Source organism: Thermochaetoides thermophila, assembly GCF_000221225.1.
Source record: "Thermochaetoides thermophila DSM 1495 unplaced genomic scaffold scf7180000011816, whole genome shotgun sequence".
In the NCBI taxonomy this organism is placed as follows: Eukaryota; Fungi; Ascomycota; class Sordariomycetes; order Sordariales; family Chaetomiaceae; genus Thermochaetoides; species Thermochaetoides thermophila.
This window is the reverse complement of record NW_006383032.1, coordinates 5,387,241-5,816,326: the sequence shown is the minus strand read 5'-3', so window position 1 is coordinate 5,816,326 and position 429,086 is coordinate 5,387,241. Positions and strand designations below refer to the sequence as shown.

General features: G+C 51.6%; 128 protein-coding genes and 4 non-coding genes across 132 annotated transcripts; 63 read left to right on the top strand and 69 right to left on the bottom strand.

The window, feature by feature from the left end:
* Positions 1-323: 323 nt before the first annotated feature.
* On the bottom strand, positions 324-3,535 carry CTHT_0036830 (uncharacterized protein; the record flags this gene model as incomplete). Its single annotated transcript, XM_006694046.1, has 5 exons — positions 324-1,255; positions 1,577-1,774; positions 1,867-2,229; positions 2,286-3,133; positions 3,213-3,535. 5 exons carry the CDS (start codon positions 3,533-3,535, stop codon positions 324-326), a joined length of 2,664 nt encoding a protein of 887 aa, XP_006694109.1.
* Positions 3,536-5,561: 2,026 nt separating this feature from the next.
* CTHT_0036820 (uncharacterized protein) lies at positions 5,562-8,633 on the bottom strand (the record flags this gene model as incomplete). Its single annotated transcript, XM_006694045.1, has 1 exon — positions 5,562-8,633. The coding sequence occupies one exon, from the start codon at positions 8,631-8,633 to the stop codon at positions 5,562-5,564; it is 3,072 nt and encodes a 1,023-aa protein (XP_006694108.1).
* Positions 8,634-9,170: 537 nt separating this feature from the next.
* On the top strand, positions 9,171-10,124 carry CTHT_0036810 (zinc finger domain-containing protein; the record flags this gene model as incomplete). The annotated part of the gene is made up of 1 exon (XM_006694044.1): positions 9,171-10,124. One exon carries the CDS (start codon positions 9,171-9,173, stop codon positions 10,122-10,124), a length of 954 nt encoding a protein of 317 aa, XP_006694107.1.
* Positions 10,125-10,484: 360 nt separating this feature from the next.
* On the bottom strand, positions 10,485-11,269 carry CTHT_0036800 (carbonate dehydratase-like protein; the record flags this gene model as incomplete). The annotated part of the gene is made up of 2 exons (XM_006694043.1): positions 10,485-11,149; positions 11,236-11,269. 2 exons carry the CDS (start codon positions 11,267-11,269, stop codon positions 10,485-10,487), a joined length of 699 nt encoding a protein of 232 aa, XP_006694106.1.
* A 799-nt stretch (positions 11,270-12,068) lies between these two features.
* On the top strand, positions 12,069-12,474 carry CTHT_0036790 (uncharacterized protein; the record flags this gene model as incomplete). Its single annotated transcript, XM_006694042.1, has 3 exons — positions 12,069-12,116; positions 12,227-12,348; positions 12,420-12,474. The coding sequence occupies 3 exons, from the start codon at positions 12,069-12,071 to the stop codon at positions 12,472-12,474; spliced, it is 225 nt and encodes a 74-aa protein (XP_006694105.1).
* Positions 12,475-14,054: 1,580 nt separating this feature from the next.
* On the top strand, positions 14,055-15,305 carry CTHT_0036780 (uncharacterized protein; the record flags this gene model as incomplete). Its single annotated transcript, XM_006694041.1, has 1 exon — positions 14,055-15,305. The coding sequence occupies one exon, from the start codon at positions 14,055-14,057 to the stop codon at positions 15,303-15,305; it is 1,251 nt and encodes a 416-aa protein (XP_006694104.1).
* A 1,592-nt stretch (positions 15,306-16,897) lies between these two features.
* On the bottom strand, positions 16,898-18,909 carry CTHT_0036770 (putative phosphoinositide binding protein; the record flags this gene model as incomplete). The annotated part of the gene is made up of 3 exons (XM_006694040.1): positions 16,898-17,788; positions 17,858-18,625; positions 18,805-18,909. The coding sequence occupies 3 exons, from the start codon at positions 18,907-18,909 to the stop codon at positions 16,898-16,900; spliced, it is 1,764 nt and encodes a 587-aa protein (XP_006694103.1).
* Positions 18,910-22,931: 4,022 nt separating this feature from the next.
* Positions 22,932-24,742, bottom strand: CTHT_0036760 (uncharacterized protein; the record flags this gene model as incomplete). The annotated part of the gene is made up of 3 exons (XM_006694039.1): positions 22,932-23,145; positions 23,207-24,338; positions 24,661-24,742. The coding sequence occupies 3 exons, from the start codon at positions 24,740-24,742 to the stop codon at positions 22,932-22,934; spliced, it is 1,428 nt and encodes a 475-aa protein (XP_006694102.1).
* Positions 24,743-25,344: 602 nt separating this feature from the next.
* Positions 25,345-27,443, top strand: CTHT_0036750 (uncharacterized protein; the record flags this gene model as incomplete). The annotated part of the gene is made up of 5 exons (XM_006694038.1): positions 25,345-25,445; positions 25,564-25,699; positions 25,764-25,955; positions 26,229-26,238; positions 26,305-27,443. 5 exons carry the CDS (start codon positions 25,345-25,347, stop codon positions 27,441-27,443), a joined length of 1,578 nt encoding a protein of 525 aa, XP_006694101.1.
* An 85-nt stretch (positions 27,444-27,528) lies between these two features.
* Positions 27,529-27,610, top strand: CTHT_0036740. Its single transcript has one exon. It is a non-coding gene; the product is annotated as a tRNA-Ser (tRNA).
* A 2,118-nt stretch (positions 27,611-29,728) lies between these two features.
* CTHT_0036730 (uncharacterized protein) lies at positions 29,729-30,054 on the bottom strand (the record flags this gene model as incomplete). Its single annotated transcript, XM_006694037.1, has 2 exons — positions 29,729-29,874; positions 29,943-30,054. The coding sequence occupies 2 exons, from the start codon at positions 30,052-30,054 to the stop codon at positions 29,729-29,731; spliced, it is 258 nt and encodes an 85-aa protein (XP_006694100.1).
* A 486-nt stretch (positions 30,055-30,540) lies between these two features.
* On the bottom strand, positions 30,541-32,990 carry CTHT_0036720 (uncharacterized protein; the record flags this gene model as incomplete). The annotated part of the gene is made up of 6 exons (XM_006694036.1): positions 30,541-30,842; positions 30,906-31,353; positions 31,415-31,572; positions 31,628-31,834; positions 31,982-32,539; positions 32,606-32,990. The coding sequence occupies 6 exons, from the start codon at positions 32,988-32,990 to the stop codon at positions 30,541-30,543; spliced, it is 2,058 nt and encodes a 685-aa protein (XP_006694099.1).
* Positions 32,991-35,521: 2,531 nt separating this feature from the next.
* CTHT_0036710 (uncharacterized protein) lies at positions 35,522-36,058 on the bottom strand (the record flags this gene model as incomplete). The annotated part of the gene is made up of 2 exons (XM_006694035.1): positions 35,522-35,832; positions 35,962-36,058. The coding sequence occupies 2 exons, from the start codon at positions 36,056-36,058 to the stop codon at positions 35,522-35,524; spliced, it is 408 nt and encodes a 135-aa protein (XP_006694098.1).
* Positions 36,059-37,072: 1,014 nt separating this feature from the next.
* CTHT_0036700 (putative light chain protein) lies at positions 37,073-37,955 on the top strand (the record flags this gene model as incomplete). Its single annotated transcript, XM_006694034.1, has 4 exons — positions 37,073-37,075; positions 37,406-37,559; positions 37,628-37,861; positions 37,927-37,955. 4 exons carry the CDS (start codon positions 37,073-37,075, stop codon positions 37,953-37,955), a joined length of 420 nt encoding a protein of 139 aa, XP_006694097.1.
* A 1,131-nt stretch (positions 37,956-39,086) lies between these two features.
* Positions 39,087-41,332, top strand: CTHT_0036690 (metalloendopeptidase-like protein; the record flags this gene model as incomplete). Its single annotated transcript, XM_006694033.1, has 2 exons — positions 39,087-40,984; positions 41,062-41,332. 2 exons carry the CDS (start codon positions 39,087-39,089, stop codon positions 41,330-41,332), a joined length of 2,169 nt encoding a protein of 722 aa, XP_006694096.1.
* A 388-nt stretch (positions 41,333-41,720) lies between these two features.
* Positions 41,721-41,817, top strand: CTHT_0036680. The gene is given in 2 exon segments: positions 41,721-41,760; positions 41,780-41,817. It is a non-coding gene; the product is annotated as a tRNA-Ile (tRNA).
* A 624-nt stretch (positions 41,818-42,441) lies between these two features.
* Positions 42,442-43,938, bottom strand: CTHT_0036670 (uncharacterized protein; the record flags this gene model as incomplete). Its single annotated transcript, XM_006694032.1, has 2 exons — positions 42,442-42,501; positions 42,562-43,938. The coding sequence occupies 2 exons, from the start codon at positions 43,936-43,938 to the stop codon at positions 42,442-42,444; spliced, it is 1,437 nt and encodes a 478-aa protein (XP_006694095.1).
* A 2,079-nt stretch (positions 43,939-46,017) lies between these two features.
* On the top strand, positions 46,018-48,896 carry CTHT_0036660 (uncharacterized protein; the record flags this gene model as incomplete). The annotated part of the gene is made up of 4 exons (XM_006694031.1): positions 46,018-46,155; positions 46,227-46,520; positions 46,586-46,695; positions 46,757-48,896. 4 exons carry the CDS (start codon positions 46,018-46,020, stop codon positions 48,894-48,896), a joined length of 2,682 nt encoding a protein of 893 aa, XP_006694094.1.
* Positions 48,897-49,552: 656 nt separating this feature from the next.
* On the bottom strand, positions 49,553-49,825 carry CTHT_0036650 (uncharacterized protein; the record flags this gene model as incomplete). Its single annotated transcript, XM_006694030.1, has 2 exons — positions 49,553-49,616; positions 49,677-49,825. The coding sequence occupies 2 exons, from the start codon at positions 49,823-49,825 to the stop codon at positions 49,553-49,555; spliced, it is 213 nt and encodes a 70-aa protein (XP_006694093.1).
* A 1,559-nt stretch (positions 49,826-51,384) lies between these two features.
* On the bottom strand, positions 51,385-53,056 carry CTHT_0036640 (uncharacterized protein; the record flags this gene model as incomplete). The annotated part of the gene is made up of 2 exons (XM_006694029.1): positions 51,385-52,947; positions 53,024-53,056. 2 exons carry the CDS (start codon positions 53,054-53,056, stop codon positions 51,385-51,387), a joined length of 1,596 nt encoding a protein of 531 aa, XP_006694092.1.
* A 1,149-nt stretch (positions 53,057-54,205) lies between these two features.
* Positions 54,206-56,350, top strand: CTHT_0036630 (uncharacterized protein; the record flags this gene model as incomplete). Its single annotated transcript, XM_006694028.1, has 1 exon — positions 54,206-56,350. One exon carries the CDS (start codon positions 54,206-54,208, stop codon positions 56,348-56,350), a length of 2,145 nt encoding a protein of 714 aa, XP_006694091.1.
* A 622-nt stretch (positions 56,351-56,972) lies between these two features.
* CTHT_0036620 (putative suppressor of profilin protein) lies at positions 56,973-59,917 on the bottom strand (the record flags this gene model as incomplete). The annotated part of the gene is made up of 6 exons (XM_006694027.1): positions 56,973-57,697; positions 57,769-58,797; positions 58,854-59,476; positions 59,552-59,637; positions 59,710-59,802; positions 59,870-59,917. The coding sequence occupies 6 exons, from the start codon at positions 59,915-59,917 to the stop codon at positions 56,973-56,975; spliced, it is 2,604 nt and encodes an 867-aa protein (XP_006694090.1).
* Positions 59,918-60,965: 1,048 nt separating this feature from the next.
* Positions 60,966-62,368, top strand: CTHT_0036610 (uncharacterized protein; the record flags this gene model as incomplete). The annotated part of the gene is made up of 4 exons (XM_006694026.1): positions 60,966-61,030; positions 61,104-61,185; positions 61,242-62,219; positions 62,321-62,368. The coding sequence occupies 4 exons, from the start codon at positions 60,966-60,968 to the stop codon at positions 62,366-62,368; spliced, it is 1,173 nt and encodes a 390-aa protein (XP_006694089.1).
* A 337-nt stretch (positions 62,369-62,705) lies between these two features.
* Positions 62,706-65,573, bottom strand: CTHT_0036600 (GMP synthase [glutamine-hydrolyzing]-like protein; the record flags this gene model as incomplete). Its single annotated transcript, XM_006694025.1, has 18 exons — positions 62,706-62,766; positions 62,825-62,937; positions 62,992-63,056; positions 63,115-63,166; positions 63,225-63,295; positions 63,352-63,367; positions 63,428-63,471; positions 63,531-63,543; positions 63,599-63,671; positions 63,736-63,749; positions 63,809-63,934; positions 63,999-64,039; positions 64,106-64,124; positions 64,181-64,311; positions 64,377-64,895; positions 64,960-64,983; positions 65,072-65,238; positions 65,506-65,573. 18 exons carry the CDS (start codon positions 65,571-65,573, stop codon positions 62,706-62,708), a joined length of 1,617 nt encoding a protein of 538 aa, XP_006694088.1.
* Positions 65,574-66,405: 832 nt separating this feature from the next.
* On the top strand, positions 66,406-69,067 carry CTHT_0036590 (uncharacterized protein; the record flags this gene model as incomplete). Its single annotated transcript, XM_006694024.1, has 4 exons — positions 66,406-66,686; positions 67,051-67,140; positions 67,284-68,712; positions 69,029-69,067. The coding sequence occupies 4 exons, from the start codon at positions 66,406-66,408 to the stop codon at positions 69,065-69,067; spliced, it is 1,839 nt and encodes a 612-aa protein (XP_006694087.1).
* A 3,554-nt stretch (positions 69,068-72,621) lies between these two features.
* CTHT_0036580 (uncharacterized protein) lies at positions 72,622-74,860 on the top strand (the record flags this gene model as incomplete). Its single annotated transcript, XM_006694023.1, has 4 exons — positions 72,622-72,640; positions 72,847-73,169; positions 73,228-74,678; positions 74,821-74,860. The coding sequence occupies 4 exons, from the start codon at positions 72,622-72,624 to the stop codon at positions 74,858-74,860; spliced, it is 1,833 nt and encodes a 610-aa protein (XP_006694086.1).
* An 849-nt stretch (positions 74,861-75,709) lies between these two features.
* On the bottom strand, positions 75,710-76,735 carry CTHT_0036570 (putative nucleotide-binding protein; the record flags this gene model as incomplete). The annotated part of the gene is made up of 1 exon (XM_006694022.1): positions 75,710-76,735. One exon carries the CDS (start codon positions 76,733-76,735, stop codon positions 75,710-75,712), a length of 1,026 nt encoding a protein of 341 aa, XP_006694085.1.
* Positions 76,736-77,683: 948 nt separating this feature from the next.
* Positions 77,684-78,988, top strand: CTHT_0036560 (uncharacterized protein; the record flags this gene model as incomplete). The annotated part of the gene is made up of 3 exons (XM_006694021.1): positions 77,684-77,769; positions 77,854-78,111; positions 78,310-78,988. 3 exons carry the CDS (start codon positions 77,684-77,686, stop codon positions 78,986-78,988), a joined length of 1,023 nt encoding a protein of 340 aa, XP_006694084.1.
* A 2,101-nt stretch (positions 78,989-81,089) lies between these two features.
* CTHT_0036550 (uncharacterized protein) lies at positions 81,090-82,094 on the top strand (the record flags this gene model as incomplete). Its single annotated transcript, XM_006694020.1, has 1 exon — positions 81,090-82,094. One exon carries the CDS (start codon positions 81,090-81,092, stop codon positions 82,092-82,094), a length of 1,005 nt encoding a protein of 334 aa, XP_006694083.1.
* Positions 82,095-82,920: 826 nt separating this feature from the next.
* On the top strand, positions 82,921-84,294 carry CTHT_0036540 (uncharacterized protein; the record flags this gene model as incomplete). Its single annotated transcript, XM_006694019.1, has 3 exons — positions 82,921-83,371; positions 83,484-84,045; positions 84,120-84,294. 3 exons carry the CDS (start codon positions 82,921-82,923, stop codon positions 84,292-84,294), a joined length of 1,188 nt encoding a protein of 395 aa, XP_006694082.1.
* A 970-nt stretch (positions 84,295-85,264) lies between these two features.
* On the bottom strand, positions 85,265-86,808 carry CTHT_0036530 (uncharacterized protein; the record flags this gene model as incomplete). The annotated part of the gene is made up of 3 exons (XM_006694018.1): positions 85,265-85,956; positions 86,011-86,200; positions 86,257-86,808. The coding sequence occupies 3 exons, from the start codon at positions 86,806-86,808 to the stop codon at positions 85,265-85,267; spliced, it is 1,434 nt and encodes a 477-aa protein (XP_006694081.1).
* Positions 86,809-89,500: 2,692 nt separating this feature from the next.
* On the bottom strand, positions 89,501-90,553 carry CTHT_0036520 (uncharacterized protein; the record flags this gene model as incomplete). The annotated part of the gene is made up of 4 exons (XM_006694017.1): positions 89,501-89,685; positions 89,772-89,922; positions 89,999-90,087; positions 90,271-90,553. The coding sequence occupies 4 exons, from the start codon at positions 90,551-90,553 to the stop codon at positions 89,501-89,503; spliced, it is 708 nt and encodes a 235-aa protein (XP_006694080.1).
* Positions 90,554-91,216: 663 nt separating this feature from the next.
* CTHT_0036510 (uncharacterized protein) lies at positions 91,217-94,585 on the bottom strand (the record flags this gene model as incomplete). Its single annotated transcript, XM_006694016.1, has 2 exons — positions 91,217-91,525; positions 91,592-94,585. 2 exons carry the CDS (start codon positions 94,583-94,585, stop codon positions 91,217-91,219), a joined length of 3,303 nt encoding a protein of 1,100 aa, XP_006694079.1.
* Positions 94,586-95,292: 707 nt separating this feature from the next.
* CTHT_0036500 (putative aminotransferase class I and II family protein) lies at positions 95,293-96,805 on the bottom strand (the record flags this gene model as incomplete). The annotated part of the gene is made up of 6 exons (XM_006694015.1): positions 95,293-95,602; positions 95,662-95,829; positions 95,888-96,165; positions 96,218-96,245; positions 96,302-96,714; positions 96,770-96,805. 6 exons carry the CDS (start codon positions 96,803-96,805, stop codon positions 95,293-95,295), a joined length of 1,233 nt encoding a protein of 410 aa, XP_006694078.1.
* Positions 96,806-98,691: 1,886 nt separating this feature from the next.
* Positions 98,692-101,085, top strand: CTHT_0036490 (uncharacterized protein; the record flags this gene model as incomplete). Its single annotated transcript, XM_006694014.1, has 2 exons — positions 98,692-100,543; positions 100,613-101,085. 2 exons carry the CDS (start codon positions 98,692-98,694, stop codon positions 101,083-101,085), a joined length of 2,325 nt encoding a protein of 774 aa, XP_006694077.1.
* A 441-nt stretch (positions 101,086-101,526) lies between these two features.
* Positions 101,527-102,298, bottom strand: CTHT_0036480 (putative heat shock protein; the record flags this gene model as incomplete). The annotated part of the gene is made up of 2 exons (XM_006694013.1): positions 101,527-102,153; positions 102,215-102,298. 2 exons carry the CDS (start codon positions 102,296-102,298, stop codon positions 101,527-101,529), a joined length of 711 nt encoding a protein of 236 aa, XP_006694076.1.
* A 1,980-nt stretch (positions 102,299-104,278) lies between these two features.
* CTHT_0036470 (uncharacterized protein) lies at positions 104,279-105,928 on the bottom strand (the record flags this gene model as incomplete). Its single annotated transcript, XM_006694012.1, has 1 exon — positions 104,279-105,928. One exon carries the CDS (start codon positions 105,926-105,928, stop codon positions 104,279-104,281), a length of 1,650 nt encoding a protein of 549 aa, XP_006694075.1.
* A 1,294-nt stretch (positions 105,929-107,222) lies between these two features.
* CTHT_0036460 (uncharacterized protein) lies at positions 107,223-107,551 on the bottom strand (the record flags this gene model as incomplete). The annotated part of the gene is made up of 2 exons (XM_006694011.1): positions 107,223-107,306; positions 107,384-107,551. The coding sequence occupies 2 exons, from the start codon at positions 107,549-107,551 to the stop codon at positions 107,223-107,225; spliced, it is 252 nt and encodes an 83-aa protein (XP_006694074.1).
* Positions 107,552-109,660: 2,109 nt separating this feature from the next.
* On the top strand, positions 109,661-112,137 carry CTHT_0036450 (uncharacterized protein; the record flags this gene model as incomplete). The annotated part of the gene is made up of 6 exons (XM_006694010.1): positions 109,661-109,809; positions 109,872-109,947; positions 110,028-110,858; positions 110,917-110,968; positions 111,028-111,152; positions 111,205-112,137. 6 exons carry the CDS (start codon positions 109,661-109,663, stop codon positions 112,135-112,137), a joined length of 2,166 nt encoding a protein of 721 aa, XP_006694073.1.
* A 333-nt stretch (positions 112,138-112,470) lies between these two features.
* Positions 112,471-113,632, bottom strand: CTHT_0036440 (uncharacterized protein; the record flags this gene model as incomplete). Its single annotated transcript, XM_006694009.1, has 3 exons — positions 112,471-112,903; positions 112,971-113,135; positions 113,205-113,632. 3 exons carry the CDS (start codon positions 113,630-113,632, stop codon positions 112,471-112,473), a joined length of 1,026 nt encoding a protein of 341 aa, XP_006694072.1.
* Positions 113,633-116,000: 2,368 nt separating this feature from the next.
* CTHT_0036430 (uncharacterized protein) lies at positions 116,001-116,719 on the top strand (the record flags this gene model as incomplete). The annotated part of the gene is made up of 2 exons (XM_006694008.1): positions 116,001-116,311; positions 116,413-116,719. The coding sequence occupies 2 exons, from the start codon at positions 116,001-116,003 to the stop codon at positions 116,717-116,719; spliced, it is 618 nt and encodes a 205-aa protein (XP_006694071.1).
* A 586-nt stretch (positions 116,720-117,305) lies between these two features.
* On the top strand, positions 117,306-117,419 carry CTHT_0036420. The gene is made up of 2 exons: positions 117,306-117,345; positions 117,372-117,419. It is a non-coding gene; the product is annotated as a tRNA-Leu (tRNA).
* Positions 117,420-119,651: 2,232 nt separating this feature from the next.
* On the top strand, positions 119,652-122,689 carry CTHT_0036410 (uncharacterized protein; the record flags this gene model as incomplete). The annotated part of the gene is made up of 4 exons (XM_006694007.1): positions 119,652-120,298; positions 120,377-120,949; positions 121,013-121,302; positions 121,365-122,689. The coding sequence occupies 4 exons, from the start codon at positions 119,652-119,654 to the stop codon at positions 122,687-122,689; spliced, it is 2,835 nt and encodes a 944-aa protein (XP_006694070.1).
* A 3,705-nt stretch (positions 122,690-126,394) lies between these two features.
* Positions 126,395-127,831, bottom strand: CTHT_0036400 (uncharacterized protein; the record flags this gene model as incomplete). Its single annotated transcript, XM_006694006.1, has 1 exon — positions 126,395-127,831. The coding sequence occupies one exon, from the start codon at positions 127,829-127,831 to the stop codon at positions 126,395-126,397; it is 1,437 nt and encodes a 478-aa protein (XP_006694069.1).
* A 1,862-nt stretch (positions 127,832-129,693) lies between these two features.
* CTHT_0036390 (uncharacterized protein) lies at positions 129,694-131,112 on the top strand (the record flags this gene model as incomplete). The annotated part of the gene is made up of 1 exon (XM_006694005.1): positions 129,694-131,112. The coding sequence occupies one exon, from the start codon at positions 129,694-129,696 to the stop codon at positions 131,110-131,112; it is 1,419 nt and encodes a 472-aa protein (XP_006694068.1).
* Positions 131,113-132,893: 1,781 nt separating this feature from the next.
* Positions 132,894-133,452, top strand: CTHT_0036380 (uncharacterized protein; the record flags this gene model as incomplete). Its single annotated transcript, XM_006694004.1, has 2 exons — positions 132,894-133,076; positions 133,135-133,452. The coding sequence occupies 2 exons, from the start codon at positions 132,894-132,896 to the stop codon at positions 133,450-133,452; spliced, it is 501 nt and encodes a 166-aa protein (XP_006694067.1).
* A 151-nt stretch (positions 133,453-133,603) lies between these two features.
* On the bottom strand, positions 133,604-134,731 carry CTHT_0036370 (uncharacterized protein; the record flags this gene model as incomplete). Its single annotated transcript, XM_006694003.1, has 1 exon — positions 133,604-134,731. The coding sequence occupies one exon, from the start codon at positions 134,729-134,731 to the stop codon at positions 133,604-133,606; it is 1,128 nt and encodes a 375-aa protein (XP_006694066.1).
* A 1,673-nt stretch (positions 134,732-136,404) lies between these two features.
* CTHT_0036360 (uncharacterized protein) lies at positions 136,405-138,264 on the bottom strand (the record flags this gene model as incomplete). The annotated part of the gene is made up of 5 exons (XM_006694002.1): positions 136,405-136,506; positions 136,984-137,030; positions 137,134-137,340; positions 137,448-137,619; positions 137,671-138,264. The coding sequence occupies 5 exons, from the start codon at positions 138,262-138,264 to the stop codon at positions 136,405-136,407; spliced, it is 1,122 nt and encodes a 373-aa protein (XP_006694065.1).
* A 3,945-nt stretch (positions 138,265-142,209) lies between these two features.
* CTHT_0036350 (uncharacterized protein) lies at positions 142,210-142,635 on the top strand (the record flags this gene model as incomplete). The annotated part of the gene is made up of 2 exons (XM_006694001.1): positions 142,210-142,215; positions 142,288-142,635. 2 exons carry the CDS (start codon positions 142,210-142,212, stop codon positions 142,633-142,635), a joined length of 354 nt encoding a protein of 117 aa, XP_006694064.1.
* A 505-nt stretch (positions 142,636-143,140) lies between these two features.
* Positions 143,141-144,672, bottom strand: CTHT_0036340 (chitosanase-like protein; the record flags this gene model as incomplete). Its single annotated transcript, XM_006694000.1, has 3 exons — positions 143,141-144,037; positions 144,097-144,434; positions 144,501-144,672. The coding sequence occupies 3 exons, from the start codon at positions 144,670-144,672 to the stop codon at positions 143,141-143,143; spliced, it is 1,407 nt and encodes a 468-aa protein (XP_006694063.1).
* A 1,831-nt stretch (positions 144,673-146,503) lies between these two features.
* CTHT_0036330 (uncharacterized protein) lies at positions 146,504-147,310 on the top strand (the record flags this gene model as incomplete). Its single annotated transcript, XM_006693999.1, has 3 exons — positions 146,504-146,729; positions 146,805-146,894; positions 146,982-147,310. The coding sequence occupies 3 exons, from the start codon at positions 146,504-146,506 to the stop codon at positions 147,308-147,310; spliced, it is 645 nt and encodes a 214-aa protein (XP_006694062.1).
* Positions 147,311-147,423: 113 nt separating this feature from the next.
* Positions 147,424-149,324, bottom strand: CTHT_0036320 (amino acid permease-like protein; the record flags this gene model as incomplete). The annotated part of the gene is made up of 4 exons (XM_006693998.1): positions 147,424-147,607; positions 147,672-147,783; positions 147,842-149,050; positions 149,111-149,324. 4 exons carry the CDS (start codon positions 149,322-149,324, stop codon positions 147,424-147,426), a joined length of 1,719 nt encoding a protein of 572 aa, XP_006694061.1.
* An 844-nt stretch (positions 149,325-150,168) lies between these two features.
* CTHT_0036310 (uncharacterized protein) lies at positions 150,169-151,875 on the bottom strand (the record flags this gene model as incomplete). Its single annotated transcript, XM_006693997.1, has 1 exon — positions 150,169-151,875. One exon carries the CDS (start codon positions 151,873-151,875, stop codon positions 150,169-150,171), a length of 1,707 nt encoding a protein of 568 aa, XP_006694060.1.
* Positions 151,876-153,320: 1,445 nt separating this feature from the next.
* Positions 153,321-154,176, bottom strand: CTHT_0036300 (metal dependent phosphohydrolases with conserved 'HD' motif-containing protein; the record flags this gene model as incomplete). The annotated part of the gene is made up of 2 exons (XM_006693996.1): positions 153,321-153,897; positions 153,974-154,176. 2 exons carry the CDS (start codon positions 154,174-154,176, stop codon positions 153,321-153,323), a joined length of 780 nt encoding a protein of 259 aa, XP_006694059.1.
* A 2,770-nt stretch (positions 154,177-156,946) lies between these two features.
* CTHT_0036290 (uncharacterized protein) lies at positions 156,947-158,872 on the top strand (the record flags this gene model as incomplete). The annotated part of the gene is made up of 7 exons (XM_006693995.1): positions 156,947-157,062; positions 157,121-157,170; positions 157,230-157,764; positions 157,824-157,953; positions 158,018-158,214; positions 158,267-158,485; positions 158,557-158,872. 7 exons carry the CDS (start codon positions 156,947-156,949, stop codon positions 158,870-158,872), a joined length of 1,563 nt encoding a protein of 520 aa, XP_006694058.1.
* Positions 158,873-159,089: 217 nt separating this feature from the next.
* Positions 159,090-164,053, bottom strand: CTHT_0036280 (uncharacterized protein; the record flags this gene model as incomplete). The annotated part of the gene is made up of 5 exons (XM_006693994.1): positions 159,090-160,619; positions 160,857-161,750; positions 161,808-163,009; positions 163,064-163,643; positions 163,697-164,053. 5 exons carry the CDS (start codon positions 164,051-164,053, stop codon positions 159,090-159,092), a joined length of 4,563 nt encoding a protein of 1,520 aa, XP_006694057.1.
* A 2,141-nt stretch (positions 164,054-166,194) lies between these two features.
* CTHT_0036270 (putative nuclear pore complex protein) lies at positions 166,195-170,567 on the bottom strand (the record flags this gene model as incomplete). Its single annotated transcript, XM_006693993.1, has 3 exons — positions 166,195-166,989; positions 167,052-170,197; positions 170,258-170,567. 3 exons carry the CDS (start codon positions 170,565-170,567, stop codon positions 166,195-166,197), a joined length of 4,251 nt encoding a protein of 1,416 aa, XP_006694056.1.
* Positions 170,568-171,433: 866 nt separating this feature from the next.
* Positions 171,434-172,524, bottom strand: CTHT_0036260 (putative 3-ketoacyl-CoA protein; the record flags this gene model as incomplete). The annotated part of the gene is made up of 2 exons (XM_006693992.1): positions 171,434-172,291; positions 172,360-172,524. The coding sequence occupies 2 exons, from the start codon at positions 172,522-172,524 to the stop codon at positions 171,434-171,436; spliced, it is 1,023 nt and encodes a 340-aa protein (XP_006694055.1).
* Positions 172,525-172,858: 334 nt separating this feature from the next.
* On the top strand, positions 172,859-173,448 carry CTHT_0036250 (uncharacterized protein; the record flags this gene model as incomplete). The annotated part of the gene is made up of 2 exons (XM_006693991.1): positions 172,859-172,924; positions 172,993-173,448. 2 exons carry the CDS (start codon positions 172,859-172,861, stop codon positions 173,446-173,448), a joined length of 522 nt encoding a protein of 173 aa, XP_006694054.1.
* Positions 173,449-173,648: 200 nt separating this feature from the next.
* Positions 173,649-174,985, bottom strand: CTHT_0036240 (galactose-1-phosphate uridylyltransferase-like protein; the record flags this gene model as incomplete). The annotated part of the gene is made up of 4 exons (XM_006693990.1): positions 173,649-173,872; positions 173,934-174,714; positions 174,782-174,833; positions 174,885-174,985. 4 exons carry the CDS (start codon positions 174,983-174,985, stop codon positions 173,649-173,651), a joined length of 1,158 nt encoding a protein of 385 aa, XP_006694053.1.
* Positions 174,986-175,819: 834 nt separating this feature from the next.
* On the top strand, positions 175,820-177,551 carry CTHT_0036230 (putative transcriptional protein; the record flags this gene model as incomplete). Its single annotated transcript, XM_006693989.1, has 2 exons — positions 175,820-175,912; positions 176,085-177,551. The coding sequence occupies 2 exons, from the start codon at positions 175,820-175,822 to the stop codon at positions 177,549-177,551; spliced, it is 1,560 nt and encodes a 519-aa protein (XP_006694052.1).
* Positions 177,552-179,923: 2,372 nt separating this feature from the next.
* On the top strand, positions 179,924-182,168 carry CTHT_0036220 (uncharacterized protein; the record flags this gene model as incomplete). The annotated part of the gene is made up of 2 exons (XM_006693988.1): positions 179,924-180,697; positions 180,759-182,168. The coding sequence occupies 2 exons, from the start codon at positions 179,924-179,926 to the stop codon at positions 182,166-182,168; spliced, it is 2,184 nt and encodes a 727-aa protein (XP_006694051.1).
* Positions 182,169-184,901: 2,733 nt separating this feature from the next.
* CTHT_0036210 (uncharacterized protein) lies at positions 184,902-186,712 on the top strand (the record flags this gene model as incomplete). Its single annotated transcript, XM_006693987.1, has 2 exons — positions 184,902-184,985; positions 185,048-186,712. The coding sequence occupies 2 exons, from the start codon at positions 184,902-184,904 to the stop codon at positions 186,710-186,712; spliced, it is 1,749 nt and encodes a 582-aa protein (XP_006694050.1).
* A 392-nt stretch (positions 186,713-187,104) lies between these two features.
* Positions 187,105-188,117, bottom strand: CTHT_0036200 (uncharacterized protein; the record flags this gene model as incomplete). The annotated part of the gene is made up of 3 exons (XM_006693986.1): positions 187,105-187,278; positions 187,395-187,947; positions 188,029-188,117. 3 exons carry the CDS (start codon positions 188,115-188,117, stop codon positions 187,105-187,107), a joined length of 816 nt encoding a protein of 271 aa, XP_006694049.1.
* Positions 188,118-189,613: 1,496 nt separating this feature from the next.
* CTHT_0036190 (uncharacterized protein) lies at positions 189,614-191,250 on the bottom strand (the record flags this gene model as incomplete). Its single annotated transcript, XM_006693985.1, has 2 exons — positions 189,614-189,919; positions 190,012-191,250. The coding sequence occupies 2 exons, from the start codon at positions 191,248-191,250 to the stop codon at positions 189,614-189,616; spliced, it is 1,545 nt and encodes a 514-aa protein (XP_006694048.1).
* A 3,486-nt stretch (positions 191,251-194,736) lies between these two features.
* CTHT_0036180 (uncharacterized protein) lies at positions 194,737-197,229 on the bottom strand (the record flags this gene model as incomplete). Its single annotated transcript, XM_006693984.1, has 3 exons — positions 194,737-195,141; positions 195,201-197,015; positions 197,122-197,229. The coding sequence occupies 3 exons, from the start codon at positions 197,227-197,229 to the stop codon at positions 194,737-194,739; spliced, it is 2,328 nt and encodes a 775-aa protein (XP_006694047.1).
* A 1,479-nt stretch (positions 197,230-198,708) lies between these two features.
* CTHT_0036170 (mannosyltransferase-like protein) lies at positions 198,709-200,653 on the top strand (the record flags this gene model as incomplete). The annotated part of the gene is made up of 3 exons (XM_006693983.1): positions 198,709-198,794; positions 198,866-199,547; positions 199,610-200,653. 3 exons carry the CDS (start codon positions 198,709-198,711, stop codon positions 200,651-200,653), a joined length of 1,812 nt encoding a protein of 603 aa, XP_006694046.1.
* A 441-nt stretch (positions 200,654-201,094) lies between these two features.
* CTHT_0036160 (uncharacterized protein) lies at positions 201,095-202,103 on the bottom strand (the record flags this gene model as incomplete). The annotated part of the gene is made up of 3 exons (XM_006693982.1): positions 201,095-201,706; positions 201,773-201,846; positions 201,935-202,103. 3 exons carry the CDS (start codon positions 202,101-202,103, stop codon positions 201,095-201,097), a joined length of 855 nt encoding a protein of 284 aa, XP_006694045.1.
* A 3,942-nt stretch (positions 202,104-206,045) lies between these two features.
* CTHT_0036150 (uncharacterized protein) lies at positions 206,046-208,110 on the top strand (the record flags this gene model as incomplete). Its single annotated transcript, XM_006693981.1, has 2 exons — positions 206,046-206,514; positions 206,576-208,110. 2 exons carry the CDS (start codon positions 206,046-206,048, stop codon positions 208,108-208,110), a joined length of 2,004 nt encoding a protein of 667 aa, XP_006694044.1.
* A 478-nt stretch (positions 208,111-208,588) lies between these two features.
* Positions 208,589-210,300, bottom strand: CTHT_0036140 (proline-tRNA ligase-like protein; the record flags this gene model as incomplete). The annotated part of the gene is made up of 2 exons (XM_006693980.1): positions 208,589-209,769; positions 209,841-210,300. 2 exons carry the CDS (start codon positions 210,298-210,300, stop codon positions 208,589-208,591), a joined length of 1,641 nt encoding a protein of 546 aa, XP_006694043.1.
* Positions 210,301-210,871: 571 nt separating this feature from the next.
* CTHT_0036130 (T-complex protein 1 alpha subunit-like protein) lies at positions 210,872-212,736 on the top strand (the record flags this gene model as incomplete). The annotated part of the gene is made up of 3 exons (XM_006693979.1): positions 210,872-210,959; positions 211,052-211,137; positions 211,210-212,736. The coding sequence occupies 3 exons, from the start codon at positions 210,872-210,874 to the stop codon at positions 212,734-212,736; spliced, it is 1,701 nt and encodes a 566-aa protein (XP_006694042.1).
* Positions 212,737-213,595: 859 nt separating this feature from the next.
* Positions 213,596-214,816, top strand: CTHT_0036120 (N-acetyltransferase-like protein; the record flags this gene model as incomplete). Its single annotated transcript, XM_006693978.1, has 1 exon — positions 213,596-214,816. One exon carries the CDS (start codon positions 213,596-213,598, stop codon positions 214,814-214,816), a length of 1,221 nt encoding a protein of 406 aa, XP_006694041.1.
* A 1,248-nt stretch (positions 214,817-216,064) lies between these two features.
* On the top strand, positions 216,065-217,841 carry CTHT_0036110 (uncharacterized protein; the record flags this gene model as incomplete). The annotated part of the gene is made up of 3 exons (XM_006693977.1): positions 216,065-216,326; positions 216,383-216,466; positions 216,526-217,841. The coding sequence occupies 3 exons, from the start codon at positions 216,065-216,067 to the stop codon at positions 217,839-217,841; spliced, it is 1,662 nt and encodes a 553-aa protein (XP_006694040.1).
* Positions 217,842-218,149: 308 nt separating this feature from the next.
* On the bottom strand, positions 218,150-219,558 carry CTHT_0036100 (aminopeptidase-like protein; the record flags this gene model as incomplete). Its single annotated transcript, XM_006693976.1, has 4 exons — positions 218,150-218,428; positions 218,489-219,034; positions 219,096-219,290; positions 219,355-219,558. 4 exons carry the CDS (start codon positions 219,556-219,558, stop codon positions 218,150-218,152), a joined length of 1,224 nt encoding a protein of 407 aa, XP_006694039.1.
* Positions 219,559-222,010: 2,452 nt separating this feature from the next.
* CTHT_0036090 (uncharacterized protein) lies at positions 222,011-224,251 on the bottom strand (the record flags this gene model as incomplete). The annotated part of the gene is made up of 8 exons (XM_006693975.1): positions 222,011-222,216; positions 222,289-222,507; positions 222,576-222,685; positions 222,750-222,828; positions 222,913-222,974; positions 223,059-223,348; positions 223,440-223,870; positions 224,152-224,251. The coding sequence occupies 8 exons, from the start codon at positions 224,249-224,251 to the stop codon at positions 222,011-222,013; spliced, it is 1,497 nt and encodes a 498-aa protein (XP_006694038.1).
* Positions 224,252-224,795: 544 nt separating this feature from the next.
* On the top strand, positions 224,796-226,834 carry CTHT_0036080 (uncharacterized protein; the record flags this gene model as incomplete). The annotated part of the gene is made up of 5 exons (XM_006693974.1): positions 224,796-224,978; positions 225,045-225,865; positions 225,960-226,219; positions 226,296-226,556; positions 226,722-226,834. The coding sequence occupies 5 exons, from the start codon at positions 224,796-224,798 to the stop codon at positions 226,832-226,834; spliced, it is 1,638 nt and encodes a 545-aa protein (XP_006694037.1).
* Positions 226,835-229,593: 2,759 nt separating this feature from the next.
* Positions 229,594-231,022, top strand: CTHT_0036070 (putative integral membrane protein; the record flags this gene model as incomplete). Its single annotated transcript, XM_006693973.1, has 6 exons — positions 229,594-229,767; positions 229,831-229,867; positions 229,932-229,990; positions 230,056-230,429; positions 230,492-230,565; positions 230,625-231,022. The coding sequence occupies 6 exons, from the start codon at positions 229,594-229,596 to the stop codon at positions 231,020-231,022; spliced, it is 1,116 nt and encodes a 371-aa protein (XP_006694036.1).
* A 4,702-nt stretch (positions 231,023-235,724) lies between these two features.
* On the bottom strand, positions 235,725-237,860 carry CTHT_0036060 (uncharacterized protein; the record flags this gene model as incomplete). Its single annotated transcript, XM_006693972.1, has 1 exon — positions 235,725-237,860. The coding sequence occupies one exon, from the start codon at positions 237,858-237,860 to the stop codon at positions 235,725-235,727; it is 2,136 nt and encodes a 711-aa protein (XP_006694035.1).
* A 12,091-nt stretch (positions 237,861-249,951) lies between these two features.
* CTHT_0036050 (uncharacterized protein) lies at positions 249,952-250,950 on the top strand (the record flags this gene model as incomplete). The annotated part of the gene is made up of 1 exon (XM_006693971.1): positions 249,952-250,950. One exon carries the CDS (start codon positions 249,952-249,954, stop codon positions 250,948-250,950), a length of 999 nt encoding a protein of 332 aa, XP_006694034.1.
* A 700-nt stretch (positions 250,951-251,650) lies between these two features.
* On the bottom strand, positions 251,651-253,212 carry CTHT_0036040 (uncharacterized protein; the record flags this gene model as incomplete). Its single annotated transcript, XM_006693970.1, has 7 exons — positions 251,651-251,739; positions 251,806-251,846; positions 252,021-252,090; positions 252,175-252,345; positions 252,598-252,717; positions 252,891-253,049; positions 253,161-253,212. The coding sequence occupies 7 exons, from the start codon at positions 253,210-253,212 to the stop codon at positions 251,651-251,653; spliced, it is 702 nt and encodes a 233-aa protein (XP_006694033.1).
* A 1,751-nt stretch (positions 253,213-254,963) lies between these two features.
* On the top strand, positions 254,964-256,422 carry CTHT_0036030 (C-terminal domain kinase-like protein; the record flags this gene model as incomplete). Its single annotated transcript, XM_006693969.1, has 3 exons — positions 254,964-255,193; positions 255,274-255,481; positions 255,535-256,422. 3 exons carry the CDS (start codon positions 254,964-254,966, stop codon positions 256,420-256,422), a joined length of 1,326 nt encoding a protein of 441 aa, XP_006694032.1.
* Positions 256,423-257,189: 767 nt separating this feature from the next.
* CTHT_0036020 (uncharacterized protein) lies at positions 257,190-258,800 on the bottom strand (the record flags this gene model as incomplete). Its single annotated transcript, XM_006693968.1, has 1 exon — positions 257,190-258,800. The coding sequence occupies one exon, from the start codon at positions 258,798-258,800 to the stop codon at positions 257,190-257,192; it is 1,611 nt and encodes a 536-aa protein (XP_006694031.1).
* A 1,917-nt stretch (positions 258,801-260,717) lies between these two features.
* Positions 260,718-262,234, bottom strand: CTHT_0036010 (uncharacterized protein; the record flags this gene model as incomplete). Its single annotated transcript, XM_006693967.1, has 2 exons — positions 260,718-261,861; positions 261,918-262,234. 2 exons carry the CDS (start codon positions 262,232-262,234, stop codon positions 260,718-260,720), a joined length of 1,461 nt encoding a protein of 486 aa, XP_006694030.1.
* Positions 262,235-264,089: 1,855 nt separating this feature from the next.
* On the top strand, positions 264,090-264,899 carry CTHT_0036000 (uncharacterized protein; the record flags this gene model as incomplete). The annotated part of the gene is made up of 1 exon (XM_006693966.1): positions 264,090-264,899. One exon carries the CDS (start codon positions 264,090-264,092, stop codon positions 264,897-264,899), a length of 810 nt encoding a protein of 269 aa, XP_006694029.1.
* A 3,801-nt stretch (positions 264,900-268,700) lies between these two features.
* On the bottom strand, positions 268,701-270,033 carry CTHT_0035990 (uncharacterized protein; the record flags this gene model as incomplete). The annotated part of the gene is made up of 2 exons (XM_006693965.1): positions 268,701-268,889; positions 268,951-270,033. 2 exons carry the CDS (start codon positions 270,031-270,033, stop codon positions 268,701-268,703), a joined length of 1,272 nt encoding a protein of 423 aa, XP_006694028.1.
* An 8,421-nt stretch (positions 270,034-278,454) lies between these two features.
* On the top strand, positions 278,455-278,972 carry CTHT_0035980 (uncharacterized protein; the record flags this gene model as incomplete). The annotated part of the gene is made up of 2 exons (XM_006693964.1): positions 278,455-278,564; positions 278,744-278,972. 2 exons carry the CDS (start codon positions 278,455-278,457, stop codon positions 278,970-278,972), a joined length of 339 nt encoding a protein of 112 aa, XP_006694027.1.
* Positions 278,973-279,351: 379 nt separating this feature from the next.
* CTHT_0035970 (uncharacterized protein) lies at positions 279,352-280,847 on the bottom strand (the record flags this gene model as incomplete). The annotated part of the gene is made up of 2 exons (XM_006693963.1): positions 279,352-280,350; positions 280,410-280,847. 2 exons carry the CDS (start codon positions 280,845-280,847, stop codon positions 279,352-279,354), a joined length of 1,437 nt encoding a protein of 478 aa, XP_006694026.1.
* A 242-nt stretch (positions 280,848-281,089) lies between these two features.
* On the top strand, positions 281,090-282,787 carry CTHT_0035960 (ATP-dependent rRNA helicase rrp3-like protein; the record flags this gene model as incomplete). Its single annotated transcript, XM_006693962.1, has 5 exons — positions 281,090-281,314; positions 281,375-281,781; positions 281,838-281,876; positions 281,928-282,506; positions 282,559-282,787. 5 exons carry the CDS (start codon positions 281,090-281,092, stop codon positions 282,785-282,787), a joined length of 1,479 nt encoding a protein of 492 aa, XP_006694025.1.
* A 232-nt stretch (positions 282,788-283,019) lies between these two features.
* Positions 283,020-285,293, bottom strand: CTHT_0035950 (uncharacterized protein; the record flags this gene model as incomplete). The annotated part of the gene is made up of 1 exon (XM_006693961.1): positions 283,020-285,293. The coding sequence occupies one exon, from the start codon at positions 285,291-285,293 to the stop codon at positions 283,020-283,022; it is 2,274 nt and encodes a 757-aa protein (XP_006694024.1).
* Positions 285,294-287,183: 1,890 nt separating this feature from the next.
* Positions 287,184-288,465, bottom strand: CTHT_0035940 (uncharacterized protein; the record flags this gene model as incomplete). Its single annotated transcript, XM_006693960.1, has 2 exons — positions 287,184-287,623; positions 287,859-288,465. 2 exons carry the CDS (start codon positions 288,463-288,465, stop codon positions 287,184-287,186), a joined length of 1,047 nt encoding a protein of 348 aa, XP_006694023.1.
* Positions 288,466-289,546: 1,081 nt separating this feature from the next.
* CTHT_0035930 (putative ATP binding protein) lies at positions 289,547-290,709 on the top strand (the record flags this gene model as incomplete). The annotated part of the gene is made up of 2 exons (XM_006693959.1): positions 289,547-289,553; positions 289,610-290,709. The coding sequence occupies 2 exons, from the start codon at positions 289,547-289,549 to the stop codon at positions 290,707-290,709; spliced, it is 1,107 nt and encodes a 368-aa protein (XP_006694022.1).
* A 287-nt stretch (positions 290,710-290,996) lies between these two features.
* On the bottom strand, positions 290,997-291,308 carry CTHT_0035920 (uncharacterized protein; the record flags this gene model as incomplete). Its single annotated transcript, XM_006693958.1, has 2 exons — positions 290,997-291,021; positions 291,091-291,308. The coding sequence occupies 2 exons, from the start codon at positions 291,306-291,308 to the stop codon at positions 290,997-290,999; spliced, it is 243 nt and encodes an 80-aa protein (XP_006694021.1).
* Positions 291,309-291,856: 548 nt separating this feature from the next.
* On the top strand, positions 291,857-292,483 carry CTHT_0035910 (uncharacterized protein; the record flags this gene model as incomplete). Its single annotated transcript, XM_006693957.1, has 1 exon — positions 291,857-292,483. One exon carries the CDS (start codon positions 291,857-291,859, stop codon positions 292,481-292,483), a length of 627 nt encoding a protein of 208 aa, XP_006694020.1.
* A 141-nt stretch (positions 292,484-292,624) lies between these two features.
* Positions 292,625-293,643, bottom strand: CTHT_0035900 (reductase-like protein; the record flags this gene model as incomplete). The annotated part of the gene is made up of 3 exons (XM_006693956.1): positions 292,625-293,014; positions 293,077-293,560; positions 293,621-293,643. The coding sequence occupies 3 exons, from the start codon at positions 293,641-293,643 to the stop codon at positions 292,625-292,627; spliced, it is 897 nt and encodes a 298-aa protein (XP_006694019.1).
* An 871-nt stretch (positions 293,644-294,514) lies between these two features.
* CTHT_0035890 (uncharacterized protein) lies at positions 294,515-296,898 on the bottom strand (the record flags this gene model as incomplete). The annotated part of the gene is made up of 6 exons (XM_006693955.1): positions 294,515-295,057; positions 295,119-296,098; positions 296,158-296,438; positions 296,495-296,625; positions 296,691-296,817; positions 296,876-296,898. 6 exons carry the CDS (start codon positions 296,896-296,898, stop codon positions 294,515-294,517), a joined length of 2,085 nt encoding a protein of 694 aa, XP_006694018.1.
* Positions 296,899-297,559: 661 nt separating this feature from the next.
* CTHT_0035880 (putative ubiquitin protein) lies at positions 297,560-305,052 on the top strand (the record flags this gene model as incomplete). Its single annotated transcript, XM_006693954.1, has 4 exons — positions 297,560-297,562; positions 297,625-297,699; positions 297,759-303,760; positions 304,425-305,052. 4 exons carry the CDS (start codon positions 297,560-297,562, stop codon positions 305,050-305,052), a joined length of 6,708 nt encoding a protein of 2,235 aa, XP_006694017.1.
* Positions 305,053-305,972: 920 nt separating this feature from the next.
* On the bottom strand, positions 305,973-309,680 carry CTHT_0035870 (GTPase-activating protein gyp3-like protein; the record flags this gene model as incomplete). Its single annotated transcript, XM_006693953.1, has 1 exon — positions 305,973-309,680. One exon carries the CDS (start codon positions 309,678-309,680, stop codon positions 305,973-305,975), a length of 3,708 nt encoding a protein of 1,235 aa, XP_006694016.1.
* A 3,622-nt stretch (positions 309,681-313,302) lies between these two features.
* CTHT_0035860 (uncharacterized protein) lies at positions 313,303-314,319 on the top strand (the record flags this gene model as incomplete). Its single annotated transcript, XM_006693952.1, has 3 exons — positions 313,303-313,379; positions 313,670-313,785; positions 313,952-314,319. 3 exons carry the CDS (start codon positions 313,303-313,305, stop codon positions 314,317-314,319), a joined length of 561 nt encoding a protein of 186 aa, XP_006694015.1.
* Positions 314,320-318,463: 4,144 nt separating this feature from the next.
* CTHT_0035850 (uncharacterized protein) lies at positions 318,464-319,776 on the top strand (the record flags this gene model as incomplete). The annotated part of the gene is made up of 2 exons (XM_006693951.1): positions 318,464-318,523; positions 318,775-319,776. 2 exons carry the CDS (start codon positions 318,464-318,466, stop codon positions 319,774-319,776), a joined length of 1,062 nt encoding a protein of 353 aa, XP_006694014.1.
* Positions 319,777-322,108: 2,332 nt separating this feature from the next.
* CTHT_0035840 (uncharacterized protein) lies at positions 322,109-323,131 on the top strand (the record flags this gene model as incomplete). Its single annotated transcript, XM_006693950.1, has 1 exon — positions 322,109-323,131. The coding sequence occupies one exon, from the start codon at positions 322,109-322,111 to the stop codon at positions 323,129-323,131; it is 1,023 nt and encodes a 340-aa protein (XP_006694013.1).
* A 1,232-nt stretch (positions 323,132-324,363) lies between these two features.
* On the bottom strand, positions 324,364-326,713 carry CTHT_0035830 (uncharacterized protein; the record flags this gene model as incomplete). The annotated part of the gene is made up of 6 exons (XM_006693949.1): positions 324,364-324,966; positions 325,026-325,080; positions 326,052-326,147; positions 326,202-326,303; positions 326,363-326,577; positions 326,633-326,713. 6 exons carry the CDS (start codon positions 326,711-326,713, stop codon positions 324,364-324,366), a joined length of 1,152 nt encoding a protein of 383 aa, XP_006694012.1.
* Positions 326,714-327,608: 895 nt separating this feature from the next.
* CTHT_0035820 (uncharacterized protein) lies at positions 327,609-328,759 on the top strand (the record flags this gene model as incomplete). Its single annotated transcript, XM_006693948.1, has 4 exons — positions 327,609-327,923; positions 327,984-328,313; positions 328,535-328,543; positions 328,598-328,759. The coding sequence occupies 4 exons, from the start codon at positions 327,609-327,611 to the stop codon at positions 328,757-328,759; spliced, it is 816 nt and encodes a 271-aa protein (XP_006694011.1).
* A 1,789-nt stretch (positions 328,760-330,548) lies between these two features.
* CTHT_0035810 (uncharacterized protein) lies at positions 330,549-331,541 on the top strand (the record flags this gene model as incomplete). Its single annotated transcript, XM_006693947.1, has 1 exon — positions 330,549-331,541. The coding sequence occupies one exon, from the start codon at positions 330,549-330,551 to the stop codon at positions 331,539-331,541; it is 993 nt and encodes a 330-aa protein (XP_006694010.1).
* Positions 331,542-332,886: 1,345 nt separating this feature from the next.
* On the bottom strand, positions 332,887-333,620 carry CTHT_0035800 (uncharacterized protein; the record flags this gene model as incomplete). Its single annotated transcript, XM_006693946.1, has 2 exons — positions 332,887-333,425; positions 333,536-333,620. 2 exons carry the CDS (start codon positions 333,618-333,620, stop codon positions 332,887-332,889), a joined length of 624 nt encoding a protein of 207 aa, XP_006694009.1.
* A 1,009-nt stretch (positions 333,621-334,629) lies between these two features.
* On the top strand, positions 334,630-337,158 carry CTHT_0035790 (transcription factor iiib-like protein; the record flags this gene model as incomplete). The annotated part of the gene is made up of 1 exon (XM_006693945.1): positions 334,630-337,158. One exon carries the CDS (start codon positions 334,630-334,632, stop codon positions 337,156-337,158), a length of 2,529 nt encoding a protein of 842 aa, XP_006694008.1.
* A 1,035-nt stretch (positions 337,159-338,193) lies between these two features.
* CTHT_0035780 (uncharacterized protein) lies at positions 338,194-339,357 on the bottom strand (the record flags this gene model as incomplete). Its single annotated transcript, XM_006693944.1, has 2 exons — positions 338,194-338,945; positions 339,009-339,357. 2 exons carry the CDS (start codon positions 339,355-339,357, stop codon positions 338,194-338,196), a joined length of 1,101 nt encoding a protein of 366 aa, XP_006694007.1.
* A 2,803-nt stretch (positions 339,358-342,160) lies between these two features.
* CTHT_0035770 (uncharacterized protein) lies at positions 342,161-342,697 on the bottom strand (the record flags this gene model as incomplete). The annotated part of the gene is made up of 1 exon (XM_006693943.1): positions 342,161-342,697. One exon carries the CDS (start codon positions 342,695-342,697, stop codon positions 342,161-342,163), a length of 537 nt encoding a protein of 178 aa, XP_006694006.1.
* Positions 342,698-344,313: 1,616 nt separating this feature from the next.
* On the bottom strand, positions 344,314-345,375 carry CTHT_0035760 (uncharacterized protein; the record flags this gene model as incomplete). The annotated part of the gene is made up of 3 exons (XM_006693942.1): positions 344,314-344,948; positions 345,151-345,273; positions 345,345-345,375. 3 exons carry the CDS (start codon positions 345,373-345,375, stop codon positions 344,314-344,316), a joined length of 789 nt encoding a protein of 262 aa, XP_006694005.1.
* A 1,912-nt stretch (positions 345,376-347,287) lies between these two features.
* Positions 347,288-347,379, bottom strand: CTHT_0035750. Its single transcript has 2 exons — positions 347,344-347,379; positions 347,288-347,322 (listed from the first exon to the last, which is right to left on the bottom strand). It is a non-coding gene; the product is annotated as a tRNA-Glu (tRNA).
* Positions 347,380-350,625: 3,246 nt separating this feature from the next.
* On the top strand, positions 350,626-352,852 carry CTHT_0035740 (uncharacterized protein; the record flags this gene model as incomplete). The annotated part of the gene is made up of 2 exons (XM_006693941.1): positions 350,626-352,527; positions 352,598-352,852. 2 exons carry the CDS (start codon positions 350,626-350,628, stop codon positions 352,850-352,852), a joined length of 2,157 nt encoding a protein of 718 aa, XP_006694004.1.
* Positions 352,853-353,632: 780 nt separating this feature from the next.
* CTHT_0035730 (uncharacterized protein) lies at positions 353,633-356,446 on the top strand (the record flags this gene model as incomplete). The annotated part of the gene is made up of 4 exons (XM_006693940.1): positions 353,633-353,766; positions 353,855-356,018; positions 356,077-356,223; positions 356,282-356,446. 4 exons carry the CDS (start codon positions 353,633-353,635, stop codon positions 356,444-356,446), a joined length of 2,610 nt encoding a protein of 869 aa, XP_006694003.1.
* An 889-nt stretch (positions 356,447-357,335) lies between these two features.
* CTHT_0035720 (carboxypeptidase-like protein) lies at positions 357,336-360,237 on the bottom strand (the record flags this gene model as incomplete). Its single annotated transcript, XM_006693939.1, has 2 exons — positions 357,336-357,533; positions 357,595-360,237. The coding sequence occupies 2 exons, from the start codon at positions 360,235-360,237 to the stop codon at positions 357,336-357,338; spliced, it is 2,841 nt and encodes a 946-aa protein (XP_006694002.1).
* A 4,679-nt stretch (positions 360,238-364,916) lies between these two features.
* On the bottom strand, positions 364,917-365,753 carry CTHT_0035710 (uncharacterized protein; the record flags this gene model as incomplete). Its single annotated transcript, XM_006693938.1, has 1 exon — positions 364,917-365,753. One exon carries the CDS (start codon positions 365,751-365,753, stop codon positions 364,917-364,919), a length of 837 nt encoding a protein of 278 aa, XP_006694001.1.
* A 5,179-nt stretch (positions 365,754-370,932) lies between these two features.
* CTHT_0035700 (uncharacterized protein) lies at positions 370,933-372,744 on the bottom strand (the record flags this gene model as incomplete). Its single annotated transcript, XM_006693937.1, has 4 exons — positions 370,933-372,065; positions 372,138-372,212; positions 372,276-372,467; positions 372,681-372,744. 4 exons carry the CDS (start codon positions 372,742-372,744, stop codon positions 370,933-370,935), a joined length of 1,464 nt encoding a protein of 487 aa, XP_006694000.1.
* A 5,317-nt stretch (positions 372,745-378,061) lies between these two features.
* CTHT_0035690 (guanylate kinase-like protein) lies at positions 378,062-378,936 on the top strand (the record flags this gene model as incomplete). The annotated part of the gene is made up of 5 exons (XM_006693936.1): positions 378,062-378,071; positions 378,158-378,237; positions 378,306-378,445; positions 378,511-378,808; positions 378,871-378,936. 5 exons carry the CDS (start codon positions 378,062-378,064, stop codon positions 378,934-378,936), a joined length of 594 nt encoding a protein of 197 aa, XP_006693999.1.
* Positions 378,937-381,998: 3,062 nt separating this feature from the next.
* On the bottom strand, positions 381,999-383,534 carry CTHT_0035680 (uncharacterized protein; the record flags this gene model as incomplete). Its single annotated transcript, XM_006693935.1, has 1 exon — positions 381,999-383,534. The coding sequence occupies one exon, from the start codon at positions 383,532-383,534 to the stop codon at positions 381,999-382,001; it is 1,536 nt and encodes a 511-aa protein (XP_006693998.1).
* An 848-nt stretch (positions 383,535-384,382) lies between these two features.
* Positions 384,383-386,132, top strand: CTHT_0035670 (uncharacterized protein; the record flags this gene model as incomplete). Its single annotated transcript, XM_006693934.1, has 4 exons — positions 384,383-384,681; positions 384,811-385,614; positions 385,687-385,759; positions 386,109-386,132. 4 exons carry the CDS (start codon positions 384,383-384,385, stop codon positions 386,130-386,132), a joined length of 1,200 nt encoding a protein of 399 aa, XP_006693997.1.
* Positions 386,133-387,685: 1,553 nt separating this feature from the next.
* On the top strand, positions 387,686-388,615 carry CTHT_0035660 (uncharacterized protein; the record flags this gene model as incomplete). The annotated part of the gene is made up of 3 exons (XM_006693933.1): positions 387,686-387,746; positions 387,816-387,971; positions 388,464-388,615. The coding sequence occupies 3 exons, from the start codon at positions 387,686-387,688 to the stop codon at positions 388,613-388,615; spliced, it is 369 nt and encodes a 122-aa protein (XP_006693996.1).
* A 2,851-nt stretch (positions 388,616-391,466) lies between these two features.
* Positions 391,467-392,363, bottom strand: CTHT_0035650 (uncharacterized protein; the record flags this gene model as incomplete). The annotated part of the gene is made up of 1 exon (XM_006693932.1): positions 391,467-392,363. The coding sequence occupies one exon, from the start codon at positions 392,361-392,363 to the stop codon at positions 391,467-391,469; it is 897 nt and encodes a 298-aa protein (XP_006693995.1).
* A 659-nt stretch (positions 392,364-393,022) lies between these two features.
* CTHT_0035640 (putative pre-mRNA splicing factor) lies at positions 393,023-396,864 on the bottom strand (the record flags this gene model as incomplete). Its single annotated transcript, XM_006693931.1, has 4 exons — positions 393,023-393,874; positions 393,938-394,523; positions 394,578-394,838; positions 394,895-396,864. 4 exons carry the CDS (start codon positions 396,862-396,864, stop codon positions 393,023-393,025), a joined length of 3,669 nt encoding a protein of 1,222 aa, XP_006693994.1.
* A 1,869-nt stretch (positions 396,865-398,733) lies between these two features.
* CTHT_0035630 (uncharacterized protein) lies at positions 398,734-400,294 on the bottom strand (the record flags this gene model as incomplete). The annotated part of the gene is made up of 3 exons (XM_006693930.1): positions 398,734-399,583; positions 399,647-400,031; positions 400,117-400,294. The coding sequence occupies 3 exons, from the start codon at positions 400,292-400,294 to the stop codon at positions 398,734-398,736; spliced, it is 1,413 nt and encodes a 470-aa protein (XP_006693993.1).
* Positions 400,295-401,667: 1,373 nt separating this feature from the next.
* On the top strand, positions 401,668-402,903 carry CTHT_0035620 (inositol trisphosphate kinase-like protein; the record flags this gene model as incomplete). The annotated part of the gene is made up of 2 exons (XM_006693929.1): positions 401,668-401,735; positions 401,793-402,903. The coding sequence occupies 2 exons, from the start codon at positions 401,668-401,670 to the stop codon at positions 402,901-402,903; spliced, it is 1,179 nt and encodes a 392-aa protein (XP_006693992.1).
* Positions 402,904-403,577: 674 nt separating this feature from the next.
* CTHT_0035610 (uncharacterized protein) lies at positions 403,578-405,168 on the top strand (the record flags this gene model as incomplete). The annotated part of the gene is made up of 5 exons (XM_006693928.1): positions 403,578-403,613; positions 403,743-404,577; positions 404,630-404,896; positions 404,955-405,090; positions 405,150-405,168. 5 exons carry the CDS (start codon positions 403,578-403,580, stop codon positions 405,166-405,168), a joined length of 1,293 nt encoding a protein of 430 aa, XP_006693991.1.
* A 3,000-nt stretch (positions 405,169-408,168) lies between these two features.
* Positions 408,169-409,989, top strand: CTHT_0035600 (uncharacterized protein; the record flags this gene model as incomplete). Its single annotated transcript, XM_006693927.1, has 2 exons — positions 408,169-408,372; positions 408,442-409,989. The coding sequence occupies 2 exons, from the start codon at positions 408,169-408,171 to the stop codon at positions 409,987-409,989; spliced, it is 1,752 nt and encodes a 583-aa protein (XP_006693990.1).
* A 507-nt stretch (positions 409,990-410,496) lies between these two features.
* On the bottom strand, positions 410,497-411,333 carry CTHT_0035590 (uncharacterized protein; the record flags this gene model as incomplete). The annotated part of the gene is made up of 2 exons (XM_006693926.1): positions 410,497-410,787; positions 410,875-411,333. The coding sequence occupies 2 exons, from the start codon at positions 411,331-411,333 to the stop codon at positions 410,497-410,499; spliced, it is 750 nt and encodes a 249-aa protein (XP_006693989.1).
* Positions 411,334-412,590: 1,257 nt separating this feature from the next.
* CTHT_0035580 (exopolyphosphatase-like protein) lies at positions 412,591-414,005 on the top strand (the record flags this gene model as incomplete). Its single annotated transcript, XM_006693925.1, has 2 exons — positions 412,591-412,705; positions 412,768-414,005. The coding sequence occupies 2 exons, from the start codon at positions 412,591-412,593 to the stop codon at positions 414,003-414,005; spliced, it is 1,353 nt and encodes a 450-aa protein (XP_006693988.1).
* Positions 414,006-414,244: 239 nt separating this feature from the next.
* Positions 414,245-416,266, bottom strand: CTHT_0035570 (uncharacterized protein; the record flags this gene model as incomplete). Its single annotated transcript, XM_006693924.1, has 1 exon — positions 414,245-416,266. One exon carries the CDS (start codon positions 416,264-416,266, stop codon positions 414,245-414,247), a length of 2,022 nt encoding a protein of 673 aa, XP_006693987.1.
* A 527-nt stretch (positions 416,267-416,793) lies between these two features.
* On the bottom strand, positions 416,794-416,994 carry CTHT_0035560 (uncharacterized protein; the record flags this gene model as incomplete). Its single annotated transcript, XM_006693923.1, has 1 exon — positions 416,794-416,994. One exon carries the CDS (start codon positions 416,992-416,994, stop codon positions 416,794-416,796), a length of 201 nt encoding a protein of 66 aa, XP_006693986.1.
* A 199-nt stretch (positions 416,995-417,193) lies between these two features.
* On the top strand, positions 417,194-421,378 carry CTHT_0035550 (RNA polymerase-like protein; the record flags this gene model as incomplete). The annotated part of the gene is made up of 1 exon (XM_006693922.1): positions 417,194-421,378. One exon carries the CDS (start codon positions 417,194-417,196, stop codon positions 421,376-421,378), a length of 4,185 nt encoding a protein of 1,394 aa, XP_006693985.1.
* Positions 421,379-422,851: 1,473 nt separating this feature from the next.
* Positions 422,852-423,544, top strand: CTHT_0035540 (uncharacterized protein; the record flags this gene model as incomplete). Its single annotated transcript, XM_006693921.1, has 3 exons — positions 422,852-422,904; positions 422,979-423,248; positions 423,313-423,544. The coding sequence occupies 3 exons, from the start codon at positions 422,852-422,854 to the stop codon at positions 423,542-423,544; spliced, it is 555 nt and encodes a 184-aa protein (XP_006693984.1).
* A 234-nt stretch (positions 423,545-423,778) lies between these two features.
* On the bottom strand, positions 423,779-424,999 carry CTHT_0035530 (putative tRNA-binding protein; the record flags this gene model as incomplete). Its single annotated transcript, XM_006693920.1, has 1 exon — positions 423,779-424,999. The coding sequence occupies one exon, from the start codon at positions 424,997-424,999 to the stop codon at positions 423,779-423,781; it is 1,221 nt and encodes a 406-aa protein (XP_006693983.1).
* Positions 425,000-425,943: 944 nt separating this feature from the next.
* CTHT_0035520 (helicase-like protein) lies at positions 425,944-428,783 on the top strand (the record flags this gene model as incomplete). The annotated part of the gene is made up of 3 exons (XM_006693919.1): positions 425,944-426,478; positions 426,548-427,870; positions 427,930-428,783. 3 exons carry the CDS (start codon positions 425,944-425,946, stop codon positions 428,781-428,783), a joined length of 2,712 nt encoding a protein of 903 aa, XP_006693982.1.
* Between the last annotated feature and the right edge of the window lie 303 nt (positions 428,784-429,086).

Below are 429,086 nucleotides of genomic sequence, written 5' to 3'. Positions count from 1 at the left end.
ATCCTTAACACACAATATGTTGGCCCCCCTCACTCCCTCCCTCCCTCCCCCCCTCTTCCCCCCCTCTTCCCCGCGATAATGGTTTTATAATAAGCCTTCGAGAACCAACAACAGAACTCGACCAACAGCCCAACATTAAGCTCAATTCAATTCAATTCAATGTCAAGCCAATGTATGGGCTTGACCAGTATACTCGACAGTTGCGGTAGTATCAACCGTTGAAAACAAAGGCGTCACTTGGCGATTACTCCTCCTCTCTCGAGCGGTTATCCGTCTCATTATGATGGTGGCCGGACCGAGCAACTGTTCTTAGCCCTGATCAACTAGGCTATACCGCTCTGTGACTGAAAAGTTGATGGTGCTGAAGCACGGTGAGCCCGTTTGTCATCATCATCTTCTTCGTCCCCGGTCAGGTCAATAACCATGGGCTTGGACGAAGACGAAGACGATCCCTCTTTAGCCGCCGAGCCATGATTGTCGCTATTCTCAGTTTGACCGGGACCTTGTTGCGGCGTGCGTGGCAATGGAGGGACGGGAGAAAGAGCCGCGGCGACATGCTGAAGAATCGATTGAGAGTGACTCTGACGCTCACCCGGCTGATGAAGGTGCGGCGAAGGTGTAGCAACGAGTCTTGCGGTTCTAGCGCCACTTTGCCCAGCTTGTGCCTGCGGTGCCCCTGCTGAGGCAGCAGCAGACCTGGCGACCTTAACGCCACTTTGGCCAGCTGGTGCCTGTGCTGAACGTGCTTGTCTAACCGCAGGGCTCGTAGCAACGCGAGCATGTTGACTGGCGAGCCGTTGAGAAGCGGCAGCAGCATCGCGGGAATTTTGATAAAGGATGGGTTGAGCAGGTTTAGCTGGGAGAGCCGCCGGCCGAGGAGCGTTCTTAAGGTTCTGGTTGACGTTGGCTGCAGGCACTTGCTGCGATGGTTGTGCTGGTGCCTGGGCGAGTCGAGCCGCCTGAGAAACGGCTTCATTCGCATCTTGCTGCAACCCAGCAGCAGCAGCGTGCAGGGCTTGAACATAGAGATGCTGGTTGTTTGCTCCCAGCTGGGCGACTCGCGGGTGAGCAACGGGTTGATTGAGGTTCGGGTTCTGTCTTGGCTGGAAGACCTGTTGTGTAGGGGCTGCACCTGGCCTAGCAGCTGGGATGTTATAGCCTTGTTGATTCTGTTCTGGCACAGGGTTGACGGGCCTAGCCGGAAAGCCGGGAGGGGGCAAAACCGGGAACGGGACAACTGGTGGAGGAGGGAGAACTGGAAGCCCGTTAGGGGGTTGATGGTTAGCAATCGGGAAACCGATGAAATTTGCGACGACCCCTTGGCCGTTCAAGGGCTGTTGAATAAAGGCGACAGGATGTGCGGGAACGAAGGGGACGTTTCCTGGTAATCCATTGAACTGGGCAGGCACTCCTCCTTGGAAAAAAGCCAGACAGCCAACCGGACGAACGCGGTCTTGCACAGCTCACCATTAGCCAAATGCTCCTGTTAAACGCACCCCAAAATCCCAAAACTTGGTTATGAAGGACTTGGTTCTCGAATAAACCAGATAGATAAGGGGGTCTCCTATCTACATACCATGGTTACCTGGCCACACAGCTCCAAAAGGCGGAAGTGCGACTCCGTGTTGGGCGGTTGCTGCTTGTTGCGGCGCTGCTACATGTTGGGGAGCCCGTGCAGGGGCATTGGACGCCTGTGGTGCAGCGACCTGTACGGGCTGTGGTTGCGGAGGGAAGACTTGCTGATGCCGATTGGGATCACGCCGTGGCTGCTGGGCTGGTGTATTCAATCACTTCGTTAGTCATAGTCCAACACGTCCAACGTGCCTCTGGAGTAAATGGAGTCTATTGGATCGTATTAATACATACGGCGTGGGGGAGGGACGGCGGCAGCACGACGACCAGGCGGAGGAGGGCCTGGGTTGGCAGCCTTGCGTCTCCGATCATCTTCCTTGACCTTAGTAGAGAAGTTGAACCTGAGAAGTTCTTCATTAACTCCAGGGTTCTCTTCGACAAGCTGCTTTCGGGCTCGTTCCTCGGCAGCTTGAACCTCGTTCTCATGTCGCTCCTCAACGCTGTCGAATAACGGGCAGTTGCCAGGCTTGCCGCCCCTGGTGCGGTCATCGAAGTGGCTGTAGTCGCACGACTTTGAACAGACATAACACTGAACGTTGCCGCAGCGGCTGCAAGTCATCTTGTTGCAGCCGGCTTCTTTGATGAAAGGCGTACCGCCTGTAAGACCGTTAGCAACAGCGAGATCAGACGGAGCTTTTGGGGAGGTGTCTAACATTTGTTGCACTTGCGGATGAGAGCGGCAGACATCGCTTCCTCAATCTTACGGCGAGCCGATAACCCCTTCTCGCGCGCAACCTCCTCGCAGGTTTTGGGGATGTGGGTTTCTTCCTTGCATAGACGGCAACTGACGATTCCACAGTCGGGATTTTCGCACCGAAACTCCTTGTCTTCCTGTACTGGAACGCATTCAGCAGCATACGGACAGAAGGGGCACTTTTCCAGATTCTCGATATTTGCCATCCGGAGGACGGCCTCCTGTTCGATTCTGTCCAACGCCAGGACAAGCTTTTCGTCGAGAAACAGGTCCTTCTGGTCCTTGCTAAAGGTACCTTCGCAACCGTCCGTGGACACACACTTAAGCTCATACTTTTGCAGACCGATAGCGGTTTCAGCCATGGCCCTGCCGCAATCTTTGCAAAACCAGTGGAAGACGTCGCCATTGCAGTGGAACATTCTGTTCTGAGCATACTCGCCGAAGCAGCATTGGCATTCCAGAACGGTCCCCTCGGCCTTGGCGCGCTGGAAGTTTTCCTCTTCCTCTTGGGCTTTGCGCTTCTCTTCAGCTCGCTTGGCAGCTTTTGCCTCGACCACGGCTTTGACGGCTTCATACTCGGCGTAAGCATCCCTTTCACCCTCGCGGTTGCTCCTCGGGAGGCTATCAATAGACGGAGTGTTTCGTGGAGGGAACTTCTTCTGTCTAAGGGGAGCGACGCTATCCTCTCCCCTGGACTTCTTATCAAGAGCCAGATAAGTCACGTAGAACTTGTAGTTATTGGCTTTGAAGAGATTGTCAATGTCCTGGGCATAGAGGTTGGGAAAGGAATTTCTGAGCAACATCTTCCTGTTGGTCGGTCAAGCGTTAGCTATTCAAGAGCTCTGGGAGGAGGAGACCAGCTGAATAAGTCCATGTACAAACGTACCCCGCGCTAATATAGTCGATAAAATAATTCTCAGATGGTGGTTCAATAGCTCCAAACCTCTTGCGCAGCCTCGCTTCGGGGTCCTCATTCTCGTCCTCGGATTCGCGTTTCCGCTTGGAGGGTTTGGGCTGCTTGGGATACTGCCTACCCTGCTCCTGCTCATCCAGGATGTGGACAACAACCCGTTCGACGTCCCAGCCAAACTTATGACCGAGCTCTAACGTATGCTCGTGGGAAATATCTGGGAAACAGGCCAAAATTGCGTCCAAAAACTGCGGATGGCCACGATCCCACGCAGCTTGGTTTTCTGGTGGCGCGGCCATGGCTGCCACCGGGTTGCAATCACTAGCACAAGGTTAGGATACTCTGTGGCCGACGACTGTCTGGTGGGGCGGGGGAGGGGGGAGGGGGGAGGGGGGAGGAGTGGTGGTTATGTGCGGTAGAAGTGTGAAGTCGGTATAGGCGATTGAATGAGCATCAGGGTGAGTATACAAGAGGGAGCGTGTGCAAGTACAAGATGTGGCAACGGGAAACTATTGTGCAGCGGAGGGCGAAGTCTTGCAAGGGAACTTGAAGAAAGTGATTGCCAGGCGAATCGGGATGCCACTAGCTAGGTAGAAAATTTGGTGGGTGAGTTGAGAAAAACTTCAATGGCAGAGTGAGTGTGAGGGTATGAGTGGTTGACCACGAGATGGCAGATAGTCAGTCGTCTGCTTTGCTAACAAATAAACTGACGATGAAGGGGAGGGACACAGTCAAGTTTTCACATGAACAGACGAGTAAGAGACCATGTCCTTGACACCTAACACTGTGTATATCCATGCGAACTGTCCTGAGTTTTCAGGCTTATCGATCTCAGAGGGCAACAGCAGGGTCGGTAGTTTGCCTGTTGCCCATTGTATAAAGCTAGGAGTATGAAGACAGCTTGGGCGCAGGGAGCCAGATAGGATGAAAGGGGGGATATGGGATATGGGATATGGGATATGACCAGGCCAGAGCGGAAGCACTTACTTGTGGATGACTTCATATAGCTCAAATGGCAGCAAATCCTCCTCGTCGTGCATGAGCAAATGATCGAGAGGAGGATGCACTGGGAACGGCTCGAATTCTTCAAACCCAGCCATACTTGATCAAGCGAACATTAGGGGTGAGTGACACTCATGGGCAGCTATGAACGAGGGTTAACAAGCCATTCGCTGAGAACACCTGGGAACTTCAAGATAGGGCGCTGTGAATTGTCTGGGCAGGCCTGTCGCGTACTGCTTGAGATTCGGCTCATGCCACACACAGTCTGTGCAAACGCAAGTCCGCTCATGGATTGCCGAAGCTGAAAAACGCTTGACGGGCGTAGCGTTCGCTTTCCGCAGAGTTACAACCGAGATGTGTTTGTCCTCGTGCGCGCGGTGTGTTGTCAATTGAGGGTCTGCAGCAGACCTGCCGCTTTGGGCTTGTGAGATTCTGGATGTGGGAATCTGAATCTGAATGGGCAGCTCTTGGTTGGTGTCTGCGAACGGATGGTGTGCCTAGGTAAGGCGACAGGGTGCGCAGAACCAGAGCAAGACTACGGTGCTAAGAGGTGAAATAACGTGATCTGGTGATGGAGGATAGCTAGCGATGAGCAAGAGCAGGAGTCCAGCGCTCTTTAAAAGGAGCAGCAGCCTGGACAGCGCACAGCACGCGCACTGTGAGCCTTGGGGGGGGGTTCTTGCCCAGCCAGCAGGCAATGGGATCTAGCTATTCCCTTGGCATGGGATTAGGATTGGTGTGCAAATGCAGGTTATTTCTGAGAGTCAAGAAAAAAAGTAATAGCAAATAGGTCGCCCGCCACTCACCAAGCGGCTAAGGGCGGCCTTGGATTTCGCGCTGGTTGGTAAGAAACGCGGTAGTCAAAAAAAATCCGGGAGCTGGTGCGAAGAAAGTGAGTGGTTGAGACCAACGGGCGGGTCAGCTGCTCAAACCATCCTCCAGCAGGCAAGCGATAGAGCTATAGAAGAGTCAACTAGCGGTGTTCCTGAAATGAAGTGGGTTCCCGAGCGTCATCGTACGTAATGAAGGATATTTGCCTACACAGTACCTACCTGATACTCTGTCCAACCATAAGGAATGCCCCTTTGCTGCATAGTCACCTATAGTCAGGTACAACTCGATATCCGTAAACTAGACACCATTCGCAGCTGCCATCTGTAGTGTAGGCAGAGCTAACTCGCGCACACATATGCAGATGAGTAGGTCTCGGTAGATGGATGCATTTCTTAACAGTCCTATATTCTAATCACTACGAATGGTAGCTGAAATTCGTATGTAGTAGGCACATCGTTACCATAAACATAATAACACTGAGGACCGGCCCTACTCTTCATCCGACCCCGAGAGCGGACTGTCCTCATCGTACGTATCCTCAACTTCCTCTTCAGAGCTTGGAGAGGCATTTTTGCGCCTCCTCCTTCGCCGGGTTGTATTTGCTCTGCGCTTCGCAACTTTCTTACGAGTTGGCCGTGTACTCACGACCGATCTCTTGGGTGCCTTTTCGGGCTCAGGTTCCGGCTCCGGCTCTGGTGAAGGTTCACTTGCAACCGCTGGTGCAACCGCTTGCATTCCCTCTCCATGGTCAACTTCAAGCGCATCCCCGCCATCGTCGTCATCATCTTCATCGCCGCCAACAGGGAAAAATCCAGATCTCTGGTACGCCCTGTGTCCTCCGTCGTCGTCCTCTTCTTCCTCGCACCCTTCTGGCAAAAATCCGCCGGCCATCTCTTCATCCTCCGCAGTCCCGGCATTGTGCTCAGCGGCCTGCCCAAGTCCCCTTGACTTAGTATCGTCACGGCCAAAGACGTCCACATCCTCACCGACATCGCCATATTCCTGGCGAATTCTTTGGACAATCCGCATGCCCATAATGAATCTTCGCCACATCGAGAGCGCAGCTTTTCGACGCTTCTCATCCTCTTTCCTCTTTCTCTCCGCCTCGTCTCTAGCTAGCTCTTCCATTACCCTCTCATAATGCTCCTCGGCGATAACCACGCCCTGGATAACCGGCACAGCCATGCGGTGGCCAAATTCAAAGTCCACAACTGCCTCAGCGTAATCAATCCCCAGTCGTTTCGCCACGCGTAAGGCGCCGCGGTATGGCACATGCACCGCGCCCTTAGGGCACATGTGTTCCACAAACAGGTCGATGTTGCCATACTCGTTCTTGGGAATCTTGCCATCTTTGATCGGTGGTGGGATGATCCAATCGGTTTGATCGTAACTGTAAAGCGGCTGCAGCACCTTCTCCCCCGTGGCTGCCTCGGCCTCCGCGATTTCGCGCCGCCTGTTTGTGGTAGCCGCGCGGTACGGAACCCACTTCAGAGGTGTCACACCCGGTTTCGGCGCACGGCCTTGCTTATGCCACGTCTCCATGCTCTTGACTTGCACAACATCCTTTCGCAGGTAAACGGGCTCTTCCTGCACCGGACCGCTATTCTTGGACTTGCTGGTCCTGAACATCTTGACTGGCTTGGCGGTGGGGAGAAGAGCTTCTTCGCGCTTGAGATGGCGCTCGAGGACGTATTCTTTGGATTGTTTGTAATACTGAAGGGTTTCTTCTCCCTCTTTGACTTCCTTCTTCTCAGGGTTTGCTGGTTTGAGGTCAGTCGCGTCTTCTTCCTGGTCAACCTCTGTTATCGGATACTTCTCGGATCCCCTGGAATAACCCCTCATGACTTTCTTGAACCAGTCAACCTGATCGTAGCGCTTAATCTTGCCATAACGGTTATACACGGGGACCTTCTCTATGGGCAAACGCATGCCCTTGGTGCGGCCAGGAAGAATCTGGCGCTTGAGATATCGGACGGTCACATCTTTGGCCGTGCCATCTTGGGAGTATCCTACGACGTAAGCTATGACCTGCTTCGCCTTGTCGGCACGACTACCGCGGGGCTCAAATCCCTCAACAAGTTCTCTGTTGGTTGCGACCACGCCTTTGACAATCGGGTCGACTGGGAGGTACTTCTTTGTGACAGGTGACAACACCTCTGTCCAATAGTGAGGGTACTCCAGATCTGCATCGTAGACCTTCCCTTGTCTCTCGGGAGGAGGCGATAAGTCAACCGCAAGCTCATCGTCGCTGTCCTCAAGATGAAGCTCGGAATCAGAGGTCTCTTCCAAGCGCGCTAGCCTGGAGCTACGCCTGGCGGGACGACCTTTTACCGGCTTTTTGCCTTTGGCCACGGCTTCTTCAAATTCGGTCTCCACTGAGTCGTTCTGAGAGGTTGCCCGGGTAGGAACTGGGTCCCTCTCCGGGTCTGCTTCTTCCAGCTTTGTCCAACCGAACCCCAGGGGTTGAAGACTAGCAACAAGGCGGGCTTCAAGACCCAGAGCCCTCAAAAGAGCTGTAAACAGCTGTGCCCCAACGTCCCGACTGCCAGCACACTCTTGAGCGCACTGCCGAAACTCCTCCAAATTGCGGATGCGCTCGCCAAATTTCTCAGGGTTATGCGGTCCCTGTTTGAAGTCTTTGATCAAGAGATCCAATCTTTGGAGGGGCATGTATCCCCACTTCCGTAGCCCTGGGGCCGTGACACGGAACCGTTGTTTCCACCAGGCAGCGAGATACTTCATCAGCCTGAAGAGGGGGTCGCCATGGCTTATATCCACGGTACCCTGCTCCAGGCGGCGGGATGCTGAACTCCATTCCCGGGGCTGGCGTGCTGAGGCCCTGCCCGTTCCCTTTAGATCTGTTTTCGACCTCGTGCGCTTTGAAGGGGTCTCTTCTTCTGCCTCGAGGCCACTTTTCTTCCTCCACTTTTCCACTTCAGCCCACAATCTAGGGGGTAGGTGTGACAGCATGATCCCCTGAACAGTAGGGTCGCAGCACCAAGCGTTGCGAATTGCATTATGCCATAGCAGGAGCTGAACATGAATGCAATGGGCCGCCGTGCGCATCTTCCTCTCAGTCTTCGTCGGCCCTTTCTTGCCCAATGCTGCAGCCAACGAAATCCTCGTGTCCCGGACGAGGGTTAACTCAAGGTTTTCTTCAGAAACAGGGACGTCAGGGGCAGTTGCAACCTGAGGGGTCTCAACATCTTCGAATTCGATATCCTCGTCTTCGTCGTCATCATCCCCCTGGGAAGCAGTCTCCTCGACCTTCTGTCGTTTGGCAACCGGGACATCTTCAAAGTCCGCGTCAGACAGGGAAGTCAAGGAGCTCTCCTCATCTTCGCTCTCGTCCAGTCGTGTTGTGGACTCTCCGCTTCGTGTTGAATGCCGCGGAGTCAAAGCGGCATCGAGATCATCGAACAGAGTTGCGTTGCGAGGCGGTGCTGTCAGCTTTTTGGATCTCGTTGACCTCCTCAACTGTCCTTTCGCTCCGGGTTCGGGCGCTTCCCCAGCGGCGGGGCTGTCATCCCGAAGCCGCTTGCGTGGGACAAATGGCGGCATGGTGTTGGTAGTTCAGTGGATATCCATCGCGCATTATGAGGGTAAAGCGGATTATGTACCTTTCAAGGATACTATCCTCGTCATGCAGGCGTTTAATCGGAGACCGGCGGGTGTGCTCCAATGGGGGGCGACAAGCGCGACTCGCGACAAGCGCGTTAATGACCCTAACCCTAAAGTTCTTGGTCACCGGATGATGCATGCCAAGACTCGATCAACAGCGAGAGAGACTCCACCGCGGCTGCCCCGCCACGCCGTAACTCCACGCCGGAACTGGCCAGGGACAGGCCAAAGTTCCAGACAGTTCGTGGGGCTTCCCGCAGGTACTCAAGACGATGAGAACACACCGCCTGCCTGCCAACTTCTACGAGTACGTATGCTTTTGATCAGTCATCAGCAGGACACGTCGCAGTCGATTTTGCTTACGCAATCGGTGGCAGCCTGTCTTTCTTTCTTTCTTTCTTTCTTTCTTTGAAATACCGGTCGATCTTTAAAAGGCCAACTTCTCGAAGATAGGTACCTACCTATCCACCATACACCATGGCGCGATCCAACTCGGACGAAGCGACGTCCTACGTCAAGATGCCTCAGGCGGAACTCGACAGTCGAGGCACCGACGCCAGCCTTGTCGGGTCCCACTGCCAATACCCCCCTTGTAACCAACTAGATTTCCTTCCCTTCAGATGCCAGTCCTGCAACAAGGTCTTCTGCCTAGAGCACCGCACCGAAGATGGACACCAATGCACGAACAAGGGCGCCTGGGCCGAGCGCCGACGACAGGCCGAGCTGGCCCGACGCGGCGCCGGTGAGGGCAAGCGCATGCGCGACTTCATCTCCCAAAAGCCCTGCGCGCACGACGGCTGCAAGACGATCATCGGCACAAGTCTTGTCCCTGGCGTTCATTGCCAAGAGTGCAACCGTGACTATTGTATGAAACATCGACTAAAGGAAGACCACGACTGTGCCAAGAAGCCGCCAATAGGGGCCCGCGGTGCGAGTGCTGCCCAAGCGGCAGCAGTCGCTGAAGGGGCCAAGAGCGCGCTCGAGAGGTTGAAGCTCTGGAGTCAGGCGAAGAAAGAGAAGTTGGCATCGTTCGGGTCGTCATCGTCATCCAAGGCGAAGGTCGAGCAGATGGTGGCTGTCAACAACCTGAAGAAAACAGCGAAGGGTGATGCGAAGATCCCGCCAGAGAAGAGGATATATCTTTATGTGGAGGCTGAGGCGACGACAGCGAAGGCGAAAGTACCGAAGGGGGAGTTCTTTTACAACCAGGATTGGGTGGTTGGCAAGATGCTAGATGCTGCTGCCAAGAGCTTACAGGTTCAGAATGTCAACAACCAGTCAGACAAAGAGGAGGATAGGTTGCGGGTGTTCCATGTTGAAGGCGGCCGACTGCTTGACTTCAATGAGAAGCTGGGTACGGCTGTGCAAAGCGGAAATACCGTGGTGCTGCTGAGGGGTGTTGGGCCGCCGCCGGAGCTGATCGATCTTTAAGGATTGATCAGACTTTGCTAGTTTTGTTTGATATACCATTGTTGCATAGCGTGGCATATCAAAAGAGATTCCTTTGGTTACCTTCAATGATAGCAGCTGGACATTTTGGTTTTCGGCTCTAGGCTCACAGAGTTAGGGATACCCGTTACAACAGCGCATATTTCTCTCTGATCATGTTCCGTCTTATTTGTGGTTATGCCCCTCTCTACCTGAACGCCACTCAGGCACTTAATCGATAGAAGAATCTAAAAAAGACATATTCACACAAACCACGGCCAAAGTTCCCCAGTTTAATACAAGAACTGAGAGATATAGGATCCGGATACACAATCCCTTCTTCGTCCATCTAAGAGTCTTCATTCACTCTCTCTTTTCCTTCGGCCGCTCCGACAGCTGCTTCTCCCTGCCGATAAGCGGCGAGTTACCGACGGCCTCGTGCCCACCAAACTTCTCAAAAGCCTTGTGGAAGGTCCACTCGACAGCGTTCTCAACCGGCTTGTCGAAGATCTTAGGAAGGAAAGGGACCACAGACAATCCGAGACCAATTGGGACCCACGTCCTGACAGTGGCATTCTTGACATTCTTCATGGCGCGACCGCTGTACCGGACCACGCTGTGAATTGTGAACGCAGGAAGCCCCATACTGGCAATGCTCTGGAAGATACCCCGCTGCAGCATCACTGTCCGGTAGTCTTCCAAAGGAGGGACCTTCCCGGATGTTGCTGTGGGAGCAGGTGAAGAACCATTGGAGGTCACGTCCAAACCAAACATTTGCTGTTGTTGGGCTGTGAGCTCGAGATTCGGATTCAAGACGCGCTGGTTGTGCAGGTACGCCTTGTACCCTTCATAGCTGACGTCGCCGAGGATGTAAATCCATGACACGCCGTAGGCAGCACGAACAAGGTACGGATGGGCGACTGGACGAAATGACTCGCCTATGTCCGAAGTGTAGGCAACGTAACGATGGGCAGATAGGAGGATTGTCCTGAAGCGTGAAGCATATGCTGCGTATCGGACATTGGAATCTGTAGATGGCGGCGCGCTTATATATTGCAGACCGTAAGCATTTTGGTAAGAGGAATGAAGGGTGACGAAATGGATGTCAACATACTATCCCTCAACCAGTTCCTCGAAGAAAGTTTCATCTTTGACCGGCTTTCCGGCAGTATGAGGCTTGGATGAAACTTTCTGCCTGCTCTCATCATGAATAGCCGGCTTCACCTCAACTACCGAGCTTTCCGTCTGTGCAGGTTTGGGAGCATTATTCTGAGGAGTAGGAGGATCCGTAGGCTTGCTTGAACTGCCCGCCCCAAGGCCACCACATTGTGACAGTTTATGAAGCGCGCTGAGTGATTTTGTGTGGTTGTAAAGAGTGTATACCGACTGTGCTGTGAGACGAGAAAGAGGGACCGAGCCAAGAGCCTGAGCGGGTTGATTCGCTGCAAGTTACTTGTAAAGTTTGGAAAAGATGGCAGACTTGTGAGTGATAAGAAATTGTGCAAGTCCCTTGAAACGTCTCACTTCTTATAAATACTCCAGCGATTTCCGAAAGGATTAATGCTCAGCCTCTTTCTTATCGAGGAAGCTCATATGTAAGCCCCTCGCTGAACTCGTCGATCTCTTTCCTCGAACCTTAAGCCTCCCTGATGACGTCGGTCTCCACTGCTTGGCAAAAAAGTCTCCGGTCGGCACAGGAGCTGACAAGTCCCGATGTGCCGGGCGGCCGGACTTGCTTAGGTAAGCAGAGTGAGGCCTGGATCCAAGGGTCTTGGTGTTACCCCCTGGCCCCGGTAAATTCTCGGCTCCGGACGGAGCTTGAGCGAACCTCTTGAGACGTTTTCAACACCTGCTTGCGACATCGCGCGTCCCTTCAAGTGCTTTTTTGACAGAACTCCCATCGCATCCCCGCCAAGCTCGGCCTCGGTCCCAGACCTCTAATCAAAAATGGTCCAAAAGTACAACATCCTTGGCGCCCAGGTTGGGTCTCACTACGTAAGTTAGCACCGTTGGAAAGCTGAGATTTTTTTCTGCAACTGATAGCTGCCCCGCCTTGACGGTACGACGAGCCATTGACGGCGATATGCTAACTTCTGTGACTATAGCTGGCGATGGGCATTCTCGGCACCCTCTTCGGCACCGCCTATGCCTTCTCTGGCGGCAGCAAGAAGACTCCTGCCACTCCCCCGATCAACGCCTCCAGCTCCGACGAGGCCGACTTCATCAAGTGCGTTCCCCCTGATTTTGATATGTTCTAAGCTTGACGGCCCAATATCCCTTCCTCTAACACATTCACAGGAAGTTTATGGAGCAGGCCGAGGCGGAACAGAAGAAGTCGGAAGCAAAGCACTAAGCCAACCATTTGTGGACGCCAGGGTGGGCATTCGATGACACCTCTTGTTTTTGTACATATACGCGTTTCTCAATGGGAGCGGGAATTCCTGGTTTGTGATCTCCACAGATCATCTTGTGGATGATGATGCTCTGAGCATACGTACCTCGACCTCCTGGAGGTGTCTTAGCCGGTTCTGTTTAAGCACTTTTCGGCAGTTGTTGCTCGTTCATGCATCTGTGATAAAAATACCGGACCAAGCTGGGAACATCACCCCTTTTCAGACGGCTCATAAGGCGTCTTGAGCGAGATTTCCATCTGCAGAGTCGTCTGCTGCAATCTGAGCTTTGCTTAAAAAAATCTGTTGCAGATTGATACTCGTGCTTATGGCTTTCCAGCATTAAGCTCTCTCCAGAGTATCCGTGCACTAAGCAGTTCTCAACTCTAAGAGTGTTTACCTCAAGCTTGCTGCAGTTATCCTAATGGTAACAATGTGACGAAATGTAGGGGTTCTATCTCTGGATATATAAGTGCACTCCGTTAAACTCAAACGGATTTGAGGTTGAGCTAAATGGAACGAGCGTCGATGTGGGTCCAAGTTCACTGCTCTGTTGCTCCTAACATGGCTCCACCTGGCCGATGTCTAGCTTTGCCGTCTATAACGGGGCCGACTGAGGTAGAGGAGTTGGATAATTATGCGATATATGCTAAGCCTGAGGCACCCACATCCTTCTCTTCCTAAAGAAGCCCTTCTTCCTGCCAGTACAGCCTGCCCGTGCCATGCTCGAAGGAAAAGGAAGGTATTAAAAGTCATGCTAAGGACGGCCACAAGAACCAAATAACGGAAGTCAACCCTCGATATACTCAAAAAACAACAGGGCTTGAGCATCAGTACCATTGGTTGTACATGGATGACCAAAATGCATAGTAAATCTTTAACCATTATCATATTCTTGAACCAGTCTGTATGATTGCTAGCCAGACAGGGCTTTGCACGCTTGAAGAGAGGTACAGATTGAAACTACAGACAACGCAATGTAGATTTATTTACAGAGCGAAAAAAAATCAATGTTCAGTGGACATTTGACGATGAACGAATGAATGCAACAGCCAGATGTTACGGTTTATTCGACTGCCATTACATGTGCATTTGCATTGCTGTTAAAGGAAGAGCTCAAGGAGGGGAGGTGTCTTCAGTGTGCCGCATTGATGCAAGTACGGACACATGATGGGTCTCACATTCATGTGATCGACCAATCATAATTGAAAATAACACTTACCCAGACCCACCAACCATTCTGTGTGGTTAAGAAAACTCCCCCGCTTCGAGGCCTTTCTTCGCTCCTTTCTCTGCGCTACCTCATTACAGCGATCACCATCTGCTGCCCACTGCTCCCCACCATCTTGACAGAGGCATATCCGATTATCTCGCACTCCTCACTAAAGCCCAACTCCTCGCAACCACCAAGCTATTATCACCAACCGGGTCTCCCGACCCGCCAAGAGCATCGACCCTCACTTCGCGCAACGCGCGACGCGCCAACACGAAATTCACAACTAGCCAGTCGTTGAGCGACGCCATCGCTGCGGCTCTCGTTGCCATGTCGGCCGAGCTCGCGCCCGAGGCCCAGCAGACCACAACTGCTGCGCCTGCAAACCCAGCGCCGGCCAAGGAACGGCACTCGCTGACTCTGGACCAGCGACGCGCTTTGCGGCGATGGGCCAATTCCCAGCCGGTGCGACCCAGCCATAAGGCCTGCATCGAGTGGTTCCAGAACCAGTACAACCAAACCATCTCGCAGTCGACCGTGTCTCACTCACTGTCACCAAAGTATGCCCGACTTGACACTGACACGAGCCTGTCCGGGTCGCGTCTACGCTTTGGCAATTGGCCTGATGTCGAGAAGCTTGTTTTGCTGTGGCACCAGCAAATGGTAAACCAAGGCCGCCACCCATCCAATGAAGAGCTCGCCGAGAAGGCCAAGCAGATCTTCACTCAACTGCCGCGCTACAAGGACGAAACCCCCCCGGAGTTTTCCCCGGGCTGGATTCATCGCTTCAAGAAACGCTACGGCTTGCTAATTCGTCGCCAGCGCCGTCACGGCAGCGTAGTTAACCCGGGTGAGGACCTCAATTACCTCGCCGATGCCGTCCCGCGCTTCATGAACATAACCGCCGACATCTCCCCGGCAGCCATCCGTGAAACCGTCCAGCGCGTCATCGGCGTCGAGGCCAGCCTGACAACCTGTGCTCGCGTCCGCGACGAGATCATCCGCCGCATGGAGAACCCGCAGGTGCCGTCCACCCAGCAGCAGCCGAACGGCCCTCCCAGCACCAACGGCGACACCCCAATGTACAACCCCGAAGAAGACCCCGAAGTCGTCTTGCAGAACGCCCTGCGCGCCCTGCAACAAGAAGAAGCCGAAGCCGAAGCCCACGCGGCCGCAGTCCGTGAAGAGCGCGAGCGCGCCGAGCGTGGCCTTCCTCCCCTCGGTACCATCGCCGGCCAGACCTACGCTCAACAAGCTGCTGCGGCTGTTGGTGCCCTCAACGCCCCTCCTGTCACGGGCGCCAATACTGCCAGGCCCAACGTGGCCCCCACGACGGCCGCCGCGGCCGCGACCCCCGCTGCTGCTGCGACGGCTACTAGGTTCATTCCCGTTACGCCGCAGCCTGCGTCGACTGGCAGCGCGGCCACGGGTACCGAGGATCTCACCTTGACACCTATCCCTAGTGGTGCGCCGGTGTCGGCGACTGAGAGGCCTGTCCGGTGCCCGTTTTGTGTCAATCAGCGCATGCTGAGGACCATCAAGGAAGCCGTGGAGCATATGTCTACCCATGTGATTGTGTAAAGCGGCTTCTTGCCGGTTAGACTTCGTTTCTGATTCGTACTCCGTGGGAGTCTCGGTTTAATGGCGATGCAGATCATCTAAAGCTGCGTTGACCTCATCAACATAGCGTCATCCTTTTTCGCAACTGCATATTTGGGCGCTGCCATTTGGCTGGTTTCGATCTGCGGGCGCCGGCAAAACACATCAAGCGATTCGCAATCTGGGTTGAGGATCTTCAGGCCACAGCCAGGTTTTCATAAAGCTTTTAATTGGGTTTACTGGGGAAGGAATCGTCTGTTTTGTAACTTAGTGTTAGCATTTCTCTCCATCAGGCAACATTTGCCCAAGGTGATTTTCAAAGGCTGAGAGGGCTGGGAACATGATGGATGGAATAGGGAACGGCTGGGAGGTATGGATGTTGCATTTTGTTGTTGTACTTTTTTGACAATTTTTCTTTCTCTTCGGCGTTTGGCTTAGGAGGAAGCAAAACTTCGCAAATATACCAAGCGTTTTCCTGGAAGCCATCTTGACCGTACCACTTTCAAGTGCCAAGTTCTGACTGAAGGCTTGAGCAGTGTCCAAATCTCCAGCATATCCATGGTGCCTCACGACCCTGCTGTGGTCAACGATCCCTACGATGCATCAAATCAGGTCCTTTAAAAAGCTTAAAAGAACCGCTAAACCAGGCCGGGCTTCCCAAGCTGCCTCTACCGTCCTCCGCATCCGAAAACTGCTAACGGACCATCAAGCTATCGAACACTCGCCATCACAAAGAGAATGCAAGAGCAAACATAAACAACTCTGCCTCCCATTTTACATTCATTGGAGTCATTCAAGACATTCCCTCTTTCATGATCACTCCTCCTTCACACGCGGCCCGATCCAACCCTTCCTATGGTATCAATCATCCATCATCAGATCTGCCTGCGGTATCCATGAAGGGAACCTCGTTTGGAAACGACAACCCATGACAGCATCCCCCCAGCAAATCCAACATCGATGGCCATGCCACCAATCCACTGCATCGACAGAGCAACGCTATTTTGAGGGAAGCGGGGGATGATAAGAAACCTCTCCCTATGTACAGTGGCTTTAATCATCTCCCATCTCCCATCTTGTATTCTCCGTCTACGCCCGTTCCGGCATACACCCACAAAGACACAGCAAACAGAAAAGTAACCGCTCACCACATAGGGAGAGCAACTACATACAAAAATTTATAAAAAGAACCGCCTGAAGCATCCTACAAAGCACTGATCAAGCAGCTCCATGGGATGTCAGTTCCTTGGGGGACGTCCCCTCCCGCAGCTCCATGTAATCTCATCATCAGCCGGCCGTTTGTGACAAAAAAACCATTGATTCTCTTTAGCGTAGCATCAATAAAGTGAGAATTGCTCGGCTTAGACAGAAAAACTTCGGTCGCCCGGTACCAGAGAAACAAACAGAAGAGAGGAACCAAAGTCGGGTATACTTTGACGACAACGAGAGAGAACCCAAACCCAGAAGTCATAGAAAATGGAAACGAAACGTAATAGGGGAAAACGGGCGAAGAAAAAAAAAGAAACCCAAAATAACAAACCCAACTATATCCACCTCTCAGAACCTAAACTACCCTACTCAACATACAAAAGCAACTTCTCGTTTCGCGACAGCGCCACCTCCAAATCGTAGTCGCTCATCAGTGGTGGCTTGTCTCCCGTCGGCTCGTCCTTATACGACAGTTGAGGCTGCTCGCCAGGAGGGATCTTGAGACGCTCAACAATACGGTCGTAGAGTTGCCGGAAGGAAATATCCGATGGCACCTTAATGGCAATGAGTTCACCATTGTAGCTGAGCTTCACCTTCATCTGAGCACCTGGCTGTGGCTGAATACCCGCACCAGGCGATAGCGACGACTGTGACGGCTGAGATAGCGACGAGACCTGCCGCGACACGGACGGCTGCTGCCGAGATGTGTAGCTCGAGTAGCCGCTGCCATTGCTGTGGAGATTTTGCCTTGAAGACTGTCGGGATGCGGCATCTGCAGGAGACTCAGTCGACGATGGCCTGGATGCGCCGGACACACGATACTCTTCGCGGAGCACCTGCGGGTCGATTTCGATGTCGCCCTCTCTTGGCTGGAAGAACGTTCTGACCAGATCGCACCTTGAAATGTGCGGTGGCTGGGCCAGAAGGTTCTTAACATAGGCATCGAGGTTGTAACGCCGCCCTTCCGTAATCGCGTCGGTCACATAGTTGACGGGTCCGGGCATGTACGGGAGGGTTCGTTGCTGCTGACCAGTTGTGCCGGCTTCCACGGGAAATGCTGAGAGAAGCGCAATCTGGAAATCATAAAAGTCTTCGTAGTAGCGCGACAGCTCCCAAGCCCGGCCATCCTCCATCTCAACGACAACGATGAACCAGTACTTGTCTTCAGCGAAGCAGTACCGTGGGATAGTCGCAAACACGGGTGCCGGCAAGGGGTTTGCCTGAGAGCCTGTGTATCCTGCGGCTTGCGATGACTTCTGTTTGTCGCGATTAATTAGGATAGCTGACCAAAAAGCTGGATAGTTTTCCCCCGAATCAATACTTACCAGGGATGAGGTAGAGGAGTGACTCTGATGGCCATTGGATTGTCCAAGGCTCATACGCTCCATGCTCTGCTCAAGAGCACGCTGCTGTTGCTGTTGCTGTTGCTGCAGTTGTTGCTGTACTGGCTGTTTGCTGCTGTTCGACTCGAATTTACCCAGCGTGATGCTCGAGTTCTTATACTCGGCAGCCATGCGCTTCCATTCCTCCACCTTGGGGATTCCAGCCTTCCGTACAGCTTCTTGCGGGTTCTCAACCGGCTTATTGGTCACCATATCGCGAATCTCAACGAAGGAAACGGGAATCAGACCCGGGCCGCCGAGCCTGCCAATGGGCTTTGCCACGAACCACTCGGGGTTTGATTGCGCGATCACAATAATGGCCTCGCCAGCCTTCGCTTCGAGCTCGTCAGCCCTCTCGGCATGGAAGTCATACATGACTACGCCATAGACCATAGCACTGGCTTTCTTCTTCGCCGGGGCCGGAGCCGGTGGGGGGCTTGCTGCCGGAGCTTCGCCGTAGCCGGAATCATGGTCGGGGTGCTTGATGGAGCGGGCACTGTCCGGTTGTGACTGAGCGCTGTCGCGCTCGGTGCGGCCAAGAGCCTGGAAAAATGCAACGGGGACCAGACCTCGGGCATCCGGGAGCGCGGGGTTGCATGCCTCGTACCATTCGGGGTCGTTTTCTCGGCCGATGACATGGAAAAAATCGCCACGGGAGAAACTTAGCTCTCCCGGACCTTGCGCTTCATAATCGTAGAGAGCCCGAATAACCTGTTATTGTGAATCAAAATAAAATTAGCATCTCCTTCAACTCCAACTCCGACTCAGACTGGTCGTGACGCCGATGGTGGGGCCAGGAAGGGACGGAAATCGTAGGCCCATTGCCTGGACATCAGGCGTCCCAAAGCCTTGGAGGGGTGGAAATCATCGGCAGAAGCGGGCCTACATACCTTCTTGGGCGGGACAATCGCGAGTGCTGATTTTTGGGGAATGCTAATGTGCGGTTTCTCCTTCTCCCCCTTGATCGATCTTCGAATTGCCTTTAGAGCGCGCATTGTGGTTAGCAGGTCGGTTGATGCAGATGACGTCGTGCGCAGCCATCAACGATGGTTGCAGAGGCAGTGTAAAAGCCAGAAGAGGAAGTTGGGGGAAACAGCAGCAGGAATGGAACGGGTGTGGGAAAAGAAAGTAGGTGTGGCGGCAATACAAGATGAATATTTCACCTGGTCACTCCCTGGGAGGGCGATGTTGGACAAAACGTTGTGGGTTGTGGGCAGTTGTGCAGGGAAGCGCTAGGAACAGAAGCACCAGTGACCAAAAGTGTCTCCTGTGAACGGTCATGATTGGGAGGGACATGGCGGCATCCACGGATGGGCAGAATGACGTAGGTATTCCCGTACCTTCTTCATCTTGCTAGGTGCGGCAGGCCCTCAGGCGGCTGAGGGGAAACAAGCTGGCAATGACGGCGCGGCGAGAAGCCTAGAGGCGAAAAAACGAGAGGGTAGAGATGGGTGAGACGGGGTCAATTCGTCGATTCGGCCGATACGATCTCTTGTGCGTCACGCCGGCGCGATGCTGGCCAGTGATGGCTCTCGGGTGGCTCCGGATCAGTGTAACGATGCGAACTGCTATTCTGTTCTTCCGACTGTCGTCTGGCAGAAGGTGTAGGTAACTTCGATAGCAGGTTTTTCTCCTTTCTCTGGGAGTTTCCAGTTGTCAGGTGAGAGTGAGGTGTTGTCGTGGGATGGTCTCAGCGCCGACAGTGGGGTGCTCTGCGTCCGGCGACTGGATTGGGTCTTGTTCTTCAGCAGGCTTTTAAGGTCCAGGTCTGGCCTGCCGCGGGCAACTTGTCTCTGGCCACAAAGTGCGCTAATAAAAGGCGGCGCTGCTCTCGCTTTGGCGGTTGGCGGTTGCACACACACGACTACGAGAGTTACGAGTTGGGCGCTCACTCGGTCGCTGACGTCTCGAAAGCGGGAGGTTTGGCAGATGCTTGTTGATTGACCCTTTGCCGCGGGGGGGGTCGTGGGCTACTGAGTGGTGGATGGTGGCGCTGCTGCTACGGCCTTTGACCTTTTGTTGTGCGGAGAGTGTACTCGTTTACCGTCCGTGCAAGCGTGCCTTTCCACGTCGAACCTTGGCTTCAGCTTTGTTCAGCCGCAAGCTCTCCGACCGATTTCTCAACAATCTGTTGTCAGCAAAAACCGCACAGGAGAATCAAGTCTCGATGATCGCGGCCTGACTGCGGGATCGCGCAGAAGCGGGCGGGGAGAGGCAGCCCGGGAAAATCAAGACCGTTGTCGGTCTGCGCTCTGGTCAGTGCATGGATCACTCGCTGTGCGCAAGTCAACTTCTAACTAAAGGGGGAAAAGGGGAAACGAGGCGGTAAGATAAGCTGGGAGGGTTACGATAGGCTAGGGCCAACCCAGTGCTTGGTTTCACAAATTAATCTGAACGACTTGACCCCAACGACGGCTTTGTGTTGGTCGCTGAGAAGCGGGGGAGTCGCAGTCAAGGGTGATAGGGTCTTTGGCTCTGTTCCTCTTCCAGTTGGAACGGCCAATCCAAGAGGCCAATTCCAGAGCATAATATCACCAAAAGCTTTGCCTTAACCCCCGAAACTCCTGTTTGAGAACCACTTTCGACTAGTCCCTGATCATTTAGGCCTCCGTTAAACGCAAGTGGACTTTGTATGCTGCAGATTTCAAGGGAGAACGGCGGGGTGCAGGATCATGGTTTTCTCTGAGTGGTGGTGATGGCGTGTGAAGGTGGGGCTCTCGCGTACCTTGATGACTTCCCGCGGGTTTAGACCAACAGCCTACAGTACGCCCAGATATAAAGTACACAGTGTGGAGCTGGAAACCACCAGCGGAGCCAAGTCCCAGGACCCCATCCCGTTGATACTCATGCATTTAAGTATCGAGGTTTTCGAGAACACGCTCGGATAGCCACATGTCATCCACTGTTCGGTATACATGCAAAAGTCGTAATTCCTACGCAAGATTTATTAAGTCTTTTCCCTCATAGACATCGCGAAGAAAAAAGGCCCATTCCTCATACTTAGGGGAAAAGTAGGATTTCAATCCCCTGCTCATTCTTCTCAACCCTGGTATTTGAATTGAGGTGAGGCCTCTCCTCGAAACATAAGAGATTGTGAAGTTCTGAGCCGCATCTATCTCTCGAACAGAAGCGAAACGGCACACATGGTTGAAACTTGAACTAGCATCCCAAACCTAAGTACCTAGGTTCAGCTGACCTCTCGGTCTGATTCAGTCCTTCCAACATCTCAACCCCAGTAGTTCCAGGTGGGCGACCGAAATTCCCCGAACCATTGAAGCATCAGAAGGCCGGCCTGCAATCGCAGCTGGGGCCTGCTGAAGCCTGAGGTCATCCACGCCCAGCAAGTTCATAGCGCAGTAATGGTTCGTCCAGCAGTGCGCATCCGTACTTTTTCTTACCCCATACAATCAACACCGAGGACCGCAACTTTCAAATATGCCTATTTCACTCTCTCCTGTGGGATATCTCAAAATAAAAGCCCCCTGGATCTTGCAGCAACTACTTGCATGGTCTCGATCCGGGCCAATGCTGCTGTAATTGGTCAGTGCGAGAGACAGGTATCTAACCTTCCATGTGTTTCTTAAACCCTGCAGTCAAGGAAATCTGCATGGATTGCAAAGAAATCCCGGAGCTCTTCGCCCAGCCGCCGGGGCCCTGGAGCTCCCGAAGAAGAAAATCCCAAGCAAAGTCCTTTGCATCAGTTTCTTCCCAGCACCCTGGCGTTTTGACCGTGACTGTAGGACTTTACGGCCAGTTACTTGGCTCTGAGAGGAAACACGTCTTCACCTCTGATCAACCATGTATAACAAGCTTTTCGGCCCTTCAGCATTTACTGCAGATAACCAAACTTACCTTCGTAATCCAACAGCGCAGTTAGCCCTGTTTCAGAGCATTTTCTCGCAAGCAGAGTCTTTGCTGTGATGGAGAGAAGTATGACCCAAGCACAAGAAACTTTAGGCCTATCCCTCGCAAGCATTTTTTATCTACCTCGGATCGGTGCTGTGCCGATCGGTACAAACCCGGGCCGAGAATTTCAGAAGGGGTGTTCTGAAACAGAAACCAAGCAACTGACCCAGGAAGAATCCTGTCAGAGAACAATGGACATAGCCAGTCCAAGGGGCCAAACACAAACCTGGATTCGAGGTCTAGGTTATGTCCTCGGGATCACACCCGATTGCCATTACAATGCGTTGAAAACTGGGAGTCAACCTCACGCACAAAATGTGATAAAGCAAGCGGTTTCATAGAATTGAGTGCCAGCAGGGCCATGAACTCTACACTAGAAGACGTCTATGCATAACAGGGGTACCACCCAAACGCCAAACTCCCTAGACCGGGAACCAGTTTTCCCAGAACCACATGCTAGGTTGTTGTGCCTTCCAGATAGTGCCGCCAACTCCAGAATGCCGTGCAGTTCACCATAGATGGGTATCAGAACGGCAAATGTACTTAATCGCCTGAGCTAGCCCAGAATTTTCAGGCCTGCCAAGTTGTTGCTGTCTCGCTGTGTTATGACCTGTCGTGAGCTCCCTCTTGCAATAACTGATGAGCAATGTCCGGTCCATGTGTAGAACATGGCCGTAACGGAGGCCTCAACGGGAATCCAGTATCTTCGTAAACATGGAAGAATATATGCCGATCGTCGGGCAAAAGTGAGCTCCTTGATAAGCCAAGCCGCGTCACTATGCCGGCGTCCCTGTCGGCAACCACAAAAGACCTGGACAGGTCGAAAATGTCCACCAAAAGTAGAGGAGAAAAAAATCAGTGAGCTAGGGGCGAACCAAATTGTGAACGAGACACAACGCGGTCGCTGAGTCAAATCCCGATATGCCTTGCACAAGGGCTCAAAGTCGCAGCCCGCGAGCTCCGACGAATAGAAGACAAACAAATGAAATACTACGTGAAAAGAAATTGGGAAAGAATTAGGGAGAAACACCCTAAAACCAAGGGCTCAAACTAGTGTCGATGATAACGGCCGATAGGTGATACACAAGGGCAATATGGCAGGACTAGCCAGTTAGATCTGGCCCTTGATGTCGATGCGCGAGAAGGCAGCGGCCTTGGGACCCTCGAAGCGTTGGCCAGCTTTGGCAGTGAGAAACACAATGGTGCCATTCCGGTCCTCGAGAAGGTCTTGGCCTCCGTTGTCGATGATAAACTGCGCGGCTTCGACGTCAGATTCGAAATACAGTTCCTCAGTGACGAAGCGCAGAGGAACATCGGGCTTGTATCTAGAAGCAGAGTTAGCGACATGCTCCATAAAAACTCTTGAGTATAATATGAGATGCGTACGCTTTGCAAATGGCGCAAAGAGCAGCGAGACGTTCTCTGCCAACGAACATATCTATGAGATAGGCGCCCATGTTAGGCGTCTCATTGTAGAGCTGGAAGAAACGATGATAGTTGCCCAAGGCGAGGGCGGAGCGAACATCAAGCGCATGTTTGATTGCTGGGTCCCTTTTCTCTGCTGGGGTTAGATCTGCCAGAGCGTTATTCAGCTCTGTGCGGTTTGCTGTGTGGATGTAGTACAGAATACGGTATGCCTTAAACTCATTGGGCTTGCCCTTCAGGCCCAGCTTATACAAGCTCTTGAGCTGGGTCTGGCACTGATTATACTCACCGAGATCCCCCTTCTCTAAGGCAATCCGGGCATGAATTTCGTATACTTCAACTGTGAATTCGTCGCGAATACGCTGCACTGTGAGGTCCTGTCGCATGGACTTGAACTGATCACAGATGTAGCCGTAGTTTTGATCTTGCTTCCACTTCTTCTTGAGCAGCTCCAAAGACTGCCGCAAGATGTGAGGAGGGCGAACTTTGGCCGGATTGGGCGCAGAGGTCAGACGAAGATAGGGCTTCTCCAGATCTTGGCAGGTGCCAACTATTGGTCCAGCAGTAGGGGGCGGGGTTGGTTCACGGTACGTCGTGTACTCGCCCTCAAAGCGCTTCAGTCGCTTTTCCATTCTTGCGAACTTACTCGATTGCTTAGGAGAATCGGGTGCGCCCATGTTCTTATCGGAAGGCGAGGACACACGATCCTCTAATCGAAGAGATGCAGTCCTCCAAGGTGGAAGAGCTGAGGCAGAGGAAAGATTGGGAACGTCAGTCCCATCCATCGATTTCCTCTTCTTTCCAACAGGGAGGGTGATTTCGTTCGTCATCTGGACGTTGGTCTGTTGGAGTGGCTGCGCAGTCGGAGGTGGCGGAGGGGGGGCAAGGAGTGCTCTAGTACGCTCGTCACGTATCATTTGCTGAGGGAGGGGCATCGAGTCCCAATCGAGGGTGTGCATAACACCTTGCTCGTTAGCCCAGGTGATAGTTTCTTTGAGCTTTGATTCCAGGTCGGCTCTAGAGACGGTGGGATCAAGGTTGCTCGGCATGAAACAACGCTGGACGTAACGACGGACAGAATCAGGCCAGTCGACTACTTTTTTTTCGGCTGATCTTGCGCAGAAGATGATGATGGAGAGTCGGCAGTGGGGGTAGAGTTGGCTGCGCTAGGTGATGGGTTATGGGAAGCGGCGTAAGTATTTGTGACAGGATAAGAATTTGTAGATTGCGGGGTAGAATAAGACTGGCCGAACGACTGTCGGGCTTGGACGGGAGTATAGGCAGGGTCTTAAACTTCTAGTTAGGAACCATTTCGTCTGGAGTGAAATACACATGGAATTGCAATTGGAACCGAACGCGACGCGTGGCATGTGAAATGGCCATGGTGCGTTTGTGAATGAGGATCCAAAACTCACGTGGATAAGAGGCAGCATAAGGAGTAGCCGGCTGGGCTCCCACAGGGGGAGGGGGAGCAGCGGCTGGCCACGTCGGCATCATGATGCAGTTTCTCTTCACTGACTAGTGACAGCGACAGAAACCGTGATGCGGTATTGTAAAGGGGATAAGGAAAGTGAAGTCGTCCAACAAAATCGGGAACCAAGATAGGCGATGCTACAAAGTCGAAGGGTGCTGGTGATGCTGTGGGAATAAGAACGAATCGAGGGAGAGTAAACGGAGGGATGTGATCTTGGATGAGTGGGAATGGGAATGGAACTCACACAGAGCAGTGGCGGAAGTTAGCAAACCAGAATCGCAAATGATGCTCGTGGTCTGGGTTGTGATCTGTGCACTTTGATCACGTGATACTGACCGAGGGGGTGTTGCATGGATTATGCAATATGCAATGTAATTAGGAGGAGGTTCGTGTCCAGGTTACCGCAAGAATGCTGCTAAGCGTGCAGGCTGTCCCAGCTGCCAGGGTTGAGATTACGTCAATTGAGCACTCCAACAAAGCACCGATTCATAGGATCGCAGCGGATATAACACCAAGTCACCGAGTCACCGACAAGTGACTAGTTGAAGCAGTCTTGCGGCCATAAAGTCGGACCCTCGATCACAGTTGAATAGAATCCGGGACAGATTGTGCCCAACTATGACGAATGTTCCTAAAGCATATCGACCTGACAACGGCTTTGCGGCCTTCGTACCTGCCCGATGAAGACTTGTTGTTTGTGCAGGACAATGTGGGGTTATATGAGGGGTGAGTGTGCCCTATCAGTTCTCAAGATATGGCTGTCGCCATCATTCATGATCCATAGGTTTTGTGCAAGACTGCTGTGCTCCTTTGCTGACACAAAGCCTCCTGTCTCCTTGTCCAGCAAGTACAAGCTACCTAACCACCAAAATGGGCAGATCTACTTGACCTCGCATCGCATCTGCTACATCGACAAGGCAGAGCCGAGGAAGTATTCTGTCGCCCTGGATCTCAAGGATATCGAGCGCTATGAGTTCTATGTATGCCTTAAGATCCTGCCTAAAACTTTCTTGACCCTTTACAGGGCTAACCTTTGTTCTTCAGGGAGGATTCCTCAAGTCTTCTCCTAAAATAACCCTCTTTCCTAAGGCTAACAAACGGCCTTCAGCTCACCCTCAGCCAACTAGCCTTTCTAGAATCTCCTCGCATCATGGGACTGCATCACTGGGTCACCAGTCAGATCGTCAGCCTGTGGCACCGGCACTGCAAGCATCTCCAGTGTCCACGGCGACATGGGTCTGTACCATCTGTACATTCTCAAACCCGGTGCCATCCAACTTTGACCCTACGACTGCCAGTATCCATACCCCGCTTGCTCCATGCTTAGCATGTGGTATTAAACCGACTCTGGCCCATGTCTTGAAGGCAACAATAGCCCACGCGACCAACAGGCAATCGACTTCTCTTACTCTCCATTCTAAACAGGACGCCTGGCAGAGTCACAGCTCTGAGCAATCGACAACTGGGGACAGTGCACAGAAGAGCTCAAACTCTGATGGATCATTTCAGTGTCCCCGGTGTACGTTCTTAAACCACCCATCGCTTCTATCCTGCGAGATGTGTGGTGCGCCCCTGGTTTCTCAAGATATCCCGCCTGAGATTGCACAGCAAATCCGAGCTGATACTGGGTCCCCTGGCCCGTATCTCACTTCGTCTGGTATCGGGTCCTCCAACCTCGAAAATCCAGAAAGTGTCAAAATCTCTTTTCGTGGAGGAGGAGAAAAAACCTTTTATGAGCGACTGAAGAGCTGCATGGCTCAAAGGAAGTGGCTTCTCCAGAGCGCACCGCCAATTCCCAAGCCCTCTCGACCGGGTGATGCTGTCAATGGAACTAGTAATGGGACGGATCTAGAAGCCAGGGACAAGCCCAAGATCGGAGGTATCGCAGGTCTCGAGCGCCGCGGACAAGCCATGCGTAAGAACAACGAAATCATGATCGGCAGTGCATTCGAAGACCTCGAAGCACTGATGGCCTCAGCCAAAGAGATCGTTGCTCTTGCCGAGGACTTTGCTCGTCAAGTAAAGGGGGCATCAGGAGGATTAAGTGCTAGTGAGAATGCTTTGCTTGCCGACTCGGTCAGCCAGCTTGGTTTAATCACCACCAAAGACATTGTTGGCAGTAGCAGTGGCACCGACTCGCTCTACCATTCTGAGCTAGCCCGTACACTGGCCGAGTTCTTAACTGACGACCAACGGGGCGTGCTCAAGAAAGCTGGCGGCATCATTTCGCTGGTTGACTTATGGGCCATGTTTAATCGGGCCCGTGGCGGCGTGGAGTTGGTCAGCCCTGCAGACTTCGAGAAGGCGGTAAACTTGTTTGAGAAGCTGAACCTGCCGCTGCGACTGAGGACGTTCAAGTCGGGGGTCAAAGTAGTGCAGAGCAAGGATCGGACAGACGAGGCTACCATCCAGGCGATTTTGTCCTGGTTACAGGATTTGCGAGAGTTCCCTCCTGAAAAAGAGGTCCCATGGGATTGGCACAGGTTTGGGCGGGGGGTCACGGCAAGAGATGTGGCAGAGAGATTTGGTTGGAGTATTGGTGTGGCTGAAGAGGAGCTGGAGATGGCTGAAGAGAGAGGAGTTGTGTGTCGCGAGGAGGGTATCGAAGGCTTGAAGTTCTGGATTAACTTTATTGATACTGGGGAAGGAAAGGGGTATAAGGACCCGGCGGAGCAAGAGCATGAGATAATCAAGGCGCGCTTGAAAGAAGCTGGATTTATCTAAGAGGTTACATCGAGCTTGAGTTTCAGCGGGCCCCTGGGTCGCGATGAAGCATGAGGGTTGAGATACCGGCACACCCCTGACATCAGGCGTGGTGGCAGAGTGGTCTAATGCGCAAGACTAGAAATCTTGTTCCTTCGGGAGCGTCCGTTCGAATCGGGCCCACGTCGATTGTCAAAATACTCCTCAAAGAGTTCAAGCAAGTTTTTGCATTACTATTAATTTTTTGTTTTTGCCACAGGACTTGTTGCAATCTTGGCAGGGAAGAGTACAAGAAGCATATCGGGACCTGTAAGTGAGAAATGAACAACATGAAAATCTCACTGCCCTAGCCCAGTAACACAACCTCCCATCCCAAAGACTTTAAACATCTCAGAGTTGATGATCCCGACAGCAAACCCTCCTCTACCCAGTAGATCGTTGTTCCAACCTCTCCATCAGCCCCCTCCTTACTCGACAACTCAACACTCCGCCAACCCCAAAACCAGTTACAGTCCTGCAAGCCCTCGCTACGAGACTCACCCCCAATTTCTCTGAACTATCTTCCATTGGACCCTTCAGCTAGCCGTCACCGTTGGCCTGTTCTAAATGTCGAGCCCCAGTAAATGTATAGGAGTGCTCACTATCGGAACCATTGTCTATGTAGCGAGCTATGCCAATGTCTGTCCGCTAACACAGGCTTCCAGTCCTTCCATGTTGTTTCCTATCTTTCAGGAAAGAACTGGACTAGATAACGGTGGCACATTGAACGACAAGAAGACGGTCATAAAATCCCACAGCGCGAAGAGTTCATAGCTTGGAGGTGCTACTGGTCGGGGTACGACTGCGGGGCCTCCTCCTGGAGGGTCCAACAAACGGATAAAAGCTTGGTCTTTGTAGGTGCATAGGGCAACATTCGCTGATAAAGATGCAGCGAAACTTACCCACGCCTGAGGTGACATAGGTTGCCGGAGGGAATTGATAGTCAAGGAAACAACGTCGACGGTGCCTGCAGTTAGGTAGGTGCCCCCGTAAAGGGCAAAAAGATGGGTGATGGGCCAGGAACTCAGGAAATGTTGGGGTCTGAGGAAAAGGGAACGGAAAAAAAGTGCTTAAGAGAAGGCGCGAGGGTACGTCTGCCCGAGGCATTTTCGGTAATGGAGCTGGGGATACAGTCAGAATTGTAGGCCTGGATGAGATTCAGGCAATCTGCAAGGTAAATAGCCTGACTCAACCTACCGGTCAATAATGGAGATGACCGGGCCGATGAAAACAGTTGCCAAAGTCGCGCCAACCAGCTCAGCTCTAAGCCTGAGTGCTGGGTTCTTGGTGTTCCACTGCCTCCAGGCCGTGGGAGGCCGTGGGACCGGTAACATCGACCGTCGCCGTTCTATCTTGGCGATTTCTGGAACTGATGAGTCTCTGGCAGCGGTGTTGACGCAAAAATGAGGCGGCTTTTGTTCGCCGAAACTATTCAATAGCATAAAGGAACTGGAAGAAGATGTCTTAAGCTCCTCGTGCACTTCAAAAGTTGTTAGTTTCCTGGTGTTTCCTTGAGCTACCCCCATGCATTACAGCAGGCAATGCAGTTCGCGGTTGTCTACGGAAGAAACTCTGAGAGGTGTGAGAGGACAGTAACATCTTGTGGACTGGGTGACCATCATCTTCGAATTTTATGATTCTCAGTTTATCATATAGGAAAGAACAGCCAGAATAAGTTGTATGGTTTTCGATGGCAACAACAGGTTGATATCAATCCAGTACAGAAGGTCGAATACGTGAGATAGCCACAATCCTGGTGCAACACCACTTTCATTACGATTTGGTTTCAGACACTTTACGTTTGACGCGTCATAGTCCCGTGTCTGGCATCGAAAGCAATGCAGCTGGTCACATTCGTCTGAAAGAATCAGTACAGCACAATAATATCTGCTTCCTAGGTCCTAGCTTTAGTTCTGACAATAGTGCGTGACAGTGCGTCTGTGTAGGAACCTTACAAAGAGGGTAATTCTCAGCTTTCTCCCTAGACTCTGGGGTATGCGCGCCAGTGAGCTTTATGAGGTTTCAATTGCGGTTTCAGTACTGTTGCTGCAGTTCCGCAAAGGTTATGAGTTTTTGAGAGTATCCCTAGCAAGTCATGAATTGTTTACATATTGAACCAGTTGTTCTTGTGTATTTTGGTGTTCTTTAAAAATAAACACCATTATAAAATTATGCGAGAAACCCAGAGCTCCAAACAGCCGCATCATGCATACCGGGGAAGGTGGTCAGCATGCATGAAAACAATATCCATTACACAACCTGTGACCTTAGTTTGACTTCTTCTTAGTCCCGCCCATCATGTTTTGCACAGTTCCTCCAATGCTTCCCTCAGTGGTGAACTGCTTGCCAATCATGCCCTCCTTGTCTAAGGGGCCGCCGATCTTCTGAGCAGTTCCTCCAATAGCTCCCTCAGCTATTTGCTCCGTTAGCTTTGCATCCCAGAATCTAAAGTCCCTTAAACCCAATATATCAGGAACATACGTGTGAATTGCTTGCCAATCGTGCCGTGCTCGTCAAACATCTTCGGCTTATCCTCACCCACATTGGCGTTCGCCGGGGTTTTCTGTGCACCAGATGTGTTTGAGGGATTCATTGTGACTGCTAGAGTAAACTGCTGTTGATTGAGAAAACTCTTTTCAAACCAAACTTTTGTAAATGGTCAAAGGATCTAGGAAGGACGGGTACGATCCGGAGCAGAAGGCATGTATATACAGACCTTCTCTGAACGGTGATGACGTAGGACTTGGTGACGACATACTAACCGTCACTGGTTCTCTTATCCACAACCCCCATGATGTCACTAACTCTCCAGCCCTGTGGCCCCTGAAATTGGTATGGCGAGGACACACCACCTTAGCTCCTATGGCCACACATATCAATGGTAACTTGGAAAGTAGATTGCAGCCCTACTGTAGAGTCGAGCTCCAAAAAACTATGTACTCATGAAGGAATAGTTCAATAATGATAATAGCTCATAACCTGGAAGATCCCTTACCCTTAATATTTAATGCATAAGTCGCAGGAGAAACCCAGCCGCTCCCAATCCCTTGTGCGATGAGTCATAGCCATGAAAGATGTATTATATAAAGCCTTGTAATAATGTCGTGTGCAAGACAGCGTCCAAGTAAAGCCGGTTGGTAACATGGCATTCGACACCAGGCTTGACCTTGAACATGCCATGAGGGCCAAGCAAGAACTCACCCACGTCGCCCAGTTTGACTTGAACCTTGCCTGCAGCAATGGAGCAGAGGCGCATCTGCGCCTCTTCAGGCTCCAGGCGAAGTACGCCGCCTGGAGGAATAGTATCCACGCGAAAGAAAACGTCATCGCAAACCGGGACAGCTTTGCTCGTTTCCAAAAATGCCTTGGAGTAAGCAATTGCTTGATATTTTGTTAGCGTGTGAGTCTCGAGATCATCTCAAGGAATAGGTATAGTTGACTTACACTGGCCGTTGGTCGTTGACGAATCTTTGATGCGTCCAGGAGCTATTTCCCAGTCCTCCATCTCAAGGATATCCCCCGACATTTCGAAACTCCCTCGGGAGATCAATGCCGAAGTGGACTGTGACCGAGATAGCTGAGTAGTAAAACTGGCATTTTGGTGCACACGAGGCCGAAGACTGTACGGCGGTGATTGGTCCTGCTCATTGTCTGCATAATTAGACTCTTCGGCTACCTCGTTGAAGGACCTGTTATTTGCGAGGTAGGTCGGAAGCTGAGGCTTGGGGAGTGGTAAGCCATCTTTGATCGGCTCCTTGGAAACCACAATGGGCGGTGCTGGATGCAGGATTTTCCCGCCTTTCCCAATGCTATCGTGCTTTGACAGGTAAGTACCCTTTACGGTAAAAGTCCCATCGCCATTGTCGTTCAAACAGGTCGCGAAATGAATCCTCTAAATCCAACATATAAGCAGGACAACACCATTATGCGGTTGGCGTCTTTAGCATCCATACCTCAAAATGGTACGCAAGATCAGCAGTTTTGGGAAATACTTTCCGGCATGTGCGTACTGGACAAATCCATGGACGCCCCGGAAATGTTGAATCGAGCTTGTAGCCAGCTGGAAGTAGAGTAGTTCCAGGAAGCTTGAAAAGCTGCCCAGTACGGTCTACTGAATTGTTAGAGTTTCCAATAAATGAGTCGAACATGCACAAATGAGCACATACCTGGCCACATGTTATATGGCCTACCAGGCTCGGCCTGTGTGAGCGCGGCACGAAACTCCTCTCCTTTCGATGGCACCTCATCGAGAGCATTGTCTGTTTCCATCTTGTCGATGCATTCTTCGTCTGAACCCGTCCCCCCCAACGAATCATCCTGACTGCCTATGGGTCGAATCCTGTTGCGCAGGATGTTGTCTGCTCTCTGTCTGCCTAGTTCCTTGTTTGTGCAATACGTTTGCCCGAAGTGATAGAAGCAATTGGCGCAAGAAACGACGTTATGTAACGGGCCACTATGGGCTTTAGAAGACATCATAATGCAGGACTTGAACGGGCCTCTGCCGTTGCGACATTTCTCACATGGTTGGGGGGCAAGTTCGCCTGTAACTTGGATGATAAGTGCAGACACATCCCTAGGTTTTGAGTCCAAAAAGGGGTGTTCAACAAGCCAGGCCTCGTTCCAGTCGAGATCACGAACACGAGGAAGTGGTAGGAGCTGCCGAACCCATCCTGTCTTGGGAGGAACAGGGCCCTTGTGCTTGATCAGATGAGGCTGAAGATACTTCCACAATTCCAAACTCCAGTGAGCATCGTTTCGTCCTGATGCCGTGCCCGTAGTAGTGGAATCATCATCGAATTGACTAGGCGAGCCCGGTGATGGTTCATCAAGATAGAAATCCGGCTCCGAAGACTGGTCATCAAGAAAGCGGTCAAATGGATCAGATGCTAGGAATTGCTGCTTGTGGGAACTGTTGGTAGGGGCAGAACGGTGCAAAAGTTTGGGGTCGCTTGGTGAGCTCCTTAGCTTCGTGCCGCTAACAGCAAGGAACTTGGTTAGGGCAGCTTCTTTTCGTCTCCTTCTCAACGTCTCTACCCGCTTTTTGTGGACATGATCCATTCTGCCGGAAGCCCATCTCTCTGATAAAGGCTCTTGAATTAGTAATGACAGAAATTCGGGCCCGAGGAAAGAATCAAGATACATACGTTTCAAGGCCTGACTAATGGCCTTCCTCCGCTCTTCATCAGTGGCATATTTTGGTTTATAGCCACTCGATGAGGGCATTGACTTCGGTGTGACGGATGCTGTTGTTACTCCAGGAGTTGAAGCAGATGGTAAAATGTCGCTAACAATCTTGGCTGGCTCCGGCTTAGCGTCGGAAACAGGCTGAGGGAGGGCCGTGGAAGATATGGAGGTTCCGATGGTCCTATTTGTTGCAGATAAACGCGCGGAGCCGGTACCCGATGACGAAGGGAGGCTCCCCGGCAAACTTGCAGTGCCGGTTCGCTTCATCTTATAGATAGGCTTGACGGATGGTGTCGCGTTTTGTCGGGACGATGCCGTGGCATTAGCTGGGGTTAAGGCATCCATGGCCGCAACGCTCCGTGGCCTGGCTATAACAGAGTTTTCGGTCTCTGTCATCCTCAGTCTATCATCATCAGCGGCTTCAGGGAATGAGAGATAGAAGACCGGGAATAAAATTGGCCTGCGACCCCCCTCCCAACCAGCAACCCGACCAATTTCACCCTGGGTCAAGGATATTCTCAGTCTTATCAGTCATTTTGGACATTAGCTTGACGATCCGATTGATGAAGCTCTGTGCTGGTGTTCAACTCCCCCTTGAAAACGCGGGGAACGCGAAAGACGCGGGTGACGCGCGCGGGAACCATCCAATGCGGCTTACCAGGAATGCCAAGGCTAGCCAGAAACCACAACCTTGGGACAGTAACCGTGGAACGCGATGATTTGCAGAATCCACAGGATCCCAATTTACTAAGCGAAAAGGATCGACTGTAATTGCAGCTACCAACGGTTAGGTTGGGAGTCCGGCTTCGGTAAAAATCATGCTAAAATTAGAGAGTGGAAATTAGATGAGAAAGGCAGAAATATAAAACATGGAATCAATACGCAAAGAAGTCTTCATCGAAGAAGTAGCAGCAATAGGAAGGAGCTACTTTTTAGTAGCATTAAGTGGCCCGTGCGTTTAGCGTAAGGGCATAAAAAGCTTATTGATTGATACCCTAAGAGTCTCTACTTCTGTTTATAAAGCTCAAGCTAAGCTTTGATCATCATACATGACGATCCAACTAGCCTTTCCTGACATGGGTTCGGGCTTGGTCCAAGGCTTAAAGATCTGACAGACCAGAGTTCTCACACAGATTCGGAAGCACTGCGGTCACCCGTTGGTCTGGGCGACTGTCTGTATTGTTGACTGAGGAGTTCCCCCTCCTCTTCTACCTACGAGGAGTCTATTTGCCTTTTATACTCAAGCCTTAGTTTATTCCTTAGGGGTCTTTTGGTCCCCAGTCAGCGATTCTTGGCCTACCGACTTCTCTCGGGTCCACGTGAGCCACGTTTTTGTTGGTCCTTTGCGCCCCTCTCTTCCTGCGTGATGCCCTTGTTGATCGTGACATCATAATTGTAGTAGAAGCCTTAATAGTATGCATTGAACTGCTTATATTTCGAAGCACTCAAGTTTACGATCGCAATATTCTATCTATAGCTCTTTCAAAGGGTAATCGCTGCAGGCTGTTCCAATCTTAGGGTGGTTGCGCACGGACCGTATCAACGTCTCGGTGTCTTTGAACCCCTTCTCCAAATGACTCCTCATGCTCCTTGATGATACGTTATCCACAAAGGAGATAGAAGAAGTTGAGCCGAGTTCAAGCTTGATATAATTGTCATGGCCAACATGGGATATCAGGAGATTAAAGTAGGATCAGGCACAAAGGGCCAATGAAGACGCAGTTCGCGCAAATCTGAAACAACCAATAAGGGCCAGGAGTCATCAACGAAAGGTCGTCAGAGCCAAGTGTCACTGACGAAGAAAGACCTTCGGTATTAGAAACAATGATGGATCATCTGTATATGAGGTAGATAGATTCCTCATGAGAAAAGTGGAGGAAGAGCCCCCTGATCAGCAATACAGTTGCCCAAGCCACCTGGTGACCACAGAGCTTATGAATCTATGCGAGAACTCCTGTCTCTCAGATCCATAATCCATTAGCTTTGAACTAACCCGAAACCCATCTCAAGAAGGCTAGATGGTGTGATGATCCGGATACACCTCCTGAGGTGGGCTCGAGAGGCACCAGGCTGCTGGACCGAGAGACTGGAGTTCTCACACTGTCAAAGTGCTTGCTGTGGTCACCACTTAGGTAGACAACCATTTGTATTGCTGACTGGGGAGTTTCTTCGGCCAGATGGCCCTGCCTGGAATCTATTTATATCTCATACTCCTGTGGCTTCCTTTGCTCCTTCCTCGTCAGTGGCACAGACCGTTGATGCTCAACATCCTTGAGTGTTGAAGGATTAATGCCTCTTTGCGTTGAGGAACGCCTCTCTAATGCGTGGGGCCGTTGAGAACAGATATCTGTGTTTGATGGGTAACAACTCCCTTTTACTCTGGTCGGTTGGCTGTACGGAACCCACTCTTCCAGATAGAGCTCTTGTGGTTGTGACAGCTGGATTGTCGCATCAATGAATAGGCTCAATTACATAAACGGACAAACAATTTTAGAATGATACGCATGGTTAGAAAACCGGTTAGAAACCAGTTAGGGCATTCCATTCTTCTCTCGGCTTCATCGGAGGTTGTTAACTTTAATTGACCTACGCGGCAGACAATGTACTTATGGCTTTTGGCTAGAGATAGACAAAAATAAGCGAAGCTCCTAATGAAGAACCAGCTAGGAGCGAAAATAAAAGCCTCTCTAGTCCAGTAGTTAGACTTGGGATTAGAAAATGTGAGGTACAGGTTGGTCAAAGTTGACAACGACAGCTAGATCTAATTGAATAAGTGTTACGCTGAAGTCGTGTGTCATACATTCGTAAGTCGTAAAGGAAGGATTGTGAGAGGTTTAAATACAAGATGAACGCATGACTTGAGCTCATTCCCCAAGTTACAGCTTTCCAGCAGACCTGAGACCGCGATCACCATCGACTAGCACGCACCAGCCCTCGGGCCCCGCCCCGCCGTTGCCAGCCAGAACAGTCTTAAAATTCTGATTGGCATACTTCAACACCTCATCGTCAAAAGTCCCCGGCTGCAAAAACACAGACTGGATTCCAAGAGATTTCGCCTCCTCAAGAGTCTTAAGAGTAACCCGAGGAGGGGTGATGATGGAAACAGATGTCTCTTGCGGATTAGGCAACTCTGACAACGATGCCACGGTAGGATACTCCTTCCCATCAACTTCAATAGCTTTTGCCCCTGGATTGATGGGCGTCACAGGTAAACCCCGTATAGCATACCACCGGAAAACTTCCCTTGACGTTAGCAGCTATAAAACACTACAGTGCATGTCAAATGCTCGGAAATACGAAGTAGATTGGAGCTTACCCTTATATCCAAATTTCTCGGTGTTTGTACTGGCGCCGACAACGGCAAACTTGGCGGACTGAAAGAAAGCCCGCAGCGTTGCGTCACTTGCTGCCATTGTGGAAGATGATACGTGCTGTTGTTGCAGGACCCGAGCCGTCAGAGAGGGGGATTTAAGGCTGTTGTATTGTAAGATACCGAAGCCGAGGCGGAATGCGGGGGTGGAGTTAGAGGGTAGCCGGAAAGCAACCGCCGGTATCACAAGCCACTTTGCCATGCCTAGCATTCTCGATGTCATAAAGAGCGTTCACTCAAATCCATTAACGAGTACAGAGAGGGGAAAAAAACTTGCTCATATTTAAAAAGCATCTAGACCCAGTGTTTCTGTTTCGGCGTAAGGATCGCTGCTAGTCTGGAGTGTTGACTGCCGCATCTCCGGAGGAACATCAATGACCCCACTAACGATCCCAGGACGCATCTGCCTAGTAAGTACCCAACTAGAGAAGCTGCATGATTAATTCGAGGATTATATGGCTCTGCTCTCACATCATGAGTCTGTGGAATATAGTGGCTGATATAAAGATTTAGAGGATGTGTTGCGAAGGTTTCGAGTGAGACACACTCTATGTCAAACCATGTTCGCAGGCCTGTTGAACCGTGGAAACCAGTAAGATATAACCCTAACCCTGAGTAAAGTTACAGCTGAGGGGGGTGCGGGGCACCTCACAGTGGGGATCAAGCGTTTGGTGCAAGGGCTCTTCGTCGCCTTGAGCGCTTGGAGGTCCAACTTGTGTATTGTTAAAAGACCTCTTTAATATTCTCGGTCATTTTGCAGAATTTCTGTCTTGAATATACTGGGTTAGTAGCATGTTTTGTTGATAGAAGGTCAAGCAGCGAGGAGGAAAAAGGAGGAAAAATACGAAGGGTGGGACGGTTGCCCGGTGAAACAATCTTGATAATCAAACAGGCTGAGGTTGCTGGACCGCCACAATCGACGAATCATCATCGTTGTTCCCACGCCCGACTTAAAGTGCAGACTGCCAGCGCTTCCACCATCGCTAACCCCCATTGTATCACGTCCGCATCAACATCCTCGTAGCGAAACCGCGACTCTCGTTCAGACTCTCTCAAGATGGTAAGTCTGACCACAATCTTTAGCAAGCACAGACTGTGCGGCCAGCGGAAGCCCGATATGCCTGCTGTGAGTGCAGGAGGCCATTCCCGGCGAGACAGAGCACAATACCCTGGAAATCCTCGAGATCGCCATAAACACGACAGCCGCATGAACTCTTTGCATCTTTCCTGTTGTGTCTCTGCAAGCAACGGTTATCTGCGGCGACTCCGTGTTGCTTGGGCGCAGGGGTTGAACTCTCCGCCTTTTCGGCCCTGCACTCCGAGCGTCTGTTTTTCAACATATTTACGAGATCGGGTGTCCAAAATGGCGTCTAATCTCTATGGCTTGTAGGCTTCGACAAATTACAAGGAGGCTTTCTCTCTCTTTGACACCCGCGGTGTCGGCCGCGTTTCCCTCGACAAGCTAGGCGACCTCCTGCGTGCCTGCGGTCAAAATCCGACCCTGGCTGAGATTCGCGAGCTGGAAAAGAGCATTGGTGGCGATTGTAAGACATTTCATCCACCGCGAGTTTCTATGTTACGAGATCTGGTTCTAACAGCATGGTTCACGCAGTCGACTTCGAGACCTTCCAGCGTATCCTCAACCGGCCAGGCGGTTTCCGTGACCCAGGCGAGCCCGAGGAATACTGCCGCGGTTTCCAGGTGTTTGATAAGGACATGACTGGCTTCATCGGTGTTGGCCAGCTCAAGTACATCCTGACAAATCTGGGTGAGAAGATGACGGAGGAGGAGGTCGACGAGCTGCTCAAGGCCGTCGACACGAGCAATGGTCAGGTGAATTACACTGGTATGTCTACTCTGTGCAGGAAGTGCATATAGGACCTGTGTGTACTGAGGAGCTTTCGTTTCCAGAGCTTGTCCGGACCATCCTTTCCAACTAAGGACATCGTTACTCTGGCGAGGGCAAGAAGAGTGGAGGTCAACGATTATGACGACGAGCAATAATCTATACGACAGGAGACGCGGATAGCATTACATTTATTCTGTGACGAGCGGCTGGCATTAATCTTGTGATCTGGACTGTATGGAATTGGGCGCCTGGATTGGTCTTGTTGCTAGTGCTGCGTGTTCAGGTTGGGATAGGGTAGATAGATACCTCAGCAAGCCACGAAACAGCAGCATGCCTACATACTTTACATTAGGGATTAGAATGATTGCGTACATCCAGGCCTGAATGTCAGGGGTACGTGCATCCATAATCCGTTCCCGTCTCTCGATATGGCTGTCCTTCCTTTCACAGATCCTCGACCTCCGTTTCAACGTTGACTGACGCACAGACCCAGCTTTCTCATAAGTGCCCCACGTCTTTGCGCCTCTTCGGGCGCGCTGATGGGAATTCTTGGCAGCTTACGCCCACAGCGGGTGGATGGGAGCCGCTGCAGACTGTCAGAGAACCAACAACTGCAGGGAAGGACAAAGCTCGACCTTGAACCTCCTCTCCTCCATTCCAAGCTCGGAAATCCTTGGTTCGAGCTCATCCAGAGGCCTCATTGTCGTTCTTGTCTTTGTTACAGCGTGCGCTCTGTGCATAGCATCAGCTTGTTGGCTCAAATCGGATCCGTTTGTTGGCGAGAGTCGCCCTGCTGCAGTTCCTGAACTTCCTGTCACATTTTGTGGCCTTTGTGGACTGTCAACCTGGAGCCTACCCGCTGCTTTCCGGGCGCGTCCCACAATCGCACCGTCATTGTTCCCCGCACCTTGTGCCCCTCGATCTGCCGCTTCCAAGCCACATCTGACCCGTCGTCAAACTGGCGCCCGCACCCCGCTCAATTGGGCAGGGCGTGTTCCTGCTCCTTTTCTACCTTGTGTCCTTTTCCTCTGTGACCATCATCCTGGCGGCCCCGCGCTTTACCCCCCGCATATTTTCCCTCTTCACCCAGCTGAGGTACAGGAAGCCCCATCAAGTGTCTCTTGGAGGAGGCTTCACTGCTGTCTCAACTGGGCGATTGGCTGTGGGAACCCTAACATACTCGTCGCAACCGTCCATATTGACTCATCCTCCATCTATCGACATGTCCAAGTACGCGAACCCTCCGCAGGCCCCGCCGCTCTTCACTGGCACCAAGGAGTCTATTGTAGCCGACTCCAAGGCCCTTTGCGACCGCACTCGCCAGTTGTTGGACAACCTCGTCGCTACGATCAAGCCTGATGAGGACCCCGCCTCGGCGACCTTCGAGTCCGTGCTCAAGCCCCAGATCGAGGACGAGAACCAAGCTTCCCTCAGCAATCGCGTTCTGGGCTTCTACCAGTATGTCAGCGCCGATAGCGAGCTCCGGAATGCCTCTACCGAGGCCGAAAAGATCCTAGACGAGTTCGCCATTGAGTGTAGCATGCGTGAGGACGTCTTCCGTTTGGTCGATGCCGTGTACAAGAACTCCGGACTCTCAGAGACCCTCGAGAAGGACAAGGACCGCGTGATTGACGAGGCTCTGGCCAAGAGCGTTGGCTTCGATGACATTGAAAGCGCCCGTCTACTGCACAAAGAAAGAAAGAGCTACATCAAGAATGGCCTTGGTCTCCCTGAGGGTCCGCAGAGAGACCGCTTCAAGGAGATCAAGAAGCGTCTAAGCCAGATCCAGATCGAGTTTCAGAAGAACCTCAACGAGGAGAACGGCGGGCTGTGGTTCACACCCGAGGAGCTTGATGGTGTGCCGCAGGATGTTTTGGACACGCTAGAGAAGGGCACTGGTGAGAACGAGGGCAAGCTCCGTCTTACCTTCAAGTATCCCGACCTCTTCCCCACGCTCAAGTTTGCCAAGAACCCCGAGACTCGTAAGAAGGTGTTCATTGCGAATGAGAACAAGTGCAACCAGAACGTGCCCTTGTTCAAGGAGGCCATTCTGCTCCGTGACGAGGCGGCTCGTCTTCTCGGCTACCCTGACCATGCCTCATTCCGCATTGAGGACAAGATGGCCAAGACCCCCCAGGCTGTCCTGGACTTCCTGAATGACTTGAAGACTCGTCTGGCCCCTGGTGGCGTGAAGGAGAGGGAACATCTCCTGGAACTCAAGAAGAAGGATCACGAAGCTCGTGGTCTTCCCTTCGATGGAAACTACTACCTTTGGGACCACAGGTTCTATGACCGGATGATGGTCGAGCAGGAGTACAGCATTGACGAGAACGCCATCGCCGAGTACTTCCCTCTGAAGTCAACCGTCGCTGGCATGCTTCGTATCTTCGAAGAGCTGTTTGGCCTGGTCTTCGTCGAGCTTACCCCTGAGGACCGTAAGCGCATCTCGCCCACTGGCAAAGCCGAGGACATTGCCTGGCATGAGGATGTGATCATCTTCAGCGTCTGGGATGACGACACCGAGGGCAATGGCTTTGTTGGCTATCTGTACCTCGACCTCCATCCACGTCCTGGCAAGTATGGCCATGCTGCCAACTTCAACCTCCAGCCAGGCTTCCTGAAGTCCGATGGAACGCGCCACTACCCTGCTACCGCTCTTGTTTGCAACTTCAGCAAGCCTACCCCCACTAAGCCCTCGCTACTGAAGCACGATGAAGTCGTGACCCTCTTCCACGAGCTAGGCCACGGTATTCATGACCTGGCCGGTCGCACCCGGTACTCGCGCTATCATGGCACCTCAACTGTCCGCGACTTCGTCGAGGCTCCCAGCCAAATGCTCGAGAACTGGTGCTGGACCCCTAGCCAGCTCAAGAGCCTGAGCAGCCATTACCAGACCGGCGCCCAGATTCCGGATGAGCTCATTGAGAAGCTCATCGCTACCAAGCACGTCAACGATGCGCTGTTCAACCTCCGCCAGCTGCACTTCGGTCTCTTTGATATGGCTGTTCACACCCCCAAGCATCATGGGGAGCTTGAGGAGTTGGATGTCAGCAAGCTTTACAACGAGCTGCGAGCTCAGATCTCTCAGATTCAGGGCCCCGAGGCTCTGGGTGAGCCTAGGTAAATTTTTTTCCCCTCTAATTCCTCCATGCCCTCCCTCATTTAGTGCCCCTTGCTAACCTTTGACTTCGACACAGCACTTGGGGCAATGGCCAAGCCACCTTTGGCCATCTCATCGGCGGCTATGATGCCGGCTACTACGGTTACCTCTACTCGCAGGTTTACTCCACCGACATGTTCTACACGGCCTTCAAGACCAACCCAATGGACCCCGTTCAGGGTCGCCGCTACCGCCACACTGTGCTGGAGAAGGGCGGCAGCCAGGATGAGATGCTCTCACTCACGCAGTTCCTGGGCCGCAAGCCTAGCACTGAGGCGTTCTACAAAGAGCTGGGCCTGTCGGATTAAGCAGCATAGGAGATGACTTGGTGGATTCATAGGACTTGAAAAGACCTATCAATATACTTCAGCAAAGCTCTACCTGAACTGAGTGCGTTTTGAGGGTTCACTTGATGCTTCAATGACTCGGTAAATGAATTCACCTGTGAAGTGACAGTGTGAGGCCTGTGGCTCTCCAGCACCTTGGCTTGTGCTCTTGAAGCATGACAGTTTGGTCGCTCCAATCGTAGAGCAAGACAGATTTGAGAATACATTGTTTTGCTGCCTGGAAATGCATTTGCTACCCCGAAAATTGTCGAAGGTTGAGAGTTGGGATGAAAGCGAGGATAGTGACTTTCAAGGAAGTTCGGTGCTAGCTCTTAGGGCTAAGGAGCAAGTGACATACAACGAATCAGAAGCCCGGTTAGCTCAGCTGGTTAGAGCGTCGTACTAATATAGCGATCTGGCTATGTTAAGTGATGCGAAGGTCAACAGTTCAATCCTGTTACTGGGCATCCTCTTTTGGAACTTTTTACTCTCGTCAACGTCGTTTCCTTGCCAGTATATACTTGGTGACAATTATTTGTCTCTTGTACGGCTTCAAGATCATTTTTTGAAAAGCAATATTCTTGGGGATCTTCGGTTCTTTGGATTCTAGTTGGTTAATTTTCGTGATCTTCATCGTGTAAAAGGCAAAGATTCGAAAGATGCTTTTAGCAGTACTCCGGCCAGCTCCTTCGGCTTACGACGGCAGTAATGTTTAGGAGAAGACCCAAGCTGTAACGAGCGAATTAATGTCCTTTTCCATCCCATGATGAAATACGATTGTTATACAAAAGTAGAATACAACAGAAGAACCCCCTTGAATTGTCGTGTTGACACCACGGGTAGAGCGATATAAGCAACTGAAGATAGGATATCTCAACGCCACCATAATCCCCAGACTCCGGCTGCCACGCAGAAAAAAAGTATGAGAAAAATCATTATCGTCAAACATCATCACGACCATGTTCCTGTCAGAAGTCCGTTTCCTGAATAAACAGCTTGAGGACGTGGCCAGTGCTGTTACAGTAAACCACCTGAGGCCTATTTTCGCACCTAAAAGCCACACGCCCAAGAAAGAGACTTTTGCCAAGACATTAACCAAGAGGCGCGCAGCTGAACGGATCCGGAACGATGCCCAGATCATACCGGTGGTCCTGAAGTCGGGTCAGCAATTGATCGCCCAAGGCTAAAACTTTGCTTTTGGGGTTACTCACAATATCCCAGACACTAGCGTAGGTACCGACACCAAGCACTACAAGTCCAACAATGAGGTTCACCAGATTGGCGCTGCTAAGAGCCATGTTCTTTAATGAGAACCAACTCCCTTCCTTGACAAACATGAACCACATGATGGAAGGAAAATAGAACGTGAAACCAGAGATGAAAAGAGCCGAGCAAATAGCCAACAGATCCGAGAAGAAAGGGATAGCGCTGGCGATGACCCAAGCGATGATAGTGATGATGGCGTCCAGGCCGACCCAGGTAGCCCAACCCATGGGTGTGTTGATGTAGCGAATGACAGAGTTTTTGAACATGCGCTCGTGAAGATAACGGGCAACCACCACAGTATTGATACTGCCCGAAATGAAAATTACGGGAATGGCGATGCCAAAGGCAACTTTAGAAACCGTAGGACCAGCCGACAGAAGGGCAGGCGAACGGACATCGGCACCGACAAAGCGGTAGACTAACGCACCAACGAGGGTGTACAGGGCGATTTCAAAAACACCCAGAGCAATAACAGCTTTGCTAAAGTCGCGCGGCGTGTGCATCTCGTCCATGAAACTAAACTGGCAGAGCGCAAAACTGTAGGCGAAAACGATGTTGGTGATGGCGATGAAAGCCTCGGCCAATGTCAAATCTGGCTTGGGCCATGCGGACCAGTTCACTTCAGCAAGGCCGCCAGGGGCGTCGCTCGCACGGATGCCGGTAGCGATGATAGTTATTAAGATGGCCGCAATAATGGACGCGAAGTCGATGTAACCGAGGATGGCCATCTCCGAGAAACTCGGTGGGAGAGCCACCAAGAACAGGATGATGGCAGAGACGACAGTGAAGGCAATGGTACACGCACCGTTATCTGACAGGTTGTCGAACATGATCGCTCCCGTCAGGACGTGAGAGCCAGTCGTGAAAATGAGCTGCAAGACGAACATTGCGCCGACAACCTCGTAGCCAACCTTGCCAAACATCATGCGGCCCGCGTCTGCGTAATGAGAGATGTGAGGGTACTTGAGCTTGACTTGGCCGATCACATAGCTAGAATACAGCGCGCAAAGACCAATGCCAACAGTGAGAATGACACCAGCGACCATGCCCAAAGTGGCGAAGGCCCCGGGGAGACTGAGACTGCCGAGGGCGACGGCAGTAACAATCAGCACAATGGTGAGGCGTTTCCAACCGAGCTGATGGAACTTGGCCTGACCTTCCGCGATCTTTTGCTTCTCATAGTCCGTCATAGCGGTCGGACGGATTTCACCAACTTCGTTGTCAGATGAGGAATCCATGACAGCTGGGCTTTGGTCGTCAAAGCCGTACTTCTTGCCGTTGGTTTGGGCGTTCATGTCCATGGCGGAGTTGATGGCCGCCATGGTCGTTGGGTTGAAGGAGGACGGCACCGGTCAACTTGACAGCAACCTAGAAGCAGGAGATCCAGGGACGGATTTTGCGAGTGTCCGGAGTGTTGATGGGACACCAAGCACCTGTCGGATACTTCGGGGTTGAAGCTGAAGTGATGAAGCCGGGACCAGTAAGGCTAGGAACTGTGTCTCCCGAACTTGAGGAAGCCAGAAGAAAAACGGACAACACTGCGGGGAAGGCCACGAGTTGGCGGAGGGTGAGAACTTTAAAAGACTTTAGACACCCACAAACCCCAGCTCAATACTGGGGTTGAGGTTGGAGTTGAGGGTTTACCAGCCAACCCCTGCTAGGGCATACTGGGCAGGATGGTGGAACAGAGGATGATGGACAGTTATACCCGGAACGCTCGGGAATGCCGACAATGGCAATGAGTGTAATTTTATCACATTCGATAACCTACGTTTGAACATAACTCAGAGCAATGGGGTTCATGATAGACATGTACGCGGGTGGTGTGGCCACATGGTAAGCAGATCTTTGGACATGAAGACTCGGGGGTTGGTCACCCGCCCAGCCAACAACAGAATCTTGACGCCTGGGAGGAACTCATTTTTTTTTAAAAAAAATATAAGATTTCCGTTATGCAACTGTTGACAGTGAAAACGCCGAAACCAGGACATCCTCATTTCTTAGCTTGCCTCAGGGCCTTCTAGAAGCCGGGTCTCCCTGCTATGTTCGCCGGGGTTGGGTCACGCAAGGATGTCGATTATGAGCAGTTCAAGCGCTAAGCGGGCGTTGAGAAGTGAGCGGAGGGCAGCAGTCAACCTGAGACAGTGGGACGAGGGTCCAGTGTGATGCCCGTGATGGAGAGACCTCGGGACTGAGCGCTCGAATCTCGACAATATGGAAGCCAGATGAGATGGACGCTTTAGCCGGCGGAGACGAGACTGTGGGGAAAATCTGGAGAACGGCCAATCATCGGACGGTAAAAGAAGCTTTGACCACAGAACGGGTGATGTGGTTAAACTCCCCGGCCGCGCATGCAATCTCGGGTGCCCGCGCTAAAAAAGCTTGATCCAACAGCAGTTGCAACCATCTGACGCCCCAGTAACAGGACAACGTTCCAGATAGAGTGTTGATCAACCTCAGGTAGCCGCATCACCCAGAATGGGCAGCAGTAGCTTTCGTTGAAAGAAAAGTGAAATCACTCAGAAAGAGGACCGATGGGAGCCTGAACGACTCCCGGGCAAAACCGGCCCTTCCCTTCAACACACCTTCCCAGTCGAGAACAGTTTGTTCGGGAGGGTCCACAGACGTGAGAAAGGGTGGACACGGAACAGTAAAAAAAGGTCAAGAAGATGTCGCTGGTTGGCTGAGCACTTGACCAAAGGAACGGGTAGGGCGGCAAGCATAGCCATCACCTAGGTCACTCTGCAGTCGCCGAACCCCCGAGCAACTCGGTGCGGGCCACCATACGAACTCCACCAAAAGACAGGCGCTGGGATCTTTCGATGCCGAATGGCCGAACCCAGCTTCAGCCTGATTTGCAAGCGGAGCTGGTGTGGAACAGGAGCCTGAGGCGTGGAACGGAGAGAAATGTTTGATCAGCTATAATATGTGGCTAAGGTGGCTAGTTGTATGTGGCTGTGTAACAAGGCTTGGATGCACGTCCCCACATGGTCCTTGGGTCCCCCCACAAACGCGAAAGTAAACAAACGCGGCAGTTTTGACCAATCAGAATTGCCTAATCTGTAGTCTTGCCTTTTCGACAAACTCCTCGTCGTTTTCCTTGTCGTCGTCTGCGCGACGTTTCGAACACATCACCAGTAATCTTGACGCGCCGAATGTTTTGCAGCATCCATCGCTGTTATCAATTGCCAGACCACAGATACCTACTGCTTTCCTAGTTTCGCAAGAGCGCAAATAACCTCAGATAAACCCGTATTCGACTTCGCTACGCGCCAAAACGGCTGTGACGACATCCATGAGCTGGACTCTGCCTTGAGTTCGATCTCCCTTGCCGACCACGTCCCCTCCTTTGAGACCTTTCCGCGCAGCACGAAACGATATTTTGATTGATTCAGCACACAATGGATGACCATTTCGATCAGTATTTTATTTACGAGAACCGCCTGGCCTCGTTCCAGATTGCGCATCACTTCCCCAGCGCCAATTCGCGCGTGACGAAGCCTTTGCAATGGCCGCATAAGAAGCTGTCACCAGTCGCGGTATGGCGATTCCTTTGTCGGCACATTAGGCTAAGGGTTAACGGTATGGCTGACGCGTTTTGTCCTCGCAGCTCGCGAAAGCCGGCTTTTTTTATGATCCGTATCCCGATCATCCAGATAATGTTGTTTGTTTTCTGTGCGAAAAGCCTCTTGATGGATGGCAGGAGGGGGACAACCCGTTAGAAGAACATCTGAAGCACTCGCCTACTTGCGGTTGGGCGATTATGGCGGCAATTGAGGCCGGCTATGGAAACTATGGAAAGGTCCATCCTCTCGACCCATTTATGATCGAAGCGCGGAAGGCGACCTTTGCGGGGCGATGGCCGTATGAGTCCAAGAAGGGCTTCAAGTGCAAGACAAAGAAGGTAAGCACGTGTGCCCGCGGTATGTTGAGCTCTGCTTTCAGGGTTTTCTGACTCCACATTTGTAGCTTGTTGAGGCGGGATGGAAGTATACCCCGTCACTCGAGGCAGATGACATGACAACCTGCGCCTACTGCGATCTTGCGCTTGAGCGGTGGGCATCTGAGGACGATCCATAGTATGTTGCGCGCACCATACTGCTTAAACTCACCCAAGTTCATAGCTGACACCAGGCACAGTGCTGAGCACTACAAACGCGAACCCAACTGCCCCTTTTTTACTCTCCTCAACCAGTATCCCCCTCCTAAGAAGGGACGCGCCAAAGGAGCTAGGGTCTCCAGAGCATCTAGACTTTCAGTGCAGTCTGTCGCGACCGTCGCCACGCACGCTTCTGATTTCCCCTCCACTGCCGATCTCACTATCGACCAAGACGACAGTGTTATGACTACAGCATCCACCATGACCCAAGGCGGGAAGAAGACGGCCAGAGGTCGCAAAACTACCGCCACAACCGCCAGAGCGCGCAAGACGAAAGCCAAGAAGGAGGAGCCAGTCGAGATTTACGAGGATTCAGAACAAGTTGTCGAGACAACGGCCAAGGGTCGCAAGCGGCCAAGCGACTCTATGGAGGACTCAGCCCTCACCAACGCCGAGGCACCAGCCCAGAAGAAGAGAGTGACTCGTGGTAGGACGAGCGTTGCGGTAGATGTGTCCAGAATGAGTCTCGCTGCCCCTGATTCCGAAATGTCCGACATTCTCCCAGTGAGACAGCCAGCGGGTCGGAAGAAACGTTCCTCGACAGCAGCCAAGGGAGCACGGAAGGTGTCGCAACAATCGGACAAATCTCAGCTAACAACCGAGCTTTCCGACGACGAACTCGAGCGTCAATTGGAAGCCGACCTAGATCGATATCGCAGCGATGTCGAGGAAGAAGTTCCTGTGGAGAAGGCACCCGCTTCGACACGAGGGCGGCCCAAGAAAGCTGCAACATCCCGGAAGACTAGTCAAAAAACCAAGGTGCAAGCTGATGCATCCAATCTGCCGGAACACGGTGCTGTGGTCCCAGCAGTCGAGATGGGGAGCGCAGTTCAGAGCCAGCATGCGGAAATCGAGCCCGAGCAATCTGCCGCAGATGGTTTAGCGGTACCAAAGAAGGGCCGCAAGGCTGGAACACGCAAAGTATCCAAAGCGACGAAGAAGGCGAAGGAAGCAGCACCTCCACCGCCAGAGCCCGCATATCAGCATGCTGATCCCACTCCTGAACTGGCTCCAGAGGCCTTACCTGATGATCTTGAGCAGCTGTCAGTCGGAGGGGATCTTGCCGATGCCGATGTTAGCACCGGCACGGTCATCACAAAAGCGGCTCCTCCTCCTCCACTTCCTCCCAAGCGGGGCCGCGGTCGACCATCCAAGAGATCCACATCCTCCCAGCCTGCCGTCGAACTTCCCTCAGCGCCTCAGTCGGCCCACGTCTCGCCGCAGCCCGAGCCCGAGCCTGTTATCGCTCGTTCCGTGCAAAAGCGCACATCCGCCAGGTTATCCAGCAAGCGATCGTCAGCTACAGCCGCCGCCCCCATCGGCTCCAACGTCCTCGCAACAGTCGCTCCGGCGGCGCCAACGCCAAGAAGATCGTCACGGACAGTATCAGCACGAGCCTCAGCTGCTGCCATTCCCTCAGCCGCGCCCAGTCATCACCGTCTATCCATCCCTGCCCCGGCAACGCCCGACTCACAATCGACCCCGTCCCGGCGCGGTGCCAACCACACCGAAGCGGTGGCTCCCGTCTCTCACCCCCCATCAGCTCACTCCTCCCCGCAGGCCTCAGACGCAGAAAACTACCCTCCAGAACCCCATTCGGCCGTCTCTGTTCGTACAATAGCAAGTAATAACCATAACCATACCGAAAACGCCAACGCCTCTACCATCGCCGGTAAACGCTCCATCCTCGCCCCCGTCACAACCTCTGCTGTCGGAACACCCCAGTCCCAACGTAGCTCCCCCGTCTCCTCCTCCAAGCGCAGCCTCGTTGCGAGCGGTGGTCTGCGTAGCACAATCCCCTGGAAGGGGATCGACGTCGAGGCGGTTCTCTTTCCATCACCACAGCGTCATGCTTATGATGGAGAGGAAGGCCAAGGGTATGAGGACAAGGAGAACTTTGATGGCGAGGGTATCGCGTCACGGCTGCCTGCCATGTTGCTCAGCAAGGGCGCTGAGCTGACCAGCCCGGAGAAGAGGATGACTGTGGAGGAATGGATTTATCACAATGCTAGCCTGGCTGAGCAAAAGCTCAAGCAGGAATGTGAGGCTATGGTGTCAGTCTTTGAAAAGGAGGGAAGCCGCGCTATGCGCGTGTTAGAGAGTATTGTTGTTACTGAGTAGTCTCTGTTGGGTTCTGTTCTTCGCCTGTGTTTTCATAATTGTACATTATTGTTCCGTTAAGACTGGCATTGTTGATGGATTTGGCGTCCGGCGTTACCTTGTCGAATTCAACACTATCTAGTTTAGCGGAGTGCCAACCTTGCTCACCACACCATGCTTCCTCGAGATGACTCCAGTGTGGGCGTTCAGTTGCAGGTTCCCCTGAGACAACCAGGCAGAGAGTGGTTGTCCTCGGCTTAAAATCTTGTCCCCAATGAAAGCCGTTTCGTCCCGTCCACGACAATTAGCTTGACGTTTCAGCTATGAGCAAGAACAAATCTGTGATCACTCTCAACAGGGCAGTCGGCATTCACATTTTTTGAATGTCACATAAGAACACGGGCAAAGCTTGGGGAGTTTCAAGTAGTTTGATTGGACGGAGAGCTAGAGAGGTGATTACAGGTGCGGAAGAGCCACCACAAAGTTTTGTTTGACCATCCCCAGCTTCATCCCACGATGGAGCTCCTTTATGGAGACATGCAGTACCAAACCATCTCCCATCCTCAGAACCCAGACGAGAGAGAGACCTTGATGACAAAGATGGACATGGTGGACACGAACCCAGTCCCAGCTCCAGCTCCATCATCAGTAGTACTTGAGTGCTGCAAGTTCAAACATCATGCTGCCTTGAAGAGCCCAACCGTCCGAGCATGCTTATCGTCTTGGCGGGAAGCATCTTGACTTGCAAGTGAACGGTGAGGCGTGTTGATTTACTTGCTGCCCTCCGACGAGACCATGTACAAGGCATGAAGCATGCCGGGAACCCAGCCGAGGATGGTGAAACCCGTGTTGATAGCAAGGTCCTTTGTGGCGCCCTTCTTGAGGTAAACAGCAAGAGGAGGGATGATGAGGGAGCTGATGTAGAGGACGGTGTTCGCGACAAAGCCCATTTTGACGGTTGGTGTTGGTGTTGGTACTGGATGACTGTACTTCAAGGTGAGAGTGACTTAGGTTGACTGAAGTGGTTGCTTAGTGGTGTTTGATGTTTGCAAAGGACAGAAGAGCTGTTGATCTGAGGATGATGATACTGAAAAGCAATGTTTAAAAGCAAGCTGCGCAGCTGCTTGAGGGAACTCGAGTTTGGATGATGGTGGAAGAGAGAAGAGAGGAATTCTGGGAGCTGAGGGGGATTATATGCTCCTGGGGAGAGCGAGAGTGCCTTCCGCCTTTCTCGTTGCCTCAACGGATCTCCGGGGTTAAAGGGCCGTGGAAGGTGCAGTGATATGGAGATACTTTCTTCGCAGGCAAGCATGAGTGTGGACTGGGCAGGTAACACCCTCCCTCTTTCGCCTGCCCCTGGGGTTGAGGCCTGAGCAATCTCCGTGGACGAGATAGGGCCTCAACCTCCACAGTTATTGGTCTTAGTCTCAAAGCAATCGCATAACATCCATGGTGATCCACCACCGACAATCCTTCTTGCTGAAGAACTAGCGTCGCTGGTTCTGGCTGGGGGTTGTGCGGAGAGTGAGCCACCTTCCCGAACAGAGACCATTAACGGTCTGAGCTCTCCCAGTCACTTCAATCTTGTAGAGCTTCTCCCGGGCCGGCCACACATTTTCTCAGGTATCTTACCTATCGAGAAGCACCTTCTCTCCCAACGCCCCGGGCTGTAGACTGGAGGTCTGGACACACGTGAATGCACATTGAAGCGCCTGCCTATCACAACCACCAGGAGAGATAAGAGCGATTGGACCCTCCCTGATGCATCATGCTTCAACGTTGACAGTTGACAGTCACTTCACAACCCATATGCAGCAGGGACCGACCGCACCAGCTGAAAAAGGGATGAACGTTTGGCTTTCGGCAAAATGGACCTGCGCAAGAACCGTGACCTGAACTCCCATGCATCTCAACACGTGATGATATGAAGACGAACTGCAGGCAACCCCTTTCATCAAAAGACGCCTGCAGGCTTCGTGCTATCTCAGGGGCGATGGGGTAATCAAGGCTGGAGGTTAAAGTGGACAATGATCGACCCTGCTCAAAACTTTTGGCTACCCGGGATGGCAAGAAAGAGAAAGTTCCATGGCCAGGTTACGAGAAGAACATCCGGGGTGCAGAGGTACCAAGCTGAACCTATTCAAGCAGTGGTTTATCTGGGTGACGCGCCTCATTAGATGAAAGAGAAAGTCCTATGATTCACGGTCATAACACAAGCAAGTTAAAGCCCTATACCAAGCGTAGCGCCCACAAAAAGGTTTGATTTTGCAGACCCTCTTCTATATCTGTTTTATTCAGCCGTGCCAAACTGACGGCGAGGAGTGCCGTCAAAAGGGGCAGATTACAGAACGCCGAACCGCCATCTAAAGCCACACAATCCCTCGTAGAACCAGGCTTCCATGCTATTTCCTACATGTACAGCATAAAAAACTTATTTAGCCAGCCATCTCCTCTTGTGTGGAGGTGCTTACCGGAAAATGCAACAAGCAATCCTTAAAACACCCAACCATCATTGTTTCCCTTCCCCGCTACTGCTGCTGCTAGAGCTCTTGCCCTCCTCGGGGGCCTGTTTCGCAGCAGCCGACCCTTGACGGTACTTGTCCATCTTCTCGCGCAGGTACCTCCACGTTTTCTGGAAGCCGGCGGTAAGAGGGCCCTTGAGTGACTGTGTGGTAGCAGGCCAACTAATCGTACGCTTGATTACCGTGCGAATGTTATTGCGCAGCTCGGCAGGGTCATCCTGCGCGATCCGCCTGTCAAAGCCACCTCCCTCAAGCCTCCTAAAGCCTACGGAGACCTCTTTCTCGCCTTCTTCCATCAACTGGGCAAACTGATGTTGCGGGATGGCCAGCTTCTTCTGATACTGCGTGTACAGGCGCGAGCGGAATGCCTTAGGTAGCCGCCGCACCATGTTACCGCGCTTGACTGGGTCCATATCCTGGATAAGCTTGAGATTCTTCTCCGTGTCCCATACCCAGTCCTTCGCGCTGGCAGCAGGGTCGTTGAAATCAACGTTGGGTAATGTCTCAATGAGAGGAAGATACAGCCTCCTGAAGTTGGCCATGTTATTGCCGACAATGTTCTTTACCTTTCGTGGGTTTTCGGTAGGCAAAGCCATGCGGGGATCACCCAGGTAACTGATTCCAGCGATTGTCGCATAAAGCTCTTCCTCCGTAAAGCTGGGGGGAAGAAGCAACAGCGCTGTCCGCAAAGCGGAGAGAAGATTGATTTGGTTGGCAAAGCGGATTCTGGGATCGTCGCGCAGGATCTTGACGGGTTTGTGAAGCCGCCCAGCCAGGTAAAGCGTATCCCACTGAGTCAGGTCTCTCTCCAATGTGTCCAACTGCACCACACCGTACTTCACCAAGATTCCATTCACGACAACGTATGGGTTGAAGTAGACGCCAGCGCCCAACTTGTCCTGGACAAACGAGACTGCACCCGAGCCCAGACTTGCGAGGGCCGAGTAATGGTCACGGTGTTGTTTCATGTTGAGCGAATGCCAATGCTGAGTATGCGAGACACCAAATATGAAATCAATCATCTTTGGGGTTCCATCTTGTGCCCTCACCACAGCCGGGGGAGCTTTGGGATGAATAGCGCGAACTTCTTCTGGTGTCGGGACCCGGCCGGTCGGCTTCGATTGCGGGAACACCCCCGAACCGTAGGCAAACGCGTAACGAATCGGAGCACGGAACTGCCATGGGATCGCTTTCAGGACTTCTTTGAACTCGGCGTCGAAGGGTATATGCTGGTTCACGCCGAAGTTGGCATGAGGTAGGTCCTTAAAGGATTCGATTTTAAGACTGGGATTGTACTCCCAGTCTTCCACACCGCTTGCTTCGCTTGCAATTGCCTTCTCGGACGTTGTGTCCTGTCGTGCCCTGTTGACGGCGATGTCGGCGGCGGCGTCACGCAAAGCGCTCTTGCGGGCATTCTTTGGCTCGGCAGCAGTGCCGTTGCCGCTGTTGGCAGTTCCATACCTGCACACGATGCTGTATGCCGGGGAGGTTGGGACAAGGACAGCGAGCAATGGACTCACGGACCCGAAGCGCGGCGCGAGACGACGGCCCTGCGGACAAGTGAGAGTGAGTGTGAGCTATGACGTCCCAGCCAAGAAAAATTGATGGACCCTCACGAAGACATACTGTCAGTGACGGGGGAACGAGGCGGCAAGGCATCGCGGTCGCTCTTTCGCAGAATTGGCGGGGGAATCTGCTGCCTCTACTTGTTAATTGGACAGGAACTTTGACGCAGCTTCAGCTGCAGAACGTCACCCCGGGCCAAAGTCCATGTGTGAGCCGGTGGAGGATGGAAAGTTCAAAGACGCAGATGGAAAGCCCAGCGTCTGCCGTTGAATTGCTGCAGCATGCCGTGCAGTGGAGTTTTCGGCTTCCAGACCCCGCAGGGCAGTGTCGGCAGGGGCAGTTTCAGGGCTTTGTCAAACCCACGCCCTTGCCAATCCCAGTCTTGGCGTCTTGGCACCGAGGAACAAGCTTTTGGTACGGATGGCGAAACAGACAGCACTACCGCAGTACCGGTCTAAAACTGTTACGGTACGTACGGATTACACGGTACGGGCAGGGGGCTCCCCAACATCTTCCACTTGAATCACAATACCTTCTTTGTTCTTATCCATGAAAAGTTGGTTAGGTTTTGAAAAGTAGAGAATCGGAACTTACCACCTGCTAGTTAAGTTAGTAAATCGAAACTTGACGCTTCAGTGTTGAAGTAAGGTGTTCGAGGCGAGGTCGGAAAGTCCGATAACTTAATGAGGGAGAGGAAAACGGATAACAGCCCAGGTGTTTGTGGATTTGGTTCAAAACAAATTTCGGGGCGCAGGCGGCGTAATGGTGCAACGGCGTGACGGTAATCGTAATGGCAACGTCACTCCACAGGCAGCGCTGCCCAGAACAACCAATCACGGTTGCCGGGGTGCGTGAAGCTTGTTGCTCCCAAACAGTCAATCAAATCATCACTCGTCACGCCGCGGTGCCAACAACATCAAGTAAACCCAACCCCCTTTCCTCAGGCTTGCTTGCGGTCAACGATGCGATCATTCACCCCTCAGGGAGACCCTCCAGGGTCCGAACGACCACCAAGACGCTTGTCTGCAAGCAGCGCTGCTGGCGCGCAATTTCGGGCAAGCATCAGTGGGCCCATCCTCCGTCCCAGGAGCTCTTTGAGAGAATCGAGGGTAGGCTCGAAGCAATGGTACCATCGACGCGTCATTGATGGACGGTCTTGCTGATGTCGCATGTCTGTAGTTACCGAGCTTCAGAAACAGCACAAATACGTTCGACTTTGCCCCATCTAGCCCGACTAACACGATGCCGCGATCGCATTTACGACAATCGCTGCTTTCTGCGCCATCCCCTCCGCGCGGTCGGGAGAATATGGAGATGCCCAGTGTTAGCCGCGAAAGCAGCAAGGAAAACAGGGCGCCAGCAGATGCCGACGAGTACGAGGCCCAGCGCCGATGCATCGAGGAGCTCAAGGCCGAAGTCGCTACTCTGCGGTATCAGATAGACAGCTATGAACAGGAAAAGGAGTTGGCACGGCTGCAGATGGAGAATGAAGTTCGCGAAGCCAAGCGCCGGGCTGAGGAGGATTTCAAGGCCAAGCAGGCCGCTGAGGCTGAGAGATCGCGTGCCCTGCGTCAGGTGGAGACCTTGCAAAGAGAGCTGGACCAACTCAAGGAGGATATGGAGACGCGGCAGCAGGAACTGGAGGGGAAAGTGAGGAATGCGCTCGAAGAATCCAGGCAGCTGCGGGAACAGCTAGAGGAGCTGAGCGCAGAGAAGGGTGAGGCTGCTCGTATGGCTGAGCGTGAGGCCAATGATTTGAAGGCAAAGGTCGCTGCGTCAGAGCGGTTGGTTGAAGAGCTAAGACAAGAAGCTACAGCTCGGGAAGACCTGTTGCAAAAGGCGCAAGCCGCTTCTGCCGAGAAGGATGAGATCATTGGAAAGTTAGAGGCTGAGGTGCTTCGACTAAAGGCACAGACCGGTGATGCGGAAACCATAGCCATCATCCGGAGAGAGCTGTCGGACCAGGTGTCTCACATCCGAATTCTGGAGACCAAGAACAGGGAACAACTGGCCGAGCTTACACATTTGCGCCAGGTTCATAAGGCTGTCGAGGTCGTGGAAGAGGAGAAGCGCACCCTCGTGCGAAAGCTCGAGGCTGCGCAAGCGTTGGAAAAGGAGCTGGCCGAGGAGAGGAGACTACGGCAACGGTTAGAAGACGAAAGGAGGGCATGGACCGCCTATCTCCAGAGCGAAGGAAACAGCGCCGACGAGTTCGATTCCCCCGAAGCTGTCGCGCGAGCCCTTGTTGCGGAGCGCTTGCACTCAGCCTCTCTGGTCGAGAAGCTCGGCGCTTTGCAGCCAGAGATTGCGGACCGCGACAACATCATCAAGGCCTTGGAAGAGGAGAAGGGCAGGCTTCTGGATCAGATTGAGAAGCTTCGGGTCTCTGGCGGACCAGCAGCTGGTAACGATAGAGTTCGTGCCAGGCTGGAGCGTCAACGTGCCCTCGCAATGAAGGAGGTTGAATACCTCCGCGCACAGCTGAAGACATATGAGATGGAAGACTCTACGCTACATCCTGAGAGCATGGAGGATGTGAAAGCCAAGCGTATCCAGGAACTCGAGGACCTTGTCGATCAGTACAAAGCAGAGGTTAGCACCCTCCACGCTGATTTGTCCTCACTTGAATCGGCGTCGAAGAGCCCTGCCCAGCCTGTCTTGGGAACTAAGAGGTCAAGAGAGGGAGACGACGTGGAGAATGAGCAGCTAGGACAGCTTGCCCGCAAGAACCGTAAACTACAGTCCGAGCTCGCTGACCTGCAAACTGCTCACAAGCTTCTAGAGAAGGAGCACCAAGTATTGTCACAGCAACTGGCTGCTGCAAAGGAACAACTCAATACACGCATCTTGCAGCTCCGTTCCAACCCGACCTCCGACCACGAAGCCGTCAAGGCTGCCACGCTCGCGGCGCTCAAGCAGGAGAATGCTGAGCTCCTAGCCCACATCCAGCGCCAACCAACCCTCTTCGCGACAGTGCCTGCCTCACAGCTCGCGGCTGCGCAGCGCGAAATCGCCGAGGCCAAGGCCGAAACAGCATCAGCGCGCAAACAGGCTCGCCGACTCAAGGAAGTCTGGGCCGCCAAGTCAGCCGAGTTCAAAGAGGCTGTATTCAGCACGCTTGGCTGGACGGTCACCTTCATCCCGGGCGGGAAGATGCGCGTCGAGAGCGTGTACTATCCGTCGCAGACAGACGAGCACGAGAACAGCATCGTGTTCGACGGCGAGAAGGGCACAATGAAGGTTGGCGGCGGGCCGAAAAGCGCGTTCGCGAACCGGATCGCGGACAATATCCAGTTCTGGGTGAGAGAGAAAGGGTGTGTGCCGTGTTTCCTGGCGGCGTTGACACTGGAGTTTTATGAGGAGCATTCGAGGAATAATGGGAAGTAAACTGGCATGTGCATGATCGGGCGGGACTTAGGGGGAATTTGGGCATTGCAGTCGGGATTGGGATGATGTAGGCCTTGCTATTCATGTATAAAACTTTGGCCCTGTTCATACCTCCTAATGACAGGAGGAGGGCTTTTTTTTGTTTTTTTTTTTCCTTTCGACAGGCGTTGATAGGGATTTCATGAAACATTTGATGGGATTATTTCCTGGTACAGAGTACAGCATCTCGAAGTGCGGTTCGACGTGCTGCAAGCCTCAGACAGCTTGCTTGCTAGGCATTGGTGAGAAAATGAGATAGTGTAGACAAACTTTGCAATATTTGATATTTCAGTATGTGCATTCTCAGGTCACCTCACTCTCCATACCAGAGAGCTTGTCACCAAAAATAGTCCTACTAACAGTTTAATGTCAACCGCTCTGTACAGGAAGAATACAACTGCCACCCACATGACACAACACGACCGCTCAGAACATTGATCTATCCGCCACTTCTCAGAGCAGACACGTGCCTGACGGCCCCTCCCAATCAAGCATTACCACAAAAAGCTTTTCTTTCTTTTTTTTCCCTTCCCATTCCTACCCAAACACCAACACTAGGTACCTATCCCTACAGCACACGACATTACTTGCTCTCATACTTCCCGCTGATAACCTTCTTCACAAGCGGTACATCAGCCCAAGTTCTCTCAATGTGAGGCGAAGCCGGCGCTGACGAAATAACTGCCTCATCCGCAAACGGATCCTCCTCCTCCTTCTCCTTGCCCTTGGCCGCCGGGCCCTCAGCAAGCAACCTCGACACCGAGATCCCACTTCCCACACCCTCGGGCTGTGGAGGGACCCACTCCCAGCGCACCTCAACATGGCCAGGCTGCGGCTCGGCGTTCTGGTCGCCAATCACGCGGCAGATTATCTTTGCCCAGTCCTCGGTCAGTGTGACGTCGCCGAGGCGCCAGTAGACAATGTGCTTGTCCTTGAGGTGAGTGCCAGAGGGCTTGGTCTGCACGCCGCTGGCGCGGGCGCCCTCGTAGGTGGCGATGAAGACGGCGTTGGAGAGGGTGACGGGGCTGCGGGTGGCGTGAGAGAATGAGGGGTTCAAACGATACTGCAGGAGCAGGCCGAGCTTGTCGCCTTGAGGCTTCCAGACCGGGTGGAGGGCGATAGGGCAGTGGGGTGCTAGGGCGGTGTCAGATTCGGCGTGGACGCGATAGGTGAAGGCGGGCGTGGTCATCGAGAGATGCGAAACGTCGATCGTGAACTCGTCAGGAGAAGGGGCGTTAGCCACGAAGACGCGGTTCGGGCCGATGGATTCGAGCACCGAGAAATTGTTCAGCCGGATTGTTTCGTGGTCTGTCAAGTCCCAGCAAAGGTCAGAGTCGCAGTGAATAAACCAAGACGATGCGACCTAGAGGTATACTCACCGGTGAAGGGCTTCTCGGGGTCAGGCACGTATGCGAGGGCAATTTCGCCTGTCACCCTGACCGTTTGTGGTTCCCCATCCTTGAAGACGGCAGAAACGGTCTCGATGATAGAGGAGTGCAGGCCAGGGGCTTGGTTTGGCCCATGGAGATCGGGGTGTCTGATGCGAGCAAGAGCGCTGGATGAAGCGCCGACAGAAGTGCCAGAGCGAATTGACTGGGTATCGGAGGCATGGCTTGGCTCAGAGGTTAACGGCGTCGTGGGCGTTACTTTAGGCACTGAGGTGCTGGCTGGCAAGGATGGAGATGGCGGGAAAGGATTCTCGGCAGTAATGTCGGCAATAGGAGCAACTGGCATGTACATGGTATTCCGGACTTCTCTGCGGCCACGAACAGTGCCTGTTCTCCTAGCCGGCACCGCCATACTGGTGAGAGCGTTGGCGACATTGGACATGGCTTGCTGTTTTGCCTCCTGGTCTTCTTCCGCAATGGGCTCGTTTTGAATGTTCAACTTGAACAGCTGCTCGGTTTCTCCTGCTTCAGCAGCCGCTTCTCTTTGAGCCTGGGAGATCGGGTCGTTCATAAGAGGAGGGATCGTGAAGCCCTCGGCGTCTTTCTTGGGCTCTTCCTTAATGGTCTGTGGGAGAGGCGGGACTGGTGGCGGCGTGTCGAAGATGTCCTCAGCTGTGCCATTCAGAAGATTAGGGCGCGCTGGCTGATGATCTCGAGACAGGTCCCCTGTCGTTGTAACACCATTGGTCCCTTCATGTGGCCTCTGCTGGTCCTTGTCCGTAGTGTCACCAGCAGCGGGTTGTTCTGTGGTAGGACGCTCAACCACAGATGACAACCTGTTGTGGGATTCGGCCAGATTGTGGGATGATGCCCTCGGAGATAGCGTGTGGCTGTGACTGCTTCCAAGTCGATGGGAAAAGGAGCCAAGCCCTTTCTGAGGGGAGAGCTGCCCAAACCCGGCGTGAACGCTCTGTCGCCGACGGCCAAGCATGGTCCCGATACGACTGCGAAGCTTAGACTCTGAGCCCGGATTAGCATCCAACAAAAGATCGTATTGCACTATTATTGCCACATACCTGGTTGATGCTCCCGGTGACCGGAGTGCTCACTAACATCATCTCCGGTGACGCTCGCCGCCACAGGGCTCGGAGCAGCAGAGCCTGGCTGTCTGGCCGTCCTACGCTCAACCTTTGGCTTTCCAGCAGTTGTGCGCTGAGCAAAATTGCGGATTTCCTCGGAGGTGTTGACCTCAAGCATAATATTGAGAACCTCTTCGGCGGCCGACTGAGTCCTACCAGCCTGGTCAACCTCGTGGGTCTCGTACTGGGTCAGAACGTCGCGCAGGTGGTTTATCCGTTGTTCATCGAGTGCTTGAAGCGTCTCGAAGATGAATGGCGCTTGGGATTCCCATTGCTGAGTTGCGGTCTCGAGTCTAGCAGCCGCCTGATCAACCTTCTGAGCGCTAGCCTTCCCGCCCTTTTTGTTTAGTTTGTCTGACTTCTCGGTCGCATCCTCCAGTTCTCGGGCCATAGTCTGGAGATTTGACGCTATTGTGTGAATGTTTTGCATCTCCTTTTTGTTCTGAAACTGACGCAGTGGCTGCTCGACATCTTCGTGAATGCGCTGCGCGAATACCTGGTGCGCGGCAGCGATGCTCTCAATCGACTGGAGGATCTTATCCCATGGCGTTTGAAAGACGCTGGAAAGTGGCGACTCATTGTCAGCATAAAATACATAAACGTGACGTGGGATAGACCGGATAGGCGTGACGAACCCAAGCTCGGAGGAGGGGTTAGGGACCTTGAAGACGAGTAGCTTGCGCAGTCCCGCGACATACTGCTCCTCGACCTTTCGGCGCTCCTACAGACCGCATATCAGCACTGATCTCCGGGATTCCCGGCAACAATGTTGTCCAGCTCTGGCGCGCCGTACCTGAAGCCAATCGGCGATCTCCTGGTTTGTCTTGGTAATGCGCTTGACGCGGTCTGAGAACACCTGCACGGCCTGGCTGGGCTGGAGGTGCGCCTACAAGGGAAGACACGGAGTCAGCACTCAGACGAACAGACCCCGTCAATGGCACATCAGCGCATACCAGCATCGCCGGATACTCGGTCCGCGAGAGATCGTCTACAGTCGCCATGTTGGAAGCGCTGACATGAACACGACGGGCAAAAGCGAGGGGTCAGGGCAATGGATATGATGTTGGCGAAGGCGGATCAACACATAGCATAGCAGCAGGGTGTTTTTCCAGCGTCGGGCAGTGAGTGAAGTGAGGCCAATAGGGACGGAAATCCGGAGTCGTTTAGTATAGGGACGGCGACGCTAAAAGGGCGCGAATTGCGAATCAGGGGAGACGGCGACCGCGCCACAGCGACGGCTACGTTGTGTGGGCTGACGCGAAGTTGAAAGCAGTGTAGGTAAAGTAATGTTCCGGGGCACGAAGTCGCGAGCGAGGGACCACAACCACATGGACTGCTGCGCACACGGCTTCTGCGACATGCAGGATGCAAACAGCCGGGTCCGAATCGCTGGGCTCTACCTCTGGGCTCCGGGCGCTGGGCTTGATGTCACGGGAACTCTAGAATTGGTGGAGATTCTGGAATTTGGGGCTCTCCCCTTCTTGATGGAGCTGATGGGACTCGCATGCTGCTCTCCCTTGAACGGGCGAATCGTCGCGCGACTTGCCCCTGCCGGCCCAGCCGCGAGCCCCACCTTCAATGAGCAGGGGTCCACCAGCAATTCCACGGGTAGCACAGAAGATCCTGGAAAGCGGAGCGACCACATAACGATGGCTCTGCGATCTGATCGAAACCGTTTGAAGACTCCAGAACATGCATCACCCCTGATTTCCCGCATACTTCCTCAGCGACGCTGCCCAGTTGTGTGATATTCGGGAATCCAAACACCAAAGGTACCATCTTCATAGTTTCCGCCGTTTTCAACGGGAGCAGAGGCGCTAATATCCTACTGGAAGAACCCGCTGTGGACACCTGAACTTTGAAACTCTTATCTCAAGTGTTAGGTACGCCTCGGATTGCTTACTTACTTAGGGGGGAGGGGCCTCTGTGCCCAAACCTCGTTTCCACGGCAACTCTTACGGGCTGCTGCCCGACTCACCGTCTCACGACGACGATAATGAACATGGCGAGCAACTGCTGACTCTGGATCAGTGTAGTAACCCAACCAAGATGACTGCGTCGGACTGGCGAAGTTCACTCACGGCAGCAGAGCGCTATGACAACATTTACAGGCTGTAAGCCTGGCAACCCCTCCCAGGAGCTCGTTATGGATCATCATTCGTGTTTCGGCTAACCGTCTGCGCTTAGCACCAAGTCGGGAGTTGCGGCCCGCTTGGGGAAGAGTGCCTACAACATCGAGAACGAGGCGTACAAGACGTGCAAGACTAGGGTACGCTTGACTCCTCTCACACTTCTTATGTGGTCCCATGTCTGACTGTCATCAAGGACGAGTACGATGAAATCTGCAATCCGCCGGGGGACGCAGAAGCCCCGTTAGCGGATCTGGACAATGTTGGGCTAGAGGGTGGTGAGCCCAAGACGATTGGCAGCTACTCAGACTGCCGCTATGTGGCTGGCGGTGTGACTGCCGAAGTCTACCGTTCCAAGTCTAACGCTCTGAAGGTCATCGTGGAGACTCGGGATATGAAGCCGCACAACCCGCGACGGGAGGCCAAGATCCTTGAGTCGCTTCGCGGCGGCCCTGGAGTCATTCCCCTTTTGGAGGTCTTCCACGACCAGAACCAACGGCTGGTGCTTGTGTTCCCCTTCATGCCTGTGAGCCTGGCGCATGTGATGGAAAAGGTCACAGCACCGCTACCAGATCCCTTCCTCCGCCACGTCTTCACAGAGTTCTTCAAAGGCCTCGACTTCATCCACTCTCAGGGCATCATTCACCGCGACATTAAGCCATCTGCCATCCTAATCGAGTCCACCAAAGCCTTTACCACCAAACCCCACGTCTACATCTCTGATTTCGGCACAGCCTGGCATCCCGAATTTTCTTCCTCAGACGAACCAGCGGATGAGAAGATTCTCGACGTCGGCACGTCCCAATACCGCGCTCCAGAAGCCCTCTTTGGCCACAAGTCCTACACGACTGCGCTGGACCTTTGGGCAGCCGGTATTGTTCTGGCTGAGTGCATTAAACCAAGCCACAAGCCGATTTTTGAGTCCCGGCCAGCTCACGAGGATGGTAGCCAGCTCGGTCTGATCCTGAGCATTTTTAAGACACTCGGGTCGCCGACTAAGGAGAACTGGCCTGAGGCGGAGAACTTCAAGACCCCGCCGTTCGAGTTTTATAGGTCGTTCGAGGGGGTTGAGGGTGGATGGGAAGGCATCCTACCTACTGTGAGGAAAGAATGGAGGGAGCTGGTGAAGGCTCTGGTGAAGTATGAGAGTGCTTGGAGAGTTACTGCTCGCCAGGTATGTACCTATTACATATGGATTCTCAGTTCCGTTTTTTTTTTTTTTGTTTGTGTGTGTGTGTGTGTATGTGTGTGTTTATTCGCGCTAACTCGTAACAGGCGCTTGACTTCCCCTGCTTGAAAGGTCCTGAGGTTGAGGACTCTTAAAGTGATGCCAGGCACGGAGCCTGTCCAAGGCCATGGAACAAAACAAGCTCCATAATAAGGACCTAACCTAATCGTATGCTGCAGCAAAAGGTCTGGATGCACATGAAGTGCTTTGCAAATTTGCCATCCTCTCCGGACGGGGTCTCTATTGAGAGTCTAGTGTACGTACTCATCATGGTCTAGCCACCCAATCCAGTCTATGCATCCTCAATAATTTCCAGTCCCCGAAATCAAAATGCCGTCCGCGCCATTGTTGAGAACAGCGCAACTCGTCACATTGCAGGAAGGTCCAGAGAAGAGAAAATGCCACAACCCCAGCCCATTTACCCTCTTCTTTTTACTCGAGCTCAATGGTACCCGGAGGCTTGGAAGTAATGTCATAAACGACACGGCAGACGCTACAAAATATGTCAGCATAGTGAGTATTGTAAAATACCTGCAGATGTTCAATCATACCCATGGACCTCGTTCACAATCCGGTTCATCACCCTCTGGAGGAATTCCCAAGGGAAGTTGAAAGCCTCGGCGGTCATAAAGTCTGTGGTAGTAACGGCACGGAGGACAACGATCTGATGATGACGTTAGTTGAAGCCCTTCCAAGCAAATTCTTTGGAGAGATTTACATAGCCGTAGACTCTCTTGTCACCCATAACACCGACAGCGCGGCTAGGGTCAACGGCGGCATAGGCTGAGCAAAACGTTAGCTTCACTTCGGAGACATGTTCGAGGTCTGCAAGGAAGCGTACCCTGAGAGATCTGGTCGTAAAGACCCGCCTTGCGGATCTCAGAGATGAAGATCTGGACAACGCAGTCAGCAAATAATCTCACACAACCAAGGGGATATGACAAGACGTACATGATCAGCCTGGCGGGCGATCTCAACCTTCTCGGGAGTGACCTCGCCGAGAATTCTGACCGCGATGCCAGCTATGCCAAAGTCAGTATTACGGCAAATTGCTCGGGGGTGACTTGTTTTCACGCACGGCCAGGGAAAGGATGCTATTGACTGGGTTAGCATGTCTTCCTAGATTCATGAATGATACTCCCCGAATCACATACCCTCATGACGAGCTCTTCCCGGATACCAAGGGCGCGACCGAGTGCTGCGGCATGTTAGCTTAGAGCCCCTGGCAAGTCCTCCTCAGACTGTGAACAATCGTACCTCTGACTTCATCCTACAAAGTCGTCAGTTCAATGTACGGGATAATGATATTTAAAAGAGGTACAAACCTTGTACAGGGACCGGAGGGGCTCAATTAGCTTGAGCCCCTGACCGTTCATCATCCGCTCGGGGAGACCACCGCTGAGTTCGAGTTAGTTAGTTTTTGATGATCAACAGCCAGCTGCTAGGGGTTACTCAAACCTACACATTGTGGTGAGTCTTGAAATCTGTCAGTCTGTTTCTGTTCAACTTGGATGCTCAGGTCATGGTAAACATACCTTGATGGTTGCAGAGGGACCCTTGAACGAGAGCGATTCGATCACATCCGGATAGAGAGTCCCCTGCATGAAGAACTCGATCTTTCCACCACCCTTAGTCGGGTCCTTGGCAGCAGCCTCCTCAATCTGCAATATTGGTCAGCTATGAGATTATTTACAATTAAGTATAATGTATGTTTCGTAACTGTACCTTGATGGCCTCAGCCTCGAATATATCGATGAACTTGCCACCTGTGAAGAGATTTAGCACATCACTGCGGATCCTACTTCCGACCGCGGTCTCCAAAATTCACTTACCAATGAACTTCCGCTTTTTCTGTTGCAAAGGGTCAATACAACTATTCAATTAAGTTTCCGAATGGAGAGTCATACCTCAGGGTCAGTAATGCCCTTCAAGCCCTCAAGGAACTCCTTCGAAGCATCAACAACGGTGAGATTGATACCGAGGGCCTCGGAGAGATCCTTCTGGACCTGCTCGCATTCGTTGAGACGCATGACGCCGTCTGTTCACTATGGTCAGGCATCCTTCAGAGTAATTAAGACATCAACAAGTATCGGTACGACATACTGTTAACGAGAACGGCCCAGAAGCGATCGCCAATAGCCTCCTTCATGAGCTTGGCAGCAACAGTGGAATCAACACCACCGCTAACGGCAGCAAGAACCTGGCCCTTCTCACCAACAGTCTCCCGGATCTGGGCAATCGCCTGCTCAAGAAACTTCTCCATCGTCCAATCCTGCTTGCAGCCGCAGATGTTGACGGCGAAGTTCTTGAGAAGAGCAGTGCCATTCTGTGTATGGGTGACCTCGGGGTGGAACTGAAGGCCATAGATGGGCTTGCTCTCGTGAGCAATGGCAGCGTACTCTGAGTTGTCAGAGGTGGCGACTGTGTGGAAGCCTTCGGGAAGCTTGGCAAGTTTGTCGCCGTGACTCATCCACACGCGCATCGAATCCTCAATGCCCTCGAACAGGCGATCAACATGGCCGCCAATCGACCGTGCCTTGAGCATGGAGTGGCCGTACTCACGGTGCTTGCCGGCGATAACGTTGTCCGGGCTGATACGATAGGCGAGCTCTTGCATGCCATCTGTGGCAATTCACTGCTTAGTTGTCCATTATCATGAAAGATGGCAGCCGAGACTACTACATACAGCAGATACCAAGGATGGGAACATCTACACCAGTTGGTTAGCCATGTATGTAGAGTACGCCGACCAGGCCTGAAGAAGGGGGCCTGAAGGAGGTTGTAGACAATCTCCATACCCAAATCGAAGACAGCGGGGTCCACATGAGGGCTGCCATCCTCATAGACGGAGTAGGGGCCGCCAGAAAGGATAATGCCCTTGGGCTTGAACTTCAGCTCAGCAAGCTTCTGAGTGCATGGGAGCATCTCAGAGAAGACATTGAGCTCGCGCAGACGACGAGTAATGCTTTTACGGAGCCATTGTCAGTGTGCTCAAAGCTGGATGGGCTGAACCAGAGCATGTCGATGACAGAGGGAGCATCGACACATCTGAGTCTATGGAGGAGAGCAGAGCGTGGGTATGCCGTGAGGGTCATTGACATCGTGTGTGTACGTGTGTAACATACAGGTGAGTGTACTGAGAGCTGTTGTCGAGCAGCCACAACCGTCCTTGTCAGCCCCATGTCTAAATTTCATCCTTCTTCGGGTGAGGTGGGGGTCATGAGGCTCTCACCCAAAATCGAGCACCAGAATGGTGTCGAAGGCCTTGTGAGCCATCGCCTCTCCCGGTTCGCCGTTCATTTTGACTGTGTGCTTTTCCTTTGCGTCTGGGGTGACCAATGTCGCGGATTCTCACAATTCTCAGTCACGACTTGGGCCCAAGCAGAAGGAAAGAGTGAGTCGTGAAAATTTTGAGCCTATCAATTTTTGCCCGCACGGTGCCCGGCCCGGTACTGTCAGAGGGAGGTGGGTCGTCGCACCGGATGTGCTTGATAGACTTTTCCTGCCTGAAATTCTAGGTTTGCCATCCTATCTGCCGTCCATATCTCCAAAATCCTTCCTTTTCCCCTCCCCCCCCCCCTTTTTAAAAAAATAGAGCCTCCGCGAAATGCGCCATGCCGTCTGAGTCCGCTGATGAACGTTCTGAAGAGAATATGCCGTTTGCATTGCATTTTTAAGAACGCGATCGTTTACGCTGATAGGCCTCTTAACCACCCTGCATCCATGGCCTTAAAGAGGATGGAAGGCTCTTATACCTACACTCGAAAACCAGGCGACTTCCCGCAGCGCCTTATGTGGCTAATCAATGGGAACACTGATGTCGGATCTGATACAGACGACAGGGTTCGTATTTGTACGGATCTCTTTCGGATTGACCGCTGCTTTGTTGAGCCGGTCAGCGGCCCGATCTCAACGTCGAAGTTACGCTAAGGCTAAGCTCCTCTGTACGTAGCGCCCTCAAAAGGTGGGGTCTGGATCCGAATCCTCACACTTGCATGGATCGCGGTAGATCTGCGGAGCTTGATCCGCTTGACCTGGCGCTAACCTCCCAGCCAGACTCACGCTAATAATGTCGTTTCCCCCGGCATTTGAACTGGCTGCGTGCCTAATAAACTTTGGCAGCTCGCGCAACATGGGGGTGTATCCCCGCGCAGGGTTGAATCCGGAGATAAGCCTGCGAGGAGGGATGCGTGGCCACGGTCAACACGAGCGACAAATCAGGACGCAGCGGAGCTGCCGGATAGCAGAAGAGCAAAGTTTGTCGAGGTTCCTCACGGCCATCGAAGGGGATGAGCGGGCGGTAGACTTTGTCCGGTGGGCTTTTCGAAGGCCTGCGGCTGGTCCATTTCGGCCGACGCAGTGGGGTCAGACCCCGCTCAGCCGTTCGAACCCCCAAAACTTGCAGTTCGTCCCGTGCGTTGACAGCCTTTGATTCCTCCAAGGTTGATGGGCGTCGGATCTTGTCAATGAACTCGATTGGCCAGCGGCGAAGGAAGCTTAAGTCTGTGGTTGCAAGTATCCAAGTCGGCGACCATGGTGCCGGGGCGGTCGCTAGCGCGGAAGAAAGGTAGGCTGGGCCGCTGGCTGGCAGGGGCCCCGGCATGGATTCGCTGAGCCTTGCCTTTCACTCAGCGACTTGGTGACTTGCCCGCTTGGGGCTCACTTCCGGGCTCGTGGTCCTTGGCCCTGTCACTGACACCCGATGAACTGCAAACTCGCAACACACTACTTACTCGCGCATCGCACGCACACATCTCGACGACGCAGGTGACAACAGCCTGGTGCCGAAGGCGCAAAATGACCACGGTCATAAAGAACAGGCAAAAGTCAAGAAGCGGCTGCCGGAAGTGCAAGGAAAGGAGGGTATGTACGCATTTGTCACCCGTTCGAAACTCCACGGCTGTGTTGAGTTGTGGTCTCAACCAAGCCGTATTATCGCTAAACGTATCGCGCCCACGCTGACTGGGATACGTTGGCTCCCTAGCTGAGGTGCGACGAGACAAAACCCAGCTGCCGAAACTGTCTCCAGAAGGGCTTTGTGTGTCCTGGTTATCAGCAACGTCTGCAGTGGTCGACCAAACACGAGGTGTCGACCACCATCAAGGCTAGCGGTCCAGCGAACTTTACTCAGCTGGTTGATGCCGCCTCCAAGTCCATCATCTCGCGATCGGCAAAGCCTGATGCTCCTAGTCACAATGCAGCACAGGCGAAGGCATCGCCAGCCCCCAGCCAACAGCTTCGTCCCCCTTCCGTCGCATCCCCCATGACAACCGCAGAATCACCTTCATCATCTTCATCAACCTTATCGCCACCTCCTCAGCCCGAAGACCAAGCAGATTCTGTTGACAACAGTGACGCTCTTGTCCCCATCGTGCACACGCCAGAAGAACAGTACCTCGAAGTTAATGTAGCCGCGGAGCCGCCCCTAGTAGATATTCCATCTTTTCTCATAAATCATTGGTTCAACGCCGTCTGTTCATCATGGTCTGCCCTGGACTCGCAAAACAACCCTTATCGCGTCTTGACGAATCAGCTTTGGAGGCACTCCAGTGCTGTTTACTTCGCCCTCCAGTCCATTTCGGCGGCTTCTCTGGTCGAACGTCTCCCTGCCGTCATGAAAGAGACGGCTCAGTGGGCACCGCGCCGTGCCCATGAAGTCATTCAAAACGAACTTGTCGCCTATTCCTCCGGGCTGCGGTCGGAGTTCCCTAGCGACTTGTTCCTGGCATTGTTTTGTATGAGTTCTTCCATGTGCTGGATGGAGGCCCGTCAACTCGGCCAAGGGTATGTCAGGGAAGCTCGCAGATTGCTCAGGTTGGTGAATCCTGAGCGACTCTCGCAGGCGGACCTAGCATTGTATAACTTCTTTAGTGGATGTCTGATTTATGAGGAGATGCTTCGCAGTGTCGTCAGCGAGGATGAAACAGACATTGAGCACATGCTTAGCTGGCCTGAGCCTGCTTTGCCGTCAGGTCCTCGCCTTCCAAGCGCCTCCCATTATTGGACTGGTGTTCCTATCGATGTGCTCAGGCTGTTTGGGAAAGCCATGGCCCTTGTCAGGAGGTCTCGCAATCGATGGCGAATGAATGATGGCACGAGCTACCAGGTCCTCCAAGGTGCGATGAAGGATATCGAAGAAGCTGGCAAAGTTGAAGCTTCTTTAATGGCCCTCATCATTCCACAACTCCTCGTGTCCAGCAATGATCCACAAGCGACTGCACAAGCACAGAACTTGCACTATACTACCGAAGCATATCGATTGAGCTCCCTTTTGCAGCTCTATATAACTTTCCCCGATCTGCGCGATTGCAGGCTGTCGACGACGTGTAAAGAGTCAAGCAGACCGACAGGTCCCGAGTTTCTAACGTCTTTAGCATTGAGTATTACCGATGTGCTCAAGAAGGTGCCTGCTCGCAGTCTGGGCTGTATCCAGCCCCTTGTTTGTTTGTGCGCGGGCAGCGGGCTTCGATATGACAGGAAAGCCCCATTAAGACAGGATTCCCGTAGCTATCTGCTAGCAACGGATCTTTCAAGCACCGAAAGCCTGGTTATAGACCAAGTATCAATGTCTACGCTTACCAGAATTTCCGCTGCCCGACAATTCGTCATGGATCGATTAGAAGAACTCGAGGAATATCTGCCACCAAAACCAATAGGTGTGGCAAAACAGCTTATCCAGGAAGTCTGGAAGGCTTACGATGAAGAAATCGAACTACCCCGTCGGACGCATTGGCTTGATGTGATGGATCGGACAGGACTTCACAGCCTTTTCGGATGACAACCTCCTGGAGTAACGGAAGACAAGCTTCAACGAAGCACAGTGCTTCAAGGATAGAATCAATGTAGTGTCCAAAACACTGCACCACTGTCATCGCACGTCAGCTTTGTGCGGTAACACAGCAGCATCCTTGGTCTCAAAAGAACCATCGACCGGAGGTCCATGATCCCCGGCAATCTCTGGTTTGCTTGGAACATCGACTTCATGTTCCTTGGCCAGTACTAGAGATCTCCACTGAGAGCACAGAATCGGGTCTGTCCCACACACTGGGTCCTCGATGCCCTGGACGCACGCATTGGGAAGATTTTGGGTCTGCCACTGGCTCTGCCTAGGTTTCGATCTGCTTCTTCATCCGCCAGGGGACAACTCTTCCCTTATCTCACGCCCGTACTATGCGCCCCCCTCCCCCTGCTGGACACAATGAAGGTACAGCCGGAACACGCTCCTGCCCCTCAACCCATCAATAAACTGCTTCAGGGTATATACGTAGCTCCTTTCGGAGCATCCTGTACAAGCTCATTCGTCATACGATACAAGAACGTTTGGAGAACCCTGTTCTTCGTCTCCTTCCAGCTGTTCAGCTGTGTGGCGGAATTGTTTAGCACTCCAGCCATGTCAACACAGGAGGTCTAAAGATAAGCACACCATCGGCGAGCAGAAATGTTTTACGTTGAGATGAAAAATTCCATCGCTATTTTTACGATACAAATGGAAAGGTTCTATCACTGTTTCCACCACCTATATGTCTTGGATACCCTTAATGATCGATGAATGGGTTGTTTGGATCATTCAACCAAGTTAGCCCCTTTTCTTCAATTACATCCCTCCGTTATATCGCCTTATTCTTCGTCGGAACACCGGCAAGGGAGTAAAAGCTTGGATGGGGGGCACTTGTGGAAGGTGTGACTGATGCCTGATCAGGCAGGTATATGTTGCATCTTACCATTTCCTATAATTATGGAAGTTGCTCAGATAGAAATTTGAATTGATTATCTGGACGACTTCTATCGTCTTATTTCCACTAGTGCTGTGCCAATCTTCTCAGGCAATCCTCTTTCGAGCACACTACCCTTGATGCGTTTTGTGCGATTTCTGGCAAATTATCCGTTCTACATTTCGTTCTAAACTTCCACTGAGTCCCATTATAATCACGCTGCTGGCTCCAAGAGTCAAAATCATGCTGGAGAACCAGCTCCCTGCCCAGGCACCTAGTACCGTGACCGACACCAAGCCAGGAGGAGCTGACCCACCCCCTGAAAGAGATGTGATCCATGAACTCGGTTACCAGCCCGAGTTGAAGCGCATTCGATCAATGTACACAGTGCTCTTTCAGTCACTTGCTATCGCCGCCGTCAGTTATCAACCCATTGGCCGTTGCTGATAGGGGCAGGCTTGTTAATCCAGCAGTGCTAACTGGAAGTAGATCCCATATAGCTTTGGTGCTCCTTTACTTAGTGCTGTATATGGCGGAGGTAAGTTTTCGAAGCCTTTTTTTTCCTATTACCTAGTAGTACTAACTCACAATTACAAGGACAACTCCCCATGCTTGTCGGCTGGATCTTTGTTGTTCTCGCTGACGAGTGCGTTGCCCTCTCTCTCGCCGAGCTCGCTTCGAGGTACCCAACTTCTGCTGGACCATATTACTGGTCTTTCCAACTAGCCCCTTCTCGATACCGCGTCGGATTTTCTTTTCTAAGCGGCTGGATTTGGCTCTTTGGGGCCTGGATAGGAACATTATCCGCCAACTTTGGGTTTGCTTCACTGATAGCGGCTTGTGTGACACTGTTCCATAAGGAGATTACTCTTCAACCATGGCAGCTACTGCTTCTGTTCTATGTCATATGTGGCACCACATTCCTCATATGCGCATACGGAAACCACTTGCTGCCTAGGATCGATACTGTTGGTGCAGCTTTCACAGTAGTCACAGTTCTAGTCACCTTGATCTGTTTGTCAGTCCAGGCAAAAGCTGGAAGGAGATCAGTTGGAGAGACTCTCGTCGGCTACGATCCAGGTTTATCAGGCTGGAAAGGCTTCTCGTATTTCATCGGGATACTGCCTGCTTCATACACATTTTGTGGGCTGGGCATGGTTTCTGCAATGGCGGAGGAGGTTTCTCGCCCGGAAACACAATTACCAAGAGCAATGGCTTGGTCTATCCCAATGGGTGGATTGGTTGGCCTATTCTTTGTAAGTAAACAGAAGCCATTCGCAAATGCGAACCTGTTTTTTGCATCCGCGCACTTCGTCCTTCGCTTTGATGAGGATGGCTAATTATACTATACCTTAGGTCATTCCCCTATGTGCAACAATGCCAGACCCGGAATATCTCATTGAAGCTCCAGTTGGTCAAGTTCTTCCCTACCTTTACGCTGCAGTAACTGGATCAGCAATGGGTGGGCTTGCCCTCACGATCTTAGTCCTCGTCGTAACATTCTTCTGTTCCGTCTCAGTTACCGTTGCCACCTCCCGCTGCACCTGGGCTTTTGCAAGAGACAAGGCGCTCCCACTGCACCAGATATGGAGCAAAGTCGACAAACGCCTAGGAACCACACTTTGGGCACTTGTACTCACAACAGTGGTACAGATGTTGGTTAGCTTGATCAATATAGGTTCATCGTCGGCCTTTCTTGCCTTCGTATCAGTTGGGGTTATTTCGCTGGCTATTGCAAACGCTATTCCGATCGCCATAAGCGTCTGTAATGGACGGAATGAAGTCAACTCGGCTCCGTGGACAATGGGCGCAGCAGTTGGATGGCCTGTCAACATGGTTGCGTTGCTGTGGACTGCTTTTGAGGTGGTACTCTTTTCTATGCCACAGACTTTGCCCGTAACAGGAGCAAGTATGAATTATGGCAGCACTGTGTTTGTGGGTTTATTGATCTTTGGTGGTATATATTACGCAACATACGGACACAGAGGTGAGAAACCTGAACCTCATCAACAGAGCAGACGTGGAATGCTAATGTCAAGCCGGTTGTAGTTTATCAAGGCCCTCCTCCATCAAAGGGCTTTCTTGGTTCTGCAAGTGAATAAGGGTACTTCAGCCTTGGCTTGTCAGCGATAATGATGATGATAACATCTTGGAAATTTTGAGCTTCAAGTTTCTTTGCCAAGCAAAGCTCACTGAGTGCAGGCATTTTCCCCTGAATCGCTCTTTCTAAAAAGTTATTGTACGTCTTAAACGGGAGTCGCAAAATCTTACAGTACCTTTGCATACGGATACCGGAGAAGGAAAGAACAAAGGACAAAATTTCAAAATGTGCCCAAGCAGGGATCAGGTCAATGTCGACACCGAAATTGACCTGAAAAACAACTTAGCATGTCTACTTTCGTGACCTAGGTGAACAGCTTGGAAGACCATATGCATGTCATCAAGGTTTTTCAATTGGAAAATGGACTTTAACTCAGGGGAAGATCTTCTTTCCTTGAAGGGGTCACTCCATTGCGAAGATTCGGTATGCAGTCCTAGCATCTCTTCAGTATCTTTTGTGGAGGCAGATGAGTATGCACGACTCCATGGGTTAACAGTCGACAGCTTGTTCTTCGACTGGACAGAACTGATAGACAATGACCCAATCATCGCCCCGTCAGTCATTGAGCTTGGACCAGGAGAACTTATTGAAGGGCCAGAGCTCGAGGAATGCGAATTTCTCCCCATCATACCAGAGCCTGAGCAGTGGAACATATCAATTGGCTCACTGAAACTCCTTCAGCAGACGTGTAGGGAGTGCGAAGAACGGCAAATCAGAGAAATTTTCTTGGCTGAATGCCTTTCCACTACTCTTGAACTAGCAAGCTTGAAACTAGAACCTCCACTGCTATACAGCGACCACACCCTCGATTGCCGTAGACTGGCGCGTCAGGTGAGGAACTTCATGAAAGATCCTTTGCCTGATATTAGTCTACCACTTGAGCCTTATGACGTGGAGCAAGGACAAGGCTTGGAGTTCCCAAGGGCTCTGGTTGAGGCAGACAAGGAGCAAACGAAATCAGTGGAGAATGAGAAGCTAAATGTAACCAGAGATATTCTCTGGTATATCTCACAAACTATCAAGTCCGACTGGACTGAAGAAAACCAACAACAGCTTTACGAAAGTGCTGCAGGCTATCCTGGGGTAGGTTTTTCGTCAAGAGACTGATAAGCAAGGCAATGCTAATGGCTGAAATTCCAAGCTCTGGGCGCGCAGACCAATGACTCCTCCGTTGAGTCCAATGTTTGAGCAATTTGAGCAATACTTCGTTCCGGATGACGATACCTGCCAGATCCCAGTGCCTTCGGATCCCAGTTCAAGATTGAGTCAAGAAATCGAGGGTGCTGAAGCCAGAATACTGATTCCCGATGCCGAGTTTTGGGCCCAAGCGCTTGAGAACGACGTGTTCAAAGAATGTGAGGATGACATCGATATCTCGAAGATGATAAAGAATGGGGAGCTCTCTGTTTCGCTCGAAGTTTCTTCCCCGCTGGTAGCTTCGAGAGATATGAAGATTGATGTCCCATTACTGCCTAGCTATGACGACGCCAATGCTTCGACCGCGATTCCGTTACTGGACTCGAGCGAGCTGGCGCCGGCTACAGCGTTGATTACAAGCGGCGATATCACATCTGAATCAGAGGGACCGACTGGCCAACTGGTGAAGCTTTTCCTCGAGAGTGAGGAGAAAATGACGAGGGGGGCAGAACAGGAGAAGCCCCAGCCACTTGACCCTACGGTCAGAGTTACTGTTCCTGTCATGGACTTTTCCATTCCGGCTTCCGAGTGGGAACTGAATCTCTGGAATGCGATAACAGTGTTCCGATGGATTCGCGAGAATACGCCGGTAGACTGGCAAGGAGTAAAGTGGACTTACAGCCGTGCAGCTGAGCAGAGAATGGTTTGGGCACCTATCGCTCATCTGAAGGAGATGAAACCGCTCGAAGAAAAGATTGATGAAGACCCTAGGTTACTCGGGGACTTCTTCTCGCCAATCCCGGATGATGATATTCCTCATAGTGAGGATTATGTCTACAAAACCCCAGGTTTGGCGATCTTCCAGGTCAACGAGTATGATGATGATCAGGATGATTATCTCACTCTGCAAAACTCTCCCAAGAAACCACAATCAACGCTATTTGCACTAGATGATCAACCTCTGAGTCTCTCCTCCCCAGCTAACACATCATATCACTGTGCGTTTAATGACTGGCACAATTCCCCTGATCTCATGGTCCTCCTGGATATCAAACAGCGACAAATCAGTGAAAAAATCCAAAAGAAGCAGCCAACCAAGAGACTGAGGGCTGAAGAGGAGAATCAGACTGACACCGACGCCTTCAGCTCAGAGTTGATTCCTTCCACAAACGTCTTGAAGGGAGTCATGGCCGAATATACGGATTTCTCCTCCCTTGTAGATAACTTTCTCGACATGAACTTCCCAAAGAGGCCGAAACTCACTCATAGTTCTTATTTCCAGAAACAAGACACGTTCAAAAAAGCCCAGCCTACCTTTAACTCTAGCCCTCAAACATCAGCCTCTGCTTCAACACCCACTCCAGCACTTGCGCCGACTGTTGTTTTACCAGATACTCCACCACGAGTTGTTGTCTCCTCTACTGTTTCCATGATGGTCCTGAACCACCTAAAACAGTTCGTTCCAAGTATCGAACTTATTACGCGCAGACCACTCGATCTCCATTGTTTAGACTCGGCTCCCAAAGTTCATGAGGCAGACATCGTTGTCTCTCCAGCGACGGGGATATTGCTAACCACGATGATCAACCTCCGACAGAGACCGGTGCCCATCCATCAAGGAGCAAACAGCATGGTAGCAGCAAAATCGACAGACAACTTTCGCTGTGCCACCGCCAACGTTGCCTGTCGTCATTCTCGCTTGATAGTTCTGGTCTCGGAGAACAACAAGCACAGCGAAACGGCCAGCCCAATATCACGAGCAGATGCAAATGCTTTAGCTGAGTTTCAGGGTTTTGCAGCAGCACTGAGAGGTACTGCCGTTGTGCAGGTCATATACGTGGGCGGTGGGTTCGAGACACTGGCTAAATGGATTTCTGCGATTATCTGTCAGTATCATCCTGCTGAAGGACAGCCGTTCCGAAATTATTTGCTCCCAGTAGAGACAATGTGGGAAGTGTTTCTAAGACGGGTGGGAATGAATGCATTTGCTGCGCAGCTTGTGTTGGGGAAGCTCATGGCTCCGGATGGGAAGCCTGCGGTTTGTGGACCGGGAGAAATGTATGGGCTTCCGTTGTTTATGCAAATGTCGAGAGAGAGAAGGATTGAGCTGTTCGCGAAGGACTTGGGGGGTCGGGCGGTACTGGATCGCGTGAGCGAGGTCATAGATGAGCCCTGGATGCAAGGTGCTGTTGTTGATGATCAAGGAAGTGTCAGGAGAGATCAGGAGAGAGCCGAATATCAATGGACATGGGCAGGGCAAATGGATGAGAGGCTGAGATGATGCACAATATCTTGATGTATTAATACTACCTAGAGCGATTTCAATGCTCTTTCGGAAGATGTTGATGAAAACATGATTGCCGATATAGACCTTGGAGTGTACAGAGGACCTGACATCTGGGAATGAAATGTGGCTGGGGAAGACCGATTACGGAAATTCCCAGTACTGTTGGTAATTGGTGAGGTAAGCAGTGCGAGTATGGGCATCAACTGGTTTGTCCCTCGTCTGTCTCCGGCGGTGTGTTCGACCCAATGCTCCAAACTTTGAGGCTTGTTTCAGGAACAACAATCCTAGTACGGGAAGTCAGTACTCTCTTGCCTGAGTTTTGTTCTGCATCTTCAGAATCGCTAGAACTGGAAGAACTGTCTGAGCTGTCTATGCTCTCGCTCTCGCTGCTCTCGTCTTCATCCACAAATTCCCATGAGCCGGAGCATGTCGCAACTACGGAGCCGCTCATATGCAAAGCTGTGCTCCCGACAGCTGCTTGATGAGCTTCCCAATCCCAGCTTGGCTCTATGCTTCCTTCTTGGTTGCCAATGCCCTCCCAGACAACAACCCCACCGTTTTTGGTGCCGGCCCAAACCTCGAACCCCCCGACCTTCCCAGTCCCAGGGAACACGTCGCAGCTCAGCCGTTGGTTTGTCTGGGCATCTCTACCTTTCAAGCAAGCCAATAGCTGATGCGTTCCTCGAATGTCGTACACCAACAACCCTGTTGACCTCCTCTCATTGACAACGAGATACCTCCCGCAGGGTGACCACATAACCTGCACAATGCCATTCCCGCCAATCCCCTGCTCCCCAGACGCAGGCGCCACACTCCACGTAGCCACACACTGCCCCGCCTGAGAGAGATCATATAGGCCCAAGTTCCGCGTCCACGTGCCTGCCGCGATGAAACCCCATCCTTCGCTCACCCCGGGATGGGCGTCTAGCGCTGAGACCGTCCCGCGCATACCGACTCCGCCACCTTTCGTAAGAAATCTGGTTGATGGGATCGTGGGGATTGTGTGAAATGGCTGGGTGCTGAGGGAGATGTCTGGTCGAGAAACGTCGAAGATGTCGATTCGGTTGATGGTGCCAGCGACGAAATGGGTGCCGGGGGCGGGCCAGATGAGGGAGGCGATGGGGAGGTAGGCTTCGGTTTCTTTTTTGATGAGGTGAAAGGAGGCTAGGGGTTTGGGGAAGTCGGATTGGTTGGGAGTGGGGTTGTCATCATTGTCGATGTCCATGCTGTTATTGAATGAGGGTGAAAAGGGGAAGGCATGGTGAAGATGGATTGGATGGTCGGTACTCGCTGTGAGGAAGACTTGGGTTGAGGGGTTTTCGAGAGCAAAGTAAGGGCAAGAGGCAATGGCACTTGTTGGCTCTGGGAGGGTGAGTGTTGAGTATGAGGTGAGTGTTAATGGTGCATCGCGTGGCTCAAGGAGAGTTTCGGGGAGAACAAAGGTGCAAATACGGTTTGAAGAGGATGAAGTGAAAAGAGTTGTGCCATCAGCGGACCTGTGAAGCATTAGTATCATTATGTCTTCATGTAGATAGCAATTGAAAAAGCACCATACCATTGTACACTCTTAAAGAATGGAGAGTGTTGATGGGGACCACATCTCTTTGATGGACGAGATCCATCTGGGTTGTTGCATGAGGCAAGGAGATTGACCGATGGTGGATCCATATATGGCTTCACTTATTATTACTTGCTTCTGATAACGCTTGCCTGTTGGATGAATAGAAGTGAAGCAGCTCACACAAGATTGTTGTTTATTTCCAAGAGTTCTATTGTGACTGGATGTTTCGCATGATGCCTTGCGGATGTATCTCAACTGTGAAAATGTATGAAGAAATACCTTGATGTCGCAGATCTTGGCCACTGGAACCAGACCAATCAATGAGCGGAGCAGTCCCACTATTCTGCAGCCCTGTAGACCCACATGAGTGGAGACCTGACGATAGCTCGCCCGCTCATAGCTCTCCAACTGGCAGGCTTGCCAGCTGGCATCCGTCCCGCTTATCGAGCCTCCAACAAGCGCATCCGTCCGATAAAGCTGCGGCCGGCTGTCGCTTTCTCCCATACATCAACGATAGCCATCGCTTTTGCAAGTGCCTTTCCGGTCGCATCTATCGACTGCCGACTTGCTCAAAAGCTCGGATGAAGCATGAATTCTCTTTCGTCCGACAAGATGGATGCTTCGCTCAGCACCAGTCTCTTCTCTGATCGCTGTGAGGAGCTTCGCGACGTCAGCGTCGTGAACCTCCTCATCTCAATGTATGACCGCAACTCAGACCCATACTGTCCACAGTTACCGTCCCCTGTAGCTTCACTCGTAGCTGGCAGCTGACAGATTTGCAGTTTCATTGTCATCGGCATGCTGGTGAGCTATCTACCCCAGCACATTCGCATCATCCGGCGGCGCTCGTCCGAGGGAATCTCGCCCTACTTCGTCCTCCTGGGCACGACGTCAGCGACGTCGGCCTTCGCCAACATCCTCCTCCTGCCGAAGTCGCGGCAGGACGTCGCCTGTTGCAAGGAGTTGGAGACATTCCACTGCGTCGCCGGCCTGCTGGGCATTGCCCAGCTTGGGGTCCAGTGGGCCTCCTTCACCTTCATGTGAGTACCTTGATGGCCTTGCCCGATATGGGTGATCGCTGTGGATGACCATTGTGGACGCCCACTGCTAACGCCCATTTTTAATGCCCGCTGTTGGTGTCTGGTGTTTTACTTTATGCTTGGGGTTGGCTCCTGCTGTTAAAGCCTGCGGCTAATGCCCATTGTTAAACGCCCCTCTGCTAACGCTCGCTACAACAGCTTCATCTTGTTCCTGGTGTTCTTCCCCTATAACAAGGGGGGTATCTGCGACCTCGAAGGAGAGAGGGATGAAGACCAACCCAACTGGCAGACAGCTCTGCTGGTTGCGGCGTTGACCATCCTGCATGGTCTCGCCGTCATTGTCATCTCCTGCGTTCTCTCCACCCTCGAAAGAGACTACCTGGCTGTCTGGGCGGATATGCTGGGCGTAATGGCCGCCATCTTGGCAGCCATCCAGTATGTTCCTCAGATCTGGACAACCTATCACTTGAAGCATGTAGGGAGCCTGAGTATCCCCATGATGTGCATGCAAACTCCTGGTGGCTACCTTTTCGCAACAAGTCTCTTCCTCCGCCTGGGATGGGCTGGCTGGAGCTCGTGGGGCATCTTTGTCCTGACGGCGACGATGCAGGGCATCCTTTTATGCTTGGCCATTTATTATGAGATCCAGGCCGCGAGGCTCGATCGTCCTGGCTCTCCTGAACCACTTCTCAGTCATGACTCTGGGCCGCACTCGAACGGCAACAACTCTGACGATCGCTCCCCTCCCCAGATTTCCTCGGCTTCCGATCCCAATGTCACCTCCCGGCCCAGCGAACCCGCGACCGACACCACTCCTCTTCTCAGGCGGCCGAGGTCTGGCAACTCTCATCAAAACTACAACACCAACCGAGGCTAGGCGACTCGGGCTGGCCGAAACTTCTACTTGGATGATTCTGAGGAAGAAGAGGCCGAAATCAGGGCGATACTGAGACGCCAGCTTGACGCCAACCCTTCTCTTTACAGCGAGAACTGCATCATTAACGAGGAAGAAGCTTGAAAATCTCCACATGAGGGATGAAAAGGATCTGGTAGTTTCAAAAATCTTTTCGCTTTCTCATTGGGGAGTTGGGATGAGGAATTGGGATAGGATCTGGATGGTAAGCATCCCGATCATTTCTCCGATATACGACCAAGCCAATTGGATCGAAGATGATTTTCATTTCTTTCAAATTCTAAGTAACCGATGCCTTCGGCGGGATATGACTGTCGCATCGGCTGCAATGGAAATTGCGAACTTGCCATCATGACGAAACTCCGCTCTCGGCCGTGCTCCAACGCTTACGCCTTGCATACCACCATTCGATAACCGACTGTTTCGATTCAAAATATGATCGCTGCGAATCATAAGCCTCTGTTCGATATCATTCCTCTTTACATCACGATCTGGTCAACCGCATAGGATACTCATATCAATGTCAAATCGCAACCAAGTTTTCTCACCACGGCGAGCTGGTCAATTCGCGTCGAACTGCACGTTAGTACCGCAAGAGAAAATGATTAGTCACTGTCAAGTGACAGTTCCTCGGCTTTAGTGTGCATAGTCTCTTCTGGGGAAACCTTGTCTGGGCAGGGGCACCGATCGTGGGGATTGCGCCCCATGCAGATGCCGAGACATTCGTTGTGACATGCGCACGGGCATCGCACAGCGTTTGCTGTCGAAGCCTACACCTTCGCATGTCATCAAGAGCCACTGCGTGCAATCAACTTGGACAGCTATGCTGCAGATGCTGTGAGGCGTTTCGGGTTCCTGGCGCCTGCCCTACTGGTTATCACATGTTCTGGGTATTTTGCCTTTTATCGAATTTGCGACGCATTGCTCGGAAGCCAACGGGATGGTCTCTTTTTGCTGCTCGCGAGATCTTGAGATTCTGGCAGAATGTCGAAATCCAGTTGCCGCTTCATCCCTATTGATAAGGAACAAATATCAGACAGTACTGGGCATCTTCCAGCGGCTGTCAACGGTTGACGCTGCGGACGGACTTTTTCCAGCTTTCGGTTGCGGCTGGTCCTGGTTTCGGCTGGGGCACGGAAGGAGACGACTTGCTGCGAGGATCTCCGCACCTGGAACACCAAGCCGAGCCCTCGTTTTAATGCGGCTGTTCAATTGCCACACCGAAAGCGCAGGTGGCAGCGCATGTTAGTTTGGCTGGAGCAACAGATCAACGGTCTTGGTCTGTCTTCGGCTTGGGTCTCAAACTACCGTTCCTGGCCCTCCAACACAAAGTCGATCAGAAAAGTGGTGTTCCGAGGCTCAAGCGAGCCGATACACACTGTTGGCCCCTGATATCGGGCTGGCTTCCTGTCGAAATTCCGAAGCTAGACTCAAAAGTTCTTTAAGAAGGACACTGGGTGATACTACCACGTTTTTGGGGGACCTGTTCCTGAGTTTGTGTCCTCTCTACGACACTTTACATTGTTGACCTACGAACGCGTCCCCTAATGTCTGGCTGGTTCTTATCTCCATGCCGGACTTTAATGAGCAGTCATCGTGTCTTGATACTTGCACCTACGCCTCTGTCTCCAGAACCTTTGTCACGACAATGATCCCGGCTGGTTCCCTTCCGTTGTCTGGTACGACAATACACAAAAGGCAGAGGTCGTCTCTTTGCCCGAGCGGCAATGGGACAACGATAGGCACCTTCCAACAATTTACGGTTCTCTGCAATACCGATCTGCCGGGAGATGTATTGACTACGTCAGACGTTTTCGATCTTAGCACTTGTGTTGACATTTGCTCCTCTTTTCACCCAAAATGCGAAGGTGTGTCTTTTGACGGCTCGCGATGTACCTTGAAAGCCAGATTGAAAGAGGGGGAACGCCGGGTTTCAAGGCGACTCGATTCTGCAATTGGGTCCTTCCCAGGGGCCACTTCGAATTGTCCGATGCTGGGAGGGGTTCAGTCGGTATTGGGGACGACATTTAACATATTGTGCGGCTTTATCATTGATGGGTTCGATATGGTGCAGAACTTTGCCCCAACCTTTCAGGATTGCCTGAACCAATGCGCAGCGACGACGGGGTGTGCTGCACTCTCCTTTGACCCGAGCCAGGAGTTTGGATTCAAGAACTGCTACCTCAAGACCATGGTGACCAACTCGAGCGCCGTTGCTGCTGATCGACGTACCGATTCCGCCATGGCAGGTGGAGGGATGTTGCCGAACTTACCAGCAAACCCCGGGCAGCCTTCATCCGACCCAGGGGTGTCGATAATTCCTCTCCCATCGTCGACTGTCGGGTCAGCAGCTGGAAACGGTGTCGTATTTTTCACTCCTCCTCCAGGAAGCAGCACCGGGGTCTCGTCGACTGTCGAGCCCTCTTTGTCAACGGCAGACGCGTCCGTCACACAGTCACCTTCGACGACAGCGCTGCCCTCGTTTTTCCTCCCGGGGCCTACCTTGGCACCAACTTCATCTAGCGGCACGGCAGTTCCCGAAACAGCTAGTCCAGAGACCAGGGAGACCTCTCCATCGATGGCCTGGATTGCTGCCCCTGTTGTCGGTGGTATTGCTGCTGTTGCCCTGATCGCCGTTACGTTTATCATTCTCAAGCGGTGGCGGCGTGGTCATGGGAAAGGCAAGAAGTCGGGTGGTTATCAATCGCCTGGCTTTTTTACGACCTGGTTGCCATCGTCTTGGACATCGTCTGAAGACGGAAATCGAAGAGGTAACAAAAGGATGACTGAGATCAGCTCCGGGCGAAAGAATGGTGATGCACTGGTGAGTGTGAGGAACAGCGTTGCGGAGTTTTTGACCGGACGACCGATGGGCATGGAGAGGTTAGAGGATATCGAAGAGGGAGGACGGACCGGGCCTAATACCAGTGGTGCTGGTACTGGTGCAGGTGCTGGCACCTCGTCTGGTGGCAACCAGAACAGCAATATGCCGATATTTGTGATCAAGAATGGGAGAAAGGAGCTCAGGAAAAGCTTCAATGGATTGGGACAGAATGAATGGACTGGTTAACAGGTGTGCTCTAGCGTGGAGTTTGGGCTTTGAATATCTTGGGCCGACTTGGATATGATAAGGTATGGACTTAATGAAGGATACTATCAGGCTATGATGATATATGCATCTAACCGTACAAATTATTAACTTTGCCACATATTCTTGGTGACGTTTGTCTAAAATATGAAATGAACTTTATTTTACGTTTTATACCAACATCTTTGTGTGCTGTCTGTTACCAGCTGTCGAATCTCTTTTAGCAACGTCGCTTACGTATGTCCAACGGTCGAGATCACTGGCACGCTGTCGACAACTTAATCGCTGCTGCACCGCGCTTCTTCCCCGTCCGCCGGCCCATCGGAAGGTTCCCCGCTTGGCGGAGCACACTCCGAGGGGTCGCATGCGCTGGTTCTGTGATTGGCTGCGTCATGAACATCAGGGTTCAGCGATAATGCGGGCGGGATGTGTCACGAAGCCCCACTGCCCAAATGGATATGTCCATTGTCGATTACATCCCGACACTTTGTTCCTTTGAGAAGTCAGGAAACATCAAGCGCCCCGTAAGGAGTGTCGAGGAGTGATCGAGGCCTCTGCCATTCCACAGGGTTTTTTTGGTCAACGTTAAGATTTTCAAATCGGTTTTTTTTTTGGCTTTCTGGCCCCTCTCAGTCCTACTCCCCTTCGAACGCTGAGAGCCGTTGCGCGAGATTCAAGACGTTCGCATATCGCGGTCTCCTCGCCACACCACGACTCCACGCTGTGCGCGTATACACATCCCGATACGATATTGCGAGCCATATATATATATATCAGTTATGCTCTTCGAGCCGCATAAGTGAACCTAATGGCCATCACTCGCATTCCCGAAACCTCAGACGAGGAGCATCATGAGGAGCACACGCAATACGCGCACCTCCAACCCAGCCAAAGCCTTGACCATCACAACTCACACCATCACTCGCTCTCCAATGCCTCAACCGCCACAGTCGACATCGAGGCATGGACCATCGCTGCTCTCGAGTCGCTGAACATTGCACCAGTCGCTCGTGGAATTGGAAATGCGCTGTCTATCCCTCTCGACGAACAAGCCCCCCACCGCTCGGCAGCGGACCATGACCCCGGCGCCACGCCCCAGATGAAGTTGCGTGGTGTTAAGTTTGGTGATGATGATGATGCGTATGGTGCGAGCATTACCCCGCCTCGCCGGCCCCCGTCCCGTCGCGACAGCCTCCGGAAGCGTGAGGCGTTGCTGAAGGGGAAAGAAGGTAGCCGCCAGAGGAGGCGGTGGGAGAATGGTACATCGCGATCCCTTGCCCTGCTCCCTGCTCGATGATAAATGCCCCTCATTTTTTTGAGCGGCAGAATGTTGTCATTACGGGACTAATCATGAACCTTTTTCACTCCTAGACCACCTCATTGGTGTCCCCAACGCTCAACCACCCCTCCCCTGTGACTGGGAAATCCGCCCGACTTATCCCATCCTCCCTCCCGTGCCCTACCAGCTAGCGCAGTACTGGGATAACAAGGCCCGCAGCGCCCCAACAACAAGGTCCAAATCCAGCCGTGGTGACAAGAGCGAGACACAGTCTACCGTAGGTCACGTCCCGCGCGACCTGCGTGCCACGGCTAAGCGCACGCCGGCTGTGAAGTCCTGGTTACGTGTGCTCGAGGAGCCGGTGAGGCAGTTTGTTGTTGAAAGGGGGTTGTTGGCTGCTAGTGTGAAGGAGAAAATTGTCTCGAATGATAATAAGCGGCCGTCGGATGAGTCGGAAGGGGGAGACGAGGATGAGATTGTGTTTAAGGGACGGCGTGAGCTGAGGCGTGGTAGTGCTGGCGCTAGTGTTCATGAGGGGTCATCGAAGTTGACGCAGCAGCAGGGAGCTTTGTCATCGGAGCAGGGAGTAGGGCACCAGCTGGTTGAGAATGGGATGGTGCTGGAGACGGAGGATGATGCTAGCGGGGCTTTCAAGTGCGTCTTCTTCCTCACTCCTACATATCCCCTGTGTTTGGTGACCCGTGTGTTTTACTCACCTACCTTCCCAGGCGCTGGCTTACGCACTCAATCTCGGATTACTACGGCCTTGATTCCAAGTCCATCACAGTCGGCAACCCTGCGCGCCGGATCGTGTACATCGGCATCAAACAGAAGCAGAGTCCACGCCGCAAGCCCCCGGCCAGTCGGCCTGTTCTTCCGCCCCCGTTGTGGGAAATGTTCTAACGGGAGAGCTGATTTGGGCGGCCGCCTTCTGTTATTTGTAGCTGGGTCATTCTAGTCAGGTCGGCTATCATCCGCCTCCAACGTGGATCCAAAAGTCCATCCATCCTTGGAAAAGTCATTCCCATTAAAGGTCCATTTCACAAATTGTGGCATGGAAGACGGTTCGTCAGACGGCATGCATGCATTACACTGCATCACACACAGATTTGACCATAAGACTTGGTATTTAACTTCCATCTTTGTTTCAATAGGATCATCATCACACTCGATGCTTCCTCCGTTACCAACTTTTTTTTTTTTTTAGGTCTATTGACTAACGCAAATCCTTTCGAGCCTTGGATTACGCGATCGACTTCATCACCCTATAAAGTTACACGAAGGCGTTTCTAACCGCATCTCCAGCAAATCCCCCGCATGCATCTCTTGTTCGATCGACGTAAGTATCATTATGCTTGAGATCATAGTGGGTAGCCTAAGATTTCGTTTCCGCTCTTGACAAATTTATCCTTTGTGCCCCTTGTTCCACAACTATAACCCATTTGGTTTGATACCATGATCTGAGCCGAGCTCTCTGCTGCTTATGGGTAGGTACAGAGCACAATGGTGTCACCTTTCCCAGCTCGGGTCTTCTCACTGGTACCCAGATATTGTCACCGGGGAGTTGCTTGTCAATGATTTCGGTCTGTTGATACCACAAGTAAGGCAAAAACGCTTAACAAGATAATCTGTGCAACATCCCCTATAATGGAGCTCAGTGAGAGTCCTTGGACTTCGCAAAATGGCCGTGTGCCTAGTGGAGAAGAGCGAAGTTTAGCACGGCAACCGCATATTCATAATTTTCAATGATACAGCGGATTGAAATGCCGGAAAATGTTCTTTTCATTGACTACGTAGTTCGAATGCTTTTAATGAATCATAACCTCATGACATCGGTATCCTCCGTTGTTACCTTCAAACGATCCCAAATCCCTTAAGCCGAGACACCCAAAGCAGAGTTAAACGCATTAGCCGCGGCCTGCCCACTCTGGCCTTGAGCCGCCTGGGCACCAGCCTGGCAAGCCTGCACCGTCTCCTGAGGCGCCTTACACGAGCTCTGCAGCCGCTGGCAGGTGAAATCCGCAATAATCCTGATGTTGAGCGCCGACCCGTGATTGAAGTCCTGTAGATTCACATTCTGAAAGCTAGCCTCCTTACGCCCGTCCAGACCCTCAGCGAAGCGAATGGCGGGGCTGCCGCAGGAACCAAAGTCCAGCTGACCGCCAAACTGCCGGCGCTCAGTCACCGGGACGCGGCGCTTGCGCAGGTTGTTGGCTGCGCGGCACTCGGCCTCCTGCTGGTCGCACTGCTGCGTGCCGCCCTGCAGCTGACCCGAGTTGGCGGCGTTGGCGCAGGCGTTCTTTTGGATGGCGCACGAGCGCTGGATCGCGGCCGCCGCGTTCAAGAAAGTGTTGCCGTTGACGGAGAACGGGCGAGCAGCGCCGGGAGTGCTCTCGACCGGCGGCGGAGGGCCGCCCAGGGTACCGGTGAAGGCTTGAATGTTGACTGTGCCTGTCGCGCTGTCGTTGTTGCCGCTGCCGGAGTCGGCATTGTCGTTATCAGCACCAGCATCGCTACCAGCATCGGTGTCGTTGCCAGAACCATCGTCGACAATGGCCTCGCATTCTCATGACGAGTTAGTTGCTGCTAGGCGAACATGGAAAGTGATATATGACTTACCATCGGCACCATCGGTACCATCATCAACATTAGTATCGTCGCCATTGCCAGCGCCAGAATCGACACCAGAGACAGCAGCCAGGATTTCCTCCTCAGTGGCAGCAGGAACAGCCAGATTCAGAGTGAAGATGCAACCAACGGGATCAGTCTCGTCGTTACAGCTGTTACCCTTAGCAGTCGGGTCGTTCACCTGGGCAACGTTAATAAACTTTGTCGCTGTTGACTTGCGCTTAAAGGAAAACCTACGTCGCCTGGAGCGAAGGTAGCCGTCTTGAGAGCCAGCAATGGATCAGCACCAATGGAAGCTAGGCTCTTGGCGACCTCCAGCTCGACCTGCTTGTTAATCTCAGCAGCGTTGGGTGAAGCAGGATCCTGGTGCTGCTGGATATTTGCAATCTCGGGGTTGGTGGCCGTCTCGTTGCACAGCTCGCTAGCCAGGCCAACCTTGAGGGTATTGCGTTCTAGGGCGCGAAACAAGATGGCGTTGATCATGCCGTCAAGATCACCAGCAGCCTTGGCGTTGGTGAAGGCCTGGTCGGCGACGATCTGCTGCAGGCAGTCCAAGTTCTGGACGTTCGGAGCGCCCTGGGCGGCAGCGGCGTTGCCGAGAAGAGCGAAGACAGCGTCGACGATCTCGAGGGGGTTGTTCAGTTTGAGGGCCGCATCGGCGGCACGGAGGATAGATTCGTGCGAGTGCTCCTGGGGGACTTCACGCTTCCCCAACTGCATGAGAGCCCAGGGCAACTCGCGAGCCGAAGCCAGACCGGCGACGGCCAGAAGCGCAGCTCCGTACTTCATGATGAATGATGAAAGAGACTAGCGATCGACGCTTAACAGTTGGATAATGTAGTAAAAGTAGTGTCGAAAAGAAGGAGGGCCGGCCTTCAAGAATTGAAACTGCAAAAGAGCGTACGAAGAATAGAAACAAAACAGTTCCCAGAACTTTAAAAGAACGAAGTGAAGATCGGAGAGCGTGTTGAGAAAGGTAAAACAATGCAGAGCTTGGACAGATTCAGCCTGCCATATATACCCAGTGAGAGCCGGCCCAGCAGACGATGTTGATCCTACCTTGGCGGTGCGATCCCGCTTGGATGTGCCATTGATACAGGGCACAAGCGCTCTGATCTTCTCCTGTTGCTGCCAAGGGGATATGCCCCTTGGTGATCGTAACGCATACAAACCAAGCTAGGGTAGCAAGCCCCGGTCGGTGCCAGGTTGGAGAGCCAGTGTTTTGGGCGGCTAGCCGTCGGCTCGAGAGAGCTCCGGAAAGAAGGGGCTAGCTCAATGTTGTCCAGGCATGCTCAATCACACCAGCAAGCGCGGGCCCAGCCGCGGCGGTCAGTCGTTGTCCCCCATGTCTAGAGGCATTTGCGAATGAGACTTTGGTTTAGAGTGCCACAAGTTTTGTCCTCCCTTGGCGTAACACGAGCTGGACAGGGCATACGCAAGAGATTGTCTCGTCTTGGGAGATGGGATCTAGGATCTGTGATGACAGTCAATCTGACAGCTGCCATCCGATCACAGATGTTGCTTGTCAATATTTTGAGTGCACATTATCCTTCTGCCTACATCCCATTAGGATGCATATCTTGCGTGAATGCCAATCAGCCATTTGAGAGAGAGGAGCCCTCAGCTTTGAAGCAATGAGTGCAGGCTTTGACATGGATCAGGATAGCTATAGGGTCTAGGATAGGAAGGTTGGATTGAACTACAATCCCAATTGTGTTAAGAGTAAGACTGTTAAGTCGCTTCTCACAATGACATCGTAGGCGAGCTTTCCGACGGTGTGGTTTTGCTTGGCGAGAGTTGCCATTGCCGACAAGCCCTCGGCGACAACACATAGATCAGACGGAACATGGCACATCTCCAGTCTCAAGTTCGACAAAGAAACCCTGTCTGAGAGTGGGAAGCGTGCGTCAGGAGCCGCATGCAAGGGTCTTGACCCATCAGCCCCCCAGGGGGTTGTGGCTAGCCCCACTTTCGATCTCGGGCTGACAGGGGGTTTGGGTGCATCAACGCTCCAGAAACGGTGGTAAACCTCATGGCTTGGCAGAGCCCTGATGAGGGGTACTCACTCTCGGCTGCGCTTATCAGATCGCCTGCAAAATTGTATGCCCAATTATTGGGGTGAGACGCCTGGAGCTATCGGAGAATTCCTCAAACACAACAGTTAGAGCAGCGACATGAGCAGCGACATGAGCAGCAACAGAGCATCGTAAGCGGCTCTCTATCTGATCTAAACGACTGTTCTGGGCCCAGCTGGATTATTCAATCGCGGAGGAATCGGCTGAGAGATCCGGCCACCCTGGAAGAGGCTAGGCCAGACATCAGACGAGAGCGAGGAGCATGCCGGGCCTTGAAGAAGTGGAAGGACGGGATGACAACAAATCGGGCCGGTGATGTAAAGCCCCGGGAGATTTGTAAGAAACGGACCTGCAAGATATGTATGCTCCTTTGTTAAAGGATTCGATAATTTAGTTGGCTGATGAGGTTCCGGCTCCAATTATCGATGGGTTGAATCATGTCAGCTTCTCAAGCTTGCCCAGGCTGTCTGAGATAGGGCTGAACCACCAATTATGTCGAATCCTTAATGCAGCCACCTGCCACTGGTTTTGTAGTCACAAAAGCCAGATTGGCCTAAAAAGGTGACGAGGTCAATAGCATGTTAGACGTACTGTCCCTCTGAATGAGCCAAACCGTTACCTATATGATATCGGGATAGCCTGCATGACTGTTTGGAACTTGGCTCGGTCGGTAATACGAGGATTGTGAACCCAAGCTCAGTTGAAGCGAACGTTGATCACCCAGGGAAACTGTCCTTCCATGTCCTCATGATATGCCGGATTGTAGCTTTAAGCAACCCACGAAGCTTTGTTGGCCGAGGGTGGCATCAGAAACGGAGATCGCTTGCGACGAGTGAGAGTTGTCTGATCGTCTCCAGGACTCGGCCGGGGTTTGTGGTTCACGTAGCGATCAACGAACCTGCTTTCCCCCCGGCAGGATCAAAAGTGAAAAGAAACGGTTCACCATGATACCAAAGCCTTCTGTCAGCAACTCAAACAAAGTTTATTGGCTCACTTGGCAGGAAATGTGTAGGTATGTCGTTCTTCGCAGATCATCTATTGTAACAAGGCTTAAACCTGGAGAGGCCAAGGTTTGGGAATCAAAGACGATCCTCTTCAATTCTGCACACATGGTATCAGCAAGCATATGTCATCCATCAAGCACATCACTCGGGACAAGTGTTTCCAAGAAGTTGTCGTTTTTGTACAGCCGCGGTCGAAGAACAAGTCTAAGAGAGGAAACAAAGGAAAAAAAATGCCAAACTAATGCAGCAGTCAGGCTTGCTCCGCGGTGGTATGGTCTATATGGCGGTGTGACCGGAATCCTGCAACGCTCTCTCTCACCATTGTTCGCCCGACCCCCCTACTGTACTGATACATCGTCCATTCCGTTTCCGTCAGTTGGCTCTTGGACGAAATGGCTGCGTTTAACCGACAATCAGCTTGGTGCCATCCTCCGAGAAGTCGTACTCCGGGATCTCGAGGTTCAGAGGAGCAGGGCCTTTCCTGATACGGCCCGAGATGTCATAGTGAGAACCGTGGCAAGGGCAGAACCAGCCGCCAAAGTCACCAGCCTCGCCGATGGGCACGCAACCCAAGTGTGTGCAGACACCTGCAAAACCACGGATTAGCCACCTTCTAAAACGCCTTTCCAATATCCCACTCTTTCTATTTGAGGGATCGGGGGACAAAACATACCGAGCATGACGAGCCACTCGGGCTTCTTGACACGTTGGTCATCGGTCTCGGGGTGCCTGAGAGAGGCAACGTTAACGCTGTTGGCCTCATCGATCTCGGCCTGGGTACGGTGACGGATGAAGACGGGCTTGCCACGCCACTTGATGATGACCTGAAGAGAAGAGTTGCGTCAGACTGAGTGTTTCTATGCTAAACAGCATATAAGGACAGCATTGAGGTGTCCTCACGTTCTTGCCCTCAGGAATGGCAGCAAGGTCGACCTCGACCTTGGCCATGGCCAAAACGTCAGCAGAAGCGGACATGTTGACCAGGAACTCTGTTTGACACCAATGCGTTAGCCCCATGTCCAAATTCTTCCCCCCCAAATCGCAATTGACATCTGCCACCAAGTCCTGGACCAATACCCCCGCCATTGCCCCTCCCCCTCCCGAATGCCCAGTAGCCCTTGCCATAACTCTCCACACCCCTCACGACATCATATGTCCAAGCAAATTCTTACCCTGCACAGTGGACTTGGCACCGGCTGCGGAGATAGCACCGAGCGTGCCGACCATGAAGTAGGAAATCAGCGCGTTCTGGGTGCTGCTGCCCGACGTCTTGTACTTCGAGAAGTCCGGAATCCTAGTGGTCTTGCTCTCGCCCTTGAAGGGGCTCTGGAAGGTCGACGAAGCAGCCGAGCCGCAGACCGCCGGGGTCGTGCTCATGGCGCGGACGGCGTTGGTCGGGAGCCGGAAGGCAGCGGACCGCGCGAGCGCGCGCGAGACTGTCGAGACGGGAGCCATTTTGCCTGATTTCTGTTGCGATTGAAGGTCTATCGGCTGGAATGGGCTGCTTATTTGCGCGGGGGGGAGCGGTCGGCGAGGATGAGAGAGTATATAGCAGACCGGAGGCGCGGGATGGTGTTGTCGACGGACGCCGGAGAACAAAGAGACCAGTCGAGGTCGGTGGACTGAGGTTTTTCTGGAAGAGGCGCTCGTTTCTGGGCCGAGCACGGGGTCCAGCGTTCCCACATTTCCCGGCGTGGAGCTGGCCCGAGGGAAGCTCTTTTGCACGTTGCCTAAGGCATCATCGGTCAATTAGCGACGCCCTGATTGGCTGCCCCTCCATCCGAAATCTTCCGCAGCCGTCAGCCAGCTGCTGGCACGTCGAGCCATCGTCTCATTTCCAGGATCACCATCGCCACGGGCCGCTCAGAGTTGGGATGACAACCTCTAAGAGACCCCAAAGTTCTGTCGCCGGAAGGCAAATAAAACATCAAACCACCAAAATCTTCAAAACAGCGTGCAAATTCCATTGTCAACCCCATTTCCATTGCCACCACCCAACCTTGGTGTCCTAGCTGAACCGTATCTACGGATTAAACTTCGTATTTCAGTTATCAGCGTGCCCCCAGTGCCACAGCCATTACATTATACTCAATTCATACAAGGTATTTCCTACAAGTCTCAGTGCATGCGCCGCAGCTCCTCTACAATATTCCTCATGTCCTCAACAGTGGGACCCAATCCGCTGCAGATGACCTCCTGAATTGCCTCGTCGACGTCGAGGAATCTCTCCAACAGCTCGCCATCCAAGAACCGGAACGGACCATGCCCAACTCTCTCAGCGTTCTTGAATGCCCTGTAGGATCGGAAGTTGGCATTATCGCTGTCTCCCACGGCTTTGATTACATCAGCCACCTTTTCCTGGAATCGCAAGAGCAAATCCAGAGCATGTGGTGCTATAGTGCCAAACATATAGATGCCACCCTCGACCTAGAGTACTTTGTTAGCGAGGTTCAAGCGCTCGACCTCGTGCATCGGGGGTATATAAGAACTTACGGTGCCCAAAAACGCCCTCGGGATGATCAATGCTTCGGGTGAAGTCTCAACTGTGATACTCCGGATGCGATTGACCATCTCGCCCAGATTGATCTCAGCTGTGAGTTCCATCCTCTTCCGATCATCTTCAGTAATGCCGTCGACATTCTGTCTGAGCACCTGAAGATTACCCTGTGCATCTGCCTCGAGCCACAGCCCGTTTTGCACATAGCCCACTGCGGTTGACCAAGCCGACTGGTAATGCCTGGCCCGCTCGACCAACTTGGCCTGGCCACCTTCTTCTGCCGGAATATAGTCGACTAGCGAGATCGACTTCATGAGATCTGCAACGGCAATCGTCCTTCCATGGATCGCTATCTCAACTGGATAAGTTGACGGGCGATAAGATGCCAATTTTGTGAGCTGTGCAGTCGTTGAAGAGGTCTCCTTGTATTCGCAAACAGTAACCGCCTTAGTGAGTCCGACAACGACCTTGCCATCGTCCATTACCGCAAGACAACGGCACGCACCTTTGAGCTGGTAGCTCAGAATCTGATAGGGGTTGCGGTCGCTGTCGATGCCCAAAACGAGGATGCGGCCACGTGCTTCTGGGTTGCCGTGGGATGGAGCTGGGCTGTAGTCTGGGTCAGGCAGATAGCTCGTACCAACAAGGAAGCGTTCGGCTGGGTTGCCGTATGAATCTATGAACTCGGCTCTGGTGACACACTCAACCAATTCTGTATAGGACGGCGACCCGAGCTCTATGGACTTCCCAACCCTGTCAAAGAGCACTTCGTCGACCAATTTAAAAGAGCTCTGGACAATCTCTTCGCCCTTTACCAGCTCGCGCTTGATGCAGCCTAGGCCAAAAACCTTCTCCTTGGGCGAGTAGGCAATCCTCCGAACCATTTCGTTCAAGGGGAGCGACCGCACATAGGTCTTCCTCTCGCGGTCAAGGCGAGCCAATTTAATTTGGGAATCTGTGGCCAAGGCGACGCAATCAGGGAAAGCTTCGGAGTCAAACGGGCAAACGTAGGCAGCCTCTTCTGCAGTCACTGCCGAGTACACGATCCTCCCCTCGGACCCGTAGATTAAACTAGGATGCTCGGTGGTGGCGAGTACGCTGTACAGATTGTTTTCTTGAGGAAGGAGGTGGAATTTTGCTTGCGTGACTCCCAGGACAACTCTCCTCTTGCCCGAGAAAGAGTAGTCTGATGAGATATTGAAGCTCACCACATTGCCATCCTGCGTTGCGATCAACAACAAAGGACCGGAGACCTCAGGAGGAAGAAGTTGCACTAATGCAAGATCCTGTGGGATCGAAGTGTCGTCTTTTGACGTTCGCAACGACTCTCCATGTATGGGCTCTAGAGTGTGAAGGTCGATGATAGAGACGGTACCAGAGGTCCAAAAGCCAACCACGCCAATGCCGCTCGACTGGGGAGGGACATGTAAGCAAGCAATCTGATCGCTCTGATTTAGGTTCTTCTCCTTCAAGATTCGCAGGTCATTCGATAGGCTTAATGATACAAGCCCAACGCCATCAACAGACAAAAGTAGCCACTCAGCGTTGGCAGACGCGTTAATGATACACCTGCCCTCTTCGGGAGTCCATGATGTTATCGCGACACCGCTTTCGGTATCAAGAAGGGTCGCGGCAGCAGGAGTGACATGGAGGATCTGTCCACTCGGAAGATCCACAGCTAGTAATGTTTGCTGGTCGAGAGTCATCCCACAGAAAGAGCTTAGCTCCTCGATATCCCCCTGGTGATCGAACTTAAACACTCTGGTTTCGGTCAGAAAGGACATGACCAAGATGTTCGTCTTGAGTGAACCATGAGAACGAAGAGAGAATAGTCCGCGGCAGAGCTCGAGGTCAGCCAGGATTCCGATGTCTTCAAGTCCAACTCCACTTCGGACGCTTCTAAGCGTTCCATCCTTGTGTACGCCACTGCACGTAACAATTCGGGCCTGTCCGGATGAATACTCATTGCCAGGCTGTCCCGAATCACCGCGATTCCCCATATCCATTATGGCAAAGTCCAAGATAGGCCCGATATTCTGGAATGACTCAATAAGCTGCAGCCTCTGTTTGGGGTTCTGGTTTTCCAGATCCAGCCGGAGCAGCTGACTGTTGCCGTAATGTGAACCCACAAACAAATAATTATCGCCGAGGTACACAAGGGTACTTGCACGTGAAGTCTCTCCAATTCGAGAGACTTCCATGCCGGTGACGACAACACCATTTGTCTTGATACGCAACAAATGGAGGTGACCATAGTCATCGGCTAGGAAGTAGTGAGTCACATTGTACTCGGCCCACGCGACGAAGATGGAGGGCTCCTTCAAGACCGACTCAACTTTCGCCTTGGTAACTTCGTCAATGTAAAGGAGTCGCGTTTCTCCAACCACGATCAAACCACCAAGATGTGCCTTTGCCAACTCAACATGGCGGACATTGTGTCGCTTCACCTCTTCTTCGACCTTCCGGACAGGAATAAGCATAGAAGCAGTGGAATCGCGCACTTCCATATCAAGTTCCCTGTCCTTTTCAGGGTTGAATTGAGACGCAACAGTGTCTCGATCATCAGAAGTGAGCCGATATGTGGCAAGCTTCGCGTCAGTCGCATCAGCTCGGGTCTGGTACAAAAAGGCAACTTTTGGGTGTCCAGTTTCAGTGTAGAGGAACGTGCTCGCCTTGATGAAGAGCTCAGACAGACGAACTTGCTCCATCCACTCGAGCACCATTGCATTATTCTTTCGGTGACCCATTCGCCAGACGTTCAAAACCCCTTCCCAAAGGTGCATAATCATGAACCGACCTGACGGGTCAACCAAACACCGGTCTTGGCTTTGACTGTCCCGCATGTAACGCTCGCCCGGGTCCTTGTATGAGTTCACAGTCTCTAATCGAAATGTCTGAGGGTTCCATAGCAGGGTAAAGTAGTCAAATCGGTCAGTGGCAACAAAGAGGAGGTCGGTTTTCGAATCACGGGGCCTGAGTTTCTGCAGCATCGAAATAGTGCCATGGACGGTGGTAGAGTGAACTAGCTTCAAGCTGCCTTCCGAGAGCTGCCATATCTCTAACCGATTGGCCTTCCTGATAACCTTTAATGATTAGAATTTGGAGCTCGAGGATCTAAGGGGAAATCGACAAGGGGAACTCATACGCAAGCACCAGGCTTTCCTCTTCCTCTGAAAGTAATTGACAGCGCAGGGCAAGCCGCACGCTGGTGGGCTTGTGAATCGGAGCTATATAAGCCATGTCGATTGAGACCGGCGACTTGGTCGGGCTGTTTGGGATATGAAGGTCACATTCGTTGACTTTGAAGCTCAGCAAATCTTTGGAGGGTTGGTGATGCAATGCTGATGAAGATCGGGGAATTTCGCAATTCCTGAGGGTCGGTAGTCAAATCCATGCCCAAGCTACCCCGCGTTCGCGTCGTGAGTGTCCCGCTGCCACTTGAAGCTCAGCCAATCACAGCCAAGTGTTTCTCATCCAGTGGGTCCAGTTCCTGACAGTTGGGTCGATTGTTCATCTGCTTGCCTGGCAGGCCCCAAGCATCATGGGGCGCTGCATGGTTCCCAAACAGGCTTGAATGAATATTTGCAAACCGATGGTCATATGTAAAATTCAATTTAAGACATAACCAACAACGTATCATGTACCTTTCCCAAGTTTCCTATCCAAGTCTAAACTCTTCTATAACCCAAGAAAAGCTTCAATTCCAGCCCGACGCCTCCACTTCTTGCAGCGTCTTCCAGATCCTCTCAAGCCCGACTTCTAAAGCTTCCTTCACTGCTGTGAAGCTCAGGCGGAACCATCCCAACTCTTCAGTAAAGAAGTTGCTTCCCAATGCGATAACCACTCCGTTTTTCCGGAGGCGACTGCCGATTTCCTTCTCCCTACGCTGGTATTCCTGCTTCTCTTCGGGTGACAGGCGATGGATCGAGAGATTTGGCACATCTGCACCAGCAGGCAATCCCACCAAGAAACGTCTGAGATCAATCCAAATGAACATGCCAGCATTCCTAAGGGTATCTGTCAGCCACAACATTTAGATCAGAAACGGAATGTATTGGCGACTTACGCCTTCTTGTAGTATGGGATCCCATGGTCATCCAAAAATTTGGTTGCCCGAGCAAACTGAGTTCCTAGGCGTTGCCGGTTGGTGGCAAAGAAGTTACGTGTGAACTCTTCGTCTTCCAGAATTTTAGCCCACACATCTTGGATCACATAGGGCGGCCATTGAAGCATGCTGCACAACTGTTAATATTTGGTGCCTTTGATGTGATTAACGCATCAGGAGAGCTTACCTATTGCTGGCCATTGACCCAAGCAGACCCTGATTTCTTGTGTACAGCATGCCAAGCCGCAAGCCATTGACACAGAAGTCCTTGCTTGCACCATAGGCAACATGGACGAACTGAGAATCAATGATGCCATCAAGATCCAATGATAGGATGGAGGAGAATGGGATGGCATCCGGTGTCTGGGCATTGTCAAAGACTGAGTTGGCATAGATCTCGTCACTGATCAAATGGAGGTTGTGATGACTGCAGAAGCGTGCAATCTCCTTGATTGCTTCAACCGGCTAGAAAATGTGAGCTTTTCTTGTTCCTTTAAGCTGAGTTCGAATGGCTTACATAGCATCTTCCAAGAGGGTTATGCGGACTGGTCGACAAGTGTTAGTAAAAGCTGCAGAGTTCAGGGAAGCAAATGTTTCTTACTTAGTCAGGAGGAATGCCCGAACTTTGATTCCCTTTTCTTCGGCCTCCTTGAGTGCGTTTTCCAGGGCCTTGATGTTGTGACTGGCACTGAAGACATCGTCAAAGCCTTGGTATTCCTCCAGAGGCTGGAACAACGCAGGAACAATGACGCCTTTGGCCCGTGTTTGAATATCCACGGCAAACCCGGTGTAGAATGGCTTAGGGATAATTATCCCCTCTCCTTCATTGCAGATCGACCATGTAAGGGTATCAACAACAGATGTCACACCGTTCAAAACAACAAGCTCATCGGGCTGAACAGGAGTACGAGGCCGGAAGTTGGAATTTAGGAAGGCAGCAAGGGCTTTCCTGAGTCGAGGAGATCCCTTGGGCCCAAACCCATAGGTGAGATGGCATATAGGGTCAACCGTAAGCTGAATAGCTGGTAAGTCAATGATCCACCAATTCTGGTACTTTAAACGCGCTCACATTCTCATTGAGGTACTTGGAGATTTCTTGATGCATTAGGGCATTTTCTGCGAGACTCAAGTTTACCCTTTCCAAGGTTAGAGAATTCTCATCACAGAAAGGCAGGCACAAAGACAGAACTCACACTCCATCTGGGTTCTCAGGAGTCCAAGGGTTGCCAAGTGACTTCTCAAAGGAAGCCCATTGGCGCACATGGACATAATTATGCCCTCCGCGATGGGAAAGCTGGAAGGATGAGATCGCATCCTCTGTTGTCATCCTGATGCTGCTCGCCATTTTCGTAGTCACTGGCTAGATGATTTTACATGGACAAGATTCTCGGGGACTGCTGATAAATCAAGGGACCGATGGATCATCCCAACCTTGTCAACCTTGTGCGGGGTGCAGTTTTATGTGGGCCCTGAATACTTAATCCACCCAACAACCGGTGATTGATGCAACCGGGAGTACACAGTAAAAGTCTTAAGCAATGATCATCCACGCAAAGGTAGAACAAACTTTTAGCCGCCGTGAACTTAGACTCCATCTTGTGAACTGTGATGCAAGCGGGACAAGACTGTCCTGTCATTTTCCCCTTCAATGCCACAAAAGCAAGCGGTCAGAGCAAGCAAACTTCACGAGCGAAACTACGACATTGTAGTCTCCCAAGACACTTCTTCCTCGCGTCCTGAGCCCAGCCCAAGACTGCAATGAAAAAGCAAAGGTCGCGTCACCTGGAGGCAGTGTAATACCAGGGACACTGTGGCAGACGACCATGGGCAAGCCCAGAGGGAAGTCCGCCGAGTGCCAGAAATTAGTATAATCACGATTCTGCTCCGTAGAGCAGTTTCAGAGATTAAACTGAAAAGAACAGATACTACACTTGATCTAAGCCAAAAGGCAAAGAGAGCTGAGGAAAAAAAGGAAGAAAACCTAAGAAAATGTTGGGGAGGGTGAGCAATAATTTATAGTCTCAGGAAGAGGGTCTGTGCGCGGCTGCATCTACAACCGCGCACGGTCCATATGCAGACACGGAGGAGGCCTTCGGTTTATTAAGCAGTCCCCATTTTTTCCCCGTGACATGCCAAGAATGTTTTCGTGCATGTTCCAGTGACCAGGCAACGAAAAGGGGCTTCAGGAGACTCAAGCAGCCAATCACTAACATCATCACACTTTTACAACCTGGAAACAGCATATTGGTTTGGAGTTTGCCCAATTTCCAGTCAAGATCTTATTTGAGAAATGTGTTACCACATCATCTATGCGGACTTGCCCAGATCCTTGGTGTGGGCTGAGTTCTGGCTCAGAGTCTGTCAATTGCGTTCATGTTGTCTGAAGCACTGCTATATTTTGCAGAGTTCTTGGCCAGTTGTCAAAAGTAATGGATGAATTTCACATGTTGAACTTGTCTTCTCTGTTGAAAGGTTGCGGAACATCTGCTCGTTCCTTTTTTTACTTGGACATGCTCTTTCTCAAGTGTATCCAGGAATGCCCTTCCCTTCTTACCGCTCTTATTTTCTGCACACAGCCTTAGGGGTGCAAATAGCGATCCAGCTGGTGTAATCAGAAAGTCCTTGCCTTCATGTCCAGTGCTGTGTGGCGATGGCAGCGATGATGATATCAGAGCCAGCACCCTGCGGGGTGTGCACAAGGACAAGCAGTAACTGACAATAGGATAAACAACGTGAATTCAGCGCTTTTGGTTCTGCCAAACAAGACAATAACCTCAAACAGTTAACATCAGAACCAAAAGCCCACATCTGACCTTTAATCTTTCCTAGGAAAGTTCTGCAAGCGAGCTTTCTGAACCGTACACTTTCTTTCGTTGCACATCCTGAAAAGCCTACTGCTTTGCCTACCAACAGATCTATTCACACAACGATTCTTTGATCTTCTTACATCCGAAAGACAATTTCTGAGTTGTTATACCTCACTGATTCAAAATGGCCAACCTTCCTCCTCGTCCGGTATTTACCAACCTCGACAACGTGCTCGACTCTGGCTCTCGTCCGCATTTCAATAGTTTGCAGGGCAAGCAGCAGGTGTCTCGCTCTGACTTCCATCCGTACTCTCGGCCAGCTAAAACTCCCGACGGAAGCTCCATTATTCCGCCCTGGAGAGTCCGCCGCGGGATTTGTCCGAGCCAGATGACAGCGTTTCCCGGGGCATCCATCACATCTTGGAGAGCACAGCAGTGCAATTATCATCAGAACCGGGTGGGCAGAGATATGCCGATACCCAACTACCCACCTGCCGGCTGGACGCAGCCGTCACCAAGCGGCTTTCCAATGAGAAGTCCTGCGCTCAACACCAACGCTTACGGTAGTGAAGCGCTGCCGTCAAGCGGCCGGGGCCGGGGAGCGTATGGGGATTCCCCTTTTGCGTACCAAGCGGCGCTCCCGATGAGACAAGAACAATTTCGGAGCTACCATCCTCCTTCTTGGCCTGGACAAAACAACGTGTCTTCAATGATGACAAACTCGATACATCCGACCAACGTGGCCACCTGCCCTCATCATTTGGCTGGGTGGAACACAGAAATGGGACCAAGGAGCGTACCACTGGCTTCAACCCCTTTCCAACGTCGCGGTTCCATGGTGAGATCGGACCTTACGAGCAGAAGTGTCTCGCCCATGTCTCTCTCAAGCGCAAGGATGGCGCCTGAGCAGATAGTGGTTAACGTGAACCGATCTTCTATCGACAGGCGGGTGTGCGATCCGATGAACCTGGACCAGAGTCGCAGCGGGACTGCCACTCCTTCCTCGCGGAGCAGCTTGGACCACACCGGAGTGCTGGGGCAACATGGGCATCCTATTGTTGCCCCGAACACTCCTATTCGGCGTAGTCCATTCGCTTCTGTTTCCCGACGCCCAACCAACTTTTCTATGAATGATCAGCATCTGCTGCGAAACTTGAACTCAGCCGCGAGCCAACTCTACGCAAACGGTTCCCCGAACTACACATCTTTCCAGCGACCCGACGAAACAACTTCGGCCATCAATCTCACCATGGAGGACTACCAAGCTCAACAAATGGCGGCAATCCATCACGACTCAGTTTCTGTTGTCCACGGCGACAATCAGCCTGAGATTCCGGCAATTGCTCTTTCTCCCAATCCAGATACTACCCTCTTTGTCACTTGCGGTACTGAGACTCGCAAGCTTCTCATCAAATCGGACGCTCTTAGCATCTTCAAGGTGTTTGAAAGACTCGCCGATTCCAACCGACATTACCTCCACATCGACTTGTGCCGCGTCCTGATTGATCCGACTAAAGAAACCTTACCACCCTACTTCGAACCTGAACCTCATCTTGCCGCTTTCCAAACGCTTCTTGATGTTATCCACAACCCCAAGATGGATGTCCGTGGCATATTTACTCCCAACAAGCTTTGTCAGCTCGGTCATCTTAACAATCCTAGTGTTGCTGGCGTAGGTTCGGGGCCGGGCTTGGGCATCAACGAGCCATGGGCCGACTGGCTGCGGGCGCACATGAAGAAATTCGTCGAGCACGTTCGTCGACTCTGCGCGCTTGGGGAATCGAAGTCGACCTTTCTCTGGTTGGCGGGTCCCAGCTTCAAACATAGCTGGGATAAAGACATGAAGGACAAGGCGCTGGAGAAGGCTCTTGAGGCTTGCCGTGCTTTCAGATGGGCCAAAGAGTTCAGAGAGCTGGTGGCCTCGACTGCCTACCTTTGCGCCGTCGATCCGGACAGCAAAGAGACGGGAGAGACTGTTCTGGTGCGCCCAGATGGCGCCAAGCTCGAGGAGAGCATTTGTGGTCGAGACGTTGTCGGTGAGTCAATCAGTCAGGAAAAGAGTTCATCCATTACAGGACGCTAACTGTCCAATGCATCATCAACAGAAATTATCGTCAACACCCGGAAGCGCGTCGCCGACCAGTTCTTCAAGGCTGCGCAGGCGTCGCTGACTCGCTGGACCGTCCAACTGGGCCGCCGCCCGTGCAAGAACCAGCTCTGCACGAGCGGCCGGATGGCGGCCCTGAACAACTTCCTGCTCGTGTCCGGCCTCTTCCCCCGCGGCGATCTTCCCAAGTCGCTATTCGAGATCATCACCGGCCTGAGATACCTCACGGCCAGTGACGCCGAGCTGGCCTCGGTCTCGCAGCAGCAGCGGGGTCCTGTGGTCGGCGGAGAGGCCGCGCCCGGACTGGAGTGGGCGGTCCAGATGCGGGTGAAGCACGTGGCCGTGTGTACCAAGTGCGACGAGCGCGCGCCCACCAGCACGCTGTTCCCCTTGGAAGACCTCCTGGTCGACCTGACCTGGGAGCTCCAGGAGCGGTTGCTGGAAGCTGCCGCTCGCGCTGAATGTGCGTAAAGCTTTTTCTTTATTTTTAAGAAAAATAATTTTACAATTTTTATCCTGTAATTTTCTAGCTGAAGGGACATTGAGAAAAAGGGATGGGTTACAATGAAATGTTCTTTTTCTTTTTTTTCTCTGACCAGGCAGGTAAATGGTTGGAAGATTGGGCCTTGGTCAGATGGGCTTTAGTTAGGGCTCAATTATACGATTGAAATACAACAAGTACTGCATCATCTCGAGTTCTTTGGTGCTGCAGACCATAAGTAGCATTGATAAAGCTTTAAATCAAGGGTGAGTGTGAAGTCATCCAAAGGGAAAGTTAACCTTTTCCATCTGCCTGGTGGTAACTTCATGTCAGAGAAATGAGAGAAACACCGATAACTTTGATCTGTCGTGGCCAGCTCTGATCTGAGAGTTTCAGTCAACCCCAACTCCAACAACACAACATCAACCTTATCAAGCTCCCCACACAGCCCTGACAATAGCTTCAGCAACCCCCTTGGCACTCGCTGGATTTTGCCCGGTAATCAGCTTTCCATCAACCACAACCTTCTGTGCCCACTTGTCCTCTGCCTTCTCATACGAACCATTTGTCCCGACAGCCTCAATCAGCTTATCCTCCAGCAAGAAAGGAACAGCAGAAGCCAATCCCACATCCTCCTCCTCAGCATTGGAGAACCCCGTCACAGCCTTACTCTTTAGGTAAGGTGTCCCATCCGCAGACTCTGGGTCCTGGACACCCAGAAGCGCAGCAACGCCATGGCACACGGCGGCCACAACCTTCCCCTTAGCAAGGAACTCCTGGATCAGAGTCTGGGAGGTCGGGTTCTCGACTAAGTCGAAGACGGGGCCATGACCGCCAGGGTAGAAGAGAGCTGCATATTCGTCTGCGCGTCCTAGGAAGCTTTGGAGAGGTGCTGTGTCCTCCCAGAGGGATGAGTTCTTGGCATAGAAAGCCTTTGACTCTTCGTCGGCGTTTTCGACGGAAGCTGGATCAACCGGGGCTGGGCCTCCTTTGGGGGAAGCAAAGTCGAAGTCGAAGCCGTGGCTGGCTAGGATGGAGTAAGGGTGGGCAAGCTCAGGCTGCGATGGTGCTTGTTAACAAACAATTGTTGCTAAGAGGTTCAAATCGATGTGGACATACTAGGTACCAGCCCGTGGGCTTCCCGGTGTCTCCCAGCTTGTCGTGAGAGGTGAGAACAACGAGGACCTTGGGTGAGTCAGACATGTTGGCCAAAAGTCTTGTCAAAGTTTCCAAAATTGAACAGATGAGAGTTTCGATTAAAGAGTTGGTGAGCTTCGTTTCTAATCGCCAGAATGAGTTTTCAGAGCCGCAATAGGGTCTGTCAACTGACAATTCTAGATTGATCATCACCTTGGGACCAGACCCTTATTTATATCTCGATGTTCTAGAAGCATGCGTCAGCTGGTAACCATGCTTAACGTGATTATGTTTATGTGATGCGACAAACGGAATTAGGGAGATGGAATTACCATAAGATTAGCAAGATGTTCCTCGTGGCCCCATTCAGATCCCACGGTTTATGAGCAGCTGCTTCAGGAGGGTCGGTCATGGTCCTTGAAACCGGATAACTGGGAAATAAAAAATTAACTTGTGGCCTATAGTACAGTTTTCCTACGGGTTAGAAGCTCGTGGCGCTGTGTACCAGTTGGAGTCTTGGTGTGATGTCATCGTACCGAATTAAACCGGAGGGACAGTCCGGCTGTGTAACGGACCCAGAACGAGCAAAAAGGATTTGGATCCGTGAATATGGGAGAAGGAACACGCGACCCGTTGAGATTGTCCGGAATGACCCAATGCCTACGGCCGCGAGCGTTGAGGTGTAACAACGCCGAAACTTCAGGGCATAAGACCTGGATGTTGAGAGTTTCAAGCACAAGAGTGGTCCTCTGATGCTCGGCCATTGGCACCTCTTGAACGTTCTCGCAGTCCGCGAGTGGCACTAACTCGCAGTACTACTGATAGAAACTTTTGGACGACACCATATAGTTGCAAGACTGTTGTCGAAAAAGATCATAACATCGCAGTTCACTTGATCCGGGAAGGTCTTCATCATGTTACTAAGCTTGGTGCCGAAGTCCTAGGAAAAGTTCTAATCCATGTCCTAGTCAACCGTGGCTTTTGCAATGGACGGTCACATCTTGCATCCAAACCCAACACCATTAAGATGTGATCGCTGCACCTAAGCCAAAGTGTGACTTTGATACAGTACCAATGCTTGCTTGCTACTCCTAGTAAACTACCCCTATGGCAGTAGCAATCTGTTACTGTCAGTCCTTCAACGATAGGATGACAATATCTCTATCAAGCTTCCTGCTGATTCACGGAGCCCAAGATCCCCTAAACCCAGTACATAAGAGACAATCGTGATGTCCATACAAAATCTCGTGCAACAAAGACGCGTAATATTGAACCGGCTGCCCCGCATGTTGCAGCCCTTTAACCGCTCCATCGGCTCCCTCACCAATATTGCAAAACGGAGTGATCTCCCGGACTATGATCAAGGTATCACAGATGTCCAAGCCCATTATGTACCATCTGTGTGTCAACAGCTGACCAAGGCTACAGGGGCAAAGCTTCAGCTAGTTGGACCACGTCAACAGTGGGTTGGTCATTCCTCCCAGAGCATGGCCTTTCCGCGTTTCGGCCGGAGTGGCCTTAAGATCTAAAACGAGCATTCACAGGTCCTGACAATGATTTGAGTTAACAACCGTAAGTCGGTGAAGATTGGCTGGCAGGATGACGAAGCTGCTGAGGAACGTGATATGCATTGTTGTGCTGATCATCCGGACATGCAAGGGGCCAAGTCGACTCCTCCATAGCGAAGCCTTGGCCATGACATGAAAGCGCAAATAGATCTGTTGTACATTCCAACTCGTTAAACTACTGCGGACTCGCTGTTTCCAATTGTAAACTGTATACAATAATAATTATATCGCTTGGTTTTTAGTTCCAAGACTCCGTTTTTATACACGCCATCAATAACCACCGTCGCTCAAAATCGTACAGAAGTCTATCTTTGAGACCCAAAGACGAGGACATCCTACCCAGACGCCGATGTTCCCATATAGACATTTCAGCACAATGACCCATCCAAGAACTCCATCATCTAACATCACGAAAACACCTCCCGAATTTTGGTCATAAGAAAACAGAACTGCCCTCTTTCGGTCCCAGCTTCCCACATCACATCCACATCATATTCCTACTCTGTCTCCGATTCTGTTGCCAGAGCGGCCTGCTGCTCGGTGGCACAAGGCTGTTGCCGGCCGCGCTGTCTGATCCGGTGGGGTTGTCGCGGTAGGGCTCATGCGCCATGTCTTCGTCTTCCTCGCCGATCCTGTCCAGCGCAGCCTGGAAGCCTTGATGGAATTCGTCAAACTCGGCCGCACGGGTCAGTGGCACCTGGTCTGACTCGAGGCGAGAGTTGAAGCCGTCATTAGCGGCGTGAGTACGTCCCATCACCGGGTAACTGTAGGCTGTAGAACTTCCCGGAGCGTAGCCTGAAGGCGGTTGGTAGGCAGATCCTGCTAAGGCGCTTTCCGCGCCTCTGTACGCGTAGGGCGAGTGATCGTGGTCAAGATCGTCTGCGGGAGTTTGGAAGGGAATCGATGGGCCGGCGTTGATCGGCGGGAGGATATCGGGGTTATTGGATGCGTTGTTCGATTCGGCCGGTAGTGCCCCAGATGCTATTGCTGTGGCGGCCCCTGTTGCTGTTAATGAGGGGGCATTCTTTGACATGGTCATCGGGTTGGGATTGTAATGCAACAGTGTGTGCGATGAGGGAACCTCGAATGCATCGGCGTCCTGAGTCAATGCTGCGAAACCTGTGCCTCCCTGGGGCTTTGGCGGACTTATCCGCTGGCTGCGAATACCGCCGGGTCCTGGTCCTTTTCTAACATTGGAGCTGCGCCGGCGGATAACGAAGAACACGAGCGAAATTAGAGCGATCAGGACGGCCAGGCCGCCGATAGTGCCGCCCACAATGGCACCTGTACGGTAATTGGCGTTGGTCGAGGCAGAAGGGGCTGACGTGGAAGAGGCCCCTACATCTGCGTTTTCGGTATCTGGTGAAGTTGAGGACGGTCGTGTGATCGATGTTTGCGAGGATAAAGATGAAGCTGTGGTCGCCGATAACCTGGATGATGATGTTGTTGTGGAAGATAATGATGCACTTGTTAGACTCGATGTACTTGAGACCTCAACGTTGGTAACGGTTCCGAGGGTCGTCGGCTCATCGAGTGACGTGACGCTTTGGGTGAAGGAGACAGTGACGGTAGGATGGTCGAGGGCTGTAGAGACTCCGCTTGCGCTAACCCGGACCGTTGTCGCTAGATCACTTGCCGTCCCGCATCCCCATTGAGAGTAGCCGCCATCGAAAACATTCTTGTAACAGACTGCTCCGCCGGAGCAGCTGTAGACGTAGGGATTCGCCTCGGTCTGTGGACCACTGTTGCCATCAACGCAGCCTGTGAAGACACCAGTGGTACAAGATTCGACCCCATCCGGACAGCATCCAATCACATTATGCTCTGTATCCAAGACACAATGGGAACCAGCGTCGCATGTTGCAGGAAGAGCCGAATCACCGCCAATATAGCCGCAGACAGTGTTGCTTTGTCGCTGCCGGAGTGCGAATAAGTCCCGTCTGGGAGGGGGTGTTGGTCGCAGAGGCCATGATACCACGTTCAGGACATGATATGGAAGGGTTATTGTCGGCGCCGGAGTCTGTCTGGGAAGATTATGGACGACATGCGCGTTCGCAAGCTCAAGGAGGACTGATACCAAGAGCAGCGTTGCTGGCCGCCGAGATGATTCGAAAATGTCCGTCGTCATATTCGCCGAAGCGGCGTATAAGACATGCGTACGACGTGATGTATGTGGTCAAGGACCACCTAGGCCTCGAGCCTGGGGTAGAATATTGTTATGCCCAGAAGACACACAACGAAGACCTCTAGACGGTCTGAATCGATCTGCAACAAAAACAGTATGGAATAAATGCACGGAGTAGTCCAGCTCCAATAGTCCAACGATGTCCAGAGATCCTGCGCTAGGAGCCCGCAGGGAGAGAATTCTTAGGGAAGAGGATACGACGCAATGAATCAGAGTCGAAGAGAGGCACAGTCGCGCGAAAGAGATAGAAAAGGAGGAAGTCCAGCTTCGTGTTCTTTTCCTTCGCGGCATCTGCAACCTGCATGTAAAGCGTCGCAACGCAAGCGCCGGCAAGGGGGCTGCGGCCCAGGGCCTTGCCCACGCCGGCCTGTGGGTCGACGGCATGGATTTGTGGGACCCCCAGCCTCCACACTGCACAGGCTGCTCTGCCCGGGTCCACGGGGCGGCAGCGATGTCCGTCTGACAGCCCTGGTTCTTGCGGGACGGAAGAACCCTCCACCCAGGGTTGGGCCTGCTGACAGGAGAGACATCAATGGTGATTGTGCGTCATCGAATTTCGATATTTCATGAAGGTTTAAGGCCAGTCATGACGACGAGAGCGCCTGTTGGGCAACGTCAAAGATTCTCTAGCCTTTGCTTCCAGTCTTGATCGGCGTCAATGATACACGATACTACCTGTTGTCTACAGTTTGCGACCACAGTTTTTACCTGGTAACTTTGGTCTCCTGAAACTCGACACATGAATCGCATTGAAACATGGGCGCAACAAAAGCTCCCGGGCGGATTTTCGGCATCCATTGAAGCAAAGCCTCTGGTCGATTGACATTGGTGATAGAAAAGTACTTGTTTGCCGCGCTTAATGATTCTTTTGGATACGGGTGTTATAGCAGATTGACGCGCCAAGCATGCATGCACTGCGAGACGCCGCCTCATGGACACCTTCCTAGATCAATGGCGCAGCCTAGGTACGGCACAGCACTTTTTGTTCTATCTGTTCATTATTGTATGCAGCCAAAAAAAAAAGAAAAAGAAAAGAGTGTTTCCATACAGAAGTACAACGGACTTTGATCAAACACCCTAAACACCCGATGGGAGACGAAAAGCCATGTCTGAGCAACTGAGCTGTTGAAACGTCGTCATCTCTTATCAAAAATCCAGTTGCTCTACACTATAACATACCTGGCGAATTGTCCTCGAGTCTCTTTATTAGACGAACGGGCAGGCATCGGCGCGCGTGTCAGGCCTTCAGCCATGTGGCGGTGCGCTTGTCCTGCATCGGGCAACGTGGGACGGAGGGGGAGGGGCCAGGGGCGAGGGGGTTCTAACAGGAAGGTGGCAAATACCCCTTTAGCTTCGCTGAAATCTTTAACCCATACCGTTTATCAGCAATATACGAACAACCAGAACATCCTCCGCGAGTATCCAACCGCCCGCCGAGGCCTTGACACCGTGCTTGCTGAGGTCGGGAGACTCAGGGACAATGTGCTTCCACTCAGGTTGACGCGTTGGCCCTGCTGTGCCGCAAACCTTGGCCGAAAATGTGCCCCGCAGCCGCCTGAGCTTCATTGATAGTCGGCAACGTCGCCGCCGCAGACTGAGGTGGAGCACCGATTTTTTTTTGGGCAAGGGTTGATGCACAGTGTGAAGTACATCGTGACGATGCAGTTCACCACTTGCCTTCGAAGAAAAAGTCTTACAGAGACATCACTTTTGACATTGGTCCCGTAAGCAATCCTCCGTCGCTTCAATATATCCTAGCCCTCGGGGGGTAACAACAAGGCAGAGTACGACATGCCCTCAATGGACACTTGCGCTTTGAAATCCGATGGAGAATTACAGGGTGATATTGCAAAGCCAGGGGGGCTGAAGTGTAGATCGCTCCAAAAGGGTGCTGTTTTGACTGCAATATTTGGTTGATTTTCATGTATATAGCTCGTAGTTGGGTTGTATGTCCGATTGATGATTGTGCTTGCTTGCAGTAAAGGTCAGCAGAATACTGGAGGTACCTCATTGGCATACTTTTCAGAAGGATTTTAGTCTCGATATAAACTAAGTATGCTAGAGTTAGCTGAGCATCTGTCTATTGCATCACGCTGTGTTACGATCATCGCGTTTCAAGAACTCGTACATATCCAGCTGAATGTTTCAAAGGAAGGCCTGGCGACATGGCAAATGAGCTCAGAAGATGAACGCAAATGGGAACTAATCTGATTTTTTAAGCTTTTTTTTCCGCAGATCTTTACTGGACATCGCTATAACTTGCCAGCCGGCTACGCTCTCCCCAATGGCTATACAGAGGACAGTTATCAAGGTTGGAATGGGAGTCAAGTCTACGCATGGATATAAGCTAGAGTCTCAACGTCAACTTACAGTAGCACAATGTCAACTACAGAAAAGACATAAACGACGTAATTAGTATGGTAAAACATTGTGTAACTCAGGCCAACAGTTATCAACTGAGGGCAAAAGTAGGACTATATCTACATTGGGTGGAAGAAGGTATACGGCAAAGGTGATGGCGTTGTGTTCATGGTTTGATTTTTTTTGGGGGGGGGAAACCTGTACGTGCAGATAACCGGCATGAGACCAAATGTGATCGGCATGGTCCGCAAATGGAGGATGTTGAGCTAAACGGCTCAAAAGGTAAGCAAAACGGAGTGCACAATGCGAATTAGTGTGGACTGCGCTCACTACTACCGGAAGTATGCCCTTGATATATCATTAGGGAGTCGTGGGATGAAGGATCGTGAGCTAATCTGCCCATCATATTCTCCTTGGCTCTCAGTCTGTGGTAAACAAACGGACACAGAAAGAGAACCGGCAGCAAAAGAGCAGGTTGTATGGTTTGGGGCCACCCGGGGATCGAACCCGGGACCTCTCGCAAGCAATTGCTTCGGGTTAGAGGCTTGGAAGAATCTCTGTCTTTATATGTGACCAATGGCCATACCGGCCCATACGGTCCAATGACTTGGTTATCGCTCCAACACTCGATCAAGAGGCCTCTCAAAAGGTCTGTTTAGTTTTCACAAACTGCAAAACTTTTCTTTGTGCACGTCAAGAGACCAGTTGGTGATCATACCAAGTCGCACGGGATTGGTGAGGTGGTATTCCAGCGCTGTTGTTGGCGGCAGGCCCCGGCCGCTGAAGGTGGAGCAGCGTTAGCGTGTCCCGCCCCCGCCCCCCCCCCCCCCCCCAACAACCCCCCCAGTGGGCGGAGGTGAGCCCACTCAGACGAAAGCTCGGCGAGCCCAGCAGCAACCCCGTTGTCAGGTGGCTCACTCCAATGGCGGCGGGGGCGTTTCTGCGTCACCTCAGCGGCCAGGGCGGCCAAGGCTGGCATAGCGCCGTTATTTCTCCATCCCAATCGTTGCATCAGATCCACGATTCTGGGCCTGGGCGCGGCTTCCCCTCACTCTGGGATTGGAGGCCGAAGATGAACGGACGCGAGCTTGTGTTCCTTGGACCTCTTTGGTCCCTTGATCAGCCGTCCTGGTTTGCATCATCCCCTTTCCTTGTCCCCGTCCTCAACATCTTCCCCTCACTTGGTTTTGGGGATTGGGAAACTGAAGAGCGAGTATTCTATTAGTAGAGATCGCCAATTGCCCTCTTCTTGCATCTACAGCCTCGTATCGACTCGCAACTGCACTCTCCAGATCCTTGAGCTGAGATACAGAGATGCCCATCCGTGTCAAATCGCGTGCTCCCCAGGGTGAGGGGGCGCCCCCATCACCTGGCCCTGTGAACCGATACGGTTGGTTTGGTGTTGAGCTACCCGATATCCTGGAGAGCGATAGCTTTCGAGTAGTTGTCAAGAAGCTTTCAAAGTACGTCCTCAAGAGGCAACCTGCCGTCTCTGCTGCCTCATGTGTTGACAGCTGCTATCCAGGTACATCGCGGACGTCGTCGTGCTACCTAGCACCTTTGAACAACTCCGAACCACTGCTGCTGGTGACGGTCTCCGGGTACTTGTTGATCACCTGGCTCGGACGTGCACACATCCTGCCATCGTAAATGCACTGCTGTATGTGACCAAGGAAAATAGATAATCTTTCCATCGGCGATCCGGTCAGCTGAATGCTCACCCATGTCTAGAGCTCTCAAGTGGCACTATGACTCCATCAACGAGGATAAGGGGCTCAATGAGGCTAGAGCCAATGCCTGTGAGATTGTAGCTTGGCGCTTCCTTACTCATCTCTCGGAACGGGAAGCCGTTGATTACTGCCTCTACGAAATTCCTGATCCCAAGGATAACGAGGAGCCGAGCCCTGCTGACGAAGAGGCTACGGTCGATGAGCGCACTGCTTTGTTAGGCCAGGCCTTACACGGCGCGGGAGGATCTTCGCGCCGAACTCTTGAACAACCAGGGGCCAACAAACGAAACCTACTCCTCCAGTCCCTTTCCAAACTTACCATGAGCCTGGCATCCGATTCCGAGGATGAGGAGGAGGATGATGATGATAATGATCCGACAGCGCATTTCACAAACCTCAACGCTCTTGAGATTGCTGCCATCGCCGACGCAAAACGCTTCCTCAGTCAACCCGTGGTCCAGAAAATTATCACGGGAATCTGGAATGGTGATATCATTTTCTGGGACACGCTCGCTGTTCACTCCGTGAAGAAGCCTCGCTTTTACAATCCCAACACCGCAGACCCCTTCTCTCGCTTGCGTGTTCCGAAGTACCTCAAGTCGTTCGAGATCTTGTTCTTTGCCAGCTTCTTGTTCCTCTACTATGCCGTGCTCGTCGAACGCAACCCAACACGCATCACGCCCTTGGAGATTTTGCTGGACCTCTGGTTTGCCGCATTTGCTTACGATGAGCTGAGCGAGTGGATTGATGCTGGTTCAATTTTCTACGCTACCGATGTCTGGGTATGTTTCACTGTTTGTTTGGTGATCTGGCGAACTCCAGCTGCTAATCTGCCTCTAGAATGTCTTCGATGTGGTTATGATCGGAATTGGTGCTGCCTTCGTCGTGCTTCGTAAGCACCCAACGAGTGTCTGAGAGTTTAGGAACGCTGCTTACCGAATCCAATCACAGGGATCGTCGGGCTTGAGGCCAATAAACCGCACCTTGTTGACCTGGCCTTCGACATTCTATCTCTTGAAGCTTTGTTCATGGTGCCCCGTGTCTTTTCGATCCTCAGCCTGAGCCCTTACTGGGGTGTAAGTTTTAATCGTCCAAGCCCTCTTTGGGACAGGCTGACATAAGCTTTAGACTCTCATCCCATGCTTGAAAGAGATGGGCAAAGACTTCATCAAGTTCATGGTCCTTGTCATCGTCATCTACTTGGGCTTTTTGACGACATTCTCTCTCGTCGGCCGCGAAGTCTATCCCCTGAAGGAAATGACTTGGTTCCTAACCAAGATTTTCTACGGTTCGAGCTACGTTGGCTTCGACATAATGCATAACATTGACCCCATTTTCGGCCCACCACTTATGATCATCTTCATCACTCTTAGTTCCATCCTTTTAACCGGCTCCCTGACTGGTATGCTATCCAACAGTTTTTCCCGCGTCATTACCCACGCTCGTGAGGAGTATCTCTATGTCTACAGCGTCTACGTGCTGGAGGCGTCGACTAGCAACCGCCTGACTCACTTCTACCCTCCGTTCAATTTGCTCGCTCTTGTCATCTTCCGGCCTCTCCGTCTCTTCCTACCCTCCGACAACAAATTCCGCAGGGCTCGCATCCTCCTGCTCAAGGCGACCCATCTCCCCATCGTCGCTGCCATCGAGCTCTACGAATGGCTCCTCGGCAAGTCCAACAAGGGTACCCAGTACAACGGCTTCCGAGGCCCTCGTCATTCCTCCATCGCCACGCGCCATGCTTCAAAGAGGCTGTCGCATCCTCCACAGGGCACGGCCGCGCAGAGTTCGACTTCGGGTACCATCCAGCCTTTGGGTCCCCCTTCTGCCGACCGTGAGACCGTTCCTGTCGACGATGCTTCGAAAGTTCTCTCCGCCCATCAGCAGCGTGCTGCTGCTGAGGCAGAGGAGGGCCAGGCATTCGGAGCGCCGGCCTCTCATGTTGATCTGCGGATTGCTGAGCTGACGGAGAAGATTGACCGGCTGACCGAGCTTGTGTTGGCGTTGCAGGCGCAGCAGCAGGCTCAACTGCAGGCTCGTGAAACCGAGTCGTCTGCCTGATTGGAGTTTTCTCAGCTGCTATCCACGCGCGGTCGTCCTTGCTGCTGCAAAGAATCCCCCATCTAGTTTCACCTCGCACGATTGCACAACGCCTATGTGGCTGTCATCACCCTTTTCGCGTTGCGTTATTTGTTTTGGGGTGTCATTGGCAGTCAGTCACACGCTTGTATCTACGCATCGGCATTTTTAAGACATTGTTGTTTTCTAGCGTTGGAGGATTTTTCTATTTTCCGATGGTCATGATATCAATGCAATGTATGTACATCTCACCACTCTGATATGTTTCAATTACTAAGCCGACCCTATCTACCCAATTTCTTTTCTTAAGTTTTCTCAGATCATGCCTGCCTTCATCCTGACCATTTCCTTGAACTGCTCTGCGACAGGGTTCGACCTTTTAGCACGCTTGATCGCTGAAGCCCAAATCATCTCCTTGAAGTTCTTCCTAATCTCCTCAGCAGACTTTTCCCTCCCTATTTGTGTGTACTTCGATGACCGCGGCATTGGAGCGATAGAATGATTGTATGATGGCAAAACCGAATAGTCGATGACAGTAGGCACGTTAATCTTCTGGTCATGGGTGTCGGGAAAGGCGATTGACATGAGCCATTGAGTCATCTCAGGAGTATATGGGCAGTAGTCATTGCTCCAGGCATAAGAGAGGACATCGTCGTTGCTCGAGCTGCAGCTGGAGGAACGAGAGTGCGTTGAGGTTCCGTCCGCCATCCTGAACATCCTTTCGAGGCCGACGACGTCGACGCCATACCTGTGCAAACTTCAGTTAGCGTCATCGACGGTCAAGAAACATGGTGAAATCGGTTGCGACTTCTCACCTTTCATCAAGACGCCTGCCATTTTCGAAGCAGAGAGCGACGAGCTCAGAGGGGCCGAAGTCTTTGGGCGGAACATACTTATCGCTGTTGCGCAGGAACTGCCAGAGCTCATCCAACTGAGTGCGGATCTTCTCCTGTTTTCTCTTAATCTCCGAAAGGTTGGACCTGCGAGAAAGGTCGCTGAGTTAGCTCAAAATTGTACAACTAAAAGATTAGAATCAAAGTGTGCCATACCAGTATTGAGTATTGACAGTCAGCTGCAGAGCGGTAATGACATCTTTGACCACGTTGTTCAAGACTTTGATGGCAACCTTGCCAGTCAAGGCCCAGTTGAGAGTGCCATTCAGATAAGCCTTGAGGACGAACTCGACAACGTCAAGGACGTCGAGGCAGTTGTTGATCTGATCCTTGATGGGGTCATAAGCCGTGTCATCCTCGCTATGGTGGCGGAATGTGCTGCTGCTGGCACTAAGAGGGTCTTCTGCAAAGTCAAGCATCAGGAGCTCCGAAATATGCTTCATGTGCTTGAGGTTCTTGCGTATTTTGTTCAGCTCAGGAAGCTCAATCTGAAAAACGTCAACGAACTCAGAAATCCTGACATTGGTACGAGAGGTGGCGCCAATCAGGGCGACGCAGCCAACAGTAATGCCAAAGGGATCCATGGTGGTTGTTGTGAGGGGAGCGATGTAAGCGCTGAGGTTGAAGTCAAGGAAGGCAAGTGAGTGTTGGCAAGGGATAAGTTGTAGCAGATGAGGGGAAAAAAGAGTTGAAGAAAGGTGGGAGCAGAAGTGAGTTGTAGAATTCTCTTGGGCAGAAGTTGTAAGAAGAAAAAAAATCAAGGCTGCGGACAAAAAAATTGGAATTGCAGTTGAGTAGTTTCGTCGAATTATTAGAGTCTATACAACAATCAGAAAAGAAGCTTGATCAACCCGAGTGAATAGCGAAGCTTGTAACAGGTAACAAGTTTTCACTCTTACTATTGTATGTGACAGTTACCCACCAACAACCATGCAGTGCTTTTATTTTGGATTGAATACTCAAAATGGATGGCTCATCTTTGCACATCCCGCACCAGTGCAGTAATGAATCCTCTGAAGAAGCGCAGCCAAACCTCCATTTTCATTCTGTTTGTAAACGCGCAGTGCACTCTTAATGCTCCTTTGAATAAGCTGTGATGTTAGATGGTCAGCACCCACACGTTAAAGAGCAGCCTTCTGCGGCTTTCCGCACATACAATGTTTTTTGTTCCTAAGAACTTCTCTGCAAGATGAATTCCACAACATAGGAGAACCAATTGCGGAGACTGCTCAACAATTTATGTACAGCCCACAGCCTACGAATAGTAATTGAGAAGTTGATGTGACAAAGCGTTACCTGCTTGATGTTTTCGGAAATTGTTATGATCTCAAATGATCTGAGTGCCACCTTCATTTGAAAAAAAAAGTTTGTGTTTATGTTATAACGCACATGTCAAAAACTCAAATGCTCTGCTTGTCGTTAGGACAACAAACATTGAAAACTGGAGAAAGTAATTTCCTCCCAAGCGATAAACACATTGGCTATTACTTTTATTTCCCCAGCCTACTTAATTTGGTTAAGCTCTGGAATAACAGTATACCTCACATTGAGGGCTGCTCATCAAGCTATGTTCATCACATTGTGAGATCGACTAGATTAATGATAGAAACCATGAATGCAGTTTAGTGAGACCATAGAGGCCCATCCTCGGTTTCTTATATCCAGAAGTCCAGCGCATAACTAAAAGATGCCTGGTGCTTCCTGAATGTGTTTCTCACTTACAATATGAATACATATGTGCAAGCACACCTCAGCTTTCTGGTGCTTCCCCAAGCCTTTATCGGCGGCCACTTAGACCATAGATAGTCCCTGTCTGAGGCTCAACTTTACAACATCCATTTTCCCATGAAAGCTTGAAATAGAACCATGACACAATGAATTCTGCTATAGATGATAGCTCGATTTGCGATATTAAAATGGTTCTCGATCATCTGAGGTTGGGGATCTTTGTTGTACTGCCGAAAGCTGTCGATGATAATCCACAACCATCATGATAAGAGAATTCTGTCAGCTCTCTGGTTACCCTTTGGATCGACGGAAATACCAAACTCAATAACCACAATCATCACATTCTTGGGGACCTCGGCTGCAGTTTGTTTCGAGGGCGACCCAAGGTCGGAATGGACATTCACACGGACAACCCCCATATATATCCGCCTAAAATCGTCACCATCTCATCTCTTCAGCGTTCTCATGTCAGCCTTTGCTCCAAAAGATGCGACGCTACTGTAAGCCCATCTGCAGTGCGTCAATACTTCACTCTCTCAGGTGGCCAGAAACCTATTCTCTTTGTCGTTTATTACAAGTCCTCACGCTCCAAGCGCTAGCACTTTCCATGGAGACGTGAATTTGGGCTGCAGCACATTGCTGTAAGGCCGCAGGAGCGACCACTACCTCGATGTACATTGCTGCTGGAGGTGTCAAGTTATCACACGTGTCCTCAAACCAGATACATCTTGTATCCGGGCTGAGACCATGTGAGGAGGAGAGAAGGTATCCTTAAAGGCTTCATCAAGTTTTCATTTTTAAGATGCAGTATATCACTACCTTTGAAAACGGCCACTGTATAGTGGATGTGGCTGACTGTATCGGTGGTAACGTTCGTGGGATTGGACAGATTCTCCGGGAAACGCTCCACTGCTGAGGGACCAGTCTCCGAAATGGCACTAACCTCGAGAGCATCAACAACCAACATGACCGGAGGAGACGGAATGCAACACTCTGCCACTGTCGGGATTTCCGACGAACGAGGACGAGCTGGAGGGGAACTCGAGGGCTGGATATTGGGAGGAGAAGTGGTCCAGAAAGACATGGATAGACCCATTCACCCGAGGAAGTTGGGCTTGGATAGAATCAGACGCCCATCCTCACCGCAGACTAATGAGATCAACAGCTTCTCCTTCAAGACTTACCTTACTTTGAACCTTTTCATCTCTTCAACCATCCATCACCATGTTGCCGAACCAAGAAAACTGGAAGTGGTGCTCCAAGTGCGCCGTCCTGTTTTATACCGGCAACGCTCCCTGCCGCGCCAACAACGGCACCCACGACCTGTCCGGCAGCTCCAACTACTTTATCCCTATCAATGAGAATGCTCCCGGTCAGAAAGGCTGGCGGTGGTGCAAGAAGTGCCAGGTTTTGTCCTGGGTTGGCAACGAGATTGGTTCTTGCCAGGCCGACGGCAATCACGATATCTCTGAGAGCAGCGAATACCACGTTCTGCTTGCCTCTGATGATGATAAAGAAGGCTGGAAAGCTGATATGTTTGACCTCCAGTTTCCTCTCCGTTCTTGTCTTGTCGCCTATCCTCGAAAAACTCCCCCCCCTCCTCCCCCGGAGACATTTGGTTAACAATCCCGAACAGGAAGCAGTACCGCAAGTGCCAGGGCCTGACCTATATGGATGGAGAGAAGAAGGAGTGCGTGGGTGGCGGTCATCATGACTTCTCGGAGAGCGGCTGGTACGTCCTGTGCAGCAACGGCGAGCCACGCTCTCAGGCCGAGATCGGCCACAACCAGTGGCACTGGTGCAAAGACCACCAGCTGCTCTGCCACGACGGCAACACATCGTGCGCGGCCGGCGTGGTGCACATTAGCGTGGGCAGCAGCAACTACAAGCTCAAGGTTGCGCTAAAGGGCCCGACTCCCAACATTCAGACCGGCTGGCATTAGTGCCGGATGTGCTACGGCCTGGGCTTCTCGCAAAACAAGTCCGACGGCTTCTGCCCCCGAGGCGGCGTGCATGACTACAGCGCGAGCGGCGACCACACCCTCCTTAGCAACATCTCTGCGTCTGATTGCCAGCAGGAGGGCTGGCGTTGGTGTAAGCACTGCCAGCAGCTGTGGTGCGCCGGCAGGGGTTCGGGCTGATGTCCCTTCTTGGCGACTGGCGAACATGAGGCTGAGGGCTCCGACCAATATGTCATAGAATGCGCTCTAGGGATTCATCTGGGGTTTTGCATCACTGCTTTGTTGTTGAAAGTTGGCGGTTGAATGTAACAGGGACATGGCCATGGCCTGGTGGTTGCTGATCTTTGTCTTATCGTCCAGGTTGCAGTCAGCATTTCTTTGAAAACGGAGATGAGCTCCGACTCCACTCGTTTGTTACGGTACCGTATTTCACTGGAATTTGATCGATCTATTCTCTAGTGTTTCATCTTTGCCATGAGTGGTGCTGTTGTGTGAAAGTTGGCGTAACTTTCCGCTATGCCTTCCTAGTTATGTTATACTCGAGAGCATCATCACCAGCAAACTGTAAGGCAAGATGGCCGAGCGGTCCAAGGCGCCAGGTTCAGGTCAACCTGAATTTTCAGATCACCCAGATCTTCCTGGTCTCCGAAAGGGGGCGTGAGTTCGAATCTCACTCTTGTCAGCAATTTTTTTCGTCCGCGGGGACTTCTTGTGGGTGTAAGTGGGGGCGCATGGTTTTCGGCTTGTTTTTGACCCCTCCACAGCAGTTCCCACAAGGTTGGTCCCGATTGGTGAACCTGCTTCTAGAAGCCTGCCCGAACTGGGGCAACTCCCACACAACCACGGTACAGCCAAAGCCGACACTACATCAGTGAGCAGACGCTGCAGCTGCACAGACTCGGTACCAAAGATGCGATTTCTTGGGGCTTGGGGCTGCAGGAGATAATACTAATGGCGTCTCGTTTTCACGGCCCGGAAATGTTCGGTATGTTGGATCAGGAAGCCGAAGTGCAGATGAGACAATCGGGGGGTTGTTGGAACTTGGGATGGGCGCCGCAGCTTTGCTATATGGTACTACAGTGTATCAGGCCCGCGGCCTGCAAAGAGGGTGGGATGCAGCAACGAGACAATGCCCGGATGAGGGAGGATTGCGTCGACGCACTCTGGGTGCCAGGTTGTTGGCGTCGACAAACACCGGACGGGGTTGCATCGTCAAGTTGAGCACATGTGATTGAGCGGCATGGAAGGATCTGGGCAGAGTCGAACTGGGAAACGCTGAACAGGGGAAACGAAACTAGCCGTCGATCAGATCTCGATGTGAGGGGGAATTCTACCGTCATGGCGGGGTCGCCGACAGCCAATGCCACGGAAAAGGGATCTTGATGCAGATATGGGCCAGATGCTGTCAAAGCCTCCTGTAGGTTGTCAATGGACAACCAGTGACATCTTGGGGGCTCAAGCCCCAGCCCCAGCCGCAGGTCTGTAACTGTTGCGGTGATGGTTGCGCTGGCGCTGAACGATTGAACGATCGCTGTCGTGGTGGGCTGGATGCCCTGGGATCGAGCCTGTGGCCCTGCAGCAACAGTGTCCACACCTGCGAATTGCATGTCTCGCATGAAGCGCGGGCGGGATGCGGGATGTCAACCGTGGGTGGGCCCTTGCCGGCGAGCCGATCCGCGATCCAGCAGCGAGAAGGTCGAGGATGAAACAATGACATGAGATTGAGATGCGTAGATGTGAGGAGAAAACATTCTGATTCTTAACAGCCCGAATTCGGCCGTTGCGCTTCTTTCTATCCTGACAGTTGCGATGCGACAGCCGGCCCCCCTCTCAGGGGGTCCAAGAAGGGAGTTCGGGTTCCTAGCAGCTGCAGCAGGGTCCAGGAACGGCACAGCACCTCTCGGCGTTGGCCCTGCGACGCTAAAACCGTGATCTCGTCGGCATCACAGCCCGGTCAAGGCCAAGAACTGGCACGGCGACTGGGGCTACTAAGCTCAGGAACGGCTTCCTGAACCAATGGCAACCCTAAGGTTGGCGCTTCTTTTAATTGGCCCGGCCGCCACAGCTGCGCATGCCTGCAACTGCTCGATTTGGATGATCGAAATTAAAACACAAACCCCAGAAAGAGCGAGGTTCCCGTCGCGGGGCCGCTCCAAGAAGAACGCGCGAAGACCCTGATCAGCTTCCGGGTTGCTCACTACCCACCGCCCACTGCTTGCCTTGCCTGACTGCTTGATTGTCTCTCGTTTCAAAGTTTCGTCATTTCGAGTTTCGACGCCAGGTTTTGCCCTGCCGACTTGCCGACCTTCCGACCTCAGGTGCCCTGCTGCCCGTCTTGTTGTGACAACGAGCCCTGGTGCTTGCTGTTGTTGCACGTCTCTGTGGGTATTCTGTCCGGGCTCTGACAACTTGGACTGGCGTCTGCTTCAACAAAGACGCCCATTAGACGGGATTACGCCGGACTGTCGTCAAGCTCGTCAAGCTCGCCTCAGACTCCCGTAGATCGTGGTTCGCGCATCGCGCATCGCAAGCCAAATGGCCGGCTCGCGCACGATCTGATATCTGTCCGATCTCTTCCTTAACTTTAACCCGTACTCTCCTTTGTCATGCGACTGGCCGCTCGTTTTATTCCTCCACTACGTTCGCTCATTACATGCACCGTCCGTCGCTCTTTTGCATGAAGGTCAACAAAAATTGCTAGCATAAACATTAGCTCGTCGGAGGACCGCGATTCGCGTCGCAGATTAGTGCATAGTCCATAGAGAACCTGTGCTCCCTCAGCGAGGACTCACCGAGACGCTCGGGTCGACACGTCCCACGGGCCGCGACTGAGGCACCCTTTGGTAAAGCGCATCCGACCAACCTTCTCTCGTTCGATCGTTTTTCACCGGCCTCAACCTCGAGGCCCGTCAAAATGGAGCCTGCTGCCAGGGGCAGGTCCCCTGGGTTGGCGCGCGTCACACAGAAAAAACTAGGCGGAAACACTGTCGTTAACATTCCCTATCGCCCTCGGAAAGATGCAGCATACTTGCGGAAGACTGCAGCTGTTGGGTTAGAGCCCGCACAGAAACTGAAGACAGCGAGGACAGCAGCAACTCCAACGCCGACGCCATCGTGCATCTCGTCCTCCCCAACGCCATCATCGACCCGTGACTATACTTCGAGCCCACACCCCTCAGCCTCGGTAGATGCATTATCGCTTTCCGGAACTACCCCTCCGAGCAGCCCTACCATGGCTAGTTTTTCCCGTGGCCTGAAAACTGCGACACCCGACTCTCTCAAGCCCTCTCGTCCTCACCTCATCCTCACTGATACGCTGGGAAAATCGACCCCTAAAGACAGTGATGACGAAGGAAAGCCTCGGGATCAGTCTTTTCGCAGGCACCACCGAAACATTGGTTCCATTGACTCCATCTTGTCCTCAACGACCTATGTGAATACTCATTCTGAGTGCAGCCGATCCGAATCTCGATTCTCTCAGGATATTGCCACTGAGACGGAGGATTCAGACAACGAAACTCCCCCAGCGTCTCAGTATCATCCCTCAGATCATGTTGGCAAGTGCGTGTTCCTATCCCCAGTTACCTTCAGTCCCCTTCCCCAATTCCTCCGAGGCTCGTTACTCACCATATAATGTAGTGTGACACATACGCCCCGTGCTAGTCATAGCTCTGGTTCGAGCATGAGCTGGAATTCTGAAGGGCAAGGGCAAAGTGTCACGGAGGAGGAGGAACGACTAATCGATGAGATCTCATCCTGGGTCTTGAGGAACACATTTGGGAAAGATATAGATGACTGTGCATCTCCCTACCTTGTTTGGGACTGCACTTATCGTTACATTCAAGAACTCGAGGCTGCTGCCAATGAAGGGCACTTGGGGTTTGTTCAAGCAACATCTGGCCAGGAATCTCCATCTTCCTATGGAGGCGGCGGTACTCCGGGTTCCAGCAATAACGATAATCATTATGGTGAATTCTGTGGAAAGGGTAAGAGAAAGGCGGATGGAGGTAGTGATGATGGCAATGGACCGGCAGACCGGGACAATCAGAGAGATGAAGATCGAGACAAATCCTCGACTCCCCCTCCGTGGAGCAGCAAAATGAACATCACCAACTACAGCTGTCCGTATCGGAAACGCAATCCTCTTCGTTTCAACGTTCGCGATTACTATGTCTGTGCAACTCACTCGTTTGCCGATATGTCACAGCTCAAGTATGTGACCAATCAATGTCAGCTGCTCGCTATTTGAAACGTCTACTAACGTATGACTTCTAGAAAGCATATCCGTGCTCATCATCCGCCCGTCCAAAGAAATGCTGGCCCATTCGGTTGCCCTCGATGTCTCCAGGGCTTTGCTTCCAAGGCCGACTTCGACGCTCATCTTCGCAGGCCAGACCCGTGCGTTCTGTCTTCTGACAGGAATCTTTCGGACCCAGAGGATGGTATCACCCAAAAGATCATCTCGTCCCTTGAGGCGAGGAGCATGAAAAATAAGATCGACAATTGGCGTTCCTTATGGAAGCTTCTTTTCCCTTGTGACGCAGACGACAGCATCCCAGATCCATGTAGGTGCTTGCTGGTGCAATCATCTGTTTTGTGGGAGTTAAGACCCTAATGCAGCAGACAGATTTCGTTCCCGTCATGGAAATCTTTGACCTGATCGATGAGTCAAAGAAGTTCCTTCACCAGCTGAGGGACCTCTTGGAGCTCCAGTACAGACATGTCCTCAGTGGCGCCAATCAAGCCTTGGGCATTGACCTCAAGATTCGCCAAGGTCTCGAAAAGAGTGTGAACACCATCTATAGATGGATCGAGACTGTAGTAGATACTTGGGAAAAGAACAAAGTAGGGACGGCATCTCCTTTTACCAAAACCCTCATTGAACGTGCTACCTCCTCAGAGAGCAGCATCGGTTCTACCCCGAAGCTCCTCCCACCTTCGCCGGCGCCAACACCAACAGTCGCTGCCCAGGCCGGAAGTTCTAATCCTGCAGCAAATACAACAACAGCTAGTGGTGAGAGTCCCAGTACAAGTGGATCCGCTGGTTTTGAGGGAGCTTCGCTGCCTGCTCGAAGGAGGCCAAACCCTCCTCCTAAACGGATCAAGAGAGCGGAGCTCCTCCCCAAGTTACCACCAACACAAATACCAATCCCTATACAGAGGGCTCGTACTCCACAAGCTCAAAGGACCACAGCCACTCCCATTCGGCCAGCTCGCCCTGTGCTCCCGAGCCAAGCAATGCCGGCGCAGACGACGACCGCGGCGAGCCTTAACCCCGTGCCTGCATTCCAGCAAACCTGGGAACCGCCCGCCGTGACGATGGCCAACACGTATCCTATTGCTACAGTCTCTTATAGCGCCCCGAGCGAGACCCTACAACACCCTTCTTTGGCGCCAACGCACTACTCCCCCATGGACGTGCAGCAACATCAACATCAACTCGAAGTTCAGCCGTTCATGAGTTCGGAACAGCAAGGAGACGTCATGCATGCTGACAGCATGCAGAGAGATCTCGATGGGTTCCGGTCCTCGACATCGACTCTCCATGCGAGCCAGCTAATATCGACGACTCCACGTTCTTCCCTCACCAGTCTTCAATGGATGAGAGATAACCGAGATTCGAGCCAGACATTGGTCGAAGCCCACCCACCTGGACGGTGTCGTAACTTGTTTTGCCCCAGCTGCAACAAGACGCTCCCCGACGATTTGACGATGCAGTCTCCGACCGGCTTGCATCCTGTTACTACTGGTGCTCCTAACCATCATTCTTTCCACACATCGGGCGGTTTAGGCCCGCCGTTCACTACTGCCCCCGGGACGGGGGATATCCCCAGCTTCGCTGAGCCAGTGACGGCCTGGGGATTTGACGCTACCGCTGGAACACTGCATGGCGGCGGCGGTAATGGTAATCTATTTGGTGGTGGCCATCACGGGCCGCAAGAGGGCTATTAATCAGTAGCTCCCCCAAGTTAATTGTGTTAGCAGGGAGGGACGGCATCAAGATATAGTCATTCTTTTCTCATTTTTTTTTTGCGAGAAACCACCGACCTATAGTCGTATACGCCAGGTTTCTTTTCTAATTGTCTCTTGTGTTAATGTAATTTTGGGGCCTAAGGCGTTCCTCTCTGGCATGCTTCAGGCTATCAAGCCGGGGAAGGCAATGGGGTGGCGGTGAGCGTTGAAAAGGGATCTACGATTCATGATATATCATGTACCAACCTGTATTATACTACATGCATTCAATCTGTGTGCTTCTTAATTAATGCTAGTTACTGCTCCACTTTCATGCGCCTGTCCTGTGTGACGTTTGGAGTTGGTAGTTTCACTAATTGTACATCTGACTACTTGTAAGATAGATCGCCATATATATACCAACTAGCCGGCCATCAAGTGATGCTGCCGATTTGAACATACATGGTCGAAAATCTCTCGACTTCGGTAACGTCCAGAGTCCATCTACAATTGAGAACCCCTATGTTGTATGTGACTTGCCATATGACCGCAAGACAGTGCTTCCCTCAAAGCTGATGTGCCTTACCGCAGAAAGAATATGACATGGATGCGCTGGCGAATTGGGGTCTCCATCATGAGCTTCACTACCTTGTTCAAGTGCATTTTTTTATCCACGTCTTCAGATATTCATGCTCAATGCTAGCCTTATAAATCACAGGTGGTTGAAACACTTAATTAAAAAAGCAAACAAATCGCCAACAGCTGGTTATCCTGCATTGACATACCGCATTTAGTCGGCACTTACCTTACCAACCGGACGTTCCTGCAGCACTACACCTCTCGAGCCGTTGGAGATGCACCCCCAGAACTTTGCCTCATGAAACTCCAGGACGGGAGTACTACCGCCGACCTTAGATGACATCCAGGCTCTCTGGCAACGGGTCTTGAGCCAGTCAACTCCTTCATTTGGCGAGTATAACATTGACTGTTCATCCTGACTAATGTTACTGGACTACAAGATTGCACTTGAGCTTATGACACAGGGAACCTCCAAGCACCGTCGGAACAAATTATTTTTGATCCTTATTAAAGCCAGCAGCCAAATGGTTTGAATGCTCCACTGTTGTCGCCTTTTTAGACTCGTGGATAGCTATTCTCCCATTTTCATTCATCATTGGCATGTGCTCTCATAAAATTTCCGTTATATTAAGCTGGCCTTTCCTTGTGACAAACTGTCGGAACACTCACAATATCTGGCTATAGCACATACCTAAAATACAGAAACGATATCTGGCGTGCAGTGGGTGAAAAAAATTCCCATGACATGCTCTTATGCTCAACACTCCGTGAGGACGATCAGGTTACCATCGGCATGTACTTAAGCGACGTTGTATACAGGATCAGGCGAAATTTGCATCACCTAGGCTCATTTGTAATGTCAAGCAGGTCACCTTCTGTGGACATCTTTCGTGTCCCGGGGGTGAATCTCTGTCCAACATGCCCGATCCAGGCTGAATGAATCCGACAAACTCAAAATCCACCTCATGTTGTGTGCTTCCCTGATTTTTTCCATCATCACGACGCCATCACGAAGAAACCCCACTTGGGTTTAAACGCGAACTCCACTTTCGTGCCAGTTGCCCCCTGGTCAAATGGCTTTCCTCGAACCCCGATGCCCTGTGCTGCTTGGATCCTCTTTTGTTGTTATGTGGGGGAACGACGAGGGGGCCTGTCGGCGCGCCCAGCCCGTCCCGAGATGCGACCATCCCCAGAAAAGTCCCCAAGACGGAGCGCAACATGCCTGGGGTTGGGGTTGGGGTTGGGAACGGGGAGTGGGTGAAGGGCAGCTTGGACGCTAATCTAACTCTGGTAAGGGCTGTCGTGAAGTTTTCACATGCCACCTCGGGAAAATCGCAGTTCGCACTCTTGGCACTGCTGCCGAGAGGGATGGAGGACGGAGATGGAAAAAAACTGAAGTGTGCAAACGAGACGGAGCGCGGAATGATTGAAGCTTTGTTTTTTCTTGCCAGTGTTCTGGGTGGACTTCAGCTAGATTTTGTCAACTCTACGTCTCCATGGGATAGGATTGAGGATAAATCGAATTGCAACCAAAACTGATGGAGACAGTGTTGTGTTCCAGATTACGGTCTACTGATTAGATCCGTCAAGCACACGTTCTTCGCTGTGAAGAGCTGGGCTGTATTTTTCTTGATCCTATTATCATGGAAAACAGCGTGGGAAAAGTATCTGTGGTTCCACACTTCACGCCACATATTCGCAGATCGCAACCTCGCATTCCGTCTTGCTGTTGCATTCCTGCATCCCGATGCCAGCTGGATGAAACCACGATTAAGCGGCTTGCCAACGAACGTCTCCATTCTGTACAAACTAACCTCGCGGCCAGACTGCTTTTTCGGGCCAAGGCCCGGGCCCAGCCACCACGCAAGAGCCGCGTCGAGACAGTCAGTCAGGCACCATAGATTTATTGGAGTTTAGGTACTCCTAATAGAATGATATCATCTGTCGACAGGGGAAAGCGTTGGGGACAGTTTGGTGGCATGAGGGAACCTCGGCAGGCTCATCTCAAGGTTCACAGCATCTGATTGTATCAGCGACACTACACTGGTCACGAAAGATATCAGCAGAGAAGCCCTGACGACGGATGGCGCATGCAGGTTTGACATGAAGCCGATGGGATTTCGATGAACAAGATGCTATGCAGGGCAAGGTAACCTGGGCATGAGGTGTCCGATATATTACGGTGCAGATAGATAGCAACTCTGCGTTCGAGAGGAAGCATGCCGACAGTGTAATCCGGCATAATGGGGCACACTGTGTACGACTCCGATTTTCCGAGACCCATGCACTTGAATTCTGGCTGTCCTACAGAGAGGGTTGGCATTACAAGAGCTTGGCTTGTTCGACTCTTGGACCGTGGATGAAGTCAACCTGAGACAAGAGCATGTTGAAAAACGGATGTTTTTTTTGAGGCTGAGTTCATGCACTCATTCTGGGTGCCAGATAGACATTGTGTGGTGGTTGTCCATTTTCGATGTTTCGATGCCACGTGCTAGTCTGTATCTACGGGTTGGCTCTCTACACCATACAATCTGAAATGCCGGAGGTGGTCAGTGCTAGGAAGTATGAACAGAAAAGGGCATCACTCCGTCTCCGCACCCCGGATTTTAGTCCAAGTGAGTTGTCAACTTTGGAGGAGGTTCGAGTTAAGAGATCGAGGGGAAGCATCCATCCTTCATCTCTCTGCGGGGGAAAATCCGGGGAAAACATGCGATGAACCAGGGGGCCCAGTGGGGATGGTGGCATGGGATGGGTTGAGGGGAAAGTGTTCATCTGACTGCGAGAATGCCGAGGCAAGAATTTGAGCCTACCTTAACATGAGGCTGAAGTTCACAACCGAGTGTGTGTATACAGTGCTCCAATTGTGTAGTCATCGCAAAATGAGACGAATTATACCAAAAGAATATTGCGACATATCAAGCGAACCCCCCCGCGCCGTTGTAGACCCTGGATGTCGTCTATATCATACAACCGCCAACAAGACGATAAAACAGGTAAAGCGGACACAACATATGGCAAATATGTACATCCCTGGCGATATAAGGCCCGGGCCAGACAACGAGAACAAGCCAAGAAAAAAAAATATGTAGCCATTAGTCCATTCTAGCTTTCATCGTTTCTCCATATCTATTCAACTCTCATTAAGGGAGCCAGTTCGACTGGTTTTGGTTCCTGCGAGCCGCCGCCTTGGACGCGCTTATATAGCCACGCTGCAAACTTCACAGCTGGCTCGTCGACCATCCGGGTGACGATGTTCGCAACCCACAACGTGAACGGTAGGAGGACAAGGAGGTTGGGGACGAGGAAGGCAATCTCGAGCCCCATTGGACCCTTCTTCGGCAGCGGGAAAAGATTTGCCCAGTGTGCGACCTGCTCGTGCCTATCATTCGGCGGGCGTGTCCAACCGACGGCGTAGTAGACGCGGTCACCGATCGAGGCGAGGATAGGACCGTGGACGAGGTAAAACGCGAACGAGACGTAGCCGAGAAACTGACAGAAGCGGGACTCGAAGAATCTCTTCAGCCAGCCGATTCGCGGGATCGCGGCCATGATGATGTTGCAGGAAAAGAAGAGATAAATCCACTTGTGATCGTACATCGCCGATGGAGTTAGGTACGACATGTAGTACCACCCGGGTTGTTCTCGAAGATATTCGACCTCGGCCTTCTCTGACGGGACGCCAGCGATATATAGGGCCACAAAGAGGCCAAGGTAGTACAACAGGGTCTTACGAGGCTCGAGACGACGAAGGAAGCCGGGGAACCAGCCGTCCTTTTTCGCAAGAAGATCGAGTTCACACTGCATCATGCCGGAGAGAAAGAGGGCTAGATAGTAGCCGTCGACGATGTACAAGAAATAGAACATCAGCACGAGTTCGGCAAGCAGGCGGGCCTTGGTTGTCGCTCGAGCCAGGGTAATGCAGGAGATGAAGACGACCATGGAGCCTCTCATCTCAAGTGGAATCGACCAGAGATGTGTGTTGAAAGTAACCCAGACCATTCCTCCATCCTTGAAGAGGAAGCTGAAGTTCTTCATCTCATTGTACCAATTCCACAATTCCTCGCGGTAGGTGGCCTTGGGCTCGCAGGCAGCGTTCCAGTAGTTGAACACATGCCATGATGTGATCCAGAAGAATGTGGTGACGATCAGGGGAATGTAGAGTCGGAACCAGCGACGAAAGAAGGCAGACGCCAGGCTGTCGAAAAGCTTGAGATGTTCGCCGGCATGGATTAGGGACAGCGGCTTCCACGTTAGCACGTAGCCCGAGATAATGTAGAAAGTAGCCACAGCTGCATGGCCGCCGGTGAAGAGCATGCGAACCCAGGGGAAGGTCGCGAAGTAGTAGTTGCCTCGGTAGCCAAAACCGCCCTCAAAGATGGGGATCGAAAAGCAGTGCGCCCATTCTTCGTGGTGTTGGATAAAGACTAGAAGGGCGGCAAAACCCCTCAGGCCGTCTAGATAGGCCGTCGGCCTTAGCTTTTTGGGTTCATCTGGGACGCTGGCGCTGCTCTTGGGCCAGAGCAGCTGTCGCAGGCCTCGAAGTGCACCAAATATCGATATCATGCCGATCGAGGGGAACGCGATCGAAGACGCCGCGCCATCCACGTGGGCTCCAGAGGATATTCCTGTGTGCGTTCGTGTCAACGTCGGGGATGGGTGTGCTGCAAAAGAGATGTAGAGAAAAATGATGGTGTTGTTGCTTGGCCCAAATGGAACGCGTTGATGAGAGTGGGTGGGGAAAGGACAACAGGAACCTTCCCGGAACCTGGACCTGAACTAGACCACACTCCACACTTGCACGGTCTGGCACAACCCCTCGAAGCTCTTTCACGCGCACTTGGCAGACTTCTCTTTTGCCTTGGCACACGTATCCACGTTCTAAATGAAACCCACGAGCGAGTCCACTTTGAAGTCCACTTTCTAGCCCAGCCAGGGGTGAATTATGGGGACAGATGGATGCCACGACATCTAGCCCGCAGCGCTACAACTGGACAGTCTTAGCAAGATGAACAAGATCGGCGGCAAAACTCAACAAACGCTAGTATACTGTGAAAAAGATGCTCGTCTCCAGTTGCCGGCTGCTGGCTGCTCGCGGAGAAAGATTTGGAATTACATCCAGAAGGGTGGCGGCGGCTGAGGGACGTTGCCATTCGGATTACATTCCCAGACAGTCAACAACCTGCAAATCCAGAACGTAGAGGTTCCAATATGGTGAAGCAAGAGGATGGCGAACCTGGCTCGCCCGCTCGTGGCCCGTGGATGATCAAGATTTGGCGGCATGGGCTCCCCTCGGTGGGGTATGATTTGCCAAAGAGGTTAACAGTTTCGATAACACTGTGTACCCTCATATCGGGCGTGTGGTGGGATGGAGGAAGTTTTTGACGACTCCGCGCATGGAGGAACCTGGAACAGGAGCCGTCTCGTACCTATCATCGCCCATATTCCGTACCGACTCTCTGATCAACAACGCCATCACAATCTCAGCCGTTGGCATCAGGGGCAGCAACGTGTGGCAAACTACTGCAAGGAGATGTTGGCCAACTGTAGTTGAGAGATCGCAACCGAGACTCGACGAGAGATCATGGGCGATTTTCATGCAATCTGGAGGCCAGGAACACCGTATCAGGTGCGTTCTCCGCGTTGACCAGTGGAGCGCGTCCCCATTTTCTGCTGCTGGCCCGGTGCTGGTCACTGGCGCCGCTGCAGCGTTGGTGGAATGGTCTATCTTCTTTCCACATCGGTCACATCGCCCGCATCCGAGAGTCGGCCTGTACGATTGGCCGAGAATAGCTGCTGTGAACTTCCCGCAGCATTGGCCGCGAAGACAATGCGCCCGTGGACCAACGGCCCCAGGCCCCTGTAAATTAGGAAAGTGTCTTTCTCAACGGGCTGATTGGCTGCTCGGCAGGGTTCCATTCTGGGTTCCTGGTGGGCAGAGCCGCGCTAGAGGTACCTGGTGTTCCCTGTCGGGCTACCTGAGCCTGGAAGCCCCTCTAGTCGCTCTTCAGTGGCTCCAGCCGCCCTGAGCAAGCTCTTCCATTGTGGGGTACGCCAACTGAGACAGGCCAAGGGCTGGGCCACTTACACTGCAGCAGAGAGGGGACCCAGCGCCGAGGACGGCTCGCGATGGGCTGCCAGGTCTGGACTCCGTGGGACTCCTCTAGACATCCTTCTCCATGGAAAATCCCCCTTCCATCCCACACGCGACGATTCACATTTTTTCCTCGCGTCCGCGCTCATTTTCTGGCTAGCCATCCGTGCTCTCGATCCCTCTCTCGTTGTTCTCTATCATCCCTATCTCATCTCTATCATCCCCCGCGTCCTCTTTGGATACATATCTTTTTCTCTCCTTCGGGAGTAGATCTGTCACTCGCTCGTACTGGACTGAATTTGCGTTAAAGCCTAAGCAGACCTTTCTGCCCGGCATGATTGCCAAACTCGCCCAACCGCTGGGCTCTCCCACGCTCGCGGCCCAGTTCAGAAACCGCGTTCCTACGCAGCTGAGACGAGTTCTGCCACTCTATCTCGGGGCCATTTGCCTGATCGTCTTCATCTTCAACCTCTTCCCCTCGGTGCCACAAACGCCTTTTCGCGCTGCTCCCTCCGTTTCCGTAGCTGTGCCTAAGGTCCGGCGGGATGAGTTCCCCAGGAAGATCTGGCAGACATGGAAGGTGAACCCGCTGAAGTTCGAGGAGCGTGATCTCAACACTGCTCGCACCTGGCTTGCGAAGAACCCCGACTGGCGCTATGAGGTTCTCACCGACGACAATGCCATGAAGTATGTCGAGTGGCACTATGGCCCGGACGGTTTCAACCGGCCCGACATTGTCGAGTTCTTCCGCAAGGTCAAGGCGGCCATTGTCAAAGCTGATCTCCTGCGGTACTTGGTCATGTACGCCGAGGGCGGCGTCTACGCTGATATCGACGTTGAGGCTCTCAAGCCGATTTCCAAGTTCATCCCAGATCGGTACGACCACAAGGATATCGACATGGTGATTGGCGTCGAGATCGACGAGCCTGACTGGAAGGACCATCCTATTCTTGGCCCCAAGTCTCGTTCTTTCTGCCAATGGACCTTCATGTGCAAGCCCCAGCTGCCCGTGATGATGAGGCTCATTGAGCAGATCATGACTTGGATGCACGGTGTTGCCAAGGAGCAAGGGGTTGACATTGGTGATGTCAAGCTCGATTTTGATCAGATCATCAGCGGCACTGGCCCGTCAGCCTTCACCGAGGCCATTCTCAAGGAGATGAACGACAACAAGGAGGACCCCAACATGAAGATTGACTGGGACATGTTCCACGACCTGCAGGAGTCAAAGCTCGTCAGCCGCATCCTCGTCCTGACCGTTGAGGCCTTTGCCGCCGGCCAGGGTCACTCCAATTCCGGTAACCATGACGCCCGTGCTGCCCTCGTCAAGCACCACTACCACGCTTCCAACTGGCCCAGCAGACATCCTCGCTACAAGCACCCCGCGTACGGCGAGGTCGAGCGCTGCAACTGGAACGACGAGTGTGTGAAGGAATGGGATCGCAACGTCGAGGCCTTCTCTAAGCTGTCTGAGGAGGAGCAGAAGAAGATCATTGCTGAGAAGGAGCGGGAACGTAAGGAGGCTGAGGAGAAGAAGAAGGCCGAGGAGGAGAAGCGGAAGAAGGAAGAAGAGAGGAGGAAGAAGGAGAAGGCTGAGGCCGAAAAGAAGAAGAAGGAAGAGGAAGAGGCTGCCCGCAGGAAGAAGGAGGAAGAGGAGGCCGCTCGCAGGAAGAAGGAAGAGGAGGAGGAGGCGCAAAAGAAGAAAGAAGAGGAAGAAAAGGCTAAGAAGGGCGGTTGGTTCGGTTTCTCATGAACTTCCGGTGTTCGAAGAAGGTCGGTAATTGGGTGTGGATTAGGGTTGGGTAATCTATGACGATGCAACCGATTATGGTAATGAGGGACGTCCTTGGTACAACCGAACTAGCCACGGGGTCTACGACCAACCGGGCCATGCGAAAGGCGTAACGACGACGATCACGATCGATGATAACAAGTCACGACGAGGAGGTGGATTCTCTGCAAACGTGTCTGCCTTGGCGACGACGGATCTAGGAGTTGAGATGCTTGGATTGTACACGGGACGTCTGTGGGAGCGGAATGGAATGGGTTTTGGGTAGGTAATGTAGGTATGTTTTTAGATGCATTTGCTCACTTTATTGGTGTACATATTTCTTGTTTATACGGAGTCCTGGCACTGGTGTGGCGCTTGGTCGTTGGTGAGGGCTAGGTAACTGGCATTTTACATTCTTCAGGGCCATGGCGTTGATACGCGGCTGGCCCTTGGTCCCCGGAGGGCATTTTGGTTGATGTCATCAAATAGTCGTGTATCTAATAAGCATGTAAGAGATAATATCAATACCCCGGTGTAAAATGCTGGCTCAGAGATCGCGACAGTGGCGGCGTATCCTAACGGTGAGCTATTTGTGGCAGACAGTGGACAAGCCGTGATGTTGAAGATATATATCCATGGATCCCATTGGGCCTGGCAGCCCTGAGCAGCGGACGGTTCTTTGCTTAGCTGCTGTCAGATTGGGCCCTCTCTGAACCTTCTGGGGCTCGGGCCGGGCCAAGTCAATGCCGAAGGTGGGGGCATGGGAACGTCACCTTGAGGTCCAGCACACGCTGCCACCAGCCACCAAACCAGCGCTGCGGAAAGCCGATGGAACTTCAGACTCTGTTCTAAACGCCTAATCATGTCATCGCCAGTACGAGATGGGATGGTTATGACCATGGAGGCTCGAAGGTCATGATGAGCGGATGAGCAACTGTGAAGCTCTGACTGTTGCTTCTAAGGCTTGACGGATCGCCATCGAAACTTTTGATAGCTTATGTCTCATGAGTCGTCCATGCGCACGGATGCCACAACGTGACACCACCCATGATCTGGAAGTTTCGGCACCACTGCTGCACTGAGTGACCTAAGCCGCACCATTACGTTGCCAGAGCGCACGAAAAAAGGGCAAAGCATTACTCTACCGATAGTTGTGGGTTTGGGTTAATGCCTCGATTACAATTAGTTGTAGGCTACCTCTACCTAGTACCCATTTGGCTGACCTAAAAGTTCGTACGCTCGCCAGCGGGATCTTCAATATCCTGAAGGTCCCAAACAGCTGCGCAACCTCGCTAACATAGAACTGTCGCCAACCGGCTTGTCCGGACCAAAGGGGAAAATATTTTGTTCCCGTCTTTCGCAATACGTCACGAGCTGATTCGCAACTTCAGACACGCAGTGTTGGCCGTTCCGTCTTGCTCCATAGTTGAGTCGAGTAGTCGAGCTCTGTCAGCCACAGCTTGCTGCACCATGCTGTATGATCGCCGGGATGCTTTCTGCCGGCAACTCCTCCCAGTACTTCTCCATTACACCGGCCTCTGGTATTGTCCATCGTGGCTATCATTATAATTACCCTCTGATTCATCCCATCATCGTGATCGATCTCATCCCCGAGTCTGGTGCTCTCTGCTCCTGACCGACCGGCTCGGTCGCCACATACTCCCTTTTACATTTCGCTTCCAAACGGTGTGCCGTTTCCGTCTTTCCACGTACACGTTTAATTCCCAACTACCGCTGGAACGGTTCTTTCTGAAGATACCCAAATGCAGACCAAGGCTTTTGTTCTCGTTGCCATTGCTGGCTTGGCCCATGCTCGCTTTGGCCAGGAGGGCGCTGTCCAGAACCTCGTTCAGGCTCTCAGTAACTTTGGTCCCCCGGGTGCTGCTGGCACTCTTGCCGGTCGGACTCCCGGTGTGCTCCTGGCTGGTGCCAATGCATGCGCCAAGGTACAACGAGCCTAAATCCAACTCTCTCTCCAAAATTACTGTGGCTGACAATTTTCAGCTCGAGCTTGCCGATGAGATCGTGGCAACCCTGGGTGACAATCCCCGGGTCATCGAAGCCGCCAAGGCCCTCGTTGCCGCTGAGAAGAACTTCAATCCCTTCGTCCAGAACATTCCGACCATCTGCAACAACCCGGCCCTGCCAACCACCCAAGCGCTTCGCGGCATTGTCCCCAAAGTCGATCCCGCCGTCGTCGGCGCCGACATCCAAAATGCCAACTCACAGCGGTCACTGACCAATCCCTTCAATGACAACGGGCTGAGTGTGGCTGATATCTCGAGGGCTCAAGGCTTCAGCAACTTCACTGATCAGGTTTAAGGGGCTGGTGTGTTTTTGAGACTAGATCTTGTTTATCACATATGAGCAGCACATGTGCTTTGTCCAGTAGATAGGAACTGCAACACGGAGAGTCCAATGTGATGTAGTGTTGATACCTCTAACCTCTAACTTTAAGAGATTATCCCCAGTTCTAGAGTGTCGAGGTCTGTGACTCTTGGAACTCCTTGCTGAAAGGCTGGTCTGTGTACCCGACAGGAGATTTTGGCGTGTAGAAAGTGCTCCTGTCATATGGGTTCAAAGGAATACCCTCCTTGATCCTGAACGGCAAGTCGGGATTCGAGATGAAATACTTCCCAAAAGTAGCCACAACCTTCTTGTCTTTGTACTGATGATCAACCAGATCCCTAGCAGTCTCAGGTGTAAGCTTTCCAGCAATGAGGACGGGGCCATCCCACAAGTCCACAGCAAAGTCAAGCGTCTCATCCTCCCCAGCCTGATTAAAGTCGTTCGGACCCCCGACGCCGCTCCGCACGAGGTGCAGATACGCCAGCCCAAGCCCAGAAATCTTCCTAATCACATCCAAAAACTGTGGCCTTGGATCATCCATCTTCATACCCTGGAACCGGCTCCATGGACTGAGCCGGATTGCTGTCTTCTCTGGTCCAACAGCCCCAGCCACAGCCTTCACAACCTCAACCGCGAACTTCGACCTGTTCTCAACACTCCCTCCATATTCGTCCGTCCTCTGATTGCATTTGTCCTGAATGAACTGATCCACCAAGTACCCGTTCGCCCCATGGATCTCAACCCCATCAAACCCCGCCTTAATCGCATTCCTCGCCGCATTCGCATACGCCTTTACCATCTCCTTGATCTCCTCAACCGTCATCTCCTCCGGCACGACGCCCCCCTCTTCAATCGGCACAGCACTCGAACTCTTCACCTTAAACCCCTCCGCCTCCGCAACCTTGGGGTTTGCAGCCCGCCCCAAAGCCCACAACTGACAGAAGATGAAGCTTCCCTTGGCATGCACCGCATCTGTGACAACCTTCCATGCCTTAATCTGGTCTTCGTTCCAGATCCCGGGTATGTTGGGCAGGCCGCCGGCGTGCTGGGCGATGAATGTGCCTTCGGTGATAAGCAGGGTGCCAGGGATGGATGCGCGCTGGGTGTAGTACTCGGCTACGAGAGGCAGTTGGGGGACGTGGCTGTCGAGGGCACGGAAGCGGGTTAAGGGGGCCATGGCGATGCGGTGGGAGAGGGTGACTGTGCCCAACTGAAGGGGCTCAAATAGACGGGTGTTGTTGGAGGGCGACATCTTGGTGATAGTGGTGAATGTGGTCTTATCTGGAGATTCAGGGGCTTTGTTTACTTTGTGTGGGTCCCAGGAAAAGCACGTGATGATAATTTTCTTCAGACGATCGGTATTGGTAAGGTTGGACAAATGCTTAGGATGCTCGGTTTTGAGTTTTGAAAAGCAATAGAAGCTGGAGGCAGATTTCTTAAAGGGGGACTGAGAAGTTAAGACAGCAAGCGGACCAAGTTTTTGAGACTGGCGGCATTGTGTCCAAAGTTCCACGCGTCCTTCCTTCGGCGCGGTAAAGCTTCAAATTCGATCGATTTGCGAAAAGAGCTGACAAATCTACTAAGAGACAAAAAAAACCGAATAGCCCATCAACATACTTTTTGTTCTTGCTCAGCCACTCCGCCGGGCATTCCACGTTACATCACAGTAGCAAAAATAGCTCATCCTCCCCGCTCAATGTTTTCGTGGTGAGAAAGGCCTCTCTTATGGGGGGGCAATGAGATCTTCAGTTACGCACTGGGAAGAATGTTGACCCTGTGTTAATTCCTTGACGGCATCAAGGCTGATTAGACAGCATTATGAAAGCCTTAACATCTCAACTTCCGTCATGGCCCACTAATCCTTTCAAATGTTGGCAGCACATTTGGCTCAATATAAGCAAGGTCGGTGTAATAGGACCGAGTTCAACTGACTTTGTGAGCTATATGGTTGAAGGAGCATGGTCTCAAGCCTTCACGACTGAAATTGTCATGATTCCCAATTGTTTATTATCATAACGATCGACTTTCATCAAGAGTCGCGGCAAAGAAGGGTGTTATGGCTAGAAGGTGGACAGATGAAACTGAGATAAATCATCAGATCCAAATAGGGAGCAGTCCTATGAAGTCAGTACCTTTGTGAGCGAAAGTTTATGTTTTCAAAGCTATCATAAGCATAGTCCTTTGGAACTATGAAACTCACTGCCCCTCACTCACACAACAGCGAAGGCTTCTTTGGAAGGCTAAGGACTGCTTAGGTGTAGGTTCTCCGCTGTGAAAAAATTCTCGCTCTGCCGGCTTGATTCTCAGTTCGACGCAGCCTAAGCCAAGGGTGCATCCTTGGCTCAAGCTAAGTCTGTCTGGTCTGATGCTAGTGCATCTGCCGGTTGCTGGCTTTTGCTTCCTCTACCCACTGTTAGTTTGGGTTTGTACAGTCGACCACTGACTTCTAGCGCCAACTGCGGGTGTGCCCCATATTCACCCACTGTGGCAGCGGGCTGATGCCGCCCATAGTCAGGCCCACGACTGATGCCGATTTCTGCTCCTTCTACCAAGGATGGATGCTCTATGACACCTCTCGCTGAGATTTTGTTCGCCAGTAACGGTCTGGGTTTGGTGGCGATGGCCACAGTTTGACTTAGCCAGCAGGTCAATGATTTCAAGGGTCCATACCAGCAACATTTGCTTGTGTATCCAGTTACTGCTTCGTGGATTGCCAAACACCCAATTTCACAGCCAAATGATGGCCACCGTGACGGTGCTGGCGCTCGTCACGTACCTCATCACCACATCAATGACGACAGCGTGCTGCCCAACGCAAGGCACAATTACGCGGCCACGCTCTCTCCTTGACGCCATGCAGCTGCTGGAAGGCAAGGGCATGGGCCGGCTGGAGAAGGGGAGGGTGGCCGAGCACGTCTTGGCTGCCTAGTTCGTGAAGCCGATGGCTGGCTGAGAGGCCAAGGCGAAGTAGAGGGCCAGCTCAATCAGCCCGTGAGAGGTGCCCGCTGCTTCTGCCGGCGGCTGGCGCTAGCAGGAGAGCTATTGATGCTTCCGGAGCTCAAACTGGTTACTCTTGATCGAGGCCAGATACAAATCAAGACATTCATCCAGATGAGTGGTTAAAAACTGAATCGTTGTCATACCGGGAGAGACTATACTTTCAAGAGAGACCAGGGGAGGAGCAACTGTGAAGGTAACCGGCGGGTTCTGTTGCATATTCGAATTGTTAGGGAGGAGTTTCTTGAAGTTGTATGTTGCTATACTCTAATTCGAATGACGCGAAAATAACAAGTGAGGTCGCCTTATAGCTATTTGGGCCTCTCAGGAGAAGAAAGGATGAACAAGAAATTAGTGGTTTGAAAAAATTGGGGTGATTAACGGCTGATTAAGTTATATGGGTGCTGGCCTGCAGACATCTCTCCGCAGTGTCCGAGGATAATGATTACAAGTGTTTCCAACCATTATACACAAGTACCTGCATCTCGTTGATAAGACAGAACTCACCCCTTTCCTTGCGGCCAGGGGCAGCCTGCTCCCAGTGTTGAACTCGTCTGCGAACACGTTTCTCTTTGAACCACGGTGTTGTGGACCATCGAGCAAGACGATTCTTCCACATACCAAACCAGATCTGAGGTAAGGAAAGCCAAGACTCACGTGGGGGATGTACAGTTTCGTAAGCCTTGCGATTATAACCAACGCGCACGGCTGGGTTGAGAAAGACACCTTTGGTTCGTGAAGCAGGATTGTCGGCATGTATCAGGCAACACTCCGAGCCCTCGAGGTGGTACACAGCAAGGGAGTCATCAATGCCACGAAACTTCAAGCCTTGGATGCCAGTGAAGGCAGAGGTCGGCATAGACACTGAGAAGTTGTTAGAAGGAACCAGCTTAGAGTTTATCATGACGGAAACCGACCTATTCCATTCCAACAACTAGATACTGGGACTGGTTTCCCATGTAAAATGGCACTTCTAGATTTAGAGGCGCGGAAGTAGGGCCAGGTCTGAGTGACATGTTCATGGCCGTGGACATCCCGCAAGGCAAAGGTGTCATAGAAGAGAGGGGGTTTGCTGAAGTCAAGGGAACAGGCAGCGGCATAATGACCGTTGTTTGTCTTTAACAAAGTGATGATGTCTTCAACCTGCAAAGTGTTAGATATGACGACTCTCTTACTGAGCGAACAAAAACCTACTGTAAAGAAGACGTCACCAAGGAATAGGACATAGTGGAAGCTAGTCCCATTCGCAGCGAGCTCCAACAACGGCTGAAGGGAGATATTCCGCAACTTAGATAGATACGGTATCCTCCTCAGTGCCATGGCCCCCTCAGATACTTCAATCCACCCTTCCTTCTCTGGCGGCCCCTTAATGAGGTCGGCATGGGTCGTCTCCTCGAGCACGATTTTTCTTCCCACACCGATCCTTCCCAGCTCTTGGTCCAGTTCTCTCAGCGCATCCTTGGACTTATCCCAACTGCCACTTTCGTAAACACTGACGAAGACATTGTCATGACCAAGAGTGTTGACCAGGTCCACTACCCCTTTATTCCAACCATTCCGTAGAATCTTCTCGTTATTCCAATGAAGGCTGGCAATGAACACACGAATGGGCTCATGCAGAACAGCGTGGGCTCGAGCTTCGCGATCAGCGCGTGCGATGCGGTAGTATATGACGTGTGCTTCGATGAGAGTCCAGATCAAGACGGCGAGGGAGAGCTTGGTGAGGTTCGAGCGCGATAGGAACGAACGGAAGATGCGCGGTCGTCGCGCTAGGATTTTCGGCCTCATGACGCGGCGGGCCTTCTAGAATTTCTGGGGAAGGTGCAAAATTTCAATACTAAAGGTGCAGAAGCCATCGCAGAAGCTTGGATGCTTCTTCTCAGATGACAGTGAAGCAAACAATAACTTGAAATGATGGTTGGGTCGGTCAGTGATGGCGAGGCCCCGGTGGCTTACCTCAGAACCTGGTCCGTCGCGCAAAAAGGGTTAGGGTTATGACTAATCGACGTTGCTGGGGAACACCCCAACCTAACCCTTACTAGGCTTTGCCCCTGAGCCCCTGAAAGGGGTTGTCTCTCAGCACCAAACCCAACGCAGACAGGTGCTGATGTGCAATGACCCCGTAAATGGCACATGAGAAACAGTCATTTATTCAGAGGCATGTGTATAAAGGTTGACCTGGCCTCAAATGATCCCAAAGCATGTAACCAAGTAACGCCTATCCCTGTTCTTCATTCAATGCCATCAGACAGCCTCGTGCATGCAGGCTAATGCAGTTTGTAGCGACAGACAAAAAGCAGCAGTTGGTACTATAGTGATGTTAACAATTAGCCAGAAAACAATTTTTTCTCTACCCAGGCGAAAGTTTGCTAAGTCCACATATGACTCTGCTCGTCAAATGCCAAGGTCATCAGGCAAACTCGACCCTCTAGTAGATCTCCATCTAGGCACCTAGGCCCCACACAGCCCACTGCGAGCCGCCACTGGGAGTCCTTATTGGGGTGTATGTCTTGATACCAGCCTGTTGGTCGGCCAGCCTCTCGCACTCACAGGCAGCGTTGCCCTGGTTAACGGCAGAAACCTGGAACTGAGAGAGGAACTTCGAGAGTCTGGACTTCTTGGGTTTTGCATCCGGGTTTGGTGCGCCGATTTTTATAGTAAAAGTAGCGTGGAGATGCAGCTATTTCTTGGTTCTCGGTGCTGTATTCGGGAGCAGCAGGAGTGAAGAGTGTCAGGGATCAGGCAGTCGACTGGCGGGAGACGGGCCACTCAGTGCCATCTCTGGAAGTTTTCTCGGAAGTGGAGTTAGACATTGTGTTTGGTGAACGCTGGGTAGTAGAGACTAATTTTGAGCAGTGTTATTGCTTGTGGATGTGTGAACAGAAGCTTAATGAAGCTCCCTGTAACCTGATGCCAGATGCGATATGGGTGGTTCAGGTATTCTTATAATTACGAAACTGATTATCTCCTTACCATGTAAATCACACGATTACTCCTTGTTCGTTACGTCTTGCCCGGCTGCCGTTGAAGCCAGAGGGTTCATACCAACATTGCCTTAATCTTCTGTCATTCATGGGGTAGCACAAATTAGGTATGTTCAATGATCATGGCATTGGAGCCAGGGCAAGCAATAACACGGGAATGCCTATTCTATGTCACAGCTGGCGAAACGAGATATTTGATCCGTGAGCTGACAAGTAACTGTAAGGGCAGGTGGCTAAAGCACCAGTTATTCTGCCTTGCTCGAGCCACGTTGTTATTATAACCCAGGTATGACTTGAGTCAAATATGACGAATGACTTGGCCTTTTCTACCTACCCTTTACCTGCGGCTGTGTAAGTGCAGTGTGGCTAATTCTGTTGCAACATTGACCAGCAGCACACTGGCTTTTAGAATTGCCCGACTTCTTGGACATCTATCAATGAGACAAGAAGATAAATCTAAGGGTCTCAAGACAGACTAACGGGTGTTCAACCATTTTTTTTCACTTGTTTAAAATCTCTTGGATCATGATTCATGTTTCCTTGATCCTTGGCTGCAAAAGTTCACCCACACTTAGGTTGCTGCTACAAAAGAAGGTTGGTGCTGTGTCACCGTTGGTAGAGTTGGGATATCTGTGCTGGCGTATGGGCCAGTTTGTAGCTCAGCATGGCAGAGTGATGCGGGGGCTTGAAATTTCTTTAATGATATTGCTCAATTTGCATGAGGCTTTGTCAGTGAAGCTCAATCCATTAACAGTTCTTTTACATGGATCAAAAACCAATTAGCAGATAATGCCAAATCTACTAGTTCAAGTTTACCAAAAACATCATATCAGTATATTGGAAGCAAACCAGACTCCATCCAACTAGGTAAATTTGACAATACGCCCTTAAGATAACGATAGGCTCACAAGAACTGCCTTGGCCTTGAAACGATGAGCTTTGTGATGCAGGACATCCAGCTTCAGTGTCATGATATCATCTTGATACATCATCTCGACACTGTGGAAGTCTTTTAGCAAACTAATGGAATGCTATGTTTCAGGACAAGGTTTGCCATCCAATTTTTCACGAGATCTAAATCTTGCAGAAATGGAATGCAGCGAGTTCGTTTCAGCGGTAACTGTCTCCCTTTATAGAGAGAACGCTCTTGAAGTATGGAGGTCCAAGAAACGGTACAGTCCCATACAGCCCCCATTTATATGCAGATAGCCTATGTGGACCCCTGGGTAGGCAGCTTGGAACATGGCTTCTCATAATCTCCGTTCCACATGTCATTGCTTGTACCGGCCTTCATGATGAAGAGATATTAATAGAAGTATCGTAGCCAAGCCCGCCACTCCTGCTGTACAGGAGTATCGGCTGTTCTTCCGAACAAGCCAGATTGTCTCCAATAGGTATTAACTTTACCATGTCAGAAGTCGGACAACTTTGCATAGGGTACCAAAGACCATGTGCGCGTGGACTTGTACTAAACGATAACGGGCTGTCAATATCGGGCTCGTTCGGATGTGGGTAAAATTTGGATAAATGAAGACTACTGTAAATCTGAGACATTCATTGGACGGCCATGCGGAAGACAGCATGGTGCCGAGAGTGAGCCGGGGCCTGCGTCTCGTTTGGCGGGGACAAGTTTCTCACGTTCATGCCTGCGGTTTTATGCCCAGCTGAACTGAATTCCGGACCTAGAAATTCCTATCTTTGTAGTTGATGGCGCTGCCCTAGATCCAGAAATGCACAAAGTAAATCGGGATAAGGAGCTGTCTATCACTAGCGAGGACTGACAGTGGTTAATGTTACATTCGTCAGCCGAAGCATTAGTAACTTCCTAGATCGTCGCTATGGCATCGCATTCACCATGAACCAAATACAGGCGAGCTTCCATTCACTTTGGGAATACTACTTCGAGATGCTTGTATGGGTGGAACATGGTATCATCCCAGAACTGGCCTATTTTCACGGATGTATTTGGCCACCTTTCAGGTTGTACCCTCAGTGGCTCCGGTGTAACCATCTCCATCAAGACTCTCCGGTAAGTTCTCGGTTCAAACCACCTTGCCCTACTAGTCCAACCAGAATCCCTGGTGACACAGAACCACCGAGGTGGCAGACCTGCCGAAAACATTTGCAGATCATTACATTGTTTTCCCAAGGGCTGAAACTGCCCCTTCGCATTCCCGACATCCTGGTTTCTCAGCCCGGTAACTATCCCCCGCCGAAGCCACCACTTGCGTCCCATTCTAGCGATCTCGCGGACTCACCACGTCCCGGGTACGGGGTCACCACGGCGAGCCGAGTGCCTGAAAGTGAAAATGCGCATGCAGGTTTAACTCTTCAGATTAAAGCATGTATCCTACCGTCGCGTGGCCTGGCCTTTGGTCTCCTTTACTCATCTGGTCACTTTTCCGTGTGGCATTTACTCTGCTGAGTGCATTGGTCTTCAGTGCCGTTGCCAGTCTTCAATCCTACATGGAACTACATCAATACCTTTAGGCCCTATCAGAGTCCATCGACGCTTTTTATCGACAATGCCGAATTCATCAAGGAAACCAAAATAAAGAGCATAACGTCCAAGCCAAGCCTGGAATCGACGTACTACAATCCGATATTCTTCTGCACGATCGGTACCAACATCTTCTAGGGGATTTTAAGGGACTCAAAAGTTGGGGGGTATCAAGTTGCATTGATTATCAGTCTTTGCAAGAAATCCGCCTGAATCATCCTTCCTTATTTCATTATCAATCCGTTCAAGATGAAGGTACGGAATTCCTTCCAGCACCATCAGCCCTTGTATCATATCCCCTGAACCTCGCTGACAGATCCTTCTCAGGGCATCACCCTTGTTTTTCTGGCAGCCACAGGCTCCCTTTTCCCAGTCGCCCTCGCTCGACCAGCTTCACCATTATTACCTCGTGACGAAGCCGCCTCCTTGACCAATACCACAACAGACATCACATCAGCCGAAGCCGAAACCAACACAAGCGACACCGATGTTGAAAGTGGAACGGCTGGCAAGACCCCTTCAGCAGTAGCAGCCAACTGGGGCCAGCCACAATGCAAGACTCAAGCGCTCTACGATTTGTGTACAGCCAGCAACGCAGAGGCATATTGCGATTCCGTTGGATTTCATAACAATTTCATGGCCAGCTGCAAGCCGCCGAATTGCTGGTGCGAGTAAAGGAGGAAATCATTGGGATATGCTAGAGGAGGAATAGCTCTTTGGGCAAAGGCCTTAGCATGGGGGAGACGGAACTGAGGTATTATGATGCAACAGGAATGCGGCTTCTAGTCGAGGGTGCGAGAGAGATGTTTGAGTTGGCTTTTCAACAGTGAAGAAACCGAAGGCCAAGTTGACCCAACGGTTGACTGAATTATGTTAGGGACGTGGATGATGCACATTAATGACTCTCGGCATTTACTGTTAGAAGTAGCGATGGGCCGAGGAAGCCAGGTGTTTTACGGGAAAGGCGGGCGGGACTAGGAGATGGGGGATATATCTGTTTCATATTGCGTCTCTTTCATGGAGTTTAAGGTATATTGTGTCCACGTGAATAAAACCGAATATTTTAGTGGCAAGAAGTATATAAAACGTCCTTGAATTATATACAATAACGCCAATCCTTTTTATCCAAAATTGCGATACAGTACCTGAAAAGCTTTATGTCCAATACCCCAAATATCCCTTAAACATACCAGCAAATGCCACTGACACACCCATATGGGTCTGAGCAATCATCATGAGTAAAGCAGGTAGCCCCCAAACAGTGACCAGGCCACTGGCAGCCACTCATGGTGCAAACCTTGTTAGTCTTATGGCAGATCAGTTCACCGCTGCAGTCATCATGGGTGCTGCACTTGGCACCCTCGCAGTGACCCTGCCACTCGCAGATATATTTGGGTGTCGCAGACGCCTTGGCTGTGCTGGTCGTCTTGGTGCTCGTCGGCTTAGTGGTAGGAGTTAGAGTCATTGTGACGGTGGTCGTCCTAGTGGTCGTGCTGGTCGGCTTCGCAGTGGTAGTGCTGGAGGCTTTGGTTGTGACGATGCTAGGCTGACAGAAGCCGGCAACGCAGACAAGGTCGTCAGCGCAGTCGTTGTAGGTCGAGCAAACAGCACCGTAGCAATGGCCGGGCCAGCTACAATCCTGCTTGGTGCAGACCTTTTTGGTCTTGTGGCAGATTAGGTCGTCAGAGCAGTCATTGTAGGTGCTGCACGTGGCACCTTCGCAGTGACCAGCCCAGCTGCAGCCAGGGGCTGAGTTGCTGTTGCCGCTGCCGGACCCAGAGTCAGAGCCGGAGCCACTATCACTGCCGCCACCGATGCGCTGGATCAGCTTGTTACCGAGAGCCTCAATCGAAGCTTCGAACTCCTCATAGCTTTTAGCATTCCACTTTGCGCCATCAGCACCAGGAACTGCATCAGGGCCAGGGAATGCAATGTATAAGACATCCTCTGGATCATGGCCATGGTCACCGTCGACGCTTTCCTTGCCGAAGCAGGCTGTGGCCAGGGAGAGGGACGCCTCACCGACAACGGCGTGCTTGCCGCCATCGCCGTTTGTGTCACCCCAGACACCATAAATCTAACAACAGGGGGTTAGTTTTGAGCATATCTGGGGCTCAATTGATCAAGCAAACCTACCAGCTTGTTATTGCAGACAACAGCCATGATAGAGAGGGGCTCGACCCCGTACGCGCGGGGGTCGAAGGTATTCCAGCCAGACTTCTTGCCTGAGTTTCCGAACACAACATAAGGATGGACGTAAGCATTGAGATCGTTAATCCCCTTGTTGTACTTCTTGACAATGTACTGGAAGGAAGTGATGGGCTGGTAGCTCTTGTCAAAGTTGCACCGGCCGTCATCACCAATACCGTTCTGCTCGCCGTCGCAGTCGATGTCCATGTCCGCGAAGTTCTGGCCTTTGCCCTTCAAGTAGATGACGCGGTAGTCGGAGAGGTGATCGCCACAGTAGTCAACGGCTATGAAACGAAAGTGATGGTTAGGTCCCGAGACGTATGAAGAGGTATTGTTTGAAATGTACATACTGCCAGCACCGGTATCGCTGTGATCGTTGTAAAAGCCCGCGCCAAGCTTGTTCTTGCAGTCGCCTTGAGCCTTCAAGGCATTGTAGAAGTTTTGAATGTTGGAAGGGATGTCGCGGGCGGCCACGCCGGTAGCGCCCGTGAGGGCAGAAAGGAGCAGTAGCTGGTTCCTCATCTTGACAGATAAAGCAACACGACTAACTGCGATTGATGGTGTCTAGATCAAGAGTGAGAAAAGCATTCGGCTCATAGCCGGGCTCACTTGATTCATTTAAGTTATCATCGTGTTGCTCACAGCCTTGTTGAACCCTTTCTAGAATTTTGTGGTGAACGATTAGCCACCTGGCCAGCCAAAAAGTCTAAATTGATGTCAATGCTACCATACAGTCTCTTCAGCACACGAATCCGAGCCTGCAATTCTTGTTTTTGGAGGTGTTTCTGCTTCTACATAAGGCTGCGAGAGATTGTGGGAAATTACAGGGGCTAGCCAGACTGCCAATACTCCATCAGCAGCAACGCAGCGCTAACGTGATGGGGAAGGAGAGAGGCACGAAGGTGACAACGCCGTCGTCAACTCACCACGGCCTTTTTCATGCCTCGGTGGAGGCCATTGTGGCATTCTAGAGCGTCATAGTCAGTCCGGGTCGGATCAACAAGGCTACGACGATGGGACCTCAACGGCGCAGTCTTACCATGATCCCGGCAAAGCTTCAGGCTCAGGAGCAAAAGAATGCAACTTCAGCCGTGATGCTGCCGGAGTGCAGCTGGATAGACTTCATTTCGTATTTGGTCAAAGCCATAAGAATATTGCTGATGTTCACACTCGATTCTCATTATCCAGCAAAGCCTGACGAAGTTATGCGGTGGTCAAACAGTTAACCCACGGGAGCGTGGCACGGAGGAAAACGCTGAGGAACTCAGTAAGCAGATCATGCCAGGCACATCCGCTCCACCAAGCATGCTACCCCGTAATTAGCTGTCAGGTAGGAAAGAAACAAGCTTTCGCTTACTACTAACGGTTTCAGGGGGGTTTCTAACCCACACTTTAGCTGCAGGCACCTGCGGGTTAGTACTAAACTTAGCTGTCAAGCCAGGAGGGGTAGTTGTAAGGCCGTAAGCCTCTTAAATTGTTGAAGCCTTGTAACCCATGACACTACACCTGAAGGTGTCTGCTTCGACACGAGACTTCAAAACAGTCTAGAGAGACTGATCGGAATTCTGAGATTCCCAATCGTCGGCTAGACTTGACATTCTGCTGGTAAATTGGAGGATCGCACCATCGGGGCATCCGTGCCTGGTGAAAAGAACAGTGACTCCGGGCCGAATGACCCCGTTATGCGGAGCGCACTAACACCGATGGATCACTGACCAATTTCTCTGGCGATCGCTGAAACGAAACAGGGCAAATCGAAACTTGCTAATAATGACCAGAGGGATCGGTCGGAGCTCGCCGTGGCAACTGGTTTGGCTTTGTGGGTTCGGCCCATGTTCTGAAGCCAAGACCCTGCCCGTTGTGTTTCCGAGAGCCAGCTGGACAGCAAGCTCCAGACGCATGATCGAGCCCAGAGCCGACCCGGACGATTTGGAGCAGATCTATGTCGTAACGTGGTTAGGAGCCGTAATTATAAATGTGGATTCATTGAGTCCTGCAAAGAGTCTCTCGATCAGGTTGGAACTTAGAGTTTTGTCGTGTGCTTTGGTATCCATATAATTTGGATGCTTTCTGCCTTCTGTTGTGTAATTTCCGACGCCTCGAATTTCAGGAGCTCCATCCAAGCTGTCTCATAGCTTAGTCAGCGATTGTTACTGTGAGAGAGTCAACATGACGCCACCACCACCATTCTTTGACCGATGACGACAACTTGTTACCTTGACGCTTGATATTTGAACACCCTGAATCCTTGGTCGTAGAAACCTGGTTGTTAGGTACGAAGGACTGTCTGAATATGCAGCGCCCCCCAACTTTCGTAACATCCAAACACTTTGCACTAAACAAAGTGTCGGGAATGTCTTCACAGCCAAACGCCATATCTGAGCACGGCTGGACTGCTATTCCGCTTGATGCCGATGCCATCTTTGCAGGAGCTCCATACCTGATCAAACCAGTCCACATCCATGCCAAGGACATCAAATTTCCTCATGATGACCCCATTGTAGTCAGAGCCCAACGCAATGCTCAGGACACGCTTCCGATCGAGACATACAACCACTCTATGCGTGTCTATTACTGGGGTAAACTAGTCGTTTCTACAATTACCTTATCATACCATTTCCCTTCGTCTCTTTCTCATGACTGACCAATCCCAGCGGTCGTTATCCTCCAGCAACAGTTCCCTTCATACGCATCCACACTCTCCTTCTCAACCCTTGCCCTGGCCTGTCTCCTGCATGACATTGGTACGGCTCCGTCTCACCTACACTCCACACGCCTTTCGTTTGAGTTTCACGGTGCGATCACAGCACTGAATCTGCTCCTCTCTCCAGAATATGCGGCTTCAAAGTCCCAAGCAGAAGCCGTGTGTGAAGCTATCATCCGCCATCAAGACTTAGGAAGTGAAGGGATGATTACGTTTCTGGGACAGCTGCTTCAGCTGGCGACCATTTTCGATAATATCGGGTCCAAACAGGAATTGATACATGAGTTGACCCAGGAAGAAGTGAACAAGCTGTTTCCGCGACGGAATTGGAACAGCTGTTTTGCGAAGACCATCCGCGAGGAAGTGAGGGTCAAGCCGTGGGCGCACTCGACCCATCTAGGGAAGAGCTTTGCGGATGACGTGGAGAAGGCTACATTCATGGCTGAGTATGAATAGGAAAGACAAACGTCAGTCAGCATGGCAGTTCTGCGGGTCTACTATTGCCATGTTCATAAGGCTAACATCATCTAAATGTAAATTAAACAACAAGTAAAAGACAAGAGGACCATCTAGTCCCATAGCCAGCTGAGGGCATGGATCCACCCTCGTTTGTTTACTGGAGGCTCTGGTTCGTTTGGATACTCCTCTATTTGGCAGAAGGCCATCTCAAGGGGGACTTCGTCCAGAGAAACGATACTTGTCTTTTTGGTGTACTTCCAGAAGAGGAATGCTGATGACACAATCGGTATATCGCTGCTCTTCAAGTCAGCCGTCAAGACATTCAAAGAAAAAATAGACTTGGTGAGTCAAGACTGACAGATATGAGGAGACAAACTTAGCGGCATCCCAGTTGCCCTTCGTAAAAACACTAAAACCGCCTGTGAGGAGAAAAACAATAACAGTGACAAACGCCAGAGGCGAGGAGTACTCTGGAGAATCCTGTCAGACTACCGCCGTATGTCTTGATATGGACGAAGAAACACTTACCTGTCCACCAGTTGTGCCATGGCAACTTCGTAGTACTATAGCCCTGCTTCTTCATGGCCTTCAGAAGCCGGATATGGTTCAGGAGGATAGTTGCCCATGACACGAGCACTCCAGCAGCTGTCAGAGAAACCAGCCACCAGAACACTGTGATCGCACTCTCAGATAGACTCAAAAGACTGAGGAGGATGAAGATCGCAAACAACCCAACGCATATGTATGGGGTGCCCCATGATGTTGTCCGCAGGAAGATCTTAGGAGCCTGACCCTTCAGAGCCAGCCCGTAGAGCACACGCGTGCCGGCTAACAGGCTCTGGTTTGCCGCGGACCAGGCCGAAGTAATGACCACAGCGTTGACAAGCGACGCGATAGCCGGGATACCTGCTTGCTGGGCAGCAATGACGAAGGGACTCTGTGCCACAGTGTCCCCAGAACCATCCAGCCGCGGATCATTGCTGGGAACCAACAGGCCGACGACAAAAACCGCCAGCATATAGAAAACTACAACTCGTCCAAATACCCGCTTGCAAGCTCTAGGGATAGCCTCCCTCGGATTCTTCGTCTCAGCCGCCGCCATAGCGAGCGATTCAACCCCCGCAAACGAGAACACCGCTCCCGTCATGACCGCCCAGAATCCCAAAAACCTCCCCCAGTCCCCTGTAGCAATATACTCAACAAAAGGCCCGGGATCCGACCAATACCTAAGCCCTATCGCCTCCTGCCCCGGAACCCATCCCAGATCAATTATCAGCCCCAAAATTACCAAAAACACCACAAATGTGACCTTCACCAGCGCAAACACAAACTCCACCTCCCCAAATACCCTCACCCGCGCCATCCCCACGCCCACGGTTGCAACCCAAAACACCAAAATCACCACCGCGTCATGGATCCCCCATCCCCAGTACCGAACCAACACGCACACGGCCGTTGCTTCTACGGGGACACTGACCAAATTCCCGTAGACGAGGTTCCATCCGACTGCAAAACCCCACGCCGGGTCGAGGAGCATCTCCGCGTGGCGGACGAATGAGCCTGTGACGGGTACCAGAGCGGCGGTTTCGCCTAGGGCGAACTGTACTGCGCAGACGACGAAGCCGACTACAGCATAAGCGAGGAGGGAGCCTAACGGGCCGGCGCGCTGGATGGCTTGACCCAGGGAAAGGAACAGGCCTGTGCCGATTGAGCCGGCCAGGGCGAGCATAGACAGGTCTGCGATTATGTAAACATTAACAAATGTTATTTAGAAGAGTGAGGGAGGGAAAGACCTACGGCGCTGGGCTAGGGAGCGTTTGAGGGACTTGGTTTCGGAGGTTGTGAGGAGGGGGGTATCGTGGTCATGGTCGTGGTCGTGGGTTGAAAGGGTGTCACCGTTGAGGAAGGGTTGGGTGAGCGATGCATGGCCTAACTCGGCGTCGACGCCCCCTTGAGAGTCGATGCTTGTTCTGCGCCCGTTGGAGGGCATAGAACGGCTGGGGTCGGGCATCTTGCTGCGGTGTCTATGGCGGGAGGACATGGTAAACTATTGGATTTCAGCAATTATGTGTGGAAGCCAAACCATTTGGCGCTGTGAGCTTGATGGAGGGCGTAGATGATAGGGGATCAATGAGTCCGGCGGCGTGTTAACGCAAGCGTCAGTTTGAATTTCGTGTAACCTCTGGCCCTGATGATCGTGAGGGCTCAGAATTTGATGTCTTATACACATAGGAAACCTTATATGCTTGAGATCATTTTGCCTGTTGTCAAAGAAAGTGAGACAACGCTTCTGGAAAGCCTGCAGTAAGAAAAGGTCCTGGTCCTTGGATACACAATAGTTTATGAATGCAAGGGCTAAAGTTTGGTGATTTGATAAGCGTGATAACCCTAACCCTGATTATGGCTTGGCATGAAACCCGAGACCCAAGAACCTGGAAGTCCCAAAACGATCATGATCACTGGATAAACTCAACAAGAGCGTGTTGTCTACAGCTGACTTGACATTCTGTTTGCCTGTCATTCATAGCTACTGAGACATAATCACCATCCCAGGTTATTGCCAAAGTACCTCAACTCATACAGGAGTTTCCATAACAAGGGGCAAAAATATCACTGCCATCAAAACGACCAGTGAACTAGAATAAACCCAAGAACTGGCCAAACTCCCCGAAAATGTTGCGCATGCAGAAATCCTCACACATGGCATATCAGAAAAGGTCATGATACCCCTCATCTTTCAAGCACACACATAACAATATGCAATCTCCCTCCCAGATATACATATTCAAACAGCCTCCCTTAGGAAAGCATCTTCAAGTTTCCTCCCATTGCTGAAGCCTGGACAAAGACCACACTTACTCATCATCAACCCACTTATCATCATCATCCAAAAACTCCACCTCAACCTTCGTCCCCAGCGCCTCTCTTCCCTGCCTAATCATATTCAACAGCATCTGATTAAACTCATCCACCTTCGAGTCCACATCCCTCTCAACCGCCAACCTCTCCTGCGCAAGCGCGATTGCCTCCGGATCAAGCCTCTGACTCCGCTCAATGTTCAGCGCCGCGTCAAACGACAGGTCCATCGTCTCATCATCATCGTCGTCGGCACTGTGTCCAATCGCAAAGCTGCTGGGTGGACCCGCCAAGAAGCCACTATGCCGGCGGTTGGACGACGTTGAGGACTTGAGGAAAGACGAAGGGGAGGAGATGCTGGTTTGATTGCGGCGGTGGTGGCCGATTTTGGTGGGAGATACGGGACGTAGTAGGCCAGTCGCACCGAGGCTGTGCCTAACAGACTGGCGGCTGGTAGGGCGAACGGATTGGCGGCTGGAGGGGCGAGAGACGGAGCTGCGGAAGCTGGTTGTTGCTGTGGGCGTGGAGTTGGAAAAGGTAGGGCTGTGAGATTGCTGGGGAGAGGTGTTGACGGGAACGGGAATGCGGCTTGGAGTGCTGGTAGTCCGTGATGTTGGGGAGAGTCGTGGGTTTGCGTAGCTGGCCGGCTCGCGAGGGGGGAGAGTGGGAGTATTGACATAAGAAATGGCTGTTGAGGGGCGGCTAACGGGACGTGGAAGGCCTGAGGTCACTCCAGCATATCTTGGGGACGATAAATTGATGCGACGATGGCTACTAAGCGACGTCTGCGAGTAGTATCCCATTCGTGGCCTCACCAGGCCGCTGGTTCTGGAAGCGGTAGCCTTAACCTCAGCGCCAAATGACCTCGCCTTCTGCTGAGCCGGCTCGTCCACGACAACCCAGTTCCTCAACTCATCATTGTTCGCGCTCACTTGCCTGCGCTTGACAGCATGCGTAGGCGTTGGTTCAGGGCTGATAGGCTCGGGGTACGAGGCGAAGCTGGGTTCTGTTCCATCAGGCACGTATGCTGGGGTCTGTTGAGCTGTGGGCGTCTCTGCTATTGACTGCACTTGCGTGTCTAGTTCAGAACTTAACGGCTTTCCTGTCGCCTCGGTCACGGTTGACCCATTAATGTTGTAGCCCGTGCCACCTCCTGCATGGAAGCCCCTGAATGCGCCGTTCTTGCAAAATTCCCAAACCTTGCCCATCACCTCTCCTATCGTTTGAAGGGAGAATAGCTTCCATGGCGCAAAGGAAAGGGCCGTGGGATTTGCTTCACACGTTGTTGACGTTGGGGACTCCGCTCCATGAGGTTCTTTGGGGCCGAGGGCTCTTCTGTAATTCACGTCGGAATAGACACTGTCATCCAGACCACTGCCAGCACCTGCTGGAACATCTGTCGGAGTGGTACCGATCTGACCTGCTAAAGTGTACCTGGACTCTCCATCCCGCTTTTCATCTGTACCCCAACCTCCTGGTATGGAGTCCCTCGTATACGCCCTTTTCCGTTTTGCCGTTCCTGTATATTGCGGTGCATTTGGCATCGAGATATCGGACAGCAAGCTTCCAGTTGACTTGGAAAGGTTGTAGTTTGATGGTGGCGGTGATGGCGGAGGTCGGAACACGTCGGCATGTAACGGTTGGCTTGACACCGTTGTGTCAAAATTGAATGCGCCAGGCATATGGAACTGCTCTACATACGACATGGCTGGCTGTTTAGGGAGGTAACTGATCGAAATACTATACTATATTGTTCTTCTCGATGCTCGGGCTGTTCGATGTCGAGTTTCCAGCAGTCACGGAGATGGGTGCTTGCTCAGAGGCAATGCTTGAGCGCACAGAACTTTGCGATGTGGGTGCCTGCGGTCCCCGCAAGGGCGTAAGCCCTTACAACTGGGAACGGCGCTGTCGGACTCGAGGATGCCGTACTATTGATCTTTTCGATAGGGTTTTCCGGCTTCACGTCCTGAGCCTCGATAGGCTGAAACCCGGGACCGGAGGATGATGGTCGAGGCAATCCTGCGGTGGGGTGTAAGCCGCCGACGGTGTCACAAGGCTGATGGATCCCCAGCCGATCGCCAGCTTAAACAGTATAGCGAAGGGTTTAATACCCAAATATCGTTGCTCCACAGTCGGCAAGCAAGAGTACAAGTGATGGAATCGTCGCGATCTAGGTTTAGAGATTTTTTGGGCAGCGACAATGGACAAAGGCAGGCGATCGCAAGCGAGCTTGAGAACAAGACACTTGTCGCCAACACAGTGGGACAAAACTCTGAGTGCACAGAAAGCCGACGGAACGGAGCTGGCCCTTCTCGTTGCTGACTGGTCGACGTCAGAATATTACGGGCAAGCTTGTGATCAGCAGCCAGCTTTGGCCCGTCCGTATGGTATACAGGTACAGCTTAATAACGGGGATACGGAATACGGGACTTGAATAGGAACTAAGAGCGGCGGCCGAACGACGTAACGTGGCTGGTCGTGTAACTCGATGGCTGGTGGTTCCACACGGCGCCACAACAAGCGCCGTTGAAGTCCACGACTCGAACGTGGACCGGGAAATCGTGCTGGCAGTGGAGATCCGATGAAGGCCTCGGGATTCCGGCTCGCGTTGGATTGACCCGGATGGCAATCGCAGTTGTTATTGTTGAGACCTCCGTTGCTGCAGCAAAGGCTAGGAAGAGTGCTTGAAAGCGATCGTCCAGGAAACCAAAAAGGCGGAAGCACTTTTAGTTGGTGGACTTGGTTTGACAGCGTCCCCACTCTCCCCCAACAGGTGGTCCAAACCGCAGCTGTCAAGCGTAATTTTACACACCAGGAGCGTAATTTACGCTGCCAAGACAAATATCTTGCCATTGCACGTGGTGTTCTCAGACTATGCTATACCTGAACACCGACTGGACGTCTTAGAGGTGCCTGACATTAAAGTGCGCTATCTGCTACGTAGAAACATACTCTATTCCCATAATGCCATGGATCTAGACCCATTCACGCCCGGAGCCGTTTTAAGTACCAAACCCGTCCCTTGCGGCCCTCTCTTCTCCCGAGACCGTGGCGCCATAGACCCGGTAAAACCCCGAAAAGGTCCCGATAAAATATCCCGATGCACCATCCTTCTGTACCCCAACCAACCAAGAATTCTGCTCCCTATATCTTAGTCCTTGCTGTAGTACGCGTCTTGCATCGCCTTCTTCTCGGGGGAGACGCCGCCGGCGACGCCCTGCTCCCCATGAATATGGGCCTGACCGGCCCAGAACTCCTCCCTCTCCTGCATGAGCTCCTCGGCCCAAGCTTTGACCTCGTCCAGTACAATCTTCGTCTTAACGTAGGCGAACTCTCCCAAGTCAAGCTTGCCCTTTCCGCGTTTCTCATACTCGACCATCTGCAGAAGCAACTCCATCTTGTCGATATCATGGACATAGAGACTCTCGAGAGTCTTCGAGTCTTCGTACTCCTGCCAGATAGCACGAATCTCGGCGCCGACCTTGCCCTCGTCAACGTTGCCCAGCAGCCCCTTTGTGATAAAGTCCATAGTCGAGGCCTCGCGCCGGCTCTTCTCCGGCTTGTCGATGCCGTCAACTGGGGTGATGTCACCGACGATTGATTCGGCCATGTCGTGGATCAAGCACATCTTCATGCACTTCGTCATGTCGAGTCGGCTGGCAAGAGAAGGCGGCGCAAGCATGCTCAACATCGCCATGCGATACATATGATCGGAGATAGACTCGCCTCTAGAACCAACACCGTGTGTTAGCAAACTACTCGCTTTCTCGTGACTAGGATATGGTAGGATCAGGCTTAGCGTACCGATCGATGCCTAATCGCCTCCATCCTTCGCGCTTTGTTGTCTTAAGGCGCTCAAGAATGTGAAAGTATGGGACCGGTGAAGTTGAGCCCTGGACGGGCTTCCCAGTCGGGATTGTGTCGAGGACCTTCTCTACTGTCCATTGGCCGACAATGTTATTGTTGGGGTTGGGCACAACAGTGACGTCTGGAAGATTCGTCAGCATGGTAGTTAAGAAGCGACTACCGTTGAAAAACCTGCCTGGTATGGCGTCCCCATTTTTGCAGGGACAGCCGGAATGAACCCAGTTCTCTTGTGCGCTCGGTGGCATGTTAGATGCTTGGTTGTGTAAGACGTTCGGTCAGAGAGGAGGATGGATCTTCCGTTGCGCGTTGGGGCTGCTCTAACAGACAATCCCTTCTCCAGGGCAGCAGAATGAAATCGTAAGAGAAATGAAGTCTGAAGGAGACTTCAAGTTGAAATTCTAATGGAAAGTGAGACAAAAATGCGGATATGGTGAAGCACACAATCGGGAAAACAAATAAACTGGCGGACTGACAAGTAGAATGCGCTTCCATTTGCCATTGAGATGCAATCGATTTGTCGATTTTCCCTGGCGCCCCATGGTTTGGGTGGGTCCCTTTGCTGGCAGAGCAGCGTGTGTCCCCGCCCGACCCGTCGGTCTGGTACGGTCGGCCCCTCGTACCATGACAGGTCTGTAACAGGGTGCAGCGAGAACGCAAATGCATACCTTTGTGGGCTGATTGGAAAAGCCTTTAGATTTATACCAGCACAGCAGGTATCCAAGCATGTGAAAGTGCTGTATATTACACAGAATCTCTTGCTGGATCTTGATCTCTTTACCTTATGTCCATCACGAGCTTGAGCCAACCTCTTCAAGCAAGTGACTGCTCCATGCGGATGCAGGTGAGCACATGAGCATATCACACACCGTAGGTTACCTGCTCCAATTGATAGTCTTAACTTGCGGTTTCTCTGCAGTCCCAGGAGACAAACTGGTGTGCGGCACTTGAGTCAGTGCATTTCTCGAAGCTCGTTCTGTGGTCAAATGCAGCAGCCCATGGGAAGTTCTCAGTCCGTAACGACGATGTAAATATGATACACATTATGTTACTTACCAGCAAAGTTCCATGTATGCTGTAATTCTTATCCGACCAATCATGACGCTTGCCGGTGCAGTCGGTTGGCCAGTGACAGAGACCCATTGTTGGCTCGGCTGACTCCACTGACTGTCAAATCAATGGAAGCGAAAGCGTGCACGGTCCCTATCAAGAAGAGGTAAAGGCTGATGTAGGCTGGCTGCCCATCACCAGTGTACTCGCACCTTAAGTCTTACCCAACTCGGGCTTCGGGACATTTATGACTTTTTCTAGTGGCTTGCTAGGAAATATAGCTTATCTGCAAGCTCTTTGGTCTGCATCTGAAAGTATCTTGCTATGCACGCGAACATCTGAAGTCTTGAGTCCTTGGCTCCTTGGCTCTTGGCCTTTTGTGCCCTACCGCTTGGTTCTTATGATATAGTTGACGGAACAACCCGCAACCCGCAGCCTTCCCGATCCTGAATCGGCCATCATTCACTTTTGGTCTGGGCCTTTGACGGGAGCCACAAAGAACGTGGGCTTGGCGGATCGCGGGATCGCGGCTGGCGAGCCAAGCTGTTCTAAGTTTTTTGTCCCGCTCGAGATCCCCGGATCTTGACATCTCGCAAATGACCAATCGTCGACTATCTTGACGCTTTGCGTGGGGGAGCTGAGATCCACGTGCGATCGCCGAGACATGGCAAAACACCAAACCTCGCCGACCTGGGTAGGTCTCCCAAGCCTGGCCAGGCTGCATGGTGGTTGTCCTGGTGAGCTCGGGCGGGGTTGAAGGCCTACAGCATGGCGTTACCTACTTATCACTGCGGGGCATGTTGCCGGTCGTGTGCAGGTGGTGTATCTCCTTGGAGAAATTCCAGGGTGCAGAATCTACTCTAGACGGCGTTCTCCGTCTGGTGGCAGGCATAGACATAGGCATGAACTACGTACATGCTCTATCATCTATGTCAGCTCTCTAGATTCAGCGACCGGTTCATGAAAGGATAGCTTTGAAGCTGCCTCTACGGAGGACCTGTATATGGATTGCCAGTAGCTAAGGCGCAACTCGCGCCGCAATCGACGTGCTCGCGCCCACGACACCATCCTTCATGCGAGAACACAACCAGATGGCGTCGACCAACAGCATTCCCCTCCGTTCTCCCCGTCCGTCCACGGCTGCCCAATGGGATGAGCAGCATCCCTTTGCATTATTGACGCCCGTGGCGGGTAGGCTTGTGACGAATGTGCTCATGCCTACCTATAGTTGAGGTCAGACGTCAAGCTAATAGCCTACCTGAACTCTTTCGAGCCGCATCATGCGAAGGTACTTCTCGCTCAACCCGCCTGTGCGGTAACCCAAAATACAGGGTACTAGTGTATACTCAGTGGGACAGAGGCATGGTAGTGTCCAAGTACCCCTTCGAACCTCTCGCAGTCAGTGTGCATAGGTACAGAGGCGGCGGCAACACTTCCCATGCGTCATCTTAACGCCGGTAACGAACCGCTGCGGCTGCTTTCGCCGCCAAGGGGGCCAAGAAGAGGGAAACCCGTGCCGAGGGCTGCCACTTGCAGCTATCTCCCGCACAAAGGCCCCTGTATTAGCCTTTTATATTCCACGTGTAGCGATTGCGTGCTCGAGGCCGTCCATTTCACAATGAGGTCCAGACGTGTTCATGCCTCGAAGAGAAAACCTGGAACATCAAGTCGACCATGTCTGCCCATGTCACCAACCGTCGAGAGTCGAGGGTCGCGAAGATAATAAGAGCCCTTTGCCCAGGTGCCACTACATAGGCGTCTCACCTGATTCAGTTGCTCAAGCAGAGCCCGGAGGTTTCACAGGAATAGCTCTGATCCTCAACTCCAAATTACTCGGCGAAACAGTGAGCAGCGAGCATGACCATGGGCGCAAAGACAAGCGTCAATTCGAACCATCTTCCTCCCCCGGCGGAGGATGAGCAGCCTCTGTCCCTTCAGGTAGACTGGACCCCAGAGGAGGAGATCAGGGCCAAGCGGAAGTAAGCAGCTGCTCCCCAAAGTTCTTCCTGAACCTCTCTAACATACCTGATATAACAGAATGGATCTAATCTTGATGCCTCTTCTCTCACTGGGCTTTTTCTGTCTGCGTAAGTGACCATAACTTTAAGTCACAGGTCAGCTGTGCCGTGAACCAACACAACATCAGAGCTCGACCGTGGCAACATTGCCAATGCCATCACAGATCACTTCATGGAAGATGTCGGCATCACACAGAACCAGTTCAACGTCGGCCAGCAGCTGCTGTCTCTCGGTATCGTCTTGACTGAGATCCCGGCCAACATGATTCTGTATCGTGTCGGCCCCGGCAAGTGGCTCACTCTCCAGCTCTTCCTCTTCGGCACAGTCAGCACCTTTCAGGCCTTTCAAAAGGGTCTTGGTGCCTATTTGACTACACGTTTTCTACTTGGTATTACCGAGTCTGGCTTCATCCCCGGTGGCTTGTGGACGCTGTCTACCTGGTACACCCGTGAAGAGTCCGCCAAGCGTGTCATTATCTTCTACTTCGGCAACCAGCTGGGTCAGGCTTCGTCCAAGCTGATTGCCTATGGTATCCTTCACATGCGTGGGGTCGCAGGCAAGCCTGGTTGGTTCTGGCTGTTTGTGCTCATGGGTGGCTTCACTATCTTCACGGGCTTCCTCTACGGCTTCTTCTTCCCTGACTCATTCAAGAATCCTCATAGGTGAGCGCACATCTACATCTGCTGTGATCTATCAATCACTGACTACGTTGGCCTTCTAGCACCTTCCTGCCTCACGTCAAGATCTTTAGTGATCGGGAAGTTCACATCCTGAGAACCCGTGTCTGGCTCGATGACCCGGCGAAGGGTAAGAAGAAGAAGAAGATCGACCGCGGCGCTTTTGGCAGGACTGTGAGTGATCCCATGTCACCAATTTGTATCACCAGTGCTAACATGGTCTGTCTCTACCAAATAGTTCCTGAACTGGCGTCTTTGGATTCATGGCTTCATCTCGCTTTGCAATAACGGTCCTCAACGTGCTTTCGATACTTATGGTCCTACCATCGTCAGCAGCTTTGGCTTCCCCCGCCTCAAGTCCAATGCCATGGCCGCCGTTGGTCTTTACCTCCAGGTACCCATGGGCTTCCTGTTTAGCTATATTTCTGACAGATAGTAAGTTGAGCACAGAACCCCAGGTATTAAAGCTCAGCTGACAAAATGATAGCAACATGCGTGGTGAGACCGTCATTGCGGGCTTCATCTGCCACCTCGTCGGTTACGTTTTCAACCGCTCATTTACCGCGCTCCCTCCGAGCTTGAAGGGTGTTCGGTACTTCGGTGTTATCTGGACACAGACTTTCGGCACCTTCTCACATCCACTCAATATCACTTGGATGTCCCTTACCTGCACGGACTCAGAACAGAGAGCCCTAGCCATGACAATGTAAGTCTAAAGTCGCCCTATCAGCAATTTTTCCCAAGTTTAAAACACTATCTAACATGTACACTCAACAGGGCCATTATGGGTGGCAATATCGCCGGTATCTATGGCGCGCAGATATTTCGCTCAGACGACAAGCCGTTATACATGCGTGGCTTTGCTGTCGCCTGTGCCATCCTTTCCTTCGGCCTGGTCCTTGCCATCATCCGGTACATTGATGACCGGATCCGCAAGAAGAAGTTGGGTGACAGCATCCAGCCGGTCACTGAGAGTGGTGAGAACTCTGGCGGTGATGAGAAGCTGGGCTCTGCTCGTTTTGATGAAAAGAACCCCCAGGAGGTGCCTGGTGATGGCAAGAAAATGCAGATTGCTATTGATCCCGTGCACTAAAGTGCTAAGTACTAATCTGATGATCAAAAGAAGGGTGGTGGATTGAGCTTTGAATATACCTAACTCCTTGGTCAGGAACGAAAGACGGTTTGGTATTTGGTTAATTCTGAGGAACTTAGGAAAACCCTGTGTGGCTTTGGTAGGCACAAATCAAAATGTCAGCTGCAAGTTGGCTTTTTGATGACACCTAAACCCTCAGTGTCGTGCATGTCGAATGCTAAACTGCTGTCACCTGTGACTCGATCTCAATTCTTATGCTCACCAAACTTTCCAAAAGCCTCTTCCACAACCATTTCCCATTAATCTCCTCTGCTTCCTGCCGATCATCGCCTTTTGCTCCTTCCAATCCAGGGTTCACTCGTTCATTGTTGAGCATTCTCCTAGTTCCCGTAAGGGTCTCCCTATTCCCAATAATCACCACACCCGACCGAGCCCTCGTCAACGCAACATTCATCCGCCGTACATCCTTCAAAAACCCAATTTCCCTGCTCTCGTTGCATCGCACTGTCACCAGCACTACAATGTCTGCTTCTCGACCCTGGAAGCCATCAATGCTGGACACCTCGACACCACGAGAGGCAAAGGGAGAAAGAAGCTGCTTGAGAAGCTCGGCCTGGCGAGCATATGGGGTAAGGACAGCGATCAATTGTTTGAGTTCGGACTGCTTCTCTTGCCCAGAATCGTGTTTGCCTTCACCTGGGCGAGTACACAGCATCTCACAAATACGCAAGCATAGGTCTGCCTGGCCTTTGTTGGTCTTAGATTTTCCGCCGAGATCTTCGCGCGTGGCACATTCGACAAAAACCATTCGAGCTTTATCGCCCTCACCGTCTCGGGACAGAGGCCAGGGGAACTGAGAGTTGGGTAGGGGCCGAAATGAACGAGGGATGCCCGTTTGTAGTTTTCCGTTATAAAATTCCTTGGAGCTGAAGGCACAGATGAAAGGATGCATACGGTACTGGATGTCTAGCATGAGCCTGGCGATCGATTGACTCTTGGTATCGAGAGATTTGCTGCTTGTGGAGTCTTCAACAAACAACCTCTCGAAAAGAGATTTGTCAAACTCCATGACAAGAGAATTTGGATGGACAGTTGGACGAAGCTGGACATGATCACCAACCAGGACAGCCCTCTGACATCCTTTGACCAGCGGTACCAACGAAGCAGGCTCCGTTTGTTGGGATGCTTCGTCGATAATGACAATGTCAAAAGTTTCTGAGCGCAGAAGCCCGATACCAGCGCCAATGCAAGTTGTGAACACGATCTTGGACTCTTGGACCCTTCTCTTTGCCTCATCCAGCACCTTTCGGCCCGAGTAAACCTCCTGCCCGACGTGGGCGTCACACGTGTATTTCCAGAGATCCTTGGAGACCTTACGGATCTCAGTTGAGACGCGCAAGGGGGCAAGGCTTGGGTCGTCGGCCAGACCTGTTGAAGCCAAGCGACCAATGTAGCGACGCATGACATTGTCGACAGCATTGTGTGTCGGGGCTGTGATTAGCAGCCTTGATCCCTCGAAGCTTGTCTGGAGAGCACGAATGATCTCAACAATGGTTTCGGTCTTGCCAGTCCCAGGAGGACCCCAGAGGCATGTTAAAGATGAGTTTAAAGCAGCTTCAATAGCTGCATTTTGACTTGGGTTCAGGTGTGGCCTATTGGACAATTCTGACTGAGTTGTCTTGATTCTTGGGAAGGTTCTTGAAGACTTTGTGATCTCATCTCTTCCAAGAAGGACGAGATCTGCGACCTGGCAACAAGCATCAAAGTAGCGTGCAAAGTCAAGAACCGCATTCAACATTGTCTTGGTTGTAGTATACGGGCCACAGTACCTAAGCTTCCAAGAGCACTTTTCATAGAACAGCGGCAGTGGATGGAGACACTGGAAACGAGCACGCCCCAGCTCCGAATGAATGACCAAGGCATCGATCGAATATTTCTTTGTGGAAAGTGTGTTGGCTGGAAGTGTTGCAACCGTGAGCCGTACATGAGCAGCATTCTCTGGGGTTCCAATGTCCGAGTCAATTCGAAACTCAATCTCGACCACCGGATACCCATCACGGTCTTCCGGCAGCCGTTTTAACTTTAGTAAGTCTTTCCTGGACTTTCCTTGTTCTGTAGCTTCTCCAATATGCTCCAAAGCAATGGAAATGCTGTTCCTAACAAAGTGCTGAATAAGCGCCGGACGTCCAGAAAGCAAGCGCGTGCTTTCCCGGTCCAGACACTCCAGCAAAAGGTCCATGGCGAGATCGGCGCGACGTACGGTCAGAGAAATGAGTTCAACTAGGCTGGAAAAACTCTCAAATGTGAGGCCGCGGACTCGTGATAGGAAGGTTTTGAACGGGGCAATGACCAAGTCCTGTGCTTCGTTCGCACTAAGCACAAGTGCTCGAAGGATATCCAGTGAGTAGCCATTCAAAAGGTAGTTCAAGGCTTCCAAGTCTTCATCATCTGGACCAGGCGGCTTTATCTTCCCGAAGCTGATGGCCAAATAAGGGGCTGCCTTCAGGAAAGCGACCATGGAAGAAAGGAGACTCAGGAGAGGAAGCTTGAATTCCCGACTTTCCCGCATAGAAGAGAGCAGATAGTCATAACTCTGGAGTAGCAGCTGTGCTTGGTCCCTCTCGAGCAGCCAGTAAAATAGTGTCTCCAGTTCGTTGATGGACTCAACATCTTCGAGAGCTGCAAAGTTTTGTCGGTGGGCAACCTCCACAATGACATCAAATTCAGCAGCCCAGTCGACGTCCTTGAGACTTGGCAAGGTGTATTCTTCGGCTTCCCTGGGGAAGAGTGGGAGAACAGATTCGGTATCGATGTGCTCCAGCCAAAGATCGAGGACCTGCATCGAGGCAACATCTCTGTTGCTGATAATGTAGATTTCCTGTATCCTCTGATTTAGTCATCAACGTCCAAAGATCCTGAGCGGGTGTAAACGCACCGCTGCCGAAAGCTTGTTCCGATTCACTCTGCCAACGTGTCGCTGAAGCCCCCTACTAAACTTGTCCAGAGCAATACTAACGCGAAACTCGGCGTTTGTTCCCTCGTCAAGAGTTTTTTGCCGCTGCCTACGACGATCGCCAAGATTTTGGACATCCCGATACGAACTATCATCAGACGGACCTCTTGTGATGAAAATCCACGTATTTGAGCGCTTGGCCTCGAAGAGCTGGAAGGTGTTACCATCACAGTATAGGCGATATGTAATCTTAGTAGGAAGCGACATTCGACTCTGTCTCTCGGTGCCCTGGGAATGTGAGAATGCAAAGAGCCTAACTGTGTCGTCGACCAGGCAGTCTCGTGCTGGATCAATAATTCGCGGGACATAGATTGCCAGGGTCAATCGGTCATCGACACGGACGATGAGCAGCTTGCGGTGGAAGAGGGCCATGGACCTGTTGGCTACATCCATGAAAGTAGCAAGGCGATCTCTGGAAGAATCATAGATACGTTTCCATTGTATCCTAGGATGATCGAGCTTGAACCGAGCAGCTGATTCCCGATCCAGCAAACTAGATGATGATACAGCATTCAAGACCAGTCCTGGGATCCAGGCCATGGGGGGCAGCTGCTGCATGAGCCAGGCTTTTTCCTGTGACGTGAGAACATTTAAGTCGAATAGATGCAGGAAGTCTTCGAATGGAAGGTTCTCTTTACGGCACCATCGTAATGTCATGCAGACCATCTCGAACTCTGACATGGCAACCCCGTCCCGACTCATTAGGAGTTCCACAGCATCGAGGTCATAGCCATCGAGTGTCTCCTCTTGATTGGAGAATTGCTCTTGTTGGATGAGTCGTTTTGCTGCTTCGTGGAGTTCATCGAGAATAAAAGGAGGGGCGTCTGAAGGAGGAGATGGTGCCTTCTCCAATCTAGGAGGAATCTTGATCCTGTTTCCATCCACACATTGCGAGAACAAGCGATTGAGCTCTTGACACTCAGGTGACATTGGACCACCTGCCCGAGCCCAATCTAAGTATAGGTTCTTGACACGTCCCAGGGAAGCGTTGGTGTAACGGACGAAGAATTCCAGGCGGTCATCGTCAGTAATCGGTGTAAATCTGATGGGCTCCTTAACACCTGGATACTTGGCTGGCTGCGATAGAGTCTTTGGAATAAGGTCGAGGTCCCAACATACAAAGACTGAACACATGAGTTAGTAGAAACGGAGGAAAAGAAGTTAGTAAGGCTGCTTACAGGTATCTCCATCCAAGTCACCTCCTGACATCATGTCAGCCGCTGGCCGTTTGCCCTTGGTTGAGAAGACAATGCAGTCAACCAAATGACTCAATTCGGGTCTCTCAACAACCCGAAACTTCTGCAAGTCTCCGGGATGAAGGCAGGGGTTCCGAGTTACCAAAACCTCGCAGTTTTTCAGTGCCATTGGGAGTCCGTTCTCTTCCAGTGTGATTTTCACAGCGCATTCTCCTTCCTTCAAGACTCCCCAAGCGTCACAGACCCCGAATAATAATCTGGACTTAGGAATCAAGATTCGGCATTTCTGTTCCTCCCTCTTGTTGAGCATCTTTGCGTACTCATTCTTGACCAGGGAGCGGATCCTCGGCCGGATAGCATCGAAAGATTCGACCAGGACACTCTCTGCCAGATCTGGCATGTTAAGACCAGAGAGAAACCGGAAGGCAGAGCGGGGGTCTCTGGACGCATCTGCAAGAAACTTGAAGTGGTTGTCCTGTTTCTTTTTAATTATCTCGCGGTCAACTCCGAGCGCATTGAGCAGGACGATGACTTCATCGTTGAGGAAGCCGTAGGTGAATGGCTGAGCACCATGTCAGTAGAAGGGACGAGGCCGATATAGACTGCATACAGTACCTTGGAATACTCAACGACAGAGAAAGAATGATCATCACCCCCAGAAAACTTCTTCATCGACTTTCTCATCCTCAACAGGATCCTAGGATCAGACGTCATCCGCGGATCAACGGTAACCACGCCTTTGTATCCGCGGTATCGGATCTGGAGAACTGAAGGGGTATATCGTCGATCTCTGAAGACGATACCCAATCTTCTGGCAAGATCCTGGGCTAAATGCGGCGATATCAACCCGCAACCATCAGTGAAAACGTAGCCATCAGGCGATTCAATATCCGGAATATCCTCGACACGGTCCGGCGGGATCACTTTGGCAACACGGGCTGTGGAGAAAAGCAAGCCAATACGTTTGGCCATTTTGGCCACTGTTTTCATGCTAGAAAAGTCACCGAGCGACTTGACTTTGTGCGAAATTTGCTCTCTTGATGCTGCATAAAGAAAGCATGTGCGTGACTTGAGCTGACTGTTGCTATGTCCGTAAAAGTTGTAATGGACTCCCTGGATGTGAATTCCGGCTTTGAGGAACCTGATCGCATAATCATTGCATTCCCTCGGGGTTATCGGTTGCAAAGCATCTCTGGAGTTCATCGAGTTTTGCAATTGCTGCTGGGGTATGTGCTTAAATTCAGCAAGCGATACGACCACAAACTTGTTGAGGGGGTCATAATGGATTGCTCGGTTGTCCTGAGTAGGCTCAAGGGACAGAACGATCTCACTTTTTGTAGCAGAGTTGATTAAGCTCACAGTCTTTACCAGTCTGTGTTCGTCCAGCTTTTGTGGGGATGGAAGCCCAGGAACTTGGTACTTCCACTCCTTGTCGTCCAGACTAATACGGTCTTGAAGTTTGTATTTAAAAGATGCAAGGGTGGACTTCTTTTGAGAGTTGTTTTTGGTATTCTGAGCCATCTGCGGTCCATATATGAAAAATTCTGTTCAACGATTGTCCGGCGTATTCGTGAAGGAACTGGTTGCTTGAAGAAAAAACTTAAAGCCATATATGTAGATCCTAGAGCAAAACCCTGGGAAAACGCTGAATAAGTCGGCCATTTCAAAAGAGATACGCATGCAAAAAGCGGCCCGTAAAACGCTGTTGGTATGGTTACACAACATTCGACCAAGCTTGATCATCGATTTTCATTGGTTCTCATCGCTGCCGACAACGGACGATACCGCTTGTGTTGTTAACAATTCGGCAGGCCTCATTGCATGCAAGAGTGCGGGATGATTGAGGAGCTCACGCCTGTGGACATCAGTTCCCATCATGATATCAGAGTCCCGATGCCATGATATGCCGGGCAGGTTTGACAGCTTCCTCTCTCAATTGCATGCCTTGCTCCAACCGTTTCATCGCCCAGGACTCCCATATTTCTAAATATCCATCTAAATGACTCAATGTGTCCCCCACGAGGTCATATCCCCAGTATATACATCATCGGTCCCCAATGTACAGGGAAAACAACCCTCGTCAACGCCCTGTATAAGCACTTTACCACAGACAATCCAGACCGGTCCATCCCACCACCAGCCATCATCAGCGAGGTTGCTCGAACAGTCCTCCGAGAACACCACTTCACTGCCCGTGATGTCAGAGATCCTGTTCGCAGCCTGGAGCTACAGAAATTGATCCTCCAAGCGCAAGCCAAGGCTGAGAGGGATATCCTCGCAGACCTCCAAAACACGAACGATACAAAATGGTTCATCTCTGACCGCTCCGGCGCTGATCCTATAGCGTATGCACTCCGCTATGTAGGCCGAGACGCTGCGAAAGAGAGCTTGGTCTCAGCAGCCACAGGTGAATGGACCAGAGAGCTCAAGCCGAGGATGCAACAGTCTCTGGTAGTAATATGTGAAGCCGGTCTTGAAGCAGCCAGTTGGTTGAAGGATGATGGGGTCAGGCTCATGCCCACAAATCTGGAGGAGTGGAAGAGACTGAATGGGGTCTTCTGTGGTTTGCTGAAAGAAGAAGAGGTGCCGTATGTGTTGCTGCCCGCGATGTTGGGGAAACTTGAGGATAGGGTTGAGTTTGTGGTGACGAGATGGAGAGAAAAATGGGAGAGTATTGAATGAAAATCGCGTGGGGATTGCAAAGTTGCAGGAAAAATCCATGGTCAGCATGTACTTGCGAGCTAAGCCAGCCCACGGTCAGTGGTGTTAACAGGATGAATAAGGAAATATCACAACTTGCCTGCACTCGACACAGTGCACACAGGCATTGGCGTTGGGACCAACGTAACTCTATTTTACCCGTCCTCGAACGCTCACCATCTCAACGAGCATTTATGTACAATGACAACCAAGTATTCCTTACCATTAACTCACCATTCCCCAAGTTTCAGCGCAGGAAAGTCCTCCTGCCAATCATCAGACCAATCAACCCTCCAATCTACCTACCGCATAGACGGAGATTAGACCATCTCAATACCCAACCCACTAACCTCAAACGCCGCGATCCTCCCTCAAGGGGATATGCCATCCTTCAGCTCAGATCAATCGTTGCCTCACCGAAAGAAACTCATACGAGCCATCTCCCCCCCAAGAAGCATATCCACACTCCTCTTCAAGCCCTTGACCGTCCTCCTCAGCGAAGCGATCTCCTCTGCATCAGAAGCAGCGCCTCCCCTAAGCGTAGCGCCGGTTCCGGCGATTTGAGTCAGGACCTGGTCCGCCCGACCTAACAATTCACTCACCCAGCTGCCCATGACCGCCTCGCTGCCAGAAGCACCGCTTGCGGCGGCAGCAGCCATGGCACCGCGACGCTCGACCTCTCTGACCCACATATCAACGGCCATGGCAATCCACTGGACAACCAGCTTCCTACGACGGCCAGTGAAGGGAGCTTCCTGGGTATCCAGGACGTTCTCCAGAACCTGCACGACGAGGGCATGCGGCACGCCCAAGTTAAGGAAGAGCTGGATTGGCCAGCAGGGATCGGCACCGATAGAGGCATCCTGGCCGTTGTTGATGGCATAAGCGCAGACAACGGGAAGCAAGCTGTTGACAGGGAATATTAGGCTGTCAAGAGAAGTGCGGTGGGCGATGAGTTGGATCTGCTGCGAAACATAGACGTAAGGAAGAGGGGGCTCGGCAATAGGAGCGATGACGCCCGCGGGGAGGTCGCCACCGGCCTGCACAATCTCCCAGTACTCGCGCCTCTGCTCGGCTTCGAAGTGAGACTGGTTGATGAGGTTGTTCCAAGTGTCGAGGATGGTACGAGGGTTGTGGAAGTCGGCAGCGTGGAAGATCAGCAGGCAGAGGTCGTAGTAGTTAGCCTGATCGGCGTAGTCATTGAAGAGCTGCAAAGATCGGGTAGGTTAGTCTATGAACCTCACATACATGGCTTGCTCTGAGAACTTACATCAGTGAGTGTTCTGATGGGCCCATCGAGAAACTCCTCAATTTCTGCCTTCCTCTCCTCGGGGATGCGTGGGTCAGCCACAAGCCTCTCAAGGAGATCGTCTTGGATGTGGGCGATCTCGAGAAGCTCCGACGCCTCATGATTCAGCTGCTGCTGTTGCTGACGGCTGATCCCAATGGTATTAACGCTAGCATTGCCCTTGGCGCGACTGAGCAGGATGATGCGGTCCTTGAGGCTGATGTTCAGGTCGGACTTGGCCAAATTAGTCTGCACTTGCGCGGCCTCGAAGAAGCGGCTGCGGGTAGTGTAGAAGCGGCAAAGGAGTTCAGCATGGCGGAAATCAGTCTCAGCCAGCCGCTGGAGATAGGTGATGACATGAGGTGAGTCGATAGAAAGAATCCGGTCGGTCCATCCCTTTTCAATGTACCACTCATACAGGTCGAAGTGGAAAACCTCGTCGCTTGAGTCGTTGACCACATTGTAAGCTTCCATACGCTTTGTTGCAGCAAGTGTGGGACGGCCGTCGACAAGCTCGGGCTCCCCAGCGAAGTCACTCTCGAGCTTATCAAGGACCTGGTGAATCAGGTTGTAGCAAATCTTGCGCTCGTCGAACGCCTTCTTGCGCGAGTCGTTGGCGGGCTTGCCATCGTTCACCCATGAAAGCGCAGTATTGCCCCGATCTTTCTGTTGGGCAACCGTGAGGCATAACTGGATGGCGCCAGCATAGTATTTGAGCGAGATATACTGCTCGACAGCGGTTGTGAGGTTAGCCGGAGTTAAGCTGCCAGCGACTTGCTCAAACAGGCGCAAGCTCTCGGCCAACAGGGCACGCAGAACAGGAGAGTTGTGAGCCTGTTCGCTAGCTCGTTGCAGCTGCTCCTGAGCCTTGAACGTAACGACATCATCAGGAGAACAGAAGCTTCCACAACGACGACGCAAGGCATCGGCAACAGTCTCAACATTGGCGCCGCTAGCAATATTGCGGTTAACAATTGCCTTGACCAGCACCTTTGCTAGCTCCTTGCCTGGGGTCTGAGAGAAGAGCTGCTCGTATGTCAAGTCCTTAAGCTGCTGTTGAGAAACGGCATCCAAGCGAGCATAGATATCCGAGACGCGCTCGTCAAACAGCATAAGAACAAAGGAAATGCCTTCCGAGATGCTTTCCATGAGTTTCTGGAGGGCATGCAGCGCCTGATGCTCCTTCTGGTTGGCGATGTCCTCTTGGCGACCAAAGAGACGCTCAGAAGGAGGAGCAAGGCCTTGAATGGTGCTCTTGTTGGCTTCAAGGAAGTTGCGCAGGCGCTCAACATTTTCTTGTATCGTCACAAGCTTCGAAGTCGGAATAGTAGAAGAGATATCTGAACCCGAGCCAACCTGGACGACCTTCGCCTTCCACAACGTCCGGACAAGACGCGTGAGGTAAAGCGCTAGGGCATCGTGCCGCGACGACAACCTGACAGACTCAGAGACAGATTGCTTGCCATCTGATTCTGCGAGCCTGGGCTGACCACCATACTCGATGAAGGCAGCCCGAGCCAGGTTTTCGGTATTCCGATCCATGCCACGGCCAGTTCCGGTCCTCAGATCAGATCCCTGGCCGCAAGCAACGGCCAACGCAGCAGCAATAGTCTCAACACGGCCATACTGGTTGATAAACTTACGCACTTCTCTTTCAAGCGCGTCGTCACTAGCACTGACACAGTTGCCGAGAGCCTTGGCGAAAATATCGACCAGTCTCCTCCGACGAACAATGTGCACGCCAGTGTTAGTGAGCACAGCAAACTCTCCGGGAACCTGGTCGAACTGAACGGCTAGCTCGTTGCCGAAGCCAAGAGGTTGCTTTGCGGCAGCGAAGGGGGCGGTCGTCAGGCCAATCTCAATGGTACGATTCCCATTCTCCAGCTCAATCCAAGTGCCCTGTTCGAAATACTTGAGCGCAGACGCAGGCTGAGTGACCTTGATCCGGCCAGTATCCGGCGCTGAGACAAAAAGCATATCCTGATTGGGATGCTTGCGGACAACATCGAAGAAATATCCAGGGGAGAATCTGAAACCGAGTGCGCTGGGGTCAAGGGCTCGCGAGGTCTTGTCAAGCTGACTGTCGATAATCTGGCCGTTAAGGGTCCGAATGCGAGTTGGCGACTCCCTCGGAGGGAACTTGACAAACTGAAGCTGCATGCTTTGAGGAGCCAAGCTGGTGGCACCACCCATGGTATACGAAGCAGAGCTGGTTGCGCTCAGGAAGAGCCGGCAGCCGGTGTCGGTAAGAGCCATAAGATGAAGCTTGGACGCCTCGGTCGCTGGGATAGGGCTCAGGGCCACGATATTCGTCTTGTCAGTGAAAAGCGGGGAGCTATCAGCCATATGTGCAAAGTCGCGCAGGCAGCTGGTCTTGTCCTTCTCAATAACCTTGGTGAGCTTCTCCGGACCTTCCATATGGTATGTCCGAATAGTCGACCGGTTGGAGAGCGAGTAAAGAAGGTTTCGAGTGTCGTCAACATAGAGACCCCGAAGCCACTCCTGCTGCCGGGAGCCAAATGGCAAGCCAGCCAAGCTGGGGACGACCGCAGACCAGCCAGGGTGAGAGTGATTGATCTTGCCGCATCGGCTGGAGAACCACCTCTCTTCCTGCTGGTAAAAAATTTCATGAATATCGGTGTCGCTTTCACCACCGAGAAAAATGCGGCCGTCCTTAGTACCGACAATGAAGCTAACGTCGCTACCTCCACGGTGGACCGACATCCTGGTCGAATAGAGCGTAAGCGACTTCGAACCCGAAGGGGTAGGCGTGGCAGAGACACCAAGGAGGATGATTTCGGAGGTAGTAGCGACAACAAGGACATGCGTGATAGTCTTGACGAAAACCCCCGGTTTCGGCGGCACAAGCGCAACAGCAGTAATGGTGTGTGTTGCCTCCTCATACCCGATCAGCTCCGGGTTGGGATGGGTGTAGTCCCAAAGAAAGAGGGAGCTGTCGATCGAAGCCCATGCATAGCCAATCTCAGCGAACAAGCCCAGCTTCGTGAAGACTTCGCCTGCATTAAGATGCTCAAACACTTTGTCTGGGATGTTGTGGTGACGCACTACATGGAATGGGGCCCATGATGAATCGGACGACTGCATCTCATAGTCGGACGATGCGCCAGCTGGAGGAGTTCCGAGTCAGATACGGAACAGAATACAAAAAGCAGTGAGATGAAACTTACGCCTGCAGTAAGAGTCCAGGTCAGGATAGCTATCGTCGAGTTGCAAGGTCTGGTTAACGACTTGGGCAGCCTTTGCGACTGGAGGGAGGTCTTCGCGAGCCTGTGGTGTCATCAGGCCGCTGTTGATCTCGGGGCCGGGAGCCATTGTGCTCGCCAGCGGCGCGGGAGCAGCCCCAAGCTGCGTCGTCGCAGCAGCGCCGGAGGAGGACGCCTCAGTAAATAGACGTCTACGCGCAGGGTTCGCTGTCGGGGGGGCTGGCGTGTTGACATATGCGCCCGGAATGGGGCGCATCGGCGTCATTGGCTCCATGACAGCGATCGCAGGAGCACCGTTTGACCTCAAAAAACAACCAGCTCCTGCTGCTGACACTCTATCTCAATGGTATGAGGTCGCTGCCGCCGTGCAGTCGGTCGCCGATGACGAGGCAAGATTCAGGAGCAGGCGAGGAGGCTCTTGGAGGATGCTCTGAGAAGATGTCGGGTGTATTTGCTGCTCCCAGAGTCTTTTAAACTTTGTCCGGAGCTGCCCGACTGTCTGCAGCTCTTATCCTAGGGCAATTGCACCATCAAAGCAATTTCAAACAACCGCCGGAGAGCGTTCGATTTGCCCTACAAAAAAAGAAAATATCAGTCGGCCGGGTGTCGTTGGGAAATGGGGTGAAGCGTCGCGCGACGATGCGATGCAAGATGGTTGGCGGCGGTAGAAAGAGGCTGGCGGGACCGACCACCGACCACCGTAAACAATTTTTGGGAAGCCAAGCAGGGTCATTGGCGAAGATGGGGAACTTTGCTTGGGCGACGCGCGACTAGGAACGGGAACGCGCTGTAATCGCTTGGCATCGACAAGGGTCCGATTCTGCCACCGCCTTTCCATTGTTTGGACCCTCGGGACCGGGTAGCGACTGAACACAAAATGGAGGGCCAATGACTTCTGAGAGACTCCACGCCGACACATGTAACTCTTGCGTTTTACTATATCTGATTTCTTCGCTCGAATTTCTCGCTGGAATGCAGTAAGAAAATCACGGCGATAACTTCGAGCACTAAAAATTGTTATAGTTCATTCCTAGTGTACAGACCCTCTTCCCCAAATCCCCTCCTTTGCACTACATTAAACTTTACTGGGGAAGATATTTCCCTTGTCACCATCCTTACGTCCCCACAATTACCCCACGCTTAGTCCTGCTTCTTAGCCTCCCGGGCAGCCTTGCGCAGCGCCCGGTTACGGATGTCGATATGCATCTTCCGGTTGTACCAGATAGTGAAGCGGCTGGTAGTGCCAACGGTGGTAGCAACGATCCACTTGAAAATAGAGTGGCTCCACCACGGGGTGTAGGTGTTGGGGAACATCTCAATGCTGTCAAGGCCAATCTTGCCGAGAGCAGAGCGGACGAACTGCTTCGGGTTGGGAATGAGCAGGCTGGTACGACGGACCTTGCTCATGGCTGTGGTGATCAAGTAAGCGACAATAAACTGGACGTCGACGCCGTAGGGCTGAAGCTCAGAAGCCAGAGAAGCGCTCCAGTGCTGCAAGAAGGCCTTACTACCGCTGTAGGTAGCGAGGTACGGGGTAGGCATAACGCCAGCGAAGGAGCCGAGGGTGAGGATGAGGCCGTTACGGCGCTTGACGAGGAAAGGGGCAACGACCTTAGTGGTCTTGAGGGTGCCCAGGCAGTTGACGGTGATGATGTTTTGCATCTCGTCACGAGCGGTCTCGAGAAACGGTACGGGGATGCTGTGAGATTGGCCAACATTGTTGATCAGGATGCCGACGTCCAGACCGTCGATGAGCTTGGCCAGACGCTCATAGTCGGCGTCGTTATCCTGAGTGTAGTCCATGGACAGAGTCTTAACCTGCAGGCCAGCCCACCGCAGGGTGAGCTCGCGAGCGAGAGCATCGAGCTTGGACTGGGTACGAGAGACGAGGACGAGATTGAAACCCTTGGCAGCGAGCTGCTGGGCAAACTCTTTGCCTAAGCCATCAGAAGCACCGGTAACGATGGCCCAGGTGCCCTTCTTGCCGTACTTGCGAAGCTGTTACACAGAAGGCGTCAGCACACAGTATCAGTAAAAAACCATACCACGGGGCAGCGAGGACGCACGTTGGTGCCGCTCAGGATGAAGCAGCTGAGGATCAGCTGAACAAAAGAGAGAACATTTCGAACAACGTAAAGGGCACCGACACCCGCCAGGGCCCATTGAGCACCCTGGGGGACGGTATTCCAGAACTGGAGAGTTTTCTGTGCAAGCTCCTGAACAACTTCCATGATGTTTGCAAGTTCGGCCCTATCAGGTACACAATGGGTGTTTGAGCGAGCGGTGGTGGCTTTTTAGAGTCTCGGCAAACGATGCCGCGTGGGAAGTTTTTGTCGGAGTCGAGCTCCGCTGTGGGGACGCGTCGGGCACTTGGGGTGCTGCCCCAATTTGCTGGAGCTGAATGTCTTGGCATTTGGGGTGGCAGGGGGCCAAGGTGCCCATCAGTGGACGGGCTGGAAGACAGACGGTCAACAATCAACTTCAGCTCCCCCTCCCGATTCTTTGCCCACTGCGCTCCATCTTCATCATTTCGCTTCCTCACTGTCTGTCTCCAAGTCGAACAGGATGGAGCGTATCTACACATTGCTGCCCTCGGGCGAAAAGGGCATCCTGCCCTACTACCTGTTTGTCGTAAGTAACATCCGTGAGGGTGCTCTAGACGCTAGACAAGGTTCAAAATATGCCGACGCATCTTACAGGTCGGCGCCGTTGCGCTTGGCAATGCCTTCCAAAACTATGTGACGCTACACTACACGCGGCGCATCTACAACGGCAAATTCGTCCCTAACCATGCCCTTCCTCCAGCATCTGATCGCTACAACCCGGAGGACAGCACTCAGATTCTGAAGCCTGCCTTACCCTCTGGCAAGGACTCTGAGAAGGCCAAGGACCAAGTAACTCCTTTGGCTGCTCGCCTCTTTGGCGCCTACACCTGGCTTGCCGGCCTCATCCGCGTCTACGCGGCCTATCAAATCGAAAACGCCGGCATGTACCAGCTCGCTCTTCTGGCGCATGTCGTTGCTGCTGTTCACTTCACTTCAGAGATGTTGGTGTACAAGACGGTCAGGTTCAGTGGGCCTCAGGCGTTCCCTTTTGCTGCTGCTTATGGTGGCACTATCTGGATGCTTCTGCAGTACAAGCACTATGTGCAATAAGCGTCCTTTGGATGGGTTGAAAGGAATGCTCAAGATCTAGGTATCATGTATCAAAAGGTTATTCAGATAAGGGGGTGGGGGGGAATGATGTAATGTCGCTTGCTGAAGACAAATGCACAAGACAGTCCAGAACCAAACTCTTTCCCACATTATCGAATTGTGGAAAGTGTCTATCACTCCTTCTCCTTTCGCAACTCTCTTTAGTTCAATGTGACACGGTACAAAGGCCCGCTGCAACCCCTTAGGCGGGCAGCTGCCTGCTCTGGGGTTATGTCACGCTGAGGTTCGGCCATAAGCTCGTATCCAACGAGAAACTTCCGCACTGTCGCTGACCGGAGAAGAGGAGGGTAGAAATGCATATGGAACCAGCTGGCCTCCGCTTCTTCCTCATTGGAATCCAGCGGTGCTTGGTGGATTCCGGAGCCTGTGCTATGGGTCAGTAACGCTGGCACGTAACCAATTCTCAACGGCGAGGGGAATCATACTGTAAGGAAAGTTCGTCTCGAAAAGGTTGTCGTAACGCCTTGTGACCTCTTGAATGGCCTCGGCGAACTGAAACCTTTCCTTCTCAGTAAATTCAACAAGAGCGCGGACATGCCTCTTGGCAATGATGAGCACTTCAAACGGCCAAACAGCCCACCAAGGGCAGACAACGACAAAGCTGTCGTTTTGCCAAACTACCCGCTCCTGCTTCTTTACCTCGAGCGTGGCGTAGTCCTCCAGTAAATGTCGCCCATGTTCCTTTCGGTATTTAGCCATCTGAACCAGCTCTTTGCCTGGCTCCTCAGGCATCGTGCTTGTCGTCCAAATTTGGCAGTGAGGATGTGGGTTAGAACAACCCATGGCAGCACCCTTATTCTCAAAAATCTGCATGTATCTAAGCTGGTGCTTCGGCGGGGTCACCTCAGCATCAGGAGTGGTCGGGATACTTGCCAGGGCCTGCTTTGCCTGCTCACAAAGGGGATGTGATGGCGATAGATGGCTGGCATAAATGCGTGTCCAGGTCTCGATGACTGGCAGGATTTCTTCTGGAGCCATGTCGGCAAGGGTGAGATGGTGTTTGGGTGAGAAAGTCAAGACATAGCACTTCCCCGTAACTGGTTGGGCCTTGAGCAAGAGTGAAGCGACATCATCGCCGGTCTCCTCAAGAGTGTATTCTTGCTGCTCTTCTCTGACCGCACTGTAGTCATTGACGAATGCAAATGTGCCGGAGTACTTAGGATTGCTATCCCCTTCGGCTCGCTTATTTCCCGGGCACAGATAACACTAATGGTAATGTCCGTTTATATCAGTCATAGGTTGGTTCACATTATGAAGCTTTGAGCAGACTAACCTTGGGATCATACTCGGGCAATTCATTCTTTGAAGGGGCCTCTTGCTGACCTCTGTTCCATATTAGATCAAAAGCCTAACCATAAACAAGCCATAATACTCACTGCCAGGGACGCTTGGTACGATGAGGAGACACCAAAAGCCAGGACCCAGTCAACGGGTTGTATCGACGATGAGAAATATCATCAAGCACTTCGTCAGGCATCTTGAGTGATGGCAGTGACTAAAGCAGATAATCCTGGGAAGTTGCAGTAGCCAATGTATTTGGAGAATGTAAAATCAAGCCTTTCACGAGAACTTGGGATTTGGTCGGTTCAGCATTATTCACGGAGTAATCCAGAGGGTATGGCAATTCATTGCAAGAGCCAGACCCACGCACAAAGCAAAAGATAGAAAGCCTGACCCATCAATCACAAGGTGGGTGAAGAGGCGGGGTCATTCACTTGGAGATCTCAACAGTAAGCAGAAAAAGCATGCACAACAGACCTGTGGCTTCAAATTGCAAATTTTGTCTCACGTTACACATTAGATCATCTACTTGCGCAATATTCAATGATTCCCATTGTTGCGCCGAAAGAATGTGACTGATATGCGAGCTTTGCGTTGACGACTTAAAGGAGGAAGCTGCCCCTCAATTCTCCCATCTCTGCCCCCTCCGCCTGCCCTGGACACTCACTGAGGGTTAGGGTTGGATAGGACGCATTGGCCAACCTGATCGGCTGATCTTCGGCTGCCAAGCTTTACTTTTCCTCCTTGCCCAGCCTTGGCTTATTGGCCCCCTGCATTGTGGATCATTTGCATCGCACATGTCGGGGATGCCCTCAACCGCAACCGACGACGCGCCTTCGAACAGCGAAGATTCCATCAAAATCGACCACGTCTGTCAACGAAATCCATCAAAACAACAACGAATATCATCCAGGAATCGACGTTACAGTTGCGAGAACCGGTTATCCGGATTCTCCAGAGGGTGGTTCGGCTATACTCGGGCCACGCGGAGCAGCGACACTAGGTCTGGTTGGCCTCCATTATCGCGAACATGGGGGTTATTCGCAAGAAGATTGCGGGCAGAAGCGGCGAAGGTGGGGTGAAATATATCTGTGATGTCTGCTCTGTTGATATCACATCAACGGTGAGTGATTTCTCTCGTCAGATGTTCCCTTTTTAGCAATGTTGTCATCGCGGTCGGGACCGCGTGTCGTCCTCTCGGAGGAGTCCCACGTGCGGCGCATGATGCCTGTCCAGCGAATAGTGGAGCTTCAAGATCCCGATTGCGCCCAACACACTAACACAGCTTCCGGCAGGTCCGGATTCGGTGCGCTGACCCTGCCTGTCACGATTATGACCTCTGTGTCCCGTGTTTCGCAAATGGATCTTCCAGCAATGCTCACAAACCCGCGACACACTCGTTCCGAGTCATCGAGCAGAACTCCTTTCCCATCTTTGACCCAGACTGGGGTGCCGATGAGGAACTCTTGCTCCTCGAAGGAGCTGAAATATACGGCTTAGGATCATGGGCGGACATTGCCGATCACATTGGCGGTTATCGGACGAAGGACGAGGTTAGGGACCATTATCTGAAAGTCTACATCGAGTCACCCAACTTCCCCCTGCCGGAACGTTGCAGCCCGTACGATCTTGAATTACCCAATTCGATCTCCCGAGAGGAGTTCCAAGCTCGTAAGAAACGCAGGATCGAAGAACGGCGAGAGGCTGCCAAGAATGCTCCCCCCCCTCAGCCCAAGACGAAACCGACAGCTAGCATTCCAGCTTGTCACGAGATCCAGGGATACATGCCCGGCCGTTTGGAATTCGAAACCGAGTACTGCAACGAAGCAGAGGAGGCCGTACAGCTCATGTCGTTCGATCCCGGCGATGGCATCAACCCGCGTACTGGCGAACTGGAGCCCGAAATGGAGCTGAAGCTTACGGTGATGGAGATCTACAACAACCGGCTCACGCAGCGCGTTGAGAGGAAGAAAGTGATTTTCGAGCACAACCTGCTCGAGTACAGGGAGAACACCAAGGCGGAGAAAAAGCGATCACGAGAAGAACGCGAGCTTCTCAACAAGGCGAAGCCCTTTGCGCGCATGATGAACCGCCATGACTTCGAGCAATTTTGCCAAGGTCTTATCGATGAGCTTAACCTTCGTCAGGCTATCGCCCAGCTGCAGGAATGGCGTAGTATGCGCATCGGTGACCTCAAGAGCGGCGAAAAGTACGAGCAGGAGAAGGCCCTGCGCATTCAGAAGTCTATGCCCATGGGTTCCCTCGACCGCGAGAGGCTGGCGACGTCGCAGCGCGGCAAGAACCAGCAGCAGCCCGAGCCGCCAAGCGGTGCCGCACTTCTGGTTGCTCCTGAATTACCGGCCCGGTACAAGGAGCCGATCATCGACGCTAACGGCTTCCCCCGTCCGGATGCCAACAGACTTACCGTTGACGGCGGTAGTGTTGTTGTCGCGAACGGCACTTCTCAGCCCAAGCCGAAATATGTACCTCCGCCGGTGCCGGGTGTTCAGCCCATGAATCTTACCCAGGACAATGCGCCGGATCTTCACCTGCTGACGCCGGAGGAGATCAAGCTTTGCGAGACTCTACGGATCCAGCCGAAGCCGTACATTATGATCAAGGAGCAGATCCTTAAGGAGGCAGTCAAGGGTAATGGGAGTCTGAAGAAGAAGCAGGCGAAGGAGATTTGCCGTCTGGATTCCCAGAAGGGGGGCAGGATTTTTGATTTCATGGTCAACGCTGGTTGGGTGGTCAAGGCTTGAAGGGTGACGGCCGGGGTGAGTAAATCCGATCAAAGGTTTAGGCATTTTCTGGGAGGCCATCAGTTTGCTTTTTCGATCATACACGGCGTTCTGGTTAGGGGGCGGGATACCACTATTGCTACGGAAACACAGTTAAGATGGCACTAGAGAGCCTGTCGTTGTGTACATAGGTGTGAGATTGCGTTCTTGCTGGCAAGATTCAGCTCCAACCTTTTGAAAGCTGTCTGCTCTTTTACTTGCTTTGGTGCTGGTCGATGGGTGGCATGTCCCCTCATGGTAGTCCTTGCGAAGACAAATAGACCGCTTCTGGTGTGCGATAAGCCATTGTCAAACTCTAGACGAAACCTGACCCTAAATGTCGATCAACCAAACCCGTGAGGGGTCCAAGATGGGTTTTAACCAGGCACGAGATGTCGATCTCGGACCATTTGCACGTGCAGTTATGCCGTGTTTCGCAGTAACCTTGGCTTGTGGTCTGATGCTGGCACAGGCGCTGTTGCGAAGTTTATCCGAGCCACACACAAAGGGGTTTCGGTTGCTCTTCCGACGCTGTGGGATGTTATAACCGCCGTGAGCTGTGGCCCAGAGATGTGACATTGCTGGCGCTGAAGAGTAGCGATGTGTAAAACGCTTGTACTACCATGAGTGTACGCGATGGTGTTCGGCAAGCCAGCAAATTGCCTACTTACCCCTAACTACCTACTACCTAACACTGTCTGGAGCTTCCTGTTCCCCAACTTGAAGGCGGGTAACCTTTGCCCCCTGATGATGTACACGTCTCGAAACAAGCTACCGCGAACCTATCATTTTGCAGCAGCTCAACAACGGTATGGCAACATGACAACATCTGAAAATTTTCGGGAATGGCACGCAATATCAGAGGTAGACAGCCATGCATCCCAGAACCTAACGTCGACGTCCGCTAGCTTCGTGGAAACGACCTCATCGACTTCTTATACCCACATCTACTTCGCTAAGCCTCTTGGGGCACGAAATATCATCGTCATTTGCAAACTGGCAGTGAGTATTTCCCGGTGGAATTTCTTGAAGCGTCTAGAACTTCAAACACCATTCCGTAGTCGAGTTGTAGTTGATTTAACAGCAGACAAAGGTACGTGCAAGCAACGGAACAGATCAAGGACAGCCCTTAGGTATCGGTAGCTTCATTCGACTCAAAAGTTAAACTGATTTTTTTTAAATCTTTCGGTCATCAGCCCCGTTTTCCTTCTGTAAGACAGCATTATTTGCAACTTGGAAGTGCGGGCGGGCCGTTAACGTGGACTTCGAAAGTTGGCTTTCCTCCATCCCGGCTCTTGTTTCAGTTTGGTGCCAGCGGCAAAAACCCACCCAAATCCCACAGGGTCCCTCCAAGGTTTTGTGTCAGCGGGGCGGTTGCTGGGACTGATCGCCGCCAAGAAACGCCCCCTTGGACAGGGGCCCAACGTCTTTCGGGAGATGTTCGTCGTCTCTATGCTCAGTTTATGCATGATTATGTGCTGAATATTCCGTTGATCTATAGAAATTCGCTGGCCTTAGTTGTCAATTGTTTGGATATTGCTACGAAAATTTCTGAGAACTGGGCTGAATCCTGTCTCTCCCTTCCCAGCCTCCCATTCCTTATCTTATCGCTTGTTTCGGTGGGGCTGTCACTGTGCGGCAATGGGTCCAGGCCATTTTGCGCGAAGTCGTCAGGGATCGTATGAATCTCATCCAAAACCCACGCGCAACCTCGCCGACGTCCTCCTACCGCTGGTGTCTCACAACTCGACCGGGCCATCGAGTGCTGTGCAGGTCCAAACCTACAGGGATCCTCCATCACACCATTCCTCTTTGTTCGCTTATCGAGCACACCCTCCTAAAAGTTTAGGGTCTTCAGCTGCTGCTGCGAGCCACGAGACCGCAGACTGATACATCGGAGAAGTACTGAAGGCAACAAGGATTGCTCTTATTCCTCTGGCTACCTCTAAGACATGTGCATCATCATCCGAAGCTGATCTCGAGACACACCCAACGCCCCTCGACATCTCCAGCCGCTCCACCTACGGACCACTTACTGGTTTCTCATCATTTGTGGGGTAGTTGAGAGTCTGGACCGGCCATTAGTCGTAATCCGTCACCACTGACCGGTACTGAAGAGAAAGGCCAGCAAAACCCATCTGTAGCCCATTCGCAGCTCATGCCGCCAATCATCCAGCTTGCCACGAAACTCATCACTTCGACATCCATATCCTCGGGCGTTCTTCTCGCTCAACGGCACAGGTTTTCGGCGTCCTCTCAGACACAAAACGCCCGAGGTACGACACGGTATTCGCCTTGACAATTGACGACACTGGCGCTGTCGCCAACCTGTGGCGCATCAAAGCCCAGCAGCCATGGACACTTCATCACAGGTCATCAGCCATGTTCACGAATTGGTCACCCGTGCCGGCGGCGTTAGCACGGGAGAGGAGCGGCCGCCTATCTTCAAGGCAATTGGCATTGCCTTAGCTGTTGGCTCAGGAGCCTTCATTGGGACATCGTTCGTACTGAAAAAGGTTGGCTTGCTCAAGGCCAACGAGAAATACAACGAAGTCGCAGGCGAGGGATATGGATACCTCAAGAATCTCTACTGGTGGGCCGGCATGATCTTGATGATCATCGGCGAAGGCCTCAATTTCGCCGCCTATGCCTTCACTGATGCCATCTTGGTCACGCCTCTAGGTGCGCTCTCAGTCGTCATCACTACCATTTTGTCGGCCATCTTTTTGAAGGAGCGCCTGAGCGTCATCGGCAAGGTCGCGTGCTTCTTGTGCATTGTCGGCTCGGTCGTTATCGTTATGAATGCGCCACAGTCCTCTGCTGTTGCAAACATCCAACAGATGCAAAAGTTCGTCATACATCCGCTCTTCCTCTCGTATGCCGGCACTGTGATCATTGGTTCCGCCATCGTGGCGCTTTGGCTGGGTCCAAAGTACGGCAACAAAAACATGCTCGTGTATATTTCCATTTGCAGTTGGATTGGTGGCCTCAGTGTCGTGGCGACTCAGGGGCTGGGAGCTGCTATTATCGCCCAAGCCCAAGGGACCCCTCAGTTCAATCAGTGGTTTCTCTATGTGCTGCTGGTGTTTGTCATTGCAACCCTCCTGACCGAGATTGTATACCTGAATGTAAGCCTAAGAGTCGACTCAAATGAAAGTCAGAGCAAAAACGCTAAACAGTTGACTGCAGAAAGCGCTGAACATATTTAACGCGGCCATGGTTACGCCCACGTACTATGTTTACTTTACCAGCACTACGATAATCAGCTCAGCAATACTCTTTCGTGGCTTTAAGGGCACCCCGACATCCATCATTACGGTTGTCAACGGCTTCTTGACCATTTGCTCTGGCGTTGTGTTGTTGCAACTGTCGAAGTCCGCGAAGGATGTCCCGGATGCTGCCGTGTTTTCCGGTGATCTGGATCAGATTCACACTATTGCCGAGCAAGCACAGCCCGAAACAGAACCCAAAGCTGACGCCATTCGTGGGACTGCAGCCATCATCAGGAGGCTGTCGGCAGCCAGGGAGAAGATGGAGTTGGAAGAGTTGAGACGTTTGCGTGAGGAGAAGCTCCAGGAGAGCCTTGCACCTCCCAGCGAGACGGGCGCGCCTCAGTACGAATGGGATGGCATACGGCGGCGGAGAACGACCACGTTCGGTCCACGCTCGATGACAGCTCCGTCTCCCACACCAACCCATCTTGCACCGCCGACGCCTCACCCGCCTTTGGGCTGGTCGCGTTTCCCGACCGAAGAGGAGCTCGCACAGGCGAACCGGCCCGTTTCGCCCGCCCTGTCGAGCTTGGTTGGCAGCATTCGCAGCCGAGCTCGTTCCGTCCTGCTGCCTGGTCATCCCGATTTCCGTGAACAAGCCCCACATAAGGTGCAGAGCCCGATGCATCCGGTCCAGTTGACCTCAGTGGCTGTCGCAGGTGCCAAACCACCGAGTATACCAGAATATGATTCTGATGGCAACGGCGAAGGTAGCGGACAGGGTCTGTCATATTCAAAACGTCGCGTGCAGACTGCTGGAGCCTGCAGCCGCAACGTGTCTGGCGGGAGTGACGCTGGAAGTGGTCGCTTGCCACCAGGCTCCCCCGGCCAGTCAGGCAGGCGCCAGTTTTCGTTCCAAAATATGTTCAAGCGCTTCCATGCGCATGAACATGGCGGCGATGGTGCCGTGGAATCGGGTCAGTGGTTTGCAGCCCGCGGCAGGGCGACTCCTCGCGGCTACTCGAGCCCACAGTTGAAGGGTGCAACGGAAGAGGAGATGCTCGGCCTCGTCAAGAACGACGGTAACACTAAGAGAGTACCCGCTGTGCGGGTCTACGAATACAACGACGACGATGATGACTCCACGGAATACATTGATGATAAAAAAACACGCTATGGTCGCGGCATCACCCATGGGTATAGCCAGAGCCCTCCTCGTGGCGAGGGCAGTGAAAAGGATGAGAAGGAAAAGGAACGAGAGGAGCTGGAGGCCTACGAGAGGCACCGGAGACGGTTCCGGCGTAACCAGATTGAGAGCAGTAGCGATGAAGACGAATGGCCCTCTCAACAACCGCGACACGAGGGACCTGGCCCCGGGTTCATCTGATCTCCCACACTCTAACTTGTTACGACCCCCATGCACAATATATCATGAAAACTAAGAGCTTTAAAGCACGACCTGTTGATGATTGTTTCCTTGGATAGTTGCTGGTTCGGTTATGCGATCGTTTCCCATCGAAGCATGATGATGTTTGTACAAGACATGTCTTTCTCAAGCACTTCCAACATTGGCTGGCCAATTGCATAGTGTAATACATGAACGGATACAGAAAGGAAGGAGGGAAATTTTGTTAGGAAACGCACATTCGGGCCGGTTTCTCGGGTCACTCAATCCCTCTGGTCTGGGCGGGTTGCTGGTTGCTGGCCGTAGATGGTGTGGGAGGGCAATAGTCATTACCTTGCATCGCTGTCATCGGCATTCCAGACTGTATACTATGATTGGGCTGAAAGAGAATTGAAGAGCGGCAACATTGGAATAGCAGGAAATGAGAGGTGATATGATCCACGACCCATTTCTCTTTCTTCCCAGATGCAGGACCTCGCGTTGGAGTTTTGCCGTATGCCGTGGGGCTTTTGATAGCGCCTGAGCGTCTTGCATGGCCAGCGGCTCATGCGGGATGGCCTGACCTGGTCATTGCGTGCTGTAGGATGGAACGCTGGACAGGGGACAGCCCGTTAGGTGTCATCTACACAACACAGGCTGCTTGGGCTGACGCTTTATTGACAGTCTGGGGTCTTTAGGTTCCTCCGAGCACAGATCATGCTACTACGGCGACCCCGGGGAGGGAGAATCTCCTCCGGCCTCAACTGCGTGCCTATCGATGGCAGAGAACACGACCCACAGCGGTCACTTGGCCGTTAGAGACGGCCTTTTTAGCTTTCGCTACCATTCTTTAAGCCCCGAGACCAACCAGCACCGTTTAGGGCCGGAACGGCAAGATCGAACACCTAATCGAACGTGGGTTGGGTCTCTCGGATCTTCGGTCTGAACATCCGTTCTCCGCCTTGTTCCCCAACTCGCTTGCAATCAACTGCCGGCTGACACGGCCACAGTCCTAATCTCAGTTTGCGATCCGTGGGCGTGCCGTTATCGGCATCGCAGTGTGCACAGTACACGGTATTTGTCTTGCTCAGGATAAGGGTTTAGGGCCTGGGCTGGGCTGTGTGATCCAACGGCCGGCTTCTACATCTGCGCTCCGTATTCTCGCCAGCTTGAGCTTGACCCACGATCTACCAGTACCGTTGCCGTTCCCCAGATTCTAGGAGGCAATCCTCCGGCAGTGCACGACGTATAGTTTGTGCTACCTGTTGATGGCCAAAGGGTGAAACGGTGGTCCAACTTTGATTCTGGTTTCATGTAAGCAACGCGAAAGCTTGAACTAGCGTCTTGGTGTGCAGTGAACGCTACTCTTGGCAGCATTGCGAGGCATTGGCGTTCTTGAGAGAAAAAGTATCAAGGATTTTCCATCGTCCGAACCCTCGAAAATGGCAACCTATACACAAATATCTAGTCGCCAAGGGCTTTCTCGGCCGGGCCCGGTGCAATCCAGCCCTGCTCTTCGGACCTGCTACGGATGGAATGCCGATAGAAGCCTTCCGGGCAGCAAGGGATCACAACCTCAAGACGGGAAGCTCTGCCGTGGCAAGTTTCCCGCGGCTTGGCATCTCCTAGCGTCCACTCAGAGATTGAAGATCGCCATTCTGCAACACCCCCCGATGTTGAGACGCCTCCTTTTCTCCCACACCCACTCTCCATCTGCACTGAAGCCCTCGGGGTGAGAACCCACAAAACACCCGAAATGTCAACTGTCAAACCCAGTGGAGGTTACAGCTGCCCTCTTTGCTTCCCCAGTCTCTTTCCATATTAAGAAACCCGTTCCGGGTGGACGGGGCGGGCAGGTGTCAACTCACGCCATCTACGCCCCCCCGATTTAGCCTGTTTCCCCAGACTTGACCAGCCACTATGTCGTTCGTGCAAAGCCCGTGACGGTACACAATGCCGCACGTGTAGCCAACCAAGATGGCATCAGAGCATCTGAGAGCGACCTAACCTAACCTAATCCTTAACCTTCACCCACATGGAACCTTCCGTTGAAGTGGGCCTGCTGGCCTTGTTAGTCCCCCATGTCAACCATGATAGCTCGCATTGCCAGGGTTAGGCTGTACTGGCCGTGTTATAGGTCTAGGTGAGCGGTATACGAGAATGATGGAGGCAAGAAAGACGATAAACAGGGCCGGCATTTGCGGTCCTAGCGTGCTTGATAAATGGAGAGAAGTGATAGCAGCCCAAGGGAAGCGAGAAGGAGAGGCGTTATCAAGCCAGGTCTGGCTTGGGACCAAACAAAACAGGCTGCTACCTCTCATATGCCCACCCAGAGTACCAAATACCTAACCTCAATTCCAAAGACGCCTTGCCCAGACTTGCCGACCTTTCGTTTCCGCCCAACCTCGCTGACTAGCCCTCCGGATAGATTCTCCGTGTTGACCTTACCGATGCAGTCCTCAGGGTGGCTTATCGATCACGAGTAGCTCCAGTGGCGTGTTTTCATGGCATTTCAGCTTCCGAGTGCATCTTCAAGTCTCGTTTTCATCTCTGGAGTTTCATTGACGCCATCAACCGTTTTGTTCGATAAGTCCTTTGACTAGGCGAAGATATTATTTGGCGGATCCCACGTTCTGGGTAGCTGAGGAGTCTAGGTTTCCATCAACTTACTTGGGTCAAATGGACAGGAATGACATCAACACCCTTGTGAATATCTGAAGAGACTCCTCGACAAAGATGGGACGCCGCAGTACGAAGCCAACTATCAGGATCCTGATGCTTGGGGCAGCAGGAGTGGGCAAGAACTGCCTAGAATCCAGAGTAAGTTGTCACGACTATGACTCCTAACACGAGCGCAGTGACATGATGCTAACAGACACCAGTTTACCACCCTCAACTATCCGCCTATGTACGACCCAGCCTTAACCCTCAACAGCAGACGCTTCCTCACCCTCTCCCCGGACCCCATCGACGAACCACGCAGTCCATCATCCCCGCTCGGCAGCACAGGCACCCCAACCCCTCCTCACGATTCTCCAGAAACAGGCCGTTTCGACAAAACCTCCTCCCTTCGGTCCCCTCGCACCCCCTCAACCAGCTCCTCTAGCCACCCGGGCCGCTTCCAGTCCAGCTGCGGAGCCCTTGAGCGCGACCAGTACAGCGTCGACACGCCCATCTCGCAGGACTCGTGCTGGGCGACGTCCCCGACCGAGTCTCAGCATGGCAGTACCCGGCGTAGCGAGACGTATCTGGTCGAGCTGATCAACGATCCTGGACTGCGAGTTCCGCAGCTCAGGGCGCAGGTGATTGCCAAGGGAGAGTATGATGCCGTGATGTTGATTTATGATGTTGGTAATCGCGAGTCGTTTGATGCGATTCCTGGGTTGCATTCTGAGATTGCGACAAATCGGAGTCGGCAGAAGAGGAGACAGTCTGGGATTGTTCAGCGGTCGAGGAGTAGTTTGTTTGGGGTTGCTAGCTTGGCTGCGGCTGCGCATGATGACGGCGTTAAGGAGGAGGAGGTCGTCATCGCGGTTGTGGGAAACAAAAGTGATGTTGATTTGGAAGTCAACGGGAGTATGGAGAACGGCGTCGCACACAAGAAGGTCGACTCTTCGGAAACTGGCGATCAAAACGAAGACGACGATGACAACTGCTTCCCCCCTCTAAGCCCGACCTCGACAAAATGCGAGTCCCGGGCAATGATGCATCGCACTCGCTCCGTTCTCTCCGACACCTCTTCCTACTCCCGTACCGACCAGCCGCCACGAACATCTTCGTGGCGTGCTGCCGAGGGCAAGAAAGCAGCGCGTCCCGCTCTCCGAGTCAAAACCACCGCCGAACAGTCCAGCCACAAATGTCATACCCACCACGAAGTTCTCGAAAGCTGGCTCAGTTCCGACGCCGCCGAAGCGACCGCCGATCTTGAGCCAAATTTACATTACGAAGCCGGGCCATCAGCAACAAAAGAGGAATCGCAACATGCCAATAGCAAGCGACAGGTCACCAGCAAAGAAGGAGAGGCCTTAGCCCAGGCCTTGCAAGCTCATGTTCCCTTCTTCGAGGCCAGTGCCAAGACGGGGATGAATGTGGAGGAAGCATTCGAGGCGATTGTACGGAAGGTGATCGAACAGAAGCGTCGGCGTAATACGAACAAGGCAAATGATGACCAGGGGATCAAGGGAAAGAGGAAGAGCCTCATGCATCTGCATCAACCACATCAGGAGCATACAAAAGCAGCAGAGGAGAAGGAACCTGAAGCGGGGGTAAGGCAAGGGAAGAAGGATGCGGCGCAGGAGAATAATCCGGGACAGGAGGAGTCCGAGATTAGGAGTGTCAGTCTTCCTCCAGCAGTATACCGGGGAGACGACAAGGACAACAACAGGGTAGCAGTTCAACAAATAGAGGCGGCCGTACCAGAGACGTCCGCACTAAGCAAACCAAGACAGCAGACACAACCGTCACAGAGGCCGAAGGGAGTATTCGGGAGGTTCAAGAGGGTGTTCAACAGACGGTCGATAGCGATGATCGGTAATGTTGTTGCTTAAGATTTGGGTTGGCAAATGGTTTGTCAGTTTCCTTTGTCAAGCGATAGTTTGTCATTTTTAGCCTGTCGGTTAGGCCGGTTGGTTTGCAGATGGGGGGGGGTATGCTAAGGGGCTAATTCAACAAGTTATCATTTGTTTTTCCCCCAATCATCCCAGATCTCCCCATTACATTGTACGGCCAGATTGTCCTCATGACTGGTAGGAGGAGCCGGAAGTAAAACCCCCCCCCCAAAAAAAAGAAAGAAAAGACAAGAAAAAGAAAGCCAACATGGATCAGATCCCGAACGCCACGCTTATGAATGCAAAAGTAAATCACCAAATAGGTATGGTGTTTAAGAACAGTTTGTTGTCCACAGCCAAGGGGCAAACACCAAGATTTTTGGGATCCGAGTCTACCAGTCAGCGGCCCATCCATTCTCAGCGAGGAACTCCTCGCAGGCTTGCTTAAGATCCAAATTAGGCCGCAGGTCAGAGATATATAGAGGCTCCCTAGTGAGGGGATCGGTCTGAGTGCGGCGCAGGTGCTCGACGATGGATGCGCGCTCGTAGGACTTGCCTGTTTTAGTCTGTCGCAAGGGGTCATGTCAGATATACGCCACAATTCCTCTCTTATGGTCTGCCATGCAAACGCCTGCTTATCAAGCACGCCGGAACGCAGCAAATGTGCGATGATAATACTCACTATTACCGGGTCGACCATGACACAGAAACTGATGTCATCAATGGCCCAGTCTGGCACCACTCGCTTCTTCTCCTCCTTAGGGCGCGCCCTCTCGAAGACCTCCCGCATCCTCTCCAGCTTGGACTGCCACTCATCTTCCAGCTCCTTACGCTGAATCTCGGTGAGCGACTCGTCTTGCAAGAGACGGTCCCGTTCCCTTTGTAAGACAGCCATAACCTCTCCTTCTAGCCCGCTTATTTCTCGTAGACGCTTCTTCTCCATGGCCTCCCAGCGCTCCTTTTTACACTTGAGAACGTGGTTTGTTATTGTGGCCAGTGATTTATCGGCTTGCTTGACGCAGAGCTCGTGAGCGCGAAGGGCATGTTTCAGGGCGTCGTCGTATGCGCGCAGGGCCAGATGGGCCTGGGACAGGTTGTAATGTGCCTTCATGCTGTCGGGCGACAGTCGCAGGCACTCGTTGCAGTCGGCGATGGCATTGTCCCATTGTGCCAGGCGCAAGCGTGCCATGGCACGATTGGTATAAAGCGTTGGGTTGGTGGGATCGACAATGAGGCTGCGCTCGTCGAGTCAGCATTGTTAGTTAACCTTACTCCTGGATTGTCTGTTGAGGGAGCTGTAACAAAAAGGGACGTACGCTTGGGAGTAGAGGGCTTCGGCCTTGACATAGTCGCCCGCCTGGAAGCGACGGTTGCCTTCCTCCTTGAGTTGTAATGACTTTGCCATATCCATTGGTGGACCGTCAGAGCATTATCGCGCTAGGTAGGTAGACTGGTTGATAGATGACTGCAGGGTTACAAGCAATGGCGCAGTTAAGTTATTCTCGAAGCTAACTTCAGGTTGTCGAGACGGTTAGGATGATTTTGCAGTACTAGCGCAAGCGAAATAGTTGCCGATGCCGGATCCCGGAAGCTGATAATATTCGTGATGGACCTGCAGAAAGAAAGTGAAAGAAAAAAGACAAGAAGTGCGATGTAACAAGTTGCTAGAACATAGGGAGGTAGTCACAAGAAAATACTACAAGGACCAAAAAGAGAGAGGCATGAAGGCCAACACTGAAGCCTATGGCAAACTAAGTGGTTGCGTGAGCAACTCTTGTGGACATCACCAACTTCCTTCAGGCTACGGGAGCCTGCTCCCAAGCAAGAGGAGAGCTGCTAGGTCCAAGTGGGATGACGGAGCGTGGGCCCCAAGCCAGGGTGGGGCACTCCACTGTGAAGCGCGCAAATCTGATATCTGTTGCCGTCAACAAGGAGGTTCGCCCAATGGAATTTGTCAAATCGGGAAGATTCCAGAAGGCAGTCTGAACCCTAACCCTGCTAGCTAAAAAAAAAGCTTAGCTGTACCAATCAAAAGATCTTATCTGGAGCTTAATCATAGGGCCCCTGGTCTCTAACAGTTAATGTAAATAATATCATGCCAATGATATCATTGCTCACCTCTTTCGCATCCTGGAACATGAATCACAATGCCTTTAGCATTGAAACAACCAAAAAACATTCACGTGGCGCATCTTGTTGTCAAGTTGTCAAGGGTCTTTGTTGAAGAGGTGCAGTATGCTGCTGCTCTCCATGAACTTCGACATATTTGGGTCCCGGGTGTGAGAATAGTGACCTTGTCATAAGGACTTTTTCTGCTTAACTTAAACCCTCGGTTGTAAAGCTCAGAAACGAAGCAAGCATTGCTATGCACCCATCACCTATCCGGCACAAGAGAGACGCCCAAGGCTGTTTGAAACTCTCAGGAAGTCCATAACTTGACCATTCCATGTGGCATGAGCCAGCCGGCTATCGATGCTTACGACATTGAGGGTATAGATCGTGTATAGGGTATGACAAATACACACTACCTCATTACGAACGGCGATGGCCCAGGTTTTAAGGACCGACCCTGCCATTACAGAGCATATCAAAAATAGACATACAAGCAGACATATAAACCCACCAAAGCCTCCCAGTTTCCATAAGTGGTATACAAACATACAGACATCGGCTCGCTCATTCAATATTCAACCAACTAAGCATCCGTACATCCATCCATTCAACCTGGTAGCTCCTCCTTACCCCTAACACTCCCATTGAACGCCAGCTTGCCTGTCTAACAGTAGAATCGAAGTGAAACCATGTTGATTCCTCAGGAGGAAAAGATAAACGAATGAGAACACCAAGTAAGATATGAACAAAAAAAATATGCCAGTACTCTAGATTATGTCTATCGCCCAATCAATACGCCTGCCCTGGCGGAGCACCCTGCCCGTATCCATAGCCCCCACGACCTCCATAGCCCCCGGCAGGCGAGGAGGGTCTACTCGTGTTAGACTGTATCGGGAGCCCCGGCGAGTGCGGAGAGCGGGGACGGCTGAAGGAGTTCTGGTGCCTATGACCATAGGAGGGGTTGACAGGGGGGCCGCCGCGCAGGCTGGCGCCGGGGTTGTTGTTGGGGTTGGTACGGGGCTTGACGGGGCGAGTGGAGAGGCAAGTGCGCGGGACGACGCCCTGCTCGGAGCGGTCGAGGCGGATGACGAGGGCCTGTGAGGGTCATGGTTAGGTATCCAATCCATGGCTTTTGCGGAACAAACAAACGGAACTACTGGAGAAAAAAAGAAAAAAAAATAACATACCCATCCATCGTCATACTCATGCAGCAGCCTCACCAGCTGCCCAGCCTTCAACTCCATCTCATCTTCCAATGTTGGTTTAAAATCAAGCTGCACCCGATGCACAGTTGAGTGCTGCGGCCCGCCAGCAGCAGCAATGGCAGCCGCACCCGCCGTTGGCACGGGTGTCTGACCCGGCGCAATGCTTTGCATGCTGTATTCAGTACCCGCCGGGCTGGGGGGCTGAGCAGCATATAACTGCGACGACGACAACGACGACGACGACGCCGCGGCCTTGGTCAGATCAAGTGGCTTAGGCAGGTCCTTACGCATAGACGTCCTACGGCCGACGCTAGACGGGACGGCACCATTGCCTGGGGTAGTCTTCGCGACGCCGATGCGGTTATCCTTTTCGTTATCGGAGTCGTCGATAGGTGAGACGGGCTCGGAGAGGGCCGAGACAGCGTCGGCGCCGGTGCCCACAGCAAGACGGTTGCGCTGCTCGAGCGAGCCGACTGAGCTGATGGGGCTAACGGGCTCGTCTTGGACGCGCTGCGAGTCGTTGAAGGGGTTGTTGGGATGCTGACTGGTGTTGGTGCCGGTACGCTTGTGGCGGTAGGCGTCGGGTGCGCTTTGGATCGAGTCGATGGTCGGGCGTTCCCAAGCGCTGGCGCCAGTGGGACGCGCGAGAGGCGAGAGGGAGGTAGTTGGTGACGGGGATGCCACGGGATTTAGGGTCAAGGCAATGCCGCGGCTGGCCGTTGTCTCCGTGTGGCTCGTCGTGTTGAAGCTCGGCAGGAACTGAGTGACAGGACGCAGGCTGAGCCTCGGGGCCGTGGCCGGAGTGCGAATAGCAGCACTGTCGGAGAAGGGACCGTTGATCTTTTCATCATCTTCAAGCTGTCTCCGTCTCCTCTCCACTACCTTCTTCCTGGCACTGTAGATGAGCCAAACTAACACAAAAATCACCAGTATTCCTCCCAAGGTTCCCATAATGATGCCGGCCTTTGTGGCCATGGTCAGACCTCCGCCACCATCCCCGGAACTTGTCTGTGACGTCGGTGCCTGCGATGACTGTGGAGTTTGCGTTACAGACGGGGCTGAAGTGGTATGGAATGTTGTGGGCTTGACGGGATCGGTGGCTACTACTAGGACATCTCCGGTAGTAGGAACTGCGGTTGGCGCTTCAGTAATCATAGGGGGTAGTGTGCTGGAAGAGCCAGGATCCTGCCTTCGGACAGGACCAGCTCTTGGCCAGATCATCTTGAAGAATTGAAATCCAAGGACTTCAGAAAAGGACTTCTTCTACTGCTCTAAAGAGATTCGGTGCCGAGATGATCGTGAGAAATCCTGAGCCAGGACAACTGTTGGCGATGAATCAGCTCTGAGCAACGAAGACCCGTCCCTCAATGGGGGCAATCCTCTTGTCGATGATATGACTAGCTCAACCGTCTAAGGCCGAGCTTCGCCCTTTTGCAGTTTCTCTCAGTTCTGAGATCAAGGCTACCCGTTTCCCAGGCAGCACAATTGTTTTGGATGAGACGAGGTGGGGTCGTGTCTCGCACAGATGTCACAATGAGAACAAATGAGTGATTAGAATAAATGAAGGAGAGCGACGAGGATGACGCGCGGACAAAGAGTTTGTTTGTGCCTCTGAAACTTTGAGGTTGAAAGGAGGGAAAAAAGAGTTGGTCTGAATTATGGATAAGTGACGGTAGGGTTTGACGGTTAGCACATCATCATCATCACCGTCCTCGCCGTCGCTGAGCGGTATCCAAGATGGGAACAAAAGGAGAGCCTCGTGAGACCGCTGCTCGCGTACACAAAGCAAGCAGGTTTAAGTCGAAGGAGGGAGAGAGGGTGTGTGTGTGTGTGTAGGAGTGACTTGAGTGAGCGAGTGAGCGACAAAGGACAAAGTTCGTTAGGCTTCCGGTTGTCCTTGAGTGTGTGGTGTGTGTCGCAGGGCTCTGGACCAACGAGTGGGCGCCAGGTCTCACTCTGCTGTTCTGCTATTCGCAGCGCAGTGCCTAGCTATGTGGTCTTAAGACAGAGAGGGCGTGTTGGCTGCGCCCATGGGGCTGTGTAGAAGGAAAAGGGGAAGAACACGATCACCAGGCAATGGGGGTTGATGTTGGACACCTCAGTTGGGGGGCACTCTTAGCCTCTTCCCGTTCCCTTTCCTCCCTCTTCCGACTTGGGGGGCTTAGGGCCCGGTTTGCAGGCGCCTTGCGGCATCCCACCATCCGTGGACAGCGACCGCAACATGCGAACGCTTACATCAACCTAACCAGCTAGGGTCAGGGAACAGGGTTGGAACTGTGTGCCGAACAGCCTGCAGCCATCCTTTTCGCGGTTGGGCTGCTTGGCTTGGGGGCACGGGCTATGGTCCATTTGGGTTGGGCAAAGCAAAGTTCACAGGCTCAGAGCGGAGGCTCCCCCAACTTCCTCTGCTGTGCCACTGATGAACGCCGCTAAAGCACGCCACTTCGATGAGCTCGAACCCGTACGAATTACGTTCTGTGTACATAAATGCGCTCTTTTTGTCCAAATTGACTTTCTGAATTGCTATAAGGATGAATTGTGCCGCTACGCAGTGCAGATATTGCCGGCTATGCCGTGTAGCCTGCGAGCAGCCATGGCAGTTGATGAGCACAAAGCGCGACGGTAGCAAACCATCGAGCACTTGTCCCACCGCCGGCCAGCGCCCACCCGTCTTCCCCCCCCTGGCCTCGCCGGCGCTCTTGGCAGGCAGGTGCTGACCCCAGTCGGCCCAGGCAGATCCTCCGTCTGGTGTTTCTTCGTGCAAGGACCCGTTTGGACTTCTTGGGTCTACTTTCCGCTCCTCCTAGGGGGTTTCCTCGTGCTGATTGGCTGGCCTTCTCGGTCAGCCGAGAAGCGAGATTGTCGGCAGGACGCTGATTGGGTCTGTGAGTTAACGAGCTTCTGAAGCCCAAGGGCCAGGGTCCAAGATGCTCGGCGTTCGTTGGCATTCATCAGCGAGCGGAGAGCGGGCTCGGTCACCCCATGCCCCCGCATTTCAGCGTTGTGGCTGTCGCGCGTGGAGACGCTGAGCTTCTGGAAGTTTTGAGTCGTTCTTCTGCTCATGCTCCATTCTCCATGTTTGCCATTTCTTGCATGATAATTCTTACTCTGCGTGAGAGACAAAAGCATTGGGGTTCAAACCACCATCAAGTCTAGATACCTTCTCAGAGAGTGTGTGCTATTTTAATACGTTATTGCCTTCACTCGCCAAGCCTATCATTAGTGCCTTGCATGTTTCCACGGTCCACACAGACGCATTCGATACAGTACAGATAGCATGGGGAGCTATGTAATTGCTAGGCAGTCTTGGCGTTTGCCCGTTGGTTTCAAGTGCTTCCTGCAGGGAAACGAAAGAAATTTTCAGTCTGAGCGGCATGAGCCTTTGAATCCTACCAGGTCATAATAGGTGCTCAACCGAAAAGTGCCCCTACGCTGCGGATTATGGCCGTACACTTGCCAATACATCGTGCCGTTTGGTGCATATCAGTCATTGAATTTGTCCTTAAGGGGAGCTTCGGTTGTTGTAGAGACTGCTTCGGACGCGCTGAGTTCTGGTTGGCACACCTTGCTAAATGGTGCCGCTCTCTCCCCTCAAGCCTTTGCTGGTGGTCTATCACTTTCAGCCACGTTCATCTGGAGATACCAGGAGCTTCTGGGTGGACTCCATTCAAGAATAGAACACTCGTCAAGCACCTAAGGCTTCCTATCGCATGAAATCATTTCCAGATATGCAAATCACACGCATGTTTCTTACTTTGCGATAGGCTTGGTGGAGGGAGCAGCAAAGTGTCTTAACATTCTATACCAAACGCCATCTCCCAGCTGCTGCTGTTCATACTTTGTCTAATGGATCGATGGCGACGCCATCGTTTGCCAAATACCGCACGCCCAAGGAGCCATAGACATGAAGGCTGCGGCTACGCGGAGGTCATGGCCGACAGGCAATTGCTCAAGTTTCCGGAGCGGTTCCCATGTCACCATTGCAAAGAGTATTGAAAAGTTTGGTATGGCTATAAGTGCAAATTGCTACAGGTCTAGTATTTACATAACACCACATTATTTTGTTAACCGTTCCCTGAAAGCCCCCACTGTGGAAACAATCCTCCCTGTTCCGTGAGGAGGAGCAATGATAGGTGCGTACTGCAAGGGGAGAACTCGGAGAAGTTGCTCTTGGTTTCCAGGCAGACTTGGAGTCTGCAATAGCAGCAGTATCAGCCTCGCTGATACGCCTCTCAGTATATGGGAAGTTGGATCGTTGTGATCACTTGATCCCAGAAAGATCCCAGACGATTTCTAGGCGAACAAAGGAAGCAGAGAGACCATCAGAAAGAGAAAGGTATCATGCTCCACGGTGGCTCTGTCAAAGCAGAGTATTCCAAGGCCCCGTTAACCGACTGAAACTCGAGTATTAGGGGAACCATAAGCGGAAAACATGAGACCGGCGAAGAGAAAAGAAGCATGCCAATATTCCCTATTTCCTCACCGCTGTGACCATACAGAGTGGGCGAATGATATCAGATGCTGATACGATGCAGCTGACAAGACCTGACATCGGAAAACTGCCGTGAAGGCTAATGTAGAGTTTCCTGTCAACAGAGGTGACCAGAAAACATGGGCAAAGGAAAGAACTTTCCTCATATCCCGCGATATAGCCGGGGGACGGGGTAGCGCGACAATTGACCTCGTTGCCGCAGGTAATTTTGTTGCTTAGCATGTCGAACGCTTGGCGATATTGCCATAATCGCCATAATCATCAGAGCCATGATCACGCTGATCGATGCGGGGATCACGTGGCGCATCCTGTTCACGGTTACCAATATTGGCGCTGTGCTGTACGATCATCCCAAGACGACGCAACACCTCGTCAATCTCAAAACTGCCAGGATTGGCAGCGCCGTCAGTGACATTCTGCGCAACAACAAGGTTGCGGAGATTGCTAGGAGATGGATCCGCTGCGAGAGCACCGCGCGCAATAAGGTCATCGAAAGGGTCAACAGCCTTGTTAACTTGACCGCCCGAAGGTTGAGCAGGCAGCTGATTGCTAAGGGCAACAAGGCCCTGGGCTGAGGGATGGTCGCGCTCGTTGAAACGGTTAGCGGAAGGGAGTTGAGTCTGACTGGCCATAAGCATCGCAAAGATCGGATTCCAATTCACAGGCCGATCCTATTGACCTGGCTGAAAGCTGGTGCTCCCGTTTTGCGGGATAGGCCAGAACTGTTGACCCTGCTGGGCAGGTAGAACTTGCGAGGGAGCCGGCTGGCCATACGCATAGTTGTAAAAAGCCTGAGGATAGTGCCTTGAGCAGCAGGTTGAGGAACAGCATGCTGAGAAGACCAAGCAGAAGTATTCTGCGAAGGATTGGCGGGGAACTGAGGCTGACTCTCTGGAGAAGCTGCAGGTGCGGTTTGAGGAATAGGTGGGTACGGGTATTGAGCTGGAGCCGAGCCATATGGGGCGTAGGGGTAGTAAGGGTAAGGACCAGCGGTTGGCTGCTGAGGAGCGCCGGTGTATGGAGCGGCGGGAGCATGCCACTGACCCGCCGAAGGCACAGCAGAAGGGCGTTCAACAGGCTGAGCAGGCTGTCCAGCGATAGAGCATGGGACAATGCGGTCACCGGAATCGCGGTGGTTGTTGCCGCGGTCGTAGCTGCGGTCACGCTGATCCTTGCGATCATAGTATTCCTGGTTGTCGCGATGTTCGCGGTACTCACGGTGATCGCGATCCCGGTAATCGCGGTCACGATAATCACGCTGGTCGCGGCGGTCGCGATTCTCACGGCGGCCATCACTGCGGGGGCGGCGATCGTAGTAGTCATCACGATGGTCGCCACGCTGGCTATAGCTAGCACGGGACGAGTCGAAACGTGTATCCGGACGCGGGGGGAGAGAACCGCCTGGGTAAGTGAGCTCTTTGGGACGAGATAACGGCCGGTAAGGACCATCGTCGTCGTCATCGTCATAGGAAACGCGACCGTTATTGCCGGAGCGGGAAGAATTACCGAAGCGGCCGTTGTCTCCTTTGCCGAAGTTCCGGTCGGCGCGTTTCTTGCCCTTGCGACCCTTTGCAAGCAAGAATTGGCGCTCCTTCTCATCGTCGGAAAACTCCATCTCATCTTCGGGGAGCTCTTCATCGTGAATGTTGCTGGCATCTGTGCCCCTCATCTCCTTGAGAGGAGCAGTGAACACCCGAACAGCGTGCTTTACCGAATAGAAGATGGTTTGGCCCAAAGAAAGATCGAGCTCCTTGAGATATTCAGGCTCGAACCTCATGACATAGATTGGCTTTGTAACTGGGCCCATGATCTCTGCGATGACAGCGAGAACAGTGCGGTCTTCCTTGCAAAGAATAGTGCCAATGTCCAGAACCTGGTGTTCACCCGAAGAGTTGGACATCACACAAACGGTGTTTTCGACGATTGACCAGACAGTGCCGACAGGCTCAATCTTCATGTCAGGAGTGATGATGACATCCGGCCGGGGAGGGACTGGCTCAGGGAGTTCGTTCTTGGTACGGAGGGGGGCGCCGATGCCCCTGGGCCTGGTAGCACCGTCTCCATCTTCGTCATCCTCATCGTCGTTGCCATCGGCAGCCGCGAGGATCTGATTAATGAGATCGGGCGTAAGCTCAGGAAGCTCGTCGTCTGAGTCATCCTCGCTGCTCGAGTCAGACGACTGGATGGGCGAAGAATCCTCTTCCCACTCGGGATTCTCAACATTCTCGTCATCATCATTCTCGTCCTCCGAGTCAGACTGATCGCTGTTGTGGTCACTGGCGTTGTCGCAAATAGTTGTGCCGATGCTCAGAGGCGAAGCAGCGCATTTCTTTGAGCCGGCTTCGTGCGCAGAGATGCCATCCAGAACGGCGTCAATGGTGCGCGAAATAGACTTTGCGGCCTCGGAGTTGTCATCCTCAGGAAGAGTCGCAGAGGACTGGCGATGGGTTGTAGCGGTAGAACAGTCCTGACTGTCCATCGATTTTATCGTGGTCTGTTTAGGTGCAGTGTTAGCACTCTGCTTGTGACACTGGCCTTTACCGACGTCTGAGGTGGAAAAGAAACAGAAAAAAAGCGAAATGAGACTAAAGGCGACTTACGCTCTCATCGTTGCTGTTGGCGAGAACCTCAGGCGAAAAGTTCTCAGCCGGCAAGTTCTCATTGCGCTTGGCTTTGCCAAGGCCAGGAATCTCAGGCGAAGCTGACATTTTTATTCAGTCTAACCAAACATCAGCATTCAGGTCGAAGGATGTAGCTGGCATGCTTCTGTGGAGCGTATCCTGTGCAATTGGGTATTTTACTCACCTGCAGGGACGCACGGCTGGCAAAGAGATGAGCGCGACTCGACTCCACGCAAACAGTTGGCGGCGGTCTTGAAAACTGACCTCGGGGCGCGGAGGAGGAGGGGTAAGCGAACGACCTTGGGCGACCAGGCACGAAGAGAGGGTAAAGGGAACGAGGGAACGTCGCGGGCAACGGAGTAAGATGATGGTAGAAAACTGAGGACTAAATGTCTTAGATTGGAGAAATTGGTATCGTGAGGGTAACTGTTGTGGTGGTTGAAGAAAGTATTTTGGTTGCGCAGCGCAGGGTACGGAAAAAAAATTTGGAAAGCAGGGAAAGTTTGCGACGCGCAAAACACGGTTGAAGGTTGTAAGGTTCCGCGGGGAGCGCGGCAGGCAATTTGCCTAGGCGCCAAGAAGACCAGGGCACCATGCATGTATGCACAGACCACTTGTGCATCTGGAGGTGCGCACCGGCCGGCTGGGTAACAGCAGACGTAACACAGACCACATCAACGCAGAACCCTCGGTCTCACGGGTTCAAGGCTGGGATGAGAGTCAGCCAACAGATCAATAGCAGGACCTACTGGGAAATTAAGTTACGTACCTATTTACCGAGTTCTTAAGGTATTGAGGATGGTCCCGTTGAATATTGAAGACACAATAACACGGACAGGAAAGTTATTGAAGCCGGGAATCCATGCGCCATGGTTGTTGATTGAATTGGCATCAACAGCCCAACACACTCTGCAAGTAAACAGGAAGCTGGTGCTAGAACCAAGATTTTTTACTGCCTGGTGGATTCCAATTCCTCCACGTACGACCTTAACCAAGAAAGGGGCCTGTAAAAATAGGGATTTGAGGTTCTGAGAACATCATGGACGGGCCGCCTTGATTGAATGACGAGATTGGGGAGACCACAGTGGTTTGGACCAAAGACAGGCAAGGCTCGATCTGACTTCTTCTGTATCTCCAACCCTAGAATAAGGATAAATATGTCATAGTCAGTTCACATCACGAATGACTCAATTTAAAACTCATTACAATCGCTGCTAACTGGCGGTCTATCACGTATATTTCGTTGTTTGATTGCTTGATATACCTGGCTTCCCGAAGCCAGGCATCCTGATCAGCAGAAGCCCTACTGCCTGAGGTTACTATCGTCCCAGAATGCCAAGGTTAACGAAGGCGCGCTGGTTGGCGCCGCGTAGCACGCGTATGGAAGTTGTGCCTTGGTGGGGTCCATGAGGCCTCTCTCGCATCTTGGCACACAGGGGTCCCTCCCAAAAACGGACTCCACAATTAAAGTCTTACCATTGCCAAAGTTCAACACTTGTGGTGATCTGGTGAACCCCATACACCGACTGGACTTGGAGAGCAGCCAAAGGAGGGGTTCGCAACAAAATGGCCCAAGAGCAAACAGACAAGTCGTCGGCAAAGCCCACAAAGCGGGAATTCATCCATCCGTCAGCGAAGCATGCTAGGAAAAAGTAGGCATTGCTCTCTCGGTCTCCCTTAGTCTGGGATGTATGAAAGGTGAGCTGACCATCGTGTTACCCAGGGCAATTCGCAATGCTTTTGCCATCGAGCCTATCTCAGCGTTCTATATGTTTCTGGGTGCAAACATGATTGCCGCCCTGTTCTCGCCCATCCAGGACTGCGATGAGACCTTCAACTATTGGGAACCGGCCCATTACCTGAGCCATGGTTATGGGCTTCAAACTTGGGAGTACTCCCCGGACTATGCCATCCGAAGCTGGCTGTATATTGGCATCCATGCCATCGGTGCCAACATTCGGCGCCTCTTACCCCATTCTAACAAGGTTTCCGAGTTCTATTTCCTCCGCTACCTTCTCGCCTTCGCCTGTGCTCTCTGCCAGACACTGATGTGGCGTGCTGTCTGTCTGGCTCTGAATCCTCGCATCGGCCTGTTCTTTATCCTAGCCCTGGTGTTCAGCCCAGGCAACTTCCACTCCAGCACTGCTTTTCTCCCATCAAGCTTTGCTATGTACATGGCCATGCTCGGTGCCGCTGCCTTCATTAACTGGCGCGGTGGCATCAAGACTTCTCAGGGCATCTTCTGGTATGCAGTGGGCGGCATGCTTGGCTGGCCTTTTGCTATGGCCCTCTGTGCTCCGTTTGTCCTCGAGGAAGTCTTCTTTGCCATGATCAGTGACAAGGAGGGAGTCTTCGAGTCATGCATCCGCCTTTTTCGCGGGGCCGTTGCAACCTTGCTTCTTGTGGTATGCTCCTCCCCGTTGATAGTAGCCAGTTTAGCTCAACGGTTGTCTAACACAACAGCCAGGCCTTCGACACTGTCATCAATCTCTATTTCTACAAGAAGTGGGAGATCGTGCCGTGGAACATCATCAAGTACAATGTCTTCTCGTCCTCGGGCGGTCCCAACCTCTATGGCACCGAGGACTGGACTTTTTACTTCAAAAATCTCCTGTTAAACTTCAATCTGTGGTTCATTTTGGCCCTCTTGTCGTTGCCCCTCTTCCTGCTTCAGAAACTCCTTTTCCGCCGCAGCACAGCGGAGACTGCCCAGTCCGGTCTGCGCACTCTCGTCATCCTCTCTCCCTTCTATATGTGGCTTGCTATCTTCACGCTGCAGCCGCATAAAGAGGAGCGTTTCATGTACCCTGCCTATCCATTCCTCGCACTCAACGCTGCCATGGCTCTTCACACATTCCTCGCCATCATCGGGAATGCGGATCCGAAAACTCTCATTGGGCGTGTCCCTGCCAAAGCGAAGCTTGCCGTCGTGGTCACTGGCATCCTGCTCGCTATCGATTTCGGTCTCGCCCGCGTCTGGGGTATCTATTCTGGCTACCACGCACCTCTGGACATTTATCAGCCCCTCGCCGAGGTCGGTGGACGAGGCGACACCGTGTGCTTCGGCAAGGACTGGTACCGCTTCCCGACCTCTTTCTTCCTGCCCCGCGATATGCACGCCAAGTTCATCCGCTCCGAGTTTCGCGGTCTCCTGCCTGGCGAGTTTTCGGAGGCCCGCACCGGCTTTGGCTTCTGGAGCGGCACCTGGCTGCCGACCAACGGGCTGAATGACCGTAATGAGGAGGATCCGAGCAAGTACGTCGATCTGAGCTCGTGCGTCTTCCTCGTCGACACGCAGTACCCTGAGCGAAAGGACGAAGAGCTGCCGGTGAACGAACCGGACTATGCCAAGGATGTGAACAGGTGGGAGGTGATCAAGTGCGAGCCACTCTTGGATGCTGAGCGGACGCACTTTTTCGCTCGCGCGTTGTGGCTCCCTGATTGGAGCATCGTGCCGGAAAAATATAGAAGGAAGTGGGGACGACATTGCTTGCTGAAGCAGAGGAAGTGAAGGTCCGGCTCACATCATGGCAAAGTATGGCAGGCTTCAGCAATGGTAGGGTGATAGAAAAAAATCGATGTAGACCTAAGGTAGTGGTTAAGATATAGTTTTATCTGATGTTGATGGCGCATTTGGTATTCAACGGGGCGACTCGCGGGTTTTTTCTCGAGAAATGGAAATTAGCGGCATCATAGATCATTATGGCTACTGGCTACCATGTTCACAGACAAGATCATGGCTTGTTTCGGCTTAGAAATGCCTGACGGATTCAGCTCCCCGAGACGAGAAGTGTCAAATCAGAGTGTTCGTTCGGATCAGTCATTGTAACTATACAGAGTTATCAATCCGAACCCGATACAGAACGCATGTACTCACAGTACGTATGGTAATAAGCTCGAAGTTTCCATAGGCTCAACCACACTCGGTAGTTCTGTTGTCGTGGGAGACCTTCTAGTCCTTCATGAACTGGGGGTCTCTGACGAGGCGCAACCACTCGGCTACCCAGAAGGTCGTCTCACAGTGATCCAAGGTCATGTCTGGATAGTTCAGCATGACCCAAAGCGAAGCCGGGCCCCACGTTCCGGCTGGGGTCACGCCCCGATTGACGCGCTGGACTGCCATGGATCCAGCGTCAACCGACTCATCTGGCCGGGCCAGAATCTTGTCATCTCCCGGCCAGCCCCGTCTGCCATCGTGCCGGTCCCATCTCCAGGAGTCAACTGCACCGATGGGCGGCATGTTGAGTCTAGCTGCTGGCCTAGGATCGGTATATTCCCCGACTAACTGGAAGCCAGGATCCTCACCAGGCTGTGGAAGGTTGTTGGCTTCGGTCTTTTGAAAAACGCACGCCTTCAAATCGACCTGGCGGCCAATGATAAATTCTTTAAGATTTGGGATGACCGTGAAGAATCTGGCAGCCTCGGCTTTCCAGGCATCATAGAATCCATTCAGTTGCTGGTTTGAGAGTGCGCAATAATTGTGCTTTCTCAACGGTGTCCAGTACTGGGCAGTAAGCACGAGGCGCCGCAACCTGATGTGCCGAGAGAAGAGATCTGCAAGTTCCTTCAGAAGACCATTAGAGCCTGTTTATGTTATGAGTATGGTCTCTCTATGATACATGCTACTTACACGGATCTGTAGTCCAGGCTCAAGTGTCCCTTCGATGAAAAGAGAGTCTATCTCAGGGAACAGGTCGGCAATGTCTGATTGTGTGAGTACAAAGTCTGGCAAAAACAGCTCAAAAAGGAAAGACCGATCTAAAGGAGCTTGAAGTCATGAGTGACGACTTACTCCTGATCTGATTCTTCCTCCAACCAGTGCCAAGCTTGTAGATGGCTAAGATCCGAAGGCTAGGAGGAACATACTTTTGGAGCTTTTCCAGGTCTCTTGGCCGTAACTTAGATGGCAGGCTGTAATTCAATGCCTTGAGGTTAGGGAAGGCCTTGATAATAGTGACCATGCTGCTATGTGACCGGACATAAAGAACCCGAATTGTGGGCCAGACAGACACTTGTTTCTTTCCCCGTTGGTTTGGGCTAATGGCTCTGCGGCCGGTGAAGAATTTCCGGATGAATGTCTCAAGCTGCATTTGACCCCGGTCGAGGGTGACAAGCCTTAGCTCTGAAAGCATGGGCAACTGTGATAAAAACAGGTGAAAGCTGGTGTCAAGTTTAGAATACAGAGCTGCCCTCGTGCCCTTGTCATTTGCTATGAGAGGACCGATAGTTCGGATAGACAACGATCTGTTCAAGTATTGGTGAAGTCAGTTATTACCACATGCAAAGCTCAGATGATAAGAATATGTCGAGTTACTAACCTTGCGACACGGAGCAGCCCTGGCAAAGTGCTGCGGATGTCGTCCAAAGTACGTGCTAAATTCTCGTCTTTCTTCCAAACCCTAATGCGATGAAGGCTCACATCAATGCAAATGGCTCTCAACAACTTGTTGACCATAGCCAGTTGTTTGATATCTGAGTATGATTTTTGGTCCACTGGACGTATGTCATAAACAGGCGTTGCTAAAAAGCCCACAATCTTGAAGAGGATCTCCACAGGGAGATCACACAGACCATGGCTTCTGAAATTGACCACATAAGGAGTCATTCTGTTCGCTTGAACAAGGAAATGCAGGGAAGGTAATTCGAAGAAGTGTGCAAAGAAAGCAAACACGAAACCAAGACAAAGGTTGATGTGAGACTTCCCACGCAGTTGCAGTGCTGTAGCTCAACTTTGCTGACGTAGGCTGTGAGAGCTAGCACTTGGCAGTAGTAAGCTGGTTGTTTGGGGAGAAAGCGAAAAAAGTGTTAAAGTCATGGCAGCCTAGGAATGATGGATTGAGGTGTGTTTCAATGGAGGACTGCTCTTACAGAACGTGAGCTAACCAAACCCGGTAATCTGTGCTGTTGTTGTGTCAACGAGTGGTTGCTCAGTGGCATACGAGGAAGGTGCGTAAAGTCGGCAAGCAGGAGTGAGGAACCATGCGCGGAACGCATGGTGCATGCTTATCTAGACTGAGAAAGTGGAAAGAGCCATCCACATTATGCAGTTATGTATAGAGGCAGACAGAATGCCATGGAATGACTGGCACCCTTCGAAGAATAACATCAGGTAGGTTGGTAGGTTTAACTAAGTGTCCTCTTATAGAAAGCTTGTCAGACAGCTCAAAAGATAAGATGTAATTTCTCCCACAGATATGGTTGTATTGCGTAGGATGTTGTGAAGCCTCAAGTAAGAGATTGATCTTAACACCATTCAGTTCAATAAAAGCCTGAGTGATCTCGTTTGGCCTTGTCAACTGGCTCTCCCATCTACACGGAAGCCTGTTGTGGTAAATGTATGGTGTTTGTTCCTCCTTGCAAAAAAAAAAAAAAATAAAGCATAATCATCCCTGAGACCATGGGATGCACCATAATTGTGCAGAACATGTAGGATAGAAATTCACATTTGAGATGTACCCAATGTTAATGACGCTTGCTGCTGTAGATTGACTAAGGTAGACAATCACACTTGAGTTGTTTAACTGGCTAAGTCACAAAGACAAACGACTTGACAAGGACATTGCCAACTAGTAGACAACTGTTTGCGCATGCCCCAGAAAGAATTCCCGTAACTCATACAGTTCATGCTTCCACCAGGTGAGAAGAAAACAGTCAAGTGTAACAAGAGCATTCATATATAATATGATGGTACATAGAGACATTAAACATTAACCTCCATGCCATTACCTATCGTTCCTTATCATCCTGTGGCCAGAAATGGAGAATGGTTTCTCTTGTCCTTTTCGTGACAAAAATGTACCGGCAATTAAAGAGGCCATTGGAAATGTCATGACTGGGTTGGTGCTCATGAGATCTTGGGTCGCTAACAATTTTACCACACCTTGCTGTCCGTTACTCAGAAGAATATGGTTCTGATCATCCACATCCAGCCTGCCAGAAGGGGGACAATAGCAAGCAGTAGCAGCAACTGCGTCTGGTTCATTGAGAGATGTGTTAGCCATCTCTTCAGTCGTGTTTTAAACTGCCTAGCCTGGGGGCACGTCTTTGTGCCGTAAATGATACACCCCAAGCCAGGTCGGGATTCACATTCCATGTGTTCTCTCCTTCGTTGCATGAGTAATCTGTCAAAGTTGAAGTTAGTAACACCAGACCATAGAATGGGTAGAGTCATTTGAATGGCCCTGTATACCTACTTCACACTCCCCCTGCAAAAGCGTAAGTCGCTTCCCAAGTCACAACGTTGATTGCTGGGGCAGTCAAGATGCAACATCCTCCGCTCCATGAGCCATTCAACTTTGAGTCGCACCCCCGTGTCAACAAGGTAAAAGAAATAACGGTTCGTGTGTTTTAAGGAGAGCGCATCCGGGTAGGTAAGGTACTGTGTAATTTGAAGATGAAGTTCGGTTGGCAGACTCATGAGCTTAAGTCCGCGCTGCTCCTCAGTTCCAGTTGGGCTGCAAGCATTCTCATGTCGGCTTTTTGATGTGTTGAATATTCGAATCGAGTCTATATCAGCAGGATTGTTGGCAGGTTGTCGACGCAACCTTAACAGAAAAGGCAGCGACATAGCAGCAGCTGTTGGTGATAGTCGGATGGAACTCCCCGGTGCAGCCTCTTAGATTATAGAACAAATTTTAAGAGGCCAATTGTTGTTACAGTCAGGACACTTGGGACTCAGAACTATAATGTGCAGTCGGTTGTGTTGTTGTCAGGGAATGCAGAGGCTATGTACGTGGAAATAATGCTGTTGCCTGTGTGCTGCAGTGACAACGTGGGGAAATGGGGCAAGAGCTCAAAAAGACTTTACACACTCCAGGTATAGTGGCCGCCATCGGTTTCTCCTCGAGAATCTGACGCATTTATGGACAAAAACCGCAGCCCTATGGCCGGGGAGGGACACGCAACACGCAGCGTGACATGAAACATGGCAGCATCCTCGTGGCTTGGACCTGTCCGGTGGTCTTCCACCCTGTCGGAGACCTCAGCCCAGCGGATGGTTTTTTCCCCGGGATCCCTGTTCCTCAAATAATGGTGCCTGGCCCAAACCCAATTTAGTGATGCTGTTTGTGCTCTTGCGTCACCATCAGCAGGCGATGTGGAATTGAATCGCGGCTTGGGTCTTAGGCTTCCAATAAAACTTCTTGTTAACTGGCTGCACAACTTGCCCGAGCTCAAGGAGACATTAAGAACTACCTCCTTAGCTTTGAAAAACAACAATCATCGATAGCAAAGGGCTACACCACGCATGTCAAAGCAACCATGCTGCTGGCCTGCTGTCGATGCAATGTATCGGAGCACACCAGCGATTGGAGGCTTTTTTAGCATGCCGTATAAGCCCATTAACGTGTCAAGACTTTCCTGTGCCCTTTCAGACACGAGATCTTGAGCAAGCGCCCAACGGATCTTGCTGCGCAATGGGATCTCAGATAACTTGAACTGTACTTTTTTTTCCATGGCAGATTCTTAACTCTGGGCCACATTCAAGTTTGCCTGTTATTATGTCAATGGCAGGGGACCTCAGCTCCAGCTTACTATAGCTCTGGACCTGGGTTGTTATGATGGTCACAGTGGCCAACGCTGATATCCAGGGCAGGCCCGAAGGATCCGTTTTCATTTGACCAATAAGAGGGCTTCATCCAAGCAAGTCAGGTGACCACGCGTACCAGACCGAGGAGGCGGGGCAATGGCTGCTGCGGTGGAGAATTTGGAAGCGATTGCGCCTTTGACCCAATCATCGACCCGTTCCCATCATTGAGGGGCAGGTACCCTCGTTTGGGCGTTTAGATTCCTGGGGCTTTTCTATTGTCTTCAAAGGTTCTTTTTGCTGAAAGAAATGCTCCAGATTGCTAATTTCACAATTAATCTCGCTTTTCAATACACTACCATGCCTTAGTTTTACTGGGATGGCGCGCTTTGTTTCAGAGAGTGATGAAGAATATGGCTACGACTTAACAGCGTCAGATGAGGAAAGACTGATCGTTATTGTGAACCGCCTTTCCTCACTTTCGCCACGAACGCAGTCCCGCTCGGCCCCATCGCTACGACACGATACTACTACTCCAACTTCCAGTCGGGCTTCTGGATCCTTAAACCAATATGCTCCAAGTCTAGACTCTAAGACTGCGCAGGCTGTGGATGAGACTCTTGCAGGGATCACTGAAAGTGATCTTGATTTTGACATTACCGAGCTCGATAAAGATGATTCGCAAACTCTCAAGGACCCTGAAGCCCCACGCGAGTTCGCGTATCCTGTTCCTAGGGATGCATCAGCTGTCTCCCGGAAGTCTCCTGCGCTGGCTTCATACGTTATCAAGGCGAAAACCGAGTCTATTCCCAGCTTGCTTCCAGGCCCGGACGTTACATACCCCGATTGTATGTATATGATTGTTTCCTATTCCCCATAAATAGAACTAACTGACTGGAAAGCGTTTAGTGAGCTGGGCCTTAGCTGAACTTGAAAATCATTCCGAGTCTTCTGTGCAGGCCGCGGAGCCCCAGCCAGCGCCAGAAGATCGGCGTTCTACTGACGATCCCAAGGAAAAGTCACTACTTCTCCGCTTTCGCACCTTCCCCAAAAAACCACTCTCCGTTTCCGATCTGGTAGCCGGCTCATGGTGTGAACTCCAGTATTACTACACCTTGACCAGGCTTCCAGGTGGGAAGAGAACCAGGACGATTGCTATGAAGAGGGGCTCCGCGGTTCATAAAATGCTGGAGGAAGAGCTTTGGACCCCTGTTCATATAGAAGTGACCAAGAAAGAAGACGTCTTTGGACTCAAAATCTGGAATATTATCCAAGGGCTACGTGTCCTGCGCGAACAAGGCATTACTCGCGAATTCGAGGTCTGGGGAATAGTGGACGGGAACGTCGTCAATGGCGTCATTGATGGGTTGAGCTACGACAATCCGGATCCCGAACTCGAGCAAGACGTTCTCAGCAGCCGCGAGGGAAGTCAGACAGTGACGGATCCGGACTCTCAGACGGTTTATAGAGACCAATCTACACTCGGATCTAACACTAACCATCAAATCTTCATTACGGATGTCAAGACAAGAACCACCGCTACCCGGCCACCGAAGGCACAAGTGCGAGGGGCTATTATTCAGCTCTTCCTGTACCATCGGTTTCTTTCGGAGATGGCAGCTCAGAAACTTGACTACTCTTATGTCTTCTCCCGGTACGGTCTGAACCCTGACGAGCCTTTTTCTGATAGTTTTATGGCCCAAATCGGCAAACTCTACGAAGAAATCTTTCAGAGCAGCCAAGAGTCATTCCCAAACACTATATCGAAAACTTCGCGCGGCTCAAACGGTATCCTTCACCCGGTGGAAGGGCTAGGAAATAGGGTCCCTTCAAAACTCTTGAATCTCTCCCAGCTCAGTCTCAACAGTGATGAGACTGGATCGGAACCGGAACCATCTGATCCCCAGTCCGGCGTCTTTAAGTACAACACTCTCCGCAGTCTTGTCTCCATTCTGCAATCAGAGATCGCGTTGACCTTCCCAAACGGTGCCAACGACCTCGGTAAGATCGTGGCAGTTGAGTACCGCTACCGGAGACGGCATCGCCTCGAGCCGGAGCCAGATGTGGAGGTCGAGAAGGAGGGTGCTGATGGTGCAGAACCCACTGGAGAGGTACCGCTATCGCGGGCCAAGCGGAGAAGACCTCCCAGCCCTAAGAGGGAAGATGGTGAAGTGATTTGCACAAATACGTTCTTCGTCGAGCCCGAAAAGCTAGACATGTACTTGCAGGACACGATGCGGTGGTGGCGTGGTGAGCGCGACCCGCGAGGTGTGCCGGTACAAGAGGCATTCAAGTGCCGGACGTGCGAGTTTGCTGACGTATGTGGATGGCGCAAGGCCCTCGAGGAGGAGACTTTAGAAAGGTTGGGCTCGAAGCATCGGGCCGGTGAGGATGAAGATAAGGAGACAAGGAGACGGAGAAAAGACATAAGTCATGATTGGTGACATAGTTATGATGCCAGACGCGGCAGGCTTAAACTTGATGTAATGGGCGTTAGTCTCTCGCAGTGGTTGCATGATCGTTTGGAGTCCTCTTTGAAGATTGTGGATATACTCAGATACCCCTTCCACAGACATGGCAATACATAGAGACCACTAAGACACGTTGAGTTTTGGTAGCAAAGCTTCGCATCATCTCTCATTACTGCATCTCCGGGCAATATGCTTCTCATATGTCTATCAGTCATCAGGAAAGCAAGCATCAGGTACGGTATCGAGCAGGCAACACACCACGCTCCCTAACCCTCTAAAAAGGAACGAGAAGCATCAGCAATCCCGTCACATCATAACAATATCCCTGCCATTTACATCACGCATTCGTCGAACGCAGAAAATAGGAAATGGTCCAGAGACGGTCGAGATGGCAATGGAAACGAGCCCCATGTCGTTCAAACTTTTTTTTTCTTTTTGGCGGTGGTATCAATTAGTAGCTCCGGCCAAACATGCACCAGGCCTCGGCGAAGCGGCTGCACTGCGGGTTCAGGCACTTGGTCTCACCCTTGACGATACCCTCGGGCTGCTCAAAGGGAATGCACAGACTCTTCATGCCCATGGACGGGGCCTTCTGGCCCTCGGGGGTATCGGGCGACTCGTCAGAGCGGCCCTTGGTCATCTCCTTGATTTGTTCCTCGCACTCGGGAACCAGGCAGTGAGGGATGATGACCAAGTTCTTGGCGTCGAGCGCGGGAACGACCTCGTCCCAGTTGGTGATTTGCAGGCGGTGCTCGCGGAAGGCCTTCTCGGCGCGGTTGTACATATCCTGCTGGATGGTCTCTAGCATCTCGGGAACCTTGGTGGTGAGCTCGGCGATCGGGATCGTGCCCTTCTCGCCGGTGTCGCGGCGGGCATAGCTAACCACATCCTTGGCCGCATCTTTGGGACCAAACTCGATACGCAACGGGACGCCCTTGAGCTCCCAGTCGTTGAACTTCCAGGCCGGGGTGTAACCGTCGCGCAGATCGGACTCGGCACGAACACCGGCCTTCTTGAGGATATCGAGGATCTCATCGAGCTTCTTGAGGTGGGCTTCCTTCTCCTCGGCGGTCATCTTCGCGGTCAGACCGACAGGGATGAGGATGGATTGGATCTTGGCGATGCGTGGGGGCAGGACGAGGCCCTTGTCGTCACCGTGGATCATGACCATGACACCAATGACACGGGTCGAGAGACCCCACGAGTTCTGCCAGACGTAAAGGTGCTTGCCCTTCTCGTTCGGATCCTCAACAGTAATGTCGAACATTTTGGAGAAGTTCTGGCCCAGGCAGTGTGAGGTGGCACCCTGGATGCCACGGCCGTTCGAGGGGATGTAGCCTTCTACTGTCGTCGTGTAGTAGCCGCCAGCGAACTTTTCGGCCTCCGTCTTCCTGCCGCGAACAACTGGAACAGCAAGAAGCTGCTCGTAGATACCGGCGTACAGCTCGAGAATCTCGAGCACCTCCTTAGCAGCCTGCTCCTCGGTGAGATGGGCAGTGTGTCCTTCTTGCCAAAGGAACTCTCTGGCTCTGAGGAAGGGGGTAGTTTGCTTTGCCTCCCACCGGACGACCGAGTTCCACTGGTTCAGGCGGAAGGGCAGATCGCGGTGGCTGCGAATCCACTTGGCATAGTCTGGAAGTTTACGCTGGTCAGCTGCTGGAGAATCTTGGGGATTAAAACATCTCGACCCGATGATCACTTACAAGGATACATGACGGCCTCAGAGGTCGGACGGACCGCAACAGGGACATCCAAATCCTTCTCGCCAGCCTTAGTCACCCAAGCGAGCTCAGGGGCGAAGCCCTCGACGTGGGCCTTCTCCTTCTCCAGCGACTTCTGGGACAGGAACATAGGAAAGCTGGTCTCCTCGACACCCATTGCCTCGATGCGCTCTTGGAACCACTTTCGAATGGTGTTCCAGATGTACATGGTGGCCGGGCGCATGATGAAGAAGCCCGAGATCTCGGTATAGTACTCGATCAGCTCGGCCTTGAGCACGACTTCCTGGTACCATTGTGAGAAGTTCTCCGACTTTTTGACGGTAATGCCGATGATATCGTCGGTCTTCTTGCCGCCGACAACAGGGACAGTGGTTTGCTTGGCCTGCTTGGTCTGCTTTTCGGCCTTCTTCTGGGCCTTCGACTGATCCTTGGTGTCGGTCATAGTTGCTGTGGTGTTGCGCTGATGGGCAGATGGAGAAAACAGAAAACGGAGTGAGGTCGAGGAAACGGGTCGAGCCGACGCAATCCTACTAAATTAAAGAATTGGCTGTTACGGTAAAAGTCCGACGGGTAGTGACACAGGTCGACGAGGTGAGTCAAAATTCCAGACGCGATGGTGGGAGGAGAGGAGACCTGAAACCCGACTTCTTTTTTGGTGCCCCGCACCTGAGACCGCCGCTCTGGTCTGGAAGGAGGGGCACCGCGGCCTGGGGCCCCAGTCCGGAACCAGGGCCTTGATAGCGATGGGAACCAATCAGAGCGCATATTGGGGCTTGGCCAGCCCCGGCAGGGGATTATCTCCTCATCCGGGAAAAAGTCACTGAAGGTGGGGCTTGGGCGAGCTGCTGTCCGCCTTGGTTGCATGCTCAGCGACCGCCGAAGCTTCGAAATTGCTGGAGCCTGTCACAGACCCAACCTTCGATCCCTTTCCAGCATCGCGTCTTCCAACCCTACCTCCTCCCATCCTCGCGCTTGTCCCTTTTTGCTTTGTTTAAGCCTCCAGACTCGCCGCGATGGCCGCCATTTTTGAGCAACCAAGGAACGGCACTCTGTTCCTTGGCGGACAGAAGATCTCTGGCGCAGACATCCGGGATCAGAACGGTTGGTGGCCCCCCTTCCGTCACCCCTCAGTCAACGTCCCCCATCACGGGAGAAGCACCCATGTCGAGCACCACAGCTGATCACGCCCACAGTCCTCGCTACCCAAGCGATCGCGAATGTCGTTAAGAGTTCGTTTGGCCCCAGCGGCCTCGATAAGATGATGGTCGACGATATCGGTGTACGTCTCGCGCTGAACACGACCCCGCAGCCATGCCCCCTGGCAGCAATCCCGGCCTAACAAACTGTGTAGGATGTCACCGTGACCAACGATGGCGCGACCATCCTGAGCCTCCTCGATGTCGAACACCCTGCTGGCAAGATCCTGGTCGACCTCGCGCAACAACAAGACAAGGAAGTCGGCGATGGCACGACATCAGTTGTTCTGATCGCGGCCGAGCTGCTTAAGCGGGCAAACGATCTGATGAAGAACCGGATACACCCTACCACCATCATTACGGGCTATCGCCTGGCCCTTCGTGAGGCCGTCAAGTACATGAACGAGCACGTCAGCATCAAGGTTGAGAACCTGGGGCGTGAGTCGCTACTCAATATCGCCAAGACCTCCATGTCCAGCAAGATCATCGGTGCTGATGCCGATTTCTTCGCCAACATGGTGGTTGACGCTATCCAGGCCGTCAAGACTACCAACAACAAAAACGAGGTCAAGTACCCGGTAAAGGCGGTCAACATCCTCAAGGCTCACGGCAAGAGTGCTACTGAGTCGATGCTCATCAAGGGCTATGCGCTCAATTGCACTGTCGCCTCTCAGGCCATGAAGACCCGGATAACAGACGCCAAGATTGCTTGCTTGGACATGAATCTTCAGAAAGAGCGCATGAAGCTGGGTGTTCAGATTACTATTGACGATCCAGAGCAGCTGGAGGCTATTCGGGCCCGGGAAGCCACAATGGTCCTCGAGAGGATTGACATGATCCTCAAGGCTGGCGCCAACGTCATTCTAACCACCAAGGGCATCGACGACCTCTGCTTGAAGGCGTTCGTCGAGAAGGGTGCCATGGCTGTTCGCCGTTGCAAGAAAGAGGACCTCCGCCGGATTGCCAAGGCCACTGGCGCCACGCTCCTGGCGACCTTCTCGGACCTTAACGGCGACGAGAAGTTTGAGCCATCTTACCTTGGCCATGCTGAGGAGGTAGTTCAGGAGCGTATTGCCGACGACGAGTGCATCCTCATCAAGGGTACCAAGGCACACTCTTCTGCCTCTATCATCCTCCGTGGCCCCAACGAGTTCACTCTGGACGAGATGGAGCGGTCAGTCCACGACAGCCTGTGCGCTGTCAAGAGGACTTTGGAGAGTGGCAGCATCGTCCCGGGTGGTGGTGCTGTCGAGACGGCCTTGCATATCTTTCTGGAGGAGTTCGCGGGCACCGTTGGGTCGCGCGAGCAGCTCGCTATCGGTGAGTTTGCGCAGTCGTTGCTTGTCATTCCCAAGACGCTGGCTATCAACGCGGCCAAGGATGCCTCGGAGCTCGTGGCTCAGCTGCGGTCAAGGCACGCCCTGTCGCAGCGGATCCAGGAGGGCGAGGGCAGTGAGGACGAGAAGACGATCGCGAAGAAGAAGGCCTACAAGAACTACGGTCTGGATCTGGTGAGGGGCAAAGTTGTGGATGAGATCAAGGCGGGTGTGGTAGAGCCGAGTATTAGCAAGATTCGCCAGCTGAAGAGCGCGACAGAGGCCTGCATTGCTATTATGCGGATTGATACCCTGATCAAGCTGGATCCAGAGCCGCAGCCGGAAGATGATGGACACGATCATTAGAATATATTTACACAGAGCTGTAATAATGTAAAAAGACGTTTGGAGGTTGTAGGGATAGATACCGCCAGGGAGAGCTACTGACCGCCTGTGGGGAGTGTGCACGGTGCCTTTTCGATAGTGTTGTGTATTCCTACTTCTTCCTCCTCGACCACCTACAGCCAGCCACTCGCCTGCCTATCATCGTCCTAACCCCAGAACCGCCAGCAACCGAGAATTCGGATGTATCCACAGCAACGTGCAGCTTAACGTCTGTGAGGTGCTGGTATCCTTGTTGACTAGTGCTTTCTGGGCTGGGCGACCTAGGGCAGAGCCGCATACCATCGGCTTTTACTGTGGGTAAGCCGAAAGCTTCGGTTGTTCTCTGCAACCTTCACGACTGCTCCCTCCTCCTTCCCCCCCCCCCCCCGGCCGCGCCCCGCAAGAATTTCAAGAAGGCCGATCACACGCGCGGCAGGCATCTGACCCTGATCTTGTGAGTGGCAGTTGGCCAATTGAAAGCGGTGAAGGGGCACGTCGAAGAACTGGGAATCCACCCACCTACTTGATTCCAAAGATATTTAAGGATTCTACTATAGAGCGGCACTTGCTAGGGATGGCAGGACTGGATTCGTTCTTTGTTGGGTCCGATTGCGCTGTTTCTTTGGCTGAATGACTGATCTGAATATCAATATCTCCAGTCCAGAAGGACTTATACCTCTATAAGCCGTAACCCCTGAGCATCTTACGGAGTTAGCTCTTTCTTCGTTTTCTCGGACACTGACAGAACCACGCTCACCCCTCCTCCCGATAAACATCAAAACAGAATTTTTTCCGTCCCTTGCAAATTCCAACGGCGGCATTAGCCTGGCTCGTCCATAAGATGCCCTCCACCGCGATTCCCACAACAAACGGCGAAGGCAACAACAACAACGTCTCCCACTTGGTCCCAGTCCCAATCCCCGAGCCAGCGCCAAACTTCGACCCCTCAACGCTCCCCGATGCCTCCTCCCCCTCCCTAATCCTCACCCATCCCACGCCCGCCGAGCGCGCGCGCACCTGGCGTCTCACCCATCCCATGTGGGGGCCTGCCCTCACGGAGAAGGACTACCTCGCGCGCGAAGCCTACCTGACCACCGTGCCTTTGGCGCGCAACGGCGGCATCACGCACTGGATCCTCACCGTGCGCGACATGCCGCCGGATGCGAGGCCAGTGCTCTCATCGTGTGAGAGTATCAGGAAAAAGGCTATCAGTGTACGGGATGGGAAGGTAACCGAGGGGGTCTGCCACGGGATTGCGAGCGTTTTTACGGATCCAGTGTATCGCGGGCGTGGATATGCGAGCAGGATGATGTCCGAGTTAGGGAGGGTGTTGAAGGGGTGGCAAGCTGGGGAGGAGGGGGCGCTATTCTCGGTGTTGTATAGCGATATTGGGAAGCAGTTTTATGCAAAACATGGGTGGGCGCCGTTTGAGAGTAGCCATGTGGCGATTCGGCCGAGGAAGAGAGAAGAAGGGGTGAAGGAGGTTGCGGTGCCGATCGGCTATCATGAGTTGGCCGAGTTGGCGTGTGTGGATGAGAGGTTGTTGAGGAAGGACTTGGCGAGCAGGCGGGATGGCAGGACGCATGTCGCTCTCCTGCCGGAGCTGGATGCGTTTTTGTGGCATATGATGAGGGAGGACTTCATGACGAAGTGCATCTTCGGGCGCACGCCGACAGTCAGGGGTGCTGTTGCTGGCAAGCCCGGACAGAGGGTGTGGGCGATCTGGATGAGGGGATACTATGGGGGCTTGAAGAAAATGGAGGGCAATACTCTACATGTCCTCAGGGTCGTTGTTGAGGACGAGAACCGGCCGAATGAGGAACTTGTCGACGGGCTCCGGTCGATCATTCGGATCGCTCAGCACGAGGCTGCTGAATGGTTCGCTCAAGAGATCCATGTGTGGAACCCTCCTCCGAAGGTCAAGTTTCTCATCGAGAAGACCGGCATTGAGTTCGAATTTGTCAATCGGGACAAGGACAGCATTGCCAGCCTAATGTGGTACAGCGAAGGGCCGGCTGAGGAGGTGAACTGGGTTGCCAACGAGAAGTATGCTTGGTGCTAAGGGGGAAGAGGCAATCGTTCAAGGTCGTGTCATCGAAGAGATTCATGATGAACTACGTTGTTTCAATGACGCTTGGACTTTACACCACCGTAACCGTTGGCCGGTAAAAAAAGATCTCACTGGGATCTTTGATACCGAAACAAAAACGGGAGAAGGATTAGAACTTGTAGCAAGACAACCACAGGTATAACAATATGGCAATATTGTCTCTGCGAATTAAACCTTGAGGTATATACCAAACAAAGGATTCGTTATCGTCGAGTGCTTCATCTAGAAGAAGGTTTTATTAATATTATTATTATTATTCATCCCTCATCCATCCAAATCCTCTTGAGGGGACACCGAAAATGCTGGACTTCTTCAAATAACCTCCAGTCCTGCCAAGACTAGAGAAGAATGTGAGAACCGGTGGCAACAGCTGTGGTTGATTTAAGCCCCGGACTCTCAGGGCCGATAGGTAATCGCGGGCCAAGCCTTATGTCACATGCCCAGCCCATGAAAACGCTTTCGCGCTCAACGCCCAAGCATCTTATCGATAAGATCTTGGCGGAAAATGAGTTGAAGCCAATTAAGATCTTGATGTCCCAGGACTTCAATCTTGACCGAGATCATTCACATCATCCGCACTTTTAGACTGTTGGGATCCTGGGTCTCAGATGGCAAGTTAAAGAGGGTTCGGCCGCAATCATCTGAACAAGTGAACAAGCGGTTGCAAATGCCAAGCCCCTTGCGTCATTCCCTCCTCTCCCGTCATTGTGACCCCGCACAACCCATAACTGAGATTCAGCGAACTGCAAGGTCCGGTGGAGTGGTGTGCCGCGGCTCTGGGCTCTGTGGATCCCGGCAAAACCCGCCTGTGCCCTTGACTCCCCTCGGGACCCGAGTGGAAATTCCCGACACCGAAGACCGAGAATGAGACCCCATGAACCTCTCGTTTAACCCCGCCAGACTGCATTCCTGCCGCGCTGGAAGAGCCAACTTCTTGACTACGCTCATTATTTGTTTGCATTTGCACTAGTCACTCTCTTATTTGCTATATCGGCTCTTCCAGTGTCGTGGAATCCCTGCAACGTCCCAACGCAAGTCTTCCACCGAGCAGGAGCGGCTTTTCTTGGCCGGCTTCCGTCTTCCCGAGTCCTCCTCCCCTATTTGTGTTTTCGCACGTGTCGTGTGCTACAGGATTCGACGAGTATATTTGCATGTACGGTCACAAATCGGACAGGACGGGCATCTCGACTCTATAAAACTATGCGCGCCAAGCTGTCTTCGCTCCCTGCAAGGAGCCATATCCTTCTCGCTCCCCGTCAAGCTGCCGCTGCAGGCTCTCGCTGTGTGCGCCGGCACCAGCTGTGCACTTCATGTGGGCACACACCTGCCAGTAGAGCATCAGGACACCAAAGCGTTAGACTTCGAACCGTCCAACATAGTGTGGCTCCTGCGCAGTTCGTTGCCGGCCAAAGGAGAAAGGTTTCTTCTGCTGCCGCGGTAGCAGCGGCCTCTGTGAGCAACGGTGCGCTTCATGGGAGAAACTCATGGTTCGGCAGGTCTGTTGACATGTGGTCGTAGGAAATGTTGGGGCTACGGGGCCAATTCCAGAGTATGACCGTCGAGTTGCTAACGGGACGCTTAAGGATGATCCTCATCAAAGAGGTGAGCATGGAGCCCGATTGCTGCCAAGGAGAGCCGAAGACTAATGTCTTTTGCTCCAGGGATCATTCACAACCTTCAAAACCTTCACGAGGAGCTGAAGGGTTACCAGGCCCCTCCCGTTGTCCATCCAACTCTCGAGTCGTCCAAGCCTTCCAAGTCACTGTTCTCCTGGTTCAGACAAAAGAAGTCGACCAGCCTTGAGATCCCCAGCAATCTTCCCAAGGGGCTGTACCTCTATGGTGACGTCGGCTGCGGCAAGACCATGCTCATGGACCTCTTTTTTGATACCCTCCCCTCAAACATCCGGTCCAAGACAAGAATACACTTCCACAACTTCATGCAACACGTCCACCAGCGCCTGCACCAAACGAGGCTCAAGTTCGGCAATGACGTCGACGGCGTGCCTTTCGTAGCCGCCGAAATCGCTGACCAATCCAGTGTCCTCTGCTTCGACGAGTTCCAATGTACCGACGTCGCCGACGCTATGATCCTCCGCCGCTTGCTCGAAGCCCTCATGTCTCACGGCGTCGTCCTTGTAACAACTTCCAACCGCCACCCAGACGAGCTCTACAAAAACGGCATCCAGCGCGAGTCCTTCATCCCCGCCATCGAGCTGCTCAAGACCCGCCTGCACGTCATCAACCTCGATTCACCCACCGACTACCGCAAGATCCCCCGACCGCCCTCCGACGTCTATCATATCGGTCTCGACGCCCAAGCCATTGAGCACGCGCAGCGCTGGTTCCGCTTCCTAGGCGACCCTGCCCAGCCCGAACCCCGCCGCGAGGTCCAGACCGTCTGGGGCCGTGAGATTGTCGTCCCCCGCGTGAGCGGGCGCTGCGCGTGGTTCACCTTCGCCGAGCTGATCGGCAAGCCAACCAGCGCAGCCGATTACCTCGAGCTCATGCGTTCATACGACGCGTTCATCGTGACCGAGGTCCCCGGAATGACGTACCGCGAGCGGGATCTGGCGAGGAGGTTCATCACATTCATTGACGCGGTGTATGAGTCGCGGGCGAAGTTGGTGCTCACGACGGCGGTGCCGCTTAACGAGTTATTCCTGTCGCGGGCTGAGGTGCGGGAGTCGTTGCTCAAGAGTAAGGGAAAGGATGGACAAGTGTTGGATGATGGGGCCGTGGAGGATGTCATGAACCATTTGATGGATGATTTGGAACATAATGCTGAGCAGCTCGCTAAGTCCAACCTGTTCACGGGCGATGAGGAGGCTTTTGCTTTCGCGCGTGCCCTGTCTCGCCTAAACCACATGGCCAGTAAGGAGTGGGTCGAACGGGGTCTGCACTTGGATCAACAAGGCAGCAAGGAGCGGGAGAGCTGGGCGAAGACGAGGAGCAAGCAATTGGAGGACCGCATGTGATGAGGATGGATAGAAGTTTCATCCGCAAGCACTGGCGAGGCGTACTAGTGTTGCTCTCTATGAGAAGGCGTGTGGCATGCACCGTTCACCATTCGGATATGCTTGGATACCAGGGCGCACGGCGTGATTAATACAACAGCTCAAAGTAGAATATAGGAAAAACAATGGATAGATTCTCATGCATAATGATATACCATACCGTTCCATCATCTCATCACTCCAATAAACCATGACTGCCTGACCTTCTTTCCATAAAAAGCAATTCTTTACACTCCTGTAACACCCGCTTCCGATAACCTTACTATCATTCACAGTGAATCATCGTGCTTGAAATATTTGGCTTCTTCAAGAGCAACAAAGTCAGTAAAGGCCAGTTCGTATGCGAACGCCAGCGTCATGCGTGCGTGCTGCAGCATGTGGTCGAAGGACAGGTGCGAGATCGTGTCATCGGTTGTGTGGATGTGAGGGTCCGAGTCGTCAAAGTCAGACTCAATCACAAAGGCAGAGGGGTATCCAGCCTTGGAAGCCGAAGCATGGTCGGAGCAGGCATAGCCACACTTGGTCTCGACGAAGGGGATAGTGCAGTACTGTTTGGTGTCAGCCCCTCTGATCCAACAAAATTTCCAAGTGGATACTAAGCTACATACCTCCTTAATTACTTTCTTGATGAACTCCGTCAGATTCTTATCCACGTAGTCCACAATGACGCCAACGCTCTCGGGCTTGCCAGCATCCAGCGTGCGCTTAACATAGCCGGTCATGTCTTGCTGCAGCATGGCCTTGACATCCCGGCCTTGCTTCTCATATGCGGAAAAGATAGCCTGGCTACCCAGCAACCCGCCCTCCTCGGCACTATACCAGTGAAACTCGATCGTGTTCTGCGCCTTGCCCTGCAAAACATCCTGTGACTGCAGAAGCACACGGAACGCCTCCAAGATGGTCACAGTTCCACTGCCATCATCATCGGCACCGGGCGCCGCCAAGAAGCTGGGGAAGAAGAGGTTGATGGAGTCTTGATGAGCGCCAATAACAATTGTTGAGTTGGTCTGGCCTGGAATTGTGGCAATGATACTGTTCTGGCCCCATGAGTGCTGAAAGGGCTCTGCCCGAACGAATCCCTCGGCGTTGGCATCCTTGATCGTCTGGCGAACTTGGCTAAGAAGCCATTCGCTGGACTTGCGGCCTTCATCAGACTGGACAGAGGAGCTGTCAGCATTGTTTTGGGTCTAGTTGGAGGATTCTGGCATTGCTTACTCTGTAATACCGGGTGTAAAAACCAGTGAAAGTTGTGAGGTGGTCTTCCATCTGCTTCTTGGACAGCTGTTCCAGGAGCGGGTTGACTGCCTTTTGTTGAGTGACCGTCTCCGGGAAGACGCTCTTCTTCTTGGAAGCAGTCCGCAGCCTGCCAAGATCTTGATGATCGGTGATATCGAAGAATCGCCTGCCGGCCTACACAGATGGGACGGTCAGTAACCTACGCCCAGACTGGTTAGAGTCATCCAAGGGCACTTACACGGCGCAGTTCCCACTTCTCATCCTCCGTCACCCATCTTGTCTCGCCAGGCGCAAGCTCAATGAGGAACTTCTGCGTGCTCTTTGGGGCCTCGGGAATGCCATCGGGATAGAGCATCACCCGGTCCGTCTCGCCAGGCTCGATAAAGCGCGCGCTGACCGTCGGGAGGAGCAGCGCAAGGAGCGAGGCGTTGGAAACCTTCATGATTGGTACGATGAAAGGCAAGAGAATAGATCACGATTGAGAAATGCAGAACGCGACCTGGAGCAGCAACTGATTGATAGAGATCAGAGATGAGAGCAAAGGGCCCAATTGTCGGTGAAAAGAGAGAAGATGACGATGATGGGAAAGATCAACATAAGGCAGACGACAACACATCACCTCCGCAGGTCACACGGGCTCTAGGCTGTTTCACTCGCGCCGCTACAACCTATCAGGGAAGGCAGATATCTGAGGCAGGCACCGAGGCTACGCGGGCTGGACAGGGTCCAAGGACTCTGTTGGGCGATAAGCCCAGCGATAAGATAAGAAGGTGGGCAGATTAGACCGTCTCGGGCATAGCTTGTGCCTGGCCTGGCTTTGTGGAGATGCCAGGAGCATCGCTATTTGATCGTGATTGACGTCATTTGCTGCCAACCTCGGAATCGTCTCAACCAGTGCGATCCGAACTCTCTTCAAGGTGAAGTCTAGTTCGAATGAAGGTTTGAATTCAGATAGACACATAGACTCATTAAAAGCATGGCTTGGGTCAATTGCAACGTTCAAGCTGGACTGGCTATAAGAAACTGCAGTCGTCTCTGCTGACGGTTGCGGTCTTAACTCCATCACGATAAGCACGAAATTGCAACTAGTGACGACGGCTTTACATGCGCGGCTGCTGTCAACCACTGGATTGATTGTTGAAATTGACTGATTTTTTCTTGTAAAAGACAGGAAGTCTTGTAACTCGATGGCCGGAATCCAAGAGCCAAACCCACAAGTCTTAAGCCCAACTCGACCAAACAAAAAAAAATGCCAACGATCCTAGAAAGCAACGTCCCATCCATACAAAGCGACCTCGCATTACCCGAGATCGCGTGCCGAAGAAAGCTCAAAGAAAGGAACCACCAACAGCTACAGCGATCAGCCCCGCAAATGGTACAACCAGCAATCCCGCATTGCTTGTCTCAACAGCGCTTTGTTCGCCAGTCCGAGTGTCAGTTGCAGACTCATCCGTCCTAGTAATAACCGCCACAACCACTGCCTCCGTCGGTTGAGTATCCTCAGTAGTCACCGTCTCAATTTTGCGAGCTGTCGGTTTGGCGCTGGTAACAACCTCACGATGAGATCCTGTTTCGATGAGCCTGGCCTTTGTTGTTGTTGTTTGCTTTCTCTGGTGACAGTTTCCGTCCGGGCAAAAGACGTTGAGCGTGTAGTGCCGTCAGTTGTGGTGTTGCTGATAGATGTAGCTGTTTCAATGACTCCTCCAAAAGGCTTGCCTGTGGGAGAGGTAGCATTTCCGCATGTCGAGCGAGCTGGGCGCACGCGGTAAGAAGGTCCTGACCCAATCCAGGAAGGTTGATGATAGCAACCATGCCGTTGGCACAGCGTTGGTTGTTGTTTGGTGAGCAGTATCGTGTGGGTGTTATTGATCTGGACACGAAATACGCGCTCTTAGTATTGAAGTGATTAGTTAGTAACAGGTCATGTCATGACCAACAGTTGTCAAGTTAACGAAAGTAAGCAACTCACGTTGACTGTTCCTGGGTGCGTGGGGAGGAAAGCCAGAAAAGAATCCTCTCCGATGAGCTAGTCTGCAGGCGTGTTCGAAATCGCTGGCTATAACGCTATGTTTTCGTGACAAGAACCGGAACTCGATCACATCTCTGGAGAAAGCGCGGATGAGGTTGGGGGTGAAGGTAAGTCCATCCTTGCCTACAATAATGGGGATGATATTCGCTACGAGAGCCTGTCTCACGAGAGGGAGAAGGAAACTGAGACGATGAAGACTGGCCATGATAACTAGCTAAGTGTCGAACAAAGTTTGCTTTGCTACTTAATTTCGAGATGCTCAGAAACTTTGAGAGAGTAAAGCGAAAACTCATAACATGATGTCATTTGTCAGTGTGAACCCTGGGACAACCTGGTTGTCTTCTAAGTCACTCTTTTCAACTCACCGTGCAATCTTGCATTACCACGCAGTTTCCCTTACAGACCACCATCGCAAACATCAAGTTCAGGAACTCGCGAGCTAGTCGAGACTCTTGGACGACAAAGAACACAACGCAGACGGTGTGGCTTATGTAAGCATGTCTAATTTTCAGCGTGGTAGGAACTGCTAGACCATGACTGATGATCTTGGAAAACAGTTACAATTTCATCTCATGATTACGTAAGTCAAAATATAGATTTCAGCGGCCATTCAGGGCCATCGTCAATTGCACTATCCAGTGGCGATAGATGTTGAGTGCTGTGAAGCGGTTACACTTCCTTCAGCCATTATATCCAAAAATGTACCATGAGCCCAAAATCCTCCGTACAATCTTACACAACTACTTGATACAGATTACACTAACTACCTCCAAGTTTTCTTCCAAGGAGGGCAAATATCTTCTCCGTCCAATGATAAAACTCCAACGTGCGCCACGCTACCACGCTTGCAAGGGCTAGCTTTCACTTAATGGGCGTTGCCGTTGGCGTGACCATTGGCATTGCCATTAGCATGACCGTTAGCATTGCTGTTGGCAGCCGCTGCCGACTTGGCGGCGGCGTAGAAATCAGGGGGCAGCTCATAGTTGGGGTCGACGTCGGCGCGCATGACGGTAATGACCTTTTTCACGACATCGTAGGTGTAGTTGCCGTGAACCATGTCCGTTACGCTCTCTAGAAGATGAATTAGCACGATGTCCCTTTGAAATCTCATTCGGAGGAAAGAGTTAAAGAGAATAGACTTACTCGGCATCGTACGATCCTCCAGGTAGTTGGCCAGCTCCGACTGCACATGGTCGTCAAAGCCATAGTTGCTGGCGATCTGGATGAATGAAGCCCGGTTATACCGCACCTTCTGGTAGACGGCAAGCCGCTGGGGGATCTGGGACGGGTCTGTGACGCCGTACATGACAAGGCCAATCGCGCAGCCGTCTTCGATACCCTGGGCACCACCTTGAGCCATGTCTGAACAAATGTGTCAGTCGTCTTATGATAACCCGTTTGGAAAGGCTTTCGAGGGGTCTGGCACGTACGCGGCAGCATAGGATGCGCAGCGTCGCCGATAGCGGCCATCTTGGCCTTCCACCACTTCGCGATAGGGGGGCGGAACAGGAGGGGCCACCTCTTAACCTCCGTTGCTTTGCTGTGTTTGTGTTAGTCTAGTCAGCGGGCTTAGTGCAGATCTATTTCCAGAAATGGAAACTCACGAGATGACAGCGCAAAGTCCCTCGTGGAACCCGGCGAACTGCTCCAGAACTTCGGAGTTGTCTACCGAAGCGTGCCAATCTAGACAGGGGTTAGCACCAAGCAACTTAGCAACGTCGCCGATCTAAGCAGGGTTCTGCAAGGCTGGCTTGGAAAACGACCTACCCTCCTCCTTGGCCGACATCTTCTCGTTGTAGCATATTGCGACGAAGTTCATAAATTCCTTACTGTGGAAATGTTAATAAGACGATCCTCCAGAAGGGAGGACGAGTCTAGACAAGATATGCAAAGCGGGGGGAACAACGGCATACTTGCGGCAAGGATATGTGACGATGCGTCTGCGACCCGGTATGTCGGAAAAGATGCGAGTGCCATCATTAGGATGGCCCTCGAGGAACCATTTGGTATCAGGACTGTTCCGGAGCAGCTCTGTGGGAATCAGAAAGCGGTAGCAGCAGTTGTTGGTCTGTGCCGGCTGAGGCACCATCGGCTGGCCGGTAATAGCTTTGGCAGCGATGGAGTGGACGCCGTCGGCAGCAATGATCAGATCGGCCTCCACAACTGTGCCGTCGGCAAGAGTCATGGATGGCTTCTCGGGATCCTTCAACAAGCATAAACGTTTAGTACCCACATGATCTGAGGATCGGCGTGTGGGGATTCTGGGGATAGGGATCGTCGGAGTCAAGACTTACATAGGCGATAACCTCCGATCTGACAAAGATCTGAGCCGGAATGCCGGGCCCATTCGGATCGGTTGCCAACTGCTTCAGGGCTTCGTGCAGGTCGACGCGGTGGGCCATTCGCAAAGGGGCACCGAACATCTCGGGGTCATTGGAATGGTCATGCTTGATTACTTCCTCAAGCGTAAAAGGGTTGTGAAAGGACATGTATTTGCACTCTACCAGGCGTGCCTTTACCGGGTCCATCCCCCAGGGGACGAGGAAGCGGCCAACGTTTGGCGGGACGTGGATAGCAGCACCAACTTCATTATTGAGGGACGATCTTTCGTAGATGGTAACCTTGTGGCCGCTCCGGCGGAGAGAAATGGCAGCAGCCAGACCACTGATGCCAGAACCAGCAATAGCAACGTTCAGCATGGCGATCTGTTTGGGGAGGGGGGTATCTGAGCGCAAATGTATATATATGAAGCTCGAAGGACAGAATACAACGTGTGTGTGAGATTGGTGTGGCTTGGGCTTGGGAGAGAAACTCTGACTTCCCCCCCCCCCAGCTTGCCAGAGATGTATGTGTCTTAAGAGATACCTCAGCCCCTCAGAGGGGGTTGCAATCAAGGATGCATGAGGGGAACAAGATGGGACCGGTTGGGACCGGAGGAGCCCGGCTGGCCTCAAGTTACTTAACAAAGGGGAGCTGAGGAATACCACCACTCTGCTCCCACCCTACTTCCACCCGGCTCCCACCCAGCCGGAGCCGAGTCCAGAGGTGGCGTGTCATGCCCGAAGCGGTGGACGAGGTGGGAGAGGGCTGGCCATGAAGTGGACATTGAGTCCAGGGATGAAAGATGGCTTCATCGTTTCCGCGAAGGCGTTCCAGACGCACTATAGATGCGCTAATAGCTCCTCTTCCAGCATTGCACGGTGGGCAGCGTCTGCAAGATGTCAAAGTGGGATAAGAGCTGGTTGTTGCAGCCGGAACCGTGGATCCGGTACCCGGGATGGCGAGGGGCAAGAGGAAACCATCCAATCAACCCCCTGGTGGCACCCCCTGTTCGCGCCTCAGAGCGGTAATCTGACTGGCATATGCTGTGCTACACCGCGACGTGCATATGCGCTATGTACTTAACCGACGCTTGGTTTCCCGGATGGGAACATCGCGGTATGGCGATGTAGTTGCACAGCAGCTGCGAGGAATGAGACAAAAAGGCAGTCAGACCCCGAGACGACCGTCACACGATTCATCTCTTTTTTGGAGTCTAGAACTCGTCTTCCGGGCGCCTGTGGTCAGGCTCATTGTCTTTCTGGTGTTGCTTTTGCCCAGCTCGCACGTCCAGAGCAGCTGTCTATACATCTTCTCCGGATAACTTGAAGATGACTTCCTCAGGGGAAACAGAAAAGCCCCCAAAGCCCACCGACTCCTCGTCCACCTCGGGCAGCAACAGCAGGAGCGATGACGAGCCGCAGCCGCATCTCCATGCCCGGACGTTCCTCGCTGTCGTTGCCGTCAACTTGATCTACGTCGCCCAGCTCTTTGCCCTGGTTGGCGCTGGCTCGGTATGACTTAGTTCCTCTCACTTACCTCTGAGTTCAAGAGAGAGCTGACCAAGGGACAAAAAATAGCAAGGTCAAATCATCGCTGGACACTTTGGTCGGACAGATCAAGTCACATGGCTGACCGCTCCCATCACGATTCTCACGGTCGTCCTCGGGCCCATCGTCTCCCAGGCCGCTGACTACTGGGGCCGCAAGTGGTTCCTGGTCGTGCTCTCGGCCTTCGGTGCCATTGGCTGCCTCATCGTCTCGAGGGCTACCAGCATGTCCATGATTATTGCCGGTTTCACCGTTGTCGGTCTGGCTTTTGGCGCTCAACCTCTCCTTCATGCCGTTCCGTCCGAGGTCCTGCCTCGCCGCTTGCGTGCTTGGGCCCAGGGTTCCGTCATGATTGCCAACGGTATCGGTCTCGTTGCCGGTCTGATCGTTGGCGGTGCCCTGAACCGGAACCACAACCCCAATGGCTGGCGCAACCACTACTACATCTCCACTGCCATTTTCGCGGCCGCGGCCGTCATCTGCTCTTTTGCCTACCGTCCTCTCCCTCGCCCTCTTGAAACAACCCTCACCTTCAAGGAGAAGATCTCCCGCCTCGACTGGATCGGCTACATCCTGCTGGCGATCAGCCTGGTCTTGTTCTGCATGGGCCTTTCGTGGTCCCAGAACCCGTACCCATGGTCCGACCCGCACACTTCTGCCACCTTTGCCATCGGTCTCTTCTTTGGCCTGATCCTTGTGGCGTACGAGACCTTCGTCAAGAAGGATGGCATGTTCCACCACGGGCTCTTCCAAATCAACCGCAATTTCGCCATCTCTCTCGTCTGCATTGCTTGCGAGGGTATCGCCTTCTTCGCTGCCAACATCTACTTTGCTTTCCAGGTCAACGTGCTGTATGAGCATGACTTTTTGCTGGTCTGCGTCCGCTTCAGCGTTGCCTACATTGCCACGAATCGTTGGGTCTGCAGTTACTGCTCTATACTGCAGTATCACGAAGAAGGTTCGCTGGGTCACTGTTTTGGCCTTCCTCATCTTCGTCGCTTTCTTTGTCGCCATGGCCACAACTACCAAGAGCACCAATGACCCTGTCTGGGGTTATGCTGTTCTGATGGGCTGGGCTCTCGGCATGACCCTGGTCACTCTCGTCGCCGCTGGTCAACTGGCCGTTACCGGCGAGCTCATCTCGATTGCTAGCGGTCTGATGATCAGCGTTCGCTCGCTTGGCGGTACCATTGGCATTGCCATCTGTAAGTGAATTCCGAAGTCTTTTTGACCCTGACATCCCTGCCTTGAACCTCGACAACTAACTCGAATTTTCCCTAGATAATGCCATTTTCATCGAGGCTATGAAGCACCTGGGCACCAACGTTGCTAAGGCCGCTATCCAAGCCGGTCTTCCTCAGGCTTCTGTTCCCGATTTTATTGGAGCCCTAACCTCTCAAAACGAAACTGCCCTAGGCCTTGTTGAGGGAGTTAACCCTGAAATCATCGGTGCTGGCGCTGGTGCCCTCCTTGATACCTATGCCAAGGGCTTCCGGAATGTCTGGAGTGCCGCTGCCGCTTTTGTGGCTCTCGGTGCTATCCGTAAGTATTCCCCCTGAACCCCCGTTATTGCGATATCTGGGGCCCCAAAGTAAACTCCCCTGGAGGAATATTCACCCCCCCCGGAAAGATGAAAATGGGGACTCGGGAGACTCGGGAGAGCCAGCCACACATTAGGATCGGAAATACTGACAAGATCTTTACTAGTTGCCGTTTTCCTGCTGGATTCCACCAAAGACTTCAACAACCACATCGATGCCCCTGTCGAGAAGGAGGAGGACTTGTACTCTGCCTCGGAGAATCAGTCGACTAAGGCGTAGATTTGGGCCTGGGAATGATTTATTCTGTGCATTAGTGATGAGGATAATCTCAAGTTGATATGTCGCGTAGATGTCAGATAATACGGTTGCTTAAAGCCATATACATACCTAGTGTAATGCTTGTACAATCGAGGCATAATGTATCTGCGGTCAACAGAGCAAGCGCAAATTCCTTTATTGGCTCGCTTCAACAGACCTGGCCTTTCGGCAGAGAGGAAAACGCAAGCCCGGGTCCTGGATGCCATGTCCTGCAACATGGATGGGATTTGCATGCATCAGTACTTTCAAACAAAAGCGGTGAGGTCTTTGCAGTATCTCGTCTCTCCGGCATCCTACCTTGATACCAATCGTCTTGGCGTCATTTTTTGTCAAGGATAAGCGAGAAGCCTCGAGGTCTGAGGTTCTCAGCCACATCCAAACTTCCAGATTCTTCAGCAGGGTCTCGCCGTCTCGCTTACTTTCATTTCAGACAGCCGGAGCAACCCCCACGCTGCCTGATACGCCGACGAGCAAAGTCCCCCCCCCCCTCCTTTAAAAAAGTCCATTGCCTGGTTCAGACCGCATCTTCAATCTTGTGCAGCATGTTTGGTCTTCAACCATGGATCGGACAGTCGGAATCAAGCCTCACTGCCCTTGTTGGGACGGGAGTTGCCGCTGCTGTCCAGTTGTGCTACGACACGGCTGCAGAGACATCATGGAGGTGCGGCATTTTCAAAGCACTGCAACGCTGCTGATGCGTACCAACTGCTTGTCGCAATGTGCCAGCAGCAAGTTGTTTTCGTGGGGCCTGTGACTGCAATTTGTGGCTTGCGTTGTTTACTGGGTCGAGAAGATGAAGTTATCTATGCAGAGGCTGCTGCGGCGCGGGATGAGCATGGTTGGTGGTGCCTGGTTCCTGAAGTGCCTGAATTTCAAAATGGGATCTGGTGTGTGACTGTGCAAGTGAAATTCAATTAGCAAGGCTGAGATGGCAAAGGCAGATGGCACGAAGCAATGGATGTGTCACAATCAACTGCAGCAGTGCAGTTAGCAGTCCAGAGCACCAGAGCACCGGGTCCAGATCCCAAGTGCTTGGTCTGCCAATTCTAATTGATTCAACTGCCGAAAAACTTTCCGAAATCTGGAACCGACCGCGAGACTCGTCACGTCGTTTTATTTTGCTGAGATGGGAAACGACGACTTTTGGTAGCGAGCTGAAAAGCCTGGTCTATTCAACAGCAGGGCCCAGAGGGCGATTTCAAATTTTTTTTCTCCATGTTAGGTCACAGCGGCACTGCTGAGCAGCCCTGGGCAGTTCACTTGGCCTCTGAGAGTCTGGAATCCTGGAACCCTTGAGGCCTGGATCTTGTCGACGACAGCCCCCGCGATTCCGTGGGGCGCCCTCCAGCTCGAAACTGTGACTGCGAAATCCAGTGGACGTTGTAGCGTTGCCTGCCACCAGCGTGCTGCTTCCTGGTGGGGTCGCGCTACGGTGACACTGCCGTGGGCTTAGCGTACCGTTCTGATCGGACGCTAGGATGGTGCCGCGGGTGCCACAGGACCCATATCGACCAAGGGCTGCACCGCATTGGATCTCACCGCGCCCGTTGTTTGGCTGAGGACTGTGACGCACTGCGGTTTGTTGGACAAGATCACTACGCTATACAGCAGTAGGTTAGCTCATCCTTGGCGCATCCGCGGCACAAACCCGCGGCGCACACCCCAGCTTAGCTCCATGGACGGATGTTCCGCGGAGGACTCGATTGCCGAACGACTGAGCCTGTCGGGCTGAGGAAAAAAAAAGAAAACCAGCTGCTGGCTGGCGGGCCAAGAAGGTGTCTGACAGGGATGCACTACACCAATCGCACCTCGATAAGCTCATCTTATTGCCAAGTAAATGCCAAGGCCTAAGGGAGGCGTCAGTTCCGGACCATCTCCATCACACCTGAGTTGCTTACACCACGCCCGCTCCAGTCTCCAGTGATCCCCAGGCCAGCCCCCACGAGTCTCCAAACCCATGTTCAGTATGGAGCAGCTTGTATCTGAGAAATCTCGTTGATAAAAGATCATTGCTGATCATCTGGAGTTTCTCCAGATTCTCTGCGCACGCTAGAAGCGCTGGAATCGCTCTTTGGATCGTGGCGTGTATCCCGCTCATAGGTCTTATGAGTGGCAAGAATCCCCCTGAGCCCTAAACTCCGTCCGGTAGAAGAGTCAGTAGATATGAACTGCGGAATGTGTAATCCGTAGGAATAAACACCTTGCATAGCAGCTCCATTTCGGAGTGACAGCCAACTGGGGTTCAGCTCTTGTTTCCGCTCCCACTCAAGCGCTGTCACGATACAGCAGCCAATTTTCTTCTCGCAAGTCCCATGCCGCAGCTCAGGGGTTGCGACATCCTTTGCCCCTCGCCTCTCGACCCTTGCTGACCTCTGTGCCGGGTCTCTCCCGAGCGTCCGGGTAACCTTGTTTTTCAATGCTGCAGGATAATTTTACTTTTTCTTTCTCTCTATCAGCAGCAGAAGTATGGGAAAAACATGAGACTGCAACCCATTCGTCACCTGCAGACGTGACCAGGCATTGTAAAGGGAGTGCTTTTCCACGATCATGATCGCGGAGGACATATCATAAAGGGCTCGGGCTTTGTCTGTTGACATTTGAGTGCTGGGCATTAGTGTCAGCGGTTTCACGTGTTGTCTTCTTTTCAATCGACTGCGGCTCGTCGTCAACCGTTCCCGGACGTAAACAGCATCAGAGAGAGAGAAAAAAAAACCGGCAAGATGGCAGTGTGGTATATTGGGGGGATGGAGGTGGTTGAGCGCAACCACGCGCTCGTTGTCAACTCGTTCTTTTGGACAATTCTGGCATTTATCATTGTTGTCCTGCGTTTATTCACCAGAGGATATGTTATCAAGCGGATAGGACCAGATGACTGGCTTATGGCCGGCGCTATGGTTAGTCATGGACTTCTTCGCTCGAGATCCTCGCTATCGTATCACGCTAACTCTGGCTCTTAGGTCGCATCTATCGGCTTCTTAATCGCAGAGATGTACCGTGTGTATCCCCTCTTGTCCTCATTGATTATCTCGCAGAGCTAGTGGCTGACTAGTTTCGACAGAAATCAAATGGGGTTTAGGAAAGCCTGTCAACCCGGCCACGTTGATTCAGTTTCTGGCTGTAAGTTCTTCCAAAGTGTGTTTGAACGTTTGTCGCCATGGCTAAACTGTGATTGTGGTTACCAGGCGCTCTATGCGACGATCCCGTTGTACAATCTCTCGCAGACTCTGTATAAACTCTCTGTTGCGACTCAGCTCTATCGTCTTTTCAACACGCCGAAAAACCAACTCAAGATCAAAATCATGTTTGCATGGATCCTGCTATGCGGCATGTACACCGTTTTGGGCTGCCTTTTCTACTGCAGCCCAGTGAAGAAGGCTTGGGACGTCTTCGTACCCGGAACCTGCATGGATCGTGACGTTCTTCACTACACAATTTCTGCCCTGAACATCCTGAATGACTTGCTTCTCATCGCCGTCCCACTTTATTTCGTTTTGAAGCTTCAGATCCCAAAGAAGCAACGTTTGGTCCTCGCTTCTATCTTCTCTTGCGGAGCTTTGTATGTCGGGACCATCCCTCACAACTGCTTAGTCTTGTTGCTGACAGTCCTTACCCTACCAGCGTCACTATTGTGTCAATTATCCGTCTCAAGGCACTCCATGAAAATGTGACGGGGCCAGAGGTGGATCAACCAAGTAAGTCTTCATCGTAATCGAAAGCTGCAATCAGCAAGGGATTCTAACAGTCCCCATAGTCACTGGCGTTAACATTGCACTTTGGTCTCACCTTGACATTAACGTTGCCATTATCTTCCTTTCTCTGCCTGCTCTACAGGCACTTATTACCCGCTATATCTTGAAGAAGCACTACAGCGGATCGGACTCGCATTCTGGGGCCACTGGTGCCGTCACTGGAAGTGGTCCTGGCAGCCGCGTGCTACGTTCTCATGCGACTAGAAATGACGATCTGGACTATGAAGCTGGCGATCGGATGGCTATTCATGTCCAGCAATCTATCGAGATGAAGTCCTATGCCATCGACGACACTGGTTCCGAAAAAGACTTGATCGATAAGCAGAATTTTGGACCTACCAATTACACAACCATTAGTGCCGGCGGCAACAATCCAAAATCTAATCAGAGCCCTGTATGAAACTATCAGAGACAAGCAAAAAAAAAAAAAAAAAAAACTAAAGCCAAAGAACCCTAAGCACATTTGCATCTACCATGTTTTACGGCATTTGGAGGAAATTTTTGGTCTTTTGCCACATTTGAAATATCTGTGGAAGATCTTGGCAGCTGGAAGAGGTTTGGTATTGGATCATACAGTTTTTTTTTTTGGATATGAAATGCTTAAACGACCTATCCTAAGCGCTTGTTCTGGATTTTATATTAGCAAATAGACTAAAGTACGGTAGATTTTGATAAACCTCTCTACTGTGCTGCACTCACAGTCGATGGGACACTTAGCTTTAATTGCTTGCTTTAACTCTCAATGATGATGTGTCTAGTTAGGACTCTTGCCTGCACATCGTGCAGTGTTTCGCCCTCAGATGTTTCCCCCTTAAAGGTTTGGATGACGTGAGATTGCTCAAGACACCTTGCAGTCCAGAGCCCAGGGGGAGACGCAATAGTCCGTTGTAACGGGTGACTTGGTCTGATGCAAGCAGGGATCGACAATAGGTCAAATGGGTTAGATGATGGCCACTGACGATGTGGGGTGCACAGCGAAGTCAATTACTACGTGTAATAATCTTTTTTGGTCCTCAGTGTCCTTGTGTCAGGGAGAGGAGGAACCAAGGGAAGTCTATCAGGACCGGGCAGCTTCCTTTATAGAATCCTCATCATACCTCGGCCATATGGCTCATTCTCTTCGGTCATCCGGCTCTAGACATCTTCCGGGATCAACCGCGTATTTATGCGGCTCACAATTATCCTGTCTCTGGTGTCCCTTGTGTTAACAGTCTGGGACATCCCTTTCCTTGGACTGCCGTGTCCATATGACAACTGTCGTTTAGTCCTCGTCATCAAAGGAGAAGCGGGAAGCGATGGTCGGCAAAATAGCGGCGGCACTCGAGCTGCTGCTGACTGTCTTATTTTCCAGATTGAGTCCCAGCGTCTGAACGACGCAGGCGCTGGCAGTCGGTTTGTTTGTGGTCGGGGTCCATGGTTGATAAGTTCATCATCAGTTCGACCAAATGGCATAGGTTGGAGATCCTTTGGTGAAGTGCTTGTATGCTTAGATACTTTAACGTAGCGCAACAGATTTCTTTCGTCTTGGATTGCTTTACTCACGTCGCCGTTCTTTCCGTTATCGGAGTAGGGGTAGAGACGAGCAATGAAATCCATGTTGCTGCCATACAATCCGCGCTATATATTTGGTGGTATTGGCTAATTTTCGAAGACTAGCCTCAAAGGTAAATCACAAATGTGGAATGAGATTCGGTGGTGGACTGCGATGTAAGGTTCATGGACGGAAGACCCCAGCTTTGCTTAAAAAGCTCTTCTTCCAAGAGCATGCGCATACAGTGCCGTAGTAGGGAACGCTAGAACATCAATAGTAAAAGATTAAACATTCAGAGATCTTGAGCCCATACTTAACGGAGAACATGGCATCACCGAATCAGCTTAAGGCGGCAAGGAAGCCGTCAATGGAAAACACTTCCTCCGTCAACGATGCAGAGCTCGACAACCATCCAGCTAACATCCGTCAACGGGAGCTCCTCAACGCGGGACCTATGCCTGTCACGCCACCAGCATTCATAGTTGATATACTCGATCCTTGCTGTCAACGCATCCTGCTTTGCCGAATCTGGTTGCAATTCTAATGGTTGACCGAGCCCATGCCAGGTTAGGCACTCTTTGGCTGGCTCGACATATCTCGAAAATATTTCCGGGCCATCGCTGTGGATTTCTCTTAGTCTCTTTCTTCCATAGACGATCCTGCAGCCACTACTCCCGAATCCACCCCTCCTCATCGTCGACGCTTTCTACAGTGGACTTATTCTCCTGTTGGAGACATAGCTCCCGCAAAAATTCAACGCGGGAAGCAAACTCTGCTTCCTCATCAAAGAGGCCCTGGTGGTTAATCTGCCAGATCCGGAAGTCCTGCCATCGGCGATGCTGTTCCTCAAACACTTGCCAGAATACGTGCCCGTCGTTGAGAAACCTCTTCCAGCATAAAAGCCTGACCTGGTACTTCTCCGGATGACTAGAGACATCTGCTACCAGCTCCACTGGGCACCAATCGGCAACTGTTCACGGTGTGGAGATAGTAGAACCATCTTTTGTCTGCTCGAAGATCATAAACGCTCGGAAAGGGCTGGGTATGCGACAAACTTGGCAGAATAAGTGGAGCAGGTCTCTCACGCTGTTGTCCGCGCTCAATCCATTTCTGCAATCTCGAATTGACCTCATTCCAGGTCAATTGCGCCGCCATCCATGACTGAACTCTTTCTGTCATTTCTGATGGATAGCAGATGTCGCTCTCCTGACGTCTTTGGCTTGATATCTACCTTGACTTTTATGCTGAGGTCCTTGGTTCTTCTTGGACACTTCCTCATATCCCTCGGTACAGATCAACATCTCGGCGCTGGGTTGATCCGCGACGAGACCTGGAAGAAGCTCCTAAAGAGCAATGCTCTTGAACCCTGACAGATCGAGTGATACTTGTCAGGTCCACGAATTGAGTTGGGGGCTGCACATCAGGAAGAGAGCGCCCCGTATGTATGGAAAGAGGCAAGGCCGCTGCCAAAAGATCCCGGAAAAGTCACAATATGACCAAACTAATCCGGAGCTAAGTCGTTGGAGCACAAAACGACGTTTGCAGATGCTCAAGAAGGTCTACAATAAAATTGAAGAGAAGAGATGGAAAGTGGCGTAAGGAGCGTCACAGGCTGACCAGAAAGCTCGGGAAAGTAGCGCAGGAATATCAGCGCAATTTGGGGCATGTCATAGCGCATAAAATCATTCTTCAATGGGCCTTCGATTCCATAGATTGAGGCGGAAGTCAAGGGCTCGGAAGGACTAAAGAACAGGGAATTATAAAACAGCAGCAGAGTACAAAGCGGAGAGATAGCATCGACAAGTGACCATATGTGGACTAGCAGCCGCACAGGAGCAGTGAGGACCAATGAGGAAGCCACCTCTACCCTCGACGATAATCCTGACCTTGGTTGACAATAATCCTGAACTTGGTCGATGATAATCTGAATGGCAGGGTAGGCATACATACTCTGCTGTGTGAGGACCCCGATCTGTCAGGTTCTACAACCTGGCCACTACCTTCGAACCCATCTTAAGAGGTTGTGGAATTGTCACCCCATCCTCCAACAAGGGCCTTCAATCTTCTGTAACCAGTATCATAAGAGAGCCTATCAAGACAGGGAACAAGGCACTTAAACCCGTCGCGAGAGCGATGAAGATGAAGAACGGCCGTCAAAGCGCTTGAGGGCTTTTGGCGGCAGCGCCGCTCCTCGGGACATAATCGCCAAGACGAACGACCTGTCAGTGCTCAACGGGTCTAGCAACGCGCCCGAGAACCAGGCAACGGCTGAGGAGTCCCAAGTGGTGCCAAAGCCGCAGCCACTTCGTCGCAGCGCGCACATAGCTGTTCGTCAGACTGCTCTACTGGCCGCGGCACAAGCCGCTAGCTCGGCTTCTATTCCTGCTCCGTCAAGCACGAAGAGGACACGACGCCAGCAGGGTAGACAACAAAAGATCTCAAAGGTTCCGACACCACAACCCGAAACTAAGGGTATTCATCAAGGAAGAACAGAGCGGCGAAGTGCTCGAGAAGCAATAACAAGGCATCTGTGGGGAGGAAGACAACGAAGCAAGGTCGGGACAAGGATGATCGAGGACACTCAATAGATGTTGAGGGAGACCGAGAATACCGCTCCGCCTTCGATGATTCTGCAAAGGTAGCAGCAACTGCTTTTGGCCATTCAATTGGTTTGCACGGCGAGACACTGAAACAGATACTTATCAAAGGAGAGTCGATACATATAGAGAACTTAGGGAGAAACCCAGCAATAACATCGAAAATGAAATTGGGGATTCTCGAAGGCTACGCTAGGAACCTATTCCGCAAGATGTATAAGAGTTTTGGCTGACCGAGGTAAGACATTGCTTGAGGCCTCAGGTGAATGGCAACACGCCAAAAGGCAATTTCGACGCTATCTTCGTCTCAAGTTGCCTATCAAATCGCTGCCCAGGAACGACACAGTCAACTGCGTCAAACAAGCAGATTCAAGAAAGCTACAGAATGTTTGATGTCAGCGCATAGTTCACAATTATGTTCGGTTGAGTCGCAAGGAGAAATTGCCAATCAGAAAAGGTGGACTGGTGTAATCATGGTGAAATTGATCATAGCCATGGAAGTAGTTTGAAAGTCTCATCACATGAGGCGGTGAAATTGGGTTGCGCGCGGCTTGAGAGAGTACTAACCTGCATAGAATATCAATACATGATGCGACGCAAGATGGCATCCATAACCTTGGGGCCACGCCAGCGCAGTTTTCAAGGACAACAATGCTGGTGACAGCTGACAACGGGCGGTGGGAGAACGGCAACAGGTTTCGAATTTGTGCTCCCAGAAAATCTGTGGGACAGGTATTTTGTGGCGTGGATCGATAGCGTCGACAGCTGGCAGAAAGCTTGACAACTGTCTAACCAGCTGTCGCACTCGAGCACGTGAGAGCGCGGAATTGAAGCGCATCGGGTCGCGTCATGTCGCGTCGCGGGATTTGCTTGGTAGCCTTGGTCTTGTAGGACGGCATTCGGGAAACTGTTTCTCCTATTGTCTATATATTCAGGGGTATCAGCCTGATATATTACTACAAGCTAACTACTATCTACACCTTGTTTGCTTTCACCTTTTTCTTGACAGCATTCACCAAGCTGCTAAGCTCGCTAAGATCATCCTGCTTGGCTTTCTTCGAGCTCCTGTCTTCCTTGCCAACACCAGGAATGTCTTCAGGAGCAGCCTTGCGTTTCTTCCTACCCTCTTCCAGCAGCTTCTTCATCCCTGTTGTTGCCTTGAACTTAGGGTTGGACGGATCAATGGCAAACTCATGGCTCTCAAACACTGCCTTGAAGCGAGGATCATCAACATCCATTTTGAAGTCTTCCTGTAGACCGCCCCGGTCTTCTTCACCCTTCTTGCCCTTCTTTTTCTTCTTGCCCTTCTTCTCAGCGCGCATGATTTCCTTCATATCGAAGTGATCCAGATGTGCTCCATCTCCGTTTTCATCAGCCATGAGCAGCTCCAGCTGTGCCCTTTGAGTTGCATCTTCAGCCTCTTCCTTCTCCCTGGCTGCACGCTTTTTCTGCTTTTCTTGCTTCCGCAGGGCGGATTTGGAGGGTAATGTGGGCTCAGTGGTAAAGAATGGGTCATCGAAGCCAAGGTCCTCAACGGGCTCCTCGGCCTTCTTTTTTTCTTCGAGCAGTGTCTCGAGATCCACGCCTTGCTTCTTAGCAAGAGCCTTGAGCTTCCTCTTCTCCTTCCGCTCCCTTTCTTTGCGCTTGTACTTTTCAATCGTCGTCTCTTCGACGTCTTCCTTCTGTGGTTTTTCGGAGAGGGCAGGTGTGAATGTGATTTGCATCTCGCCAACGGGGCCGTCCTTTGACGGCTTTAGCGACTCGATAGGGTCATCAGGGAGACCAAGTGCAGCTCGAAGCTTCCTTCTCGCAAGTTCTTTTTTACTAAGCTTAGCCTCCTCGTTATCCTTGCCATCCGCAGAAGGGCCGATGTCCTCATCGTCACTGTCGGTGTCGCTAGCCAGATATGCCCGGAGGTCGTTTTCAGCAAGATCCGCTCTGCTGCCAGTGAAAGCTTTCCGAATGGTTTCTTTCCGCGCCAACTCTTCTGGATGCATATCCCAAGTTAACTTGACCTTGGAATGCTGGAGAGCATCAGTGACGAACTCAATCGGCTTGTATCCTGCAGGCACACTATCGCACTCATCTCTCGGCTCGTCATCGAAAGTAACATCGTCGGGAATAAACCGAAGGTCAAGGAAGTTGGAGGAGGAGAGATATTCAGTGCCGTCAGTAGCTTCGTAAAGTTTATGCGCTGTATCTTTGTCGGAACAGACAACTACTGCGTAGTAATACCGTAGCCGTTCGAGCTGGTAGGCTCTCAGCGCATCACTGTCAAAGTCTTGGTCGTCACCTTCCTTCAACAATTCTTTTTTCACCTCCTCATCCGAATCTTCATCGGTGGATGAACTGGAATCGCTGTCGGAATCAGAATCACTGGAACTGGAGTCGTCTGAAGCTTTGCTCTTCTTGAAGATTTCTTTTGGGGGACCTTCAAGATCCTCGCGCTGCATCCGTTCCTTGCCGAACTCACTTGGATAAATAGAAACCTTTTCTATGCGACCGCCAGGGGGCAGAAAGCTGGTAAACAAAGCCATTAAGTCAACTGACTTGATGTGGTCCCAATCCATGTTGACAACCGCAAAGCGACGTGTTACTTCGCCTTCCTCGACCACCTCCTTGTCTCTTCGCAGCCGAATGCCAGGGCGGGTCTCTTCCTCTTCATCATCTTCTGCGACCTCTGATGAAGACTCGGAGTCTGAGTCAGAAGAGTCTGAATCCGACTCCGAAGAAGAAAAGCCTCCGTCACGAGCAGGGTCGTACTTCTTGTCCGCCTTGGCAAGCTCGCGACGGACAATGTCGTCATCGTCGACCTCAACATCACTTTCGAGTTTCGGGAGGTCATCCTCGTCCTCGCCTTCGTACAGCCGCTGCAGTGCTTTCTTCTTGCTGTCAGACTTCAACTTTCGTCCATAGCGATCAACCTTTGCAGTGGAAATGAAGTCTTCATCCTTCAGGACTTTGGAGAAGCGCGAGTCGAGTTTCGTTTTTAGCTTTTTCTTTGATGGCAATTGGTAGCGAGGATCGGTCTCAAAGTTGGCAAACCGAGGATCAGTGATGCGTGAAGCTGTGCCATCCTTCTTATCGCTCTTGGCCTTTGATTTTGGCATCGTGAATCCTGGTGAGAAGTTGTATCTGGTTGTCAGAGCTGTTGCACTATACTGATCGAAGACGCCTCGTTGAATCCGCGTTTCAAAATTTCAGCGGGGCGCTTATTCTGCCAGGGCGGTGAGAAATGCATGGACGCCAAGCATCGTGTTAACTCGCCCAGATAGTGCCAAGCCCTCATAAAGGGGCCAGAGCTGCTCATCCCAAGACATAGCGATCTGCATCATCTAGGCCTACCAACATCCAGGATCTCTTGGTTTCCAGGCCTTTGATCGCATTAAGCGCTTCCACCGATGCTATACGTGGTATGTAATCCTTGATGTCATGTCAACGGACCTATTTAGATACGATCAAAGAGGGTAGGCTTCATCTACCAATCACACCATTCCAACCGTTTGATCATACATTCCCATCACACCAATCCAACTGAGTAGGGTCTACTGAGTTCGGAGCTTCCAGCTGCACTGAGGCCTTACATGCAGATGCTTGCAAACGCACAGTAACTCCACAACCTTTGATATCCCATAAACATATTGCCTGAAAACTGGCTTTGAAACTGCCCTGGCTCGTTTGGTGTGCTGAATCATCCAGTTGTTTGCTGCTTCTGCACGGCTTCGTATGTTGTCACTGGAATCATCCGCTCAACTTGCATATTTGACTCCTATCATTGGTGCAGGTGGTAAATTTAACTTGTCCTATTTGGCTTCTCACTGGTTGCATATTTGACAGCCATCATTATCAAACAATATTTCACACTGTAGTCGTCTGCAGGCAGTGGCAATTTATCACCATAATGTCCAATAGAAGTGGCTGCTTGATGCGACGCAAACGTCGTTTGCTAGGTTACGGCTATGGAGGCTACCATATATGTTGAGGCATCCTTGCTCCTCACATGCTCTGCGGTTTGAGTCGTTTTATTCTCCAAGGCTCCCTCCCCGTCTAAGAGTTTGTCTCCTTTACATTTCAACAACATTCATTATGCGCTTCGTCCACTTTACAACCATTCCAGGCCTTATTAGGACTCCTCTTTCAACTGTGTTTGGTACATCAAGACTCAATCCGGAAACCCTTACTGTTGATGCCATTGAAACCCACAGGGCAGTCCCTTCTCTCGAACGGCGCAGCAATGACAACCAACCTTCATTCACAGTGCTTCTTCAATCTGCAAAAGTTTTGCCGAAAGTCGGATCGTTAGCTCAAGGAGCCTCGATATCTGAACACATCGTTAGCAGGCTATTATGGAGCAATTTGCCACATGACATTCCCAAGGAGATCCTCGCAGCTCTGCAGATGCTAGTTAAGAATCCCAATAATGTGGCGGAATTCTCTCTTCCTCTGGGAGACCTCCAGAAAGCGTTTAGCACCCACAGTGACAGAGAGGAATTACAAACTATCCTTGAGAAGATCACCCAAACTGTGCAAAATGCCGCAAAAAAGGTATGCAGGAAGACATGCCAATCCTAGAATATCTGTGGCAGACACGAGTAAGTGTTCATGTTATACTAATATCTTCTACCAGACAAAGGACTTTGCGCAAGAGCATCCCGTGATCATTATTGTCATTGTTTCTGGAGCAATCGTCTATTTCTACCCAGTTCCTGTTGTGAACACTCTACTTTCTACAGCAGGATTTACCCAAGACGGGGTGCTTGCAGGCAAGTAAAGCTCTTTGGTTTATTTTTTGTCGTCTGTTACGAGCTTATACAGATACCCATAATCTTTTCTAATTCTCGTTCAGTGTCGATTCAGGGACTAAAACTAATATCTTATGTCCAAAATTGATTCAGGCTCTCTTGCTTCAACAATCCAAAGCTGGATAGGCCCTGTCTCAGCTGGGAGCATATTTAGCATATTGCAGAGCGCAGGGGCTGGGGGGAAAGGGTTGATATCTGCTGCTAACGGTTGTAAGATAGTAGGAGCAGCTCTTTCACTTACGGAAGCACTAATGGCTGTAAAATTACTGTTAGATGGTCCTGAAACTGAGGAGGGATCAAGTGGGAAAGAAGATGCAGATCCTTGAAGGGAACTCAATTATGGGAAGAGATGATTAAAAATCTGGTGTAAGGTACACAGTTGTAAGGGCCAAACTTGTTAGTCAACTAGCACTAACGCGGGATTTCTGAATTTATTGGAATCTAACAAAGCAGGTGAGATTATCAAAGTTAACTCCTAATGGATCACTTTGAAATGACACTCGTTGATGCAACGGATCTAGAGAGAGTGAAATCTCCATATTGAACACAATAGCTACACCATACTACATCCTGTCATTACTTCAACCTATTGGGCCTCTGACTGAGCAACCTTTGCTCACAACGGGGAATGACGTTAGGATGTATACAAGCAAGCCCATGGACATTGAGCTTCTGACAGTAGTTGGTACCACAAAGTCGGGGGACTCAAGGAACACATAACTTCATTTTTAAAAGGTTAGGTCATCATACCTTGCATTCACATTTTAGGCTACTGCTGTGTATCACCAATCCTGATATGGCTGCATGATTCATGGATCACATGTCCATATTCCCAAGAGTCAACTCAAGGCCTTGTCCAAGTGAGCCAAGGAAGACCAGGGCAAAGGAACGCTTAATATCCATTCATTCATGACATTTCATCAACATAGGGAAAGTCAAAGTGAGACTTCTGCCCAACATGAAATTACACTGTGGGCACCCCTGTTCACTATGCATGGACACAAAAAAGGGCCAACACACCGACTGTGTCGGAATAACCATCCAATAAAGAATGATCTGACAAGACCTGCATATGCAACCAGTGAAGGTGGCACTGCAGGCAGATATATCTGTAATCAAACCCAGCTTGATATTTCTCATTCTCCCATCACCCACAATTTTAGTTAACCGTCATATGGACCCGACAGACCAATGAAAGGGGCATCCTGGCTGCCAACACAAAGGAAACCAGATATAGAATGAGTTTGAATGGCACAAGTGCGTGGTTGATCCGGGAGATATGTGGAGCCACATGATTGAAGGAGGTAGATGGCCAATGCAGGAAGACAAGACCCCTGGAAAGCCTGGAAGACCGAGGTACTCATAAGGGCAAGAAGATTCTATAAAGGAAGCTGCCTGACACGATGAAGGACTTCTCTTTGAATTATTCCTCTCCCTACCATAAGGACAGTGAGGACCAAGAAAAATTATTACACGTATCAATTGACTTCGTTGTGCACCCCACATCGTCAGTGGCTATCATCTAACCATTGACCGATTGTCGATCCCTGCCCGCACTAGACCAAGTCCTTCGTTACAGTAACTCTCATCTCAGGTTTAACCTGCTCTCACATATCTTATGACATTTTCCATCTGATTCTACCAGCCCAATTCTCATACTTTTCTAGCCCTTTCATTACCAATCCTTGAATAATTTCTAGCTGTGAAAAGATGGTTAGCATCCGCAAGGCTGTCTTGGGCGTTATTGGAATTGCCCATCTGACAAACGGGCTTCTGGAAGGAAGCGGCAGTTCCGGATTAACTCGAGCCAAAAGGACATTTTCAGAAGCCTGGGATGTGGCTTCAGGCGTTGCACAAAGCGTAGCAGAAAAGGTACGCGACACAGGCCGAACCTCACTTTTATATGCAGTACACAAGATGGCTTCAACCATTGCTGACATGTTCCGTGCTTGCTTGGAAGGTCGCGAAAACTGCCAAAGACCATCCTGTTGCTGCAGGAATGGCAGCTGTGGGAGCAGTAGGAGTGTGTGCTCCAGGGGTTATTGTGAACCCTTTGCTCCCCTTGGCAGGGTTTGGACAACAAGGAGTAGCAGCTGGTAAGAATATTGATACTAGCTGTTATGTCCTCGGACCAGAGTACTGTACACTTATTATGGGAACTGCCCAACTAACATGATCGATTTCCTTCTAGGGTCTGTGGCTGCAAGCGTTCAATCTGCGATCGGCCCGGTCCAGGCAGGAAGCCTGTTTGCCACTCTCCAAAGTGCAGGGGCGGGGGGTGCTGGCTGGGGAACTCTTATCGGCTATACACAAGCGGCCGGTGCTACGATCATGGGCGGTTTAGCGGTGGCAGCAGGAGCGAGCTCCAAAGACAACAATCAGTCAAAGAAGCCGGACAGTGACTTGTAAAGTGTCACTGTTTCTCCATTTCAGGATCAATTTGATCTATCATATCGTTTACTTCCTTCCATTTTTGGCTTCAACAACCTTCAGGTGTTTCTAAGCCATATCCTATAACATGGCTGCAAATATTGTCTAACTTGGGTCTCTTCTTTGCTGTGCTGAGGGATTTGGAGCATCGAGATTCAGCCATGACAAACCAAACACAGCACTCCACTAGGGATGTGACATTCAGGATTGTCAATCAAAGGCAAGTTTAGGCACCTGCTCCGTATTAATCCAAATGATTGGAGACGATGGGAAGACTATCCAACGCAGAAACAGAACAACAACCCTTGGATACAGCCTTCTGCTTGCTGTTCCCGCTTTCTAACAGTAGCCTTTGAAAGTGCGATGTCTTAGGAGCGAGTCACGGTGGTCCTGAATCTCAAGAGAATAACATGTGCAGCGCAAAAAATTGGGGCAAACACATGACAAATTCCATCATGAGCAAGCTGCAACTGAAAAGTTCACTTCAACCAAGACCAATGTGAGGTTGGACTTTGGAGGTTCTCTCCGGTTCACTTTTCACTTTTTTAAGGTGGGTCGAGTCGATACCAGCAACCAACTCACCTTTCCACTCTGACTCTGAGTCCTCTCAAGTATTTCGTACAATGACCGTACACGCGAAAAATGGCAACAACCATGTTCAACTACGTGATAGACCCCTCTGGTAATGTTGTGGTCTCATTGGCCCCATTCAACGACCCGCTATGTCCACAACTTGTCGAAGGCCACGAAGATCAAAGCACTAATGAAGATGAGAGTAGTGAGGGTATTGATGAATATCAGAGTACTGGGGTGAGTATTACTGTTGAGCCGAAAATTGAAACCGAGGTGAAACCAAAAAAGGCATATCAAGTCTCTTTTCACCATCTCACGCTTGCCCTCCCAGTTTTGAGCACAATGCTCTCAGGCAAGTAGGCTGAAGGAATGAAGACCAATAGGGGACCAATGAGCGTCATGACTGAGAATTGGGATCCATATGCACTTTTGATCGTCTTCAGGTTCTTCCATTGTTAGTTTAGGCACATCCTTAAAAGAGTTACATTGAGCATGTTAACGAAGTTTGCTGTTGTTGTGAACCACTACCAGATCCATGAGGCATTCTACCTTGTTGCACAGCTGTGGACCGAGGACCTGAAAAATTCGTTATCCATCACTCATCCACTCAATGGAAGCTTCTAGTATGGTTGCTCATTTCGTGAATTTTTTGGGATGCGGAAATATTCCGGCTCATCACTAAGATTGCTGTCTTGAGAAGCACAAGTGGTTTTGAGGATCTGGCTATTCCAAGGTTGCCAGCACCATTGCGTATCATGGGTGAGTGGAGTAATCGGCAGGTTGCTGGTTGTCAACTGTTCTCAAGAATAAACGGCTCATGTAGTTTACTTTTCAATATAGATGCAATCAACACTCGCAGAACACTGTCTATGAACCTTCTCAACAGAGAACTCATTGCTCTACAATACAACTGTATTAGTGGCACTACAGGGTGCAAATTTGGATGCTAGGTTACACATTTAGGAGCTAGAGACCTTAGTGACCAAGAGGTATCCATTGATCCTGGTTCGATATTTCCAATAACACGACAAATTGACAAATGTTGAGTTGGGGAACTTGCTAAACAAGAAAATCACTCAAGTGTCGGTGGCTTGTTGGAGCATTGCAGTGTTCCTGGATAAGTGAGGATTCATCTGATATTAATGTAATTCATCCTCTTTGACCATTCATCCATGCCATGAGCAACATCCCATAACTGACCTATGTCAAAATGTAGAACGGTGAAAAAGGGACATCATCCACCCCTGACTTGTGATATACCTTCGGCCATGATATAACTAAACCCTCACCTCATCTTGCGCTTTCGATGTGCGCGGAGCAATGACGGACTCTGAGTTTTCGCCGTCAATGTACCATTGCGGTGGGTACCTTGTGGGGTGAATTCTATGGGAAGGCTTTCGTTGACTACTTTGGCTACCTAGGCTTCACTGTGTGGGGGATGAACCCCAGGGTGTGCATGGGTCACATATTCCTCCCACTACATTTGCTGATAGGTCTTCTTTCCACCGTTTATGAGATCGAAAAGCTGTTTGCTGGTGGCTGGACAGTTAGTTTTACAAATCCCCCCGCCAAGCCTTCAAATTCAGAGAATCAGGTCTTTTTGAGCACTGATATTGCATAATCCAAGGTCCTTTTAACCCTCTTTAGGCACAATCTCTCCTTGGCTGCACAAAGACGATGTGTGATTATATCCCGGATTCCGCAGGGGACGCTATCATCTCTTTGACCATAATCTTGCTTCACCCAAGGACGGTGACCCTCGCACACTCTATAACAAATCGCAATCACCTTCCTTGCATTGTCTCGTCATTTCATACTCATCTCTCCTGATTTCAGGGCTATGCGTTGACTGGACCATGGAGTGAAAGTGATAAATAGGGAAAGCATATGAAGGTGGCTGCTCAAAACCAGGATACTGATGCCTACCTAGTTTACTCTTAGTCGTGGGTTGCCAGCACTAAGACCATCCTGGAAACATTGACCTTGAGATGCTGACAAATATACCATGATCATCGGCTACTATGAAATCATGATGCCTTTTGCATTATTGAGCCCCTGTAGATTGATAAGATCTGCATTCCACATCCATTTTTGGTTAGTTTTGACAACAACAACTTTCTCTTGCTCTCAGTATCTGGAGAATTTGGAAATGAAGAAGGTTTTTGCTTTGCTAAAAAAAAGGGTCATCTTACTGAGCAAAAGAACATGGAGACTCCAAAGGATCTACCAATCCCCTCGGCTGTCAGTGAGTATAAGCAGACCGCTGAAGGTGCTGATATCAATGAATGGACCGTTTGCTTACCTTCATCTCAAATACGCTCAGAGAGAGTCAACGAGCTCTGATTCACAGTTTTCGATAAAATTATCCATGGTATTTGTTAGGACTCAGAAGCGATACTTGAAAAACAGGGTTGCAGTTCCTACGGCCGTATCAACAGCACTGGAGCCCTTTTGTATATTTTCACATGACATCAGTTTTTACTCGGCAGCCTCAGTAGCTGCAACTTGGGATCATAGTGTCATCGAAGTGGTCGAGAAATTTTGCTTGATATATGTTCCGTCATGAATAAAGTGTGAATATAAGTACCCTGGTGTCTCGGGTTCCGGAAATCCTGCTCCTTGGGATGATTTCGTGAAGGAGTCTGACATTGATCTTCTACAAAGCAGGCCAATGGGTCCGAAAATATGTAGTGCGTTGAAGGAAGATGGGCACTGTTGCTTTGTGGCCTAAAGAGTCAAAGTGTTTGAATGGTCTTTCATTATACCCTGAGGAATGATGTTTGAACGGTTAAAGGAGTGAAATAAGAGTAACAAAGGCTGCTGAACATTCGGTGATCTGTCTAATTTTTTTGAACGTGCTTGTCGAACCCTTTTTCCAATAAAGCACTCCTTGAATTGCAAATGGTATTCCTCCTTAGCTGAAGCTCAAACCAGGTCTTTGTTTGAAATCACAGGAATTTGGAAGCTAAGGTTGGTGGAAGTGGATGCTGTTTGACCTACGGAGCTGTTCTGCGGAGACAAATTTTTGGATTATGGCTGTTTGTCCCCTTCAAATGGCCAATGCTCTACTGTCGATGGAGAATATCATACAAAAACACCTGCTTTACACCTCACCTTTCATTTTCCACTTCCGAACTTGGAGACACCTCTGCTTTCGAAGAACGCCCAAAAGAAAACCTCCCCTGGGCAACATGTACGATCATATCAATGACTCAAACGGGGATATCATCTTGACACTAATATCAACAGTCGCTAAGCTATCTGTCCGAAAACAGAACAATTGTTGACGACTACAAAAACAGCAGAGCTTTATTTGCTAGCTTGGATGATTTACACGACACGCTTCCAGATGGGAATCTTGACATCAGTGCTGTGACGTTTCTTGTGTCCTCACAGCATTTAACCCTCGCATCTCCTGTTTTCAAGGCGATGATGACTGGGAAGTGGCTCGAGGCAACATCAAAGAATGACTTATTCAAATTGACTTCCGAGATATAGATACTTAGGCAATGGAGATCGTTCTGCGAACAATCCGTGGCCAATACCGAAAAGTCCCGAAGGCTGTGAGCCTTGATTTGCTCGTACAGATTGCTATTATCGTAGATTACTACGAAGTCCACGAAGCAGTTGAGCTCATCGCCCGGATATGGATTAGAAAGCTTAAGAAGCCTTTTACCTGTTGACATCAACAAGAACTTTTTCTCTTGGCTGCTGGTTGGTTGGGTCTTCAAAGATGTCACTATATTTCGAGAGGTTACTAAAGTTGGCGAGCTGAAAAGTAAGCGGTATTTGCAGGCACCATCAAGACTCCCAATTTTTGGAGTGGCTCTTGGTCAGTTAGAATCGGCTTGGTTGCTTACGTCTCAACTAAGGCGGAATGGGCTAACAACTTGTTGGCTTTGTCTCTCAGATGGTATAAACAACCGTCGAAAAGAACGTGTCGACACAATTGCTGCTGCCATGATTGGCCTCCCAAATGACTATATGAAAGTTAGAGAAGGTTGTAACATCGAGTGTAGTGCATGGTATCTTGGAACCTTAATGATTGGCTTGCGAGCCGCCAATTTTCAGCCAGCAATACTCAATATGCCGTTTGGGAACTCCAGTCTCGTGGAGATTGTGGACTGTCTCCGAAAGCTGAAGAATCCAAGACCGTCTTGTTGCCACCCAGATCCACAGCAGAGAAAGAGCAAAGCAAAAAAACGATCGAGAACGAATAAGTGCCCAGTCTTGGAAGGATGTTTTGGGGGATTTTGATTTAGGTATCGAAATAACCCGTGCTTCTTGTCCGGCCCCTGGTCCCTTAACCGAATGCGTCGGCCTTGTGTTGCGTGGGCTCAAGGATAAACTCTAAGGATTAAAATTGTCTCAGTTTATTTTCATTTCTGATAGCGTGGAGGAGTGAGAATAGGACTGCAAGGGCAGAACATAACTGGATTGAGTTCATGAGGAGAGGTTTACCATCCACATGAGGGGTGTCGAGGCATGACGTGGCATGTCCCTGAGTTGATAGCGGATTCTCTACAAAGTGCTGTCCTTAACCACTTGAGATAGGAAGGGTAGAGGAAGGAATCGGATGTTGAGATGTATATGTTAACAGTGATAATCGTGAAATAAATTGTCAAGTTTAGATCACGTGAAGTATTACTCTTAGCTTAGCGATAACCTCCGATCTTGGGACGCTCTAACAGCCCGACTGCTTTCTTGGCTTGACCATCGAAACCCCATGAATTAATCGGATACAAAGTCTTCTAGTGACAGCTCTCTTGAGTGAGAGTAGGCCTTCAGGCCTGATATGATATATGCGACCATTTTCGGTAGGTAAGGAAAGTTCGAGGATTTTTGAGGCAGTTGCTGTTGGTCAAGGCCTAAATCGAAGACGTCATTGGGAGCTGACCCAGCCTCCGGCTGGACTTCAGGGGTAGTAGTTGTTGGATATATAAGAAAATGGATAAGAGTATTTACTTGGGTGTTGCCCTGCAGGACACGCGGCCCTGAGGGAATCTGTCAAGCACAATGGGTGCCGCAGAATAGCAACGCTCTATCTTCTGGGCTACACACGCGTGAGGGTGGATGAGCATGGCTTATATAAGGTCGAGCGTGCACCTGACCTCAGTGGAGCCGGGGCTGATCGAGGCAGGTCAGCGGTGACCACACCGTGGTCACGTGCAGCTAACAGTAGTAGGCCAAGCCAAGACGCGGCCATTTGCCTGAACTTGAGATGAGACTGATGCAAATGATCTGACTATGAAGAAATCCTTCACGAGGAATTAAATACTTGTTAACAGCATTGGAGTAGTTTTGGGTCTCAAATACTGCTCAGACCCTCTACTACCTCCATGATACTAAGTCCCCAAAAGGCTCGTCTGGGACATCAGGTTAGTACCTGAGGTTATGGAGTTGTATAAGAAGAGCTCCTAATGGAAGCAATCGACACCCAAGATTGCAGCCGATGGTCCCAGAGAGGTAATCCAGTTGAAGAGCGCGAAGGTCTCCACCGAGTTTTTGCAGAATGCTTTGTCTCTTGGCCATCATAGCGGCTGTATTGCACATGTGATGCACCCAATCAGCCAACAGTTTAGGAAAAAAAGATTACAAGCATTGTGACATATGTAAAAGCGCTCGACTTACGAATGATGGCAGACGGGATAGGTAGGTTTGGTGGACTTAAAGTATCTATACTGCTTCTACCTCGCAGAACGGCTATTGTGGTGACCTTCCTAAATATATCCGTGTTCCGGAAAACTCAAGCGACGAATATCCAGAGAAAGAAGACTTTATCGATTGTGCTAAAATCAGTCAAGTTTGATTTGATAGCTGAGATTCACAAAGGGTAAACACGATATGAAACTCTTGACGAAGCTGGTAGTAGTCGACAATGACGGTTATCTTTGCCAAGCATTCTAGCATAATCGAGAAGGGGACCACGTGGTGTTGGCAATGGATTACGTTGAAGGCAATTAAGAGATGGGGGATGTGAGTAACTTTGGCTGGATCTGTAGGTGGTTGGGTTAGAACTAATCTCTAGCAACTAACGTCTTGTCCTGTAAATCTATAGTTTGTCGTTTGAACAGGTACCCCAGGCACACAATGTCTGTCATAACCAACAAGGGCTTTATGTGGAAGAGTGGGTTCTGTGCGGCCAACTGATCAGAGTAGAAAGGGAGTTGTGACCCAGCAAACCTGGATATCTGTCCTCAACGAACCCACGCATTGGGGAGGCGTTCCTGAACGTCAAAAGGCATTGACCCTCAACACCCAAGGATGTTGACCCTCAACTGTCTATGCCATTGAGGAGGAAGGAGCAAAGGAAGCCACAGGGGTGAACAAGATGTAGGTAGATTTCAGGCAGGGCCATCTGGCCGAAGAAGCTCCCAAGTCAGCGATATAAGCATTAGTCTGTTGAACTGGTGATCACAGCAATCGTTCTGACTGTGTGAGAACTCTTATCTCTCAGGTCCAGCGGCCTGGCATCTCTCGAACCCATCTCAAGGCTTGTCTGGGTCGTCGTAACGTCGGGATGAGCATGGAGACAATCCAATGCTCGATGCTAGAGTCGAAGCGTGGATACCTGGGTAAATCGACGTCGATAATTCACAAATGCAATAGACACTATCTATATGATGATGGTCAAAAAATTCCAATCTAAGCATTAATAACACCAATGGAAAGGTGTAGTGCTAGGCAGCTTTCGACTTTGAAACTACTGCTGTGTATAAAAAGCGGTCCAGTCAAGACCATGTGATCGCCACGTGGTGGGTGGGTTACTGTGGTGCCCAAAGTGAGCCCTCAACCCTTTTGCGTTGTCCTCATCCGCCTCTATTCCCACTTCCCATTTCATAACCAAACAGAGCAAGCCTATTTACTGTGGAAGCGATGGTTGAAAGGATACCGAATCACCCACCGGTTTTCCTGGTTGGACTCATATACTACCTACCCATTGGAAGGGACGGTTCAAGGCTTGACAGATAGGGTACGTTGGGCTCCAAACCCCGCATTCAGGCCCCCACAGGCACTTGGTCCCACGATGCTCTCGGGTGTTTAAGTGGATCACGTGATGAAGCTTGGCCTTAACAGTAAAGGCCCGTCAAGGACGAAGGCAGCAGAGCTGGAGAAAGCATCTCCGTTCCTATCTGTACAGTTCCTGCAATTAATGTCTCCTTATTTTCACGGAGACTATTTGGTATTAGGATAATCCAGAATCAACTTTCGTGGCATTAGTGCTAGGCAGTTAACGTTAACTCGCCCGCCTCCAAAATCGCGAAGCCAAAAAACGAGCGACAAGTTCCACGCTTGATCCATGGTCCGCTTGCCCAGCAACTGGAAGCGACCGATAGTACCTCCTCCGTTTTGAGCACACTGCGCACGCGCTGGAGAGCGCGGGAACAACCCTGTCATGGCTAGCGATCACGGGCTCTCTAACACCCAGTTCAATACCATCCTTAACGCTCTCGTGTCCATCGATCGCCGCTTGTCGCGCATCGAAACCGCGCTTCAGATCCCCAACTCCAGCCATGCTCCCAACCCCACACCCCCGGCCGCGTCTGTGTCGAACCCCGCACAGGTCTCCAACACCCCCGCCACGACTGCGCTCCATCAAGCGGGGAATGTGTTCCACCTGGGACCGCGACCTCCACCGTATCCCCAGCAACCATCTGCCCCTGTCGTGCAGCGAGGACCCCTGGATGACGTCAACAGTTCGGCAAGCAACCCCTTGAACTCCAACACCAACATCACAACCACTGCCGGCACCAGCACTCCCAACCCTAGCAACTCCCTTCCGCCCTCGTCCCTCCTTGCCGCAGCAACTGCCCCCGACCGGCCCATCATCCCCCTCGAGCCGCCCCCCGCCGGCTGCACCATCACCTCGAGGGCGACTATGCAGGAGGAGCTTGACCGCTGGACGATCCCGCGGGGCTATAGCATGCGCATAGCCGGCGCAAAAGTGACCGGTAAGCGTAAGGTGCGCTGGGTGTGTTTCCGGGGCGGCGAGGCACGGCATCACCGTCCTCCCGTAGACGAGGCCGTGCTGCTGAAGGCAAAAGCCGAGGGGAGACGCAAGCCGACTACAGATCGGGCGAGCAAGAAGTGCGGGTGTATGTTCCGGTTTGAAGCTGTTGAGACGACGAGAGATAGTGATGTGTGGGTGTTGCATTACCCGAATGCGAACCATAAGGTGCATAATCACCCGCCGGCGGATACGACGACTGATCCGAGAGCGAGGAAGCTGCCGTCGTCTATGATGGCTGAGGTGGATCAGTGGTTGAGGGAGGGATGGCAAGTGAGTAAGATTCAGGAACAATTGAGGGCGAGGGGAATCAACAATGTGTTGAATACGGATCTGTATAATCGGAAGAGAATGCTGAAGAAGGAAAGTGAAAGCGGCGTTAGCTGAATTCTCTATCCTTCCTCGAGGGTTATGGAGTGCATCTAGCTTCTAATCGTTGTTGTTATCAAGCGATATCCGTTGGGCTTAAACGTTGTTCCAAGCATGACATTCGGCAAGCTATCCTAAGATTGTCACTATTTGTGGTTCATAGATATCTTTACTAGGATTCTGTCGCTAGGCAATATGGATGCCAACAAGTTTATTTTTTTGTAGATACCCCTAGGATGAACAGAACAAAGATGCGACAGAACAGGTCGAGAATGACAGATAATGTTAAACACAAGAGAATTTGGTTGAAAAATATAATATCTAACGCTTTCCTGTTCAAGATCAAAATCACGAATTTCCAAGTAAAACAGGAATTAGGAAAATAACCTTAGAATTCACGGTTCGCAGCTAAGAATGGCATTAGAGGTTCCAGCTTACACTCTTCTTCCTCTTTCTCTCCAGCTCCTTGTCGTTACCGGTTTCCACCGAAGGGTTGGCGCGCATCAGGCGTTTTCTACTATCTCGTGCAATATTGACCCGTTTGAGCGGCAATGGCAAGGGAAGTGTCTTCCAAACCTATAGTGTTGGCATCGGTTCTCGGGAAGAATGAGAGGCGAACGTCTTCTCTACTAACTTTCTTTGGCGTTTTCGATTTTCTCGGTTTCTCTTTTCCTCGCATTAGCTGTCCAATAACCCAACCAGCCTGCATATCACGAAGCTAGTCTTGGGTGTCGTCGTCTTCTGTTACTTTACCCAGCCATAGGCAGACACGTTGCTGCTCGTCGCGGCTTCCATAACGAAATATTACTGGAAGAGTTTGCGTCAGCATGCTCACCAATACGCGACCACTAATATGACATTGATAAGACTTACGTGTAACATCATAAACTAGCTCTTTCCCCGGGAAGTTAGGGCTAGCAACCTAAAAGCTTCAATCATGGACTGTCTTTTGCGTCTTGAGGTCGAGCAGATGAGCATGCTCTGCAAATTTTGCCCTGCTAAGATTTCAAGGAGATGGATTTTTGCGCAGACAAGACCATCCAGAGAGTGAGGCGATCAAACATTTTGGCTCATTGCCGCCTTCATACATCGGTGTGAGATATGTGCCCCGGTAGCCCTTCAGTGCATTGTGACATTCAGGGTCAGAGTTGGCTAGGCCTACTGAGGTGTTAGTAATTCTCAGCCGTGTGCTTCCTGGTCGACGCTGTGATGGGGTGGGAGAAAAAGAGCTCAGAAACTAACCGTTAAACTTGTACACCTTTTCCATGGAGACTACTTCATCCTCGGCGTACCACTCAGAAGCAGGGACCCAGTTATTGACAATGCGCCCCACAACCAATGACTCTGCTATATCCAACGTCTTCTCTAGATTCACATGGTGCTTGTAAAAGACCTCTGTGGCATCTTCACCGGCTAATTGATGGAAAATCTGATATTTTCCAGGGAGGTTCTCAAGATAACTTGTAGTTCAAGTCAATGACCGATGCATATGATATGCGTGCTGCGAAGAAAAAGTACGTTCGAGATCATACGCCTTCCCATTGGTTAAGCTTTCCCTTCATAAGGGTCTGCTTTTATTTTTATTTTTTTTTTCTGAGGGATGGGAAGTCTAACAAGAGTTAAAAGCTTTTGATGCAGGTAATCCTTCGTACGGGCCAAACGTACCAGTAACGTCGTAGACCATCCTACCAACAACATCCCGAAGGCTACGACCACTCTTTTCGTCATTCTCAACAACTTCTTCGATGTGCCCGCGCATAAGGAGTTTTCCAACAGGCTCGTGCCCTTAGTTCTCGATAGCATTAAGCACTCATTCAGAACGGATTACTCGGCCATGTTGTGTTCGTTCGAATATATCATTTGAGGTTGACTCTGAGATCGCTTTTTATGATGGCTGGAAGTCTGTAACGGTCAGCTCCCAACTTTGTCCAACACTATCTGTGACCATCAACACTCACAGGTAATGTCATAGGCATCATATCCTCCGCTAGCGTCAGGAACCAAGGCCCAGTTCGTTGACGCCCGACCATTGGAGATCTTGTCTCCAACTTCGACGGGGGCGAAACACTTCGTCCATGGCTCCTTAAGCGCTGGCGGCACCTTGTCCTTTTCTGTATCTGATATAACGCGAGTGACATTCTCACTTTTGTATGCTTCAAGCAGGTATTCGTATTGCTACAAGTTGGGGGGAACTTGTGGGTCAAATGAAATCCAATCATATCCATGACCACTGGCGACGAAATTAGTGTCATACGGAGGATGCTTTGACGAATCCTTCATCTATGCGGACGGCCTCACCCGTATCCAGTGTCTCTCCGTCCAACCGCAGAGTTCATCATGATCTGATCTTTCGTCATCAAAATCCAGTGACTTCTCTCGTTTCAAAAGGTCCGCACAAGCTTGAAGACCACGATTGCCTTCAATCTTTCCAGGATTGTCGCCTTGTCAGCGAACCTAACGTTGCCCAAGAGTTTCAGAGATTTAGGACCACATCACCCACATTCAGCCCCCTCCCATTCCTGGGGCTGCTCGAATAAGATGACGTTCAGCTAAATGTAGTCTTCAAAGGCCATGATATCCAGCCAGCGATTCGTCATCTCCAGTGAAACTCTGAGTTTCTTCCAGACACGCCCGACGAACATTCTTCGGATCAACCGCCTCCACTCCCTCTGGAAAGTATGTCACATCGATAATTTATTTCTAAATGTCGAACCACTTCTCCTTACTGAAGACGGGATGCCTTTCATCCTCGTCACCTTGATACAGGCTTCAGTGTCCACAATATCAGCTAGGCTCGAGTCGGCAGCATCATGGCCTCCCTTCCAAACATATAACAGGTGCTCAGCGAGGGCACCCACTTCCCAGGTTCTCTCAGTCCCCCGTCATACTGGATTTGCGTCCTCTCAGCCGCGAGTAGTTGATCCAACTCGGGGTCCGAGGGCCTTTCGATAGGTGGTATGTCGGGAGCATCTGCATAGAAGGTGGGATCAAGCTCCGGAAATCGAGCTGCTAGACTTGAATGTTAACTGCGCGCTCGAGACCGGTTTCCGCTGACTTGGGCCATCCTTCAAACTTGCTAACCCAGAGAGATGAAGGTCGTTTATCCTATTCTGTATTGTGCGCCTTTGTTTCTGGCGGGATCTAAGACCGCCAATCTGGCATATTAAGTCGGTGTGTGCTGAGAAGCAATTGGTGTTGAAACAGTTTCTTCGTAGTGAGAAGTTAGGGGTTGCCAAATGTGGAGGATTGGTATACAGCGGCCAGATGGATATTGAAGACGTTTTCTCTTGTGGCTACTATGACACTATGCGTTGTCATCAGAGAAACTAAGAAACAAAGCCATAGCTGGTGCGTGGATTGACGAGTTTGTTGTATTGTCATTTGATGTTTTCGGAAGGTCGAGAAGTCCAAACCAGATACATGGGGCCATCAATTTGGTAAAAATCTAACCATTTCTCTACCAGATTTAAAGCAAGTTCATAAGAGGATGGTTGATCACCAGTAGACATGTACACACAGTGTAAGAAAGGTACCGTCATGACCAAGTGGATGCTCATCCTAACAAGACGGCATGGATGCAGATGGTGTCACCGTTGCCCAAGAAGCTGAGGTTTCCGCCAGCAGAAGAAGGGTTAGGGTTCTGGCATCTCTTGGCTTGGCGTAGATCCACCACAATTACGACATCTTATCTTATCGCCAAGACCAGGCTGCGCATCCAGAGTCGCATGCATCAAGCTTGTCGTCGTCCATGTCTTTCCCGATCTCCTGTTCATATTGGAAGACAAGCTTGCTGACGTCTCAAGTTTTCACAGCCGCTGTTTCCATTGCACCGTATCTTGTTTTCTGTCTCAAAGGACAATTTTGTCATTCTAGCACGATTCAAGTGGCCTCTGTCATCATTCGCGGCCGCCCATTTCCCACACTGTCCGCGCCACGCGGCTCTCCCCTTGTGCTGTTTGAAACGCCCCTCCTGCCGTGACGAGCCATTCTAGTCTTCGGTATCTGGCTTCAGCACGAATAAATCTTCAGCAATGGCTCCGCAGCCGGACCAGTCGCCGGCTCCGGCAGTTAACGGTACCACTGCTGAGGAGCATCCTCCGATCGGGCCACCCTCCGGTCTCTCCGTCATACGCACCCAGTACAGCTCAGAGCAATCTCTGCGGCAGATGCTAAAGAATATCGGCTATGATGAGGCGCGTGAAGACACTCTACGCTTAAAAGGAGTCCAATTGATAGATACCGTCCGTCAGAGTTTGCAATTGTACGTAAGGTCTCCATCCGGAGTTGCCACCGAGCCGTCCCTGCCCATCACGACCATCTATTGCTTACTTCCCAATACAGACCCGTCAGGACATTTGATACAGCCGCGATATATTATCATAAGTTCCGTATGAGGTTTCCAAGCCATGAATACGCTTATGAGGATGTTGCTTTGGCATCTCTATTTGTTGCCTGCAAGGCCGAAGATACCATCAAAAAGTCTAAGGAGATACTTTGTGCTGCACACAACCTCCGTCAGCCACATGATCATAAAACGCCAGACGACAAGGTAGAGTCAGGTACTTATCTTCATCCTTTGTCCATAGCTGACATCAGCACTAGGTCTTCGAACCACAAACCCGGGTTATTATCGGCCTAGAGAGATACATCCTCGAGACCATTGGCTTCGATTTCCGGGTTCAATACCCCCAGAAATTGCTCATCAAGATGGTTCGCAAGATGTTTCCCCGAGAAGATGCCAGCCAACAAGAGGAAGGGAAACAATTCCTTCGTGTGGCCTACGACATGGCCATTGACATCTACAAGACCTTTGCTCCAATCAAGCAGACCAGTTTCACATTAGTACTGGCAATATTGGAGCTTACATCTCTTCTCTTGGACACAGATGCCGAAAAGATGAGGGCATTCAAGGAAGCGGCATCTTGGCATAGCGAGAAGGCAGCTGTTTTCGAGACCTTGTTGGATCTTCTGGATCTGTACACGCAATTTCCAAAATCCACCAAGATCGGCCTTCGTTTCGAACTCAAAAAGCTGATGGACGTCAAGATTGAGATCAATAATTTGATGACTCGGGAAAAATACCAGCGTTACCAGGGCTGGTGTGATCGATGCGCGCCAGATCCACATGACACTAGGTCTCTCACTCCTAGCTCAATAACATCACCTGCGACAAATCCTTCGCTTTCCGGAACCACATCTGTCAAGCGTAAAGCTACATCCACCGAGGGGACAATGCGGTTCGTATTTGACGCGGATGAGGCACGAAAGGAGAAAGCGCTTGTCGACCGTTACTTCATCGATGAGTACGAAGAGCACGAGATCGAGGTGGAGGAGCCCATCAAGGAGCCCGAACCTCGGCATAATAGCAGAAACACGCACCCTCCACATCGCGGCATGCAAGGCGATCACGGATGGCCCGGTTACCATCGGAGTAGCAGGCATGGACTCCATAACGATCGGCATCGGAGTCGAAGAGGTCACGGGTATTGAGAAAGTAGAGAGTATGGGTTTCGGCGTGTGTCTTGTGAAATACGACAGTTGGCAAATAATGATACCCCTTAGAGTGAATGCTCTTTCGATGACACTTTGGTACGTGACTCTTACCTGGATGAGACGTATTTTGGAGAGATATAGTGAATCCACATATTCTTTTGCTCACTTGACGACCGCTATCGAAGAACCATATGGCCCAACTGTTTCGTTCCAGACCCAAGACATAACGCGAAGAAAAAAAAAACCAACATCCATTGGTAGCAACTCAATATAAATCTGTCCTGAGATAACCTTCACAGAAGCAGTTCGACTCGATACCCATTCTGATGCGCTTCTACGCCCTTTTTGACACTTGCGGCAAAAAGTGGGCTTTGAGTTCACGTGGGACACATATTCCTCTTCGTATACACTTCCCTTGAGGCACAACCATTACGTTGACAGTTGTCGTTGACTTGTCCAGCATCTGCTCCTTCTCAGCTTGACCTTGGAGACAGTATCTACGAAAAAATTGTGCTTGCAAAAACTAAGACCACCATCTTCCGATGACGGCACGCAAAAGCACCCTTGATGCACATCGCCTGTCTGGAACGCTATTTCTTAAAATGGCATATATTGTCTGTCTGCTTTCCCCAATGATGACTTGAGCTTAATCCATTACTGATGTGTCTGTCTACCAGTGCAGGAGTACCGAAACCATCGCTCCCGCGAGTGTCAATTAAACACTTCGGAGAGTAGCAGGCTCCTAACAATGTTAATCGAATCACTCAATCATCCACATCCACTAGCTTAATGATCTTGGTCTCGGGGAAAAGGCGATTGGCCAGCTCTTCCAAATTCTGAACCACGATATCTGGTTTAATATGCTGGGCGCTGGGCTCGGCCTCCTTAACCCAGCATGTTTTGATGCCCAAACCAGTGATCTTGATCATGTCTGTGTCACGGAGAGCGCGGGAAACCATCACAATATCAGGCTCCTCGTCAGTAGTCTTGCCGTGACGAGTCTCACTCTCCTTGGCGATATCAATCCAGCATTTGACAATCGCTTTCCAGTCAGTCTTCAGCTGCTCATCAGTCATGCCGTTCCAGGCCAGAGAGCCACCGACAATCTTGTGAATCAGTTCCCTCATACCCAGACGAGCCATCAATTCCTCGTACAAAGGGGCTGTCTCCATGCCACCCGACGTAACGATGATCTTGGCATTGGCCTGCCTGGCGCGCAGCAGGAACTCGGCCGCGTCCGAGGCGGGCATGACCAGCGGCAGGCCAATGGCCCAGTAGGCCTCCATCCAAGCCTTGCTGACATAGTACCAGTGCAAGTCGGTCAGACCCTGGGGAGGAGTCAAGGGCTTGGAGGTCGAGGGAGGGGAGACGATGGTGACGTCGTCGTCCTCCTGCTCGGGAGTTGTGGCGAGATTGGCGGCGTTAGTTTTCTCCTCATGGAGGTTGAGGACGCCCAGGATGATCTCCGGGATTCGGGTCCAGGAGGTCAAGACCGAGAGAATAGTGTCGGTATCGGGCAAGTTTTTGCCATTCTTGGTCGAAGGGTACTTAGGAAGAATGAGTCTGTTGACGACAGGGTGCTTGGAAAGGATGAAGTGAAGGACCTTGGTCACAGAGACGCGAGTATCGAGCAGGGTGCAGGCGTTGGCCAAAATGATCATTGGTTTTTTGGCCTTATCTGTCGCCGGAGTGTGGCTGTTTGGCGGGCCGTTCATGATTGCTGGTGGAAACATGTTGAAGTCGCTGGGAGACGAAAGCTTAGAGCACGGTTCGTCTGTGAGTTGGTTGGTGTCGTCTGTGATCCTCACTTTCGCCTTGGCAGGTTCTTCGTCAATGTTGGTAGAAAAGGTGTTGTGACGCTTTCTCAGCGAGGGTTTCGAGGTTTTGTCCTCATCACCCAGGCCAGTGGGAGCGGCAAAAATAGTTGGAGGGGTAGGAGTCCTATTGTCAACTGGGAAAGTATCACCACCGACGGCAGGGCTATTGTCGCCGGCGAGGGTTTCAGTGGAAGCTGGGTCATCAATTCCAGTCTTAACGTTGACTGAAGCATCTCCATTAGCCGCACTGCTTTGCTTCGCAGCCTGTTGTTCCTCAGCATCCGTGGCCACACATTCCTCCTGCATTACGGCTGCCCTGTCTTTCCGTTCTGCGTCCTTGTTAAGTTCATGGTTGACGCTTGTGACTTGCTCAGCAATTGTGACGATAGCTTCGTCACCCTTTGTCGTAAACTCTCCCTTCTTCAGCACCATATTACTTGTGTTATTGGCCACATCATTGTCATTGGCGATCGAAGCTGCGTTGACACCTGACGCGAATTCCACTTCTGTGGCGAAAAGGTCTGTGTTTTCCAGTTCAACCTGACTCTCTGAAGCCATGACGAGGATTCTTATACTTCATTAGCCCTTCATTCATGACTGGGGTTCTATGACATAGGCTAACAGAATACCGTTTCAGAAATGCCGGCAAGTGTTCAGTTTAGTCGAGAGATGGTAAGTATGCATCATAAAACTTATTCCCGATATCTCGTTCAACTGTCCAGCGGTGTTGATGGAAGCATGCTCGAGAAGGGAAAGTCGGAGAAACTACCACCTCTAACACGTTTTAAATGTTTCGCGGAAGAGAGACGGATCTAGATTTTCGGACGATTCCCAAAACCACATGGAACTTGAGCCCTTTGGCACTGCATCATAGAGCACCTCACGCCAGACGGCTTTCATGTGCCCTGCAAATAGTGTGATGCTCCTGCCATGAGGCAGTGAATATTCTGCCAAAAAATTTCCGTGATAGAACTGACTGTCATGTATGGGACGGAAAACCAACTCTTGATGTTCGCTTTCATACGGTGTTTACGATAGATTTCACAGACGATTCTTCTGCCTTGTTTAAGAACCGCTTGATTGAGGGAGTAGCAGTTAACCCCTAGCCCTGGATCTAATCCCTCAACGGGTCTTGTGGAATTTAGAGGAAGACCTCTGCGATATATCTACAAAGAAAAGCAAAACGACAAGCGACATGAGCTCCGGTGACGTTCTCATAACTAATCCTAAATCTGTCTTAGCTCAAGATGGTTTCTGTGATCGCCTAATCAAGTCAATCATTCCTGCTCTCCTTCAAGCCATTGAGGGGTAGGACAAGCGCTCAATGCTCATCATCAGGTGTCAGGTTCCGGGACGGCAATAAGTTTGCAGATGATCGTCAGTTTTCTTATCGGTCTGGCATAAATTGCTACCGACTGACATTGTACTCCAGAACTCAACATAGACGTAGCCGAAGAAGACCTCATTGGCAGGCAGTTGCTCGTTGCCCACACATTGTAACCACCGGCAGCGAGGAGGGCTCGATGAGCGTTTGATACAGAATGAGTCTTGCTCGTACGTTCCAAAGACAGAGCAGTATACTTCTGCTTTTGACCCGCTTGACTGAAGTTCCATGATTCCTGCAAATTAGATTGTCGGCACGATCATGTCACGTTGGGATGGACCGACAGTTCTGAACTTGCAACCTTCCCCCTCCGAAGTGGCATCTATCCTGGGGGCCTATGGGCCCACGAACAACCGCCATAATCGCTATTACGGTCAATCCAACCTCTCCTGGCAATTTCGTTGAGGCACTCTCAACACAGCCACAAGCTCATGAACTGCTGTTCTCCCATGCCTCAAACTGCCCCATCCACTTAGTACTTCGCCCCTACTAACCTCTGACTTGCCTCTGCCGATAAGAATTATCGAGCCTTAATCAACAGCTACATCTCTCGCAGGTTGACTCTACGGTACTTAGGGGGGCATAGTTCCGGATGTCGGGAATATATGCTTGCTCAGGGAAAGGATGTGTACGTGTTGCCGGTTGCTGTGGACCCCATGGAAAGGGAAAGGCCGAGCTGAGAAGGCTTGATGAGCTATGCTCTTTAGTTTTGGTCATTGGGTGTGCGAGATAAAAGGCGGCTGACCAAACATCTGGAAACACAGAGTGTTGGCGCCTGAGGTAAGGGAGTGTGATGAGGAGGGTGTAACGCCTGTGGGAGTAGTCAGGTCGTTGAGGAAGTTATAGGTGTGCTTTCCGCAGGTAAGTGCCCAAATCATGACACGCTGCGTCTTTGAGGTATCGAGCTACAATGTAAGCTTTTCTTTTTCAGGGACTGGAGTTTGAGAAGACCTGCGCCACGATTTTATGCCTCCATATAATCAGTATCTATTTTCGCTGATCAAGAGCTCATCATAGAAAGCCCGGCAATCAAACGAACCAAAGTTATCCAAAACAACGGGTTAGAAGGTGTCGCGCTTTTCTCTCAGCCTTCACTCTGGGTCGTCAATCCAAACCAGCTGCGGCCCAGCCACCAAGTGATCCGGAATCTCGGCCAGCTGCAAGTCATCCTTGTCAACAACGACAATCCAGATATCTCCATACATCTTGCCCGGAACAATGGACGTCATATTCTCCTCGTCCAGCTCCGTAAACTCCAGGCTTCCGTACGGCCCAATCCATGCCACATAATGGGCCTTCCCATCAGGTACACCGCCTTCATACTTGAGCTGAACACTCACTGCACGCTCTTCAACCTTCAAGGTCGCTTCAAGCACTTTCCATGGCTGATCTGGCATTCCAGCAAGTTTATCAGGACAATGGTCCACAAAATGGTTCATCACATAGCTCCAAGCCAATTTTGCAGGGAGCCCGATCTCCCGAGGAGCTGAAGCTGCGAGATGATTGCGAATCATGGACACGACAGCGCCAGCGCGGGACTTTGCACCGGCCTGAGACAACAGGAACGGCACGACGAAGGGATCAGCCTTGGCGAGATGCACTGACATGTCAGTCAGTACGCCAATTTGCAGGTTGTTGAGCGCAGAGAAGGCAGCAATGAAGTCATTCACGCTGGACGTGACCGATGGAAGGATGTACTTGCAGCTGGCGGGAATGCTGCGGTTGTAGTGGGCTAATATCTCGCCTGTCGTAGCACGGTGAATGAGGGACTGAGCTGCCCAAGCGCCGATAGTCTTAACGATTGCGGCAGGGTAAACGCCAGCCCAAGCACCACCTGCCTCAAGTTTCCTATGGCCGTCCCAGAGAAGATGCAATAGAAGGTCCTCGATGCGAGAGTGGAACTGAAGGTAGGCCGCTGCCTCATCGGAGAAGGATGGTGCCCAGTTCCAATGCGTAGGCTTGCCGCCACCGGCCTTTTCGGCGTAGTAGTCGGGGGCCTCAATGCCAGGAGGCGGCAGATCTCCTGTACCTATCGGGATTGGGGGAGCTGTAGTCGTGGGAAGGCCATCGAGCTTATCTGGGAGGACATTTCCGTTGAGTGATGTGACAATGGTACCGTTGACAGTAAGAGTACCTCCAAGAGGAGCATTTGGAGGAACCTTGCTGGGTGGCGGAGCCTGTTGGGCTTTGGCGACGAAGTCCTCGTGGGTACGGCCAGAGTTGCTTTCGACCGTGCTAGAATTTCCCATTTTATCAGCGACAGCCAGCGCAGTTTATGCCGGATCACTTACGGTGCGTTGATGCTTCCGACCATGCCAGACTGGCAGTGCGTTCCTTGACCGCAGTAGAACCACTTCGGCTTATCATCGACGATAGTGTAGTCAAATGTGACACCCGACGGAGAAGATTGAGTGGGGATGAACCCGGAGCTGAATCCACCTTCTATGGGCTGACAAGGATTGTCGAAGCTACTTTCGGTGACAGAATGATTCTTTGGGTCAAAGTTAAACCTGACAACTGTCCCGACAGGCTCCATAATCTTGCTGGGCACGAACTCCAGCCTGCCGCCCTTGCCAACATCGACCTCTATCCGGCGTATCCCTCCCATCGGTCGTCCGTCTGGGGGAGATCTACTTGTAGGAGCAGTTTTTGCTACCCTCTTGTAGGCCTCAAATGTATTGCCAGTTTTAGGGCTGAGGATTGTGAGCCATGCCCATGACTGCACAAACGTGAAGGGACCCTACGGGTTGATGGCATGAACCATTCCGTTCTGGCAATGGTTACCATTGGTTTGACTGCAATAGAGCCATATGGGCTTTTCATCATCCACGAAAATGGTGAAGGTCGTTCTGGAGGGCTCGTCTTGTGACTCTGTCGGCACAAATCCAGAAAATATTCCTCCTGAAAGAGGTTGGCAAGGCTCGGCAAAACTCGACTCAACCACTGAGTGGTTCTGGCAAAACGTCAGCGTAGAACTAACCCTCGGCCAGGCTTCTGTGAATGATTTTACCCTCGCGAAAAAAGTGTATGTGATCGTATCACCGACTTTAGCCTCGATTGTCTCCGGGTCAAACTTTAATCCCCCTCTTCCCACAGCAACTGTGTGGTGAGCTGCTTGGGCATGGGCCACAAGCGCCAGAGGAAAAATCGATCTCGTTGATAATCTCATTTAGACTTGTTTGAACGAAACTTTCTGACCCCGGGAGACCTTGAAGTGGTGAATGCTTCTCGTACACTTCGCAAGCAGCGGGAGAGGGGCCGCCTTTTTACAGGTCTCCTAAGATTGTGGATGTGCTTCACCAAGGGAGCGAGCTCTGCACGATGCAACATCGCACAGCCGGAGCGCACAAGACAGACAGGGGTATGGGATGCTATTCTCGGCCGCCGCCCAGTCCTCCACCATGGAAGTCTTCCCTTCCGAAAGATGCCCAAGGATTACAGCATGTCCGATGTTGTGTGGCCCAACGGCGCAAACAGCCAAAATTTGGGCTCAACCGCGCTCCCAGCGTTGGAGTGCGTTCGGGACTTCGGAGTGTCGAAGGGTTAGGCTTGCTGCTTGGAGTTCCCTGGAAATGACTGTTCGACAGAATAGTTGGCCGAAGCAAAGCCTCCGTCAGCCTTAACATTGTTTATCTCCAGGAAGCGTTATCCATATCATCAGAGGCACATTCTTGGCCCAAAGCTGGGAATATCAGAAATATCCTCAGAAAAACCACGCCATGCGCTTGCATATCTCCTAGCGCCTGACGAGACAGCCTTGAAAATGAATCCCTTTAAGCGCCATGCGAAGCGGTGCCAAGGTGGTGGTGCCGTGTGATGTTCCATCCTTGGTACCCGTCCAACGGTCGGCAGGGGCTAGGGTTGCAATGGAACAACCCAGTTTGAACACTGTTAGCTTCAAATAATAAATAAACCTTTGCTGGTGCCCGAAAAGACGCTATTAGCTATGTCCTGAGATTGCATCCGAGGAGCTATATGCTACACTTCCTGAGTGTACCTCAACGGCGGCGAACGTGCTCACTTGCCGAAAGCATTGTCGTCCTCAAAACTTCAATACCACAACCTCGGGATCTTTTCGCTTTCCTCCCAATATCCTACTTCTGTCGGTGATAATTGGTCCTAAATCAAGGAAAGAATGACTGCCGGCTTTATTCTCAGAGCATTTGCTGTTCTTTTCAACGTCGTATCACTCATTCTCATCTGCGTCGTTTCATTTGCTGGCATCAATGAGACGATAGAGCACATCTACTGGCTCAAGGTGAACGGCAACGACGGTTTTCACCATCAGGAAGCTCCGTGGCTGACCCTTCTTGCAGGTAGACAGCTCCAAACTGTCAATACCTTCAGCGCTTTTCAGCTCCGAGTACCTAAAAGCCTTATCTAGCATCTCAAAAACAGATTATGTCGGACCAAACATCACCGCTGCCTCAATTGGGGAGCCAGAATGGTTCACAGTTCACCTAATGACCGATTGTAGACATTACTCCGATCGACCATTGCACTGCCGTTCACCCCAATACGGCTTTTCCTTTGTCCCAGAGCGCGATCTTAATTTGAAAGCCGCATCACTAAGCCATCTTATTGATAACAGCCTCAACGACGCTGTCGAGCGCTGGGCAAACGGCAGCAAAGGAGTGACTTTCATTTACCTTGCCTCCATCTTCCTTACCGTCCTGGCGACGATCGAGTCTTTCTTTGTTCTGAAGTGGGCGGCCATCAGCAGCGTGCTATGCTGTATTTTGTTACTATCCGTCACCATCGCAAATACTGTCATCGTAAAACAATTCAGCAACCGGTTCAACGACATCTTCGAGGGCCATGGGATTTCCACGAGCCCAGGATCCACGCCAATGGCTCTTGCGATTACAGCCGCTTTCCTCTCTATTCTTGCCGCAATTCTTTACTTTAATGCTGTGCGTCAGCAATCTGGACAATGCAAGGGCATGCTACTTGGTAACTTTGGTCGCAAACCGACGTTGGCAGGCGCAATTGGTGGCCATAAGTATGTCCAGATTGAACATCAACAGGGTAATGTGGGCGATTACCCACCTAGTGGCCCCAAGTATGGCGAAGCTAGTCATGGCTCTCCCGACAGCTTGCGGGCAAGAAGACTGGATGATGACTGGGCTGCGCCCGACGAGTATTCTGGTGGATTTGTGTCAGGAGGGACAAAGACGGGTTCGGGGCCATCCATTCCTCTGATGGCACTGGGCAGAAATCGTGCAAAGAAAGACTTGAACACGGCATATGAACCATATAGTGATTCGCGTTGAAAGGACTGATCGAAATCTTCCAGGGCTGTTGCCTGGTGGATGGCTCACGTCTTCTGTTGATGAAGTATTTACGCTAGCATCAGGACATAATAAAATTGGACGTGTGAGCCATTGATTTAAAAACAAAGCGTTTGATAACAAGATTCGTAGTTTACCTAGGTACACAAACCGGTCGTTTATACGGGTTGTAGGTTTGTTTGGGGGGTGATGGTAAAAGGTTAAGAGTGCTTCCGAGTCAGCGGCACTCCGGTTTGCGTGCCAGGAAACGAGGACCCGTCAAGAACAAGCGTCAGAGCCTGAAAGTAGCCCTCTCCGTGCCGGTGTTGGGATCACCATTTTAAAACGGATATAAATGAAGAAACGGACTATACATGACAACGACCGGCTGCTGATTTTCCAACTTCTGCAATGTGCAACGATTTGTGTTGTTGGCAAGCTCTATAGTGTTTTAGGACATTATTTTGGAGGGTAATAAGACAATAAAACGCCAATAAGACAAATCGTGGCACATTTTGTAGATACACTGAATTTACGCCTAAGATATCTCCCCGTGACCCAAAGGTCCGGATCGATTGATCGATTTCCGTGCCACGTTTCCTCCCGGTAGGGGTTTTCCTGAAATAGTTTGTTGTCGACTGCGGAACTTAAGCTTCTCTTTCTGATGCTTCTTCGGGTACAGATACCTATCACACTCGGGAGATCTGGGTCAATATTGTTCAGAAGAGTTAAGCCAACATTTTCTATTTCTTTCTCAATTGCTAGGCGGAAACAGTTCTGCAACGTTTCGGAAAGTTGGGGAAGTGGATGTGCTTCATGACTGGGGGATTTAGATCTGGTTAATTCAGTAGCTCTTTGGGGGATATGCTGAATAAATTAGATTTCAATGATCGAAGATCAAGCAAAGAGACCAGTCCAAATTAAGATGCTCTAAATCACTGCCAACTATCTAGCGGTATACTTTTAAACATACACAACCCTACGAACTGTACAAAACTTCCCACCACACTTCAGCACTAAATGGAGATTAGCAAGGAAATTTGAATCTCTTCCTAGCGCTATTCCGAGAAGCTGTTGTTGCTCTTCATGGTCTGGCTATGAGCCAAATGGGGCGGAAAGATTCCCACTTGTATGTCTTCAAACCTACTTCAATCATTCCCATCCTGTGTATGTCATCTTTAACAATTTGGAACAGGCACTCATGCGCTCACCTGCCCTGTAAAAAATACTGTTGCATATTCTTTGAGTGGATCAGGAAGCTCACTTCTTGATATAAGTTAGGTAGTGCGTTCACGATGTTCTACGCAGTCGCCAGGCTTCAAACACCGACAGGCCACTTGATAGAACTCAATTCAATCACCTATGCGCCCAAAGAAACTGCATATGTGGATGTAGTCAAATGTATTGTCATCGAAAGTCCACTCCTGTGTTGCGTTCTCAACTTGGAAGCTGAGAGTCTCAAAATTGAGGAAACAAAGTTGCACAGCAAGTTGCACAGAAGACATGGTCAAGAGTCAAGTTCAACGTCAATCAGTTCCCTGATTAGTGAAAACTTAACTGATGGATGGAGAACAAGTGTTAGACTGCATGACCGGATGGGAATGTTCTGCCTTTTATTAGCGATAAAAGAGCTACCGTCGGGAAGTCGGAGGATATTTTGACAAGTAGATCCTCGGAGGTTCATCCGCTTATCCATTCAAATCTAAAGTCAGGCAGTCACACCTTGGGACGAGAGCCAGACAGAGGTTTCCTAAAGTATTACTGTCTTTACCGTATATGGTTCAAGTAGCATAATCTGATCTTGGTCACGTAGCTCTGCCCCTGAGACGGTCGTCGAAGAAGCTTCGTTTGCCCATTTTTGGCACTAACAGTGAACAGTTTATTGCACGCTGAGAGCGCTTGATTGACTAGCGTATACAAGATAAATAGTCTAGCTTGAAGGATAACAAAGAAACATATCTAAGAGAAACGACCTGCTTCCTCTTTACCCCGAGTAACCCCCCGGACCATTCCCGAGCTTTAATCTGGTTTATCTCAAAGGGGCATGGTTATGCCCAACACGGCCGATGTATTCCGGTCATTTCCAAAATCCAATGCGTGGGCTTTGCTCCAATATTCTTCGGCAGCAAGATCAATCACCCATTGAGGGACCGGACTTTCGCTGGAGCCGGGGGACAGGCGAGTGCCCATCAGAACTTCCCAGGCTCTGCGAGCTCCGAGGTTGGCAGCATTAACCCTCTCCAATAAGAAGTGCATGCCATCCTTGAGGCTGGAACTCTCCGGAAAGAGCTCTGAACTCGAGAGGTCAACCCAGGTGGTTGGTCCTGTCCCTTGATATCTGCAGGTGATGGGCAAGGTTTTGAGTCCGTTTCAATCTTCCAACGAGCTGCGGCCAACCCGAGTTTTGGATCATCTTTGCCAACTCGGTGGTACAGGAAATCGGCCATCTCCCGACTGTTCGTCCTCATGACCCAGTCATGCTGCCACATCAAGTAGAAGGGGTAACTAGGTGGCAGTGTGCCACCGGATGATGTGGATGTGAGGGATCTTGTGCAGCTGGCCGAGAAGGTTCAACACTAACTTAACACAGGCTTTGAAACAGTAGTCCGAGAATGTATATGTGTAAATAATCTTTTTGAGCGGGGATAGAAAAGCGAAGAGCCTTGAGGTTTGGTTCTTTGAGACGAGCTTGCGACGGGTCTCAGCGCCATTGCCCAAACGAGAAACCGACTTGTCTATGACAGTGGAGAGATCGTCGAAGAAATATCAAATAGTAACGCATTTGAGTTTCATGGAAGTATAGCTTGAATCTCCGGTAGGCCTTTTGTTCAAGTTGATGCCAAATACTTCGGCAACTAGAGAGATGTAGGAGGAGCGATGGTGGTCAGAGAGCGATTGTCTACTCAACCTCGTGACGCTTTGTGAGTGAGTGATGGTTTAGTTTGTGGACCAAGTCACGCCTTCCTGAGCTATGATGACATGCCTATATTAGGGGGAAAGCCCAGAATTCTAAATGGTTGTAGATCTCACAATGTCAAAGGCTGAATGCTGCTATGCTGTGCCATTGAGTAGCTATCACTGTTTGACCCTTAATTGGAAAATGTGAACCCATTTCTTAAAACGAGGGACATGTACAATAAGAAACTTAGAACGAACGAATGAAAATCTTATGTGTGAACCATGTTAGCTGTGCACGTGGCGCTAATCTCAATCGTCCTTGGGCTTTGTGCAGCCAGGAAGCATGACGGTGTTAAAGGGTAGTTTAGTTCTTCTCATACTTTAAACGATCCGAAGACAAGGCTTGATATCCCCTTCAAATAGCTAGCGGATATTGAATCGTTGGAAGAAAGAACACGCTCTTCAAAGTGGAATTAAACCCTAAATTGTTGCCTTGCCCTTGTTCTGGGAGCTTTGCAACTCGAGAGGATGTGTGGCTTTTCTAGGCCGAAATGCCCACAGAGCATTAGCCATTAGTGGTGTTTTGTAGACCATAGTAAGCTCTATAAAACCTTGACCAAAATCCTAAATAACAAGATCGGATGTCTGATGAATCCACACAGCCACTAGGTGTTAAGTCTAATATCCCTTTCGAAGGCTTGACCATGGCTAAACATAAGTTGGTAGTGACCAGCTTACACCTCGGGATGACCGAATGACTGATATTGTTACGTTAGACAAACTTGGGCATCTAAATAGAGACAACACACGCTCTTCACAAATTAAACTTGTTTTGAGAGCTTCGAAGAGATGCAGGAGATGATCAAAATGCCACCGTCAGCATGAATTATCATCTATTGGAAGTTGTCAAAGCTTGAAGTCTGCATTTGTCTTTTCTTTTGTGTCGCGATGCTCCAGCGACGCAATCTTCTCTGACAATTTGACCTTCAAGGCCTTTGCTCGGTCGGTACTGAGTTCGTACATAGTAGTCAAGTTGAACAATAGCGTGTGTGAAGTCCGGCCAGCGTCAACCAGGTTTTCGAGTAAAGCTTTGCCCTGCAAGAGGATGTTAGCTGGAGTGCCAAAACATCACGGATGAAAGGAGTCATCAGCATACCTCCTCCATTTTGCCAACATATAGCAAGCACGCTGCCAAATTCACACCAACCATCTCATCGCCAGGCAGCAACATACTCAACCCTCGCCAAGTTTCCAAAGCAGCGTCATATTCGCCATCTGCCATCTGACACAGGCCCTGAAGTACTCGTATGGCTACCCCGTGTTCATCTTCTGGCGCCACAAGCTCGCCAACACATCTCTTAGCATTCTCCACGTCACCAAGGTGCAACCATAGTAATGCTTCCCTGACAGCGCGTGTGCCATCGTTATTCTGAGGCAGTGACCTTAGGTGGCAAATGGCGCCAGTAATATCCTCCATTTCAACCAGCGCTCCAGCCACTCGTAATCCTAGGTCGGCTAATCGAGCTTTCCATAACTCCATGGCCGAGTGATCGTGCCTCGCACTAACCTCGGCTAGCCGTGCTCTTGCCTCGCGCGCCAGTTCATAGTAGCTCATGATGGAACGGCGTGGGTCACCGAACCCAAGGGCCTGCAAACGGACAGCAAGGACACGGAGGTCCCATGGAACAATATGAACTTGCGTTTGCTGGGCATGAGGACGTGGTTTTGGCTGTCCCTGTTCAACATCCGCTAGGACGCTCGGGTTATCTGTTGGCGAAGAGATAGTCTGATAGTAAAAAGTACTAGATAAGTCACCAAGGGCTTTGACTTCTTGCGCAGCAAGAGATGTAGCATCGATAAGGGTGAGGCAGGCCAGCCGGGTATAAAAGAGGTCAAAGATGCGTTCATGATCGGTTGGATCAGGCTGGGCCTGAGCAGGGCTCGGGCCGCCGATGCCCGAGAGAGTCTGTGCTGCCGCAATGGCGGCGGCGCGGAAGTGACCTTGAGCTACGAGCTCCGGAATGGGGGTCTCGGTAGACGGTTGATTGTGCAGAGAGTTACGAAAAGCCGGGGGTATGTTGTGAGGTGGTAGGGGATGGTAGATCTCGGGGCGAAGCAAAAAGGAGAAGTCACGTGGTCGAGGAGGGGCAGGCCGCCTGGCTATGGGTGCAGGTGAATGAGAGGGAGATCTCATCACCGGTGATGCAGCACCAGGCGTTCTTGGTGGTGGAGAAAGCATGCTTTGAGGAGGTTGTTGGCCTTGAGGAGGCTGTTGATCTGTAACAAGGCCTAGAGGCGCTCTTCAATTTGTCAGATCTATGAGAGTTGAGGTGGCGCTGTTAATGAATGTTGAGCTCACTTGCTAGCATCAAGGGGACCCTTGGTGGATGAACGAGGTCGAGTTGCTAGTTGGTTGTAAAGGGTCAGCCCAAGTCAACTGAATGAGGGTTGTAGATCAAATAGTGATGTCGTGGTATGATCACAGCTTCAATGAACAATCGCTATCTAGTTCCGGCCCCGAGATGGTGACACGAGGTGAGAAACCACAATGAAAGCAGCTGGTAGCATCTCACACTGTAACCGACGTCTTGCTTACCTTTGACCCCAGATCTTGTCCTTGTATGACCTTTCACTGTCTGTTCTTTGGATTGTTCCATGGCACAAGAACTATGGTAAGACAGCAACAACAGAGTTCTGATTGGGTGTATCAAATAACAGTCCCAATGACTTCATACTAGGAAGGGACTGCTATGATGTCTTGATGCAGGGTGATTCGTGAACCACAATCTAGTGGAGCGTGCTGTCCAGGATCCAGCTGAAGCGGGGACTGAGAGCGCAACAGCTGCGAACAATTGATGACAGCTGGTGTTGCTCGACCCTAACCCTGTGTCTGCCCATTGCTCACCTCTTGAACAGTTCTGCCGGATGACCCTTGAAATTCCAAGCACCTCGTATTGACATTTCGATTATACTAAATGAACCGTAAAATTCCAAGTGACGGGCCACAGAGCCGATACAACTATATAAATGGACCCGGGGAGGATCATTCCATGATATAGTCATAGATTTGATGTTCCTTGACGAGAACAGATCAAAAAATATACGAGTCAAAAGTATGCCACAAGCAAAACAACACGAAACCCTTGAACCAGAACAATCGAGCTCATAGTTCAACATCATCCAGATGGATGCCAGCTGTACCGCTATCCTTCCTCCGATCATGATTCCGCCCAATATTTCTACCACTCTCAAGATCATCCCTCCCAACTTGTGTTTGATCATTATGCTGGTCTCCCGAAGGGATGATAAAATCCTTTGCACTCCCCAACCACTCCCTGTCAAAAACCACCGGCCCTACACCTAGGTGCGGCCTGTGTACATCCGAGACGTCGATCGACATTCGACTTTCCTTCGATTTCTTGACAATACTACCAAGAAGGTCGGCCATATTCATTTCGATATTGAGTTTGGTGAGGAAGACAAAAGGATGGACTTGAATGTATACAATCTCGTCCTTCAGCGACATAAGACCAATAAGCATTACCTGAATAAAACTAGTCAGAACGGAAGGATCAATGGAGAGGCGAGAGCAAAACGTACATCAAGGGATATGGAAACGAAAACCATTAGAAGGTTGTATTTGTAGACAAGATTATACTTGGTCAGACCGCATGAGACAAGCTTCGATCTAACCAGCCACATGAAATACGTGTTGATGGTGAGATCGATTGCAGCAAAAATGGCTTTTTCAGCTCTGTCCCAGACTTCATTGATCCGGATGAACGTTTCATTGATCTGTAGTCGTGCTGGAACCCAGATACAGAAAACGCTGACGTTGACAATGCCAATGGCGATGAGCAATGCAATTTTAATCCGTCGTTCTTTATCGGGGTTATACAATATCAACCCAAGTCGATTTGCCAGGATTTGCATCAAGCCTTGAATCTAGTTCGATCTTGTTAGAACGTATTGGGACATGTAGCACAATGATGGATACTTGCCTGCACAACCCATGTAAGGACTCATCTCTTTATGTTAGCAAACATTGAACCGTTAAGAAAACAGTGTCTGTGAGGAACATACGCATTCCAACGAAATACCAGATGCTGTGATAAAGCCATTGTCAGCGCAATAATCACGACATATGATCCGTGAGAAAGTATACCTAGGTGGGATCTTGCCGACCAAAAACAACCAGATACAGATTGATGTGGATATACAGGAGCCCCAAACGAGCCACACCAGGATGATGTAAGCACTAAGTCGATGACAACGGCGCCATGACCGGCGGCTCTGACGGACAGCCTTGGTAAAGTCGAAGAATGCGACGGCTGACGAAGCTCCAAAGAAGAAGGCCGCTACAAGCAGGCCTGTCAGGGACGTGGGCTCAACTCGATACCATGGAGGTATCAGTGTACCCATTATGAGATTGGTTGGATATGATGAAAGAAACGTGTGATCTGGTAGCTAGACGCGTCCAGCGCGTTGTTCAGCCAGGTGTCCCTTCCAAGGGATACTGCCTCGAAGAATTGGAGGGAAGAAACATTGGTGGTTTGGTTAGAAATTGGTCTAACAATGCCGTCATCTTTTATCAATTGTGCTTCAACAAGCAATAAGTAGGCCACATCCATGTAAGTGGCGATAACAGGAGGGGATGGGCGCTGCCACCTGCGCTCGGCCCCTTCTACCTGCTTCAGGCTTCGGACGGAATTCGGGCAGGGGGAAAAGTCGCGACGCTCCAACACAACTTGAGCTTTGACATCTACCTCACCTTCTGTGCCTGGTAACTGATAAAAGCGAACACAGTCTGAAGTTACTATTGAACTTTAGGCATCGCTGCAGGTTATCGGTGGTCTTTGCGCAGAACCGGTCTCGATCTTTCTGCCACTAGGTTACGAGTCATTCTTACAACTAAACTCTGATACATCTAACTTCGTTGTTGACAGAGGATGTTTGCAACGATAGTACTCTGATCCATGACAACAATATATGATTCTATTGAGATGGTTTTGAAGGTTTTATCAATAGCAACTCTTCTGATATTTGCTTCTGATGCTAGTCAGCTCGGATACCAGGCCAAGCAGGTAGCATAGAACCATTCTAGACCCTGAATCATGAGTCTGCATCGCAAGTATTTCGGTCATCTACTCCAAAATGAGAAGCTCATAGGATAGTTTAGAATTGATGGGCGTCATTTGTCTGAGTGAATCGGTCGTGAAGCAAACTGGTTAAATGAGAGCTACAACGTGTGGAAGGAAACACTTGACCTCATTAAGTACCTAGGTGATACAACTTAGGTGGGGAGTTCAAGAGTGGCATATATGCCATCCTCAGGGCCCAAGTCCCCAGGTTTAGGCTTCATCGCCAACCGAACCATTCAGTTTTCACACGGCAATCCGGAACCCGAGCTCAACACTGAAATGTGCTGTGTTTCCATTCGAGAACATAAAGCTTCAGAATTTCGCCATCCAACCCACCTCTCAACGGTCAGACTGGCTGCACCGCTCGAACGGTAACCAGATATTTGGGCCAATGATGACTCGACTGCGAGACCGGATCCTGACTCAGGAGTTACGACCGGATCCTTGATAGCTCCCTCTCTCACACGTGCCACGCTCGCGTGGCTGCAAGCTCCAACTGTTTAGCTAATGAGCTTTTGTCGAGAAGAGATGTCTTCTCCAGCAACATTTGAAACATGTACGGGCCAAGACGCTCGGGGCACGGATAAGCCACCCACGACCTGACTCGCCACCGCGTCCATAGCCATCGACGGAGGACTGCACGATGGTTAGGGGAAAACACGAAGAATAACGTCCATTGCATCTACAAACAAAGTAACCTAGTCCAGTGTGCAAACACACGACAGGTGGTATACATACCTCCAGTAGCATTCCCGAAAGAATGAACAGAATGTCAATATTACCACCATGAAGCAACAAGCAATGAAGCCTTGAGCAACGCTTCGTTCAAATAACCATAGCTAAATCCATGATCCTAAACTCACCTTATATTACCAAAATCCAGCCTGGAAACTGTTGACTTAGATCTCGACTTCATCTGAGTAACATCTTGAGCCCCTTGGCGTCCTCATTTGCACGGTACGATGCTCAGGCGAGTTCACGACAAGGATGTCGTTGGCTGCATGGCATTCTAGCCCAGTCCAGTCCAGTCCAACCACGATCGGCTGTGCATTAATGTTGACCTAAACTGGACGCTACGCCGCTCTCGTCGAGATCAGCTGATATCCAAATGGAATGCACATTGCAAGATCAGAATATCGAATTCAGGTGTTCTGGTATCCGCCTGAGCATTCCCACTTTGTGCCTGGACCACAGTAGTACCAACTCCTGAACAGCCATGGTGGGGGTTTTGGTGCAGGCTGGTGAATTAGGCAATGACGACGTCCGGGAAGAGCTTCCAAGGTTACTTTCAGGAGGGGACTGCTTGCGCTGACAGCTGTGATGAATGTGCTGGTGGTGATGCTAGTCATGATTGTGGTTTCTGCAGTCGTCGAAGTCAGGGGCTTGGTGGTCGGCGTGGTTATCTCGTCTTTGGAATTCCTAGGATCCAAAAGCGCACTCCATCCTGTTTTTCAGGGCTTTTGGCAAAGGACTGGCACGGGGTAGGTACGAGCGCGCGGTCTTCTAGGGGATTAGGGACTACCGCAAGGCCTGCGGTGAAGACACCGAGGAAACCCCACACGGTCAATGTTGTGAACAACCAGAGTTTCATGGTTGGCTCCTTATCTCTGATGAGAACAGAAGTCTCAGAGAAAACTCAAGCCGACCCTAAGCCGGGAGTGATCGATTCTCAAAGCGGAACGTTGAAACATCATTTCCTTCGACTTTCATGAGAGGATCAGCTCGAGACATATCGTGTCGTTCTTGATAACCTTGGTGGCGTTGTGGTTGATCGTTGCTCATCAACGAATCATCTCAAGTGAGGCGCTCATGGAGGTAAGACCAAAATGGCCCTAAATAACTTACCAACTGTTTGCATGCTTCTGTAACGACCGCAAAAACACAACACAGAAACCGTCATCCGTGGAGATGTCAATGAATCCAAACTTAGGTCTGAATGGAGCTTTGTTCTGAACAAGCGGTGAAAGAAAAGAGAACTGCTACCATAGTGTCCTAACATAATGTCCTGACATATGGCAGGAGTTCAACACCATAGACACCCATGCCATGTTGTGTCCAGGTTTTCCGAAATATCAGCTGACATCAACCTGAGAGAACGCAGGAAGAGTCCGGTATCACCAAAGAATTGTGGATGGGGGAAACATGTGGAAGCAAGATTCAGCTGCATAGCTGGTACCTGTGGAGTCAACCCGATTGTTGGTGTATTGTTGTTGAACTCATCTTGATTGAGAACAATTCTGCAGATAACTTCACAGGGGAAGGCTGGTATCAATGCGTCCGCGCGGGTAGGTGTTTTTTCCTGGTTTCAACCCGCCTTTTTCTCCGGCTTTCGTGCGTACCTGAATTAGTAGAAGCAGTACTGATGGATTTTGTTATCTCCCAAGGACTCCTTAACCTTAGCCGCTCACACCGTTTGCCCAGCCTGCGACATTCCAAACTTAGACAGGGCTTCCCAAGGGACCCAGAGACTGCTCAGCCGCCTTGGCGAAAAGACCGATAAGAGGCAGCGTCTTGTACTTTGGCTACATGTCGATGGGCAACTTCTTTCTGATGCAAGTGATGTTGGTGAAGGCGGCACGGCTCAGGGAATCGCCAGTCCTAGTGACGAGATCCAAGTTCATGCCATGTTTGCTCATAACCGCAATGCGGAGCTCGTAGAACTTCATGACATCATGCTCGCTCATGGTGCCTTCATCACACAAAGGCGTCCATAAGATTCCTGGGACTCAACCCAGCCGCCAGGCTTGAGGTGGCTATTTGCGGTGAGCACTTCATGTAAACTGATCCGGGTCTGGAGAACTTACCGGAAGATCTGATCCACCACCTTCTGTAGGTCACGTAGAACAAGGCTCATGCCCCTGAAGTGGACAAAGCCCCAATTGGAACCATGGAGCCATTTTGTCTTCCACGTCATCCACGATAAACTTTACATTCGGGGGCACCCAATGTGGTTGAAATGGTGATAAATCAACTCCCAATACTTCAGCTCCGGGACAGAGGTCGTCAACCTCTATGGCCCAAATTCCGGTCTCGGTTCCGATATCAATAATTCTCCGAGGGTGCTCGCCAATAGGGGCGCAAAAGAACTTCCCATTTGTCATCCCAGCATCATAACATGCTTTATGTCTCCTCTATTCTACTCGGAATTATCGTTCGGAATCGGATAACGCCCGTCTTTGTACACATGGTATCGTCCGCAGTTCTCATAGGCGTATGCGTAGATGTTTAAGGCGATGGATGTTGACGCAGCTGAGGATGTTGCATCCCAGTCTTCTGCCAGAAGCTCATCTTCCAGAACCCTGTGTGTGGCTCAATGGCATGACCTCCCGAGACTCTCCTGGCATAGTACCGTTCTCCGGCCTCGGCGACGATGGAAATTAGGCTGGCATTTCTGGCCTGTTGGCTTGTATCTTCGTGAAACTATCACGGGCTGAAATAGAAGATCCCGCAAAGTTCCCTGGGACGTGGTTAAGTTGTGGTAGGAAATAATAGTTGCTAGAAACGATACAAAAGATTTTTAGCCACCAATACGGACTGAAGTTGAGAATTGCAAATTGAGAAGTAGATGACCAGTATGACAGAATCACGGAGTAAGGAGAGTAAGATTGAGAATGAAAACTCCCTACCGAAGGAAAAACCTCAAGAAAATTCATTAATGCTACTCTCTCGCGACGCGGGTCCAGGACTCTCATACTTTGCGTAATCGAGAGACAGATGCAACATTAATCGTCAATCCCCGCTGCGTTAGCAGCACGAAGTTACGATGCTGCCGTTTACACACGTGAAGATGCCGGTTCTGCGTCTCAGCAACGGTACCAATCCGCAAGAGGACGGCCGTTTGCTACCATGGGCAACTGGGACTCAAATTACGCTAGAAACCATCATTGCTAATTGCAGCTGAAGAGGATCAAGCATCAGTTGTGTTGGTGAATCTGACTGACAAACGTGGGGGTCATGAAGTGTTTACGACAGGTAAAAGTAGTACAAAGAGAGCAAGTATCGCCAGGGTGTTGAAGACAATGTAACGGTGTAGCCCACGGCACAAGCGGGAGCGATGGGAATATACAGCTTTGAAAGTTCCGTTGCTTTAAAGGATCTTGGCCCCAAGTCTGCAGCGAGATTAAGTTGAGTATGGAAGTGTTGAGCTTCACATTAATCAATTTAGGCAACTTAATCAATTTAGGCAACTCTCCCATCGGCTTGTCAAAGAAATTCCGCCTTGGCAAACCTTTTGGGTTATTATTTCAAGTAGTACAAGATGCTTGCCCTGGCCCACGATGTCACATCAGTATATGGCTAATGGGGAGGTTGGAGTCAAGTGCTGGGATGATCATAAGCCTTCACTAAGCTGTGTGCTTTTAGACTTCAGCGAACCACTTGTTTTCCCTAAATGTGGGATCCAGACTGCGAGTCGCCTGCTGTTCAATGCATTTCGAGTTGATTCGTTTATTGGACACTCCTTAAAGAATAAAATTGACGAAAGCGTAACCTACTAAGGGTCCAAGGTGGCTCTGAGCATCTGAGGACAGTCCAGCCATTGTCAAGTTTAATTAACGGGCCTCCAAGGGGTGCAGTCACGTGGAACCGAACCTAAATGGGAAAAAGAAATCCCGGTTTCCGATACAGGCTTCCAGGCTGGAGCTTGGAACAGTTGGTTTCAACATTGTCGGCATGGCACGATGTTTTCAAGTGGCAGTCGCAGATGTGAAACTGCAAAAGCGGCAGTTTCATAAGGTTGGCTGCATAGTCCGTCAATGCTTGTTTCCACCAGGCTAACCTTGAGAGCACCAAATGACAGGCAGCGGGCATCTGTTTCCTTACCAGAGCCGCTGAGCCTCAGCTCTGCTGCTATCGGCGCTCGGAGAGTTCGGCAGACCCCACTTTCACAACAGGCACAAAGCACAGGCCGTCTGCGCACTCCCATCTTTGCCCCGCACGAGGTCATTCACCCACACAAAAATCCGGGGAAAACTCCCGGGGTAGCGGAGGAGACTGCCCCTCGCCCCACCGACTTCCCGCGTCCCTCGGCTATTGCTCAGCAACATGTGGGCAGACATGCGTCGATACTGACCGTTGATCGCCTGTCTCGTCATACCACACGCCGGAACACTCCGCTTTGCCATGGATCTCCTTAAACAGTGCAGCTGCCCAGCTCCCAAGATGCAAGGCTCTTGGGTAGCTCTCGTGGGCTGACACATGCTAACCGACCGCGGCTCCTGTTTTAGTGTTAAACGGCTTCCAGCTTTTCCATTCTGGATACCTGTGCTACACGTTTGCCCAGCGGCTGAACGGGCGGGTTCCTCTCCGCTGGATGCAGCGTTCTAGATCCACTTACCCCGGTTTAGGTTCTGCTTATAACTGGAAGCTGATCTCCTGGCCGGCTTGTTCGGAACGCTCAGATTTACACCCAACACTATTTGTCAAGAACGAAGACACATGTGCTCGAAATCAAATTTAGCAATTCCAATCTGAAATTCTCGTCTGCCAGCATACCAAGCCATCAGCACTACGCCATCACCATGATGAACCGCGCTTCGACTAGGCTTCTCTCTACCTCGGCTCGCGTCCACCCAAGCTACCTCCCCTACCTGCACAATGCCTCCCGGAACCAGGGCAAGGGACTGAAATGGTGAGCAATTGCGTCGCTTGCCTCTCATGGTTATCACACCTTCATGCCCCCATCGTCGGCTTTCCTCCCCTTCAGAACCTCTAGCGCCTTCCAGCAACCCCTTAGCCCAACTGCCACACTGTTCCTGCATAAGTGCCTACACTTCCATAGCCCAATCTAGAGCTAACCCCTCTCATCAGGGCCCCGCCCCTTGCAGCAGCCCTGGCCACAACAGGCTACGCCGTAGCATCCTACTTCCAGGATTCGACCACCACCGAGCAACGACAGGCGACTCTGGCCGCTGAGCGGGAGCGTGAGGAGGCCCGCCGGCAGGCCATCGCCGACGCATACGGTGACCGTGACAGCCTGGAGGCTCTTGAGAGGGCAGTGGCCGTTTATGAGGCACAGACGAGGGAGCGAGGACACTGATGCAATGCTTTGTTCAAAGATTCCACATAATCAGGGTGGCATCTTCGTTTTGGGTTTCGGCTTTCAACGTTTATGAGTACTACGTATGCTCTGGGATTCGGATGGCGCGGCGTTTTGGTATGGGTCTAGGTTCCGGCAATTCGAGTGGATGCTTCACTGGAACTGGTGCATGGGAAATCTCATCGCATAGCAAATGGTCGTTTTCAATAGGGTTTTGGAATGAGAATCAAAATATATCCAACGGAATGCAAGAGCCTCAACAAAATGCTCAATACATTTTATTTGATCACAAATGCTCCCAATGATGCCCTTGATGCCCTTGAGTTGTAGCTATGTCATTAGAGATCATGTACACAAATTAAACATTCATATACCCCCATCATCTCTTCATCGACTTCCTTTTAGAACTTTTTCCCTGAGCAATCTCCTCCTCTTCATCTTCCCATTCACCCTCCTCTTCCATCCGGGCATTTACCTGCTCCTCAGCATCACCCTCAAGACCCTCGCTGTCGAAGACATCTTCGTCATCAAATAGGTCGCTATTGTACTCCTCATCAACATCCATCTCATCTCCATTCGGTACTTCGTCTTTTCCCCCTTCACCGGATTGTTGCTGCTGCTGCCTTTGGGCCTCCTTGGCCTTGCGCTTCTTCTCAACATTCTCCTTCTGCTGCTTCTTGCGAGCTTCCTTCTCCTTCCTGCGCTGCTCCCACCTCTGCTCCAGCTCCTTTATCTCCTCCTTCGACTTGCTGACATATTCGTGCCACAGAACCTTGCCAGAGCAAAGCCCCTCCTCGACCTTGGTCATCCGCAGTCTCATTCGTGGACCTAATTCCACCAATTTGACAGCGCGACGCTCAACACTTTCGTGTGTCGCGCCCTCGTCCTCGTCATTTTGTTGCTCCCTGGGCTTGCCGCTGTGAACTTTCTTAGTAGTAGTTTCGAGGACTTCAACCTCGGCATCCGTATCCGGTTCGCTACCACTGGTGCCGTCTGTCATGTAGCCCTGGCCATCCTCGCCGCCAATCAAAAACTCCGAGATATCCCTCAGCTTGCCCAAATTCGGTACGCCTGCTTTCCTTCCCTTCTTCGACTTTAACATCTTTTCGGCAGCATTAAGTCGGCGTAACGGCTTCGATAGCCCGACTGGTTTTGTTGTGATGAGGTAGTGCCGGAAGTTGACGACAAACTTGCCGTCATTTTCGGGCGACAGCTCGCGATTAAGAAGTAGGACACGGCGGATCGATTTGAGAGGGGTTGTTTGCGGGTTGATCGGGGGAAAGAGGGATTGGAAGGCGGTAGTAGTGAGGGACTCGAGATGACGCGGAACCTTGGAGTGCGCATCTGACTTAGGATCCGTGAAGTTGTTCATGACAAGCTATGTCATGTCAGCCTCGTGCCAGAGCAGATGCAACAAGGGCCAGACACGCAACTTACCAGAGGGGGAGTCATGTACTCCTTTCCGCCGCCCTTAGGATGCCTTTGCGCCCTTCTTACATCCTTCGTGAGAGAGTACTTCTCGACTCTGAAGTGGAAAGTCGGCCCGCGCGGAGCAACCACCAAGCGCAAGTTGACATTGCCCGACGTAGACCGGGAGAAGAGCAGAAGATGGGTAACGCCGAGCGGACCGCACATCGTAACGTAGTCGCGCAACCTGTTGGCCTTCCGTTCCTTCAAACGTGACGCCGTTCCCGGTTCCATTACCTTGCGGACATCGGTGCATAGCTGGCTGACGCTGGTTCCAACCTCGCCGGCGCCAATGCGGATGACCATGCTCTTTGGGTCCTTTATGTTGGCATGGCCATTGACCTGCGCCGCATTGGGAGGATTATGTGCACCGACGTGCGTCCTCTTCTTATGCCGTCTTTTCGCCATTTTTGCTGTTGTTTGATGTGCCGTCGCTGTTGGTTATGCTTGGAGAGAGCTCCTTTGATTTACGTCGCAGGTGACGTTCCAGATGCACAGAACCCCCGGCACGGGCAAAAAATTTCGGTGGGGCAAGGCTTATCGTGCATGCCCCACACCGATAAGGCCTGGAAATTTGGAGCGCGCCGCTGCTTGTCTGCTCCTCGCCATTGAGGTTCATCATCAAGCCCAGTACTTCACCAACATCAGTCATGTCAAGCAAACGCAGGAAAACCTCCCATTCTGAGGGGGGCCTCAAGGATGCCTCGGCTCCAACCCTCAAAAATGATGTGAAATCCAAGAAAACGGAAGAGAAACAACTTTCTTCTCAGCCAAAACAACCACCTGCTCCCAGCTCAGAGGCCGACTCTGAGACTATCGACAATGGTTCAAAGCAAGGAAATAATGATGCTGCTCCAAAGACATTCGCCGACCTCGTAAGGATTATCCGCTTTGCTGTTTCGTGACTCTTGTGCATCGAAGCTGACGGTTTAAAGGGCATCGTCGAATCTCTCTGTGAGGCTTGCGAGCGCCTAGGCTACAAGCGGCCTACCCCTATCCAGGAGCAAGCAATTCCTCTTGCGCTCCAAAACCGCGATCTCATTGGCATTGCCGAAACAGGTAGTGGCAAGACCGCTGCCTTTGCTCTTCCCATTCTGCAAGCCCTTCTTGACAAGCCGCAACCCTTGTTTGCCTTAGTCCTGGCTCCTACTCGAGAGCTTGCTGCCCAGATCGCCCAAGCATTCGAAGCGCTGGGTTCCATGATCTCGCTTCGTTGTGCTTTGATCCTGGGAGGATTGGACATGGTCCAGCAGGCCATTGCCCTAGGCAAGAAGCCTCATGTTATTGTTGCGACTCCTGGTCGCTTACTGGATCATTTGGAGAAGACCAAGGGCTTCAGTCTGTAAGTGGATATTGGTGACATGTCGACGGCATTGAGTGCTGACTAAGAACACACAGTCGTAACTTGAAGTATCTGGTCATGGATGAAGCTGATCGGTATGATCCTGCCATTTTATTTGTCTCCGTAGCTTGACTGACCTTGTCCAGCCTTCTCGACATGGATTTCGGCCCTATTCTCGAAAAGATCCTCAAGTTTCTACCAAGGGAAAGGAGAACCTTTCTGTTCTCCGCCACCATGTCCAGCAAAGTCGAAAGCCTTCAACGTGCCAGTTTGCGTGACCCATTGAAGGTCAGCATCTCGACATCGAAGTACCAGACCGTCTCAACCCTTGTGCAGCACTACATCTTCATCCCCCATATCCACAAGGACACTTACCTCATCTATCTGGTCAACGAGTTCGCTGGAAAGACTATCATCATCTTCACCCGCACTGTCCTCGAGACCCAGCGGATTGCCATCCTGCTTCGTACCTTGGGCATGGGTGCCATCCCCCTACATGGTGGCCTCTCACAGTCTGCCCGCCTTGGCGCTCTGAATAAGTTCCGTGCTGGCTCGCGCAATATCCTTGTTGCTACTGATGTTGCTGCTCGCGGTCTCGATATTCCAAACGTCGACTGTGTCCTCAACTTCGATCTGCCGCAAGATTCAAAGACTTACGTTCACCGCGTCGGTCGTACAGCTCGTGCTGGCAAATCGGGCCATGCTATCAGCTTTGTGACTCAATAGTAAGTATCTGTTGTAGCATTATTTCTTTCGTTTATGCTCTAACAACAACAGTGATCTTGAGATTTGGTTGCGTACCGAGGCTGCACTCGGCTACAAACTCACCGAGTACCCGCTGGAGAAGGACGAGGTGATGGTCTTCAAGCCGCGCGTTGAGGAGGCTCAACGGATTGCCAAGAACGAGATGAAGAAGCTTCAGGAAGAACAGGACAGGAAGAAAAAGAAGAAGAGGAAGGCTGGGTCTGTATCAGCTCGTGACGATATGGACGCCGAGGAAGGTTAAGGATCTTAACTACATAGGGTGTTGGGGGCAATGGTTAGTGGGATGGAATTTCCGGAAAAGTTTCCCCTGAAGTTCTGGATCTGTGAGGTGTTGTGGAGTTGAGGCTGTGGAATCATTTTGGTTGTGGGAAGAGCTTTGCCCACATGACAATCTTGTTAGTAGGTAATTGGTAACTGTCTCATTATGAGAGCATTTAGAGCTTTATGCATAGATCCATCCCAATTAACTTTGATTAAACCGAAGCACCATCCGTCTGAACAACAATACCCTCCGTAAGAACCCTTGTCCAGTCGAACTTCCTCCATCTCTTCTTGAACCCTTCCACGCGCTCATCACTCCTGGTCCACCTCCCTTGCTTCTTGATCACATCAGGCTCTGCATCTAACATACCCCCAATCACTTCCCTCGCAAACAGGTCTCCCTTCGGCCACTTATTCTCATCCTCCACGATATGCCCCAGTCCACCATCCAGATTAAACCATACATGGAAGTACGGCATCTCCTTCGCGATACTCCGCCGGAACGCCATCCTCCCCAAGGCCTCCTTAGCCTTCTTCCCCGTATCAATAACCTTTCTATGCTGCGCCCACTCCTCATCCGACGAAAGCATTGCCTCGCGGAAGAAGGCTGGCGCCGTATCGCCCAGCTCGTACGGGATTGGCACGGCGACCAGCGCTGCGTGTTGGCGTCGCTTTGGGGCCGCTGCATTCTCGTAGAAGATCACATCTCGACCTTGGTCATGGTATAGCCGGGTCAGGCTCTTCATGAAGTTACGGATTTCTTCCCATTCGTCGTCGTCGCACTCTAGGAGGTTGGTATGGTGCGTGAGAGGGACGATGACGGCACCGCCTTCGGCGCCATTGATCTCGGGCTCGGGAGCGAGGGTGAGGTAGGTCCGGGTGCCGAGGGAGATGACGGGAGCAATGGGAAGGTTCTGTGGGGGGTTTCGGTCTTCGTGGTAGCAGAGCGGGCATGTCTCAAGGATGCGATTAAGCTTCTGATATTCGTTGACTGCGATATTCTTAAGGCTCAAGTCCGTCTTATGGACACGTTTGGCCAGCCATTCCGCGTTCTCCTCGAGATACTCAAGATCGTTCTCAAACCGCGCGTCCTTGGCGATGCGCTCGGCTAGACGAAGACCCTCACCTCCGGGTTGGCCGCGGGTGCGCCGCTCTTCGCTGATCATGTCCTCAATAGTCATGTCTTCGTTAGCTTCGACCTGACCGCGTTCGCGGCCACGCTTGGTGGTAACTGCTTTGACCTCATGGCGAGGGCCAGCAAGCATACGGTTGTAGGAAGCATCGAGGACAATGGCATTGTTAGATGCGGCGCCAGTGGTAAACGCAGCAGCTGCTTTGTTGTATTCCTCTTCAAGTTTTGCCGCTTCGGGTGCCTTGCGGAATTTCGCTCTCAGATACCCAGCGCGTAACCGGTTTAAGGCCGACTGGTCCATCGGCGGCGCGGGCTGGATCTTGTCCTCGATTACAAGACCTTGTTGCGGTTCCGGAGATGGGGATCGAGCAGGCTGAGGGCGAGTCTTAGCCATGCGTTCCCTGTACAGGTTACCTGTGGGCTTCTCCTTGCCCACGTAACCCGGACCATATAGTTTCCTCCGATCGAGCTCCATCTTCTCCTCCATGGCTTCGTCAAACACTTCCAAGCTGCCATATCTCTCAAGTGCAACATCTTCCACAGATCGCCCAGTCTGTTCGGCGATCGTGTAAACACCCTTCAGCTTGGTCATCCGCCATTCTGACCCTTCATCACCGAAGGTGTAGTTGACCTCTCGCTTCTTCGCAGGCGCTGGCTCTTTCCAGTCGTCATCGGCTAACCTCGTATTGAGTTCGCGTTTATGTAAAACCAGTCTCGGCTCTTCTCTCACTGGGGAAGGGCTTTTATCCTTCTGTCTGCGATGGATGTAATCAATGTCCATGGCGGACGGTGCTGTCATCCACGCATCGCGAACAAGGGGCGTGCTGCCAGCAGGCGTCTTCTCCTCGTCTGGCAATGGAAGATCTGCTTTCGGGTCTGAAGACTTCAGGTCCTTTGTATCCTTGACTGTGTGCTTATCGTATCTATCGCGGTCCCGTTCTTTCGATCGCGATCTAGATCTGCGGCGATGCCTGTGTCGATCACTGCGGTCGCGATCGCCCTCGTCACGAGACCGACGCGAGTGCCTATCACGATGCCTGTCCTCATCAGAGTCGCGCTCCCGAGAAAGGTGCCGTGATCGCCTGTCCTTTTCGCCGTCACGGCCTGGAAGTTCATGCCTGTCGTGGTCGCGATCCCTATCGCGGTGTCGATCTCTATCTCGGCTTCGACTGCGATGTTTGTGTCTGTCTGAATCACGGTCGCGCTTGGGTGATTTGCTGCGGCTGCGATGGTGGTGATGGTGGTGTCTGTGTTTGCGTTCGCGCCGCTCTTCTTTCTCCCGAGCGGCACGCTCTCGCTCTGCCTTTTCAGCGGCCAGCGCCTTCTCAAAGGCTGCAAGGCCGTCCAACTCCATTGATGGGAGCTTAATCTGCCTTTTTGAAAGTTGATTCCAAGTGAATGTTATCTCAGTACTCAGTCAAGTACTTGATGTTTCTCTCAAAACCTTGGTTAAATACACAATATGGTAACACATCTCCTATAGCGCCTGAAAAGAGAAGGTCTGGGCACTAAAAATGAATGTTTTCGACAACGTTGAGTGACGTCTTCACAGCAACAGGGGTCGTGTCTGGTGGGTCATGTCTGGTGGGTCAAGACTCACACGTAACAAACTCAGAGTTCGCAGCCTACCACATCTGTACGCGAAACCCGTTACATATTACATAACATGTAAGTTGGTGATGCGAGTTACTGTTGGATGGGGACGAGGTGTGTGCTTCTTAATTTCCCTTCACTGCAGTCATATGGGATCTTCAAACTCAGTGCATTAGAACCTATGAATATAAAGAACAAGAAACTCAATGACTGATATTACAAGACACTGTTTTTTGACTCGCAAGGTTATGGCTGACATCGCCCATATCACGACATGACAATTTCGGAGTCAAAACCAAACTGAAACTGCCAAACAACTCTAGATCAACGAGTTCAACAACTTCTGATTTGCTAGAGAGATCTACTGTAGGTGACTTCGTGCCATCCCCACCAATATATTGTGCCGTACACCATTGGTTGAGTTCTACCTAATGGTTCATGGAACGAAGACGGTGAGTCAGCACAGCCGGTATCCAAGATTTGAGAAGGGGGCTGTCGCTTACCCTGGGCGTTACCACGAGCATATTTGCAGACCAGGTGTGAGAGATCTCGAAGTTACTTATTGCCGAAGATAAGGCTCAAAGAGATCTCGGCATTTTGCGAGAACGAAGGCTCTTTTGTTCTCTGTCTACTCAATAATTGTTAACTCTCGACAAAGCTTTGTTCTCCTCATTTCCCCTTAGGCATTTGGTCCATCGTGCTCTTGTATCTGAATTACAAAAAAATAAAAATAAAAATAAAAGTAAAAGTAAAAAAATTAAACCATATTCCTGTGGGCAGAGAAAGCACCATATGAACTCCCGAAAGAAATAAAGCTTCTAGAAGCACTTTAGAATACTTATACAAAGTAGCTGCGAGTGCAGTTGATACGTAAGGAAAGTCAACTTTAGGTTGTGTGGACTATGCCCCCATAGAACTCTTGTGAGGTGGCAAAATCCTTAGCACGTCTATGCTTAACAATAACCCTCATCTTGCAAGTAGAATATTTTGCGTTTTTGCGAATGCACGTGGCTATCTTCGCACCAGTGGCCTCTGCAGTATCACCCTGTCGCGCGGGATGACTGATATCCAAGACAAACATGCGGTTGCTGCAAACCCAAAGATCTCCCCAGTCGTTACGTCCAAACCCCTACCAAGTGTGTCCGAGACAATGGGAATAGAGAGAAGAAACTCCAAATACAACCCCTGTCGCTTCTGACTTTTAGACGTCTCTCGATACAGAATGAATCCATCCCAGTTTTAGTGTCGAAAATCCGCCAATAGCCGCGTGACGTTGAGGGTGTAAGCAGATCAGACGAGCCCACTTCCGTGGTAGGACCATTTTAGAAGCAAAGAAACTGTGCCTCGGAGATGTTCAAGGATATTCGTGTTACACGGGGCATCTAGATCACCATCGTCGCGGACTTGCCGTGGGTAAATTGCGTCATCACGGCCCGGAGCTATCACTCTGACCTCACAATAAGCCGCTTGAAGAGGGGCTAGACTGTATTAGATGTGTTTATCAAGAAAATGCTTATATCCTGCTTTGAACGCCGGTCGCCAGATGTCTGCACTTTCCCAACCGAGACTCCCAACCCGAAGTCCCAGGTTATATCATACAAGATAATATGCGAGGCAGCCTGTCATTTGAACGGATATTACTGCCGACAATCTACTGTACATAACCATACTGCTGCCTTGATTGGCCGTGTCCATAGGGCGATGCTGCCTGCTGATGCTGGTGCTGTTGTGCAAACTTGGCGTAATCAGCTGGGTTGTATGGGACAAAGTGAGCCTGACGCGGAACCGATGCGTCAGAGTTCTTCTGGCTTGATTGGTGTTCTTCATCAGTCTCCCCATGAGGTGCTAGGGAATTCAAATACCCCTTCTTGTTTTCCGGTTCCGCCGACTCCTTGACCGAATATTTCGATTCTTGAGTCTCAGACTGATGCGGTCGTTGTGCGTCGGTCTGTGACGAGATGGAATTCGTGTTAGGTGATCTGGGATCAAGAGGCGATTCCCAGCTGTTTTTACAATTCTCCGATGGCCGTAGAGGGGGAGAAGTGTAGTAAAAGTCGCCCGGGCATTTCCACCGGCTGTTGGGGAGGTGGGCTATATTGCAAGGTTCCAAGCTCCTGCGGTCTCGATTGAAATCCGTAGTCTGGAGTGGGAGAACTTCGGTTGTTGTCCTGTGATCCGGCATTGCTTAGACGGTAATAACCTCCTGAGTACCTGGTTGAGGGAACTCGCGGAATTTGATAAGGAATAGGAGGTGAACCCAACGGCGGCGATCCTGCGGCTGATTGCGGATATTGAAAATGCGTCGGAGAGGCCAAGGGAGACCTACTCCGGTCAGCGGGATTGATCGTCCTGAGCTTTCCGTCCTCGATCATGGCTTGAAGGACGCCGGCATCCAGCAACTCTGCCTTCTTGATGATGCGCTTGACCATCTCCCCGCCAGCTTTCTTAAGTTGTGACTTGACAAAGCTCATGACAGTCACATTGCATCTGATCTCAATGTCCTCTCTCAGGTACAGACCGTCAGCAGGCGCGCCGAGCGCTCTCAACCCAATTTCAGGGACCTCAGGGGGTTCAACACCGGGCTGATTTCCACAGATGCGATAAGTGTTTCGGAGGTCGACATGCATCGGCGCATAAATGTGAGTTTGTAATCCCCACGGCATGTCGTGGAAACAACCGTTGAACTTGATAGTGGAGGACCCAATCTTCCCAAGACCGGGTACGAACTGAATGCGCTCTGTGATTTCGTACCATGTCGAATAGTACTCATCCGTCTCAGCATTACTAGGTGCCGGAATGGGCTTGTGGTCAATGACCAGAGGATTCAGAGTGATAACCTCGGAGTGCGAATGGAGGATATCGATAGCCAATTGGCGAGGGATGAAACCCGGAATGGGTGTGATAATGGTGAAGTTTTCTTTCTTCCGTAGCATTGCTGCGGATGACTATGCTTGCTGACTTTGAGTTTGATACGGTGTTTGCTTAAGGACTTCACTGGAGTCAAATGATGCGACCGTAGTTCGTGTGGACGGCACGACAAACAGAAGCCTAACAGCTGGCCGAGAAGCTCGAAGGAAAGAACTCGAGGACAAACTGGTCACAACCAAAGGATGTTAAAGAACTGGGGTGAGGTGGGAACCCAAGGTTCTTTATTTGGGAGCCACGTTTTGGTGGCGGCTGTAGAGACGTGTGGCACAGCCCGATTTTCTGTGCTTGCTGCGGCTCCCAGGAGGCAGAGATTCTCACATTGTCTGTTGCGAAACCCCTCCTGCCATGGCTGGTAGACATACAATATGACTCCAGTCTAAAGACAAGCTAAAGTTGTGTTACGCATGGAAATGACAGCCGCTCTGTCATCGGCAAGACTCATGCCAACATACCTCTTTCTGCTCATCTTCGGGCTGTGAACGTGCATCTGACGTGAGACTTCTAGAGATAAGAGATAAGTCAACGATAAAAAGTAGTTATCTCCATGATGCTGCAGGCGCTCATCATTATTTCAAATCAATATTAGCATGGGACACCCACTTGATGCTGTCTTGCATATGTCGGCGAGAATCTATTGACGACTGAACAGGGTATGATGTCTAGTGGTGAAAATACTGCCGCCCAGGGCATTTAGACAAAAAGAGAGGAGCATCAATACACGTTCTCCTCCGTATGAGAATACGGTAATGTATATCGAATGATACCGCAACCTGTGCACGGTACGGTAATGCCGAAAGTAACGCCTTCTATAAAGGGTTAGGGTTGTACTTATCAATGGCAGACTGTGATCACCCCGCAGTCTTGGCCGCTTGCAGCATCAAGAATCGAATTTCTTCCACTGCCCCCCGAACCCCGCTATCGCTCAACTAGGTGCTGACGGCATAACCCAACACCGTTCTGACCACCGAAATACTTTGGTGACTCCGGGCATCGCATTCAATTAGGAGAGTAATGGCATCGAGCACGGCGGCAGAAAGTGCCCCTGGCAGGCAAGCCAACCAGCCAGTGGTTGTTGTCTGCATCGGCATGGCAGGTTCGGCGCGCCGATAAGCCAGCGCGAAGCAACTATGTGCTGATATCGTGTCTTAGGTTCTGGCAAGACAACATTTATGCAGCGCATCAATGCCCATCTTCATGCGAAGAAGACACCTCCCTATGTCATCAATCTTGACCCCGCCGTGACGCATTCCCCCTTCCAGAGCAACATCGACATCCGTGATTCAGTCAATTACAAGAAGGTGATGGAGGAATATGGGCTTGGGCCTAACGGAGGCATCATGACATCTCTGAACCTCTTCGCGACCAAGGTTGACCAGGTCATCGGCCTCCTGGAGAAGCGGGCACAACCAGATCCTCAGAACCCTTCCCGCAAGCCGATCAGCACCATCCTCGTCGATACCCCGGGCCAGATCGAAGTATTCGTCTGGTCGGCTTCAGGCACTATTTTCCTCGATTCCCTCGCATCTTCTTTCCCTACCGTTATTGCTTATATCATCGACACTCCTCGCTCCAGCTCAACATCTACCTTTATGGGCAACATGCTCTATGCCTGCAGTATACTTTACAAAACGAAACTCCCAATGATTCTCGTGTGCAACAAGACCGATGCCAAGGATGCATCCTTCATCAAGGAATGGATGACCGACTATGAGGCGTTCCAAGCTGCGCTGAATGAAGACGAGAATCGGAACGCTTTTGGAGGGCAGGAAGGCGGCGGCTCTGGCACTGGATATATGGGTAGTCTGATCAACAGCATGAGTCTAGTGCTGGAGGAGTTCTACAGCCACCTCAGTGTCGTTGGTGTCAGCGCTCTCCATGGTACTGGCATTGACGAGTTCTTTGATGCGGTCAAGGAGAAGGCGGAAGAGTTCAAGAGGGACTACCAACCTGAGCTCGAGCGCGTTCGCGCAGAGAAGGAGGAAAATCGGCGCAAGCAGAGGGAGAAGGAACTAGAAAAGATGATGAGAGATATGTCGATGGGCGGCGGAGAGTCGTCAAGCGCTGTCGCTGATGTCAAGCAGGATGATGATGATGAGATTCGACCACTTTCGGATGAGTCGAGTGACGAGGATTTCGACGAGGACACTCGGGAGGGGCTTCAAGCCAGATACGAGGCGGCACTGATGGAAGGGAAGTCTGTGGATGAAGATGCAAGCTTTGTCAAGTATCTACACTCGCAGCGCGGATAGGTACATTCCGCGTGTAGCTCATGACAAAGAGTGACGGTCAGTGGGTTTAGACAGGGTCGGGAGGTTGCATAAAACGGCGTTCTGGGATCCATGATACCATGACCATCTTCGGTAGACAAAATTCAGATTGACTATTTGGCAACGAAAATCATCAATTGAATATATCCCTGTATCCCAAACGCCATTCGGATCCCATGCTAGATGAAACGGTTATCCACGATGAGAGACTGGGCTTCACTTCCTCGCAACGCCATTGCCAACCCCTCGCTATCACCGTTGAAATGCGTCTACCGCGCCTCGAACTGAACCATCCTAACGTAGAAAATGCCTGTCAGCATGCAATCATCTCGCGATGAAAAGATCATCTCAGGTTGAACCAACCTCTTGGTGCGCTCCTTGTACAGCACACGCGCGCCACACTTCTGGCAGCGGATAGGAGCGCCCTTCTCCAGGGGGACGCGCACCGCGCAGTCGCCGCAGGTGTAGTACATGACGCCGCCGCTGCTCTCACCGTAGTCGCGGCCATAACCTCCAGAGCCAGACTCCTTCCCGAAGCCCTGAGAAGTGGTCGGGACCTGATAATCCTCGTTGCGAGACATGATTGTAGGTTGATTTGATTTTGGGGTTTCGATAATGCGAAGAGCGCTTGCTGAACTGTTTAAATAGCTGATTATGGCGAATGGTAGCAGAATCAAGTGAGTTGATGGATGCGAGCTGCTAGGCAGTTTCGACAGCGTCGCAGGACTCGAATCGAAGATGAATAGAATGAGTGTACGGAGGGGCGAAGGTGGCAGAAAAATATGGGCGGTGAGCAACGCTGATATCGATAAGCTTTTATGGGTCCAAGCGTGCATGTGGGCCCACTGCGGGGTAAATGTCACGTGGTAACGCGCGTTGGTCCGAACCCCAAACTATGGCTGCTCGTTCGTTTAAACAAACAGGCGGGACATCGGACGAAACCTCGGTCCATCTCTTCCGACAAGGGTCCATCGTCGTAAGGCTCACTTATAAGCCCAAAAGAACAACCCAGAAGCTGCTGTGATGTCTCTTAGCACCATTATCTTCTGTAGATTCATCAATATTGGTAACTTAATTCTCCTCTCGTTACCATTCAGTTACAAGACAGTTAGTTGCAGCATCATCAACCATGGCATCAGAGCACGAGACACCAACTCCCTCATCTTCGTTCGACCCTAGCCTTCCCAAGAGGCAAAGCTGCTCGGATTGCCCATTTTGTTCCATTTCATCCATCTACGCCCCATACGACCCTCAGAACCCCCCAGATGCAAGGTCTCGTATCATCGATCCTAACTTGCCCTCTCCTGGACCGTCTACTTTCATTGTGCTTTCCACGCCACAGGTCATGGCCTTCCTCGATATCATGCCGCTTTCAGTTGGACACATCCTTGTATGCCCGCGCAATCACCGGCCCAAGCTCACGGATGCATCTCAAGTTGAGGCCGCCGAGCTAGGCCGCTACCTGCGTGTATTATCCGCAGCCGTTGTACGGGCCACGGGCATCAAGGACTGGAATGTGGTTCAGAACAATGGTGCTGCGGCTGCACAGGTTGTGCCACATCTCCATTTTCATATCATCCCACGACCGGAATTAAGGGATAAGAGGAGTGAACGATTTACAGCCACCATGTTTGGAAGGGGTCAGAGAGATGACTTGGATGAGGGTGAGGCTGTTGTGTTAGCAGAAAAGATCAGACAAGAAGTTGCCAAGGTTGTGAAGGAGGATCAAAAACAGCAAAACAGCTCAAAGCTTTAAATCCAACATGCATGTACTTTGTGTGTAGCCTCATGTTGTGTGTTAGCTGCCTCTGAAATGCTCAGAAGTTTAAAGTAGTGTGCCTACTCAGACGGAACTTGCTGAAAAAAAGCTAACTCCTTTATCCAAGTCCATCATCCTTCATTCATCATCGCCGAAGAAGACCTTGATAGGTAACCACGAGTCACCACAGACCTTGAACCGGTCAGGAATAGCATCAATCTTGGCCATCTCCTCATCAGTCAACCTCCAACCGTCAAGATCGAAGTTAGCATGAATACGATCAACGTTGACACTCTTAGGGAGCACGCTCCAGCCCTTCTGCAGACCCCACATCAACAGTACTTGGGCTACTGTGCGTTTCTTTGCCTCCGCGATGGACTTTAGTGTCTCGTTGCTGTACAAAGGCGAGTTGCTGCTGCCGAGAGGCGAGTAACCCGAGCAATGGATGCCCTTTGAATTGCAGTAGGCAACAAGCTTGGGTGACGGGTTCGCCGGGTGCAGCTCGATCTGGTTAACCGCGGGAACGATCTGCAACGTCATTAGATTGACTCAGTCATCTTTCCTTTGTTAGAGAACGGTATTGAACCGACCTTGCAGCTGGGATCGTTGAGTAACCTCTCAAGATTCTTGATCCCAAAGTTGCTGACACCCAAACTCCTAACCTTGCCCGTCCCCGCAAGCTTCTGCATCTCGCGCCAGGTATCCACAAAGTCCCAGTCGTCATAATGCTTCTTCATGTCATCTGGTGTCGTGCTCGACGGCCAATGCATCAAGTACAGATCAACATAGTCGACACCGAGGTTCCGGAGTGAGTCCTCTAGCGCCTCGGCCACGCGCTTGTGGTCTGTATTGTTCAGCTTCGTGGTCAGGAAGATCTCTTCGCGTGGCACGCCTGATGCCCGGATGCCCTGGCCGACTTCTTTCTCGTTGCCGTAGGCGAACGCTGTGTCGATGTGCCGGTAGCCAGCGCGGAGCGCCTCCTCAACGGCCTTCTCGACACCGCCGGGCTGAGACTGCCATGTGCCGAGGCCAATGGCAGGGATTGAGTACCCCGTGTTAAGTTTGTACGATTTGCTGGGAGTTGTGTGAGTTCGCGCGGAGTATGGGCAAATATCTTGGAGCAATCTTCCTTACGTGGTATTCTTGATGTTCACCATGGTTCTCAAGTGGTTATCTCAGGGTACGTTGGAGTTGGTCCAGGGGAAAGGCGTAGGAGGAGCAAGACTTAGCTTTACGTTGGACTTTTGTGTGTCAGAAAGCGGATACCTGCACAGCTTCCACATTCAAGGCTTTATTTCTCATTCGGGTTGATGTTACAGCGGCTAGTGACGTTATCATTCACCCCGCATGACATTCCACCTGTGACAAACCCCATGATGGATCCCGCATAATCACGCGGGAACAATCAGAATTAGAAGTCCAGTCCAAACGAGATGCACATCAGTGACGGCCACATCAGTCAGTACATTGCAATGATTCCAAGTGGAGATGATCTTGGGTCACTTAAACGGCATCCAGGTCCGATCTTGCGTACCTAGGAGCCACTCCGTCAGTTTTGAGATGGAGACATGAGGGGTGGCTTGGCAAACATCAAGCAAATATCTCCTACTGAACCAAGCATCACAAATTTTACTCTCGGTATGACAGCATAGGAGGAAACATCTCATCCAGCCCCGAAAGGAGAAACTTGTCTATTTCTAGTGGCAGTGTTCCATGTCAATCGCCCCTCCAATTCACAAACAAGCAAACCATTCCTTCCCATTGAATTGGTTCCTATTTCTTTGCATTAGACGATGGCAATACTCCTCTGGCGTTGAGGGTCCTTAGAAACGAAGCAATAAAGAAAGAATATGTCCAGCCTTGACCAGATTAGCATCCACGGTTAAGAGGAACAGATTAGAGACCACAGTGAAACTGGAAGGCTGGATATGTTGGCTCAAAGAAGCGAAAATGCTCCGCAGAAACGGCATCCTCCCCAGCGCCAGATTCCCCATCATTACGTTCCTCATGAGACTCATTACATGACTCTTAGCCATCAGTACCGCTACTCCGGAAGTTAGCGCAGAGAGCCGCATAGTGATGCGTCAGATCCAGTACGCTCTGGGGCAGGTTTGTCGCTTGGATAATGCTCCTAATCTTGACGGCCCCCTCATCCTCGATGAGCTTACGCACTGTGTGCAACAGCTCTGGCGAAAACTCCGAGTACCAGCGGTACTGCCATGTGACAAGACGGATGGTAGCTGCGACAGTATCGCGAGTGCTAGCCTTTGTCTTCTCGAAGACTTTCAAAATGCCAGCTAGAGCCTTCGGGCTGAACCTCTGGGCCAGGCAAGCGCGGTAGGCCTCGACGGCCTCATCTGTGTGCTGTAGTCGCTCGGCAAGGCTGCCGAGGATTTCCCATTCCTCGGCAGACTTCTTGTACTGCATGCTCTGGGCGCGGTATTGTGCCATTTGCGTGCGCCAGATGGTATAGACGCGCAGGTCCTCATACAGAACCATGAAGAGGCTATCAAGCCAGCGCTCGCAAAGACGTTTGTTGTTCAAGCGGGAGAAATGATCGTCCGTCGTGCTCTGATAGTACCACACATGTTAGACCTCGAGGATGCCAAGCGTGATCAACTGAAAAACATACCTTCTCTTCGTCCTTCCTGACTTCATCAGGATCCATGGCACTGGATGGTCTCTCGAGATCCTCCGGCTTGTAACCAGGGGTTAGGTTGTGTGCAATCGTGTCGCTATCGCTACCATTCGCGGCATCATCCTCTTGTTCCTGCTCACCGTCGCCGTTTGTTGTGGGATCGGGGGTCCCGCGCAGGGCGTCAGTGCTAGCATTGCGATTCTTTGGGTAATTTTGTTGATCCTGTTTCTCACGGTATTCATCTTCCATAACAAAGACATTGCTCCGAATCTTCAACAGCTGATCCCATCCAATTTTGGCCGTCATCTCGGTTAGAATGTTGTAGGCATGCTTGAAAGTTCCACGATAAGCGGCACCGCGCAAATTCAACAAACTGGGATCGACTTGCTCCGAATATCTCCCCTCAGGCTCGCTATCAATCTCGTCTAGTCTGGTCTCAGGAAGAGTTGGAAGGTTGATATCGCGCGGCTCAGGCATGACCGGAGCGTCCTTGTCCTGATAGGTAAACATCGGACATGAGTTGAGTGTCGTCAGAGCATTTTCCCAGTCCTCCAATGCAACATACACCTCGGCTAATCTTGCCCAGGTACGGAACTCGCTGGGTGCTGCGATGGTGCTGCGTTCAGCGCAGCCCAAAGCCAGACGCAGCCTATGCTCCCTTTGTTCCCGATCCGGTGCGGTCTCAGCTTTCTTGAGTAAAAACTCGGCCTGGGTATCCAGCATCACCCAGTCCATCGGTGTCTCGCGCAAGGCTTCGTGCAGGACTCGGATGCCCTGTACCTCTTCGTTGCCCATAAATAGAACCTTGGCCAAAAGTGAAGCAACCTGGACATCCTGTGTCCTCAGCTTCTCAAAAAGATTAATGCCGGAGGCGTACCGGCCTGTTGTGTAGAAGTACCTCAACAGTCCATTCGTGAGGTGGTTCGAAACAACAGTGGGAACTTGGACGAGTGAATCACATCCCAGCTGCCAGCCTATAAGGTTTGTCAGCGCAATGTCTCCAGCCACACACTTAAGGATTGCCAATGCTAACCCCTAAAAAAGAGCTGTTCAGCCGCGCTGAGGAACTTGTGCTCAGTCTCCGTGTTGGTGATGGGGTTGAATCGCCGGACGCCAACAATTCTCCTAATCATCTCGCCCGTTCCGTCATCAGCGTAAGAATACGCCCTCAACACGCTGCACACATATGTTTCGAGCCAGAGCTCATCTGTAGCCTTGCGCTTCTCGCCACGCTCGTCGACACAGTAGCATTCCACAGAGCCGGGAAAGGGGGCATGGACGCGCATATCGACTCGGGAGAAGGCATTGTAGCAACTAAGGAAGGGTCAGCGTCCAGATTGTTACAATAGGTGTCAAGCATGCGCAAATACCAGTATGTGCCTTCCAAGGTCTTGGTCGTTGCGGACGGCCCAACCTCCCTGTAGGCTAAGGTGTTGATGTAGGCCGCTAAACTGGCCGACGACGATGCATCCACACCTGTGACATGGTGATAGACACCTATCTGTATGGCCCCTCGTTAGAACGTTGGTGTTCAGACTCAACGCTGACCATGTGCAGTTGACTCACTTGCTTGCCAGCATTCCTAATGGGCTGCTTCACGAGATGGACGAGGTCGGGAGGGCCAAGCTCGCGCAACGAAGCTAGAGACTCCGTACGGGCATCAATTGCTTCGTGCAAGGCCTCCTCAGTCAGCCTGCACACGCACTGATTAGTACCGTGAAAATTTAGGAGTATTGAGTGGGGGAACGAACTCAGGGACAGCTGGCGCAACCATGGTGACCAGAGCAAGGTGGCGCGGACGTGATTACGTCGCCGAAGCACCTAGCAGAAGGACAGGAAAGGGGGCAGATTTAGTCTGATAAGCTGCAGGTGATACTTGAACCGGGCCCGCGGCAGGGTAGTTTAAGACGAATTGGACAGGCCCTCTTGAGATGGTTGGAAGATGTTGCCGCGGCCTTTTCGTGACGCCAGTCCTAGCTGTTGACCCGTACTGTTTGCTGAGTGCCAGGAAGCCGGCAAAGGTGGCTGCTGCTGCTTGTTCGCTGGTTTGGGCGTGGGATGGGAAGCTCGGCCGAAGCTCCCTGGCATCCAATCGGGCTGCAGGGGGGCATTCCCCACATTAAGTGGGCTGGTGCGGGTGTTGCAGATTGCCAGGGGCACGGACCACCCCAAACGCCCTGGCTGGATGAGTACGGTAACTTACACATAAGACCCATTTACGTAATTTACACGTGCGTGCCTGTCGCGTCACCCGTGTCGCCCACCAACGCTCCATCGCAAGCCGCCTGTGCTGTGTGCACCTGCGCTGGAACGCAGTATCGACTTCAGTGCTGATCCAACTTTTCCTTTTTGCCAACCTAGCACCCGACTGTTCACATCTAAATTGCTTTCTTGAGTCTCGAGGAGTATATGATTCCTCCAACCACTGCGACAAGATGGTGCGACAGCAATTTGACCCCTTTTTTGTCGTTTCAACGTCGCTAACTTGAAGCGTTTGCAGGCCGCTTTCTCGGCCATCAATGTCGAGCCCGAGGACAACGTCGACGAGGAGTATGACACCACCAAAGAAGTCCAGGTCCGTTGGCCCAATCTTTTGATGCACCTTGATTGAACGGCAACTAAACGTTTGTGTAGGTCGAAGAGGCCCTAAAACTCTTCCAAACCGCCCTCAAACTCCATGCCCAAGGGCCACAGTTCTTCGACCAAGCTTCCAGAGCCTACGCCGCTCTTTTCCAGTCTGAAATCTTCAAGTACCCTGAAAGCAAGACCGATTATGAGCGTGCTGAGGCTGGGCAAGATGTAGCTGCCGCAGCGTTTATTCCTGGCGTTGAAATCCTCGGTGCCGACATCGATGGTGCCAGCACTCTTCCACAGACGTTCTACCTGTCATACAAGAACCATGGACAGTTCATTCTCGACCGCATAAAACATAGAACTCGGACAGAGAATATTGGGAAGGAAGAGTTGCTAAACGATGCCGATGTGCGGAAAGATGCTTACCAAGCGCTCTACAACTTTTGTGTTGCCCTCGACCGCGATCCCTCGGATGCTGACCTGTGGAGAAAAGCTGCCCGACTGGCAGCATTCCTCAGAAGCCCAAGGATTACTCGGTATAGCTTGGAGGCTGCCATTGAGATGGACGATGACCCGGCTGTAGACGAAGTTAACCCTCCGTCACTGGCTGAGGGCTTCGCCGGCGAGCAGCTCAAGCAGCAATTGCAGGTTTTGGACGATAAGATCGCCCTAACACATCCCATCATGAAACCCTTCCTGGAAAAAGACATTCCCCCTTACTTGGCTGAATACTTAGATCCGATGCCTTTCCTGCCGGATCCCTCGAAGCAGTTGGCAGTCCCCGGGCAACAGTCACCAAGTGTCGAGAATGCTCGTCTTACCATCGGACTTTCAAACATCTCATGGACTGAACTGGGCACGGCTCTGGTGAATCTGGCAAAAGAAGAGGGTCTCTCAAGCAAGGGCATCTCCATCCAGCTTCCTGCAACCAGCAGCGATGAGGACGTGCAGATGGAAGTGGACGCACAATTACAACTACCTAAATCCCAACCACCTCCAGCACAACTGGACGTTGGCCAGGTCGATGGCGATAATACGGAGCATCCTGCAGAAGTTGGTGTCAAAGTGGAAGAGCCCGAACCTGCCGAGCTCGAGCCTGCATCAGCAAACGATGAGTCCTCGAAAGATCAAGGAAGCTCACGAAAACGGTCACAATCTGCAGCTGGGATTCCAGATACCCAAGAAGATGAGGCTGCTGATCTGAAGAGAAGCAAAAGGACGAGGCGTCGAGATACGACCGCTGATGAGGCCATGGACTCTGCCACGTTCTTTGCGACACAGCTCCAGCCCCTGCAAGCTGCCGACCAAAACCTCTTTCAAGCTACTAAGAACCTCCTCGAGAATCTCGGTGTGACAGATCGGGTGACGTTGGATCGAATCGCGGAAGTCTTGGATTCTTGCGCATCGGATGACCGCACATCTAAGTTTCAGAATCCAGCCACAGTTGATCTCCGCAATGCCCTTATGAACTTCGATGAGGATGTAGCGGCCATCCTCCTCAACCAGAGAGAACTTCCACAGCTCAATTTATCAACATTCCTTGAGCATGCAAAATCTGGATCGCAGCGAGCCCTTGAGGCCCCGGCATTTGATGATGCTCGGGGTTTAAGGGGATTTGTGGAACGCCTAGGCGATGCATGGAACACCATTCATGATGTTGCCTATGGCTATGTAAAGGCTTTAGCTGACTTCTATACTGACTTTAAGTGGTCAGAGCCGCTGAGGGCAACCGTGATACAATTGATCAACTCTCTGGACAGCAGCATCTATGATGGCATTGTCCATGATTTGGAGGCGTGCCAAAGTATTACCAAGGACTCCTCGTTCTCCAAACTGGCAAGTCTTGCTCAGATGCTGCTTGAGCTACATCTTGATGTGCTTGATCGTGTCAATGAATCCAACGGCTCTGCAGAGGAGATTACGAAAGTGGAAGCTAAGGGCCGCCTGCGCCGTTGGATGGAGTTGGTAACAAAGGTTCTCAGAATGCGAGATCTGGAGCAAGCGGGCACCTTGCCCCTTCGGTACCTCTGGGCAGCAGTGACCTCGACGACTTTGGCGAAGGAAGCACCGCGAGAGCATATCCTCAACTGCTGGTATAGCTTACGCGACTACCTTACTGGCTCCGTGAGTGCTGAGATTAGTTTGCCAAATAATTCGGTGATGCCTGAGATTTCGCTGAGTGCCGCTGATCGTGAGATATCCAAGCTGACAACCATGGACTTCTTCCTGGGCATCTTCCAAGAAGAGATGAGCGATCCAGTGTCCGTGATTGAAAACCTGGAGCCGGTCCTCAGCCCAGAGAGCGTTCAAATTTGTGTTCCGGTCTCGGAAACAGATAGTCTGGAGAACAGCAACGACACTTCAAAGTCAAAGGTCAAGAAGCTTCCGATTACAGAGTGTGCCAGTCAGGAGCTGCTAGACCTGTGGAAGTTCCTCAATAGCAGCAGCACCGAACTGCGGTTGTTGCTCTGGTCAAGACTTGCTGAGGCATATGGAAGGATCAAGTACACCACAAAGCAGTTTTCTTGCTTCCTTCGGAGTATTGAAGTCATTGTCGCAGACTTCGAAGGAGAGGAATATGCCAGCACTCCTCCCGAAGCGAGGAAGACGCTCTTCATGGGCATGCTCAAGGCTCTGGATGATCTCATCATCCAATCGCTGCACCTTGCCCTTAACGACAACAGTTCGTTTGATATCATCGATGAAGATCACCTTCGATCCAGCATGTCTGCGATCGCCAAGGTCAGCTGCATGTTGCACGTCGCCGCCATGTATGAGGACGAAGGCCGGATTGGCATACTTCCCTCTCCTGCCAATGGCTCACCACAGAAATCGTTCCTCAACAAGCTTCAGGAGATGCAGGTGCGGACTTGGTCACTTCAATACACGATGCTGAAGGTTGGCATCAACCAGCACCCCGATATCTTTCCCAAGCCGGAGAATGATCTTGCCGAATTTTTGGCTGCTGTGCACCAGGTCCTCGGCCTGCGCAAATGCTGCAAGTCCTCCAACAGGATCTTCCTCAAGATGATGCGTGTTGAACTGCTGAAGCAGAAGAACATTGAGAACTGGGAAGATTACCTTGGCCAGGTCCTCTATGATCTACACGGTCTCAAGCTTGGTGTGGGTGTCTGGGATGTCCAAGACCACGGTTGCGAGCCGGAGAACCTCGAGAAACGCCAGGCTCTGCAGCTCGTTGAGAAGGTTGCTATGCTGGCTAATAGGATGTCCATGAAAGATCTTCTCAAGTCGGATCTCAAGACAACCATTGAGCGGATGCAGCAGGCGATCGGTTCGGCCAAGTCAAGCCCGCAGATGTCTCACAATCTGCGCAACTACACTGAATACCTAAAGTCGCCCATCCATCCATTGCACATGTACCAGGCATTGACTGGCGGTGTCCATCTCGATGCGGTTTCCATCAATACTCCTGAGAGTGCCCCAGCCAAACAAGGATGGTTCTTCTTGCTTGGCATGATTGCTCTTACCAAGTTTAAGGGTGTCGACCTGAACCGGCGACAGACACCTGGCGCGACTGATGATCTTCGCATAGCGGCCACATTTTTGCGGTTGCAGCTTCAGTACACTCCCGACCGTTGGGACGCCTGGTTCCGGCTGGCAGAATGCTTCGACTATGAGCTGGAAGAGGCCGTTCTCTGGACGGCAGACAAGATGAACAAGGAGCGGGCTGAATTGGTTAAGTTCCAGCGCCATGCAATCCATAGCTACATCATGGCCCTGTCGCACTCGTATGCGTGGGCATCGAACCCAGCTGCGCTCACATCCTTGGAAGATGACGAAGAGGCGCTGTACGATATGTACCATGAATTCGGCATGAGACTGTACTCGTCCAGCCGGGAGCCATTCGCAATGGAGCCGTTTGAACATGGCGACCATAAGCGGTTCTTCATCGAACCTGAGGGTGCAGGCACCTATAAGAAGATCGTACACAACCAGATGACGGACTACCAGGTCTGGAAGTTTGCAGCTCATCTCTTCCGCAAGGCCATGGTCGGCAAGCCAAAGGACTGGAAGAACCCGTACATGGTTGCCAAATGCCTGTGGAAGATGTACCAGAAGCCTACCGAGGAATTAGACGAGAAGAACCGCCGACACCGCCCTACAGTACAGATGGTGCTTGATGCGCTCGAGAAGACCATCGAAGTAGTGTCGGCACTGCCAAAGCCTCGTCACGGTCAGGAGCCGATCTTGGAGCCGCACTACAAGATTGTGTCTGTCATCTGGAAGCTGGTCAAGCGTGGCGACCTTTCTCCTCAGGAGGCAACGAAAGTCCTGCAGCGGCAGCCATACTCTCCCGATCATGGTAAGGAGGTCAGTGTCGAAACCGCTGAGGACTTCAAAGCCTATATCATCCGTTGTCTCCGCTACCTTCGAGACAAGGATAAGTCTAATTGGCAACATCGTCTCATCATCCGCCATGCTCGCGTCCTATTCGATGAGAACACAGACATGAACAGGCCCGACGCCGTTGAAGCTGCTAAGGCTGCTTTTGGGGTTTTACGTGAGAACATGTTCACCAAGACCATGGTGATGAATGTCTGGAAGTGCGATGCCGAACGACCCGGCCGCCACCACGTCTACACGGAACGCTATATCCGATATGTGGTCAAGCTCCTGGACGTGATGAACGACCGCACGAACATGGGGGCATTGCTGCGTCGCATTCGCAAGAAAGGCGCAGACTTCTACCACTTCAATGAACTTTGGCAGTACTGTGTCCATACCTACGTCAAGCTGCTACGTGATACATTCAATATCCCCGTCAGCGAAGAGGATGTGTTTAAGACGCTCACTCCGGAAGAATTTGATGTTGTGGGCGAGAAGATCGCTGACTGGGCGGCGACTCCTGATGCTGAGAACCATGACGCGCTTGGTGCCATGAAGGAAGCAGTCGAACTTAAGAAACTCAACGCCAACCTCATGAAGGCTGGTCTAATTGATGACCTCATTGCAGATTGCTACACAGCAGTCTACTCATACGTCCGGCCTGAACTCCCTCGCCCTGAACGCACCCCCCTTCCCGACACTACTCCATCTTCCCCGAAGTCCGAGAACGTTCCCCCTCCTCCTGCAGACGCAGTCGACCTCAAGTCTCGACTACTCCACACCCTCGTCACCCGCGACAAGGAGCCATCTACCTCATCCATCCTCGGCTCCCTCCGTGCGGGTTCCAGCGAACTTCAGGACCGCTCCGAAAAGCACTCAGTCGCCGGCGATGTCCCCCAGCGTGCTCACCGCGTTGGTGTCGGCATCCGCAGGCCTAACATCATCCGCAAAGCAGAACAGGCAGTGCAGGCGGCGCTCCGTGCTGCTGAAGGGGCAGCCGCGCGAGCGGGCACAAACGGCAGTTCTACTGGACCGAGCGGAACGAAGTCCCGTGTTGGGTCGATCTCGAGCTTGCGAGCTGGACGGACAGCTACACGTGGAGAAGATGAAGAAGACAGTGAGGGTGATGAAGATGGCGATGTGGAAATGAAGGAAGCAGAAGGTGAAGGCCCCATCGCTGGGAGGAGGTCCAGGAGACAGTCGAATGCTACAAACAAGTCGACTGGTGCTGTTGCGGATGAGGATGAGGCCAGTGACGTGTCGAGTCCGCCGGGCAGCCTTCACGATTCTGCAGATGATGAGAGCGAGCTGAGCGATGTGCCTGCGGATTATGAGGACGATGCACCGCCAGCACTGCTGTTTCCTAACCTGCGCAGGAGTGTTGATGCCGGGACGCCGGGCAGTGGTGAGGAGGATGAGACTGAGACTGAGCACGACACGGGAAATAGGTCCGGCGAGGAAGAAGAGCAGGAAGAAGAGGCTGAGGATGGAAGTGAAGAGGGGGATGAGGACGCTGCAGTTGAAGACCATGAGGAAAATGAGGAAACCGATAAGGGGGTAGACGTCGAGGAGCATGCGGATGACGAAGAGGGCGAAGAAGACATTGAAGAGACTGAGGAACAAGGTAATGACGGAGACAGCAAGGTTCAGGATGATGCCATGGAGGTCGAAGGTGAGGAAGCTGAGGACAGCGAAGCTACTGAGGAAGGAGACGAGTGATGAATGTCTGTCTCGTTTGGGATTTAGGAATTGGGTCTACTTTGGCAAACAACAAAAGAACGGAGGGATCAATCATTGTCTCTAGGGAATGCAAGGCGACTTTGGCGTCTTAGAGGTTAAGTATCAAGTTCCTTTTACCATAGCCTTCGCGATGTATCTATGTCGAATAGTCATACACAATCAGTTTAGTGATTTAAGGGAGCCATTCAGTGGTTCACAACGACGGAGACTTCACGAAGTGTGATTTCAAAACTGAAATGATAGGTTAACTTCTGCAATTGTTGCTGCCTTGTCATTGTTGTACCTGTCCAAAGCTTGTCTTAGTCTTGGCATTGTGCCCCGCATTTGAGGCAGCTGCCCCACCTTTTTCGACAACGACCCCACGTCTTGGCACCAAACTTCCCTGTCAGCGAGCGCATCAACTTGGGTGGTTGACGGTTGACTCTTAAATCATTGATGAGTTCCGTCTCGGCCTGTTGTCTGCCTACCGAGACGTTGCCGTATAGGCCGGACATCGACGCGCTCCGTTTGCTTCTTGTAAAGATTTGAGACTCCCACAAACCCCCCGGAGGAAGTAATCTTTTCAACACTCAACAGTCTCCCAAGCAACCGACTCCCTTGCGCCTGTGTATAACAACCGTCACCGAACGTCTTGTCCAGCTCCATCATCTTCACCCAACAAAACCATATAGTAACGTCACAGTCAGAACAAAATGGCGTCCCACAAGCGCATCGCAAAAGTCCGTACATCCCCATGCTCTCGCCTGCTCCCCAGCCCATTCTGACCTTCTCCCAGGAACTTTCCGAATGCACCACGAACCCTCCAACGGGCATGACCATCGAGCTGCCGAACGAGGCAGACCTGCACCGATGGCACGTCACTCTCGAAGGCCCCGAAAACACAGTCTACGCCGGCGGCAAGTTCGGTATCGTGGTCACCCTGCCCCCCGAATACCCCTTTAAGGCGCCCAACATCACCTTTGCGACACGCATCTACCACCCGAACGTGACCAACGACAGCCTGGGGCACATCTGCCTGGGCCTGCTAAAGTCAGAAAACTGGAAACCGTCGACACGGTTGGCTAGCGTGTTGGAGGCTGTGAGGGGATTGCTAGTCGAGCCGCAGCCGGAGGATCCCCTGGAGGCTAGGATTGCAGATGAGTACAGGAGGGATCGAAAGGAGTTTGAGAAGAATGCTAGGACATATGTCCAGAGATATGCGAAGGGACCGGTAAAATGGGAGGATAGCGTCACTTCAACGACTACGGCTAGCTCGGGAAGCTCTTAAGAGGTGGAGAAATAAGAATAAGGGGTTTGGTGAACGAAGTTCAAGCACTAATGTGAGAGGTATTCTTAACTTGTGTGGAGCAAGGAGACTACACGCGTAACTACAATTTGAATGAGTTCAACTTGTTGTGACACATAGAGGAGTCAGGAATGGGTTTTTTAATGGTTAAACTTAAGGGTTATCTCATGAACCACAATCTCACACAGTTAATGAATGAGCCTCTTGTCAAGCACACAAAACAACAAACTGATCGATGACAAATATGCACGAATTTGGCTTTTGTCAAAAAAAAATCTCGAGGGGGTATATATGTGTTTGTGTGATCGCTCATCTAGCATGATTTATCCTTTCTAACTACACCACGATGCGACGCCGGATTTTTCTTTTCTGTGCTGTTACACTTTATCCTGTTAAGATGTTAGTTTAGTTTGCTTGTATTTTCCCCCTCTCCCATTTGTGACCCTGTATCCCAGATGCCACTAGCGCCAGGCCTGCCCGTAATGTCAATCAATACCATGCTGTCCGCATATTAAACCCTCCAGAAATGCTCTGTCCATGGGCATGGCCATCGCCCGTCTAGTAATACAATACATTAGAATCACAAAAGGCAATCTGTCAAGTCTCGACCCCCAATCTCTCAGTGTGGCCTGGACCTTTGCGAACTCAGGAGACCGAAAGGGAGAGAAGACAAGACCAAAAATAACTGGAACGTTGACCAAGCGTTCCGGACGCGCTGAGGGCGGCTATAACAAACCAAGACCCTCCGAAACAACAAAAAGGCCTGACCGAGTAGCAAAATGTCACGACAAAGGAAGCCAGAAACGAAGATGGGAACGAGCGAACGGTCAGGCGAGGAACCTGCCAACTGGTGGAGGATCTCAAGAATCTGGAGTAACAATAGAGAGAGGCCGTGGTGAGCCCTACATCACCTCGGCAGCTCGCGCCTGCTCCTGGTCTTGTTTGCGGCGCCCAAACAACTTGGACTTGCTGCGATTCGGGTCATCTTTGTCTCCCGACGAGCCAATATCCAGGCCCAGCGTGGCGCCAAGCCGTTGCTTTGTCGACGGCCGTTGAGTCGGGGTATCGCCTCGAGCCGCAGCCGCCGCCATCGCCTCCTGCTGAGCCTTCCAGCGACGAATGCCATCGCGACGTTCTTGGCGGCGTTCTTCAACTGTTTGTTGGGAGATGTGGCCGAAGCCGTTGCGGCGCTTATAACAAGCGTCCATCAGCTGGTTGCAATCGAGCATACGACGGGGGAAGTTCTGTACAACACCAAACATTTCCATCGGGTCTTGGACTGCGCGGATCTCGCGCTCGCCCAGTTTGAAGATCGTGAGAGCAATGCGGAAGAGCGTTCGGGAGCCCTCATAAAAGAAGACGTCCCACACGCGAAGGACTGTCTCGATAGGCAGCGTGCCAATGAAGCAAGACATAAACCAGGCTGTCATGCAAAGCGTAATAGCAGGCAGCCGATTGGGGTCGCTAATGCTCCCGCTGGTGTCTCCCCTCCTGTGGCCCTTCTTGCTCTTGCCTTTCTTTCCCCCATTGTCGAACTCGTCACCACCAAGCTGTTTCCACACTGCGGGCATGGTCTCCTTCAATGCTGTCATCAAAACACCCAGGTCGACCTTGGAGCCCTCTAGGCTCATCTCATGAGTACCTGGGAGGTAAACACGGGTGATAATGTTGAGTAGCCAGAACGCATGTTCTTCGGTCTCGACAAAAAGGAGGAGCAGCCCTGCGAGGAAGTTCAGTGATTGGCAATAGCCAATGCGTGGGTTGTAAAGAGCAAAGGCATGGAGTACGCGGCGCAGCGATGTAATAATCGGAGGTTCCGGAGCAGGAGGAGGGGGAGATCCGTCAGCGGGCGGCGGGGGACGCGGAGGCTTGAACTTGATATTGTCGGGGAACGTCCGGTACAGATCCTTTTCGATGTCTTCCACAATGACCGGCTTGACTCCCGGTGTTCTGCCGGGAAGATAGCCAGGCTTTTGAGGGTCGAGGCCCGACTTTTGCACTAGCTCATCGTATACTCCACGGTGTTTGCTGAGAATGGCAGGGCCGCCAGCATAGTAGAACCACGCAGCACCCCGCCAATCTGGAGGAATGCCCTTGCGAATAAATCGTTTGGTTTTCGTGCTCCGAGGGGGGAATCGGTTCGGATGATCGGTCATGAGTGAATTCTCCTTCAGGAATGCAACCCACTTCTTCCGCCTGCGGGCAAGGTACTCGGTATACTGGGCGTTCCACGCGTCGTATTCTTGACGGGTTATATTAGCATTCGCCTTGCGGAAACCATACCTATCACGGCTATCAGGATCCTCTGGCTCTTCTGCGACGACAGGGGGAAGTTCGGGAGCTGGCGCCGGAGAGCTAGGCGACAACAGAGAAGGCGCTAGAGACGGCTGCTCCGACTGTGTCGATTGTGGCTCTTCAGGTTGCTGCATTGGCTGCTGCTGCTCAGAGTGTTGTTGCTGCTCTGGTTGATCCTCCTGGGATTGCGGTTGCGTTGTGAGGGCTTGAGGTTGCTCCAGATCGGAATCGGCCGATAGAGGCGACACTGAACGAGGACGCTCCGACTGCCTCGTATCAGGCCGGGGTTGTTCCGATATTGAGTGTTCCTGATCTCGCTTTGAAACTGATGTTGGTGAGGCTGGCCGAGGAGACTTGGCGCCCTCATCTCTCAGAGTAGCCAGGTCATCGTCTCCGTCCAACAATTTCGCCGAGTCGTGTTTGTCTGAAACCGATTCGACCTTATCGCGTCGTTTCATGGCTTCAGAAGCCAGACCTAACCCAACGTCATTCGGCAATGATTTGGCCAGCAATGAATGTCTCGTTCGACTAAGTCGCACCGACTGTCTGTTGGCTTCGCGCTCTGGGGAGTTGGGAATTGTTAAAGCGCCTGGAATTGATAGGGTTTCATCCATGGCTTCCAGCACCTTGTCCCTCACGTCGCTAACGTCGGAACTGCGACTGACGGGTCGTGAGCCTTCGCGGTCGGGCAAATCAGGCTCGTTATCGCTGTCGACAAGGAAGTCGTCGTCGGGGAATCTCCGGCTGCGGCGAATGTTCTCCTCGGCATCGGAATCAGTGAACCCTCGCTCATACATGCCCATAACATCTTCTAGACTCGGTCCATCGTCCACGTAGCTCATTCGCCAACTCCTGCGCGCATAGTCGTTGAGAATCGATTGTTCTTCGAAGCTGCTGGCCTTAGTCAGGATGCTGTTTCTCTTGGCTTCTTCGCTTGTGAAACCGGTGCCCTGTGCAGTTGAGACTGTCAATTGAGATCGACAACTCGAGCGAGCCTCGTCACTAGATACCCATGGCGGCACATCCTTAGCATGCGGGACATAAGCATTATACTGATGCGATGTCGACTGCCGCGCGTAAGGGCCCGCGATCGAGGGATTTGCTTGTCTTGGGAAAGTATTGTTCGGTGCAGGATTGAGGAAGTCGGTATTCGGAAATTGTGGGGTTGAGGTATTGACGTTATCAGGAGGATGGGAAGCTCCGGGAATACGGCGAGGGGGGAAGTCGTCATTGGGAACGGCATCAGGAGGAGTGTTAAGAATGGTCGGGACCTGCGGGCTGGGTTCCGAGCCGTCGACAATTGGCTCATGCAACCGCGGAGCCGCCATGCGTCTCGATAAAGCGCCATCCGACTGCTGCGATCTGACGCTTGCCTTCCTTGGCCGCGAAAAGTTTTCGACCATCGCCGGGCTTCCCGTTCTTGCTGGAGCATGCTTCTCGTCAACCGAAGCGTTAAAAGTATGCTTGACTGGCGTTGCCGGGGCAGAGTGTTCTTGTGGCCTAGAAAACAGCGGAAATTTGCGCGTCTCTTGTCGCGAGAAGTGTGCTTCATATTCCTCGGGGATGAAGGGATGCGACGAAAGACCCGGGAAAACGGATCGGGGAGGAGGCCTTGCTAGCGAAGGCGACGGCGACGGCGATTCTGTTCTTGACCTGTGCGGCATGTGGTAGTCGGGGACGCTCGGGCTCGGACTGGGACACGGTCTCGGAGGTGCTCTCGAGTTGTAGTAGAAGGTGTCACTTCTCGGGGAGATGAGGTCGGGAGGGACATGTCTCTCAGATCTCAATTCGAGGACGGGTCGTGGGGGTCGCGGCGAGGTCGAGGACCACGTTGCATCGTTTAAGGAGTTTTGGGAGCGGGACGGGTGGTTGCGACTGTGAGCAAGGGCATGGTCAAACGAGTCCGTCGCATCAAAGTCGTCACGCCTCGACCGGGGTGCAGGGAGCGGCCAATTCTGTTGCTGGCTATGATGCGGCGGCGGCCGTGTCGGGGGAAACCTAGCCGAATGCTGAGCCGGATTCCAGGGCCCCGAGGCCATGTTTGGCGGCGGTCTTTGGTATGCCTGGAACTGGTGCCCGTGCGGTTGCTGCTGATACTGCTGGTGCTGCTGGTGCTGCTGGTGCTGCTGGGTATGCCGATGGAAGGGTTCGAACTGGGCCGCTCGTTGATATTGCTGCGGCGGAGGCCGATGACTCTGGTCGTATCGGCGGTCGTAGGGGTCGTAGGGATCGTAGGGCTCTCGTTCCCGGTCTGCTGAAGAACTTGAGAGCGAGCCGGGCGCGCCGCCAGCAGCGTCGTCGGTCGAGCGGTCCATCACCAAGTCGTCAATGCAGACTGGATGGTTGCTGGCAGCCGTCGCAGTGACGCGGTCGGTCACGATCACAATCGCAGTCGCAGGTGCAAAAAGGCTTAGACGGCGGGCCAACGGAGCGGAGCAGGCAAGAAGTTTGTGAAAAAGGCCATCGGGAAGACCATGGGCTAATTTTATTGTTATTTTCGCTGGCGAGATCCGATCAGCGCCCCAAAATGAGCAGTTCAGTCAGCAGCCTCCCTGGAGCCCCTGCATTGCTATTACTGTGCCTGCCTTGCACTCTCTGCACTCTTTGAACATTCCTTGTACATTCCTTGCACTGCCTTGCACCTTGCAATCCATCCCCAGCAAATGGGAATGGTGGGTCCCCTTCGCACGCCTGCTTGCAGCTGCACTGGATCCAAGTGGGTTTCTGTCAGGTACCGCGGTCACTCGGTGGACCGCGCTTCGGGACGAGAGCCGCCATTCTCCCAGCAATTCCAGCGATCCCAGCTCCTTATGCCCAGAAGAAAACTTCCACTCAAGTAGACTGCCAATCCCAGACGCCGAGTGGATGCGGATGCTTGCTCGACTATGCTGACATCCGCGCTGCATGCCTGAGTCGGCTCAAAATAAAAACAAATGCCTGCAAAGAGCCCGAAATGTGCCGTCGACGTCGAGTTCCTGGGGAGAACTTGCCTTGAGAAAGACCAAAACCTGGAACTTCAACCCCTCATCATGCACAGAACTCTCCATGTCTGCAACTCTAAAAGTAGACATCACCTCACTCCACGTACGCTGCATGCAGAGAAGCGAGATGCTCTCTCCTCGTTTATCTAGCCGGCTACTCGGGTGTGCTCGAACGGTCATATATGCTGTCTATTAAAGGTAAATATCGTAATAAACCAGATGCCTACAATCTTACGTATCTCTTGCCCACTTTATGGTCTGCCAGAGGCACGCATTACACAGGTGTGTGTGCCGTTGCAGTCGGATCTCTAAATATTCTACTCTGTATGTTAGCCGCAAAAAGAACTGCTATCAATGACTGGGTATGCAAGCTGCCGTTTCCTGCGAAAGGCAGTTGCACGCTGACAGAAGCAGCCTCAGCTGTTCCTGGCTGTGTAGCATCGGCGATTACTTGTAAGTTGTCTCGCACTAAGGTCTTACTTCCGAACTCTCTGGATGTTGTGACAGCTTGAGGAACAGCGAAGTCGTGGCATGTGCGAATGACTATGCCCTCGACACAGAAATAAGAGAGGCAGCCACGGAGCAGTGTTGTTTCAGAGATGCATAGTCGCAGAACCAGTCAAAGAGACTGGCGTCCAATATGAAGCTATCACAATCAAACGCAGCTTGGTTGGATCCCGAATCCTTTGCGCTCCGGCCACGCTCTCCTTTCAAACGTACCGGAGAAGAACAGAGCCAAGGACAATGAAAAAGTTGAAGAGTCGACAAATCCAATCTGTGCCATCATCTTTGCAAGATAGTCTGTCTCAGGCTAAAATCTCCTGTCACAGTGCTTACCTACGCCACCTTTCACCCAAAAAATTATCAGTCGTAAGGCAACCCCTAAGAATCACCTGTACTGCGGTGGCAACAGTCTGTACCTTGAGCCATGAAAACGGGCAGGCCATGACCGTCCATTGCCTCAAGGCTCTCTGCGGTTGTCCACCACCAACCGCTGGAGCTAGCCTTCTAATCGCCGTCCCCTGTTGTCAGACCATTGAACAGAAGACATTTACAGTCTTTGCCCAAGCACCCCCATGATGTCCGCCTGTCTGGTGTCACTTGCACACAAACTTTCAGCTTGTGTTCTTGAACCCACGACGTTGGAAGCTGCAAAAGCTCATGAAAAACCCGCCGGCTTGGTTTTGGCGAGCGTTCCGGCCCACTCTAGCGTCCGGCTCTAGGCTGATTCGGGGAATGTCTTTCTCGCGGAGAATGTCACCACGGTGCTCGGCGTCCCCTTACCCCTTGCAGCTTTTTTTCTGCCCTGTGGTGCCTTTGCCGTGGAAGTCTCGAAAAAATTCCAAGCTTTCGTTTTCAAAAATTACGAAGCCCTGATGGCAATCTGTGCAACAGTCTTGTTGAGGATCTTTGGCCCATCCAGCGGAGACTCCAATCTCTTTCGGCTTTCCGGCATCCCCGTCGACGAGAGAATCATCTCAGAGAAGCAATATCGTGCGGGCACTTTGTCAGGCCGGACGATGAAAGGACCTCGCGATAAATCATGCTCCGTAGCCTTGCGTGGGACACCTGAAAACTGGACGGCTGCCAACATCCGTTCGGCAGCAGAAACCGATAGAATTGCATGCAGCAAGCTCCAACGGGCAGTTCAGGGCTGAGGGCGCAGGGCATGGAGTGCCCAGAAGTGTGGGGCGTTCAACCTCAACTTCCGGAGTCGTCATCATCCAGCGTCCAGGTCAACGGCCTGCTGCGAGCCTGGAACCAGAGATTTGATAGTTGACTAAGACACGCCAGACGCGACACCAACACAAGTATGCGCGCGCTGAACAGGTTGGTCTCCTTAATATCGACTTTTTCCACAGAAATGTTCGACATAGCCAACGGAAAGACGATAGTCCAACAGGTCCATTCTTGCAATCCAACAGTAGAGCGTTTGATCGGTAAGTCAAACAGAACTGGCCGCCATCTTTGACAATGGGCAGCACACTGTGGAAAACAAGACAGATGGCAATATTGCCTTGACAAGACGCGGATGCGGTTGTCGGGACTTCAAATTTCCACAACACCAGCTGGGCTGTGGAGTCTCTAAGCAGAAACGGAAGTTTCACGTGATCTACAGCTTCAACGTGTCGGGTTCCTGTCGGTCAATGAAGGTGCCAGCAAAGCATTGCATTAATCCGGCCTCAATGATGCGATGCAAGAGCAGAGAGAGGCAGAGACAGAGAAACACGACCTTTTGTCAGCTCGGCTGCAACGAGCCTCTGAAGTTTCAAGTTGCGTTTTGTCTATCTCGTCCCGTCTCCTCACGGCCGCGCCGCATCAGGAGAGTGGGTCCAGCCCTGTCGTCGGCTGCCAAGACCAGGTCTGTGCTCCACCGCCAGCAAACCAATCACAGATATACTTTGGTCTTGGCGTGCAGCATGGACCAGAGAGCGATCTGAGTCCCCGCTACCCTCCTGCAGATTCCACAGCCTTCTGCTGCACATCGCAACGCCCAAGGCCTTACGGAAGACAGCCCCGGCCGCGTGTGTGCCTTTATAGATTGATGCCTCAGGTTCCAACGCTGCCGCGATGTGACGCGCAAACACAGCCCAGACCCTGGGCAACCCAGCTGGCAGAGCTCTCCCCGCTCAATCCCTTCTCCGCAGGAGCTCTGCCGCGCGCAGAGGAGACCGGGCGGCCCCCTCTCCCACCCCCTTTGCTCATCTTTTCTTGGTCCTGTTTGGCCTGTGTGGAGGAGGTACGTACCTGTGCGGCAGAGCTTCCCAGCCTTCGCCCGCCTACCACCCACCCCCGAGAAAAAATCCCCTTCACCCAGCCTTTCCTCCCCTTTCTCTCGCTTTCCTCTCCAGCGTTCTCTCATCCATCTACCATCCAAAACTCGTCCTTTCTGCTGAGTTCTGACCTCAAGGGACTCAATTGACATCTCCTGAGCTAAGATAACCCACTCATAAAAATGTCCGGCCGCAAAAGGAAGCAGAACGAGGAAGAAGAGCTCGTCTCCCTCCCCAGCGAGGAGGAAGAGGAAGAGGAGTAAGTCAACCGCCCAGCAGTCGCACAACTTGCGCGATCCCCCCATTGTCATCGCCTAAGCATCGCGACAAGCCTCGACACATGAGCAAGCAGAGCTTTGGCGTGCATGTCACGGCGCAAAGTCTTTGCTCTAGTGTTGATGGCCAGCATGGCAGGGAGCTCTAGGAGCTTGTTCTCCCCGAGTAGCTACCACGGAGGTAGCGTAAGCGTGCTTAGGGGAACTGCCGCATGCCACACATACCCCATTTGCCAGCAAGCACTTGACGCAGTGCTAACAGGATGACTCGTAGGTATGTAGAGGACGAGGAAGAAGAGGAGGTTGATGATGAAGAGGATGAGGACTATGATGAGGAAGCTGAGGGCGAAGGTGAGGAAGAGGAGGAGGAGGAGGAAGACGGCGTTCAAGGTAAGTTAACCTTGCTGCTCTCTCACAATGAGCACGCATGTGATTCCCGGCAGTAAGCAACGTTGTACTTGCTGGAAACACCGCGCTTGTCGGCGCTTGCAGACTTGGCTTTTCACAGCCCCCCTGCATCTTGTTTGTCATTACATGAGCTGACACTTGTCTACAGAGGACGCCCCTCCCAAGAAGAAGCTAAAGACCGCCCCTGCCGCTGACGGCGAAGTTCCCACCAAGAACGGCAATGCCGTGAACGGTGAGGATGAGGACGAAGAGGTTGAAGATGAAGAGGGTGACAATGAGGAAGGCGAGGAGGAAGAAGAGGGTGATGAGGAAGTAGAGGAGGAAGAAGAGGGTGAGGAGGAAGTAGAGGAGGATGAGGGTGAGGAGGGTGAGGAGGGTGAGGAGGGTGAGGAGGAAGAGGGTGATGAAGAGGAGGCGCCTGCAAAGGCCGCACCCAAGGTGCCCAGCAAGGCTGTCGGCGGAGAGGCTGGTGCCGCCCCGAAGGCGGTTGCTGCTGGCGGTGATGAGGAAGACTGAACTAGATGATGCAGCCTGTCATCCCGGACTGACCCGACTGATGACGAATGCCTTTGACACCCTCCAAGAGGAGGAGGCCGGCAGGTTGATCGGCTGCTTGCTTCTCGCTCGATTCCTTCGCCCTGTCATCTGGAACGAGTCGTTGAAGTAGTTGCTTTTGTTGCGACTTGTGGTTTCCCTTTACTTTGTGCGTAAATCCGTTGCTTAGAGGCCTTTTGTCTGCGTAGTGGTAGCTGCTTCGTAGGGTTTTGCGTTTTGCAGGATGGAGGTTAATAGATTCAAATTTGACCAAGTCTGTGTGCGTGGTTGAGTGAAAGAAATCTTGGAATTTTCTTTTTACAATTTCTCCAGCAGAAGTTGCTCCTTTCTCGGTCACATGTATGGCCGTCGCCGGGACCAGGGATCAGTACCCCGTCGGGCACCTGATTTTGGGCTGTCTGGGGTCGCGATGTTGCCTTGAAGCGAGGACGATACGGCATGTTAGATAAAAGACAAGAAAGGGATATCGAGTGAAGCATTGCAGCAAAATATGATACTATACAGTACAAACATTCCGCTGAGCTGACGCAGCTTTAAATGAAGTTGTTGACAAAGTGATGAAAGGCACAAATGGAAGCGAAGTTGAGTTCCATGTCCCCAACAAGTCGACGACTCCACCCGCGCTTCAGCTTTTTTTGTTCCTCCTCTTTCTGACCTTGCCCTTTGGGCCGATGCGAACAGATGTTCTGACGCCCAATCATCCGCGTAGGACTCTCGGTAGGCTACGGGAATCAAACGCCCAGCCTACACTAGGTCTTCACAAAAGCCAGTCTGTTCACTTGATTTGTCCGTCTTTCTGTGTCAGAACGCCTTGTTGGGTAGGGAGTTTTCTGGCCATTGGCATCGCTCATACTGGCTGTTGTTTTGTTTACACTCTCCAACTCCCAAGACGCGCAATTGCCCTTATCAAAAGAATGCATTCCTCCCCTACAGGGCGATGTCTAGTGCCATGCCAGACATTATTGAGCTAACATTCCCGCAATTACATATGACATGCGGTCCGATGCAGTCCCTTTGCCGTCCAAAGGCTGCAGTTCCGACTGCTTTTGACCCGGTTGAAGCAGAGTCTAGACACGAGCGGCGGTGTTGACGCAAAGTAACCCCTCAAGGGCTCTCAACGGTACACCTCGGCTTAAATTTCCCTCGTAGAAGCATTCACTTACGTACACTTCTATGTATTCTCAATGAAAGCGGCTGTGGGACCCAACTTCCTACTCGGCGGCTGACTACTTACTTCGAGACACCGAGGGTCTTGAAGAAGCATGTGAGTGAAAATCAACGTCCCCCACGTCTCGCGTGGGCGCTGAAGATCCTTATCATTTTCACAAAGACCCTTACCCACGAGATGCTTCAAGGGTCCCTTGACAGGTATTGTCACCTTGTCAACGCTCTCCGAGAGCCGCCCGGATGCAACGGGGGACGGGGAACCTCGGAATCCTTCTTGTCGGAGTCCTTGTCAAAAGCAGGGGATGGGAGGAGGGGGCTCACGGACGAGAGTGTCCTGAGAGTGAAGCAATAGCAATCACTGTTCGCCTCACGAATTGCCCAAAAGCAGAGCTCAACAAAAGACAGCCTCACCGCCATCTCGATTGTGATTTTCATCAAAAGTTTGTTTTGCCGAGTGCAGAAAACCGAATTGGCAGGCAGAATGCAACTGCAACTCTATGCAAGTTGCGTTACTCTATGGAGTGGCAAACGCTGCTCCGCACCGAAGAGCGAGCAACGGGTCTGGATGCTTGTGATTTGCAGGCAAGCAGCTTCTGGGAGGTTGGTTTTGCCCGGCTGAGAATCCCATCTCACAGCACTGCCTCATGAAGCTGTACGTGTATGGGGTTCCAACCTGGAGTTCGTTCACCGAGCTACTGAACTTGTATCCTTGACAAGGCTCGGGCATCGTATCCGGGCCCAACATCACAGGTCACATTCCCAATTGGCCGTCACCAACCAGAAACAAAAGACGAAAGAAGGCGTGCGTGAGTGTTGGGTCTACACTAGAGCTACAGGCAGGGGGGCAGTGTAGCGTTGAGACGTGCAGCTTGGCCAGCATCAACCGGCTCAGCGGATGCATGAGCGAGGTATATCCAAGGAAGCAAGAGGATAAAGTCGGCATTGGCAACGCACTCCAGGGCACCGTACAGGTCTAATCAGGTGGAGTGGGGATCGACAATGCATGGACTTCTGTGTTCTCTCCAAGGGAATTCTCAAGTTGACTGTGACGCTGCTGCCGGTCATTCCCGCTGCATATGTGATGGAAGTTGGAGAAGTTGGAGACGGGACTGTTCGGAAGCCGTTGGCAGGCTAGACAACGAATAGGGACAGGAGCATTCTGAAGCGAGGAGGGGTTCCTCAACTCTTTTCCAGGAACCTTGCATTATTGGCGCCGCAAGCGTCGCTGCACAGACTAGTCTTTTGCAGCAGTGCACCAATGGAGTATAGGTCCTTTCTAGGACGTTGACAGGCTCGCAGTTGGAGCGAGGACGCGGAGTGACAGGTAGGTATTCTGCCTAGGCAAGGTAAGCATCCTCCGTGCCGAAGAGGACAAGCTGCCCTGGAATAGAGCTCGGCAACTTTTGACTGAAGAAAGGGATGGACAGGACCGTGGATGTGGATGGATATGGCCCAGCGCGGGGAGCTAAGGGTGAGAGAGATTATCTCGACAGACCAGGCACAGAAATCAGAATGGAGTCAAACTACCTTAGATACCGTCCACAATCCACAGATAGATAATTCCAACACAAACCATGACATGCCTTTGCCTAGCCCGCTGGTGATAAGACGACCTGGAAGCTCGACAGGCAGGCACTTATCTCAAAGCACTAGGTGATATTATATCAGCTGGGGAGCGGGATGGCTGAAAAATTCTCATGTTCCTATACCAACATCAGGCTTTGGGTAAGGGTTCGTTCAGCGTTCCAGGGGGCGACCGTCCAGGGGCCATCCAAGGCTGGAGTGGCCTCCTCCCGCACCGCGGCCCCACTGGCTGGCAGCTGACGGCCAGCTGTGATAAGATAAGGGCCCCCCACCATAGTTTTCGAAAATTTAGCCCCGCTTTCCCCAGGCTCTACCTCGTTAGCTTCCTGCTTGGCGCCCGCAACGACCACTGCTTTCTCTTCCACCGTTGGCTTGTGAAAGGGAGCGAATGCCAGAATGGTGCCATTTTCATGTACGCTGCATGCAAGTCTACGGTCCAACGGAAATGGCATGATCTGACATCATGGTTTCAGAGCAGTTCTCGCTGCCGTTTGCGCTTTCACCGCCTAGGAGGGGTTAGCGGGCGCCCTGGGCTGCGCTGAGTGCGAGCAGTTTTCTTCCATTTGCCCCGTTTTTGGCATGGGGGAAAGGCTTGGGGGGCCACATGGAAACATGGAATCCTCTCGAGTCTGGATGTTTGGGAGTCTAGATGGCCTGCTAGGACCTTGATCCTTCATGGACTTGGGATTCATTGTGTCATGTTTCGTACGGACACGGCCGCCGCGGACTCAGTGGCCGAGGACGCAGCTCAAGGATGGACGAAGACAGCTTCCCATGCCAGGCAGATGACAAGGCTTGTTGATGGATAGACGACGGGCTTGATGCACAGTTGCCAACGATGACACTGCCCCGTTCGCCTGGCCTCACCCTGGACGCCCGGGTCCCTCCTCCTCCTCCTCGTCGCCCGCCCGCCGACCTGCCGTACCTCCCGGTCAACATTACACTAGAAACGCTAGTGGAGGGCACCTCCGCCACTTGCGCGGGGTACCTTGTTGATCTCCCGCAGCCGGCCCGGCGAATGCTTACATCCCCTATCTGGTAGTCATGTCCTTACTTGTCCTGTCCGTTCGTCCCATTGAGGTATAAGACCCCAGGTCAGCTTCGGTCCGCCAAACACAACACCGCTATCACCACGGCAGAGCCGCTATGTGAAAGCCTTCCTTTTGCATCGTCTCCCTTCTGGACCCTTCTCGGGCTCAGCCTAGGAGACGACCTCTCCGCACATACCGGTTCGTACTTGGACGTTCACGACGGGTCTCGATCGAAAGAAAGAGAGTCAAAGAGTCACGGTGCCCTCGACAACCACCTCGCCAAACACAACACAACACCACGACACCACGTCACCATCACAGCCATGGAAACCACCACGGCGACTATGCGTCTCCCGGGAGGGATTGATGCCACCTGCGGCAAGGTAAGAGAATGATTCGCTGCTCATCACCTTCTATGGGTTATGTTGCCCTCTTGTCCGCGCAATGTGGGAAGCTTGACAGCATCACAGAGCCATCGAGGTCGTGGTAGCTGTCAATGGCTATGGTCTGATATATGAATCAATGTACTGGACAAGGGCTACTACCACACTACCTGGTCTCTCTACATCACTGTCATCTCACCTCCTACAACAAAAATCAGGACTGGACAACTGACATAGCTTCGCTTACCTAGATGGCCCTCTCACCCCTCACCGACAGTTACGACTACTCTGCTACAGGAGCGATGGTCGTTGATACTCTCCCGTGGTGTCTTCCCGACTCCCCGTCTGCGTACTTGGACGACCCGGTGTGCGACTATGCCTCTCTGGCCAGAGGCTCCAACTCAGGCTCTGTCTACCCCAACCTCGGCCCTATCAACTGGACAGCCGGCTACTCGGACCCCCTTGCTGGCATGACGTACGGCCCGCCGAGCTCCCTGCTCCCGCCGGATCCTTTTGTTGAGACCGACTCGGACGGCTGCGATCAAGACACCTTCACTTTGACCAGTGATCCTGACGCTCCCGGTTACATTGCTTCTGCCGAACCTCGCAGCCACAAGCGGACCTGGTCCGAAGACTCGGCCTTAGACTCGGCCGATGACAGAGCCAAGGCCGCCAAAGCGTTCAAGTCCCGCATCCCCGGCAGGCGGCACGGCGTCCAACTGCGTACCGCCTCTCGAAAGCCTCGTAAGCCGTCTACCTCGTCCTGCTCCTCCAACGGCTCTGCCTCGTCCATGTCCATCAAGCGCTCACCCTCGGAGGAGCCCGATGATGACCTCACTCCGGAAGAGCGCCGCGCCCGCCGAAACCACAACTTGGTTGAGAAGCAGTACCGCAACCGCCTCAATGCCCAGTTCGAGCGCCTACTGGCCGTGTTGCCGGTCGACCAGCTTCGTGGCAATGGCTCGCTGTCTGGCGATGGCAAGCCTGAAGGCAGCACGATCAAATCGAGCAGCAGCCACACAAACGAGGAGAAGAGGATGAGCAAGGCTGAGGTGCTGGACCTGGCGACGAAGCGGATCCGTGCCCTCGAGATGGATCGTGATCGGCTCGTCCGGGAACGGAAGGAGATCCTCAGGAACATCCAGCTCATGATGGCCGGAGTCGCTGCCAGGCAGCAGGGGGTTGGCGTCAACGTTAGCGTTGGCCACAGCGTCAGTGGGATGGGTGTTGTAGGGGTTAAGGGGATGGAGTGATGACGAAGTTCATGACGTTGGGATGAGCGGGGTCTGGCGTTGGGTTCGTATGGGTTGGGCGTAATGGATAATGGATGGGAATTGGATGGCTCTGGAAGTTATGGGTTAGGGATTTCTCTTCGTAAAAGGAAAAGTTGGAAACAGGAGGCTCGTTTCTGGTCACAGTCGTTTCTGATGTGCCGGGCACAGGCTTGCGTTGGATAGGAAAGGTCATGAAGTATAACTGCATTCTTTACGACTCGAGGTTAAAAGTACAGAAAAACAGAGAGTGTATAAAGAATTAGATAATGATTGTTCGAACAAGCTCTCAAAGCAGACGGATAGAAGCATACCTAAGTTTCACACTTGGGTTGAGATCCAGGGGCAACATGTATTTATATCCTCGGTAAACACGGGCATCTCACCTTAAAACCGTAGATCCGGCGACTACATCCGGTCAGTGTCCGATGCCCGGGTCGGGTCCATCTGCAAGCCGTGTTTCCGGGAGATGCCGAGCTGGCTGGCCACCATCCACCAACCTACACGCTGCCAGTTGAAACAGAAAACGTCTTCTGGTCAGCAAGGGTCTTGATCTGCTTCGCCAGACCCTTCACTTCTTGGCTTCAGCCTCAAAACGACGGCCCAACGTCATCGACGACCCGGATCTCGTTCAAGCTCCCCGTGCTGCTCTCCAGGGCTCAACTGATATCACCTTAGCCTCCTCCGTCGCAACTTGATGCGCTCCTCCGCTTCTCCGGACACAAACTGACACTGGTGTCATGGAGCGCGGCGGTATTCTATTGACACGACGAAATGCGACGAGATGCGACGGAGCCCCTTTCATTTTGGTGAGCCGTCACCCTGTTCCCCTGGTCGTTCTAAGCAGCGCAGTCACAGCGCAGTGTTAAACGCATCCTCTCGAAGGTAGCTCCGTTCAGGCGTCTTCAGGGCTGCGATGCATGACGCGTTGTGCGATGCATCGACATTCCTGAGCCCAAAAGCGGGTCGCTCCCGCGGTGGTATGATCTCGCTTCCTAATCGACTGATGGATATCCAGCCTGCACTTGGCTTTAACCTGAACTGATTTGACCATGGTCGACCTCTAAATCTGACCCTACGAGCAGCATCGACGATTCAACGTTCGAGAAAGCAGATCTGTTCGGATGCTTGGCCGTGGGGGGACGCTGCATCATGGGGTGACTGGCTGACGGGGACGGAAAAGGGGCAAACGCCGTCACTGCCAAGGGGGGCGCTTACACGCTTAATCCGTACACGCAGCTTCACTTACACGACTCCGCATCTACTTGTACACCATCCCAAACATCCATCTTTACACTGCCCTGCCATCCACCCACACAAAAACTTCCCCATGATGATCTCTATTCCCCATGTCCGGCCCGCCCCTGGTTAGTGACAGCATTGTACGGTTTTCGTGTATCACGCGTTGCATCTTGTCAATACCTAGCTCCCTTGCTCCCCTGCACGTGTCTGGCTTCCCCAGATGTTTCGACCAACGGCCCATGCCCATGTTTCTTTCATCAGGCCCCAGACTGACGGAATGCCCCCGGGCTGCCATCACTGGCTTTGGCCGCGACCAGAGAGCGCTTGGTCCAGCTCGAATCTTCAATATCCCCACCCTGAGATTTCAGTAAGGGTCTTTAATAGCCAGCAAGATTATCATAGAGCCGACCGAGAAAGCACATAATGGCCTCCAACCCCCATCAACGGGCAGGCAAAGCGCGTGGGTATGAGCAACCGGCTCAGGTAAGTGGCGTGATCCTTCTCCAGCCGGTCGAATCAGAATCACGGGACCGGAATGTACGGCCGAGCATGCCCAGAACATCTTGGATCCTCGGTCAGGATACTCAGCTGATGAATACGGCAGGCGTTCACTATGCTATTTGCCATGTGGTGCTCCACGTAGACGGGTGTCCCATTGTTCGCGCTGGAGTTGGCCCACCTCTTCCCCAGAACATCAGAGAAATGACAGACTCGGACCACGCTATCGGCTTCTGATATTGTCATTTGTGGCTGAGTCCAGAGCGGTGCATGTTGTCTTAGGCGCGCGCGAAGTTCTTTTATTGCCTGCGTTCTGTTCCTAGCCGCATTGCTACGAGCCTCGATGTGACGCGGATACGCCACGGCGTTGGTTTGAGACTCAGCTCTTCCCAGCCCAGTCAGTCAGCCAGTTAGTTCGAACGTCAGTCAAGCGCGTCAGCGGTCGAGTCCAGTTTCAAGCTGAGAAAAAACAAAACATATCACATCCTTCCAGAATATCTGAATATTTGGTTCAGTCCTGATTTGATCCATCAACCTTCATACACCCATACAAACACACACAACCCCCTGAATCATGAGTGACAGAGAGAGCGAAGAAAGCAGAAGCAGCACGCCTCTCTCTACCGACTACGACTCCCAGGACTCAGACTATGAGGTGGGAAAGTCGAGGAAGCGTCGCCATGCGTCAGATGGGGGCAGCAAGAACAAGAAGAGGAGAAAAGCCGATCAGAAGCTATCTAGCTCTAGCCAAAAGGAGCAGCAAGAGGAGACATGGACGACCAACAAGCCCTCATCAGCAACATCCTCTTCAGAGAGCCCCGAACGCTCTCCAGGGGAGGACAACAAGGCGCCAACATCCACGACAAACAATAAAACTACCAAGTCATCTCGTCCCCATTCTCACTCACGTACCCGCCATAACCTAGTCGAGCAGCACTACCGCCAGCGCCTCAACTCCCAGTTCAAGAGGCTGCTTGACATTCTCCCCAGCACGACTACCCGAGATGGCATCAAGCCATCCTTCACTTACCATCACCGCACCCCTGGCATGCCCCCTACCCCGACCTCCAACGCCACAGTCCTCCCTCCCCTCTCCGAAGTCCTTGGAACATCGCGCAACCCCCATGTTCATCACCACCTCAACGGCCACGGTCGGCTGCCCAGCAACAATTACCCCGCCACCACCAGCGGCGATGCTAGCAACAGTACCAACAACAGTACCAGCTGCACAGCCAAAACGCCAAGCGGCGTCGGCGCCCTTGTAGAAAAGGGCTGCGACCGCCGCGTGAGCAAGGCCGAAGTATTGGACCGCGCGCGCCTGTATATCCAGGCGCTGGAGCGCGAGCATCGCCGGCTCATGGCCGAGCGTCGCGAGCTGGAGCTCTTGTGGGAGGAACACAGGCGACGGGAGCAGGAGGCGCATGCTGCAGCAGCTGCCATGCAGGGTCATCACGCTGCTGTGCCGGGACCGCCGCCGCCGACGCCGGGGGCTCATCATGCTGGTTTGCAGGTTCAGGGACAGGCGGGGCAGATGACGGTTCAGGTTTCGGGGTATCCGAGCCCGGTTTCGCAGGTTCAGGGTGGCTTGAGGAGGTGATGGGGGAGAACTTTTAGTTTGGGGATATGACTGGGAAGAATGAGATGGGGTAGGGTAGTTGAAAACATTGGACAGCAAATGACTTGACCATGACGGGGACGATTCACTTCATCCATTCACAATGGTTTCAATTGTGCGGTTCAGGATATCTTTGGGAGGATCCCTCGATTTTGATGACCTGATTCTCTTATTTGGTTGGGTTACGGCCTGAAGGGACTGCGTAACTCATTCCTGGATTACGGCTCATGGCACATCATGGGAGGGGCTTAGGTATCATTCGGCATGGTTGGGGCGGTTCAAGTGAAATCAAGACTCGGAGGCCGTTCATGTTTATTTATCTATCTATTGATTTATTTTTTTTCGCATTATGTTCATCTTTATGGGTTATGTTTCTGTGAAATTTTTTTGTTCCCCGAGTTCCCTTGTACATAGTTCGACATTGTATACTCTGCCATGTTTCTCCGGTCTCTCTAGCGTTCCACGGCTCTCGAGTTCAGAATCAGAGGGGCAGCTTCATTTTCACAGCATGATCTTACCTCTCTGTTCTTCACATTATGTCCACCATTATTATGTTTCTAGCAAAGGCATTTGCCTATGTGATTAGGTAGTAAATCCCATCCAGAAAGCCAGCTAGCATACATTTCCAATGCTGCCGAGCCCCATCATTATTGATACGCTGCGCTTTGTTATTTCAGACAACTAACTTGCCTTCGGCCTTGTAGGTTCCCCATACCTGCAGACTATTGATTTGCTAACCGTGGGTCAGGCTCGATCTCCCTGTCCAAACCCCTCCAAGAGTAGAACTCAAAAAACATACATCCATTGGCCTTAACTGTCTGATGATTGCCTGACTTGATGGGAAAGTCTCCTGACGCTGCGTCTAGGGATCAACTGAGGAGCTTGCTCAGGGATAGTTAACCGAGTGATAGTAAGCACCTAAGATGCTTGAGCTTATCAGAATGCGGGAGGAGAGAGATGTGCCGCTCCAAACATGGAAACCGTACGATTGGATACATGGTTCCGTGCTCTGTCAAGCCTCCAGCCCTGTTGACTGGTTCCTAGACCGCTGTCACGGGTATAGAGCATTGGGAGAGAGGGTTCAGGATGTGAGTCGGTTGGATTGCGATGCTGTTGTCGTGTTTAAACTCTGGGATCGGTAGCAGGCGAGGTTGTTTCTAATCATGGTCTTGGTTCCATGTCAAGGAAGATGATGAAGTAATACGTGAGGACTCTTACAAAGCGTTATTGCCCTTTAAAGCGGGAGGAGCAACAGGCTCAGGATAACCATACAACACCCCCGGGATGGCCTGTTGCGAGCCCTTCTGTTGAGCCGAGTTGGAGGCCTCCTTCATGATGCCCCATCCGTAAATCAGTGCGGGCTGAAGACGAATAGGGCCATTGTCAACAGCCGATTTGACTTGCCAAAAATTAGGCCCTTGTACGAACCCCGAGTCTGAGCACGGCACATATACCAACAGTGGAGTCTTCCTGTGCCTGTCCTTGGCCTTATTGACAAGGTGTGTTTCGACACAACAACCGACAAAAAGGATGAAGGAAATGGCGCCCAAGAGGCAATCGAAGGCCAGAAGAACTTTCAGGTAGAGGATACTGCGAGCACCGAGCTTGTGGGTATTCTTGATTGGATAGTGATAGATGCATCCCTCTTCATCACACCAAGTATCGGTGTAAGAGCTGACAATCCAGATCGCAAAGGAGTCGATAAACCAGGTAAGGAGATGAATGGCGATGCCAACTCCTGGGTTAGCGGCTTTTCGGAGCTTCGACCTCCACATAACGGAGTAGTCGATCAATGTCATCAGCATAGCAAGTAAAGCCTATAACATGATTAGTCATTTGGCTTGAATGGATACTATCGAAAACTATTTTCCCGTACCGGTGTGCCCGACAGACCAAGAATCAGTTCCGTAGGATTCCACGTACTCTCCCCCCTAGAGTACGGGGAGTTCAGTCTTTGGATAGTGGTAGCGATGACGAGAATGACGATAGAAGATATCAACAACAAGGTACCTAGAGCCAATTTGGTCTTATTCCATCGCTCATAAGTTGGACGTTCGAAGAGTAATGGTTCGAATGGCGTGTTGCCCGTAGCCATTTGGACTTGTCGGTCACCCCAGGACTTCATGAGAACGCTGGGAATTTCGTCTTTTTGGCTGCTTGTTATCCCAGACAGTTTTGCGCCAGATGCTGTGAGTTTATCAACATCCATCCTCGCCTAACTCCCTCAATCGGTGGATACAGGATGTGATCGGCTGAGCGAATGACTTCAACAGTATGAAAACGATCGACGAGAAGCAGCTAACAAGCAAGCACGAGAACAGAAGGCAGATGTACTGAGCAGATAACGATTCAAGTGAGATGTTATATCTGCGGAGTATTCAATGTAGGCTCGTTGCTTTGAGTGTCATGTCAAGGAGACCGTCGCTGTGGCTGAGCAAAAGTATTGGCGACACCGCCAAGAGGTGACAACCCCGGTTGACGGACCAAAAGCAGCCGAGCTCCTGGTAAGCAAACGAATCATCAAGCAGACTTCTGTTGCTGAGAGGTCCAACACGAACATTGCAAGGTCATGCTTACGAAAGGCCATGTGGTGAACAATGTTAATGTTGTATCGGCTAGTCCTTTCTCTAAGACAAGCCACAGAAAAGAATGGTTAAAGGATTGTCCTCCTCCCAGTCGGGTATGAGGTTCAAGATGGAAGCAATATTGATCCAAAGCACAAAATACATGGCCACGCTGCTTGGTCTGCTTGTAGAGTGGTTGGCAGCGCGACGATGCAACAGGATAGGGGAGGGGTTGGAAGGTTCAATAACGGTGTAGCATCTGCCATTTCAAAGCGATTCTATAGAGCAGTTGACAAGAGTGGACGGTGAATATCTATTCGCGCTGTAAGACAACTAACAAACCCATCAATCCTAGCATTACTGTCTTGAGCCATGGGTGCTCGGACAGCATGATAGTGACGTATCCCACAAACGGGACATAGCCCACGACACTCCTACAAGCCACAGTTAGCGCCGTGGAAAGCTCAATCTTTGTGAGGAAAACGTACCCAACGATGTCTTTCCTAGTCAGATAGTCTTGTCCACGAGCGTAGAGCTCGGTGTCATCTGCTGCATTGTTGTCGCCCTTGGTGAGAAGCTTTGCATCCGGTCTAAAGACCCCTGTCAGCTCAAATTCGATGCAATGTTGACGGGCAGACGCAGAACGAACCCTGTGCCAAACTTTCTAACCACCCGATGCACAATTGGAATATCCTTCCCCTTCACATTGTATACCACAATCTCGCCCACGTTCGTCTCGGAAAAGATGTTGCGGTTCCACAAGAAGAGTAGGTCACCGCGCTGAAACGCGGGCTCCATGCTGCCGGAGAGAACGACGACAATGGGCGATGGAGAGTCGGTAATGACAGACAGGCCTTTCCACATCTATAGCTAGAGTCAGCGACAAGGCGAAAATAAACTAATCTGACTAAATGCTTACCATGAAGGCCGTCGAAAGGATTAAGGCAAAGTTAAGGAGCTGCGTTGCAGCCTGCCGTGGGTTTCCTATCGTTGACAGCATCCTGGATGCTTGAGAGGATATCTGCCACCAGAATTTAAGTAGCCTTTTGTGAACCGAAGAAGAGCTGGTGTTGAGTCGCGGATGTTGTCGTCAAAATCTGTCAAGTTTAGGAGCTCGCAGCTGGGTAGCCAAGCTTGAGCGCAGTTGTCGCCAGTGACCACCGTGTTGAATTGACAGCGGGCAATTGGCCCGGAGACCGGAAAAGTGGGCCCAACGGTGTTCACTTGGCCCTTCAGCTTGGCAGGGCTCTGAAAGCCCAGGCAGCGCCAAGGTCATCCTTGGGAAGCCAAGATCTTGGACGCGAAGATCAAGCATGACAGCACCGGCATCTTCTCTCCCCCTGAATCTTGTGGGGATAAAGTTGCTTCCTGTTAAGACTGCTAACAGCACTTTTGATAGAAAACATGCTTCTCTCTGAGAATCACAACTTAGGCCGACTTGACCAATTCTAAGCCACGTATACTATCTTATAACCCTCATTCCCCTCCCTCTCACCTGTGGAAAATTATTTGGGCTTGGTTTAGGTCCAGGACGAAGAATCTCGAGTTCCAAGGCTGCCATCTCCTCTTTCCCAGATGTGCAGATCCTCCACGGTTGTCCACCCTCATCACTCATCAATCAGCATGCACTTACTTAGTTTCTGCTTCAACAATCAATAAACAGCACAGCCCTTTCCTTGGGGGAAACGTGTCCAAAGATGGGCAGCCACGTCTACAAGACTTCAAGTTGTAGACCAGTCTACTACTTTTTCCATGCAGTGTTTCTTCCTCTTTTCTCCAAAGTCAAACCTTGTAGTAATTTCCAGGGTCCATCTCGGAAATTTGGATCTTGAGAATAGCTCTTTTCGCTACTCTACTCTTCTTCAGTCGGACACGAGACTGACGGTCTGTCCAATATGCCTTCTCAAGAACGAACTCCGCTGCTGGCTCATAGCCATAACCCATCATTGGGTCCGGAATATCCTTTGCTCAAGGATTTGCTCAACATAATTGACCGCTTAACACGTTCATCGTGGGGATGGCTGACCCATGGGAAATTGGTGTTTTCTCGGGGTCTTATCCTAGCCTACCTCACAGCTGTCACGCCAGTCCTGGTTTACTACAAGATCAAGTCGCACTCCGCGACTGAGAACGGCTCTCCTTGGGCTTCACTCTTCGATTTTTCGACGGCGACATACACCTGGAACTGGTTCCTTGCCCTTCTCGCTTTTGTGAGTGGCCCCTTGCATGGCTTGCAATGCTGGTTGCCCACTCATTGACCTTGTTTCTAGGGCTGGAACTTTTTGAAGCAGCGTATCCGTCGTCATTTTCGCAAAGGTCGCCATAATGTGTGGGAGGCCGCAGTTTTGGCCAAGATTGCCCCCTCAAAAGGCTCAAGCCCATACGCCGACTTCTATCTTAGTCTACTCTACACTGCCGTCCAAGTCTCCAGCTACCTCAACGCCATCATGTACTTGGCAGGAGGTGATGGCGGTGAGACCGTATCGATGCCTCTGGATGAAGAATGGCTTCGTGGCTTTTATGTGATCAACTTGTATTATGTGCCAGCATTGCTGTCGGCCATTGACACCCTCGTGCTCAATGATGTCAAGCGTCATGAGGTGCGTTGACGGCCAACACTGGACTGGGACGTTATTGACTAATTGCCTGTAGTCGGTTCCAAGTCATGCTGCCGCAGTTGCAGTATTGCTAGGTAGCTACCTTGGTTGGGCATCCTTCGGCAGTCTCGTGACCGGCCAGTATCCCTACCGCTGGATGGATTCGGGTGTGCTTGGGAAACGGTCACTTGTTGCTGCATACAGTGCTGGATTCATCGGAATAGGCCTGGCCGGTACGTACAGCAAAGAGAATGAAGAGTGGGCGGAATGCTGACTTTTGCACAAAGTATTTGGCCTTACCTATGGGCTTCATGTCTTTAAAGAGAAGCTCATCGAACAAGTCTATCAAGGAGGACTCGGCTGCCAGACTGACGATTCTGATGTTGAAGATGGCCAGAATGGAGATCAGTCTGCTGAAGCCTGAGCGGAGCCCTGAGCGGCGCAACTAACGATGAGCTCGGTTGAAGTTCGCAAGCTAGGTGGGCAGTTGCGAGATGAACATGCTGGTGCGAGCCTGGGACCGTTTGGGGTATTACTTGTCAAAACGTTATCATTATATTTAACTTGATTATTGGACTTTTCTCACTGATAAGAGCTGAAAGTTAGGATCTTAGTCTTTTTAGAAGCTTTTCGGTTATACCCGAGTGGATATATGGTTAGTAGCACTCGCAGCCGAGGATGCTGGACAAAGATCAACGGACCCAATACGGCCACCTCCTTTAAACAAACAAGCAGCCTATTAGCCCGAGCTTACTTGATCTCTTTACAGAGAGTTCTCTAACAAAAAAAGTTGTGAGGTTTTTGATGCATTTTGATTTGTGCTGAACCACTCCCTTACAGTGTGATCCATCATCCAGAGCTGCCCGGCTCATCTCCTTGGAGATGTGGGACCTATTGCACGGAGCGCATGCGTTTGCCGCGCTGCTCCACTGGACAGTCCCCGGAGTACCAATACCGCGGGTGGTGTAGACTTGCTTGGGCGACCCCGCTGTGGGGAATGTAATCTTGGCAAGGATATGACCCCGATACAATGATGCATACATACACTTTTGTTCTTTGGGTATCAGGCTAGGTAAGTTCAGCCAGACTACATCCTGCTTCGCTGTTCAATTCATGAGGCTTTTCCTTGAACTCGAAGTTTCTGTGAGGCTGTGTCCATGATACTTCTAGTAGGTATGTGTGGCATCGTTTGTGCACGTGCGCTGTTGGAAGGTGGACAGCGGCTAGAGAGACTCGGTTTGAGGTGATTCGCCGTTATAGGAGGCATTCTGACCAATTCCTTTTCTTTTTCTCAGCCCCCATCTTCGGCGAGAAGTCGCGCAGGTAGCGTCTCTCTGATGCTGTTATGCATCCGTACAGCCTCTTGAAGTGACCAGCACATTCTCATGGTTCCTAATTCACTCTCGAGTATCACCCTGTCACGCTAAATTCACATCCAGGCACCACTCTCCAGCCTCCATTGATCATGGTTGACACCAACAGCAATTCACCAGTCAGTCTACACCAGGGAAATGGACAGCCTTACCCAAGAACAGTCAAGCAACAAGCCGTCCCGCCTCATTCCCTCCTGAGCTACATGTACCCAATGACGATGCCGGCGCTTACTAGGGTTGCCGGCTGTACATGCTGCCACTTATCTTTGCAGCTGTAATCTCCGCCCTGCCGACGTCTTTGCCATCCTCTGGCGGTTTGTGCACTCTGTGATTCGTGGTAATCTGTATTACCCTACCAAGCAAACCAGCCAAACACTGTTTTTGGTTGCCTCTCCACCTTGCTGCACGTCGACACATAGTGCAGTCTGAACGGCTGGTTGACGCCGGCATCTGTATAAATAGACCCTGCCACCCCCACACCAACATCTCTTCCTCCCTTTCCTTTCCCCTTTCCCTTTCATCACAAAAGTCAAGGGTCGCAAAGCTGTGTTTAGGTGTTGTCTCAGGGTCTTTTGTCTTTGGGATAACCCTTCCCGGGCCCCGACGGTCCTTTTTGTGTGTCTCCTTTTTTTTTTTCACTCCTTCTCCTCCCTCCTGCTCCAGTCCTTCGTTTCTTTTCGTCACTTTCTGCATCTCCCCCGACTCGATATCCGGTAGCGGTAGCAGCATCTAAATCTTGTCCCATCTTTAATCTGCTGCCGTGTCTACCACCCCGTGCATTGACCCCTCTCTCCAAACAAACACATCTCATCTACCTCCGATCAACATACCGTCATCGTTGTCGATAAGCTGCATAGCAGTCGCCATGTTCAGCAAGCGTTCGCTCAGGTCCCGCGACGGAAACAGCTCCCAGCGGGAGGCTGTCTCGACAGCGATAGATTCACAGCACCGAGTCGACAAGTCTACAAGGCTGATGAGGAAAGAGCGCGCACGGGATCAGCAGAAAGTGTCGAAACTGCAGCGGTCGCTAACTGGCGAGGACACTTCTCGTCCATCGTCGTCCCAGGCGAAGATCAGCGAGAAGGACCTTGCCCCCTCTCCCATCATCACCATGGTGGTGGGCCCCGAGGCACGGCTGTTTGCGGCGCATCAGAATGTGCTGTGCCAGGCTCCTTTCTTCGACAGGATCCTGCGCGGGCCCATTGCGGATGCGCAGAACCGGAGGATCGCGCTCCCCGATGAGGAGCCGGAGGTCTTCAGCGCCATCCTCGAGTACCTCTACAAGGGCGACTACTACCCCCGCTTGGTGCACAACAAGCACCGCAACTCTTGGGAGCTCGAGGATTCGCTCTCGCGTCGGGCCGCCGTCCAAGATTCCCCGACGCTTCCCGATACACTTAAATTCGGAGGTGGCCGCGCAGGCCAATCCCCCAAGATCCCTCCCGCTGTCCAGTCGACCATCTATGTAACGAGCGTCGGCCAGCACATCCTCCGCGACACCGTCATCTACTGTGCCGCGGGGCGTTATGGGCTGGAGGAGCTCCAGAAGCTGGCGCTGCGCAAACAAGGGCTGCACACGGGCATCGACGTAGGCACCGTGCTGCGCAGCGCCCAGTACTGCTACGCCAACACCCCCGACTCGGACAGCTGCCTGCGCGCCCATTACCTGGCGCTCATCATCCGGTGCCGCAAGACCTTCAAGCGCAGCGGCACCATGCAGGCCGAGATGGAAAAGTGCGGTAGCGACGTGTATGGACCGGGAAGCGGCAAGCTCTTCTTCGACCTGTTTGTTGCCATGTGCAACCACCTGGATGACGTCATCGAGGCGAGCAATATTCGCACTCCGAAGACAGTCTGAAGGGTTGGGAAAGTGGTGACTTATGGGTTTTCTGGTTATCTGCAGGTGTAGAGTATTCGGGAATGTAACCCCAATCAAGCAAGGAGATGGGGTGTGAGCAGGGCTGCATCTTTGTGTACTCTTCAGCATCCGGCGTTTCCTGGATCTTTGTTTTCTCTCGTCCTAGCTCCCCGACGGATCTCATACCTCAGATTGGCACACCGATTGGGGAGATTTTCTATCTTCTCTTCTTCTGAGGTTGGCCGACCAAGTTTTTGAGCAATCTTTGTTTGGGAGCGAGAGGGGTCCTAATGTCGATCCATGATGCGAGGATGTGCATGAGAAAACGCTCACAACCCGCTTCCCCTCCTCTGTCCCAGAGTTATTTTTCTTTGCTTGATGTTTCCCGTTTTGCGATACCCTTTGAGATGCTGGACTGGTTTTGGGCTTTTCTATGGGAATCCTGGCATTTTGGGACTTTTTTCAGATTGCACATCAGATTGGTTAGAATGTTCGCTGGTCGAATGCTGCAAGAAAAGGTCAGCTCAGGAGGAAAGGAAAGTCTGGGATCAGGAAGTGGTTTAGTTGCTTGTCCGCTGCAGTCTCGGTGCTAGAGGCAAAGAAAACATACGCCGTTGACCGCACTTCCCAATCTCACCAATCATGGATTGTGTTCTCTTATGCTGACTTTTTTTTTTTGCCTACTATCCTTCTATTTTTTTTTTTTTTGAGACAGTAACTGGCTCAGCATTTAGTTCTTCCCTGGCGTTTAGGTAAATGAGCTTCGATATCGACTCGCTACTCAGATTGGGCCAACAAGAGCAGTGGAAGATGGTATGACAAGGCAAAAAGAGAGAAAAAGGCAGAAAAAAAAGTCATGTTTGGGTTTGCTGGTTGGATAATCCTTCCCTTCTTCATTGCTTTTTTTTTTTTTTTGCAGCGCCACTCAATTCTCAAATGCGCTTGGCTGCATACGCTTTTCTTTTGTTCTTCGAGAAACGACAATCCGGATGATCATGATTGGATATGGCAAGATAATGTCTGCATGGTTGCTTGGAAACATCATCGCATGAGTCAAGCATTCACTTTCTGTAATGACTGATGACGATAGACACATCTCTGAGTCAAGCTGGCTGGAAAATCCTGGTCTTCCAAGAATTACCAACCTCTTGACTCCCTGCTTGGTTCCATGCCTCATGGAGGTCTAGGTAATGGCATGAAAATACAATAAAAAGACAAGATTCGGCCACCTCTAAAACATCGACCAACTCTCCATCGTGACATGATGTGCCTTCACATACTTAATTGCACAAAGCCGTCCAACAGAAGGTAAGGTAAAACGGACGTGGACCTCATATTGCCCCCTTTACTCCTTCCATGTCACCTCAAAGTCCCTAAACTCAACCGCCAACTCCCCTCCCACATCTCCCGGCCTCGCCGCCATACAAGCCACTTCGACCTCCCACTCGTCTCCATCCCCAAACACCCAGCATACCTCCCGCAACGGTACCTTCTCCCCGGTCTCCCCATCGATCCGGTACACCCACAGCGACGTCCCACTGACATCTGTATCCCTCTCCACCAACACCGTCGCCCAATCCCCTTGGTTCCCTGGCAAATCAGCCACGCTCCAGTCAGCCCAGGCGTCGCATGCCACGGTGCTGAGGCGAGGACGGCCGTTGTATAACTCGACGCCGGTCTTGATCCATTTTTCAGGGCCTACGTGCTTGGTTGGGGTAGTGGGAAAGTTGGCTCGACGGAAGCTCAGGAGAAGACCGCCTTGGTCGTATTGGTACTTCCAGGAGCCGATGAAGGAGAGACGAGCGGAGAGGAAGGAGGGGAGGGGGCCTTTGGTGCGGAGGGGGGATGAGGAGGTCTGGTTTTGGGGAGGTATGGAGGTTGGTGCTGTGGGGTGTTAGCTGTGATGTATAAGAAGGTTCAAGATGAATAGTTGGCATGTGTAGCGTATGGGTAGAGAAGTATGCGCAAGAATCAGTGGCTTAAGTTAGACGGACCATTGAAGACATCTGTAGAAGGGGGCTTGCGCCAGATGTCAGTCCCCGGGGCAGCTTTGATAGAGAATGTCGTGCTGGAAGCCATGACGGTTGCTTCGGTACGGCAAAAGAGCACGAGGGTACAAGGCCTGACAGGAAAGCTCTCAGAGATGCTCGAGATGAGATTTGAGTGAGATTTCCGAGATCATAGTGTAAAAAAAAAAAAGACTGAAGAGACATTTGGTTGGCTGAGTAAAGATAACCCATTTTATACTTCCCTAAACGGCCAATTCCGCTCGCCAGAAGCTTATTGCGAGCTTGGTGCTACTATAACTGCTACCTAGTGTCATCAACGAGATACCTACGTCAATAAAGATTCCGTCATTGACATGTTAATGATGGACTGAAGAAGAAGGTGGTTGATGAAAGTCCATCTTGAACAGAGGAGCAGCTGACCCCTGGAACGGCTGCCGGCCCGTTAATCCAAGTTGCCGCGTGCCAACAATTGGCTATCCGGGAAAAGCTCGGTAAAACCGAGCCTCCGGATTCCCAGGCGGGACCAGCTTTTTTTTTTTTGGCCGTTGCCCAAAATTTTGGCATCCCATCGGAACTCGAACTCTGGCCTTTCTCTGCCTTTGAAGGGCGCTGACTCATCCGGGTGGTCTGGGCGTCCTCGCACCCAGTTTTTGTGCTGTTCCCACCCACCCCGCTCGGCTATCCAGACACAATTTTCGCACAATTCCAACAACCCCACAGACGCGACCGACGTCAAACATCGCCGCCAGTATCTCGCTGCGGTATCTCGCACCCAGTCTTGGCTAGGTCATCCTTCCGCCAATGGAATAACACCCTTTCTTTTGACGCAACATCACCAAGTCTGCTCTGTGCCCGTCGAATAGAGGCAGGCCGAAACCGCCCTTCCCGCCGACAATACTCTGCCTTCACATCGTTAACGGCGGAGCCGTAGCAAACAGTTTGGTGGGGCACGACTCGGCCGTTACTTCGGTTATTCTACTTCCCGCTCAACTGCTTTGCTTCCTTTGGGGAGTTTACTTAATCGCACCCCTGTTTTTACATGATCCCTTTTTTTTTTAAAAGGAATTGCGAGGCCAACCATGTCTTCGCCCGTGAAGATACGCGTCGGCGGTGGCGCCGGCTCGAAACCCAAGTCGAAGAAACCGAATGCCGTCCGCCGCATTATTCTCCATGAGGAGCGCAACCGCGAGAGTTCCGTAGCCTCGACGGCATCTAGCAGCACCCCTGCCGCTCCTGCGGCATCCAACCGTCCTCAGTGCAAAAACCCCAACTGTACCAAATCTGATGTCAGGGACGGAGCCTGCCAGAACTGCGGTTACGTCGTCTACGAGAGCAACATCGTCGCTGAAGTCACTTTTGGAGAAACTGCCAACGGTGCTTCTGTGGTCCATGGTACCCATGTCGCCGCTGACCAAGGTGCCATTCGCCCCAGTGGAGGTGGTCTGGCCTTCCGTCGTGTCGCTGGTGCTGGCGCCAGCGAGGCTCGTGAACGCAGTCTTAGGGAGGCTAAGCAGCTTATGACTCAGTTCGCCTATCAGCTCCAGATCCCTCCTCACGTTACTGAAAAGGCCTTCCAGCTTTACAAGGTTGCTGCCAACAGTAACTTCATCCAGGGTCGTCGCAAGAACACTGTGGCGGCTATCTGTCTCTATGCAACCTGCCGCAAGGAGGAGAACAACAAGGTCATGCTCATCGACTTTGCCGACATCATCAAGACCGATGTCTTCCTTCTGGGTCGTAGCTACAAAGAGCTGCTTGCCTTGCTTCCGGATGTCAAGGAAGGCTCAAAGCCAGTCATCATTGAAGACCTTATTTTCCGTTTTGCCAGCAAGCTTGAGTTCCTGCACGATACTAACAAAGTGGCCATGTCGGCCATCCGCATCGCGCAACGTATGCGCCATGACAATATCACTCACGGTCGTCGGCCTGCTGGTATCTGTGGCGCAGCTCTCATCATGGCCGCTCGTGCCCACAACTACCGCCGCACAGTTAGGGAGGTGGTTTACATCGCCAAAGTTACCATGGCCACGCTTCAGGAGCGTATGGAAGAGTTCGCCAATGTTCCGTCTGCTCAAATGACAGTCCAGGAATTCCACGAGTCTGACAAGCTCCCCGAGACGTCACACGACCCCCCGTTCGTGTACAAACAGTCCAAGGAGTGGCAGGAGAAGCATCCCAAGCGCACCAGAAAACGTAAGGCCGCGTCAACTGCTTCCTCTAACGGAGCCATAGACGAGAATGCAGCCAAGCGTCAGAAGACGGGCCAGGACCAAGTTTCATCTACCGGCACCGAGTCAAGCACCCAGGCCACATCACCTCCCCAAGCATCGCTGAACCATGGCTCTTCTGAGGCTGGTGTGAACCCCTTGAGTGAGGAGGAGCTCGCTCTTGTAGGTGCAGCCATCGAGAACCCTGAGGATCAATTGGAAGATTTGGCCAAGGCCTATGGCTCTGGGGCCGAGGAATCCGATGAGGAGTCGGAGGAAGAAGAACTGGACCCAAGCAGTGAGATGGCGATGGCAGCCGCGCAGGGCATTCATGTCCCTGGAGTGAACATCAAGATCAAGCCTAGGAATACCCCCGGGGATGGCAGCCAGGGAGCAACGAATGAAACCAGAGCAGGTGGTAAGAGGACGCGCAAGCAGAAACCCACTTTGCGCATCGATGAAGAATGGGAGTTGGATGAGAACAACCTGGAAAAAGAGATGCAGGGCCATTTGAATGATCCTGCCCTCATTGGTGCCTCAGAGCAAGTCGCCAGGGACATCGAACAGCGTCGCGAGAGAGAGAAGGCGGCGCGCCAAGGGCTGGAGTCAGCTAAAAACGCTGCGAACAAGACCAATTCCTCTACTACCGTCACGGCAACCACGAATCAACCCCAGCAAAACCCTGAACAACCCTGGGATCCCCGATTCACACCCCCGTCTAAGGTCTCTGATGACCCGATCATTCACGAGGATGAATTCGCGGATGACCCGGAGGTTATATATTGCAAGTTGGACGAGAAGGACGTCATGATCAAAGAGATGATTTGGGCCAATCACAACAAAGATTACATGCGCAAAATGCAGCAGAAGATATTCGAGGCCAAGATGGCGCAGAACGGCCCGCCGAAGCCGAAGCGTAATCGCGCCAAGAAGCCCCGCATTGGTGAGGGCCAGACGGCACCCGCAGGCTCTGCGCTTGAGGCGGCTCAGAACATGCTGCGCACTCGCGCAATCAGTTCCAAGCTTGATTACTCGCGCATGGGTAACCTCTTCGACCCTAAGGGCAGTCTGGGCAGTAAGTCTGGGGCGACTAGTACCAATGGCGATCACAGTGCCCGTGGCAGCTCCGCAACCAGCGATGCTGGAGACCACAGAGAAGGGTCCCACAAGAATGGGAACAGGGCATCGTCAGTCACTAGCCAGACCACATCTACGACAAAGGCTGCGTCGGCTTCCGAGGCGGCCGTCAAGGCCCTTGCCAGTCTGGCCAACGAAAGCCAGGAAGAAGATGGTGACGAGGATGACTATGATAACAATGACGACGGTTATGGTGGTGAAGAAGACTACGAAGAGGATGGATACATGGAGGACTTTGATCCGTTCGGTGGCGATGATGAATGAGTACGGTGAAATGACAGGCACGCAGAGATCTTATTTGAAGGGGTCTGCCATTGCATAACCAAAACGGGGAGTTTAGGGCTTGGACAACGGCATTCAAGACATCGGCATTTCGGGCGGTTAGCGTGACATAACTCGATACCCAGGTAGCTCCTATTCGTGTAGACGCAGGATCGTGGGCAACCACAGCGTTGCAGTCTCTTGTTGTGCTGCTCTATAGAGACCGGTAGGTGTCTCGGAAATAAGTAGAAATCTAAGGTCACATGTTACTACTTTCTGCCGTCTGATGAGTGATTAGTGCAAGGAAGGCCTCAGTCGTTTCGCACCACTCACTACCGTCCTTTGATTTTGCCCGAAGCCTTGCTGCCTCATAATAAAACTCTCACAAGATTAGCGTTAAAGGTCGCAGTCAGGGTCGAAACCTGTCCACTCGCGACCCCTGCAAGCAGGCTGGCAGGTTGCCATACCACGCACGGGCTCCCAGCCTGCTTGTAGTTGGTGTTGAGTCGCTACACCTAACCGCTGCACCAAGCGAGCGGTATCAGGTCAGGGCGGCCTGCTGGTTGTTGAGAGCACAGGTCTCGACCTCGTCCACAAAGCCCCTTCCCAAGAGGAGAGCTCTTATGGAGACGACTTAGGTCCCTCCCTGCTCCATTCACCATCCCCTTCAGGGCGACCTGCATTTCACCAAATCAATGATATCCACGTAACATGGCGAGCGGCATCTACGATCGACCAGGGGCGGGATCATCTCGATTGTTGACTTTCCCCTTACCATTGCCACAGCAACCGTCGCTTATCACGTTTACTCTGCCGAGTCATGCCATGCTAACCCTCGGCATGGAGCATAGATACCCAGTCTTAGACACCGACATGAAACACTCGAATGCAAATCAGAGGATCTTACTAGCTATTCTATACTCCTCTGGTCAATCTTGTGTCATGCAATCCTGGTATGTTCAACATCGACGACCCTTTTCCACAACCGAACATAGACCTTCCCCCTCCGTCCTATCTAGCACCCCTAAAGAAGCTAACTCAGGTGTTCATGTCGAAAGTACCTCCCGTGATAGCCACAAACTCTCGTTCAACCTGTTCCCACACTAGTGGAGCAAAACGTCCCCTCTTCAATTCACTCAACTCCGACACGGTCCTCTCCGACGTCTCTCCTTCAACATCAACAGAGTACACCCCGCTGCCAATGATCCCATCCGTCCCCTTCGCCACAGTCACTCCCTCAACCAAGGGTACCCCATCGCCCTCATGCTCATCTTTACTGCCCTCCTTCGGCGCAAACCTTCTGCTCGTGGCGAAAAACAACTGCCTCTCCCCCGCCTCCTCCATCGGCAGCTTCAAATCATTTTTCATCACCCACATCACGGTGCGACATATCATCCTCAAGACCGTCGCCCTCACCCCCGGGATATCGCTCCAGTAATTCTTTGGTATCTCTCCCGGGTCTGTATGCACAAACGAAACCAAGCCATTGCCCAGCCCGGCGCGGAGGTGCTCATCCGCCGCGCGCTTCGCGCATGCTTCAAGGGCCAGTGTCATCAAGGAGCTGTAGTGGGGAATAGCGTGCAGTGAGCAAGGAGAAGAGGACATGTGGAGCTCTCGGCCCTCGTCGGCCCAGTGCGAGCGGTAGACCCAGCCTTCTCTGGCGCCGGCGAAGATGGAAACGACGCGCCGCAGTCCCGTTGCGGAGTATAGGAGGGATGAAAGGTTGGTGATGAAGCGCAGGCGGGAGAAATACATGACGGCGAGTTGGTAGGGGAGGCCTTCATCTGTTTCTGTTGTTGAAGTCAGCGGTCCTCGGGTTAGAGCTTTGGAGGAAATAAGTTTTCTTGACTTACTCGTTTTGTCTTGCATCGTACTCGTGTTGAGAAACAGCAGGTTGACTGCATTCTCCCTCCGCCGGATTTCCAAACAGACTTTGTCAACCACCCGAAGCAGGCTGACATCGGCACGTATGTACAGATACTGTCCGCTAGGATTAAGTTGCTCGAGCTCTCTCGCAATCTTGTTTCCTGCCCAGCAATTGCGGCCAATGAAATATATACGAGGTTGTTTTGCATGTCGTGCGAATTGTTTCATCGTCGCCTCTCCGAGGCCGCGCGTGGCGCCCACGAAGACAGCAACTAGGCCAGGCGGGAGACGCTCGATTTGGGCATTCGAGTCTCGCATCTGCTGTAGTGTGACCATTTTTTTTATTTTATGATTTACAGCTCGAACGTCCTGAAGATTTATCTAGTTGGATTGTTAACGATGAGATACCGGAGTCTAAATGGCCATGGATTTGCTGGAATCCCCGGACTTTTGAGTGGTTGATGCCACGTCGAGACATGTGAAGCAATTTCAGTGTCGCCTTCCTCTCTTGCCGTTCGCTCTGTGAACCAAAGTGGTCAAATAAAAGATGTGAAGCCATCCGAAGCCTGTCGAAAAGCTACAAGAATTTCAGAGCCTGAGTGGCCCAGTGTGCTCCATGATGTCTAACGACCGCGGAGAATCTATGAGGTCTCTTCAGCTAAAGCCTTCCAAATTACACCGGTTATCTACTACCTAATAACATGTAAAAAACCTCATCCTTTGGTATCCATTCCCCCTTTCCTTGTGCTGTCCTGCATTTAAGCAGGGCATGAACAACTACAAACCCTTCGCTAAGGGGGTTTTGTTTCACGTACTCAAACTGCATCCTCCAAATGGTTTTGTTAAACAGCTTTACACTCCTTATCGTTCTTGCAGCATCTTCCTCGCTCAGTAACTCCAGTTACAGTGTCTAAACTATGGCCTCATGGTCGTTCCTTACCTTCCTCCGCCCAACCCTCCAAGTGTATCCAAAGACTCTTATATATCGCAAGCGTGGCAACAGACTCTCTGGCCATCGTACAATATTTTTCTTCCCCATCCTGTCTAGCACGCTTTTTGAAGTGGTGTACCCTCCCGTTGATCTCTATTAACTGTGTCAGATTCCTCAGGCGCGGCGAGGCCGAGCTGAAGAATTTATCCCAAAGGGCTGGCACGCAGTCAAACTTGCGGGATATGTGTATAGCGGGCCCTCCCAATGAGTTACTGAAATTATTTGGAATGATGTGCGCCGAAGATTGCCAGTTAAACGAGATTTCTAAGATCCATCGGCCGTCGGGATGTAGAAGCAGAAGCAAAGTTCCGATAGGGGTGTTCTTTGAACGAGATGGTTAGTGATGCAGCATGCCGTGGCCTAGAGAAATTGCTATGGCGTTCCAGAACTTTTTTTCGCAGCTCAAAAGCGTTTAGACGACGTAGCCGTGGGCATGTTGATGGATTGAGCATGGTAATAAGAAAATAGAGAAGATTGCCGTCATACCCTGCGGTTGAGATCGTATAAGCCAGGGTGAAGGTCCAAGTTGGCAAGAATGCGCGCGAGAAATGCAGTATCTCATTATAAAGGTCAAATCTCTTCTAAGTATTCTAGATTGAATAGCCAAGATGCGGTCCTGACAGTCCGGGAAATAACCCCGTCCCGAAGTACCAATGATCGAAGCTTGAGCGGTGCAGGAAGTATCTTCTCATATCGATGACAAAGGGTGAAGATATAGAGAAATTTCATGCTGCCTTCGGCTAAATAACGCCTCACTGTCGCCATAGAGATGGATATGTGCAGGTATCGGAGGTTGGCTGACATCAAGAGGACTGTTTCAATCTCCTCGACCCGCCAGTCGATATTGCAGTAAAAACCAGTCAATATCAGCGCCTGAAGGCCGCGGAAGACAGAGATGGTTGGCTTGTCCACAGGCCGTTTCTATCGGCACTCCATTTTAATTTTCACTATCATCTGTATACGAGTCCAGTGAGTGTGCTTGGCGTCTAACCATTCAGCAAAGTCGATGTGCAGAACCTTGAGCTTTTTGCAGTGGTTTTGCATACTGCGAAGGGTCTCTCAGACAGGAGAGACATTCGCTATCCCGTTGGTCTAAGTTATAGATCAGCCTGATTGCAACATGTGAGGCGGTGGTTGTGTGAAGGAGACATACGTCAGAATCCCGAGAAATGCCATCTCTGCTGCTACTGTCCGCATCAGCCTATCATATTTCTTGTTATACATGTTTTCAAAAGGGCTGAAAATGACTGTAAACTTCCGAACGAACGAGGTGTATCCGGCAGCTCTAAATGCAGGAAGTCCCGATTTGTACCCGGTGACCTTGAAGGGGCGGCAGCGGAATGGCGTAAAGATGTTTCTGAAGGCCTTATTCACGCAGTGAAGAGCTAGTAAGAAAGGGCGATTGTCCATTTTGAAGCATGCTGTCAATGTTTCGAAGCTCCAGGCGCTAGAAGTGGAGGTAAAGGAAGTTTACCTATTCTCCCGAGAGCGAAACGAGGTTGGAGTCGCTCGCGAAGATAACAGCCGCCGACATGGTGCTTTTAATCAACATTGTGCAACCAGAGCTGCAATGCCAATGAGAGTCAGTAGATAATAAGGGATGCCTACAGCAAGATGCGAGATGCGATTGACATGGATGACACCTTACTGAGAGCCGGTAGACTCTTTGCACACAAAGTTGAGTAGGTACCCAGCAGGCTGCAAGGGGACCGTTAACCTGTTTTTTTTTTGATCACAATACTAACGGAAAGTACAAGGCATAATCTATACGGAAATAGAGGAGGACTTGTATTACATTAAAACAGATCAGCTGTCATGGTTACAGAGAAAGTCTGTAATCTATGTGGTATGCCTCAAAGTCTCAGCTAACGTCGAGATCTCTGCGACACAAAGGTCGATGTTACGACTTCATAAGTGAATAAGTCTTCACTTCGTTAGTCGCACATAGAGTGATAGAAGAAAGTCATCACGCTCATTTGATCAGCCCTAGGAACTATCGAGGGAAATAGTTGTTGAACCATCGCTTGAAAGGCTAAACTGACTGCTGAGGTGTTAGCCAACGAAGAGCTCTCATTATGCTTTGCTCAAAAACCACGCACATTGGAGAATGGATGAAGACTGGCAAAAGGATGGAACATGGACTAGAACTTACGAGGGCTGATGTCTGATCCTCCCTTCCCACTCATGCACAAACCGTGAGCCATCCTTGAGCCAACTACCGAGCCTTTTCTCAATCCTCCAAACTAGTGAGTGCGCCTCGGACGTTTCTTGCGGTGAAGGCATCGCCATACTGGGTGTCCCGTCATGCTTCTCTTGAAGCCAAATCCCGGCGCCAGCTGTGACCATCCTCTCCCTTGCGATCCTAACCTGCTCCATTTGCCTCAAGTCTGCAACGGTAGGGTCGTCACGCCAGTAGAGGTAGAGGCGGCCGGTCTGGTCGTAGACGGCACGCAGACTGGGAGTACCACACGTACATTCTGTGTGTGGTTGGGTTAGCAGGGACAGGACGGGGTGTGTTGTATCGCAGTTTCCGCACAGCCAGGTTGTTGGGACTGGGAAGGCCAATGCTAGTTCACCGGAAGGAGCTTTTCTCTGTTCAGCATTTGTCGGGAGGGAAGGGTTGATATCGATCTGGGAAGGCGGGTGTAGTTGGTGGGGTAGGGGGTTGATGGGCTGTTGACTCATGGTGTTGGAGTGTTTGACTCCGACAATGTGAAATGTACTGTTGCAATTGGAAGGACCAGACTAGAACTTTTGGGCAAGGTTCCTAATGTGCTGAGCATTCAAGTCATTCTTCGAGGGGGAGCAGATGTCATGTGTCGGTGTCGACCGCGTTCTGGATACAAGGACCTTCAACAAAGACTTAGTTACAAGTTGAAGGAGGTATATAGGTGACAGGCTACATTGCTCGACATTTATAGGTCAAAGCTCTTGAAGACCCGAAAACAAGGCTATATTAAACCATCTCAAACAGCGTAAATAAGCCACCATGCATGGTGATGTATGGGAGGGGCAACTCCGAAGTATTACTCCGAAGAGAACCTGGAACTCTCTTTTAACAGATATGGTAACATACATAATACCCCAAGCCGCTAGTTTGCCTGCTTCAAGGTAAAAATTGCAGCAAAATACCATTAGACATATTGTCTTTTTTTGTTCTCAGTAAGCGATAAGGAAAAAAAAGTTCAGGGTTATATCCCTAAGGAGAGTCATAGGGTTCCGGGATAGGGGGAGCGGGGGAGATGACCATATGACGGACTTCCCCCTTTGCATCCCGACTCAAATTAGAGACTGGCTATGCCAACAACATGAGGTGAAGGGCAAACTGCACATGCCATTATGGCATGCAGTGCACCTGGACAAATGTGACTGTTATTCTTGAAGCATTCAACATGCAACTGTGCATTCTAAAACTGCAATCGTCCGATCTCTTCTTCAATGTCTCTGTTTGCCACGGTGACCAGCATTTCTGATCATTGTCAAGTGTAAAGATGACCTTTTCACAACAGCTTCAATGAGTCCTTTCAATGTTTTGCATTGACACGGGACCAGTGTGCAGTGCGTGTTTGGCACTCGACCGTTCTCCACTCAGATCGGATCAGAATGACCGGTCATCACGGGAACTTGGCTGACGAAAAGGGCATGTGGGACTGGAGTCTTCGGGATCGGCCGGCTGGGAGCCACCAGCAATGCCGGCTCCGATGATCGGGGCATGATCTCGATTCTGTTCGGTTCAGTTGGTCGGGTGGGTCATCGGATTGGTCGCTGAGTGGGGTCAGGATTCTCACGAGCACGCCCCAAGAGTTCCATGTAAGGGGCGTCTCAGCCCCACTTCGTCGCCATATATGATGTATCAAGCTTCCCCTACATGTCAGACATATCGATCGTGTGGCAGCCTCAAAATGTCGGCTGTTCTTGCATGCCGAGTGTGATATTACAATGGTATACTCTACCCGAGGGGCAAGAGATTGGTGCCAGTGGCTAAGCTGAGTTCATAGTTTCGGCTCACAAGTCCCTTGTACTCCCTATCTATTGTTTTCCCGTCTTGTATAATAATGAAAGGAATCACAGAGCATGTGAAGTGCATGTAATAACATGCTAAAACTCGTGAATATTCCTGTACCTATAGATATCCTCTCTATACAATGTTCCATCTAAAGCCGTGGTATCATGGAGAAAAAGAACGCATGGCATAAGCAACCGCAGAACCTTAAAACCCAGTACAGCCCGGTATGCTCCACATTACATATCGCACACATGCTTGAAAATATATTCCAGGGGTCAAACACATCCTGCTTCTTTCACGCAGTTCCATCATCCGGAAGCCCCTCTACTGTTTCTGGCGGCTGCAGCCACCCTCTCCCAGAGGCCTCAAGCATCCCGCGATACCACAAGTCCGCCATCTTCTTGTACCCGCTATCATTGGGGTGAATGGTATCAGCCATGTCGTGGGCGGTGGGCGCGTTGGGGTCGCAGTGCATCTCAACAAGCACGATGTGCCGGCCCTCACGACGCAATCTCCGAGCAAGAGTGCGGTACTGGGCATTGATCGTAATCACATTGCGCTCAATCTCCGGCTTCCGGTTGATAATGAGCGTGCTGAGCAGTATCACAGCGCGTGGTGACCGGTTCCAGAGGTCAATTAGCATTGATTCCATACGCCGACCAATGTCGTTGAGCGAGTGAGACTGAAGCGCGTCATTGGTGCCGGCGTTAATCAGGATTACATTTGGTTTGAATCGTGCCACAGGCCCGCCGTTCGGGCTCGTCGCCTTGACGTGGACTTGGTCAACTCGAAACCCTGGCCAGCCCTCGACGTCGTTGTCGAGCATGGTGCCCGATTTGCGCGAACCAACCATGTTCACAAGGTTCCCTCTTGGGCCAGTAAGGCTTGCGCGCAAATGAGCGCGAAATCCATTGCCATCAGTCGAGGCCTCTGTGCAATGAACTGTGTCAGCTGCGGTACTGGGATAGGAAAAAGGACAAAGACAATGTCTTGGATATTCCAGGGACTATGCCAGGGCTCGATCAACACAAAGGAGACATGTGCGCTTACTGAGCACTCTTACGGCAGCTGATAGATACAAAAAAAAAAAAAGAAGAAGGTCAGTATGAATGGGAAACATGGGCTTACATACGGCCGTAGACAATCGACGCGCCGAGCGGTATTATGCGAAGAGGCACACCATTGCCCAATGCTCTTGCCTCGATGGTTGAATTCCCAATAGGAACAGCTTGTGCAGTGAAGGGAAGGAAAAGTGCTGTTGGAAGAGTCAGTAAGTCCTGAATCAGAAGCAACTCATTTATCTCAAGGCAGGCTTCATAGGCTTACTGAGGAGGCCTGCAAGCGATCGGGCTACCATTATCGCGATTGTCTGTTGTCGAGAATCCGCAGACCAAGAATCAAGTGCGCCGATACTGCGACAAAGCGCCTATAGACGTGGAAGGGGAAGCCGTCCTCGAATTATGCGTATTAAATAGAGTAAACAAGAAGAAAGAATGAAATTTTCGAGGACGTGAGGTGTCTCGAGAAAGAAGGTGGTACAGCAGGCGTCGCCGACGGTGATCGGAATAAAGCAAAGATTCTAATCCCCCGCCCCCTTTTCAATCTCAACTTCTTCTTAGGAGACGCTTCAGCAAGGGCGTATGGACGTGCTTTGTTCAATTTAGACCTCGACGGACGCATGAAAGCGTCCAGAAGGATTGCTAATTATGTTCTGACTCAAAAGTGTGAAGGAGCGGGAGCGCCTTGCGGACAGCCAACAGGCTAAAAGGGGGGGGGGGAAAGGTACACCAATTATCAACAGAGGAGGGGGTCAAACGACCCCACGGAATGATCTATTGGAACGGTAGACATATAGTTTATGTATGTAGGGTACACATCGCTCGGACGTCTACCCAGCCCTATATCGACTGTGATGGCATGCTCCCAGTTGCTTGTCAGACTTTGGCGTTACATTGTTCTTACGGGAGACCGAGGCGCGGGCGTGGCGTAAAAGTAACGAGCAACGGCTCCAGCAACTTTGTTGAGCTGTTTGGGGTCTCGGCGCGGGCTAGGCTTCCTATCTGGCACAAAAAGCTTGAATTTCCCTTGCAGAGGTATGTGTTGTTACTTCGTCGCGAACACAACCCTGGCGCTCCTCTTTTTGACGCTGATAAGACGCTCCGCAAACATGGTGATGCCAGCGTCTCAGGTTGGAACCTTCTTTCTGACCAGAAAGGGGGCCTGCCGACCGGATCTGGACTCCAACCAAAGAGAGGGACGACAATCCAATACTAGCCGCCTTGGCTCGTTATGGAGCTGCTTTGGCGTGTCCAGTGTAGTGCTGACTCACCCGTTGGGTGCCAATACGTAGGCGAAAGCGGCAGAGGATCTATGGTAAGTACACACTACACGCGCAGAATTCAGCATAATCTCTCATGCAGCAGCATTCACATCCTGATTGCCTATCTGGCTCACTTCGCAGGCTCACACAAGGTTCAGCAGGGTGTTTAGCGAAATGCCCTCACCGCACCAAGAGGCGCCGTGAGGCAGGGGAAGATACTGCATTGGTACTGAGGAAACAGTTTAGGCAGTGATTATCGTTTATCATTGATCCGATGAAGTCAAGAGGAAGCTGTGCGCTGCAAAAAGCCATGGACCCGCGGCTGTTCCTGGGAACCAAAATGCGGAAGCGATGCTGCGTCACGATGCTGCTGGGATCGCTGGATGAGGACGGTGACAGCGGGCCGAGGAAGCGCCACGATGCGATCAGATGAACTTGACGGTTGGGGGCCAAAAAGCATGTGGTGAAGGCTGGAGCCGTCCTAGAGCAGCATCCAATTAAAGGCTCTGCGTTGCACAACAGATCGTTGATGCTGCTCACCAACAATCAAGGTACCTGGCTGTATGAGCCCACCTCTCAGCGACTCCTTTGATGCCGATGCAGCCCTGGCGATCTTGGCTCTTTTTGGTATGTGTGTGAAACACTCGTGGTACTAGTCACTGGAAAATAAGACGTTTTAGCCAAGCAACAAAGACGTGAGTAATCTGGCACGCAAGGAGCCACATCAGTTTCCATTCCAGGGGCTTTTTCAGCCCTACGTCCCCCTAGTGCAACCATGAGAAAAGGTGCGGCAGTTGGCCAGAGCGCACGGCTTTTTTGTCCAGCCACTTGACTGATCGCTTACTGAGGGAGCAAGGGACAAGTGGAGCCAACACAGGACGGTAGCAGCTCAAAAAGTCTTGGCATTGTTGATCCATGGCCAAGGGAGGAAAGAAATGGAAAAAATTGACTCGGATGCCGGGAGTCGAACCCGGGGCTGTTGAGGAAGCAGTCACTGCTTAGCAGTGAGAGTCAACGATGTTACCGCTACACCACACCCGATGTCGAGAGTGGTTTCCGATGTGTTGCCACACGTTCTCCGGAGATCTCATCTTCAACCTCAGGATAGGACCGATCGTCGTATTTTTTTGTGGGCGGCTCATGATCACTACCGCGAGATTATCCTAATCTTGACAATAGTAAAAGTTTGCGATCATCATTGTATTTTTGTACTTCTGCGCTGGTTTCGGATGTCTGACAATACTCATATTCAAGACCAACCGCTTCTCTGGTGAAATATACCGCGGACCTAGCCACTGCGCCGAGAACAAGACGGGTGTAATTGCAGCGAAGCTTATGTTCCTCACCAGCAGCACGGCCTTAAACATAAGCATATCTGACATCTCTCACTAAGGGGCTATTTATGGTCTCCTGTAATCCCACAACACTATATGCGCGCGGCCGAGCTTCAAGATTCGTGAGCTGATCCGTCGGACCTTCTCTTGCTGACACGCGCCGAGTAATCCCTGAGTCTCTAACTTTCTCTATGACGAAGTTACGAACTACGAGTGGACCAAAAGTAATACTGGGCTGATCACTAAAGATTGTTTCTATTGTCGCCCTTTGCGGCTTTTGATCTCATGAGAACAGTGCTCACGGCTCAAGTCACTTGCTCTTTCTGCCCAACGGCCGAGATGGGAGCTGTTAAACGCGATGTCAAGCGTGGCCATGGTCCATGGTGATACCATTTTCGCAACTGAGTCTTCGGGAGAGATAACATTACCAGTAGTTCACGTGACATTGTCCTCTTCTCCACTTTTAGCACTCTTCTCCAACATCACATTGACCGCTTGAGGACGGGCCCAAGGCCGTGGGACTTGTTGGCATGGCAGATATTTTGTGAATGTCTGCAGCCCGTAAGGACATGTAAAGCCTTTGCCGTTGATGCTTCAGTGCCGATCAGCTGCATTGACACTGTCAACCCTTGATAGTGAGCTGTGAGCATAGGACGATCATATAAAGTCAATCCAATTAACTTTCTGCTAAGTAGGGCCGAAAAGACAACCTCCGGCATAGTTTAAAAGTTCCAAAAGTCGGTAACTTCACCTACCTTGACTTTTTCACACCTCTCTTCGTTCATGTTCTACTTTTGTCTTATTTCCTTTACACAACAAAATGCCAATAATTTCTCCCAGTTTTGATGTGTGTGGTGCCGATTATGACTCGGTCAACCAGGTTGGTTCAAAAGACCCAAATGCGTCACTAGAGCTCAGTTACGGGAGTTAGTGAAGGAATCCCCTGCAGTCTGCGTCGCAAGTACAGTATTGAAAAGGCTGGACGTGACGAAGACGTGCTTCTTACCATTGCCACTGGAAATCTTCTTTCAGCCTTCCTCTATGCTAATGCGGCTGCTGGGGAGTATATTCTGCCTTAAGCGCTGAGTCTGCTCGGAAAGAACCTTAAAGCCAGCTCAGCCAAGTTCCTGTTAAGTTGCTTCTGTGTAACGAGAACATCCGGAACATAGTCGTTGCTGCAGCGAGGATTGCCCATATATCCCCGCTCTCTTGGGTACTCTAGTCTTTGTCAAGTCTGCAACTCACCGAGTGGCTTTTCACTTGGACTGGTTCTGTACGAGCTTGAGTGGTGGCGTATAAGCGATCATAAGAGACTGAAAGCAACATAATTTGCATCCCTTTCTCCTCAGTAACTACTTACAAGCCAAAAGCATGTCCCCTTCTAACATGTGTATGATCAGCGAAGCTGTTGTCGTCAACGATGCCAACTGAGACCCAGCAAGCCAACTTCCTAGCTCACCACTCCGGCCTTGGAGGACTAGCTCACATCTTCGCGCCGCCCATATTGCAAGCATGCAACATTGCATGGTTGACCCGTTCTATTTTGACGGGACAACTCACTGGATAAGGCTGTTGTCTTCTCTTCCCTTCTGGAATTTGCGCGGTGCTACCGCATGACTCACTTTGTTTTCCCTGTGTTACCAACCCTCTTCCTCATTTTGAAATCAAAACTCGTGATCTGATCACTTTCCTTCCGTTGTGCAGGCCGTATCCGGTGCGGCGCCAATGGGAAAGGAGCTGCAAGCTGTGATGAGGAAAAAGTCGGGCAGAAGAAAGGCACAGGTTTGTCAATTCTGGGGGCTGAGGGAAATCTCGGGTACAGTGACTATCTTGCCACTGGCAGCCGGGCAGGATGATACAGGCAGCGTGGGATCTCTAGTCAACGGAACGGAAGCACAAATCGTGAAAGAGGACGGAAAGGATGTTGAGTGCCCGGGCCGCAGTCGACGAAGAAGTTAACTAGGATATCACCAGGCTAATTGTGAGACGTTTGTGGTCGGCTGGTCGGAACGGATGATGTAAGAGTCTTCAAGGCTGGGTTGTTGTGCATTATGGGCCGCAAGAAGGTGAGTTTACTTTTTTCAAGCAGACCAAACGGCGTCATGGACAAACACTTACCCAATCACCAGGAACTCATCAAATTCAAGGGGACGCAAATCGCCCCCACTGAGTTGGGGGCATTGCTCATCAGTCATCCAATGATCCAAGACGCCGCAGTTGTCGGCGTTCCTGCAGAAGGGACGGAGGTCCCACGGCAAGTCAATCGCTTGCCTCCTTTTTACAGTATCAATATGATATGGACCATCATCTTGACTCTTTTTCACTTTTTAGCTCACACGTTATTGCTGATTCAAAAATAATTAGCAAGCATGAAATTGTTGAGCAGGTATTTCGGCAGGTAACAAACCGCAAGAAGTTAAGGGCGATATCGGCTTTCTGCAGGCTATCCTGAAGAGCTCCGAGGGCAAGATCTTGCTGAGAGAGCTGAGAACCTTGGCAGCATGAGAAGCAGAATGGAGCAAACGGTAGACTGCGGGTGTGCAAAATTCACTGTCCATAATCAGAACTTGGCAGAAACTTGCAGTGGCTCTGGAGATCCTGCATGAGAATTTCGCTTTTGATCTCTTACATGAGGAACGATGCAGAACTGTCGTGGGCCTCACGGTTACATGCGTCACTGAGGATTGGCAACAGCTTTGCTAAAGAGGGTCAAGTAATCGCCGTTTGCAGTGTGCAAGTACCCAATCCATCAAAGAGTCGGGGCCGGCATACAAACGCTCAAGGCCGGTGAAGCTGCTCCCAGCCAGGTCCCAGATGGACATATAACCGTGAGGTCTATATTTTTGTCCCAAAAGGTTGCCGATGTCTTTGGTTTTCTCGTCAACAATCTACATACTGAGCCTTTTGTTTGGGTCAAGTCCGGTTGACCTTTCTCAAAGCCATCATTGGCATCATGACTGAGGACACTACTCGCTCCTCCAATGGAGGACAGCTTCCGGCTCTCCAATCAAAAGAACATCGCGACCTCCTTGATATAGTCGACAGACTGCGCTTACAGGGATTGAGCCGATACATTGACTTACCGCAAATCATTGTTTGCGGCGATCAATCATCGGGCAAAAGCTCGGCCCTCGAGGCAATTTCGGGTTTGTCGTTCCCAACTAAGGATAACCTTTGTACCCGGTTTGCTATTGAGCTCATTCTCCGTCGTGTCAACAAGACGAGTGATGATCTTGATATCAGCATTATCCCCGGCCCCGAGCGGAATGAGCAAGAAAAGGCTCGGCTCCAGAAGTTCGCGTTCAGGGGTGCCGTAACAGATCTGGACCTCGCCAGTGTTATCGAGGATGCAAAAGCCGCCATGGGAATCGGCGAAACGTCCAAGGTCTTCAGCACCGACATCCTTCGTGTAGAGATCTCGGGGCCGTCGCAACCACATCTCACCATCGTTGACCTTCCTGGCTTGTTCTTGGCCGGTAATAAGGATCAATCCGAGCAAGATGCAGCTTTGGTCGAACAGCTCGTTTTGTCGTATATGAAGAACGAGAGAACAATCATTCTTGCGGTTGTATCGGCCAAGAACGACTTTGCGCTTCAACAGATCACCAAGCATGCCAGACGTCTTGACCCCCAGGGGAACCGAACGCTGGGCCTTATTACAAAGCCAGACACCCTGGATCCCGGGTCTGACAGTGAGAGGTTCTATATCGAGCTCGCCCAAAATTTGGATGTTAAATTCCGCCTCGGATGGCACGTTCTTAGAAACCGCAACTATGCAGAACGTCACAGCACATCAGCGGAGCGCGATGCCGTTGAGGCAGAGTTCTTCTCCAAGGGAGCCTGGACTTCTCTGAAGCCTTCTCAGAAAGGCGTTGCTGCACTGCGATTGAGACTGAGCCATGTTTTACGAGAGCACATCTCGAAACAGCTTCCTCGTGTGATTGACGACGTGAATGAGGGTGTTCAAGAATGCAAGGACACGTTGGCGAGACTTGGTTCGCCCAGAAACACCACAGTGGAACAACGGCGGTATCTAATGGCGATCAGCACCTCGTTCACGGACGTTGTCAAGGCTGCCATTAATGGCGATTACAACACCAGCCCACTGCTTGCCACGTCACCTCAGTGGCGTATCCGCGCTGTTGTGCAAAACACCCTGACGAGGTTCGCGAGAGAGATGCAGGTGAAGGGACATGAGAGAAGGATCATCGATGAGTCACTGCATGTCGACCAGCTAGAGAATGGCAGCATATGGAGCCTGAAGTTCGAGGATGATGGCTTGCCTCCAGCCGTGTCCATGGAGGATTACATGGAAGAGGTAAAGCAGCTACTTCAAGAAACTCGGGGTAGGGAGCTCCCTGGCACATACAACCCTCTCATCGTCTCGGAGCTGTTTGGAAAGCAGGCAAGGCCATGGAAAGGCATGCTTAGCGCTTTGTTAAATGAGCTGTTTGGCAGGGCGTCAGACACAGTCGAGGCCATCCTTCGAGATGTCGCCGACACTGAAACTGCTGATAGATTGCTGCAGCTGATTGTCAAGCACAAGCTGGAGGAGATCAAAAAAGACTTGAACAAAAAGGCAGAGGAGATTTTGAAACCACACATTTTTGGACACCCGATCACATACAATCACTACTTGATCTCCAACGTTCAGGAGATTCAGGCGACCAGGAATCAAAAGAATCTGGAAGAGAAACTGAAAGAATTTTTTGAAACAAATAAGATGGATAACACGGACCGGATGTATCAGTTCAAGATGACTGAATTGCTCGGTGCCTTGGCCGAGCACACAGAGCTTGATATGGAACGCTACTCTTGCACCATGGCCATCGACATGATGCAAGCATACTACAAAGTAAGTCATAAACTAAGAAGGCCAATCTGTAGATGCCACGATGAAGACTAACAATTATTATTTTTAACAGGTTGCCTTGAAGACATTTGTCGATGCAGTCAGCACACTAGCGGTTGAGCTATGTCTAGTTCAAAGGCTTCCGTCGATCCTTTCCCCAGAAGTCATTTGCAGCTTGACAGATGACGAGGTAAGGGCAATTGCTGGAGAAAGCGATGACATTGCAGAAGAGAGGGCACAGGCGGCCGAAAAGCTGAGCGTGCTGCAGAGAGCGCTGGAGGATTTGACCCGGCTCTGGATGCACCGTGGTTCAACATATTCTGAATAGGTAGTTCGTAGGGACCTTAACATTCGCATTACCCATCACCAAGTGCATTCCTATTATGTCTCTATTCTCTCCTCCGTACATTAATCGAAACAACTGTGCTTGAGTCCATAAACCCTTCGTTCTTCACCCCCATAAGCCAGCCCCATTCATGATCTGTCTCCCATCCAAGTAGGAGTCCCGTTCATGCCATCAATGGTGTTTAACCCTTGCAAAGTGGATGGTGATGTTCTCAAAGGGAGGATGAAGAAAAGAGGTTTTTTGAGGCTGGAAGCGTAGAGAGCTGAGACAAAGCAATGATAAATGTAGTCATACGTTTGTGTCCTCAAACCTAGGATGTCAGCAATCACCAACTGGTGGTTGGCTTGGCGCCGAGAAGGCCTCTGGTGTGGGGGGGGGTTTGATTACGTAATCACACGGGCGGGGGGTTACGATCTTTGAGCGCCGTGAGATGGCTGTCGAGCTGCCAATGCGGGTCCTGGCAGGCGCAGCTGGCGTCACCTACGGACCTGTACACAGCACCCCCTGGTCGGCGGGCATCCCTCATCCAACGCCAACTCCAATCTGGAACAGCGTGCGAGTGCGAGTTTGTGCCAGCTCGCAACGCCGACTTCACTCCACTTTGATAGTGAGACCGGAGGGAGAGGGAATGCATAATTCGCAACATCTGCGAGCAAGCATTGCGCCAACAGTTCGACAGTTTCTTCAACGCCGATAGCCGAGTTCTTATCTCTCGCATCACCACATCGGCTCACTACCTACCTTCAGATCACAACCTACACAATGTCGACCCCTGCGCCGCCCGAGGAACAGGCTCGTCTGCTCGAGGATGCCCTCATCGCTGTGCGCCAGCAGACAGCCATGATGCGCAAGTTCCTCGACACGCCAGGGAAGTTGATGGACGCGCTGAAGTGCTGGTTCGTCCCTACCCCGCTCTCTCCCCCCCTTTCCCAGGGTTTCCTGTTGCGTTTCCCCTTGCTGACGTTCTCATCTCGCTGTTGCCAGTTCTACTCTCGTGTCCGAGCTTCGCACCAGTAGCCTGAGCCCAAAACAGTACTACGAGCTGTACATGGCGGTCTTTGACGCCCTCCGTTACCTTTCAGCCCATCTTCGCGAGAACCATCCTGTCAACCACCTCGCCGACTTATACGAGCTTGTGCAGTATGCCGGCAACATCATCCCCCGTCTTTATCTGATGATCACCGTCGGGACCGCCTATATGTCCATTGACGGTGCCCCTGTGAAGGAGCTGATGAAGGACATGATGGACATGAGCCGCGGCGTGCAGCATCCTGTTCGCGGTCTCTTCCTGCGCTACTACCTCTCGGGCCAGGCTAGGGACTACCTCCCGACTGGAGATTCAGATGGCCCAGAAGGAAACCTCCAAGATTCCATCAATTTTATTCTCACAAACTTCGTCGAGATGAACAAGCTGTGGGTTCGCTTGCAACACCAGGGCCACTCAAGGGAACGGGATCTTAGGACACAGGAGAGGAGAGAGCTTCAGTTATTGGTTGGCAGCAATATTGTCCGGCTGAGCCAGTTGGTGGACCTGCCAACATACAGGGACAGCATTCTCGGACCCCTTCTGGAGCAGATCGTTCAGTGTCGTGACATCCTGGCCCAGGAATACCTTCTCGAGGTCATCACTCAAGTCTTCCCCGACGAATACCATCTCCACACTCTTGACCAATTCCTTGGGGCTGTCTCCAGGTTAAACCCTCACGTTAATGTCAAGGCCATCGTGATCGGTATGATGAATCGGCTTTCAGATTATGCCGAGCGAGAATCCCAAAATGAGCCAGAAGAGGATCGGGCGAAACTGGAAGAGGAAGCCCTGGCGAAACTTCTCGAGAAGACTAAGCTGGGGCAAAATTCTGAGCTCGAGCCGCAAAATGGCGATCACCCGGATACTGAAGTTTCTTCAACTACGGATTCAGCCCAGGCGCCGTCAACCGCGGACTCCGATACAACTGCGGTCAACGGGGAGGAAGAGCCAGTCAGGAAACGCCGAGGCATCCCCGTAAATGTCCCGCTTTACGACATCTTCTTCGACCAAGTGCAGCATCTGGTGCAGGCGCAACACCTCCCCATTCAAGACACCATTGCCCTGTGCTGCTCACTGGCCAACCTGTCTCTCAATATTTATCCCGAGAGGCTAGACTATGTGGATGGAATCTTGGCATACGCCTTAGCTAAGGTCAAGGAGCATGCCAACAGCGCAGACTTGCACTCCCAGCCCGCTCAGCAAAGCCTGCTATCTTTGCTGCAAAGCCCTCTGAGACGATATGTTTCTATTTTCACCGCGCTGTCGCTTCCTACCTACGTTTCACTCTTCCAAGCCCAGACATATCCGACTCGGCGTGCCATCGCGGGGGAAATTGTCAGGACTTTGCTGAAGAACCAGACACTAATCTCAACACCTGCGCACCTTGAGAACGTCCTAGAAATCCTCAAGGTCTTGATCAAAGAAGGCTCGCAACCTCCGGCCGGCTATCCGGGCGTTGTGCAGCCTAGGGCTCGGCCACTTGAGACAGACGAGACAATGGAGGAGCAAGGGTGGTTGGCACGCCTTGTGCACCTAATCCACTCAGACGACAATGATACCCAGTTCCGTTTGCTCCAGATGACAAGGAAAGCATATGCCGAGGGTAATGAGCGTATTCGGACTACGACCCCGCCTCTAATCACCGCTGGTCTTAAACTTGCGCGCCGCTTCAAGGCTCGTGAGCACTATGATGATAACTGGTCATCGCAGTCTTCATCCCTATTCAAGTTCCTCCATTCTGCCATCTCAACTCTGTACACCCGGGTTAATGGGCCTGGAGTGGCAGATCTTTGCCTGCGCCTGTTCTGCTCCTGTGGACAGGTTGCGGACATGACAGAATTTGAGGAGGTTGCCTATGAGTTCTTTGCCCAGGCGTTTACTGTTTACGAAGAGTCAATCAGTGACTCGAAGGCTCAGTTCCAGGCTGTCTGTGTCATTGCCAGCGCCCTGCATCGCACTCGAAACTTTGGTAGAGAGAACTACGATACCCTCATTACCAAGTGTGCTCAGCACGCTAGCAAGCTGCTCCGCAAGCCTGATCAGTGCAGGGCAGTCTATCTCGCTAGCCACTTGTGGTGGGCTACGCCCATTGCGGCCAGGGGAGAGACAGAAGATACCGAGGTGAGTTTCTTACTATGTTTAGACCCTCGACGAGGATAGACACTGACTGTCCGAGCAGCTCTACCGTGACGGCAAGCGCGTCCTCGAATGCCTCCAGCGCGCGCTCCGTGTCGCAGACTCGTGCATGGAAACGGCTACATCTATCGAGTTGTTTGTCGAGATTCTTGACCGCTATGTCTACTACTTTGACCAGAGGAACGAATCGGTATGTCTACCCTGGGAAGTCTAGTTAGTTTGTGCATGCAACTGATCACCATATCTAGGTCACAACCAAATACCTCAACGGGCTTATCGAGCTCATCCATTCCAACCTGGCTGGCAATCAACAAGACTCAGCGTCGGTCGAAGCTAGCAGGAAACATTTCATCCAGACGCTCGAGATGATCCAGAGCAAGGAATTTGAAGGTATCGTGGTGGCGCCCAAGTGAGGCACAAGTATCGAAGGGTGATAAAGCGGAGCTGGTGAGGTCTTGCTATAATGGAATGATGACTGGAATGGTCAGCGGGATCCGGTTACGGCTGAATGAATGTCCAACCAACATAAGATATCTAATCTTTATCGACGTACCTGCGGAGTGACAGTAAGGGCAGGACAGTGCCCAGGTTTTTGTTTGAGTTGTACATTTATGTAAATATGTTTATACCATTCTGTTCTGCCTCCCCGACAGTCTTCATCGACCTTCCCAATCCTTCTTGCTAGTACTGTTCGTATACGCAGAGAGTATTTGCAGGACAACCTGTGAACAACATTATAGCTGAGACCCTAGTATTTCTACGAGAAGACACAAGCGTTATGTACAATATAGAAAAAGAAAACGAATAGACGCCTGCGATGGGTTGAAGAACAACAGATACAGTTTTAGAGAATTTTAGCCTCACTCGCCTCAAAGTTCAAAAGAATTGGCGAGGAGATTCGAAACAAGGGACGGTGATGGGGAAAAAAAACCCGGGAGGAACGATCCATGACGCCAATGCGATGCCAACAGATTATGGAAACGGAGAAAAGAAAGATACTAAGACAGAACCAACCTCCCCACTACCCGCAATCCTTCTACCTTACACCATCCAGCCCGCTTATGTGATACAGAGACAGCATTGGAAGCTCAAGACCGCCCGTGTTCCACCTGCAAGCTATTGCAGGAGCAGTACCGTTCTGATGCCATTCAGTTCGCTCAACTAGGGAATAAGCGCATGCCGCTTGTATATAAAATAACCAGCTAGATGAGAAAGAAAAATGATCGAAATTAATGTGTAGATGGGGTATGACATGAAAAACAAGCGTGTTGAAAAAAAAAAGGTTTGTCCACAGTGAAAAAATTATGAAGAGTTCATTCCTTCCACAAGGTTGGCTGCGGCTTGCTTGATGATACCAGCAACCTTGTCGGCAGTCAATTGAGCTTGAGTCCAGTTACCCGAAAGGATGGCGTCTCGGATAGAAGGGAAGTACGCATCCCGGTCCGTCGACCATTGCAGGGGACCGAAGACGACGTGCTTGAACTGAGTACGGTTCGGAATCTGTTCACGTCGTGTCAATAGTTGGTCACCAAAGACGATGTCAAATGAGAGAAATACTTACCCCGTCCAAGTCAAGCAGATCAGACTCGAACTTGGCCATGCGTGAGTTGTACTCACAGCGCTGCCGGCCAGTCGAGGAGGGCTCCCACCCGTTGGAAGCCATGACGCTGTTCTCCCATGCCACCTCGAACTTGATGAACTCGTGAACCGACTTGTCGACCTCCTTAACAGCGTCCTTGAGTGCGGCGAGACTGAATGGCTTCTTTTCCGGGCCGATAGCCGCCTTCTTGGCGCCCTGTTCGTCCGCCCACAACTCGAGCTTATCAGTCCACGTGGACAAGCTGCTGGCGTAGGAGATCATGTCAAACGGAAGCACAAGTCTGTCGGACAGCTCAAGGACCAGTAGGCCAAGAACCTGAGCGAGGAGGGCGTGGTAGACGAAACCGGGGTCGCCGTGCTGCTCCATCCAGTCGAAGTTATCCCAGTTCGAATGGCGGGGGTAGCCCTTGCCATCGAAGTGAAGGTCGAGAGAAGAGGTGCCGACAATGTCCTGGAAGGCAACGTAGTCCGAGTCGGTCCCAAGGCCTTCGATGCGTCCTTGGCGTTGCTCCCAGCGATCGCGTAAGGTAGTGTTGTAGAAGGGATCACCAACTCGATTCAGGATCTGGAGAAGAAGCCTGTGAAAGACAGGAGAGCCGGCAGCGCGGAAGGTATCCCCTGATACCGCCTTGTCGAGATTAATGTAGGCGAAGGCGTCCTTCCGCAGGCTCTCATCGTTCTGTTCGACGTACTCCGTAGAGCCAATCAGGTTTTGGGCACCACCATCCCAAGACATGAATTCGATGGTGCGCTGCGGGCGCCAGCCACGTGCAACGAGGTCGCCCATAATGCGTGCGATCTCGAGCATGATGGCTGTACCTGAATGCGGGCTGGCGGCACCGAAACCCCACGCATCGCGGTGGTTGCCGATGATGACCCTCTTTTCCTCCTGCTCGATGCCTTCAATGCGGCCGTACACATTCCAGATAGGCTGCTTCTCAATCTCGTCTTGCTCGTTCTTGAGCAGAACGATGGGCGAGGAGGCATTGCCGGTCCACATATCCTTGTAGTCAAAAGCCGAACTGCTCCACGTGTCGGGGATAGGGTCACCAAAGCCCTTGAGCCGTTTGAGGAGGGGCTCAGCATCTCGCCAAGCCAAGGGAAGGCTGGGGATCTTCACCAGGCCCTTAGTCTGGTCTACTTTCATGCGTGGCATGCGCTCCTTGCTGCCCCATCCAGGAGTTAAGACATCACCAACAACCCAGTTTCTCAGGCTTACCGAGGCCCTTTCCACGCCATCGGCGGGAAGATGGGGGCCATTGGGCGCACCGGACTGTGGTTGGAAACGCCCATGATCTCCGGGATTGCTGAAGATTAGACAGCCGGAGAACCCTGCCAATTCGGCAGCCTTGACTTGCAACGCCGGGTCGTCCTGCGACCCACGCGAGCGAACCAGGGCAATGGCGCCCTTGGTGTCAATTCCTTTCTTTTTAAGCATCTCAAAATCCTCTCTGGTGCCGTAATTGGCATAAATCAGTGGTCCTTTGACCGTACCAGACTTGGAATGGCCATGAAAGGCATATGTCTGGTGACCTGCCGTTTCACTGTGCGTTTCTTCTTCTTCCAGTTTTGCGGACCAGGTGGGCTTCCCATCGGGGCCTAAAACCTGAACGGCCCTCCCGTCAGCCTTAGGGTAGTTTAGGTAAACGTGATATACATCACGTTTGACCTCGTCCAGGCCATAACTCTGGAACATCAGCTCGATATCTTCCATCAGAGCAAAATCGCCCTCTGTTCCTGAAAGATGGGCGTAGCTCGTAAAGTGCTTAAGGTTGTCCCTGATTACCCTCGGGTCAACGCTGGCCTGGATGTGTATCCTGAGGGTCTCCGGGTCGATCTGGCGAGCCATACGACGCGCCATATCGGAGAAGACATTGCTTGCGAACAACAAGTAAAGGAAGCCCAGGACAACAATCAACGCCAGCACGCGGGCGACCAGCAAAAACAGCGCGGTGCTCCCCAGCTTTGGCAACGCGAAGCGCCACCTGGTCGTCTGCGTAGAGTCTGTTGCACCCGAGCCATCCGTGCCAGCGCTCCCACCTCTACCACCTGCATCATCGCCGCTGCTGTCACTGTCTCGACCAAGCCGTATCCTTAACCTGGGAACAGGTAACCTCCAGCGCCATTTCCAACGCCATTGCGGCAGCGCCAGGGACAAACGGCCGATTCGCTTCCCCCACAGCGACGCGCCGCGACTGCTACGCCCGTGGACGTCTGAGTCGTCGATCTCAAGCTCTTGCATCTCGCGCCGGACCTGATCAGCCTCGCGCTCGTCGGCATCCGAGTCTGAATCGTCCGAGGAGCTGAACAAGCCGCTCTCATCGTCTGTCTCAACGGTTGGAGGGCGGTAGCCCCGGGGATAACGGCCCCGTTGCGCCTGATGCGAGGATTGTGAAGAGGACGCTTCGGATGCATTGCGCGGGTTTCGGAGAAGCGAAAAGGACTCGGAGGACTCGGGAGCATGGGGATCATCGACGGGGGAATGAGGACGGTTTTGGCTAGGAGTGGAGGGGGATACGTTGTTGGCACGGCTGCTGCTGGCGACAGCCTCGTCGTAGGTTGGTATCGGGGGAATGGGATCGTAATCTTTGCTGTTTGGCGCCATGGTGCACAAAATCGGCTACGGCTAGATGCGAGCGGTGTTGCAATGTGGAGGGAGAGCGATGTTGATGTCGGGAAACTAGCGTGCGGTTGGCAACATTCGCGGGCAAGCCGCAGATCTGGACAAGGAGGGCCAAGAGCGTATGCGAAAGGGGGAGGGGGCAGGGCAGAAGGTCGGTGCTGTGTACGGACAAGGTAACCGGCAAAGAGGATGCAAATGAGCGTCGCGAAGAAATAGGGTCGATTAGCGAACGGCCGAAGAAGGAAACGAAGTAATCATCTGAATAGGCGCCGAAAAATCCAATATGTAAGGGAAGGAGGTTACTATCCACAAGGCGCTGCTGGCGTTGATGCTGTAGCCTTTGTGGTGTGTTGGACGAGACGCTTCACGCTCATGCTGGAGGTCGCCAGCCCCAAGAACTGCGAGCCGAGTCTCGAAATTGGCCTCTCTCTAGGAGCGTTCCACCCTTGGCCCGTCGCCCCTTGTCACAGCCGTACCTTGGCGTCCTGTCGGATCCACCCAACGAGCCCAAATCTTGGTGGGGCCTGATTACCTAATCACACCTAATTTTGTCTGCACCGCCCCGCTGCCAAGAGACGAGACTTCGTCCAACTCATTCCTTTCACTTTGCAGAAGGGAAGCCAACTTTGGACACTATTCACATGCCTCAAGTCTCAGCAACATCTGTGCTGTGATGGGTTCAATACTGCCCTAAAGCATAACACAGAATCTCAGTTTGACTCATGGATTTACCAGCCATTCACTGCACTAGAGTCCTATCGGACTGTTCTCCACTTTCCTCAATTGCCTATGGACAAAAGAATGAACATGAGCTGCAGCCAGATAGTCATCAGCACCATAACTTGTTCGTCCCTCGGGGACCAACGTCGCAGTTGAGACAAGAGGTATCGGAGTTCGTGAACCTCACTGGAAGCCAGTTTCGCTAGTATCACATCTACACTCAATGCTTTCAGGATAGTCTCGTATCTTTTTCAAGATATATCAACGCTTTTCTCTCCTGGAGACTTTCTCATCAACCAGACCATGGAACATGACCCACGGGTAATTGAGGTCTTGCCCAATGACACGCAAGAAGAGATGTCCTGCATAATTGAGGTCTAGCACTAGAGGTTGGATGGTAAAACCCTTCTAAGAATAGGTAGCAGATACATTATCACCCGCTGGTATGGAAAAAGCCGTTAGCTGTGTTAGCCTTTCAGCCCCTTCTTGCTTTGGACTTAAAATGTTGTGTTGAAGGAGATGCATGTGCCCTTAAAGCGAAACCGTGAAGTTCTCAGAATCTTCAGAGGACTCTCATCCTTGGATGATAAAGAATACGTGCTTCGTCTTCACCTGCCCTTAGGCTTCAAAAGGAGGTCGGAAAAGCTGGATAGAAGAACAATGCAATGGATGACGTCGTGTTTATGCGCAGCACAGAGCCAACTGACACCAATGTTGTGGATCCACCATCTTTTTGACAATGAATCCGCACCACATGTGTCAACAATACGGGACACGAAAGTTGAATAGTTCTATTATTGCTCCCGATGCACGACACCATTTTCTGTTGGTGATATTTTAGACAGCCTTTGTCTCCTCCTTCTTCTGCGCACCACAGTTAGCAGATTCTCTTTTGGTCTAAATTCATAAAAATGGAATACCTTTAGGATCAGAGATTATCATGGTATACCTAGTGAGCTTCTGGGATTGTCGAGACACGTGCACGGACATAAACCTTGAGCAGAGTAGAATTGCGCATCTGCAGGCTGAGGTTGAAAGGCTCTTACCTGATTGCAAGAGATATACCACTAAAGGCAAAGAAAAATGAGTTAGTATTCGTCTCCTAACTGCGAAGAGGGGTGTGGCCTTTTAGTCTCAAGTGACACTCTGCGTACTTTGTTCTTGACCGGCTTCAGTTTGCAGCAATCATTGCTTGTTGACAAACATTTAACTAGGCCCAGCTGCTGTTGGGAAGTCAGCATTGACAAAAATTCTTGGCGTCGTCTTGTCAGCGTCCCCTTCTTCAGCTGAGGGTTGGGGATCTATAACAGCCAGGAGAGCTATCGATACTGCGAAGCCTTCCTTCGTACGCCGAACCTAGCTGTCGTTGAAATACAGTCCTTGTAATGCAAGATAGTTAATCTTCTCTAGACAGATGTCAACCCGTGATAAGAGGCTAGCCCTCTTAGAAGAGAAAAATGCAGATGGCCTTGTGCGTCCCGGAGATGATGCAGATAACAGGCAAACTGCCGCTGTGGGTGATTAGTCGCGTCGCAACCACATGTTTCCTTCTGATGTAAAAGCTGATGAAAGATACAAAGCTAAGGGATCTCCTAGAATATCACTCCGGGACAGTCATATTCATTACAAGTAACACCACTCTTGTCGACTATGCCTCTCGTCCTGCACTATCCACAGAAAAAAAAATGTTGATATATGCTGGTCCATATTTCGTTTCCAGGATTCACATCCCTCAGACGGAACATGCTTACTTAAAAACTTATCTCCTCACGTTGCTTAACGGCTTCCCCGGACAGCCGGAAATGGTTGATTGGGGTTGGCCTGCTTCATTATGGGTAGCCAGGAAAATTCCGCAGAGTTGTATCCACCATTCTCAATCGTCGAACCCTCCATGCCTTGGTGGATTAACCAAGACAAATGTTCAGCTCAATTATATTGCAATAGCAACATGCCCCCGCCCCCCCTGGAAGAACTTTGGTCACAAAAGGGGCTGAGCTTCGGATTGAGAGGTGCCCTCCACATGAAAGGGGGAAGTCTATCCATGGGTAACCCCAGCGCTGTGTAATGTAAATTTGCATGATCGTTACTGCCCCTGAGCATCATCATATATTAATAGGCAGATTATATAAAATTCTGGAGTTTGAACCGGAACACTCAGTATCAAAACACGTGACCGATATGGGAAGAGGGAAAGGGACACATTAGCATCCAAGCCCCACCCCCTCCAGTCAAGGCAACTAAAATTGCTATTTCCTGGAATACCACAGTTGGAAGTTCATTTCCAATCAGACAACAAAAACTTAGCTTGTCTTTATGGCCGTGTACGCCAAGAAATCTAGCAGATCTCTTACCTCGTGTCTGGATATCACGGCATCCGCCCGCCTGACGTGATATCGGGGTTTCACATCGTATTCTACGCGATTCTTCCAGGCAGTATAAGCAAGAGTTGTTGTCTGGATCCAAAGAAATTGACACGGTAGTGAAGGTTTACCACTACGGGAATGAGGGATGTGCATTTGCGGTAGGAAGGCCTTTAAACCCAGGTTTATGTTTTCGAAAATCAATCTATATTAATTGCAACTTTTCGGGATTTCCCAGGATGAAGAGTCAAGATGTGACTTGCTTCCCGGCGGAACGCTTGACGATCTAACCTGACTGGACCACAGTTTGTCTTCGTCCATTCAACTATTTTTTGGATTCTGATTATGGCAGCATATTCAACCTTAGTTGTAAAGCGCTATTGCTCAGAGCGAAATCTGCTCATTATGTGGCCCCTGCACTCTCTCCATTGTGAGTCAACAGTGGGTGGACATCCTGGTGAAGCTGAATGCATTGGTTGACAGCAGACATGTGTTTCAGTACTACAATCAACTCCAAAATGTCCTATGCGGTAACAGTGCATTCTTCAGATCGAAGCTAAACTTTGGGGGATCAATTTTATTCATTAGGCGATAAGTCTTCTGGATGATACCCTCAAACAATGGAAATGCTACCACAAAACAGCAATACAGCTGTTCAAGCATGATTGCAGACTCAGGGAAAGCACAAGGTGAAAAGAGCACTCTCTAAGGGCATTAAGTATAACAGAGAGCGAATCGGGCATGTCAAAAAATGAAATCAATTTTCCAAGCTTTCCAGAACGAACTGTAATGTATTACTGTCATGCGAGACTGTGCAAATCCAAGCTGTTCACTTAGCCTTTATGGTTTTCTCAACAATGTTGCTGACAGACGTCTTCAAGTTTGGCTGTTCAATTCCAACGCGGTTATGGAGGATCGGGAGTCAATGTAACTCGGGGAAAATGTCAAGTTACTAGCACTTATCGGCCGTTTTTTCCCCTTGCTGTTGGGTCTCTGCGTGCTGAGCTTGTTCGCGCTATGTGGGCAACATACAGCCAAAGGAGGATACATCTCGTAGAACCAAATGGCCGGGCATTCCAAGTCGCGTATAGTGAGTCTCCATTTTCAGGTGTTTCTCGGCCCTAGAACTGGGAAAAGACAACCATCGGAAAGGCTGATTGTGAGATTTGAGCTATGGCATCGAGGACGATACAGTGGAGGTGTTTGACACTAAAGATTTCAGGACCTGTTTGGCTTGGCTCTTGCGTGCGCGAGGTACCTGTGCCGGAGCTTTGGGATTGTCCGTGGCGCAGTGAATGAGAGCGCGCAGCATCCTCCATAGTCCGTGATACAGACGGGAAACATAAGCATACAATTGATACAATTGCAATAACCAAGACGAGCACGATTCCAAGCATGGTTTCTGCAGGAAGAAAGCCTGTTTCCCGAAAACCGCCGGTATTTAGACACAAAACATGAACCAAAGGAACGTCCAAAGTTCCATCAGTATGGGAAAATCTTAGTGGTTCTGTGCGTGAGCCTTCTATCCTCAGGGCAACTGCCGACGCCCTCAGATTCAGCACACCTGACTCGACCCCCTCGTTAAGCCATAATAGGCCAGAAGTCCCTCTCAGCTTCTAGAAGTGTCCGCCACCGGCTCTCTACCCTCGCCAGAATCTCAGATTTGATCTTCTCAGCCTTTCCAACTTCCGCTTGAGCTGCATCAAGTACCTTCTGTACGGCCTGATCAACGATGCTCCCTAGGCGCTCAACGAACGCAACAAACTCGGGACTGGTCCAGTTGGGAATAAACTCCTTTCGCAGGGCACCCCCATCAGCATCCTGATGACCATCTGCCGGCGATCCACGGCTCCTCTCGGCAGCCTTGGCGTGCGCAAACGACCATGCATCCAGATAGACTCTCTCAGTGCCCCAAAACGTCACAGCTCCTTCCAGCCAGGGCAGCAGGGGCGTGCTCATAGAGGTACCACATGCGTGAGCCGACACATGGGGTGTCACATCGGCAAATATCTTCTGCATTCTCTCCAGGGCTGTTGGTTGCTGGACTGAGTCATTTGATGACGGCCCAAGCACCTCGAGAGATAGGCCGTAGCGCTTAGAAATGTCAATGAAAAAGCTCTCCTCTCTGCGGATGGCCACCAATGCTTCAATCAGCCAGTCAGCCAACTGTGTCTCCCAAGCTGCATCCTCTTTCCCGAAAGGATCAACGTAAGTGGGGAAGTCTAAAGACGACAGAAGTTGTCCCGCGGCCCGGATATATGAGTGGATGTAGAGTCTGTCTGCTGCCAGCCATTTACCCAGTATTTCTTTTGGCAATCGGCCTTCTGCGCCAGCCAGCAAAAAGTCGCTTCGCGTCGCGGCTTTGTACAACTCAGGTTGCGAGGAGAGGAGGTGGGAAGTTAGGGACCAGCAGGCCATGATGACGTAATTCTGTTTACTTTTTACCCCAAATGGACTTAAGGATTAGCTGCAGGATGAAACCTAGCTTGTGCGCATGTTCTTGCTTACCAGAGCGTCACGTACTGAGAAGAAAAGACAAAGTTGATGCTCTAATGAATTCTTTGATCAGGATGAGAAATTTTTATGCAATGGGACAATGTTGCTCGGAGTTGATGTATGCAACCATCCAGCAGTGCCGCACAAATATGCGTTTGGTTACCCCACTCCAGCTTGTGCGACCCGATGCTCCACATCACGCTGACTTAACTGAGATGATGATCCACCCTTGACTGGCTGTCCACGATGCATGTCGTAACTTAGTCTGGAAAGTCATTGATGCACTGAAAACAAGAGCAGAAATATGAAAGGAAGATTATGACTATAGCACGCTTCATGCCACTTAATGACCCTGAGTATTTGGCAAGATAAGCATATTACACACAACTCACACATATGAACAGTCAGATAATGCGAAACAGCACACACACCGCACAGTCTAGACTTTTTGTATATTGACTTCATCAAACAATGGGGCAATACTCCCCCGAACAAACAGACCCAACCTGAAACCAAAGCCAAAAATGCGGCTGAAGTCCTCCAGAAACGCCAGGCCCAAATGCCCGCTCCCAACCTTCCCTGGACTCACTCCTAGTCGTCCGGGTCTTATTCGGTCCCGGCCTCCTCGGAGTCGTCCAACACCATCGCGTACATATCAGCCTCGTGGCCACAACCTCCTCTTCTTCCTCTCCTCCTCCTCGATGCCCGCTGCGCCCTGGACGAACTCGTCGGTAGCCCGTGCCAATTGGCAGTAGGTCGCCAGGTACTGTTGAGGCTGCAAAAGTGCAATGATCAGCATCCAGCGCTGACAAGCTAATGGAACAGAAACGGAAACAGAAGTGCACTAGGACATTGTTTGCCCATATTGAGCAACTAAGAAAGCCTGAAGGTGACAGGGAAGCCGACATTGATTATCGTGTAGTTTTTGGGTTTAGACAGAAACAAAAAGTGCAGGAGGAAAAGAAGAATACATAAGGGCAATGTCTGTTCGTTAGAAGAATTCACAATGAAAAAGAACACACCGAAGTGAAAGTCAGGGAGAGAGGACAAGAATCATAAAGAAAGATGGGTTCAAAAGACATCTGATAGCCCACACAAAACCTGAGTGCAGTCATTACCAAACATCTCTAGCATCTTGAGTGAGCAACAGGAAAGTGGAAAATTCTTGGGTATGTTGAGAACAATATTCCAGTTGGTTATAACTGAAGAAAACGAGGGATGAGTGCTGAAAGGGAAAGACGAAATTAGAGGGCAAAAGATGTTGAGGGCTACCAAAACAACCATATAACTTGGGGCAGGCCTGGCTGCACCTACAAGACAGGGCCAGCAGGAGGAGAAGAGACAAGCTAGGAAGAAACTGAGAGTGCAATATATGTAGACAAAACTTGGAGACCTAAGATTCGAAGTTGGTGTCCAGAGAGATGATGGCAGAAGGGATTCTAGATTTTTTTTTAAAAAAAAAATCTGCTGATAATCAGCAGTCAGAAAGCCAAAGCCCAGATAAAGTATTTATGCGCGAATGCAATGGATGCCACTACCGGGATGTCTGGCAGACTACTTACAATTGGAGGACGCGATACCCGACGAAAACCTCGTGAAGATGGCGTAAAAGGCATACGGAACCCAGTTGAGATGATGAAATCTTTTGAAAAAGAAAACACCAGCAGCAAATGCCAACTGGCAAAAACTGGGGCAGAGCTAAAATGTTGTTGTGATACCCTTTTGAAAAAAGAAGATAGTAATACCGGGCAAATGACGGGGGCGACGTAAGAGGCGAAAGCGGCAAAAGCAACCGGTGTAGGCAGAAAGCAACCGCAGGCCGGAAGAGTCGGATGATTTTGAAAGAAAAAGATCCGGAGACGAAGACACGACGAAACCCTTGGGCCTGGCTCAAACGTACACAATGAAGTGCTTGAGTATTTTGGAGAAAAAAAGCGACTAGAGGTCTTGATGGCGCTGGGACGGGAACCAAGATCGAGCGGGCAGCCAATGCCGGTTCGGAGAAAGAAAGGTTGCTCGCCTTGGGAAAACTGGTTGGAAGAAGGAAAAGCAAACAGAGTTCAAGGCAAGGGAAGAAATACTAGCGGGCCAGCGGGGACCCATGGCCACAGTGCCCCCAACTTCAGATCGACATCCGCGCCCATGCTATTGAACTGGTATAAATTTCTTGTTCTTCGGCCTTCCGTCTTGCTATTGTTGGTGCTTCTGACATCTTCTGTCTGTCCTGCGCCGTGTGAAGAAACCCAGCATATACCGGTCAATCTTAGGCAACAGGAAGAAATCACCAATAAGGAGACCAGATAGACTCGTTATTTCTTGTTCAGGTCTGTGTAACTATTTCATCTACCACATGGTTTCCGAGGAATAATGACCTAAGTTCGCGACTTTAACCAGGTCTTAAGACAGCAGGGTCACATTAATTATTGACAACAACATACAGTTGATTGTATAAGACCCTTGCTGGGCTTACAGTTTCGGGCCTTTTTTTCTATCAATAACGTGGACACGAGGGTCATTCAGAATACGAAGAAAAGACGCCATGTGAGCACACGTGGCCTCCCACTCCATTCCAACAAGTACAGCTATCCTGTCAATGGCCTAGGTGAGCAGTCTATGAAGTATTTACCACAAAACGGCTGCGGGCGTTAACGATGGCTCAAAAGAATTCCGCGAAGAGACGAGACACCATACTGTTCCGCAGACGGTGCTGGCGCCTGGTAGCCATGTTGTCAGTGCTTTTGTTCAAGAAAGTGAAATCGTCTGCTTACTGAATTGCGAGGATGAAGCCATATGGACCGAAGCTCCCCACACCGGCAAAGCCTCAGTGCCATCTGGAAGAAAGAGAATAACTCGCGTCCGATTTGGCATGGCACAGGATGCATGCCAATCTGGTAGAAGGCACGCTGGACCTGTTCATCTCGGCGAAAGCTACGCAGAATGCTTGCGTGAGCTTTTGAACGCATGTTTTCGAGCAGCTGAAACGCAATTCGTAAGACTGCGGCCACCTCTAGAAGTCGAAGAGTTTCTCATGTTGAAGCTCCTCCGAGTCAAAGTTATGTGGAGATAAGGTCTTTCGGAACTCGATAGTTGAATAACCCAACAGGTGGAAGTCACTCTAGGATAAGAGTCTAACGTGCTGCCAACTCTAATATTTATCTCCAAAAAGATCATGCTAATTAGAGACCGCGAAACCGACCGACGTAAAGTTGCTAAAAGAACTACACAGCAAAGGAGGTTTTGATATCGGTGCCTTGCCATTAGAGCTCGGCCTTTGGATTGAAGCCGTAGTTCTGTTGCTATGGCTGAAGAGAAAGTTATCGGGGTACACTGAAGCAAGAAACATGCGGTACACAGACCTCGATATGCTTAAGGTAGGTAGGTGGTAGCTATGCTGATCTTAATGCCGCCCACTAATAAACCAAATATTTCTCCCTATCGGACAGCAAGTCACGTCTGCATGCATATTGTCGTTGATAGACATACAGCATACATAGATTAGTGTTGATAAAGAGCTAAGATTCGGCACACTTTATGTCTACGGCAATGACTACCTACCTGATGTACCTTGAGGTCATTCAAGGACCCTTACGGCAGGGAGAAGATTCCAAATCACACGCACCTGTCCGGGCCTTACACCAATACTGTGGGCCAAAGGGTTCAATACAACTCAGAGACCAACATCTAAACACATGAGACCGCCCTTCAAAGGTCGGATATGAGATATGTCCTGGAACGACCCAGCACGGGCTGACTGTTAGTCAGGTGGTATTTGGTGAGCCACCTTAGCCGCCGCCACTTTACTAAAATCGTGGGTTCAGCTCCTACGATTGGCAGTCGTTCATGATAATTTGCATCTTGAACACTCGGTAGGTCACCCATATAACGGTTGTGGCTGGCCACTACACCTGACAGGACCACGTCCGTGGGACTGCTGGCGCGCTCTGGGGGATGACCAACCGACAAGAAGTCACTTTGCATCCGTCGGTCATCTGTCATGATAAGCAGAGTTGCTGCTATATTTGTTTTGATCAGAAATTTGAACGATGCTGATAACGGTGTTAGTGTGCTTTTTCGAGCATTTTAGCGACGTTGGACTGAACCCACTGATAGGGCTGAGGCTAGTCCAACTCGGTGTTTAGTTCCCGGCTTGGCATTACAACGGGCTCCACCATCACTGTCTGTATCGTAAAATTTTTAGTCCAAACCTGTTACCAAGTTGATCTATATCTATAAGCAGCCTCCAACAGTCGTAATCATAGTTGTTCGATATCTCAATTCACACGTATTGATTCCAGACCAGCGCATCGGTTCACGCAACATGCATCTCGTTTGCCGATATGTAAAGGTCGACCCCGCTTCCCGGGCCGTTCCGTTGTGGCATCTGGGGAAGATCTTGATGCCTAACCGATCCGGCGCCAACGAACAGCGAGGATGCAAGTGGACGCCACACCACGCCGTGACTCACAAACATACGTTCGCGATCAGCAGGTTCCACAACGTCCGCCTGAAATAGCACTTGTACCAGAGCCATGTTTCTAGAGTCCCAGACACTGGACGCAACATCCATGCATGTCCGAGATACGCAACCACGCACAAGGATGTCCAGAACATGCTTTTCATGTCGGTACATACTTGAGTGCATTCTGCTCAGCTGCAAGCTCGAGGACATGACATCCCAAGCTTGATCTGCAGATGCTGTTCTCTCAAATTTTATACCTAGACCCACAACATATTATCCGAAGCCCGCAACAACTCGATGGTGGCCTGTTGGGAAAACCAAGACGGCTGATTCGGTTTGAAAACTCGAGTCAGCACTAATCAAGGCCCAGATAATCTGTTGTTTTCTCTAACTATAATACACATTGAACAAAATGGGAACAGAACTTCGTGAACAGACGTGGACTCTCTCGGGAAAAAAAAAGACTGCGGAATCACTGCCAAATAGCAAATACATTGAATTCCAGCTGGACCGGTTGATTAGCTCCGCATTATTCGAGAATGAGACTTTGCGACCATGCCAGCCGTCCGCAAAATAACTATGTCTTCTGTTTACTTATGCCGGAAATAAAGGACAACGACGAGCCAATCTTGAGGGTACTGCTTACTCGTAGCTCCCCGAATCCGCGCTACATCCTTCGCTGCTCTCGACACGCTTGACATTCTCTAGCCACTCCTCTACAAGCTCACGGTAATCGGCCGGGCTGTATGGTTGCAAGATCTCAGAAAACCATCCCTTCTTTCGGCGTACTTTGAGACCAAGGTCATCAACCAAGAGATCAACATATGGCAACGCGTCGAAGACAAAGTCAGGGAACCGGTCTCCATGGCCTGCCGGATAGCGCCAGCGGCCGAAACGCGAGTGAAGTAAAGTCTCGCGTCGGATATCCTCTGTTGACTTTCCGTTTACGTCTAGATGTGCGTCCTCCTTGTTTGTGCGCAGAGTTGGCAGAACATCTGCAGGCAGCTGGTTGTTAAAGTATGCATTAATCCAGAGCGCTTGAACATGGGCAATTATGGAGGTAGTGAAGTTGAGCAGAACCCCAGCGAAAGCTATGTCCCGTGTTTGAAGGAGCTGAGCAGACGGTGGTACCATGAAGCGATACAATGTCCACGGAGTTAGGGGCGTATCTGAGGTTATCTCGTCCGAGCTTGAGAGGCCCTCAGTATCCAAAAGGGGTTTGAACTTCTTATTCTGCACTGGTTGGTCTTGAAGCCGAGGAAACCGTGTAAATATCTCTGAGTCCGCCTTGGCGATCTCCTCTGAGGTAAACAAGTCCGCCTTGTCTAGGGCATGAGGGAGGCCTAGCTCCCTGTCGATTCCCTCAGGGAGGAACTTCACTGGCGGCATATACTTCCAGCCCGTAACACAGCACAGTGCATCTGCATCTAGGCGTGTTCCATCAGATAAGTGGACTGCCTTAGCAGAAAGCCCCGTAATGTCCGCAATGTGCACCCTCACGCTGCCATTTCGGACATACTCAAAGATGTCGGTTGGATAGTTCAGGATGGAAAAGGAAGAGGCCACAAACATGGGATTGCTCCATGGTTTCAGCTTCTTTGTTTCTGGATGGGCGTCGTACCGGTTTAGCGTCAGAACGTCATTGCCAATGACCTTCCAGAAAGCGTCCGTGATTGCGCGGCCAACGGCAGTTTCGTGGTAAAACTTGCGAATACCCTTAAATCCATCAACTCCTCCCCATATGCAGGGGCTGAGCCATGTCAACAGACGTGTATCTGCACCACAGAGTCAATACATCTACTAAAAATTAAAGCATAGTGATGTCAACGTTTCATGGTCATACTTACGCACAAGTTTTTCTAACCATACCCTTAGCGGCGTGACATATGGTGGGGATATCCAAATAGGACCATGGCCACTCTCTTCAACGCATGTAGTCGTTAGACAGTTGTACTTGAAGAGGGATCTATTCGCGCCAATCTTACCTCTGATAACCCAATCTACTTTGACTCCTTGTGAGGCATATGCATACACAACGTCGAAAGCTGACTTTGTTCCACCGAACACGACCACAGACTTGGAGCTTTGGATCGTGTCCGAATGCTTCGGAAAGTCCTTGCTATGGAACAAGGGTGCCCCAAACTTCTCTTCGCCTCTAATGCGCGGTAGAAATGGTTCTGATGTAAGTCCGGTTGCGATGACAAGCTTTCGTGAAAATACTCTGCTTTCAGTGCAACCGTTCTGGATGCTTAGAATCCAGCCTCCCTCATCTCCGGTTTGATGTTCTGCAGAGAGAACTTGTGTTTTACGCCGAATTTTGTTAATGATTCCATATTTTTCGGCGTATCTAGTGAGATATTCATTCATAGCTTCTCCAGATATGTGCTCACCAGGCTGAATGCCAAATGTCTCGGGCTCCATCGGGAAGTCGGGGTATTCAAAGGTTCCCAGCATGTTGTTTGTCTTGAGCCCTGGATACAAACGGTCCTTAGACCACACTCCACCAACCGTTGACCCGGAATCAAAGACAACTAAACTTTTGGTGGGATTTAACTGGTGCAGTGTCTTGGCCGCAGCGACGCCAAAGAATCCTATCCCCATTGGACAAGGCAGTCATTAGCGCCAAATTCAAGCATGGAATCCGGAGCATCAGTTTACCGTACCTGCTCCAACGACCGCAAAGTCAAACGTTTCCATCTTTAAAAGCGCTGAAAGGGACGTTGAGTGTGTCGAGACATCAGCTGTTAAGGACTGACATGCGTCAGTAAACTGTAGGTGATGAGTGCTGAAACATCAGTGGCAGATATAGGTGTTGGAAAGTGTAGGTGGCCAGAACGCCTTCGGTCCCGACTGCAGGGAAGAGGGATTGCAGGTGCGACGGATAACGTGGTGGCTTGCAAGAGGTATCAATGGAACAATTGGGAGGATTGGGCCATCTGCAAGCAAAAGAGTCTTGAGCTATCGAGAACATACTCTTGGTCTACTCATTTCATGCCAAGATTAATTCGGCGCTACTTCGATAACGCCACCTTGGTCACCAATTGGGCTACCGGTGGAAGAAACTCAGTTAAGTACTAGTTGCAACGCAATTCTGACTGTCTGGGGATCCGATAGTAGCATAGATGCCAATTACAAACGAGGCCAAGCTCCCAGTTCACACCTGATCACCAATCCTACTGTTTCTTGAGGATATATCACGGCATCGTTCTACGATGCAAAATTGCATCCTGGCTTATCAGAGTGCGATACTGGCAGGAATACCATGCGGGGCGCTAATTAAGGCAGTTCATTAATCATCAAGCTTTAATCCAACATTGGCTTTAATCTGTGCGTGTCAAAACTCTTGAGCAGACCCACAGTATCTGTACAGAGGCTATGACATCTAAGCTATGTTGTCTTCGTGCAAAATGCTTCGAATAAATTTTAGAGATTGTAACTTCATTAAGTACTGCAACTCTGATGTTGCTAATTCTCCCTGGTTGTGTACTGAAGGTGTGTTAGTTATACTGACTTGCACGGTTGCCACGAAGTAGCTGTGGGTCGTGTCTATGGATAGGCTTTTTTTCACCGTTGAGATAGCTTGTTTTTTTGCGGTTACCCCAGGACTTAGGTGGCAGAACGGGTATGAAAATTTTAGACTAGGTGAATCTCTGGCTTTCATAAACTACAAAGTCATCAGGTACTTCAAGAGACAACCGGAAGCAGTATGTGTTTCGTGCTGTATATCCGATGCTACATACCGTATGGTGTCTTGATAGCCATGCGGCCCCATCTTCCATGCTTTGCGCACCCATGAAGTGTGTCTTAAAAGATCAACCACCAAGCCAAGCAGCATTGCTCGCTATGTTCAGAGGTCCTCGGCCATTAGGATCTTTTGTGCTGGTTTTGTCAATTGACTATAGAGCACCATAGATGCTCTGAGGTTGAATTCTGTCAATTATCCCATGCCGGTTATAGTAAAAGCACACCTCTGTTCCCAGTTGGAACATCGACATCCGGTGCATTATGTCATTATTTGCATTTGTTCTTTTAATAATCAATACAGTGCTAGGGCAAGGACTTGCTTAGATGCCAATGCCATCAATGGAAAGCATATATAACGCCTGGGTACTGCATCCACAAAGACAGTAATAGTCTTAAGCACAATATTTCGATTTGGTGAGGGCCGTTTGCTCTCCAAAGTCTTGCAGATACCTGTAATACGCATCGTGGAGACTGGACACGGACCGCAAGCACCTTGCATCTACTTTGCAAGTAAAATGTCAAGTAAAATGTCATGATGACGGCATGAACCTGAAGATATGTGGCAAGTCAAGGACAGGACTGTTGCATTGGCATCAAAGCAACCAACAGAATATCAATGGATCTACCTGACCTGAAGGAACAATAATATTGTCAGTACTACTTTGTGTTCCTGCATACTGTCTCCATACGAGGGTGGCATAGGTAGCCTGATGACACAAAAAGGCTTTGAGGGGCTACTAACCTTAAGACAACAACCAATTGCTAACATGGCCGCTAGATTCGCGCACTGGCCTGGCCGTATGCAAGCAGATTCGCAGGGTTAAGAACAATGACTCTAATCTCCCGATCAGTCTCGGAGGTACAAGTTTAAGCAGGAAGACTGAGAATTACGGGGGTGAACATTGAGTACAGATCCTTTTTTTGCTAAGGCCTGGAGAGGTTGCTCCAGCTTCTGATGTCTAACTCCCAGCATGTAAAGTTGTTCACAATTTCGTGCCGGAGTAACCTAGGTATAGCATTTGTCACATCTTACCAAGCTTTAACCATACGGATTGAGGAGCTGTAGTTTTGGAAGACTTGGGAATAATAGGAACTCACGCAGGACGTCTTTTGTTGTTGAACTAGTGCCCTGCTCCGTCTTCCATCCGTGCCTTACTTTTAGGTACCCACGAGTGTTTTTCGACTGAACGTGCAATCACCGGTGCAGATGTATAGAGATACTTGGTTGACAATACGTTGCTGCTCGCTGTAAAGGCATCGGAATCAGTCATGTTCCATTGAAGAAATAGCACTGACCGACAACACATCCAATCCTTACTTTCTTGTCCGCAAATTACGTCACTACTCCGCCAATAAATGCTGTTGTACTTAGAAGCAGAAGCCACTATAAGAACACAACTACCAGTCAACAGCACTAGTCAATGGCTGGGCTGCCTTTGCCATATTAGATCTATTATTGTCGCACACATTTAGGGACACCGAGCTCAGAGATGCATCCGCATGTACATACTTGACAGCAGGATATGTGCAGCTGCGGACCCAGTCAAAAGGTTGCGCAAATGCCTATTGCCTCTCGCCACCTACCCTTGACGTAAACCGCAGCCAGATCCTCACATTTTCGCTTCTGCAATTCTCCTCTCTGACTTGCCGTCCAAGAAGATGATCGTAATGGACCCCGATTCAGGCCATCGATAGTCTTAGTTATTGTGTTGTTCCACCACTAGACTCCTGCTCTCCGCTAGCTGCCGCCGTCCCCCTCCAGGACCCTGGCATCGGTCCGATCTGATCGCTCAAGACAAATCGCCGTCGGTTGCCCTCGGTTTTGCTGCAACTAGCCGGTATTGGAGGCGAAAACGGATCCATGGTTCAATTTGACGCGTTCACGAAGGAGGCTTTCTCCTTGCTTGGTGTAGGACTGTTTTTGGTCGGCCTCCGACTGTACGTGCGGTTCTCGCTGGGAGGACTGAAAAGATTCCGTGCGGATGACTATCTGATGATAGCGGCAGCGGTAGGCACTTCATGATGTTTTCCAGATGATTGGTATTCGCTTATGCCATCCTCATGTTCGGGTTGCCTACATCATTGGAACATATCTTGCATTTTCGGTAGGGGCGTTTTGGAAGGGTCTGGCCAACAATGGCATGACCCCTGAGCAGAGGAAAAATCTGGATCCGTCCAGTGAAGAATACCGACTTCGGTATGGCAAATATGGGATCAGCGTACCCGCCCGTGTGTCCACACAAGGCAGCTAACGAGCATCCAGAGTGAACGGATCCAAAACACAGGTAGCTGGCTGGTGCACATATGCATTTCTCATGTGGGCCATTAAGGCTTCTATGTGCTTCTTTTACCTGCAGCTTACAGTAGGGCTCCATCACAATTCATCTTCATGCGGCATGTTGCTTACAGTTGTCTCCGAAACTAGGACGGTGTCGGCTTTCGCAAAAGGATCTTGGGTGGATTTCTTCTACTCTTTATCACTTGGCTGACAGTTGTACTTTCGGTATTGTTGGCCTGTCGTCCACTAAGTAAAAATTGGCAAATTTACCCTGACCCGGGAAGTAAGAGCGACTATATGCTTCCCTATACGACGATCAGTCGCTAATATATTATAGATTTCTGCCAACCTGCAGTTTCGAGGGTAAACATTTATGTCACTCTTGTTTTAAATGTTTCAACAGACCTCTATCTACTGAGCATCCCAATACCAATGTTTTGGGGATCGACAATGAAACCACTCAAGAAGTTTGGTTTGATGCTGCTCTTCTCTGGTGGCCTGTTTGTCACAGCAGCTGCAATCCTGCGGTGCGTTCTCATAGTTACAGTTAGTATATTTCTCAAATCGCCGCTGCTGACAAATAAGTACCAGAGATGCTGATTCGCCGTCAATAGGATCTGGCCCACGGCGCTGAGAAAGCAGGATCTTGGGCAGTTCGTGAAACCTTTGTTGCCATTGTCACCTCCAATCTGCCCATGGTTACTCCCCTGATCAGGCGGATATTTCATCCCATCATTGGAACTCTCAAATCATTATCTTACACAGGAAATCGGCCATCGAAGGCTTCAAAGAGTTCGGAGCACCAATGGGTGCTCATGCTGGAAAACAATCGTCGTGGAATGGGGCCTCGAAGTGTTCATCCAATTCCAGATTTCAGTGCAAATGACAGCAACGAAGTTATGCTTTCCAGTCTTGACCTACAAGATAGCCAAGAGCAAGCGACAAGGAGCATATCTCAGGAGGGCAACAAGGAACCTTGTCGGACAGCAAGCCTAAGTGATATGAGTAAGGTTATTGTTAAGAAACTGTCTGTGGAGGTGACAAAAAAGCGGAAAAGTGAGGTCGATGGTTACACCGATCCACAAGACATCGGAGACTATTATTTAATCCATCAAAGGAAGCGAGAGGAAGACCGTATCACATCACAGACCAATGATAGAGACGACAGGACAGGCAGTAACTTAGGGATAGGCATAGCTCTGTGATTTCACTGGGATCATGATATAGCTTCAGCAAGAAGTATTATTCATGCTGTTCTTTTTTGCGCATTCAATATTTACTCTCTTTAGTTCTCTCAAGCTCCATCCACAGTGCCAATTAAGACATGTTTTTGAGGGATGGCTGCAATCCTTCGTTCGCCTCATCAAGCCCATTGATGCATTTTCATAATGCAGTTCCACGATAACCAGGGGTTCAAGCTTCGCCATCGGATCCTGATACGTATCGCCATTAAAGTCAGTTTTATGCGACATCTTGGGTTAGCCGAACATCTTGGTTCCGAGACATCATGACATGACAAGTCGAACTGATCACACAGTAATGTAGCAATCAACAAGGAGGGAATCCTGATCTAGCTTTAACCCACCCAATGCCGGCGGGGTAAGTGGTGCACGGACCATATCAAACAAGCCTAAGTGCCAAGACCTTGAGGACCCCGCTAAAACTTTCTTAACGGCATGTCACAACTATCACGAGATGCATCCTTTGTTCTTCCAGTCCTATATCCTTCGTTTTCACTGGCTTCATACAATGGCTCGTGGTGAGTGACTATATGTTGAACCCTTTGTTTCCATATAATGTTATGCCGTTTCACACGCCATACTGATCAGGGCCGTGCGATTATAGTCGTTCGTGATACCCGTCCTATCGTTATCTCTGGTCCGTCAGGAGTCGGCAAGGGGACCCTCTATGGCCTGCTCTTTCAGGTGTGAAGCCGATACCATTTCGTTCCGCAGTCCCGGAGGATACAAATACTTACCATTGGTATATTCAGCGCCACCCCGACACCTTCACTCTTTCCGTTTCCCACACCACAAGGCCACCGCGTCCCGGGGAGCAAGATGGCGTTCACTATCACTTTGTGACCAGGGAGGCCTTCTTGGAACTCAAAGCTAAAGACGGCTTTGTTGAGAGGTGCCGAGTGATCCCTTCCAACCTTTGCCTTTTTAGGTTCATCATGCTGATGAGATGTCCGGCAGTGCCCAGTTTGGAGATAACCTCTACGGAACTTCGAAGGCTACCATCGAGGAACAAATGGCCAAGGGCAAGACTGTGATCCTGGATATTGAGATTGAGGGTGTTAAGCAGATCAAGGCTTCCGGCTTCCCTGCTCGGTTCGTTTTCATTGCTCCTCCTTCTGAAGAGGAGCTGGAACGCCGCCTGCGCGGTCGCGGAACCGAAAAGGAAGAGGCCATCCAAAAACGCCTGCGCCAAGCTAAAGTTGAGCTTGAGTACTCTAAGGTCCCTGGTATGCACGACAAGATTATCGTCAATGATGTGAGTCCCTTTCCCCCAAGCGGCAGGCTACTGCGGATTGTACTCACAACTGCCGGATGCAGGATTTGGAAAAGGCGTATAAGGAACTTGAGGATTTCGTTTTTGCAGAGCCACTGACGAACCTTTAATGGACTTCCGAACCCTTTTCGCCATATCTTCCACTTGAATATTTCCAAACCGATTATTGGTTATCGACTACCCGGTCAAAGATTGACTAGATTGCAACTGATCCCCTTTCCAGATGGACCTCCTTTCCGAGCCATCACATTTCACTGCAGCATTCCTCTCTTCTGGTAAAAATCGTGATGATCCTGGAGCAAACGTATATTTCAGCCCGTAATCTTTTGCGTAGTGGATACACAAACTTACCTAAACTTCAAACACCGTGTCCTTATATTTTTCTCCGGTGAGCACGGAGCCTTTGGTCTCACCATTCGATGGATGAGACCAGGGAAAACCTCAGGCTCGTAGCTTGCTGACAAGTGATGATCATGAGAGAACCCCTCTAGACGAATGTGAAAACCACATGAGGCCAGGACGAACAAAATTCTGCACGTTAAAGTCAAAGAAACCAATGCTGAAACCGCATTTCTGGACAGTGCGAGTGTGGGGTCGGGCTACTAGGTAGGTTGGCTCCGTCGACTTGGCACCCGTGATAATCATCATCCTACCTGAAGTACATATAAGAGCTGAGGTGTGCGGTTCGCGAATGCGCGTAATCAAGGCATGGAACTGTTCTGGCTTATATTGGACATTGCGGGCACTTTTACTAGGAAGTTCAGATCTAAACGGCAGCTAAGGTTGAGTGTTGCTACAACATTCTGGATTTGGGTAGCAGCCAGTTAGGTTTGAGCATTTGTTGCCATGTCAGCAAATGTGAGTGAGGTGTTGTGTTTTCTCACAATCCGTAGATTGTCCTTTCTCACGTAACTTACCAATGGTGTCTCTGAACACATCTGACAGCGAAGTTGGAATCTTATCGGGATCACGCATCGTAGAATGCATCAAATAGCGTAGTGGCATGTTTCTCATATGCTTATGCTTGGAACAAAGCCTATGTGGTTCTTCTGATGCACCGGCGATATCAACCAACGGGACTACGCACCGAGCAAAGATCTAGCTTTGAGAGTGCCGACTTTTGGGCCACGATCAATGCACAATACACGCATAAAACAATATCCTAATTTGCTTCTACCTAGCTTGACTAAGCAATGATGTTGAAAATGATTCCTCCCATATGTTCAACTAAAACAGCAAGAGGGGTAGTATCTCACATTTCTCATAGGAAATATAACTCCCCATGGATGCTTTTAGCAAAAGAGCTGTTTATCACATGTCTTGGCCCTCTTGACAAAACTATGACATTTGTCTCAAGTACAAGATAGAGTAGGCTCAGGATTTGACCGGCGCAAATCCAGAAGCAGAATCACGTGCATACGTGCATACGGACATCTCATACTTGCGATGGTGTCAATATGAGAAACTCTTGATGGAAGCTGAAATGTTCAAGTGCAAATGGCATATTATGAACCATGAAATTGTATTCGACATTGTTTACGTCCCGGCTGTTTCCCCTAAACTTAGCCAACCGGCACCCTCCTATACATTGCAACTGTTTCTGTACGTGGGAGAAACATCAGCATGGTCTCGTTTCTTCCCAAGTATTTCCGTTCGAAAATTAATGGAACAAGGGCTAGAAACGACGATGATCCCGTCGGTCAAGATTCTCGGTCGCAAAGGCGATCACGCTTCTTTTCTCTCTTGACTGGTAAGAAAAGAAGGGAGAGAACAGAGGACTTTCAAAACGCACGGCTCCGCAAAAATTACCAACACGCCAGGGCGTCAATTGCAGACCAAAGCGATCTTCCAGACTTGCCCTCAATACCGATCTACCAAACTTTCGAGGCGAATTCCCAGAGACAAAGCAAGTCAACGGCCTTCAGTACGGAAAAAGTCCCAGAGATGTGGCACAGTTCTAGCCCACGGCACGACATGGTGGAATTCGCTACCTCCTCTCATTCCCGCCGGATCAGCCAGGTCGGTAGACAACAAGGTGTTATCCGAGGCAAAGTGCCTATGAGTTGTGGGCATGATCCAGCTATCGAACTTGGCAGGATGTATAGCTCCATGCTGCCCGATTTTGATACCATGGAAGGAGAAGTAGCAGGGTCAACACAGGCCCAAAACTGCAAGAGGGACTCGGTCCTGTCAAGCACTCAAAACCCGGCAGACAACGGAGCTCCTTGGTCTCCCTCTTCTAGGAGAGATCATTCGCATGCATTCGACGCGGACAGTTACCACTACAATACGCCCACTCGCAGTGCACCTCTCCGCACGCGTTCGAAGTCATTGAACGAAACGGTTAGAAAACCGCTGACCATGACTTCTGGAAACATTAATCACAAGAGTCACGTGCGAATCCATCCTGTAGAGTGGGAATCGATCGCAGCAGGCACCAATTCTGGTTCAAACGATGATTCTTCCTCTTACGATCACTCAGAGTCTGGTGACCCCGAGGCTGATTTACAAGTGAGAAGCAGCGGGCATCTAGAGAAGGAAAAGACACAAGGAGTTTGGTCCTCGTCGATAGTTTCAGCTGTCAGGGCAAGCAATGGCACCGGAGAGAAGCGACATTCGTCTGCATTGCAAGCATGCGCAAACATTACTGCAGATAGGGTGACCGAGGCCCTTGTCCGGTGTGCCAAAGCGGTGGAAAAGGAGCAAGCCGAGTTTCGCGCTTCACTATCCCGAAACGGTGCAGACCCAGTAACGAGCATTAGGGGTGAGATGAGCGCGGTTGGTTCCGAGACATCAAAGGCACAGATCCTGCTGATAATGGAGTCGTACCTGGCAGTCCTGGACGGATACCATCGGGGAGAAGGCAGGCATGAAGGAGACGATAACGAGGTGATCCATCTATTGGAGCATTGGATTGGCGTTCTGTATAATGTATACGAGAGGATGTTTGGTGAGGGTCCAACTGAACTGCTTGAGACGAACGATCAGTGGTAAAGTTAACAAGCAGGTGATGGAATGATGTCATAGTTGCACGTCCAAGGAACAACATAACAGGCGAAATGTTGATGGAAATCGCTTGGCTCCGATCTAGGTTGGTTCCAACTTCGTGGAGGAACTTTCTCTTGTGGGCAGCATGTTAGGGTAAGATCTGTTAACTGCTTGCCTCATCACCCTACAAGCCCAGGCAAGTGAACGCGATGTCCCTGCAGCGCTTGAGATAATCGTCTACGGTCTCCCTCGTATGCCAAGCGTCGTTGTAGGCAGCACTCAGGCACAGTTCGCCATCAAAGGTGGACAGAAACAGACCCCAGCCGGTACCAAGCTCCTCGCCAGTAACCCAAGGGTTGCTGACCCTGAAAGCCCCCATCTTAGGCGTTAAGATCGTATCAGAACGGCCCATACTGGAAATTGATACTGATGGATGGGCGTTCGGCAGAGGAACAGGGAACGAATGGGACGAGGGGACGGGTAATGGCGGTGTCGATAATGCCCACAACTTTGGAACGAGGGCATAGTGATCGCTGTCATTCCGAACGCCCTCATAGAAAGCCTTGATTGTTTTGAGAACGGAATAAAACTCTTGCTTGCGATCCTGATCGCTCGGCTCATCACCTGCTTTGCGCAGATCCAGGTCGACCACCAGACTATTTCCCGAAACAGAGTGATAGAGGGCCACTGGATGACGTGTAGAGTTGAAAGGCTCCGCGCATCGAGATCGTTCGTTACGTAGGATGTAACTGATGTACCGGACACGTTTGGTGACTTCCGGTCTAGGCTGGAGATCGCGCAAGGCAACTGCTGCGGCCGCGTGGAAGACATGCGTCGGGGTGACGCCGTTAACCTTGCAAGCAGCAAGAAAAGAGGAAGTTTGGTCCCGACTGAGAGTGAGAGCTGAACGCTGATGGCGACCGGGAACAAGGGCGCCATGTTGGAAAGGAACAGTGAGTATCTCAACAGTCGCGTCTGACTTCACAGCAGCCCTCTGTGCTATGATGCGCTCGATCCTTCGCTCTTGGGCTTCAGTCAAGACTGATGGTACGAAAGCAGCAATGCGGTAGGATGGGCTGAGATTTGCGTTTTCAGAACCGTCCAGAAGGGGGATTGGATAGCTGTCACCTTTGGAATATGCTTCTGAGGAGCGCGCGATAAAGTTGCTGAACAGCATCAGCGTCCCAATGCCATCGATAATATCGTGTGGTGAACGGAGAACGATATCACGGCGAATAATGAAATTCCCTGCCTCACCTCGAGCAGAAGGCTGTCGAAGGACGAAACAGGTCGGGTCTTTGGGAGCCGGAGGATCGGAGTTTGCAAACTCAGCGCCACTTTGCCCATTGGACAACACAATAAACGTCCTTCTGAGCCAGTCTTCCAAGTCCGAAGCTGCAAGGATTTTCCGATAAGATTTGATCCATTCATGTGTTTTGCTGTGCAATGAAACGCGAGATGCGATGGTAGGATGGTCGTATCGCATGCAAATCCAGGCTTTGGAGAGGGCGGCATCAAGTCGCTTTTCAGACTCGTCGACGGACATGTGACTGGGGACATCAACTTCGATGGAGACATGGCCGGTGATAGCAAAGAACATGCGACCGCTTCCCTCATACAAGGCAGCCATGGTAGCGTAAAACTCCTCGACCTCATCGATGCCGCGCTGCCAGAGGCCAGGAGAGGTCTGGTGCCACTTGAGCTTCTCATGAACTACCATGTTGCTTATGCTCGTCGTTCGTCCGCTATCTCAGATAGTGGTCCTCGGCTTAATGGTGATCGCAAACGATCTCCCAGAAATATCCGAGCAGCTACATATTTGCTTGCCTTTAAGTCGTCTACCTTCATCTCGGATCTCCAAGTTCACGTAGACCGTGGATAGGACCGGATTGTCGGGCTCGTTCTCCGCAAGATTTTTGTTTCAGCCCCACTGACTTGCTAATAGTCGGAAGATGAGGGTAGGTTAGATCAAACTCAAGCTCGAGAATAGTTGATTCCTTTCGCTCCGATGATTCTATGTCGGGACGCGCGGTCCAGGTCACTCCTTTTGAATCTTAATCCATCAATAAGCAGTGTCGCCGTGTGGCTGCCTGTCTCTAACCACTTACCCCACTTACCCCATCAGTTGCGCTCCCACCAGAACCCGGGAGTTCGGGCCGCCACGCTGCCTTTCGGAAAAGCGTCGCTAAAACCGCAGCCAGCCATCAGCTGACTAATACGTGCGCCACAATGTGGAACAGCCACTCTACTTGTGCTCGCCCTTCCCAGTCCATCCCCAGTACTCTCCGGAAGCAAGATGTGACTTGTAGCGCGCTCTCCCAGCATATTAACTAGCATCTGCCAGTGGGGATTTTGGTATACTGCAGCAAGTTTGCCTGTACGACTTTTCAAATAATACTAGTTTGGCTTTGCACCACAGTTGAGAGTTTCGAAGTGGTTGTCTCATTCCCTGTAGCCCCAAGCTCCAGGCTCCAGGTAGTCAATCATCAACGCGGCTTGTCATCTGAAGCCTCAATCGACACAGCGCAGTAACCTTCACCTTTGGAGAAGGAGACGTGAGTGATGGAGATGCGTGTTATTGAAACAGAACCTGCCAACACACCGGCGTGTTTGCCATACTTCAGCGAACCTGCCGAGCCGACTCATGAGGTGCGAAAGTCTCAGGGGCATGGACACCGCCACCATCAGATATACTCTCCTATTGACCGGGAGCCCCAAACCCATGGTGCCGATCATGTTCTCACGCTCAAGTTGGTGAGCGCCGGCTTCTCGTTCTTCGTCGCTGGTGTCAATGACGGCAGTGTGGGCGCTCTGATTCCGTACTTCATGCGTGAGTATGGAATCAGCACCACCGTTGTCTCTACCGTGTATGTGATCCCCCATCATCTTTAACCCTCAACGCTCCCTGGAGGAGTGGCCACCTTGCCATTAAAGCCCACGATGTGCAGGATTTGAGTGTATTTATCATAGTCTTCTGACTCTCGACTGGCTGATAGTTTCATTTCTAACTTCCTCGGCTGGCTCTCCGCTGCCATCTCCAACACCCATCTGAGTCAGTGTCTCGACTTGGGCGCCATGCTCGCCCTTGGCGCTGCATGCCAGGCTGCTGGCCATGCCTTACGACCCTGGGGCCCGCCTTTCGCATTGCTAGTCTTCAGCTTTTGGCTTATCACTCTCGGCCAGGCCTACCAGGACGCCCATGCAAACACTTTTGTGGTCCGAGTTGGAAGCGCCGCCCACCACTGGTTGGGCTTCATTCATGCTATGTACATGGCAGGCTGTCTTGTAGCACCATTTGTTGCCACTGCTGTTGCCTCATCCGTTGGTGTTGGTGATCGATGGCATCTGTTCTATGTGTGCCCTCTAGGGCTGGGGTTAGCCAACCTGGTCCTTGTATTGGTGGCATTTCGTGATTCGGTCAGACTTATCTGCACACCCAAAGCGTCTTCGCAAGACGCCCTCCCTCCAGATCAGGGAAACACAGCAGCAACCCCATCCCGCCATGCTGCCGCCGCTAATTTGATCAAAATAACCCTGTGTACACCAGCCATGTGGCTGTTGAGCCTGTTTTTTTTCTTTTTCCTTGGTGCTGCCATCACGGCAGGAGGGTGGCTCGTGGAGTACCTCGTAGTAGTCCGAGGAGGCGAACTGGCACAGATGGGTTACGTTCCGGCCGGGTTCAACGGAGGCTGTCTGCTAGGACGGCTTTTGCTCCCAGAACCCACAAAACGGTTCGGTGAACGTCGCATGATCTTCTTGTATGCCGTCTTATGCGTTGCGCTTCAACTTCTATTCTGGTTGTATGTCCTATCCCTTGTCCAGCTCGAGCTGACCTCTTCCATCCGGACCAGCATACTGACTGCTCATATCAGAGTCCCTAATATCATAGCTGCTTCGATCGCTGTTAGCTTCCTCGGCTTCTTTTCTGGCCCTTTCTTTGCAACGGTAAGCATTATCCCACGGATTTTACGCTGGCAAGTCCTTTTGTACTCATAAAAGTGGGTTTCAGGGAGTCTCGGTTGGTTCGAAGCTCTTTTCACCAGAAATACATTCAACTGCCTTGGCGTTCGTCTTTGTCCTTGGCCAGCTTGGAGGTTCATTGTTTCCCATTGTTACGGGAATCCTCGCTACTCGGCTAGGTGTTGCAGTGTTGCAGCCAATTTTAGTTGCTCTCCTCGTGGCCACCGCTATTTCCTGGCTACTTATCCCCAAGCCAAAGTCGACCGAGAATACAGCATTGCATCAAGATTAACCACAATTTCCCTTGCTCTTGAATTCTCCATGCTACGTACAGAGCAATCCCAGGATTCTTGTCTAAGCCGCCAAGCCTTCATGGTTCTACATCGACCAGGGGCCAGTTGATACCTGCATCTGCCGCTCCAATACCGCCAAGACCCTCACAGCTGAAGAAACCAACCGGATTGTTTTCAACTGCTCGCATAAACTGGAGGTCAACACATTGCTCTATTTCAATTGTTAGCTAATCATCACTTTGATGCTACCGGGCCATCAGATGTGATAGTCCGAGGACATACTGGAATCAGATGCTTTAAGAGCAATGCGACCGTCTTCCATTACAACCCAAGTTTGCGACGGAGAGTTTTTAACACACTCGATGACATAAATATCTGCCATGTCTTTCCAGTTGCCTGCTATCTAGTCAGCGCTTGTTTTCCTTCCAGTCTTTTACAAAGGCACAGGATCACTTGCCTTGAGGACCTCCGTCAAGGCACAAGCTCGTGTCAACTAGTTGAATTTTTGTTTCACCATCCTGGAGGTACCACTGCTGTTCTACAGTGTTGTTTCGCGTCTTACTGCCAAGGTGTTAGCGATTTGTCGAGTAAAGCATGACTACCCGCTCAACGTACATGATCGTTGTGCTGCCCGCAACACGGTCCTTTGGAACTACAACGAATTTTGGATCTATCTTGGACGTAATGTAGACCTTACGGTATCCATCAGAGACATCTTGACCGGCCGCTATTACGGCAAGTCCAAAGAAAGAGACCAAACACTTGAACATTTCGGCAGGGCCTAACACGCTCACGACGCAAAATGGTTCACGGTGACCATTGAAATGTTTATGTTTGTTTTCATGCTAGTTTGTGTCTTTTAAATGTTGTTCCAGCGCAAGGCTTCGTTCATAGGCAATATCGTTTTTGGAAGAGCTAGCAGGTTCCAAATCGGCGCTTCCAGTTAACAACGTAAGTTCAGACCAGTCTTCAATGGTATACATGCTATTAGTTTGTACAGTTATGGTTGGCTCATCAAAATCAGCCTGGATTCTCTGGCTAATGAGCGCGCGAATGGAGTAATCGATATGATAGGCTAGTCAGGAGCCTGATTGCTTGGATAAATTCCCATCCTCGGGCGTTGACCGGTTGGTGTGTACCTCTATCTGCTTATATGCACTCATACACTCCGGATCAACTCTAAAGAGTCTTTTCTACACAAATCAAGCTAAACTACCCTGGAAGTTTTATCAACAACATTCATTAATAATAACCTACATTATCCCGACTGGACATGCGAATCGTTCGGCTGAAGACCTTCCGCAGCCAGTAAAATTGCTTTTTCAACACACCATATGTTCAGAAGTACCGTCAGGATACTTTTTTCCCCAATGCTCCCTGAAACACACAGGGTGGTCAATGCTTTCATATGCCATGAACGTTAAGAGGTCAACAGGTAATGATGATGTCACGAGGACCCATTAGGCACAAGGCTGTTTCGTAATAAATTTGGCATTTGAAGATCAAACATCGTGTAGGAATTGCCTACTATACAAACGCCTCTAAATACATATGTGCATTATCGCTGCGACAGCTTCCACAGGGCCATTTAGTAGTCCCACAGCTGAAAACCAGCACGATGTCTGACGCCTTCCCAGAAGGAGGTGATCTTTCGACCATGGCAAAGGAGGGTACCAAAGGTCGGTGCATCTGAATATCACCCGCCTTGACAACATAGGTACTCACCCAACTGATTGCTTTTTCCTTAGTCCCTTCGAAACCATCCATGCCAGAGGCGACGCCATCAGCACAGAGCAAGACCACTAAATCAAAGGCCGCTAGTGGTGGCATCAGTAGCTCGCCTGAGGAGCTACAGGATGAAGACATTGTGACGGCCGTGGGTGGAGAGATTCCAGAAGATTTAGGTCAAAAGTACAGCAGAAGTGGGGGAAAAGAGAGGCGACACCATCACACTCCACATGGAGGAAGGAATTTGCCGTCTCACTAAACTTATGGTTCCAGTGATCCCGGATCTATGTGAATACAGGATCATTATTAGTACAAGATCATTATTTGTTTTGCGTGCATGGAGGCTTCTCAGTGACCCATGGGCTGTGAAGAATTGAAGACTCTGTCTGTATTGAGATGAGACTGCGCAGGTTTTGCAAGTGACAAGCCATAGTTAAAAGGAAAACGACGAGTCGGATAGGAAACAGATCTGGGTTCCCGTTTTGATGCAAGCCGGCATTTAAGCACGCACTTAGCGTTTGCCATTACAACAGATTTCACAACCAGATCATTAGGAACTCAAAAGTCGTTGATGAATTCATCGGGTTAGGCAGCTCACAGTGCCATTTTCCACTACTGCACGGACTGCAAGGCTCTGAGGCTTGTCCGACGATCCTGATCCTAAATAGGCAGGTGGGGAGCCAAGGCTCCGGTCTCATTGGGCCCGACACTGCGGTTCAACGTCGTGTCGACCAGGGGCCGCACGTCATCAACAGCCGAGGCCATGGAACTGGCGTTGCAGATACCAATAGCCCTCTCGCTATCACCGCATCTGGTGTAAACATTCCCAGCGCCAGCAGCTCTATGGAGATAAACCAGCAGCGGGATTATGAAGTCTCATGTGAATGAGCCATACATAAAGTGCCTAGACATGAGTGGTACCCGGTGACATATCCTCTTCGCACTGCCAAGGTCGTTTGCTCCATGTACTTATTAGGACTAAGGGGGTTCCTTCTTCTCAACCTAGTGTCTCTCAATCGCATCAACTTCAGCCCCACATCTTGATGTCCCCAGTATTGTTCCATCATATAGATACCTGCATTAATATCTTTCTATACAGCATGTATAAATTTTGAGGTCGACCGAGTTTCTCATGCTGACAGTCAAAACCGGCAACCATATCATAGTCACTTTCCTGTACCGTACCTATTCTCCATTCTTCCAGATCATCAGATTGATAACTTCGATATCAGAAGTTGCCGTCTGGGTAGCAATGTAGTTGCGTCGACCACGATTAGGAAGTGACAACTGCGAACGCACTCTAACCATCGCCAGCCGGGTGAGATGTAAACTGCACGACGTGGACAACGTGCCCTGAGATCTAGTTGTGGATGTCATGGATCAGGAGCATATTACGTTACTACATGCCTAGGCCCATATATGTTACCTTACACTGCCGTACAGATGGATCGCTTCCTGGTGATAATCTAAAACATGTAGAAGTCAACAATATGGTTCTGCTCTGCAGTCTAGTCACTGACTAGAGCGCTTCCATCACAAGTCTTCGTAAATATGCGTTGACGGATGTTCCAGTGAGCGCGTATCTTCTCTGCAGACGCTTCCCTCGCGGTGCAGCATTTGACAACCTCAAGCCGGTTATCTTTTTTTTAAAAAAAAAAGAAAAAAGTGGTCGCCGCGTAGTGTATCTCAACCGTTCCCTCACTTCTCACGTCAGCATTCAGAGAAATCTCCCTCCCTCATATATTATCGTCACAGATCAAGCCATAGTTGCGAGGGACCTTTTTTATCCTTTTCTTCGGAGGAACTTCGATCGCTCAACGTCCCCGGCACGTGGAACTGCTGGAAGCAGTCCATTGCGTACAGCCACTAAATTCTTAGACTTTTCGCTTTCCTAAATCTCTGATATTTCAACATCTCGACTGGCTACGGGTATCAGCCTCAATTTGTGCCGAGGTCATCATCCAGCTTTCAGAATATATGGTTAGTCCTCTCTTTCCTACTTTCTAACTGTAGTAGTATTGACACTATGCTTGTTCAGTTAGCCGGTCACCCAGAGAGGCCTTAGAAATAATGACTTCAGATGAAAGTTGGCTAGTTTCTCATTCCTACTACTTTCACATCCGGGGATCGAACCGACTCCAATGCCCTCTGCAAACATATCAAACACTCAGGAACGCATACGTATGGTTGGCCCTCAAATCATCCATGCGACTCCTTCAACGTCAATTCCCATATTATCAAGTCTTGGAGGGCCCGGTGGTCAAGGAATGGTTGCTAGGATGGCATAGCTACTCAACCCAGATGAGACAAACCTGTGATCACACATTGTACTGTCTGGTGAACAAAAATCTTGTCCACTTTGCCTTTTCTCAAAGCACACGTTGTCCATCTATCTTTGAAATCTTGATCTTTTGGATTTACCCGTCTAAACCTCTTATCCTTGGCAGAAATGACATCTGACAATTTTTTTTTTTTACACTTAGTCATTGTTTTTTCAAATTACTTGCCAAGCGTTCTTGCGACACTAATGGCGAATCAGACACACTTCACCCACCGAAAAAGGTGTCACTCACCACGGCTAACTTGAGCCCAAGATGGAACTTGAGCATAATGCCTTGGTCAATCCAAACAACCTCTTTAAAGATCGATCTTCTAATCGGGGGAAGTCGACAGCTGGCACGGTCCCAAGTCAATCACTGCAGTTGGCCTACACCTGTACTATAACTGCGTCCGACGAGTCCTCGAATAAGGAGGAAGCTATCCGAAGGGCAGAGAGCTCATTACCCAGCTCCCAGCCAGAGAGTCTACCGCCCTCGTTCGCATAGTCGTATTTGCGACAGCTCTAGAGACTCGGCAGACCGTGCTGGTCACTTGGAAGGGCTTCCTGTGGGTTTTCAGTTGTATACCAGGGCCATGTGATGATCCATGCCGTCGGCCAGGCTTGGAGATTTTCAACATGCCAGATAATAATTGGGGGAGCTGTTGGCCAGAGCAGAGATCGAGTACCTGATAATGACTCAAGGGAACCGAACTAAGCTGTCAGACTCAGAGGGACAGGAGTTAACTGAAGTCTCTAAACAACACCTTTCAGCCAAGATTCGGGAACTGTTGCAACCACTCTCTGACCCTCAAATTGCGAAACCTACCAGGTTTCACCACAATACAATCTGGCCGGTCTTATACGCGAAGTTGTTTGACAATCTAAAACGGTTCCGGAGCAATAACACTCCAAGCACAAAGCAAAGAAGCCTTTTTCAAAGGCTCAATTAGCTGGAGGATATCGATAATGAGAACAGAATAGCTAAACAACAGGCAGAAGCCGACAAGCTGTATCACTTTGTTCTGGAAATCCATCGGTAGGTAAGCTCTGTATTGAGACTTACCTTCAGTGAAAAAGGACCACCTGCCCTGTACTTCAGAGGCAGGCTTAATGTATTGAGCATCTTTTATGGATTATTGATACCTGTTGGGAATAGTATCTGTCGAGGGATTGTGGAGGATAAGTATGATCTGCCAACTAACGGCACTGTTGATAATTAATGGGACTGCACAGATGTGGCCATGACTCGCTGAACAAGTCACCACCCAGCATCCCTTGATCTTTCCATACGCATTCGTAGTTGATAGCTATGTTTAGAAGGTTTTCCTCAATAAGGAAAATCGCCGATTGTCTATGACAGATCCATCGCGTCCACATGCTGCACTGTTTGGTCCTTCTCTGTCTTACCAACGGCGGGATCACCTTCGTTTCCAAGCACTACCCGCTGCAAAAAGGAGGCTGCATCGTCTAAGCCCTCAGGCTCGTGGAACCAATGCCCACCATTTGGATATTCCTTCCATTCCACTTGGGCACCAAACGCCACCAGCATATCCCTCAAATCCCTTCCCCTTTCTATCTTCACCAGTGGATCATCTACACAATGCTCCAGCAGCATCGGCGTTCTCCTAAGCACGGCATCTTCCCCTAGGCTCGGTTGCCCCTCAATATCCTTTGGCAGACCCAAGACAACTCTCATTCCCTCCAAATCGCGTCCGGCAAACGGACACCGAGCACAGAACGCCATGAACGCAGCCAGTCTGCCGCCTCCTTCCTCCGGCACAGAAAGATTAAATAGCGTGTGCAAGCTCGTCGCGCCGCCCATGCTAATGCCGGCGAGCACGACACGGTCCCAACGGCCGCCGAGGGCCTCGGCCTCGCGCCGAATGATTCGGCGGATGAGTGGAACCATCTCGCGCAGTCCTGTGAGCTGGTGCTCTTCGCGCTCAGAGAAGTCGCTTGCGTTCCACACGTCGAACCATTGAGGCCAGTAAACAGGGCCGTTGGGCACGCGGCTCAGCGAAACCACCTGGCGCATGGGCGCTTGCGGGAAGACCCAGCGAAAGGAGGGGAAGAGCTCGGGCAGGGAGCGGCCGTATGAACCGCGCCATCGTTGGATGGCTTTGGAGAAGGCCGTGATGTTATCGCCGCGTCCATGGAGGAATATGACTGTGTGAGTGTGAGGGGCTGTTGGGGGGAATGTTATTGTTGGCAAGGGGTCTGGAGTCCTCGATATGATCGGCTCGGCCATTGTCTTTGCAAAAGAGAGAATTCGGTGGCTTTGACGCTTTTCAGTGTCAGGAAGGTGAGTCGCTGAAATAGATGGATTATACAGAGGGACAACTTTCGTGTTGCACTTGTTGTGTAAGGTTGTGGTGTTTTGAAGTTGAAGCAATGGCGTGTGCCTTTGCACGCGGTGATGTTGCAAAGGAGACATGGTTGGCGATTGGTGGGCCAGTCAGCATGACGGCCCGGTGTTAGGCAGCCTCGTGGTTGTTTTGGCTGCCCAGCCTGTTTCACGGCTTGAACAGCCGAAGTCGCCAGCCTGCAGTTCAGACATTGTTACAGTCACAATCTATTAAAACTCGCAGAGAGGAAAAGCGGTCAACCTAGGAAATTTCGGGACCTTACAGCGTGGTGCTCATCCCAGATCATCTAGCATATGGCAAAAAGGCCAAGAGGAATTTGGGGGGGGGGGGGGAGGAGGGGGCAGCACTTATATCAGCTGACAAGAAGTAAACACTAACAAAACGACCAGCACTTGATTAAGGAAAAGCAAGGACTTGGGAAGAAGGAGTCTTTTCAGCCAAAAGGGGGTATCTCATATTAGCTATCTCGCAAACCATCTTGCCTGCATCAGTGATCTGCCAGACTGGGCATTGCCACAGTGAAACCCGTACAGACAGATTATTAGCCCCAGGTACCGCCACCACCACCCGGCCGTGCAGCCCTCCGTTGAGCGCTGAGACGCCAGCCATCTTCACCCTCGTACTTGTTGTACAAGGGCTGGATCCTCTCGGCCTTCTTCCTCTTCGACAACCTGTCCGTCGGCGCGAGCTTAAAGAATGTTGGAGCGGCTTCCACGAGCCACTTGGGCTCAATGGCCGTCGTAAAATGCATATACTCTTTAGTTGTCAGTACCAGCTCGTGGTAAAGCACCCACTCGGCTTGCTTTCCAAAAAGCGCCGAGCTGGGGTGTAGGTACACCGGCGTGCCCTCGGTCAGTGTCTTGTAGCCCTCTTGCGGGTCCTTGCGTGCCGTATTACGGAAGAAGCCAGCGCAGAGCGCTTGCCGGATCTTGTCGGTGTCACGCCCGCAGCTGATGATGGGATGACGGTGGCGTTCCATGATCTTGACGATCTGCTGCCGTACATCCCGAGCACGACGCATGGCCCGCGCCTGGATGTAGTTCTCAAAACACCAGGCGTTGGAGTAACCGCTATTTTTCCAGGCATTGTAGACGTTGAGAAGGGTAAGATGGTCTCCCGTCGGATCATGGAACTTGGCCTTCTTCTGGTCGGCTTGCTGCTGCTTATCCTTTGGTCGGTAGAAAATCTGCTGTAGGTTGAGCATGGAAACAATTGTCACCATTTCGTCCGAACAGCCCTTGTCGACAGAGGCGATCAAGACCTTCGACAGAGAGGGCTCCATGGGGAAGTCGGCCATCTTCCTTCCCAGGCGAGTCAGCAGGCCTTCATCGTCCAAAGCGCCCAGTGCATAAAGTTCTTCGAGTGCAGTAAGCATTGTGTTGACGGGCGGAGGCTGCATGGATTGTTAGCTTGTGCTGCCGAAGGAAAGTGGACAAAGCAGCTTCAGGTCACTCACATCCATAAAGTCAAAACGAAGAAGGTCGTTGATACCCATGGCCTTAAGTAACAGGATCGTATTGGCTAGATTTTGTCGTTGGATGTCTGGGATAGTCGTTGGAAGCATTTCTGATTGGTATGCAGCCTCCGTATACAACCGAAAGCACTTGCCCGGACCTGTACGACCGGCTCGTCCAGCACGTTGGTTGGCTTGAGCCTGGGAAATAGGGGTGACCACAAGAGAATCCATTCCCAACTTTGGATCATAGGCGTTCTGCTTCACGAAGCCGGGATCAACAACGTAATAGATGTAGTCGATCGTGATGGATGTTTCAGCGATGTTTGTGGCAATGACCACTTTACGACTGCCAGGAGGTGCTGGCTCAAAGATTCGGCTTTGCATCTCGCTGGGCAGCGCAGAGTAAATCGGCAGTATGATGAGCTCTGGGACGCTAGGCCCCAATGCCTTCATTCGCTCATATAGGATCTCGCAGGCTGTATCAATTTCTTCTTGGCCGGTCAAGAAAACTAGGATATCTCCTGGGGGTTCCGTCAAGTGGATCTGCATTACCGTAGTCAGAGCTGCCTCGAGGTAATCCGGTTCCCTACCGAAAGTCAGTCACTAGTTTTACATGCGAGTCAGGACGAGGCAGACGTACGGTTCTCGAGAGTAGAGAATCTCCACGGGGAACGTTCGGCCAGGAATGGTGAAAATAGGACACGAGTTAAAGTACTCGCTGAACTTCTCTGCGTCAAGGGTAGCACTGGTGACAATGACCTTAAGGTCCGGCCGCCGCTTAACCGTCTTCTTGAGCAGCGCGAATAGCACATCGGTTGCAATTGTCCGCTCGTGGGCCTCGTCTAACATGATGACCGAGTAACGCTTGAGATCAGGGTCCATCAGAATTTCACGTTGTAACCTGTATCCAAGTAAGAAAGTGGAACCACCGTCGTGAAATGAATAGAGATTACCCACATTCCGTCCGTCATGTACTTGATCTTGGTCGCCGGACTAGTAACATCTTCGAATCTGATGGTATAGCCAACCTCTTGGCCTAGCTGACAGCCAACTTCTTCAGCCACACGCTTGGCGACCGAAACGGCGGCGACACGCCGAGGTTGCGTGCATCCAATCATGCCATATTTGGTGAAACCGGCCTCTGCAAGGTACTGCGTGACTTGAGTCGTCTTGCCAGAACCCGTCTCACCAACCACGATGAGAATCTGGTTGTCCTTAACAGCTTGAATGATTTGATCTCGGAACTGAAACACAGGCAAGGATTCCCGCTGTTCCTTGATGGACATGTTGGTTCGAGGGCCAAACGACTGATTCTTTGGTGCAATGGCTCGTTTCCATTCAGGGACAGAATCAGAAGAGGTTTGGGCTTGTGCGCGCTTGCGTAAATCACTGGCAAATTGGCGATGCTCGGGATTGGCCATGGGATCCTGCCATTGAGATGACAGGTCAACCTTAGCCTTCTCTTGCTGTTCCTCGGCCTCCTGTTGGCGAGCCTCTCTACGCTCTCTCGCAAGTTGGGCACCGGTCATGGCCGCACGATTGAGGGAGCCATCGGGGGCTTTGACCACTCGGATGGGCGACAGCTCGAGCGACTGCTTTGTCTGTCCAGCGAGAAACGGAGGCTCCTCATCCCGGATCTCAATGTCAATGTCTTCCTCCAGCTCCATCTGACCTTCGCCCCTGAGAGTGGCATTGTACTCTTCTTCGAGGTCCGGATAATCTGACGCCTTCGCAATCCCCGCGGCGATCATCTGCCGGATCTCCCATCTTTCAGGAGACGTTAACCTCTTCTTTTGCGGTCTTGTTGCTCCAGATAGAGGCGGCCCGTTTGCCGCACCATCAGAGCCACCTATGCCTCTCCTGGAGCCTCCTAAGGCCTCCATATTGGCGCCGGAGCCTATCCTCATCTGCGGTGCAAGGTCCATTCCAGTTTCTTGATCGACATCTTTCATCGACAGTCCGATGCGGTTGCCCTCAATCTTGATGACCTTCACTTTGACGTTCTGGCCCATTGACACGGCGTCCGATGGATGGTTCACTCGCTGCCCAAACGCCGAAATGTGCACTAAACCATCGATTTTACCCTTCACTCCATGCAAGTTAACGAAAGCGCCAAAGTCTTTGATACCTGTGACATGGCCATCATAGATTTTGTACAGCTGTGGGGCATCGTCCAAATCCCGTGGCGGTGGGCGACGAAACGTATCATCTTCATCGTATCGGCTGCTCTTACGACGACCTCGTCGTGGCGATTTAGACCTGGATCTTGACAGTGACCGTGAGCGGAACCTTGCCGGTGACCTCGACCGTGAGCGGTATCTGTCCTTTCGGCTCCGATACGAGCCATCGTAATCCTCTGGGCTCCGGCTGCGCTTTCTCGATGGACGGTCCTTATCTGCGCGCTTCGGCTCCAGGCTCTCGAGCAGAGCAAGAGTATCATCGATGTCGTCGGCGGGTTCGATCTCCCGGTCGGGAATGGCAAGCCCCTTGAAAATCGCCGCTTTCTCTTCCAAAGACTTGGGAGGTTTCTCTTCACGGTCTTCCCTTTGGTCACCATTCTGCTTCCCTTTGAATTTAGGGTGCATCGTCCGGACGAGGCGATCAATGCTTTCCATCAAGCTGGGCGGAAAGTCGGCGCCGACGGCGGCCAGCTTGGCCTTGAAGTCCTCGAAGGTCGCACATTCCAGACGCTGGGCGATAACAAACTCGGCCAGTGTCTTTTCGTTAATCCCTAAGTGATTCTGTAATTCTGACGTGACTTTCGACACGAGGGAAAGTAGCTCAAGCGACTCTAGGTCGTCCATTTTGTCGGCCAGTTGCTGCGGCTGGTCTGCACAGCAGCAAGGCGATGAGGTTAGTGGCAAAAAGCCGGCCCTGGAGCGCGCTTCAGAGTGTAAATGCAGCTGTTGCTGCTCTCGTCTACGCATGGCGGAAATTTTACCGGAGATTTTCCGCCAGCGTTCTGTGGAGCGGAAACCAACTGATATCTACAAGCAGCTTTGATATGGGTTATCTGTTGAGTTTTCTTCGAGCAACCCTTCAGCCAACACGCTTGAGGAAAGCAACGGGAGGAATTATGCGGAAGGTCAGCACGTCCAGAAAGACACGAAGCTTTGCTGAGGCAGGCACCAAAGCAATGGAACAGGAAATGTGCGTTGCTATGTGTACGTATACCATTTTGAGCACTTCTGCTAACCCTACCCCTAACCCTTGATGCAAGCATGCGGCTTCAGGCGTAAAAAAGAGAAAGAATCAGCGGCTCTTGGCATTACGCAGTCCCTGCTGTCGCTGTCCAATCCGATGCCTGAAGTGACTTCCAGACCCATCGGTTGCATCATGGGCTCATGACCGTTGTTCAACGGTCGCTGCGCTTCCCTTAAAAGTTCAACTGTAACAACCGCCGGCTTCCCTGCTCTCCAGCTTGTCCACAAACTCTTGACCGCCGAGAACACCTTTACCAGTGGTTTGCTTCATCCATCCGAACTGAACATCGCACAACCTGATGTGCTCCGTTGATATCTTCCTCGGCCTTCTGGCCGTTCTCTTCCCGCCCCTACCCGGTTCGTCGCCCCGCACCCCGCAGCAACGACCGTTGCCTTGCGAAGCTCTCTCATAGTAAAACCCAGCCGCCCTCTGGTCGAGCGCTATGAAGCTGACCTGTCCTCTATTGATGCAGTCTGGGTGAAACGCGGCATATGTTCCGCTGATTCTGTCATCAACATTCTCCTTTTTATCCTGGGATATGTAGGTCTCTCTTCGCTTCATTACAGGCTTACATCACTGATCGACAAGCCGAAGTTCGTTGGGACATCACTTACGCAACCCATCGTAGGTTCCGGGCCTTCTCCATTCATGGTACATCATTGCCAAATATCCTGAGCCTCCTTTCGACTACACTTATCAAGCTCTTCCTCATGATCCTGAACGCGGGCGCATTTATGTCTGCGTTCACGGCAGTGGCCCATGCCATTCTGCCCCTTATCAGGGCCACCCACAACCTCAGTATCATGCCCATACCCAACCGCACACCAACCTAAACTACGGCACCACCAGCGCTCCTCCCAGCAACCCGCATTGTTCTTGTGCTTCTACACCAAAGCCACAGCCGCCGCAACCGCAACTGCAGCCGCATTACCATCCACCACAAGAGCAGGGGACCATTGCCGGCCCAAGTGACCCTCCACCGAGCTACGCTCAAGTTGTGGCTGGCGATTACAAGATACAGACGCAGGATTAAGATGCTTGCACTGATTCAGTCCGATAAGGGTTCCTTGAAATGGAACTTTGCAACGTGATTGCTTACCCAACGCGTTCTGGAACTCTGATGATGCACTTGGCTATGCCGACTAGTTTCAGTTCAGTTACGCTCTATTGATCCAGTTTTGTTGCATTCTTTCCTGGGATGGATCTTGTGCTTCTAATGACCATACTGACGGGACACAGCTGGCGTTGATGGCCGACGGGGCGGATCTTTGTGTCTTCGTGCCTGACTGGGCACCTTTGGATTAGGATTGAATGTTCCTTTAACTAACAAAATGACCGCTTCAACCATTCTGTTGCACAACTTTTTTTCTTGTTTCTTCGACAACGATGTGGTTCGTGCCTTTGTGTATCTTGGTAATATAACGCTATTTCCTCGGACGTGCATTTATTTCCGCTACCTAATGGACTGCTACGGCTGAGAGCAAGTCACACCAGCTGGTAGGTTGATTGAGTCTCAATTCAGTCCCCCTGTTCATGCTTGTCTGATACGTCATTTGCTCCAAAGCGCCCGAACTTGTCTTTCCATGAAAGCATTAGTCATCATTATCCCCCGCATCGTCGTCAGCTTCATCGTCGTGGATGCTTGGCGCTGGCCGCTTATTTGGGGCCGGATCTTTGTATCCAAACATCAACTCCTGGGGAAGGAAGACGTAGAAGGTGGGCCTGATGTCAGTGATGGACTTAATGAACTTGAGTCCCACGTTCAATGTGCACACTTCCATCTTCAACTTCATGCCAACCCCAAGCTTGTCCAGGATGTCCTGTTCTAGGATGAAAAAAGATCTGCCAGCACCCTTAAGCATAACAGTCTCGGACGCACTATTGTCCCAGCCATCCCGCACAGACACTGGCTGGACAACCATGGTCCCGCAGGGCTTGATCTCGGAAACAGAGTCTGCGAGACGTTCTTTAAAATAGTCGTTCAGGCGTTTGTAGTTGGCCAGCGCAGCTGTGCTAGGGGATTTGATCTCACAGATCTCGAAATCTTGCTCGACCGTGTCTGTTACGAACCACTCGCCAGTACCCTTCGCATAGTCCGGGCCAAGAATAATGGTAATCGTTGCAGCCTTGTAAATCTCTGCTTGTTTGCGATTGGTAGTGCATAGCCCACTAGGTCCCAGTGAAGAGCCAACTTCCTCATCGCAGCAATAGAGAGTGCTCAGTGCAGTGTTGAACTCTCCGGGAAGCAGCGATACCGCTTCCCATATAGCCGGAAGCTCCTCACGGGCCTGTTTGCATACCTTTCGAGCATTTCTAACGTCCTCTCGATACTCTGGACAAACATCATGGCTATCAACATAGTTAAGGAAGTTGGTGATGACATCAGCGGCGTCGGCAAGAACACCAACGTCCGTGCCACATATGGCACGGAATCGCTCAGAGCTATTAAAAGCTGTCAGCATATCTTTCCTACAATCCAAGGAGAAACAAAGTAGGTTGGCATACAAAAAGCCGGCCACAATTCCGCTGAAGTCAACATCCCAGTGTTCAGGGTATCTGGGATTGTAGAATCGATGGTTATATGCACCTTCGCCGGCGCGGTTGATGACATCGTCGGCCGTCATCTCACGCACTAGCGACTTTCCTGTAATTTCCATTGTCTCATCGGTAATTTCCCGAGAGCTCTGGAATTGACGAACGGTAGCATCGATACCGCCCAGCATGAGATACTGCGAAAAGATATGCTCCCTGCGGTTGTCCAGGCGACGACGAGCTCTGAATCGCTGAATGCACTCCTCAATGCGATCAACAAATGGACGGTGAGGAGGGTAAAGTACGTTTTTCTCTTCAGCATGCTCCTCGGGAGTTATTGGCGGGTCACAATAGTACTCTGTCATGTTCAAATGTCGAAGGTTAGCACTAGCTTTAAGATTCTCTCGGCGATTCTGGTCCTGGATAGCAAGGAAGAAACTAACCCTCAAATCCACTCGCCCTTTTCTTGCTCCTACGGCTCTTCTTTTTCTTCCCGTCTTTGGAAGTGGCCTCGCCCGTTGGCTTCGGGCCCATCAGAATCTGTTGCGTAGTACCTTGAACCGTGGCCATTTCCTTGATATCATCGAGTTGCTGCTCCGTCGGTTCCGCGGATGAAATCATGACGAAATCTTGGTACCAGAACGGGAGTAAAAAACCAAGATATGGCAAACAGTTGGAATATGATTGTGTGTAAGTTGTCAGGTGAGGAAATGTTGCGTATTGCAATGCTCAGAGGAGCATAATATTTGGGAGTGTAGGGAGATCCAAGTGGAACTAGAGGGCACAAGATTTAGACTTTCTAGAATCAGTTACTTGAGATCAGTCACGTCAAAACTGTTGCAAGGCAGGTATGGATGAAATGCGGATCCATGAATATCAAAGGCAGCCACTCCAGTTTCAAAAACAAAACAGTGTTGCGTAAAAGAGTTGAATTTCAAGAATTCAGGTTCGGAGGAAACCACGGATAGCATAACGCCAAAAATTTGATGCCAAACTTCCTGTTTGAACAGGAGAGCTTTTGTGATTTGTTGCTCACAAGCCAGCTACTCTGCTTGCAAACAGCAAACTACAAGCAGAGCAAAGGAGCAAAAAGGTTAATCAGCAATAAATAAACTTGTCAGAACCCCGGTATGATTCTTGTTTTTTGCAAACATGCATCGATTTAAGCAAGGATGTATGTTTTATGCAGCAGCTTGCAGAAGATGTAATCCCTCATCTGCCCTATTTACTGTTAACTTCCGGTTTGAAGCATAGTGCGCTGGATGTACTCCGCTCGTGGAGGACAAGATATTGCCAGAGAGCAAGTGAACTCTTCCAACTGCTACACTAGGCCACTGCGCTTTGTTTATATATGTGCCAGCACAGAACCATGGCGTGTTTTGCACTCCTTGAGGGAGAGGGTAGGTCGAGTAGAGCAACAAAACATCAAAAATATCATCAGCCCAAGACATCGGATGAAAAGTTTTTCCAGATATAGCTGACCTCCACTCCCAAGACTGACTTGGCTGGTGCATGCCAAGATCATCGCAGCTCAAGCTTGTCGTCCCTCGAATTGGCTCCCACCTATCCAGCATTTGCAGCTCCACCCTCATGAGTGAGGCTGGATAGCCTGCCCCACTAACGCAGCTCGAATCCCATCCAGCTCAACCAAGCTGTGCTGCCCAACTCCCCATCACAAATTCCAATCTTTCAGGCTGTGTCTGTTCTGTGTGACAGTTGAAAGCCAGGATCTGCACACTCTCTTTCGCCGACCAATCAACTCGGAGTTTGTGTCACGCTCTTGGTTTGGCTTCAGCTCAATTGGCCCCCCTTTAGTCATTTACTACAAACTCAGGTGCCTAGCAAGAACCGTAGATAACTGTCGATCATCGACAACGTTTATTTTCAGAAGCCAGACACAGACTGTGCAGCCACCGCAAGACATAGCTGAATCAGGATTAAGAGTAACTTGTCTTTGTCTCTTGCGTTTGTAGAAGTTTACTCCCTAGGAAGCCATGGCTGGCATCAAGGAGCTTCCAAGCCATGCTGATCTCAAGCCGTTCAATCATGCTGCAGCAGGACAGTAAGTCGACACATCACGGCTTCTTTACCGTCGTATCTGGTCTGACATTGTGTATAGTGAGGGTACCCTCAGTGATCCTGACGGGATGCTCTTTATTAAACCCTGTACCCAGCAGGAAATTGACTTCTATGAAAAGGCTCGGGAACATCCAGACTTTGCCGAATTAATGCCCGAGTACCTAGGCACTCTTTCGCTCAACCCTACTGGCCTAGCTGATGACTTGGAGAAGCAAGTCACCAACGAGATTACCCAGCAAGCGGCAGCCGGACCCTCAACAACCTCTGGTGGAAGTACCTGGCAGCCGAACAAAAACCGCAAGCTCGTCACTGACAAATCGGTTGTTTTGGAAAACACAACATACGGGTACAAGAAGCCAAACATCTTAGATGCTAAGCTCGGCATCCGGTTGTGGGCAGACGATGCGCCACTAGAAAAGCGGCAGCGTTTTGACGAAATCTCACGCACTACTACCAGCGGGTCGCATGGCTTCCGGATTGCAGGCATGCGCGTGTATAAGGGATCTGACGATCCTGCTGACCTCGATGATGAAGGCTTCAAGGTCTACGACAAAAACTTTGGAAGGTTCGAGGTCAATGGCGAGAATCTGGTAGACGCATTCAGGAAGTTTATTTTCAATCCAAGAGCCGGCATTGATGAGGATCTCGGGAAGGCCGTTGCGGAAGCTTTTCTCGTTGACCTAAAGAAAGTGGAGAAAGTTCTCTCTGCCAATGAGACCCGCATGTATTCTGCCAGCCTTCTCTTCACCTTTGAAGGTGATGGCGAGGCTCTCCGCTCCGCGATCGAAAAGGCTAACGAAGAGCACGACGCTCTCGAGAAAGTGGAGAGCAACAAGGACGTTGATACCGATGGATCTGAAAAGACCGATGGTGCCGTTGCGTCTTCCGACGCTGAATCCTCTGTGAAGGGAAAGTTACCCGATGTCTCTGGACCTATCGAGGGAGATCTCAAAGTCATCGAGATGACGGGGTCTAAATTACCCGATGACGACGATGACGAAGATGTGGAGATGACCGACGTGCCAAAGATCTACTCACTGAAGTTAATTGACTTTGCGCATGCGGAATGGGTGCCTGGCCAAGGTCCAGATGAGAATAACCTCTTTGGCATCCGGAATCTGATTAAGATCTTCGAGGAGCTTGTCAAATGAGGAACCGACGGCGATGAAAGCTGCTTGTGTGTCAAGGTGAAATCAAGGTTCGCGCTCACTGGCAACGAGGGACCTATCATTCCCGCCTTTTCACGAGGACTACATGGTGCTGCTATCAAGAATTTCAGATACCCTGCATGGCGTTTTATACAATTACAGAATATACAGAACATCTTGGTGTGTTGTGTTGATGGCTGTTAACATACCGTTCATGCAACCTGCATCCTGACTCAACCGTAGTTCATCTGTCAAGCGTATGCAGGACTCGGTTGATTATCGTGTGCATACATACAACTCTTCCGTGTCAAAAATGTGTCACAGTGCCAATGGGGTAAAACAGCTGTCAGGTTGGTACCTACCAAGGTAGGAGAGTAGTTGGTGTCCGTACTTTGGTGAGTTTTAGTTTTTCGAAAATTGAACATCAAACACGCCTTGGTAACTTAGCTGTACCTTAACGCAACAGCTGCCCTGCTGTGCTGTACTGGTACGTAAGTAACTGTTATGTTACGCGGTAACATTACTCCGTCAGCACTGAGGTTGCGACCATTCAAGGGAGCCGTCAGACGCGATTCACCAAAGCTTCAGTCTGCAAGACTGACCTCAGCCCAGCTTGCCGAGCTTCGACAACTCTATAGTATCGAAAACAATTTTCTAGGCTAATGCAATGAGCTAAAATGTCAATTCCGGGTCTGGGTCAGTATACGACACAGGTACGGCTTCACCGATATCCCTTTATAGATCCTAAATTCCCCGATCTTGCCATCCTTCCTTCAAGCATATATACGCTCTTTCGCTTTGGAACAAAGTGGTTAACGACCTCTTTTCTCGTTTTTTCCTAGCCCACCGCATCTACCTCGCGCACTATTACCTTGCGCCCGTTCTGGGAATGGCGCTTCGATCTCCCTCATAACAACAGCAGCGTCTCTGTACGCCTAGTCAATGGAACTGCCGAGCGCGATGGAACCGAGCTTGCCCTCAACCATACCTACACCTTCTCACGTACCAAGTCTAAGATTCTTACATATTCGGGTTGTACTCTGGAAATCAGCGGTCAATGCAATGATCATGTTGCTCAATATGCGACACCGGAAGAATCCCCAGCGTTGGCGCATCTAAACCTACATTTCGCGTTACAGACACAGAGGACTGCTGCTACAAGTCAGCTCAAGAACGGCGGAAATGCCATAAACAATGATACTAGTCTGGGACGGGGCCCTCGAGTAATGGTGTGCGGCCCGGCCAGCAGCGGCAAAACGACCCTAGTGCGGACCCTTGCGGCATTGGCTACGCGTACCGGGGCACAACCGCTCGTCGCAAATGTTGACCCGAGGGAGGGCTTGCTCTCTCTGCCTGGAACGATGAGCGCAGCTGTGTTTGGCACGATCATGGACATTGAAGAGCCAGCCTGCGGATTTGGCGTTTCAAGCACCCCCAGCACAGGTCCAAGCTTGGTTCCGGTGAAACTACCCATGGTTTATTATTTCGGAAGAGAAAAGGCCGATGAGGACCTGCCATTATGGAAGGATCTTGCAGCAAAGCTGGCGAGCTCGGTGAGGGCCAAGTTCGCGACAGATGACGCTGTCAGATCGGCAGGTCTGCTGTTAGACACTCCGGGCGTCGAAACGGGGAAAGATGACTTGGAAATGCTGCAGCATGCCATTGCCGAGTTTGCAAGTGAGTAACACATTGTATTGCTTCTAAGTACCTGCTGACAACCGGTGGAAAGTCAACGTTGTGGTGGTTATTGGATCTGCGGAACTCCACACGCAGCTACAACGCGAGCTTGGAAATCAGAAGGCGCCGCATGGCGAGCCAATTACTGTTCTTTTCCTAGAAAAGTCGCAGGGAGTGGTAACTAGAGATAAGGACTTTATGAGATCTAGTCAGAACGCGGCCATAAAGGAGTACTTCTTTGGTGATTCGAAGAGGACTTTAAGCCCAGCGACACAATCCATTAGTTTTAATGACGTGGCCATCTTTCGGGCCACGGAAGGTAAGTCTTTTCAGCTCGAGGACCCTGTCAAGTACATTCAGTGCTGACCGGTAGATAGATGCTGATTTCTATGATGGTCAACAAACTCTTGAACCCGCCGAGATCTCCGCAGAGATGTCACACTGGACGCTTGCGGTCATGAATGCATCCGTTAACGATCCGCCGGAGACGATTCGGCAGGCCCCAGTAATGGGGTTTGTCGCTGTCGCGGATGTGGATGAGGATAGACGACGACTAAAGATACTCTCCCCAGTCAGTGGAAGACTTGGTAACAGACCGTTAGTTTGGGGCCGCTGGCCCGAGCCTTACATCAACTTGCTTGGATAAACCGATCCTGAAACCTCCAGCACTCAGACTAGCAGACGGATCAGCCGCTAAGGATCTGTTTTCGTGGCTTGAGATAGGAGGCACTATAGGGAGCGTTTTGCTTTTTCTTGAGGGGCATGGTTCATGGAATAAGGCGCATGGGGGCTTTTAACATCCATTTCGCGGCAGTTCAAGGGCGAGCAGGCATGGGCTGAGGATGTAACAACACTCTCACGCACCAACTTTTTCACTAAGCACTTATGTCGACCAGGAACATGTGATACACTAATCTATACATACCACAGCATATCAAGCCAATGATGTTAAGAAGCAATGGGATGCTGATCTGGCATCGTCTGACGATCTGATGGGCAATTCCACTTCATGATATCCGCACCCTACCTAGGTACCGTAGTATCACGATTCTACCTTGGTGGTCACTGCTCGGTGCTGTCCCTGTTTTCTCTTCATCTCGCGATCTTAGAACCGTAATGCCGGGACTGCAACGCTCTCGGGGATGCAAGCGCACAGTGTCGGCTGCTGTCCTGCATGAAAACTAAACCATTCTTGGACTTCGTCATTGATTTCTACCTATTTAGGTACTTTCATAGTCTCTTTTACGATCAGCTGGCCGATTGGAGGTGATCGCCAAAAGCCGAAAGTGCGAAATCCGCATGTTGTGTACCTAGATCTGCGCATAGCACACTTACTGTAGATCCTTGGGAGGGGGATGGAGGTAGATGACTTTCCCTGACCATATCGTCAGGCTGATCTTCAACTGCTTCACTAACGTGGTTGTGTAGTGTGTCAACACTGGTCGACGGCATTGAGCCGGTCTGAAGCACTGACAAATGAGATGTTCTCAACAGCATGGTTTTGGGAATGTTGGCCTGCATTATTGGAGCGAGCCATGCCGTCAACTACCCCGTGGTTACGTACAACAGTCCCTTTATTGCATCCGGTAGGCCATGTCGTCCTTAAGTAGTAATATTAACAGTCTCCTGACGAGGATCACCTGAACAACAGAAGAGAAAAGCCGAGAACCCAGAGCAAGATCTTGGGAAGCCTTTTCTGTGGCTCGTGAGGACTTATCCGATATGCACCCGGGCGGACGGTTTTGTGTGGGTCAGCGTCAAGTTTCCCCCACCCAGACAAAAATGGAAGACCTACAACGGAAGCTGGATTAAGCGAGCGGATCGGAAATCTTCCCCGCTCCTTTTTTTGTACATTGGCATGGGTACTGTACGCTGCTGGCGCAGGATTCACAGTCAGTGCTCCGTGGCGCCAGCCGATCAACCAGGTCTAAAATGCCGTGCAAGACAGTCAAACCTTGCCGGACAAATTTCCGGCCTGACTGACTGACTGATGACCCTCAACTCGAAAAGACCACGAGACAAAACCTGGCAAAATGAAGGCAGCTGCCCAATGCTGTTGGCAAGCACCCAACGACTCCGCCCTTGGCACTCGAGACCGGAACTATTGCCAATCCGAAGGGCTGGGACGGCTCTCGAGTCTCCTGCATGCATGAGATCTCCGAACATCTTCCCGCAATTGAGATTGAGATCATGAGGGTGGCTTGAGGTGATGCGGGTGATCGGCCTGGATGACCCGATCAGGTTGCAGGCCGCCAGGACTGTGCTGTGCTGTGTTGTGCTTCTTCCCTTCTGACATCTCGAGTCAGCAGTCCAATCAATCCAGACCCCACGTGTCTTGCTATGTCAAACTGCTTGTGGGCTGCTTGCGAGTTGTTGACTCCAGCTCACGGAGGGCGCCTTGGAGAAATGAGGGTTGGGGCTGTGAGTGGCACTGGATGTCTGGCACGTCTGGTCGTCGTCCGACCTTTTCTTTCTAGATTGTGACGGGCACACTGACCTCCAGGACAGCATCAAGGTGACGGCGTTAGACGACCAGAATGCCGGCCCTCATTATGCTCGGCGCTGCCCGACACCGTTGGACCCTGCTTGCCTGTAGGTCACCGCTGGTGGCCGCCCAGTGGGAGCTGTGAGATCGATGCTTTGGTCCCCGCGCTACATGCTGTTGTGCGCATTTTTCTTGTTCCAATCACTGCATTGCATCACGGCAACCCCAGATTAAAAGTCGCTTGCCACCGCCAACCGCATCGCATCATGACGTGGACTGTGCTAGACCCATCGCTCTATTGCTCAACAGCGGCAGCCAGTCCTATGCGCACCGCAGCCCAACCTGACCTGCCTGGATCATGACCGCCTGCCCTGCCCTCTGCTCTGTTGCCCATCACCCCGCTTTTTGTGTTGCTTTTTTGGGGCCGCCCAGCTGGATAGCGCCTGGACTGTTGCCCCGTCCTGTTGGTTTCAAGCGACGGGAAGTGCGGTATGGGCAAATGCTTGGTCTCGACTGATCTCGCCGATCTGCACCGTGCGGCTCAGCGCCAATCTCACCTTGCTCGGCTCCCAGAAATCCACCAAGTGTCTCGGTTGTGTATTCTGTTTGATTAGGTGGGCATAACCTTGTGTCGACCCTCGACCCTCTCGGGTCCTCGATATCACTCGCTCATAATATCTACTCCCGCCCGCCCTCTGTCCTTGGCGAGGTTTCCATCCTCGGTTCCAAGCGGCCGATACCTTTTCCCAAACCAACACACCAGTTGCCCATCTCGGTTGCTGTCTGAAATATCACTTATTGCAACCTGCTTACCAAGATTCTCGCTCCTTGGGTTACAGATCCCAAGTTTGGATCCTCTTGCGGCGTTCCCTTCGCGACCAAACGGCAGTTACTCGAATATTTGTTTCTCGGCCCAGCTGTCTGCATCGTTATTGTTTCCCCTCGCACCTAACCTTCTCGGGTACCCTTCGGACCAACCCTTCACCATGCAGCGACATCTGTTGTCTCGCCTTTCTCCCTAGGCTGAACGGTTGGTCTTGCAAGCTACGGGAGGGTTGATTGTTGTTGCTTTGTCACACCTGCCCTTCCGTGGACCACTATTCAGGATGCCAGCCATTCTGCTTCCCGAGACCGTATTCGAGTCGCTGCCGCATACCATATCTCGAAGGACACTCAGCAATGAGCAAAGACAGCACCTTGCTGATGTCTTGACAACTCTATCGCTCACCTTCGCCTCCGTCAGCGTCCTGTCGACGCTGGTTGCGTTGTACTGGTTCGTCAAGATGAAACGAAACTTTCGTCATGAGTCAGTAACTATCTTACCCGTCCTTGTCCGCCAACTACTCACATGTCCCAGGTTGATTTTGCTGTTGATACAGAGCGACTTCATCAAGTCAATGGCTGCTGTCATCTTCTCCGTCGTGAGCTTAACCAGGGGCCCCGTCAGGTCTGAGTCGGCCTTCTGTCAAGTGACCGGCTTCGCCTTCACCCTCGGCATTGAGTCATCTGATATTGCCGTGCTGCTGATCGCGATCCATTCGGCAATGTACATCTTTCGGCCGAAGTCGGGCCTATATCCCTACAGACAGGTTGCTTACCTTGCCTATTACCTCTCGCCGGTCATCACGTCTTCCCTGGCCTTCATTCGTGGTAACGGGTACGAAAACCTTGGACACTACTGTTATCTTCGAAGCGATTCCGGGCACTGGAATCGGCTGATGCTCAGTTGGGTGCCACGTTATATCATTTGCATTTGCATCGTGGGCATCTATGCTTTCATTTACATCTATATTTTGTGGCACATGGGCGATTGGAGGAGGGAACAGTCAGAACTGCAACAAACCGGCCGGCGGAGTGCAAGCAGCACCGTGCCGAGCTCGCCTCACCTTTGCTGTCCCGACTGGCTCATATCTCCGTCCAGCTCGAGGAGGACGTCGGCGACGGACACAATTGCCGCTTCTAAAGGGAGTCGGCAGAGAACTGGATCAGTCGTTAGCAATATTGCCCAACAGAATTTCCCCGGTTCTCAGGTTTCCAAGACCCAGACTTCACAGCCATGGACCGCCGTTCACTGGCGTTGGTCGGGGTTTGGACAAACGCATTCCGGCTTTGATAGTAGGCCATCTCTCGACCACACGACCGAGCCGATACCGCCAGATGCGCCGCCCATATCGGCACCGCCGCCAGCTCACACATCCGATCCAACTTCACCTGATCCAGAAAACACTCACATTAACACATCCTCGAGCGACCAGGCTCATTCCAAGCCAACGATCAGCCGGGCTCTCCATCGCCAGTCGCAAACCTCCCACGAAACCGAACAAGCTGGCACCGACAGCTCGCTGATCCAGCTCCAGTCCGTCGTTGACGATCCGGCCATGCTACGACACCGCGAGCGCATCCGCAAGCAGCTCCGATCCCTCTTCGTCTACCCTCTCGTCTACGTCATCGTCTGGCTGTTTCCCTTCATATCGCACGTCGTGAACGCTGAGACGTCGGTCTACCGCGGCGACCGTCCCGCGTGGTTGCTTGTCGTCAGTATTGTGAGCATTTGCAGCCAGGGTACGGCCGACTGTGCGCTGTTCATGGCGAGGGAGAAGCCGTGGCGTCATTCTGCGGGTAGGGGTTTTTGGGAGTCAATGGGCAGGAGGATCGCCTGGAGCTGGGGAGGAAGGTGGTTTGGTAAGGGCGGGGTTGGCAGCGGGGACCGTGCAGGGAGGATCAGGGAAGAAATGCTGGTTGATGGAAGGCTGGCTAGAGAGAGGAGGCAGGAAGAAATTCAATCTGAGAGGAACAATGTGGGAAGGAGTAGGAGCAAGGAACAAGGGAATGCGTCGATGGAATGGTGGGATAGATGGGATGAAGAAAGGGAGCCAGAAGGTCGCAGGCCCAGCGGGGCTGAGCCTCGGCAATCTGCCGGTAATTGATCCCGTAATGAGTTCAGGTTGGTATAGGAGGTTTACTGGAATTTTTTTTTAAGTTCTTTCTGTGGGATACTTCCCGGTGATTTCTTTTGCATTGTGTTGGCATACGGAAACGGGATACGGAAGATACCCAAGGCTCATGGCATATTAAGGGGAAAGGAAGGATGCTCTTTTTCGTTTCTATTGCACATTGAACATTAGGTAAATACGCATGTGGCTTTTGCGGACATTGACAACAGCCAGATTGATCATTCACGGGGCGAATCTGGACCAATAGTGTGGAAGTTGCATTTGGGGCACTATGAGTCGATCCATAATGCGTGTATTCGGCGATCATAGCTTCGAGGCAAAAGGCATGACGGCGATCTGGCGATCGTCTTGGCGGTGATGTGATTTGAGCATTGGGGCTGGCGTTCTGTACAAGAGGGGTAAGACTAACAGAGACGAACTGCGATCATCAGGTTCCTCAAGGATATCTGTTGTGCATGAGAATTACACAGTCTGAAATTGTCATCTGTCCTGCAAAAATTTGAGAAGGGCCTGGGCTGCAAAGACGCCGTCGTGATGGTCGCCGTTCCGGGCGCGGGCTTCTTCGAACATTTCATCGGTGAACAAGCCGGACTCGTGTCTTAGTTCGAGAAGCTCGTCCATGATCTCAGCGGTAAATTCGGGGTGCCCCTGGACTGTAATGACGCGGTGGGGGATGAGAAAGCCTTGGTTCATACACCTATCGGTGGATGCCAGCAACTCGGCACCATCGGGAACAGTAAAGACCTGGTCTCGATGCATTTGCTGCAGGCTCTGGGTGATTGCATTAAGGCCAATATTAGCATCATCTGTGCAGCTGACAACCAACCAGCCGTGAGATAGTCAGAGAATCGAACTTACCAGCGTCTTTTTCCCGCCGAATATCTCCTTCCCTTTCTCTGTCAACTCGGTTTCGGTCACGCTAATCTCCCATCCCTTGTCACTCCTCCCGACCTTCGCCCCTAAGGCCCTACCGACAATTTGATGCCCGAAACAAATGCCAATTACCTTTATCCTTGGTTGATTCTGCACCACGTCACGCACGTAGTCCACCAACCGGACAATCCACTCATCATTATCAAAGGCATTGTGCTTTGACCCAGAGATCAGAATGGCGTCGACGGTGTCTGGGTCTGGATAGGCCTCGGCGCCGCCAGAGACGACGTCATGGGCAGTGATGGTCAGGAGTGAGGACAGAGGTTCAGGGGCGACGGCGCGCTCAAAGAGGTACGAGAAGACACCGGCGTAGCCACCATGGCGAGCGAACGTACGAGGGACCGGGGTGTCGGCTTCGAGAACGGCGAGTCGGAGAGGGGACATGGTGATGGTGTAAAAAAGATATAAGGGGTTGCTTGTGGGAATGTGGAATATGTTATTTCAACCTCAGGTGCGTCGTTCTGGCAACCAACCTCCCCTGGAGGCTGGATGGACCCCCAACTGATGTGGATACTGGTTCTAACACTGAGACTCTGCGGCCGCCTGGAAGTTATTCCAAGTCCGGGCTGACTAAATTTGGAGGTGTTGTTTGCTTCAGTCAAGCAACCAGAGGGGAGTTAAATGTCAGAAGTGACAGGAGGGGTCGAAGCACGGACTGAACAGGGGGACAGGTAGGAAGAGATGACTGAAGAGCGCAAGTACCTCGTGAATGGAACTCAGATGCAAGACGGGGCCGAGATGGTACAACAAAGAATAAGCCAGGCCCCGACGAGCCACACAACCACCAGAACCTGAGGGTATCGGCATGTGGATACCGGTTAAGAATTAGCTGGGCAGTCAAGCTTCTCCAGGGCCCCAGGACCGCGGCGGGCGGGGGCCAGGGGCGGATCCGATATCCGATAGGCCCGCAGACGACCGCCCAGCGGCCACATCCCCCGCCCCCACTTGCTCGGCAAACTTCAGTTTTGACCACATGGCCGTGGGCGTCAGGGCCTCGTCCACCGCGCCAAGAAACCGTTGCAAAAATCGGGGCTCGGAAAGGCGTCGGGCGTTTCTCCATCCCATAGATCATGTCGTTATACCATGCAGCTACCCGGACTTTTCCCTTGAAATCCACCAAGTCTGTGACGCACAGAGAGCGACGCCTCAGTTGACTTCCATACTCCCGGTGGGCAGGTGTCCTTACGGCAATGCGGTGCTCTGTCACGTTCTCCCACGCAAAGTAAAGAGGTACAGTCATCACGTTCCGCTCAGTTGGAACTTTGGGAGTCGAGTCTCAGCCAGTCAGCCAGTCGTTGTTAAGCCGTCGATGTGGCAGCACTCTCAGTGACAGCAGCCTTTGAAGGACGCCAATAAGTCATTGACGCAACCCCACAGAGAGCAGCTAGGCTTTTGTACATAGTCCGTACCCGAAGCGCGGCTTTGTGCAACCACCACGCTTGGTTGACGATAAAAGAAACACTGGGAGCCTTGGGCAAGCCGAGGCTGGTTATCGGCTATAAGTTGGAGTGCAAAACTACCACAAGCTTGCCTCGAGTCCGCCTGCGTTAATCGATTTGGGTGCTGGGTTTCGTGTCTCTGCGTATCCACTTAATACCAACTATTTAAGGTCCAACCATCCACTGAGTGTACCTTATCGCCATGGGCTCCCGGACCTCACTGAAGGCCTTCCTGGCCACGGCCCGGAAAGCCCTGGCATCCGCTCCCCCCGAGCGACCAACTCCTTTGACTTTTGTGGTTGGAAACGAGTCCGCAGGTCTGAACATCCTATGTTCATTTGTTAGCACTGTATAATCCCCTGCTAACAACATCTTACAGACCTCGACTCCCTTTGTTCAGCCCTGCTCTATGCCTATTTCCGCACTCACATCCCGCCCCATACTCTGCACATCCCCCTCTCCAATCTTCCTCGCGCCGACCTCGCCCTACGTCCAGAGCTCAATGCCGTCCTTGCGCCAGCAGGCCTAACCACCAACGACCTCATCACCCTGTCTGACTTACCCCCAGCCCCTTCAACCAACGGTAATGGCACAAGCGAGGGGAAGCATCCCCTCAGGCCCGAAGATACCCGTTGGCTGCTCGTCGACCACAATGTCCTTACTGGGGAGCTGGCCTCCCGATTTCTACCCAAAGGCGGTGGGGCCGGGGCCGGCGGCGGCCGCATCATTGGTTGCGTAGACCATCACGACGACGAAGGCGTTGTGCCTAAGGAGGGCATCGACGTGCGAGTCTTCGCTCGATGTGGCAGCTGCATGAGCCTGGTGCTGGACCAGTGCAAAGACGTCTGGGAGCAGCTGAGTCGTGGGGACGCGAAGGTCTCTGCCGCCACCGGCCAGCGTTCGACGGTTGATGGCGCGGAGTGCGATGCGCAAATTGCGTATGTGGCGCTGGCGCCCATTCTTAGCGACACTATCAATCTCACGTCGCAGGACAAGACGACAGAATGGGATGTAAAGGCAGTTGAAATGGCCGAGGCAAAACTGTTGCAGGGCAAGAAGAGAGCCGGAGATGCGTCGGCAGCTGTTTTGAATGGCGCCGAAAGCGCGGGCTATGACCGTACGAGGTACTTTCAACAGATCAATCAGCTTAAGGAGGACATTTTGGGTATGTCGTACCGTGATATCCTTCGCAAGGACTTCAAGCGTTGGGCAGAAGGGACGTTGGCAGTCGGCATGTCAACAGTGCCACAAGGGTTCGAGTACGCCCTGAATAACGTCGGGGACAAACACCTGTTCCTCAGCGCTCTACGTGATTGGGCAGCGGAGCAGAAACTTGACATTGCAGCTGTCATGACTGTGTCAACAGTCAACGGGGTGTTCACCAGGGAGCTTCTGATATGGGGCTTCGATGAAAACGCAGTGAAGGCAGTAAAGGCGTTCAAGGCAAAGTATGGCGACGAGTTAGGACTTGAAAGGTGGCGAAACGGGGAGCTGGATGGCAGCAACGACACACAAAGGGAACTGAGAGTGTGTTGGATACAACGAAGTATCAGGCACAGCAGGAAACAAGTGGCGCCGATGCTGAGAGAAGCGATGAAGGATGCCGCAAAGCTGTGAGAAGCGGATGGCTAGAAGCAGCGCGCTGCTCCCCGTCATGTAAACTTAAGAAAGCAAGGCACCTCGGTACTGAGTTTTGAATTCTGCCAAATGTCCCATATCTGCCTTGAATTACAAGCGAGAAAGGAAAAAAAAATCCGAACGAGCACCCCAGCAAATCGCAATGCAATAATAGTGTATGTCGCGGTACGAGGACAAAGACGAGACGGGTCTTTCTGGCACCGACACAATCAATCCCACTATACCAAGTCATTTTCAAGGAGCATGGCCACAAACTCGCGGTCCTTGACAATCTTCAGTCTCCGCTCAGCGCATTGACGAGCTATCTCGGAGGCCGCTGGGTCGGCGATGTCGATGCAATCCTTGAGGTTCTTTCGGATGGAGTCATTGATGGGAACTGGCGGTTCCTCGTGTTTCATTTCATAGTAGAGTCGACGCAGGGCGTCGATGCACCGTGCCCGGTGGGCGTCTTTGGCAAAGATCCTGTAGGCGTGGGCATATAGGCGCCACGATCTACCTTGACAATACCGCGGAGGGATTCGCCAAACATCCCAGAACCGTTCCCATCGTCCCTGATCAGCGTAAGCATACATCAACCGGATGATTAAATCCTCGGAGGGGCACGGCAGATCTGCTTGGACTAAAAGGTCCTCGAATTGGGCCAGGATGCGAGCAGCTTCTGAAGAGGGGCTAGGATGCCGGACGAGAGCTTCGATCACCGTCACAAGCACATCGTGGTCCAACACCTTCTGACCGCGTGCAAACATGCTGTCGATGACTTCCATCACCAGAGCAGCCTGGTCGCGTGCGACAACATCCGTGCTTGCGGGTACGGCGAAGACACTCTGGATGAGATGGAGGGCAATGCCACGGGTCATGACGGGGCTTGACAGCAGGATCTCTCGGAGCCAGTTCTTCGCAACGCCAAGATCATATCCAGGGAGGTCCCGAGAACGGGCTGTGTTCCACAACCACATGCGATGCTCCCACGCTAGCACCGGCGCGAGGTTCTCCATGGCACGATCGTAGAGCTGCAGAAACGGCGAGGGCGCCACTTCTGGATGTTTCACAAGGATTGCATCGACCTCGTCCTTGCTGAGGCGTTTCAAATAAGATCTGAGTTGGGTTAGAACGTACAATTTTGACTTGGTATCTTGGTGCAGCATATGAGCCGCTTGTGCCGCAGATGATTCCTGGCATCCTCCTAGAACGACGCTTGAGAGGGGGTTGTCTGAGAAGTCTAGCGAAAGATTTATGTTTAGCCGCCTGGTCCAGGTAGAGAAGTAGCGTGATCCCGCGGGGTCAAGGTGCCTCTCCGAACGTACCGAGCTGGATCTGTCGGGAGGGAGGATGGTAATTTCCTGAGGCTTCTCGCTGACAGGCAATCCCTTATTTTTCCTAAGGCTCTTGTCTAGCGTATCTCTCCAGAGGCCTTCCAGATCCAGTTCCTCTCTCTTAGCCTCTGTCATAAGCTGGACCACGATGGTCGTGCCTGTATCGGGGACACCAAAACCAGTTGGCCTTCCTTGCTCGTCCAGGAACTGAATTTCCTCGTTTGAGCCCTCCACGGCGCCGAGGTGAACACATATCCAGCCGGTGCCAATGCCGTCATCGACGTTTGCCCCAACGCCTGAACTACCCAGCAATTTGGCCTTGCGGGCAGCCCGGCGAAGCCTAACCTTGAGCTGATTTCTCCCCAGAAGGCCGTCCGCGGAGGCCGAAACACCTTTCCCACGCAGCCAGCGCACCAGACGATCCGCCGAGACGTGAAGATGCCGCTCACTGCGGGCTGTACCGAACAGCATTATGAGCCGAGGACCCAGAGCGGCTGGAGGGTCCAATTCGCGGAGGTCGAGGAGCTCCAAATCATCCATGCCCAACTCATCCGACACATACTTAAGCAACGGCTCCATCAACCTGGGGGATCCCTCGGGAATCTCTGGTAATGGCACTGGTTTCTGCAGAAGCGTTGGGTGCCTCGGTGCCTCGACCTGGAGATACCACGGCACCTCTCCGTCTGACGTTGTAGCTTTCTGGTCCTTGTGTTTATCGTCCAGCCTCTCTTCGAGAGCGGGGCCGCTCAGCAAGCATGGTGTAGGTCTAAATGTCGAGAACCTGGGCGCCTGCGCCGTATTGAGTGGTCTGGCAATGGCGTTCAGCGCAGGAAGTCGAGCATTTGCAGATATTGCCGGGACAAGACGCAGGGCTGCACAACTACAGGCAGAGCAGCGGGCTGCCCGCAAAGCTGAGGCGGGCACCATTGCGGGCGATGGCATGCTAAACAGGTGAATTGGCTGTGTACGATAATTCCGACGATATCTGCGAAAGAGTATACAACGTCAGAGACGTCGGATTGCACACAGTTTTGCTTGATGTTGATCTGTTGTCCCTGTTGTTGAGTTGTTGGCTGACATCCCACCATCGCTGCACCGGCCCTCGGTGTTCTGTCGAGTCCTGTCGCTTATCTCTTATCGGATATCAATTATCGTTATCGTGCCTGGCCCGTCTGATCTTATCGATGTCAGTCAGGCCAGCGCCCGCACTCCCCCGAGCGCCAAGTGGGGTTCCAGGGTGGAAGTGGCCAATCAGCGGGGTAGTGTGATTTTTTTTTTCGAGAACCGACTCCAGCTCCACCCTCCCGCCGGAAGGCCTGGATGGGTCGTAGCAGGCCAATTTTTCGAGCACCATCGCCGTCGTGTGTTGTCCTCAGTTGTCCATCCTATCGTCTATTGTCGCTCTCTCTGCTTCCTCCACTCTCCCACCCAAGGCCCGGGTCAATAAACTTCTGCTACCTCCCACGGCGTTCTCCTCTGTCCCTGCTGCGTCGCAGGTCGATGATCCTGCTGCCCTGCTGCGTCCAAGTCCTCGAGTTGCCGGCAGCATCGTCTTCCTCCTGTTCCTCCTCCTCCTCCTCCTCCTCCTTCTCCCTCTTCTTTTCTTTGTCCCAGCTCGGGGCTCCTTTTTTCCGTATTAGATCTGGTGCATCCATCTTTCCAGCGTCTTGTCTTGTTGATCGCTTCTCAACTTAAATGAACTGATCAGTGTCCCCCACGGTCTTCAACAGGTCGCCTGCTCCATCTGTTGAAGCCCACAATCGTTCCTAATCTCAATCTATATCCTGTCATCCTCGCCTCCTCCCACAGCCAACTGCGCCTCTTTGCGCTTACATCTCTGTCTCGTCTTCCAAGATGCTCGTGCGATCCGGGGCAGCGAGACAGGCCCTCCGAGCGCGCCAGCTCCTCCCCTCAAGCGGGTCTCTTCCATCTTTGCCATGCACTCTCTCCAAGCTGGAGCGCCCGCTGGGCGAGACCAGGCCGCTCGTCACATTGGCCCCAGAGGCTCGGCCAGGGAAGAGGAAAAGTTTTCGTGCTCTTTCCGGTTTTGAACGGAACCTTGCTACGGCGCTCGAGGAGCGACGTTTCGATGACATCCCGTTCGAGGGCCTGCCTGGCGGCATGACTTTCAGGCAGCCCCCCATTTACGAGCTGAGACCATGGAACACTACGCCCTTGGTGCCCGCCGACCGCCCGGCCTATCCGCCCAGACAGCGCATCAACCCATCTGGTATCCCCGGCGATCTCGACGAAATGCTCGCCATCTTCGAGGCTTGTGTGCACGTCGGACGGCTGGACCGTGCGTCTCTGGTGCTCAAGCGCCTTGGAAACATGCAGGCCCTGCCGCCGCACAAGTTCATGGAGCTTCACAACCGCTACCTTGAGGGCCGTCTTGCCCAGATCGAAGCCGACGCGAAGAACAACGGCCACCTGGCTGAGAAGGTCCATAGTTGGTTCGAAACCGAAATCTGCGACCAACGTTTGCCATATACCCCACTTACCGTCGCATATATGCTCAAGATATCCCTCCTCACCAGCTCTGGTGCGAAATTGAAGACTTATCTTGAACGTTACATGAGTGTGCTGCCGCAAGATAGCGCCACAGAAGCCCTCGACTTGGGAGATGTTCTCACCGATGATGATCTTGCCGCCATTGCCGAGAACTGCCCAAGTCTCTCGCTCTCTCAGGAGGTTCTGGCTCCTGCAGAAACCGAGGATGCCGCCACTACCACCATCGCCGAGAAGTTTGCCGCTGATCGGGAGTCACAGAGCGCACCCAAGTCCCTGCCCGAAGTCCTTGCCACACCACAGAAGGGCACCGGCCTGGAAGCGCTGAAGTCCACATTAGCTCTCTTCTACGAGCTTCCTCCAGGCGCTGATGTTGCTGCGCTCCCCCTCGAACAGCGTCGCGAATTCCAGTCTAGGCTCGAACGCGACGTCTTGGAAGCCGCTTTGCAAAAATGGAGGGAGGACAATGAGTCGCTCGCATCCATGGGCCTTAACCCGCAGATCTCAGCCCCATCATTAAGCTCAAAGCTGTACCAGTGGCACCAGGCACTTGAGCGCCGCATTGCCGAGGAACAAGCCAAAGTTGAGGCGTCAGAGAATGTTCCCAAGAAGTCGGCTGAAGACTTAGATCGCTGTCTTTACGGCCCTCTGCTTCTTCAGGGGTCCGCCACCCGCCTTGCTGCAGCGACAATCATTTCCATCCTTTCGCTTCTCTCCCTCCACGGTGCCGATAAAGGAGTTGCTGCCTCTCTTGCTGTTCAGCAGGTAGCCAAAGTAGCCGAAGAGGATATCAGATTCCAGATTGCCGAGAAAACTAAGAAGCTGCCCAAACACCAGACCGAGCTGCAGAAGCGGAAGGCCCGCAGGCTGATTCGGGTCAAAGGTAATGGCAGCCTTAAAACAACGGATAAGAAACAGCTAGGCGTCGCGACGCTGCCGCTAGCGACCACTGGAGAGATGGCGCCTGCAATCACCGAGAATACCCGATGGCCAACTGCCATCAGGGCCAAGGTCGGCGCACTGTTGCTCACTGCGATGATGGAGACCGCCAAGATTATGGTGGTAAGAGATCACCCGGTCACCAAGGAGAAGGTGCACCAGCTGCAGCCAGCCTTCTCCCACGCCATGCAGCTCAGGAAGGGCAAGAAAGTCGGCATTATCCAGGCAAATCCGGAGCTAGTTGAGATTTTGAAGAGAGAGCCCCGCGCCGAGCTGCTTGCTCGCCATCTGCCTATGCTGGTTGAACCGGAACCGTGGACAAAGTTCGACAAGGGTGGCTTCCTGGAGTGCCAGAGCCCCTTGATTCGTCTCAAGAACCACGAGATAGAGCAGAAAATCTATGCTGAAGCGGCCATTGAGCGCGGTGATATGGAGCAGATGATGCGCGGTCTCGATGTCCTAGGCAAGACGGCCTGGCGAATCAACCGCAAGGTTTTCGACGTCATGTTGACTGTCTGGAACGAGGGCATCGCGTTTGCCAACATTCCTGCCCTTCACCCCAACATCCCCATCCCTCCTGAGCCGGATTCGAGTGACGACCCGATGAAGAAGCGTATCTGGATGAGGCAGGTTAAGGCAATTCAGAACGAGAAGTCCGGCATGCATTCGGTTCGCTGCTTCATGAACTTCCAACTGGAGATCGCTCGAGCTTTCATTGACCAAACCTTCTACTTTCCTCACAACTTGGACTTCCGTGGACGCGCGTACCCGCTGCCTCCTTACTTGAACCACATGGGTGCTGACCACATGCGTGGTATGCTCCTTTTTGCCAAAGGAAAGCCCCTCGGCGAGAACGGGTTACGTTGGCTCAAGATTCACCTGGCCAATGTCTACGGTTACGATAAGGCCAGTCTCGACGACCGCGAAAAGTTTGCCGACGATAACTTGGCGAACATTATGGACTCGGCAAGCAACCCTCTCGGCGGGAAGCGTTGGTGGCTCCAGGGTGAGGATCCATGGCAATGCCTGGCCACTTGCTTCGAGCTGGCTGCGGCGCTTCAATCGCCTGATCCAACTCAGTTCGTTTCTCACCTGCCCGTTCATCAAGACGGCACCTGCAACGGTCTTCAGCACTATGCCGCTCTCGGTGGTGACACTTGGGGTGCGCAACAGGTCAATCTGATCCCCGGCGAGAAGCCGGCCGACGTCTACTCCGCAGTCGCCCAGCTTGTGCAAGAAATGGTCACCAAGGATGCTGCAGCCGGCAACGAATTTGCCAAGGCCTTAGACGGCAAGATCACTCGCAAGGTGGTGAAGCAGACTGTCATGACCAACGTCTATGGTGTTACCTTCGTCGGCGCCAAGAGACAAGTCCAGAAGCAGCTGGATGCACTCTACCCCAATCTGGAGTCTCAGACGGGCTGCTCCACGTCCATTCTCTCGTCATACATGGCGACCAAGATTTTCGCCGCTTTAGGTACGATGTTTTCAGGAGCTTACGCTATCCAGAGCTGGTTGGGCGAGATCGGTGATCGTGTCTGCCGTGCCATTACTCCCGAGCAGCTTAATCGCATTGAGGCCGAAGCGACTGGCGAGTCGAAGAAGAAGTTCACTGATGCCGAACTGAACAACACGTTCCGCAATACAATCGTCTGGACAACGCCACTGCGCATGCCTGTGGTCCAGCCATACAGGAAGAGTGGTACTCGCGTGGTCCCAACCTGTCTCCAAGATTTGGCCCTGCAGGTGTCCGACCGCGACGATCCCGTCAATCGCCGGAAGCAGCTCCAGGCGTTCCCGCCAAATTTCATCCACTCTCTCGACGCCAGCCACATGATGCTGTCCGCGCTCGAGTGCCACGAGCTTGGCCTCACCTTTGCTGCGGTGCACGACTCCTTCTGGACTCATGCTGCCGATGTTGACAAGATGAGCAAGGTCATCCGTGAGTCTTTCATCCGGATCCACAGTGAGGATGTCATCGGTCGGTTGAAGTGCGAGTTCGAAGCCCGCTACAAAGGCGCTCTTTACCGCGCAAAGATTCTGTCCTCATCTCCTGTCGGCGCGATGATCATCAAGCACCGTCGGATCCACAAGATGACTTCCCTGGAGGAACTGTTGCAAGAAAAACGTCGCCAAGAGCTGCTCGCCTCTTCTGATCCTGATGAGGTCAAGAAGGGCCAGGAGATGGTGACGCCGGCCAGTCTCTTCGAGAAGTACGCCACGCCCGATGCACTGGTTAGCCAATACGATCCCGAAGAGCTTCAGCAGGCCGAAGCAGACGAAGAGGCCAGCTCCAATGCCGGCGAAGATGGCATGTCTGAAGAAGAGGACTCTCTCACCATGGACACGGCATCGGAGGAAGCTGATGCCGGAATGAATGTTCGGGACTTCAGCCGCGTTGATGACATCAAAAATGTCAATTATTTTGAACAAGAGCTGGACAAAAACAAGAAGATTAAACGCGGAAACTCCAAGAAGTCAGGAGCCCTCAACACTATTCCAGTCTGGCTACCGCTTACCTTCCCCGATATCCCGAAGAAGGGCGACTTTGATGTCCGCCAGCTGAAGGAGAGCAAGTACTTCTTCTCTTAAACGAAGCTATTTTCACTCAGTCTTCATCACGAGAGGGCAACCCGGGGTTATGTTCGATAGAGGCTGGGTGTGTTGTACTATGTACATTAGGGGTTAACAAAAGTCCATTCTTTGGGAAGTGGTGTTTGGCGTTTGTTGTTATGGGTGGCATATAGCGGTACGGCGTTTCATGAGCAGTAGACGGGTGGTAGGTGGGCAGAGGAATTCATCTCCATATCCTGTACATTAAACGAGTATGGCGATGGGAGTCACGCATCTTTACTTGATGAGAGAGAAAGTGTACATGTATCTATCACCTTTATTTATATCTTTTGTATACTAGACCGGTGACTCAAGAAATCACTGGTCAGGCACAGCATGTGTTATAGATGGCAGATATTCTCTGAGTCAGGAAGCAAGCATGATGTTTTGCAAAATTAAGGTACATAATGATTTCCACAAATCTTGATCCCCACATCATTGAACCAACTTGTGTGTTCTGACTAAGTTCATTTACTTAGTCCCCTTGGTCTGACAACATGAGCAATGGAGAGCGCTTCATGGCATGCTGTCCACTCTTTATCTTCTTCCCTAAATGCGGATCTCCGAATCCGCTTATGCTCTCCGCCCACCCAGCCAGGTTACATAGACTGCACAAGGGGAGATGGTCAAAAGATGCACAGCACGTAGCATGTATGATCAAGGAAAAAAGGCTTGGCAAGGCTAATTCTGCCGTTTTCTTAGCAGATTAAATTGCCAATTGCAACAGCACTTCCCGATGTAGAGGTATAGCCTCATGTAACCGCTCAGGCGTAGGCTAACCAACACGCATACCCGGATTAGGAGATCGGAAGTTATCAAACGGACCATCTCGTTAGGGTTAGCAGGCCGCATTTCCCGGTCCGTGGAGGCGGTCAAGCCTGCCTCCAGATTGCCGCTAAAGTAACTGATGCTATTTATTGCTCTTCGGATGCTACCAGGTCAGTTCGCTCAATAGTGTGCTGGTTGCGTTACCAGCCGCGGCCAACATATGGGCCAAGAGCTGCAGCCAGGACACTTAATTTTTGCTGTGTTGTTGGCTAGTGCGTGGAAGGACATCTACCTAGGAACGATGCATGTTTTGGCGGGTGTTCGGAGGATAGTCTTCCACCTGCTACGCCGATCCTTTAGACTCAGAGTTTGCCTTGTCCTTCCTTCGTGGGCATCATTGGCTCGATGCGTCCGAGACTGCAACCACATAACTCAAAAATGCTTCCCAACAAGTTGTGAAGCAAAACTGGGGTGGTGGCAACCACGAATGCTACGCACGATTTCCCTGAATTTGCTTTACTGGGCTGGGAAGAGAGAGGATCGCAGCAGGATTTAAAGGGCCGGTCATCGCGAAAGTTGGGAAGACACATGCTGGAACTTTCTTTGGGCGTGGTCGAGTAAAGTCAAGTGAAGCACACTCCAGAGGACTTAGAAGATCCAAATCAAAAAGGGACTGCCTCTACCATGAAATTCGACGCCAAATCCCTCTTCATCTCTTGCCTGCTCACTGGGCTTAGGTATGTCATTTTAAGGCAGCCTTATCTCATCCCTTGCTCCCAAAAGAGAAAATCCGCTAAGACTAGGCTCACAGCTCAGCCGCTCCGGCCGCTGATCCCAATGCCCAGATCGACCTGCCGGTCCTGACCCTGACCGGCGGTATTATCGGTCCCACGCTGGCTCCGATCCCGACCCTGATCCCGCCCACGTGTACGAAATTCGTTGATGGCGCGCTGGTGACGCCGTCCTGCTACACGCACACGACGACGGCGCCGTGCACGACGCTCAAATCGTGCCCGCTGCCGACGAAGCCGATCGTGTGCCCCGCGGTCATCAAGATCACGACCATCTCCGTGCCTTGCAGGTAAGTTGCCTACTCCAGAGGAAGAGTGTAAAAATGGTTGGAGGCTAACTGTGCATCCTTCTAGTACGGACTGCTGCCCCGTGACGCCAACCAAGACTGTCACTCCTCGGGCGTGCCAGACCTGCATCACCGGCTGCGTGATTCCGACCGAGACCATTACCGTTACCACTGGATGCAAGCCTACGCTGACCGTGAACCCTCCGCCAACATCTCTCACTGTCATCCGGCCAACGCTCACTACAATCAGGCCGCCCCTTCACACAGCGGTCATCGATCCTATCCTCGATGTTGCGTGAGTTTGTAGGGTGAGACCGAGGTGCGGCATTGGGGTGAGAAGATGGAACGGGGGGATGGAAGCTGGTCGGGAAATGGGCGGCCATCTTTTGCATTAGGTTTCGTTGGACATATTTTGCTCGTTCACAAACAGTGGTTTATATTGGGAATCTTCCATACGCTATATGAGACCGTCCTTCTTGCAACGTCAAAAGGAACATTAAATTTAAATCTTGGTTTCCCCTTATGCCTGGCTTTTACCGTACCTGAGCACCCTTTAGGCTAGCAACCGTGCACACACCACCGCTCTCGGTGACCAACTTCGCCAGACCCGTCTTGCCCTCCAGGGCCTCGACGACGCTGGGATCAAAAGCCACCTCAAGCGAGTCAGTGGTGGTGAAGCCGGGCTGGAAGGTCTCCCAAATCTTCTTCTTGGGGTTAAGCACCTTCTCGGGCTCAGCCTGGAAGCCCTCGAAGAAAACACGCTCGCCAGCCTTAGCATCAGCAGGAGGGTTGACCAGCTCAACGGGGCCCTTGTGGTCATCTTCGCCCTCCTTAGGCCGTGGGGAGGCAGCTAGGACCATGGCGCACGACTTGATGCCGCGCATCTTGACAGGCTTCAGATTGCAGACCACCACAACCTTACGGCCCTGCATCTCCTCGAGCGGGACAAGGCCATTCAGGCCGGAGCACACGGTCCGGCAGATCTGGCCCTCGTACTCGACGGTGTCGTCAGTGCCTGGCTTGTCGCCGACGTTGATCGTAGAGACGTAGAGAGAGTCGGCCTCAGGATGCTTGATGGCCTTGAGGATGTGGCCGACACGCAGGTCAATGAGACCAGGGGACAGCACAGTGGGCGCAGGGGGAGGAGCCTGCTTGGGAGCACGCTCCTTCTTCTCCTTCTTTTCCTTCTTGGGCTTCCCGTTACCGCCCTCGGCAGCAGCAGGGGTAGTGTCAGCGACCTTGTCCTTGGGCTCAACCGCAGCACCGGCATTCTTCTCCTTTGTCCTATCAGGAAGAGCCTGGTTGCCGGTGGCGGCGGAAGCGGCAGCAGCAGCGGCGGCGGCAGCCTTCTCCTTCTTCAAGCGCTCCTTCTCAGCCTTGGGATCGGCTGGCGGCTTGACGTAAAGGATCTCCTCGGGATCGACTTGGACCTTGTCGGCGTCGGCAACATCGAGGCCGAAGATGGGGCTGTTCTGGACAAAATCGACCAGACGCACAATGTTGGGGCGCCCGTTCTCGCCAGTGCGCTGCTCTGGGGCCCACGACTTCACAATGGGAGCGAGAGACTCATAAAGAGCGATATCTGCCTTGCTGGGCTTGGTGCCAAGGGCGGTGGTGCGAGTGGCAAGCTCGGCATTGAGGGCATCGAGAGCAGCATCGGAAGCACCGGCCTTGAGCTCCTGGGCCCTGGCGAGCCAGGCCTGGATTTCAGATTCCTCAGCGGGAGTGTACTTCTGGGCGCCGAGAGCGGCCATGATGCGTGGGTTAGAAAGATTGATGGAAGCAAAGGGCCGAAACAAGAAGTTGAAGTTAACGTGTCGCACAAAATAAGCGCTTCGCAGGGCGGCTGCTGGGCGCGCGACGGCTCGAAAGAACGGCAGTTTGGAGGATTGACGAAGGAATGACCGACGACACGGCAGACGCAGACAAATAGATTTGCTCTGGCTCTTAAAACCGGATAGCGTGGCGAGGCTGAGAAGTCGGTACCTGGGAGGGGCCAAAGAGTCGTGAACGGACGATGCCAGGGTCAAAGTTTTGAAACGGACGAACAGCAAAATGTTTCTTGGGACGAGTCAACGCGGCGAATGGCAAATGCGGGGCACTCACTGTCTTGACTCAAAAGGCTCCTGAGAGGGGCACAACGTCCCCATGGTCCATCTCTTGGCATGCCATGCCATAGGAGCACAGACCAGTAACCCTCGAGACCTCTGTTGACTTCTCCCTGCGGGCGGTGGGGGTGGCCTGGGCACTTTCAAAGTCCTTGATATGCCGCCCCCGCTCCCCAAGCCCGAGACTGCGCGTGGGTCCCCGTGGGGTCTCTAATTCGGGTCTTGACGCGCGCTGCTCGTGATTTCGTGGCAGGCTCCCGTCGCGTTGCATGCGCGTCTCCTGTTGGGTTTTCCTTAATCAGCTGGCCCATTTCTTGAGTTTGCATTCCTCCATCCATTCCCCCATCCCCGGTGTGCGGTGCTCTGGAATGGGAAGCACAATTCAAGGATCAATCAGTCGTTTATTGCATTGTTCTGATTCTCACTTTGACTCTGGACAGCCCCAGTTCATCCAAGTCGAATTGGATCGCTGACCGTTGACGTAACTGCATCTTCAACCCTTCTGAAGTTCTGTCCTTGACAATCTCGTTTCTCCCCATCCAGTGATTGCCCCCGCACTCATCTCCTCTTCAGCTTCCTTTTCCGTGACAATGCCACATCTCGAGTATTCCGAAGATGATACCACAGCTTCCACGAGCTCGCTCTCAAGACTCCCCACAAGTGCACCCTCGTCCCCGCCGCCAACGAGTCCGGACAAGAAGACCATGGACATGGACAAGCCTAAGATGACTTATACCAAGCTGCGGGAGGAACAGATCCTTGCAGAAGAAGAGGAGAAGGCGCGCATTGCAAACCTCAAGGCCGAGGAAAAGCGTAAGCGCAAAGTGTGGAGGAAACGCATCTTGACGAAGGAGGAGAGAGAGGCCAAAGCTAAGGATCTGGACCGTTTGTTGGCCCAGAGCGCCGCGTTCAGCAGTATTCTCACGAATAAGACCAAGGTGCTGGGCCGTGTGGGAACGAGTCTCGATGGCAAGACGCTTGGAGAGCACGACCTGGTTATGGCCAAGCAGCCCAAGTGCATGGTCGGCGGCACCATGCGCGACTACCAGCTCGAGGGCCTGACGTGGATGTACGAGATCTGCATCCAGGGCATGAGCGGCATCCTGGCCGACGAGATGGGACTGGGTATGTGATCCAGGCTCCCATCCCCTCCCAGCATTTCTAATCCGGATGGCTAACGCCCTTTTCCATCAGGTAAAACGGTTCAAGCAATTTCGTTGATTGCCTTGCTTCGTGAACAAGAGAACTATCTGGGACCTCACCTCATCGTCGCCCCCCTGAGCACACTGTCCAACTGGCTGGATGAGTTCCATCACTGGGTGCCATCCATCCCAGTGGTTATGTACCATGGCACACCGCAGCAGCGCACAGAGATTTTCAAGACCAAAATTATGCGCAACCTCAAGAACGGCCGGCCAACCGAACAGTTCCCGGTTGTCTGTACGAGCTATGAGATGGTCCTCAAGGATCGTGCCTCGTTGTCCAAGATTAACTGGGAGTTTATCATTATCGACGAGGGCCACCGCATGAAGAACTTTGACTCAAAGCTCTTCAGGGAATTGAAGTCTTTTAGCTCAGCTACCCGCCTTTTGATCACGGGGACGCCTTTACAGAATAACCTCAAGGAACTCTGGTCGCTCCTGAACTTCCTTCTTCCCAAGATCTTCCGCGACTGGGAGGCCTTTGAGAGCTGGTTTGACTTCAGCGACTTAGAGGATGAAGAGGGCACCGAGGAGTTTATTGCCGACAAGACCAAGCAGGAGCTCGTCAAGAAAATGCACATCGTGTTGCAACCTCTGCTTCTCCGAAGGGTCAAGGCTGATGTCGCCAAGTACCTCCCAAAGAAGCGAGAGTACGTCTTGTATGCCCCAATGACAAAGGAGCAGACGGATCTCTATAATGTCATCAACGATAAAAACATCGACACAAGGGCATACCTGGAAAACAAGGTAATTGAGCGGCTGACCAGCGCCGCCGCCAACAGCAAGGCGAGCTCACCTAAACGCAGCACCCGCCAGTCAAGGGCTGGGAGTGTAAAGCAAGAGTCGGACAATAATAGTGAACCAACATCGGATACAGCCCACGACGCCCGCAGCTCTGCTAAGAAAGCCGAAGAAATACCACCGGCCAAGAATGCATTTGCTCTCTTGATGGGCAAGGCTCGCCACCAGAGCCAAACGGCCAAAGACGCCGCGTCTGCTTCCACAAAGAAAGCGGATTCTTTGCCATCACAATCAAACAAGAACACCATCAAGAGAAAGATCCCACCAACATCTGAGGAACCAGCCCGAAAGACTGCCAAGGCTAGCAAAGAAGCCACCCCAACAAGTGCTCGCGGTCGTCCAAGGAGAGGAAGACATTCATACAAAGAAGCTGATTCCGATGAGGAGTTGCTCGATGGTGACGAGTTTGAGGAAAAGCTCGCTAAGGAGCTGACTCATGGAGAAGAGACTGAGGAAGAGCAGACCGCAGAGGATGAAGAGGAAATTGAGCGGATGCAAACGCTTGAGCTTGCCAGTAAGTTTCATTTATCTCCGGCCTCTCTGGCTTCTTACATAAAGCTGATGGGTCCCCAGAGCGTGAGATTGCGAGCAAAAAGCTTGGAAATCCTTTGCTCCAGCTTCGTTTGGTTTGCAACAGTCCTCACAACTTTTACAACCCATGGTCTGTTGACAATGGGCTCCCGGTTGATGAAAGCATCGTGACTGCATCTGGAAAGATGCTCCTTCTTGATCGCCTTCTGCCTGAACTCTTCAAACGCGGGCACAAAGTGCTCATCTTCTCCCAGTTCAAGACCCAGCTCGACATTCTTCAAGACTACTGCACCGAGCTTCGGAAGTGGCCAGTGTGTCGTATCGACGGTGGTGTGTCACAAGAAGAACGGCGTGCCCAGATTCGTGAGTTCAACTCCAATCCGGATCTCAAGATCTTTTTATTGTCTACCCGGGCCGGTGGACAAGGAATCAACTTGGCCAGCGCCGATACTGTCATTCTCTTCGACAGCGATTGGAATCCACAGCAAGATTTGCAGGCTCAAGATCGCGCCCATCGGATTGGGCAGACTCGCCCTGTCATTGTCTACCGGTTCGCGACAAAGGGAACCGTCGAGGAGGAGCTTCTGATGAGTGCCGATGCCAAGCGCAGATTGGAGAAGCTTGTCATCAAGAAGGGCGGATTCCGGACCATGGGCCAGAAGATTGACCTAAAAGAAGAACTGGACCGAGAGACACTGCGAACGTTGCTGCTCAAGGATGGGCAAGTCTACAAGTTCTCAGGGGATAAGGAGATCTTGAGCGATCACGATCTTGAAGTGCTGTGTGATAGGAGTGATGAGGCATACGAAAGAGCTGCCGCAGGGGCTGGCAATGCTGATGCTTACAAAGTCATCGAGACGGGCGCTGAGGGGATTGTCCATGCCGGACATGCCTGAAGGCTTGGGTTGGACAAAGTGCAACTCAGCTCAGGTGCAGCAGATACCCCACGTCACACGACAGCCCGTCACCGACTGACTAGATGCAGCATTTCTACGGGTTTGGAATGCAACTGTTTCAGGCATTCTTCATTTTTCTTTGCCACAGGCCACACAGCTAATCTATAATAGACCAAACGATGTGATATCAACCGAGCTTTCACAATCCTACAGATTACATGATGGTGCTTGCATGCATACCTGCCTGATTTTAACCCCCGCCGTTTTTTTTTGTTCGGCCCATCTTCTAGCCTCGTCTCTCAC